The sequence below is a fragment of the Ranitomeya imitator genome, chromosome 3 (genome assembly GCF_032444005.1).
Source record: "Ranitomeya imitator isolate aRanImi1 chromosome 3, aRanImi1.pri, whole genome shotgun sequence".
In the NCBI taxonomy this organism is placed as follows: Eukaryota; Metazoa; Chordata; class Amphibia; order Anura; family Dendrobatidae; genus Ranitomeya; species Ranitomeya imitator.
In genome coordinates this window covers 781,692,407-782,269,122 of record NC_091284.1, presented here as the reverse complement: position 1 = coordinate 782,269,122, position 576,716 = coordinate 781,692,407, and the positions used below count along the sequence as shown (strand labels likewise).

The 576,716-nt window shown below is 44.9% G+C and overlaps 1 protein-coding gene across 1 annotated transcript; it reads left to right on the top strand.

The window, feature by feature from the left end:
• The first annotated feature begins 138,178 nt into the window (after positions 1-138,178).
• GUCY1A2 (guanylate cyclase 1 soluble subunit alpha 2) lies at positions 138,179-508,531 on the top strand. Its single transcript, XM_069759124.1, has 8 exons — positions 138,179-138,725; positions 237,736-237,797; positions 263,108-263,229; positions 284,933-285,657; positions 351,275-351,760; positions 431,090-431,233; positions 475,418-475,572; positions 508,245-508,531. The coding sequence occupies exons 1-8, from the start codon at positions 138,483-138,485 to the stop codon at positions 508,450-508,452; spliced, it is 2,145 nt and encodes a 714-aa protein (XP_069615225.1). The 5' UTR covers positions 138,179-138,482; the 3' UTR covers positions 508,453-508,531.
• The last annotated feature ends 68,185 nt before the right edge of the window (positions 508,532-576,716 follow it).

The following is a 576,716-nucleotide window of genomic DNA, read 5'->3' as shown; positions in this document are numbered from 1 at the left end:
ATCCTCTCAGGCACAGAGCACTGGAGAGCAACCATCTGTCTCTTCACCACCTGCCAAATTGGCCAGGCAGTCAGAGAGCCCAGGACAGGAGCCGTCTCTACTTCTGTTCTCTGAATCTCTTGGCTTGGAAACAGGGGGCCAGCCAAGCAGCATTGGAGAAATGGAAGAAGAGGCAGTGTGCAGTGATGCCCAACAGCTTTTTCTCTCTGACTCTGAAGAGGCAGGTGGGCCAGTGCCTCCGGTAACCACAGCGCAGTACGCATCTGATGATGAAACTCAGGTGCCGCTTTCTGGTGCGTACTGTGCTGCCGAGACTACCCAGGAGGAGCAGTTGGTGGCAGAGGGTAGTGGAGATGATGAGGTCCTTGACCCATCGTGGCGTGAGGAACAGGAAGGTGGTGGGAGCAGCTCTGAGGAAGAGCTTCCCCTTACGGGCCAAAGAGGGAGAGGGAGGGGGAAGACTGCGGAGCCTGTAGCCTCCACTTTGGCACCGTTAGGAGCCTGTCTCTTTCCAAAGCCAAAAAGGGCGCTCCCAAGACTTGCAGTGCCTGGTCCTTTTTTGACACAGTTGCAGATGACATTTGTTTTGTCAAATGCAAGCTGTGTCATCAGAAAGTAAAAAGAGGGAAAAATGTCAGCAACCTCAATACCACAAATATGTGTAAACATGTGCGGACCAGGCACGCGGTGGAGTTACAGAAACAGACTGAAGATGTAGGCCAACCAACAGCAGCAGCTACCACCTCTTCAGCTCGTGTTGCCTCTTCCTCCAGCTCACGCACAGCTAGTTTGGCTTCCTCCCAGGATCGCCATGGAAGAACCTCTGGCACTGTTGTCCAGAGACCTTGTGTAATTCCACCCACAGCACCACCTTCCCAGTCATCCTCACACTCCCAGTCTACTCTACAGCCATCGGTAGTACAGGCATGGGAGAAAAGGCGGGCATTCTCGGCCAACCACCCCCGAGCACAGGCTCTGAATGCAGGCATTGCCAAACTGTTGTCCCTGGAAATGCTCTCGTTCAGGCTGGTGGAGACTGACAGCTTCCGTGACTTGATGGCATTGGCAGTCCCACAGTACAAGGTGCCCAGCCGCTTTTACTTCAGCAGGCAGGCTGTCCCTGCCCTGCACAGGCATGTTGAGGCAAACATAAAACATGCGCTACTGAACGCCAGTAGCAAGGTCCACCTCACCACCGATGCGTGGACCAGTCAGCATGGACAGGGGCGATACGTTTCCCTCACTGCCCATTGGGTTAATGTTGTTGAGCCAGGTACAGATCGTGCGAGTGGCGCAGGACATGTCCTGCCCACTCCAAGGATTGCAGGAATCCTGTCTGTACGCATCGACTCCTCCTCTTACACCAGTTCCTCAGATTCCTCTCTGCAGGATCCGTCACAGTCCACCTCCACATGGACCCATGAACGTTTACCTATGACCGACATGAGCACAGCCGTGGCCAAACGTCAGCAGGCCGTCTTGAAACTAGTTTCATTGGGGCATCGAAGCCACACAGCGCAGGAGCTCTGGAATGCCATCAAGCAGGAGAGCGATGTGTGGTTACTGCCAGCGAATCTCCAGCCAGGCATGGTAGTGTGTGACAATGGCCGAAATCTGGTGGCAGCTTTGGCCCTTGGCAACCTCACTCACATCCCATGTCTGGCACATGTGCTCAATTTGGTTGTGCAGAGTTTTCTGAGGGACTATCCGGATCTTGATGCCCTGCTGCACAAGGTCCGCCTAGAGTGTGCTCACTTGCGGCGTTCCAGCTTGGCCAGATCCCGCATTGCTGCTCTGCAGCGCCGATTCCGCCTTCCGGAACACCGCATCATATGTGACCTACCTACCCGGTGGAATTCCACGTTACATATGTTGGAGCGGTTGTGTGAGCAGCAGCAAGCAGTTATGGAGTACCAGCTGCATCAGGCGCAAAGAAGTCGCAGTCAGCGCCAATCAGACTTCACAACCACAGAGTGGGCCACTATGAAGGACGTCTGCCAGGTTTTGCGTCTTTTTGATTATTCCACGCGGATGGCAAGTGCAGATGATGCACTAGTCAGCATGACTGTCTCCCTTATCTGCCTGCTTCAGCAAACTTTGCAAGGGTTAAGGGATGATGTTGTGGAAGAGGTGGAGGATGAGGAGTCACCTTTTCCATCAGCTTCTGGAGAGTCAGCGCCACGTGGTTCCTCACAAAGGGGTACGCAGGGGCCAATTTGTGAGGAGGATGAGGAGGAGTCAATGGAGGAGGAAGAGCTCCATCCAGAGGAGGGAGCGACACAATTGTCCAGTGGTCAGTGTGTACAGCGAGGGTGGGGTGATGACGAGAGGGCAGAGATCATGTCTCAAGCAGGGGACAGCGTTTCTGGGCCAGTTGGCACTCTGCAGCACATGGTGGATTTCATGCTGCAGTGCCTGAGAAACGACCGCCGCATCGACCACATTCTCAACATGCCTGATTATTGGGTGTTCACCCTCCTCGATCCTCGCTACCGGGACAATGTCCAAAACCTCATCCCAGCGTTGACCCGGGAGCGTAAATTGCGGGAGTACCACGACACACTGGTGAATTCCATCATCTTCTCCTGTCCAACTGAGAGGAGTGCTGCTAGTGCTTTACAAAGCAGCTCAGTGCGTCGAGGCAGTGGGGGAGGCTCTGCCCAAAGAGGGAGGAGAAGCAGTGCCTCTGCCCAAGGCAAGCCCAGTCTGGCACAACTCTGGCACACTTTTGTGTGCCCGCCCCAAATGTCTACACCATCACCGGCGGCTCCAGTCAGCAGGAGGCAACGGTTCCGTCAGATGGTGACAGACTACATGGCCTGCCCTCTTACTGTACTCCCAGACGGCTCTTCCCCGTTCAAGTTTTGGGTCTCTAAGCTGGATACATGGCCAGAGCTAAGCCAGTATGCATTGGAGGTGCTGGCTTGCCCTGCGGCTAGTTTCTTATCGGAACGTGTCTTTAGTGCCGCAGGTGGTGTACTAACAGACCGTCGCATGCGACTGTCCTCCGATAACGTTGACCGGCTTACTTTCCTGAAAATGAACCAGGCCTGGATCTCGCAGGAATTTGCCACTCCTCTGCCTGATTAAGTAATTGGGTGTCATCCAGGTCTCCTGCTGTGTTCATCTTTCTACCACCTGAACTGCTATTCCTGGGCTCCAACACCACCAGTTGCGGCTCAGAAGTGCAGGCTGCACAGTAAAAACATACGACCCAGTGTTATTGGGTTTCAGTAACGTCAGCTGATCCCCAGCTGTGTAGCCGGCAATGTGTCCTGCGACCGCCACGCTGGCACAACAACCTAAATGTAAGGGAACCTGTCCCCCCCCCCCCGTCGTTTGTTACTGAAAGAGCCATCTTGTGCAGCACTAATGCTGCACAAGGAAAAGGTAGCTCTTTTGGTTTAGCTCCTTGCACACGCAGATCTTAACACTTATAAAATGTGTTCACTGATACCGTTATACCGTCCCGGAGCTGGGACTTTCCTTCGTAATGTGACGCAGCACAGCCGTCATTCCTACCCCCTTGGTGCCATGCGCTGCCTCCTCAGCGTTGTTTTAAGCTGTCACGGAGCCTGCGCTGTTCTGTTATCCCTTGGGCATGCCCTATTTGCGCTGCCTGTCTTCTGACTTAATTTGGTGTCAGACTGGCTGCGCCTGTGCGGCCGCGCTGCCCGAGATCCCGCCTCGCAGTGTCTTCTGATTGAGTCACACTGCGGGCCTGGGATCCATGGGCATGCGCAGTGCATATACTAGCCTCTCACTCCCCTTCTTCACGCTTCTTCAGACTAGGCGGCGTCAGCTGATCCCTAATAGCATACCTCGGCCGTGACGCCGCACAGTCTGAAGAAGCAGGAAGGAGGTGAGTGAGAGGCGATGATATGCACTGCGCATGCCCATGGATCCAAGGCCCGCAGTGGGATTACGTTAGACGAGACTGCGAGGTGGGATCTGGAGCAGCGTGGACGCACAGGCACTGACAGCCTGACACCAAATTATGTCAGAAGACAGGCAGCGCAAATTGGGCATGGCCAAGGGGTAACAGACCAGCGCAGGCTCCGTGACAGCTTAAAACAACACTGAGGAGGCAGCGCACGGCACCAAGGGGATAGGAATGACAGCTGTGCTGCGTCCCATTACGAAGGAAATTCCCACCTCCGGGACGGTTTTACGGTATAAGGGGACACATTTTTAGTGTTTACTTCTGTGTTTGCAAGGAGCATAATTAAAAGAGCAACCTTTTCCTTTTGCATCCTTAGTGCTGCACAAGATGGCTCTTTCAGCTACAAACGTCTTGGGGGGGGGGGTTAAAGGTTCCCTTTCAACTTGCTCCAATCAGGCTTCGGCCTACACTCTGTTCCTCTGCTCCTCCTGCTGACCCTGGGCTCTAACACCGCCAGTTGGTGCCTGGAAGTGCTGTGTGCACAGTTAACAGTCGCTCCTCTGTTATTGGGGTTCAGTAACGTCAGCTGATCCCCAGCTGTGTGTGCGGCAATACCTCCAATCTGCTCCTCCTGCTGTCCCTGGGCTCCAACACCGCCAGTTGGTGCCTGGAAGTGCTGTGTGCACAGTTAACAGTCGCTCCTGTGTTATTGGGGTTCAGTAACGTCAGCTGATCCCCAGCTGTGTGTGCGGCAATACCTCCAATCTGCTCCTCCTGCTGTCCCTGGGCTCTAACACCGCCAGTTGGTGCCTGGAAGTGCTGTCTGCACTGTCAACAGTCGCTCCTCTGTTATTGGGGTTCAGTAACGTCAGTTGATCCCCAGCTGTGTATCCGGCAACGTGTCATGCGACCGCCATGCTGGCACACCTAAAATGTAAGGGGACCTGTCCCCCCCCCCCCAGGCGTTTGTTACTGAAAGAGCCACCATGTGCAGCACTAATACTGCACAAGGGAAAGGTCGCTTTTGAAATTATGCTCCTTGCAAACGCTGAACTACACACTCATGTAATGTGTCCCCTCACACCGTCCAACCGTCCCGGAGGTTGGACTTTCCTTTGTAATGTGACGCAGCACAGCCGTCATTGCTACCCCCTTGCCACCGTGCGCTGGCTCCTTAGCGTTGTTTGATTCCGTCATGGACCCTGCGCTGTTATGTTATCCCTTGGCCATGCACAGTTTGTGCTACCCATCCTCTGACATCATTTGTTGTCGTCCTGGCTGCGCCTGTGCGTCCACGCTGCCCGAAATCCCACCTTGCAGTGTCGTCTAATGTGATCCCACAGTGGGCCTGGTATCCATGGCCATGCGCAGTGCATATACTAGCCTCTCACTCCCCTTCTTCACGCTTCTTCAGACTAGGCGGCGTCAGCTGATCCCTAATAGCATGCCACGGCCGTGACGCCGCACAGTCTGAAGAAGCAGGAAGGAGGTGAGTGAGAGCCGATGATATGCACTGCGCATGCCCATGGATCCCTGGCCCGCAGTGGGACTACATTAGATGACACTGCAAGGTTGGATCTCGGGCAGCTTGGACGCACAGGCACTGCCAGCCTGACACCTACATGATGTCAGAAGACGGGCACCGCTAACTGTGCATGGCCAAGGGATAACATTACAGCGCGGGCTCTGTGACAGAACCAAACAACGTTGAGGAGGTGGCGCACGGCACCAAGGGGGTTGGAATGACGGCTTTGCTGTGTCACATTACAAAGGAAAGTCCCACTTCCGGGACGGTTTGACAGTGTGAGGGGACACATTATATGAGTGTGTACTTCAGCGTTTGCAAGGAGCATAATTTTCGGAGCCACCATTTTCCATGTGCAGTATTACTGCTGTACAAGATGGCTCTTTCAGCAACAAATGCTTGGGGGGGGGGGGGATTTAAAGGTTCCCTTTCAACTTGCTCCACTGCAGGCTTCGGCCTACACTCTGCTCCTCTTTGATTCCCTGGGTTTCAACACTGTCAGTTGCCACCTGGAAGTGTTGTCAACACAGAAAAAACACTAGGTGATGTGTCAGTGGGGTTCAGCACCGCCAGCTGTTCCCCTGCTGTGTAGTCGGCAACGTGTCCAGCACAAGCCACGCTGGCACAACAGAACAAAAGCTGCCACCAGTGCAGGCTTCGGCCTACACTCTGCTCCTCTCCTCCTCCTGCTGACCCTGGGCTTAAACACCGCTAGTTTTTGCCCGGAAATGCGAGCTTCACAGAGAAAAACAACAGCCAATGTGTTAGTGGGGTTCAGCAACGCCAGCTGTTCCCCTGCTGTGTAGCCGGCATCGTGTCCAGCACAAGCCACGCTGGCACAACCGACCAAAAGCTGCCACCAGTGCAGGCTTCGACCTACACTTTGCTCCTCTCCTCCTCCTGCTGACCCTGGGCTCTAACACCGCCAGTTTTTGCCCGGACATGCGAGCTGCACAGAGAAAAACACCAGTCAATGTGTCAGTGGGTTTCAGCAACGCCAGCTGTTCCCCTGCTGTGTAGCTGGCAACGTGTCCTGCAAACGCCACGCAGGCACATGAACTGAAATTGAAGGAAGCCTGCCCCCCACCCCCAGGTGTTTCTATGTATAACAGCCACCTTGTACAGCAGTACTGCTGCATTTGTACAAGGTGGCAGACTTTTTCTCCTTGCCCACGTTTAATTAAACACGTACTAAATGTGTCTCATTGAGACCATTCCACTGTCCCTGAGGTGTGACTTTCCTTTCTAATGATACGCAGCACCACCCTTGTTAGCGCTGCCCATCTTTTGACATCATTGGTTAGCTGGCTGCGCCTGTGCGTCTGCCCTGCTCGAAACAACGCCCCTCGGTGTCTTATTTTTTTGGACAACGAGGATGTGATTGATGGGCATGTGCAGTGCATATGTTTGCCTGTGTTCACTCATCTCCTTCTGCCTTCTTCAGACTGGGTGGCCTCATGACCGCGGCATGCGATAAGGGATCAGATGAGGCCACCCAGTCTGAAGCAGGTGTAAGGACATGTGTGAGCGGCAAACATATTTACTGCACAAGGCCACGAATCCCAGCCACGCAGTGTGATTTTTAGAAAACACACTGTGGGTCTGGGATTCATGTCCATCGCTAACCGCAACGGCCGACATGAAATGAGGTCAGAAGACAGGAAGCGCTCACAGCGCATGGCCAAGGGATAACAAGAGCGCAGACTCCTGTACAGCAAATAACAACGCTCAGGAAGCTGCGCCCATGCACCAAGGTGTTATTTTCGACACCTGTGCTGCTTTTCTTTAAAAAGACAAGTCACGCCTCCACTACTGTTCTACAGTAGAATGGGCTAAATAGTGTACGTGTTTTATTCAGCGTGTGCAAGGAGCAAAATTAAGAGAGCAACCTTTTACTTGTGCAGCATTAATGATGCACAAGGTGTGGCTCTTGTACCTTGCAACACCTGAGGGGGGGTTAAAGGTTACCTTTGAAATTGGTTCAACTAGGCTTCGGCCTACACTCTGCTCCTCTCCTACTCCTGCTGACCCTGGGCTATAACACCGCCAGTTGTAGCCTGGAAGTGCTAGCTGCACAGAGAAAAACACCCGCCAATGTGATAGTGGGGTTCAGCACCGCCAGCTGTTCCCCTGCTGTGTAGCCGGCATCGTGTCCAGCACAAGCCACGCTGGCACAACTGACCAAAAGCTGCCACCAGTGCAGGCTTCGGCCTACACTCTGCTCCTCTCCTCCTCCTGCTGCCCCTGGGCTCAAACACCGCTAGTTTTTGCCCGGAAATGCGAGCTGCACAGAGAAAAAAAACAGCCAATGTGTTAGTGGGGTTCAGCACCGCCAGCTGTTCCCCTGCTGTGTAGCCTGCATCGTGTCCAGCACAAGCCACGCTGGCACAACTGACCAAAAGCTGCCACCAGTGCTGGCTTCGGCCTACACTCTGCTCCTCTCCTCCTCCTGCTGACCCTGGGCTCTAACAACGCTAGTTTTTGCCCGGAATTGCTAGCTGCACAGAGAAAAACACCAGCCAATGTGTTAGTGGGGTTCAGCACCGCCAGCTGTTCCCCTGCTGTGTAGCCGGCAACGTGACCTGCAAACGCCACGCAGGCACATGAACTGAAATTGAAGTGAGCCTACCCCCCACCCCCAGGTGTTTCTATGTATAACAGCCACCTTGTACAGCAGTACTGCTGCATTTGTACAAGGTGGCTGACTTTTTCTCCTTGCCCACGTGGAACTCAACACGTACAAAATGTGTCTCATTAGAGACCATTACAATGTCCCTGAGGTGTGACTTTCCTTTTTAATGACACGCAGCACCCCCATTGTTAGCGCTGCCCGTCTTCAGACATCATTGGTTGGCTGGCTGTGCCTGTGCGTCCGCCCTGCCCGACACAACACCCCTCGTTGTCTCATATATTTTGACTGCGAGGGTGTGATTGATGGGCACGAGCAGTGCATATGTTCGCCTGTCTTCACTCCCCTCCTTCCGCCTTCTTCAGACTGTGCGGCCTCATGGCCGCGGCATGCGATAAGGGATCAGATGAGGCCGCCCAGTCTGAAGTAGGTGTAAGGACATGTGTGAGCGGCAAACATATTTACTGCACAAGGCCACGAATCCCAGCACCGCAGTGTGACTTTATGGAAAGGCACTGTGGGTCTGGGATTTATGGCCATCGTTAACCGCAGCGGCCAACATGAAATGAGGTCATAAGACGGCCTGCACTAACAGGGTATTGCCAAGGGATAACACAAGAGCGCACTCTCCTGTACTGCAAATAACAACGGTAAGGAGTCTGCAGCACCTACGTGTAAATTTTGACACCTGTGCTGCATCTCCTTAAAAAGACAAGTCACGCCACCACTACTGTTTGACAGTATAATGGGCTAAATAGTGTACATGTTTTATTCAGCGTGTGCAAGGAGCAAACTAAATAGAGCAACCTTTTACTTGTGCAGCATTAATGCTGCACAAGGTGTGGCTCTTGTACCTTGCAACACCTGAGGGGGGGTTAAAGGTTACCTTTGAAATTGGTTCAACTAGGCTTCGGCCTACACTCTGCTCCTCTCCTCCTCCTGCTGACCCTGGGCTCTAACACCGCCAGTTTGTGCCCGGACGTGCTAGCTGCACAGAGAAAAACACCAGCCAATGTGTTAGTGGGGTTCAGCACCGCCAGCTGTTCCCCAGCTGTGTAGCCGGCAACGTGACCTGCAAACGCCACGCAGGCACAACAGAACAAAAGCTGCCACCAGTGCAGGCTTCGGCCTACACTCTGCTCCTCTCCTCCTTCTGCAGACCCTGGGCTCATAACACCGCCAGTTTTAGCCTGGAAGTGCTAGCTGCACAGAGAAAAACACCAGCCAATGTGTTTGTGGGGTTCAGCACCGCCAGCTGTTCCCCAGCTGTGTAGCCGGCAACGTGACCTGCAAACGCCACGCAGGCACAACAAAACAAAATCTGCCACCAGTGCAGGCTTCGGCCTACACTCTGCTCCTCTCCTCCTCCTGCTGACCCTGGGCTCATAACACCGCCAGTTTTAGCCTGGAAGTGCTAGCTGCACAGAGAAAAACACCAGCCAATGTGTCAGTGGGGTTCAGCACCGCCAGCTGTTCCCCAGCTGTGTAGCCGGCAACGTGCCCTGCAAACGCCATGCAGGCACATGAACTGAAATTGAAGGGAGCCTGCCCCCCACCCCCAGGTGTTTCTATGTATTACAGCCACCTTGTTCAGCAGTACTGCTGCATTTGTACAAGGTGGCTGACTTTTTCTCCTTGCCCACGTGGAACTCAACACGTACAAAATGTGTCTCATTGAGACCATTCCACTGTCCCTGAGGTGTGACTTTCCTTTGTAATGATACGCAGCACCCCCCTTGGTAGCGCTTCCTGTCTTTTGACATCATGGTTAGCTGGCTGCGCCTGTGCATCCGCCCTGCGTGAAACAACGCCCCTCGTTGTCTTATTTATTTTGTCAGCGAGGGTGTGGTTTATGGGCACGAGCAGTGCATATGTTCGCCTGTCGTCACTCATCTCCTTCCGCCTTCTTCAGACTGTGCGGCCTCCTGGCCGCGGCATGCGAAAAGGGATCAGCAGAGGCCGCCCAGTCTGAAGCAGGTGTAAGGACGTGTGTGAGCGTCGAAAATATTTACTGCTCAAGGCCACGAATCCCAGCACCGCAGTGTGACTTTATGAAAAGGCAGTGTGGGTCTAACAGGGCATTGCCAAGGGATAACACAAGAGCGCAGACTCTTATTAAGGGTCACCAATCTAACCCAAGAAGAGGTGCGAAACCGGCTAAATAAGATTAAAATAGATAAATCTCCGGGTCCGGATGGCATACACCCACGAGTACTAAGAGAACTAAGTAATGTAGTAGATAAACCATTATTTCTTATTTTTAGGGACTCTATAGCGACAGGGTCTGTTCCGCAGGACTGGCGCATAGCAAATGTGGTGCCAATATTCAAAAAGGGCTCTAAAAGTGAACCTGGAAATTATAGGCCAGTAAGTCTAACCTCTATTGTTGGTAAAATATTTGAAGGGTTTCTGAGGGATGTTATTCTGGATTATCTCAATGAGAATAACTGTTTAACTCCATATCAGCATGGGTTTATGAGAAATCGCTCCTGTCAAACCAATCTAATCAGTTTTTATGAAGAGGTAAGCTATAGGCTGGACCACGGTGAGTCATTGGACGTGGTATATCTCGATTTTTCCAAAGCGTTTGATACCGTGCCGCACAAGAGGTTGGTACACAAAATGAGAATGCTTGGTCTGGGGGAAAATGTGTGTAAATGGGTTAGTAACTGGCTTAGTGATAGAAAGCAGAGGGTGGTTATAAATGGTATAGTCTCTAACTGGGTCGCTGTGACCAGTGGGGTACCGCAGGGGTCAGTATTGGGACCTGTTCTCTTTAACATATTCATTAATGATCTGGTAGAAGGTTTACACAGTAAAATATCGATATTTGCAGATGATACAAAACTATGTAAAGCAGTTAATACAAGAGAAGATAGTATTCTGCTACAGATGGATCTGGATAAGTTGGAAACTTGGGCTGAAAGGTGGCAGATGAGGTTTAACAATGATAAATGTAAGGTTATACACATGGGAAGAAGGAATCAATATCACCATTACACACTGAATGGGAAACCACTGGGTAAATCTGACAGGGAGAAGGACTTGGGGATCCTAGTTAATGATAAACTTACCTGGAGCAGCCAGTGCCAGGCAGCAGCTGCCAAGGCAAATAGGATCATGGGGTGCATTAAAAGAGGTCTGGATACACATGATGAGAGCATTATACTGCCTCTGTACAAATCCCTAGTTAGACCGCACATGGAGTACTGTGTCCAGTTTTGGGCACCGGTGCTCAGGAAGGATATAATGGAACTAGAGAGAGTACAAAGGAGGGCAACAAAATTAATAAAGGGGATGGGAGAACTACAATACCCAGATAGATTAGCGAAATTAGGATTATTTAGTCTAGAAAAAAGACGACTGAGGGGCGATCTATTAACCATGTATAAGTATATAAGGGGACAATACAAATATCTCGCTGAGGATCTGTTTATACCAAGGAAGGTGACGGGCACAAGAGGGCATTCTTTGCGTCTGGAGGAGAGAAGGTTTTTCCACCAACATAGAAGAGGATTCTTTACTGTTAGGGCAGTGAGAATCTGGAATTGCTTGCCTGAGGAGGTGGTGATGGCGAACTCAGTCGAGGGGTTCAAGAGAGGCCTGGATGTCTTCCTGGAGCAGAACAATATTGTATCATACAATTATTAGGTTCTGTAGAAGGACGTAGATCTGGGGATTTATTATGATGGAATATAGGCTGAACTGGATGGACAAATGTCTTTTTTTGGCCTTACTAACTATGTTACTATGTATGTTACTATGTTACTATGACTCCTGTACAGCAAAAAACAACGCTCAGGAAGCTGCGCCAAGCACAAAGGCGTTATTTGGGACACCTATGCTGCGTCTCCTTAAAAATACAAGTCACGCCTCAACTACAGTTTGACTGTAGAATGGGCTAAATTGTGTACGTGTTGCATTCAGCGTGTGCAAGTAGACAAATAAATAGAGCAACCTTTTCTTGTGCAGCATTAATGCTGCACAAGGTGTGGCTCTTGTACTTTGTAACACCTGAGGGGGGGTTAAAGGTTACCTTTGAAATTGGTTCAACTAGGCTTCGGCCTACACTCTGCTCCTCTCCTCCTCCTGCTGACCCTGGGCTGTAACAACGCTAGTTTTTGCCCGGAAGTGCTAGCTGCACAGAGAAAAACACCAGCCAATGTGTTAGTGGGGTTCAGCACCGCCTGCTGTTCCCCCACTGTGTAGCCGGCAAAGTGTCCTGCAAACGCAACGCAGACACAAAGCTGACTCCAGTGCAGGCTTCGGCCTACACTCTGCTCCCCCTGCTTACCCTTTGCTCCAACACCGCTAGTTGGGGCTGTAGGAAGACAATGTTTGATAGGCAAAGCATCCGGGTTCCAGCACCGCCAGCTGGTTCTCGGCAGTGTTTTTGTCACAGGTACTCCCTCGTGCCAAACCTGGTTTCAGCACCGTCAGCTGTTTCCGGGTTGTGTCAAGCTCACTGAGACGCCTATGCTTGCCCCGTCGTGGTGCGGTCGGGTTAGCCAATTCCAGGGTAGTCAAGGCTGGTTCTGTAGTGCCAGTAGGCCCAGCTCCCCCTGTAGGACTGTTGGGGTTCGGTAACTGCGGCTGCCTCGCGGCCTAGCTGTTCTCTCCTCTCCTGTGGGCCTTCGGGTCCACCACCTGGTTCCAGCACCGTCAGCTGGTTCTCGGCAGTGTCTTTTGCTCTTGTACCTTCTGCTCCCCATCCTGGTTCCAGTACCGTCAGCTGGTTCCGGGCAGAGCCTTTGGCTTAGGTGCCTCCTTCTGGGTATCCAAGTTCCACCAACGTCAGGTGGTCCTTGGTAGTGCTTTCAGGCACGGGTACCTCCTGCTTAGTAACCGGGTTCCAGTAACGTCAGCTGGTCCTCGGTAGTTCCATTGGCTCTTGGACCTTCGGCTACCCATCCGGGTTCCAGTACCGTCAGCTGGTTCTCGGCAGTGTCTTTTGCTCTTGTACCTTCTGCTCCCCATCCTGGTTCCAGTAACGTCAGCTGGTTCCAGGCAGAGCCTTTGGCTTAGGTGCCTCCTTCTGGGTATCCGAGTTCCGCCAACGTCAGGCGGTCCTTGGTAGTGCTTTTTAGCACGGGTACCTCCTGCTTAGTAACCGGGTTCCAGTAACGTCAGCTGGTCCTCGGTAGTTCCATAGGCTCTTGAACCTTCGGGTAGCCATCCGAGTTCCAGTTCCATCAGCTGGTTCTTGGCATTTTCTCAGCCTTCTTGTACCTTCTGCTACATTTCCAAGTTGAAGACCCTAAAGTCGACGACCCGGAAGACCACCCCGATGACGACGACGACGACGACCCGGAAGACCACCCCGATGACGACGACGACGGCGGAGACGACGACGGCGGAGACGACGACGGCTGAGACGACGACGGCGGAGATGACGACACTGGAGACGACGACCCTGGAGACGACGACATGGAAGACCGAGAAGCAGAAGAACAAGAGGCTGCAGAACAAAGAGCAGAAGAACATTAAGCATAAGACTTAATATCAGAGCAAAAGATATTATCTAAATTATATGCAGAAGAAGACTAAGCAGTGTATGGGGGTGAGTCCGTTCCTCCTCGTGGTGCCCCTGGATAAAGCCTGATGCTGCAGGCCAAACTGAACGCGGACAAATGTAACTTTTGTGACTGGCAGAACGGAAGGTGTAATCTTCAAACTTTTATAGATAACAACTATGGGAATGCCTGTCACAAATGAGAATATGATGAAGAAGTAGAATAGGAAGAATAATAACAGTGGAATAAAAAGAATATGTAGAATAGGAAGAATAATAATAGTTGAATAAAATGAATATGAAGAATGTAATCAAAAAAAAAAAAAGGTAAATGATGAAGAAGAAGATGAATAAGGTGAAGAAGAAGTTGATGTCAAAGATGCTGATGATGATGATGAAGATGAAAGTGTGGGAAAAGTAAAAAAAAAAAGAAAAAAAAGAAGGGGAAGGGCGTGGAATAGTGAAACATCAATATCTGACAAAATAAAAAAAAAAATTTACATAGTCAATATCTTTGTCACTCCGAACGTCTTAAAAAAAAACAAAAAACATGCTATTCTATTTGATTGGGATAAACCTCTATGACTTTAATGTCTCCGCCACCTCCCCAAATACATCCGGCATTATTCTTAGTTGTTTTCCTTCATGTAGAATGAACCTACAAGGCAAGAAAGGGTTTATTTTAATTCCGATATTTTGGTCCCATTGACTTGCATTGGGATCGGGTATCGGTATCGGCGATATCCGATATTTTTTGAATATCGGCCGATCCTATCCAATACCGATACTTTCCGATATCGGAAGGTATCGCTCAACACTAATCACATTACTTTCTGTGGGCGACAAAACTTTTGTCTTGCCAAAATCTGACCATTCTGTGTCCATTAACTGATCAATATTTCTGCATTGATGCCAATTTATTTTCTTAACCAAAACCACATTTCGGAGGGTTTCAGCTTTCAAAAGAATAATTTATACAACCAATGGATGAATTTAACGTCAGGTTATAAGCTTTTATTTACATAACATGGATAGGTGACAACTTCTGTTAGGGAGTGTACCGGAAAGGCAAAAAAAAAGAACAGAATTGCGTTTCTTCACGGCAGATTTTTATTACACTGGGGGGAGGGGCACTATTTCTTGTATAAGAAAACGCTAATAATGTTTCTTGTCTCTTGAGCTTTTTTTTTACGATAATTAGCTCAGATAGTCATTTTAACCCCTCTGTGACCTTAGACGTACTATCCCGTCGAGGTGCCCTGGGCTTATCTGACCCTGGACGGGATAGTACGTCATAGCCGATCGGCCGCGCTCACGGGGGGAGCGCGGCCGATCGCGGCCGGGTGTCAGCTGCTTATCGCAGCTGACATCCGGCACTATGTGCCAGGAGCGGTCACGGACCGCCTCCGGCACATTAACCCCTGGCACACCGCGATCAAAGATGATCGCGATGTGCCGGCGGTGCAGGGAAGCACCGCGCAGGGAGGGGGCTCCCTGCGGGCTTCCCTGAGACCCCCGGAGCAACGCGATGTGATCGCGTTGCTGCGAGGGTCTCACCTCCCTCCCTGCTCCCTCCAGCCCCGGATCCAAGATGGCCGCGGATCCGGGTCCTGCAGGGAGGGAGGTGGCTTCACAGAGCCTGCTCAGAGCAGGCACTGTGAAGCCTGCAGCGCTGCATGTCAGATCAATGATCTGACAGAGTGCTGTGCAAACTGTCAGATCACTGATCTGTGATGTCCCCCCCTGGGACAAAGTAAAAAAGTAAAAAAAAAATTTTCCAAATGTGTAAAAAAAATAAAAAAAAATATTCCAAAATAATGAAAAAAAAAAAAAAATATTATTCCCATAAATACATTTCTTCATCTAAATAATAAAAAAAAAACAATAAAAGTACACATATTTAGTATCGCCGCGTCCGTAACGACCCGACCTATAAAACTGTCCCACTAGTTAACCCCTTCAGTAAACAACGTAAGAAAAAAAAAAAAAACGAGGCAAAAAACAACGCTTTATTATCATACCGCCGAACAAAAAGTGGAATAACACGCGATCAAAAGGACAGATATAAATAACCATGGTACCGCTGAAAGCGTCATATTGTCCCGCAAAAAAAGAGCCGCCATACAGCATCATCAGCAAAAAAATAAAAAAGTTATAGTCCTGAGAATAAAGCGATGCAAAAATAATTATTTTTTCTGTAAAATATTTTTTATCGTATAAAAGCGCCAAACCATAAAAAATGATATAAATGAGGTATCGCTGTAATCGTACTGACCCGAAGAATAAAACTGATTTATCAATTTTACCAAACGCGGAACGGTATAAACGCCTCCCCCAATAGAAATTCATGAATAGCTGGCTTTTGGTCATTCTTCCTCACAAAAATCGGAATAAAAAGCGATCAAAAAATGTCACGTGCCCAAAAATGTTTTCAATAAAAACGTCAACTCGTCCCGCAAAAAACAAGACCTCACATGACTCTGTGGACCAAAATATGGAAAAATTATAGCTCTCAAAATGTGGTATTGCAAAAAATATTTTTTGCAATAAAAAGGGTCTTTCAGTGTGTGACGGCAGCCAATCATAAAAATCCGCTAAAAAACTCGCTATAAAAGTAAATCAAACCCCCCTTCATCACCCCCTTAGTTAGGGAAAAATAAAAAAAAATGTATTTATTTCCATTTTCCCATTAGGGCTAGGGTTAGGGCTAGGGTTAAGGGCTAGGGCTAGGGCTAGGGTTAGGGTTAGGGCTAGGGTTAGGGCTAGGGTTAGGGTTAGGGTTAGGGCTAGGGTTAGGGCTAGGGTTAGGGCTAGGGTTAGGGCTAGGGTTAGGGTTAGGGCTAGGGTTAGGGCTAGGGTTAGGGCTAGGGTTAGGGTTAGGGTTGGGGCTACAGTTAGGGTTGGGGCTAAAGTTAGGGTTAGGGTTTAGATTACATTTACAGTTGGGAATAGGGTTGGGATTAGGGTTAGGGGTGTGTCAGGGTTAGAGGTGTGGTTAGGGTTACCGTTGGAATTAGGGTTAGGGGTGTGTTTAGATTAGGGTTTCAGTTATAATTGGGGGGTTTCCACTGTTTCGGCACATCAGGGGCTCTCCAAACACGACATGGCGTCCTATCTCAATTCCAGCCAATTCTGCGTTGAAAAAGTAAAACAGTGCTCCTTCCCTTCCGAGCTCTCCTGTGTGCCCAAACAGGGGTTTACCCCAACATATGGGGTATCAGCGTACTCAGGACAAATTGGACAACAACTTTTGTGGACCAATTTCTCCTGTTACCCTTGGGAAAATACAAAACTGGGGGCTAAAAAATAATTTTTGTGGGAAAACAAAAAGATTTTTTATTTTCACGGCTCTGCGTTATAAACTGTAGTGAAACACTTGGGGGTTCAAAGTTCTCACAACACATCTAGATAAGTTCATTGAGGGGTCTAGTTTCCAATATGGGGTCACTTGTGGGGGGTTTCTACTGTTTAGGTACATTAGGGGCTCTGCAAACGCAATGTGACGCCTGCAGACCAATCCATCTAAGTCTGCATTCCAAATGATGCTCCTTCCCTTCCAAGCCCTCCCATGCGCCCAAACGGTGGTTCCCCCCCACATATCGGGTATCAGCGTACTCAGGACAAATTGGACAACAACATTTAGGGTCCAATTTCTCCTGCTAACCTTGGAAAAATACAAAACTGGGGGCTAAAAAATAATTTTTGTGGGAAAAAAATTTTGTTTTATTTTTATGGCTCTGCATTATAAACTTCTGTGAAGCCCTTGGTGGGTCAAAGTGCTCACCACACATCCAGATAAGTTCCTTAGGGGGTCTACTTTCCAAAATGGTGTCACTTGTGGGGGGTTTCAATGTTTAGGCACATCAGTGGCTCTCCAAACGCAACATGGCGTCCCATCTCAATTCCTGTCAATTTTGCATTGAAAAGTCAAACGGCGCTCCTTCCCTTCCGAGCTCTCCCATGCGCCCAAACAGTGGTTTACTGCCACATATGGGGTATCAGCGTACTCGGGACAAATTGGACAACAACTTTTGAGGTCCAATTTCTTCTCTTACCCTTGGAAAAATAAAAAATTGGGGGCAAAAATATAATTTTTGTGAAAAAATATGATTTTTTATTTTTACGGTTCTGCATTATAAACTTCTGTGAAGCACTTGGTGGGTCAAAGTGCTCACCACACCTCTAGATAAGTTCCTTAGGGGGTCTACTTTCCAAAATGGTGTCACTTGTGGGGGGTTTCAATGTTTAGGCACATCAGTGGCTCTCCAAACGCAACATGGCGTCCCATCTCAATTCCTGTCAATTTTGCATTGAAAAGTCAAATAGCGCTCCTTCCCTTCCGAGCTCTCCCATGCGCCCAAACAGTGGTTTACTGCCACATATGGGGTATCAGCGTACTCAGGACAAATTGGACAACAACTTTTGAGGTCCAATTTCTCCTGTTACCCTTGGTAAAATAAAACAAATTGGAGCTGAAGTAAATTTTTTGTGTAAAAAAGTTAAATGTTCATTTTTATTTAAACATTCCAAAAATTCCTATTAAACACCTGAAGGGTTAATAAACTTCTTGAATGTGGTTTTGAGCACCTTGAGGGGTGCAGTTTTTAGAATGGTGTCACACTTGGGCATTTTCTATCATATAGACCCCTCAAAATGACTTCAAATGAGACGTGGTCCCTAAAAAAAAATGGTGTTGTAAAAATGAGAAATTGCTGGTCAACTTTTAACCCTAATAACTCCATAACAAAAAAAAAAATTGGTTCCAAAATTATGCTGATGTAAAGGAGACATGTGGGAAATGTTACTTATTAAGTATTTTGTGTGACATATCTCTGTGATTTAATTGCATAAAAATTCAAAGTTTGAAAATTGCGAAATTTTCAAAATTTTCGCCAAATTTCCGTTTTTTTCACAAATAAACGCAGGTACTATCAAAGAAATTTTACCACTATCATGAAGTACAATATGTCACGAGAAAACAATGTCAGAATCACCAGGATCCGTTGAAGCGTTTCGGAGTTATAACCTCATAAAGGGACAGTGGTCAGAATTGTAAAAATTGGCCTGGTCATTGACGTGCAAACCACCCTTGGGGGTAAAGGGGTTAATGAACGATTTATTGTAGAAGGACAATTGTTTCAGTTCGATGTCTAGAAACCCCTCTCACGGAGTGCCAGGATCCCTCATTTGTTTCACTGCCCTCAATTTGTTGAATGCGGCTTCACATTTCGCCACATATTAAAGATTGTCTTGGTAATGAATATTTCAGGAGCAGAATACATTTTCCGCCCTCGGTGCCGTGGGTTTGTCGGCACCTTATTTCCCTTTCTAATGCTGTTTTGAACACTTTCTCGCTACGAGGAGGCATTCAAGAGTTTTGTTTAATTCAAATTGATTTGAGCAATACAATTTATGGATGGACGCCCCGTGCGAGGCGACGGCTGCCCGAGAATGTTGTGCCGTGCTAATCCTGTGTCACAGCGGTGGCAGATCTTCCTCTTCTTTCTTTTCTGAGAGCTTACTGATATAGTAAAATCTGAATTAATGTTTTATTTGTGCGGACGAGATAAAAAACAACTTTTTTTTCTTAAGGGATTAAGAGAGCGTTCTGCCTGCTCTGGCAACTGTGCGACTTTTCAAAGGAGACTGTATATTAATATATGTAAAAGAGCTGAATATAGACGTAGAGAGACTAAAAATAACATATTAAATCAGATTTTTTTTTGTGCGTATCGGAGGTTTTCAGACAAGGGTAGGAGCGAGAACAGATGGAAGCAGATGGAATAGTGTAATAATAAAAAGGTAAGGTTATCGTAAAAAAATACCAGGGGAAACCTCGGCATTGTAATTATTCCTTATGACTCCCCATAGTAAAAATTTATTAAGACTCCTCGTGGTACTTATTTCCTATGAGTCCATAGTTTTGGGAGTACCAATTATATTCATGTATGCTAAGATATATACAAACATTCGACATATGAATTTTGAATGGCATTACTGCTATTCTTCTACAGTTGAGGGGCTTCGTACCGAAGTTATCCAGTCTGTATGCGCCCATCGGCCATGACAAGGCATAAGAGCTGCGTCTAAGTTTGGGGTATACCTTGTTATGACAGATGGGTGCACATAATTTGGCAACTTGTATGCTAAATATCCCTATCTATTATAGTCTATATAGCAATGATGGAGTTCAGAATTCATATCTTCAATGTTCAGATTTACTTTACTTTACTCCGTGTGCTTCTGCATTCCTTAGTGGATTATTGCAGCCACAGGAGCTTGCATTTTAATATTTTTTTCATTTTGCTATGTGGTGCTAGTCATTTCTGTTTGCTTTTTTTTGTAACCACTATTGTAGACATTTAAAGACGCCCTTGTGTTAAATTTTTTCCCCCCTAAACACGTGTATATAGTGTAATTGTAAGGAGAAGACCAGGAGAAAGGCATCCCTAATCCGTGACGGGTCCGGAACTGTCAGGGCTGTCTCCCAGGTTGCACGGGGGAAAGCTTAAGGCCCTGGACAGACCTTTGCACTTAGGAGTAGGGAGCGTGGCTAAGTTAAAAGAGCTGCAGCGCGCAGGAAATCAGTCAGTCTTAGCGATCAACAATTTACCCATACCTGTCCATAGTTGTGTCGCACACCGTAATCCATATATGGGGTATATACAGTTTTCAACCGGGACGGTGCCAAGATGTGACCACCCCAGCTGAAAACCACTGATGAATGAATGAGATGCTGCCAGCACAGCTTCAGTGACCAGTGGTGCCATCACTGAAGTAGCGCTCCTTCACAGCCTGACCTGTGCTGAACTGTGGAGCATGGGAAAAAGGACAGTTCATTTTCCCATGCTTCAGAGGTCATCCCAGTTCAGCACGGCTGCGAGCGGTAGCTGCAGTGATAATGGTTTTGTCACTGATGCTGCGCTGCCTCACAGCCTGACCTGCGCTGAACTCTGGAGCGTGGCCGAAGTAACAAAAACTGCATGTGATGGGGTTTGCTCTGTTGGCATTCAGCAGACATTAAAGGGGGTATCTGGGACTATTTTATTTTTTCTATATGGGTCTAAGAACTTGCAGGCAGGTAGTTGCTACCTAAAAGTAAACAAAAAAAATGGATTGCAGTACAAGTTGATATGCATGAAAAATAGGAGCATGTTCACACAGGGCATCAAACAGACAAAACCCAATGCAGAAATAAAATGAACAACTACCCTACTGTAAGTGAATAAGTAAAAGCAATAGAGCATATAAATAGCATTGGGTAAATAGTAAACACCGTTTTTTTCTCAAGAAAAGCGTAAAAGCCATTCCACCACTCTCAAAGTGTTCTCGGGCCCAGGTCGAAGGTTCTTTAGGGGGGTTGTCATGGCAGCAGTGACCCGGTCCATGGCCCTGGGTGTCCAAAAAAATGTGAAGTAAATGTAAAGGGGGGAATAAAGTTTATAGGGGTTTTTTTTGTGATGCCACCTGTGGTGTTCGGCAATGAGTGGCCGATGCTGCTTACGAGGACCACTGGGGCTGATGGTGATGCAGCAGAGTTGTTACGGCTCTCCACGGGTAGAGCTGTGTCCCAGGGCAATTACAGTGTTAAAGTCAATGTTGGTGAATGTTGTAGTGCAGGGCAGGTGATGCAGGAAATAATTCTGAGGACACAGCGGGATGCAGTTTCCACACTTTCCTCACAGTTCTTAGATGCAGTCCCTAGCTGGGTGCTGTGTCCTCCGGGTCTGTGGCCCATTCAGCTCTCAGGTAGTTTGGGGTGCACTTTACCAGAACCCCCTTTCTTATGTTCCTTCCCTGGCCGTCTCTCTTTGCTGGCTTCCAGCTCTCCTGCCCTGCGCCTTCACACACAGTGTCCAAAGCCAGCAGCCTTGGATCCTGTCGGGCGATGTCTTCTTGGTCCCCTTGACCCTATATGGCTGCCTTTTCAGCGATTATGTGCGGAATTGGCTGAAGCACATGCAGTTACTTCAGCCTCCGGTTTGCTAGCTGAGTCCTCAGTTTCTCCACTAGTGTAGGGCCGGTGCCTTACTGCGACCTGGTCCCTCCACCCAACTATGGTTGGTGTGGATTCAGGTCCCACTGGTGGATTCCTCACTACCCGTACCCCTAGGACCCCTTCTTCCTCTCTCACTCTCTGGAACTTCTCTCTATCTTCCTTGCTCTCTCTCTCCGTTCTCTGGTGCTGGGACGAGCTCCTCACGCCTCAAGTCCCCAGCTCCAACTCCCTCTGCTTCTCACTGTCCACTTCTCTTGTCACTAACCCCTCCCCCCTCTACTTCCTCCACCCACACCCTCTACCTAGTTCCCTCCAGGCCTATAGAGGTCTAGTGTTGGGTGCTATTGTGTGGGTCCTGGGTAGTGCCCTCTCCTTCCCCGAGAGCGGAATACCACACCTCTGGCTTAGGTGCAGTACCTCTGTGGTGACTGGACCCGCAGGGGCATCACATACTATCTATCTCAAAGGAAGAAGGCCACACCCTTCCACTAAATGCAGAAACCTAAAACAAAACCTTAAAAAAAATAAGGATCAAGGATAATGTTTGCTCAAATTGTTACCAAGAAACAAAAATTTCAGATTACACATGATAGGGTTTCATCTGTTGACATTCAGTACACATTAACCCCTTTACCCCCAAGGGTGGTTTGAACGTTATGGACCGGGCCAATTTTTACAATTCTGACCACTGTCCCTTTATGAGGTTATAACTCTGGAACGCTTCAACGGATCCCAGTGATTCTGACAATGTTTTCTCGTGACATATTGTACTTCATGATAGTGGTAAAATTTATTTGATATTACCTGCATTTATTTGTGAAAAAAACGGAAATTTGGCGAAAATTTAGAAAATTTTGCAATTTTCCAACTTTGAATTTTTATGCAATTAAATCACAAAGATATGTCACACAAAATACTTAATAAGTAACATTTTCTCACATGTCTACTTTACATCAGCACAATTTTGGAACCAAAATTTTTTTTTGTTAGGGAGTTATAAGGGTTAAAAGTTGAACAGCAATTTCTCATTTTTTCAACACCATTTTTTTTTAGGGACCACATCTCATTTGAAGTCATTTTGAGGGGTCTATATGATAGAAAATACCCAAGTGTGACACCATTCTAAAAATTGCACCCCTCAAGGTGCTCAAAACCACATTCAAGAAGTTTATTAACCCTTCAGGTGTTTCACAGGAATTTTTGGAATGTTTAAATAAAAATGAACATTTAACTTTTTTTCACAAAAAATTTACTTCCGCTCCAATTTGTTTTATTTTACCAATAGTAACAGGAGAAAATGGACCCCAAACGTTGTTGTACAATTTGCCCTGAGTACGCCGATACCCCACATGTGGGGGTAAACCACTGTTTGGGTGCATGACAGAGCTCTGAAGCGAAGGAGCACCATTTGACTTTTCAATGCAAAATTGACTGGAATTAAGATGGGACACCATGTTGCGTTTGGAGAGCCACTGATGTGCCTAAACATTGAAACCCCCCACAAGTGACACCATTTTGGAAAGTAGAGCCCCTAAGGAACTTATCTAGAGGTGTGGTGAGCACTTTGACCCACCGAGTGCTTCACAGAAGTTTATAATGCAGAACCGTAAAATAAAAAATTGTTTTTTTCACAAAAATTATCTTTTCGCCCCCAATTTTTTATTTTCCCAAGGGTAAGAGAAGAAATTGGACCACAAAAGTTGTTGTACAATTTGTCCTGAGTAAGCTGATACCCCATATGTGGGAGTAAACCACTGTTTGGGTGCATGGGAGAGCTCGGAAGGGAAGGAGCACCGTTTGACTTTTCAATGCAAAATTGACAGGAATTGAGATGGGACACCATGTTGCGTTTGGAGAGCCACTGATGTGCCTAAACATTGAAACCCCCCACAAGTGACACCATTTTGGAAAGTAGACCCCCTAAGGAACTTATCTAGAGGTGTGGTGAGCACTTTGACCCACCAAGTGCTTCACAGAAGTTTATAATGCAGAACCGTAAAAATAAAAAATCATTTTTTTTCACAAAAATTATCTTTTCGCCCCCAATTTTTTATTTTCCCAAGGGTAAGAGAAGAAATTGGACCCCAAACGTTGTTGTACAATTTGTCCTGAGTATGCTGATACCCCACATGTGGGGGTAAACCACTGTTTGGGCGCATGGGAGAGCTCGGAAGGGAAGGAGCACCATTTGACTTTTCAATGCAAAATTGACAGGAACCGAGATGGGACGCCATGTTGCGTTTGGAGAGCCACTGATGTGCCTAAACAATGAAACCCCCCACAAATGACACTATTTTGGAAAGTAGACCCACTAAGTAACTTATCTAGATGTGTGGTGAGCACTTTGACCCACCAAGGGCTTCACAGAAGTTTATAATGCAGAGCCGTAAAAATAAAACAAACATTTTTTCCCACAAAAATTATTCATTTGGAATGCAGACTTAGATAGATTGGTCTGCAGGCGTCATATTGCGTTTGCAGAGCCCCTAATGTACCTAAACAGTAGAAACCCCCCACAAGTGACCCCATATTGGAAACTAGACCCCCCAAGGAACTTATCTAGATATGTTGTTAGAACTTTGAACCCCCAAGTGTTTCACTACAGTTTATAACGCAGAGCCATGAAAATATAAAATCCTTTTTTTTCCCACAAAAATTATTTTTTAGCCCCCAGTTTTGTATTTTCCCAGGGTAACAGGAGAAATTGGACCCCAAAAGTTGTCGTCCAATTTGTCCTGAGTACGCTGATACCCCATATGTTGGGGTAAACCCCTGTTTGGGCACACGGGAGAGCTCGGAAGGGAAGTAGCACTGTTTTACTTTTTCAACGCAGAATTTACTGAAATTGAGATCGGACGCCATGTCGCGTTTGGAGAGCCCCTGATGTGCCTAAACAGTGGAAACCCCCCAATTATAACTGATACCCTAATCCAAACACACCCCTAACCCTAATCTCAACAGTAACCCTAACCACACCTCTAACCCAGACACACCCCTAACCCTAACCCGTCACACACTAAAAGACGCTTTTTATTGCAAAAAATATTTTTTGCGTTACCACATTTTGAGAGCTATAATTTTTCCATATTTTGGTCCACGGAGTCATGTGAGGTCTTGTTTTTTGCTGGACGAGTTGACGTTTTTATTGGTAACATTTTCGGGCACGTAACATTTTTTGATCGCTTTTTAATCCGATTTTTGTGAGGCAGAATGACCAAAAACCAGCTATTCATAAATTTCTTTTGGGGGAGGCGTTTATACCGTTCCGCGTTTGGTAAAATTGATAAAGCAGTTTTATTCTTCGGGTCAGTACGATTACAGCGACACCTCATTTATATAATTTTTTAATGTTTTGGCGCTTTTATACAATAAAAACTATTTTATAGAAAAAATAATTATTTTTGCATCGTTTTATTCTGAGGACTATAATTTTTTTATTTTTTTGCTGATGATGCTGTATGGTGGCTCGTTTGTTGTGAGACAAGATGACGCTTTCAGCGGTACCATGGTTATTTATATCTGTCTTTTTGATCGCGTGTTTTAGCGCTTTTATACGATAAAACTATTTTATAGAAAAAATAATTATTTTTGCATCGCTTTATTCTGAGGACTATAACTGTTTTATTTTTTTGCTGATGGTGCTGTATGACGGCTCGTTTTTTGCGGGACAAGATGACATTTTCAGTGGTATGATGGTTATTTCTATCCGTCTTTTTGATCGTGTGCTATTCCACTTTTTGTTCGGCGGTATGATAATAAAGCGTTGTTTTTTGCCTCGTTTTTTTTTTTTTTTTCGTACGGTGTTTACTAAAGGGGTTAACTAGTGGGACAGTTTTATAGGTTGGGTCGTTACGGACGCGGCGATACTAAATATGTACTTTTATTGTTTGTTTTTTTTTATTTAGATAAATAAATGAATTTATGGGAATAATAATTTTTTTTTTTTTCATTATTTAGGATTTTTTTTTTTTTTTTTACACGTGTGGAAATTTTTTTTAAACTTTTTTACTTTGTCCCAGGGGGGAACATCACAGATCGGTGATCTGACAGTTTGCACAGCACTCTGCTCTGAGCAGGCTCTCTGAAGCCACCTCCCTGCCGCGGCCATCTTGGATCTGGGCCTGGAGCAGGGAGGGAGGTAAGGAGACCCTCGCAGCAACGTGATCACATCGCGTTTCTGCGGGGGTCTCAGGGAAGCCCGCAGGCAGCCCCCTCCCTACGCGATCCTTCCCTGCACCGCTGGCACACCGCGATCATGTTTGATCGTGGTGTGGCGGGGGTTAATGTGCCGGGGCGGTCCGTGACTGCTCCTGGCACATAGTGCCGGATGTCAGCTGTGAATAGTACATCCAATGGTAGAAAGGGGTTAACCCCTTCACCCCGAAGCCTGTTTTCAACTTCCTGACCAGGACATTTTTTTCAATTATGACCACTGTCACTTTATGAGGTCATAACTCTGAAATGCTTCAACGGATCCTGATCATTCTGAGACTGTTTTCTCATAACATATTGTACTTTATGATAGTGTTAAAATTTCTTCGATTTGACTTGCGTTTATTTGTGAAGAAAAAAAAACGGAAATTTTTTCCACAAAAATGATCTTTTAGCCCCAATTTTTTTATTTTCACAAAGGTAACGGGAAAAAAATAAACCACTAAAGTTGTTGCACATTTTCTCCTGAATATGCCGATATCCCATATGCGGGGAAAACCACTGTGTGTCACACAGCTAGGCAGAATGGAAGGAGTGACGTTTTGGATTGCAGATTTTGATGGAATGGTCTGCAGGCGTCATGTTGCGTTTGCAGAGCCCCTGATGTGCCTAAACAGTGGAAACCCTTCACAAGTGACCCCCATTTTGGAATCTACACCCCTGAATGCATTTATCTGGAGGCATAGTTTTATAGTATTGATTATAATGCTTTTTGTTTTACTGGTGTATGGATTTATAATGTGGTGTTATATGTAAGATGTGTGGGGTACATCAGATTTATAAAAGTGTTCTGTCAACAGCAGGGCCGGCGTCAGCACCCGGCGCACCTGGGCAAATGCCGGGGCCCTGGGGAGAGAGGGGGGCCCACTCACCCTGTCATAGATACAGCTGGGAGAGCAGAGCAGGAGAACATGCTCTCTCCGCCCACAAAGTCACTGCTGGCTGCGTTCTCTTAACCCCTATGTGCCAACTCTGACACAAGCATCTTCTCACTCAGTCAGTGCAGCCAGGCAGGCACACATAGAGAAGGCAGCCAGTGTGACATTGTTTGTGGGTGGAGAGAGCATGTTCTCCTGCTCTGCCCCTGGCTGGCTGCAGTGCTGAGCTTATCAGGCAGATTCCGGAGCTCCTACCAGTGACTGAGTGAGTGCAAAGGTATCCAGCAGTGATAGCAGTTGGTCTTATGGCTCAGTCTGCTGCTGTCTGTCTCCGCTGCCTAAAAATGTGGGTGATGTCTGGAGGAGCAGCTGGTGGGGTGCAGCCTGCAACCTGCAGCCACCCAGCTCTCCCAGAATACATGCATGCTGCACCAAACCTGCACCAGTGGGGTAGGAAGAAGCTTAACCCCTTCCCATCTGTATGAAGGTTATTGCTAAACCTTAAAGATAACAATCCGACCCGCATAAATGGGGTTAACCAGATGCCAGGAGGAAGGGGAGCTGCTGCCATGGATAAAACTGAGCTGTGGGCTGTACGTTGGGGCCCCGTGGCCCCAGGCTGGTGACTGGAGGGACTCTGCCCAGTGCTGGCATGTGGGTGATTTCTGCTCCGGAGTCTCAGCTTCTCTCCTCCAGGTCACACTGTGCAGTCACAGCAACATTGGTTGTGTCTGTCCAGGTCCCAGCAGCTGCCACTGCTCCCACCAAGGACATGGCATCACTTAACCCTTCCCCTGCAGCCACCGGCAACAAATCCACATTATTCCTTGATTAAATCAGGTTCCAACCCAATAGAGGAGCAGACATTTCCTGCTGCCATTAGGGTCCGGGAGGGGGTGACCTGTGACATTGGCTGCCCTGGTACTCTGTAGTGGGGGTGACAAGTGTAACATGGAGTAACGATGAAGGAGAAATGCACAGGATAATAGTGAGCGCGACAGAGGGCAGTGTATGGTATAGAGCAGTCAGGGGGTGGCCTGCAGGATCCCCCCATACTGTACATGACTGCTCGGGACAGGGAGGCGTTTAATGAGCTTCTAATGACGGGGCACTAATTGGGTCATTAGGGTTTGTGGAAAGGATTCAGCATCAGGTCCCTCATTAATGCCCGAGCCGCCTGTTACTTTGTAGCACAGATCTTTTAGGGCCGCAAAACCAAACAACGTTGTTTATGTAGAAAAGTCTTTGTTTCATAGAAAAACTCAAAACAGAAATGATTTTCTGATACAACAACGCCCTGCTCACGACACTGCACAGCACATCTCCTGTATATATACACTGCACAACACCTCTCCCCCTGTATATATACACTGCACATTACCGCTCCTCCTGTATATATGCACTGCACAGCACCTCTCCCCCTGTATATATACACTGCACAGCACCTTTCCTCCTGTATATATACACTGCACAGCACCTCTCCTGTATATATACACTGCACAGCACCTTTCCTCCTGTATATATACACTGCACAGCACCTCTCCCCCTGTATATATACACTGCACAGTACCGCTCCTCCTGTATATATACACTGCACAGCACCTCTCCCCTGTATATATACAGTGCACAGTACCGCTCCTCCTGTATATGTACACTGCACAGCACCTTTCCTCCTGTATATGTACACTGCACAGCACCTTTCCTCCTGTATATATATACACTGCACAGCACCTTTCCTCCTGTATATATACACTGCACAGCACCTTTCCTCCTGTATATATACACTGCACAGTACCGCTCCTCCTGTATATATACACTGCACAGCACCTCTCCCCTGTATATATACAGTGCACAGTACCGCTCCTCCTGTATATGTACACTGCACAGCACCTTTCCTCCTGTATATGTACACTGCACAGCACCTTTCCTCCTGTATATATATACACTGCACAGCACCTTTCCTCCTGTATATATACACTGCACAGTACCACTCCTCCTGTCCTGTATATATACACTGCAGAATTTACAATAGCTGTCACTCATGTAAGAAGTGAAATCTGGCATTGTACTATACATTTCTCTGCTGTATCTGTGCATCATAAATCGGGGTATGTGTTAAAGGGGGGGGGGGCCCACTGAGACTCTTTCGCCCGGGGCCCTCGAAAACCTGGAGCCGGCCCTGGTCAACAGGGTATAAACTAATTGTATTAATTTGTGGACGTGTGGTATGCTTTGAAGCAATCCTTAAGGCAAAGGCCAGGTTTCTCAGGGCAGGTTTCACAATAGTAAATTGTGTCCTTTCGGATTCCCCTCTTGGAACATACTCTGCACCGTTTTTGTGATCGTGCTGTCCTCGCTGTTTGGGGAACCTGTCCTGGGAAATGTTGACCTGGGACAATACGGGCACTATTAGATTCAGAAATACTGGGGCCCTCACCTCCCCGAATGCCAAACATTAGGGCCTTGATGACTTCCTCCTGAAACTGAAGGAAGGTCCCCGTATTGCCTGCAGATCGGGACAGCACAAAAGCATTGTACAGTGCATGGCCAATTTTTTGTACCATACTTTGGCTTTTTGCATGGCACTGTATGGTTGGAGGACCTGATCTGAAAGAGCCACACCCCCCATGTACTGATTGTAATCCAAGATACGGCAAATTTTAGGCCACGCCTCGGACCACACCCATTCACTAGTCACACCAATATTCACATCCAAACCACACCCATTTAGCACTGCTGATCTCACTGTTCATAAAGAATAATTATAAACAAAAAAATATGGCCACACAGTGCTCCATACTGTATAATGGCCACACAGTGCTCCATACTCTACAATGGCCACACATAGTGCTCCATACTGTATAATGCCCACACAGTGCTCCATACTGTATAAAGACCCCACATGATGCTCAATACTGTATAATGGCCGCACATGATGCTCCATACTGTATAATGGCCGCACATGATGCTCCATACTGTATAATGGCCGCACATGATGCTCAATACTGTATAATGGCCACACATGATGCTCCATACTGTATAATGACCGCACATGATGCTCCATACTGTATAATGGCCACACATGATGCTCCATACTGTATAATGGCCGCACATGATGCTCCATACTGTATGTGACGCAGCACAGCCGTCATTGCTACCCCCTTGCCACCGTGCGCTGGCTCCTTAGCGTTGTTTGATTCCGTCATGGACCCTGCGCTGTTATGTTATCCCTTGGCCATGCACAGTTTGTGCTACCCATCCTCTGACATCATTTGTTGTCGTCCTGGCTGCGCCTGTGCGTCCACGCTGCCCGAAATCCCACCTTGCAGTGTCGTCTAATGTGATCCCACAGTGGGCCTGGTATCCATGGCCATGCGCAGTGCATATACTAGCCTCTCACTCCCCTTCTTCACGCTTCTTCAGACTAGGCGGCGTCAGCTGATCCCTAATAGCATGCCACGGCCGTGACGCCGCACAGTCTGAAGAAGCAGGAAGGAGGTGAGTGAGAGCCGATGATATGCACTGCGCATGCCCATGGATCCCTGGCCCGCAGTGGGACTACATTAGATGACACTGCAAGGTTGGATCTCGGGCAGCTTGGACGCACAGGCACTGCCAGCCTGACACCTACATGATGTCAGAAGACGGGCACCGCTAACTGTGCATGGCCAAGGGATAACATTACAGCGCGGGCTCTGTGACAGAACCAAACAACGTTGAGGAGGTGGCGCACGGCACCAAGGGGGTTGGAATGACGGCTTTGCTGTGTCACATTACAAAGGAAAGTCCCACTTCCGGGACGGTTTGACAGTGTGAGGGGACACATTATATGAGTGTGTACTTCAGCGTTTGCAAGGAGCATAATTTTCGGAGCCACCATTTTCCATGTGCAGTATTACTGCTGTACAAGATGGCTCTTTCAGCAACAAATGCTTGGGGGGGGGGGGGATTTAAAGGTTCCCTTTCAACTTGCTCCACTGCAGGCTTCGGCCTACACTCTGCTCCTCTTTGATTCCCTGGGTTTCAACACTGTCAGTTGCCACCTGGAAGTGTTGTCAACACAGAAAAAACACTAGGTGATGTGTCAGTGGGGTTCAGCACCGCCAGCTGTTCCCCTGCTGTGTAGTCGGCAACGTGTCCAGCACAAGCCACGCTGGCACAACAGAACAAAAGCTGCCACCAGTGCAGGCTTCGGCCTACACTCTGCTCCTCTCCTCCTCCTGCTGACCCTGGGCTTAAACACCGCTAGTTTTTGCCCGGAAATGCGAGCTTCACAGAGAAAAACAACAGCCAATGTGTTAGTGGGGTTCAGCAACGCCAGCTGTTCCCCTGCTGTGTAGCCGGCATCGTGTCCAGCACAAGCCACGCTGGCACAACCGACCAAAAGCTGCCACCAGTGCAGGCTTCGACCTACACTTTGCTCCTCTCCTCCTCCTGCTGACCCTGGGCTCTAACACCGCCAGTTTTTGCCCGGACATGCGAGCTGCACAGAGAAAAACACCAGTCAATGTGTCAGTGGGTTTCAGCAACGCCAGCTGTTCCCCTGCTGTGTAGCTGGCAACGTGTCCTGCAAACGCCACGCAGGCACATGAACTGAAATTGAAGGAAGCCTGCCCCCCACCCCCAGGTGTTTCTATGTATAACAGCCACCTTGTACAGCAGTACTGCTGCATTTGTACAAGGTGGCAGACTTTTTCTCCTTGCCCACGTTTAATTAAACACGTACTAAATGTGTCTCATTGAGACCATTCCACTGTCCCTGAGGTGTGACTTTCCTTTCTAATGATACGCAGCACCACCCTTGTTAGCGCTGCCCATCTTTTGACATCATTGGTTAGCTGGCTGCGCCTGTGCGTCTGCCCTGCTCGAAACAACGCCCCTCGGTGTCTTATTTTTTTGGACAACGAGGATGTGATTGATGGGCATGTGCAGTGCATATGTTTGCCTGTGTTCACTCATCTCCTTCTGCCTTCTTCAGACTGGGTGGCCTCATGACCGCGGCATGCGATAAGGGATCAGATGAGGCCACCCAGTCTGAAGCAGGTGTAAGGACATGTGTGAGCGGCAAACATATTTACTGCACAAGGCCACGAATCCCAGCCACGCAGTGTGATTTTTAGAAAACACACTGTGGGTCTGGGATTCATGTCCATCGCTAACCGCAACGGCCGACATGAAATGAGGTCAGAAGACAGGAAGCGCTCACAGCGCATGGCCAAGGGATAACAAGAGCGCAGACTCCTGTACAGCAAATAACAACGCTCAGGAAGCTGCGCCCATGCACCAAGGTGTTATTTTCGACACCTGTGCTGCTTTTCTTTAAAAAGACAAGTCACGCCTCCACTACTGTTCTACAGTAGAATGGGCTAAATAGTGTACGTGTTTTATTCAGCGTGTGCAAGGAGCAAAATTAAGAGAGCAACCTTTTACTTGTGCAGCATTAATGATGCACAAGGTGTGGCTCTTGTACCTTGCAACACCTGAGGGGGGGTTAAAGGTTACCTTTGAAATTGGTTCAACTAGGCTTCGGCCTACACTCTGCTCCTCTCCTACTCCTGCTGACCCTGGGCTATAACACCGCCAGTTGTAGCCTGGAAGTGCTAGCTGCACAGAGAAAAACACCCGCCAATGTGATAGTGGGGTTCAGCACCGCCAGCTGTTCCCCTGCTGTGTAGCCGGCATCGTGTCCAGCACAAGCCACGCTGGCACAACTGACCAAAAGCTGCCACCAGTGCAGGCTTCGGCCTACACTCTGCTCCTCTCCTCCTCCTGCTGCCCCTGGGCTCAAACACCGCTAGTTTTTGCCCGGAAATGCGAGCTGCACAGAGAAAAAAAACAGCCAATGTGTTAGTGGGGTTCAGCACCGCCAGCTGTTCCCCTGCTGTGTAGCCTGCATCGTGTCCAGCACAAGCCACGCTGGCACAACTGACCAAAAGCTGCCACCAGTGCTGGCTTCGGCCTACACTCTGCTCCTCTCCTCCTCCTGCTGACCCTGGGCTCTAACAACGCTAGTTTTTGCCCGGAATTGCTAGCTGCACAGAGAAAAACACCAGCCAATGTGTTAGTGGGGTTCAGCACCGCCAGCTGTTCCCCTGCTGTGTAGCCGGCAACGTGACCTGCAAACGCCACGCAGGCACATGAACTGAAATTGAAGTGAGCCTACCCCCCACCCCCAGGTGTTTCTATGTATAACAGCCACCTTGTACAGCAGTACTGCTGCATTTGTACAAGGTGGCTGACTTTTTCTCCTTGCCCACGTGGAACTCAACACGTACAAAATGTGTCTCATTAGAGACCATTACAATGTCCCTGAGGTGTGACTTTCCTTTTTAATGACACGCAGCACCCCCATTGTTAGCGCTGCCCGTCTTCAGACATCATTGGTTGGCTGGCTGTGCCTGTGCGTCCGCCCTGCCCGACACAACACCCCTCGTTGTCTCATATATTTTGACTGCGAGGGTGTGATTGATGGGCACGAGCAGTGCATATGTTCGCCTGTCTTCACTCCCCTCCTTCCGCCTTCTTCAGACTGTGCGGCCTCATGGCCGCGGCATGCGATAAGGGATCAGATGAGGCCGCCCAGTCTGAAGTAGGTGTAAGGACATGTGTGAGCGGCAAACATATTTACTGCACAAGGCCACGAATCCCAGCACCGCAGTGTGACTTTATGGAAAGGCACTGTGGGTCTGGGATTTATGGCCATCGTTAACCGCAGCGGCCAACATGAAATGAGGTCATAAGACGGCCTGCACTAACAGGGTATTGCCAAGGGATAACACAAGAGCGCACTCTCCTGTACTGCAAATAACAACGGTAAGGAGTCTGCAGCACCTACGTGTAAATTTTGACACCTGTGCTGCATCTCCTTAAAAAGACAAGTCACGCCACCACTACTGTTTGACAGTATAATGGGCTAAATAGTGTACATGTTTTATTCAGCGTGTGCAAGGAGCAAACTAAATAGAGCAACCTTTTACTTGTGCAGCATTAATGCTGCACAAGGTGTGGCTCTTGTACCTTGCAACACCTGAGGGGGGGTTAAAGGTTACCTTTGAAATTGGTTCAACTAGGCTTCGGCCTACACTCTGCTCCTCTCCTCCTCCTGCTGACCCTGGGCTCTAACACCGCCAGTTTGTGCCCGGACGTGCTAGCTGCACAGAGAAAAACACCAGCCAATGTGTTAGTGGGGTTCAGCACCGCCAGCTGTTCCCCAGCTGTGTAGCCGGCAACGTGACCTGCAAACGCCACGCAGGCACAACAGAACAAAAGCTGCCACCAGTGCAGGCTTCGGCCTACACTCTGCTCCTCTCCTCCTTCTGCAGACCCTGGGCTCATAACACCGCCAGTTTTAGCCTGGAAGTGCTAGCTGCACAGAGAAAAACACCAGCCAATGTGTTTGTGGGGTTCAGCACCGCCAGCTGTTCCCCAGCTGTGTAGCCGGCAACGTGACCTGCAAACGCCACGCAGGCACAACAAAACAAAATCTGCCACCAGTGCAGGCTTCGGCCTACACTCTGCTCCTCTCCTCCTCCTGCTGACCCTGGGCTCATAACACCGCCAGTTTTAGCCTGGAAGTGCTAGCTGCACAGAGAAAAACACCAGCCAATGTGTCAGTGGGGTTCAGCACCGCCAGCTGTTCCCCAGCTGTGTAGCCGGCAACGTGCCCTGCAAACGCCATGCAGGCACATGAACTGAAATTGAAGGGAGCCTGCCCCCCACCCCCAGGTGTTTCTATGTATTACAGCCACCTTGTTCAGCAGTACTGCTGCATTTGTACAAGGTGGCTGACTTTTTCTCCTTGCCCACGTGGAACTCAACACGTACAAAATGTGTCTCATTGAGACCATTCCACTGTCCCTGAGGTGTGACTTTCCTTTGTAATGATACGCAGCACCCCCCTTGGTAGCGCTTCCTGTCTTTTGACATCATGGTTAGCTGGCTGCGCCTGTGCATCCGCCCTGCGTGAAACAACGCCCCTCGTTGTCTTATTTATTTTGTCAGCGAGGGTGTGGTTTATGGGCACGAGCAGTGCATATGTTCGCCTGTCGTCACTCATCTCCTTCCGCCTTCTTCAGACTGTGCGGCCTCCTGGCCGCGGCATGCGAAAAGGGATCAGCAGAGGCCGCCCAGTCTGAAGCAGGTGTAAGGACGTGTGTGAGCGTCGAAAATATTTACTGCTCAAGGCCACGAATCCCAGCACCGCAGTGTGACTTTATGAAAAGGCAGTGTGGGTCTAACAGGGCATTGCCAAGGGATAACACAAGAGCGCAGACTCTTATTAAGGGTCACCAATCTAACCCAAGAAGAGGTGCGAAACCGGCTAAATAAGATTAAAATAGATAAATCTCCGGGTCCGGATGGCATACACCCACGAGTACTAAGAGAACTAAGTAATGTAGTAGATAAACCATTATTTCTTATTTTTAGGGACTCTATAGCGACAGGGTCTGTTCCGCAGGACTGGCGCATAGCAAATGTGGTGCCAATATTCAAAAAGGGCTCTAAAAGTGAACCTGGAAATTATAGGCCAGTAAGTCTAACCTCTATTGTTGGTAAAATATTTGAAGGGTTTCTGAGGGATGTTATTCTGGATTATCTCAATGAGAATAACTGTTTAACTCCATATCAGCATGGGTTTATGAGAAATCGCTCCTGTCAAACCAATCTAATCAGTTTTTATGAAGAGGTAAGCTATAGGCTGGACCACGGTGAGTCATTGGACGTGGTATATCTCGATTTTTCCAAAGCGTTTGATACCGTGCCGCACAAGAGGTTGGTACACAAAATGAGAATGCTTGGTCTGGGGGAAAATGTGTGTAAATGGGTTAGTAACTGGCTTAGTGATAGAAAGCAGAGGGTGGTTATAAATGGTATAGTCTCTAACTGGGTCGCTGTGACCAGTGGGGTACCGCAGGGGTCAGTATTGGGACCTGTTCTCTTTAACATATTCATTAATGATCTGGTAGAAGGTTTACACAGTAAAATATCGATATTTGCAGATGATACAAAACTATGTAAAGCAGTTAATACAAGAGAAGATAGTATTCTGCTACAGATGGATCTGGATAAGTTGGAAACTTGGGCTGAAAGGTGGCAGATGAGGTTTAACAATGATAAATGTAAGGTTATACACATGGGAAGAAGGAATCAATATCACCATTACACACTGAATGGGAAACCACTGGGTAAATCTGACAGGGAGAAGGACTTGGGGATCCTAGTTAATGATAAACTTACCTGGAGCAGCCAGTGCCAGGCAGCAGCTGCCAAGGCAAATAGGATCATGGGGTGCATTAAAAGAGGTCTGGATACACATGATGAGAGCATTATACTGCCTCTGTACAAATCCCTAGTTAGACCGCACATGGAGTACTGTGTCCAGTTTTGGGCACCGGTGCTCAGGAAGGATATAATGGAACTAGAGAGAGTACAAAGGAGGGCAACAAAATTAATAAAGGGGATGGGAGAACTACAATACCCAGATAGATTAGCGAAATTAGGATTATTTAGTCTAGAAAAAAGACGACTGAGGGGCGATCTATTAACCATGTATAAGTATATAAGGGGACAATACAAATATCTCGCTGAGGATCTGTTTATACCAAGGAAGGTGACGGGCACAAGAGGGCATTCTTTGCGTCTGGAGGAGAGAAGGTTTTTCCACCAACATAGAAGAGGATTCTTTACTGTTAGGGCAGTGAGAATCTGGAATTGCTTGCCTGAGGAGGTGGTGATGGCGAACTCAGTCGAGGGGTTCAAGAGAGGCCTGGATGTCTTCCTGGAGCAGAACAATATTGTATCATACAATTATTAGGTTCTGTAGAAGGACGTAGATCTGGGGATTTATTATGATGGAATATAGGCTGAACTGGATGGACAAATGTCTTTTTTTGGCCTTACTAACTATGTTACTATGTATGTTACTATGTTACTATGACTCCTGTACAGCAAAAAACAACGCTCAGGAAGCTGCGCCAAGCACAAAGGCGTTATTTGGGACACCTATGCTGCGTCTCCTTAAAAATACAAGTCACGCCTCAACTACAGTTTGACTGTAGAATGGGCTAAATTGTGTACGTGTTGCATTCAGCGTGTGCAAGTAGACAAATAAATAGAGCAACCTTTTCTTGTGCAGCATTAATGCTGCACAAGGTGTGGCTCTTGTACTTTGTAACACCTGAGGGGGGGTTAAAGGTTACCTTTGAAATTGGTTCAACTAGGCTTCGGCCTACACTCTGCTCCTCTCCTCCTCCTGCTGACCCTGGGCTGTAACAACGCTAGTTTTTGCCCGGAAGTGCTAGCTGCACAGAGAAAAACACCAGCCAATGTGTTAGTGGGGTTCAGCACCGCCTGCTGTTCCCCCACTGTGTAGCCGGCAAAGTGTCCTGCAAACGCAACGCAGACACAAAGCTGACTCCAGTGCAGGCTTCGGCCTACACTCTGCTCCCCCTGCTTACCCTTTGCTCCAACACCGCTAGTTGGGGCTGTAGGAAGACAATGTTTGATAGGCAAAGCATCCGGGTTCCAGCACCGCCAGCTGGTTCTCGGCAGTGTTTTTGTCACAGGTACTCCCTCGTGCCAAACCTGGTTTCAGCACCGTCAGCTGTTTCCGGGTTGTGTCAAGCTCACTGAGACGCCTATGCTTGCCCCGTCGTGGTGCGGTCGGGTTAGCCAATTCCAGGGTAGTCAAGGCTGGTTCTGTAGTGCCAGTAGGCCCAGCTCCCCCTGTAGGACTGTTGGGGTTCGGTAACTGCGGCTGCCTCGCGGCCTAGCTGTTCTCTCCTCTCCTGTGGGCCTTCGGGTCCACCACCTGGTTCCAGCACCGTCAGCTGGTTCTCGGCAGTGTCTTTTGCTCTTGTACCTTCTGCTCCCCATCCTGGTTCCAGTACCGTCAGCTGGTTCCGGGCAGAGCCTTTGGCTTAGGTGCCTCCTTCTGGGTATCCAAGTTCCACCAACGTCAGGTGGTCCTTGGTAGTGCTTTCAGGCACGGGTACCTCCTGCTTAGTAACCGGGTTCCAGTAACGTCAGCTGGTCCTCGGTAGTTCCATTGGCTCTTGGACCTTCGGCTACCCATCCGGGTTCCAGTACCGTCAGCTGGTTCTCGGCAGTGTCTTTTGCTCTTGTACCTTCTGCTCCCCATCCTGGTTCCAGTAACGTCAGCTGGTTCCAGGCAGAGCCTTTGGCTTAGGTGCCTCCTTCTGGGTATCCGAGTTCCGCCAACGTCAGGCGGTCCTTGGTAGTGCTTTTTAGCACGGGTACCTCCTGCTTAGTAACCGGGTTCCAGTAACGTCAGCTGGTCCTCGGTAGTTCCATAGGCTCTTGAACCTTCGGGTAGCCATCCGAGTTCCAGTTCCATCAGCTGGTTCTTGGCATTTTCTCAGCCTTCTTGTACCTTCTGCTACATTTCCAAGTTGAAGACCCTAAAGTCGACGACCCGGAAGACCACCCCGATGACGACGACGACGACGACCCGGAAGACCACCCCGATGACGACGACGACGGCGGAGACGACGACGGCGGAGACGACGACGGCTGAGACGACGACGGCGGAGATGACGACACTGGAGACGACGACCCTGGAGACGACGACATGGAAGACCGAGAAGCAGAAGAACAAGAGGCTGCAGAACAAAGAGCAGAAGAACATTAAGCATAAGACTTAATATCAGAGCAAAAGATATTATCTAAATTATATGCAGAAGAAGACTAAGCAGTGTATGGGGGTGAGTCCGTTCCTCCTCGTGGTGCCCCTGGATAAAGCCTGATGCTGCAGGCCAAACTGAACGCGGACAAATGTAACTTTTGTGACTGGCAGAACGGAAGGTGTAATCTTCAAACTTTTATAGATAACAACTATGGGAATGCCTGTCACAAATGAGAATATGATGAAGAAGTAGAATAGGAAGAATAATAACAGTGGAATAAAAAGAATATGTAGAATAGGAAGAATAATAATAGTTGAATAAAATGAATATGAAGAATGTAATCAAAAAAAAAAAAAGGTAAATGATGAAGAAGAAGATGAATAAGGTGAAGAAGAAGTTGATGTCAAAGATGCTGATGATGATGATGAAGATGAAAGTGTGGGAAAAGTAAAAAAAAAAAGAAAAAAAAGAAGGGGAAGGGCGTGGAATAGTGAAACATCAATATCTGACAAAATAAAAAAAAAAATTTACATAGTCAATATCTTTGTCACTCCGAACGTCTTAAAAAAAAACAAAAAACATGCTATTCTATTTGATTGGGATAAACCTCTATGACTTTAATGTCTCCGCCACCTCCCCAAATACATCCGGCATTATTCTTAGTTGTTTTCCTTCATGTAGAATGAACCTACAAGGCAAGAAAGGGTTTATTTTAATTCCGATATTTTGGTCCCATTGACTTGCATTGGGATCGGGTATCGGTATCGGCGATATCCGATATTTTTTGAATATCGGCCGATCCTATCCAATACCGATACTTTCCGATATCGGAAGGTATCGCTCAACACTAATCACATTACTTTCTGTGGGCGACAAAACTTTTGTCTTGCCAAAATCTGACCATTCTGTGTCCATTAACTGATCAATATTTCTGCATTGATGCCAATTTATTTTCTTAACCAAAACCACATTTCGGAGGGTTTCAGCTTTCAAAAGAATAATTTATACAACCAATGGATGAATTTAACGTCAGGTTATAAGCTTTTATTTACATAACATGGATAGGTGACAACTTCTGTTAGGGAGTGTACCGGAAAGGCAAAAAAAAAGAACAGAATTGCGTTTCTTCACGGCAGATTTTTATTACACTGGGGGGAGGGGCACTATTTCTTGTATAAGAAAACGCTAATAATGTTTCTTGTCTCTTGAGCTTTTTTTTTACGATAATTAGCTCAGATAGTCATTTTAACCCCTCTGTGACCTTAGACGTACTATCCCGTCGAGGTGCCCTGGGCTTATCTGACCCTGGACGGGATAGTACGTCATAGCCGATCGGCCGCGCTCACGGGGGGAGCGCGGCCGATCGCGGCCGGGTGTCAGCTGCTTATCGCAGCTGACATCCGGCACTATGTGCCAGGAGCGGTCACGGACCGCCTCCGGCACATTAACCCCTGGCACACCGCGATCAAAGATGATCGCGATGTGCCGGCGGTGCAGGGAAGCACCGCGCAGGGAGGGGGCTCCCTGCGGGCTTCCCTGAGACCCCCGGAGCAACGCGATGTGATCGCGTTGCTGCGAGGGTCTCACCTCCCTCCCTGCTCCCTCCAGCCCCGGATCCAAGATGGCCGCGGATCCGGGTCCTGCAGGGAGGGAGGTGGCTTCACAGAGCCTGCTCAGAGCAGGCACTGTGAAGCCTGCAGCGCTGCATGTCAGATCAATGATCTGACAGAGTGCTGTGCAAACTGTCAGATCACTGATCTGTGATGTCCCCCCCTGGGACAAAGTAAAAAAGTAAAAAAAAAATTTTCCAAATGTGTAAAAAAAATAAAAAAAAATATTCCAAAATAATGAAAAAAAAAAAAAAATATTATTCCCATAAATACATTTCTTCATCTAAATAATAAAAAAAAAACAATAAAAGTACACATATTTAGTATCGCCGCGTCCGTAACGACCCGACCTATAAAACTGTCCCACTAGTTAACCCCTTCAGTAAACAACGTAAGAAAAAAAAAAAAAACGAGGCAAAAAACAACGCTTTATTATCATACCGCCGAACAAAAAGTGGAATAACACGCGATCAAAAGGACAGATATAAATAACCATGGTACCGCTGAAAGCGTCATATTGTCCCGCAAAAAAAGAGCCGCCATACAGCATCATCAGCAAAAAAATAAAAAAGTTATAGTCCTGAGAATAAAGCGATGCAAAAATAATTATTTTTTCTGTAAAATATTTTTTATCGTATAAAAGCGCCAAACCATAAAAAATGATATAAATGAGGTATCGCTGTAATCGTACTGACCCGAAGAATAAAACTGATTTATCAATTTTACCAAACGCGGAACGGTATAAACGCCTCCCCCAATAGAAATTCATGAATAGCTGGCTTTTGGTCATTCTTCCTCACAAAAATCGGAATAAAAAGCGATCAAAAAATGTCACGTGCCCAAAAATGTTTTCAATAAAAACGTCAACTCGTCCCGCAAAAAACAAGACCTCACATGACTCTGTGGACCAAAATATGGAAAAATTATAGCTCTCAAAATGTGGTATTGCAAAAAATATTTTTTGCAATAAAAAGGGTCTTTCAGTGTGTGACGGCAGCCAATCATAAAAATCCGCTAAAAAACTCGCTATAAAAGTAAATCAAACCCCCCTTCATCACCCCCTTAGTTAGGGAAAAATAAAAAAAAATGTATTTATTTCCATTTTCCCATTAGGGCTAGGGTTAGGGCTAGGGTTAAGGGCTAGGGCTAGGGCTAGGGTTAGGGTTAGGGCTAGGGTTAGGGCTAGGGTTAGGGTTAGGGTTAGGGCTAGGGTTAGGGCTAGGGTTAGGGCTAGGGTTAGGGCTAGGGTTAGGGTTAGGGCTAGGGTTAGGGCTAGGGTTAGGGCTAGGGTTAGGGTTAGGGTTGGGGCTACAGTTAGGGTTGGGGCTAAAGTTAGGGTTAGGGTTTAGATTACATTTACAGTTGGGAATAGGGTTGGGATTAGGGTTAGGGGTGTGTCAGGGTTAGAGGTGTGGTTAGGGTTACCGTTGGAATTAGGGTTAGGGGTGTGTTTAGATTAGGGTTTCAGTTATAATTGGGGGGTTTCCACTGTTTCGGCACATCAGGGGCTCTCCAAACACGACATGGCGTCCTATCTCAATTCCAGCCAATTCTGCGTTGAAAAAGTAAAACAGTGCTCCTTCCCTTCCGAGCTCTCCTGTGTGCCCAAACAGGGGTTTACCCCAACATATGGGGTATCAGCGTACTCAGGACAAATTGGACAACAACTTTTGTGGACCAATTTCTCCTGTTACCCTTGGGAAAATACAAAACTGGGGGCTAAAAAATAATTTTTGTGGGAAAACAAAAAGATTTTTTATTTTCACGGCTCTGCGTTATAAACTGTAGTGAAACACTTGGGGGTTCAAAGTTCTCACAACACATCTAGATAAGTTCATTGAGGGGTCTAGTTTCCAATATGGGGTCACTTGTGGGGGGTTTCTACTGTTTAGGTACATTAGGGGCTCTGCAAACGCAATGTGACGCCTGCAGACCAATCCATCTAAGTCTGCATTCCAAATGATGCTCCTTCCCTTCCAAGCCCTCCCATGCGCCCAAACGGTGGTTCCCCCCCACATATCGGGTATCAGCGTACTCAGGACAAATTGGACAACAACATTTAGGGTCCAATTTCTCCTGCTAACCTTGGAAAAATACAAAACTGGGGGCTAAAAAATAATTTTTGTGGGAAAAAAATTTTGTTTTATTTTTATGGCTCTGCATTATAAACTTCTGTGAAGCCCTTGGTGGGTCAAAGTGCTCACCACACATCCAGATAAGTTCCTTAGGGGGTCTACTTTCCAAAATGGTGTCACTTGTGGGGGGTTTCAATGTTTAGGCACATCAGTGGCTCTCCAAACGCAACATGGCGTCCCATCTCAATTCCTGTCAATTTTGCATTGAAAAGTCAAACGGCGCTCCTTCCCTTCCGAGCTCTCCCATGCGCCCAAACAGTGGTTTACTGCCACATATGGGGTATCAGCGTACTCGGGACAAATTGGACAACAACTTTTGAGGTCCAATTTCTTCTCTTACCCTTGGAAAAATAAAAAATTGGGGGCAAAAATATAATTTTTGTGAAAAAATATGATTTTTTATTTTTACGGTTCTGCATTATAAACTTCTGTGAAGCACTTGGTGGGTCAAAGTGCTCACCACACCTCTAGATAAGTTCCTTAGGGGGTCTACTTTCCAAAATGGTGTCACTTGTGGGGGGTTTCAATGTTTAGGCACATCAGTGGCTCTCCAAACGCAACATGGCGTCCCATCTCAATTCCTGTCAATTTTGCATTGAAAAGTCAAATAGCGCTCCTTCCCTTCCGAGCTCTCCCATGCGCCCAAACAGTGGTTTACTGCCACATATGGGGTATCAGCGTACTCAGGACAAATTGGACAACAACTTTTGAGGTCCAATTTCTCCTGTTACCCTTGGTAAAATAAAACAAATTGGAGCTGAAGTAAATTTTTTGTGTAAAAAAGTTAAATGTTCATTTTTATTTAAACATTCCAAAAATTCCTATTAAACACCTGAAGGGTTAATAAACTTCTTGAATGTGGTTTTGAGCACCTTGAGGGGTGCAGTTTTTAGAATGGTGTCACACTTGGGCATTTTCTATCATATAGACCCCTCAAAATGACTTCAAATGAGACGTGGTCCCTAAAAAAAAATGGTGTTGTAAAAATGAGAAATTGCTGGTCAACTTTTAACCCTAATAACTCCATAACAAAAAAAAAAATTGGTTCCAAAATTATGCTGATGTAAAGGAGACATGTGGGAAATGTTACTTATTAAGTATTTTGTGTGACATATCTCTGTGATTTAATTGCATAAAAATTCAAAGTTTGAAAATTGCGAAATTTTCAAAATTTTCGCCAAATTTCCGTTTTTTTCACAAATAAACGCAGGTACTATCAAAGAAATTTTACCACTATCATGAAGTACAATATGTCACGAGAAAACAATGTCAGAATCACCAGGATCCGTTGAAGCGTTTCGGAGTTATAACCTCATAAAGGGACAGTGGTCAGAATTGTAAAAATTGGCCTGGTCATTGACGTGCAAACCACCCTTGGGGGTAAAGGGGTTAATGAACGATTTATTGTAGAAGGACAATTGTTTCAGTTCGATGTCTAGAAACCCCTCTCACGGAGTGCCAGGATCCCTCATTTGTTTCACTGCCCTCAATTTGTTGAATGCGGCTTCACATTTCGCCACATATTAAAGATTGTCTTGGTAATGAATATTTCAGGAGCAGAATACATTTTCCGCCCTCGGTGCCGTGGGTTTGTCGGCACCTTATTTCCCTTTCTAATGCTGTTTTGAACACTTTCTCGCTACGAGGAGGCATTCAAGAGTTTTGTTTAATTCAAATTGATTTGAGCAATACAATTTATGGATGGACGCCCCGTGCGAGGCGACGGCTGCCCGAGAATGTTGTGCCGTGCTAATCCTGTGTCACAGCGGTGGCAGATCTTCCTCTTCTTTCTTTTCTGAGAGCTTACTGATATAGTAAAATCTGAATTAATGTTTTATTTGTGCGGACGAGATAAAAAACAACTTTTTTTTCTTAAGGGATTAAGAGAGCGTTCTGCCTGCTCTGGCAACTGTGCGACTTTTCAAAGGAGACTGTATATTAATATATGTAAAAGAGCTGAATATAGACGTAGAGAGACTAAAAATAACATATTAAATCAGATTTTTTTTTGTGCGTATCGGAGGTTTTCAGACAAGGGTAGGAGCGAGAACAGATGGAAGCAGATGGAATAGTGTAATAATAAAAAGGTAAGGTTATCGTAAAAAAATACCAGGGGAAACCTCGGCATTGTAATTATTCCTTATGACTCCCCATAGTAAAAATTTATTAAGACTCCTCGTGGTACTTATTTCCTATGAGTCCATAGTTTTGGGAGTACCAATTATATTCATGTATGCTAAGATATATACAAACATTCGACATATGAATTTTGAATGGCATTACTGCTATTCTTCTACAGTTGAGGGGCTTCGTACCGAAGTTATCCAGTCTGTATGCGCCCATCGGCCATGACAAGGCATAAGAGCTGCGTCTAAGTTTGGGGTATACCTTGTTATGACAGATGGGTGCACATAATTTGGCAACTTGTATGCTAAATATCCCTATCTATTATAGTCTATATAGCAATGATGGAGTTCAGAATTCATATCTTCAATGTTCAGATTTACTTTACTTTACTCCGTGTGCTTCTGCATTCCTTAGTGGATTATTGCAGCCACAGGAGCTTGCATTTTAATATTTTTTTCATTTTGCTATGTGGTGCTAGTCATTTCTGTTTGCTTTTTTTTGTAACCACTATTGTAGACATTTAAAGACGCCCTTGTGTTAAATTTTTTCCCCCCTAAACACGTGTATATAGTGTAATTGTAAGGAGAAGACCAGGAGAAAGGCATCCCTAATCCGTGACGGGTCCGGAACTGTCAGGGCTGTCTCCCAGGTTGCACGGGGGAAAGCTTAAGGCCCTGGACAGACCTTTGCACTTAGGAGTAGGGAGCGTGGCTAAGTTAAAAGAGCTGCAGCGCGCAGGAAATCAGTCAGTCTTAGCGATCAACAATTTACCCATACCTGTCCATAGTTGTGTCGCACACCGTAATCCATATATGGGGTATATACAGTTTTCAACCGGGACGGTGCCAAGATGTGACCACCCCAGCTGAAAACCACTGATGAATGAATGAGATGCTGCCAGCACAGCTTCAGTGACCAGTGGTGCCATCACTGAAGTAGCGCTCCTTCACAGCCTGACCTGTGCTGAACTGTGGAGCATGGGAAAAAGGACAGTTCATTTTCCCATGCTTCAGAGGTCATCCCAGTTCAGCACGGCTGCGAGCGGTAGCTGCAGTGATAATGGTTTTGTCACTGATGCTGCGCTGCCTCACAGCCTGACCTGCGCTGAACTCTGGAGCGTGGCCGAAGTAACAAAAACTGCATGTGATGGGGTTTGCTCTGTTGGCATTCAGCAGACATTAAAGGGGGTATCTGGGACTATTTTATTTTTTCTATATGGGTCTAAGAACTTGCAGGCAGGTAGTTGCTACCTAAAAGTAAACAAAAAAAATGGATTGCAGTACAAGTTGATATGCATGAAAAATAGGAGCATGTTCACACAGGGCATCAAACAGACAAAACCCAATGCAGAAATAAAATGAACAACTACCCTACTGTAAGTGAATAAGTAAAAGCAATAGAGCATATAAATAGCATTGGGTAAATAGTAAACACCGTTTTTTTCTCAAGAAAAGCGTAAAAGCCATTCCACCACTCTCAAAGTGTTCTCGGGCCCAGGTCGAAGGTTCTTTAGGGGGGTTGTCATGGCAGCAGTGACCCGGTCCATGGCCCTGGGTGTCCAAAAAAATGTGAAGTAAATGTAAAGGGGGGAATAAAGTTTATAGGGGTTTTTTTTGTGATGCCACCTGTGGTGTTCGGCAATGAGTGGCCGATGCTGCTTACGAGGACCACTGGGGCTGATGGTGATGCAGCAGAGTTGTTACGGCTCTCCACGGGTAGAGCTGTGTCCCAGGGCAATTACAGTGTTAAAGTCAATGTTGGTGAATGTTGTAGTGCAGGGCAGGTGATGCAGGAAATAATTCTGAGGACACAGCGGGATGCAGTTTCCACACTTTCCTCACAGTTCTTAGATGCAGTCCCTAGCTGGGTGCTGTGTCCTCCGGGTCTGTGGCCCATTCAGCTCTCAGGTAGTTTGGGGTGCACTTTACCAGAACCCCCTTTCTTATGTTCCTTCCCTGGCCGTCTCTCTTTGCTGGCTTCCAGCTCTCCTGCCCTGCGCCTTCACACACAGTGTCCAAAGCCAGCAGCCTTGGATCCTGTCGGGCGATGTCTTCTTGGTCCCCTTGACCCTATATGGCTGCCTTTTCAGCGATTATGTGCGGAATTGGCTGAAGCACATGCAGTTACTTCAGCCTCCGGTTTGCTAGCTGAGTCCTCAGTTTCTCCACTAGTGTAGGGCCGGTGCCTTACTGCGACCTGGTCCCTCCACCCAACTATGGTTGGTGTGGATTCAGGTCCCACTGGTGGATTCCTCACTACCCGTACCCCTAGGACCCCTTCTTCCTCTCTCACTCTCTGGAACTTCTCTCTATCTTCCTTGCTCTCTCTCTCCGTTCTCTGGTGCTGGGACGAGCTCCTCACGCCTCAAGTCCCCAGCTCCAACTCCCTCTGCTTCTCACTGTCCACTTCTCTTGTCACTAACCCCTCCCCCCTCTACTTCCTCCACCCACACCCTCTACCTAGTTCCCTCCAGGCCTATAGAGGTCTAGTGTTGGGTGCTATTGTGTGGGTCCTGGGTAGTGCCCTCTCCTTCCCCGAGAGCGGAATACCACACCTCTGGCTTAGGTGCAGTACCTCTGTGGTGACTGGACCCGCAGGGGCATCACATACTATCTATCTCAAAGGAAGAAGGCCACACCCTTCCACTAAATGCAGAAACCTAAAACAAAACCTTAAAAAAAATAAGGATCAAGGATAATGTTTGCTCAAATTGTTACCAAGAAACAAAAATTTCAGATTACACATGATAGGGTTTCATCTGTTGACATTCAGTACACATTAACCCCTTTACCCCCAAGGGTGGTTTGAACGTTATGGACCGGGCCAATTTTTACAATTCTGACCACTGTCCCTTTATGAGGTTATAACTCTGGAACGCTTCAACGGATCCCAGTGATTCTGACAATGTTTTCTCGTGACATATTGTACTTCATGATAGTGGTAAAATTTATTTGATATTACCTGCATTTATTTGTGAAAAAAACGGAAATTTGGCGAAAATTTAGAAAATTTTGCAATTTTCCAACTTTGAATTTTTATGCAATTAAATCACAAAGATATGTCACACAAAATACTTAATAAGTAACATTTTCTCACATGTCTACTTTACATCAGCACAATTTTGGAACCAAAATTTTTTTTTGTTAGGGAGTTATAAGGGTTAAAAGTTGAACAGCAATTTCTCATTTTTTCAACACCATTTTTTTTTAGGGACCACATCTCATTTGAAGTCATTTTGAGGGGTCTATATGATAGAAAATACCCAAGTGTGACACCATTCTAAAAATTGCACCCCTCAAGGTGCTCAAAACCACATTCAAGAAGTTTATTAACCCTTCAGGTGTTTCACAGGAATTTTTGGAATGTTTAAATAAAAATGAACATTTAACTTTTTTTCACAAAAAATTTACTTCCGCTCCAATTTGTTTTATTTTACCAATAGTAACAGGAGAAAATGGACCCCAAACGTTGTTGTACAATTTGCCCTGAGTACGCCGATACCCCACATGTGGGGGTAAACCACTGTTTGGGTGCATGACAGAGCTCTGAAGCGAAGGAGCACCATTTGACTTTTCAATGCAAAATTGACTGGAATTAAGATGGGACACCATGTTGCGTTTGGAGAGCCACTGATGTGCCTAAACATTGAAACCCCCCACAAGTGACACCATTTTGGAAAGTAGAGCCCCTAAGGAACTTATCTAGAGGTGTGGTGAGCACTTTGACCCACCGAGTGCTTCACAGAAGTTTATAATGCAGAACCGTAAAATAAAAAATTGTTTTTTTCACAAAAATTATCTTTTCGCCCCCAATTTTTTATTTTCCCAAGGGTAAGAGAAGAAATTGGACCACAAAAGTTGTTGTACAATTTGTCCTGAGTAAGCTGATACCCCATATGTGGGAGTAAACCACTGTTTGGGTGCATGGGAGAGCTCGGAAGGGAAGGAGCACCGTTTGACTTTTCAATGCAAAATTGACAGGAATTGAGATGGGACACCATGTTGCGTTTGGAGAGCCACTGATGTGCCTAAACATTGAAACCCCCCACAAGTGACACCATTTTGGAAAGTAGACCCCCTAAGGAACTTATCTAGAGGTGTGGTGAGCACTTTGACCCACCAAGTGCTTCACAGAAGTTTATAATGCAGAACCGTAAAAATAAAAAATCATTTTTTTTCACAAAAATTATCTTTTCGCCCCCAATTTTTTATTTTCCCAAGGGTAAGAGAAGAAATTGGACCCCAAACGTTGTTGTACAATTTGTCCTGAGTATGCTGATACCCCACATGTGGGGGTAAACCACTGTTTGGGCGCATGGGAGAGCTCGGAAGGGAAGGAGCACCATTTGACTTTTCAATGCAAAATTGACAGGAACCGAGATGGGACGCCATGTTGCGTTTGGAGAGCCACTGATGTGCCTAAACAATGAAACCCCCCACAAATGACACTATTTTGGAAAGTAGACCCACTAAGTAACTTATCTAGATGTGTGGTGAGCACTTTGACCCACCAAGGGCTTCACAGAAGTTTATAATGCAGAGCCGTAAAAATAAAACAAACATTTTTTCCCACAAAAATTATTCATTTGGAATGCAGACTTAGATAGATTGGTCTGCAGGCGTCATATTGCGTTTGCAGAGCCCCTAATGTACCTAAACAGTAGAAACCCCCCACAAGTGACCCCATATTGGAAACTAGACCCCCCAAGGAACTTATCTAGATATGTTGTTAGAACTTTGAACCCCCAAGTGTTTCACTACAGTTTATAACGCAGAGCCATGAAAATATAAAATCCTTTTTTTTCCCACAAAAATTATTTTTTAGCCCCCAGTTTTGTATTTTCCCAGGGTAACAGGAGAAATTGGACCCCAAAAGTTGTCGTCCAATTTGTCCTGAGTACGCTGATACCCCATATGTTGGGGTAAACCCCTGTTTGGGCACACGGGAGAGCTCGGAAGGGAAGTAGCACTGTTTTACTTTTTCAACGCAGAATTTACTGAAATTGAGATCGGACGCCATGTCGCGTTTGGAGAGCCCCTGATGTGCCTAAACAGTGGAAACCCCCCAATTATAACTGATACCCTAATCCAAACACACCCCTAACCCTAATCTCAACAGTAACCCTAACCACACCTCTAACCCAGACACACCCCTAACCCTAACCCGTCACACACTAAAAGACGCTTTTTATTGCAAAAAATATTTTTTGCGTTACCACATTTTGAGAGCTATAATTTTTCCATATTTTGGTCCACGGAGTCATGTGAGGTCTTGTTTTTTGCTGGACGAGTTGACGTTTTTATTGGTAACATTTTCGGGCACGTAACATTTTTTGATCGCTTTTTAATCCGATTTTTGTGAGGCAGAATGACCAAAAACCAGCTATTCATAAATTTCTTTTGGGGGAGGCGTTTATACCGTTCCGCGTTTGGTAAAATTGATAAAGCAGTTTTATTCTTCGGGTCAGTACGATTACAGCGACACCTCATTTATATAATTTTTTAATGTTTTGGCGCTTTTATACAATAAAAACTATTTTATAGAAAAAATAATTATTTTTGCATCGTTTTATTCTGAGGACTATAATTTTTTTATTTTTTTGCTGATGATGCTGTATGGTGGCTCGTTTGTTGTGAGACAAGATGACGCTTTCAGCGGTACCATGGTTATTTATATCTGTCTTTTTGATCGCGTGTTTTAGCGCTTTTATACGATAAAACTATTTTATAGAAAAAATAATTATTTTTGCATCGCTTTATTCTGAGGACTATAACTGTTTTATTTTTTTGCTGATGGTGCTGTATGACGGCTCGTTTTTTGCGGGACAAGATGACATTTTCAGTGGTATGATGGTTATTTCTATCCGTCTTTTTGATCGTGTGCTATTCCACTTTTTGTTCGGCGGTATGATAATAAAGCGTTGTTTTTTGCCTCGTTTTTTTTTTTTTTTTCGTACGGTGTTTACTAAAGGGGTTAACTAGTGGGACAGTTTTATAGGTTGGGTCGTTACGGACGCGGCGATACTAAATATGTACTTTTATTGTTTGTTTTTTTTTATTTAGATAAATAAATGAATTTATGGGAATAATAATTTTTTTTTTTTTCATTATTTAGGATTTTTTTTTTTTTTTTTACACGTGTGGAAATTTTTTTTAAACTTTTTTACTTTGTCCCAGGGGGGAACATCACAGATCGGTGATCTGACAGTTTGCACAGCACTCTGCTCTGAGCAGGCTCTCTGAAGCCACCTCCCTGCCGCGGCCATCTTGGATCTGGGCCTGGAGCAGGGAGGGAGGTAAGGAGACCCTCGCAGCAACGTGATCACATCGCGTTTCTGCGGGGGTCTCAGGGAAGCCCGCAGGCAGCCCCCTCCCTACGCGATCCTTCCCTGCACCGCTGGCACACCGCGATCATGTTTGATCGTGGTGTGGCGGGGGTTAATGTGCCGGGGCGGTCCGTGACTGCTCCTGGCACATAGTGCCGGATGTCAGCTGTGAATAGTACATCCAATGGTAGAAAGGGGTTAACCCCTTCACCCCGAAGCCTGTTTTCAACTTCCTGACCAGGACATTTTTTTCAATTATGACCACTGTCACTTTATGAGGTCATAACTCTGAAATGCTTCAACGGATCCTGATCATTCTGAGACTGTTTTCTCATAACATATTGTACTTTATGATAGTGTTAAAATTTCTTCGATTTGACTTGCGTTTATTTGTGAAGAAAAAAAAACGGAAATTTTTTCCACAAAAATGATCTTTTAGCCCCAATTTTTTTATTTTCACAAAGGTAACGGGAAAAAAATAAACCACTAAAGTTGTTGCACATTTTCTCCTGAATATGCCGATATCCCATATGCGGGGAAAACCACTGTGTGTCACACAGCTAGGCAGAATGGAAGGAGTGACGTTTTGGATTGCAGATTTTGATGGAATGGTCTGCAGGCGTCATGTTGCGTTTGCAGAGCCCCTGATGTGCCTAAACAGTGGAAACCCTTCACAAGTGACCCCCATTTTGGAATCTACACCCCTGAATGCATTTATCTGGAGGCATAGTTTTATAGTATTGATTATAATGCTTTTTGTTTTACTGGTGTATGGATTTATAATGTGGTGTTATATGTAAGATGTGTGGGGTACATCAGATTTATAAAAGTGTTCTGTCAACAGCAGGGCCGGCGTCAGCACCCGGCGCACCTGGGCAAATGCCGGGGCCCTGGGGAGAGAGGGGGGCCCACTCACCCTGTCATAGATACAGCTGGGAGAGCAGAGCAGGAGAACATGCTCTCTCCGCCCACAAAGTCACTGCTGGCTGCGTTCTCTTAACCCCTATGTGCCAACTCTGACACAAGCATCTTCTCACTCAGTCAGTGCAGCCAGGCAGGCACACATAGAGAAGGCAGCCAGTGTGACATTGTTTGTGGGTGGAGAGAGCATGTTCTCCTGCTCTGCCCCTGGCTGGCTGCAGTGCTGAGCTTATCAGGCAGATTCCGGAGCTCCTACCAGTGACTGAGTGAGTGCAAAGGTATCCAGCAGTGATAGCAGTTGGTCTTATGGCTCAGTCTGCTGCTGTCTGTCTCCGCTGCCTAAAAATGTGGGTGATGTCTGGAGGAGCAGCTGGTGGGGTGCAGCCTGCAACCTGCAGCCACCCAGCTCTCCCAGAATACATGCATGCTGCACCAAACCTGCACCAGTGGGGTAGGAAGAAGCTTAACCCCTTCCCATCTGTATGAAGGTTATTGCTAAACCTTAAAGATAACAATCCGACCCGCATAAATGGGGTTAACCAGATGCCAGGAGGAAGGGGAGCTGCTGCCATGGATAAAACTGAGCTGTGGGCTGTACGTTGGGGCCCCGTGGCCCCAGGCTGGTGACTGGAGGGACTCTGCCCAGTGCTGGCATGTGGGTGATTTCTGCTCCGGAGTCTCAGCTTCTCTCCTCCAGGTCACACTGTGCAGTCACAGCAACATTGGTTGTGTCTGTCCAGGTCCCAGCAGCTGCCACTGCTCCCACCAAGGACATGGCATCACTTAACCCTTCCCCTGCAGCCACCGGCAACAAATCCACATTATTCCTTGATTAAATCAGGTTCCAACCCAATAGAGGAGCAGACATTTCCTGCTGCCATTAGGGTCCGGGAGGGGGTGACCTGTGACATTGGCTGCCCTGGTACTCTGTAGTGGGGGTGACAAGTGTAACATGGAGTAACGATGAAGGAGAAATGCACAGGATAATAGTGAGCGCGACAGAGGGCAGTGTATGGTATAGAGCAGTCAGGGGGTGGCCTGCAGGATCCCCCCATACTGTACATGACTGCTCGGGACAGGGAGGCGTTTAATGAGCTTCTAATGACGGGGCACTAATTGGGTCATTAGGGTTTGTGGAAAGGATTCAGCATCAGGTCCCTCATTAATGCCCGAGCCGCCTGTTACTTTGTAGCACAGATCTTTTAGGGCCGCAAAACCAAACAACGTTGTTTATGTAGAAAAGTCTTTGTTTCATAGAAAAACTCAAAACAGAAATGATTTTCTGATACAACAACGCCCTGCTCACGACACTGCACAGCACATCTCCTGTATATATACACTGCACAACACCTCTCCCCCTGTATATATACACTGCACATTACCGCTCCTCCTGTATATATGCACTGCACAGCACCTCTCCCCCTGTATATATACACTGCACAGCACCTTTCCTCCTGTATATATACACTGCACAGCACCTCTCCTGTATATATACACTGCACAGCACCTTTCCTCCTGTATATATACACTGCACAGCACCTCTCCCCCTGTATATATACACTGCACAGTACCGCTCCTCCTGTATATATACACTGCACAGCACCTCTCCCCTGTATATATACAGTGCACAGTACCGCTCCTCCTGTATATGTACACTGCACAGCACCTTTCCTCCTGTATATGTACACTGCACAGCACCTTTCCTCCTGTATATATATACACTGCACAGCACCTTTCCTCCTGTATATATACACTGCACAGCACCTTTCCTCCTGTATATATACACTGCACAGTACCGCTCCTCCTGTATATATACACTGCACAGCACCTCTCCCCTGTATATATACAGTGCACAGTACCGCTCCTCCTGTATATGTACACTGCACAGCACCTTTCCTCCTGTATATGTACACTGCACAGCACCTTTCCTCCTGTATATATATACACTGCACAGCACCTTTCCTCCTGTATATATACACTGCACAGTACCACTCCTCCTGTCCTGTATATATACACTGCAGAATTTACAATAGCTGTCACTCATGTAAGAAGTGAAATCTGGCATTGTACTATACATTTCTCTGCTGTATCTGTGCATCATAAATCGGGGTATGTGTTAAAGGGGGGGGGGGCCCACTGAGACTCTTTCGCCCGGGGCCCTCGAAAACCTGGAGCCGGCCCTGGTCAACAGGGTATAAACTAATTGTATTAATTTGTGGACGTGTGGTATGCTTTGAAGCAATCCTTAAGGCAAAGGCCAGGTTTCTCAGGGCAGGTTTCACAATAGTAAATTGTGTCCTTTCGGATTCCCCTCTTGGAACATACTCTGCACCGTTTTTGTGATCGTGCTGTCCTCGCTGTTTGGGGAACCTGTCCTGGGAAATGTTGACCTGGGACAATACGGGCACTATTAGATTCAGAAATACTGGGGCCCTCACCTCCCCGAATGCCAAACATTAGGGCCTTGATGACTTCCTCCTGAAACTGAAGGAAGGTCCCCGTATTGCCTGCAGATCGGGACAGCACAAAAGCATTGTACAGTGCATGGCCAATTTTTTGTACCATACTTTGGCTTTTTGCATGGCACTGTATGGTTGGAGGACCTGATCTGAAAGAGCCACACCCCCCATGTACTGATTGTAATCCAAGATACGGCAAATTTTAGGCCACGCCTCGGACCACACCCATTCACTAGTCACACCAATATTCACATCCAAACCACACCCATTTAGCACTGCTGATCTCACTGTTCATAAAGAATAATTATAAACAAAAAAATATGGCCACACAGTGCTCCATACTGTATAATGGCCACACAGTGCTCCATACTCTACAATGGCCACACATAGTGCTCCATACTGTATAATGCCCACACAGTGCTCCATACTGTATAAAGACCCCACATGATGCTCAATACTGTATAATGGCCGCACATGATGCTCCATACTGTATAATGGCCGCACATGATGCTCCATACTGTATAATGGCCGCACATGATGCTCAATACTGTATAATGGCCACACATGATGCTCCATACTGTATAATGACCGCACATGATGCTCCATACTGTATAATGGCCACACATGATGCTCCATACTGTATAATGGCCGCACATGATGCTCCATACTGTATAGTGGCCACACATGATGCTCAATACTGTATAATGACCGCACATGATGCTCCATACTGTATAATGGCCACACATGATGCTCCATACTGTATAATGGCCGCACATGATGCTCCATACTGTATAATGGCCACACATGATGCTTAATACTGTATAATGACTGCACATGATGCTCCATACTGTATAATGACCGCACATGATGCTCCATACTGTATAATGGCCACACATGATGCTCCATACTGTATATTGGCTGCACATGATGCTCCATACTGTATAATGACCGCTCATGATGCTCCATACTGTATAATGGCCACACATGATGCTCCATACTGTATAATAGCCGCACATGATGTTCCATACTGTATAATGGCCGCACATGATGCTCCATACTGTATAATAGCCGCACATGATGCTCCATACTGTATAATAGCCGCACATGATGCTCCATACTGTATAATAGCCGCACATGATGCTCCATACTGTATAATAGCCGCACATGATGTTCCATAGTGTATAATGACCGCACATGATGCTCCATACTGTATAATGGCCACACATGATGCTCCATACTGTATAATGGCCGCACATGATGCACCATACTGTATAATAGCCGCACATGATGTTCCATAGTGTATAATGACCGCACATGATGCTCCTTACTGTATAATGACCGCACATGATGCTCCATACTGTATATTGGCCGCACATGATACTTCGTATCGTATAATGGCCACGCATAGCTACTCCTACACTTTGCACACACGGCTCCGCTCCGTACACACGGCTCCACTCCATACATCTCATACACACACGGCTCCGCTCCGTACACCTCATACACACACGGCTCCGCTCCATACATCTCATACACATGGCACTACTCCGTACACCTCATACACACACCGCTCCGCTCCATACACATTGCACATGCTGCTCCGCTCCATATACCTTCCACACACACGGCTCCGCTGCGTACACATACGGCTCCTCTCCATACATCTCATACACACGCTGCTCCACTCTATACACATTGCACACGCTGCTCCGCTCCGTATACCTTGTACATGCATGGCTCTGCTCTGCACACCTCGTACACACATGGCTCTGCTCTGTACACCTCGTACACACGTGGCTCCGCTCCATACACCTTTCACACGCGGCTGTGCTCCGTACACCTCGTACACACGCGGCTGTGCTCCGTACACCTCGTACACACGCGGCTGTGCTCCGTACACCTCGTACACACGCGGCTGTGCTCCGTACAACTCGTACACACGCGGCTGTGCTCCGTACAACTCGTACACACGCGGCTGTGCTCCGTACAACTCGTACACACGACTCCGCTCCGTACACCTCGTACACACGACTCCGCTCCGTACACCTCGTACACAGGACTCCGCTCCATACACCTCGTACACACGACTCCGCTCCGTACACCTCGTACACACGACTCCGCTCCGTACACCTCGTACACACGACTCCGCTCCGTACACCTCGTACACACGACTCCGCTCCGTACACCTTTCACATGCTGCTCCGCTCCGTACACCTCGTACACATGGCTCCGTACACCTCGTACACACGACTCCGCTCCGTACACCTCGCACACACGACTCCGCTCTGTACACCTTTCACATGCTGCTCCGCTCCGCACACCTCGTACATATGGCTCCGTACACCTCGTACACACGACTCCGCTCCGTACACCTCGCACACACGACTCCGCTCTGTACACCTTTCACATGCTGCTCCGCTCCGTACACCTCGTACATATGGCTCCGTACACCTCTTACACACGACTCTGCTCCGTACACCTTTCACAGTACGAGGTGCACCGAGCGGAGCCGCGTGCGTGTGTGAGGTGTACCAAGCGGAGCCGCGTGTGTGTATGAGGTGCACCGAGCGGAGCCGCGTGTGTGTATACACGAGGTGAACCGGGTGGAGCTGCGTGTGTGTGTACGAGGTGAACCGAGTGGAGCCGCACGTGTGTATGAGGTGCACCGAGCGGAGCCGCGTGTGTGTATGAGGTGCACCGAGCGGAGCCGCGTGTGTGTATACACGAGGTGAACCGGGTGGAGCCGCGCGTGTGTGTACGAGGTGAACCGAGTGGAGCCGCACGTGTGTGTACGAGGTGAACCGAGTGGAGCCGCACGTGTGTGTACGAGGTGAACCGAGCAGAGCCGCGTGTGTGTGTCTGTGTGCGAAGTGTACCGAGCGGAGCCTCAGCCGCGTGTGTGTACCAAGCGGAGTTGCAGCTTGTAATTAGCACATGATGATACAGTGACTGACTGTCATAGGGGCTTAAGCTTAGCCCTTTTATGCCTCTGGAAATAAAGCAGCCACATTGATGTGTTGTCACTCTCTCCCAGGAGGCTGCAGCTGCTCCTCCTCCACAATGCACTGGACGGAGGAGTCATCTCTGTGACATCCACTACTCACTGATCTGCATCTGTCACTTTAGCAGCCTCCAGTCCACTCACGGTCTGCTGCTTACATTGCCGCCGGCACCCACGCTGTGTCCGGCTGTGTTCTGTACACACCTCAGGTGTCCCCTCTCTCTGAACTGTGAGGCACACTGAAGACTCAAGAACACACCGACGGGGAAGGGGCGTGGCCTAAAAAAAGGGGACGTGTGACAGCAGCTTCTCCTGTTCTGTCTGCGGGAAGCTCTGTGTCCCGTGCAGGACAGCCGGGACAAGCATGAAATCCGGGAAAGTCCCGCACAATGAGGGACGGTTGGGAGGTATGATGTAGGGGTGATAACCCTTATCCAGCAGTGGGTGCAGCAATTCCCACACAATTTTCCCACTCACCCCTAGGATGAGGGGCATTCAGGGGGGTTAATTTATGTGTCCTTCCCCTCGTAGACCCTAAATCTGTGGGTGTACCCTAAGGTACTCTCGCACAGTTTGTACAGCTTTATTCCGTACCTTGACCTCTTACTGGGCAGGTATTGTCAGAATTTTTGCCTCCCTTTGAAATGAACGAGAGATTCATCAATAGCGATGCCCCTCTGGTTTATGTACGCCTCAGCAAATTTTCTGCTGAAGTGTTCAACAACTGGCCGAATTTTATATAGACGATCAAAGTTAGGATCGTCTCGGGGAGGACACTGCGCATTATCAATAATACTAATACCGGTGTACTGTAGAGAATATCAGTACTCCAGTACTGACGAATCTCTGTTTTTTTCATTATGCCCATATGCAGCACAATTCCCCAAAATGTCATCATCTCTGCTGCATTTACGGGGATCCATCTGGCGTATGATGATGTGGGATTTTTGGAGAAAAATTGCTGGGCATACAGTTTGTCTGGGCCACCATAAGATTTATTATTTCATCACTGAAAAAGAATTTGAAGAAGTCAATTTCAGTGAGGCCAGTGGTGTCAAACTGGATTCCTGAGCTGCTGCTGAAATCCGGAATGACGGGCTGAAAATTTTCGGGGGGTGCAATCCATACGGGATCGATTGCTGCAGGAGTTGCCTGGGTCCTAGGGTGCCTTGCTGGGGGTCCTTCCTCACCAGATGAGGTGGATGAGGAGGAGGATGAATAGAGGAATGTGGGATCTTCCTCACTGGCTGTATCCGTGTCGGACGCAAGGATGGCGTAAGCCTCCTCTGGTGAATAGCGCCTTGTTGACGAATGGGCCATTTTTATTTTTTTTCACAAACCCCGGAGATGTGTGTAAGTGGTGCTTTTACACGTGTAATATGTGGGGCTTGTGTATAGGGTACTCTTTATTATAACAAAACAGAGAAAAAAGAAGTAGAGAGGTAAAATGTAGAACAAAAATGTAAAGAAAAATCAGATTTAAAAAAAAAGTTTGGATGTAAAAAAAAACAGACGTTCACTACGCTAATGCCCTCGCTATAAATTTACTCGATGAAAATTCTTTTTTACAAAAGAAAAATGGGCGTCACCAACAATGTGACGTACGCTCCCCTAACGCACTCGCTGAAAAGTTAATCAATGCAACTAATTCTTTTTTTTTTTTACAAAAGAAAAACGGACGTCACCAACAATGTGACGTACGCTCCCCTAATGCACTTATTATGCAAGGGAAAAAAAAGCTACCTCCCTACCTATAAAACTACTCTGTACTTTTTTTTTCTAAAACAAGATCGGTCGTCACTAACGCTGTGACGCCGGCTGTACTAACACGCTACCACTAAAACTACGCAGTACAATTTTTTTTCTCTAAAAGAAGATCGGTCGTCACTAACGATGTGACGCCGGCTACGCTACCTTGCTATGTCTAAAACTATGCTGTACTAACTACTATTATTTTTTTCTAAAAAAACTTGGACGTCGCTTAGACTGCGAAGTCCGCTACACTAACTAGCTAAAAAAAAAAATTCCCGTGGCGCAGTCTCTGATCAGCAGCGATACTGATCAAAGCGCTGCGGACACAGGAAGAGCACGAATGCTCTGCGCGGGACGCCGCACACAGGAAAAAGCGCAACAAAGTGCGCAAAAAATCAATTGGAGGGAGGAGAGGGAAGGGGGTACTGGAACAGGGAGGGGGGATGGGAAAGGGGTGGGGGAGGTGCTGCTGCTGTGATCACAGGCCTCACACAGCAGGCAGATGGCAGCACAGAGCACAAGCACAGAGCACGGAGCTGGAGCATCACACAGCACAGGAGGCAGGAGATCGCCGGGCTGATCACACTGGCCACCAATGGATTCTCTATCTCAAGGTACACAGAGGGGCTTAGACCACCGCTCTGCACGCCAAATCAGAGGTAAAGATAGCATGCAGGGCGGTGATCAGTATTTTAAATTAACCCCTTTGGCGCTGATTGGCTAGAAGCTATTGTTCAGCCAATCAGTGCCATAGGGGTTAATCAGGTGAGGTGACGTGGCGATCACCCCACCTACTGTGACGGCTGTGATTGGTGTGACGTCACACAGCAGTGCAGTGATATAACATGGGAACATAAAACATTCCGAGCGTAGCGGAAAGGTCTCATGCGACAAATCCCAAATTGGTCAACAACTACACCATCCCCCATATCATTATCACCACCACCGCTTACTGGAGGAGACGTCTCAAGACTAATGACATTGTAAGATGTCCAACCACTATTACTTGTTGCCCCTACGAGGGAAGACATGGCATCATTTGCTAGATATATCACTGATAACAGCACCAATCACAGCTTGTCACATGCTTTTTTTTTTTAACAACTTTATTGGCTGGTGAGGATTCACCAGTTCACCAGCTAATCACAGCGATCACTGATGTGGGGGGCGGATCAGCCCCTCGTGGTGACGTGCCTGGATGGCCTGCTGTTAGAAACAGCAGCCATCCTCACCCGGTCACTGCGCGATGCAGTGCCCGAAGCACAGTACTAGTACGGCGCATGTCAGGAAGGGGTTAAAGAGATTATCTGGACTATTTTATTCTTTTCCTATGGGCCTAAGAACTTACAGGCAGGTAGTTGCTACTTATCTGCCTGTTCTACCCGCCACCAGCTCAGAGTGGTCACTTACTGGTCCTGCTAGTGATTCTGCTGCTTCACGTCAATAGAGCAGCTCTTAAATGGGGCGTGACTGGCGATATTATGGTGATTGATAGCCAGCTCCCTGCAGTTGACATCGGTAATCACGCCCCATCAACAGAGTAGCGTGGAAGAGAAGCAGCTGCTCTGTCAACATTATGTCGCCGGAAGTCGAAGAATTGCTGGCAGGAGCAGCCAGTGACCACTCTGTACAGGCAGATATCGGCGCCAGGCACAACAGGCAGGTACAGGTAACTACATGACTGTTAGTTTTAGGCACATTGTTAATATAAAAAAACTCAGATAACCCCTTTAACCTATTAACGACCGCTGAAACGCAATAAACTGGCGGCCGTAAAAAGGTCTTATTCCCGCATTGCCATTTTAAAACGACAATCTGGAATAAAGGTATAGTGCCCCCCCCAGAGTCTGAAAATCTTCAGGGTGTCACCTACTCCCGGATTTTCCGGTCTCCGATCATGTGATCGTTGTTATTCAATGAATAATGATGATCAAGTAAAGAAAAAAGTGTGTTGCCATAAAAATCATTTCTCGCTCTTCTGATATGATATAAATGTCAGACGAGAGAAACTTATGTACCCAAACCTCCCCACCCCTGTACCTCAGCTATCCCCCGGGCCCTCCTGCTTGGTCCCCCAGTCCTCCACCTGTGTCCGCCGAGATCTGGTTGGCACCCGGCAACAGCAGGAATTTTTCCTATTGGTTTCTTTTGATCACTGCGATAGACTTTCACAGTTATCAAAGGCCAAAAGTTTGTAAATCACCTCTCCCGCCCCCGGGTCATCTGCTTAGTCAGATTGATTCTTTTTTATTTTATAATTGATACTTTTTTCATTCAAGGGGTAAGGTTGGGCTAAGATTTAGGGTTAAAGTTGGGTTTAGGACTGGGGGGGTTTTCAAAAGAAAAACGAAATGATGATGATATGACGACTAGTGTTGAGTGCAACTGCTGGCTACTCGCATTTCCATCAGGCTGCCTAAGAGCTGCAAAACATGTGAGGTGGGGACTTGAGCATGTCACTCAAGCACCTGCGATACTCATTGCATACCTGAGAACCCAATGCAAACTCGAGGAGCAAGCACTTGTGCTCAACACTAATGATGACATCTTCAATATGACGACCTAATGTTATCAAATTCTGTGTCGTACCTGTGGGTTCAAAATCCTCTCTATCCTCACTAAAATCCTTGAGGGGTTTAATTTCCAAAATGGGGTCACTTGAGGGGGCTTCCACTGTTTAGGCACATCAGGGGCTCTCCAAACGTGACATGTCATCTGCTCTTGATTCCAACCATTTTGCTTTCAAAAAGTTAAATGCTGCTGCTTTCCTTCGCAGCCCTGCTGTGTGCCCAAATAGTAGTTTTCCCCCACATATGAGGTATCGGCATGCTCAGGAGAAATTGCACAACAAATTTTGGGTTAAATTTTTTCCTGTTATCCTTGTGAAAGTAAAACATTTGTGGCTAAAGTAAAATTTTTGTGAAAAAAGTAAATTGTTAATTTTTCCTTCCACATTCCATTAATTCCTGTGAAGCACCCGATGGGTTAATAAACTTCTTGAGTGTGGTTTTGAGGACTTCGAGGGGTGCAGCTTTTAGAATTGTCACTTTTGGGAATTTTCTGTCATATAGGCCCTTCAAAGTCACTTCAAATATGATATGGTCCCTAAAAAAATGGTTTTGTAAATTTTGTTGGAAAAATGAGAATCGCTGGTCAACGTTGAACCCTTTCAGCTTCCTAAAAAGAAAAGAAAAAGTTTAAAAAATTGTGCTGATGTAAAATAGACAGGTGGGAAATGTGAATTATTAACTATTTTGTGTGACCTATCTATCTAGTTTAAGGTCATATAAGCATTAAAAGTTTGAAAATGTCAAAAATTTTCTATTTTTTTTTCCATTTTTGAGATTTTATCAAGTATACACAAATCATATCGACTGGGATCTGTTGAAGCATTCCAGAGTTATTACCACATAAAGTGACATTGATCAGATTTAAAAAATTTGGCCTGGTCATTAAAGGCAGTCTGTCACCCCTTGGGATGCTTTTAAAATATTACTATGGGCATACAGGGTATTTGGATTATGATGGCACTAGATGGTGGCCCGATTCTAACGCATCGGGTATTCTAGAATATGTATGTCCACGTAGTATATTGCCCAGTCACATAGTATATTGCCCAGCCACGTACTATATTGCCCAGCCGCGTACTATATTGCCCAGCCACGTAGTATATTGGCCAGCCACGTAGAATATTGTCCAGCCACGTAGTATATTGCCCAGTCATGTAGTATATTGACCAGCCACATAGTATATTGCCCAGTCACGTAGTATATTGCCCAGCCATGTAGTATTTTGCCCAGCCATGTAGAATATTGCCCAGTCACGTAGAATATTGCCCAGCCACATAGTATATTGCCCAGCCACGTAGTATATTGTCCAGCCATGTAATATACAGCAGAGCCACATAGTATATTGCCCAGCCACGTAGTATATTGCACAGCGACGTAGTATATTGCACAGCGACGTAGTATAGAGCACAGAGCCACGTAGTATATTGCCCAGTCACATAGTATACAGTACAGACACGTAGTATATTGCCCAGTCACATATGTAACAGGTTAAAAAAGAAAAAAGAAACATACTCACCATCCGAAGATGCATAAGCAGCATCAATAGTAAAAAGTTGGGGATACACAGGGTTAATAGCGGCGGTAACAGAGTGTGTTACCCGCGGCATAACACGGTCCATTACCACCGGCATTAACCCTGTGTTAGCGGTGACTGGAGGGGAGTATGCCGGCGACAGGCACTGATTGCAGGGAGTAAGGAGCGGCCACTTTCTTCTGGACTGTGCCCGTCGCTGATTGGTCACGGCAGCCATGACAGGCAGCTGCCGAGACCAATCAGCGAATGAATAACACCATGACAGAAGGACAGACAGACAGACAGAAGTGACCCTTAGACAATTATATAGTAGATGGGCTGATATACTTTTGCAGACATGAGAAGATTTGTATTCTTGGAGGAGACAACTTGCCTCATAGGAGAATAATTTGGACTATACTATATAGAAGTTCTAAAATAGTGTGGATTATTTTTGTAGATATGGTTACTGAGCCTAATCATGTAGTAAGGCAACATTTTGGCAGATATGGTGTGTGATGCAGTGACCCCTGTTACAGCTAGGGGGCGCTGCATGTTCTTCTCAGAATATGCACGTATTGAGGCCGTGGGAATGCATGGCAGTCGCACGCATAAATATGATGGTGAGATAACGTCCGGCATGATTGTAAATGGCCGGTATGTGGCACAGAGGGAGTCTGCGCTGTAAGCCGATAATGTTGTTCTGGGACCTGTAGTCCCACAAGTATTTGTGTTTGTATAAATGTGAAGGGAGGCTTGCAGGGCTAGTTTGAGAGCTGGGCGGGTAGAACTAGCCACACACACCTCCCACCTGGGGGAGTGGTTACAAGTATGTAATGCGACCAGGGTGTGAGTCACATGTCTGAGTGTATGGATGTGAATGGTTCTGTCCTGGAAGGTTCTGTGTGAGAAAAGGCCTGGGTGTTGGGTTGGGAGGTCCAGAGTGGGGACCGGATCCCTGAAGAGCACCTGGTGAGGCCGTGGTCCTGAGAGGCAACCTTGGGTATGGGAAAAGAAATATGTGCACTGACAAAAGACAGTTACTGAACTGTGCAGTCACCTGGCGACTGGAGAGAGTGGCGTGACTAGTGAATGCTTTGTAAAGGCTGAAGTAAGGATGGCGGTGGCAGCCATACCAGAAAATGTGACCTGTTTATGTGGGGACTGCTGGTTCCAGGATGACCGATCGGGTGGTGGTGACTTTCATTCAGACGGTGACAAAAACGAAAAAGAGTGCAGTAAGGCTGACTCAGATACACACGGCAAGACTACCTCCCACCACCGGAGACGTAAAGGGCGCAAAGAAGTTAAATACATTGTGAAGAAATGAATAAAGGAAAGTAAAAAATGGAGAGTGCTGTTGGAGCGAGAATCCACGACAGTCATGGAGAACAGTCCTGTCACAGGCCCGCATCTGTGGTGACAAGAAAAGGTGAGATGATGGAAGATGGTGAAGGCTCCAAAGGTCCTGATGTGCAGGAGCTGGGGTACCCGGATACCCAAGAGAGGGCTGAAGATGCCATTGCTGAATTCCAGGCGAAGACCGAGGGGGCAGATGTGGAGGAGGCCACCAAAGAAGTGGGGCCTGAAGTAGATACCTCCTCGTGTGATGGAAGCCCAACCAATCCAGAGGATGGGAGAAGCGAGTTAGGCTGTGTGTACACGATGCAGATTTAGTGCAAATCTGCAGCGTTTTTTCTGCGCAGAAACGCTGCAGATCCGCACTGTGATTTACAGTACAATGTAAATCAATGTGAAAAAAAAAGCTGTGCACATGGTGCAGAAAAATCAGTGCAGAAACACTGCAGATTTCAAAGAAGTGCATGTCTCTTCTTTTGTGCGGAGCTGCAGCGTTTCTGCACCCCTCCATTAATAGAAATCCGCAGTTGTAAAAACTGCAGAAAATCACCATCAATTCCGCACAAAAACCGCACTAAATCCGCATAAAAACTGCGGCAAATCCGCAGCTGCGGATTGTGCCAGGAGATGCGGATTTTGTGCAGAAAATTCTGCACCTCTTTTCTTAAGTGTGCACATAGCCCTAAGGAAGATCCAGGAGACTGTAGAAGCCCGGGTTGAAGCAAGAGAAGCTTCGGACACAGGCTGCTGAGTACCGAGTGGGTGCCTTGGAGAAAGAGGTGTCTGAACTCAAAGGTCACCTGGCAGAAAGCCAGTAGATGAATACGGCCAAACATGTGGAAGCAGGTGACATTCAGAGAAAGATGGCCCTGAGAACTAAACAAGATGGATGTCTAATGACAACAGGAGAGAAAGAGACTTCTCTGTTTAAACCTAGGGGAGTGGTTACAAGTATGTAATATGACCAGGGTGTGTCTCTGAGTGTATGGACCTGAATGGTTCTGTGCTGGAAGGTCCTGTGTGAGGAAAGGCCTGGGTGTTGGGAGGTCAAGAGTGGGGACCGGATCCCTGAAGAGCACCTGGTGAGGCCGTGCTCCTGAGAGGTAACCCCGGGTATGGGGAAAGAACTATGTGCATTGACAAAAGACAGTTACTAAATGGTGCAGTCACCCGGTGACTGGAGAGAGACCGGTGTGACTAGTGAATGCTCTGTAAAGCCAAACGTGATGAAGTAATGAACTATGTGTAAGCTGGTGATGTGCAACCTGGCTTTCGGTGCGGTTTATGACACTTAAATAAACCATGCGGACTGTTTTGTGAGAGAAACAGTGCCTGACTGTCAAGTGAGTGTTCCCCAACACAAACAGTAGGCGCAACGTCACAGGTGTTAAAACAATTGTATCAGAACTAGTGTGTGAATAGGGCACGTATTGACTCGTTTTGTTCACCTTATTGTATGTACGGTATACCATTTTTCACATGTAAAGAGACATGTAATAAATGTCGTTATATTAAATAATGATAATAATAATAATAACAACAATATGGTGCATCATATAGTCACAAATATAAGGGACACCACTGAATATTAATCTGTCACCAGGTTTTTGGTACACCATCTGAGAGCAGCATAATGTAGGGACAGAGCCCCTGATTGCAGTGATTTGTCATTTAATTAAATGGACCCTGAAGTTTTGAATAAGGACTATAAATCTCTCAGTTCTCTGAATGCTGAGCCCTGTATAACCCACACCACTGATTGGCGGCTTCCTGTGCACACTGTAAATAGGAAAAAAGCTGGCAATCAATGGAGGGGGCGGGATTGGACTACAAGGCAGCAGGTTTGTTAGTCCTTTAGTGAAAATATCCTGCTGATAATACAGTGATTTTTATAAAAACTACATAGAGCAGCCAAGCGACACATCACTTTAATCAGGGTCTGTGTCTGTACATCATGCTGCTCTCAGATTAGGTAATAAAAACCTGGAGACCGATTCCCTTTAACCAAGGGCCAGATTTGCTCTAGGTATGTTCCCATTGAAAAAAGCAGCCTTTTGTTGTCCTGCGTGCAGTGTCTGTATACTGTATATACTGTCTATATTGTGGAAGTTCACCTCACGTGGCGGTATATGGAGGTAGAACATAGGAACGATGTCTCTTTAAATCTTTGGTTGGTTTATTGTTATGCGGCCTAAACCAACAAGAAGGAAACATAAATGCAGCCTTTCTGGCTAAAACAGAAAACAACAACAACAAAAAAACACTGCAGCACAGTCCATTGGGGTAGCACCCCACTCTGGAGCAGACTCTCTCCAGCCTAGCTGAACCCAGACTGCCTCTAGAGCCCAGTTATTTAACCCTTGTCAGGCTGCATAATTTTACAACCTTAACAGGCTGCATAGGTACAATTGTACCTTCACATATACCTCCACTGTGGGAAGACTTTACTTGGTTTCAGAAACTAAAGTTCATTCAGCTACAAATGTTATGCTGATATCTATTGTTCAGTGTTGTTACTGGTCACTTATGTTGCTGTCAATTAAGTTAATTCAAACTGGGAGTGGCTTCTACTTGTCTTCCTGCCTCCCTCCTCTCATTAGCCATTTTGCTGTTCATCTCATTGCTGTGAGCACACATTTCTAGGCTTGTGAAGTCTTCAATTTCTTGGAAACGAAGGTAGGAAAGTCTCACAGCATCTAACAGCCAGTTATACCTTTATTCTCATTATGTGGGGACAGAACAGTCAAATTGTCTTTCAGCCTGGACTTGGCTTACATATATTTTGTATGAAACTTATCACTATAGGTATAATTTTTATACGAAAAATGGATAATAATTAGTATCTACATATTGTTTTACGATGTTTTATTTATATTCAGCACAAAATACGAAGCCAAAATTCATCTAGCAAGTCATCATGAGTGATAGTAATGCTGGATCTAGTTTCCGCCATAATCCAAGAAAACGTGTTTGCAGGTTAGTATAATTTTGTGAAAAGCCAATAATGTAGTATTTCGGAAAATTATTTATTTTACATTTTTTCATATTTACAGATTTACGTCTGACGAAATAATGCGAATGCTAGAAGAATCTGATTCTGAGCATGAGGATGAACCATATGTTCCATCTGATGATGAAAACTATGTACCACAAGTGGATGTTACTGAAGAAGATTCAGACATTGAACAAGAAATGGTCATAGAGCATGAAAATGAATACGAATCAGACGAAAGTGTTGAGGATGATTCTGTGCCTCAAAGTGCAGGCGACATTTGGACTGCTAAGGATGAAACTCAATGGTGCAGTAATCCACTGCCAAATGCACAAACAAAATCTCGTAATGTCCTACGACAAAGAGGTGGCCCTGCAGCAATCAGCAACCTATATACAGCAAAAGAGCTATTCAAGTCCATCATGACTCCCGAGATGTGTGACATCATATTACGGGAAACGAATCGAAAGGCCAAGAGAGTTTGTGATGCTTACAACAACGAACTGGTACAACGTTTTCCTGATTCTTCCAAACGGCCACCACAAAAAACATTCAAGCAATTTACTGAAACTGAACTTCATGCATTTTTGGGCATACTGATTGCTGCTGGTGTGCACAGAGCCAACAAAGAGAATCTGGAGGAAATGTGGAATGTTGCTGCTCTGCCTCTTATACGTGCAGCCATGTCTCGTGACCGCTTCAAGATGATACTCAGATTTATCAGGTTTGACAACGAAAATACACGTGCAGAACGTGTGCAAACAGATAAAGCTGCACCAATACGGGACATCTGGACAATGCTGAACAGTAATCTGGAGAGAGCCTACAAGCCATATCATTGTATCACCGTCGACGAGCAATTATTTCCATTTAGAGGTCATACTAAATTTACCCAGTATATACCTTCAAAACCAGCTAAATATGGCATAAAGATTTTCTGGGCTTGTGACTCATCAAATGCCTACCCTTTACAAGGTCAGCTCTACACTGGGAAACCAACTGATGGTCCTCGACAAGTAAACATTGGAGAACGAACAGTATTGGACCTAGTGAGCTCGTATAAAGGCTCTGGAAGAAATGTCACCACCGATAACTTCTTTACAACCATGGAACTAGCTAAGGTATTGAACTCCTGGAACATGACACTAGTTGGTACAGTGAGAAAAAACAAAAGGTTCCTACCTAACAACATGCAGCCTGCCAAAGAAAGGCCTGTATACTCGACAAATTTTGCCTACAATCATGATGCAACAGTCTGTTCATATGTACCAAAGAAGAACAAATCAGTCGTGCTTCTATCATCTATGCACATGACGGGAGAAGTTGAAGAGACACTAGCAGCCAAGCCAGAGATAATAAAATACTACAACATAACAAAAGGTGGCGTTGATGTTATGGATAAAATGTTGGGAGAGTACACTGTGAAACGACGAACATCACGTTGGACTTTGGCATTTTTCTACAATATGATTGATGTCAGTGGGTTAGCATCCTACATCATCTACAGAGAACACAATCCAAGCTTCAGGGCAAAGGATCAACGAAGAAAGTTCCTGAAAGATCTCGCAAATCAGCTGTGTATGATTGCAATTGAAGATCGTAGTACAAACAAAATGATAATGAGAAACCATTTTCTTCGAGGTGCAGTAGAAATGGTGCTTGGACGATGCATTGTGGTAGCATCGCAGCCAGCAGCTGGCCCCAAAATACCTCATGGTAGTCGTGGACCCTCCCCTGTTGTTGGTAGTTGCTATGTCTGCAGAGACCTGAGGCGAAAACAACGCAAGACTAGAAAGTCTTGTGTGGTTTGTGTGAAACCCATTTGCGATGAACACTCTGTAGCAAAGCCAACATGCATTACTTGCAAAGAAAATCAATAAAAAAAAGTTTCTTACATTTTCTTTTATAATGTAAATGAACAGTTTTTTACTTGTTTCTAATAGTTAAATAGCATTATCATTAAAAAAAAATTTATGCTTTTTCCCTTGCATTATCTTCATTCAAAATATATGAGGTACATTTGTACCTATGCAGCTTGTTATGGATGCAAAAAGATCTCGACCCCTTATCTCGGAAGCGGGTGGAGATATTTTATTGAAATTTGGCCAATATATTCTGGACCAAAAATGTAGAGATGTCACGAAATTTCAGCCCTCTACGTCTTTTCAAAAAAAAGTTATTGCAATTTTAAAACGGAATAGTTACAATTGTACCTATTCAGCCGGATAAGGGTTAAAGGGACACTGTCACCTGAATTTGGAGGGAACAATCTTCAGCCATGGAGGCGGGGTTTTGGGGTGTTTGATTCACCCTTTCCTTACCCGCTGGCTGCATGCTGGCTGCAATATTGGATTGAAGTTCATTCTCTGTCCTCCATAGGACACGCCTGTGCAAGGCAAGATTGCAGACTGTGCAGGCGTGTACTACGGAGGACAGAGAATGAACTTCAATCCAATATTGCAGCCAGCATGCAGCCAGCGGGTAAGGAAAGGGTGAATCAAACACCCCAAAACCCCGCCTCCATGGCTGAAGATTGTTCCCTCCAAATTCAGGTGACAGTGTCCCTTTAAACCCTAGACCATGTGACTCATCATGTGACTGACCACATGATTATGACATCACACAGGTCCTGTCAGTTCTGCACGTGGAGATAAAGTGGCCATTCTCCGACATGTTCTATGAATGTCCACATGAAACCAGCCATTACTTCTTTCACATAACCCTCACAACACATAACGTGCTGGAAAAAACCCTCTGGTTTCATATCACTGATGCCATTAAGTGCAGTGACGCATATCTCCCATCTATCACATTACCAGTGACGTTGTCACTATATATATATAAGAATTCCTTCTCACCTCCAATGGGGGTGGTCTTTGTTGTCCTTTCTCATTCTTGGATCTTCGACCAGAGGCCTGGGAGTTTGTGGGTTCTGCGCAGGATCTTAGCTGTTCCCATCATTGCGCATTCTGGACAGAGAGTTCAGATGTTGCTCCTGGGATTTGTTGTAGCCATATACCCAACTTAGGTTCATTGCTCCAAGTGCTCCTGTCATCACTGGATTCACTGTTGCCTCCACCTTCCAAATCTTCTCCAGTTCATCAAGATGCAGTGGACCCATGTGGTTAAGATGGCAACACAGGTGCAGAAATACCGATGAACAAGGATAATGGTGTGCACTCAGGTCAAGGACACGGAGGTGCTGGTAAAACAGACCGTGTGGTCAAGTCAATAGTAGAAGAAAAAATACCGCACACTCGAAACTGGTATGATGCAAAAGGTATATGCCAGATATATTCACGAAAACAAGTCAACAATTGCCACTGTGATAATTCGTAGATAGAAACCCGACGTTTCGACCCTCCCGGGTCTTATTCATGGGGTTACTAAGCGAACATGACCCTGATAACCCCTGGAAATTTTGGGTGATGGTTATCAGGGTCATGTTCGCTTAGCAAGGCTATTTTTGTGCAAGTGTGGGGTGGGCCTTATATGTATTATACAGACCGTTTTTGCCTGGGTTAAACCTTTTTCCCATGGGCTTTTTAATACAGGCTTTGATAGGCTCACTTCCTTTTGTACATTATATTTAATACTTTACCTGACCCTGTTATTTACTTTGTCCCTGGTGTATGCCTTTATCTCAAGTGGTCATTTATGGTGTGGCCAAACTTTTTCTTTGGCCTCTTACAGTGTTTGTCTCATATGTATACTGCTCTAAAATGTTAATTGGCAGGTACTGCTCAAATTTGCCTTATTTGTGGATATTTATTCTCTGCCATTCATGCTGTGAGTTACTTCATGATTAGATTCTTACACATGACCATCTCATATGTGACCATTTTATGGTGGTAATTTTACTAATTGTGTTATTGATTCATCTATCCGGGACACATTGTTATTTTCATGTGCACGTGTATAATTGACTTATATATCTGTGTATTTGCTTACATATTTGGTTCCATCACACATGTCCAGGGGGGGAAGGTTCCGTATGTGGAACCCATGATTTATTTGAGTTTTTGGTTTTAATTGTTTTTAATAGAGTGGTGTTCTTGTTTCTTTAGTTGATTAATAAAATTTATATATTTCTATATCTAAGTAGTGGTCCCCTGTTTGTAGCTTGACGCTTTTCCTTTTCTATGTGCATATCGTATGGATATCGCTGGAACGTCACGGATCGTACCGTCGTAGCGACAAAAGTGCCACTGTGTGACGGTACCCTTAGGCATAGGAGTGCCCAGAACAGGCGTCACAGTCTTATGACTAATGGGGGGCAGAGTCAACAAAGAGAAGGCTGTCAATTTGAATGTAAATGTAAATGAGGTTAATGGCACAAAGGGGATTAGAGGTGAATGTGGTCCACTATGAACAAACAAAATAAACAATATGGAGACATTTCTTGTTAGGGAAGAATATGTAGGCATGAGATAAGCAAAATATGAGCAAAAAATAAAATGTAATGAAGGAAAAAAAAAAAAAGGAAAATAATGAATGAGGAAAATGAATGAAAAAAACGAAAAAAGGGGGGAATAAAAAATGAAGGGATCCGTATGTTGCAGAGGACTCACCTAATAGAAGATTCAACGTGTCTGGAAGGTAAAAATATTAACGATTAGTATATTACTGCAGTATCCAGTCTATTTCCCTATTGAGACCCTTGGGAGATAGGGTCTCTAGCTTATGGATCCAGAACGTCTCTCTCAGTTTTAATTGTTTGATGTGATTTCCACCCCTCCTGGGTCTAGGGACTTGTTCGATTATCTGATATTTTAGTTGCGCCACAGTATGTTTATATTTAGCAAAGTGTTCGGGGATGGGTAGCCAGGTTTTACTGCAGCGAATGGTGGATTTATGGCTAGCTATACGGTCTTTGATGTGCTGTGTTGTCTCACCTACATATAGAAGGCCACATGGGCATTTGATGACGTTGGCAACAAAATTGGAATTGCACGTATAGTAGCCGCGGATGGGATATGTTTTGCCTGTCCTGGGATGTGTCACACTGTCAGACTTAATGACATTTGAGCAGGAGGCGCAGTTGAGGCACGGAAACGTCCCCTGACGTTGTGGAGTCAGTACATTCTGTTTTGATACCATCTTTTTCATCTGGACAGGATCAACTGACACACTTCAGGCATTCACCAGACCCTGAACTCCATCCCTAACCGGATCCCCTTCCTAGACACTCTTGTACATAAAGATGGTCAGGGCTGTCTCTCGACAGACCTCTACTCTAAACCAACGGACTGCAACAGTCTTCTTCACTATTCCAGCTGTCACCCAAAGGCCACACGCAACAGCCTTCCTCGTTCCCAATTCACAAGGGTAGCGAGGATTGTGTCCGACCCTGACCTACTCCATACACGCTTGGACGATATGTCCAGTAAATTCAGGGAAAGAAATTACCACCAACGCTTTCTCGACCAGGAGAAGACACGTGTTCTCCAGCCACTTTCACCTTCCCTGAGACGCACCAACGAAAATCGGGTACCTTTTGTCCATACCTTCCACCCCTTTATGCCCAAAGTGGAGATGGTCATTAAGAAACACTGGTCTCTTTTAGCGAAAGCCTACCCTAATATAGCTAGTTTCTCTACACCACCCCTCATGTGCAATAGGAGGGCCCCTAACATCAGGGACAGACTCGTTCGGGCTGACATCGGTAGCCTGTGCCCCACCTCAAATGTATGTAATTCCACATGTGTTAATTCATAGTTTTGATGCCTTCAGTGTGAATGTACAATTTTCATAGTCATGAAAATACAGAAAAATCTTTAAATGAGAATGTGTGTCCAAACTTTTGGTCTGTACTGTATATATACAGTGCATGCATTTCTCTAGCAGCTTAGAGGCAGCAGATCAACCCTTCAGCAGAGGTTTTCTGAGTAATCCCTATTAATACAGTCTCATCTGGAATGTCTGGATGTGATAAATCTGTGTCACACTCTCCACATTTACAAGGAAATCAAAATGTCAAAAGTCGCCTGTCATTCCCATTGTCTGTAACAATAGAGGTGATATGAGAGTTACTACCTAACCTTGATAATGATGTCTACCTGGAAGATGAACATTTCCCCTGTCCTTTGGCTGACTACATTATGTGTGATGTACTTAGCAAGCACAAGACCTGCCCAGCAGCAGGAAACGCTGTAAAAAAAAAAGGTGAAAAGTTGTTGAAAATCCAATTAAGGAATATCTCTAGGAGAATTTTTGCAGAATCTTATTATGGCAGCCTTTCCCCCCCAAAAAATCATAGCAAACTCCATCATATGCCGAATTGTGGAGATACCATACACAGTCCATACAGACTACACAAAATAATGTAAAGGGTCTTTCGGGGCATTTAAAGTGAACCTTTAAATTGGACATGCGGTCTGATCTGGGAAGAGCATGGTATAGAGAAGGAGAAGCTGAGAAAAGTGATATAAAGATTTGTTGGTAAAGTTTTAGTATAATTTGTACTGCTATCTCTGCATTTATAGTCATAAAGGGAAGACTGTAGCGCCCACTGAACTCATATAAATACAAAGACCAGGGATTTTAATTAATAACATGCAAAGTTTTACTGAAATTTTTCTCACAAATTGTTTTAGCTGTCTGATCAGCTCCTTCTGCTCTACTGTACGTTTCAGCTTTCATGCCTCAGATACAAATAAATGATACCACCATTAATCAGGACCTTTCACCCAATTTTCCACGTTCACCTGGGCAAACAATGTAACAGCGGCTTCAGAGAGGAATAAAAGGTTTTTATTTTTATTAATTTTTTATTTTGCATCTCTGCTGCAGAGATATTAGCAATCAAAGCCTTTGGCCCCTAACAGGTTAAAGAATCCTTCCTCAATTCAGAATTTTTATCCCCCTAATATATTGCAATCATCACATTATATAACACTGTGTACTTACAATTGCTCATTTTCCCCTTCTACCCAGTTAATTCTTCTCCTTTCCATTAGGTCTATGATATCACGTGATTAACAACTGACTAGATGAATCCTTCTAAAGCCCCTGTCACACACAGCGAGATCGCTAGCGAGATCGCTGCTGAGTCACAAGTTTTGTGACGCAACAGCGATCTCAGTAGCGATCTCGCTATGTGTGACACGTAGCAGCGACCAGGCCCCTGCTGTGAGATCGCTGGTCGTGTCGGAATGGCCTGGGCCATTTTTTGATCTTTGAGGTCCCGCTGGGTAGCACACATCGCTGTGTTTGACACCTTACCAACGACCTCGCTGACAGGACGTCCCATTGAATCGTCATGAAATAGCATTGTTGTACAGGTCGCTACAGGTCGCTACAGGTCGCCGCATCGCTGCTGCGTCGTTGGTGAGATCTCACTGTTTGACATCTCACCAGCGACCACATAGCAACGCTTGAGCGATCCCTGACAGGTCGTATCGTTGTCGGAATCGCTCAAGCGTCGCTATGTGTGACGGGGCCTTAAGCTCAATGTAGAAACGGGAGGTCAATTTTCCCCTGTATCAGTCATGAGTCACTGCAAAAGTCCCTGGTAGAGGGGGACGAGGGAGCAGCTGCTTCTGGAGCTGTAGAGACTAATGATAAATTTAGAGACAAGAGACTTCCTGTTTCTAGATAAAGCAGAAAAAGGAGAAGAATTATCTTGGTCGAAAGGCAAAATTAGCAATTGTAAGTAGATAAAGTAAACTCTTCAGGATGCGGAAATTGCTGAACATGCCCTCTATATCTGACTGCGAGTGGCGTGAACCAGTCTCTTAAGTAACATTGGTCAAGTCTGACACACCCACGTTACCTGTCAGTCACCCCCCTACACTACTCTCACGAGACCCATAACTCACATATTTCCACAAAGAAACAGCACACAGTCAGATTTAAACAGCATGTCTTCTTAAAGGAACATAAACAGGTTTATGTCATTGTTAGCCCAATGTTTGTCACATTACACAATAAAATAACAAGAACAAGTGCTAAAATGGGCAACACTTAAGGACCAGTCCTTTGTGTGAGGGTGATTTGCTCGGGGTCCATTTTCAACCCTCTTACATGCTGCAGCCATTTTTGGTAAATTGAGATGGAACTGAAAAATAGAGATTAGTGAGAATCAGGTGAATGTTGTACCAGTAACTTCAAAAGAGCAGCGATTGAAGGTTTCAAGCATAATTTGTAAACTAAGCAGGCTTTCTAGTCTGCAGATGAGCCTTGGCTATTGCTCTTCACCTGCCCCTAAATGAGATTTCGCGGGTGGTATCCCTCTATTAGGATGTGTCATCTGTGCGGTTCCGGTCTTGTCTGCTTTAGCCCTAGGCAGCGCCATCCCTTTATGTCAAGTGACGTGTGACAGCATCAATTCTTTTATTCTTTGGACTTTTCATGCACCTAGATCGGGGAACTATGGGGTTAATTGTTTGGTTTTGATTACTTCTTTCTGAGAGCCCTGGATGGGGCTGTCTGCTATTTAAACCCCTGGGCCTCTTACTTCCACTGTCAGTCAATGTTCTGCTTACCTGACTTGTGATCTTGTCCTTTGCTCTTTGTTTGTTTTCTTGGGTTCTTCCATTTTCTGACCTCAGCTTGAATTTTGAACATCCACTTGCTTTCTGATTTTGTCCTTGACCTCTTGCCATTGACTACACTTGACTCTTGTTCACTTCTCCGACTTTCAGCCTCTCCGTGGAAGCAATACGCTAGAACATGTTGTAAGTCCGGATCCCTGTACCGGGGTTTAATCTTAGGTCGGGGTTCATTTGGAATCTGCCAGACAGCAAAGTGCTAACCAATGCCCACACAGACATTGCTCAGGTCTAAAATACAGACATCTGAACCCGGCCTAAATTTATAAATCTATCTGGTTATATGTACTCGATGTCTTTTAACCCCTTAGTGACAGAGCCAATTTTGTGCTTAATGACCAAGCCAATTTTTGCAATTCTGACCACTGTCAATTTATGTGGTTATAACTCTAAAACGCATCAACGGATCCCACTGATTCTGAGAATGTTTTTCCGTGACATATTGTAGTTCCTGTTAGTGGTAAGATTTCTTCAATATCAATATTATTTAGGAAAAAAACAGAAATATGGCAAAAACTTTGAAAATTTTGCAATTTTCAAATTTGAATTTTTATGCCCTTAAGGCTACGTCCACACGTCCAGGATTTCTTGCAGAAAATTCCTGAGAAAAACCTGAAATTTTCTGCAAGAAATCTGCAAGAAATCTGCATGCGTGTTTTGCGCGTTTTTGTTGCGTTTTTGATGCGTTTTTTCCAGACATTTCCCAATGCATTTTATAGTGGGAAATCCGCAAAAAATGCCGCAAAATTAATGAACATGCTGCATTTTTTACCGCGATGCTATAGAGGATACAGACTTCAGTACGAACCATATGGGTAAGAATCTCAACGCGTTTCTGGAGACTAAGCTCCCTTAATCACCTTGATTAAGGAAGCTTAAGGTACCGTCACATTAAGCGACGCTGCAGCGATCTAGACAACGATCCCGATCGCTGCAGCGTCGCTGTGTGGTCGCTGGAGAGCTGTCACACAGACAGCTCTCCAGCGACCAACGATGCCGGTCCCCTGGTAACCAGGGTAAACATCGGGTTACTAAGTGCAGGGCCGTGCTTAGTAACCCAATGTTTACCCTGGTTACCAGCGTAAACGTAAAAAAAAAAAAACACAACATACTTACATTCCGGTGTCTGTCCTCCGGCGCTGTGCTTTCCTGCACTGTCAGCGCCGGCCAGCCGTAAAGCAGAGCGGTGACGTCACCGCTGTGCTTTACGGCTGGCCGGCGCTTACACAGTGCAGAGAAGCAGAGCGCCGGATAGGACAGACACAGGAATGTAAGTATGTAGTGTTTTTTTTTTTTAACGTTTACGCTGGTAACCAGGGTAAACATCCGGTTATTAAGCGCGGCCCTGCGCTTAGTAACTTGATGTTTACCCTGGTTACCAGTGAAGACATCGCTGAATCAGCATCACACACGCCGATTCAGCGATGTCAGCGGGTGATCCAGCGACGAAATAAAGTGCTGGACTTTCTGCTCCGACCAACGATGGCACAGCAGGATCCAGATCGCTGCTGCCTGTCAAACTGAACGATATCGCTATCCAGGACGCTGTAACGTCACGGATCGCTAGCGATATCGTTCAGTGTGACGGTACCTTTAGTCTCCAGAAACGCGTTCAGATTCTTACCCATATGGTTCGTGCTGAAGTCTGTATCCTCAATGCTTAAAGTTTGTGAATAAAGAAAACTCTTTTTTACGGATTCGGTGAAGCTGGACATTCTCTTCTTTTTTTTGGACTTTATATGCCTGGACACAGCGGGTCCGTGCTCCCGAAGCTTGGTTTATGCATCACGGGTGAGCTGGCTTATATTTCTTCTTTCTATGCATATTATATGCTGTTTTCTTGCAGTTTTATAGCGTTTTTATCGTGAAAAATCAGCAACGTGTGCACACAGCCTAAATCAGAGAGTGGTGTCACACAAAATACTTAATAAATAACATTTCCCACAAGTCTACTTTACGTCAGCACAATTTTAGAAGCCAATTTTTTTTCTTAGGAAGTTATAAGGGTTAAAAGTTGTCCAGCAATTTCTCGTTTTTCCAACAGAATTTACAAAACCAATTTATTTAGGGACCACCTCGCATTTGAAGTGACTTTGGGGGATCAATATAACAGAAAGTATCCAAAAGTGACACCATTCTAAAAACTGCACCCCTCAAGGTGCGCAAAACCACATTCAAGAAGTTTATTAACACATCAGGCACTTCACGAGAACTACAGTGCCTTGCAAAAGTATTCGGCTCCCTGGAACTTTTCAACCTTTTCCACATATCATGCTTCAAACATAAATGTTTACCAAATGTAAATTTTTGGTGGAGAACAAGTGGAACACAATTGTGAAGTTGAATGAAATGTATTGGTTATTTTAAATTTTTGTGGAAATTCAAAAACTGAAAAGTGGGGCGTGCAATATTATTCGGCCCCTATAAATTAATACTTTGTTGCGCCCCTTTTGCTGCGATTACAAGTCGCTTGGGGTATGTCTCTATCAGTTTTGTACATAGAGAGACAAATTCTTTCCCATTCTTCCTTGGCAAACAGCTCGAGCTCAGTGAAGTTTGATGGAGATCGTTTGTGAACAGCAGTTTTCAGCTCTTTCCACAGATTCTCGATTGGATTGAGGTCTGGACTCTGACTTGGCCATTCTAACACCTGAATACGTTTATTTGTGAACCATTCCATTGTAGATTTTGCTTTATGTTTGGGATCATTGTCTTGTTGGAAGACAAATCTCCGTCTCAGTCTCAGGTCTTTTGCAGACTCCAACAGGTTTTCTTCAAGAATGGTCCTGTATTTGGCTCCATCCATCTTCCCATCAATTTTAACCATCTTCCATGTACCTGCTGCAGAAAAGGAGGCCCAAACCATGATGCTGCCACCACGTCTGACAGTAGGGATGGTGTGTTCAGGGTGATGAGCTGTGTTGCCTTTACGTCAAGCATATCGTTTGGTATTGTTGCCAAAAAGTTCGATTTTGGTTTCATCTGACCAGAGCACCTTCTACCACATGTTTGGTGTGTCTCCCAGGTGGTTTGTTGCAAATGTTAGACAACATTTTTTATGGATATCTTTGAGAAATGGCTTTCTTCTTGCCACTCTTCCGTACAGGCCAGATTTGTGCAGTGTACAACTGATTGTTGTCCTATGGACAGACTGGATGAACTGCAGAAATCTACAGCTGAGGTGGGACAGAGTGATCATGGGCCTCTTGTCTGCAGCTCTGATCAGTCTTCTCCTTGTTGGAGATGAAAGTTTAGAGGGACAGCCGGGTCTTGGTAGATTTGCAGTGGTATGATACTCCTTCCATTTCAATATGATCGCTTGCACAGTGCTCTTTGGGATGTTTAAAGTTTTGGAAATCATTTTGTATCCAATTCCGGCTTTAAACTTCTCCACAACAGTATCACGGACCTGCCTGTTGTGTTCCTTGGTCTTCCTGATGCTCTCTGTGCTTCAAACAGAATACTGATACTATCACAGAGCAGGTGCATTTATACGGAGACTTGATTACACACAGGTGGATTATATTTATCATCATTAGGCATTTAGGACAACATTGGATCATTCAGAGATCCACAATGAACTTCTGGAGTGAGTTTGCTGCACTGAAAGTAAAGGGGCCGAATAATATTGCACGCCCCACTTTTCAGTTTTTCAATTTCAAAAGAATTTAAAATAACCAATACATTTCGTTCAACTTCACAATTGTGTTCCACTTGTTGTTGATTCTTCACCAAAAATTTACATTTGGTTTATTTATGTTTGAAGCATGATATGTGGGAAAAGGTTGAAAAGTTCCAGGGAGCCGAATACTTTTGCAAGGCAGTGTAAAGCAATGTGGAAGGAAAAAATAATTATTTAACTTTTTTCACAAAAATTTAATTTGGAAATGTTTTTTATTTTATCTTCACAAGGCTACCAGGAGAAAATGGACTATAAACATTGTTGTGCAATTTCTCCTGAGTATGCCAATACCCCATATCTGGAGAAGGCTCAGCAGGGAGGGAGCACCGCTTGACTTTTTGAACGCAAGATTGGCTGGAATCAATGGTGGTGCCATGTCATGTTTGGAGACCCCCTTGATGTACTTAAACAGCCCTAACCCCAACACTCCCCTAACCCTAATCCAAACCCTAACCATAACTCTAACCACAAACCTAACCCTAACACACACACCTAACCGTAATCCCAACCCTAACCCTAGCCCTAACCCTAACCCTAACTTTAGCCCAACTCACTTTAGCCTTGCACTAACCCTAACTTTAGCCCAACTCACTTTAGCCCAACTGTAACCCTAATGGAAGAGTGGAAATAAATACATTTTTTTATTTTATTATTTTTAGCTAAGGTGGTGATAAAGGGAGGTTTGATTTACTATTTTTTTTATTTTGATCACAGTGATAGGGTTTATCACAGTAATAAAAATAAACCAATAGGAAAAATGTCCTATTGTTGCCAGGTGCCGGCCGGCAGATCTCGGCGGGCGCACTGCGCATGCGCCTGACATTTTCTCCCAGAAGAAGATGCCGGCGGCTCGGGGGACTTCATGGGGCATGCAGGGACACCAGAGGTACCAGGGGGTGATCGGGGGACAGGAAGAGCCTATTTCTCTCTACTCTGATGTGCGATCACATCAGAGGAGAGAGAAATTAAATGGAAAATCAGACTTTTTATTTTTTCGCGGTCACCGTTATACCATTAATAATGGCGATTGCAACACTGGGGGCGGTAAAATTCAACACAAATCATGTTCTCTGGGGTTTAAGCTACCCCCGATAGGTGAGACCCCAGAGAAATTCCCACGCTGTGGAGGGCGCTATACACTTAAAACTCAATGCCGTTAAAAAGCGGCATTGTGGTTTAAGTACCTTAATTGCTGCTGTTAAAAGGCGCATCGGCGGTCGTTAAGGGGTTAAATGTGGGCGAACCCACTGACTTTCATCTTTTTGAGTTGTCTTTATTTAAAGGCGTTTTCCAGTCATTTTCTTTCTCCATTCAACAATGGAGAAGAAAAATTAAAGATGGTGGGAAAATACTCATAAAGACCCCCAGGTGTCTTATGAATCTTTCCGTTGACTTGTGTTTTAAATAATAAAGCATCTTCTACGCGGAAGAATGGTCAGGTCACTTCTTTTAGCCACTTGGCGTCTTTCGATACCTAAAGAGGTTAAAAGATGCTGAAAAGTCCGAACATATGAACAGCAAGTCCTAGAAATGACTAGAAATACACATTCTTTCTTTTGATGTTATTTCTTTCATGGGACATTAAGTCAATGTTTTGGAGTGGCCATCACAAAGTCCTAATCTCTATCCTATTGAAAATTTATGGGCAAAGCTGAAAAGGCAGGTGCGAGCAAGGCGACCTACAAACCTCGATCAGTTACACCAGTTAAGTCAGGAGGTATTGGCCCAAACTCCGACGAGCTATTGTGAGAAACTTGTGGAAGGATATCCCAAACGTTTGACCCAAGTCATTCATTTTAAGGGCAATGGTACCAAATACTAATGAAATATATGTGGATCGCCCCCCAGGGCTAGGGGTTACTCGGAGGCGGGCCCTTCGGTTCTCAATGGGGATGTCACGGTGGCTGACCCGGTCCGTGGCCCTAGGGACATCCGTTAATAAGATGTGGAAAGGTCTTTAAAGGGATAATGTTCATGACGCCACCTGTGGTATTCGGTCAGGGTGACCGACACTGCTTAGGCGTCCACTGGGACGATGTTATGGCAGCTAGATGGTATAACTTCCCACAGGTGAAGCATGTCCCCAGGGCTTCCCAGTGTGTGGATGGTAGATGATGTAAGGCGCAGTGAATAATGAGGACACAAGGTTGCAGTCTCTTTACCTTTACTGAAGGCTTCGGCGTCCACAGTCCAGAGCACCAGATCACGGGGCAGGCAGAGTCTGGCCGGTCTGAAGGCAAATCCAGAGTCCCCTTATCCAGGTGGAAATCAGTAGCCTTCCTCTAGTGTCTGTGTGTTGTAGTACCTCCCTGCTGAGCTTCTCGGTGAGGTCCTCACAACTGTTGGAGATGTTAAGTCTCTTTCTCTCTGTCCCCCTGATGGATAGGATAGGACAAAATCCGTATGACTGGTGACCTGAGGCTTTTTGTAGGGACCCTATGACGCCCCGGCCTCTGCAAGTTGCCACCGTGCCTCCTGGGTATATGGTCGGGCAGCCAACGTGGAATTAACTGTCCTGCCAGTCTCTGAAGTAACGGCATAGAGATCCTTACTCCCTCGGTGTTCTTGCTACCGGGATACTTGCGTCTCAGAAAGAGGCAGCCTTTTACAGGACAGAACTCCTTCTGGATTTCCTCTCCTTTTGCTATGACTTCGTTTCTCACTCACAGCAACACAATTCCCTTTAATGTCTCTTTCTTTGGATGCTGCCGCATGTGGGGCAGGTGCAGCTCCGTGGACCCTGTCATGATTCCAATGGCAGGGAATCACAAAAAGACAAGCACCAACGAGCTCTAGGGTGATGGAACCTGAGCTGACCGCGACCCTAAACCTGAACACACAAATAACAATAGCCGGGGAACGTGCCTACGTTGATCCTAGACGTCTCGCACCAGCCGAAGATCTAACTTCCCCTATTAGAAGAAACACAGACCTCTCTTGCCTCCAGAGAAATACCCCACAGAAATAGCAGCCCCCCACATATAATGACGGTGAAATGAGAGGAAGGCACATACACAGTATGAAATCAGATTCAGCAAAATGAGGCCCGCTAAAACTAGATAGCAGAGGATACAAAAGTAAACTGCGCGGTCAGCAAAAAACCCTTCAAAAAACCATCCTGTAATTACTTGAACTCATGTTCCAACTCATGGAACATGAGGAGCAATTACAGCCCGCTAGAGCAACCAGCAGCAAAGAAACAATTATATGCAAGCTGGACAAGACAAAAATAACTCAAAACGTGGAACAAGAAAATCAAAAACTTAGCTTGTCCTGAAGATTACTGAAGCCAGAAGCTGAGGTAACAAAACACTCTGATAACCTTGATAGCCGGCGGGGAAATGACAAGAAAGCCCGGTTAAATAGGAAACTCCCAAATCCTAATAGAACAGGTGGACACCAGAGAAGCAGAACACAAATCACCCAGTACCATCAGTAACCACCAGAGGGAGCCCAAAAACAGAACTCACAACAGGACCCCCATCCTCCACAGACCGCAGTCTAGATCTGGCTGGAACCCACTCCAACCAGCTTCTGCCAAACTCCGTCAGGTTCTGACTAACTTTATGTCCAGACTACCAGTTTTACCTATATGTGAGGAGTGCCCTAACAGATAGAAGCTTAACTCCCCCTGGCGGACTGGAGTGTGAAGTGTGTTATGTGGTTGTGATACCTGGACAAAAGATCTCCTTCATTGCCCTCAGACGTAACATCACTCCCCCTGGTGGAAGAATAACATTACTGCAAGGACCAGGACTCTGGGGCGCTGCACATGCAAACTTTTGACTTTACAGAAAGTAATAAAAATGCCTTAAACATTCTCTCTCTCATTATTGGGGAATTGGGCAAATAATAATAATTATGGTAATCCTAATTATCCTAAAACGGGAAAGGTTTATTCTGATTTCATGTCAGATATTGAGAATAACATGTGTGTCTTTTTATATAGTGTATGTAAACCTATGGTTTCAACTGTAGACTCACTGACTTGCATGGCCTAGTACAATTTGGATATCGGATGCATTCCCTCGGACAGACATGTCCACGGCCCCATAGAATAACGTTGGTCCTTGGACCAAAAATACAGTCATCTCCATCTGCCCTAATAGAAGCTAATGAAAGTTTTCAAGTTTATTGGGACACAAGCAAAATTGCAAGCCACTTTTTTTCCTTCAAAAAATGTTCTCTAATGTAGAAGTATTCAAACAATACATTTTTGAATTCCCATAAACTCTGAATGTCGACACAACATGATTAATGCAGAGTGAACAATGCAAAAAGAAGAAAAATATCATTAAAGGGAACCTGTCAGCAGGATTGTGCTTTTTCTTTCAGAATCAATTTATATCACTAAATAAAATAATTTGATGCACATTATAGATGGGATCATACTACAGGGCAGGCGCCTGCCTGCTGAAGGTGATTTTTTTTAAAATACATATTATATTCACTATGCAAAGTAGGGAACAGGTCAGTGAGGGATCAGTGACCAGTCAGAAGCCGTACTGATGAATACCTAAACAGAGCACCACAAGAAGACCCCATCACAGGCCACCCCGGAGCACGAGCATATCATTAACTCAAAACTGAAAACACAGATTTCACAACAACCACAAGACGGATTTCATCAACCAAGGTATCATTTTAATCAGTATAACGGCGCCGACCTGACACTGTGTGTAAGTTACTGAGCACAATCCTGCCGACAGGTTCTCTTTAAGTTCTATAAATCCCAAAATGATGCTTTGAACTTCATTCAAAAACTATATTTATGGGCCTCATTTTTCAAAACAAAAACGGAGTCTGAATCTAGGGCTAATCTGGTCTGTAAGGCAATGCATATTTCGAAAGTAACCAGGGGACATAAACATGAGGCGCATTGGCAAGAATATATATATTATGTGTAGCCAAAACCCCTCAGATGGAGCCACCTTTCCCGTCGTAATTGGAGTCATGGAGTGAAAGGGTTTAGTGTTGGGAAAAGAAGCTGTGTCATTACAGAGCCATCTGCTGCGGGAAAGCAAATTAATGACAGAATATTCCTTACCTCGGATTTAACCCTATAGGTTACCCCTCCATCTGGAGACTTATATTAACCAAATGTCAGATTTGGACATAGATGAGTAGATTATAAGCAAGATTGCTTCTTAAAAAAAGTAAAATAATGAAGGGACCAGGTTGTATTACTTTATCTTCATTGGAGGGAATGTTTGTGTGTCTTATATTTGCCATATGTTGGCAATTAGCAATTGTTTGGCTATTTGTGGGAATTTATTATGACTGGGCAGAATATCAATCAAATGATACAATTTTCATTATTACAGACTCCGGCCCATTTTATAATTTATAATTAGGACTTTTCCGCACATGACAGCTCGATAATTAGAATTTGCATTTTCTTTCATAGATAATGACATTGTTATTTGCTTATCTTGCCCCAAGCTATGCAGACATCTATCAGGGTATTATATTCTCAATTCAATAGACCCCCAAGGGGAATAAGTCACCATGTCTGATTTAATAAATAAGTTAATTTTCCAATAAAATCTCAAATCAGGGTCATCTTTTCCCATAACTTTTCTATACATGGTTCCTCAGTTTTTCCTCCTAGAAATTTGACATGAAACACGGATGTAAAATAAGGCCACAAGGATGAAAAGTGTTAAGAGTTTTCTGGATGAAAATTGGATGATTTTTCATTTGCTCCTTTAAACCCGGCCTTAAAGGGTTTAAAGCCTCTATGTGACTGAAGACTTGTGACTCTTCACATCACGCACACTGCGCTTTGAGGTCTCTCTGGCACTTGTGAGGGAGTGGTGGGCATGTGTTATTTGCATATATGCAGTCCTGTGTCAACTAGAAGGGAGCAGTTTAGTTAAGAATGTGGGTGGAAGTATGCAAATCGCATACTTGCTGATACATGGGCCCGGGGAATCCTCACAATCGCACAGTGGCCATGATGTGAAGATTCACAAGTCTGCAGTCACATAAAGTAACTGTAGACTTGTTGCCTAAGGCTGGCCAACCCCTTCAATCTCATTAAAATAAAGATAAATTAAAATACTAATCATGTAAAAATACACTCACAAACAACAGAGTGGAACACTGGGGAGTTAAGGAAGGAGAAACCAAATAGAAGGGGATGAGGATGTGCACACAGACAAATGCCAACCAACAGTCTTCTGAACAAGTCTCCAAATGCCACTTCCAACAACCAACCCCTCCAACACCAGAACCAGGGACCATGAGCTAACACTGGAAATTCCAGATTGCCAGAAGGGAGGAATGAAGTATTTATAACAGAGGGGAGTGACCAACACTGAACAGCTGACACCATGGAAGCAGGAAAGCTCCAGGAGCTCTCAAGTGAACAGATTAACCTCTGCACTGCTAGCAGAAACTTGCATACTTAATATGATGGTTAATTGCTTCTAATTAATGCAGGAAATCAGACACTGTGGTCTTCTGGCCCCACTCTGTCTGGTGTAAACCCATGACAGAGAGATAAAACAGTCAGGGATAAACAGATGTACTTGGAGTTGTCTCTGATCCTGGACATTACACCACTGTGTCTTCTGGATATTACAGAGTACTTAACACCCAGTGTACTTAACACCCACTGCTGATGCTGAGGATTTTTATAGGCTGAACTGGATGGACAAATGTCTTTTTTCGGCCTTACTCACTATGTTACTAACTATGTTACTATGATGGCCGCAGTGAAGAAAGTGGATAAAATGGGAAAAAAACGCAGCTCTCAAAATTCCCCAGTTCACAAAATAACAATTCTCTCAGTGGATGAATATTTATTTTCTTCCGGTCTCCGTCTGATCGCATTATTTTTGCCTCCCCACTTGTATCCACATTTCCGATCTTTATGTTTGACCTTGCATTAGTTCTGGTTCTCTTTCCCCCGAGCATGAAATTATATTTCAAGCATTGAGAGCTATTTCATCGGCAGCGTTGTATGTGTAGACCATGTCTGAATACTGTGTACAGTGTGGCGGTTTTATATGGAAAGATAATATGCAATTACCATTTTTTAAAAGAACAGTCACTCATCTCCTCAGTCTCTCCTTTTATCTTAAAAATGTGCGTTATTACATTGGACCAGGTCATTGAGGTGTAGTGAAGAGGCAGCATTGTAAGGTGTCACTTGCAAAGCAAATTAGTCTGAGTGATTCTGTTGAGCAAATGTGATAGCATAAGTAGGTTCACTCATTAGCGAATATCGCGCCTTATTATGCCGCACTTATCACATAAATTGCATTACAAAAATGTGCTAAATGATGAAAAAAAGATCTCCCTTATTTACTGTATTACTGCATTCATCTAAAAAGCTTTATCTGCATGAGTGGGATATAGCAATGTATGCCAGCAGCTGTTATGCAGGCAGTCGGTCATATTTAACCCCTTCACAACTGAGTAATTTTTCCGTTTTCCTTTTTTTACTCCCCTTCTTCCAATAACCTTTTTATTTTTCCGTCCACATAGACGTATGGGCTTGTTCTTTGGGGGACAAGTTGTACTTTTGAATATCACCATTCACTTTATCATGTGTTGCAAAGCAGGAAAAAAAATCCAAGTACGTTGAATTTGCAAAAAAATTGCAATTTCACAATTGTTTTTTGTTTTTTATTTACCCTGTTCACTGTTCGGTAAAACTGATCTGGTAATAAGATTGTCCAGGTCAGTATGAGAATACTGATACTAAACGTGTCGTTTTTTTTATTAACCCCTTCATGACCCAGCCTATTTTGACCTTAAAGACCTTGCCGTTTTTTGCAATTCTGACCAGTGTCCCTTTATGAGGTAATAACTCAGGAACGCTTCAACGGATCCTAGCGGTTCTGAGATTGTTTTTTCGTGACATATTGGGCTTCATGTTAGTGGTAAATTTAGGTCAATAAATTCTGCGTTTATTTGTGATAAAAATGGAAATTTGGCGAAAATTTTGAAAATTTCGCAATTTTCACATTTTGAATTTTTATTCTGTTAAACCAGAGAGTTATGTGACACAAAATAGTTAATAAATAACATTTCCCACATGTTTACTTTACATCAGCACAATTTTGGAAGCAACATTTTTTTTTGTTAGGAAGTTATAAGGGTTAAAATTTGACCAGTGATTTGTCATTTTTACAACGAAATTTACAAAACCATTTTTTTTAGGGACCACCTTACATTTGAAGTCAGTTTGAGGGGTCTATATGGCTGAAAATACCCAAAAGTGACACCATTCTAAAAACTGCACCCCTCAAGGTACTCAAAACCACATTCAAGAAGTTTATTAACCCTTCAGGTGCTTCACAGCAGCAGAAGCAACATGGAAGGAAAAAATGAACATTTAACTTTTTAGTCATCATTGGCGCTCCCCCACAAGTGACCCCATTTTGGAAACTAGACCACCCAAGGAACTTATTTAGATGCCTAGTGAGCACTTTAAACCCTCAGGTGCTTCACAAATTGATCTGTAAAAATGAAAAAGTACTTTTTTTTCACAAAAAAATTCTTTTCGCCTCAATTTTTTTATTTTTACATGGGCAGTAGGATAAAATGGATCATAAAATTTGTTGGGCAATTTCTCCCGAGTACGCCGATACCTCATATGTGGGGGTAAACCACTGTTTGGGCACACGGCAGGGCTCGGAAGGGAAGGCGCGCCATTTGACTTTTTGAATGGAAAATTAGCTCCAATTGTTAGCGGACACCATGTCGCATTTGGAGAGCCCCTGTGTGCCTATGCATTGGAGCTCCCCCACAAGTGACCCCATTTTGGAAACTAGACCCCCCAAGGAACTTATCTAGATGCATATTGAGCACTTTAAACCCCCAGGTGCTTCACAGAAGTTTATAACGCAGAGCCATGAAAATAAAAAATAATTTTTCTTTCCTCAAAAATGATTTTTTAGCCTGGAATTTCCTATTTTGCCAAGGATAATAGGAGAAATTGGACCCCAAATATTGTTGTCCAGTTTGTCCTGAGTACGCTGATACCCCATATGTGGGGGTAAACCACTGTTTGGGCGCACGGCAGGGCTCGGAAGGGATGGCACGCCATTTGGCTTTTTAAATGGAAAATTAGCTCCAATCATTAGCGGACACCATGTCACGTTTGGAGAGCCCCTGTGTGCCTAAACATTGGAGATCCCCCAGAAATGACCCCATTTTGGAAACTAGACCCCCAAAGGAACTAATCTAGATGTGTGGTGAGGACTTTGAACCCCCAAGTGCTTCACAGAAGTTTATAACGCAGAGCCATGAAAATAAAAAAAAAAAATTATTTTCTCAAAAATGATCTTTTAGCCTGCAATTTTTTATTTTCCAAAGGGTAACAGGAGAAATTTGACCCCAAAAGTTGTTGTCCAGTTTCTCCTGAGTACGCTGATACCCCATATGTGGGGGTAAACCACTGTTTGGGCACATGCCGAGGCTCGGAAGTGAAGTAGTGACGTTTTGAAATGCAGACGTTGATGGAATGCTCTGTGGGCGTCACGTTGCGTTTGCAGAGCCCCTGATGTGGCTTAACAGTAGAAACCCCCCACAAGTGACCCCATTTTGGAAACTAGACCCCCAAAGGAACTTATCTAGATGTGTGGTGAGCACTTTGAACCCCCAAGTGCTTCACAGAAGTTTATAATGCAGAGCCGTGAAAATAATAAATACGTTTTCTTTCCTCAAAAATAATTATTTAGCCCAGAATTTTTTAATTTTCCCAAGGGTAACAGGAGAAATTTGACCCCAATATTTGTTGTCCAGTTTCTCCTGAGTACGGTGATACCCCATATGTGGGGGTAAACTACTGTTTGGGCACATGCCGGGGCTCGGAATTGAAGTAGTGACGTTTTGAAATGCAGACTTTGATGGAATGCTCTGCGGGCGTCACGTTGCGTTTGCAGAGCCCCTGATGTGCCTAAACAGTAGAAACCCCCCACAAGTGACCCCATTTTGGAAACTAGACCCCGAAAGGAACTTATCTAGATGTGTGGTGAGCACTTTGAACCCCCAAGTGCTTCATAGAAGTTTATAATGCAGAGCCGTGAAAATAATAAATACGTTTTCTTTCCTCAAAAATAATTATTTAGCCCAGAATTTTTTATTTTCCCAAGGGTTACAGGAGAAATTGGACCCCAAAAGTTGTTGTCCAGTTTCTCCTGAGTACTCTGATACCCCATGTGTGGGGGTAAACCACTGTTTGGGCACACGTCGGGGCTCAGAAGGGAAGTAGTGACTTTTGAAATGCAGACTTTGATGGAATGGTCTGCGGGCGTCACATTGCGTTTGCAGAGCCCCTGGTGTGCCTAAACAGTAGAAACCCCCCACAAGTGACCCCATTTTAGAAACTAGACTCCCCAAGGAACTTATCTAGATATGTGGTGAGCACTTTGAACCCCCAAGTGCTTCACAGACGTTTACAACGCAGAGCCGTGAAAATAAAAAATCATTTTTCTTTCCTCAAAAATGATGTTTTAGCAAGCATTTCTTTATTTTCACAAGGGTAACAGGAGAAACTGGACCCCAGTAATTGTTGCGCAGTTTATCCTGAGTATGCTGGTACCCCATATGTGGGGGTAAACCACTGTTTGGGCACACGTCGGGGCTCGGAATTGAGGGAGCACCATTTGACTTTTTGAATACGAGATTGGCTGGAATCAATGGTGGCGCCATGTTGCGTTTGGAGACCCCCTGATGTGCCTAAACAGTGGAAACCCCTCAATTCTAACTCCAACACTAACCCCCCCACACCCCTAACCCTAATCCCAACTGTAGCCATAACCCTAATCACAACCCTAACCCCAACACACCCCTAACCCTAATCCCAACTGTAGCCATAACCCTAATTCCAACCCTAACCCTAAGGCCATGTGCCCACGTTGCGGATTCGTGTGAGATTTTTCAGCATCATTTTTGAAAAATCCGCGGGTAAAAGGCACTGCGTTTTACCTGCGGATTTTCCGCGGATTTCCAGTGTTTTTTGTGCGGATTTCACCTGCGGATTCCTATTGAGGAACAGGTGTAAAACGCTGCGGAATCCGCACAAAGAATTGACATGCTGCGGAAAATACAACGCAGCGTTTCCGCGCGGTATTTTCCGCACCATGGGCACAGCGGATTTGGTTTTTCATATGTTTACATGGTACTGTAAACCTGATGGAACACTGCTGCGAATCCGCAGCGGCCAATCCGCACCGTGTGCACATAGCCTAATTCTAAAGGTATGTGCACACGCTGCGGAAAACGCTGCGGATCCGCAGCAGTTTCCCATGAGTTTACAGTTCAATGTAAACCTACGGGAAACAAAAATCGCTGTAAACATGCTGCGAAAAAACTGCACGGAAACGCAGCGGTTTACATTCCGCAGCATGTCACTTCTTTGTGCGGATTCCGCAGCCGTTTTACAACTGCTCCAATAGAAAATCGCAATTGTAAAACCGCAGTGAAATGCGCAGAAAAAAACGCGGTAAATCCGCCATAAATCTGCAGCGGTTTAGCACTGCGGATTTATCAAATCCGCAGCGGAAAAATCCGCAGAGGACCAGAATACGTGTGCACATACCGAAACCCTAACCCTAGCCCTAACCCTACCCCTAACCCTAACCCTACCCCTAACCCTACCCCTAACCCTAACCCTACCCCTAACCCTACCCCTAACCCTACCCCTATTCTAACATTAGTGGGAAAAAAAATGTCTTTATTTTTTTATTGTCCCTACCTATGGGGGGGGGGGGTCATTTATTATTTTTTTTATTTTGATCACTGAGATATAATCTATCTCAGTGATCAAAATGTACTTTGGAACGAATCTGCCGGCCGGCAGATTCGGCTGGCGCACTGCGCATGCGCTTGCCATTTTGGAAGATGGCGGCGCCCAGGGAGAAGACGGACGGAGCCCCGCAGGATCGGTAAGTATGATGGGGTGGGGGGGAGCACGGGAGGGGGGATCGGAGCATTGGGGGGGAATCGGAGCGCGGCAGGCGTGGAACGGAGCACGGGGGCGTGGAACGGAGCACGGGGGGCTGGAACGGAGCGCGGGGGGGTGGAACGGAGCACGGGGGGGTGGATCGGAGTGCAGGGGGGGTGATTGGAGCACGGGGGGGGTGATTGGAGCACGGGGGGAGCGGACAAGAGCACGGGGGGGAGCGGAGCACTGGACGGAGGGGAGCCGGAGCAGTGTACCGGACAGATCGGGGGGCTGGGGGGGCGATCGGTGGGGTGGGGCACATTAGTATTTCCAGCCATGGCCGATGATATTTCAGCATCGGCCATGGCTGGATTGTAATATTTCACCCGTTATAATAGGTGAAATATTACAAATCGCTCTGATTGGCAGTTTCACTTTCAACAGCCAATCAGAGCGATCGTAGCCACGAGGGGGTGAAGCCACCCCCCTGGGCTAAACTACCACTCCCCCTGTCCCTGCAGATCGGGTGAAATGGGAGTTAACCCTTTCACCTGATCTGCAGGGACGCGATCTTTCCATGACGCCACATAGGCGTCATGGGTCGGATTGGCACCGACTTTCATGACGCCTACGTGGCGTCATGGGTCGGGAAGGGGTTAAAGAGAACCTGGCATCAGGATTTTTCTAAGTAAACTACAGGAATTGTCATGTTAGCGCTGTTACACTGATTAAAATTATATCTGGAGAGAAGAAATCCGTCTTGTGGTTCTTGTTTAATCTGTGTTTAAAGTTTTGAGTTAATGATATGCTCATGCTTTGGGGCAGGCCTGTGGGCGGGGCTGAAGGTTCAGTGACTTGTCATTTAAGCCAAGAACGATGATGATGAGGCCAGAGCACCAAAAAAGCCCCACCCACAGGCCTGCTCTGCAGCACAAGTAGCTCATTAACTGAAAACTGCAATCAGATTAAACAAGAACCACACCACAGATTTCTTCAACCCAGGTATCATTTTAATCATTGTAACAGCGTCAACCTGATAATGCCTGTAGTTTACTTAGCAAAATCCTGATCACAGGTTCCCTTTAAGTGGTCAAAAACAATTCAGAAATATGTAGAAAAATAAATACATTTTTGCTTGTGTTGCCATTTTCCAAAACTTGTAATGCTTCTCTATTTAAATAGAATGTCACCAAGTTTTTACCGCCACATCTGAGAGCATCATGATATAGGGACACAGACCCTAAGTCCTGCAATGTGCCACTTACTGGGCTTCTTGCTGCAGTTTTGATACAATCAATTTTCTCTGCTGTGCATGTAACAGAGCTCTGCATGCCGAGCTCTGTAATTTTCTGCCTCCACTACTAATTGGCAGCTTTCTGTGTATACTGTGTATAGGCAGAAAGCTACCAATCAGGGGGTGGGTGACGAGGATATAGAGAGCTCATGAATACAGAGGACTACTTTGCAGCTAGTCCACAAGTGATAATCTCCTGATGATAAAATAGTGATTTTATCAAAACTACAGCAAGCAGCAAAGAAAGACACATCACATTATCATGTTGTGTAAGGGGCACTGTAAGGGTATTTATGTGTGGGGGCATCTTTGTGACATATTCTGTGGAGGGGCATCTTATTGCATCTGTATAGGGATGTGAACTCTCTGATCCTGTTCCAGCCCTTGAAGCCAACAATTGCGCTGTGTGTATAGTGTTATACGGTTTTACATGTAAATGCGATGTGCATCTTACAGTCATGGTCAAAAGTATTGACACCCCTGCTATTCTGTCAGATAATACTCATTTTCTTCCTGAAAATGATTGCAAGCACAAATTATTTGGTATTATTATCTTCATTTAATTTGTCTTAAATGAAAAAACGCAAAAGAGAATGAAGCAAAAAGCAAAACATTGATCATTTCACACAAAACTCCAAAAATGGGCCAGACAAAAGTATTGGCACCCTCAGCCTAATACTTGGTTGCACAACCTTTAGCCAAAATAACTGCGACCAACCGCTTCCGGTAACCATCAATGAGTTTCTTACAATGCTCTGCTGGAATTTTAGACCATTCTTCTTTGACAAACTGCTCCAGGTCCCTGATATTTGAAGGGTGTCTTCTCCAAACTGCCATTTTTAGATCTCTCCACAGGTGTTCTATGGGATTCAGGTCTGGACTCATTGCTGGCCACCTTAGAAGTCTCCAGTGTTTTCTCTCAAACCATTTTCTAGTGCTTTTTGAAGTGTGTTTAGGGTCATTGTCCTGCTGGAAGACCCATGACCTCTGAGGGAGACCCAGCTTTCTCACACTGGGCCCTACATTATGCTGCAAAATTTGTTGGTAGTCTTCAGACTTCATAATGCCATGCACACGGTCAAGCAGTCCAGTGCCAAAGGCAGCAAAGTAACCCCAAAACACCAGGGAACCTCCGCCATGTTTGACTGTAGGGACCGTGTTCTTTTCTTTGAATGCCTCTTTTTTTGTCCTGTAAACTCTATGTTGATGCCTTTGCCCAAAAAGCTCTACTTTTGTCTCAACTGACCAGAAGAGAACATTCTTCCAAAACGTTTTAGGCTTTTTCAGGTAAGTTTTGGCAAACTCCAGCCTGGCTTTTTTATGTCTCGGGGAAAGAAGTGGGGTCTTCCTGGGTCTCCTACCATACAGTCCCTTTTCATTCAGATGCCGACAGATAGTACGGGTTGACACTGTTGTACCCTCAAACTGCAGGGCAGCTTGAACTTGTTTGGATTTTAGTCGAGGTTCTTTATCCAACATCCGCACAATCTTGCGTTGAAATCTCTTGTCAATTTTTCTTTTCCGTCCACATCTAGGGAGGTCAGCCACAGTGCCATGGGCTTTAAACTTTTTGATGACACTGCGCACGGTCGACACAGGAACATTCAGGTCTTTGGAGATGGACTTGTAGCCTTGAGATTGCTAATGCTTCCTCACAATTTGGTTTCTCAAGTCCTCAGACAGTTCTTTGGTCTTCTTTCTTTTCTCCATGCTCAATGTGGTACACACAAGGACACAGGACAGAGGTTGAGTCAACTTTAATCCATGTCAACTGGCTGCAAGTGTGATTTAGTTATTGCCAACACCTGTTAGGTGCCACAGGTAAGTTACAGGTGCTGTTAATTACACAAATTAGAGAAGCATCACATGATTTTTCGAACAGTGCCAATACTTTTGTCCACCCCCTTTTTTATGTTTGGTGTGGAATTATATCCAATTTGGCTTTAGGACAATTCTTTTTGTGTTTTTTCATTTAAGACCAATTAAATGAAGATAATAATACCAAATAATTTGTGTTTGCAATCATTTTCAGGAAGAAAATGAGTATTATCTGACAGAATTGCAGGGGTGTCATTACTTTTGGCCATGACTGTATATACTGTGAGTAGTGTATAGTGCAGGGTAAGCATAGGATTGGATTAGGCATAAGTACTGTTTATGTGGTAATTGGTTTAGCAATGGTGTAGGACATAGGATAGGAAACAGTTAATGATAGAACTAGCCCAGTCGGTGGTAACTTGTGTTAATGAAAGTGGGGCACATCCTGATAGCAAGGGAGACAGGAAAATGCAGTGTCACGTCGAGGTACAGTGGGCTGCTAGTGGCAGCATGGGCCGATCGTTTCAGGCAGTGGGAGGCCATACTGACATCCCTTGTAGACATTCCTGTAACGTCTGGAGCCTAGGGCTCGGTCCAGGTACCAAGGAGAGGGCTTGGTCTTCTAACATTTCGAGGTCGGTGGATGTGAAATCGTGTGAAGACTAGGTGGCCGATCCCGGGTACACTGTTGAAGTGGACAGGAAATCCAAGAGGCTGACAGAGTCAGTGGGATTAGGGATAGTCCGGGAGGATGGCAGGGCTACAGAGGTACTGTAGTAAGGAAGGAAGGAAAAAAACATGAAATGCTGTGCCCTATCCCATATGTCATCACCTGATGAACCTGAACTGACCAATGAAAGTTTGCCTGTAAAGAACTTGATGTCCCCTGAGTTGTGTGCAGAAACTCCTGAGGACGGAAGCCGGGAGCAATGGAGGCCTGAGGCCTACAAGTGAGTATAATGCACCCCACACCCTACACCACACTGGGACTGGGACACCATTTGTCTGTAAGGAATGAGAGAGTAACCAGACAGCACATTGGTCATGACTACCGCTCTCGCGCTCTTTACATCTGCGCCATGAAAGGAGTTATTATACCATGTGAGGAGACTAAAGGGCTTCATTAGAGGCTGAGTGTATGGACAGAAAGGATTGGCTGGGGCTAGGGATGTGGTTAGATTGCGAAAAAAATAGTGTGACCCTTTCTCCTACCCTACAGAGTTGTGAGGTTTGCATAAGTCATCACAAGGCAGAAATGTTGCCGCCCTGACAAGCATTGTTCTGCAGGAAGCCTGCCTGTAGCTTCTCTCAAGCATCTGGGAGTTTATGACACAGTTTTTCTGCAGAATTTGGCTTTCGCTTCTTTCCGTCTCTGCAGGTAATCCTGGAATAAGCCTCCATTATGTTGAGATCAGGCCTCAGCGGAGGTCGCAGCATCTGTTGCTGTTCCTTTTTTGCTGATAATATTTATTTTTTTTACCTAGTGTTGGGGTCATTCTCCTGCTGAAAAAATGTAACTCACATGAAATTATTCTAGGACGATGCTGGAACCCACATGCCCTGATGTAGCAGAGCTCAAATTGTCACTCGTCAGTTTTTTTTTTAATTCATCGTGATCTATTTGTATGGATGAAGCGCTGCCTGAGTTTAATTTCTTGGCCCTGCACACACTGTCCCAGGAGCCGAGAGCACGGTGTCTGAATGAGCATGGGCTGATCCCTATTCCCTGCCAGATTCTGCCACCCATTACTGTGTGAGAGACCGCTGCAGACAGCAGAGAGGGACCCCAGCGTGCCCGCACTGACACTGTGTGTGCTCTCGGCCCCTGCATTGTCAGTGTGTAGGGCCAGGGATTCAATTCAGGCCCGCTCCAAAGTGAGTTCTGTCAATCAAGGTAAGGAGAAGTGTGGTGGATTATAATTGAGGGCGTTGATGGTGCTCTAGGCCCAAAGGTGCACCAAGGTCTCCTCATTTACATATGAACCAAAACATTTTTTATTTTATGTAAACTGAAATATGGAAAATCTACATTAGAAGTATGATATTTCTAGAGTATAAGTACACTATATGACTGTTTAATTTGAGTTTTAGCTGTGATGTGTGCCAACAATGTCCCTTTATGGTGAGACAACCATTACACAGTAACCAGCGGGGGCACATTCATAAGATTATATCGGCACAGGAACATTTTATTTAAACCCATCCAAATTGAAGAAATTATTATTATTCCAAGATCTGGTGACTAAAATGAGCTTAGTTTGTGGCAAACCGCTCTAATGTGGACCTGTCGCTAGGTAAAAAGGGACCAGTTGTTATTTCCACTGCTCATCCGGTTATTCTTTTTTTTAAATATTTTCAGATCCACCATACTGGGCCAGAGATATGGGCTTTCTTCTAAAGTGTTAATTTTCATGGTCCTTTCAAGGGGCGATGCTCACAGGCAGGTGCGGTTAAGAGTTGCCAGGTCCCCGGGCAGTTTAGAAGGAGTGAGCCCCACCTCAGCCTGCATATTTTTCCTTTATGTAAAGCATTATATATCATATAGCGCTATGCATTAAAGAGCAAGAGTGGGAGATTTATTTTCCTAAGGGGCCACATGACCGACCGTGACTATTCTGGAGGCCGAACCAATAGGCTGAAATGAATTCTGCTCAATATCAACATATCTAATATATAATTGCCTAGAATACTACTTCCTGCAATTTGTGCCAACTTCCGTGGCTTTGTCCGGAGCTAATGTCCGGAGCTAATGTCCGGAGCTAATGTCCGGAGCTAATGTCCGGGGCTAATGTCCGGAGATAAGTGACGTCAACAGTGTCCAGTGTCTGATTGGTTGCCGCCTGCTGCGAGCGACCAATCAGAAACGTGCCGTACTGTGACACACGCCGCCCACCATTTTGGTGTGATTTTTAAATTTTTACCTCACAGCAAGTTTCTACTGCGTGGAGGCGGGCCCAGTGACGTTGCTCTTCAAGCTCCTGCCGAATTTCGTCAAAAAAATGATAATACCATTTACCAAAACTATATATATTTAGTTGTGAAGTGGTTCAGTGACATTTTCACACCAATTTTGAACTTTTGTCAAGAGCTGGTGAGTGCAGCCATTTTTTGTTCTTTCTTACTATTATTTATTAATTGTATTATTCTTACATTTGAATAAATAAAGTATATATGGATTCTAGACTCCCGATTCTTTAGAATCGGGCTGCCATCTAGTTCATTATAATTTTATGGCTTAATACTCACCAGAATTTAGTATGCTAATATCCCCCTACATACAATATGAGCCCCTCAATCAACAACTAAAAAGATCAATCTTTGGGTTATACATGTAAACCATAACAAAAAAAAACAAAAAAAATTCTCTGTTTATTTAGTTAGTTTAAAAAGCCAATACATAAAGATATAAATCAACACACATTTGCACAGAAAAGCAGTTTTTTTTTTTTTTAACTCCTTAAGCCCCAAGGGTGGTTTGCACGTTATGGACCGGGCCAATTTTTACAATTCTGACCACTGTCCCTTTATGAGGTTATAACTCTGGAACGCTTCAACGGATCCCGGTGATTCTGACATTGTTTTCTTCAGACATATTGTACTTCATGATAGTGGTAAAATTTATTTGATATTACCTGTGTTTATTTGTGAAAAAAACGGAAATTTGGTTAAAATGTAGAAATTTTCGCAATTTTCCAACTTTGAATTTTTATGCCCTTAAAACACAGAGATGTGTCACGCAAAATACTTAATAAGTAACATTTCCCACATGTCTACTTTACATCAGTGCAATTTTGGAAACAATTTTTTTTTTGTTAGGGAGTTATAAGGGTTAAAAGTTGACCAGCAATTTCTCATTTTTACAACACCATCTTTTTTTTAGGGACCACGTCACATTTGAAGTCATTTTGAGGGGTCTATATGATAGAAATGCCCAAGTGGGACACCATTCTAAAAACTGCACCCCTCAAGGTGCTCAAAACCACATTCAAGAAGTTTATTAACCCTTCAGGTGTTTCACAGGAATTTTTGGAATGTTTAACAAAAAATGAACATTTAATTTTTTTTTTCACCAAAAATTTACTTCAGCTCCAATTTGTTTTATTTTACCAAGGGTAACAGGAGAAAATGGACCCCAAAAGTTGTTGTACAATTTGTTCTGAGTACCCGATACCCCATATGTGGAGGTAAACCACTGTTTGGGTGCATGGCACAGCTTGGAAGGGAAGGAGCGCCATTTGACTTTTCAATGCAAAATTGGATGGAATTGAGATGGGACGCCATGTTGCGTTGGGGAGCCCCTGATGTGCCTAAACATTGAAACCCCCCACAAGTGACATCATTTTGGAAAGTAGACCCCCTAAGGAACTTATCTAGATGTGTGGTGAGCACGTTGACCCACAAAGTGCTTCACAGAAGTTTATAATGTAGAGCCGTAAAAATAAAAAATATTTTTTCACAAAAATGAATTTTCGCTCCCAATTGTTTATTTTCCCAAGGGTACCAAAAGAAATTGTACCCCAAAAGTTGTTGTGCAATTTGTCCTGAGTACGCTGATATCCCATATGTGGGGGCAAACCACTGTTTGGGTGCATGGCAGAGCTCGGAAGGGAAGGAGCGCCGTTTGACTTTCCAATGCAAAATTGGCTGGAATTGAGATGGGACGCTGTGGAGAAACGGGGTCTGTGGGTGCTCTCATCCGCTGGCCCGGCTGTCTTTAGCAGGTCCCAAACCTGGCTTTCTCCAAACATATCCATGGTTCAGCGATGGTCACTGGGTCAGATCTGTGTCCTTCCAACCGGAGCCGAAAACCCCTAGGTTGTTTCCTATAGAATCATAGATCAGTGTCCCTCGTGATGGTGCCATGATGAATTGGCTGCAGTCCTTTCTCTTGTCTGTTGGGTGGTTTGCAGAATGTCTGGCTGGTAGCTCTGTGTTACTTCAGTCTCCCAGGATGTGATCTCTGAGTCTTTTTATACTCAAGGCATGTAAGCTATTTTTAGAATTACCCAGGGTCTTTCAGTCCAACATCAAGATAAGGTAAATAATGGTGATGGGATTAAGTAGCACTATTATCTTATAAGCACACATGAATAAACAAAGCTTAACACACTCAATGTACAGTCACTATTACAGACTTAAGGTACCGTCACATTTAGCGACACTGCAGCGATATAGACAACGATGCCGATCGCTGCAGCGTCGCTGTTTCGTCGTTGTGTGGTCGCTGGAGAGCTGTCACACAGACAGCTCTCCAGCGACCAACTATGCGAAGTCCCCTGGTAACCAGGGTAAACATTGGGTTACTAAGCGCAGGGCCGTGCTTAATAACCCGATGTTTACCCTGGTTACCAGTGTAAATGTAAAAAAAACAAACACTACATACTTACATTCCGGTGTCTGTCCCCCGACGCTGTGCTTCTCTGCACTGTGTAAGCACCGCCGGAAAGCAGAGCACAGCGGTGACGTCACCGGCTGGCGCTCACAGTCAGTGCAGAGAAGCACAGCGGCCCTGCGCTTAGTAACCTGATGTTTACCCTGGTTACCAGTGAAGACATCGTTGAATCGGCCTCACACACGCCGATTCAGCGATGTCTGCGGGAGTCCAGCGACAAAATAAAGTTCTGGACTTTCTGCGCCGACCAACGATGGCACAGCAGGATCCTGATCGCTGCTGCCTGTCAAATTCAACGATATCGCTAGCCAGGACGCTGCAACGTCATGGATCGCTAGCGATATCGTTCAGTGTGAAGGTACCTTTACACAGTATGTTAGATAGTATATCAGTGGGCAAGGCTGTCTTCTTGACCCACCAGACATAAACACTTAAATTCAAAGGCCAATATACAGATAAAAAGCCAGTTCTTTTGGTTTTGCAAAAACATGGTTGTCTGGGAAATTAAGATACAATCTGGTTTTTTCACAAACACCGTGTTGCGTTTGGAGAGCCCATGATGTGCCTAAACATTGTAGACCCCCACAAGTGACTCCATATTGGAAACTAGACCCACCACCCACCAAGGAACTTATCTAAATGTGTTGTGAGAACTTTGAACCCTCAAGTGTTTCACTACAGTTAATAACGCAGAGCAGTGAAAATAAAAAATCTTTTTTTTCCACAAAAATTATCTTTAAAGGGAACCTGTCACCCTGTTTTTTCAATATAAAAAATACCATTAAATAGGGCCTGACAATAGTACAATAGTATATTTTTTGTTCCCTGATTCCCTACCTATGCTGCCGAAATACCTTACTAAAGTCACCGTTTTTGCCTGTCAATCACGCTGCTCTGGTCATATGGGCGTGGTTAAATCACTGTTTCTCACCCCGCTCCTCAGCGTGTCTGACGTAAATTCGATCTGTGAATTGCACAGATTGCGCTCTTTTTTTGCAGTTGCGCAGGGCCACGTAGTATTTTGCCCAGTCACGTACTATATTGCCCAGCCACGTAGTATATTGCCTAGCCATGTAGTATGTTGCCCAGCCATGTAGTATATTGCCCAGTCAAGTAGTATATTGCTCAGCCACGTAATATATTGTCCAGCCACGTCGTATATTGCCCAACCACGTAGTATATTGCCCAGTCACGTAGCATATTGCACATTCATGTAGTATATTGCCCAGTCACGTAGTAAATTGCCCATCCACGTAGTATATTGCCCAGTCACGTAGTATTTTGCCCAGTCATATAGTATTTTGCCCAGCCATGTAGTATATTGCCCAGCTACGTAGTATATTGCTTAGTCATGTAGTATATTGCCCAACCACGTAGTATATTGCCCAGCCACGTAGTATATTGTCCAGCCACGTAGTATATTGTCCAGCCACGTAGTATATTGCCCAGCCACATAGTATATTGCCCAGCCACGTAGTATATTGCCCAGCCACGTAATATATTGCCCAATCACATAGTATATTGCCCAGCCACGTAGTATATTGCCCAGACACGTAGTATATTGCCCAGTCACATAGTATATTGCCCAGCCACGTAGTATATTGTCCTGCCACGTAGTATATTGCCCAGCCATGTAGTATATTGCACAGTCACGTAGTATATTGCCCAGTCACGTAGTATATTGCCCAGCCACGTAGTATATTGCCCAGTCACATAGTATATTGCCCAGCCACGTAGTATATTGCCCAGTCACATAGTATATTGCCCAGCCACGTAGTATATTGTCCTGCCACGTAGTATATTGCCCAGCCATGTAGTATATTGCACAGTCACGTAGTATATTGCCCAGTCACGTAGTATATTGCCCAGTCACGTAGTATATTGCCCAGTCACATAGTATATTGCCCAGTCTCGTAGTATATTGCTCAGTGACGTAGTATATTGCCCAGCCACATAGTATATTGCCCTGTTACGTAGTATATTGCTCAGTAACGTAATATATTGCCCAGTCACATAGTATATAGCCCAGCCACGTAGTATATTGCCCAGTCACGTAGTATATCGCCCAGCGACGTAGTATATTGCCCAGCCACATAGTATATTGCCCAGCCACGTAGTATATTGCACAGTCACACAGTATATTGCCCAGTCTCGTAGTATATTGCTCAGTGATGTAGTATATTGCCCAGTTACGTAGTTTATTGCTTAGTGACGTAGTATATTGCCCAGCCACGTAGTATATTGCCCAGACACGTAGTATATTGCCCAGCCACGTAGTATATTGCCCATCCACGTAGTATATTGCCCAGTCACGTAGTATATTGCCCAGCCACGTAGTATATTGCCCAGCCACGTAGTATATTGCCCAGCCACGTAATATATTGCCCAACCACATAGTATATTGCCCAGCCACGTAGTATATTGCCCAGACACGTAGTATATTGCCCAGCCACGTAATATATTGCCCAACCACATAGTATATTGCCCAGCCACGTAGTATATTGCCCAGTCTCGTAGTATATTGCTCAGTCACATAGTATATTGCCCAGCCACGTAGTATATTGCACAGTCTCGTAGTATATTGCTCAGTGATGTAGTATATTGCCCAGCCACGTAGTATATTGCTCAGTAACGTAGTATATTGCCCAGTCACGTAGTATATAGCCCAGCCACGTAGTTTATTGCCCAATCACGTAGTATATTGCCCAGCCACGTAGTATATTGCCCAGCCTCATGGTATATTGCCCAGTCACGTAGTACAGTTAGGGCCAGAAATATTTGGACAGTGACACAAGTTTTGTTATTTTAGCTGTTTACAAAAACATGTTCAGAAATAAAATTATTTATGTAATATGGGCTGAAAGTGCACACTCCCAGCTGCAATATGATAGTTTCCACATCCAAATCGGAGAAAGGGTTTAGGAATCATAGCTCTGTAATGCATAGCGTCCTCTTTTTCAAGGGACCAAAAGTAATTGGACAATGGACTCTAAGGGCTGCAATTAACTCTGAAGGCGTCTCCCTCGTTAACCTGTAATCAATGAAGTAGTTAAAAGGTCAGGGGTGGATTCCAGGTGTGTGGTTTTGCATTTGGAAGCTGTTGCTGTGAGCAGACAACATGCGGTCAAAGGAACTCTCAATTGAGGTGAAGCAGAACATCCTGAGGCTGAAAAAAAAGAAAAAATCCATCAGAGAGATAGCAGACATGCTTGGAGTAGCAAAATCAACAGTTGGGTACATTCTGAGAAAAAAGGAATTGACTGGTGAGCTTGGGAACTCAAAAAGGCCTGGGCGTCCACGGATGACAACAGTGGTGGATGATCGCCGCATACTTAATTGGGGGAAGAAGAACCCGTTCACAACATCAACTGAAGTCCAGAACACTCTCAGTGAAGTAGGTGTATCTGTCTCTAAGTCAACAGTAAAGAGAAGACTCCATGACAGTAAATACAAAGGGTTCACATCTAGATGCAAACCATTCATCAATACCAAAAATAGACAGGCCAGAGTTAAATTTGCAGAAAAACACCTCAAGAAGCCAGCTCAGTTCTGGAAAAGTATTCTATGGACAGATGAGACAAAGATCAACCTGTACCAGAATGATGGGAAGAAAAAAGTTTGGAGAAGAAAGGGAACGGCACATGATCCAAGGCACACCACATCCTCTGTAAAACATGGTGGAGGCAACGTGATGGCATGGGCATGCATGGCTTTCAATGGCACTGGGTCACTTGTGTTTATTGATGACATAAGAGCAGACAAGAGTAGCCGGATGAATTCTGAAGTGTACCGGGATATACTTTCAGCCCAGATTCAGCCAAATGCTGCAAAGTTGATTGGACGGCGCTTCATAGTACAGATGGACAATGACCCCAAGCATACAGCCAAAGCTACCCAGGAGTTCATGAGTGCCAAAAAGTGGAACATTCTGCAATGGCCAAGTCAATCTCCAGATCTAAACCCAATTGAGCATGCATTTCACTTGCTCAAATCCAGACTTAAGACGGAAAGACCCACAAACAAGCAAGACCTGAAGGCTGCGGCTGTAAAGGCCTGGCAAAGCATTAAGAAGGAGGAAACCCAGCGTTTGGTGATGTCCATGGGTTCCAGACTTAAGGCAGTGATTGCCTCCAAAGGATTTGCAACAAAATATTGAAAATAAAAATATTTTGTTTGGGTTATGTTTATTTGTCCAATTACTTTTGACCTCCTAAAATGTGGAGTGTTTGTAAAGAAATGTGTACAATTCCTACATTTTCTATCAGATATTTTTGTTCAACCCTTCAAATTAAACGTTACAATCTGCACTTGAATTCTGTTGTAGAGGTTTCATTTCAAATCCAATGTGGTGGCATGCAGAGCCCAACTCGCGAAAATTGTGTCACTGTCCAAATATTTCTGGCCCTAACTGTATATTGCCATGTCACGTAGTATATTGCCCAGTCACGTAGTATATTGCCCAGTCACGTAGTATATTGCACAGTTACATAGTATATTGCCCAGCCACGTAGTATATTGCCCAGTTACGTAGTATTTTGCTCAGTGACATAGTATATTGGCCAGTCACATAGTATATTGCCCAGCCACATAGTATATTGCCCAGTCACGTAGTATATTGCCCAGCCACGTAGTATATTGCACAGTCTCGTAGTATATTGCTCAGTGACATAGTATATTGCCCAGCCACGTAGTATATTGCCCTGTTACGTGGTATATTGCCCAGCCATGTAGTATATTGCTCAGTAACATAATATATTGCCCAGTCACATAGTATATAGCCCAGCCATGTAGTATATTGCCCAGTCACGTAGTATATCGCCCAGCGACGTAGTATATTGCCCAGCCACGTAGTATATTGCACAGTCACACAGTATATTGCCCAGTCTCGTAGTATATTGCTCAGTGATGTAGTATATTGCCCAGTTACATAGTATATTGCTTAGTGACGTAGTATATTGCCCAGTTACGTAGTATATTGCTTAGTGACGTAGTATATTGCCCAGCCACGTAGTATATTGCCCAGACACGTAGTATATTGCCCAGCCACGTAGTATATTGCCCAGCCACATAGTATATTGCCCATCCACGTAGTATATTGCCCAGTCACGTAGTACATTGCCCAGCCACGTAGTATATTTCCCAGCCACGTAGTATATTGCCCAGCCACGTAATATATTGCCCAACCACATAGTATATTGCCCAGCCACGTAGTATATTGCCCAGCCACGTAGTATATTGCCCAGACACGTAGTATATTGCCCAGCCACGTAGTATATTGCCCAGCCACGTAGTATATTGCCCAGCCACGTAATATATTGCCCAACCACATAGTATATTGCCCAGCCACGTAGTATATTGCCCAGACACGTAGTATATTGCCCAGTCACATAGTATATTGCCCAGCCACGTAGTATATTGCCCAGCCACGTAGTATATTGCACAGTCTCATAGTATATTGCTCAGTGATGTAGTATATTGCCCAGCCACGTAGTATATTGCCCAGTCTCGCAGTATATTGCTCAGTCACATAGTATATTGCCCAGCCACGTAGTATATTGCACAGTCTCGTAGTATATTGCCCAGTCAAATAGTATATTGCCCAGCCACGTAGTATATTGCCCAGCCACGTAGTATATTGCCCAGACACGTAGTATATTGCCCAGTCACATAGTATATTGCCCAGCCACGTAGTATATTGCCCAGCCACGTAGTATATTGCACAGTCTCATAGTATATTGCTCAGTGATGTAGTATATTGCCCAGCCACGTAGTATATTGCCCAGTCTCGTAGTATATTGCTCAGTCACATAGTATATTGCCCAGCCACGTAGTATATTGCACAGTCTCGTAGTATATTGCTCAGTGATGTAGTATATTGCCCAGCCACGTAGTATATTGCTCAGTAACGTAGCATATTGCCCAGTCACATAGTATATAGCCCAGCCACGTAGTTTATTGCCCAATCACGTAGTATATTGCCCAGCCTCATGGTATATTGCCCAGTCACGTAGTATATTGCCATGTCACGTAGTATATTGCCCAGTCACGTAGTATATTGCACAGTTACGTAGTATATTGTCCAGCCACGTGGTATATTGCCCAGTCACGTAGTATATTGCCATGTCACGTAGTATATTGCTCAGTGATGCAGTATATTGCCCAGCCACGTAGTATATTGCCCAGTTACGTAGTATTTTGCTCAGTGACATAGTATATTGCCCAGTCACGTAGTATATTGCCCAGCCACGTAGTATATTGCCCAGTCACGTAGTATATTGCCCAGCCACGTAGTATATTGCACAGTCTCGTAGTATATTGCTCAGTGACGTAGTATATTGCATAGTCATGTAGTACATTACCCAGTCTCGTAGTATATTGCCCAGCCCACATAGTATATTGCCCAGCCACGTAGTATATTGCTCAGTGACGCAGTATATTGCCCAGCCACGTAGTATATTGCCCAGTTATGTAGTATATTGCTCAGTGACATAGTATATTGCCCAGTCACGTAGTATATTGCCCAGCCACGTAGTATATTGCATAGTCTCATAGTAAATTGCTCAGTGATGTAGTATATTGCACAGTCACGTAGTATATTACCCAGTCTTGTAGTATATTGCTCAGTGACATAGTATATTGCCCAGCCATGTAGTATATTGCCCAGTTACGTAGTATATTGCCCAGTGACGTAGTATATTGCCCAGCCACATAATATATTGCCCAGTTACGTATTATATTGCCCAGCCACGTAGTATATTGCCCAGCTATAGAGTTGAGCGACTTTTACTTTTTTAGGATCGAGTCGGGTTTCGCGAAACTCGACTTTCTCAAAAGTCGGGTCGGGTGAAATCGGCCGATTATTGCGAAAATTCGGGGGCCAACTGAAACACGAAACCCAATGCAAGTCAATGGGGAATCAAAGTCAGCAGTGAGTGGAGGACAGGAAAACACCTACAGTGCCCATTTTAATGCCAAAAACATCAATTCGTATTACTGAAGCTTGTCAATCTTAATTTACTTTATAATAATAATTAGGCATTGAAAACAGGGGGTCATTTGGCTAAAGTTGTGGGGGGTAGGCCTGGCTCAAGATTTTCGTGGGCCCAGGAAACGCGGAATACGTCATGGCGGTGGAGCAGGGAGAGGTAAGTATTTCAACTTTGCAAGTGCTGTGATCCTGAGCAAGCAGGGGGAGGCCACTAGTTTGCACTGGCAAAGGGCCCCTCATAGTACGGCGGTGTGTTTGATAGCGGGCGGCGCCTCCCACTGCCAGAAACACTTTTGCGTACTATGAGGGGCCCTGTGCCAGTGTCAACGGGTATGCCACCCACCAGATGAAGGAACCTGCACTTTCATCTGCACTTTCCTCTTTGGCCCCCTGTAAGGTGGTATAGTATGCGGGAAGGGGAACCTGACTTTCAGCAGGGTCAGATTCTGGCTGTGTAGAGTGCAAGGGGGATGTAGTGGTCCGGGTCAATGTACCAGCAGACTCATCTAGCAGTGGCTGGGTAATGGTCAGGATCAGGAGGAAACACAGATATTGGCCCAAATAATAAAGTAGGCTAAATGCAGTTCAAAATTGGTAACAGGACTAAACAGACGCCATTGCTTTGTTCAGCGGAGGACAACTGTAATGAGGGACAGACACAGTTAGTAGGCCCAAATATTTAAGTAGGCTAAATGCAGTTCAAAACTGGTAACAGGAGTAAACTGGCGGCATTGCTTTGTTCAGCGGAGGACAACTGTAAGGAGTGGCTGACACAGTTAGTAGGCCCAAATAGGTAAGTAGGCTAAATGCAGTTCAAAATTGGAAACAGGAGTACACAGGCGGCATTGCTTTGTTCAGTGGAGGACAGCTGTAATGAGAGGCTGATACAGTTAGTAGGCCCAAAAAAGTAAGTAGGCTAAATGCAGTTCAAAACTGGTAACAGTAGTAAACTGGTGGCATTGCTTTGTTCAGCGGAGGACAACTGTAAGGAGTGGCTGACACAGTTAGTAGGCCCAAATAATAAAGTGGGCTAAATGTCTGCCTAAAAAATGTTCATAAATAAACAGGTGGCATAGCTAGGTACAGGGGTGGGCTCCTCTGCTGAGTAGCAGACAGTGGTAGTAGGCGCAAAGTATTAACTGGTCTAAATGGAGGACAGGGCCCCTGTATATTTTAACTATCATCTATCATTTCAACAAATTTGTATTGGCAGTGCCATAAAAGGATTTAACAGCACAGACTACACAGTGGTGGAGCAGGGAAAGATAAGTTTTGCAAGTGGTAGAGCACTGTTCGACCTGGGGGGAACACTCTCTCGAGGGTGGCGGTACTGGCCCAGGGCCCCTCATATTACGACAGTTTGTCTGACATTGGTTGTGCACCACCACCGTCAGAGACACTTCATTGTACTATGAGGGACCCTGTGCCAGTGCTGTCGCCCAAGAGTGGGCACACCCACCTGTCCAGGCAAACGGCACTCGCACGGGTGCTTGCACCAAGTGGTAACAATGGCCCTGTGGGGGGAGTCAGCCCATTTAGGGAGGTATAAAAATGGCCTATGGTGGACATTCAGCAGCTGCAAATGGAGGAATTGGAGCAGTCAGTAAGAGGAGGCCAAAAGCAAGACATTTTTCAGGCAAGCTACGGGTCAGCAGGGGAAGGTGGGGCAAAATAATTAGAAATCCATGATTGGTTCATTTTAATGAAGGTTAGATCATCAACATTTTGGGTAGCCAGACGAGTCCTTTTTTCGGTCAGTATTAAACCAGCAGCACTGAAGACTCTTTCTGATAGCACACTAGCTGCTGGGCAAGCGAGCTCCTGTAATGCATATTCTGCCAATTCAGGCCAGGTGTCTATTTTAGATGCCCAGTAATCAAAGGGGAATGACCTGTGAGGGAGAACATCGATAAGGGAGGAAAAGTAGTTTGTAACCACACTGGACAAATGTTGTCTCCTGTCACTTTGAATCGATGCAGCATTACCTGTCGTGTCAGCGGTTATTGCGAAATCACTCCACAACCTGGTCATAAAACCCCTCTGTCCAACGCCACTTTGGATTTGTGCACCTCTAAGGCTACGTTCACATTTGCGGTTTGCGCCGCAGCGTCGCCGCCGCAACAAAGCGCATGCGTCGTGCGGCCCTATCTTTAACATTGGCGCCGCATGGGGCCGCATGTGCATGCGTTGTGTTGTGTTTTGTTGCGTTTTACGCCGCATGCGGAGTTAGGGCGCACCTGTCTGGGCGCGGCAAACGCAACATGTTGCATTTTTCGGGCGGCGCCGACCTTTTAAAAAACGTATGCGTCATGCTTGCGTCGTCGATGCGCCTTTTTCCCCACTTACTTGTATTGACAACGCTGACGACGCAAGTATTTGCGTCGTGGTGCGTTGTACGACGCATGCGTTTTCCAATAAAAAATGCAAAACATTGTCTAGACTTTGTCTAGACACAAAAAAACAAACCTATATATATAAAAGAAAAAGGGGTTTGCCATTGTCTTTCACAAGTCATCACACAAGACAAGACTGAGAGGAGAATCTGCTTTCCAAACTTGTAAGTATATATTTCTCTTTGCATATTTTGTATTCTGTGTTTTATTTCTTGATTTTTATTTAATTTGTGCAATGTTTGGTCTGTGCTATTTTACGGTTATGGGTTGTTATTGAAAAATTGTTTTTCTGGTTCTGATGTTCTTCTGGCGTTATATGATGGCGTTTATTGTCTTTGGCCTTGCTTGTTTTTTACCTTGGTTTGGGATTGGTTTTGTGTTTTGTTCTTGTGTCATGTGGTTGTTCAATGTCTTTATTTTGGCTCATTTTTTCTTGTAAAATTTCTGGTGCATGTTTTTCTGGTTTCTATTGTTGGTGGTAACTGTGTGGCATTTTCTTGGCTCATGTCTTGCTGTGTTTTTATTATGCTGTTGGCTTTATTTTTTCTTTCCTTGAGTGTCTTTTCTTGCTGGTGGGGGGGCTACATTTATGATGTCTCATTTGTATTGTATAGTTCCGTGCTGCTATGCCATTCTAGTTTCAATTGTACTTTCCCTTTTTTAAAAAAAAATCTCTGATGGTTTTACGTCGTTTTCCGTATGGCATATATCTTCCTTCATTGACTGTTTGCATTGTCAAGTGTGTAGTATAATGGATTTTTTTTTTTTTTTGGTGGGGCCCTTTTTTTTAATTTCATGTGTTTTTTTTTCTATTTGACTATGGTTTATCTTTGGGTTGCTGTATATTTTTACAGCGGTTGTCCCGTAATGTTTATTGCTTATTATCTAGAATGGTATTTATTGCCTTTTTCTGATGTCTTTCTGTGGTTAGATGACACCACATGGTGTTGTTTTGGATCATGTCTTGTTGTAATTGTAAAGTATGGCGTTCATTAGTTTGCTATTTCATTTTTTTTTTTTTTTTGCCTGTAAGGTTTTTTTTGTAATTTTTTATATGTAAAAATTTGGACATAGGTGTCTATTTTTGCTTAATTTTGTTTGGGTCTATTCTTGTATAGTTTCTTCTATTGTCTTCTCTTGCAATGTATGGCGTTGTGGTGTCGCTTTTTGAGTTTGCATTGTCTTATCAGTCAACAGTCAATTGTGGTTGTTTTAATTTTTTGGGCCTATTTTATTGTATGTGGCATTGTTAGCTTTGGATGTGATTTTGTTTTTCATTTTTTCATTGCAGAACAAACTTGCAAGAATGGCAAGTGATTCAGAAATTAGCCAATCGGCGCAGGGGAGTGCGGTGAGTAATTATGTCCATTTGCTTACTATTCGCTGTCATTTGTAGCATTGACAATAATTTCTTTATACAATTTTTACAGGCTTCTTCAAGTGAGGGGGAAGGCAGTCAGCGGGAGCAGCGAGGTCGTGGCCAAGGTGTGGCATCAGGCCGGCGAGTGAGTATTTTTTTTTTTTTTTAATTTTTGTTTTTTTTTGAGTAGCATCCTGCTGTGCGGAACATTACATTTGAGTAGCATCCTGCTTTCACTAGGGATGTTTAGTAAGCTTACATTATAACTTTTCAGGGCAGCAAGTATTGGGGGAAGGTAACAAAGTTGAAACTTCCAGCACAAAAACATTCCAAAATACTGGTGTAAAAACCATCAATATACATATATCAAATGGCAAAGGATAGGGCTAAGGTACATATCATGACAGGTGCTGGTGGTTGTTAATATTTGCATATTTGTAACCTTTTTGTTTTCTAATTTTTCTAGGTTTCACAACGGGACCAAGGAGATGCCGTAATTGATGTGGAGCTCCTGATCTCCAGCATCCAGGAGCGTGGCCCGTTGTGGGACAGCCGTGACTCCCGGCACATGGACCAGGTGGTGTTGAGGCGTTTGTGGGTAGAGGTGGCAAAGTCGTTGTGGGATGGCTTTGAAATTGCTCCAGCCAAGGACAAAGCCAACTTTGGTGAGTATTGCTGATACGCCGTGCTGATATGCTGCTATGACCCATCTTTCCAGGATAAACACAACCGTGTGTGATGCGATCAACGCCTAAAGTTTGCATCGCACACGGTTGTTTTATCATTTTAAAATGCTAAATATGTAACCTTTTTTTTCCTTTGCATTCACAGTTAAAAAGTTGAGGATCAGATGGCGATCCATGAAGGACTGTTTCAATAAGGGGATCCAGGCTGAGGAGGAGCGATCGAAGAGTGGTGCTGCTGCGGCCAAGTCTGTGCCATACAAATACAGCAAGGCTTTACAGTTCTTAAGACCGGTCCTTGGCCGCCGACAGTAAGTATTTTGTCCACATACCATATTGCACAGCCACATTACATTGCCCAGCCACATAGCCTACTGCACAGCCACATAGTACATTGCCCAGCCACGTACATTGTGCATCCACATAGTATATTGCCAGGCCACTATATCGCAGCCACATAGTACACGTTGTAGCCACGTATCCACATAGTATATTTCCCAGGCACATAGTGTATTGGCCATCCATGTAGTCAGCGTAGCATATTGGCCATCCACGTAACTTTTTCCCTAGTGGAATGGTATATAGCCCATTAGTAATTTTTTGGGTTAAGCGTGAGTCCTTGTAGTCCATGACAGGTTATGTTCTGAGTCAGGGTAGTTCTGATCGCCGGAAAAATGATGACGTCTCGATCACATGATCCTAACGTTACAATCTAATCTAATCTACCTAATCATAACAATCAGCAATTTATTATAGGCCACACAGACTGAGAGACAGAGGATTTGTATTGTTGTGTAATGTAATGTTAATTTTATTACAGGAGTTGGCGTATGGGATAGGTTATTAATTGAAGACTAATTTTTCCCTTATCTTTTCACAGGACACACAGCAGCACCCTCGAGCGATCTCGCCCCGCAGCAGCGGACCTTCATGAATCGCCATCTGACCCATCACAGCCCTCCCACAGCGACAGCAGGTTTGCACCGCCATCTGGAGAACCGGCAGCCGGTACATCAGGTGTTCCCCTGCCCGAGGCCTCTGGCGCACCTTCGTTCGGGAATTCCCGACAGCGCCAGCGGGCCTCGGACAGGCCAGCCATGCCCGAATTTTTGCATTTGAGCACGGTTTTCCAGAACTGTTTCAAGGCGTTGAGCGATAAAATGGACACTCGGCTGTCCAATATCGACCGGCGCCTTGAAACTATGGAAGCCGAGCTCTCGAGTCCGGCCAAACATTTTTTTAGTACCATTGCTAAGGGCATCGTGGAACACCTTACGCCGGAACTCCAGATTTCAGTGATGCAGGCCTGCAACACTACCTACGTGAGGGCTCTGCAGCAGGCTCGGGTCATGCAGTCAGCGACAATGCCTGTAGTGCCGTCGCTGGCTAGCATGACTCCGACTCCTGCTGGAGAGCCACTCCAGCCACCCCACCGTGGTCCACGTGCCGAGCGACGCCACCACAGGCACCATAGCATTGTGCCACCGACTCCTACTCCTGCCATGCCCTCATCCTCCCGTAGGCGTCATTCTGGGGGAGCTGCCGCGGGAGAGAAAAAACGAAAAAAAGAAAGAGGACACACACTGAGGCACACACTGAGGCTCTGGCTGCTCCAGTACAGACACAAAGTGCGCGTCGGGGCTCTAGCCGCAGCAGGAGCAGCCAGGGCCAACCAAGAACCGCCCAAAGGCTTGTGTTGCCTCCTCCCTCCCCTACAGAGGTGGCGGTTTCTTCCCCAGTATACCCTGCGGAGAGTTTGGACCTGCCATCGAGCCTGGACTATAGGTCATCATCCTCCTCTTTGTCATCATCCTCCTCTTCGGCATCATCCTCCTCTTCCTATCCCCATTCCAAACAACAGACATACCATTCCCCCCTGGTGGCACAGGTTGATACCCCCTAAGTTTATTTCCCCCTTTTTTTTTCTGTTTCCCCCCAATAAAAATTTGTTTAAAAACAACAATATTTGTTCTTATTTTCCAGTATACTTCTCGGCAAGTCACGCCGTGCGCTGTCTACACATATTTTGTGCTTAAAAACACCTCATATATGCAATGTCAGACACTATTTTTACAATTGTTATTTTGCCTTTTTTTGGGTGTCTCTCTTTGCAGTATGAGGTGTTTTCAAACACTAAGGGTATGTGTCCACGCTCAGGATTGCATCAGGATTTGGTCAGGATTTTACCTAAGTATTTGTAACCCAAAACCTGGAGTGGGTGATAAATACAGAAGTGGAGCAGATGTTTCTATTCTACTTTTCCTCTAATTGTTCCAATCCTGGTTTTGGCTTACAAATACTGATGAAAAATACTGACAAAATCCTGATGCAATCCTGAACGTGGACACATACCGTAAAGGTACCTTCACACTTAACAATGCAGCATCGAAACAGACAATGATGCAGATCACTGCAGCATCGCTATTTGGTCGCTGGAGAGCTGTCTGTGTGACAGCTCTCCAGCGACCAACGATGCCGAGGTCCCCGGGTAACCAGGGTAAACATCAGGTTGCTAAGCGCAGGGCCACGCTTCCGATGTTTACCCTGGTTACCAGTGTTAAATGTTAAAAAAAAGAACAGTACATATACTCACAATCGCGTCTGTGCTGTGCATTCACTTTACGGCCGGCGCTCAGTCAGTGCAGGAAGCGGACGCCGGGGGCCGCGAAGATGAGTATATGTACTGTATTTTTTTTAACATTTAACACTGGTAACCAGGGTAAATATCAGGTTACTAAGCGCCGCCCTACGCTTAGTAACCCGATATTTACCCTGGTTACCATTGTAAAACATCGCTGGTATCGTTGCTTTTGCTGTCAAACACAACGATACACGGCGATCTGACAAACAAATAAAAATGTTATATGGTATGGTTATAAAAATGTTATTTGAAGCAGGGTAGAAAAATTCTAAAAATTTTTTATTAAACAACAACATTTTAAAAACAAAGGGTTCCAATTTTTTATATAAGGCACATTACATTTGTGAACTATAGGTAGATGCCAACTTTGACATAACCAAACCAACCTAAACGGATAACATTTATTGCACATTTACTGGAGAATTAGTTTATTATCATATTATATTTTTAGCACAGTCACAGTAGAGGCATTTATTGGTGTAGTTAAAACCAGAACACAGTCCAACAGTAACATTATTACTACACCATTTGATCTTGCCATGACACACGGCCAACATCTGACACAAAATAGGCCGCAAAACGATCCCTCATCTGCGCAATTTCCACACTTGTCCTCAGAGGATGATCATGGTAATCGGGCAATGGGTTGGCTATGGGTTCATCGAGTTCCACATTCAGTCTCTCTTTGGCCATAATGTAATTGTGGAGAACCACACAAGCCTTCACCACCTCATCCACTGTTTCAATTTTAAGATTAATGGCGGATCCTAATATCCGCCATTTGGAGACAAGGATGCCAAAGGCGCACTCCACAGTCCTTCTGGCCCTGGACAGTCTGTAATTGAAAACCCTTTTTGTATGGTCCAAGCCCCGACTGGAGTACGGTTTCAATAGGTTGGCAGACATTTGGAATGCCTCATCCCCAACCACAACAAATGGCATCGCAGGGCCTTCGGTGTGGGGAAGAGGTTGTGGCTAAGGGAAATTAAAATTGTTGCCATATAATTTTTGGCCCATATCCGACTCTTTAAATGTGCGTGAGTCATTTGCACGCCCAAACGCACCAATGTCCACTGCGAGAAAACGGCAGTCCGCACCGGCAATTGCCATGAGCACAGTTGAAAAGTATTTTTTGTAATTGTAGAAAAGGGATCCACTTTTCGCAGGCTTGGTAACCCGAATGTGCTTTCCATCCACTGCGCCAATACAGTTTGGAAAAGAACACACATGCTCAAATTTCTGTGCGTTGGCCTCCCAGATTTCGCTTGTAGGGACGGGTAAAAATTCCTCCCGGAGATTATCCCACAATGCGCGGCATGTCTCAGCAATAATTCCGGAAAGAGTGGAGACTCCAATCCGGAATTGAAAATGAAGGGATCTCAAGGTCTCTCCGGTAGCCAGGAAACTGCCAAGAAGATAAAGAAATTTACATTAAAGTACATTGTAATTTATAAAAGTACATTGACCATACCAAACCCCAAAAAAATTATAAAAAAAAAAAAAGGGAAGAACATATCACAGTCATTCAAACAGCTACGTACCGTAGAGTCACCAGCAGCCGTTCCTCTGCGGAAATAGCTCTCCGGAGCTGCGTATCCTGCCTGGTAATGGATCCTTCCACCCGACGCAGAAGATAGCGGAAGCTGTCCTGAGACATCCTGGTATATTCGAAATATTTCTCCAGGTTGTCATTCAGTTCGCCAAACAAGCAATGGTATGCTCCACGGCTCTCCCGGACTTCCACGATAGGGTGTATCCAAAAGCGGCGACGAATCCATCTCCGTTTTTCCCTTTCCCTTTGATGAAAACAGGCGACAGCATAGGCATGAGCCAAGGCAAATTCCATCTCCATATCCATGTAGATACTGTCCATGGGACGCTCCATCATGAATACCAGCAAAATGGGAGGAATTCATCTCTGCCAGGGTATATACACAACATAACACCAACCCTCTTCTAGCCATTGGTGTTCCTGTAGATACTTTTTTTTTGGGGGGGGGACGAAGAATGACTCACTGCACAAAAAACGCATGCGTCGAAAAACGCTGCGTTTTTTGACGCAAAACGCAACTGCGTTTCAAAAAAACGCAGCGTTTTGCGCCGCATGCGTTGAACGCATGCGGCGCAAAACGCAGCGTTGTGCATGCGTTTTGTTGCGTTTTTGTTTGCGTTGTGCGTTGCGGCGACGACGCTGCGGCGCACACCGCAAATGTGAACTTAGACTAACACCTCTACCATGTTGCCCCCTGCAGCTCGTGTGAGAACCATCACCGCCTCTGTGTGCTGGGAATGCCTGAACCAAACGGTCTACAAGAGTTGCTTGTTTGGTAGCCAATATTTGCTCAAGGTTCTCATGTGGCATGATATTTTGTAATTTTCCTTTATATCGTGGATCCAGGAGGCAGGCCAACCAGTAATCGTCATCGGTCATCATTTTGATAATGCGGGGTCCCTTTTTAGGATACGCAAGGCATATTCAGCCACGTGCGCCAATGTTCCAAGTGTCAATTCACTGCTTGTGCTGGGTTGAGGAGCACTTTCTTGCAAATCAACATCACTTGTGTCCCGCAAAAACCCTGTACCTGACCTTGCAACCCCACCAGTTTCTATTGCCCCCTGAGAAGCATCCTCCTCCCATAAATATTTATCCCCATCATCCTCCTCCTCCTCCTCCTCTTCGTCTGCCATCTCGTCAAGGAGAGTTCCCTGAGCAGACAATGGCTGACTGTCATCAAGGCTTCCCTCCTTCTTGGCTGCAGATGCCAGCTCCTTAATGTGCGTCAAACATTGCATCAGTAGAGGCATTAGTGGGATGCTCATGCTTATGATGGCGTCGTCTGCACTTACCAGCCGTGTGCATTGCTCAAAACACTGAAGGACCTGACAGAGGTCTTGTAGCTTCGACCACTGCACACCAGACAACTCCATGTCTGCCATCCTACTGCCTGCCCGTGTATGTGTATCCTCCCATAAATACATTACAGCACGCCTCTGTTCGCACAGCCTCTGAAGCATGTGCAGTGTGGAGTTCCACCTTGTTGCAACGTCGATTATTAGGCGGTGCTGGGGAAGATTCAGCAATCGCTGATGGTTCAGCATACGGCTGGAGTGTACGGGCGACCGGCGGATGTGCGAGCAAAGTCTTCGCACCTTCAGGAGCAGAGCTGGTAACCCCGGATAAGTTTTCAGTAAGCACTGCACCACCGTGCCTCCTGGATGTAGGTGCAGACAGGTAACTTGCAATTAGCTGTCCTGCCAGTCTATGAAGTAAAGCATAGAGATCCTTACTCCCTCGGTATTCTGGCTACCGGATTTCTGTGCCTCAGAAGGATGTTCTTATAGGGGCATTCACCTAAAACCAGGCTTAGAGCTCCCCCTTCTGGTCTGGAGTGTGTTGTGAATTCTGTGGCTGAATTCACTCCTGTGGTCACAAGTGGTACTGCAGCTTCTGAGCTTCCTCCCTCAGGTGTTCTGGTGAGCTCGTTGGCTGCTTTGTTATTTAACTCCACCTGATTCTGTCTTCCTTGCTCCTTGTCAATGTTCCAGTGTTGGACCTGAGCTTCTGGATCTTTCCTGTGGCCTGCTGCTCTGCTTAGATAAGTGCTTCTTTGCTTTTGTTGCTACTTTTTCTGTCCAGCTTGTCTATTCGTTTTTGCTGGAAGCTCTGAGACGCAAAGGGTGCACCGCCGTGCCGTTAGTTCGGCACGGTGGGTCTTTTTGCCCCTTTGCGTGGTTTTTTGCTTTAGGGTTTTTTGTAGACTGCAAAGTTCTCTTTGCTATCCTCGCTCTATCTAGAATATCGGGCCTCACTTTGCTGAATCTATTTCATCCCTACGTTTGTCTTTTCATCTTGCTAACAGTCATTATATGTGGGGGGCTGCCTTTTCCTTTGGGGTATTTCTCTGAGGCAAGTCAGGCTTGTTTTTCTATCTTCAGGCTAGTCAGCTCCTCAGGCTGTGCCGAGTTGCATAGGTAGTGACAGGCGCAATCCACAGCTGCCTTTAGTTGTGTTTAGGATAGGTTCAGGTATTGCGGTCTACAGAGATTCCACGTCTCAGAGCTCGTTCTATTGTTTTTGGGTTATTGTCAGATCACTGTATGTGCTCTGATTGCTGGCACACTGTGTCACTGGATTGCCTACATAACAGTACAAGGAGCCAACCTAATGATTCTCAATAGAGGGAAAAAAGAAGTTCTGACATCATTTTTTTTTCTCAGCTCTGTGTTCAGTCTTTTTTTTCCCCTAGACATTTGGGTGTTTCAGGACACAGGTGTGGACATGGATATTCAGGGTCTGTGCTCTTCAATGGATAATCTCGTTACACATGTACAAAGGATTCAAGATACTATTGATCAGAAATCTATGTTAGAACCAAGAATTCCTATTCCTGATTTGTTTTTTGGTGATAGAAGTTTCTTAATTTCAAAAATAATTGTAAGCTATTTCTGGCCTTGAAACCTCATTCTTCTGGTAATCCTATTCAACAGGTTTTGATTATTATTTCTTTTTTGCGTGGCGACCCTCAGGACTGGGCATTTTCTCTTGCGCCAGGAGACCCTGCATTGAGTAATGTCAATGCGTTTTTCCTGGCGCTCGGATTGCTTTACGATGAGCCTAATTCAGTGGATCAGGCTGAGAAAAATTTGCTGGCTTTGTGCCAGGGTCAGGATGATATAGAAGTATATTGTCAGAAATTTAGGAAGTGGTCAGTACTCATTCTGTGGAATGAATCTGCGCTGGCAGCTTTGTTCAGAAAGGGTCTCTCTGAGGCTCTTAAGGATGTCATGGTGGGTTTTCCTATGCCTGCTGGTTTGAATGAGTCTATGTCTTTGGCCATTCAGATCGGTCGACGCTTGCGCGAGCGTAAATCTGTGCACCATTTGGCGGTATTGTCTAAGATTAAACCTGAGCCTATGCAGTGCGATAGGACTATGACCAGAGTTGAACGGCAAGAACACAGACGTCTGAATGGTCTGTGTTTCTACTGTGGTGATTCCACTCATGCTATTTCTGTTTGTCCTAAGCGCACTAAGCGGTTCGATAGGTCTGCCGTCATTGGTACTGTACAATCCAAATTCCTTCTGTCCATTACCTTGATATGCTCTTTGTCATCGTATTCTGTCATGGCGTTTGTGGATTCAGGCGCTGCCCTGAATCTGATGGATTTGGATTATGCTAAACGTTGTGGGTTTTTCTTGGAGCCTTTGCGGTGTCCTATTCCGTTGAGAGGAATTGATGCTACACCTTTGGCCAAGAATAAACCTCAGTACTGGACCCAGCTGACCATGTGCATGGCTCCTGCACATCAGGAAGTTATTCGCTTTCTGGTGTTGCATAATCTGCATGATGTGGTCGTGTTGGGGTTGCCATGGCTGCAAACCCATAATCCAGTATTGGATTGGAACTCTATGTCGGTATCCAGCTGGGGTTGTCAGGGGGTACATGGTGATGTTCCATTTTTGTCTATTTCGTCATCCACTCCTTCTGAGGTCCCAGAGTTCTTGTCTGATTATCAGGATGTATTTGAAGAGCCCAAGTCCGATGCCCTACCTCCGCATAGGGATTGTGATTGTGCTATCAATTTGATTCCTGGTAGTAAATTCCCTAAAGGTCGATTATTTAATTTATCCGTGCCTGAACACGCCGCTATGCGCAGTTATGTGAAGGAATCCCTGGAGAAGGGACATATTCGCCCATCGTCATCACCACTGGGAGCAGGGTTCTTTTTTGTGGCCAAGAAGGATGGTTCGCTGAGACCATGTATTGATTACCGCCTTCTTAATAAGATCACTGTTAAATTTCAGTATCCCTTGCCATTGTTATCTGACTTGTTTGCTCGGATTAAGGGGGCTAGTTGGTTCACTAAGATAGATCTTCGTGGTGCGTATAATCTGGTGAGAATCAGGCAAGGAGATGAATGGAAAACTGCATTTAATACGCCCGAGGGTCATTTTGAGTATCTAGTGATGCCGTTCGGACTTGCCAATGCTCCATCTGTGTTTCAGTCTTTTATGCATGACATCTTCCGTGAGTATCTGGATAAATTCCTGATTGTTTACTTGGATGACATTTTGATCTTCTCAGATGATTGGGACTCTCATGTGAAGCAGGTCAGAATGGTTTTCCAGGTCCTGCGTGCTAATTCTTTGTTTGTGAAGGGATCAAAGTGTCTCTTCGGTGTGCAGAAAGTTTCATTTTTGGGGTTCATCTTTTCCTCTTCTACTATCGAGATGGATCCGGTTAAGGTCCAAGCCATCCAGGATTGGACTCAGCCGACATCTCAGAAAAGTCTGCAAAAAATTCCTGGGCTTTGCTAATTTTTATCGTCGCTTCATCTGTAATTTTTCTAGCATTGCAAAACCATTGACCGATTTGACCAAGAAGGGTGCTGATTTGGTTAATTGGTCTTCTGCTGCTGTGGAAGCTTTTCAGGAGTTGAAGCATCGTTTTTGTTCTGCCCCTGTGTTGTGTCAACCAGATGTTTCTCTTCCGTTCCAGGTCGAGGTTGATGCTTCTGAGATTGGAGCAGGGGCGGTTTTGTCACAGAGAGGTTCTGGTTGCTCAGTGTTGAAACCATGTGCTTTCTTTTCCAGGAAGTTTTCGGCTGCTGAGCGTAATTATGATGTGGGCAACCGAGAGTTGCTGGCCATGAAGTGGGCATTCGAGGAATGGCGTCATTGGCTTGAAGGAGCTAAGCATCGCGTGGTGGTATTGACTGATCATAAGAACCTTACTTATCTCGAGTCTGCCAAGCGCTTGAATCCTAGACAAGCCCGTTGGTCGTTATTTTTTGCCCGCTTCGATTTTGTGATTTCGTACCTTCCGGGCTCTAAAAATGTGAAGGCGGATGCTCTGTCTAGGAGCTTTGTGCCCGACTCTCCGGGTTCATCTGAGCCGGCGAGTATCCTCAAGGAAGGAGTCATTGTGTCTGCCATCTCCCCTGATTTGCGGCGAGTGTTGCAAAAATTTCAGGCGAATAAACCTGATCGTTGTCCGGCGGAGAAACTGTTCGTCCCTGATAGGTGGACTACTAAAGTTATCTCTGAACTTCATTGTTCGGTGTTGGCTGGTCATCCTGGAATATTTGGTACCAGAGAGTTAGTGGCTAGATCCTTCTGGTGGCCATCTCTGTCATGGGATGTACGTACTTTTGTGCAGTCCTGTGGGATTTGTGCTAGGGCTAAGCCCTGCTGTTCACGTGCCAGTGGGTTGCTTTTGCCCTTGCCGGTCCCAAAGAGGTCTTGGACACATATTTCGATGGATTTCATTTCTGACCTTCCCGTTTCTCAAAAGATGTCAGTCATTTGGGTGGTCTGTGATCGCTTTTCTAAGATGGTCCATCTGGTGCCCTTGGTTAAATTGCCTTCCTCCTCTGATTTGGTGCCTTTGTTCTTCCAGCATGTGGTTCGTTTGCATGGCATTCCTGAGAATATTGTTTCTGACAGAGGTTCCCAGTTTGTTTCGAGGTTTTGGCTAGCCTTTTGTGGTAGGATGGGCATTGACATGTCTTTTTCCTCGGCTTTCCATCCTCAGACTAATGGCCAGACCGAACGAACCAATCAGACCTTGGAGACATATCTGAGATGTTTTGTTTCTGCAGACCAGGATGATTGGGTGTCCTTTTTGCCGTTGGCTGAGTTCGCCCTTAATAATCGGGCCAGCTCGGCTACCTTGGTCTCTCCATTTTTCTGCAATTCTGGGTTCCATCCTCGTTTCTCTTCAGGACAGGTTGAGTCTTCGGACTGTCCTGGTGTGGATTCTGTGGTGGACAGGTTGCAGCAGATCTGGACTCAGGTAGTGGACAATTTGACCTTGTCCCAGGAGAAAGCTCAACTTTTCGCTAATCGCAGACGCCGTGTGGGTCCCCGACTTCGTGTTGGGGATCTGGTTTGGTTATCTTCTCGTCATATTCCTATGAAGGTTTCCTCTCCTAAATTTAAACCTCGTTTTATTGGTCCGTATAGGATTTCTGAGATTCTCAATCCTGTGTCTTTTCGTCTGACCCTCCCAGACTCCTTTTCCATACATAATGTATTCCATAGGTCGTTGTTGCGGAGATACGTGGCACCTATGGTTCCATCTGTTGAGCCTCCTGCCCCGGTTTTGGTGGAGGGGGAATTGGAGTATATTGTGGAGAAAATTTTGGATTCTCGTGTTTCTAGACGGAAACTCCAGTATCTGGTTAAATGGAAGGGTTATGCTCAGGAAGATAATTCCTGGGTTTTTGCCTCTGATGTCCTTGCTCCAGATCTTGTTCGTGCCTTTCATGTGGCTCATCCTGGTCGGCCTGGGGGCTCTGGTGAGGGTTCGGTGACCCCTCCTCAAGGGGGGGGTACTGTTGTGAATTCTGTGGCTGAATTTACTCCTGTGGTCACAAGTGGTACTGCAGCTTCTGAGCTTCCTCCTTCAGGTGTTCTGGTGAGCTCGTTGGCTGCTTTGTTATTTAACTCCACCTGATTCTGTCTTCCTTGCTCCTTGTCAATGTTCCAGTGTTGGACCTGAGCTTCTGGATCTTTCCTGTGGCCTGCTGCTCTGCTTAGATAAGTGCTTCTTTGCTTTTGTTGCTACTTTTTCTGTCCAGCTTGTCTATTCATTTTTGCTGGAAGCTCTGAGACGCAAAGGGTGCACCGCCGTGCCGTTAGTTCGGCACGGTGGGTCTTTTTGCCCCTTTGCGTGGTTTTTTGCTTTAGGGTTTTTTGTAGACTGCAAAGTTCTCTTTGCTATCCTCGCTCTATCTAGAATATCGGGCCTCACTTTGCTGAATCTATTTCATCCCTACGTTTGTCTTTTCATCTTGCTAACAGTCATTATATGTGGGGGGCTGCCTTTTCCTTTGGGGTATTTCTCTGAGGCAAGTCAGGCTTGTTTTTCTATCTTCAGGCTAGTCAGCTCCTCAGGCTGTGCCGAGTTGCATAGGTAGTGACAGGCGCAATCCACAGCTGCCTTTAGTTGTGTTTAGGATAGGTTCAGGTATTGCGGTCTACAGAGATTCCACGTCTCAGAGCTCGTTCTATTGTTTTTGGGTTATTGTCAGATCACTGTATGTGCTCTGATTGCTGGCACACTGTGTCACTGGATTGCCTACATAACAGGAGTGTGAACATGTTGCATGCAGTGTATTACCTGATAAAGAAATCTCCTTCATTGCCTCCAAACATAACACCACTCCCCCCTAGAGGAGAATGATATTACTGCAACGACCAGGACCCTGGGGCGCTGCACATCCTCTCCTCTGATAGTTATATGGTGATACATCCCCTCCTCTGCTAGTTATACAGTGGTGCTAAGAACATTTGCCTTTCTGAATCTTTCATCATTAATTTGAGAGAAGCTGATGAGTGTTATTCACTATGTGACCTCAAATATGCAGATCACATATTACAATGGGCACAGTTACTATATCTAACATTAAAGGAGTATTCTAGCTTTAGGAAACACATGAAAAGTTAAACATTTTTAAATCTTTATCAATTCTTGATAGTGTTCAAGGGCTTTGCTGTCGTTACATAAGCTCCCGTCCTACTATCGAGATGGACGTAGAGGCGCCGGACAGCAGGAATCATTCACATATCAGACCTGCGTCTTTTAACAAGCTGGACACATATTGATAGTGGATGATCCTTTTAAGCAGCTAACATGTAAAATCCTGTATGATCTGCATAGTGTGTGATCCAGCACCTGCCTGTGTGGATATTGTCTGCACCTGTCCTCTGTGGCCACTAGGGTGCTCCAGTCTGCGTACTCTCCATATGATTATCTGGTGAATACGGTCACTGAGCCGCGCTGACAGACGCCACTAATTACCGGACTGCTGTCTTCTAGTCACAGTCCGGAGGATGTCATGTACTATATGCCAGTAGGAAGAATTCACGCCGCTCCATCCTTTATTCAGTAGTGACAGATGTAGCAGAGCCGTGTATGTTATGTGGCACAACTCTTTATATTGCTGGGTTTTAAAATGTGATTTTCCACTGGAGATAACTGAACTTTCCTACATGGATCAGAAAGTTATTGCAATGCAATAACCTGATGCTCCGGGACACCATGCAAAATGTGTGACAGGCCCAATCTAATGTGCCACCTCTAACTCTAGTATCATCGTATGTAACCCAACTGCACCTCAAAAAGTAAAAATAAAAAAGTGCACAAGAACATATAAAAGTATGTAAGGTTTTAGTTAATATTATGGCCACAATACGTAAGCTGGCACGTCACGGGTCCTCACGCTTGCCAGTCCTAGTCTAACAGCAAAAACCACAACAGGAGGTGCAGTTGGGCCCTGATGGCTTAGTAAGTTGTGGCCTCTGTTCACACAGGACGCATTACAGTTAGCGCTGGTCAGCCCGCCACAGGGCGTTACTAATAAGCTATGATCCAGTTGCTGTGCATACTCTGTGTGAACACTGCTGCAGATTATTTGTTTGCACTGGTGTGCCAATTGGCCAATCCCTGATTGTAGGCTGGCTGTCTCATTGTGTAGTCGCCATCTTTATTTGGGCCCACTGCACCATGATAGTGCATTTGATTTGAGGCCTGGACAGGTAAGCACCTTTGCCTGTTTTTTTTCTGTGGTGTTTTCTCTGTGTACTTATGTGGCAGACATGCTGGTGCTCTGTCTTTACATTTATCTGGGTTGAAGGACGGGACGGACACATCACTGGTGCAGCCTGGGCACAAGGGCCCATTTCTACCTCCAGAGCAGGTGGATTTGTTCATTAGAATGAGCTATTAGTCTACAGAGGGCCAGTATACAGCTCTTGTCCATGTCCGCCAGTGGTTCAAGCACACCTCCCAACCGTCCCGTATCCCGCTGGGCTGTCCCGATTTTGAGAGTCTGCCCCGTGGTCACGGGCGGGACCCTACTTGTCCCGCACTGCAGAGCCGCATCCCTCCACCCGCAGAGAGCCGCACACCACATATATGGCTGCTGCTGCTTTGTGCGCACAGGACCTGTGATAAGGTTACAGGAGGGGAGGAGTCAGGAGTCACAAGATCAAGGGCCTCCGTGTATTGCAGGACTCTGCCGTGCTGTCATGGTGCTGGATGAAGGTAAGTTTATGTGTGGGGTCAGGAGGGGTTTACAGTGTAGAAATAGCAGAGCCTTGTGCGTACGAGGTGTACAGAGCGGAGCCGTGTGTGTACGAGGTGTACAGAGCGAAGCCGTATCTGTACAAGGTGTAGGGAGCAAAGCCGTATCTGCACGAGGTGTACGGAGTGGAGCCGTGTGTGTATGAGGTGTATGGAGCGGAGCCATATGTGCAAAGTGTACGGAGCGGAGCCGTGTGTGTATGAAATGTATGGAGCGGAGCTATGTGTATGAGGTGTACGGAGCAGAGTCGCGTGTGTACGAGGTGTACGGAGTGGAGCCGTGTGTACACAAGGTGTATGGAGCAGAGCCATGTGTGCAAGGTGTACAAAGCGGAGCCTCATGTGTAGGAGTAACTATGTGTGGCCATTATACTGTACTGTTATGGCTGGCAATCAGGCAACACAGCGTGCAGTAATCAGCGCACATACAGAGATCTGGCAATAACCAAAAACAATAGGACGAGCTCTGAGACGTGGAATCTCTGTAGACTGCAGTACCTGATCTATCCTCACACAACTGGAAGCAGCAGTGGATTGCGCCTATCACTACCTATGCAACTCGGCACTGCCTGAGGAGCTGACTAGCCTGAAGATAGAAATACAAGCCTGACTTACCTCAGAGAAATACCCCAAAGGAATAGGCAGCCCCCACATATAATGACTGTTAGCAAGATGAAAAGACAAACGTAGGAATGAAATAGATTCAGCAAAGTGAGGCCCGATATTCTAGACAGAGCGAGGATAGCAAAGAGAACTATGCAGTCTACAAAAAACCCTAAAACGAAAACCACGCAAAGGGGCAAAAAGACCCACCGTGCCGAACTAACAGCACGGCGGTGCACCCCTCTGCTTCTCAGAGCTTCCAGCAAAAGTTAATAGCAAGCTGGACAGAAAAAACAGAAAACAAACTAGAAGCACTTATCTAGCAGAGCAGCAGGCCCAAGGAAAGATGCAGTAGCTCAGATCCAACACTGGAACATTGACAAGGAGCAAGGAAGACAGACTCAGGTGGAGCTAAATAGCAAGGCAGCCAACGAGCTCACCAAAACACCTGAGGGAGGAAGCCCAGAGACTGCAATACCACTTGTGACCACAGAAGTGAACTCAGCCACAGAATTCACAACAGTACCCCCCCCTTGAGGAGGGGTCACCGAACCCTCACCAGAACCCCCAGGCCGACCAGGATGAGCCACATGAAAGGCACGAACAAGATCTGGGGCATGGACATCAGAGGCAAAAACCCAGGAATTATCTTCCTGAGCATAACCCTTCCATTTGACCAGATACTGGAGTTTCCGTCTAGAGACACGAGAATCCAAAATCTTCTCCACAATATACTCCAATTCCCCCTCCACCAAAACAGGGGAAGGAGGCTCCACAGATGGAACCATAGGTGCCACGTATCTCCTCAACAACGACCTATGGAATACATTATGTATGGAAAAGGAGTCTGGGAGGGTCAGACGAAAAGACACCGGATTGAGAATCTCAGAAATCCTATACGGACCAATAAAACGAGGTTTAAATTTAGGAGAGGAACCCTTCATAGGTATATGACGAGAAGATAACCAAACCAGATCCCCAACACGAAGTCGGGGTCCCACACGGCGTCTGCGATTAGCGAAAAGCTGAGCCTTCTCCTGGGACAAGGTCAAATTGTCCACTACCTGAGTCCAGATCTGCTGCAACCTGTCCACCACATAATCCACACCAGGACAGTCCGAAGACTCAACCTGTCCTGAAGAGAAACGAGGATGGAACCCAGAATTGCAGAAAAATGGAGAGACCAAGGTAGCCGAGCTGGCCCGATTATTAAGGGCGAACTCAGCCAACGGCAAAAATGACACCCAATCATCCTGGTCAGCGGAAACAAAACATCTCAGATATGTTTCCAAGGTCTGATTGGTTCGTTCGGTCTGGCCATTAGTCTGAGGATGGAAGGCCGAGGAAAAAGATAGGTCAATGCCCATCCTACCACAAAAGGCTCGCCAGAACCTCGAGACAAACTGGGAACCTCTGTCAGAAACAATATTCTCAGGAATGCCATGTAAACGAACCACATGCTGGAAGAACAAAGGCACCAAATCAGAGGAGGAAGGCAATTTAACCAAGGGCACCAGATGGACCATTTTAGAAAAGCGATCACAGACCACCCAAATGACAGACATCTTTTGAGAAACGGGAAGGTCAGAAATGAAATCCATCGAAATATGTGTCCAAGGCCTCTTCGGGACCGGCAAGGGCAAAAGCAACCCACTGGCACGTGAACAGCAGGGCTTAGCCCTAGCACAAATTCCACAGGACTGCACAAAAGCACGCACATCCCGTGACAGAGATGGCCACCAGAAGGATCTAGCAACCAACTCCCTGGTACCAAAGATTCCTGGATGACCGGCCAGCACCGAACAATGAAGTTCAGAGATAACTTTACTAGTCCACCTATCAGGGACGAACAGTTTCTCGGCCGGACAACGATCAGGTTTATTAGCCTGAAATTTCTGCAACACTCTCCGCAAATCAGGGGAGATGGCAGACACAATGACTCCTTCCTTGAGGATACTCGCCGGCTCAGATAACCCCGGAGAGTCGGGCACAAAACTCCTAGACAGAGCATCCGCCTTCACATTTTTAGAGCCCGGAAGGTATGAAATCACAAAATCAAAACGAGCAAAAAATAACGACCAACGGGCCTGTCTTGGATTCAAGCGCTTGGCAGACTCAAGATAAGTAAGGTTCTTATGATCAGTCAAAACCACCACGCGATGCTTAGCACCCTCAAGCCAATGACGCCACTCCTCGAATGCCCACTTCATGGCCAGCAACTCTCGGTTGCCCACATCATAATTACGCTCAGCAGCAGAAAATTTCCTGGAAAAGAAAGCACATGGTTTGAACACTGAGCAACCAGAACCTCTCTGTGACAAAACCGCCCCTGCACCAATCTCAGAAGCATCAACCTCGACCTGGAACGGAAGAGAAACATCAGGTTGACACAACACAGGGGCACAGCAAAAACGACGCTTCAACTCCTGAAAAGCTTCCACGGCAGCAGAAGACCAATTAACCAAATCAGCACCCTTCTTGGTCAAATCGGTCAATGGTCTGGCAATGCTAGAAAAATTACAGATGAAGCGACGATAAAAATTAGCAAAGCCCAGGAATTTCTGCAAACTTTTTAGAGATGTCGGCTGAGTCCAATCCTGGATGGCCTGAACCTTAACCGGATCCATCTCGATAGTAGAAGGGGAAAAGATGAACCCCAAAAATGAAACTTTCTGCACACCGAAGAGACACTTTGATCCCTTCACGAACAAGGAATTAGCACGCAGTACCTGGAAAACCATTCTGACTTGCTTCACATGAGACTCCCAATCATCTGAGAAGATCAAAATGTCATCCAAGTAAACAATCAAGAATTTATCCAGATACTCACGGAAAATGTCATGCATAAAAGACTGAAAAACAGATGGAGCATTGGCAAGTCCGAACGGCATCACCAGATACTCAAAATGACCCTCGGGCGTATTAAATGCCGTTTTCCATTCATCTCCCTGCCTGATTCTCACCAGATTATACGCACCACGAAGATCAATCTTAGTAAACCAACTAGCCCCCTTAATCCGAGCAAACAAGTCAGAAATCAATGGCAAGGGATACTGAAACTTAACAGTGATCTTATTAAGAAGGCGGTAATCAATACACGGTCTTAGCGAACCATCCTTCTTGGCTACAAAAAAGAACCCTGCTCCCAATGGTGACGACGATGGGCGAATATGTCCCTTCTCCAGGGACTCCTTCACATAACTGCGCATAGCGGTGTGTTCAGGTACGGACAAATTAAATAAACGACCCTTAGGGAATTTACTACCAGGAATCAAATCGATAGCACAATCACAATTCCTATGCGGAGGAAGGGCATCAGACTTGGACTCTTCAAATACATCCTGAAAGTCCGACAAGAACTCTGGGATGTCAGAAGGAATGGATGACGAAATAGACAAAAATGGAACATCACCATGTACTCCCTGACAACCCCAGCTGGTTACCGACATAGAGTTCCAATCCAATACTGGATTATGGGTTTGTAGCCATGGCAACCCCAACACGACCACATCATGCAAATTATGCAGTACCAAAAAGCGAATAACTTCCTGATGTGCAGGAGCCATGCACATGGTCAGCTGGGCCCAGTACTGAGGCTTATTCTTGGCCAGAGGTGTAGCATCAATTCCTCTCAACGGAATAGGACACCGCAAAGGCTCCAAGAAAAATCCACAACGTTTAGCATAATCCAAATCTATCAGATTCAGGGCAGCGCCTGAATCCACAAACGCCATGACAGAATATGATGACAAAGAGCACATTAAGGTAATGGACAAAAGGAATTTGGACTGTACAGTACCAATAACGGCAGAGCTATCGAACCGCCTAGTGCGTTTAGGACAATTAGAAATAGCATGAGTAGAATCACCACAATAGAAACACAGTCTGTTCAGACGTCTGTGTTCGTGCCGTTCTACTTTAGTCATAGTCCTGTCGCACTGCATAGGCTCAGGCTTACTCTCAGACAATACCGCCAGATGGTGCACAGATTTACGCTCGCGCAAGCGACGACCGATCTGAATGGCCAAGGACATAGACTCATTCAAACCAGCAGGCATAGGAAATCCCACCATTACATCCTTAAGAGCTTCAGAGAGACCCTTTCTGAACAAAGCCGCTAGTGCAGATTCATTCCACAGAGTGAGTACTGACCATTTTCTAAATTTCTGACAATATACTTCTACATCATCCTGACCCTGGCATAAAGCCAGCAGATTTTTCTCAGCTTGATCCACTGAATTAGGCTCATCGTAAAGCAATCCCAGCGCCTGGAAAAATGCATCAATATTACTCAATGCAGAATCTCCTGGTGCAAGAGAAAACGCCCAGTCCTGTGGGTCGCCGCGCAAAAAAGAAATAATAATCAAAACCTGTTGAATAGGATTACCAGAAGAATGAGGTTTCAAGGCCAAAAATAGCTTACAATTATTTCTGAAGCTCAGGAACTTAGTTCTGTCACCAAAAAACAAATCAGGAATCGGAATTCTTGGTTCTAGCATCGATTTCTGATCAATAGTATCTTGAATCTTTTGTACATTTACAACGAGATTATCCATTGAGGAGCACAGAGCCTGAATATCCATGTCCACAGCTGTGTCCTGAAGCACTCTAATGTCTAGGGGAAAAAAAAGACTGAAGACAGAGCTAAGAAAAAAAAATGATGTCAGGATTTCTTTTTTCCCTCTATTGGAAATCATTGAAAGGCTCCTTGTACTGTTATGGCTGGCAATCAGGCAACACAGCGTGCAGTAATCAGCGCACATACAGAGATCTGGCAATAACCAAAAACAATAGGACGAGCTCTGAGACGTGGAATCTCTGTAGACTGCAGTACCTGATCTATCCTCACACAACTGGAAGCAGCAGTGGATTGCGCCTATCACTACCTATGCAACTCGGCACTGCCTGAGGAGCTGACTAGCCTGAAGATAGAAATACAAGCCTGACTTACCTCAGAGAAATACCCCAAAGGAATAGGCAGCCCCCACATATAATGACTGTTAGCAAGATGAAAAGACAAACGTAGGAATGAAATAGATTCAGCAAAGTGAGGCCCGATATTCTAGACAGAGCGAGGATAGCAAAGAGAACTATGCAGTCTACAAAAAACCCTAAAACGAAAACCACGCAAAGGGGCAAAAAGACCCACCGTGCCGAACTAACAGCACGGCGGTGCACCCCTCTGCTTCTCAGAGCTTCCAGCAAAAGTTAATAGCAAGCTGGACAGAAAAAACAGAAAACAAACTAGAAGCACTTATCTAGCAGAGCAGCAGGCCCAAGGAAAGATGCAGTAGCTCAGATCCAACACTGGAACATTGACAAGGAGCAAGGAAGACAGACTCAGGTGGAGCTAAATAGCAAGGCAGCCAACGAGCTCACCAAAACACCTGAGGGAGGAAGCCCAGAGACTGCAATACCACTTGTGACCACAGAAGTGAACTCAGCCACAGAATTCACAACACTGTACGCAATATCTTGTGTGGCCATTATACAGTATGGAGCATCATGTGTGGCCATTATACAGTATGGAGCATCATGTGTGGCCATTATACAGTATGGAGCATCATGTGTGGCCATTATACAGTATGGAGCATCATGTGTGGTCATTATACAGTATGGAGCATCATGTGTGGTCATTATACAGTATGGAGCATCATGTGTGGCCATTATACAGTATTGAGCATCATGTGTGGCCATTATACAGTATGGAGCATCATGTGCGGTCATTATACAGTATGGAGCATCATGTGTGGCCATTATACTGTATGGAGCATCATGTGTGGCCATTATACAGTATGGAGCATCATGTGTGGCCATTATACAGTATGGAGCATCATGTGTGGCCATTATACAGTATGGAGCATCATGTGCAGTCATTATACAGTATTGAGCATTATGTGTGGCCATTATACAGTATGGAGCATCATGTGTGGCTATTATACAGTATGGAGCATCATGTGTGGCCATTATACAGTATGGAGCATCATGTGTGGCCATTATACAGTATGGAGCATCATGTGCGGCCATTATACAGTATTGAGCATCATGTGTGGCCATTATACAGTATGGAGCATCATGTGTGGCCATTATACAGTATGGAGCATCGTGTGTGGCCATTATACAGCATGGAGCATCATGTGTGGCCATTATACAGTATGGAGCATCATGTGGGATCATTATACAGTATCATGTGTGGCCAGATATTTTTGTTTATAATTAGTGTGTATGAAACAGTGTGATCAGCAGTGCTAAATGGGTGTGGTTGGGACGTGGATATGGGTGTGACTAGTTGTGAAATGGGTGTGATCAGAGGTGTGGCCTAAAATTTGCCGCTGCGCGCGCCGCAAACTTTATCCCTCTGTCCCTTCTTCAAAAGTTGAGAGGTATGGTTCAAGGTATTTACCATACCCACAGGATCCGGATCACAACAATCGGTGGGGTTCCCACGTGATCACTTACGGTATATGACATGTTTGTCTATGGAAAATCTATTTAAAGTGAATGTTAATCCTTGTATAATAATATGTGTCCAAAATTCTGTGCTGATTCTTTTCTATATAAACTTTTATGCTGATTTTCTGATAATCAACAATTCCCCTGGAATAAAATCCAGTTTAATACCACTAGGGGGCGCCCACTGCACAATGGTTTATTATTGAGCTCAATGTATACACTCTTAGCTCCCTCTAGTGGTAACTGACAGTAGTGATAGTTTTATCTTTTAAAGGGTAAAGTAACCTGAGAATTGAAAGTTAGGAACCACCCATAAGATAATAAATAACTTACAGAACATAAGGGGACTGACCCCCAGCGATCCCGATAATGGGGCTCTAGAATGGAGCAGAGGTGCGCATGCGCGGCTTCGATCCATCAAGACCAGGCTCTGCAGACCTCCATTCTCTGCAGACCCCCATTCTCTGCAGACCCCCATTCTCAGGATCCAGAGCCCTGATCTCAGGTGCATTCCAACAGTCGGATCCAAGGTGATTATAATGTGTGAATCAGACCTGCCCCTTACACATAGAAGTCTACAGAACAAAAAGGGTTAAGAGACGCTGATGTTGGAGGCGTATTACATGGGGGCATATGGTGGTATTGTACAGGAGCAGAGGCGGCGGCGCCCCCAGCACAGATTTGCTGACTATGGATATACACGGGTTATGTCACCATAGACATAACATTTTATTGGAGCGTACATACAGCGGGGGGCACAACCAACGTGACGGGGGATGGGATGTAGTTAAATGACGATTGCTTCATATTAGGAGCCACAGATATGGGCAAGTCTCCAAAATGATGTAGCAGAGCTGAGTGCGTCATCAGACACAATCGGGCTATAACTATGGGATATGTCATCTGCCCCTTGTGTCTCGGCTTTTGTCATATTGTTGCTTTTTATTTTTCATTATTGTTGTTATTATTATTATTATTATTATTACAAATCAATTCTTCTAATATACAACACTATTACTCATCCGTAATATGGCCCCAATCGGAGACCTATAGGAGACCGCACCTCCGCCTCACACTCTCATTTCTCAGAGGTAATATTTAGTATTTTTTACATTTCTTATGTTCCCTTATTAGTAAAGGAAATGCTGCCGCGCTTCATCAGATGACGGTTTCCCCATAGAAGTCAATGGAAACTGAAAAATCTGTATAATCTGTTTTCCTTCCTTTTGATAGTCTGACAACTATAAAGTCCAAGAAATTCTGTAATAGGTAAAAAAAGGTGAATAATAATAATAACATTAATAATAATAGTAATAATAATAGTAAAAATAATAATAATACAAATAATAATAGTAATAATAATAATAATACAAATAATAGTAAGAACATATAATAATAATAATAGTAATAATTATAGTAAAATAATACAAATAATAATAGTAATAATAATAATAATACAAATAATAATAGTAAAAAAATAAAATAACAATGCAAATAATAATAGTAGTAGTAATAATAATAGTAATAATAATAGTAAAAATAATACAAATAATAGTAATAATAATAGTAAAAATAATAATAATACAAATAATAATAGTAATAATAATAATAATACAAATGATAGTAAGAACATATAATAATAATAATAATAGTAATAATTATAGTAAAATAATACAAATAATAATAGTAATAATAATAATAATACAAATAATAATAGTAAAAAAATAAAATAACAATGCAAATAATAATAGTAGTAGTAATAATAATAGTAATAATAATATTAAAAATAATACAAATAATAGTAATAATAATAGTAGTAATAATAGTAATAATAACAACACAAATAATAGTAATAATAATAGTAATAATAACAACACAAATAATAGTAATAATAATAGTAATAACAATAGTAAAAATAATAATACAAATAATAATAATAATACAAATAATAATAATACAAATAATAGTAACAAAATAAAATAATAATACAAATAATAATAATAGTAATAATAATAATACAAATAATAATAGTAATAATAATAATAGTAATATTAATAATACAAATAATAGTAATAATAGTAATAACAATAATAAAAATAATAATACAAATAATAGTAGTAATAATAATAATAAGAATTATAATAATACAAATAATAATAGTAAAAGTAATAATAATAATAGCAATAATAATAATAATAATAATAATAATAATAATAATAATAATAATAATAATACAACACTACAACATGACATTTCTATAAGTGGGTTGTAATTTTGCTATCACTTTTTATATTATACTATACTAATATATGTTCTCATTCACTTTATGCAGTTAATAGCCCTCTGTGTCTGTACTGTTACATACTTAGGCTGATAACTGGTTCATGCAGCTTTACATGAACACCTGAGCCTTACACTATGGCCGGTCCGAATAACTATAGCAATTGTTACCATCCACCTCTCGTGTCTCCCCTTTTCCTCATAGTCTGTAAGCTTGCGAGCAGGGCCCTCATTCCTCCTGGTATCTGTTTTGAACTGTGATTTCTGTTATGCTGTAATGTCTATTGTCTGTACAAATCCCCTCTATAATTTGTAAAGCGCTGCGGAATATGTTGGCGCTATATAAATAAAAATTATTATTATTATTATTATTATAGGGAACCAATGTCGCTATAAATGACAAATTCAGCTCTGTGGCATCTAGCAGTACGCCAATGCCAATGACAGCAGGCAATGGATCCACTATGGGGTTCATGAGCCGGGGGGCCAAAATGCCGAATGGTACCCCACCGCCTGGTATCTGCTCATGTCACCTGAGATCCACTGTGTATGTTCGACAGAAGTCAGGGGGATTTGTATAGGGCAGGCTGACGCCCCCTCCATGCCAGGAGGGTCCCGGCTGTTTTATATAACAGACCTCTGCCGGTAGATGAACGACGATTTTAGCATCTGAGTAGTTACATAGTGAAGTGCCAATGGGTGGTTTATGGGCTGCTACAGGCTAACGGGGCCATATTTGATTTTCGCTAAGATCCCCCTGAGGACGTACCTACAATAGGAGCAGGGGCTGCAATCACATCTGGTTCCTGGAGCCAAGGGCGGCCATAAGATTATTTTGGCTCATATGAAAAGACCATTATTACTAAAGATCTGCGATAATTGGGGGCCCCAATGGAGATTTAGCCTGTGGTCTCACAATCTTCAAGTTACACCACTGGGGCCCCTAGATACGTACACACCCAGGAGGCACACTCACTGTCTTGGGGTCACATTTGACACAGAACATTCCTTTATTCCCTATATCCAATCTCTTACTTGCTCATGTCACCTGTATCTTAAAAACATCTCCAGTTTTTGACCTTTTCTCTCCTTACAAACTGCAAAAACACTTATTCATTCTCGCCTGGACTATTGCAACTCTTTACTGATCGGTCTCCCTCTAACCAAACTTTCATCTCTCCAATCCATCCTGAAAGTGGCAGCCATGATTGTATTTCTGTCCAGATGCTTCACCAATGCCTCCACCTTGTGCCAGTCATTGCAGTGGTTACCCATCCGTTACAAAATACAATACAAACTTGTCACTCTCTCCCACAAAACTCTCCACAGTTCTGCACTACCCTACATCTCCTCCCTCATCTCTGTCACCCTACATCTCCTCCCTCATCTCTGTCGCCCTACATCTCCTCCCTCATCTCTGTCACCCTACATCTCCTCCCTCATCTCTGTTGCCCTACATCTCCTCCCTCATCTCTGTTGCCCTACATCTCCTTCCTCATCTGTCACCCTACATCTCCACCCTCATCTGTCACCCTACATCTCCTCCCTCATCTCTGTCACCCTACATCTCCTCCCTCATCTGTCACCCTACATCTCCTCCCTCATCTCTGTCACCCTACATCTCCTCCTTCATCTTTGTCACCCTACATCTCCACCCTCATCTGTCACCCTACATCTCCTCCCTCATCTCTGTCACCCTACATCTCCTCCCTCATCTGTCACCCTACATCTCCACCCTCATCTGTCACCCTACATCTCCTCCCTCATCTCTGTCACCCTACATCTCCTCCTTCATCTCTGTTACCCTACATCTCCTCCTTCATCTCTGTCACCCTACATCTCCACCCTCATCTCTGTCACCCTACATCTCCTCCCTCATCTCTGTCACCCTACATCTCCTCCCTCATCTCTGTCACCCTACATCTGCTCCCTCATCTCTGTCACCCTACATCTCCTCCCTCATCTGTCACCCTACATCTCCTCCCTCATCTCTGTCACCCTACATCTGCTCCCTCATCTCTGTCACCCTACATCTCCTCCCTCATCTCTGTTACCCTACATCTCCTCCCTCATCTCTGTCACCCTACATCTCCTCCCTCATCTCTGTCACCCTACATCTCCTCCCTCATCTGTCACCCTACATCTCCACCCTCATCTCTGTCACCCTACATCTCCTCCCTCATCTGTCACCCTACATCTCCTCCCTCATCTCTGTCACCCTACATCTCCTCCCTCATCTCTGTTACCCTACATCTCCTCCCTCATCTCTGTCACCCTACATCTCCTCCCTCATCTCTGTCACCCTACATCTCCTCCCTCATGTCTGTCACCATACATTTCCTCCCTCATCTCTGTCACCCTACATCTCCTCCCTCATCTCTGTTACCCTACATCTCCTCCCTCATCTCTGTCACCCTACATCTCCTCCCTCATCTCTGTCACCCTACATCTCCTCCCTCATCTGTCACCCTACATCTCCACCCTCATCTCTGTCACCCTACATCTCCTCCCTCATCTGTCACCCTACATCTCCTCCCTCATCTCTGTCACCCTACATCTCCTCCCTCATCTCTGTTACCCTACATCTCCTCCCTCATCTCTGTCACCCTACATCTCCTCCCTCATCTCTGTCACCCTACATCTCCTCCCTCATGTCTGTCACCATACATTTCCTCCCTCATCTCTGTCACCCTACATCTCCTCCCTCATCGGTCACCCTACATCTCCTCCCTCATCTCTGTCACCCTACATCTCCTCCTTCATCTCTGTCACCCTACATTTCCTCCCTCATCTGTCACCCTACATCTCCTCCCTCATCTGTCACCCTACATCTCCTCCCTCATCTCTGTCACCCTACATCTCCTCACTCATCTGTCACCCTACATCTCCTCCCTCATCTGTCACCCTACATCTCCTCCCTCATCTCTGTCACCCTACATCTCCTCCCTCATCTCTGTCACCCTACATCTGCTCCCTCATCTCTGTCACCCTACATCTCCTCCCTCATCTCTGTTACCCTACATCTCCTCCCTCATCTCTGTCACCCTACATCTCCTCCCTCATCTCTGTCACCCTACATCTCCTCCCTCATCTGTCACCCTACATCTCCACCCTCATCTCTGTCACCCTACATCTCCTCCCTCATCCGTCACCCTACATCTCCTCCCTCATCTCTGTCACCCTACATCTCCTCACTCATCTATCACCCTACATCTCCTCCATCATCTCTGTCACCCTACATCGCCTCCCTCATCTCTGTCTATCACCCTACCATTGCCCTCTGTCCCAATAATGAACTAAGACTAACATCCTCAATAATCCGAACATCCCACTTTCAACTTCCAGGCTTCTCCCATGCTGTACCAGTGTTCTGGAATGCACTACCCACGACAATCCAATATTTAGCCTCCATGTTTTTAAGCGTGCCTTGACAACACATCTCTTTAGATGGGCCTATAACCTTAATTCACTAACCTAACTTTCCCCTGTTCCCTCTTTCTAAATTTTCCTCAGAATCTACTCCCTCCTTATCATCAGTCTCCACATCCTCTAACTGTACTTAGGTGCTGGCCGATGACCGGATTGTGCAGCTTTAGATCATAACCCCTATTTATTATGATGGTGGCTGGACCGTACACGACAGCACGTTCTACCTATCGTGTCCCCCCCATTTCCTTATAGATTATAGCCTGCGAGCAGCAGGGCCCTCACTCCTCCTGTAACTGTTGAACTATGTGTCGCTCTGCAATGTCTCATTGTCTGTACATGTCCCCGCTCAATTGTACGTTGCTGCGGAATATGTTGGCGCTATAGAAACAAAATGATTGTTATTATTACGATGCGCCGTCGGTGTATGAGATGCGAATAAATGATAAGTTCATCTCCATAGAGAAGTGATTTGATTCTCGTTTCTTCGGCATCCGGAAAGCCGCAGACCTAGAGGGGCTTCCCGAGTCGTCCTGGTAAAGTGTGTCATGCTGGTGACAGGGGTAGGAGCACGTGACGATGACTGGAGCGCTGGAGAAATGCAGCAGCCTGGGAAGGAAGAGAGAAAAAAAATTAAGAGCGAGGGAAGAGCATCATCGTTCAAAACACAGAGGGAAAGAGAAGCGGCGAGAGCCACAGACTGCACGAAAGGAGAGGGGACAAAAGGGATGCTCAGAGGGGGGCGAGAGGCAGAGACGTACACGGACTACATCGGTATATAACCCACAGGCTGGACGCTGGCACAGGACCACAGCATGCCCTCCGCTCCTCCTAGCCTGACATAGCGCAGCGTCTCATGGTGTTTTCCCAAGCCTCAGCATGTCCAGGAGGAAGATCTCATCGGAATCCTTCAGCTCACTGGGATCTGACTACACCGAGACCAGCCCGGAGGAAGAACCAGAATGCCCCTTAGCTCGGATGTGCTGGAATGGGAGCAAAAGCCCCACCGGGTCTCAGGATCAGCACCCGCAACCGGTCCCTGGCCCCCGGAGAGCCACCAGGAGGAGACGGGTGAACCTGGACTCCTTGGGAGAGAGCATCAGGAAACTGACTTCTCCCACGGTAAATCAGAGGGACTGGGGTGGGGGGGGGGGGTGCGGAGGTGATCGCCGGCACCTGGCACTGCCGGTGGCAGGAGAGGATTAATGAAGGAGATTCCTTCACACAGACTGCTCCTCCAATGAATGGCAGGCACTTAGCGCAGATGAGTGACACTTGGCCAGCCTGTCATTAGACATATGCTGATCATTAGTGCCAGTCCCACACTGTGGGCAAAAGATGTAACCCGTGCTGGCATTTTCCAAGTATGTGCCCAGGAGGGTTACACCGGCTCCATACTACATGTCTATATGCAGCGCCAGGGTATTGCGCCGCCATGTACCCGCTACACGTAGAAGTGCGGCCATACGTGCACTTATAGGATCAGGGCTGCTGTATGGAACCTTCATCGCCATAGTAACCCTAGCCAATATATAAGATGCAGTGCCGGAAATAGTCTCCGCTGTGTTGCTATGGTATATACATTATATAAGGAGTGTATGGCAGGGGGGATGCCGCGGTCCACTACTACCGGGGGGCTATTTCTGCGAAGCATATGGCTGTGGATCTTCAGGAGCAGGCAATCTGTGGGTGTGTAGGACGCAAACAAGGGATGGCATGATAGAGAAGGAGAAGGGGCCGCCACTCACATCCCCCCTTTTGTCTTCACTGAGGAAAAAAATGAGAGATAAAGGAAGGATAATGAAGGGAAAGAGCCCGGCTCATTATAGAGCCCGCTCCACGGTGTCATCCGCAGCCTGTGTTTAACGTCACCCTCGCCCAACTCTACCTACTAATTAATGGCAATTAATGGCACAGTGACCTACAAAAACATCGGGCGGGCAGAGAGAGACCTCAAAATTCCTGCCTTCATAGGTACTTAATTAACCCATAAATGCAATTATAATTAACTCGGATCGTAAACACTAGAATTACTCGTTGTGTAGTGTCAAATCAAACATTCAAAGCTTTACCCAGCTGTGGCGAACTACAACTCCCAGCATTGCAGAAGTTGTAGTTTCTCAACGGAGACTCATATGGTTAACCCTAATTTAACCTCAAATTATGGGACCAGTCTCCATTGGTCTGAATTGGACCGTCAGGATAGAAATTGGGAAACCAATAGATTGATGTCAGGTGGAGGTCAGCACATAGTTATATATATACTGTATATTAAAGGGGTTGTAACCTTCTTTAATTATCTGGAGTACCGAACATTTATAACGAGTGTCTTTCTTTTTGGAGGACCAAGCATGTCCCCGGGCTAAACAGATTAGTGTTTGATTTAGATCGGAACATTGTAATGCCACTTTTCTCCTGTGGGGGTGCTGCAGGGAAACTGAACGCTTGCTTCCAGGTTACTTTGCAGGTGGGTGACTCAATGACTTATTTTTGGCGACCCTTTGGGCCAAATCATAGTGGGCAAACCCATTTAATTAGTTCTCAGTTAAAATATTTGATAAAGTGGTTTTGTTATAGCAGCGATATTGGGGATTCTGAAAATACTGTTTTATTTATCTTGGAACCTGCGCGATCACTGGACGTGTGTGTGTGAGTAATTGATAGAATCTCAGGAATTGGCGAAAAAAGTGCACTCATTTTTTTTATTTATTGTGTTTATGTGGGTTATGGAGGACTTATTAATCGCTTGTATAGGTAATATTTAGGCTATAGACACAGAATTTCACCATGAAGGTTGCTATATATATATATATATATATATATATATATATATATATATATATATATATATATAGTAAATGTAATATCATAGTATTATAATACTGCAACCTATGAGCAGTTTTTGGAACTAATCTGAGAGCAGTATAATGTAGAGACAGAGAGCCTGATTCCAGTGATGTGTCACTTACTGGGCTGCTTGCTATAGTTTTTATAAAATCCCTGTTTTCTCAGCAGGAGAGCACTTAGCATGTTGCCAGGTTGTCCTTCATATTCATGAGCTCTCTAAAAGCCTGCCCCCACCACTGATTGGCAACTTTTTCTGCCTATGCACAGCGTACACAGAGATATGCCAATTAGTGGTGTGGGAGGGGTTATACCGAGCTCAGTATTCAGAGGACTGGTGGATCTGCAGTAGATAAAACAGAGATTTTATTAAAACTGCAGCAAGCAGCTCAGTAAGTGACACATGGCTGGAATCAGGGTCTCTACTGCTACATAACACTGTTCTCAGACGGGGTAGCAAAAACCTAGAAGCAGATTCCCTTTAAATGGATCAGAGATGTGCAAGCTCAACCTCAGCTCCATTCTTTATCTATGGGACTCCTGGGAATAGCGGAGCATTGTACTTGCATTTCCCATGGAGATCAACCATGAGCATCTCCACTTAAAACACAGTCCCCAATTAAATGAATCCGTTTTTCTCTGATGTCTGTTTGAAATGCTGCAACATTTTTGTGTAAATTGTAATAGCACAAATATTTTATGAATTTTGGCAAGTCCAGGCCAGCTCAGACAATTTTTAAAAGTGAATCTGCAGTACCTGGCACAGCCTGTGCACAAAAGTGGTGCTATTTTTCAGAAAAAAAAGTGGACCTTCTGTTTTGTAATCTCAGACAGCCCTAGTTGGTGCAGCCCGGCCCTTTCTAGTAGATCCCCGTGGGTCAGTGTTAAATTCTTCCCATACTATGTGCACATTGCCTCTTCAGAGAGGAACACTAGTGCCGCCTATCGGAAGCCACAAGGCCATTTAACCCCTTGCACCTACTTCCTATTGTGGCTCCCTGGCTTTGATGCTCTCATCTTTCCCGGCAGATGATGGCTGTGATATTCAGGCATCATCTGCCGTTATCACTGGAGCTCCACCAGCGGCTGTTAGCCTGCTAAATGCCATTATCAGTCGCTGACAGTGACATTGACAGTGGGGGGCGCTGTTCTATTAGCCCATCTGCGCCCCTGTGGCATGATCGCAATACCCCGAAGGGTTGCCATGATGGCACAGGGTCACAGTGGTCCTCACGTGACTGCCAGCTTCTGGTTGGCCTCTGGAGACCGTGATTTGTGCGTTGGGCTATGCTCAAATCACCCATTAAAAATAAAGAATTAATGCAAAAAATAAAAAAATACCCTCACTTGGCATCGTTACATCCGTAAAAGTCTGAGCAGTCAAAATAGAAAATGAATTCATCTGTAAACATCATGAAGGAAAAAAACGATAGAATTGTTTTTTTCTTATGGCCGCCAAAACACCATAATAAAATGGCGATCAAAACATCTAGCCCAAAATGGTATCAATAAAACCATCACTTCGGGGTGCAATAAACAAGACCTCACAGAGCCCCATCGACAAAAAATTGTCATGTCACGGGTCTTGGAATATGAGGACATAAGGGAATTATTTTTTTTCTTCAAATTTTTGCTCCCCAGCAGTCCGCTATAATTACGCAATCCTCCTGCAGCGCCCCCGCAGGGAAGATGGGGCATTACACTCTTCTTGGGCTGTGTATAATGGTGGGTCCTCCAGAGTGGGAGACGTTGTTTGTAGCCTCCCTGGCTAATAAATAAGGGTCATGAACAGAATACGACCCCCTTTATTACATTAGCTCCCCAATGATGCGACCACTCGTCCCCTACATGCCGGGACACGTTTCTTCTACTCAGAGAATCATTTTCAAACAATGGCAATGTTTTCTTTATTCTGTAATTTTGTTTCCAATGGAAACCATCTTTCCTTTAATGTAATGCAGTTTTACACTATTCCGTGTCACACTCATCTTATAATTACCCCCTCCAGATAATGAACATGTGTTCAATCCACCCACCAGTAATAAGAGCGACTTTTAATAAAGCCCGGCTCTGTTACTGCTTCCCATTACTCAGCCGTGTCATGGTAGGAAGAAAAAAAATCTATATGCTCAGTGGCATCTATATAATAAGTATATAGTGTATAGATATGACGGCCTAGTCTATAATCTGCAGATGTAGCAGAGCTGAATGTGTTATTATTTACTGCTTCTATTCGGATACCTTACGTCCTATGGATAGTACAATCACAGGACGAGATTATTCATTAGGGTAGGCCCACTAGAATGTAAAATCAGAATTAAAGAGGTTGCCTCAACTTCTTAAATAGGTAAAATTGCGCAGTGTTTGGGCAGGTGCGTGTATTAATTTATCTGAGAGAATCGGGCCGATGATGCAAATCACACTCTGATCCGAATGTCCTCATAGTGTGATCCGATTCTTTCAACTAAGGAGAAGATGGAGAAAAAAATGTCTCCATCTTCTCCATTGTCTCAATCCGAGAAAATTGGTCTGCACTCAGATGTCATTGGAGTGCAGTCAGATATTTTCCACACACTCACAGACTTTTACGGCCCAGTGCGACCCGAATATCAGCTCCAACTTGGGCATGCAGCAAATTTTTCCCCAGATAGGTTCACAGCCGCATAGACTAACATTGGTCCAAGTGTGATCAGATGTTTTGTTGGATCGCACTGGGATCAAATGTATGGTTGTCTGCTCCGGACTTTGGAAAAACAATCAACTTTGTAACTTACCCCTATTTAAAAATCCTCAAGAACGGAGGACGTTTTAATCCTATAGCTTTCCTGCTACCTCTGCAATCTAAGTTCTGTCTCTTAGTCAAGGAGTATGTGCTCGAAAGCTCTAAACCTTAAAGCTTGAACGTGTTGCTCTGAAGCTGGCAGGATCCCTGGCCCCTGAGCTCTGCTGATGTTGGAGAGGCAGAGCTGTCTCTTCTTGTACCATTGCATAGAACACAGATCGGACCAGCGGCTCAGCCATGCCGCCAGTACAAACTGTCCAAACTGTCAGTCATCAGGAGCTCACCGCTTCTGGCAAGCAGGGCACCTGGAGGCAGAGGAGCTGTGTGCTCATGAGGAAAGATGAGAATAATCCTTTATAGTATTATAGTTCCAGTACATAAATATCCATTGTGTAACAAAACATTTTACAATCCTCCGATATATTTTCTGTATCAGTTCCTCAGGTAGTCATCATGACCTCTCATTCATTAAGGACCTACATTGTTTACTTCCAGTGCATAATAACCTGTGCTGGTCGCGTGATGGATGCACAGGTGCTCGGCTCATTAGAAGCTCTAACAGCACGGGAATGAGCCGTGCACCCGTGTGTCCATCTCCTAATCAGGACAGATTATTATCCAGTTGGAGAAAACAACAGAGATGAGAGGACACACAGTGGTGGTCAGTACCTGGGACATCATGGATCGGCAGGTCCCAGTGAAGGACAGGTTGTATCGCAAAGTTGTTTTCCATTTCCAGAGTCATTGGGTATCTCCTAGAGTGTAAGCTCTTATGGTCAGCGGTGTCCTCTGTCTCCTGTAGAGTGTAAGCTCTTATGGTCAGCGGGGTCCTCTCTCTCCTGTAGAGTGTAAACTCTTATGTTCAGTGGGGTCCTCTCTCTCCTGTAGAGTGTAAGCTCTTATGTTCAGTGGGGTCCTCTCTGTCCTGTAGACTGTAAGCTGTTATGGTCAGCAGGGTCCTCTCTCTCTCCTGTAGAGTGTAAGCTTTTATGGTCAGCAGGGTCCTCTCTCTCTCCTGTAGAGTGTAAGCTTTTATGGTCAGCAGGGTCCTCTCTCTCCTGTAGAGTGTAAGCTCTTATGGTCAGCGGGGTCCTCTCTCCTGTAGAGAGTCAGCTTTTATGGTAAGTGGGGTCCTCTCTCCTGTAGAGAGTCAGCTTTTATGGTCAGTGGGGTCCTCTCTCCTGTAGAGAGTCAGCTTTTATGGTCAGCGGGGTCCTCTCTCTCCTGTAGAGTGTAAGCTCTTATGTTCAGTAGGGTTCTCTCTGTCCTGTAGAGTGTAAGCTTTTATGGTCAGCGGGGTCCTCTCCTGTAGAGTGTAAACTCCCTTAGTCAGCGGGGTCCTCTCTCTCCTGTAGAGTGTAAGCTCTTATGGTCAGCGGGGTGCTCTCTGTCCTGTAGAGTGTAAGATTTTATGGTCAGCGAGTTCCTCTCTCTCCTGTAGAGTGTAAGCTCTTTTGGTCAGCGGGGTCCTCTCTCTCCTGTAGAGTGTAAGCTCTTATAGTCAGCGGGGTCCTCTCTCTCCTGTAGAGTGTAAGCTCTTATGGTCAGTGGAGTTCTCTCTCCTGGAGAGTATAATTTCTTATGGTCAGCGAGGTCCTCTCTCTCTCCTGTAGGGTGTAAGCTCTTATGGTCAGCAGGGTCCTCTCTCTCCTGTAGAGTGTAAGCTCTTATGGTCAGCGGGGTCCTCTCTCTCCTGTAGAGTGGAAGCTCTTATGATCAGTGGGGTCCTCTCTCTCCTGTAGAATGTAAATTCTTATGGTCAGCAGGGTCCTCTCTCTCCTGTAGAGTGTAATTTCTTATGGTCAGCGGGGTCCTCTCTCTCCTGTAGAATGTAATTTCTTATGGTCAGCAGGGTCCTCTCTCTCCTGGAGAGTATAATTTCTTATGGTCAGTGGGATCCTCCCTCTCCTATAGGGTGTAAGCTCTTATGGTCAGCAGGATCCTCTCTGTCTCCTGTAAAGTGTAAGCTCTTATAGTCAGCGGGGTGCTCTGTCTCCTGTAGAGTGTAAGCTCTTATGGTCAGCAGGGTCCTCTCTCTCTCCTGTAGAGTATAAGCTCTTATGGTCAGCGGGGTCCTCTGTCTCCTGTAGAGTGTAAGCTCTTATGGTCAGCAGGGTCCTCTCTCTCTCCTGTAGAGTGTAAGCTCTTATGGTCAGCGGGGTCCTCTGTCTCCTGTAGAGTGTAAGCTGTTATGGTCAGCGGGGTCCTCTGTCTCCTGTAGAGTGTAAGCTCTTATGATCAGCGATGTCCTCTCTCTCTCTCCTGTAGAGTGTAAGCTGCTATGGTCAGCGGGGTCCTCTCTCTCCTGGAGAGTATAATTTCTTATGGTCAGTGGGATCCTCCCTCTCCTATAGGGTGTAAGCTCTTATGGTCAGCAGGATCCTCTCTGTCTCCTGTAAAGTGTAAGCTCTTATGGTCAGCGGGGTCCTCTGTCTCCTGTAGAGTGTAAGCTCTTATGGTCAGCAGGGTCCTCTCTCTCTCCTGTAGAGTGTAAGCTCTTATGGTCAGCGGGGTCCTCAGTCTCCTGTAGAGTGTAAACTGTTATGGTCAGCGCGGTCCTCTCTCTCCTGTAGAGTGTAAGCTCTTATGGTCAGCGGGGTCCTCTCTCTCTCCTGTAGAGTGTAAGCTCTTATGGTCAGCGGGGTCCTCTCTCTCTCCTGTAGAGTGTAAGCTCTTATGGTCAGCGGGGTCCTCTCTCTCTCCTGTAGAGTGTAAGCTCTTATGGTCAGCAGGGTCCTCTCTCTCCTGTAGAGTGTAAGCTCTTATGAACAGTGGGGTCCTCTCTCTCCTGTAGAATGTAAATTCTTATGGTCAGCAGGGTCCTCTCTCTCCTGTAGAGTGTAATTTCTTATGGTCAGCGGGGTCCTCTCTCTCCTGTAGAATGTAATTTCTTATGGTCAGCAGGGTCCTCTCTCTCCTAGAGAGTGTAAGCTCTTATGGTCAGCAGGGTCCTCTCTCTCTCCTGTAGAGTGTAAGCTCTTATGGTCAGCGGGGTCCTCTGTCTCCTGTAGAGTGTAAGCTGTTATGGTCAGCGGGGTCCTCTGTCTCCTGTAGAGTGTAAGCTCTTATGATCAGCGGTGTCCTCTCTCTCTCTCCTGTAGAGTGTAAGCTGCTATGGTCAGCGGGGTCCTCTCTCTCCTGGAGAGTATAATTTCTTATGGTCAGTGTGATCCTCCCTCTCCTGTAGGGTGTAAGCTCTTATGGTCAGCAGGATCCTCTCTGTCTCCTGTAAAGTGTAAGCTCTTATGGTCAGCGGGGTCCTCTGTCTCCTGTAGAGTGTAAGCTCTTATGGTCAGCAGGGTCCTCTCTCTCTCCTGTAGAGTGTAAGCTCTTATGGTCAGCGGGGTCCTCTGTCTCCTGTAGAGTGTAAGCTGTTATGGTCAGCGGGGTCCTCTCTCCCCTGTAGAGTGTAAGCTCTTATGGTCAGCGGGGTCCTCTCTCTCCTGTAGAGTGTAAGCTCTTATGGTCAGTGGGGTCCTCTCTCTCTCTCCTGTAGAGTGTAAGCTCTTATGGTCAGCGGGGTCCTCTCTCTCTCCTGTAGAGTGTAAGCTCTTATGGTCAGCGGGGTCCTCTCTCTCTCCTGTAGAGTGTAAGCTCTTATGGTCAGCGGGGTCCTCTCTCTCTCCTGTAAAGTGTAATCTCTTATGGTCAGCGGGGTCCTCTGTCTCCTGTAGAGTGTAAGCTCTTATGGTCAGCAGGGTCCACTCTCTCCTGTAGAGTGTAAGCTCTTATGGTCAGCGGGGTCCTCTGTCTCCTGTAGAGTGTAAGCTGTTATGGTCAGCGGGGTCCTCTCTCTCCTGTAGAGTGTAAGCTCTTATGGTCAGCGGGGTCCTCTGTCTCCTGTAGAGTGTAAGCTCTTATGGTCAGCAGGGTCCTCTCTCTCTCCTGTAGAGTATAAGCTCTTATGGTCAGCGGGGTCCTCTGTCTCCTGTAGAGTGTAAGCTCTTATGGTCAGCAGGGTCCTCTCTCTCTCCTGTAGAGTGTAAGCTCTTATGGTCAGCGGGGTCCTCTGTCTCCTGTAGAGTGTAAGCTGTTATGGTCAGCGGGGTCCTCTGTCTCCTGTAGAGTGTAAGCTCTTATGATCAGCGGTGTCCTCTCTCTCTCTCCTGTAGAGTGTAAGCTGCTATGGTCAGCGGGGTCCTCTCTCTCCTGGAGAGTATAATTTCTTATGGTCAGTGGGATCCTCCCTCTCCTATAGGGTGTAAGCTCTTATGGTCAGCAGGATCCTCTCTGTCTCCTGTAAAGTGTAAGCTCTTATGGTCAGCGGGGTCCTCTCTCTCTCCTGTAGAGTGTAAGCTCTTATGGTCAGCAGGGTCCTCTCTCTCCTGTAGAGTGTAAGCTCTTATGAACAGTGGGGTCCTCTCTCTCCTGTAGAATGTAAATTCTTATGGTCAGCAGGGTCCTCTCTCTCCTGTAGAGTGTAATTTCTTATGGTCAGCGGGGTCCTCTCTCTCCTGTAGAATGTAATTTCTTATGGTCAGCAGGGTCCTCTCTCTCCTAGAGAGTGTAAGCTCTTATGGTCAGCAGGGTCCTCTCTCTCTCCTGTAGAGTGTAAGCTCTTATGGTCAGCGGGGTCCTCTGTCTCCTGTAGAGTGTAAGCTGTTATGGTCAGCGGGGTCCTCTGTCTCCTGTAGAGTGTAAGCTCTTATGATCAGCGGTGTCCTCTCTCTCTCTCCTGTAGAGTGTAAGCTGCTATGGTCAGCGGGGTCCTCTCTCTCCTGGAGAGTATAATTTCTTATGGTCAGTGTGATCCTCCCTCTCCTGTAGGGTGTAAGCTCTTATGGTCAGCAGGATCCTCTCTGTCTCCTGTAAAGTGTAAGCTCTTATGGTCAGCGGGGTCCTCTGTCTCCTGTAGAGTGTAAGCTCTTATGGTCAGCAGGGTCCTCTCTCTCTCCTGTAGAGTGTAAGCTCTTATGGTCAGCGGGGTCCTCTGTCTCCTGTAGAGTGTAAGCTGTTATGGTCAGCGGGGTCCTCTCTCCCCTGTAGAGTGTAAGCTCTTATGGTCAGCGGGGTCCTCTCTCTCCTGTAGAGTGTAAGCTCTTATGGTCAGTGGGGTCCTCTCTCTCTCTCCTGTAGAGTGTAAGCTCTTATGGTCAGCGGGGTCCTCTCTCTCTCCTGTAGAGTGTAAGCTCTTATGGTCAGCGGGGTCCTCTCTCTCTCCTGTAGAGTGTAAGCTCTTATGGTCAGCGGGGTCCTCTCTCTCTCCTGTAAAGTGTAATCTCTTATGGTCAGCGGGGTCCTCTGTCTCCTGTAGAGTGTAAGCTCTTATGGTCAGCAGGGTCCACTCTCTCCTGTAGAGTGTAAGCTCTTATGGTCAGCGGGGTCCTCTGTCTCCTGTAGAGTGTAAGCTGTTATGGTCAGCGGGGTCCTCTCTCTCCTGTAGAGTGTAAGCTCTTATGGTCAGCGGGGTCCTCTGTCTCCTGTAGAGTGTAAGCTCTTATGGTCAGCAGGGTCCTCTCTCTCTCCTGTAGAGTATAAGCTCTTATGGTCAGCGGGGTCCTCTGTCTCCTGTAGAGTGTAAGCTCTTATGGTCAGCAGGGTCCTCTCTCTCTCCTGTAGAGTGTAAGCTCTTATGGTCAGCGGGGTCCTCTGTCTCCTGTAGAGTGTAAGCTGTTATGGTCAGCGGGGTCCTCTGTCTCCTGTAGAGTGTAAGCTCTTATGATCAGCGGTGTCCTCTCTCTCTCTCCTGTAGAGTGTAAGCTGCTATGGTCAGCGGGGTCCTCTCTCTCCTGGAGAGTATAATTTCTTATGGTCAGTGGGATCCTCCCTCTCCTATAGGGTGTAAGCTCTTATGGTCAGCAGGATCCTCTCTGTCTCCTGTAAAGTGTAAGCTCTTATGGTCAGCGGGGTCCTCTGTCTCCTGTAGAGTGTAAGCTCTTATGGTCAGCAGGGTCCTCTCTCTCTCCTGTAGAGTGTAAGCTCTTATGGTCAGCGGGGTCCTCAGTCTCCTGTAGAGTGTAAACTGTTATGGTCAGCGGGGTCCTCTCTCTCTCCTGTAGAGTGTAAGCTCTTATGGTCAGCGGGGTCCTCTCTCTCTCCTGTAGAGTGTAAGCTCTTATGGTCAGCGGGGTCCTCTCTCTCTCCTGTAGAGTGTAAGCTCTTCTGGTCAGCGGGGTCCTCTCTCTCTCTTGTAGAGTGTAAGCTCTTATGGTCAGCAGGGTCCTCTCTCTCCTGTAGAGTGTAAGCTCTTATGAACAGTGGGGTCCTCTCTCTCCTGTAGAATGTAAATTCTTATGGTCAGCAGGGTCCTCTCTCTCCTGTAGAGTGTAATTTCTTATGGTCAGCGGGGTCCTCTCTCTCCTGTAGAACGTAATTTCTTATGGTCAGCAGGGTCCTCTCTCTCCTGGAGAGTGTAAGCTCTTATGGTCAGCAGGGTCCTCTCTCTCTCCTGTAGAGTGTAAGCTCTTATGGTCAGCGGGGTCCTCTGTCTCCTGTAGAGTGTAAGCTGTTATGGTCAGCGGGGTCCTCTGTCTCCTGTAGAGTGTAAGCTCTTATGATCAGCGGTGTCCTCTCTCTCTCTCCTGTAGAGTGTAAGCTGCTATGGTCAGCGGGGTCCTCTCTCTCCTGGAGAGTATAATTTCTTATGGTCAGTGTGATCCTCCCTCTCCTATAGGGTGTAAACTCCCTTGGTCAGCGGGGTCCTCTCTCTCCTGTAGAGTGTAAGCTCTTATGGTCAGCGGGGTGCTCTCTGTCCTGTAGAGTGTAAGCTTTTATGGTCACCGAGTTCCTCTCTCTCCTGTAGAGTGTAAGCTCTTTTGGTCAGCGGGGTCCTCTCTCTCCTGTAGAGTGTAAGCTCTTATAGTCAGCGGGGTCCTCTCTCTCCTGTAGAGTGTAAGCTCTTATGGTCAGTGGAGTTCTCTCTCCTGGAGAGTATAATTTCTTATGGTCAGCGAGGTCCTCTCTCTCTCCTGTAGGGTGTAAGCTCTTATGGTCAGCAGGGTCCTCTCTCTCCTGTAGAGTGTAAGCTCTTATGGTCAGCGGGGTCCTCTCTCTCCTGTAGAGTGGAAGCTCTTATGATCAGTGGGGTCCTCTCTCTCCTGTAGAATGTAAATTCTTATGGTCAGCAGGGTCCTCTCTCTCCTGTAGAGTGTAATTTCTTATGGTCAGCGGGGTCCTCTCTCTCCTGTAGAATGTAATTTCTTATGGTCAGCAGGGTCCTCTCTCTCCTGGAGAGTATAATTTCTTATGGTCAGTGGGATCCTCCCTCTCCTATAGGGTGTAAGCTCTTATGGTCAGCAGGATCCTCTCTGTCTCCTGTAAAGTGTAAGCTCTTATAGTCAGCGGGGTGCTCTGTCTCCTGTAGAGTGTAAGCTCTTATGGTCAGCAGGGTCCTCTCTCTCTCCTGTAGAGTATAAGCTCTTATGGTGAGCGGGGTCCTCTGTCTCCTGTAGAGTGTAAGCTCTTATGGTCAGCAGGGTCCTCTCTCTCTCCTGTAGAGTGTAAGCTCTTATGGTCAGCGGGGTCCTCTGTCTCCTGTAGAGTGTAAGCTCTTATGGTCAGCGGGGTCCTCTGTCTCCTGTAGAGTGTAAGCTCTTATGATCAGCGATGTCCTCTCTCTCTCTCCTGTAGAGTGTAAGCTGCTATGGTCAGCGGGGTCCTCTCTCTCCGGGAGAGTATAATTTCTTATGGTCAGTGGGATCCTCCCTCTCCTATAGGGTGTAAGCTCTTATGGTCAGCAGGATCCTCTCTGTCTCCTGTAAAGTGTAAGCTCTTATGGTCAGCGGGGTCCTCTGTCTCCTGTAGAGTGTAAGCTCTTATGGTCAGCAGGGTCCTCTCTCTCTCCTGTAGAGTGTAAGCTCTTATGGTCAGCGGGGTCCTCAGTCTCCTGTAGAGTGTAAACTGTTATGGTCAGCGGGGTCCTCTCTCTCCTGTAGAGTGTAAGCTCTTATGGTCAGCGGGGTCCTCTCTCTCTCCTATAGAGTGTAAGCTCTTATGGTCAGCGGGGTCCTCTCTCTCTCCTGTAGAGTGTAAGCTCTTATGGTCAGCGGGGTCCTCTCTCTCTCTTGTAGAGTGTAAGCTCTTATGGTCAGCAGGGTCCTCTCTCTCCTGTAGAGTGTAAGCTCTTATGAACAGTGGGGTCCTCTCTCTCCTGTAGAATGTAAATTCTTATTGTCAGCAGGGTCCTCTCTCTCCTGTAGAGTGTAATTTCTTATGGTTAGCGGGGTCCTCTCTCTCCTGTAGAATGTAATTTCTTATGGTCAGCAGGGTCCTCTCTCTCCTGGAGAGTGTAAGCTCTTATGGTCAGCAGGGTCCTCTCTCTCTCCTGTAGAGTGTAAGCTCTTATGGTCAGCGGGGTCCTCTGTCTCCTGTAGAGTGTAAGCTGTTATGGTCAGCGGGGTCCTCTGTCTCCTGTAGAGTGTAAGCTCTTATGATCAGCGGTGTCCTCTCTCTCTCTCCTGTAGAGTGTAAGCTGCTATGGTCAGCGGGGTCCTCTCTCTCCTGGAGAGTATAATTTCTTATGGTCAGTGTGATCCTCCCTCTCCTGTAGGGTGTAAGCTCTTATGGTCAGCAGGATCCTCTCTGTGTCCTGTAAAGTGTAAGCTCTTATGGTCAGCGGGGTCCTCTGTCTCCTGTAGAGTGTAAGCTCTTATGGTCAGCAGGGTCCTCTCTCTCTCCTGTAGAGTGTAAGCTCTTATGGTCAGCGGGGTCCTCTGTCTCCTGTAGAGTGTAAGCTGTTATGGTCAGCGGGGTCCTCTCTCTCCTGTAGAGTGTAAGCTCTTATGGTCAGCGGGGTCCTCTCTCTCCTGTAGAGTGTAAGCTCTTATGGTCAGCGGGGTCCTCTCTCTCTCCTGTAGAGTGTAAGCTCTTATGGTCAGCGGGGTCCTCTCTCTCTCCTGTAGAGTGTAAGCTCTTATGGTCAGCGGGGTCCTCTCTCTCTCCTGTAGAGTGTAAGCTCTTATGGTCAGCGGGGTCCTCTCTCTCTCCTGTAAAGTGTAATCTCTTATGGTCAGCGGGGTCCTCTGTCTCCTGTAGAGTGTAAGCTCTTATGGTCAGCAGGGTCCACTCTCTCCTGTAGAGTGTAAGCTCTTATGGTCAGCGGGGTCCTCTGTCTCCTGTAGAGTGTAAGCTGTTATGGTCAGCGGGGTCCTCTCTCTCCTGTAGAGTGTAAGCTCTTATGGTCAGCGGGGTCCTCTGTCTCCTGTAGAGTGTAAGCTCTTATGGTCAGCAGGGTCCTCTCTCTCTCCTGTAGAGTATAAGCTCTTATGGTCAGCGGGGTCCTCTGTCTCCTGTAGAGTGTAAGCTCTTATGGTCAGCAGGGTCCTCTCTCTCTCCTGTAGAGTGTAAGCTCTTATGGTCAGCGGGGTCCTCTGTCTCCTGTAGAGTGTAAGCTGTTATGGTCAGCGGGGTCCTCTGTCTCCTGTAGAGTGTAAGCTCATATGATCAGCGGTGTCCTCTCTCTCTCTCCTGTAGAGTGTAAGCTGCTATGGTCAGCGGGGTCCTCTCTCTCCTGGAGAGTATAATTTCTTATGGTCAGTGGGATCCTCCCTCTCCTATAGGGTGTAAGCTCTTATGGTCAGCAGGATCCTCTCTGTCTCCTGTAAAGTGTAAGCTCTTATGGTCAGCGGGGTCCTCTGTCTCCTGTAGAGTGTAAGCTCTTATGGTCAGCAGGGTCCTCTCTCTCTCCTGTAGAGTGTAAGCTCTTATGGTCAGCGGGGTCCTCAGTCTCCTGTAGAGTGTAAACTGTTATGGTCAGCGGGGTCCTCTCTCTCTCCTGTAGAGTGTAAGCTCTTATGGTCAGCGGGGTCCTCTCTCTCTCCTGTAGAGTGTAAGCTCTTATGGTCAGCGGGGTCCTCTCTCTCTTCTGTAGAGTGTAAGCTCTTATGGTCAGCGGGGTCCTCTCTCTCTCTTGTAGAGTGTAAGCTCTTATGGTCAGCAGGGTCCTCTCTCTCCTGTAGAGTGTAAGCTCTTATGAACAGTGGGGTCCTCTCTCTCCTGTAGAATGTAAATTCTTATGGTCAGCAGGGTCCTCTCTCTCCTGTAGAGTGTAATTTCTTATGGTCAGCGGGGTCCTCTCTCTCCTGTAGAATGTAATTTCTTATGGTCAGCAGGGTCCTCTTTCTCCTGGAGAGTGTAAGCTCTTATGGTCAGCAGGGTCCTCTCTCTCTCCTGTAGAGTGTAAGCTCTTATGGTCAGCGGGGTCCTCTGTCTCCTGTAGAGTGTAAGCTGTTATGGTCAGCGGGGTCCTCTGTCTCCTGTAGAGTGTAAGCTCTTATGATCAGCGGTGTCCTCTCTCTCTCTCCTGTAGAGTGTAAGCTGCTATGGTCAGCGGGGTCCTCTCTCTCCTGGAGAGTATAATTTCTTATGGTCAGTGTGATCCTCCCTCTCCTATAGGGTGTAAACTCCCTTGGTCAGCGCGGTCCTCTCTCTCCTGTAGAGTGTAAGCTCTTATGGTCAGCGGGGTGCTCTCTGTCCTGTAGAGTGTAAGCTTTTATGGTCACCGAGTTCCTCTCTCTCCTGTAGAGTGTAAGCTCTTTTGGTCAGCGGGGTCCTCTCTCTCCTGTAGAGTGTAAGCTCTTATAGTCAGCGGGGTCCTCTCTCTCCTGTAGAGTGTAAGCTCTTATGGTCAGTGGAGTTCTCTCTCCTGGAGAGTATAATTTCTTATGGTCAGCGAGGTCCTCTCTCTCTCCTGTAGGGTGTAAGCTCTTATGGTCAGCAGGGTCCTCTCTCTCCTGTAGAGTGTAAGCTCTTATGGTCAGCGGGGTCCTCTCTCTCCTGTAGAGTGGAAGCTCTTATGATCAGTGGGGTCCTCTCTCTCTCCTGTAGAGTGTAAGCTCTTATGGTCAGCGGGGTCCTCTCTCTCTTCTGTAGAGTGTAAGCTCTTATGGTCAGCGGGGTCCTCTCTCTCTCTTGTAGAGTGTAAGCTCTTATGGTCAGCAGGGTCCTCTCTCTCCTGTAGAGTGTAAGCTCTTATGAACAGTGGGGTCCTCTCTCTCCTGTAGAATGTAAATTCTTATGGTCAGCAGGGTCCTCTCTCTCCTGTAGAGTGTAATTTCTTATGGTCAGCGGGGTCCTCTCTCTCCTGTAGAATGTAATTTCTTATGGTCAGCAGGGTCCTCTTTCTCCTGGAGAGTGTAAGCTCTTATGGTCAGCAGGGTCCTCTCTCTCTCCTGTAGAGTGTAAGCTCTTATGGTCAGCGGGGTCCTCTGTCTCCTGTAGAGTGTAAGCTGTTATGGTCAGCGGGGTCCTCTGTCTCCTGTAGAGTGTAAGCTCTTATGATCAGCGGTGTCCTCTCTCTCTCTCCTGTAGAGTGTAAGCTGCTATGGTCAGCGGGGTCCTCTCTCTCCTGGAGAGTATAATTTCTTATGGTCAGTGTGATCCTCCCTCTCCTATAGGGTGTAAACTCCCTTGGTCAGCGCGGTCCTCTCTCTCCTGTAGAGTGTAAGCTCTTATGGTCAGCGGGGTGCTCTCTGTCCTGTAGAGTGTAAGCTTTTATGGTCACCGAGTTCCTCTCTCTCCTGTAGAGTGTAAGCTCTTTTGGTCAGCGGGGTCCTCTCTCTCCTGTAGAGTGTAAGCTCTTATAGTCAGCGGGGTCCTCTCTCTCCTGTAGAGTGTAAGCTCTTATGGTCAGTGGAGTTCTCTCTCCTGGAGAGTATAATTTCTTATGGTCAGCGAGGTCCTCTCTCTCTCCTGTAGGGTGTAAGCTCTTATGGTCAGCAGGGTCCTCTCTCTCCTGTAGAGTGTAAGCTCTTATGGTCAGCGGGGTCCTCTCTCTCCTGTAGAGTGGAAGCTCTTATGATCAGTGGGGTCCTCTCTCTCCTGTAGAATGTAAATTCTTATGGTCAGCAGGGTCCTCTCTCTCCTGTAGAGTGTAATTTCTTATGGTCAGCGGGGTCCTCTCTCTCCTGTAGAATGTAATTTCTTATGGTCAGCAGGGTCCTCTCTCTCCTGGAGAGTATAATTTCTTATGGTCAGTGGGATCCTCCCTCTCCTATAGGGTGTAAGCTCTTATGGTCAGCAGGATCCTCTCTGTCTCCTGTAAAGTGTAAGCTCTTATAGTCAGCGGGGTGCTCTGTCTCCTGTAGAGTGTAAGCTCTTATGGTCAGCAGGGTCCTCTCTCTCTCCTGTAGAGTATAAGCTCTTATGGTGAGCGGGGTCCTCTGTCTCCTGTAGAGTGTAAGCTCTTATGGTCAGCAGGGTCCTCTCTCTCTCCTGTAGAGTGTAAGCTCTTATGGTCAGCGGGGTCCTCTGTCTCCTGTAGAGTGTAAGCTCTTATGGTCAGCGGGGTCCTCTGTCTCCTGTAGAGTGTAAGCTCTTATGATCAGCGATGTCCTCTCTCTCTCTCCTGTAGAGTGTAAGCTGCTATGGTCAGCGGGGTCCTCTCTCTCCTGGAGAGTATAATTTCTTATGGTCAGTGGGATCCTCCCTCTCCTATAGGGTGTAAGCTCTTATGGTCAGCAGGATCCTCTCTGTCTCCTGTAAAGTGTAAGCTCTTATGGTCAGCGGGGTCCTCTGTCTCCTGTAGAGTGTAAGCTCTTATGTTCAGCAGGGTCCTCTCTCTCTCCTGTAGAGTGTAAGCTCTTATGGTCAGCGGGGTCCTCAGTCTCCTGTAGAGTGTAAACTGTTATGGTCAGCGGGGTCCTCTCTCTCCTGTAGAGTGTAAGCTCTTATGGTCAGCGGGGTCCTCTCTCTCTCCTATAGAGTGTAAGCTCTTATGGTCAGCGGGGTCCTCTCTCTCTCCTGTAGAGTGTAAGCTCTTATGGTCAGCGGGGTCCTCTCTCTCTCCTGTAGAGTGTAAGCTCTTATGGTCAGCGGGGTCCTCTCTCTCTCCTGTAGAGTGTAAGCTCTTATGGTCAGCGGGGTCCTCTCTCTCTCCTGTAGAGTGTAAGCTCTTATGGTCAGCAGGGTCCTCTCTCTCCTGTAGAGTGTAAGCTCTTATGAACAGTGGGGTCCTCTCTCTCCTGTAGAATGTAAATTCTTATGGTCAGCAGGGTCCTCTCTCTCCTATAGGGTGTAAGCTCTTATGGTCAGCAGGATCCTCTCTGTCTCCTGTAAAGTGTAAGCTCTTATGGTCAGCGGGGTCCTCTGTCTCCTGTAGAGTGTAAGCTCTTATGGTCAGCAGGGTCCTCTCTCTCTCCTGTAGAGTGTAAGCTCTTATGGTCAGCGGGGTCCTCTGTCTCCTGTAGAGTGTAAGCTGTTATGGTCAGCGGGGTCCTCTCTCTCCTGTAGAGTGTAAGCTCTTATGGTCAGCGGGGTCCTCTCTCTCCTGTAGAGTGTAAGCTCTTATGGTCAGCGGGGTCCTCTCTCTCTCCTGTAGAGTGTAAGCTCTTATGGTCAGCGGGGTCCTCTCTCTCTCCTGTAGAGTGTAAGCTCTTATGGTCAGCGGGGTCCTCTCTCTCTCCTGTAGAGTGTAAGCTCTTATGGTCAGCAGGGTCCTCTCTCTCCTGTAGAGTGTAAGCTCTTATGAACAGTAAGGTCCTCTCTCTCCTGTAGAATGTAAATTCTTATGGTCAGCAGGGTCCTCTCTCTCCTGTAGAGTGTAATTTCTTATGGTCAGCGGGGTCCTCTCTCTCCTGTAGAATGTAATTTCTTATGGTCAGCAGGGTCCTCTTTCTCCTGGAGAGTGTAAGCTCTTATGGTCAGCAGGGTCCTCTCTCTCTCCTGTATAGTGTAAGCTCTTATGGTCAGCGGGGTCCTCTGTCTCCTGTAGAGTGTAAGCTGTTATGGTCAGCGGGGTCCTCTGTCTCCTGTAGAGTGTAAGCTCTTATGATCAGCGGTGTCCTCTCTCTCTCTCCTGTAGAGTGTAAGCTGCTATGGTCAGCGGGGTCCTCTCTCTCCTGGAGAGTATAATTTCTTATGGTCAGTGTGATCCTCCCTCTCCTATAGGGTGTAAGCTCTTATGGTCAGCAGGATCCTCTCTGTCTCCTGTAAAGTGTAAGCTCTTATGGTCAGCGGGGTCCTCTGTCTCCTGTAGAGTGTAAGCTCTTATGGTTAGCAGGGTCCTCTCTCTCTCCTGTAGAGTGTAAGCTCTTATGGTCAGCGGGATCCTCTGTCTCCTGTAGAGTGTAAGCTGTTATGGTCAGCGGGGTCCTCTCTCTCCTGTAGAGTGTAAGCTCTTATGGTCAGCGGGGTCCTCTCTCTCCTGTAGAGTGTAAGCTCTTATGGTCAGCGGGGTCCTCTCTCTCTCCTGTAGAGTGTAAGCTCTTATGGTCAGCGGGGTCCTCTCTCTCTCCTGTAGAGTGTAAGCTCTTATGGTCAGCGGGGTCCTCTCTCTCTCCTGTAGAGTGTAAGCTCTTATGGTCAGCAGGGTCCTCTCTCTCCTGTAGAGTGTAAGCTCTTATGAACAGTGGGGTCCTCTGTCTCCTGTAAAGTGTAAGCTCTTATGGCCAGCGGGGTCCTCTGTCTCCTGTAGAGTGTAAGCTCTTATGGTCAGCCGGGTCCTCTCTCTCTCCTGTAGAGTGTAAGCTCTTATGGTCAGCGGGGTCCTCTGTCTCCTGTAGAGTGTAAGCTGTTATGGTCAGCGGGGTCCTCTCTCTCTCCTGTAGAGTGTAAGCTCTTATGGTCAGCCGGGTCCTCTGTCTCCTGTAGAGTGTAAGCTGTTATGGTCAGCGGGGTCCTCTCTCTCCTGTAGAGTGTACGCTCTTATGGTCAGCGGGGTCCTCTCTCTCCTGTAGAGTGTAAGCTCTTATGGTCAGCGGTGTCCTCTCTCTCTCTCCTGTAGAGTGTAAGCTGCCATGGTCAGCGGGGTCCTCTCTCTCCTGGAGAGTATAATTACTTATGGTCAGTGTGATCCTCCCTCTCCTATAGGGTGTAAGCTCTTATGGTCAGCAGGATCCTCTCTGTCTCCTGTAAAGTGTAAGCTCTTATGGTCAGCGGGGTCCTCTGTCTCCTGTAGAGTGTAAGCTCTTATGGTCAGCAGGGTCCTCTCTCTCTCTCCTGTAAAGTGTAAGCTCTTATGGTCAGCGGGGTCCTCTGTCTCCTGTAGAGTGTAAGCTGTTATGGTCAGCGGGGTCCTCTCTCTCCTGTAGAGTGTAAGCTCTTATGGTCAGCGGGGTCCTCTCTCTCCTGTAGAGTGTAAGCTCTTATGGTCAGCGGGGTCCTCTCTCTCTCCTGTAGAGTGTAAGCTCTTATGGTCAGCGGGGTCCTCTCTCTCTCCTGTAGAGTGTAAGCTCTTATGGTCAGCGGGGTCCTCTCTCTCTCCTGTAGAGTGTAAGCTCTTATGGTCAGCAGGGTCCTCTCTCTCCTGTAGAGTGTAAGCTCTTATGAACAGTGGGGTCCTCTGTCTCCTGTAAAGTGTAAGCTCTTATGGCCAGCGGGGTCCTCTGTCTCCTGTAGAGTGTAAGCTCTTATGGTCAGCCGGGTCCTCTCTCTCTCCTGTAGAGTGTAAGCTCTTATGGTCAGCGGGGTCCTCTGTCTCCTGTAGAGTGTAAGCTCTTATGGTCAGCCGGGTCCTCTCTCTCTCCTGTAGAGTGTAAGCTCTTATGGTCAGCGGGGTCCTCTGTCTCCTGTAGAGTGTAAGCTGTTATGGTCAGCGGGGTCCTCTCTCTCTCCTGTAGAGTGTAAGCTCTTATGGTCAGCCGGGTCCTCTGTCTCCTGTAGAGTGTAAGCTGTTATGGTCAGCGGGGTCCTCTCTCTCCTGTAGAGTGTACGCTCTTATGGTCAGCGGGGTCCTCTCTCTCCTGTAGAGTGTAAGCTCTTATGGTCAGCGGTGTCCTCTCTCTCTCTCCTGTAGAGTGTAAGCTGCCATGGTCAGCGGGGTCCTCTCTCTCCTGGAGAGTATAATTACTTATGGTCAGTGTGATCCTCCCTCTCCTATAGGGTGTAAGCTCTTATGGTCAGCAGGATCCTCTCTGTCTCCTGTAAAGTGTAAGCTCTTATGGTCAGCGGGGTCCTCTGTCTCCTGTAGAGTGTAAGCTCTTATGGTCAGCAGGGTCCTCTCTCTCTCTCCTGTAGAGTGTAAGCTCTTATGGTCAGCGGGGTCCTCTGTCTCCTGTAGAGTGTAAGCTGTTATGGTCAGCGGGGTCCTCTCTCTCCTGTAGAGTGTAAGCTCTTATGGTCAGCGGGGTCCTCTCTCTCCTGTAGAGTGTAAGCTCTTATGGTCAGCGGGGTCCTCTCTCTCTCCTGTAGAGTGTAAGCTCTTATGGTCAGCGGGGTCCTCTCTCTCTCCTGTAGAGTGTAAGCTCTTATGGTCAGCGGGGTCCTCTCTCTCTCCTGTAGAGTGTAAGCTCTTATGGTCAGCGGTGTCCTCTCTCTCTCCTGTAGAGTGTAAGCTCTTATGGTCAGCAGGGTCCTCTCTCTCCTGTAGAGTGTAAGCTCTTATGAACAGTGGGGTCCTCTCTCTCCTGTAGAGTGTAATTTCTTATGGTCAGCGGGGTCCTCTCTCTCCTGTAGAATGTAATTTCTTATGGTCAGCAGGGTCCTCTCTCTCCTGGAGAGTATAATTTCTTATGGTCAGTGGGATCCTCCCTCTCCTATAGGGTGTAAGCTCTTATGATCAGCGGTGTCCTCTCTCTCTCTCCTGTAGAGTGTAAGCTGCTATGGTCAGCGGGGTCCTCTCTCTCCTGGAGAGTATAATTTCTTATGGTCAGTGGGATCCTCCCTCTCCTATAGGGTGTAAGCTCTTATGGTCAGCAGGATCCTCTCTGTCTCCTGTAAAGTGTAAGCTCTTATGGTCAGCGGGATCCTCTGTCTCCTGTAGAGTGTAAGCTCTTATGGTCAGCAGGGTCCTCTCTCTCTCCTGTAGAGTGTAAGCTCTTATGGTCAGCGGGGTCCTCTGTCTCCTGTAGAGTGTAAGCTGTTATGGTCAGCGGGGTCCTCTCTCTCCTGTAGAGTGTAAGCTCTTATGGTCAGCGGGGTTCTCTCTCTGCTGTAGAGTGTAAGCTCTTATGGTCAGCAGGGTCCTCTCTCTCTCCTGTAGAGTATAAGCTCTTATGGTCAGCGGGGTCCTCTCTCTCTCCTGTAAAGTGTAATCTCTTATGGTCAGCGGGGTCCTCTGTCTCCTGTAGAGTGTAAGCTCTTATGGTCAGCAGGGTCCTCTCTCTCCTGTAGAGTGTAAGCTCTTATGGTCAGCGGGGTCCTCTGTCTCCTGTAGAGTGTAAGCTGTTATGGTCAGCGGGGTCCTCTCTCTCCTGTAGAGTGTAAGCTCTGATGGTCAGCGGGGTCCTCTCTCTTCTGTAGAGTGTAAGCTCTTATGGTCAGCGGGGTCCTCTCTCTCTCCTGTAGAGTGTAAGCTCTTATGGTCAGCGGGGTCCTCTCTCTCTCCTGTAGAGTGTAAGCTCTTATGGTCAGCAGGGTCCTCTCTCTCCTGTAGAGTGTAAGCTCTTATGGTCAGCAGGGTCCTCTCTCTCCTGTAGAGTGTAAGCTCTTATGGTCAGCAGGGTCCTCTCTCTCCTGTAGAGTGTAAGCTCTTATGGTCAGCGGGGTCCTCTGTCTCCTGTAGAGTGTAAGCTGTTATGGTCAGCGGGGTCCTCTCTCTCCTGTAGAGTGTAAGCTGTTATGGTCAGCGGGGTCCTCTCTCTCCTGTAAAGTGTAAGCTCTTATGGTCAGCGGGGTGCTCTGTGTCCTCTAGAGTGTAAGCTGTTATGGTCAGCAGGGTCCTCTCTCTCTCTCTCCTGTAGAGTGTAAGCTCTTATGTTCAGCGGGGTCCTCTCTCTCCTGTAGAGTGTAAGCCCTTATGGTCTGGTCCTCTCTCTCCTGTAGAGTGTAAGCCCTTATGGTCAGCGGGGTCCTCTGTCTCCTGTAAAGTGTAAGCTCTTATGGTCAGCGGGGTGCTCTGTCTCCTGTAGAGTGTAAGCTTTTATGGTCAGCGGGGTGCTCTGTCTCCTGTACAGTGTAAGCTGTTATGGTCAACTGGGTCCTCTCTCTCCTGTAGAGTGTAAGCTCTTATGGTCAGCGGGGTCCTCTCTCTCCTGTAGAGTGTAAGCTCTTATGGTCAGCGGGGTCCTCTCTCTCTCCTGTAGAGTGTAAGCTCTTATGGTCAGCGGGGTCCTCTCTCTCTCCTGTAGAGTGTAAGCTCTTATGGTCAGCGGGGTCCTCTCTCTCTCCTGTAGAGTGTAAGCTCTTATGGTCAGCGGGGTCCTCTCTCTCTCCTGTAGAGTGTAAGCTCTTATGGTCAGCGGGGTCCTCTCTCTCCTGTAGAGTGTAAGCTCTTATGAACAGTGGGGTCCTCTCTCTCCTGTAGAGTGTAATTTCTTTTGGTCAGCGGGGTCCTCTCTCTCCTGTAGAATGTAATTTATTATGGTCAGCAGGGTCCTCTCTCTCCTGGAGAGTATAATTTCTTATGGTCAGTGGGATCCTCCCTCTCCTATAGGGTGTAAGCTCTTATGATCAGCGGTGTCCTCTCTCTCTCTCCTGTAGAGTGTAAGCTGCTATGGTCAGCGGGGTCCTCTCTCTCCTGGAGAGTATAATTTCTTATGGTCAGTGGGATCCTCCCTCTCCTATAGGGGGTAAGCTCTTATGGTCAGCAGGATCCTCTCTGTCTCCTGTAGAGGGTAAGCTCTTATGGTCAGCGGGGTCCTCTGTCTCCTGTAGAGTGTAAGCTCTTATGGTCAGCAGGGTCCTCTCTCTCTCCTGTAGAGTGTAAGCTCTTATGGTCAGCGGGGTCCTCTGTCTCCTGTAGAGTGTAAGCTGTTATGGTCAGCGGGGTCCTCTCTCTCCTGTAGAGTGTAAGCTCTTATGGTCAGCGGGGTCCTCTCTCTCCTGTAGAGTGTAAGCTGTTATGGTCAGCAGGGTCCTCTCTCTCTCCTGTAGAGTGTAAGCTCTTATGGTCAGCGGGGTCCTCTCTCTCTCCTGTAAAGTGTAAGCTCTTATGGTCAGCGGGGTCCTCTGTCTCCTGTAGAGTGTAAGCTGTTATGGTCAGCGGGTTCCTCTCTCTCCTGTAGAGTGTAAGCTCTTATGGTCAGCGGGGTCCTCTCTCTCCTGTAGAGTGTAAGCTCTTATGGTCAGCGGGGTCCTCTCTCTCTCCTGTAGAGTGTAAGCTCTTATGGTCAGCGGGGTCCTCTCTCTCTCCTGTAGAGTGTAAGCTCTTATGGTCAGCGGGGTCCTCTGTCTCCTGTAGAGTGTAAGCTGTTATGGTCAGCGGGGTCCTCTCTCTCTCCTGTAGAGTGTAAGCTGTTATGGTCAGCGGGGTCCTCTGTCTCCTGTAAAGTGTAAGCTCTTATGGTCAGCGGGGTGCTCTGTGTCCTCTAGAGTGTAAGCTGTTATGGTCAGCAGGGTCCTCTCTCTCTCTCTCTCTCCTGTAGAGTGTAAGCTCTTATGTTCAGCGGGGTCCTCTCTCTCCTGTAGAGTGTAAGCCCTTATAGTCTGGGTCCTCTCTCTCCTGTAGAGTGTAAGCCCTTATGGTCAGTGGGGTCCTCTGTCTCCTGTAAAGTGTAAGCTCTTATGGTCAGCGGGGTGCTCTGTCTCCTGTAGAGTGTAAGCTGTTATGGTCAGCAGGTTCCTCTCTCTCTCTCTCTCTCTCTCTCCTGTAGAGTTTAAGCCCTTATGGTCAGCAGGGTCCTCTCTCTCCCATAGAGAGTAAGCTCTTATGGTCAGCGGGGTCCTCTCTCTCTCCTGTAGAGTGTAAGCTCTTATGGTCAGCGGGGTCCTCTCTCTCTCCTGTAGAGTGTAAGCTCTTATGGTCAGCAGGGTCCTCTCTCTCCTGTAGAGTGTAAGCTCTTATGAACAGTGGGGTCCTCTCTCTCCTGTAGAGTGTAATTTCTTTTGGTCAGCGGGGTCCTCTCTCTCCTGTAGAATGTAATTTATTATGGTCAGCAGGGTCCTCTCTCTCCTGGAGAGTATAATTTCTTATGGTCAGTGGGATCCTCCCTCTCCTATAGGGTGTAAGCTCTTATGATCAGCGGTGTCCTCTCTCTCTCTCCTGTAGAGTGTAAGCTGCTATGGTCAGCGGGGTCCTCTCTCTCCTGGAGAGTATAATTTCTTATGGTCAGTGGGATCCTCCCTCTCCTATAGGGGGTAAGCTCTTATGGTCAGCAGGATCCTCTCTGTCTCCTGTAGAGGGTAAGCTCTTATGGTCAGCGGGGTCCTCTGTCTCCTGTAGAGTGTAAGCTCTTATGGTCAGCAGGGTCCTCTCTCTCTCCTGTAGAGTGTAAGCTCTTATGGTCAGCGGGGTCCTCTGTCTCCTGTAGAGTGTAAGCTGTTATGGTCAGCGGGGTCCTCTCTCTCCTGTAGAGTGTAAGCTCTTATGGTCAGCGGGGTCCTCTCTCTCCTGTAGAGTGTAAGCTGTTATGGTCAGCAGGGTCCTCTCTCTCTCCTGTAGAGTGTAAGCTCTTATGGTCAGCGGGGTCCTCTCTCTCTCCTGTAAAGTGTAAGCTCTTATGGTCAGCGGGGTCCTCTGTCTCCTGTAGAGTGTAAGCTGTTATGGTCAGCGGGGTCCTCTCTCTCCTGTAGAGTGTAAGCTCTTATGGTCAGCGGGGTCCTCTCTCTCCTGTAGAGTGTAAGCTCTTATGGTCAGCGGGGTCCTCTCTCTCTCCTGTAGAGTGTAAGCTCTTATGGTCAGCGGGGTCCTCTCTCTCTCCTGTAGAGTGTAAGCTCTTATGGTCAGCGGGGTCCTCTGTCTCCTGTAGAGTGTAAGCTGTTATGGTCAGCGGGGTCCTCTCTCTCTCCTGTAGAGTGTAAGCTGTTATGGTCAGCGGGGTCCTCTGTCTCCTGTAAAGTGTAAGCTCTTATGGTCAGCGGGGTGCTCTGTGTCCTCTAGAGTGTAAGCTGTTATGGTCAGCAGGGTCCTCTCTCTCTCTCTCTCTCCTGTAGAGTGTAAGCTCTTATGTTCAGCGGGGTCCTCTCTCTCCTGTAGAGTGTAAGCCCTTATAGTCTGGGTCCTCTCTCTCCTGTAGAGTGTAAGCCCTTATGGTCAGTGGGGTCCTCTGTCTCCTGTAAAGTGTAAGCTCTTATGGTCAGCAGGGTGCTCTGTCTCCTGTAGAGTGTAAGCTGTTATGGTCAGCAGGTTCCTCTCTCTCTCTCTCTCTCTCTCTCCTGTAGAGTTTAAGCCCTTATGGTCAGCAGGGTCCTCTCTCTCCCATAGAGAGTAAGCTGTTATGGTCAGCGGGGTCCTCTCTCTCCCATAGAGAGTAAGCTGTTATGGTCAGCGGGGTTCTCTGTCTCCTCTAGAATGTAAGCTGTTATGGTCAGCGGGGTCCTCTCTCTCCCATAGAGAGTAAGCTCTTATGGTCAGCGGGGTCCTCTCTGTCTCCTGTAGAGTGTAAGCTCTTATGGTCAGCGGGGTCCTCTCTCTCTCCTGTAGAGTGTAAGCTGTTATGGTCAGCGGGGTCTTCTCTCTCCCATAGAGAGTAAGCTCTTATGGTCAGCGGGGTCCTCTCTCTCCTGTAGAGTGTAAGCTCTTATGGTCAGCGGGGTCCTCTCTCTCTCCTATAGAGTGTAAGCTGTTATGGTCAGCGGGGTCCTCTCTCTCTCCTGTAGAGTGTAAGCTGTTATGGTCAGCGGGGTCCTCTCTCTCTCCTGTAAAGTGTAAGCTCTTATGGTCAGCGGGGTCCTCTCTCTCTCCTGTAGAGTGTAAGCTCTTATGGTCAGCGGGGTCCTCTCTCTCTCCTGTAGAGTGTAAGCTGTTATGGTCAGCGGGGTCCTCTCTCTCTCCTGTAGAGTGTAAGCTGTTATGGTCAGCGGGGTCCTCTCTCTCTCTTTCTGCCTCCCTTCCCCCATGTGTATTTACAAAGCAGCTGCAAGCTTTCCAGTATTGACTCCTATTAGCTGTTATCAGATCCAGAGGTGGATGGAGCAGAATAGCACAGCATCGATCACTGGGTCATCCCCTCGGCCCTGCGGCCGGGGCTTAAAACAGCTGACAGTAGTGGAATACGAGTGTTAATACTGGACAAGTCCTTTTGAAGGATATGAGTGCATTTGTAACCATTTTTTTATTGCCTCAAAATGTCCAAAAGCAGCTTTGCAAAATGTTTTTGAGTAAAAATCTACTACCGCTTTGTGTCCACAGCTCCTATACACACCTATGTGTCTCCGTGACTACAAACGCATCGAATACAAATGAAGGCTATAGGACATTGTTTGTAGTCTGTAACTAGGGAGAAATATTTGTTTGTTTTGCAGCTGTACTCCTAAAACTGTAAGATATTTTTAATCCAAACTTTTCACATTTTTATGTTGGATGCATTAAAGGGGATTTCCATATTAAAAATACTACCCCAATATGTAGTAGGTATAATAATAATATTAGCATATACCTCTAATTAGAAATAGATATGCTCACCAATGTCCAATATAAATAAAGCTGGCACTTCCAATACACTACAAACAACACATGGTTGCCCAAAGGGTAACCATAACGAAGAGACCCAGAATAATATACATAAAGGCTTTATTGGAAAACTAAGTAACATGCATAAAAATTTCCCAATCACCCTAACATAAGGTGGAGGCTATGTGCAGTACATCATATCAAAATATCATTTAGCCTGGTAGTGGTATCACAATAACATATTCAATTCTGTACCTCTTAAGCTGCCTAAGCATGCCCAGAATATAACATAAATAACAGTATGCATAAATCATATGCGTGACCATATCTACCTGCACGCAGCAACACAGCGTTCCACCTCACCCCAACGTACGTTTCGCTTCCTGGCTTCTTCCGGGGGCCATTTCTAATTAGAAATGTAGTGTAGCTTATGCATCCATGGTTATAACCACAGACGGCTAAATAACTGTCACTATATGAATACAGTAGTCATAACCATGGATACCTAAGTTACTGTAATTCCCTGCACATGGAGTAAGAGACACAGCGAATCAGAAGAACTATACTACATTTCTAATTGGAGGTATTTGCTAATATTATTATTTTATTATTATTATTATACCTACTATATATTGGGATAGGATCTTGGAGATGGGAATACCCCTTTAAGGCAGTTAGAAAATTATGGCAGAATACATTATATCTCTTAAAGAATGGCGTACAGTTTACACTAAAATGGAGCAGCAGGTGTCCCTACTCTTAACTTGAGTTTTAAATATTCTGAGAAATGCAATATGTTATACTATGCTAAAGGGATAGTCCAAAACATTTATTTTAATTCTAAATGTCTGTAATATAATTAAAAAGTCCCTATCGTTCCCTCACTATCTAGATACTTTATTTTTTTTAGCTTCTTTCTGTTTGATGATGCTTTTATTTGAGAATCCATAGGGAATGCTGGGATACTCAAACCAGCTGTCATCAAGGGGCAGAGGCTGCTCCAGCCTCTCCCCCACTCTGAAACGAAGCGTCATCAGTGCAACAATATGCACAGTGACAGTGCGCTTGCTTGTCAGCTCTGAAGAGAAGAGAGCGCACTGTCAGTGAGCATCGTAAGAAACTGTCAGTGCACATTGTAAGAAGATAACCCGGTATTCATGAAAAGCAGAGACCAGCCCAAGTGATGTTTAAAGCAGTTAGATAGCGTAGTGAAAATATAGAAAAGAGATTAGATTATGACATTAAGTAGACAGATATTTTCGAGTAAAATAAATGTTATTCTCAGACCACCCTCTTAAATAAAAAAAAAAAACAGAAAAAACAAAACGTATGCTGTATGTCTTAAGCATGCCTCAACGGATGTCTTAAAATTCTCATTTTATGGGTATGTAGATATGTATATTTCAACTCTGAAATGGCTCCTTGTCAAGAAGTTACTCACAATATATTATTATATGGCAGATGGGGTACAGAGACAAAATGATGCTGTGTGTCCAACATAATTGGTTCCACAATTTGCTGTTGATAACTCTGCATACAATAAATGGATAAAAGTATTGAATTCAGAGTTTTTCTGCAGTCCCATAGTTCCCGTTATATAACATTCAGCCTGATTGCCCCCAGTATACTGTATAACATCTGATCCATTGCCCCCCCACATATGACACCCCCACTCACACCATGCTGTCCGCCTTCACTAACATGTGGGACAGAACAGTCGGTGGTGCAGAGCTCACTGATACCAGCGCGGTCCTGTATAGGAGCCACCGGTGTAGCAAGTCAGGTCATGACATTTCTTCCCACCTAAATATTCCCCATCACCTGTGAGTGATATTATCGAGAAGTAGAAGGAACCGCAGCAACTCAGCCGCGAAGTGGAGACCCCGTAACGGTACAGAGCGGGATCACCGAGTGCTGAGGAGCAGAGGGAAGAAAAGTCACCAACGCTCTGCTGACCCCATAACTGCAGAGTCCAGACCTCCTCTAGTACTAACATCGGCTTCATGGCCGAGCAGCTGCATGCAGCCTTATATCACCAAGCACAATGCCAATAGTCAGATAGAGTGGTGTAAAGCCGCCAACACTGGACTCTGGAGCGGTGGAAACATGTTCTGGGCAGTGATGGATCACACTTCATCTGGCTTCTGATGAATGAGTCTCGATTTGATAAATGCCAGGAGAATGCTAGCTTGGCTTATTTTCTTTAACTCTCCTTTTTCCACAGACCACACCTTGTTTCCACTCCCTGAATGTCCACTTGGGCTGAGCCTTATGGTGCAGCATCCTGTTATCACGGCAAAGAAGTCTGGAAAGTCTCCAGTTTTTTTCCAGGAGCCTCCCAAACTCCTGCAGAATTTGGATAGCATGACATACAATTAATGAAGAATTGCATCTGACCCTAAAAGACATTTATTATTCTCTTAGGTCTCTCCAGACACCAAAGCATAAAAAATGGAGGTTTGGGAAGGGGCTAAAGAATAAGCTAATATTATTCCTCTGTCATAGCCCGGTCTCTCGCCTGATTATCCACTGCAGCTCCCCGCGTGGTCCTCCATTTGCTTTGTATCGATCTTTTTGGTCTTCTCCTCAGTCTTCCAGCACTGGCTATGGCTCACATTGTCATGTGGGAAGCAACGTACATCAATGGCGTGCAATGGCACAAGCGGTCGTGTTCATCACCCTAAATAGTTTTCTCTTCCTCCGCTGACTAGGCATCACATGGCCACATGAATAACATGCAATGGCCCAAGAACTCATGTGCTTCTCTTTCACCGGTGACTCGGCTTCCCATGGTCACATTGGTCGAGACACACGTCATTGTCCTGCATCTTGTGCCATTGACCACGCGAGGCCTCCTCAATGGCGGAAGACTGAAGATCTTCCAAAAAACGTTTGTTATGATGATTGTTACGAGTAGAGTCCCTTCTTCCAGTGATAAGTTGACGATAGGTAATTAACCAGTGCGATAGATACAATTTGTGGAAAAAGATCTAAAATGTGAATTTAGCTCCTCTCAAAGCTTGATGCCTCCTGTAACTACACTGATCAGGAGTATATTACTTTGTTTCTTGTAGAATACGTCATGGGACATTACCCTTCCCTTATTCATACAGTATCTAAAAAATGGTAGCCTACTAATGACCACTGTTGTCAAGCATGGTCCCTGCTGTGGTTACCATAACAACAAGGTTTTGTGGAGCATTGTGTAATCGCCAAGGAGTGGAGTCTTGGAACTCCATTGAATGTTGTAGTTATAGCAACCCGAGCCCAGACCTGGACATTCCACATAGTGATATCGGGAGGAACATGGCATAGTCACCTACACAAAGAAGTCACCCAGCTAGACATCTTGGATCATTCGACCATAGTTTGTGAGCTCGGGATAACTAATATTTGTGTGCCTGCGAATAGAGGTCTTTTAGTGGCTTGTTTTCTGGGGGGGAGGTGTTAATATGTATATAAAAATCCTGAGTCCAGTTGTTTTCTTGGAAGCAATACCTACTCTGTGCGAGGGGAGGGGGGGTGTAATCGCACCTTTCACTTTTCTTAAATCACAGCTTGCTCCAGATGTTTTGATGTTTTTTTCCTGGCCATTTAGGGTCATTTTTATCACAAACACCTCTATTGTTTTAAGTTAGAGCATACAACAACTGCAGGCTTGTGCTGTAGAGGGATTACCTTTTGTATTGTATGACCTTTCTGGTTTGTTTTCTTGCTTTGTCATGTAATCCACTGTGTTGATAAAGAAGATAATGCTTACTGTGTGGCCCAAGTAAAATAGTTACCGTATTTTTTTTGATTATAAGACGCTCTGGATTATAAGATGCACCCCAAATTTTGAGGAGAAAACTAGGATTTTTTTTTTATAAAATGGTGGTGGTTCCTATAATCCATGCATCTTCTTGCTTTCCGGGGGTGGTGGCTGCGGTGAAACGGGGTCCCAGGGTCGCTGCTGGAGGAGGCAGGAGTGGGGTGATGCTGCAGGCCGCAGGCTGGGATGAAGGGGTGTTCCAATGTGCATCGTGCTGCTGCGGGTGCTGCTTCCGATGTCCGGTGCTGCTTCGGGTGTCTGGTGCTGCTTCGCATGTCCGGTGCTGCTTCCGATGTCCGGCGCTGCGGAGGGTCTCCGGTGCTGCTGCGGGTGTCCGGAGTTGCTTCGGGTGTCCAGAGCTGAGGGGGTCTCCGGTGCTGCTGCAAGGGACTCCAGTGCTGCTGCGGGTGTCTCTGGAGCTACTGAAGGTGCCTCCGGTGCTGCGGGGGCCCTGCAGACATTTTGTGAAAGGCCAGAGCCCCCGCAGTTTCATGGTTTCCTGTTGTGAATTCTGTTGTCGGGCTCCTGTTGTGAATTCTGTGATCAAGCTCCCTCCTGTGGTCACGAGTGGTACTGCGGCTTCTGAGTTTCCTTCCTCAGGTGATGAGGTTAAGTCGTTAGGTGCTGCTCTATTTAACTCCACCTAGTGCTTTGATCCTGGCCTCCAGTCAATGTTCTAGTATTGGTCTTGCTTCCTCCTGGATCGTACCTGTGGCCTGTCTGCTCAGCATAAGCTAAGTTCTGCTTGTGTCCTTTTGTTGCTATATTTTCTGTCCAGCTTGCTTTTTTGGTTCTGCTTGCTTGCTGGAAGCTCTGAGACGCAGAGGGAGCACCTCCGTACCGTTAGTCGGTGCGGAGGGTCTTTTTGCCCCTCTGCGTGGTTGTGTGTAGGTTTTTGTGTTGACCGCAAAGCTATCTTTCCTATCCTCGGTCTATTCAGTAAGTCGGGCCTCACTTTGCTAAATCTATTTCATCTCTGTGTTTGTATTTTCATCTTAACTCGCAGTCATTATATGTGGGGGGCTGCCTTTTCCTTTGGGGAATTTCTCTGAGGCAAGGTAGGCTTATTTTTCTATCTTCAGGACTAGCTAGTTTCTCAGGCTGTGCCGAGTTGCATAGGGAGCGTTAGGCGCAATCCACGGCTACCTCTAGTGTGGTTTGATAGGTTTAGGGATTGCGGTCAGCAAAGTTTCCACGTCTCAGAGCTCGTCCTATGTTTTGTGGTTTTTGTCAGGTCACTTGTGTGCTCTGAACTTCAAGGTCAATTGTGGTTCTGAATTACCTATTCATAACAGTACTGGAGGCCAACAGTACTATGCTTCTCAATAGAGGGAAAAAAGAAGTTCTGAGACCATTTTTTTTTCTTTGCACTGTGTTTTGCCTTTTTTTTCCCCTAGACATTTGGGTGGTTCAGGACACAGGTGTGGTGATGGACATTAAAGGTCTGTCTTCATGTGTGGATCTTCTCACTGCAAGAGTACAAAATATTCAAGACTTTGTGGCTCAGAATTCTATGTTAGAACCAAGAACTCCTATTCCTGATTTGTTTTCTGGAGATAGAGCTAAATTTCTGAGTTTCAAAAATAATTGCAAACTGTTTCTGGCGTTGAAACCTCGCTCCTCTGGTGACCCAGTTCAACAAGTAAAGATCATTATTTCTTTATTACGTGGCGACCCTCAAGACTGGGCATTTTCCCTTGCGCCAGGAGATCCTGCATTATGTAATATTGATGCGTTTTTTCTTGCGCTCGGATTATTGTACGATGAATCTAATTCAGTGGATCAGGCAGAGAAAAATTTGCTGGCTCTGTGTCAGGGTCAGGATGAGATAGAGATTTATTGTCAGAAGTTTAGAAAGTGGTCTGTGCTCACTCAATGGAATGAATGTGCTTTGGCTGCAATCTTCAGAAAGGGTCTCTCTGAAGCCCTTAAGGATGTCATGGTGGGATTTCCTATGCCTGCTGGTCTGAATGAGTCTATGTCTTTGGCCATTCAGATCGGTCGACGCTTGCGTGAGCGTAAATCTGTGCACCATTTGGCTGTTTTATCTGAGCATAAACCTGAGCCTATGCAGTGCGATAGGACTTTGACCAGAGCTGAAAGGCAAGAACACAGACGTCAGAATGGGCTGTGTTTCTACTGTGGTGATTCCACTCATGCTATCTCCGATTGTCGTAAGCGCACTAAGCGGTTCGCTAAGTCTGCCACCATTGGTACGGTACAGTCGAAATTTCTTTTGTCCGTTACTTTGATCTGCTCTTTGTCTTCCTATTCTGTCATGGCATATGTGGATTCAGGCGCTGCCCTGAATTTGATGGACTTGGAGTTTGCAAGGCGCTGTGGGTTTGTCTTGGAGCCCTTGCAGTGTCTTATTCCATTGAGAGGAATTGATGCTACGCCTTTGGCCAAGAATAAGCCTCAGTATTGGACCCAGCTGACCATGTGCATGGCTCCTGCGCACCAGGAGGATATTCGCTTTCTGGTGTTGCAAAATCTGCATGATGTGGTCGTGTTGGGGTTGCCATGGCTACAAGTCCATAATCCAGTATTAGATTGGAAATCAATGTCTGTGTCCAGCTGGGGTTGTCAGGGGGTACATGGTGATGTTCCATTTCTGTCTATCTCATCATCCACCCCTTCTGAGGTCCCAGATTTCTTGTCTGATTACTGGGATGTATTCGATGAGCCCAAGTCCAATGCCCTACCTCCGCATAGGGATTGTGATTGTGCTATCGAGTTGATTCCTGGTAGTAAGTTTCCTAAGGGTCGACTGTTTAATTTATCTGTACCTGAGCACGCCGCGATGCGGAGTTACGTAAAAGAATCCTTGGAGAAGGGTCATATTCGGCCGTCGTCGTCGCCATTGGGAGCAGGGTTCTTTTTTGTGGCCAAGAAGGATGGTTCGCTGAGACCTTGTATTGATTACCGCCTTCTAAATAAAATTACGGTCAAATTTCAGTACCCCTTGCCGCTGCTATCTGATTTGTTTGCTCGGATTAAGGGGGCTAGTTGGTTCACCAAGATAGATCTTCGTGGTGCATATAATCTTGTGCGTATTAAACGGGGCGATGAATGGAAAACTGCATTTAATACGCCCGAGGGCCATTTTGAGTACCTAGTTATGCCATTTGGACTTGCCAATGCTCCATCAGTATTTCAGTCCTTTATGCATGACATCTTCCGAGAGTACCTGGATAAATTCCTGATTGTATACTTGGATGATATTTTGGTCTTCTCGGATGATTGGGAGTCTCATGTGAAGCAGGTCAGAATGGTGTTCCAGGTCCTGCGTGCTAATTCTTTGTTTGTGAAGGGATCAAAGTGTCTCTTTGGTGTTCAGAAGGTTTCATTTTTGGGGTTCATTTTTTCCCCTTCTACCATCGAGATGGACCCTGTTAAGGTCCAGGCCATTTATGATTGGACTCAGCCGACATCTCTGAAGAGTCTGCAAAAGTTCCTTGGCTTTGCTAATTTTTATCGTCGCTTCATCTGTAATTTTTCTAGTATTGCTAAACCATTGACCGATTTGACCAAGAAGGGTGCTGATGTGGTCAATTGGTCTTCTGCTGCTGTGGAAGCTTTTCAAGAGTTAAAGCGTCGTTTTTCTTCTGCCCCTGTGTTGTGTCAACCAGATGTTTCGCTTCCGTTCCAGGTTGAGGTTGATGCTTCTGAAATTGGAGCGGGGGCTGTTTTGTCGCAAAGAGGTGCTGATTGCTCGGTGATGAAGCCATGCGCCTTCTTTTCCAGGAAGTTTTCGCCTGCTGAGCGAAATTATGATGTTGGCAATCGAGAGTTGCTGGCCATGAAGTGGGCATTCGAGGAGTGGCGTCATTGGCTTGAAGGAGCTAAGCATCACGTGGTGGTCTTGACTGATCACAAGAACTTGACTTATCTCGAGTCTGCCAAACGGTTGAATCCTAGACAGGCTCGTTGGTCGCTGTTTTTCTCCCGTTTTGACTTTGTGGTTTCGTACCTTCCGGGCTCTAAAAATGTGAAGGCGGATGCCCTGTCTAGGAGTTTTGTGCCCGACTCTCCGGGTTTGCCTGAGCCGGCGGGTATTCTCAAAGAGGGAGTAATTGTGTCTGCCATCTCCCCTGATTTGCGGCGGGTGCTGCAAAAATTTCAGGCTAATAAACCTGATCGTTGCCCAGCAGAGAAACTGTTTGTCCCTGATAGGTGGACGAATAAAGTTATCTCTGAGGTTCATTGTTCGGTGTTGGCTGGTCATCCTGGAATCTTTGGTACCAGAGATTTGGTGGCTAGATCCTTTTGGTGGCCGTCTCTGTCGCGGGATGTGCGTTCTTTTGTGCAGACCTGTGGGATTTGTGCTCGGGCTAAGCCCTGCTGTTCTCGTGCCAGTGGGTTGCTTTTGCCCTTGCCGATCCCGAAGAGGCCTTGGACACATATCTCTATGGATTTTATTTCGGATCTCCCCGTCTCTCAAAAAATGTCGGTCATTTGGGTAGTTTGTGATCGCTTCTCTAAGATGATCCATTTGGTACCCTTGTCTAAATTACCTTCCTCCTCTGATTTGGTGCCATTGTTCTTCCAGCATGTGGTTCGTTTACATGGCATTCCAGAGAACATCGTTTCTGACAGAGGTTCCCAGTTTGTTTTGAGGTTTTGGCGAGCCTTTTGTGCTAGGATGGGCATTGATTTGTCTTTTTCCTCGGCTTTCCATCCTCAGACAAATGGCCAGACTGAATGAACCAATCAGACCTTGGAAACATATCTGAGATGTTTTGTTTCTGCTGATCAGGATGATTGGGTGTCCTTTTTGCCGTTGGCTGAGTTCGCTCTTAATAATCGGGCCAGCTCGGCTACCTTGGTTTCACCGTTTTTCTGCAATTCTGGGTTCCATCCTCGTTTCTCTTCATGGCAGGTTGAGTCTTCGGACTGTCCTGGTGTGGATACTGTGGTGGACAGGTTGCAGCGGATTTGGACTCATGTAGTGGACAATTTGACCTTGTCCCAGGAGAAGGCTCAACGTTTCGCTAATCGCAGACGCTGTGTGGGTCCCCGACTTCGTGTTGGGGATTTGGTTTGGTTGTCATCTCGTTATATTCCTATGAAGGTTTCCTCTCCTAAGTTTAAGCCTCGTTTCATTGGCCCGTATAGGATTTCTGAGGTTCTTAATCCTGTGTCTTTTCGTTTGACCCTTCCAGATTCTTTTTCCATCCATAACGTATTCCATAGGTCATTGTTGCGGAGATACGTGGCGCCTGTGGTTCCATCTGTTGATCCTCCTGCCCCGGTTTTGGTGGAGGGGGAGTTGGAGTATATAGTGGAGAAGATTTTGGATTCTCGTGTTTTGAGACGGAAACTCCAGTATCTGGTTAAGTGGAAGGGTTATGGTCAGGAAGATAATTCCTGGGTCTTTGCCTCTGATGTCCATGCTGCCGATCTTGTTCGTGCCTTTCATATGGCTCATCCTGGTCGGCCTGGGGGCTCTGGTGAGGGTTCGGTGACCCCTCCTCAAGGGGGGGTACTGTTGTGAATTCTGTGATCAAGCTCCCTCCTGTGGTCACGAGTGGTACTGCGGCTTCTGAGTTTCCTTCCTCAGGTGATGAGGTTAAGTCGTTAGGTGCTGCTCTATTTAACTCCACCTAGTGCTTTGATCCTGGCCTCCAGTCAATGTTCTAGTATTGGTCTTGCTTCCTCCTGGATCGTTCCTGTGGCCTGTCTGCTCAGCATAAGCTAAGTTCTGCTTGTGTCCTTTTGTTGCTATATTTTCTGTCCAACTTGCTTTTTTGGTTCTGCTTGCTTGCTGGAAGCTCTGAGACGCAGAGGGAGCACCTCCGTACCGTTAGTCGGTGCAGAGGGTCTTTTTGCCCCTCTGCGTGGTTGTGTGTAGGTTTTTGTGTTGACCGCAAAGCTATCTTTCCTATCCTCGGTCTATTCAGTAAGTCGGGCCTCACTTTGCTAAATCTATTTCATCTCTGTGTTTGTATTTTCATCTTAACTCGCAGTCATTATATGTGGGGGGCTGCCTTTTCCTTTGGGGAATTTCTCTGAGGCAAGGTAGGCTTATTTTTCTATCTTCAGGACTAGCTAGTTTCTCAGGCTGTGCCGAGTTGCATAGGGAGCGTTAGGCGCAATCCACGGCTACCTCTAGTGTGGTTTGATAGGTTTAGGGATTGCGGTCAGCAGAGTTTCCACGTCTCAGCGCTCGTCCTATGTTTTGTGGTTTTTGTCAGGTCACTTGTGTGCTCTGAACTTCAAGGTCCATTGTGGTTCTGAATTACCTATTCATAACAGGCTCCCTCCTGTGGTCATGAATGGTACTTCGGCTGGTTCTGTCCATGGACTTCCTCTTGTGGGTGTTTCTGAGTTTCCTTCCACAGGTGACGAGGTTAATTCGTTAGCTGGCTGCTCTATTTAACTCCACTTAGATCTTTGCTCCATGCCACCTGTCAATGTTCCAGTATTGGTCTAGTTCATTCTTGGATCGTTCCTGTGACCTGTCCTCCCAGCAGAAGCTAAGTTCCTGCTTGTATTTCTTTGGTTTGCTATTTTTCTGTCCAGCTTGCTATTTTTATTGTTGTCTTGCTTGCTGGAAGCTCTGGGACGCAGAGGGAGCGCCTCCACACCGTGAGTCTGTGCGGAGGGTCTTTTTGCGCCCTCTGCGTGGTCTTTTTGTAGGTTTTTGTGCTGACCGCAAAGCAACCTTTCCTATCCTCGGTCTGTTCAGTAAGTCGGGCCTCACTTTGCTAAATCTATTTCATCTCTGTGTTTGTATTTTCATCTTTACTCACAGTCGTTATATGTGGGGGGCTGCCTTTTCCTTTGGGGAATTTCTCTGAGGCAAGGTAGGCTTATTTTTCTATCTTCAGGACTAGCTAGTTTCTCAGGGTGTGCCGAGTTGCATAGGGAGCGTTAGGCGCAATCCACGGCTACCTCTAGTGTGGTTTGATAGGTTTAGGGATTGCGGTCAGCAGAGTTTCCACGTCTCAGAGCTCGTCCTATGTTTTGTGGTTTTTGTCAGGTCACTTGTGTGCTCTGAACTTCAAGGTCCATTGTGGTTCTGAATTACCTATTCATAACAGGCTCCCTCCTGTGGTCATGAATGGTACTTCGGCTGGTTCTGTCCATGGACTTCCTCTGGTGGGTGTTTCTGAGTTTCCTTCCACAGGTGACGAGGTTAATTCGTTAGCTGGCTGCTCTATTTAACTCCACTTAGATCTTTGCTCCATGCCACCTGTCAATGTTCCAGTGTTGGTCTAGTTCATTCTTGGATCGTTCCTGTGACCTGTCATCCCAGCAGAAGCTAAGTTCCTGCTTGTATTTCTTTGGTTTGCTATTTTTCTGTCCAGCTTGCTATTTTTATTGTTGTCTTGCTTGCTGGAAGCTCTGGGACGCAGAGGGAGCGCCTCCGCACCGTGAGTCGGTGCGGAGGGTCTTTTTGCGCCCTCTGCGTGGTCTTTTTGTAGGTTTTTGTGCTGACCGCAAAGCAACCTTTCCTATCCTCGGTCTGTTCAGTAAGTCGGGCCTCACTTTGCTAAATCTATTTCATCTCTGTGTTTGTATTTTCATCTTTACTCACAGTCATTATATGTGGGGGGCTGCCTTTTCCTTTGGGGAATTTCTCTGAGGCAAGGTAGGCTTATTTTTCTATCTTCAGGACTAGCTAGTTTCTCAGGCTGTGCCGAGTTGCATAGGGAGCGTTAGGCGCAATCCACGGCTACCTCTAGTGTGGTTTGATAGGTTTAGGGATTGCGGTCAGCAGAGTTTCCACGTCTCAGAGCTCGTCCTATGTTTTGTGGTTTTTGTCAGGTCACTTGTGTGCTCTGAACTTCAAGGTCTATTGTGGTTCTGAATTACCTATTCATAACAGGCTCCCTCCTGTGGTCATGAATGGTACTTCGGCTGGTTCTGTCCATGGACTTCCTCAGGTGGGTGTTTCTGAGTTTCCTTCCACAGGTGACGAGGTTAATTCGTTAGCTGGCTGCTCTATTTAACTCCACTTAGATCTTTGCTCCATGCCACCTGTCAATGTTCCAGTATTGGTCTAGTTCATTCTTGGATCGTTCCTGTGACCTGTCCTCCCAGCAGAAGCTAAGTTCCTGCTTGTATTTCTTTGGTTTGCTATTTTTCTGTCCAGCTTGCTATTTTTATTGTTGTCTTGCTTGCTGGAAGCTCTGGGACGCAGAGGGAGCACCTCCGCACCGTGAGTCGGTGCGGAGGGTCTTTTTGCGCCCTCTGCGTGGTCTTTTTGTAGGTTTTTGTGCTGACCGCAAAGCAACCTTTCCTATCCTCGGTCTGTTCAGTAAGTCGGGCCTCACTTTGCTAAATCTATTTCATCTCTGTGTTTGTATTTTCATCTTTACTCACAGTCATTATATGTGGGGGGCTGCCTTTTCCTTTGGGGAATTTCTCTGAGGCAAGGTAGGCTTATTTTTCTATCTTCAGGGCTAGCTAGTTCCTTAGGCTGTGCCGAGTTGCATAGGGAGCGTTAGGAGCAATCCACGGCTATTTCTAGTGTGTTTTGATAGGATTAGGGATTGCGGTCAGCAGAGTTCCCACGTCCCAGAGCTCGTCCTTTATTATCAGTAACTATCTTAGGTCATTCTGTGTGCTCTTAACCACCAGGTCCATTATTGTCCTGACCACCAGGTCATAACAGTTTCCTATGCGGTGGACTTCTGAGAAAATGGCGGCCATTTTGCCGGAGTGTGTGTATGTATATGTGCATGTAGAAGAGCTGTGTATGTACATATGTAGTATGTAGCAGAGCTGTGTATATGTGCATGTAGCAGAGCTGTGTGTATGTATTTGCATATGTAGCAGAACGGTGTGTATGCATAGGTGCATGTAGTAGAGCTGTTTATGTATGTTTATGTGCATGTAGAAGAGCTGTGTGTATGTGCATATGTAGCAGAGTTGTGTGTATGTATATGTGCATGAAGCAAAGCTGTGTGTATGTATACGTGCATATGTCTATGTGCATGAAGCAAAGCTGTGTGTATGTACATGTGCATGGGGCAGCACGGTGGCTCAGTGGTCAGCACTGCAACCTTGCAGCACTGGGGTCCTGGGTTCAAATCCCACAAAGGACAGCATCTGCAAGAAGTTTGTATGTTCTTCCTGTGTTTGCGTGGGTTTCCTCCAGGTACTCCAGTTTCCTCCCACACTCCAAAGATATACTAATAGGGAATCTAGATTATGAGCCCTAATTGGAACAGTGCCAATAATGTCTGCAAACTGCTATGGAATTAATGACGCCATATAAGTGAGTTAAATAAATTAAAATAAATATGTAGCAGAGCTGTTTGTGTATGTATATGTGCATATGTAGCAGAGGTGTGTGTATGTATATATACATATAGAGCAAAACTATGTGTGAATGTATATGTGCATGTAGGAGATGTGTAATGTGTGTGTGTGTGTGTGTATAACACTGCAAAGAAACACTAACAATTAGAGATGGGCAGACACCTGGATGTTCGGGTCCGGTAGATTCAGCTGAACAGTTACAAAAAGTTTGGGTTCGGGTACTGTTCAAACATTGGCCTCTTTCACTTGAAAAAGGGTCCCGAACATCCAGTTCGGCAAACACCACTTCTGATCAGCGATGAAATCTTCCCTGTCAGTCAGAGAGCCGTGGTTTCAATGCTGTCAAAAGACAGTGTGAGCCCGCAGTTGTGATCAGAGGTATAAAGTTTACCTCTGTTCATTGGTGTCAGCTAATAGGACTACTGCTTACTTCTTACTGCTTACAACGCCTACTGTTGCTAATAGAGAGAAGGAGCGGCTGATGGGAGTATTCATCAGCTGACTCCTGTGCTTTAATAAATAATTTTAAAAAAAAACAGCGTTGGATACCCCGTATTTTTGATATACAGCCAGGCAAAACTCATAGCTGGGGTTGCAACCCTCAGCTGTCAGCTTCAGCAAGGCTGTTTATCAAAGATAGAGGGGTCCCCATGCCATATTTTTTTAATTATTTAAATAAATAATAAAAAACCAGCATCGGGTCCCCGTATTTTTCACTACCAGCCTTGCTAAAGCAGACTGCTGGGGGGTTTGATTCTTAGGCTGGTAAGGGGCTATGGATATTGCCCCCCTCCCGAACCTAAAAATAGTTGCCCGCAGCCGCCCAGAAAAGGTACATCTATTAGATGCAGCAATTCTGGTGCTTTACCCAGCTCTTCCCATTTGCCCTGTAGCGGTGGCAAATGGGGTTCATATTTGTGGTGTTGATGTCACCTATTTATTGTCAGATGACATCAAGCCCACAGCTTAGCAATGGAGAGGTGTTTCTAAGATGCCTATCCATTACTAATCCTATAGCTATATGGTAAATAAAGACACAGCCAGAATAAAGTATTTTATTATAAATAAAATAAAATTCACTTTTACTTTTTTATTTAAAAATAACAAACAGTTATACTCACCTAACTCCTATTCCACGAAATTCCTTGTCTTCTGTAAGAAAATAAAAATAATATCGCTCACCTATAGGTCATTATGTCCCACACCGTAATCTATGTCTGGGGGATAAATAGTTTTCAACCTGGACGTGCCATGATGCGAATGTCCAGGCTGAGAACCACTGAGGAAAGAGCTTCTGCAGCCTCAGTGACTGACAGTGACATCATCATCATCGAGACTATCTCCAGTCACTGAGGCTGCGTTCCCATCCAGGCTGAAATGCGGTGTTAGGACTGGCGGAACGCACCAAGAAAGATGTATTAGATGCGTTCGCAGTCCGGGGTCCACCGTGCAGGTGAAAACCTGCTGCTAGTAAATGGCAGCGTAATATGGCGGTGGAAGCGAACCCGGTAAAGCCACAGGTCCGCAATACCGCACTAAAGAGTGCAAGCAAGGAGTCAGCGAACACAACCCCAAGACTCAGGATTGAAGTCCGATTAGACCACTTGCTGACACAACACCGCAACTGGGTGTGTTAGATAACTATTATAATTAGAGCACAGAAGTGCGAACTGTGCCGTGCTGGCAGACACCACTAAGCACCCAGACGTGGGTCAGGAAGCGCACTACTGGCGCGTGGCACCGCACTGGCGGTCACAGCAATAGACGCTGATACGTGTGTGACACGTTGAGTGGTTAGTCAGGTGCTAGATAGCAGCCATACTCCATACGCGAACAGTCATACAATAGGGTAGGGGTATTTAATGAACGACTTGCACTCACAACAAACACACGTATACAATTGTACACTAGCGCATGGCCGTGCGGTCATGCGAAGCTTATATAGCTGTAGTACTTTCAGGACCTTCCAATAAAGGACCAATGGGCAGCTGCCACAGAAGTTAGCCCTTTCAGGACCTGCAAGGAGGACCAATGGGAACCACTGCAGCATCTGAGCATGTGACCCTTGATCTCCAATGGGAGATCTCACCCTGGGCATGCTCAGAAGGGAAAAAGGAGGACTTAGTCCCAAAAGCGTCCGCTCGCTGCTGCCCAGCACTGGCTTTAATGGCAAAAGCTGGAGAAGCAACAGCAAGCCTAAGCACAGAGTGAGACTGAGCCAGACGCAAGGACCGACGTCTCCGCTGAGCAGGTTTACCTGCGGCAGGAGAAGAATGGGAGACCGCAGCAGAAGCGGCCCGAGATTCCCCCTGTGCAGAAGCGGGAACTCGACCCCTAACATGCGGTGACCTCAGTGAGATCCCTGCTAGCACCGTGAGAGTTTTTCTGAGAGTTTTCTCACAGTGCTAGTGTTACGGATCTGCAACACAGGACTAAGGTAGAAGGGGGAAAAGTGACCCTGCACTATGACTAGGCTGAAACCCTGCGATGGAGTAGGCGACCCATTCCTTGCGAATAGACCCACTGACGATCCTAGGTTAATCTCAAATGAAGACCTATAGATAAGGGGAAGGGGTTCCCTAAAAGAACTAAGGACTGGGTACAAAAACGGGTCACCTCCTAATAGAAAACACAGAGAAGGCTGCAGAAACCAATAGAAAACAGAAACTGAGGCTAGCAGAACCAGAGGTCCCAGCACTGCACAAATAACACACACAGAACACAAAGCAAAGCACCAAGCTAGAGCCCAAGGAGATTAACACTGTTGTCCAGCAAGGACTGGGAGGCAGGTGCTGGTTAATAAAGAGTGATACAAACACCTGGCACAAGACAAACCCAGCACCAGAGGAAAAAGACCAGCAGCCAGAACTCCACAAGAAAATGGCGGATAGTCACAAACTAAACAGATTCTAACAGCTAGCAGGGATCTCACAGAGGACACCGCAGTTCAGCCCGGCTGGGAACGCAGCCTCAGTGACCGAAGGTAACCTCAATGATGTCACCGCCGGTTACTGAAGCTGTGTACGAAGCAGCTCATTCCTCAGTGGTTCTCAGTCTGGACGGTCGTATCTTGGCACCGTCCAGGTTGAAAACTGTTTTTGCCCCAGACATGGATTACGGCGTGGGACAGAACGACGAATAGGTGAGGGATACTGTTGTTGTTTTTATTTCTGTTTTCTTACAGGAGACAAGGGATTTGGTGGAATAGTGGTTAGGTGAGTATAACTGTGTTTGTTATTTTTAAATAAAAAAGTAAAAGTGTGCTTTGTTTTATTTCTAATAAAGGCCTTTATTCTGGCTGTGTCTTTATTTACCATACAACTAAAGGATTAGTAATGGATATGCATCTTATAGACGCCTCTCCATTACTAAGCCATGGGCTTGATGTCACCAGACAATACAAAGGTGAGATCAACCCCACAAATATGAACTCCACTTGCCACAGCTACAGGGCAAGTGGGAAGAGCTGGGCAAAGCAGCAGAATGGCACATCTAATAGATGCGCCTTTTGTGGTTGGCTGCTGGCTGCTATTTCTAGGCAGGGCGGCTATACCTTTGGCCCCTTACCAGCCTGAGAATACCAACCACCAGGTGTCTTCTTTAGCAAGGCTGGTTATCAAAAATAGGGGAACACCACGCCGTTTTTTAAAATTGTTTATTTAAATAATTAAAAAATATGGTGTGGGGACCTCTCTATTCTTGATAACCAGCCATACTGAAGCTGACAGCTGAGGGTTGCAGCCCCCAGCTGTGACTTTTGCCTGGCTGGTTATCAAAAATATGGGTGAACCCACGCTGTGTTTTTTTTTTTATTTATCTACAGCTCAGGAGTTGGCTGATGAATACTCCTGTCAGCCGCTTCTGCTCTCACTGTTATTAGTGGCAGCAGGTGTCTGCTGATGGGAGCAGTAGTCCCATCAGCTGATATCAGTGACCGGAAGTAAACTTTATAACTCCGATCACAGCTGCGCGTTGATGCTGTCATTTGACAGCGCTGGAACTGCAGCTCTGACTGGCGGGTATGATTTCACTGCACTGCATGACAGCATGACAAACACCCTGTGTTCGGGCAGCCGAACCCGAACAGTATCACGGACTTCCTGGTGAAGTACGTGTTCGGTGTAAGTTCCCGAACAATAGGTGTTCGGCATGGACGCCGAACTTTACTGTTCAGGTTCGACCATCTCTACTAACAATAGATCTATTATCTCTATATTGTACCATGGTGCATTAAAATGAGTGATAATGAACCCTCCCCTTTACATCACTATGGAAGTTTTAATTATTAGGATACAAATGTTTTACCTATTTTGTCTAAACCTGCGTCTTGTGTCTGGCTCTTGTGATTAAGTGCATCTTATAATCTGAAAAATAGAGTACGTCAGGTTCCTTTTTAACAGTATTGAAATGCGTCAGCTGCGATTTCCTGCTCATGGACAGTGCCCACCTAAGGCATAATTCAGACTCTTGCGTTGATATTCACCGATATGCGTTTCCTTAAGAAGACGGCTGTAATGAGATAATTGGTGTGTGTTACCTGTTGGGCTTTTTTTCCCATCTTGACAATAATACTCGTATATGAACATTTTTAGTCGGGAATATAAATAGACGCAGAGCAGGATCTATGTGTGGAGCATTACATAAAGCCAGGTACTAGAAAACAGTTGCTAGGAGATGCTTTAGTAAGGCAAACCAATTAAATATAGAGGTCTGATAGATCAATTAGAAAATCTTCCACCAAAAACAGACCTAAAATATAACTTTTATTAATGCTTTCATAAAAAAGTTGGTGAAACATAAGCGAAAATGGTGAGTAGGTCAGACACGGGCGCCTGGTAGGTTCAAAAGCCAGTTCATAATATCGCAAATAGAAAATAATCTAGGAGAACAGATCCACAATACTCCATGTCCCTACCTGGCAGCAGAGGTTGGCACCACAGGGGGAAGCATTGTGGCACCCCCGCTCATCGTCGGCTAATCCTGTCTGATTCTAAAGGTCACTAGGTCCCTAGAGGTCCCTAGGGTCAGACAGGTTTAGCCAACATTGAGCGGGGGGCACCGCAACGCTTCCCCCTGGGGTGCCAACCTCCGCTGCCAGGTACGGAGATGGAGTAAATTTTAGGTCTGTTTTTGGTGGAAGGTTTTCTAACTAGGAGATGCTTTAGTACTCAGAGATGTAACTTCATAACCTGGCACTCTAATGATTTCTTCACCACTTTAAATGACGGCCAACATTTTTCCCATTATGTTGTCTTTCGAAGTCCCTCACCCATGTTGATTTTCTTCCACTATTAGTTTAAGGCAGAAGGCTCTATCCTCCAGCGGTTGCAAAACGACATCTCCCAGCATGTCCTGACTGCCAAAGGATCTTCTCAGATACTTCAGCATCTTGCATTCTGCTCTTCTCCATTTGTCGATGATCTGATATGATCTTGATAGTGGGATCATTAATGTCTACTTATTAACCTTAAATGTTATGGACAACTTGGAGAGGGAAACAATGAATGTTATATATTTTAGTGATTAACTTTGACAATTTTGAGTTTCACTCTGCAATCTTCAGTCCTTAAAGGGGTTGTCCACTACTAGGGCAACCCCTTGTCAATTTGAAAGTGTGGACAATGATGTTAGCGCTGATTGGGCTCAGGGCTCGGTGACACAAAAACCTCATGTGAGTCCCGGGAATGCGAGAACCGAGACCACTGGAACGGCGCCGGCACTGGAGAGGAGTATAGGTGTTTCTATTTTAATGGGGGAAAACATTCAGATCGAGAAGGGTTTTCCTAGTAGTGGACATCACGTTTAATTGATCTTAAGACCCCCTGATCTGAAGATTTTAGCCTGAGTGAAGTTTCCGATTTTCTCTTGTGGGAGCATCAGCCGCAGTAATATAGGCTGGATGTAGGGTCTGTATGTATTAAAGGGGCTGATGTCTTCACTGTATATATATCAGCACAGTTTCTTTTCCTGCACTTATTTCCTCATCATGTGCTTTTCTCCTTTTTCTATAGCTTATTGTCTCTGCCCTCCTTGAGACTGTACATGCTTTCCCCCCTCTCTATACTATGGAAATATGTGAACAACTCTCATCCCCATCCCTGCTGTCGTCTGTAAAACTGAAATATAAGAGAGCAAGAATGGGAGCTCTCATGGATGTACTGTATAAAAGGTTGCAGATACCTTAGCTAGATAAAGAATTTCTTAGCACCAGCAAACTGGTGGAAAATTATTGTAATGAAGGAAATTTAGAAAGTTGCTTAAATTTGCATTTAGAAAGCAAATGAATAATAATCATAATAATTAATAATAATAATAAAAAATCTCTGCAAGATTGTATCGATTATTCATTGACCACCCACTGTCCTTTCACAGCAGACGGTGTAGGTCAATAGACTTTTGTTACTGGCGTTGACACTATTGCTTGTAGCAATAGTAGCAATAGCAGCTTCTCTACAACCGGGATCAGAAGAACCTCTGATCATGGCTGTTCAGCCCTTTCATCATCGTGATATATTAATACAAGGCTATCAAAGGGATTCTGATCGGAGATTGGGCCATATACCTGAAAAAAAAAGTGTTATAATAACAGATGGAGATCTGTAGCTGAGTAGGATTTGTTTTTAACCTTGTTGGGCTACTTTTAAGGCTATGTGCACACGTTCAGGAATTCATGCAGAAAATTCCTGTGGAAATCCGGACATTTCTGCCAGATTTCCGCAAGAAATCCGCATGCGTTTTTTTGCGCGTTTTTTGCACGGTTTTTGCGCGTTTTTTTTCCGGACATTTCCCAATGCATTAGACAGTGGGAAATCCACGAAAAAAGCTCAAAATTAATGGACATGTTCATTATTTTTCCGCAATGCGTTTTTATGTGCACAAAAATTGCGGATTCCATTATAAATGATGATAGGATGCTTAATGTATGCAGATTATTTGCGGTTTGATAGCGTTTTTATAGCGCAAAAACGCTAAAAAAACGCAAATAATCTGCAACGTGTGCACATAGCCTAAAAATAAAAAAAGAACAGACAACCCCTTTACTGTACAGCTACTTTTCACCCCTCATTTTAATTCAGCTATTCAGACAGAAGAAAATCCAAGTAGAATCTAGTAGTGGACCTAGGTGCAAAACCACCAACCACTACATGCCTTTTATATAGTTCGGAAACATTTGAAGGGTAATTGGACCCTATAAAGAAGCCCTCCTCCCCCTCCTCCTCTCATCAAAGTTTTTATCATCTTAATATATTGCAATCATCATATTATACAGCATTGTGTATTTACAATTGCTCATTTTTCCTTTCTACCAACTGAATTCTTCTCTTTTCTATGCTATATGTAGAAACAGGATGTCTCTTGTCCCTGCATAACTTGTTTCCCTCTTCAACTCCTGACCCAGCTGCTCCCTCCGCCTCCCCTTCCAGAGACTATTGCAGTCACTCATGACTTGTGCAGGGAAAATTGACCTCCTGTTTCTACATAGAGCTTAGAAAGATTCAGCTAGTCAGTTTTTAATCACGTGATGTCCTAGACCTAATGGAAAAGAGAAGAATTATCTGGTAGAAAGGCAAAATGAGCAATTGTAAGTACACAGTGCTATGTAATATGATAAGTGCAATATATTAAGAGGATAAATATTTTGATGGGAGGAGGAGGAGGAAGAAGGCATCTTTAAGGCATCGGGTCTCAGGTGCAATTGCAATGTCTACACCACCCGCACACGATGCTGCTTTGTAAGCAATCTCATGAACACCGTTGCATTTCTCTATGGGCCGTGTACAATATTTCATGCTATAGATTACCTATACGAGATGGAAATAAATCAAGTCTCTTCTGAGGCCGCCGTCCACATCTCTGTTGCTTTTTATTGAAGATGTTAACTTCATATTAACATTAGTTCTAGGCAGAAATCGCTGTAGGGGACGTTATTGGCTTACTTGGGGATGGATTTATGGAACGATGGCTCCGGAGAAATTATTCTGTTAAAATTATCCGACAAGGCTCATTATTATTCTATGAAGATTGACAGCCACGGAAGGAAATGTAATGAAATGGATAGTGAGAATATGCGCAATGTTACTGTGCTTAATGTCAGCGAAACCCGTGTACAAAAATAATTAGACCAAGTCTTGTATTGCCGGCTGATTTACTGGAGCCCCTTGTTGTTGTTTTGTCCCCAATTTTTGCTTCCTTTAGATTTGTCTCCTATCACATATGTTAATGATGCAATAACAACCTAAAACTTTTAATGATTTGGTAGTAATCCATAACCTTCGGGCCACCCAGATCCACTGATTCCAGTGGGTTCAGCCAGCCATTTATTCATAGCGGCCTACTGCCGATGATTTTGGGGAGAAAAGGATTGGGCATACTGAATTACCATGCCCAATCCTTTTGTCTTCACCCTGAAATAAGCAATTCCCACTGCCAAAGTGTATGTGAATGTGTATAAGGGTAGTCGGGTGACATATCTCATGTGTTTAACCCCCTAACGCATCTTTCCCGGCTGATGAACCTTTCAAACGAGTGAATCTGTCAAATGTCGCTGTCAACCACATTGACTGCACACTGACATGGCGGTGCAGTATTCTATACGCCTATCTTCTTCTTTGTGACATGATCACAGGAGGGGGCGAAGGGTTGCCATAAAGGCTAGGGGGTCTGCTGAAGACCACCGTGTCTGTCATCAGCCTACATCTGTGAAAGCCACCTGACGTACTGTACATAGGAGTCCGTGATTTTTACTATATATAATACTGTGATACTGCTGTATATAGCACAAGCAATCTCGCAAGTTCAACAAGTGCAGTGAAAAGTAAAAAAAAAAATGTTTAAAAAAAAACCTGAAAAAAATAAAAAAAAAAATATTTAAAATTTCAAAATTACCCTCAATTTCTCTCATTAAAAATTAAGAAATAATAAAATACACACAGTTGGTATCACTACGTTTTTAAAAGTCTGATCTATCAAAATATAAAATAAATTAATCCGATCGCTAAACGGCGTTACGAGAAGAAAAATCAAAACGCCAGAATTACGTTTTTTCAGCTGCTATAAAATCTTCCTGAAAGGATCTGAGTCTAAAATAGACCCTGGGGCCAGAGGGGAAAGGGGGCGGGTGAATTGCAAGATTAATAATTTTTTTTTTTATCAAAGATTGTGATCTGAAAGAAAAAATGTACACATTTTTTTTTCTTAATACACAAAAGCCTAATTTCATCAATAGGTCATTTTTGATCAAAGAGAAATGAGTAAGTAAAAACATCAAACAGATGTTTTTTTTTTTTTACTGAGAGGTCCTATGACATTTTCATTTTATCGCATTGGCCAAATCATATTAGATGCCAGCGGTATAAAAAAAAAAAACATTAGGTCAGTAAAAAAAAAAAAAAAAAGCAAAATTTCTAGAAAACACATTTGTGATATCGAAAGGTTGAATAAGCATTACAGTTAATTTCGTAACATCCATGAAAACTTTTCTAGGTCCTAGGACCACATCTGCTCGTGCGGCTGCTGCCTGGTACTAAGAAGTGATATATATATATATGTATATATATATATATATATATATATATATATATATGTATCTATATATATAATTGTCTAAGGGTTTTTCCATCTGTCTGTCTGTCTGTCTGTCTGTCCTGGAAATCCCACGTCTCTGATTGGTCGAGGCCACTAGGCCTCGACCAATCAGCGATGAGCACAGTATCGACGTAGAAATCCCGCGTCTCTGATTGGTCGAGGCCGCCAGGCCTCGACCAGTCAGCGACCAGCACAGTGACGATGATGTCATAAAGGACGTAGACATCCCACGTCTCTGATTGGTCGAGGCCGCCAGGCCTCGACCAATCAGCAACGAGCACAGCGACGATGATGTCATAAAGGATGTAGAAATCCCATGTTTCTGATTCAGCGACAGGCACAGTATCGACATAGATGTCATAATGGTTGCCATGGCGACGATGATGTCATAAAGGTTGCCTCGACCAATCAGCGACGGGCACAGTCTGCCGCGAATTCTGGAATCATCATTGTCCATATACTACGGGGACATGCATATTCTAGAATACCCGATGCGTTAGAATCGGGCCACAGTCTAGTATATATATATATGTCCACTGTTTTTCCTTCCAGACATCCTTAGTTACACTATATCTGGTTTATATTATAGGTTGGACACTCGTTTCCCAACCAAATCGTCTCGAATGTCCACCATGACTTGTCTACTTCCGTTTGTCCAAGACCCTTTCTTCACGTACCTCTGTAGATCACCAAAAAGCCTAGAAAGCATTGAGTTATCGTGTGCACGGTTACCTACCTGCACACTTCATTGTAAGCACGTATTTAAGGTTTCTCGTCGCTTTCACAGCCCGCGAAACTCAATGTGATTGAAATATTGACTGTTGTGTTTGCCCACATCAAGCATCTGTTTCTTCTATCAGAGAAATCAATGGGGACCCATCTCATTTATAACAAGCTCGTTTTTATAAAACATCACCACAACCAAAGTACTTTTGGTACTGAAGTTTTCCTGTTCCCATTCTCATCGTGGAGTATATATACAATATTTGGACAGTGACCGAATCTTTGTGATTTCAGCTCTGCATGACGTTATTTTGGGTTTAAAATGAAACATCTGAGATACAATTGAAGTGCGGACTTTCAGGTTTAATGAATAGGCCTAGAAGAAAAATATCCTGTGAAACGTTTAGGAATGGCGACCATTTTTCTACAAAGTCTCCTCACTTCGAAGGCTCAAAAGTAATTGGACAAATTAACTTTACCGTAATTAAAATATTAATTTTTAATACTTTGTAGAGAATCCTTTGCAGGCAACGATGACCTATAGTCTGGAAGCCATGGACATCACCAAACGCTGGGTTTCCTCCTTTATGATTCTTTGCCGCCTTTACTGCAGCTGACTTTAGTTGTTGCTTATTCGGGGGTCTTTCTGCCTTAAGTTCTGCCTTAGTCATGTGAAATACTGCCCGATGGGACTGACATCTGGTGATTTACTCGTCCATTGCAGAATATTCCACTCCTTTGCCTTATAAAAACTTCTGGGTTGTTTTTGCCCTATGTTTTGGCTCATTGTCCATCTAGACTGTGAAGCGCCATCCAATGGCCCTTGCTACATTTGGTTGCCTCTGAGCACTATGACCCTGTACACTTCAGGATTCATCTGGTTGCGTCTGTCTTCAGTCACATGATCAATAAACACTAGTGACCCAATGCCATTGGAAGCCAAGCATGCCCGCACCATGAAACCGCTTCCACCATGTTTTACAAAGGATGTGATGTGCTTCGGATCATCAGGTCTTCCAAGCCTTCTTCATACTTTATTTTTCGCCTCAGTCTGTACAGGTTTTGTTTCATCTGTCCGTAGAATTCTTTTCCAGAACTTCGCTGGCTTCTTTAGATTTTTTTTAATTTTTTGCAAAATCTAATCTGGCCTTTCTATTTTTAAGGCTGATTAATGGTTTGCACCTTGTGGTGAACCCTCTGTATTTGCTCTTATGAACTCTTCTCTTTATGGTAGACTTACAGTAGATATTGAAACACCAACTTCCTGGAGATTGTCCTTCACTTGTGAAATGTTTTTTTCTTCACCGTGGAAAGAATTCTGTGATTATATATGCGGTGTAGGAACAGATGCTTAGTTGTTCTCTATAAGTGCCGCAAACATATGGTGCTGATCCTGGGGACAAAGCTGACCACGTGTGGGAGGGCAGCTGTGATTGCCAGCTTGCCAGAAACCTAGAGATGAGCAAAAAGATTAACATACTTCAAAATCAAGTTTAGTCCTTTATGGCCGCCATGGCAGCGAAGTTTGCCTAGACAAGCCCAGGACACAAGATTGCCAGCACAGAAGTGAATGAACACAGTCCTGGTCTAGCTGTCATGGAGAACCCAACTGGACTAGAGATTAGGGCAATGTGAACCTTTGTGCTCATCCTTTATAAGCTGCACTACATCTTGTGGCACCTAAGGAAGGCAAACAAATGGAGGAGGCTTCTTGTTTTGGTTTGCTTGTGTCAGGCTTGGCATTGTGATTGCCAGAACAGTGCATGGTCTAAATAAAGTCAGCAGGGCTATCTAAGAACAGTGGAGTTTGCTGCTTTTAAAGGAAACTTGTCACTCAATTCATGCTGCCAAAACCATTGGGGTGACTCAGAGTCTACCTGTACAATGGCAACCATGTATACTTTTCTCTGAAACACTCCATCGAGAAAGCATAGTTTAAAGCTCCGCCCTGAAGGGACTTGACTGGTCCGGCACAGTCCCCAGTTGACTTCCTCCTGCATCACTGTAGTTGATTAACAGGTCTCTTCCTACATATACTTGTAAAAGACCTGTCAATCAATGGGAGTGGAGGGGAATCATCTTGAAGTTACGTTCATTAACCTTTGAATTCTCCAAAACACCCCAGCATTTCAGAGAAAATCATGCCTCATGAAGCCAGTTGTCTGAGTCGGCCATAAAGGGGTATTCTCAAGTTGCCTCTTGAGCAGATTAGAGCAATGCCATCTTCTTTTCTTACAGTTAACTTTCTATCAGAACGAACTCTCCTCTGTGAGTGATAGGTCTGGTTAATAGAACTATTGTATTAGTAGAACTATAAAGCTCAGCACACGTTCTGCTGTAATACATTCAGCTGGCAGTGGTTTGTTCTGAGTCTACACTATTATTATCACAGAGAGATAAGAGGGCATTTGAACAAGTACACAGTTCCAGATAGCAAGAGGACCAGACAGAGAGCCATGATTTAAGGCCCCGTCACACTTAGCGACGCTACAGCGATCCCGACAACGATACGACCTGTCAGGGATCGTTGCTGCGTCGCTATGTGGTCGCTGGTGAGATGTCACACAGTGCGATCTCCCCAACGACGCAGCAGCGATGCGGCGACCTGTAGCGACCTGTACAACGATGTCACATGGCAGCTATTTCATGACGATTAACAGACCTCAATGAGGGACTCCTGTCAACGAGGTCGTTGGTAAGGTGTCAAACACAGCGATGTGTGCTACCCAGCGGGACCTCAACGATCAAAAAATGGTCCAGGCCATTCCGACACGACCAGCGATCTCACAGCAGGGGCCTGGTCGCTGCTACATGTCACACATAGCAAGATCGCTACTGAGGTCGCTGTTGCGTCATAAAACTTGTGACTCAGCAGCGATCTCGCTAGCGATCTCGCTATGTGTGACGGGGGCTTAAGGCTACTTTCACACTAGCGTTTTCTGCAATCCGTCACAATGCGTCGTTTTGCAGAAAAAACACATCCTGCAAAAGTGCTTGGAGGATGCGTTTTTTCCCCATAGACTTGTATTGACGACACATTTGCGACGGATTGCAACACGTCGCATCCGTCGAGCGACGGATGCGTCGTGCTTTTGTGGACCGTCGGGAGCAAAAAACGCTACATGTAACGTTTTTTGCTCCTGACGGACCGCTTTTTCCGACTGCGCATGCGCGGCCGGAAATCCGCCCCCACCTCCCCGCAGTTTACAATGGGGCAGCGGATGCGCCGGAGAAATGCATCCGCTGCCTCCAGTGTGCAGTACGTTAAACGCTAGCGTCGGAATCTCTCCCCGACGCATTGCGACGGGGAGATTCCGACGCTAGTGTGAAAGTAGCCTAAGAAACCCACTGTGAAAGCTGGAGGCTGGCGATTTATAACCGCATCTCTTCAGAAGAGGGAGAGGAGGGAGGTGAGCAGCTAACTGCTGTATAGAAATCATTGAACTGGAGACAGCTGCTTGTGATGTTAAGAGTTAACCCCTCTCCTGGAGTGTATCTACTGCGCACTCTTGGCCTCTGTCTGGGTAAGATCTAGTGGCCGATTTCCATGGAAACCAGCTGTACACTATGAAAGATACACAGGCTGTTTACTGTGATTTACATATTTATGCAGTCACTAAGAAAGCCAATCTAAAATATAATTAATTGTGTGGTATATTCCAAAACAAGAAATGATGCATTACCTGATTATATCTCTACTGGTATCCTGCTGATTTTTATGGAAATGGTAAATTAACCGACTTTCAGTTTTGTAAAACTTAATAATTCAGTGTAAACATCTCATAAATATGGAGTCATTAAAATCCAAACTGATACTTTCCAGCATTGCTCATTTTATCTGCTCTGTAACCAATTATTATCCCATTTATATAATGCTCTCCAAGGCAGGCTGATTGCTCACAGTTTTATATGTTAATCACACATGGACATGGTAAGTCAGAAGTTTGGTGCAGGCAGCAGGCATAGTGGTTGATGACTTGCAAAATAAGGACACCCAAGCAGTGGATCCAAGAAGCAAGATTATTTTTTACTTTATTAGTCTGTAATCTAGCCACATTTTAGGATATGTGTTAAGAAGATCAAAACACCTGGACCCTGCACTGTTTTCCTGAATAAACCTGGATCTTCATTGGTTTAACAAGTACTCTTCAGTGGTGTAGACTGATGGGCATGGGCAAAATCTGGACCTGCCACCCTCCTACCACCACCAGCATGTCGCTAGATGTGTGGTACCCAATGGCATTGCTGTAGTCTATAAAGATATTGTATATGTCCGTCCCCTGTAAAAAAATAACCATATTACCAAAATTATCACCATTCTGTGAATAAGCAAAACCCATTACATCAAGACCGACAGTACCCATAATATCACAAGCACAGGACGAACACAGCCATGCCATTACCACATAATACGAGCATACAAAGTGGTAATCAGTGTGGATCATTAACAAAAACACTGAATTTGGGTAATTTGACGTTAGTCACTTCTCACGGCCATGCCGTGAGTCAGGATAGTCAAGGAGTCCACGTTCAGAAGCCGGGAGGGTAAATCATTAACAAAAGGAAGAGACAAAAGTGTCTAGTAACATTCCGAGGTCAGAATATTAAAAGGATGGCAGAACAGAGCAGAAGGGGTTAAACAGATGGATTGGTCAGAATGAGGTCCAATGTCAGGCAAGGAAACATCAACATACAGAACGCAAGGCACAGAGAAACAAATAACACTTTGCTGAATATACGTCTTGCAGAGGTCTGGGAGAAAAAGCTCAGTTAAGTAGCATGGCAATTACCTGGGAAAATGAACACGTGGATACAGCCAGCGCCTCCCAGTCTCAAATTGAATAGTCGAACTGTCAATCAACACACTGATAGCTCAGCACACCCCTGTACCAGAGTGGATAACTGAGCTGTCGATCAAAGCACCGACAGCTTCAATACACCCCTGCAGCAGATTGGACGGCTGAGCTGTCAATATCTGTATACCAGACACACTGAGGGGTGGAACCATGACAGGTGATATTGTTTTTACTACAGTTACAATGTAGTGTTAGATTGCAGTTATATACTGGAACGCTGTAGATTGTATAAGTGATTGTACTGGGACTCACCAGTGACATCTCTAATTGAAGCAATTTAGTTTTGCTTTGCTTTTCCATCTCGCGCAGACTGCTATGACTTCTTCCAAGAACGAATCGTCTACTCAGAATGTAACACACATATATATATGGCTGAGCATCCTTTCTACATTTTGCCCGTCCACTGTGACAATATGCGCAAAAATCAAATACATTGAAGTAGTGATGTCCACTTTTGTGCCCCTCACTGTATAAGTGCCCCCCTTTGTTGCCTCCATACAGTATTATACTCCCTACCATAATGTTTATAATCGTGCTTCTTTCGCGATTTCACACATTTAAAAAATAAATAAATAAATAAAACCATGTCTTTCACCTGGCCCTACTCCCATGGCCAGTCTTCTTCCTCCATTGGATGCCGGACACTGGTGGGCCCCCCTCCTCACTGAGCCTGTTCGTGGTGGGATCTCTGATGTCTTGATTGTTACCCCTCAGGTTCCCTGTATATTACATTGAAAGCCTGCATTATATAAAAGGCTATCAGTGTATAATTGGAGGTGTGGTGCCAATGACCATAAGCAAAATATGATAATATCCAGCAAAGACTAGTTAAAAAATACTATTAATTACATCCAAAGATAATGCACATTTTTGGAGATATTTTCTGCATTTAAAATAAAATGAAATAAGTAAAGCAACTTAGTAAATACTTTAAAAACAAGTCTATCATTTTATGTCCACAGCAGACTTAAGCGTTCCCGTTGTAAAAGACTACAAAAAAACCTGTTTATCTTGATCCTATACATGTATTTGCTTTCATCAAGATAACAAGCTTGACAGTTACAAAGTCTTTCATGAGGCAACGAGCTTGATGGTTTCAACAATCAGATGAGTTGCAAAAGGTCGACTTTGAGCAGAAGTAGACGATTTGCACCAACCGCAGTGGGTTTACGCTTGCTGACAATTTGTTGAGGCATACTCTGAAAGGCTGGCACTCTTGTGAGCAGTGTCTCCTTCACTCTGTTGTGCCTTCTCAGCAGCTGTGCTGGTCATAATGTCATACATTGTCACCTCTCTTGGTAGCGATGTGCTGAAGTAACACGTTTGGCACTTTGCACAAACTCCTCGCCTACCCTTCCCTTCACAGTTATTGCATCAGAGATCCTCTCACACAGGAACTATTCTCTTATCTGCCTCTGGTCTGGCACTTTTCTTCACACTAAGGTATCAGATTAATTACTCCTCTGATGGTACTAATCTCTTGCCTATCTGGCAGAATCAGGCTGTATTCCAATTGGGTGAACTCCTCCACATGAGACGGTTGACACTCACTAAGAAAAGAACTCCTCCCCACTTACTACCTAGCTGTGGTGCAGCTGTTTTTCTGTGCTGCACAATTTCTCCTACCTATTTTTGCCTCCTACATGCATCTAACTCAAACTGGTGAAAAAGTCTTTGATTTTGTGTTCTCTCGATGCTATCATGCCATACCCCATGCTTTCCACTGGTCCACCCATGTCAATGGCAGATCACTTAAGTTAAGAATCCTCACTCCTACTTGTGCTACTTTAGACTACTACTCCTATTCAAATGTGGTACTTAGTACACATAAAATAATACAATATCAAAAATCGTGGTATACGATAACACCCATGGCTTTGATATATTTGCACAAAATAAAGCAACTTAGGTAACCAGGTGGTATCAGCACCACAAGAAGGTCAATGGTAACCCATCGCAACCAAAAAGAATATAGCAGTCCTCGAGTATGGCAGTGGGGTTCAGGCAGAGTTTGAGTCGTTATTTTGTAAGATGCTGAGGGTTTTCAGCTCTCTTACAGGTCATTAACCTTGAAAACCCTTTACAAATATTTGAAGAAATTCACTTACTGCTCCAGGAGACTTTGAAGCTTTAAATGCATTATTTGTGACCATATTAAAAATAAACAGCTTACAGTTAGGCAGCTGACACATTGCATAAGTTAGCGCAAATGAAGCATTTTTTATTAACCGTATGAGCAGTAGCATAAATTCACCTTGAAAAATTGATGACACACCCCATCAGCTTCCAGGATAAATTATTTATTAAAATAGTAGAGTGTGGGATTCGTGAAACATTAATTTCGGTCGCACTTCTTTTTAGCCAAGCAGAGATGCTATAACTTTAAAGTAGGTCTAGCAGCTTTACAGATATAACACAGCTGAATTTTTCATTTAAGTCTATTGTGAAATGACAACCTCGGCTCTGCTACTTCCAAATTTATCAGCAGAGAATAAATGATTAAAAACAAAGCTGAAACTACTGGAAGCATCATCTTTTAGAGGAATATTGCATTTGTGGCGTTGAAGTGAGTGCCCACCTCCTACCACTGAAAATTCTGTAATTACAAATATACCTTTTTAGGCTAAGTGCACACGTTCAGGATTTCTCGCAGGAAATTCCTGAGAAAAACCGGACATTTTCTGCAAGAAATCCGCAAGAAAACCGCATGCGTTTTTGCCGCGGCTTTGCTGCGTTTTTGCCGCGGTTTTGCAGCGTTTTTGCCGCGTTTTTCTCCGGACACTTCCCAATGCATTTTGTAGAGGGAAATCCGCAAAAAAATCGCAAAATCAATGAACATGCTGCGGTTTTTACCGCGATGCGTTTTTTCCGCGGAAACAAAACGCATCATGTGCACAAAACATGCGGAATTCATTCTAAATGATGGGATGCTTATTGTATGCGTTTTTTTTGCGTTTTTATAGCGTTTTTATCAGGAAAAAACGCAAAAAAAAACGCAACGTGTGCACACAGCCTTACTATAAAGAGGTCCAAATGATATTTCTATTTTTCTTATCTGGATGTTCAGCTGTCATGATCCAGGCCGGGATTTGTTTCTTGTTATTTTCTCCCCGGTCTGGTCATGTAAGGGTTCACCTCTGCCTTGTTCAGTCTGCTGTGGCCTGCAGACCAATGTCAGTGATAGTTCATGCTTCCAGGCTAGAGCAACTGACCCCTTGATACCGTGTTTTGTCCTTTGCCCGTGTACTCTGTTCCCGTGACTTCCCTTTCCTGCCTCCCCGCTTTGTCTTAGTGTTCGCTCCCTGACGGTTTCTGACTCGTCTTGTCTAACTATTCTTTCACCACTTGGTGGCGCTTGTGCTGCTGCTCAGTGGTGTTACGCTGTGTGTGCGACCTCTCTTCCCTCACCAGCATCCCCTGGTGGAGGTTGCGCTATACTGCACTGCAGCAGCATTACAGCAGCTAAATGGAGCCTTCTGCATACTATGTAATTATTAAGTTTAATGGCTAATCAGTATGCAGTATGCTCCTAAGCTCCCTCTAGTGGTGACTGAATGCAGCTAGAATGTTCCGCTTACAGTTAACCAACTGAAGTCTTGGATCCACTAGGTCATGAACAGAATTGACATAGGGCTAAACCAGGGTGAAAAGTCTCAGGAATGATGCATTCTTAGCTGTTAAGCTGGTTACGGGTATATGAACTTACAGGGAATCCCGAGGGTGATAACCTTACCTTTGTTAGCAATGGCTACCACTAGAGAATCAAGCTAAGATGCCAATCCAGGAATTGTGATAATGTGGAAAAAGGGTTGAAGCCATCAGAGCTTCAATGGTTACGCGTCTTTGACCATAGGTGAAATGGTCAAGTGTCTTCAATGGTCAAGCGACTTAATCGATACCCATGAAAAAGTCAGGATGGTGAAGCGACTGAGGCAAGAAACTAAGTACTGGGAGCAGGAATAAACTCAATGTAGCAGCCCAAAAGGACCTCAGTGCTTAGTTTTGCAACAATTTGGTTATGTGGAGAAATGTGAGAATCGATTCACAGGACTCAGTCCATCGTTCAGATCAATAATCTGTGCCTGGTGAATGGGAAGTCAGCGAATCTCCTTACCTTCCAGCATTTCCGCTCTTCTTTTGATTAGCTGACAAGATCAATGTGGATATATAATTTCAGACAAAAAGAGATGGTAATTGGTAGAAAAGTCCAGTAGGTGGATCAGCACGTGGCTCAGTTTGATTTTCAGGTCTCTCATTAGTTGTTTATAGGTAGAGACTAGTGATGGGCGAACGTGCTCGGGTAACGTCTTATCCGAGCATGATTGGGTGTTATTCGAGCATCTTGCGCGTGCTCGTGTATTATGTTCTAGTCCCTGTGGCGGCATGATCTGCGTCTGTTAGACAGTCTGAGCACATGCGGGGATTGCCTGTTTGTTAGGGAGTCCCCGCATGTGTTCAGGCTGTCTAACAGCCGCAAATCGTGCAGCTGCAGAGACTAGAACATAATACACGAGCACGCCCAAGAAACTCGAAGAGCACCCAATTATGATCGAATAAGACATTATTTGAGCATGTTCGCCCATCACTAGTAGAGTGTCACAATTGGACTGGCGAGTAAACTGGGACCAGGGGCACCTTTCCTGGCCCTAGCACTAGGGGGCACCCTATCTCGCCCTGTTCCCCGGGATACCTCAGATGGCGAGGATGCCAGGGCCTCTGCCCTTGCCCTGTCTCCTAACTGCAGCCCTGCATCTTTCCCCTTCCCCCACCCAGGGAAGAGAAGTGCTACCGTGTGCCCAGGGGCGCCGCTATCATGGGGCAAGTTGAGCCCTTTGCTTCAAGCGGCAGTTGCCACTGAAAGACAGGGGGCGGCAGAGCGGCGATCAGAACACCTGGTGCTGACTCTCCATAATCCCTGACATTTGCTGAGTGTCACTAGTGCGGTGCGCACGCCCCTGCCCACAACCCACAACCTATCCGTTAGGTTAGTCACAACCCACGGTGTGCAATATCAGCCGGTCATCCCTGCACCCGCAGAGCAGCACACCACATATTGGCTGCTCTGTGCAAACAGGACCTGTGATGAGGTCACAGGAGGGGAGGAGTTAGGGGTCACATGATCGGGACCTCCATTGATTGCAGGATTCTGCTGTGCTGGTTGCCATGGTAAACTGCCTTATGTGTGGGGTCAGGAGGAGTTTACAGTGTGGATGTAGCAGAGCCGTGTGTGTGTACGAGGTGTACGAAGTGGAGCTGAATGTGTACGAGGTGTACGGAGCGGAGCCGTGTGTATGAGGTGTACAGAGCAGAGCTGTGTATGTGGTGTACGGAGCAGAGCCGTGTGTGTATGAGGTGTAAGGAGCAGAGCCGTGTGTGTACGAGGTGTATGGAGTGGAGCCGCATGAGTACGGAGTGGAGCCGTGTGTGCAAGGTGTATAGAGTGCAGCCGCGTGTGTAGGAGTAACTATGTTTGGCCATTATACAGTATGGAGCATCATGTGGGCCCATTATACAGTATGGAGCATCATGTGAGGTCATTATACAGTATGGAGCATCATGTGTGACCATTACACAGTATGGAGCATTATGTGTGGCCATTATACAGTATGGAGCACTGTGTGGCCATTATACAGTATGGGGAATCATGTGTGGCCATTATACAGTATGGAGCACTGTGTGGCCATTATACAGTATGGAGCATCATGTGTGGCCATTATACAGTATGGAGCATCATGTGTGGCCATTATACAGTATGGGGCATCATGTGTGGCCATTATACAGTATGGAGCACTGTGTGGCCATTATACAGTATGGAGCATCATGTGCGGCTCATTGTACTGTATGGAGCAATATATGGGGCTCATTATACTGTATGGAGCAATATATGGGGCTCATTATACTGTATGGAGCACTGTGGTGCCCAGAATACTGTATGGAGGACTATACTGTCTGATTTATCACCTATTGTAGAATGTACAATAGTTATCACTCATGTAATGTATGGGGGGACTGTATATGAGATGGGAGCCCTATAGGGGGTGCTGTACTGTATAATGTGTTTGGGGGGTGCCGTTTTGAAGTTTGCCTCAGGCAGCAGTGTGGCTAGGTTCACCCCTGCGTGTACCGCAGTACACCAACCCGACAAGCATGGGGACAAAGACAAGGGTAAAAGAAAACTCCACTCACACAAAATATACTCTCACAAATAACAAAGGTATAACCAGGGAGTGAAGGATGGGGGAAGAAAATAAGGCAGGTAAGAATGAGGAATTTCCAAGCGTACAAACCAAGCAAAAGTCGCACAATAAATTCCTCCAGCTCTCCAGACACCAGCTCCTCACTTCTCCAGGTCTATCTAGCAAGTGCTATCTCAGACAAGAATCTGGCCAGAAGGCCTAGCATTTATAGGAGAGAGGAGTGGCTAATGGAGCACAGCTGAAAGCAGGGATTTCCACATGGCCGATTAACCCCTGTCCTGCTGAAAGAAAACAAACACATTTAATACACTGGAAAAGTGGTTCTTCTCAGCGGCGAAGCAGGAGCCATCAGACGCTGCGGTCTTCTGGTACTGCTCTGTCGCGGTAACTCCGTGACATAGAGTAATGAGGGAGCCTGCCCCTGTTTCTTGCTGCCTGGGGTTCAGGCAGCATTATTCTCCTGACAGGGTCCCTTTAAAGTACATTGTTGAGAATGGTTAATTATATTCAGCTGACATAAGCCGCTAGCATCGATAATGGACGTGGTAGGTGGGAAGCTCTGATACCGATTGTTCATTGGAACTAACAATCATAAACTTACACTTCTGCCTTGTATATTCTCTCCTTCAGGGAAGTAACACTGCAGAATAGGGTTGAGCGAAACGGGTCGAACATTTTCAAAAGTCGCCGACTTTTGACAAAGTCGGGTTTCATGAAACCCGATCCGACCCCTGTGCGGTGTCGGCCATGCGGTACGCGACTTTCGCGCCAAAGTCGCGTTTCAATGACGCGAAAAGCGCCATTTCTCAGCCAATGAAGGTAAACGCAGAGTGTGGGCAGCGTGATGACATAGGTCCTGGTCCCCACCATCTTAGAGAAGGGCATTGCAGTGATTGGCTTGCTGTCTGCGGCGTCACAGGGGCTATAAAGGGGAGTTCCCGCCGACCGCCATGTTACTGCTGCTGATCTGAGCTTAGGGAGAGGTTGCTGCCGCTTCGTCAGAAGCAGGGATAGCGTTAGGCAGGGTACATTAACCCCGAAACCGCTTGTGCTGTAGCGATTTCCACTGCCCAACACCACCTTCGGTGTGCAGGGACAGTGGAAGCTACTTTTTTTTTTTTCCTCAGCGCTGTAGCTCATTGGGCTGCCCTAGAAGGCTCCCTGATAGCTGCATTGCTGTGTGTACGCCGCTGTGCAAACCAACTGCTTTTTTCAAAGCACAAATCCTCTTGTTCCTTCCTTTCTGCACAGCTATCTTTTTGGTTTGTCCACACTTTTTATTTAATTTGTGCATCAGTCCACTCCTTATTGCTGCCTGCCATACCTGGCTGAGATTACTGCAGGGAGATGGTAATTGAAGGACACTCCCTGTTTTTTTTTTTTTTTTTGTGGGAGATTAAGATTGACATTTCTGCTAGAGTGCCATCCCTGTCTGTGTCATCTCTCACTCAGTGGGCCATAGAAAGCCTATTTATTTTTTTGCTTGATTTTGGTTCTAAAATCTACCTGAAAAAATCACTACATCAATCAGTGGGAGAAAAATATTGGCCTCAGGGCTTGTGTGCCACTCCTGACTCCTGTGTGCATCATCACTCACTCAGTGGGCCATAGAAAGCCCATTTTTTTTTTTTTTTTTGCTTTATTTGGGTTCTAAATTCTACCTGAAAAAATCAATAAATCAATCAGTGGGAGATTAATATTGGCCTTTGGGCTTGTGTGCCAGTCCTAAGCGTGCCATCTCTCTCTCTCAGATAGTGGGCCATAGAAAGCCTATTTATTTATTTATTTTTTTAATGGGTTTATAAATTTTCCCTGGAAAAAAAAAAAAAGTGGGAGATTAATATTGGCCTCTGGGCTTGTGTGCCAGTCCTGAGCGTGCCATCTCTCTCACAAATAGTGGGCCATAGAAAGCCTATTTATTTTTTTTTTTTTTGGTTTTATAAATTCTCCCTTAAAAAAAAATGGAGATTAATATTGGCCTTTGGGCTTGTGTGCCAGTCCTAAGCGTGCCATCTCTCTCTCTCAGATAGTGGGCCATAGAAAGCCTATTTATTTTTATTTTTTTTTAATGGGTTTATAAATTTTCCCTGGAAAAAAAAAAAAAAAGTGGGAGATTAATATTGGCTTCTGGGCTTGTGTGCCAGTCCTGAGCGTGCCATCTCTCTCACAAATAGTGGGCCATAGAAAGCCTATTTATTTATTTTTTTTTGGTTTTATAAATTCTCCCTTAAAAAAAAAGGGAGATTAATATTGGCCTTTGGGCTTCTGTGTGCCAGTCCTAAGCGTGCCATCTCTCTCTGTCTCTCAGATAGTGGGCCATAGAAAGCCTATTTATTATTTTTTTTATTGGGCTTATAAATTTTCCCTGGACCAAAAAAAAAAAAGTGGGAGATAAATATTGGCCTCTGGGCTTGTGTGCCACTCCTGACTCCTGTGTGCGTCATCTCTCACTCAGTGGGCCATAGAAAGCCTTTTTTTGTTTTATTTGTTTTCTAAATTCTCCCTGAAAAAATCATTTTATTTTCTTTGGTTTCTAAATTCTTCCTGAAAAATCATTTTATTCTATTTTTTTTTTCCTAAAGTCTCCCTGAAAAAAAAAAAAAAAAACAACAAATCAGTGGGAGATTAATATTGCCCTTTCTGCTTGTGTGCCAGTCTTGACTCCTGGGTGTGCCATCTCTCTCTCTCTCTCTCTCCAATTGTGGGCCATAGAAAGCCTATTATTTTTTTAGCTTGATTTGGGTTCCAAAATCTACCTGAAAAAATCACTACATCAATCAGTGGGAGATAAATATTGGCCTCTGGGTTTGTGTGCCACTCCTGACTCCTGTGTGCGTCATCTCTCACTCAGTGGGCCATAGAAAGCCTTTTTTTGTTTTATTTGTTTTCTAAATTCTCCCTGAAAAAATCATTTTATTTTCTTTGGTTTCTAAATTCTTCCTGAAAAAATCATTTTATTCTATTTTTTTTTTCTTCCTAAAGTCTCCCTGAAAAAAAACAAAAACAAAAACAATTCAGTGGGAGATTAATATTGCCCTTTCTGCTTGTGTGCCAGTCTTGACTCCTGGGTGTGCCATCTCTCTCTCTCTCTCTCCAATTGTGGGCCATAGAAAGCCTATTATTTTTTTAGCTTGATTTGGGTTCCAAAATCTACCTGAAAAAATCACTACATCAATCAGTGGGAGATAAATATTGGCCTCTGGGCTTGTGTGCCACTCCTGACTCCTGTGTGCGTCATCTCTCACTCAGTGGGCCATAGAAAGCCTTTTTTTGTTTTATTTGTTTTCTAAATTCTCCCTGAAAAAATCATTTTATTTTCTTTGGTTTCTAAATTCTTCCTGAAAAAATCATTTTATTCTATTTTTTTTTTTCCTAAAGTCTCCCTGAAAAAAAAACAAAAACAAAACAAATCAGTGGGAGATTAATATTGCCCTTTCTGCTTGTGTGCCAGTCTTGACTCCTGGGTGTGCCATCTCTCTCTCTCTCTCCAATTGTGGGCCATAGAAAGCCTATTATTTTTTTAGCTTGATTTGGGTTCCAAAATCTACCTGAAAAAATCACTACATCAATCAGTGGGAGATAAATATTGGCCTCTGGGCTTGTGTGCCACTCCTGACTCCTGTGTGCGTCATCTCTCACTCAGTGGGCCATAGAAAGCCTTTTTTTGTTTTATTTGTTTTCTAAATTCTCCCTGAAAAAATAATTTTATTTTATTTGGTTTCTAAATTCTTCCTGAAAAAATCATTTTATTCTATTTTTTTTCCTAAAGTCTCCCTGAAAAAAAAAAAAAAACAAATCAGTGGGAGATTAATATTGCCCTTTCTGCTTGTGTGCCAGTCTTGACTCCTGGGTGTGCCATCTCTCTCTCTCTCTCCAATTGTGGGCCATAGAAAGCCTATTATTTTTTTTAGCTTGATTTGGGTTCCAAAATCTACCTGAAAAAATCACTACATCAATCAGTGGGAGATAAATATTGGCCTCTGGGCTTGTGTGCCACTCCTGACTCCTGTGTGCGTCATCTCTCACTCAGTGGGCCATAGAAAGCCTTTTTTTGTTTTATTTGTTTTCTAAATTCTCCCTGAAAAAATCATTTTATTTTCTTTGGTTTCTAAATTCTTCCTGAAAAAATCATTTTATTCTATTTTTTTTTTTCCTAAAGTCTCCCTGAAAAAAAAACAAAAAAAAAACAAATCAGTGGGAGATTAATATTGCCCTTTCTGCTTGTGTGCCAGTCTTGACTCCTGGGTGTGCCATCTCTCTCTCTCTCTCTCTCTCTCCAATTGTGGGCCATAGAAAGCCTATTATTTTTTTAGCTTGATTTGGGTTCCAAAATCTACCTGAAAAAATCACTACATCAATCAGTGGGAGATAAATATTGGCCTCTGGGCTTGTGTGCCACTCCTGACTCCTGTGTGCGTCATCTCTCACTCAGTGGGCCATAGAAAGCCTTTTTTTGTTTTATTTGTTTTCTAAATTCTCCCTGAAAAAATCATTTTATTTTCTTTGGTTTCTAAATTCTTCCTGAAAAAATCATTTTATTCTATTTTTTTTTTCCTAAAGTCTCCCTGAAAAACAAACAAACAAAAAAACAAATCAGTGGGAGATTAATATTGCCCTTTCTGCTTGTGTGCCAGTCTTGACTCCTGGGTGTGCCATCTCTCTCTCCAATTGTGGGCCATAGAAAGCCTATTATTTTTTTAGCTTGATTTGGGTTCCAAAATCTACCTGAAAAAATCACTACATCAATCAGTGGGAGATAAATATTGGCCTCTGGGCTTGTGTGCCACTCCTGACTCCTGTGTGCGTCATCTCTCACTCAGTGGGCCATAGAAAGCCTTTTTTTGTTTTATTTGTTTTCTAAATTCTCCCTGAAAAAATAATTTTATTTTATTTGGTTTCTAAATTCTTCCTGAAAAAATCATTTTATTCTATTTTTTTTTTCCTAAAGTCTCCCTGAAAAAAGAAAAAAAAAAACAAATCAGTGTGAGATTAATATTGCCCTTTCTGCTTGTGTGCCAGTCTTGACTCCTGGGTGTGCCATCTCTCTCTCTCTCTCCAATTGTGGGCCATAGAAAGCCTATTATTTTTTTTAGCTTGATTTGGGTTCCAAAATCTACCTGAAAAAATCACTACATCAATCAGTGGGAGATAAATATTGGCCTCTGGGCTTGTGTGCCACTCCTGACTCCTGTGTGCGTCATCTCTCACTCAGTGGGCCATAGAAAGCCTTTTTTTGTTTTATTTGTTTTCTAAATTCTCCCTGAAAAAATCATTTTATTTTATTTGGTTTCTAAATTCTTCCTGAAAAAATCATTTTATTCTATTATTTTTTTTTCCTAAAGTCTCCCTTAACAAAAAAAAAAAATCAAATCAGTGGGAGATTAATATTTACATTTGTGCTTCAGTGACAGTCCTGCGTGTGTGGCATCTCTCTCATTTGTTGCCACCAACAACAGAGTGTGTAACATTGTGCCTGATTTTCGCTGTGGTCTCACTCACCTGTAAAGGGGTAGCTAAATCATACTGAAGTTATAGCTCACCGTGTAATTTGTGTGACAGCAACAAATACCGTTAGTTTGTTTACGTTTTTAAAACAATGAGGAAGTATGGTGGAAGAGGTCGTGGCCGGGGGCGTTCATTGTGAGCTGGTAATGAGGGTAGTGGTAGTGGTGGAGCATCAGCTGGTCGTGGGAAAAAAAATATTGCACCTAAGTCTGGAGCTGTGGAGCCAGGTTCGTCGTCTGGCTACACAAGGCCTCGAATGCTCCCTTTTCTGGGAGTAGGAAAACCGCTTTTAAAGCCGGAGCAGCAAGAGCAAGTTTTGGCTTATCTTGCTGACTCAGCCTCTAGCTCTTTTGCCTCCTCTCGTGAAACTGGTAAATGTCAAAGCAGCGCGTCGTTAGTGGATGTTCACGGTCAGGGACAAGTCGCTTCCTTGTCCTCTTCAGCAAAAACAACAACAGAGAAGAATGCAGCAGGCGACACAACGGGTTACTCCATGGAGCTCTTTACACATACCATCCCTGGCTTAGAAAGTGAAGCAGTTAACAGTCCATGCCCATTACAAGTTGAATCTGACATGGAGTGCACTGATGCACAGCCACAGCCAGACTACTATGCTGGTCCTTTGACTCAGACCACAACATTGCCCTCGCAGGGTGCTGATCAAGAATCAGACCCTGATGAGACTATGTTGCCCCATCACGAACGCTATACCACCGACCGACACGGTGACACAGACGAAGTTGCACACGAGCTACAAGAAGAGGTAATAGATGACCCAGTTCTTGACCCCGATTGGCAGCCATTGGGGGAACAGGGTGCAGGCGGCAGCAGTTCTGAAGCGGAGGAGGAGGGGCCGCAGCAGGCATCAACATCGCAACAGGTTCCATCTGCCGGGCCCGTATCTTGCCCAAAACGCGTGGCAAAGCCAAAACCTGTTGGAGGACAGCGTGGCCATCCGGTTAAAGCTCAGTCTGCAATGCCTGAAAAGGTATCCGATGCTAGAAAGAGTGCAGTCTGGCATTTTTTTAAACAACATCCAATTGATCAGCGCAAAGTCATCTGTCAAAAATGTTCAACTACCTTAAGCAGAGGACAGAATCTGAAAAGTCTCAATACAAGTTGCATGCATAGACATTTAACCACCATGCATTTGCAAGCCTGGACTAACTACCAAACGTCCCTTAAGGTTGTAGCACCCTCGGCCAATGAAGCTAGTCAGCAACGCAACATCCCTTCCGGCAGTGTAGGGCCACCATTTTCCGCACCACCTGCAGTATCTGTGCAGGTTTCTTTGCCAGGCCAAAGCAGTCAGGGTCAGGGAATCATCAGTTTCGTAGTAGGAAACACTGCATCTAGGGCACCGGTGGCAACAATACCATCTCCCACCGTCTCTCAGTCTGCCATGTCCACCGGCACCCCCGCTAGTTCCACGATCTCCAGCTCTCCAGTCCAGCTCACCCTACATGAGACTATGGTTAGAAAAAGGAAGTACTTAGCCTCGCATCCGCGTACACAGGGTTTGAACGCACACATAGCTAGACTAATCTCGTTAGAGATGATGCCCTACCGGTTAGTTGAAAGCGAAGCTTTCAAAGCCCTGATGGACTACGCTGTACCACGCTACGAGCTACCCAGTCGACACTTTTTTTCCAGAAAAGCCATCCCAGCCCTCCACCAGCATGTTAAAGAGCGCATCGTCCATGCACTCAGGCAATCTGTGAGCACAAAGGTGCACCTGACAACAGATGCATGGACCAGTAGGCATGGCCAGGGACGTTACGTGTCCATCACGGCACACTGGGTAAATGTGGTGGATGCAGGGTCCACAGGGGACAGCAAGTTTGGGACAGTTCTGCCTAGCCCACGGTCTAGGAAACAATTGGCTGTAGCCGTTCGCACCCCCTCCTCCTCCTCTTCGTCCTCCTGCAGAAGCGAGAGCTCGTCCACAGACCGCAGTCGCACAACCACTCCATCCGCAGCTGCCACTGTTGCACACCAGGTCTCCCATTATGGGGCAGCTACTGGCAAACGTCAGCAGGCTGTATTGGCTATGAAGTGTTTGGGCGACAACAGACACACCGCGGAAGTTCTGTCCGAGTTCTTGCAGAAAGAAACGCAGTCGTGGCTGGGCACTGTAGATCTTGAGGCAGGCAAGGTAGTGAGTGATAACGGAAGGAATTTCATGGCTGCCATCTCCCTTTCCCAACTGAAACACATTCCTTGCCTGGCTCACACATTAAACCTGGTGGTGCAGTGCTTCCTGAAAAGTTATCCGGGGTTATCCGACCTGCTCCTCAAAGTGCGTGGACTTTGCTCACATATCCGCCGTTCGCCCGTACACTCCAGCCGTATGCAGACCTATCAGCGTTCTTTGAACCTTCCCCAGCATCGCCTAATCATAGACGTTGCAACAAGGTGGAACTCAACACTGCACATGCTTCAGAGACTGTGTGAACAGAGGCGGGCTGTTATGTTTTTGTGGGAGGATACACATACACGGGCAGGCAGTAGGATGGCAGACATGGAGTTGTCAGGTGTGCAGTGGTCGAAGATTCAAGACATGTGTCAAGTCCTTCAGTGTTTTGAGGAATGCACACGGCTGGTTAGTGCAGACAACGCCATAATAAGCATAAGCATCCCCCTAATGCGTCTGCTGATGCAAAGTTTGACGCACATAAAGGATCAGGCGTCTGCAGCTGAGGAAGAGGAAAGCCTTGATGACAGTCAGCCATTGTCTGGCCAGGGCAGTGTACAGGACGAGGTAGCGGGCGAAGAGGAGGAGGAGGACGAGGAGGATGATGGGGATGATTATATTTTTAATGAGGAAGCTTTTCCGGGGCCACTGGAAATTGGTGGCGCGGCAAGGCCGGGTTCTGGTTTTTTGAGGGACACAAGTGACGTGGATTTGCCTGAAACTGCCCCTCAACCAAGCACAACCGCAGATTTGAGAACTGGAACTTTGGCCCACATGGCGGATTATGCCTTACGTATCCTCAAAAGGGACACACGCATAACTAAAATGATGAATGATGACGATTACTGGTTGGCCTGCCTCCTTGATCCTCGCTATAAAGGCAAATTGCAAAATATAATGCCACATGAGAACTTGGAACTAATATTAGCAACCAAACAATCAACTCTTGTTGACCGTTTGCTTCTGGCATTCCCTGCACACAGCGCCCGTGATCGTTCTCACACGAGCTGCAGGGGCCAGCAGACCAGAGGAGTTAGAGGGGCAGAAATCAGAAGTGGCGTTGGCCAGAGGGGTTTTCTGACCAGGTTGTGGAGTGATTTTGCTATGACCGCAGACAGGACAGGTACTGCAGCATCAATTCAAAGTGACAGGAGACAACATTTGTCCAGTATGGTTACAAACTATTTTTCATCCCTTATCGATGTTCTCCCTCAACCGTCATTCCCATTTGATTACTGGGCATCAAAATTAGACACCTGGCCAGAATTGGCAGAATATGCATTGCAGGAGCTTGCTTGCCCGGCAGCTAGTGTCCTATCAGAAAGAGTATTCAGTGCTGCAGGTTCAATACTAACAGAAAAAAGGACTCGTCTGGCTACCCAAAATGTAGATGATCTAACCTTCATTAAAATGAACCACAACTGGATTTCGAAATCTTTTGCCCCACCTTGCCCGGCTGACACCTAGCTTTCCTATGAAAAGGTCTTGCCTGTGGACTATTCTGAATGCCTTTTCCAATCTCGTAATTTTCTGCACCTGATTGTCCAGCATACGACATGTTTACACCTCACTAAATGGCCAAACTCCCCACACGGGGCCGTGGTATCGACACTTGGCGACAGCACCCGTGAGAGTGCAGTTTGTCTGAAGAGGTGGGTGAGCCCGCTTTTGGTCGACGGCACTGCCACTGGGTCCCTCCTAGTACAATAAAGTGTCTCTGGCGGTGGTGGTGCGCACCCAACGTCAGACACACCGTTGTAATATGAGGGGCCCTGGGCCTGTACCGCCGGCCACAAGACAGTTTCCCCCCACCCCAGCTCAAACAGTGCTCTACCACTTGCAAAATTATCTCACAGCTCCACCAATGTTTAGTCTATGCGCTGACATCCTTCAATGCCTGCCACTGACAATACCATTGTATTGACATTTTTGTTATGTTAGGCCTTCGATGCCTGTCTGTGGTCACTCCTTCCACTAGGCCTCCACTGACCACACCACTGCTGCCCGTGTACCCCTGTAACCAATTTAAAATTGCCTACAGCCATGTGTTATTATTTTAGGCCTTCGATGCCTGTCTGCGGTGACTCCTTCCACTAGGCCTCCACTGACCACACCACTGCTGCCCGTGTACCCCTGTAACCAATTTAAAATTGCCTACAGCCATGTGTTATTATTTTAGGCCTTCGATGCCTGTCTGCGGTGACTCCTTCCACTAGGCCTACACTGACCACACCACTGCTGCCCGTGTACCCCTGGAACCAATTTAAAATTGCCTACAGCCATGTGTTATTATTTTAGGCCTTCGATGCCTGTCTGCGGTGACTCCTTCCACTAGGCCTCCACTGACCACACCACTGCTGCCCGTGTACCCCTGGAACCAATTTAAAATTGCCTACAGCCATGTGTTATTATTTTAGGCCTTCGATGCCTGTCTGCGGTGACTCCTTCCACTAGGCCTCCACTGACCACACCACTGCTGCCCGTGTACCCCTGGAACCAATTTAAAATTGCCTACAGCCATGTGTTATTATTTTAGGCCTTCGATGCCTGTCTGCGGTCACTCCTTCCACTAGGCCTCCACTGACCACACCACTGCTGCCCGTGTACCCCTGTAACCAATTTAAAATTGCCTACAGCCATGTGTTATTATTTTAGGCCTTCGATGCCTGTCTGCGGTGACTCCTTCCACTAGGCCTCCACTGACCACACCACTGCTGCCCGTGTACCCGTGTAACCAATTTAAAATTGCCTACAGCCATGTGTTATTATTTTAGGCCTTCGATGCCTGTCTGCGGTGACTCCTTCCACTAGGCCTCCACTGACCACACCACTGCTGCCCGTGTACCCCTGGAACAAATTTAAAATTGTCTACAGCCATGTGTTATTATTTTAGGCCTTCGATGCCTGTCTGCGGTCACTCCTTCCACTAGGCCTCCACTGACCACACCACTGCTGCCCGTGTACCCCTGGAACCAACATCAGAAAATATAAAAATAAGTATTTTGCTTATAAAAAAGAAAATACTGGAGAGATATCAAATGCAGACATTTTAACATTAAAAACAAACACATACAACAAAAATCTGGTACAGTACTAAAAATGGCCACCAGCTACAATAACTTTCTCCTGCAAGTAGTTAACTGAAAGGTTTTTTCAATTTTAAACACAGATATGGCATCCACCGAGTGTTGTCCTGTCGCGTCTTCTTTATATTATTGCCAAGAAGATGCAAAACAATGAAAATAATAAAATCATTATTTACCAATAAAATAGAGTAAGTCAAAACCACATTGCAAATAAACATTCATTACAAATAAAGAAGCAGGGCGCGTCCGAGGGTGAGTATATACCTAATAAGAATATAATCATCCTCAGACGCGCCCTGCTTCTTTCCGACAGCCTTCCTTCCTAAGAATCAGCCCTTCCGTGGTGTAGAGAGAGGGTTTGTTACACTCCAAGGTGTTCCCCAGGTTGCCTTTCCTGAGCTTCGATCTTCCGGCTCTCGTTTAGTAGTTGTTGGAAACTACGCTGCATTAGGCCTACAAATTGGGTATGGGGTGTAGAGAGATGGTGTGTTACACTCCAAGGTGTTCCCCAGGTTTCCTCTCCATTGCTTCGATCTTCCGGCTCTCGTTTAGTAGTTGTTGGAAACTACGCTGCATTAGGCCTACAAATTGGGTATGGGGTGTAGAGAGATGGTGTGTTACACTCCAAGGTGTTCCCCAGGTTTCCTCTCCATTGCTTCGATCTTCCGGCTCTCGGTTTAGTAGTTGTTGGAAACTACGCTGCATTGGGCCTACAAATTGGGTATGGGGTGTAGAGAGATGGTGTGTTCCACTCCAAGGTGTTCTCCAGGTTGCCTTTCCTGAGCTTCGATCTTCCGGCTCTCGTTTAGTAGTTGTTGGAAACTACGCTGCATTGGGCCTACAAATTGGGTATGGGGTGTAGAGAGATGGTGTGTTCCACTCCAAGGTGTTCTCCAGGTTGCCTTTCCTGAGCTTCGATCTTCCAGGTCTCGTTTAGTAGTTGTTGGAAACTACGCTGCATTAGGCCTACAAATTGGGTATGGGGTGTAGAGAGATGGTGTGTTCCACTGTAGAGAGATGGTGTGTTCCACTCCAAGGTGTTCCCCAGGTTTCCTCGCCAATGCTTCGATCATCATGCTCTCGTTTAGTAGTTGTTGGAAACTACGCTGCATTAGGCCTACAAATTGGGTATGGGGTGTAGAGAGATGGTGTGTTACACTCCAAGGTGTTCCCCAGGTTTCCTCTCCATTGCTTCGATCTTCCGGCTCTCGTTTAGTAGTTGTTGGAAACTACGCTGCATTAGGCCTACAAATTGGGTATGGGGTGTAGAGAGATGGTGTGTTACACTCCAAGGTGTTCCCCAGGTTTCCTCTCCATTGCTTCGATCTTCCGGCTCTCGTTTAGTAGTTGTTGGAAACTACGCTGCATTAGGCCTACAAATTGGGTATGGGGTGTAGAGAGATGGTGTGTTACACTCCAAGGTGTTCCCCAGGTTTCCTCTCCATTGCTTCGATCTTCCGGCTCTCGGTTTAGTAGTTGTTGGAAACTACGCTGCATTGGGCCTACAAATTGGGTATGGGGTGTAGAGAGATGGTGTGTTCCACTCCAAGGTGTTCTCCAGGTTGCCTTTCCTGAGCTTCGATCTTCCGGCTCTCGTTTAGTAGTTGTTGGAAACTACGCTGCATTGGGCCTACAAATTGGGTATGGGGTGTAGAGAGATGGTGTGTTCCACTCCAAGGTGTTCTCCAGGTTGCCTTTCCTGAGCTTCGATCTTCCGGCTCTCGTTTAGTAGTTGTTGGAAACTACGCTGCATTAGGCCTACAAATTGGGTATGGGGTGTAGAGAGATGGTGTGTTCCACTGTAGAGAGATGGTGTGTTCCACTCCAAGGTGTTCCCCAGGTTTCCTCGCCAATGCTTCGATCATCATGCTCTCGTTTAGTAGTTGTTGGAAACTACGCTGCATTAGGCCTACAAATTGGGTATGGGGTGTAGAGAGATGGTGTGTTACACTCCAAGGTGTTCCCCAGGTTTCCTCTCCATTGCTTCGATCTTCCGGCTCTCGTTTAGTAGTTGTTGGAAACTACGCTGCATTAGGCCTACAAATTGGGTATGGGGTGTAGAGAGATGGTGTGTTACACTCCAAGGTGTTCCCCAGGTTTCCTCTCCATTGCTTCGATCTTCCGGCTCTCGTTTAGTAGTTGTTGGAAACTACGCTGCATTAGGCCTACAAATTGGGTATGGGGTGTAGAGAGATGGTGTGTTACACTCCAAGGTGTTCCCCAGGTTTCCTCTCCATTGCTTCGATCTTCCGGCTCTCGTTTAGTAGTTGTTGGAAACTACGCTGCATTGGGCCTACAAATTGGGTATGGGGTGTAGAGAGATGGTGTGTTCCACTCCAAGGTGTTCTCCAGGTTGCCTTTCCTGAGCTTCGATCTTCCGGCTCTCGTTTAGTAGTTGTTGGAAACTACGCTGCATTAGGCCTACAAATTGGGTATGGGGTGTAGAGAGATGGTGTGTTCCACTGTAGAGAGATGGTGTGTTCCACTCCAAGGTGTTCCCCAGGTTTCCTCGCCAATGCTTCGATCATCATGCTCTCGTTTAGTAGTTGTTGGAAACTACGCTGCATTAGGCCTACAAATTGGGTATGGGGTGTAGAGAGATGGTGTGTTACACTCCAAGGTGTTCCCCAGGTTTCCTCTCCATTGCTTCGATCTTCCGGCTCTCGTTTAGTAGTTGTTGGAAACTACGCTGCATTAGGCCTACAAATTGGGTATGGGGTGTAGAGAGATGGTGTGTTACACTCCAAGGTGTTCCCCAGGTTTCCTCTCCATTGCTTCGATCTTCCGGCTCTCGTTTAGTAGTTGTTGGAAACTACGCTGCATTGGGCCTACAAATTGGGTATGGGGTGTAGAGAGATGGTGTGTTCCACTCCAAGGTGTTCTCCAGGTTGCCTTTCCTGAGCTTCGATCTTCCGGCTCTCGTTTAGTAGTTGTTGGAAACTACGCTGCATTAGGCCTACAAATTGGGTATGGGGTGTAGAGAGATGGTGTGTTCCACTTTAGAGAGATGGTGTGTTCCACTCCAAGGTGTTCCCCAGGTTTCCTCGCCAATGCTTCGATCATCATGCTCTCGTTTAGTAGTTGTTGGAAACTACGCTGCATTAGGCCTACAAATTGGGTATGGGGTGTAGAGAGATGGTGTGTTACACTCCAAGGTGTTCCCCAGGTTTCCTCTCCATTGCTTCGATCTTCCGGCTCTCGTTTAGTAGTTGTTGGAAACTACGCTGCATTAGGCCTACAAATTGGGTATGGGGTGTAGAGAGATGGTGTGTTACACTCCAAGGTGTTCCCCAGGTTTCCTCTCCATTGCTTCGATCTTCCGGCTCTCGTTTAGTAGTTGTTGGAAACTACGCTGCATTAGGCCTACAAATTGGGTATGGGGTGTAGAGAGATGGTGTGTTACACTCCAAGGTGTTCCCCAGGTTTCCTCTCCATTGCTTCGATCTTCCGGCTCTCGTTTAGTAGTTGTTGGAAACTACGCTGCATTGGGCCTACAAATTGGGTATGGGGTGTAGAGAGATGGTGTGTTCCACTCCAAGGTGTTCTCCAGGTTGCCTTTCCTGAGCTTCGATCTTCCGGCTCTCGTTTAGTAGTTGTTGGAAACTACGCTGCATTAGGCCTACAAATTGGGTATGGGGTGTAGAGAGATGGTGTGTTCCACTTTAGAGAGATGGTGTGTTCCACTCCAAGGTGTTCCCCAGGTTTCCTCGCCAATGCTTCGATCATCATGCTCTCGTTTAGTAGTTGTTGGAAACTACGCTGCATTAGGCCTACAAATTGGGTATGGGGTGTAGAGAGATGGTGTGTTACACTCCAAGGTGTTCCCCAGGTTTCCTCTCCATTGCTTCGATCTTCCGGCTCTCGTTTAGTAGTTGTTGGAAACTACGCTGCATTAGGCCTACAAATTGGGTATGGGGTGTAGAGAGATGGTGTGTTACACTCCAAGGTGTTCCCCAGGTTTCCTCTCCATTGCTTCGATCTTCCGGCTCTCGTTTAGTAGTTGTTGGAAACTACGCTGCATTAGGCCTACAAATTGGGTATGGGGTGTAGAGAGATGGTGTGTTACACTCCAAGGTGTTCCCCAGGTTTCCTCTCCATTGCTTCGATCTTCCGGCTCTCGTTTAGTAGTTGTTGGAAACTACGCTGCATTGGGCCTACAAATTGGGTATGGGGTGTAGAGAGATGGTGTGTTCCACTCCAAGGTGTTCTCCAGGTTGCCTTTCCTGAGCTTCGATCTTCCGGCTCTCGTTTAGTAGTTGTTGGAAACTACGCTGCATTAGGCCTACAAATTGGGTATGGGGTGTAGAGAGATGGTGTGTTCCACTGTAGAGAGATGGTGTGTTCCACTCCATGGTGTTCCCCAGGTTTCCTCGCCAATGCTTCGATCATCATGCTCTCGTTTAGTAGTTGTTGGAAACTACGCTGCATTAGGCCTACAAATTGGGTATGGGGTGTAGAGAGATGGTGTGTTACACTCCAAGGTGTTCCCCAGGTTTCCTCTCCATTGCTTCGATCTTCCGGCTCTCGTTTAGTAGTTGTTGGAAACTACGCTGCATTAGGCCTACAAATTGGGTATGGGGTGTAGAGAGATGGTGTGTTACACTCCAAGGTGTTCCCCAGGTTTCCTCTCCATTGCTTCGATCTTCCGGCTCTCGTTTAGTAGTTGTTGGAAACTACGCTGCATTGGGCCTACAAATTGGGTATGGGGTGTAGAGAGATGGTGTGTTCCACTCCAAGGTGTTCTCCAGGTTGCCTTTCCTGAGCTTCGATCTTCCGGCTCTCGTTTAGTAGTTGTTGGAAACTACGCTGCATTAGGCCTACAAATTGGGTATGGGGTGTAGAGAGATGGTGTGTTCCACTTTAGAGAGATGGTGTGTTCCACTCCAAGGTGTTCCCCAGGTTTCCTCGCCAATGCTTCGATCATCATGCTCTCGTTTAGTAGTTGTTGGAAACTACGCTGCATTAGGCCTACAAATTGGGTATGGGGTGTAGAGAGATGGTGTGTTACACTCCAAGGTGTTCCCCAGGTTTCCTCTCCATTGCTTCGATCTTCCGGCTCTCGTTTAGTAGTTGTTGGAAACTACGCTGCATTAGGCCTACAAATTGGGTATGGGGTGTAGAGAGATGGTGTGTTACACTCCAAGGTGTTCCCCAGGTTTCCTCTCCATTGCTTCGATCTTCCGGCTCTCGTTTAGTAGTTGTTGGAAACTACGCTGCATTAGGCCTACAAATTGGGTATGGGGTGTAGAGAGATGGTGTGTTACACTCCAAGGTGTTCCCCAGGTTTCCTCTCCATTGCTTCGATCTTCCGGCTCTCGTTTAGTAGTTGTTGGAAACTACGCTGCATTAGGCCTACAAATTGGGTATGGGGTGTAGAGAGATGGTGTGTTCCACTGTAGAGAGATGGTGTGTTCCACTCCATGGTGTTCCCCAGGTTTCCTCGCCAATGCTTCAATCATCATGCTCTCGTTTAGTAGTTGTTGGAAACTACGCTGCATTAGGCCTACAAATTGGGTATGGGGTGTGGAGAGATGGTGTGTTACACTCCAAGGTGTTCCCCAGGTTTCCTCTCCATTGCTTCGATCTTCCGGCTCTCGTTTAGTAGTTGTTGGAAACTATGCTGCATTAGGCCTACAAATTGGGTATGGGGTGTAGAGAGATGGTGTGTTCCACTGTAGAGAGATGGTGTGTTCCACCCCAAGGTGTTCCCCAGGTTTCCTCGCCAATGCTTCGATCATCATGCTCTCGTTTAGTAGTTGTTGGAAACTACGCTGCATTAGGCCTACAAATTGGGTATGGGGTGTAGAGAGATGGTGTGTTACACTCCAAGGTGTTCCCCAGGTTTCCTCTCCATTGCTTCGATCTTCCGGCTCTCGTTTAGTAGTTGTTGGAAACTACGCTGCATTAGGCCTACAAATTGGGTATGGGGTGTAGAGAGATGGTGTGTTACACTCCAAGGTGTTCCCCAGGTTTCCTCTCCATTGCTTCGATCTTCCGGCTCTCGTTTAGTAGTTGTTGGAAACTACGCTGCATTGGGCCTACAAATTGGGTATGGGGTGTAGAGAGATGGTGTGTTCCACTCCAAGGTGTTCTCCAGGTTGCCTTTCCTGAGCTTCGATCTTCCGGCTCTCGTTTAGTAGTTGTTGGAAACTACGCTGCATTAGGCCTACAAATTGGGTATGGGGTGTAGAGAGATGGTGTGTTCCACTTTAGAGAGATGGTGTGTTCCACTCCAAGGTGTTCCCCAGGTTTCCTCGCCAATGCTTCGATCATCATGCTCTCGTTTAGTAGTTGTTGGAAACTACGCTGCATTAGGCCTACAAATTGGGTATGGGGTGTAGAGAGATGGTGTGTTACACTCCAAGGTGTTCCCCAGGTTTCCTCTCCATTGCTTCGATCTTCCGGCTCTCGTTTAGTAGTTGTTGGAAACTACGCTGCATTAGGCCTACAAATTGGGTATGGGGTGTAGAGAGATGGTGTGTTACACTCCAAGGTGTTCCCCAGGTTTCCTCTCCATTGCTTCGATCTTCCGGCTCTCGTTTAGTAGTTGTTGGAAACTACGCTGCATTAGGCCTACAAATTGGGTATGGGGTGTAGAGAGATGGTGTGTTACACTCCAAGGTGTTCCCCAGGTTTCCTCTCCATTGCTTCGATCTTCCGGCTCTCGTTTAGTAGTTGTTGGAAACTACGCTGCATTAGGCCTACAAATTGGGTATGGGGTGTAGAGAGATGGTGTGTTCCACTGTAGAGAGATGGTGTGTTCCACTCCATGGTGTTCCCCAGGTTTCCTCGCCAATGCTTCAATCATCATGCTCTCGTTTAGTAGTTGTTGGAAACTACGCTGCATTAGGCCTACAAATTCTGTATGGGGTGTAGAGAGATGGTGTGTTACACTCCAAGGTGTTCCCCAGGTTTCCTCTCCATTGCTTCGATCTTCCGGCTCTCGTTTAGTAGTTGTTGGAAACTGTGCTGCATTAGGCCTACAAATTGGGTATGGGGTGTAGAGAGATGGTGTGTTACACTCCAAGGTGTTCCCCAGGTTTCCTCTCCATTGCTTCGATCTTCCGGCTCTCGGTTTAGTAGTTGTTGGAAACTACGCTGCATTGGGCCTACAAATTGGGTATGGGGTGTAGAGAGATGGTGTGTTCCACTCCAAGGTGTTCTCCAGGTTGCCTTTCCTGAGCTTCGATCTTCCGGCTCTCGTTTAGTAGTTGTTGGAAACTACGCTGCATTGGGCCTACAAATTGAGTATGGGGTGTAGAGAGATGGTGTGTTCCACTCCAAGGTGTTCTCCAGGTTGCCTTTCCTGAGCTTCGATCTTCCAGGTCTCGTTTAGTAGTTGTTGGAAACTACGCTGCATTAGGCCTACAAATTGGGTATGGGGTGTAGAGAGATGGTGTGTTCCACTGTAGAGAGATGGTGTGTTCCACTCCAAGGTGTTCCCCAGGTTTCCTCGCCAATGCTTCGATCATCATGCTCTCGTTTAGTAGTTGTTGGAAACTACGCTGCATTAGGCCTACAAATTGGGTATGGGGTGTAGAGAGATGGTGTGTTACACTCCAAGGTGTTCCCCAGGTTTCCTCTCCATTGCTTCGATCTTCCGGCTCTCGTTTAGTAGTTGTTGGAAACTACGCTGCATTAGGCCTACAAATTGGGTATGGGGTGTAGAGAGATGGTGTGTTACACTCCAAGGTGTTCCCCAGGTTTCCTCTCCATTGCTTCGATCTTCCGGCTCTCGTTTAGTAGTTGTTGGAAACTATGCTGCATTACGCCTACAAATTGGGTATGGGGTGTAGAGAGATGGTGTGTTACACTCCAAGGTGTTCCCCAGGTTTCCTCTCCATTGCTTTGATCTTCCGGCTCTCGGTTTAGTAGTTGTTGGAAACTACGCTGCATTGGGCCTACAAATTGGGTATGGGGTGTAGAGAGATGGTGTGTTCCACTCCAAGGTGTTCTCCAGGTTGCCTTTCCTGAGCTTCGATCTTCCGGCTCTCGTTTAGTAGTTGTTGGAAACTACGCTGTATTGGGCCTACAAATTGGGTATGGGGTGTAGAGAGATGGTGTGTTCCACTCCAAGGTGTTCTCCAGGTTGCCTTTCCTGAGCTTCGATCTTCCGGCTCTCGTTTAGTAGTTGTTGGAAACTACGCTGCATTCGGCCTACAAATTGGGTATGGGGTGTAGAGAGATGGTGTGTTCCACTGTAGAGAGATGGTGTGTTCCACTCCAAGGTGTTCCCCAGGTTTCCTCTCCATTGCTTCGATCTTCCGGCTCTCGTTTAGTAGTTGTTGGAAACTACGCTGCATTGGGCCTACAAATTGGGTATGGGGTGTAGAGAGATGGTGTGTTCCACTCCAAGGTGTTCTCCAGGTTGCCTTTCCTGAGCTTCGATCTTCCGGCTCTCGTTTAGTAGTTGTTGGAAACTACGCTGCATTAGGCCTACAAATTGGGTATGGGGTGTAGAGAGATGGTGTGTTCCACTGTAGAGAGATGGTGTGTTCCACTCCAAGGTGTTCCCCAGGTTTCCTCGCCAATGCTTCGATCATCATGCTCTCGTTTAGTAGTTGTTGGAAACTACGCTGCATTAGGCCTACAAATTGGGTATGGGGTGTAGAGAGATGGTGTGTTACACTCCAAGGTGTTCCCCAGGTTTCCTCTCCATTGCTTCGATCTTCCGGCTCTCGTTTAGTAGTTGTTGGAAACTACGCTGCATTAGGCCTACAAATTGGGTATGGGGTGTAGAGAGATGGTGTGTTACACTCCAAGGTGTTCCCCAGGTTTCCTCTCCATTTCTTCGATCTTCCGGCTCTCGTTTAGTAGTTGTTGGAAACTACGCTGCATTGGGCCTACAAATTGGGTTTGGGGTGTAGAGAGATGGTGTGTTCCACTCCAAGGTGTTCTCCAGGTTGCCTTTCCTGAGCTTCGATCTTCCGGCTCTCGTTTAGTAGTTGTTGGAAACTACGCTGCATTAGGCCTACAAATTGGGTATGGGGTGTAGAGAGATGGTGTGTTCCACTGTAGAGAGATGGTGTGTTCCACTCCAAGGTGTTCCCCAGGTTTCCTCGCCAATGCTTCGATCATCATGCTCTCGTTTAGTAGTTGTTGGAAACTACGCTGCATTAGGCCTACAAATTGGGTATGGGGTGTAGAGAGATGGTGTGTTACACTCCAAGGTGTTCCCCAGGTTTCCTCTCCATTGCTTCGATCTTCCGGCTCTTGTTTAGTAGTTGTTGGAAACTACGCTGCATTAGGCCTACAAATTGGGTATGGGGTGTAGAGAGATGGTGTGTTACACTCCAAGGTGTTCCCCAGGTTTCCTCTCCATTGCTTCGATCTTCCGGCTCTCGTTTAGTAGTTGTTGGAAACTACGCTGCATTAGGCCTACAAATTGGGTATGGGGTGTAGAGAGATGGTGTGTTACACTCCAAGGTGTTCCCCAGGTTTCCTCTCCATTGCTTCGATCTTCCGGCTCTCGTTTAGTAGTTGTTGGAAACTACGCTGCATTAGGCCTACAAATTGGGTATGGGGTGTAGAGAGATGGTGTGTTCCACTGTAGAGAGATGGTGTGTTCCACTCCAAGGTGTTCCCCAGGTTTCCTCGCCAATGCTTCGATCATCATGCTCTCGTTTAGTAGTTGTTGGAAACTACGCTGCATTAGGCCTACAAATTGGGTATGGGGTGTAGAGAGATGGTGTGTTACACTCCAAGGTGTTCCCCAGGTTTCCTCTCCATTGCTTCGATCTTCCGGCTCTCGTTTAGTAGTTGTTGGAAACTACGCTGCATTAGGCCTACAAATTGGGTATGGGGTGTAGAGAGATGGTGTGTTACACTCCAAGGTGTTCCCCAGGTTTCCTCTCCATTGCTTCGATCTTCCGGCTCTCGTTTAGTAGTTGTTGGAAACTACGCTGCATTGGGCCTACAAATTGGGTATGGGGTGTAGAGAGATGGTGTGTTCCACTCCAAGGTGTTCTCCAGGTTGCCTTTCCTGAGCTTCGATCTTCCGGCTCTCGTTTAGTAGTTGTTGGAAACTACGCTGCATTAGGCCTACAAATTGGGTATGGGGTGTAGAGAGATGGTGTGTTCCACTGTAGAGAGATGGTGTGTTCCACTCCAAGGTGTTCCCCAGGTTTCCTCGCCAATGCTTCGATCATCATGCTCTCGTTTAGTAGTTGTTGGAAACTACGCTGCATTAGGCCTACAAATTGGGTATGGGGTGTAGAGAGATGGTGTGTTACACTCCAAGGTGTTCCCCAGGTTTCCTCTCCATTGCTTCGATCTTCCGGCTCTTGTTTAGTAGTTGTTGGAAACTACGCTGCATTAGGCCTACAAATTGGGTATGGGGTGTAGAGAGATGGTGTGTTACACTCCAAGGTGTTCCCCAGGTTTCCTCTCCATTGCTTCGATCTTCCGGCTCTCGTTTAGTAGTTGTTGGAAACTACGCTGCATTAGGCCTACAAATTGGGTATGGGGTGTAGAGAGATGGTGTGTTACACTCCAAGGTGTTCCCCAGGTTTCCTCTCCATTGCTTCGATCTTCCGGCTCTCGTTTAGTAGTTGTTGGAAACTACGCTGCATTAGGCCTACAAATTGGGTATGGGGTGTAGAGAGATGGTGTGTTCCACTGTAGAGAGATGGTGTGTTCCACTCCAAGGTGTTCCCCAGGTTTCCTCTCCATTGCTTCGATCTTCCGGCTCTCGTTTAGTAGTTGTTGGAAACTACGCTGCATTAGGCCTACAAATTGGGTATGGGGTGTAGAGAGATGGTGTGTTACACTCCAAGGTGTTCCCCAGGTTTCCTCTCCATTGCTTCGATCTTCCGGCTCTCGTTTAGTAGTTGTTGGAAACTACGCTGCATTAGGCCTACAAATTGGGTATGGGGTGTAGAGAGATGGTGTGTTACACTCCAAGGTGTTCCCCAGGTTTCCTCTCCATTGCTTCGATCTTCCGGCTCTCGTTTAGTAGTTGTTGGAAACTACGCTGCATTAGGCCTACAAATTGGGTAGGGGGTGTAGAGAGATGGTGTGTTCCACTGTAGAGAGATGGTGTGTTCCACTCCAAGGTGTTCCCCAGGTTTCCTCGCCAATGCTTCGATCATCATGCTCTCGTTTAGTAGTTGTTGGAAACTACGCTGCATTAGGCCTACAAATTGGGTATGGGGTGTAGAGAGATGGTGTGTTCCACTCCAAGGTGTTCCCCAGGTTTCCTTGCCAATGCTTCGATCATCATGCTCTCGTTTAGTAGTTGTTGGAAACTACGCTGCATTAGACCTACAAATTGGGTATGGGGTGTAGAGAGATGGTGTGTTCCACTCCAAGGTGTTCTCCAGGTTGCCTTTCCTGAACTTCTATCTTCAGGCTCTCATTAAATTGTGTTTAAACGGAACAACTGCATTTGGCGTACTAGTTGGTTTGGGGCCTACTATCGGTGTCTGCCGCTCCTTGCTGTTCTCCTGGTTTCCTGTCCTAAAATTCCGTTTTCAGGCGCTCGTTAAGTAGTTGTTAATGTTAGACTGCATTTGGCCTAATAGTTGGGTTGGGGCCTACTATCGGTGTTTGCCACTCCTTGCTGTTCTCCTCCACTGAACAAAGCTGTGCCGCCTGTTTACTACTGTTGCCAATTTTGAACTGCATTTCGACTACTTACTGATTTGGGCCTACTCTCTGTGTCAGCCTCTCATTCCAGTTGTCCAATTTTGAACTGCATTTAGCCCACTTTATTCTTTGGGCCTATATCTGTGTTTCCTCCTCATCCTGCCCATTGCCCAGCCAGTGATAGATGAGTCTGCTGGTACATTGACCCATAACGCAACATTTCCCGTGCACGCTACACTGCAAGATTGTGACCCTGCTGAAAGTCAGGTCCCCCTTCCCGCATACCATACCACCTTACACGGGGACAAACAGGAAGGTGCAGATGAAAGTGCAGGTTCCTTCATCAGGTGGGGGGAGGAATACTAGTTGGTGACGTCACTGGCACAGGGCCTCTCATGGTACGCAAAAGTGTTGCTGCCGGTGGGAGGCGCCCCCGCCGTGCAAACACACCGCTGTACTTTGAGGGGCCCTGTGCCAGTGCCAATGCCAACGAGTGGGCCCCCCCTGCTTGCTCAGGTTCACAGCACTTGCAAAGTTGAAATACTTACCTCTCCCTGCTCCACTGCCGTGACGTGGTCCAGATTTCCTGGGCCCACTAATTACTTGAACCAGCCCTACCCACCACAACTTTAGCCAAATGACCCCCAATTTCAAATGCCTTCCAATTATTATAAGGTAAATTACGCTTGACAAGCTTCATTAAGAAGAATGGATGGTTTTGACATTAAAATGGGCACTCTAGGTGTTTTCCTGGCCCCCACTCACTGCCGACTATGCTGCCCCATTGACTTGCATTGGGTTTCGTGTTTCGGTCGATCCCGACTTTACGTCATAATCGGCCGATTTCACTCGACCCGACTTTTGAGATAGTCGGGTTTCGCGAAACCCGGCTCGACTCTAAAAAGGTCAAGGTCGCTCAACTCTACTGCAGAATAATCAACACTTTTTATTAATATTATCCTCGTTGAACTTCATATTCTCAGACTTAATATGCAAGATCTGCCATTCGAGTGCTTTATTATTCTCCCGCTCTGCACAACGCGTTCTACAATATTAATGATCACATTGCATTTCATTGATGTGGTGTTCATCAATATTGATATCCTGGAGACAAGCTCACATTTATTGGTGCGACCACTTTATAGGAGGCTTAGGAGAAAATAAAGAGTGTCTCCCATTTGGGACATTTCTAGCTTATCCACGGAATATGCCATAAATGTCAGCTAGTTGTGGGGCTCCATGCTCCATAATGAAGCTGTCACACACTCCCAGAAAAGGAGTGGTGGTCGCTCACAATGGCCGTCTCCCCACTCATTCATATGGGAGTTTTGTTATTTGCCAAACCCTCTTTATGGGCTATTTTCGGATCTCCTGTATGTGAATAGAGAGCCACCTCTTGATTTCTGAGTACAGATGAGAACCCATTATCAAGCGGTGGGAACCGCATCTATCGGACATATGATATATTAAATGGATATGTTAGAAACGTCTCAGGTGACAACATCTTTCGTTTTATTTAATAGCTATTAAGCACAAATTGAACATGATGGTCATTTAATCAATCACATTAATACACTGTATGGGCAAAAGTATTGGGACACCTACAGATTACACCTACAGGAACCTTTGTGACCTCCCATTCTACATCCATAGGCATTAGTATGAAGTTGGTCACCACTTTGCCGGTATAAAAACGTCCACTCATCTGGGAAGACTTTCTAAAAGACTTTAAAGGACATTTTTTGCCTATCAGAAGGTCAGACACTGATGTTGGAGAAGAGGCTGGCCTCATATTCTCCTTTGTAGCTCAGGGTAAAGGTGTTGTATTGAGTTGAGGTCCAACCTTTGGTCGGCCCATAATGAACTTCCACATCAATCTCCACCACCCATATCTTTATGGACCTTGCTTTTTGCACAGTCATGAGGAACAGAAAACAAATGTGGCATGGACCCCTAGAAGTAGATTTCTTTTTTTCATAGTCTGATAGAGGGCCTTCCTAAACTTCCTCCCTAACTGCCGATGGCTTTTGGTAGAGGACCACCTGCATGCCAGTCACCTGTCATTTATGTGGCTTTGATATGGGACTGGTAAGTTCAGAGATCTTAAACTAGGATGGATCCACATCCTCCTAAAAAAAAATCTGAGATGCTTTCACCAACGTTCTCCGCTTTGGACAACCACTTTTGGTCCCAGGAATCAGTTTTATTTTTTGTGTTAACATGGTATTGTCTATCTTTCCTGTAGCACCACTGAAAGGAAGATTAAGTATTACACACATAGCCCAGTCAAATCAATGGCTATATGCGCAATGCAGAGACTCTTTTTGTAACCATTCTCTACTTGGACCAAGAGAGGAGGATCATGGCTAGAGGACCTAATTCTCTTGATTCCTATAACCCTTTCCTGATGTGTGACATATATATTCATCACATGTCGGGTATAGGTGAATGGAGCAGGCTCAGGTGTTGAGTATTTTCCACCAATGACAGATGCTGGCTGTGCTACAGACCCGTCATCTACCTCCAACAACACTGATCAGTACTAGCTCCGATCATTGCTCTACGACCCCTTAAATACCATTGTCGATCTCTAAGAGCAGCATTTAGACGGTGCATTCCCAGGAAGAATTAATTCATTACACAATGCGATCGTGGTCTACTAATGGGTTGCCATGGTTGAAGAACCCTGTCTTTGCCATGTTTATGCACCGCGGTTTTGTAGAAGACCGTTAAATCCACTATATACCTTAATATTGCAGAATATACTAGTGATCAAATGATTATAAGTTCAATTCCCCTATGGGGATTAAATAAAGCAATTAACATTTTTTAACAAGTAAACAATATAAAAAAAAATCGAATCACCCCCTTTTCCCAGTTGAAAAATAAAGAAATTAAAAAATAAACATATTTAGAATTGCTGCACCTGTCAAAATGTTGTGTGTACCCCTAAATGCTACAAATAAAAACAGCTTGCCACGCAAAAAATCAAGCCCTGTTAAAGCTCTTCTGACGGAAAATGAAAAAGTTACGTGTAAAAAAATTGTCACACAAACCAGTTGTTTTTTCCTGCACAATTAGCACTGTAAAAACAAAACCCAAAAACAATAATGGAATTGTATTTTTTTTTGGCATTTCACCGCACTTGGAATCTTTTTCCTGTTCTTCAGTATATCATATGTCCTCATACGGCTACATTGACGGGAAAAAAGTTATATCTTTTCGAAGATGGGGAGGAAAAGAAAAATGAACTCACAAAAGCATAAAATTGTCCAGTATAAAAGAGGTCAGTGCAAGTTGTAAGATGAATACCCGTTGTGCAGACACCAGAGCTGCCACCACAAATGATGTTACTTGCAGGGGCAATGCTGGTGCTTGGTATTCTGACAATGCGCACTGACAGTGCGCTCTGTAGCCGGCTCATTACTGCTGATCTAAGGTGGTGAGAGAGCGCACTGTCACTGTGCACATGGCACAGTGACACAGTAGGAACTAGCCCTGCCCCTGAAACGAGTATCACTGATGATGCTTCACTTCAGGGAGGGGGCAGAAGCTGCGGCAGTGACTGAAGCCTCTGACCCCTGATGACGCTCCGTGTGAGTATCCCAGCATGCACTGGAATTCTCAAATGAAGCGTCATCAAAAAGTAAATAGAAAAAAAAACAGTTAGGTAGTATAGTGAGGGAAGGATATTGAATTTTTAGTTCATGTATATTAGAAAATAGTTTAGATTATGGCACTAAATAGATCGGGATGTAGATGAAAAATTACTTTGTATTTCGGACCACCCCTTTAACCCTTTCACGACCTATGACATATATGTCTACGCCATTGGTCGTGTCCCTGCATTCGATGCGGGCTCTGTCACTGGGCCCTCATGTTTTCCAGCTCATGGCAGCTGATTTCATTATCTGACATGTGCCCCTAACAGCAGCATGTGGAATCGTGATCCATCTGTGGCTGTTAACATGTTAAATGCCGCCCTCAATCTCCGACAGCAGCATTTAACATGGCGGCGCCAGAAGCGCTTCACTAACTACACCCATCAGCGCCCCTGTCACATGATTGTGGGGCGCCGATGGGTTGGCATGACAACTTGGGGTCTGCGGGAGACCCTTATGGTTGTCATTGCTTATCTGCTATGAGCATCGGTCACGGATGATCAATTGATCAGAGGATCAATTTTGCTACACATAGCAGTGCTGAAGCCTACTATGTGTAGCACAAGTGATCAGATGATAACAGCTTCAAGTCTCCTAAACAAACTATTGAAGCAAGTCAAAAATAGAAAAAAAATGTTTTTAAAAATATTTGCAAAAATAAAAAATCTAAAAGTTCAATTCACCCTTCCTTTTGTCTCATTCAAAATAAAACAATAAAAAAGGTCAAAAATACACATATTTGGTATCACCACGTTCAGAATCACCCGATCTATCAAAACATGAAAAGAATTCATCCGATCGGTAAATGATGTAACAAGAAAAAAATCAAAACGCCAGAATGACCTTTTTTTTTGGCCACCACAACATTGTAATAAAATACAGTAAGAAGCGATCAAAACATTCTATCTACCCCAAAATGGTGTAAATACAAACATCACCAGATGCCGAAAAATGGAAGCCATTAATTTATTTTTTAGACAAACTTTGGAATTTTTTTTCACCATGTAAATAAAAAAGAACCTAGACATGTTTGGCATCTATGGACTCGTAATGACCTGGGGAATCCTAATAGCAGGTCAGTTTTAACCTCCCCAAAAGAACAAGTGTGGGATTGCACTTTTTTTGCAATTTCACAGCACTTTGATTTTTTTCTCCATTTTCCAGTACTTGATATGGTAAAACCAATGATGTCATTCAAAAGTACAACTCATCCTTCAAAAAAAAAAAAACAAGCCCACACGCGGCCATATTGACGTGAAAAAAAAAAGTCATGGTTCTGGGAAGATGAGGAGCAAAAAGAAAGAAATGCAAAAATGGAAAACCCCAAGATCGTGAAGGGGTTATTCCCGCCCTGGATTTCAGTAGTGCCCCGTTGAGTCATTGGTCTCAAAAATGTTCATCTCATCTGTATGTCCTTGGAAAAAAAATAGACAGGCATGAAGGAAAACCAATCAGATTGTTGTGATGTCATTGTTCTTACTAAAAAAAAAGAAGACAAAGGATCTTCCGTCCCTAAGAAATAATCTGTCAGCGTCACGTCAGCCTGGTGTGAATTCTCCGAGGACTTTGGCTTGAGGAGCAAGTTTTTATTACATCTGTTTTCTCACAAATGACTTGCAAATGAACCCGAACGCTTTTATCTCCGCTCCCTGTTGCTAAATCAATGCTGAACATGAGCATAAATAAAATATTTATTTCTGCAGCCGAGGCGTACTAGTGGTGCGCTACAAAGTGAGCCGAGAGATGTGTTCCTCTGCCAGTGTGTAAATGTAGGAGCGTTTTGTTTCCCTTTGCTGCCGCAATCAAACATTTAAAGCGTAATGTAATCTCTTTGGCATGGGGACTCTATTCCAGATGTTTGCATTTAAGATTAATGACCGTATCCCTTTTATATGGATTTGTTTCAGAGTTTATAATTATTATGTTAATTAGCCGGGGATTGTAGCGTCATCTATGCTCAACCCGCAGAAAGGTTTTAAAGGTGTCCTCTCGTAGATTGATCCTTTGGTTTGCTGCAATGACTTTGTAAGTGCAGAATTTTCAAAGGTAGTTGCCAAACCTGTTTTTGTCCCATGGCAGCAAAATGCCCCTTACCCATCATATGGAATTTTTTGGCCAATTAGGTTAACACCAATATACATGGGGCTTTGCAAAGGTTATTGGAAGTGTTTAAGTGCAGGAAAGTATACAGTGGATATAAAAAAAGTCTACACCCCTGCTATCATGTAAAAAAAAATCATACAAAGAAGAATCAGTTCAGAAATGTTTTCCATCTTTATTTTTATCCATAATTTATACAATTCAAAAATAAAATTGACATCATGTTTTGTAGAAAAAAAGAGGAACTAACACCCTTACGCTAATACTTTGTTGAAGTACTCTTTGAATTTACGACAGGATTCATTCTTTTTAGGTCGGAGTCTATCAGCATGGCACATCTAGAATTGCCAATTTTTGCCCACTCTTCCTTGCAGAAGATCAACATCTGTCAGATTATGAGGACATCTCCTGTGTACAGTGCCCTCTCCAGGTCACCCACAGATCAACCTGGCTGGGTTTGTCCATAGCTTTGATCTTCTGGAGAATCCATTCTTTTCTTAATTTGTAAAACTCCAATTCAGATTGGCTGCAGTTTCCTTGTGTGTTCCATGTGATACGTTGAGGTACTGGGTCCCCCAGGGCCAGACATCTCTTTCCAGCTCTCAGCTTGGATCCGGTATCAGCTCCATATGCAAATACAATAATATAATTAGTTTATTAAACACCAGTATAAACCAATAGCTTTCTATTATATTTAGCATGCATGTATCAATTCCCACAGGAGCATTACATGGCCTACAAGTCTCCTTACATTGGCATGTCAAGCAGGTCCCTCTTCACAAGGAGAAACTTTGCCTCTTATTCTATTTAGCAGAATTGTTGCTCAACTCTAGGTTTGTTTTTTTCCTCTACAAAATTTACTCCAGTCTGTACAGTCTCTCTTTTTAGACTCAGGGGTGACTTATATTTCTTGCATCCATAGGGTTCTCATATTTCAGTGTCCCTTGCCTCTGGCAATAGTAACCATAACTTTGGCTATAAAGGATCTTGAGTTGACTAGTGATGAGCGAGTATACTCGTTAGTTGAGTTTCTCTGAACACGCTCGGGTGGTCTCCGAGTATTTCGGCATGCTCGGAGATTTAGTTTGTCGACGCAGCTGCATGATTTGCGGCTGCTAGACAGCTTGAATACATGTGGGGTTGCCTGTTTGTTAGGGAATCCCCAAATGAATTCAAGCTGTCTAGCAGCCGCAAATTATGCAGATGCGTCGACATAAACTAAATCTCCGAGCATTCCGAAATACTCGGAGACCACCCGAGCATGCTCGGAGAAACTCGAGTAACGAGTATACTCGCTCATCACTAATCTTGACCTTGAGGTGTGGATGGATTAGTCATAAATAGATTAATCTCGTGAACGTTTCTTGTAATAACCCTATCTATCTAGAAATCATCCCTTCTCTAAAACCAGCCCCTGTTTGGAGACTCGCTCATCTGTAGAGGCGGACATTTTGGAATAAGCTTTATCGCAGCCTTTCTTCGCCATCTTGCACATTTAGGTGACGGACGTTTCTTTTCTAAGGCTGGAGACAGTAACCAGCAGCACTTACTGTAATGCTCTGTTTGGAAGTGGAATCCTGAATGCTGAACATCCGTGACACACAGCGCAGAGAAGAATGGATGCAATTTGTCAGCCAAACAATCCCCTTAATCTCCCAGCAGACATGATGTCTTTCATGGAGAAGGTTAGACTTCCCCTCTCTCAGGTGATGTGCGTGCATAGAGGTGTAAACCATGGAACATTAACGGCCGAAGATCAAGTGGAATATGACGCCTTTTATATTTTCTTAATAATATACCTTATTTTCAATATTTTCATATTTCGACTTGGAAAATAAAAGTAATGTAAAATATAGATTTCATCATCATCATCAATGGGTTTCTTTACTGTAAGAGCAGTAATAGTATATTTTTTCACATTTAGGCTTTTAATCCTGGCTAGATATAAAATCATATACAGAGATTCTTTACTGTATGAGCAGTAACGCAATGGAATCCTATACCAAAAGAAGTCGTCATTCGGCATTCCTTAAAAAAAATGTACAAGTGTTCCAAGAGATAAGAAAGGTTTCTATAAGATCATATACAGGGATTCTTTACTGTAAGAGCAGTGACACAATGGAGTTTTTTTTTATCATTGTGTTTGTAATTAAGGCAAGTGGGCATCCTCTTTATTTAGAGGAAAAAGAATTACCATCATTATAGATGGGATTCTTTACTGTAAAGAGCAGTGACACAATGGAGTTTTTTTATCATTGTGTTTGTAATTAAGGCAAGTGGGCATCCTCTTTATTTAGAGGAAAAAGAATTACCATCATTATAGATGGGATTCTTTACTGTAAAGGCAGTAACACTAAGCATCATTTCATACTTTGGCTTGTATATATGGCAAAAGTGCAACCTTTAGATCTAGAAAAAAAACACAGTTGCTGGATCATAGCAAGGTGTTGCTATAAATCTTTGCATACGTAGACTTGGAAAATAAAAGGAAGGTAAAAAAATTGTATTATCATTGTTATCACAGATATTTTTTTTTTCACAATTAGGCTTTTAATCCAGGCAAGAGATCAGGTCAGAATCTGCGCCTTTTTTTGGTATGTGCACACATTGCAGATTTGTGTGCAGATTTCTTCCTTTTTTTACCTCCTGCAGATTTCTATTATGAAATGGGTGCAGAAATGCAGCAGATCTGCACGAAGAAGTGACATGGTCCTTTTTTGAATCTGCTGCATTTTCCGTGCAGATTTTTCCGCACCATCAGCACAGCATTTTTTTTTGCTATTGATTTACACTGTACTGTAAATCACTTGCAGATCTGCAGCGTTTCTGTGTGGAAAAAAAAACTGCAGATGTGCAGGAAATCTGCAACGTGTGCACATACCCTTAAAAACATATGGACAGCTCTTTTTATTAATCACTGTGGGATATCCACTTTGCTGCTCAAATGATGACTTTTAACCCCTTCCCGACCTTTGACGCAGCGTATGCGTCATGAAAACCCGTGCCAATCCGACCTGTGATGCAGCATATGCGTCATGGCCGGATTGGGCTCCTGCAGCCCGGGTGAAAGGGTTAACTCCAATTTCACCCGATCTGCAGGGACAGGGGGAGTGGTAGTTTAGCCCAGGGGGGGTGGCTTCACCCCCCCCCCCGTGGCTACGATCGCTCTGATTGGCTGTTGAAAGTGAAACTGCCAATCAGAGCGATTTGTAATATTTCACCTAAAAAACTTGTGAAATATTACAATCCAGCCTTGGCCGATGCTGCAATATCATCGGCCATGGCTGGAAATACTAATGTGCCCCCAGGCCACCCCACCGATCGCCTCCCCAGCCCCCCGATCTGTGGTCCGCTCCCCTCCGTCCTGTGCTCCGCTCCCCCGTCCTCCTGTCCGCTCTCCCCGTGCTCCAATCCCACCCCCCATGCTCCAATCCACCCCCCCTGCACACCGATCCACCCCCCCGCACACCGATCCACCCGCCCGCACACCGATCCACCCCCCCGCACTCCGATCCACCCGCCCGCACACCAATCCACCCCCCCATGCTCCGATCCACCCACCCCCGTGCTCCGACGCCCCCCCCCGTGCCCTGATCTCCCCCCATTATACTTACCGAGCCTCCCGGGGTCCGTCCGTCTTCTTTCCTGGGTGCCGCCATGTTCCAAAATGGCGGGCGCATGCGCAGTGCGCCCGCCGAATCTGCCGGCCGGCAGATTCGTTCCAATGTGAATTTTGATCACTGTGATAAAACCTATCAAAGTGATCAAAATAAAAAAAACAGTAAATGACCCCCCCCCCCCCCTTTTGTCCCCCATAGGTAGGGACAATAATAAAATAAAGAATTTTTTTTTTTTCCACTAAGGTTGGAGTTAGAACTAGGGTTAGGGTTAGGGGTAGGGTTAGGGGTAGGGTTAGGGTTAGGGTTAGGGTTTCAGTATGTGCACACGTATTCTGGTCCTCTGCTGATTTTTCCGCAGCGGATTTGATAAATCCGCAGTGCTAAACCGCTGTGGATTTATCACGCATTTACTGCGGTTTTTCTGCGCATTTCACTGCGGTTTTACAACTGCGATTTTTTATTGGAGCAGTTGTAAAACCGCTGTGGAATCCGCAGAAAGAAGCGACATGCTGCTGAATGTAAACCACTGCGTTTCCGTGCAGTTTTTCTGCAGCATGTGCACAGCAATTTTTGTTTCCCATAGGTTTACATTGAAATGTAAACTCATGGGAAACTGCTGCGGATCCGCAGCGTTTTCCGCAGCGTGTGCACATACCTTTAGAATTAGGCTATGTGCACACGGTGCGGATTTGGCTGCGGATGCGCAGCAGTGTTCCATTAGGTTTACAGTACCATGTAAACATATGGAAAACTAAATCCGCTGTGCCCATGGTGCAGAAAATACCGCGCGGAAACGCTGCGTTGTATTTTCCGCAGCATGTCAATTCTTTGTGCGGATTCCGCAGCGTTTTACACCTGATCCTCAATAGGAATCCGCAGGTGAAATCCGAACAAAAAACACTGGAAATCCGCGGTAAATCCGCAGGTAAAACATAGTGCCTTTTACCCGCGGATTTTTCAAAAATGGTGCGGAAAAATCTCACACGAATCCGCAACGTGGGCACATAGCCTTAGGGTTAGGGGTGTGTTGGGGTTAGGGTTGTGGTTAGGGTTACGGCTACAGTTGGGATAAGGGTTAGGGGTGTGTTGGCGTTAGAATTGAGGGGTTACCACTGTTTAGGCACATCAGGGGGTCTCCAAACGCAACATGGCGCCACCATTGATTCCAGCCAATCTTTTATTCAAAAAGTCAAATGGTGCTCCCTCCCTTCCGAGCCCTGACGTGTGCCCAAACAGTGGTTTACCCCCACATATGGGGTACCAGCATAGTCAGGACAAACTGCGCAACAATTACTGGGGTCCAATTTCTCCTGTTACCCTTGAGAAAATAAAAAATTGCTTGCTAAAACATCATTTTTGAGGAAAGAAAAATGATTTTTTATTTTCATGGCTCTGCGTTGTAAACGTCTGTGAAGCACTTGGGGGTTCAAAGTGCTCACCACATATCTAGATAAGTTCCTTGGGGGGTCTAGTTTCCAAAATGGGGTCACTTGTGGGGGGTTTCTACTGTTTAGGCACACCAGGGGCTCTGCAAACGCAATGTGACGCCCGCAGACCATTCCATCAAAGTCTGCATTTCAAAAGTCACTACTTCCCTTCTGAGCCCCGACGTGTGACCAAACAGTGGTTTACCCCCACACATGGGGTATCAGTGTACTCAGGAGAAACTGGACAACATATATTGGGGTCAAATTTCTCCTGTTACCCTTGGGAAAATTAAAAAATTCTGGGCTAAAAAATTATTTTTGAGGAAAGAAAACGTATTTATTATTTTCACTGCTCTGTGTTATAAACTTCTGTGAAGCACTTGGGGGTTCAAAGTGCTCACCTCACATCTAGATAAGTTCCTTTCGGGGTCTAGTTTCCAAAATGGGGTCACTTGTGGGGGGTTTCTACTGTTTAGCCACATCAGGGGCTCTGCAAACGCAACGTGACGCCCGTAGAGCATTCCATCAAAGTCTGCATTTCAAAACTTCACTACTTCACTTCCGAGCCCCGGCATGTGCCCAAACAGTAGTTTACCCCCACATATGGGGTATCACCGTACTCAGGAGAAACTGGACAACAAATATTGGGGTCAAATTTCTCCTGTTACCCTTGGGAAAATAAAAAATTGCGGGCTAAAAAATCATTTGTGAAATTTTTTTTTTTATTTTCATGGCTCTGCGTTATAAACTTCTGTGAAGCACTTGAGGGTTCAAAGTGCTCACCACACATCTAGATTAGTTCCTTTGGGGGTCTAGTTTCCAAAATGGGGTCATTTGTGGGGGATCTCTAATGTTTAGGCACACAGGGGCTCTCCAAACGCGACATGGTGTCCGCTAATGATTGGAGCTAATTTTCCATTTAAAAAGCCAAATGGCGTGCCTTCCCTTCCAAGCCCTGCCGTGCGCCCAAACAGTAGTTTACCCCCACATATGGGGTATCTGCGTACTCAAGACAAACTGGACAACAACATTTATGGTCCAATTTCTCCTATTACCGTTGGCAAAGTAGGAAATTCCAGGCTAAAAATCATTTTTGAGGAAAAAAAAAAATTTTTTTATTTTCATGGCTCTGCGTTATAAACTTCTGTGAAGCACCTGGGGGTTTAAAGTGCTCAGTATGCATCTAGATAAGTTCCTTGGGGGGTCTAGTTTCCAAAATGGGGTCACTTATGGGTGAGCTCCAATGCATAGGCACACAGGGGCTCTCCAAACGCTACATGGTGTCCGCTAACAATTGGAGCTAATTTTCCATTCAAAAAGTCAAATGGCGCGCCTTCCCTTCTGAGCCCTGCCGTGTGCCCAAACAGTGGTTTACCCCCACATATGAGGTATCGGCGTACTCGGGAGAAATTGCCCAACAAATTTTAGGATCCATTTTATCCTATTGCCCATGTGAAAATGAAAAAATTGAGGCGAAAAAAACTTTTTTGTGAAAAAATAAGTACTTTTTCATTTTTACGGATCAATTTGTGAAGCACCTGAGGGTTTAAAGTGCTCACTAGGCATCTAGATAAGTTCCTTGGGGGGGTCCAGTTTCCAAAATGGGGTCACTTGTGGGGGAGCTCCAATGTTTAGGCACACAGGGTCTCTCCAAACGTGACATGGTGTCCGCTAACGATGGACACAATTTTTCATTCAAAAAGTCAAATGGTGCTCCTTCCCTTCCGAGCCTTACCATGTGCCCAAACAGTGGTTTACCCCCACATGTGAGGTATCGGTGTACTCAGGAGAAATTGCTCAACAAATTTTAGGATCCATTTTATCCTGTTGCCCATGTAAAAATGAAAAAATTGAGGCTAAAAGAATTTTTTTGTGAAAAAAAAGTACTTTTTCATTTTTACGGATCAATTTGTGAAGCACTATGCATCTAGATAAGTTCCTTGTGGCGTCTAGTTTCCAAAATGGGGTCACTTGTGTTGGAGATCCAATTTTTAGGCACATGGGGGCTCTCCAAATGTTTCATGGTGTCCGCTAAAGAGTGCAGCCAATTTTTCATTCAAAAAGTCAAATGGCGCTCCTTCCCTTCCAAGCCCTGCCGTGCGCCCAAACAGTGGTTTACCCCCACATATGAGGTATCAGCGTACTCAGGACAAATTGGACAACAACTTTCGTGGTTCAGTTTCTCCGTTTACCATTGGGAAAATAAAAAAATTGTTGCTGAAAGATCATTTTTGTGACTAAAAAGTTAAATGTTCATTTTTTCCTTCCATGTTGCTTCTACTGCTGTGAAGCACCTGAAGGGTTAATAAACTTCTTGAATGCGGTTTTGTTTAACTTGAGGGGTGCAGTTTTTAGAATGGTGTCACTTTTGGGTATTTTCAGCCATATAGACCCCTCAATCTGACTTCAAATGGGAGGTGGTCCCTAAAAAAAATGGTTTTGTAAATTTCGTTGTAAAAATGAGAAATCGCTGGTCAAATTTTAACCCTTATAACTTCCTTGCAAAAAAAAAATTTTGTTTCCAAAATTGTGCTGATGTAAAGTATACATGTGGGAAATGTTATTTATTAACTATTTTGTGTCACATAACTCTCTGGTTTAACAGAATAAAAATTCAAAATGTGAAAATTGCGAAATTTTCGAAATTTTCGCCATTATTACCTCATAAAGGGACACTGGTCAGAATTGCAAAAAACGGCAAGGTCTTTAAGGTCAAAATAGGCTGGGTCATGAAGGGGTTAAACATTTTTGTCCCTGGAGTGGTTTTGCAAAAAAAGTGCATGCAACTTCTTTATTGTGGATCCTAATGGAATGTGTTCTAAAATAGGCATTGTTCTATGAGAAGACTACATTAAAAAAGCCACTTCAGTTAAAAAAAACAAATCTTTTCCAAAAACATCGTTTTTGAACGCTTCAAAAAAACTCTATGCTAACATATCCCAAGTTCATGTTTAATGTTCAGGATTCGATGGGTGACTAAATTCTAATTGAATCTGTTGATGTTCCATATCCAATGCAAAGTTATGGGGTATTTCAGCATTTACCGCATTCACATGCAGGGGGAAGAAAATCTACCATCGTGCATATAGAACATTTGTTGAATGGAGTTTGTACAAATGCTCATTATACTAAATTTTGCGCCATTGTTTTATGCCACAAAAAACTTGTGATAAATTTTCCCCTTGTGGTTTTAGATGAGACATATAGGGGATGACATTGGCAGTCAGAGTAATTAGTGGTAATCTATTAAATGGGTTAATAATGTTCTTATAGATCTAATTTCTGATCCCTATTTAGTTGGAAAACCCCTGATGAAGCTTGATGCGAAACGCACGTCAGTTGCCTTTTCTTTGATAGGTAATGTGTACTCCAAAACTTGTGATAAATTTCCCCCTTTTGGTTTTAGATGAGACATGTAGGGGATGACATTGGCAGTCAGAGTAATTAGTGGTAATCTATTAAATGGGTTAATAATGTTCTTATAGATCTAATTTCTGATCCCTGATGAAGCTTGATGCAAAACGCACGTCAGGTGCCTTTTCTTTGATAAAGTGTACTCCAAAACTTATGATAAATTTTCACATTTTGGTTTTAGATGAGACATGTAGTGCAGGGGTGTCAAACTGTTTTCCTCGAGGGCCGCAAACAGGTCATGTTTTCAGGATTTCCTTGTATTGCACAGGTGATAATTTAATCACCTGCACAGAATGATTCCAGCACCTTGTGTAATGCAAAGGAAATCTTGAAAACACGCATGGTCTCAGGCCCTCGAGGAATGCAGTTTGACTCCCCTGATGTAGGGGATGATATTGGCAGTCAGAGTAATTAATGGTAATCTATAATTTGGGGTGATAATGTTCCTATAGATCTATTTAGTTTGAAACCCCCTGATGAAGCTTGATGCGAAACGCTCGTCAGGTGCCTTTTCTTTGATAGATAAAGTCAGTGTACTCCATGACTCTGCATTAGTATCATTATGTGAATTTTCAGGTAATATATTTTTCTCCCTGTTTATCTGTATATACCTTTAAAGGGCCCTAACTTTAACAGCACTGGCTATTTTGGCTTGTACCTTTTGAGTATCCATCCTCAATACTGTGATTGCGCACAATATAACTGCGTTGATGTGTAGTATTCACACAATGAGGTTTTGTCATTCTCACTTGCCTACCTTTAGTATTTTATATGTCTGACTTTTGCATTTCTATTTTTCTGCTTTTAATTATTATGTTATCCAATAAATAATACATTGTTATTGATTTTGAGCTTTGCACATTTCTATATAAGTTTCCCTATTTAGTTGGCTGAGTTATTATTTTACATAAACAATGTGATGTTTGGACACATCATCGTTTGGCTCTTTTCCTAAAAATGAAAAAAAAAATCCCATTTGCTCTGTAATATGACAATAAATCACCCCCATCACTCATCCTCATTGTATTTTTATAGCTTTCCTATTTTATGTGATCCTAACACATATCCATCACCCTCCTCGTAAATCAGCCATGACTTAATCAGGTCAGCTGTATATATACATCCTCAAAACTCCATCATCACAAGCAAAAGACAAAAAGAGTGAAAAGCTCAATATTTGATAAGGAAAATACGGTGCGTTGAAAATGCTGAATATTCGTCCTCAAAAGTAAAGCGCTAACGTCTATGTTATATTCTGTGCCTCACAAATATTTGTCGAAATGGCGTCCATTCAATAATGTCTTTTTCTCTTTTTTTCTGCAGCAGCAGACCATTCAGGATACGTTACAGAGAACGCTGCAGTTCTATGAGCATCAACTTCTTGGGTAAGAGACAAGTTGATAGAATATCAATATCCAAGTCCAGTCCATAGATCGATTTATTTGGAAACCATTAAGGGTTAATGTGTTTATACAAATAGCGATGACTGCAACCCGGCCCGGAATATTAGGAGGGTCTATAGAAGGTCTCCACCAGCCAGCCTCCCTACCCAACATTTTCTAGTTATTCTTCGCAAAGCCTTAAAGAAGCTCTCATCCTCCTCCTATCAAAGTTTTTATCCTCTTAATATATTGCAGTCATCATATTATATGGCACTGTGTACTTACAATTTCTCATTTTGCCTTTCTACCCACTTACTTCTTCTCTTTTGATTAGGTGTATGACATCATGTGACTAAAAACTGACTATCCAAATCCTTCTAAGCTCTATGTAGAAACATGAGGTCAATTTTCCCTGTATGAGGCATCACTTCAAAAGTCCCAGGCGGGGAGGGGGGGGGGGAATGATGGAGATGATAAATGTAGGGACAAGAGACCTCCTGTTTCTACATATCCACATAGAGCAGAGAAAACAGAAGAATTATCTTGGAAGAAAGGTAAAATGAGCAATTGTAAGTACACAATGTTGTATAATATAATGACTGCAGTATATTATGAGAATAAAAACTTTGGGAGGAGGGCTTCTTTAAGCCTTACCCGATGAGGCCAATTTTCATTTTTGTTCTTTCATTTTTTCCTTCTGTTCTTCCAAGATCAATTACTTTTTTATTTTTCCAGACATACAGCTATATCAGGGCTTGTTTTTTTACAGGACAAGTTTGAATGACACCATTCTTTTTACCACGCAATGTACTGGAAAATGAATGAAAAAAATCCAAAAGTGGTGAAATTAAAAAAACTCCGACAATTCTGCAAATTTTAGGAGGCTAGGTTTTACAGTGTTCATTCTATTGTAAAAATGACCCGTAGTGATGAGCGAGAGTACTCGTTGCTCGGGTTTTCCCAAGCATGCTCGGGTGACCTCCGAGTATTTGTTAGTGTTCGGAGATTTAGTTTTCATCGCCTCAGCTGAATGATTTACAGCTACTAGCCAGCCTGATTACATGTGGGGATTCCCTAGCAACTAGGCAACCCCCACATGTACTCAGCCTGTCTAGTAGCCGTAAATCATTCAGCTGCGGCGATGAAAACTAAATCTCCGAACACTAACAAATACTCGGTGGTCACCCGAGCGTGCTCGGGAAAACCCGAGCAACGAGTGCATTCGCTCATCACTAATGACCTGTCAACATGACTCTTCAGTTCAATATGATTATGGTGATACCATACTTGCACATTTTTTTTTTCATTTTTGTAGTGAAAAATAAAAAAGAAATGTGATTTCTGGGGTTTGTGTTGCCATTTTCGTAACTTTTTCACTTTTTCATCAATAGAGCTGCATGAGGACGTGTTTTTTTGTGGCGATCTGACGTTTTTATTCATACCATTTTGCGGTACAGACAACATTTGAATTGCTGTTTATTGAATTTTGGGGAGGGAGGTGCTGCAATGGTAAAAACACAATTCTGGCTTTTTCATTTTTTTCATTGTTTTACAGAATTTACTGTAGAAGTTAAATTATTTTATATTTTGATAGCACTTTTAGAAATGCAGCAATGACAAATACTATATTTTTTTCTTAATGTCTTTATTTAAAAATGGAAAAAAGGATGTCATAATTACATTTCTTTTTTATGTATATTTTAAAACTTTTTAAAGTTGCTAGTTTTTTCTATTCCCGTTAGGCTATGTGCAACATTGCATTTATTAGGTGGATTTTATCCTGAATCCACCTCCAAAGGTGATGCTAAAAAGATCCCCATAAACTGAACATCGTGCACAGCAATCTCAAAACAACATTGCTGTGCACATGCTCCGTCTTATGATATTTCTTTTACCACCTTCACGGATCAGAAACCCTGAAGTGGTTCGCTCTGAAAGCAGCTACCGCTAGAAAGATGTTGGCTGCAGAAACATCACAAGAACAACAGCAAAACTGCCACTTTAGGAGTGAGGCTTCGCACGGGAAAACTCGGTGGCTGCATCGGTGCCTAAAAAACACCATGTGCACTTAGCATTAGGGAAATTGAACCTGGGATCGTCAGATCATTTTTTCTATATACTGCAGTACCATCATGTTACAGTACAAAGCTAAAAACGACAGTCCAACATGCCAGTTATAAGGACCTTCCTACCTCCTGACTCCCCCGCTCCATACACATGCACACTCTGCTTCACTGAACATGCTTGTATTTTCAATGGGAGAGACAACCAGACAACAATCAGACAACCCTAGGGCCAGAGTTCACTGAGAAGAACTAAATGGGTTAGATATTGAAATTCAACATGTGAAATCCTTCTCTGCCCGTTATCATGTCAGCGGCTTGCGCAGAGTCAGAGCTTATCAGGTGAGGGAGTTCTTGTGTATGTTGCATGCTGTCATCAGACAATTCTTGGGCACTCTGAACATCTGCAAGAGGAAAATAAGCCATGGACATCCTGACTCATGACCTCCGATCTATGGCTCTCCATCAGCACATGAAGTGACATTACTGGCTCATTTGGCAAAGTCAAGCTGGTCAGCAATCAGAGCAAGCCTCAAATAGTCCTCCACCTTCTTGCCAATGCTTGTCTTTCCACTAAATCTGCACTCTTAAGTGCTTCCTGGCCAGTATCATCAACCTCATCATCATCCTCCTTTACTGCGTGTTGTATACCGAGTACACCTCCCCTTCCTTCTCCATCACAGTGGCAGATATCCATCCCCAATTGTGTCTTGAGAAAACAAACTTATGCTCCTAGTCATCCATTGGTTTGACAACTAAACTTGTACCTTGTTGAGTTTCTGGTAGTTCAATTCCTTCTTTGCCAGCTTGTGGATTCTGTTGGTCTTCGAAAAATGATATTGTGCACTCAGCCTACCTGAAAGATACCAAGCCACCATTATGTCTCTCAGAAATGCGTGCCGCTCTCTGTTTCCGCGTGCAGGAGAATATAAGCCACTTTCTGGACTTGTCATTGAGCTACAAAGTGCATTTCACTCGAGATACCTGGAGCATCAATTATAGCCAGGGACATTCATTCACAACTCTCTGGGTTAATGTTTCCAGCGTCAGTCAGTGATGCACCACAACATCTGGAATAGGTGGTGTGGCCTTCGCGACTAGGAGCTGCATATGTTTCCCCTGACAGGCAGAAGTTTTCTGTCTCCAGCAGCCACAGGGCACTACACTGTTGATTCCACACAATGACTATTTTTTTCCCTCATGCAAGTCAAAGTGCTGCCAGGCAGTTCTACAGCTTGTCAAGCTTGGGGGGAGAAAAGCCATATGACGGATAAGTTGCTGCGATGCATCAAGCATCAACTCGTCCGCTGGCTGGCTCCTCGTGAACTGCAACTCAGAATTGTCATGAGCGACAATGCCAGGAACGTTCTGGCTGCCTTACGGTCATGCAAAGTAACTCCTGTTCCATGCATAGCTCACATCATAAATTTAATAGTGCAACATTTCTTTCACAAATATACAAACTTGATGAAGTTGGTGGCTATGGCCAGAAAAGTGTAAGCTCATTTTAATAGATCGTATGTAGCAAATCATGTCCCCCTGGCTATGCAAAATAAAAAGTGGCTGCCAAAGCACCACCCGGTTCGTGATGTCGCGACCCACTTGAATTTGATGATATATATTTTGCAGCGTTTGAACAAACAGCGAAAAGTTGTGACTACATCATGCACAGTCAAACTCGAATGTGGTTTGGTATCTGACATTGACAACTATTGAGGGATCCTTTTCACCAACCGAAGACTTTTGAACAGTCTACAAAATTTGTCAGTAGGGGCACATGTGGATTCAAGGATGTAATCCCACTAATATTTATCCTGGAGGAAACACTCATCAGCATGGAAGAGGTGATGGAGGAAGAACCCAACTTTGCACCTACGCCAGGAGTGTCAAACTGCATTCCTCGAGAGCTGCAACCAGTTCTTGTTTTCAGGATTTCCTTGTACTGCACAGGTGATAATTTAATCACCTACACACATAATGATTGCAGCACCTTGTGCAATGCTAAGGAAATCTTGAAAACACGCATGGTTTGCGGCCCTCGAGGAATGCAGTTTGACACCCCTGACCTACGCAGTGCTGCTAGGTGTGTCTCTTGGGGACTCTCAAAGTCCAAGTCATATGATGCAGGATGTGGAAGAGGATGAGGGAATGAAGGAGGTAGTCTTTGTACTGGCATGGGATGAAGAAGGCAGTCAAAGTGAAAAAGATGATGATGAATGATGACGCTTGCCTTGACAAGCAACTAACCAAATTTGCTATGGAGTACTGTCGTGTCCAGCCTCCAGTGACATATCAGAGAAGATTTTCAGTGTCACACAAAAGTGCACCAGGTTGTCTGCTACTACCATGAAATACCTAATATTTGTCAAAATGAATCATGCATTGATCAGTGCAAACTTTCATGCACTGATGGCTGATGCCAATTATTAAATTGGCTGTATCATCTGTATGCCTGCCCATTGACTACGTACTCCATTGTTCTACTGCCACCAGTGCCAATGGAACACACTCTGCTGGGCATCTACTCCCTGTCCATCATGTCATCTATACTGTTGTTCTGTGGTTGGCAGGTCTGCCATTGTTGATCCTAAACTGTCACACATCTGATTGCCTGCTCTGTCTACCTCTCCACCCTGCTGCTCCTGCCACAGCCACCGCACAACCACACTAGCCACACATCTCATTGTTGCCCACAGTATTTCATAGTGCTAGACAGTACGAGAGATGCTGGAAAATGTAGGATTTTCAAGGTACACAAACACAAAAAATCTCTTTAAATAGGGGAAATTTTTTAAAAGACAAGACATAGCTTCTTCACTTTAAAAACAGTACTCCTGTTTTGTCTCTCTAAAAAAGGGATTATTTTTGGATTGCTTAAGAAAAAGACTTTGTAATTGCTTAATTCTTCTGTGATTAGCAATACAGTTGCAGACCCCAAAAAGGGATCATTTTCACTTAAGAATCAATTACTTCTTCAAATTCAAAACAGTGCACCTGTTTTACCTCCAAAAAAAGAGGACACTTTTTGGACAACTGAATTTTGTAATTGTCTAATAATTTTGTGATTAGCAAGCCAGTTATGTTCCCAAAAAGGGGATAATTTTCCAATTTTGGTTGAGAAACAATAACTTCATGTTTGAAACAGTACACCTTGTCTCTTTAATTAAATGGATATTTTTTGACTCATTGTGCAAAAAGCCTCTGTTTGCACCACCTGTGTGTAAACAACAGCAATGCATGCATTTGCCCTCCAAAAGGAATAATTTATGGACCATTTAATATAAGTAGCCTACAAAGTCTGAAAATGAAGAGTGTGGTTAAACGGGCAGCTAGTTGCATATCCCTGTTGTACAGATTGTGCATTCCCCTGTTACAGGAGATTACATTTCAATGCCATTCCCAGCTGGATAAAAATAAATCCTAAGATAAATTTGTGGAAATAACAACAGCATGGAGAACCCAACCCAAAACCCAACTCAAAACTTTATGTTGAAATAATAATAATAATAAAACAATTTTTTTAGGTAAATATTCAAAAATAATGCAAAATGGTGTTCAGGTTCTGGTTCAAGTTCGGGTACAGTTCTGGTAATTTGAAATAAAGTTCTAGTTTGGTACCAGAACCCGAACTTCCACGGGTCCTCTCATCTTTAATCATGACAGATTGGAAAACCTAACAAAAGTTACGTCTGTACTTGTTTTTTAATTATCACCATTCTTCACAGATAAAGGTCTTTTCACATGGTTCGTGGAATTAATTATGCGGAGACCTTTTAAAGTCACTTAGGATCCAAGAAGTATCGATTCTCCTTGCGGAGAGTGACATGATAAGGATGTCGAGGTGAGGAGACTTACAGCCACAATGCTCCTCTGGGAAATATGCAAATTGTCTCTTCAGAGAGGAAGAAGACTAGAACTCTGGTGCCACCTATTGGAAGTAGCAATCCTAACAGTCAATGTCGACCCGTTAACGAGCCTTGTCACATGACTTAGGATAATAGCCAAACCAGAATCTCAATTTGCAGACACTGTGTTTCGGGGTACTGCCCCTCGTCAGTGCAAAATTGAGATTCTGGTTTGGCTATTATCCTAAGTCATGTGACAAGGCTCGTTAAAGGGTCGACATTGGCTGTTAGGATTGCTACTTCCAATAGGTGGCACTAGAGTTCTAGTCTTCTTCCTCTCTGAAGAGACAATTTGCATATTTCCCAGAGGAGCATTGCAGCTTTAAGTCTCCTCATCTTAGCATGTCAATCTCCGCAAGGAGAAGCGATACTTCTTGGATCTCGGTCAGACACCTCTCACACAGCCAAACCAGATCTCCGCTTTGCACTGACGAGGGGCAGTACCCCGAAACACAGTGTCTGCAAATTGAGATTCTGGTTTGGCTTTTATCCAAGGTCATGTGACAAGGCTCGTTAAAGAGTCGACACTAACTTTTAGGATTCCTACTTCCAATAGGTGGCACTAGAGTTCTAGTCCTCTTCCTCTCTGAAGAGACAATTTGCAAAGTCACTTAGGGAAACTTATTTCACATTGGCCAGTTAAAAAAGTCACAAATTATTTCCTACCATTTGCAATATCTAAAAAGTGGGCAAAAAGCTTAGCGGAATGGGTCAGGAACATAAGCAGCTCAACAAATTTACTATAATTTGTGCCTGGAGGCTATAGAGTAATCTGTGCCAGCTACACGACCTTTCCACTGTTTTGGCTATATGTGGTAACGTAGCATCCAGTAAAAAAAATATATTATTCGACATAGTATGTGTTAAAAAAAGTGGTTTCCCATACGTGACATGCACCACAGAATATCACAGCCTGTTAAAAAATTGATTCGTGATTCATTTAACAGTATAAAAAGAATGTGTGAAATAAGCCTAAGTGGTAATGTATTTCAGGTATATAGATTTTTGCTCGGAGCGTTATAGTGTGAATAGCACAGAATACTGTATATTTTATGGATTTGTACCTTCTCTACTATTTTCTCTATTCTTAGCTGCTGTTTTCTCTCGGCTTCTGCTTCCTTGGAATTAACTTCACCAAAATAGCATCAAGCTGAGACTCATTGAAAGCAATTCTGTAGCCGAAGTCATTTTTTTTTTTTTTTTACAGTATTTTCTACCTTCCTGCAAATTACACCCATACAGCTCGCTGTGCAAATGATCAGAGGGTTAAAAAACCTAGATCAAATCTTCAAATCTTAGAGTAAATTTCATTAAAGGGCCATGAATGGGAAAATTGTATTGATTTGTGCACTCAATGACCTCCCAAATTAAGTTAAGTATGTGCAGTCTACTTACTGCATTGAGTTGTAATCTTTTTATGCGGAAAGAAGCGAAGAGACTCAAAACCCATTGGAGATAAACTGACAGAGCTCGGCCTGGAAAGATCCGTTTAGAGAGATGAATGAGAAAATAAAAGATCACGGAAGGGTAAAAACATTAATTTTCACTTTCATTTGGTATGACGAGAAAGGATTGATGTACAATATTTGTTTGACCTCCCGAGTACTCAACATTCAAATTATCCCTTCACTTCCTCCAATTACTTTTCATTATATAAGTGCTCTCTAACAGTGTCAGCCGCAGTGTGCGCACCCAGACGAGAAGAGAAATGCTCACAGGAAGTCCGAGAGTGCCAAGATGCGCACATTGATGATGAGGGGTGTACACAAATTATTTATCTATCTATAGATCTATATCTCTATCTGTCTATTATCTATCTATCTATCTGTAGATCTATCTGTCTATCTATTATCTATCTATGTATCTATCTATTGATCTCATATCTATCTATCTATAGATCCTTCTGTATCTATCTATCTATCTACCTATCTATTATCTATCATATCTATCTATCCATCTACCCATCTATTATCTATCCATCTATCTATTGATCTCATATCTATCTATCTGCAGATCTATCTGTCTATCTATAATCTATCTATCCATCCATAGCTCTATCTATTTTCTATCTATCTATCTATCTATCTATCTATCTATAGATCTATCTATCTATATATCTATCTATTATCTATCTATCTATCTATGTATCTATCTATCTATCATCTATCTATTATCTATCTATCCATAGATCTATTATTCATCTACGTATCTACCTATTGATCTCATATCTATCTATTGATCTATCTATCATATATCTATTATCTATTATCTACCTGTCCATCTATTATCTATCTATATATATATATATATATCTATGTATTCAATATTCAATGTATCTATGTATATATCTATCTATATTATCTATCTTTCATCTATCTATTATCTATCTATCTAGCTATGTATCTATCTAACTATCTACAAAAGTTTACATACCCCTGCAGAATTTTTGCTTTCTTGGCCTTCTATCTATCTATCTATCTATCTATCTATCTATCTATCTATCTATCTATCTATCTATCTATCTATCTAGTTACAGGTGAGGATGTTACCTTTAGTAGTCATTCAAACCCATTTGTGTCAACTTCTGTGCATGTTATCAGGTCAAAATCACCAGGATATGTGAACTTTTGATCAGGGTCATTTGGATGTTGTGTGTTGTCATTATGATTTAAAAAGAGGAAACACAATATTTGACAATAAATCGCGTTATCCAACCATTAACCATGAGTGGAGAAAAAGTGTTGGTGTTATCATTGCAAATTGTCTCTTCAGAGAGGAAGAGGACTAGAACTCTAGTGCCACCTATTGGAAGTAGCAATCCTAACAATCAATATCGACCCTTTAACGAGCCTTGTCACATGACTTAGGATAATAGCAAAACCAGAATCTCAATTTGCAGACACTGTGTTTCGGGGTACTGCCCCTCGTCAGTGCAAAGCGGAGATCTGGTTTGGCTGATTCAGAGGCGTCCGACCGGGATCCAAGAAGTATCATTTCTCCTTGCAGAGAGTGACATGATAAGCATGTCGAGCTGAGGAGACTCAAAGCCGTAAGTCATGTGACAAGGCTCGTTAAAGGGTTGACATTGACTTAGGATTGCTACTTCCAATAGATGGCACTAGAGTTCTAGTCCTCTTCCTCTCTGAAGAGACAATTTGGTGAATTGTCATTCATATTCTCTAAAAAAAGACGAAGAAAGCAAAAATTCTACCGGGGTATGTAAACTTTTGAGCACAACTGTATGTTTTCTTTCTTCTTTTTTCTCATTCTTTCCCTATCCTCAAACCAAAGAACAGAGCAGCATACTCATGGGTGTAGGTGCGGAAAGGTAACCTGCAATTAGCTGTCCTGCCGGTGTCTGAAATAAGGCGTAGAGGTCCTTACTCCCTCGGTGTTCCGGCTACCGGGATTTTTCGCCTCAGAAGGAGACAGCTTGAGCGGGGCTGGTCCCCTTCTGTTATCCTCTCCTTTGCTTTGACTTCCTTCACGCTTGCTGCAATACAATTCTGTCTTTCAATGTCTCGTTGTGGGAGCTGCAGCTCTGAGGGCATGCACAGCTCCATTGACCCTCTCCTCTGTCCTCCTCAGACTCTGGTCTGGAACTAACAGAACTCCTGTCTGGAGCTCTGCCAGGAACTGACTCCTGTCTGGAACTAACTTTCCCTACAAACTACCAGTTATATATATATGGGGAGTGTAAATAGGAGCAGAAGCTCCCCCTGGTGGTCTGGAGTGTGAAATGTGTTGCATGTTTGAGATACCTGGATGCAGTTATCCTTCTTTGCCTCCAAACGTAGCATCACTCTCTCCGAGAGGAAAGCAATACCACTGCGACGACCAGGACCCTGGGGCGCTGCATCTGGATAGAGCAGACCCCTATATAATGCTCAGTATTGATGGCACCCCTCATGTGTAATCTGCCCATGTCATAGGCACTAATGCTGCCCCAAGCATCAGATATGGAGGAACACGAAGCTTGATGGCCCCTCTCCTCTGGAGTTCTCAGGACACGGCATCTGGGGTTTCCATAAAGAATTTCACATTTTAATATATCTGATCACAGAATAGTTTTCCATTTTGCCTTAGTCCATAATAAATGAACTTTGATTCAGAAAAGATGGCGGCGTTTCTGGATTGTGTGAAAGGGAACCTGTCACCCCCAAAATCCAAGATAAGCTAAGCCCACCAGCATCAGGGGCTTATCTACAGCATTCAGGAGAGGTTATTATTATTATTATTTATTATTATAGCGCCATTTATTCCATGGCGCTTTACATGTGAGGAGGGGTATACATAATAAAACAAGTACAATAATCTTGAACAATACAAGTCACAACTGGTACAGGAGGAGAGAGGACCCTGCCCGCGAAGGCTCACAATCTACAAGGGATGGGTGAGGATACAGTGGGTGAGGGTAGAGCTGGTCATGCAGCGGTTTGGTCAATCGGTGGTTACTGCAGGTTGTAGGCTTGTCGGAAGAGGTGCGTCTTCAGGTTCTTTTTGAAGGTTTCGATGGTAGGTGAGAGTCTGATATGTTGTGGTAGAGAGTTCCAGAGTAGGGGGGATGCACAAGAGAAATCTTGTATGTGATTGTGGGAAGAGGAGATAAGAGGGGAGTAGAGAAGGAGATCTTGTGAGGATCGGAGGTTGCGTGCAGGAAAATACCGGGAGACAAGGTCACAGATGTATGGAGGAGACAGGTTGTGGATGGCTTTGTAAGTCATGGTTAAGCTTTTGTACTGGAGTCTCCGGGTGATGGGGAGCCAGCGCAAGGATTGACAGAGGGGAGAGGCCGGAGAATAGCGGGGGGACAGGTGGATTAGTCTGGCAGCAGAGTTTAGAATAGATTGGAGGGGTGCAAGAGTGTTAGAGGGGAGGCCACAGAGCAGGAGGTTACAGTAGTCGAGGCGAGAGATGATGAGGGCATGGACTAGGGTTTTTGCAGATTCTTGGTTTAGGAATGTCTGGATCCGTGAAATATTTTTGAGTTGGAGGCGGCAGGAAGTAGAAAGGGTTTGGATATGTGGTTTGAAGGAGAGATCAGTGTCAAGGATTACCCCAAGACTTGTGGGACTGGGGAGAGTGGGCAGCCGTTTACTGTAATGGATAGGTTCATTGGGGAGGTCGTGTGAGATGGGGAAAAGATGATGAATTCTGTTTTGTCCATGTTAAGTTTTAGAAATCTAGTGGAGAAGAATGATGAAATAGCAGACAGACATTGAGGGATTCTGGTTAGTAGGGAGGTGATATCTGGTCCAGAGATGTAGATCTGTGTGTCGTCAGCATAGAGATGATACTGAAAGCCGTGAGATTCTATGAGCTGTCCCAGGTCAAAGGTGTAAATGGAGAAGAGCAGGGGTCCTAGAACTGAACCTTGAGGGACTACGACAGATAGAGGGCGAGGTGAGTAGGTGGTGTGTGAGTGGGAGGCGCTGAATGTCCGGTCAGTTAGGTATGACGAGATCCAGGATAGGGCCAAGTCTGTGATGCCAAGGGATGAGAGGGTCTGTAGCAGCAGGGAATGGTCCACTGTGTCAAAGGCAGAGGACAGGTCCAGGAGGAGGAGGATAGAGTAGTGTCGCTTGCTCTTGGCAGTTATTAGGTCATTGGTGACCTTAGTTAGGGCAGTTTCAGTGGAGTGGTGTGACCGGAAGCCTGATTGAAAGCGGTCGAAGAAGGAGCAGGAAGATAGATAGGAGGACAGTTCAAGATGGACATGTTGTTCTAGTAGTTTTGAGGCAAATGGGAGAAGTGATATAGGGCGATAGCTAGCTAGATACAGAGGATGGGTCAAGGGAGGGCTTTTTGAGGATAGGTGTGACGGAGGCATGTTTAAAGCTTGAGGGGAAAACATCAGTTGTTAGTGATAGGTTGAAGAGATGGGTTAGGGTTGGGATGAAGACTGTGGTGAGGTTTGGGATGAAGTGGGATGGGAGTGGGTTAAGTGCACAGGTGGTGAGATGCGATCTTGAGAGTAGAGTGGAGAGTTGATCTTCTGTAATGGTGGAGAAGTTGGTTTTGGAGGTGGAGGGCCGGGTAGTTGGGAGGAATGGTTCTGGGGGTTGTTTACTAAAACTGTCTCTGATGTTCTCAATCTTCTGCTTGAAAAATGAGGCAAAGTCTTCAGCTGAGATGAGTGGGGAGGGAGGAGGTGCTGGGGGGGCGGAGGAGAGAATTGAAGGTGTTGAATAACTGTTTGGGGTTGTGAGACAGGGAGGATATGAGAGATGAGAAGTAGGTTTGTTTTGCTGTGGCGAGTGTGGTTTTGAAAGTAGTGAGGGACTGTTTGAATGCGATGAAGTGCTCGTTGGAGTGGGATCTTTTCCATCTGCGCTCAGCAGCCCTGGAAGCTCGCCTCAGTTCTTTGGTCAGGCTGGTGTGCCAGGGCTGTCTGTTGATTTTGCGAGCTTTGGTATGTGTGAGAGGGGCAAGAGATTCCAAAACTGCAGCTATTGTGGTGTTATATAGAGTGGCAGCATCATCCGCATTGTGTAGGGAGCTTATGTCTGCGAGAGGGAGGAGGGATTCTGTTGTGAATTCTGTGGCTGAATTCACTCCTGTGGTCACAAGTGGTACTGCAGCTTCTGAGCTTCCTCCCTCAGGTGTTCTGGTGAGCTCGTTAACTGCTTCTTTACTTAACTCCGCCTGATGCTGCTATCCTTGCTCCTTGTCAATGTTTCAGTGTTGGATCTGAGCTTCTCCTGATTGTTCCTGTGACCTGCTGCTCTGTATAGCTAAGTGCTTTTTGCTTTTTTGTTGCTTTTTTTCTGTCCAGCTTGTCTTTTGTTTTGCTGGAAGCTCTGAGACGCAAAGGGTGTACCGCCGTGCCGTTAGTTCGGCACGGTGGGTTTTTTTTGCCCCCTTTGCGTGGTTTTGCTTTAGGGTTTTTTGTAGACTGCAAAGTTCGCTTTACTGTCCTCGCTCTGTCCTAGAATATCGGGCCCCACTTTGCTGAATCTATTTCATCCCTACGTTTTGTCTTTTCATCTTACTCACAGTCATTATATGTGGGGGGCTGCCTTTTCCTTTGGGGAATTTCTCTGGGGCAAGTCAGGCCTATTTTTCTATCTTCAGGCTAGCTAGTTTCTTAGGCTGTGCCGAGTTGCCTAGGTAGTTGTTAGGCGCAATCCACAGCCGCTTTTAGTTGTGTTTAGGATAGGATCAGGTGTGCAGTCTACAGAGTTTCCACGTCTCAGAGCTCGTTCTTGTATTTTTGGGTATTTGTCAGATCACTGTGTGCGCTCTGATCGCTAAGCACACTGTGTTTCTGGATTGCCTTCATAACACCTGTCATTAGCAAACATAACAGTACAAGGAGCCTAACTAATGATTCTCAATAGAGGGAAAGAAAAAGTTCTGACATCATTTTTTTTTTTTTTTTCTGCTCTGTGTTCACTTTTTTTTTTCCCCTAGACATTTGGGTGATTCTGGACACAGGTGTGGACATGGATATTCAGGGTCTGTGCTCTTCAATGGATAATCTCGTTATAAATGTAATAATAATAATAATAATAATAATTTTTATTTATATAGCGCCAACATATTCCGCAGCGCTTTACAAATTATAGAGGGGACTTGTACATACAATAGACATTACAGCATAACAGAAATACAGTTCAAAACAGATACCAAGAGGAGTGAGGGCCCTGCTCGTAAGCTTACAAACTATGAGGAAAAGGGGAGACACGAGAGGTGGATGGTAACAATTGCTATAGTTATTCGGACCAGCCATAGTGTAAGGCTTGGGTGTTCATGTAAAGCTGCATGAACCAGTTAATTAATTTTTTTTTTTTTTTTTTTTTTTTTTAATATAGGCCACACAGGGATCGTTAGGTTAATGCATTGTACTTGCATTGTTTGCATTGTTAATGCAAATGTACAAAAAATTCAAGATACTATTGATCAGAAATCTATGTTAGAACCAAGAATTCCTATTCCTGATTTGTTTTTTGGAGATAGAACTAAGTTTCTGAGTTTCAAAAATAATTGTAAGTTATTTCTGGCCTTGAAACCTCATTCTTCTGGTAATCCTATTCAACAGGTTTTGATTATTATTTCTTTTTTGCGCGGCGACCCTCAAGACTGGGCATTTTCTCTTGCGCCAGGAGACCCTGCATTGAGTAGTGTCGATGCGTTTTTCCTGGCGCTCGGATTGCTGTACGATGAGCCTAATTCAGTGGATCAGGCTGAGAAAAATTTGCTGGCTTTGTGCCAGGGTCAGGATGATATAGAAGTATATTGTCAGAAATTTAGGAAATGGTCAGTACTCACTCAGTGGAATGAATCTGCGCTGGCAGCTTTGTTCAGAAAGGGTCTCTCTGAGGCTCTTAAGGATGTCATGGTGGGATTTCCTATGCCTGCTGGTTTGAATGAGTCTTTGTCTTTGGCCATTCAGATCGGTCGACGCTTGCGCGAGCGTAAATCTGTGCACCATTTGGCGATACTGCCTGAGGTTAAACCTGAGCCTATGCAGTGCGATAGGACTATGACTAGAGTTGAACGGCAGGAATACAGACGTCTGAATGGTCTGTGTTTCTACTGTGGTGATTCCACTCATGCTATTTCTGATTGTCCTAAGCGCACTAAGCGGTCCGCTAGGTCTGCCGTCATTGGTACTGTACAGTCCAAATTCCTTCTGTCCATTACCTTGATATGCTCTTTGTCGTCGTTTTCTGTCATGGCGTTTGTGGATTCGGGCGCTGCCCTGAATCTGATGGATTTGGATTATGCTAAACGTTGTGGGTTTTTCTTGGAGCCTTTGCGGTGTCCTATTCCATTGAGAGGAATTGATGCTACACCTTTGGCCAAGAATAAACCTCAATACTGGGCCCAGCTGACCATGTGCATGGCTCCTGCACATCAGGAAGTTATTCGCTTTCTGGTGTTGCATAATCTGCATGATGTGGTCGTGTTGGGGTTGCCATGGCTACAAATCCATAATCCAGTATTGGATTGGAATTCCATGTCGGTATCCAGCTGGGGTTGTCAGGGAGTACATGGTGATGTTCCATTTTTGTCGATTTCGTCATCCACCCCTTCTGAGGTCCCAGAGTTCTTGTCTGATTATCAGGATGTATTTGAAGAGCCCAAGTCCGATGCTCTACCTCCGCATAGGGATTGTGATTGTGCTATCAATTTGATTCCTGGTAGTAAATTCCCTAAAGGTCGATTATTTAATTTATCCGTGCCCGAACACGCCGCTATGCGCAGTTATGTGAAGGAATCCCTGGAGAAGGGACATATTCGCCCATCGTCATCACCACTGGGAGCAGGGTTCTTCTTTGTAGCCAAGAAGGATGGTTCGCTGAGACCGTGTATTGATTACCGCCTTCTTAATAAGATCACTGTTAAATTTCAGTATCCCTTGCCATTGTTATCTGACTTGTTTGCTCGGATTAAGGGGGCTAGTTGGTTCACTAAGATAGATCTTCGTGGTGCGTATAATCTGGTGAGAATCAGGCAAGGAGATGAATGGAAAACTGCATTCAATACGCCCGAGGGTCATTTTGAGTATCTAGTGATGCCGTTCGGACTTGCCAATGCTCCATCTGTGTTTCAGTCTTTTATGCATGACATCTTCCGTGAGTATCTGGATAAATTCCTGATTGTTTACTTGGATGACATTTTGATCTTCTCAGATGATTGGGAGTCTCATGTAAAGCAGGTCAGAATGGTTTTTCAGGTCCTGCATGCTAACTCTTTGTTTGTGAAGGGATCAAAGTGTCTCTTCGGTGTGCAGAAAGTTTCATTTTTGGGGTTCATCTTTACCCCTTCTACTATCGAGATGGATCCAGTTAAGGTCCAAGCCATCCAGGATTGGATTCAGCCGACATCTCTGAAAAGTCTGCAAAAGTTCCTGGGCTTTGCTAATTTTTATCGTCGCTTCATCTGTAATTTTTCTAGCATTGCCAAACCATTGACCGATTTGACCAAGAAGGGTGCTGATTTGGTTAATTGGTCTTCTGCTGCTGTGGAAGCTTTTCAGGAGTTGAAGCGTCGTTTTTGTTCTGCCCCTGTGTTGTGTCAGCCAGATGTTTCTCTTCCGTTCCAGGTCGAGGTTGATGCTTCTGAGATTGGAGCAGGGGCGGTTTTGTCACAGAGAGGTTCTGATTGCTCAGTGATGAAACCATGTGCTTTCTTTTCCAGGAAGTTTTCGCCCGCTGAGCGTAATTATGATGTGGGCAATCGAGAGTTGCTGGCCATGAAGTGGGCATTCGAGGAGTGGCGTCATTGGCTTGAAGGAGCTAAGCATCGCGTGGTGGTATTGACTGATCATAAGAACTTGACTTATCTCGACTCTGCCAAGCGCTTGAATCCTAGACAGGCCCGTTGGTCGTTATTTTTTGCCCGCTTCGACTTTGTGATTTCGTACCTTCCGGGCTCTAAAAATGTGAAGGCGGATGCTCTGTCTAGGAGTTTTGTGCCCGACTCTCTGGGTTTATCTGAGCCAGCGGGTATCCTCAAGGAAGGAGTCATTGTGTCTGCCATCTCCCCTGATTTGCGGCGGGTGCTGCAAAAATTTCAGGCGAATAAACCTGATCGTTGTCCAGCAGAGAAACTGTTCGTCCCTGATAGGTGGACTAATAAACTTATCTCTGAACTTCATTGTTCGGTGTTGGCTGGTCATCCTGGAATCTTTGGTACCAGAGAGTTAGTGGCTAGATCCTTCTGGTGGCCATCTCTGTCACGGGATGTACGTACTTTTGTGCAGTCCTGTGGGATTTGTGCTAGGGCTAAGCCCTGCTGTTCTCGTGCCAGTGGGTTGCTTTTGCCCTTGCCGGTCCCAAAGAGGCCTTGGACACATATTTCGATGGATTTCATTTCTGACCTTCCCGTTTCTCAAAAGATGTCAGTCATTTGGGTGGTCTGTGATCGCTTTTCTAAAATGGTCCATCTGGTGCCCTTGGCTAAATTGCCTTCCTCCTCTGATTTGGTACCTTTGTTCTTTCAGCATGTGGTTCGGTTGCATGGCATTCCTGAGAATATTGTTTCTGACAGAGGTTCCCAGTTTGTTTCAAGGTTTTGGCGAGCCTTTTGTGGTAGGATGGGCATTGACCTATCCTTTTCCTCGGCTTTCCATCCTCAGACTAATGGCCAGACCGAACGAACCAATCAGACCTTGGAAACATATCTGAGATGTTTTGTTTCTGCAGACCAGGATGATTGGGTGTCCTTTTTGCCGTTGGCTGAGTTCGCCCTTAATAATCGGGCCAGCTCGGCTACCTTGATTTCTCCATTTTTTTGCAATTCTGGGTTCCATCCTCGTTTCTCTTCAGGACAGGTTGAGTCTTCGGACTGTCCTGGTGTGGATTCTGTGGTGGATAGGTTGCAGCAGATCTGGACTCAGGTAGTGGACAATTTGATCTTGTCCCAGGAGAAAGCTCAACTTTTCGCTAATCGCAGACACCGTGTGGGTCCCCGACTTCGTGTTGGGGATCTGGTTTGGTTATCTTCTCGTCATATTCCTATGAAGGTTTCCTCTCCTAAATTTAAACCTCGTTTTATTGGTCCGTATAGGATTTCTGAGGTTCTCAATCCTGTGTCTTTTCGTTTGACCCTCCCAGACTCCTTTTCCATACATAATGTATTCCATAGGTCGTTGTTGCAGAGATACGTGGCACCTATGGTTCCATCTGTTGAGCCTCCTGCCCCGGTTTTGGTGGAGGGGGAATTGGAGTATATTGTGGAGAAGATTTTGGATTCTCGTGTTTCTAGACGGAAACTCCAGTATCTGGTTAAATGGAAGGGTTATGCTCAGGAAGATAATTCCTGGGTTTTTGCCTCTGATGTTCATGCTTCCGATCTTGTTCGTGCCTTTCATGCGGCTCATCCTGGTCGGCCTGGGGGCTCTGGTGAGGGTTCGGTGACCCCTCCTCAAGGCCCCCCCTTGAGAATTCTGTGGCTGAATTCACTCCTGTGGTCACAAGTGGTACTGCAGCTTCTGAGCTTCCTCCCTCAGGTGTTCTGGTGAGCTCGTTAACTGCTTCATTACTTAACTCCGCCTGATGCTGCTATCCTTGCTCCTTGTCAATGTTTCAGTGTTGGATCTGAGCTTCTCCTGATTGTTCCTGTGACCTGCTGCTCTGTATAGCTAAGTGCTTTTTGCTTTTTTGTTGCTTTTTTTCTGTCCAGCTTGTCTTTTGTTTTGCTGGAAGCTCTGAGACGCAAAGGGTGTACCGCCGTGCCGTTAGTTCGGCACGGTGGGTTTTTTTTGCCCCCTTTGCGTGGTTTTGCTTTAGGGTTTTTTGTAGACTGCAAAGTTCGCTTTACTGTCCTCGCTCTGTCCTAGAATATCGGGCCCCACTTTGCTGAATCTATTTCATCCCTACGTTTTGTCTTTTCATCTTACTCACAGTCATTATATGTGGGGGGCTGCCTTTTCCTTTGGGGAATTTCTCTGGGGCAAGTCAGGCCTATTTTTCTATCTTCAGGCTAGCTAGTTTCTTAGGCTGTGCCGAGTTGCCTAGGTAGTTGTTAGGCGCAATCCACAGCCGCTTTTAGTTGTGTTTAGGATAGGATCAGGTGTGCAATCTACAGAGTTTCCACGTCTCAGAGCTCGTTCTTGTATTTTTGGGTATTTGTCAGATCACTGTGTGCGCTCTGATCGCTAAGCACACTGTGTTTCTGGATTGCCTTCATAACACCTGTCATTAGCAAACATAACAGGATTCCGAGAGTGAGTGAAGATCAAGGTGTTTAAGATTTCTGCGAGGGTGTGAGAGTTTGTGGGGTGGGGGTTGTAGACAAGGAGTGGAGAGGGAAGAGAATGTGAGTAGGTTGTGGTCGGAAAGAGGAAGAGGTGAGTTCGAGAGGTTAGATAGGGAGCAGAGGCAGGTGAAGATGAGGTCCAGTGTGTGACCATCTTTGTGGGTGGCTGTAGAAGACCATTGACCAAGGCCAAAGGAGGAAGTGAGGGATAGAAGTTTAGTGGCAGCTGAGAGGGAAGTGTCAATGGGGATGTTGAAGTCGCCCATGATGATAGTGGGGATGTCAGCGGTGAGGAAATGGAGTAGCCAGGTGGTGAAGTGGTCAAAGAAGGTGGTGGCTGGCCCTGGGGTAGATGACAGCCAGTTGGAGGTTGGAGGGGGAGTAGATGCGCACGGAATGCACCTCAAAGGAAGGGAGGGTAACAGAGGGCGGAAGTGGGATTGGGGTGAAGGAGCAGTTATCTGACAGGAGAAAACCAACTCCTCCGCCATGCTTGCCGCTGGGGCGAGGGGTGTGAGAGAGGTGGAATCCACCATAGGAAAGTGCGGCTGGAGAGGCTGAGTCAGAGGGGGTGAGCCAGGTTTCAGTGATGCCGAGGAAGGAGAGTTTGTTATTGATAAAGAGGTCGTGGATAAATGACAGTTTATTGCATACAGAGCGTGCGTTCCATAGTGCTCCAGATAGGGAAATTGGGGGAGTGGGGGCTGGATGAATGGGTATGAGGTTACTGTGGTTGCGAGGACGTGTAGAGGATCGTGGCGGGGGATTAGAAATGAGTGTGGGGATGTGATGAGGAGGGCCAGGATATGGGGATATGTCGCCAGCAATGAGGAGCAGCAGACTGAGCGTTAGAAGGTGTGAGCTGGATAGGTCATGATGTGGCCGTGTGTGCCTGGAGAGAAAGGATTTTATGTGGAGGAATAGTTCTGTGGAGGGGGTGAGGTGGCTGGGGAGGATGGAGGAAGAAATGACTAGTTCCTTACTTGGTGGAGGGATTACAGGAGATAGGAAGAAATAAAGTAGTATGGGGGTGAGTGTTAAAAGAAACTGAAACATTATAGTGGTTTTCTATTATTTTACCTTCCAGTCAATGCCAGTCCAATTCTAGTCTAATTCATAGCAATTAAAAAACTGCAATTTCTAAGATGGTCAGACACGTCTGGTCAGACTCATGGCTATGAATTTATGTACACCTAAGGGCTCACAGCTGAGAGGGGATGTGGGCGTGTGTGTCCAGAGCACATGTTCACAGTTAAGCCAGGTCATAAAGAGGGGGTGGGGTAGATTGCCAATCAGGTATGCGAGGAAGACACAAGAGGAGTGAAATACATATGGATAGAAAATAATGGGTAAGCAAAGAATGCCATGTGGCAATTACATGCACTTCATATAGACAGACAAAGCAGGAAAGCTGAGTGGAGCATACCTGTGGGTAGACAAAACAACTGGATTAGATGATACAGGTGGTGATGAGGATGATGAAAGTACAGCAGTGATGAATGGGCAGATGCCCCATGGAATTCTAGTTTAATTCATAGCAATTAAAAAACTGCAATTTAAAAATGCAATTTCTAAGATGGTCAGACACGTCTGGTCAGACTCATGGCTATGAATTTATGTGCACCTAAGGGCTCACAGCTGAGAGGGAGAGGTTAGATTATACTCACCCAGGGGCGGTCCCGCTGCGGTCCGGTCCGATGGGTGTCGCAGTCCGGGGCCTCCCATCTTCATAGGAGTGCAGAGCAAAGTACTGCAGTGTGCAGGTGGCGGGAAAGGTCAGAGAGGCCCAGCGCCTGCGCACTGCAGTACTTTCCTCTGCTCTCAACTGGGCATATAAAGTACGCCTGCGCCAGAGCTGCAGCGTGAAGACAAGAAGAGGACGTCATCGTAAGAAGATGGGAGGCCCTGGACCGGACCGCGACGCCCATTGGACCGGACCGCCCCTGGGTGAGTATAATCTAACCTCTTTTTCTCATCTTTCATTGTACATCGGGGGCTTATCTGCAGCATTACAGAATGCTGTAGATAAGCCCCTGATGCCGGTGGGCTTAGCTCATTTTCGATTTTGAGGGTGACAGGTTCCCTTTAATATTTGGTTCTTCTTTACATGATAGAACTTTAGCTTGCATTTATGGAATACACGGCGAACTGGGTTCACAGACACTGATTCCTGAATGTATTCCTGAGCCCTTACAGTGATTTGCATGACTGAATCATACCTGTTTTTAATTCCATAGATCACGAGCATCCAATGGTGAACGTTGGCCTTGTCTCTTGTGCACATGGATTTCTCCAGAATGCCTGAATCCGGAGGGATATTCAAAGCTTTTGCAATTTTACTTTGATGAACATTTTTCTGAAATTGTTACATATACATCTAAATAAGGCACTAGGCTTTTCTTAAAGTAAGGTTTTATCCTATCTGTTCTTTAACCCCTTAACCAGGGTCATTTTCCGTTTTTGCATTTTCATTTTTTGCTCCCCTTCTTCCCAGAGCCATAACTTTTTTACTTTTCGGTCAAAATGGCCAAGTGAGGGCTTGTTTTTTGCAGGACATTTTCCGATACCTGTAACGTCTCCATTTTTCGTGATTTGGGGCTGGGGCTTATTTTTTACACACCAAGCTGACGTTTTTATTGATACCATTTCAGTTACGCTGTTTAGCGATCGGGTTAATTCTTTTTTTTATATTGATAGATCGGGCGATTCTGAATGTGCAATAACTGGAGGAAAGACTAATGCGTACGTAGAAAGTGCACACCTGAGGTACAAAAAAATATCAAAAACTACTTTTTTTATCACCAAAGCACAAAAAATTATTAAAAACATTTTAAAACAACAATGATAACATCCCCACCAATTAAGTCAATATAGTTAGCTGAGTGCACATACCATGGACCCTGGGATGTGGGCGTCCCCACAGGTGTAAGCTCGGTGTCTGAGAAAGATAAAGCAATCTGAATCCCTCATGCGTGCAAAATAGCACTATGCAAATTGGAATAAGAGCACAGAAAAAATGTGTATTAGGGCAGTCTCACACGTCCAGATAATTCCGGTACCGGAAAAATCGGTACCGTTATTATCCGTGTCCGTGTGCCGGTGCGTTTCTGTGGCACATCAGTGTGGCACACGTGCGGCACACGTGTGCCGCCCGTGTGCCCACTGGGTACCACACGCACCGTGCAGGAGACAGCGAGTTTAGCACTGTCCCCTGCATCTGGTGCTGAAGCCGCGATTCATATCTTCCCTGCTTCAGCGTTTGCTGTAGAGAAGATGTGAATAATCGTGTTTAAAATAAAGCTCCATGTGGGACCTTATGGGAGGTGGAGCCGCATATTCATGATTGTAATGGGCGGCCCCACGTGACTGGGTGAGTATTTTAATAACAGCGGGGGGCGCACAGGGGGTGGGAGGGGGGTGGGGTCATGGAACTTTATTTTAAACACGATTATTCATATCTTCTCTACAGCAAACGCTGCTGCAGGGAAGATATGAATCGCGGATTCAGCACCAGTGGGGGGGACAGCGCTTAATGTAGCGCTGTCTCCTGCACGGCACACGGACTGCACACGGACAATGTCCGTGTGCGGTACGTGTTTTACACGGACCCATTGACTTTAATGGGTCCGTGTAATACGTGCGCTCCCACGAACACTGACATGTCTCTGTGTTTGGCACACGGAGACACGGTCCGCAAAAAATCAATGACATCTGAACAGATGCATTGATTTCACTGTATCTACGTGTGTCAGTGGCTCCGGTACGTGAGGAAACTGTCACCTCATGTATCGGAGCCACTGACGTGTGAAACCGGCATTATAGTGGACAAAGTTATTATCCAGTATTAAATACCTGCATACCAGGTGGTAATCACAGGGGAGAGCCCATATAAATAGCTAGAGAGTCCCTAAGACAATAGAGATAATGGCAGCAGGGAGCCCCTGGATGAAGGGAGGGAGATGGATGGCGTGGAAAGATGGGAGTGTGGACAGCCCCACACATATCTGTATGTTTGATTTTTTTTATTGTTTTATTTTGAATGGGGCGAAAGGGGGGTGATTTGAACTTTTATTTTTTTAATATTTTAGAAAACTTTTTTTTTTTTAGTTTTTGCATGCTTCAATAGTTTCCATGGGAGACTAGAAGCTGCAGTTGTCTGATCGGCTCTGCTACATATAGGCAATGATCAGATCGCCTGTATGTAGCAGAAATGCTCACTTGCTATGAACGCCGACCACCGGGTGGCGCTCATAACAATCCGGCTATGACAACCAAAGAGGTCTGGTGGAGACCTCTGGTTGTCATGCCAACCCATCGGTGACCCGCGATCACATGACGGGGTCATAGGCTATGTTCACATTAGCGTCTTGCGGTGGTGCGTCGGGCGCAGCCGCGGCGACGCATGCGTCATGCGCCCCTATATTTAACATGGGGGGCGCATGGACATGCGTTGTGCTGCGTTTTGCGACACATGCGTTTTTTTGGCCGCAAGCGTGGGGCGCAGAGGACGCAGCAAGTTGAATTTTTTTTGCATCCAAATTTCGGCAAAAAAGGACGCATGCATCGCAAAACACTGCGTTTTAGCGTGCGTTTTGTTGCGTTTTTGTTTGCGTTGTGCGTTGCATCTCCGACGCAACATCACACAACGCCAATGTGAACGTAGCCTCAGATGGGTGGGAATTCCTGTGCGCAGAGATTGACAGCGGCATTTAACGGGTTAACAGCCGCGGGTGAATCGTCGATTCCACCCACGGCTGTTAGAGGCACATGTCAGCTATTTAAAACAGGATAGATGTGGGCTCAGTGCCGGAGCCCACATCAAACTGAGGGAGTCCGATGTGGGCGTATTACTACGCCCAACGTCAGAAAGGGGTTAAATTTGTAGAGACATGTTTGGTAGAAATGGTTAAAGTCCCATCAGAGAAAGGCCACCGTGTCGTGGCTGGTGTGCACTCACCAGTCACAACACGGTGACCTTGAATTGTCCAATTTATGTTTTAAGTACGTTCATTTTCTAAGCATATTCTATATGGCATAAATGCAGCTTACATTTCATATATTCAATGTTTGGTTATATCTTAGCACAAAAAGTCCTGGCCAAAATTACTGTTATTGGGAACAGTTAAGCAAATTGAAGATGAAATGATCTCTAAAAGGCCAAAAGTTAAAGATGACACAATTTCTTTGTATTTTAGGCACAAATATATATACACACATATATATACTGTATATATATATGCATCGTTTACATTTTATACATTTTAATAATTAAAAAAAGGAAACTGGGCTGATGCAAAAGTTTGGACACCCTGCCTGGTTAGTACCTAGTAGCACCCCCTTTTGCAAGTATCACAGCTTGTAAATGCTTTTTGTTGCCAGACAAGAGTCTGTCAATTCTTGTTTGATGGATTTTCATCCATTCTTCCTCTGAAAATTCTTCCACTTCTGTGAGATTCCCGGGTGGTCTTACATACACTGCTATTTTGAGGTTTGGCCACAGATTTTCAGTCTTCAGATCAGGGGACTGTGAGGGCCATTGTAAAACCTTCAGCTTGTGCTTTTTTGAGGTAGTCTATTGTGAATTTTGATGTGTGTTTTTCCACACAAATTGACCTCCTGTTTCTACATAGAGCTTAGAAGGATTCAGCTAGTCAGTTATTAATCATGTGATGATATAGACTTAATGGAAAAGAGAAGAATTATTTGGGTAGAAAGGCAAAATGAGCAATTGTAAGTACACATTGCTATATAATATCATGACTGCAATATATTAAGAAGATAAAAACTTGCGTGGGAGGAGCAGGGCTTCTTTAAGCAAAGGCCATTGAAAAAAGGAGGGTGGGTGTAGGAGGGGGAATTGTGACATCCCCTATTGTGAATAGTGGACCCTGGGCTTTCTCTGCATAGAGGTGTTTACTATCAATGAAATCCTGTCTGTGCTGATAATTAAACTGCTGAAAACTCTTCCTGAAAGGACAGAAAGCAGTAGTGTAAAATAGCATACAGGCACTTTATTCTACGGGGTCACTCACACATTTTTTCTTTTTTGGAACCAATCATCTGCATAAAGGACACAAGAGACGTGTCTTACTTATGGATGGTAAAAATGCAAAATACACACACAGAACACCGAGAATGAAAAACGAGCCATCAGAGAGATAAAACTATATATTTTCTTTATTGGTTTTGGAGACACAAATAGAACATGTACGTGTGAATAGTTTTTTAGAAAGGGATTAATAATGCAGAAATCTCCATGTTGCTCGCTCTCCGATGAGTGAAATCCGTGGAATCCCCATTAAGAGCTCACCGTATCGAGGAACCGCAGCAGACACATAATATCAAAGAATCTGTAAAGTGAATCGTTTTCTGTTTCCCGGGGTGAAGCTGTTACTCACACATGTTTCTGCGCTTTAAAATATGCAGCCTCTTAATGATCCAGTAAATTAGCACCAGTGATGCAAACTGATAATCCTCCTGGTGATACACAGCAGCGCCAAGTGTGAAATGATTTGCCTGGATGCTATGTGTTAATTAGGCATTTGCTAACAATTTAATGAGGGAAAAGGCATCCAGGAGGTTATGCGGCAGGAAACTCTCAGGTTATCGTTCTTACGTTTCATCATTTCTTTTCCAGATGTCGCGACGCAGAGAAGAATTTACACAACGCTTCAACGAAATGCACGTACGCCGGTCTCTCTGGAAATGAGGATGCGGAGGATGTCTCAGGGATTCTGCAGTGTACGGCGAACGTCCTTGGTATGTAGTGAACTTCTGAACAAGACGTTATATGTGCGAGGATCAGTACTGACGACCCTCATATTAATGTTTACTGTAAAAAGTATCATGCTTACTCCAAGTAAAAGAAAGTTCAGACATGATTATACTGTATATATGTAAGATACAGAATATGTAATTGTAATCTTTATTTGTACAGCGCCAAGTATTACACAGAGATGTACAGGAACATAACAAGCAAATAATCAGTGCTGCTAAACAATGAGATAAAAAAACAGAGGATACTGCACATAAGAGCTGACACTGTACACGAGAGAGGACCCTGCACATAAGAGCTGACACTCTACAGGAGAGAGGATCCTGCACATAAGAGCTGACACTCTACAGGAGAGAGGACCCTGCACATAAGAGCTGACACTCTACAGGAGAGAGGACCCTGCACATAAGAGCTGACACTCTACAGGAGAGAGGACCCTGCACATAAGAGCTGACACTCTACAGGAGAGAGGACCCTGCACATAAGAGCTGACACTCTACAGGAGAGAGGATCCTGCACATAAGAGCTGACACTCTACAGGAGAGAGGACCCTGCACATAAGAGCTGACACTCTACAGGGGAGAGGACCCTGCACATAAGAGCTGACACTCTACAGGAGAGAGGACCCTGCACATAAGAGCTGACACTCTACAGGAGAGAGGATCCTGCACATAAGAGCTGACACCCTACAGGAGAGAGGACCCTGCACATAAGAGCTGACACTCTACTGGAGAGAGGACCCTGCGCATAAGAGCTGACACTCTACTGGAGAAAGGACCCTGCACATAAGAGCTGACACTGTACAGGAGAGAGGATCCTGCACATAAGAGCTGACACTGTACAGGAGAGAGGACCCTGCACATAAGAGCTGACACTGTACAGGAGAGAGGACCCTGCACATAAGAGCTGACACTGTACAGGAGAGAGGATCCTGCACATAAGAGCTGACACTGTACAGGAGAGAGGACCCTGCACATAAGAGCTGACACTGTACAGGAGAGAGGACCCTGCACATAAGAGCTGACACTCTACAGCAGAGAGGACCCTGCACATAAGAGCTGACACTCTACAGGAGAAAGGACCCTGCACATAAGAGCTGACACTGTACAGGAGAGAGGACCCTGCACATAAGAGCTGACACTGTACAGGAGAGAGGACCCTGCACATAAGAGCTAACACTCTACAAGAGAGAGGACCCTGCACATAAGAGCTGACACTGTACAGGAGAGAGGACCCTGCACATAAGAGCTGACACTGTACAGGAGAGAGGACCCTGCACATAAGAGCTGACACTATACAGGAGAGAGGACCCTGCACATAAGAGCGGACACTCTACAGGAGAGAGGACCCTGCACATAAGAGCTGACACTATACAGGAGAGAGGACCCTGCACATAAGAGATGACACACTACAGGAGAAAGGACCCTGCACATAAGAGCTGACACTGTACAGGAGAGAGGACCCTGCACATAAGAGCTGACACTGTACAGGAGAGAGGACCCTGCACATAAGAGCTGACACTGTACAGGAGAGAGGACCCTGCACATAAGAGCTGACACTCTACAGCAGAGAGGACCCTGCACATAAGAGCTGACACTCTACAGGAGAGAGGACCCTGCACATAAGAGCTGACACACTACAGGAGAAAGGACCCTGTATATAAGAGCTGACACTCTACAGGAGAGAGGACCCTGCACATAAGAGCTGACACTCTACAGGAGAGAGGACCCTGCACATAAGAGCTGACACTGTACAGGAGAGAGGACCCTGCACATAAGAGCTGACACTGTACAGGAGAGAGGACCCTGCACATAAGAGCTGACACTATACAGGAGAGAGGACCCTGCACATAAGAACTGACACACTACAGGAGAAAGGACCCTGCATATAAGAGCTGACACTCTACAGGAGAGAGGACCCTGCACATAAGAGCTGACACTCTACAGGAGAGAGGACCCTGCACATAAGAGCTGACACTACAGGAGAAAGGACCCTGCACATAAGAGCTGACACTATACAGGAGAGAGGACCCTGCACATAAGAGCTGACACTGTACAGGAGAGAGGACCCTGCACATAAGAGCTGACACTCTACAGGAGAGAGGATCCTGCACATAAGAGCTGACACTACAGGAGAGAGGATCCTGCACATAAGAGCTGACACTACAGCAGAGAGGACCCTGCACATAAGAGCTGACACTACAGGAGAGAGGATCCTGCACATAAGAGCTGACACTACAGGAGAGAGGATTCTGCACATAAGAGCTGACACTTTACAGGAGAGAGATAATGCATTGTACATAAGAGCTGACGCTCTACAAGAGAGAAGACCCTGCACATAACAGCTGACACTCTATAGGAGAGAGGTCCCTGTATATCATAGATTCTTAGAATGTTAGAGTTGGAAGGGACCTCCAGGGTAACCAGGTCCACAATGTGGTGCCCAGAACTGGACACAGTATTCCAGATGAGGCCTGACCAAGGAGGAGTAGAGGGAGATAATTATTCACGCAATGTAATCTCTATATTTCTCCTAATGTATCTTAGAGCTGTGTTTGACTTTTTGTGCTGCTGCATCACACTGTTGACTCATGTGTAGTCTGTGATCTTTTAGTATAGCCACGTCTTTTTTTACACGTGCTGTTGCGTAGTTCTATTCCTCCCATTCTGTAGATGTAATTTTCATTTTTCTTGCCCAAGTGTAAAATCTTGCATTTCTCCCTGTTAAATAGAGATGAGAGAACCTTTTAAGGTTTAGTTTGGTTTGGGTTCGCTGAGCGGACCTCCATTCGCCGAACAGTTCAACGTATGTACCTGAACTCCATTAAATTTAATGGGAGGCAAAATCAAACGCATAGACAATACCTTAAGGGGCTTCCCAAACAGCTAAAATTAGGGGCAGACACCAGGAATAGTGGCATCAATTGACCCACAGTAGAAATTTGCATTTGGCACAGCAGCAGTCAGCAATGGGCAATACATGACGTATCAGGCCCAGCTTGGAATTGAAGTTTTAATGAGGACCTGGTGGTTAAGGGAGCGGTGTAAGCCTTCTTAGCTGGGAGACTCAAGCAACGCCTGCAATTTTTTTTTTTATTCCTGCGACACTCAGATGGCACAAAAAACATCATGCAGGTAGTTAACTGAAAGTAAGTGCAGGCCTGCCTGTCTGGGAGACTTACTTACACTGCCAACCCACCAGATGGAGAGTGAACTTGGAGTCTGCACATTTCAAAAAATAATTGTCACACAGCACTAAAGTGGCATCAATTTCCACAGAGTAGAAACAGTATAATAGCCCTCTGACTCACCTTATACTACAGGCAGCCCACCAGATGGAAACCCAACTTGGAGTCTCCACATTTCAAGCAATTGTTTGTAACGTCAGCAGCAGTAGCAACAGCAGGCACAGAAGACACCACAAAGATGGCACAGAATGCAATTGTTGGAATCTGTTTAGTTTGTGACTATCCACCATTTTCTTGTGGAGTTCTGGCTGCTGTTTTTTTCCTCTGGTGATGGGTTTGTCTTGGGCCAGGTGTTTGTATCACTCTTTATTAACCAGCACCTGCCTCCCAGTCCTTGCTGGACAACAGTGTTAATATGCTTGAGCTCTAGCTTGGTGCTTTGCTTTGTCTTCTGTGTGTGTTATTTGTGCAGTGCTGGTGCCTCTGGTTCTGCTAACATTAGTTTCTGTTTTCTATTGGTTTATGCAGCCTTCTCTGTGTTTTCTATTAGGAGGTGACCCGTTTTTGTACCCAGTCCTTAGTTCTTTTAGGGAACCCCTTCCCCTTATCCATAGGTCTTCGCTTGAGATTATCCTATGATCGTCAGTGGGTCTATTCGCAAGGAATAGGTTGCCCACTCCATCGTAGGATTTCAGCCTAGTCGTCATAGTGCAGGGTCAGTTTTCCCCCTTCTGCCTTAGTCCTGTGTTGCAGATCCGTAACAGCAATAATACAAGATCAATACATAATACTAAAACCGACACCATCGCCTAGTCTGCCCAATCTGCAACTAGGGTGCAAAAGTTATCTGAGATCCATGACTTGTTCATTTTAATGAAAGTTAGGTCTACACTTTGAGGGGACAGCTGGATACACTTATCCATCGGGACACCACCAGCAGCGCTGAAGACACGTTCTGAGAGAATGCTGGCTGCCGGACATGACAAAACCTCCAAGGCGTGACAGGCGAGCTCAGGCCACTCTTCCATTTTTGAAGACCAAAATGTAAAGGTACCTTCACACTAAGCGACGCTGCAGCGATACCGACAACGATGTCGATCGCTGCAGCGTCGCTGTTTGGTCGCTGGAGAGCTGTCACACAGACAGCTCTCCAGCGACCAACGATGCCGGTAACCAGGGTAAACATCGGGTTACTAAGCGCAGGGCCGCGCTTAGTAACCCGATGTTTACCATGGTTACCATCGTAAAAGTAAAAAAAACAAACACTACATACTTACCTTCCGCTGTCTGTCCCCGGCGCTCTGCTTTCCTGCACTGACTGTGAGCACAGCAACCGGAAAGCAGAGCGGTGACGTCACCGCTCTGCTTTCCGGCTGGTCGGCGCTCACAGCCAGTGCAGGAGGAGTGCAGAGAAGCAGAGCGCCGGGGACAGACAGCTGAAGGTAAGTATGTAGTGTTTGTTTTTTTTACTTTTACGCTGGTAACCAGGGTAAACATCGGGTTACTAAGCGCGGCCATGCGCTTAGTAACCCGATGTTTACCCTGGTTACCAGTGAAGACATCGCTGAATCGGCGTCACACACGCCGATTCAGCGATGTCTGCAGGGAGTCCAGCGACGAAATAAAGTTCTGGACTTTCTGTAGCGACCAACGACATCACAGCAGGATCCAGATCGCTGCTGCGTGTCAAACACAACGATATCGCTAGCCAGGACGCTGCAATGTCACGGATCGCTAGCGATATCGTTGTGAAGTTGTTTAGTGTGAAGGTACCTTAAATGTTCCAAAACCCCTCTGATGGCATTGATATTGAGATCCAGATACTCCTGCACCATCCTCTCCAGTCATTCACAACATTACATGAACATCCAATCTTCTTCTCACAACAAAGTTGAGTGCTGGGTTTTGTTATTATTTTATTCACAACATGACAGACTTGTACTCTATTCTGCTGGTGCACGGGCTGGTCTAAAAAATGTGTTAAACAACTCGCAGAAATTGCTTATGCTACTGACACTGCTAATGCTGCTGTTAATGTTTTGGCGATAATGCCTTGATGTTCCCGGAGTTGGACTTCTACAACTGGGATGCACACTGTGTGCCTCACTGCTGTCTTGAGGAAGACCACTCGTAAGATTGTCTACAAGCGTATTTCGATTTTCCAGCATGCGCACATCCCTTTCCGGGGGGAATCATCTGGCTAAATTTACTCTTGTATCCTGGATCGAACAGATTTTCAACCCAGTAGTAAGCCCTATTTCTTACCCTTTTGGCATCGTGTTGAAGATAGTGCAGCAAGATGGCGCTCATGTGTCAGGCGCTTCCATGAGGTCCAAGTCCATGCTGTGTTGGTGACAGTGTAACACTCAAGTTTGCTTCCTCCATCCCCTCCCGTCAACCACGGAAAACAGAGAGCGTATCGTTATCCTCTTCATCTGCTGACTGTTGCACTTCCATCACCTCATCCTCCTCAATTTGTTCCTCGGCTCCTGCATCTTCACTAACAGTGTGTCTGGTACCATGAGCTCCCCTTAATCGCTGTAAGTCACCCTCCCATGGCAACCGCCTGTACGACGACAGTCCGGAAATTTGAGATATTGTTATCCCTTCTGCATTCTCCTCTGCTTCCAACTCTTCCTCTGGGACCATCACCTCTTCACGCGGACTATTCAAAGTGTGCTCCAGCATGTAGATGACCGGAATAGTGATGCTGATGATGGCATTGTCAGCGCTGACCATCTTAGTAGCCATTTCAAAACTGTAAAGAAGGGCGCAGAGGTCCTTAATCTGTGCCCACTCTGCAAGCGTGATTTGCACCGCGTCCGAACTGCATTAGCCAAGGCCAAGCCAAAATGACATAATGCACCAGGGCTCATCGCTGCTGCCACAGCTGCTGCAACATGTGCAGAGTGGAATTCCACCGTGTCAGAACATCACTGATCAAACGGTTAACTGGTAGGCCGAAACACCTTATTCAAGTCAATGACCTGTGGGCTGCGATTGGCGGAAGGGAGTATACAGCGACCGTGCTTTCTGCAGCAGCGCATCCAGGCCGGGATTGTGATGGAGAAATTGCTGCACCACCATGTTGAGGATGCAAGGCACGTGTATGAGGTTGCCATGGTATAGGGCCGCCACCAGGTTTGCACTGTTATCGCACATGGCCTTCTCTGGTTGTTGTTCTGCACTGTTGAATCACATATTAATAATTGTGGTTTTATTCAACGTGTTTCAGAGTACAAAAGACTCCTTCATCAGGAAATACCACAACAAATATTTTTGTGGTATTTCCTGATGAAGGAGTCTTTTGTACTCAAACGCGTTGAATAAAACCACAATTATTGGATTTTCAGTGATTCAGCAGCGCAGAACAACAACCACATTTTTCTCCCATTTCTGATATCTAAATTTCGGTCTCATTGGACCCATGGATCTGCTGCAGCAAATCTTCATAATGCCTTGTTTGAGCTACGTCTGGTGAGTGCAATCATATTGTATTTACTCCAATCCACACAGTTTTAAGCATGACCTAAAAACGCATTTCTTCAGACTGGCCTACCATCTCAATGCTTTAACCTAACTATCCCTGTGTTGCCCATTCAAAATTTTTACCACAACCAGGTTCCTCGCATCATGTTCTCACATGCTTTATGCATTTAATAGCCCTGTGTGTCTGTACTGCTACATACTTAGGCTGATTACCGGTTCATGCAGCATTACATGAACACCCTATTCTTACACTATGGCTGGTCCGAATGCAGCGCCCCAGAGACCTGGTCGTTGCAGTATGGCACTCTGCCGCTAAGGAGAGTGGCGGTACGTCAGATGGCACTAAGGAGTTCTCCTGACCAGGTATCACCAGAACACATTACATTTCACACTCCGGCCACTAGGGGGAGAAAAAGGCTTTATTTATTGGGCCACTCCTCACACTGGTAAAACTAGAGGCTGGGGAGGAAGTTAGTCAGAAGCTGACTGGGTTGGAACCAGGCAACATCCCGTGGCAGGGAGTGTTACAGGGAGAAGGCACAGGGGGGTCCCTGTCAGGCGTGGGAACCTGGAAGGTGCCTAGCGAACAGAACAGAGCATAACGGAACCGCGCCTGCACACCCTGCCGCGGTATCCAGGAGAGAGACACGAAGGGAAGGATATTGTGGAACAGTGTAAACGAGATCAAGCACAAAGGAGAGCCAGTAAGAGTCGTGCCGAGAGAGAGAGGCAACATCTTACTGAGGCGTGTAGTCGGTGGCCGGATCACCGTAGGAGCAACTGACTTCAGGCCTTACTTCAAATTCCGCCGGACAGTCAATTATAGGTTGGCTGTCTACCTTACTACACCTACGAAGACATAGGGGGCAACGCGTGGAGAGGGGCATCTCTAGGGTCCCGGAAGAGCGCCGAGCCTTCCCGTCAAACGGGTGGCGTCCTAGCCATAATATACCTGGGGGACGTTAGAAACTAGCAACATCTGGAACCAAAGAACGAGAGAGAGAGAGAGCTGTAGAGAACGAACGAACGAGAACAGCAGTTGTGAGGACTATTCCGAATGCTCAGCAGTGTAGGACTACAACACACAGGCGCTATTGGTAGGCAACGATTTCCATCTGTGAAGGAAACTCTGGATGTGCCCATTGGACCGGCCAGTCTCTGATAGCCCGGTTAAACGTGCTTTGGATTGAGGATCTTGAAGTCTTCAGTAAAGAGGTAAAGAGACTGCAACCCTGTGTCCTCGTTATTGCCTGCACCTCACACCATCACCATCCACCTTACTGGGAAGCCCTGGGGACATACTTCGCCTGTGGGAAGGTATACCATCCAGCTGCCATTCCATCACCCCAGCGGACCCCACAGCAGCGTCGGTCATCCTGACCGAACACCACAGGTGGCGTCACGAACCCCTGACAGACTCTATCACCACCTTCATTGGACGCCCCTTAGCAGGGTCGCGGACTGGGTCTAGCCACCGTGACAGCCTCAGAACCGAACCAGAGAGGCCCGGTACCTTGAACCCGTGGCCCTGTGTCTGGGGGCGATCCACGAACAACTAAAGCAATTGTTACTATCCACCTTTTGTGTCTCTCCTTAGATTGTAAGCTTGCGAGCAGGGCCCTCATTCCTCTTGGTATCTGTTTTGATCTATGTGCTTATAGTTATGCTGTAATGTCTATTGCATGTACAAGTCCCCTCTAAAATATAAAGTGCTGCAAAATATGTCGACGCTAAAGAAATACAATTATTATTATTATTGGCCATTTATATCCCTGATAAGACCCTATTTTTGCGCTGTTTCCTCCTACAGCTTTCACTGCGACTTCCAAAGCATATTAATTTAAACACTGACTTATTGTGGTGAGCCGTGGCTGTGCAATATGGAGGTGGGGGAGATTCTATCTGCACTATTGGAATGCGGGTCTAATTAAAAGAGAGGTTGAGGGTGCGGTTGGAGGCCCTAGAGAAGATGGAGGAGGCAGAAGCAGTGGAGGAACTGTTAGATACAGAGGTTTGTCAAGCAAGTCTTGGGGATTCAAAGACTTGTGAAGCAGCCCCTTGACCGCCTGCCACCACAGCCACAAGAGTCACCCAGTGCCCAGTCAGTGAGGTGTAATGGTAGTGGTGAGTCACCACTTATCCAGGTGTCAGTGGTGAAATACACCCTGGCAGACACAGATTTTTTTCAGGGAATTGGTGATGTTGTCAGTGACATGCTGGGGTAGCGCAGGCACAGCTTTCTTTGAGAAATAGTGGCACCTGGAAATGGGGGACTGCGACGGCCATCAGCTTTTGGAAACTATATGTATCCACCAGGGGGAGAGGTGTCATTTCCATGGCCAACAGATTGGAGATGGTGGAGTTTAAGCTCTTAGCTTTCCATATGTAGGAGGAAACATTATTTTACATGACCACAACTGCGGGACCGAGAGCTCGCTGCTGTGCTGAAAGAGGGGGGAGTACGGAGAACAGGACAAACTGCTAGACTGTGATTGAGGTGCAGGCGGAGTTGTTATGGAAGATTGAGAAAAATGTGTTGTGCTAGGTGACACAAAAGTAGCAGTCCTGCCTACTTACGTAACAGCTGACCGTCTCACTCACGCCGACTTTGGTGGGTAAACAATTGTAGTTTCTGCATCTGTAGACCTGTGTGTCAACACTTGAATTGGTGATGGAGGAGGAAGAAGCAGTAGATGAGGTTGATGGGATGGCCAGTAGTTGGCAAGGCCTGCTAGTCCGCATTTTAGTGCAGTGAGGTTTCCACACTAAGGTATATTGATCGAGCAGGTGTCGGTTCATGCATGTAGTTGTCGAATTATTGCAATTTTTGCCTCTGCTGAGTTTTTATTTGCAAAGTTGACAGATAACGTGTATTAGGTCATCCTTTGCCGTCTCAAAAAATGCCCAGGCCAAGCAACCCTTGCTGCCCCTGCAAACTGCACACTTGTGATCGGTGCTGGCCGCAGGCAGAGTTGGGGCTGAGGATGTCTTTCTTGTCGTGGTTGCGTCACTTCATGTCTGTGTTGGAAGCTGCAGAGTAACCTCCTCATCTTCCCCCTCCTCCACCTTCTCTGCTCACAGTCACAGTCCCGCCGGAGTGTGCAGGTAAGCTTGGTCGCAGCATGTCTCGGCACTTCTGCGCTGGATGCGGAGCGAGCTGCACACCCTGCTGCACTCTCCCTGATGGCGGGAAACTCAACTCCTATTCGCACAGTTTCTCCTCACCGCCTGGCTTAGCCATGCCCCTTCGCCCTGGGTAATGGGATGCAACCTCAGCAGTTCCGGACCCGGCATGATGTAGGCACCCACCGCACAGTCTTCCTCCTTACAACAGGACCATGGAATCAATCGTGCTATATAAATAAATATGAAGGAAGAAGAAATGGGTAGATAGTATTATAAGTACTGACTAGTGATGAGCGAGTATACTCGTTGCTTGGGTTTTCCAGAGCATGCATGCTCGGGTGGTCTCCGAGTATTTATGACTGCTCGGAGATTTAGTTTTCCTTGCCACAGCTAGATGATTTACATCTACTAGACAGCTTGATTACATGTGGGGATTCCCTAGCAACCAGGCAACCTTCACATGTACTCAGGCTGGCTAGTAGCTGTAAATCATTCAGCTGCGGTGATGAAAACTAAATCTCCGAGCAGTCATAAATACTCGGAGACCACCCGAGCGTGCTCGGGAAAACCCGAGCAACAAGTATACTCGCTCATCACTGGTACTGACCCTTGCTATGCATCTCCCCTTTTCCTTTCTCACGTAAAAAATACAAGTTAACAACCACATACAGACAAGCAATTGTGTGTCAGATGGTAGGCGGCCACACTGGATAACGTGTCGGGCGCCTGTCCCCTCCAACAATAGGTTGTGCATCTTTACAATATCATAACCAAAGATGACTAAGCAAGGAAAGTATCGCTTTGTAGAAGGTGACGCTAGAGAAAGATGGTATTTACGCTAAATGATGCGCTCCATTAAAACCCTATAAAATTAAAATAGTGCGAAAATCACTTATGTTTTAATCTCTGTTGCCTTTATGTGCGAATGAAAGGAGAAGAAAGCACAAAGCGTAAAATGCAGACTCTCGCTCCCCATGACCTTCAACATCAATACACAGGACAATTACATTCTCAAGTAAGAGAGAAAACACCGAGCCTGAGCTCATAGAAAAGGTGTTTTTTGCCCCCTACCCCGCTACATATTGTACTTAGAGTCGAATATTGATTTAATGGGGCAAGGATGATTGTGGAAACCATCTGAAAATATCAGTCATGATTGAATTGCTTTTTGTCCAATTTGCCAGCAGGTGATAATCTGTTCGAAACAGGTTCTCTGTTCAAATGTCTGGAAGCCATTCTAAACAAGCAGTTTAAGGCACTTCAAAGTGAACGGATCCGGAGAGACGCGCTGATGCTATCATATGGCCGTCTGAATATGCATATTGTAGAAAGCAATGGCAAGACTTTGATTCCTTCCCCTGAGGAATTAAATATTTAAACTGCTGGATAGAAATTAAACAAATTGAGGAGAAATGGATGTGGCACCATTATTTTTGATAAAAGTGTTATTTCTGTGTTTTAGTCAAAGGTCTAAGCATTTAACTCCTTGGTACAGTGAAACATTACGGGAGGAAATCCTAGGAAAAGACGTTGTACTGTTACATTGAGTTGAGACGTCTATCCTCTGCGTTGATTGTGTGACGGTGGGTCAGGGACCATTCTTTTATAAATGTCATGTCCCATTACTCGAGGATTATATTTTCTGTCTTATTGCTGTTATGGCTTGTCCATGCTATATCCTTGTAGTCAGCTGATCCCCTCTCCTGTGTCTAGTCTTATTCTTTTCTTGTATTAATTATCTTCAATGGTCAAGACAACGGTCAGTGATTGTTGTCTTCCACAAACGGCTTATTTGGCAAGGGGAGAAGACTTTTTACCTGAATTCCTATCCCTGCACTTTAAGCTCATGCCCAACAAACAGCTCATTTTTCAGGGAGAGAGTAGCAGCCCTCTCTGCTTGGATAATTGCAGTATTTCATGGCTACCCTTGAAATGAAATACAGATGTGTCCTTCCCTACTTTTTTCTTTGCTAGACATAGGCTTAGATAACGTGCAAAACAGCTAGATGTGAAAACAGAGCAGGAGTTTCCGATATCCTATCTGGAGATGCTTGTTCTATGTGTGACTTTATGTTGTGAATTACAGCCTTCGAGGGTTTTTATTTTTTTTACTGTGAGAAATTGAACTTTTTGAAGGGGTATTCTAATGTTATAAAATTGGTATAGTTAGTTAGACTGCATGAAAATAAGCAACTTTGCAATTGACTTTCTTTTTCTATCGGTTGTTATTCTCCTTCAGCGAGAGCTTTTATCTTACATAGTGTACAGCATGTATCCAGAGCCTGGTCAAATGTGCTCAGTAGTTACATTTCAGGAGAGGAGTTAAAAGTTAACATTCCAATTTCAGTCAGCTCTCTACCTCTCTCTTGCCCATCAATTTATATATAGCAGTTAGCCTCCCTCTCAGCTTCTGACCATGGTGCTATTACCACTTCTATGGAATCACAAACCCCTGATTTCCACCATCTGCTCCAACAGGCCACGCCAAAGCATGAAGAGTCTGTCTCTCTCCATCTCTATGATGAGGAACATTAAATGAAAAAAATGAGATTACTTATTATGGTTGATGGAATGTGAGGAAGCAAACACATTTTTTTGTATCCTAAAGGACAAAAGTCTTTATCATCAAAAATCGTCTGATGTATGTGTTCTAAGAGCCGTTTCTCTTACTTATCGTATTTGAAATGTAGTGACATTTGCTTGTTTTTTTATTGTTTAAATACCAGTTTTATTTTTCCATTATTTTCCATTTCACTGACAAAACAAAGATAAGTATAAACTCATTATGAAAAAACTAAATAAAAAATTAAAGCTACAGTACAGACCAAAAGTTTGGACACATCTTCTCATTTAAAGATTTTTCTGTATTTTCATGACTATGAAAATTGTACATTCACACTGAAGGCATCAAAACTATGAATTAACACATGTGGAATTATATACCTAACAAAAAAGTGTAAAACAACTGAAAATATGTCTTATATTCTAGGTTCTTCAAAGTAGCCACCTTTTGCTTTGATGACTGCTTTGCACACTCTTGACATTCTCTTGATGAGCTTCAAGAGGTAGTCACCGGGAATGGTTTTCACTTTACAGGTGTGCCCTGTCAGGTTTAATAAGTGAGATTTCGTACATTATAAATGGGGTTGGGACCATCAGTTGTGTTGAGCAGAAGTCTGGTGGATACACAGCTGATAGTCCTGCTGAACAGACTGTTAGAATTTGCATTATGGCAAGAAAAAAAACAGCTAAGTAAAGAAAAACGAGTGGCCATCATTACTTTAAGAAATGAGGGTCAGTCAGTCTGAAAAATTGGGAAAACTTTGAAAGTGTCCTCAAGTGCAGTGGCAAAAACCATCAAGCGCTACAAAGATGAGGACGGCCCCAGGAAAGGAAGACCAAGAGTCATCTCTGCTTCTGAGGATAAGTTTATCCGAGTCATCGGCCTCAGAAATCGCAGGTTAACAGCAGCTCAGATTAGAGACCAGGTCAATGCCACGCAGAGTTCTAGCAGCAGACACATCTCTACAACAACTGTTAAGAGGAGACTTTGTGTAGCAGGCCTTCATGGTAAAATAGCTGCTAGGAAACCACTGCTAAGGACAGGCAACAAGCAGAAGAGACTTGTTTGGGCTAAAGAACACAATGAATGGACATTAGACCAGTGGAAATCTCTGCTTTGTTCTGATGAGTCCAAATTTGAGATATTTGGTTCCAACCACCGTGTCTTTGTGCGACGCAGAAAAGGTGAACGGATGGACTCTACATGCCTGGTTCCCACCGTGAAGCATGGAGGAGGAGGTGTGATGGTGTGGGGGGCTTTGCTGGTGACACTGTTGGGGATTTATTCAAAATTGAAGGCATACTGAACCAGCAGGGCTACCACTGCATCTTGCAGCGGCATGCTATTCCTTCCGGTTTGCGTTTAGTTGGACCATCATTTATTTTTCAACAGATCAATGACCCCAAACACATTTCCAGTCTGTGTATGGGCTATCTGACCAAGAAGGAGAGTGATGGGGTGGTACGCCAGATGACCTGGCCTCCACAGTCACCAGACCTGAACCCAATCGTGATGGTTTGGGGTGAGCCGGACTGCAGAGTGAAGGCAAAAGGGCCAACAAGTGGTAAGCATCTCTGGGAACTCCTTCAAGATTGTTGGAAGACCATTCCCGGTGACTACCTCTTGAAGCTCATCAAGAGAATGCAAAGAGTGTGCAAAGCAGTCATCAAAGCAAAATGTGGCTACTTTGAAGAACCCAGAATATAAGACATAATTTCAGTTGTTTCACACTTTTTTGTTAAGTCTATAATTCCACATGTGTTAATTCATAGTTTTGATGCCTTCAGTGTGAATTTACAATTTTCATAGTCATGAAAATACAGAAAACTCTTTAAATGAGGTGTGTCCAAACTTTTGGTCTGTACTGTATATAAAAGTTTACATTGCACAGTGATTATTGTATTATCAGCCCTTATGACATATAAAAATTATATGTACATAGCGTACAGAAGAATTCTAAAAGTAAACATGTTAAAGTACATTAAGTGTCTGAAGAACCACAAACATTTTTATGAGTCTAAAAGTTAGTTCAAAATGATCAGATGAATATGCATTACTGTGCAGGGGAGGAGTCAAAGAGCACAGGAAAAGATGCATTACTAAGCATGGGAGGAGTCAAAGAGCACAGGTAAAGATGCATTACTAAGCAGGGGAGGAGTCAAAGAGCACAGGAAAAGGTGCATTACTATGCAGGGGAGGAGTCAAAGAGCACAGGAAAAGGTGCATTACTAAGCAGGAGAGTTGTCAAATAGCACAGGGAAATATGCATTAGTATTCAGGGGAGGAGTCAAAGACAACAGAAAAAGAAGTATTACTAAGCAAGGGAGGAGTCAAAGAGCATAATTACTAAGCAAGGGAGAGACCAAATAGCACATGAGAGAGTCCCAAATATGCATACATTTATTCAACGATATAATGGAAGTGAGATGTACAATACTAAGGTTATGTGCACACGTTCAGGATTTTTAGCTTTTTTTTAGCGTTTTTTTTTGCCATTTTCCACTGAAAAAAAATGCTAAGAAAAAGCTTACATAAGCATCCCATAATTTTTAATGCATTCCACATGTTTTGTGCACATGCTGCGTTTTTTCTCACAGCGGAATCTCATTCTGGAAAAAAATTCAGCATGTTCATTCTTTGTGCTGAATCATGGGGATTCTGCACACATAGGAATGCATTGATCCGCCTACTTCCTGCATGGGGCTATGCCCACCATGTGGGAAGTAAGCGGATCATGTGTGGTTGGTACCCGCCGTGGAGGAGAGGAGACTCTCCTCCAGGCCCTGGGAACCATATACCTGTTAAAAAAAAGAACTAAAATAAAAAATTGTGATATTCTCTCCTTCCGGCGGCCCCCGCAGCCTTCCCGCTCCTCACGTTCCCAGTGATGCATTTCGACAATGACCTGTGATGACGTAGCGGTTTTGCAAGACCACTGCATCATCTGAGGTCATTGCCGCGAGGCATTACTGGGAACGGGAGCATAGCAAGGAGCGGGAAGGCTGCCGTGGACGCCGGAAGGTGAGAATATCACGGTTTTTTATATTTTTTTACCATTAGTCTTTTTACTATTGATGCTACCTAGGCAGCGTCAATAGCAAAAAGTTGTTCACACTTTTCAAACACTATGTTTGACAAGTGTGACCAACCTGTTAATCCGTTTTCCAAGCGATGCTACAGATTGCTTGGAAAATGCTAGCATTATGCAAGCTAATTACGCTTGCAAAATGCTAGTGTTTAGCGGGAATATGCATGCCAATTCTGCATGCGTATTTCCCGTGGCAGGGAGTTGCAGAATTGTCGTGGAAATTTCCGCGGCAATTCTGCAACGTGTGCACATAGCCTAAAGGAGAAAATCCCAGAAAACAATTTGCCTGTTGGAGATACAGTAGTTTAGTCAAACAATTGTAGTAAATAAACAACATCATTGCGTCACTATCCTGTCGGTGGTACATTCTTCACAGGTCCTTGTCATCATGTGATGTCAATGGTGATGTCTTGTATATATTATGACCATTAGGTGGATTATAATGAGGGCAATCAGGGCCACTGCCCGGGGTTTCAATTGTCCTGGGGGCTCATGGCCAGATCGCCTTCATTATAATATTTAGCCTACCACCATAGACAACGATTTTCACCACCAGGGAGGGTTCCTGTTGCTCTTCTGCTGACAAGAGAGAGACTGCTCTATGATTCAGCTGAGCAATGTCGTAATCACGCGGCTGCGTCATTTACCGTGTACGTGCGTGCCACCAAGAAGAGGAAGGAAGTAGAGCTGCAGGGCATCAACAGGAGAGGTGAGTTATTCTTTTTTTTTTCTTTAAAGTGAATGAATTGGTATAGGGAATGGTGAGAGAACAGTATGTTATAATAAACTGAGATGGCGGATGGGTGAGAGCACAGCATTAACGATGAGCGAATATACTCGTTACTTGAGATTTCTCGAGCACGCTCGGGGGTCCTCCGAGTATTATCTAGTGCTCGGAGATTTAGTTTTCATCGCCGCAGCTGAATGATTTACATCTATTAGCCAGCATAAGTACATGTGGGGGTTGCCTGGTTGCTAGGGAATCCCCACATGTAATCAAGCTGGCTAACAGATGTAAATTATTCAGCTGCGATGATGAAAACTATATCTCTGAGCACTAAAAAATACTCAGAGGACACACGAGCGTGCTCGGGAAATCTCGAGTAACGAGTATATTCGCTCATCACAACACAGCATGTTATAATGAATTATGATGGGGGATGGGTGAGAGCACAGTATGTTATGAATTGGGTTGGTGGATGGATGATATGGATATGGATGACGATATTACATTATAATGATTTGGGGGTGGGGGTGTAAAAGAGGACATTGCACCGCACCCCACCCCATACCCCATTGCATACTAAATTGGGGTATGTAATTATAATGAATTTTGGGTATGCAATTATAATATATTGGGTATGTAATTTTAATTTTGGGATATATAATTAGAATGAATTGGGGAGAGGCCATGTAGTCATTATGAATTAGGAGACCAGGAGGAGCACAGGGGCTAATTCATTTATATTTTTATTAAGCGGGAAAAGTTAGTAATTATAGTTAGTGGGGTAACAGGCGGCTCAGGGTATTCGAGGGGCGATATGTGTCACTGCACATAATGGTGTCAGTGATGTGAAGCCAGAGTATTTTCCTCCAGCACATTACGTGTTGTGAGGGTTAAAATAAAGTTGCATACATGGGCTGATTTTATGTGGTCATATTTAGAGTGGGTGGGAAGATGTCCACCATATCTCCACCTGCAGAGACCTCGGCATGGGCATGTGCTAACAGGACCTGTGTGATGTCACAGTCATGTGAGCAGTCACATGGTCTGGGTGTAAATGGTTGCACTTGAGAGGCAGCCTGTGTGTTGTTTTTGGAGAGGAAAAACTCAGAACGGTGACTCCAGGTGGAGCTGAAGACATATGGTGGTCTGAGAGGGTGAATCCCTCAGACAGGTGGACTTTGCTATACGTTATCTTTTTGTTTCGCCATTATGCAAGAGAGGCTCTGTTCACTTTGCTGAAACCTGCTATGGTTTATGCTGTTCCACAATAAACCAGCAGGTGATTTACAACAAGAAGCGTTAAGGTGTCTACCTTGGGAAGCAGCTCATATAAAATGAGGAACATATATGTGTGACGTTTTTATTTTCAGTGGCGGCAAACTTTGCAGTGACCACAATACGGCTTTAGGATGTCAACAAGAAGGCTTGACAAGATGGAGAAGAAACAAAGCAAATGGCTGTAATCAGACAAGACGTCAGCAGTAAGCTACTGGCTGCAAATATTTATTCTGTCAGCACTGTTCAAAGGTTTAGACAGGTGATCAGTGGCACTAAACGACCACTGATCGATAAACCGTGATCTTTGTTCTCGGTAGTGCAAGTCCTGTCTACAGAGGATCTCTTGTGCTGCACAAAAAATTATTTCACTTGTTGAACAAGGGTTTTGCTCATTCATCTGATGATCAGCAGCCTGTTCACACTGAAAGAATGTATCCTAAGACATGCTTCTTTCAGAGTAAATGTAGCTTTATTTGCAGAGAGATGATTGGAGTAATGCTTTTGCTTGCAAAATGAAGTCCATTATTATGTAAAGCGCCATCCCTTAGTATATACGGTCTTCTTTTGTTATGTTCAGCGCCATAAAGTGGGTACGGAAAATATTCAGACCCCTTTAAATTTTTCACTCTTTGTTTCATTGCAGCCATTTGGTAAATTCAAAAAAGTTCATTTTTTCTCATTAATGTACACTCTGTACCTCATCTTGTCTGAAAAAAATAGAAATGTAGAAATGTTTGCAAATTTATTAAAAAAGAAAAACTGAAATATCACATGGTCATAAGTATTCAGACCCTTTGCTCAGTATTGAGCAGAAGCACAATTTTGAGCTAGTATATCCATGAGTCTTCTTGGGAATGATGCAAAAAGTTTTTTACAACTGGATTTGGGGATTCTCTGCCATTCTTCATTGCAGATCCTCTCCAGTTCCATCAGGATGGATGGTGAACGTTGGTGGACAGCCATTTTTATGTCTCTCCAGAGATGCTCAATTGGGTTTAGGTCAGGGCTCTGGCTGGGCCAGTCAAGAATGGTCACAGAGTTGTTCTGAAGCCACTCCTTTGTTATTTTAGCTGTGTGCTTAGGGTCATAGTCTTGTTGGAAGGTCCAGAGGTTTTCATCTAGCATACCTCTGTACTTGGCCGCATTTATTTTTCCTTCAATGACAACCAGTCGTTCTGTCCCTGCAGCTGAAAAACAACCCCATAGCATGATGCTGCCACCACCATGTTTCACTGTTGGGATTGTATTGGGCAGGTGATTAGCAGTGCCTGGTTTTCTCCACACACACTGCTTAGAATTATCACCAAAAAGGTCTATCTTCATCTCATCAGACCAGAGAATCTTATTTCTCATAGTCTGGGAGTCCTTCATGTGTTTTTTTAGCAAACTCTCTGCAGGCTTTCATATGTCTTGCACTGAGGAGAAGCTTCCATTGGGCCACTCTGCCATAAAGTTTAAACCGACAACCAAGGAGAAAGAGATATCCCAAATAATAATATAGGCTTCAAGTAGATAAACAAACTTAAACCAAAAAAGCTACTTGAGAAAAATATTCTAAACATAGTTCACATTAAAAAGATAAATGTTTTATTGTAATTAGACACTAGAGAAAGACCTAAAACACAAATTCTATTAAAATTGAGGGAAGTACACAACTAGTACCAGAAAAATAGAGAAGCAATTCACAAGTAAGATCAGTCAATATCAACCATATTGGATTCCATAAACAATAATCCTAGCCTTGCTTCTTTAATTTGCACAATAGATCAACAGTAAGTGCATGAGCAACCAAGAGGAAAAAAAAGGGGAAGCATAATAAATACCATTAATTCATCCCAAGAGTAAATTACCAGTTGTAAAGGAAGTTAATAAATATATTAGGGCAAACCCCTACAAGTATCTCAAAAAGTGCAAAGTGCATAGTGCATTCTATAATATTAACTGGTGCTCATGCTGGGCGCGCTGTTGCCTCAACCCCACACTCCAACGCGCGTTTGACATGTTGCTTCGTCTGACTGGTCTGCAGTGATAGTTGACTTTGTGGAACTTTCTCCCATTTCCCTACTGCATCTCTGGAGCTCAGCCACAGTGATCTTGGGGTTCTTCTTTACCTATCTCACCAAGACTCTTCTCCCACGACTGATCAGTTTTGCTGGACGGCCAGGTGTAGGAAGACTTCTGGTGGTCCCAAACTTCTTCCACTTAAGGATTATGGAGGCCACTGTGCTCTTAGGAACCTTGAATGCTGCAGAAATTCTTTTGTAACCTTGGCCAGATCTGTGATTCTCATTGGTCTGACATGCACTGTGAGCTCTGAGGTCTTATATAGCCAGGTGTGCGCCTTTCCAAATCAAGTTATATCAGTTTAATTAAACACAGCTGGACTTTATTGAAGGAGTAGAACCATCTCAAGAGGATCACAAGGAAATGGACAGCATGTGACTTAAATATGAGTGTCTGAGCAAAGAGTCTGAATACTTATGACATTGACCATGTGAATATTTCAGTTTTTTTTTCTTTTTATAAATATGCAAACATTTCTACATTTCTATTTTTTTTCAGTCAAGATGAGGTGTAGAGTGTACATTCCTCAGGATAAAACCTTACAAGTCTCCTTTGGGACAATACAGATCAGAGGATAAGAGCCCTGGCAGCACAGCCGGCTGGCTGATGCTATTGTTGGCTGTAGCTGGTGCTGGCTGTAGCTGGTGCAGGCTGTAGCTGGTGCTTTCTCTAGCTGGTACAGGCTCTAGCTATTGCTGTCTCTAGCTGTTTCTGGCTCTTGCTGGTGCTGACCCTAGCTATTGCTGGCTCCAGCTGGTGTTGACTCTAACCGATATTGGCTCTAGCTAGTACTGGCTCTTGCTGGTGCTGACCCTAGCTATTGCTGGCTCCAGCTGGTGTTGACTCTAACTGATATTGGCTTTAGCTAGTACTGGCTCTTGTTGGTGCTGACCCTAGCTATTGCTGGCTCCAGCTGGTGTTGACTCTAACCGATATTGTCTCTAGCTAGTACTGGCTCTTGTTGGTGCTGACCCTAGCTATTGCTGGCTCCAGCTGGTGTTGACTCTAACTGATATTGGCTCTAGCTAGTACTGGCTCTTGTTGGTGCTGACCCTAGCTATTGCTGGCTCCAGCTGGTGTTGACTCTAACCGATATTGGCTCTAGCTAGTACTGGCTCTTGCTGGTGCTGACCCTAGCTATTGCTGGCTCCAGCTGGTGTTGACTCTAACCGATATTTGCTCTAGCTAGTACTGGCTTTTGCTGGTGCTGACCCTAGCTATTGCTGGCTCCAGCTGGTGTTGACTCTAACCGATATTGGCTCTAGCTAGTACTGGCTCTTGCTGGTGCTGACCCTAGCTATTGCTGGCTCCAGCTGGTGTTGACTCTAACTGATATTGGCTCTAGCTAGTACTGGCTCTTGTTGGTGCTGACCCTAGCTATTGCTGGCTCCAGCTGGTGTTGACTCTAACCGATATTGTCTCTAGCTAGTACTGGCTCTTGTTGGTGCTGACCCTAGCTATTGCTGGCTCCAGCTGGTGTTGACTCTAACTGATATTGGCTCTAGCTAGTACTGGCTCTTGTTGGTGCTGACCCTAGCTATTGCTGGCTCCAGCTGGTGTTGACTCTAACCGATATTGGCTCTAGCTAGTACTGGCTCTTGCTGGTGCTGACCCTAGCTATTGCTGGCTCCAGCTGGTGTTGACTCTAACCGATATTTGCTCTAGCTAGTACTGGCTTTTGCTGGTGCTGACCCTAGCTATTGCTGGCTCCAGCTGGTGTTGACTCTAACTGATACTGGCTCTAGCTAGTACTGGCTCTAGCTGCACATGTGATACTGTACTAATGCATCATGACATTGATAGCAGAGCGTTAAGAAAAGAAATGCATGATGAAATTTGAAATTCAAGATGGAGGCTGAAGGGAAGATAACAGAGGATTGTAGTACAAAGAAGTAAGCAAACAATATATTTTGGAGAATTGCAAATATATTCATCAGGGAATAAAAAAACATCAGGGATATAAAAAAAAACCTCCAAGTGATTCTTTAAGTTGTTATGTTAAGCATACATATTTTGCCTGGTTTTGTTTAATATTCCATGTTATTTCCTAAAATCAGATTAAACAGTTACATGAGCTTTTAACATTGTAACAACAATTCGCCATTATATCTAATATCAAATATTTAGAAATCCTAATAATATGGTCTATATATCTTTTATTACAGGGCTGAAGTTTGAAGAGTTGCAAGAAAGATTTGGTGAGGAGTTCTTTAGCCTTTGCTTTGAGGAGAACGAGAGAGTTCTCAGAGCAGTCGGAGGAACACTACTTGACTTCTTCAATGGTTTTGATGCTTTGTTGGAGCATATTAGGACTTCAATTGGAAGACAGGTGACTGTTGAATCCCCCTCTTTCCTATGCAAAGAGCTTGCCGATGGGACCCTCATCCTCAGTTGCTTCCATCTCCATCTTATTGTAGGGTTTGCCATGATTGGTATGATAAAAGCAGCGGGAAAGAAGATCTACCACCTCAAAGTTGACGTTGAACAAGTCAATAATGTCAATGAAAAGCTGATTCCGGAAATTATAAGTCCGGGTAACTGTAAAACTCTTATCTTTAAAATTAAGGAATGTGATAATGCAAACATCACAAAATTACCTCCAGCAAGATCGTCCCAAATTCCTTCCGACTTGAGGATAAGTATCAGCACATTCTGTAGAGCTTTTCCCTTCCATCTGATGTTTGACCCTAACATGGTGATACTTCAACTTGGAGAAGGATTGAGAAAACTTATTAAATGTGAAGTCCATAAAACCATGACATTTCATGATAGTTTTGAAATTGTTTCCCCGAAAATCATCTGCACATTTGAGCAAGTCCTGTTGAGACTGTCCACCCCTTTTGTAATACGGAACGTTCTAGATGTGTCTGGACTCGAGAATGAGGAAAAGGTAAAGTTCTTCAGATGTTTCATTGTCTAATTCATGGCATGTCCAACTGTTCTCATGAGTTAAAAGTGTTTACCTTTTTTTCTGTGTTTTTGTTTCTATTGGCTTTAACCCCTTAGCGACCGCCGATACGCCTTTTAACGGCGGCCGCTAAGGGTACTTAAACCACAGCGCCGTTAATTAACGGCGCTGTGGAAAAAGTCCATAGCGCCCCCCAGAGGCCGATTTTCTCCGGGGTCTCGGCTGCCGAGGGTAGCCGAGACCCCAGAGAACATGATTCGGGGGGTTTTTAACCCACCCCGCATTTGCGATCGCCGGTAATTAACCGTTTACCGGCGATCGCAAAAAAAAAAAAAAAAAAAAAAAAAAGCGATCTCTTTTTAATTTCTCTGTCCTCCGATGTGATCGCACATCGGAGGACAGAGAAAAGGGGTCCCAGGTGGCCCCCCAATACTCACCTAGCTCCCCCGATGCTCCTCGTGTCTCCCGGTGGGCGCCGCCATCTTCAAAATGGCGGGCGCATGCGCAGTGCGCCCGCCGGCCGGCACCGGAAGAATCTTTGGGGTCTCGGCTGCCGGGGGTAGCCGAGACCCCAAAGAGCACGATCGGGGTCGGTATTACCGACCCCTGTTTTGCGATCGCCGGTAATTAACTGTTTACCGGCGACCGCAAAAAAAAAAAAAAAAAGTAAAGTGTAATTCTCTGTCCTCTGATGTGATCGCACATCAGAGGACAGAGAAATAGGGGGATTCGGGGACCCTAGCATACTCACCTAGGTCCCTGGATCCTCTTGCTGCTCCTCCTGGCCGCCGGCAGCAGAACATGGCGGACGCATGCCCAGTGCGCCCGCCATCTGTCTCCATCTGCCGGCCGGCAGGAGAACAGCAGTTGGGGCTAAAATTAGGGGTAGGGTTAGGGTTAGGGGTAGGGATAGGGGTAGGGTTAGGGTTAGGGGTAGGGTTAGGTTAGGGTTAGGGTAGGGTTAGGGGTAGGGTTAGGGGTAGGGTTAGGGTTAGGGTTAGGTTAGGGTTAGGGGTAGGGTTAGGGGTAGGGTTAGGTTAGGGGTAGGGGTAGGGTTAGGGTTAGGGTTAGGGGTAGGGTTAGGGTTAGGGGTAGGGTTAGGGGTAGGGTTAGGTTAGGGTTAGGTTAGGGGTAGGGTTAGGGGTAGGGTTAGGGGTAGGGTTAGGGTTTCACGTTTTCACGTTGTGAAAATTGTGCACAACGTGGGCAGCAGCTGTAGTTTTTCAACACATCCGCTGCCCAATCTATGTCCTGGGGAGTAGGGGGCGGAGTTACGGCCACGCATGTGCGGTCAGAAATGGCGGATGCGACGTACAAAAAAACGTTTCATTGAACGTTTTTTTGTGCCGACGCTCCGCCAAAACACAACTGATCCAGTGCACGACGGACGCGACGTGTGGCCATCCGTCACGATCCATCGGCAATACAAGTCTATGGGCAAAAAACGCATCCTGCGGGCACATTTGCAGGATCCGTTTCTTGTCCAAAATGACGGATTGCGACGGAATGCCAAACGACGCAAGTGTGAAAGTAGCCCTAGGGTTAGGGTTAGGGTTGGGGCTAAAGTTAGGGCTAGGGTTGGGGCTAAAGTTAGGGTTAGAGTTGGGATTAGGGTTAGGGTTTGGATTAGGGTTCGTATTAGGGTTGGCATTAGGGTTACGCTTGGGATTAGGGTTAGGTTTGGGATTAGGGTTAAGGTTAGGGTTGTGATTAGGGGTGTATTGGGATTAGGGTTAGGTTTGAGGTTAGGGTTGAGATTAGGATTAGGGGTGTGTTGGATTTAGGGTTTTGATTAGGGTTATGGTTAGGGTTGACATTAGGGTTGTTTTGGGGTAAGGGTTGTGATTATGGTTAGGGTTAGTGATTAGGATTATGGATGAGGTTGGGATTAGGGTTAGGGGTGTGTTGGGGTTAGGGTTGGAGCTAGAATTGGGGGGTTTCCACTGTTTAGGTACATCAGGGGGTCTCCAAACACGACAGCCAATTTTGCGCTCAAAAAGTCAAATGGTGCTCCCTCCCTTCTGAGCTCTGCCGTGCGCCCAAACAGTGGGTTACCCCCACATATGGGGCATCAGCGTACTCGGGATAAATTGGACAACAACTTCTGGGGTCCAATTTCTCTTGTTACCCTTGTGAAAATAAAAACTTGGGGGCTACAAAATCTTTTTTGTGAAAAAAAAAATATTTTTTATTTTCACGACTCTGCATTCTAAACTTTTGTGAAGCACTTGGGCATTCAAAGTTCTCACCACACATCTAGATAAGTTCCTTGGGGGGTCTAGTTTCCAAAATGGGGTCACTTGTGGGGGGTTACTACAGTTTAGGTACATCAGGGGCTCTGCAATTGCAACATAATGCCCACAGACCATTCTATCAAAGTCTGCATTCCAAAAAGGCGCTCCTTCCCTTCCGAGCTCTGCCGTGCGCCGAAACAGTGGTTTACCGCCACATATGGCGCATCAGCGTACTCGGGATAAATTGGACAACAACTATTGCAGTCCAATTTCTCCTGTTACCCTTGTGAAAATAAAAACTTGGGGGCTACAATATCTTTTTTGTGGAAAAAAAAATATTTTTTATTTTCACGACTCTGCATTCTAAACTTCTGTGAAGCACTTGGGCATTCAAAGTTCTCACCACACATCTAGATAAGTTCCTTGGGGGGTCTAGTTTCCAAAATAGGGTCACTTGTGGAGGGTTTCTACTGGTTAGGTACATCAGGGGCTCTGCAAACGCAACATAATACCCGCAGACCATTCTATCAAAGTCTGCATTCCAAAACGGCGCTCCTTCCTTCCGAGCTCTGCCGTGCGCCCAAACAGTGGTTTACCCCCACATATGGGGTACCAGCATACTCAGAACAAATTGGACAACAACTTTTGGGGTCCAGTTTTATCTTGTTACCCTTGTGAAAATAAAAATTTGGTGGCTAAAAATCTTTTTTGTGGAAAAAAAAAATATTTTTTATTTTCACGGCTCTGCATTATAAACTTCTGTGAAGCACTTGGGCATTCAAGGTTCTCACCACACATCTAGATAAGTTCCATGGGGGGTCTAGTTTCCAAAATGGGGTCACTTGTGGGGGATTTCTACTGTTTAGGCACATCAGGGGCTCTCCAAACGCGACATGGCGTCCGATCTCAATTCCAGCCAATTCTACATTGAAAAAGTAAAACGGCACTCTTTCTCTTCCAAGCTCTGCGGTGCGCCCAAACAGTGGTTTACCCCCACATATTGGGTATCGACGTACTCAGGAGAAATTGCACAACAACTTTTGTGGTCTAATTTCTCCTGTTACCCTTGTGAAAATAAAAATTTGTGGGCAAAAAGATAATTTTTGTAGAAAAAATGCAATTTTTTTTTTTCACGGCTCTACGTTATAAACTTCTGTGAAGCACATGGGGGTTCAAAGTGCTCGCCACACATCTAGATAAGTTCCTTAAGGGGTCTAGTTTCCAAAATGGTGTCACTTGTGGGGGGTTTCCACTGTTTAGGCACATCAGGGGCTCTCCAAACGCGACATGGCGTCCAATCTCAATTCCAGCCAATTCTACATTGAAAAAGTAAAACGGCACTCCTTCTCTTCCAAGCTCTGCGGTGCGCCCTAACAGTTGTTTACCCCCACATATTGGGTATCAGCGTACTCAGGAGAAATTGCACAACAACTTTTGTGGTCTAATTTCTCCTGTTACCCTTGTGAAAATAAGAATTTGTGGGCAAAAAGATCATTTTTGTGTAAACAAAAGCGATTTTTTATTTTCACGGCTCTACGTTATAAACTTCTGTGAAGCACTTGGGGGTTCAAAGTGCTCACCACACATCTAGATAAGTTTCTTAAGGGGTCTAGTTTCCAAAATGGTGTCACTTGTGGGGAGTTTCCACTGTTTAGGTACATCAGGGGCTCTCTAAATGTGACATGGTGTCCGATCTCAATTCTAGCCAATTCTGCATTGAAAAAGTCAAACGGCGCTCCTTCACTTCTAAGTTCTGCGGTGCGCCCTAACAGTGGTTTACCCCCACATATTGGGTATTGGCGTATTCAGGAGAAATTGCATAACAAAATTTATGGTTACATTTCTGTTTTTACACTTGTGAAAATAAAAAAAATGGTTCTGAATTAAGATGTTTGCAAAAAAAAGTTCATGTTCATGTTCAAGTTCATGTTCATTTTTTCCTTCCACATTGTTTCAGTTCCTGTGAAGCACGTAAAGGGTTAATAAACTTCTTGAATGTGGTTTTGAGAACCTTGAGGGGTGTAGTTTTTAGAATGGTGTCACACTTCATTATTTTCTATCATATAGACCCCTCAAAATGACTTGAAATGTGATGTGGTCCCTAAAAAAAAATGGTGTTGTAAAAATGAGAAATTGCTGGTCAACTTTTAACCCTTATAACTCCCTAACAAAAAAAAATTTTGTTTCCAAAATTGTGCTGATGTAAAATAGACATGTGGGAAATGTTATTTATTAACTATTTTTTATGACATATCTCTCTGATTTAAGGGCATAAAAATACAAAGTTTGAAAATTGCAAAATTTTAAAAATTTTCGCCATATTTCCGTTTTTTTCATAAATAATCGCAAGTAATATCGAAGAAATGTTACCACTAACATGAAGTACAATATGTCACGAAAAAACAATCTCAGAATCAGCGGGATCCGTTGAAGCGTTCCAGAGTTATAACCTCATAAAGTGACAGTGGTCAGAATTGCAAAAATTGGCCTGGTCATTAAGTACCAAATTGGCTCTGTCACTAAGGGGTTAAAGATGTCTGCTCTCTGTTAATGAATTGGAAACAAACACGTTTACATCAACAGACACCCAGAGATCTAAAATTAAACATGAACCTATACTATTTGACAGGGGAGTAGCTATGGGTCAGCAGAGAAACAGTAGCACTTGGTGTTAAAGTGTCAAAATTCCCATCTGTTACCTGTACATAGTAGATGAAAAGCCACATTTATAGATTTTTGCCTCTGTCAGTTGGACATCTTCATGATTTTGCTTTGGGCGGTAATTCCGTACTTGCCAACTTTCGGAAATGGTTTTGCACGAAGTTTGTGAGTGAAAGCTTTTCATAACCACAATCCCTTTTTCATGCCACTTCCTTGCCAAAGTGTCTTACACTTTGAATGCACGTCTGGAAACGCAAACCCTCAGTCTGATCATGAGTGCATGTTTCAGGCACTGGAGATTCTGCCTCCTTCCAGGAGCACCCTGAACATTCCTGGGAAAGTATGCCAGTACGGGTGAATCAGTTTTAGACATTGATCAAATATACAAATGGAATTAATATCTCTTAAAACCAAGAAGAGAGGGTTGTGATATTGTGCAGGCGCTGTCATGAAGGAGGAGAGGTCGGTCCAAGGAACAAAAGGATTTATTAGACTACGCATTTCACGGACGGTCCGTCTCCTTGATCAGATATATAATACACAAGAAGTAATTTCTGCCAATGGGTCAAATTCTTTTCTACAAAAGATTCAAAGATAACCTGTTTTTTAGTTGGACTAGGAAATATGAGGAGACGCAAATATTTAACAGGCTGAACTTGAAAAGCTGGGGTCTGGAATTGACTTTTTCATACTCAGTCTAATAAATCCTTTTATACCGGCCTTCCGTCTTTCATGACAGCGCAATCCTCTCTTTTTGGTCTCAGTTCTTGGTTCCATCAGAAACGGGTGATCGGTGCAGCAGCCCGGGTGGAATTTCTTCAAGCTGTCACCAGTGTTGTGTCTGCAACAGCATAAACTTCCCAGGTGAGCAGATGCGAAACCCTGAGTGTGTGGTTTTTATTGAGATTGATTCACGCATGGAGCACTTTTTGTCCTTTCTTTTGTTGCATTAATATCTCTTAGGTAGGCTCACATTTCTTGGAATAGCATGAATCTTGTGGTTTGCATTCGAGATCAGTGGTTTTCACAATTGGGAGAAGAAGCAGAGAGAGCTGGGCCACACATGTGAAAACCTGTCCCCATCATGTGCTGCTTTATGAGAAACAGACGTGAGCTGAGATAAAGTTTGAGCAGCAGTGTCAGAGCAGTTTTTTAGAATGTAGACTAGAATATTTTATCACTTACTGAAAGCAAGCAGAGATCTTGCAAACCATTAAAAATTGAAATGGAACATATATGGAACAGATCCAGGGATCTCAAAAGGAAACAAAATAGGGTCAGAACTTGGGTGTGGAGATGCCAAAATTGCATACTTATGTGTCGATTCCATCACTCACTGTGTCTTGGACACAGTGAGTTACAGCTCAGCAACCCTACAGGATCAGGGTTGTGCTGAGTGGTCAGCATTATGAGTGACAGCTCAGCTGTCCAACCTGAGGCAGGGGCGTGCTGAGCTGTCAGTATTGTGATTGACAGACGAACCACTAATCAGTGCAGGAGTGTACTGTTTTTTTCGAGTTATCTCCCGTTCTGCGTGCTACGTGGTTATTTAGCTAGCTGTAACTGATTATTGCCAGTTGTAGCCCTAGCTTGGTGGTGTACAGTACAGACCAAAAGTTTGGACACACCTTTTCATTTAAAGATTTTTCTGTATTTTCATGACTATGAAAATTGTACATTCACACTGAAGGCATCAAAACTATGAATTAAAGGGAACCTGTCACCCCGTTTTTTCAGATTGAGATAAAAATACTGTTAAATAGGGCCTGCGCTGTGCGTTACAATAGTGTATGTAGTGTACCCTGATTCCCCACCTATGCTGCGAAATACATTACCAAAGTCACCGTTTTCGCCTGTCAATCAGGCTGGTCAGGTCGGGTGGGTGTGGTGACATCGCTGTTTCTTCCCCAGCTTTCCGTTGGTGGCGTAGTGGTGTGCGCATGTCCAAGTGCCGAATCCACTGCGCGCAGGTGAAGAAAAAGCGCGCGATCTGCGCTATTACCCTTGTCATCGGTGGGGGCGGCCATCTTCCTCAGGCCGCGCGTGCGCAGATGGAGTGCTCTGCTGCACGTGGCTTCAGGAAAATGGCCGCGGGAGGCCGCGCGTGCGCAGATGGAGATCGCGGCGGCCATTTTCCTGAAGCCGAGATGCAAACTCGGCTTTGGGAAAATGGCCACCGCGATCTCCATCTGCGCACGCGCGGCATCCCGCGGCCATTTTCCTGAAGCCCCGTGCAGCAGAGCACTCCATCTGCGCATGCGCGGCCTCAGGAAGATGGCCGCCCCCACCGATGACAAGGGTAATAGCGCAGATCGCGCGCTTTTTCTTCACCTGCGCGCAGTGGATTCGACACTTGGACATGCGCACACCACTACGCCACCAACGGAAAGCTGGGGAAGAAACAACGATATCACCACGCCCACCCGACCTGACCAGCCTGATTGACAGGCGAAAACGGCGACTTTGGTAATGTATTTCGCAGCATAGGTTGGGAATCAGGGTACACTACATACACTATTGTAACGCACAGCGCAGGCCCTATTTAACAGTATTTTTATCTCAATCTGAAAAAACGGGGTGAAAGGTTCCCTTTAACACATGTGGAATTATATACTTAACAAAAAAGTGTGAAACAACTGAAATTATGTCTTATATTCTAGGTTCTTCAAAGTAGCCACCTTTTGCTTTGATGACTGCTTTGCACACTCTTGGCATTCTCTTGATGTGCTTCAAGAGGTAGTCACCGGGAATAGTTTTAACTTCACAGGTGTGCCCTATCAGGTTTAATAAATGGGATCTCTTGCCTTATAAATGGGGTTGGGACCATCAGTTGTGCTGTGCAGAAGTCTGATGGATACACAGCTGATAGTCCTACTAAATAGACTGTTAGAATTTGTATTATGGGCAAGAAAAAAGCAGCTAAGTAAAGAAAAACGAGTGGCCATCATTACTTTAAGAAATGAGGGTCAGTCAGTCCGAAAAATTGGGAAAACTTTGAAAGTGTCCCCAAGTGCAGTGGCATTAAACCATCAAGCGCTACAAAGAAACTGGCTCACATGAGGACCGCCCCAGGAAAGGAAGACCAAGTGCAGCGCCCCAGAGACCTGGTCGTTGCAGTATGGCACTCTGCCGCTAAGGAGAGTGGCGGTAAGTCTGATGGCACTAAGGAGTTCGCCTGACCAGGTATCACCAGAACACATTACACTTCACACTCCGGCCACTAGGGGGAGAAAAAGGCTTTATTTATTGGGCCACTCCTCACACTGGTAAAACTAGAGTCTGGGGAGGAAGTTAGTCAGAAGCTGACTGGGTTGGAACCATGCAACATCCCGTGGCAGGGGGTGTTGCAGGGAGAAGGCACAGGTGGGTCCCTGTCAGGCGTGGGAACCTGGCAGGTGCCTAGCGAACAGAACGTAACGGAACCGCGCCTGCACACCCTGCGGCGGTATCCAGGAGAGAGACACGAAGGGAAGGATATTGTGGAACAGTGTAAATGAGATCAAGCGCAAAGGAGAGCCAGTAGGAGTCGTGCCGAGAGAGAGAGGCAACATCTTACTGAGGCGCGTAGTCGGTGGCCGGAACACCGTAGGAGTAACTGACTTCAGGCCTTACTTCAAACTCCGCCGGACAGTTAATTATAGGTTGGCTGTCTACCTTAAATTTCCTAAGAAGACATAGGGGGCAACATTGGGAGAGGGGCGTCTCTAGGGTCCCGGAAGACCTCCAAGCCTTCCCGTCATACGGGTGATTCCTAGCCAAAACATACTGGGGGACGAGAAACTAGTAACATCTGGAACTGAAGAGAGAGAGAGAGCTGTAGAGAACGAACGAACGAGAACAGCAGTTGTGAGGACTATTCCGAATGCTCAGCAGGGTAGGACTACAACACACAGGCACTAGTGGTAGGCAACGATTTCCATCTGCGAAGGAAACTCTGGATGTGCCCATCGGACCGGCTGGTCTCTGATAGCCCTGTTAAACGTGCTCTGGATTGAGGATCCTGAAGTCTTCAGTAAATAGGTAAAGAGACTGCAACCCTGTGTCCTCGTTATTGCCTGCACCTCACACCATCACCATCCACCTTACTGGAAGCCCTGGGGACATACTTCACCTGTGGGAAGTTATACCGTCCAGCTGCCATTCCATCACCCCAGCGGACCCCACAGCAGCGTCGGTCACCCTGACCGAACACCACAGGTGGCGTCACGAACCCCTGACAGACTGCACCACCACCTCCATTGGACGCCCCTTAGCAGGGTCGTGGACCGGGTCTAGCCACCGTGACAGCCTCAGCACCGAACCAGAGAGGCCCGGTACCGAGAACTCGTGGCCCTGTGTCTGGGGGCGATCGACAAGAGTCACCTCTGCTTCTGAGGATAAGTTTATCCGAGTCACCAGCCTCAGAAATCACAGGTTAGCAGCAGCTCCGATTAGAGACCAGGTCAATGCCACACAGAGTTCTAGCAGCAGACACATCTCTACAACAACTGTTAAGAGGAGAATTTCTGCAGCAGGCCTTCATGGTATAATAGCTGCTAGGAAACCACAAGGAATGGACATTAGACCAGTGGAAATCTGTGCTTTGGTCTGATGAGTCCAAATTTGAGATCTTTGGTTCCAACCACTGTGTCTTTGTGCGATGCAGAAATGGTGAACGGATGGACTCTACATGCCTGGTTCCCACCGTGAAGCATGGAGGAGGAGGTGAAGAGGTGTGATGGTGTGGGGGTGCTTTGCAGGTGACACTGTTGGGGATTTATTCACAATTGAAGGCATACTGAACCAGCATGGCTACCACAGCATCTTGCAGCGGTATGCTATTCCATCCGGTTTGCGTTTAGTTGGACCATCATTTATTTTTCAACAGGACAATGACCCCAAACACACCTCCAGGCTGTGTAAGGGCTATTTGTCCAAGAAGGAGAGTGATGGGTGCTACGCCAGATGACCTGGCCTCCACAGTCACCAGACCTGAACCTAATCGAGATGGTTTGGGGTCAGCTGAACCGCAGAGTGAAGGCAAAAGGGCCAACAAGTGCTAAGCATCTCTGGGAACTCCTTCAAGATTATTGGAAGACCATTCCCGGTGACTACCTCTTGAAGCTCATCAAGAGAATGCCAAGAGTGTGCAAAGCAGTCATCAAAGCAAAAGGTGGCTACTTTGAAGAACCTAGAATATAAGACATATTTTCAGTTGTTTCACACTTTTTTGTTAAGTATATAATTCCACATGTGTTAATTCATAGTTTTGATGCCTTCAGTGTGAATGTACAATTTTCATAGTCATGAAAATACAGAAAAATATTTAAATGAGATGTGTCCAAACTTTAGGTCTGTAGTGTATGTGCACCTTGTTTTTCAGTGCTCTGTTTCTGATCTATTGCAGTCCTTGCTTGGACCTTGACTTTGACAGTCCGTTTACCTAGCCCTTTTGTCTTGATCAGTTACCTTCCTGGAATTCTGACCTCGGACTGTTACCTGACTGTGCCTTGTCTTACTCCTCTGTTTATGACAAGCTATCTTGGTATCTGGCCCCTGACCTCTTGACTACCTTGTCTCATGACTTGTCCATGAGTAGTGGCTCAGCATCACAGCTTATATGTGTTGATACACTAGTGGAGGCAGAGCTGAACAGTATTGTTTGGTGCTACATTCATTGGTGTATCAACACCCAGAAGCATACAATTATAGCATCTTGTCCTGGTCAAGCAGCCATGTTGGTAGTACATGGACCAAAGCCCTGGCAACCTTCCCTGCAGGCGTCCCAGAGGCCTCTTCTGATTAATAGGCCCGGCTTGTAACAGGAGATTTGTTCCAGTGACCATGAACTATTGACATGGCCACCAGTCAGGGTTCAGCACTTCTTTTTGATTATCTTTAATTCTGACCCTTTTTTTGGGTTCACTGATGAACCCTGCACCATTTAAAAGTGGAAATATGTCAAGACTTGATGTGTGGATGAGGTTATCTAACACATACATTATAGAGATCTTTTACAGTTGTCTTCTCATGTATCAACAAAAACTCTGAGTATAGATTTTACGTCTATACCTCTTGTATATGGCTCAATTAACTTGTACGTTAATACATGTGTGAATTTTGGATTATTATGAGGTCTGCCATTAGAAAACCCATATGATCCTTTAGAGCATACATGACTCCACATCTGAGGTTTCCAGATATAGGTCATACAGGTCACTTGGGAAATGTTTAGGTGTTATTTTTTATATTCTGCAGCATATACAAGTGTTTTCTGCTGGCATGTAATACAGTTTTTTGCTTTTAAATGCAAATCTTTTAGGGAATTCCAGCATGTAAGAAGAGAATAGCTGGCTCTGAGAGTTACCCTGGTAGTACCATTTCACTTACAGTATATAGGGTGCCAACATCTGTGCCTAAGTAGGTATAGGTTCTTTTAGGGTGTACTAAGGCCTAATAGGCACCTTTTTATACAGTCTGATCCTAAGGATTGTCGACAGGTTATTCTCTTTAAATCTCGCTCTAGTCTTTAAAAATTTTCTCCGAGTGGCGTACCCTAGGCTAACTATCCCACATAGTGTTGTCTTTTTTGAGAGAGACCCTCTGGCTGTCCCTAACCCTTACATCATAGCTGTCTGCAGTCATTAAAAGTACTTATTTCATCCAGCAGACATTACAGTACATTGAGGAGACATGCACCTGCATTCAGATGTATTATTTCTTACCTTTCCTCTTGACTCAATATATCTAGATATCTGGCTATGAAATGACAAACTTTTTTTTTTCAAAATTCCCCCCTCCAAAAAAAGTTGAGTTTTTTAATGTTATGAGTGGCTATGTTTAGCCACCCAGATATTATGATAGAAATTGTATGATTTTGGTAGCATTTCGCAGAATATCACATTTAATTTTGTTTCGGACTTCAATAACCAAATTCAAAAAAAGATAATGGCGAACACATCTGTATCTCAATGCGTCATCTTTTCTGGTTAGCATCAAGCTTACCATTCCCAATGCCTGGTGGACTCTGGGCACTATTTGTTCTGTTCAATAATTTTTTTGAACATCTCTATAAAGTTCAGTGAACTCATACATGTACTGTGTATATATATATACAGTACGGACCAAAAGTTTGGACACACCTTCTCATTTAAAGATTTTTCTGTATTTTTATGACTATGAAAATTGTACATCCACGCTGAAGGCATCATAACTATGAATTAACACATGTGGAATTATATACTTAACAAAAAAGTGTGAAACAACTGAAATTATGTCTTATATTCTAGGTTCTTCAAAGTAGCCATCTTTTGCTTTGATGACTGCTTTGCACACTCTTGGCATTCTCTTGATGAGCTTCAAGAGGTAGTCACCGGGAATGGTTTTCACTTCACAGGTGTGCCCTGTCAGGTTTAATAAGTGGGATTTCTTGCCTAATAAATGGGGTTGGGACCATCAGTTGTGTTGTGCAGAAGTCTGTTGGATACACAGCTGATAGTCCTACTGAATAGACTGTTACAATTTGTATTATGGCAAGAAAAAAACAGCTAAGTAAAGAAAAACGAGTGGCCATCATTACTTTAAGAAATGAAGGTCAGTCAGTCTGGAAAATTGGGAAAGCTTTTAAAGTGTCCCCAAGTGAGGTGGCAAAAACCATCAAGCGCTACAAAGGAACTGGCTCACATGAGGACCGCCCCAGGAAAGGAAGACCAAGAGTCACCTCTGCTTCTGAGGATAAGTTTATCTGAGTCACCAGCCTCAGAAATCACAGGTTAACAGCAGCTCAGATTAGAGACCAGGTCAATGCCACACAGAGTTCTAGCAGCGGACACATCTCTACAACAACTGTTAAAAGGAGACTTTGTGCAGCAGGCGTTCACGGTAAAATAGCTGCTTAGCTGCTAGGAAACCACTGCTAAGGACAGGCAACAAGCAGAAGAGACTTGTTTGGGCTAAAGAACACAAGGAATGGACATTAGACCAGTGGAAATCTGTGCTTTGGTCTGATAAGTCCAAATTTGAGATCTTTGGTTCCAACCGCCGTGTCTTTGTGCGACGCAGAAAAAGGTGAACGGATGGACTCTACATGCGTGGTTCCCACTGTGAAGCATGGAGGAGGAGGTGTGATGGTGTGGGGGTGCTTTGCTGGTGACACTGCTGGGGATTTATTCAAAATTGAAGGCATACTGAACCAGCATGGCTACCACAGCTGTTATGCTGTGCTATCAGGCAACACAGTGTGCAGTAATCAGCGCACATACAGTGATATGGCAATAACCCAAAAACAATAGAACAAGCTCTGAGACGTGGAATCTCTGCAGACTGCAATACCTGAACCTATCCTCACACAACTAAAAGCAGCAGTGGATTGCGCCTAACACTACCTATGCAACTCGGCACTGCCTGAGGAGCTGACTAGCCTGAAGATAGAAATACAAGCCTGACTTGCCTCAGAGAAATACCCCAAAGGAATAGGCAGCCCCCCACATATAATGACTGTTAGCAAGATGAAAAGACAAAACGTAGGAATGAAATAGATTCAGCAAAGTGAGGCCCGATATTCTAGACAGAGCGAGGATAGCAAAGAGAACTATGCAGTCTACAAAAAACCCTAAAGCAGAACCACGCAAAGGGGGGCAAAAAGACCCACCGTGCCGAACTAACGGCACGGCGGTGCACCCTTTGCGTCTCAGAGCTTCCAGCAAAAGAGAATAGCACAGCTGGACAGAAAAAACGGAAACAAAAACAAAGTAACACTTATCTAGCAGAGCAGCAGGCCACAGGAAAGATGCAGTAGCTCAGATCCAACACTGGAACATTGACAAGGAGCAAGGAAGACAGACTCAGGTGGAGTTAAATAACAAGGCAGCCAACGAGCTCACCAAAACACCTGAGGGAGGAAGCCCAGAGGCTGCAATACCACTTGTGACCACAGGAGTGAATTCAGCCACAGAATTCACAACAGTACCCCCCCCTTGAGGAGGGGTCACTGAACCCTCACCAGAACCCCCAGGCCGACCAGGATGAGCCACATGAAAGGCACGAACAAGATCTGGGGCATGGACATCAGAGGCAAAAACCCAGGAATTATCCTCCTGAACATAACCCTTCCATTTGACCAGATACTGGAGTTTCCGTCTAGAGACACGAGAATCCAAAATTTTCTCCACAATATACTCCAATTCCCCCTCCACCAAAACAGGGGCAGGAGGCTCCACAGATGGAACCATAGGTGCCACGTATCTTTTTAACAACGACCTATGGAATACATTATGTATGGAAAAGGAGTCTGGGAGGGTCAGACGAAAAGACACCGGATTGAGAATCTCAGAAATCCTATACGGACCAATAAAACGAGGTTTAAATTTAGGAGAGGAAACCTTCATAGGAATATGACGAGAAGATAACCAAACCAGATCCCCAACACGAAGTCGGGGACCCACACGGCGTCTACGATTAGCGAAAAGCTGAGCCTTCTCCTGGGACAAGGTCAAATTGTCCACTACCTGAGTCCAGATCTGCTGCAACCTGTCCACCACAGAATCCACACCAGGACAGTCCGAAGACTCAACCTGTCCTGAAGAGAAACGAGGATGGAACCCAGAATTGCAGAAAAATGGAGAGACCAAGGTAGCCGAGCTGGCCCGATTATTAAGGGCGAACTCAGCCAACGGCAAAAATGACACCCAATCATCCTGGTCAGCAGAAACAAAACATCTCAGATATGTTTCCAAGGTCTGATTGGTTCGTTCGGTCTGGCCATTAGTCTGAGGATGGAAGGCCGAGGAAAAAGATAGGTCAATGCCCATCCTACCACAAAAGGCTCGCCAGAACCTCGAGACAAACTGGGAACCTCTGTCAGAAACAATATTCTCAGGAATGCCATGCAAACGAACCACATGCTGGAAGAACAAAGGCACCAAATCAGAGGAGGAAGGCAATTTAACCAAGGGCACCAGATGGACCATTTTAGAAAAGCGATCACAGACCACCCAAATGACCGACATCTTTTGAGAAACGGGAAGGTCAGAAATGAAATCCATTGAAATATGTGTCCAAGGCCTCTTCGGGACCGGCAAGGGCAAAAGCAACCCACTGGCACGTGAACAGCAGGGCTTAGCCCTAGCACAAATCCCACAGGACTGCACAAAAGCACGCACATCCCGTGACAGAGATGGCCACCAGAAGGATCTAGCCACTAACTCTCTGGTACCAAAGATTCCTGGATGACCAGCCAGCACCGAACAATGAAGTTCAGAGATAACTTTACTAGTCCACCTATCAGGGACGAACAGTTTCTCGGCCGGACAACGATCAGGTTTATTAGCCTGAAATTTCTGCAACACTCTCCGCAAATCAGGAGAGATGGCAGACACAATGACTCCTTCCTTGAGGATACTCGCCGGCTCAGATAACCCCGGAGAGTCGGGCACAAAACTCCTAGACAGAGCATCCGCCTTCACATTTTTAGAGCCCGGAAGGTACGAAATCACAAAATCAAAACGAGCAAAAAATAACGACCAACGGGCCTGTCTAGGATTCAAGCGCTTGGCAGACTCGAGATAAGTAAGATTCTTATGATCAGTCAATACCACCACGCGATGCTTAGCTCCCTCAAGCCAATGACGCCACTCCTCGAATGCCCACTTCATGGCCAGCAACTCTCGGTTGCCCACATCATAATTACGCTCAGCAGCAGAAAATTTCCTGGAAAAGAAAGCACATGGTTTCAACACTGAGCAACCAGAACCTCTCTGTGACAAAACCGCCCCTGCTCCAATCTCAGAAGCATCAACCTCGACCTGGAACGGAAGAGAAACATCTGGTTGACACAACACAGGGGCACAGCAAAAACGACGCTTCAACTCCAGAAAAGCTTCCACGGCAGCAGAAGACCAATTAACCAAATCAGCACCCTTCTTGGTCAAATCGGTCAATGGTCTGGCAATGCTAGAAAAATTACAGATGAAGCGACGATAAAAATTAGCAAAGCCCAGGAATTTCTGCAGACTTTTCAGAGATGTCGGCTGAGTCCAATCCTGGATGGCCTGGACCTTAACCGGATCCATCTCGATAGTAGAAGGGGAAAAGATGAACCCCAAAAATGAAACTTTCTGCACACCGAAGAGACACTTTGATCCCTTCACGAACAAGGAATTAGCACGCAGTACCTGGAAAACCATTCTGACTTGCTTCACATGAGACTCCCAATCATCAGAGAAGATCAAAATGTCATCCAAGTAAACAATCAGGAATTTATCCAGATACTCACGGAAAATGTCATGCATAAAAGACTGAAAAACAGATGGAGCATTGGCAAGTCCGAACGGCATCACCAAATACTCAAAATGACCCTCGGGCGTATTAAATGCCGTTTTCCATTCATCTCCCTGCCTGATTCTCACCAGATTATACGCACCACGAAGATCAATCTTAGTAAACCAACTAGCCCCTTTAATCCGAGCAAACAAGTCAGATATCAATGGCAAGGGATACTGAAATTTCACAGTGATCTTATTAAGAAGGCGGTAATCAATGCACGGTCTTAGCGAACCATCCTTTTTGGCTACAAAAAAGAACCCTGCTCCCAATGGTGATGACGATGGGCGAATATGTCCCTTCTCCACCAGGGATTCTTTCACATAACTGCGCATAGCGGTGTGTTCAGGCACGGACAAATTAAATAAACGACCCTTAGGGAATTTACTACCAGGAATCAAATTGATAGCACAATCACAATTCCTATGCGGAGGTAGGGCATCAGACTTGGGCTCTTCAAATACATCCTGAAAGTCAGACAAGAACTCTGGGACGTCAGAAGGAATGGATGACGAAATAGACAAAAATGGAACATCACCATGTACCCCCTGACAACCCCAGCTGGTTACCGACATAGAGTTCCAATCTAATACTGGATTATGGGTTTGTAGCCATGGCAACCCCAACCCGACCACATCATGCAGATTATGCAGTACCAGAAAGCGAATAACTTCCTGATGTGCAGGAGCCATGCACATGGTCAGCTGGGCCCAGTACTGAGGCTTATTCTTGGCCAAAGGTGTAGCATCAATTCCTCTCAACGGAATAGGACACCGCAAAGGCTCCAAGAAAAATCCACAACGTTTAGCATAATCCAAATCCATCACATTCAGGGCATCGCCTGAATCCACAAACGCCATGAAAGAATACGATGACAAAGAGCATATCAAGGTAATGGACAGAAGGAATTTGGACTGTACAGTACCAATGACGGCAGAGCTATCGAACCGCCTAGTGCGCTTAGGACAATTAGAAATAGCATGAGTGGAATCACCACAGTAGAAACACAGCCTGTTCAGACGTCTGTGTTCTTGCCGTTCAACTTTAGTCATAGTCCTGTCGCACTGCATAGGCTCAGGTTTACTCTCAGACAATACCGCCAGATGGTGCACAGATTTACGCTCGCGCAAGCGACGACCGATCTGAATGGCCAAGGACATAGACTCATTCAAACCAGCAGGCATAGGAAATCCCACCATGACATCCTTAAGAGCCTCAGAGAGACCCTTTCTGAACAAAGCTGCCAGCGCAGATTCATTCCACTGAGTGAGTACTGACCACTTCCTAAATTTCTGACAATATACTTCTACATCATCCTGACCCTGGCATAAAGCCAGCAAATTTTTCTCAGCCTGATCCACTGAATTAGGCTCATCGTAAAGCAATCCAAGCGCCTGGAAAAACGCATCAACATTACTCAATGCAGGGTCTCCTGGCGCAAGAGAAAACGCCCAGTCCTGTGGGTCGCCGCGCAAAAAAGAAATAATAATCAAAACCTGTTGAATAGGATTACCAGAAGAATGAGGTTTCAAGGCCAGAAATAGCTTACAATTATTTTCGAAGCTCAGGAACTTAGTTCTGTCACCAAAAAACAAATCAGGAATAGGAATTCTTGGTTCTAGCATAGATTTCTGATCAATTGTATCTTGAATCTTTTGTACATTTATAACGAGATTATCCATTGAGGAGCACAGAGCCTGAATATCCATGTCCACAGCTGTGTCCTGAAGCACTCTAATGTCTAGGGGAAAAAAAAAACAAAAAAAAACTGAAGACAGAGCTGAGGAAAAAAAAAATGATGTCAGGACTTCTTTTTTCCCTCTATTGAGAATCATTGGTTTGGGCTCCTTGTACTGTTATGCTGTGCTATCAGGCAACACAGTGTGCAGTAATCAGCGCACATACAGTGATATGGCAATAACCCAAAAACAATAGAACAAGCTCTGAGACGTGGAATCTCTGCAGACTGCAATACCTGAACCTATCCTCACACAACTAAAAGCAGCAGTGGATTGCGCCTAACACTACCTATGCAACTCGGCACTGCCTGAGGAGCTGACTAGCCTGAAGATAGAAATACAAGCCTGACTTGCCTCAGAGAAATACCCCAAAGGAATAGGCAGCCCCCCACATATAATGACTGTTAGCAAGATGAAAAGACAAAACGTAGGAATGAAATAGATTTAGCAAAGTGAGGCCCGATATTCTAGACAGAGCGAGGATAGCAAAGAGAACTATGCAGTCTACAAAAAACCCTAAAGCAGAACCACGCAAAGGGGGGCAAAAAGACCCACCGTGCCGAACTAACGGCATGGCGGTGCACCCTTTGCGTCTCAGAGCTTCCAGCAAAAGAGAATAGCACAGCTGGACAGAAAAAACGGAAACAAAAACAAAGTAACACTTATCTAGCAGAGCAGCAGGCCACAGGAAAGATGCAGTAGCTCAGATCCAACACTGGAACATTGACAAGGAGCAAGGAAGACAGACTCAGGTGGAGTTAAATAACAAGGCAGCCAACGAGCTCACCAAAACACCTGAGGGAGGAAGCCCAGAGGCTGCAATACCACTTGTGACCACAGGAGTGAATTCAGCCACAGAATTCACAACACACAGCATCTTGCAGCGGCATGCTATTCCATCCGGTTTGCGTTTAGTTGGACCATCATTTGTTTTTCAGCAGGACAATGACCACAAACACACCTTCAGGCTCTGTCAGGGCTATTTGACCAAGAAGGAGAGTAATGGGGTGCTACGGCAGATGACCTGGCCTCCACAGTCACCAGACCTGAACCCAATCAAGATGGTTTGGGGTGAGCTGGACCGCAGAGTGAAGGCAAAAGAGCCAACAAGTGCTAAGCATCTCTGGGAACTCCTTCAAGATTGTTAGAAGACCATTCCCGGTGACTACCTCTTGAAGCTCATCAAGAGAATGCCAAGAGTGTGCAAAGCAAAAGGTGGCTAATTTGAAGAACCTAGAATATAAGACATAATTTCAGTTGTTTCATACTTTTTTGTTAAGTATATAATTTCACATGTGTTAATTCATAGTTTTGATGCCTTCAGTGTGAATGTACAATTTTCATAGTCATGAAAATACAGAAAAATCTTTAAATGAGAAGGTGTGTCCAAACTTTTGGTCTGTATATATATATATATATATATATATATATATATATATATATATATATATGTCACCTAGGATACAAGGATATTACATAAGGTGACAGCGTTATAGGTAATGATATAAAGTACCGTGCGCACAACTATATAAGGGTGCCTGGGTAGGTTCTCACACCATAGGTACGTATAAAAGTAAACCCAGCACTCATCTTAAGTGATCAAAATGGGATTTAATGTAGTTCACTGTAGTAAAGAAACGTTTCGGTCTTGACCTCAGACCTTCATCAGTTACTACAAAATAATAATAATGGTAATATAATGCAAAAAACAACCAAACAATACAAAATAAATAATAAATAAAGTATATACAATGAGGTACATGTAGAACAGGTCATAAATAGATAACAATGGGATATAGCTGAACACCAGAGAACTTAAGGTACTGTCACACTAGACGATATCGCTAGCGATCCGTGACGTTGCAGCGTCCTCGCTAGCGATATCGTCCAGTGTGACAGGCAGCAGCGATCAGGCCCCTGCTGGGAGATCGCTGGTCGGGGAAGAAAGTCCAGAACTTTATTTTGTCGCTGGACTCCCCGTAGACATCGCTGAATCGGCGTGTGTGACACCGATTCAGCGATGTCTTCGCTGGTAACCAGGGTAAACATCGGGTAACTAAGCGCAGGGCCGCGCTTAGTAACCCGATGTTTACCCTGGTTACCATCCTAAAAGTAAAAAAACAAACACTACATACTTACCTACAGCCGTCTGTCCTCCAGCGCTGTGCTCTGCACTCCTCCTGCTCTGGCTGTGAGCGTCGGTCAGCCGGAATGCAGAGCGGTGACGTCACCGCTCTGCTTTCTGGCTGCCCGGCGCTCACAGCCAGACCAGAGAAGCAGAGCGCCGAGGACAGACGGCTGAAGGTAAGTATGTAGCGTTTGTTTTTTTACTTTTTAGGATGGTAACCAGGGTAAACATCGGGTTACTAAGCGCGGCCCTGCGCTTAGTTACCCGATGTTTACCCTGGTTACCGGGGACCTCGGGATCGTTGGTCGCTGGAGAGCTGTCTGTGTGACAGCTCTCCAGGGACCAAACAGCGACGCTGCAGCGATCCGGATCGTTGTCGGTATCGCTGCAGCGTCGCTATGTGTGACGGTACCTTTAGGGTGTCCCACAATAGATGTGTATTTATGTAAGTACCTATGTCTCATGGGACTACTAATCTGTAAATCGGGCAAAAACAAGAGCAAGAAATGGTAATAGGATATACTGACACATACCAGTGTATTAAGGTGCTGATTCGCTGAGAGCGTCAGTGGATCACAATTAGATCACTAGTTCTATTATAAAAGAGAGACCAATCAACAGAGACACATATCTGGTGGTATAGATTCTTGGAGGGGAGAAAAGAGAAAACACATACCGGAGGAGTTTTTTGTAGAGGATATATATTGCGATATTCAAGTCTGAAAAAAGTAGATGTGCCAGGTTGAAGTAAAAATCCGGGATAAACGCAAGTGAGGTAGGTATATATATACAAACCAAAAGTTTGGACACACCTTCTCATTTAAAGATTTTTCTGTATTTTCATGACTATGAAAATTGTACATTCACAGACCGAAACGTTTCTTTACTACAGTGAACTATATTAAATCCCGTTTTGATCACTTAAGATGAGTGCTGGGTTTACTTTTATAAATACCATTGTAGGTAATGTCACACAGCAGGTGGGGGAGCCCCCTTACAGATTTTGACTTGGGGTCCTGTAGATAACATTTGTGGGGATACCTACAGTCACATTATGTAGAAGCTCAATGATTTGCAATTGGCGAAGTGCACAAACAGTACTTGTATATCAAAGCGAATAAATAAAGTTTACTAATTCTCCTACACATGAGGACGGGAATACTCTGGACCTGGTTTTCTCCCGTCCCGGCTTGCTGCACAACTTTACTAACTCTGTTGTGAATTCTGTGGCAAAGCTCCCTCCTGTGGTCACAAGTGGTACTTCGGCTGATTCTCTCTGAGCTTCTGTTGGTGGAGGGAAGTGGTACTGCGGCTTCTGAGTTTCCTCCCTCAGGTGATCTGGTGAGGTCGTTAGGTGCTTCTCTACTTAACTCCACCTAATGGTTTGATCCTTGCTTCCTGTCAATGTTCCAGTGTTGGACTTGTTTTTCCCTGGATCATTCCTGTGGCCTGCTGCTCTGCATAGCTAAGTTCTTCTTTGCTATTTGTTTGCTATTTTTTCTGTCCAGCTTGTCTAATTTTTTGCTGGAAGCTCTGGGACGCAAAGGGTGTACCTCCGTGCCGTTAGTTCGGTACGGAGGGTCTTTTTGCCCCCTTTGCGTGGTTTTCTTTAGGGTTTTGTGTAGATCGCAAAGTTACCTTTTCTGTCCTCGCTCTGTTAAGAAAGTCGGGCCTCACTTTGCTGAATCTATTTCATCTCTACGTTTGTCTTTTCATCTTAACTCACAGTCATTATATGTGGGGGGCTGCCTTTTCCTTTGGGGTATTTCTCTGAGGCAAGGTAGGCTTATTTTCTATCTTCAGGCTAGTTAGTTTCTCAGGCTGTGCCGAGTTGCATAGGCAGAGTTAGGCGCAATCCACGGCTGCCTCTAGTGTTGTTTGGAGAGGATTAGGGATTGCGGTCTGCAGAGTTCCCACGTCTCAGAGCTCGTTTTATGATTTTGGGTTATTGTCAGATCACTGTATGTGCTCTGACCGCTATGTCCATTGTGGTACTGAATTGCCTCTCATAACAGTACAGTAAGCCAAAAGTACTAATGATTCTCAATAGAGGGAAAAAAGAAGTTCTGAGACCATTTTTTTTTCTTTGCACTGTGTTTTGCCTTTTTTTTCCCCTAGACATTTGGGTGGTTCAGTACACAGGTGTAGCGATGGACATTAGAAGTCTGTCTTCATCTGTGGATCAGCTCTCGGCAAGAGTACAAAAGATTCAAGACACAATATTGATCTGAAATCTATGTTAGAACCAAGAATTCCTATTCCTGATTTGTTTTTTGGAGATAGAACTAAGTTTCTGAGTTTCAAAAATAATTGTAAATTATTTCTGGCCTTGAAACCTCGCTGCTCTGGTGATCCAGTTCAACAGGTTTTGATTGTTATTTCTTTTTTGTGCGGCGACCCTCAGGACTGGGCATTTTCTCTTGCGCCAGGAGAGCCTGCATTGAGTAATATCGATGCGTTTTTCCTGGCGCTCGGATTGCTGTACGATGAACCTAATTCAGTGGATCAGGCAGAGAAAAATTTGCTGGCTCTTTGTCAGGGTCAGGATGAGATAGAGGTATATTGTCAGAAATTTAGAAAGTGGTCCGTGCTCACTCAATGGAATGAATCTGCGCTGGCAGCTATGTTCAGAAAGGGTCTCTCTGAAGCCCTTAAGGATGTCATGGTGGGATTTCCTATGCCTGCTGGTTTGAATGAGTCTATGTCTTTGGCCATTCAGATCGGTCGACGCTTGCGTGAGCGTAAATCTGTGCACCATATGGCGGTATTACCTGAGCTTAAACCTGAGCCTATGCAGTGCGATAGGACTTTGACCAGAGTTGAACGGCAAGAACACAGACGTCTGGATGGGCATTGACTTGTCTTTTTCCTCGGCTTTCCATCCTCAGACTAATGGCCAGACCGAACGAACCAATCAGACCTTGGAAACATATCTGAGATGCTTTGTTTCTGCCGATCAGGATGACTGGGTGTCCTTTTTGCCTTTGGCTGAGTTCGCCCTTAATAATCGGGCCAGCTCGGCTACCTTGGTTTCGCCATTTTTCTGCAATTCTGGGTTCCATCCTCGTTTCTCTTCAGGACAGGTTGAGTCTTCGGACTGTCCTGGTGTGGATACTGTGGTGGACAGGTTGCAGCAGATTTGGACTCATGTAGTGGACAATTTGACCTTGTCCCAGGAGAAGGCTCAACGTTTCGCTAATCGCAGACGCCGTGTGGGTCCCCGACTTCGTGTTGGGGATCTGGTTTGGTTATCTTCTCGTCATATTCCTATGAAGGTTTCCTCTCCTAAGTTTAAACCTCGTTTCATTGGTCCGTATAGGATTTCTGAGGTTCTTAATCCCGTGTCTTTTCGTCTGACCCTTCCAGATTCTTTTTCCATACATAACGTCTTCCATAGGTCATTGTTGCGGAGATACGTGGCACCTATGGTTCCATCTGTTGATCCTCCTGCCCCGGTTTTGGTGGAGGGGGAATTGGAGTATATTGTGGAGAAGATTTTGGATTCTCGTGTTTCTAGACGGAAACTCCAGTATCTGGTTAAATGGAAGGGTTATGCTCAGGAAGATAATTCCTGGGTTTTTGCCTCTGATGTCCATGCTCCCGATCTTGTTCGTGCCTTCCATGTGGCTCATCCTGGTCTGCCTGGGGGCTCTGGTGAGGGTTCGGTGACCCCTCCTCAAGCGTGGGGTACTGTTGTGAATTCTGTGGCAAAGCTCCCTCCTGTGGTCACAAGTGGTACTTCGGCTGATTCTCTCTGTGAGCTTCTGTTGGTGGAGGGAAGTGGTACTGCGGCTTCTGAGTTTCCTCCCTCAGGTGATCTGGTGAGGTCGTTAGGTGCTTCTCTACTTAACTCCACCTAATGCTTTGATCCTTGCTTCCTGTCAATGTTCCAGTGTTGGACTTGTTTTTCCCTGGATCATTCCTGTGGCCTGCTGCTCTGCATAGCTAAGTTCTTCTTTGCTATTTGTTTGCAATTTTTTCTGTCCAGCTTGTCTAATTTTTTGCTGGAAGCTCTGGGACGCAAAGGGTGTACCTCCGTGCCGTTAGTTCGGTACGGAGGGTCTTTTTGCCCCCTTTGCGTGGTTTTCTTTAGGGTTTTGTGTAGACCGCAAAGTTACCTTTTCTGTCCTCGCTCTGTTAAGAAAGTCGGGCCTCACTTTGCTGAATCTATTTCATCTCTACGTTTGTCTTTTCATCTTAACTCACAGTCATTATATGTGGGGGGCTGCCTTTTCCTTTGGGGTATTTCTCTGAGGCAAGGTAGGCTTATTTTCTATCTTCAGGCTAGTTAGTTTCTCAGGCTGTGCCGAGTTGCATAGGCAGAGTTAGGCGCAATCCACGGCTGCCTCTAGTGTTGTTTGGAGAGGATTAGGGATTGCGGTCTGCAGAGTTCCCACGTCTCAGAGCTCGTTTTATGATTTTGGGTTATTGTCAGATCACTGTATGTGCTCTGACCGCTATGTACATTGTGGTACTGAATTGCCTCTCATAACATAACTCCCCTCTCCCGCTCTCGGACCACAACCTTCTTTCCTTCTCTGTCAAGAATTGTCTCCTCACCCAGGACACCCCCACTTACCACACTTATCAGAATACACGTACCATTAATACCCAGCAGCTTGTGGACAATCTCCACACATCTCTAGCCCCCATCTCCTCCCTCTCCTGTCCAGACTTAGCATTGTCACACTTCAATAATACACTGAAGAATGCCCTAGATGAAGCAGCACCTTCTACACGCAGAAAGACCCGACAGACAATGGCAGCCCTGGCACACTATGCTAACACGCTTTCTTCAGCGTTGCTCAAGATGTGCAGAGCGGCAGTGGAGAAAATCTCTCTTAGCAGAAGACTTCATCCACTATAAGGTCATGCTCAAAACCTATAACTCTGCCCTTTATCTGGCCAAACAATCCTACTTCACCACTCTCATCACCTCACTATCCAACAACACAAAACGACTTTTTGAAACCTTAAACTCCCTCCTGAAGCCTAAAGTACAGGCCCCCATCACCAACCTCAGCGGTGAGGATCTGGCCACTTATTTCTTAGAAAAAATCAACCACATACATCAGAATATCTCAGCGCAATCTCCTCAGTGCTTGGATCCCCTTCCCTGCCGCACCTCAAGCTCACTAGACATCTTTGAGCCTGTTTCAGAAGAAGAAGTTTCCAAGCTCCTCGCTTCTGCTTGGCCTACAACCTGCAACAGTGACCCCATTCCTTCACATATCCTGCAGTCTCTCTCACCAGTGGTCACCACTCACCTGACTAAAATATTTAACCTCTCGCTTTATTCAGGCATCTTTCCCTCCTCATTTAAACATGCCATCATTACCCCTTTACTTAAAAAGCTATCCCTGGACCAGAGCTGCACGGCTAACTACAGACCTGTCTCTAACCTTTCCTTCATCTCTAAACTCCTGGAACGCTTGGTCTAATCCGTTATCTCTCGGATAACTCTGTTCTTGACCCCTTACAATCTGGTTTCCGCTCTTTACACTCCACTGAATCTGCCCTCACTAAAGTCTCTAATGATCTAATAACAGCTAAATCCAAAGGTCATTGCTCTCTGCTGATTCTCCTGGATCTCTCTGCCGCATTTTGACACTGTGGATCACCAGCTCCTCCTCCTCATTATGCTCCGCTCCATAGGCCTCAAGGACACAGCCCTCTCCTGGTTCTCCTCCTACCTCTCTGACCGCTCCTTCACTGTATCTTTGGCCGGCTCCTCTTCCTCTCCTTGTCCCCTTACTATCGGGGTTCCACAAGGCTCAGTCCTAGGTCCCCTCCTCTTCTCTCTTTACACGGCCCCTATTGGACAAACAATCAGCAGATTTGGGTTCCAGTATCATCTCTATGCTGGTGACACCCAATTATACACTTCTTCCCCTGACATCACCCCTGCCCTAATTCAAAATACCAAGGATTGTCTGTCTGCTGTCTCTAACATCATGTCCTCCCGCTATCTGAAAATAAATCTCTCCAAAATGGAACTTCTTGTGTTTCTCCCTTCTACTAACCTCACTCTACCCAACATCGAAATTACCCTGGAGGGTTCAACCATAACTGCCAAGCAGCATGCCCGCTGTCTTGGGGTGATATTCGACACCGAACTTTCCTTTACTCCCTATATCCGATCACTCACTCGCTCTTGTCACCTGCATCTTAAAAACATCTCCAGAATCTGACCTTTTCGCACCGTTGAAACTGCTAAGACTCTTACTGTCGCTCTTATTCATTCTCGTCTGGACTACTGCAACTCTCTTCTGATTGGTCTCCCTCTTACCAAACTTTCTCCTCTCCAATCCATCTTGAATGCGGCAGCCAGGGTCATATTTCTGTCCAGCCGCTTCACCGATGCCTCCATCTTGTGCCAGTCATTACACTGGCTACCTATTCGCTACAGGGTCCAGTATAAACTCGACTCTCTCACCCACAAAGCTCTCCACAGTTCTGCACCGCCTTATATCTCCTCTCTCATCTCTGTCTATCGCCCTAAACGTGCCCTCCGTTCTACAAATGACCTAAGACTAACATCCCCTGTAATCCGAACCTCACACCTCCGTCTCCAAGACTTCTCTCGTGCTGCGCCAGCTCTCTGGAATGCACTTCCCCAGACGATCAGACTGATACCTAGCCCCGACCTATTCAAGCGCGCTTTAAAAACCCATCTCTTCAAACAAGCCTACCACATCAGCTACTCAGTAAACTAACTTTGCCCTGTTCCCTCCTTCCAAAAATTACTCTGAATCTGCACCCTACTACTCATCTGTCTCCACACCCTCCATGCACTCGATACTTGACTATTGCACTTAAACACACGGGCTGATGACCGGATCATGCAGCTTTGTATGAAAATCCCTATTTATTATAATTGCCAGACCTGAAATAACAATCACTTTTCACCTATTGTGTCCCCCCATTTCCTTGTAGATTGTAAGCTTGCGAGCAGGGATCTCACCCCTAATGTCACTGTTTAAATTGCCTTAACTCGTACCGAATTTATTGTTTGCACATGTCCCCGCTTAATTGTAAAGTGCTGCGGAATATGTTGGCGCTATATAAATAAAAATTATTATTATTAAATAAAGGCTAGAATTTGATGGACGATCTGTAGCACAGGATCTGAATATTGAAATAAATAAGGGATTATTTTATTACGAGATTCGAAGAAATTATTCCTTTGTGTATTCAGAGCTATTATCATGCAAAGCGTCTGAAAAGAGACGCGTTACTGTATGTGGCAATTATTTTGGCTATAGCGGAGTCCGCTCGCTTGATCTCGCCTTGGAAGGTTTACAATTTTCTGTATCATTTCATGCCTGCTTGTTATATTACACAGATCACGGTTCCATTGACTGAATAAAAGCTTTCACATTAATGACTTAAGCCAATGGATGAGTCAAATTAAAGAGCAAATTATTCGACTACACAATAATTTATCCTTTAGAAAATGTCTTTACCAATGGTTTAGATAAATGATTGCGGCAAGGTAAAAGCAAACTGCTTAAAGAGGTTGTCAGGTTTACAAAATCTAATTCCCACAAACTATATTCGAGCATTCAGAGTTAGTAGGTCAGAGTTGAGAGCATCGAAACAGAGGGCCTCACACTATGGAGGACCCCAGCATCCATGCATTATAAGAACAGACCTTTCAATTCTACGGTACCCACCCATTTGCTTTTAATACATAAAGGTACTCTTTATTTCATGCACACATAATGGAGGTATAAGAAATAGCACCATGTGGTGCTTTCTCAAAGCATGAACAGCTCTTTCTTGATGGCATGTAATGCATCATTTCTCCTGCGGGGGCACTGCAGGGAGATCAAACACTTGCTGTTGGTTCTTCCGATGATCTTTCGTAATCCTAGTGGTGGGACAATGTGTCATCAGCTTGATGTTAGAGGACTTTTCTAGCAAAAAAGATTAATGACCCATTCAGCTTACAGTCATTTACTGCATACATAAGGGTATAAGGCAGCAGTGGACATTAAGCTTGGATTAGATGCCATGGCTTTTATTACTACTATTATTAGGATAATAATATGTAGACATTGTGTTTTTTTACATTTAGGTGTAATAGATAGATATGGAGATAGATTTGGACATCTTAGGGAACAAAGTCCCATTTACTTTTCATGTGGTTAAAGATGTTTTCTAGAACTTTATTAAAGCTTCCAGAGAGAAGGTCTAGTTTTAAAATAAAGAAATTCGTATTACTCACCACTCTGCACCCTAGGTGCTCCAGGGCCGCTGTTCCAGTGGTCTCCAATGGGACTAGAAGTGTTTAAGTCCCATCCATTCCGAAGCCACCAAACGGCTACCGGGTAAGACAACTGATGGATTGAATGTACTTCTATTGGAGAAGATGTCCCAACCATCAGTCATCTGATCCTGCTCAATGGTCAAATGAGTGAATGCACTTTCTTCCCTTAATTTTAGAGCGAATCGTTTTGAAAATACCTATTATGTCCCCTGGTAGAGTGTCTGTAAGTTTGTACATTGCCACATTTCAAAAATAGTCACCCTTAGAAGCAGTGCATCCACTGTACTAGGGGGATGGAGCATGTCCTGATTTCTCTCAGTAGATTTTATATCTTATTTGAGAACAAAAAAAGTCAATATACTTTTATTATAAAATACTCATTATAAAATGGTATGTTTTCAGGCATAGGGTAGACTTCTTGGTTTATGGGTGGAGACTCGGAGAGTAAGCACTCCATACTCTACATATTTGGAGCGTGAGGCCTAAAGCCAATAGAAGTGTCCAAGATCATGATCCAATTCCAGATTTAGCAAAAAATGTCAAGCATTTTCCTTATTTTCTTCCCACAGTTTTCAGTTTCCAATTAGATTCTTAATCCTTCCTTTCTGCTCTCAGTTATCTACAGCAGATCGACTTGGTTTTTTGTAATTATGTTGAATATTTAAGAAGTAATTACCCCTGTAATTGCTGTCGGTGACTGCCCCTGCTTAATTAATTCTCTTAATCATGTTCATACATCTCAGTGAATGCTTTAAAAAAATATTATTGGTAATTCAAAGCAAGAAATCATTTATTTACAGTGTATAATTAATGATAGTTGTTAGAATAAAACTACTGCCTTCATGTTCCACTACGGTGGTGATGATAGTTCCTCCGTTCATCTATTGGGGTGCATTCAACATTGGGACCTTTGGTATGATATTGTAGAATGATACTTGTCAAACCCCTTTGTAAAATTACAGTACTAACATAAAAAAACATTATTTGTTGGGTAGAAAACCAACAATTAAGTCCCCAGACCAGTTGTCTAAACCTATTAATACCTCAGAGAGGACTCCTAAGCACTTTTAGATGCCATGTTGACCCCTACGCTTAATTAAGACCCCAGATCAGACTCCTAAAATAATTTCAGATTTCACACATGACCACTAAAATTAAGTCATACCCTATACCAGACCCTAAAAGGAATCAGAACACAGATCACAGTTGGAAATCGTTCAGAAACTCTTTGAATAGAAAGTTAAAATAGATCTTTTTCCAACTTTTACAGATTATTATGACCGTAATTATCTTCGTTTTACAGTTCACTGTGAACACAGGTAATGTGATCATTTCAGAATTATGGGCTGTAGTCATGTGTCATGTATAATTGTATTTATTTATTGCAATTTTTCCATGTGTCTGTAAAAAAAATGTTGGCTGTCCATGAAAAAATAATCATGTTGGCAACCCTGCCCCAGACTGGACCCCAAAATAAATTAAAACCTGAGAACAGAGTGCTATGGTATATTAGTTCAAAACCTGGACCGTACTTCTAAAATTATATATGACGTGAGTGAAAGCCTGAAGAAGGTATTTTTAATTTTCCAGGCCAATGTTTCAATCTGCATTTTGGCCTCTTGTTTAGGTTGCTTTTTGGAAACTTTGATTAGTTGTTTTGTGTCCTAGAAGATAGTTAAAAGATTAATCTGGGCAAAACTAAAACCCAATGTATGGGACGTATTTAGTGATGGCAGAGGCTGATGGATGCCAGACCCCAAGTGATGTGATATGGATGTAGATTCTCTATTTTTGTGGCTTGACTTAAATAATAGGTATAGCTCCTTAATAAAAAAAAAATTAAAAAATGGCTAGAATAACCCACCAGCATCAGAAGGAAATTCCCAGCTTTCCATTCCAGTATACCTAAGTCCAGTGGAAGTCATCACGTTGCCTTTGGGTAACGTCACAATGCTTCTCAGAGCCAAAGGCCACAACCTGACAGTGTATTTTTGTGGACTAAGGCCTCTTTCACACTTCCATTTTTTGCAATCCGTTGCAATCTGTCGTTTTGGGCAAAAAACGGATCCTGCAAATGTGCCCATAGACTTGTATTAGCGACGGATCGTGACGGATTGCCACACGTCGCGTCCATCGTACGACGGATCCATCATGTTTTGGCGGACCATCGTCACAAAAAAGTTCAATGTAACATTTTTTGTGCGTCACGTCCGACATTTCCGACCACGCATGCGTGGCCGAAACTCCGCCCCCTCCTCCCTGGACTGCAGAATGGGCAACAGATGCATTGAAAAACTGCATCTGCTGCCCACGTCATGCAAAGAATTCACAACGTCCGTCGGTACGTCGGCCCGACGCATTGCGACGGGCCCGTACCGACGGAAATGTGAAAGAGGCCTAAGCGGTCTGTGGCAAGGCCTTATTCAGATGTCCGGTTTTCGCGTACGAGTGGTGTCCTGATAGCACTCACACCTGTGATAGTCTATGTGGCCATTCACAGGTCGTGAATTTTCGCAGACCAGATAATCGTGTTGACATGTCAGATTTTAATCCGAGTTTAAGATCAAAATCAGTAATTCAAGTCTGAGGGTCCTTAAAAAAATCAGATTGCACTCGGATGACATCCAAATTTCATGGACTGTCACTTAGGAGAAGGTGGGGAAAGTTTTTCTGTTTCTCCACATACGAGAAAAAGGATGACACTCAGACCACACTCTGATCAAACTCTAATCAAAATCTGTTCTTGTCAAACATGAGAAATATGGACGTCTGAATGAGGCCTAAAGCATAGAGACAGGTCTGATTTTGACCCGAGTCACGCATCACGCTCGCCAATGCAAGTCTATAAGTCAGTGGCCATCATTGTGCCATCTGTGTGCTGGCCACGTTTCATTTTCTGTTTGATAGTAGAAGCTTGAGAATTCTCCATCAGTTTATTTTCTACATGCGAGAAAAAGTGATGAAACTCTGATAGGAAAAACTGATGCACTGACCACACGAAAATCGGATCCAAAACCCTGATGAGATTCGGTCAGCTTTTTGCATATGAGAAAATCACTGATGTCTGAATGAGTATTTGCATGCTAGTAAAAGTCACTATTCTAGACAGGTGGTGCTATAGAGTTCAAGACCTCTTCCTCTCTGAAGAGACAATTTGCATGTTAAATTTGCCAGAGGAACATTGCATGGCGAACAAGTCTCCTTACCTTGGCATGGCAGAACTGCTACGTTACTCTCCACAAGGAGAAACATTACCCCATAGACCTTAGTACAGAGCCTCTCACCTATCCAAATCATATCTCTTACGGTACTTTGCACTGATGAGGGGCAATACCCTGAAACACCGTGTCTGCTTATTGAGATTCAGATTTGGCTTTTGTCTTAAGTCATATTGCAAGACTCATTAAAGGGTTGATCGCTGCTTCCAACAGATGGCGCTATAGAGTTCAAGTCCTCTTCCTCTCTGAAGAGGCAATTTGCATATTCCAGCCAAAAAATCACTCCAGCATTGCTGCCACAAATGCCTCCATTAAAGCCACAGCTGCCCAGAGTAAATCAGTAGAACCTTCCTTAGTGCCTACTACAGTCCGGCCAAAGGAAGAGCCATAATAATATTCTCTTTATTTATATAGCGCCAACATATTCCGCAGTGCTTTACAGTTTGCACACATTATCATCGCTGTCCCCGATGGGGCTCACAATCTAAATTCCCTATAGGTATGTCTTTGGAATTCATCTCTGCACATAGGAATCAGTCATTGACTGACGAACATCATGGATGATGTATAGGATTAGGACATACTGTAGATGTAGAGACTGTACTGTAGATAAATCTGTGGCTTGATCATCATGAGACTTCCATGAAATTATGTAGATGGTAAAGATTTAATGTAAAAATATCATGTTCTGACTTTCCATGAAACCTTTCATTTCATTTAGTGCTTGTGATTTCAAGTCATTCCTTTAATGTAATGCAAATGTGATATTTACTCACTATCAGAGACTTCTGTTTTGTGCCTTCTTGGGAGAAGTTTAGCTCCATGGATGTTTTTCCTTTTTAATATTTTATCGACATGATCTAATTAAGACACCGGAAACTAAAATGACTTTTACGGATTAGAATAAAGTTTGTGAGGTGGAGCTTTAATTTTTTATTGATGACCTATGCCAAGAATAGGTAGTCAATACCAGATTGGTGAAGATCCCACTCCATGCACACCCACTAATCAGCTGTTTGCAGCTCCAGCAGTGGTCCGATTCATACAGTGTACAAAGCCAGGGCACCATGGCTCTGTATAGTTTGTGGATGTTGCTCTTGGGTATTGCTGCTCAGATCCTGTTCACTCCGATAAGAGTCTAGGTGCAATGCCTGGAAAAACAGCCATTTCATGGTATATAGAGCTGTGCTGTTCCGGGTCTGTTCATTATGCACATCTGGACGCAGTAGAAGCTATAAACAGGTGATCAATGTCAGTTTCGGGTGTTGGATACCCACCCATCTGATCACCTACCCAAGGTCATCAATATGAAAATCTTGGAAAACCCCTTTAAATCGGTTGTCCACTTTAATTTTTTTTTAGTCTTCATGTAAGCTTTGTTAAAAAATTACCAAAATTAGCCATTCTTACAACCTGCCTCTCCAGTGCTGCCTCTCTGAGACCACAACCAACAGTTTGTGCATATAATAGGACCATCCTTTAAATGAGGCGCTCTCTTTTAAAAATGTTTTCCTAGGATTAAGTGCATCTGGTAATAAAATGTCAGAGAGGACGATGGACTGGATGGGCTACTTGTCAGACACTGGACGTTTTCCATGTCTTTGTGATCATGATGGACCGGACTAGGAAAATGAACTTCTGACATCGGTAGTATTAAAATCTATAAAATATTCTAATTTAATATTCCCCTCCAGACTTTGGTAAATGTCCCATAAAGCGTAGTTATTATTCAGATAGAATTACATTCTTTAGATAGAATTACATTGTTCGGACTTCCCTGAAATTACATTATACCGAGGAGAGAGCTGTTCAACATAGTGAGAATCTCTGCTCCATTTATTATTAAACTGGTATTGAGCCGCTCATCATTACCATAATTGACAGGAGAATGGTGGCAAGAAAAAGCTTCTGAAATGTCAAGTTTCTGGCTCTGACCTTTCTTAATATTTGGGCAAATATTTGCAGTTGGAGCTTGCAAATAGTATTTTTGGGGAATTGAAATCTGTGTTAGCCGTGTTGTTACAATGACATCGCTCCAATCTGGACCTTCACTAATCCCGGGTGTCTCCGTGTTTACTGGCGTACTGAGACTCTATACAGCTTTCAAGTTGTTCGGAGCTATAGTACCTCACAGGTAGATTTCTTTAGGGCCTTATGGTACCAACAATACAGAAGAGTTTTTTTTATTTTTTTAACAGTTCAGATGCATTACTTCTTGGGGGCGCAATACACATACTTTCCAACTCTCCTTGAAAATTCGGGGTCTCCCGGAAAAAAGGTGAACCTCATAGATTCCTAAAGAGTTGGCCAATCTACTGGGTGTCACATTAAGGCCTCATGGTTTTTATTTACCATGATTGGATTCCATCTCAGCGTCCAGGCACACATTCTGGAATGGGTCAGCTCTTTTCAGTCAAAATGATCACCATATCTTTTGTTAAATAATGTGCTATACAGGAGATCTGCAACTTAAGGTACCGTCACACATAACGATATCGTTAACGATATCGTTGCAACGTCACACTTTTGGTGACGTAGCAACGATCCCGCTAACGATCTCGTTATGTGTGACAGCGACCAACGATCGGGCCCCTGCTGGGAGATCGTTGGTCGTTGGGGAATGATCAGGACCTTTTTTTGGTCGCTGATCACCCGCTGTCATCACTGGATCGGCGTGTGTGACGCTGATCCAGTGATGTGTTCACTTGTAACCAGGGTAAATATTGGGTTACTAAGCACAGGGCCGCGCTTAGTAACCCGATATTTACCCTGGTTACCATTGTAAAAGTTAAAAAAAAAAAACAGTACATACTCACATTCTGATGTCTGTCACGTCCCCCGGCGTCCACAGGGTTAAAACTGCTTTTAGCAGGAGCACTGCTAATGCACGCGCTCTGGCCGAGAGTTTCCCTGCACTGTGTCAGCGCCGGCCGTAAAGCAGAGCACAGCGGTGACGTCACCGCTGTTACTGCCGGCGCTGACACAGTCAGTGCAGGGAAACTCTCGGAGGCAGCGCGTGCATTAGCAGCGCTCCTGTCGAAAGCAGTTTTAACCCTGTGGACGCCGGCGGGGGACGTGACAGACATCAGAATGTGAGTATGTAGTGTTTGTTTTTTTTTACTTTTACAATGGTAACCAGGGTAACCAGATTAGTAAGCACGGCCCTGCACTTAGTAACCCGATGTTTACCCTGGTTATCCGGGTGCTGCAGGGGGACTTCGGCATAGTTGAAGACAGTTTCAACGATGCCGAAGTCGTTCCCCTGATTGTTGGTCGCTGGAGAGAGCTGTCTGTGTGACAGCTCCCCAGCGACCACACAACGACTTACCAACGATCATGGCCAGGTCGTATCGCTGGTCGTGATCGTTGGAAAGTTGTTCAGTGTGAAGGTACCTTTACTCTATGTTCTCGTAACTCCAAAATATTAAAGTGCCAGCCATTAGGTGTTTCTGTAACTTGTTGTCCACTGTCACATCCAAAATTCTCTATCAGTTTGTCTTTTGAGTCTAGAAAGACACCAGAGAACCCAAAGGAAACCCACGCAAACATGCGGAGAGAACATACGAACTCCTTGCTGATCTTGATGGATTTGAACCCATGACTCCAGCACTGCAAAACTAACCACTGAGCCCTGAGCCACCAAGCTGCCCTCTCTGTCAGATTATATACAGACTTAACAGGCTGGAAGACTTTCTGACTGAAATTGCAAGAACAAGAAGGGAAAATTATGGAATAATGGAAATCTCAGGATTGATAGCCATATTAGTGATATGTAAATCGAAACAAAATTGAGCAGAAATCCCTGCACTTACAGCCATGGCATCCAGAAGGTTTTTAACGATTGCCTCAAGACTGTTCTGCAGCTGAATGGACTTGGACAGCAAATCATTAAGACCTGCTGCTGGCTGCTCCCTTACAATTGCCGATCAATGAGGTCCCAGAAACAACGGGAAACAAGTCCGGAGACACTGTAGGCCATGGTAACACGTTATGCGATGTAGGCTACTCACAGTAGCATAAGGGACAGGTGGCCTAGTGTTGTTGTTGAAAAACAGCTCTTTGGACACTTTAGAGAAATGGACGTAACACTGGTTCCACCAATAAATCAATGTAACACTGATTTAATAGTGTCCCTGGAATGAAGACTAGAAGGGTTTGAATACCATTCATTATGTGCCATCCGACATCATAGACACAGGAGTAGGACCATTGTGACGTTACCTCATGAAGGCCTCTTTGTGTTGCTGCCAATGTGGTTTCCAGATACAGACTGGAGGTTGGAATGGAGGTCTATCCACTTCAGAGATGACTCCTGCTTTTGTCTTGTAGACATTGATAACTGGATATTTGTCTGGAGACCGCTTGGGAAACAACATGAAGAGGCCTTCATGAGGGAACGTCACACTGGTCCTCCATCCTAGATTATGTTGTTGAATGGCATAATGTATGGTAGCGGGACTCCTCGAGTCTTCACTCCAGGTATACAAACAGCTCTGAGTTACATTAATTTGGTAGTGGAACAAGTGGTACAGCCATTTCTCCAAAGTCTCAAAAGTGCATCCAGCGCGGCAGAATATTCCTTAATCAACCATTATTAACCTCATTGAGAGAAGGCAAGGTGTATACGAGTAATTGCAGGAATTTCTGAGTGTGATGCTCATACTTGATTCCGAATTAATCAAGATGTTTGGAAAATGTTGTTTCCATTTTCTCATCATTTGCATATCATTATCATGTCTATCCATCCTGTGATTTCCATAATGCCACAACTTTTCCTTCTTGGTGTTCCAGTTTCAATATTGAGGAGTGAATATGCCATAAGCTCTGAATTGTGGTAGTTAGAGGCAGACAGAAATTGATCATCTGACTCCATTGCTATGTAAAAATAAATAGGAAGACTTGGAGCTCTGTATTAGAAAATTGAAGCTTCATCCTTGGGGCGGACATACCATTGAGCACAGGAGCCCCGAAAAGTATAGGGACCAATTTACACCTTCAAATCAGCAAGCAACTTCTCACACAGATACATAGATGGGTGCATTATGATAAACTATTGGACTGCAAAGGGCCCATCTCGTACTGTTCTTGCACAGGTACTGTTCTTGCACAGGGGCCGTTTTTTGTTTGTGCCCACCCCTACTCCAACCCCTATAAAGAATGAAAAACAAACAAAATGATGCTCAAAGGTGGACAGTCTCTTTAAGGTATTAAGTCATTCAGACCCACAAAACGCTCCCAACAGAATACCAAGGCTATTGTGCCATACAAATAGAAAGATTAAAATATTAGATCTGTCAAAAGAAGCTTGAAAACAGTGTCCGTTTACAACAATAGACATTTTGTGCACTGGATAAAGTAAAAACATAACTGGAAAATAAGTTAGAAAATCATGATTGGCAACGTCTGGGACATAGCTGTAAGGGATGTAGAGCTGTCCTATTCTCACCGTGTATTATAAAATCAGATATGGAAGGAGCATCCCCCTGTTACAGATTCAATCAGGTCCGACGATGTTCCACTTTTAAATCAGGTCCAAGAATACTCCAGGTCTGAATCAGGTTCAAAGGTGCTCCACTTCTGAATTTGGTCCGAGGGTACGCCACTTCTGAATCGAGTTCGAGAATGCTCTGCTTCTGAATCGGGTTCAAGGATGCTCCACTTCTAAATCAGGTCTGAGGATGCTCCACTTCTGAATCGGGTCCGAGGATGTCCCACCTGTTATTTGGATCTGAGGTTGTCCACTTCTGAATGGGGTCTGAGGATGCTCCACTTTTAAATTGGGTCTGAGGATGCTCCACTTCCGAATTGGGTCCAAGGATGTCCACTTCTGAATCAGGTTCAAGTACAGTATGTTCCACTTGTGAATTGGATCCAAGGTTGTCCACTTCTGAATTGGGTCCGAGTATGCTCCACTTTTCAGTCGGCCATGAGGATGCTCCACTTTTCTTTTGGCTCTGAGGATGCTCCACTTTTCTTTTGGCTCTGAGGATGCCACACCTATGGACAATGCGTTGCTCAGCACAGCACACATCTAGAGTGCTGTCGGTTTTATGGGTCTGCTCTATCTATCTTTCACACAGCATATGATAAATGACTGTGGTTTTGCCATTGATTTGCATTAATTTATATGCATGTGATTCATGGTTTTATTTTATTTTTTTGCTCTAGTTTGTGGAATCATCAGTTCTTTGTTCAGATAGCGGTGGACATTTGCTGAACAAAACTCTTGGATGTCGATGGAAAAAATGAGACCGTGCTACTCTGTTGTTGCTTTCAGTAAATCCCAAGGAAAATCCATTTCTTGGCAACGCACATTTACAATTCAATAGAATTTTAAAGCAGCCGAGATGAATGAATCTTGTGCACATTTGATTTATAAAGACAGTTTAATATGAGCAGTGCTAGAGTCTGAAAAAATACATTAGGCCTTGATATGGTACAAATGTTTTCTCTCCAGTGTACGCCATAAATCATTTAGATGTGTTTTATTTGTGCGCACCGTCAGGTGTATTTCTGATGGCCATGCAGTCTAGTGGAGAGTCTTATTAGACGGGCATGGCACCAGGAGATGGAACAGGATCCTTGATGCAAACAACTGGCTAAGACGATGGTGCAGACAACAAGGATTTGGATTCCTGGACCACGGTGTGAATTACTGGTATGATGGACTCCTCGCCAGAGACGGACTACACCTCAACAAACCTGGGAAACACACATTCGCCAGAAGACTCGCTACACTCATCAGGAGGGCGTTAAACTAGAAGAAGAGGGGACGGGAAGAAAAACATTAGACTCGAACAAAGACCACCCAGGAAAACATACTCAGAAGGGAGGTAAGAACATTTCTAAAACAATCCACAGTGAGGAGATTGGAACAAAACAAAATCCTCTAAACTGCATGCTCACAAACGCCAGAAGCCTGACAAACAAGATGGAAGAACTAGAAGCAGAAATATCTACAGGTAACTTTGACATAGTGGGAATAACCGAGACATGGTTAGATGAAAGCTATGACTGGGCAGTTAACTTACAGGGTTACAGTCTGTTTAGAAAGGATCGTAAAAATCGGAGAGGAGGAGGGGTTTGTCTCTATGTAAAGTCTTGTCTAAAGTCCACTTTAAGGGAGGATATTAGCGAAGGGAATGAGGATGTCGAGTCCATATGGGTTGAAATTCATGGAGGGAAAAATGGTAACAAAATTCTCATTGGGGTCTGTTACAAACCCCCAAATATAACAGAAAGCATGGAAAGTCTACTTCTAAAGCAGATAGATGAAGCTGCAACCCATAATGAGGTCCTGGTTATGGGGGACTTTAACTACCCGGATATTAACTGGGAAACAGAAACCTGTGAAACCCATAAAGGCAACAGGTTTCTGCTAATAACCAAGAAAAATTATCTTTCACAATTGGTGCAGAATCCAACCAGAGGAGCAGCACTTTTAGACCTAATACTATCTAATAGACCTGACAGAATAACAAATCTGCAGGTGGTTGGGCATTTAGGAAATAGCGACCACAATATTGTGCAGTTTCACCTGTCTTTCACTAGGGGGACTTGTCAGGGAGTCACAAAAACATTGAACTTTAGGAAGGCAAAGTTTGAACAGCTTAGAGATGCCCTTAATCTGGTAGACTGGGACAATATCCTCAGAAATGAGAATACAGATAATAAATGGGAAATGTTTAAGAACATCCTAAATAGGCAGTGTAAGCGGTTTATACCTTGTGGGAATAAAAGGACTAGAAATAGGAAAAACCCAATGTGGCTAAACAAAGAAGTAAGACAGGCAATTAACAGTAAAAAGAAAGCATTTGCACTACTAAAGCAGGATGGCACCATTGAAGCTCTAAAAAACTATAGGGAGAAAAATACTTTATCTAAAAAACTAATTAAAGCTGCCAAAAAGGAAACAGAGAAGCACATTGCTAAGGAGAGTAAAACTAATCCCAAACTGTTCTTCAACTATATCAATAGTAAAAGAATAAAAACTGAAAATGTAGGCCCCTTAAAAAATAGTGAGGAAAGAATGGTTGTAGATGACGAGGAAAAAGCTAACATATTAAACACCTTCTTCTCCACGGTATTCACGGTGGAAAATGAAATGCTAGGTGAAATCCCAAGAAACAATGAAAACCCTATATTAAGGGTCACCAATCTAACCCAAGAAGAGGTGCGAAACCGGCTAAATAAGATTAAAATAGATAAATCTCCGGGTCCTGATGGCATACACCCACGAGTACTAAGAGAACTAAGTAATGTAATAGATAAACCATTATTTCTTATTTTTAGTGACTCTATAGCGACAGGGTCTGTTCCGCAGGACTGGCGCATAGCAAATGTGGTGCCAATATTCAAAAAGGGCTCTAAAAGTGAACCTGGAAATTATAGGCCAGTAAGTCTAACCTCTATTGTTGGTAAAATATTTGAAGGGTTTCTGAGGGATGTTATTCTGGATTATCTCAATGAGAATAACTGTTTAACTCCATATCAGCATGGGTTTATGAGAAATCGCTCCTGTCAAACCAATCTAATCAGTTTTTATGAAGAGGTAAGCTATAGACTGGACCACGGTGAGTCATTGGACGTGGTATATCTCGATTTTTCCAAAGCGTTTGATACCGTGCCGCACAAGAGGTTGGTACACAAAATGAGAATGCTTGGTCTGGGGGAAAATGTGTGTAAATGGGTTAGTAACTGGCTTAGTGATAGAAAGCAGAGGGTGGTTATAAATGGTATAGTCTCTAACTGGGTCGCTGTGACCAGTGGGGTACCGCAGGGGTCAGTATTGGGACCTGTTCTCTTCAACATATTCATTAATGATCTGGTAGAAGGTTTACACAGTAAAATATCGATATTTGCAGATGATACAAAACTATGTAAAGCAGTTAATACAAGAGAAGATAGTATTCTGCTACAGATGGATCTGGATAAGTTGGAAACTTGGGCTGAAAGGTGGCAGATGAGGTTTAACAATGATAAATGTAAGGTTATACACATGGGAAGAGGGAATCAATATCACCATTACACACTGAACGGGAAACCACTGGGTAAATCTGACAGGGAGAAGGACTTGGGGATCCTAGTTAATGATAAACTTACCTGGAGCAGCCAGTGCCAGGCAGCAGCTGCCAAGGCAAACAGGATCATGGGGTGCATTAAAAGAGGTCTGGATACACATGATGAGAGCATTATACTGCCTCTGTACAAATCCCTAGTTAGACCGCACATGGAGTACTGTGTCCAGTTTTGGGCACCGGTGCTCAGGAAGGATATAATGGAACTAGAGAGAGTACAAAGGAGGGCAACAAAATTAATAAAGGGGATGGGAGAACTACAATACCCAGATAGATTAGCGAAATTAGGATTATTTAGTCTAGAAAAAAGACGACTGAGGGGCGATCTAATAACCATGTATAAGTATATAAGGGGACAATACAAATATCTCGCTGAGGATCTGTTTATACCAAGGAAGGTGACGGGCACATGGGGGCATTCTTTGCGTCTGGAGGAGAGAAGGTTTTTCCACCAACATAGAAGAGGATTCTTTACTGTTAGGGCAGTGAGAATCTGGAATTGCTTGCCTGAGGAGGTGGTGATGGCGAACTCAGTCGAGGGGTTCAAGAGAGGCCTGGATGTCTTCCTGGAGCAGAACAATATTGTATCATACAATTATTAGGTTCTGTAGAAGGACGTAGATCTGGGGATTTATTATGATGGAATATAGGCTGAACTGGATGGACAAATGTCTTTTTTTCGGCCTTACTAACTACAGTGGGGCAAAAAAGTATTTAGTCAGTCAGCAATAGTGCAAGTTCCACCACTTAAAAAGATGAGAGGCGTCTGTAATTTACATCATAGGTAGACCTCAACTATGGGAGACAAACTGAGAAAAAAAAATCCAGAAAATCACATTGTCTGTTTTTTTTAACAATTTATTTGCATATTATGGTGGAAAATAAGTATTTGGTCAGAAACAAACAATCAAGATTTCTGGCTCTCACAGACCTGTAACTTCTTCTTTAAGAGTCTCCTCTGTCCTCCACTCATTACCTATAGTAATGGCACCTGTTTAAACTTGTTATCAGTATAAAAAGACACCTGTGCACACCCTCAAACAGTCTGACTCCAAACTCCACTATGGTGAAGACCAAAGAGCTGTCAAAGGACACCAGAAACAAAATTGTAGCCCTGCACCAGGCTGGGAAGACTGAATCTGCAATAGCCAACCAGCTTGGAGTGAAGAAATCAACAGTGGGAGCAATAATTAGAAAATGGAAGACATACAAGACCACTGATAATCTCCCTCGATCTGGGGCTCCACTCAAAATCCCACCCCGTGGGGTCGGAATGATCACAAGAACGGTGAGCAAAAATTCCAGAACCACGCGGGGGGACCTAGTGAATGAACTGCAGAGAGCTGGGACCAATGTAACAAGGCCTACCATAAGTAACACACTACGCCACCATGGACTTAGATCCTGCAGTGCCAGACGTGTCCCACTGCTTAAGCCAGTACATGTCCGGGCCCGTCTGAAGTTTGCTAGAGAGCATTTGGATGATCCAGAGGAGTTTTGGGAGAATGTCCTATGGTCTGATGAAACCAAACTGGAACTGTTTGGTAGAAACACAACTTGTCGTGTTTGGAGGAAAAAGAATACTGAGTTGCATCCATCAAACACCATACCTACTGTAAAGCATGGTGGTGGAAACATCATGCTTTGGGGCTGTTTCTCTGCAAAGGGGCCAGGACGACTGATCCGGGTACATGAAAGAATGTATGGGGCCATGTATCGTGAGATTTTGAGTGCAAACCTCCTTCCATCAGCAAGGGCATTGAAGATGAAACGTGGCTGGGTCTTTCAACATGACAATGATCCAAAGCACACCGCCAGGGCAACGAAGGAGTGGCTTCGTAAGAAGCATTTCAAGGTCCTGGAGTGGCCTAGCCAGTCTCCAGATCTCAACCCTATAGAAAACCTTTGGAGGGAGTTGAAAGTCCGTGTTGCCAAGCGAAAAGCCAAAAACATCACTGCTCTAGAGGAGATCTGCATGGAGGAATGGGCCAACATACCAACAACAGTGTGTGGCAACCTTGTGAAGACTTACAGAAAATGTTTGACCTCTGTCATTGCCAACAAAGGATATATTACAAAGTATTGAGATGAAATTTTGTTTCTGACCAAATACTTATTTTCCACCATAATATGCAAATAAAATGTTAAAAAAACAGACAATGTGATTTTCTGGATTTTTTTTTTCTCAGTTTGTCTCCCATAGTTGAGGTCTACCTATGATGTAAATTACAGACGCCTCTCATCTTTTTAAGTGGTGGAACTTGCACTATTGCTGACTGACTAAATACTTTTTTGCCCCACTGTATGTTACTATGTTACTATGTTATTCTACAGTCACCTAAGGGTGGTTTCACACTTGCGTTTTTGTCTGCAGCGTTTTTTTTTCTATATTTAACATTGAAAACGCATGCGTTTTTTTGTGTACGCGTTTGGTCGCGTTTTTCAACGCATGCGTTTTTTTACTGCATGCGTTCATTTTCTAAAATGCTACTTGTAGTATTTTTAGAAGCGTTTTTTGGACCAAAAAAAAACCGCATGCGTTTTCATGCGTTTTTTTTTGGTCAAAAAATACATTGGAGTCAATGGGGACGCATGCATTTTTTGGTGCATGCGTTTTTTGCGTTCAAAAACGCATGCGTTTTTTTTTTTAAAAAACAGAAAACACACTAATATGCCACCCCCCAACATAAAGGTGATAAAGGGATCCTAACCCTACCCCTAACCCTACCCCTAACCCTAAGGGATCCTAACCCTAACCCTACCCCTAACCCTACCCCTAACCCTACCCCTAACCCTAACCCTACCCCTAACCCTAACCCTACCCCTAACCCTACCCCTAACCCTAACCCTAATCCCTTTAGGGGTAGGGTTAGGGTTAGGAGTAGGGTTAGGGTTAGGATCCCTTAGGGTTAGGGGTAGGGTTAGGGTTAGGGGTAGGGGTAGGGTTAGGGGTAGGGTTAGGGGTAGGGTTAGGGTTAGGATCCCTTAGGGTTAGGGTTAGGGGTAGAGTGAGGGTTAGGGGTAGGGTTAGGGTTAGGGTTATGATCCCTACCCCTAACCCTACCCCTACCCCTAACCCTAACTATTTCTGTTTCTAGTGGGTTTTTTACTTTATTTTGATGATTGGCAGCTGTCACACATTTCTCAGCATGCGTTTAAAAAATGCAAACGCATGAAAAAACGCATGTAAACGCGTCAAAACGCCGCGTTTTTTTCACCACATGCAAAAACGCATGCGTCAAAAAAACGCAGCGTTTGCACGCGTTTACATGCGTTTTTTCACCATGCGTTTTTTTGCGTTTTTTACCGCAAAAACGCACCCAAAAAAACGCAAATGTGAAACCAGCCTTAGGGATTAAGTTTTGCAGTCACCAGAGAGTGAAGATTATCTAATCAAGTGGTCCAGAAACCTAGCAAGATTTTATAATGCCTATTTTTAAATAACATTTATTTTATAGATCCCAAATTCTATGCTAAATCATTTCTTAATATATTGTTATAATGGTTAGAACTTTTTTTTAATATACAGAGCTTCAAATGTATGTATGGTTATGCATAATATAAACAAAAAGGGGCCGGATGTTATACAACATGGTCAAAGGGGCCGAATGTTATACACCAGAGGCGAGTGTCCGGATGTTATACACAAGGTGGCAAGGGGCTAGATGTTATACACCTAAGGCAAGGGGCAGGAAGTTATACAGCGGGTGGCAAGGGGCTGGATGTTATAACCTGAGCTGAGGGGCCGGATGTTATATACCGGGTGGTAAGGGGCTGGATGTTATACACCTGAGCTGAGGGGCCGGATGTTATACACCGGGTTGCAAGGGGATGGATGTTATACACTGGGGGCAAGAAGCCGGAGGTCATATTCCCGGGGTAATGGGACTGAATCAAAAAAATGAATTTAATGATTAATACATGTGTCCAATAATTTTGCCTACATGGTATAAATGGGAATGAAAACACCTCATAGTCAAGGCAATCTGTCCACTCCTTATCCCTGCCCCATATGGCTTGATTAAAGTTCTAAAGGACGGGGCTTGTGAAGACTTTTTCTGTCCTCCTTTGCTCAATGGAGTCTAAGGTGTGGCCAACTGTATATGACTCTGCACCTCCTTGACTGGATAAATGTGTGAATTTTCTTGATCATTACCAGCTGACATTTGGGAAGTACTAAGAAAAGAGGGTGAGTTTTTTCTGCAAATGGGCATGGTCCCTAACATTTTGCCAGAAAATAGCACCAATTTTTGGTGAAATCTATGCCTGATCATAGCAATTTAAGACAGCCCAAATGCACTAAATACATTAAAAGTAGAGATGAATTGAATTTCCTGAAACCCACCGATCCTTGTGAAATAGAAGTTAACAAATTGATTTGTGCGATTCATTCAAATCACCAAAAAGAAACAGTCACTCTATCTATAGCTAATACATAACATGGTACAGCGTCACCATCCAGGAGAGAGTTTCATACCTCTGTGTCCTGCTCGGTTTGGGCTAGGGTCGCATGACAGTATAAAATCATTGGTCCGATTTTCATCCAGAAAAGTGAGCCGATTTTTTTTTATCGGTTGTCATTTGCATACAATCGTTTTTTTTGACTTAGCAGCTCGTAATACCGTATTTTTTGGACTATAAGATGCACTTTTTCACCAAAATTTTTTTGGAGAAAATGGCGGTGCATCTTATAGGCCGGATGCACTTACCAAGAGACAAATCCCAGGCTTATGCGCGGCAGTTTCACAGATGATCAGATGTGTGGAGGCTTTCAGAAAATGGTGCAGCCCCCCCACCACCGAACCTGCTGTACCAGCCTGGGATGAGCCAGACCACCAAACATCTCCTGTGAACCTGCTACACCAGCGATCCCTATCACACTCTACCCCCCCAGGTACGCTGAATAATTTGAACTGTAAGATGGACCCTCATTTGATGTATTCATTTTTTTCCCTATTTTTCTTCTGAAAATTTGAGATGTGTCTTACGGTCCTGTGCGTCTTATAGGCTGAAAAATATGGTAATTTACGGGAACATTTACAATTTCCATCTTACAGAATTGCAATGTATCCATAAAAATCGGAAGCTACACAGTAGAAACGTATGGCATGCAAAAAATTTTTTCTCACATCCAAAGATTTGTGTGGCCAAGCCTTATCCATGCATGATGCAATTTTTTTTTTTTTACACACAGATTTGGTCGTTCATCTGCACTACCCAACTGAATACCATTTGTCCAAATGTGATCCATTTTTTTAATAGACAGGAATTTGACCAAAAATACGGACATGTGCACAAACTCTTAGGGTATGTGCACACGTATCTGTGAGGGCTGCGGATTTTTCCGCAGCTGATTTGATAAATCCGCAGTGCAAAACCGCTGCGGTTTTTCCTGCGGATTTATCGCGGTTTCTATAGCGGATTCCACTGCGAGTTTACACCTGCAGTTTTCTATTGGAGCAGGTGTAAAACCGCAGCGGAATCCGCACAAAGAATTGACATGCTGCGGAATGTAAACTGCTGCGTTTTTTTCCACAGCATGTGCACTGCGGATTTCGTTTCCCATAGGTTTACATTATACTTTAAACGTATGGGAAACTGCTGCGGACCCGCAGCTGCGGATCCGCTGCGGATTCGCAGCAAAATCCGCAGCGTGTGCACATACCCTAAAGGTACCGTTATGCTAAACGATTTACCAACGATCACGACCAGCGATACGACCTGGCCGTGATCGTTGGTAAGTCATTGTGTGGTCGCTGGGGAGCTGTCACACAGACAGCTCTCTCCAGCGACCAACGATCAGGGGAACGACTTCGGCACCGTTGAAACTGTCATCAACGATGCCGAAGTCCCCGGGTAACCAGGGTAAACATCGGGTTACTAAGTGCAGGGCCAGGCTTAGTAACCCGATATTTACCCTGGTTACCATTGTAAAAGTAAAAAAAAAAACACTACATACTCACATTCCGATGTCTGTCACGTCCCCCGGCGCCAGCTTCCCTGCGCTGGCCGTAAAGCAGAGCGGTGATGTCACCGCTGTGCTCTGCTTTATGGCCGGCGCTGACACAGTGCAGGGAGGCTGAAGCCGGGGGACGTGACAGACATCAGAGTGTGAGTATGTAGTGTTTTTTTTCTTTAACTTTTATCGGGTTACTAAGCGTGGCCCTGCACTTAGTAACCTGATGTTTACCCTGGTTACAGGTGAACACATCACTAGATCGGCGCCACACACGCCGATCCAGCGATGACAGCGGTGTGATCAGCGACCAAAAAAAGGTCCTGATCATTCCCCACGACCAACGATCTCCCAGCAGGGGCCTGATCGTTGGTCGCTGTCACACATAAAGATATCGTTAGTGGGATCGTTGCTACGTCACAAAAAGCGTGAGGTTGCAACTATATCGTTAACGAAATCGTTATGTGTGAAGGTATCTTTAGAATCAATCTCTCACAGACTCTTTAAAAAAAAAGTTGAATACACTCCTTAGAATCCTCAGTGTTAGGCCGGGGACACACACAACGTATAAAAAAACGGTCCGTTTTTGACGGACGAGAATCGCACAAATTTTTACAAAACAGTCATCCGAGTGCAGTGCGAGGATGCGATTTTCTCGCATCAAATGATCCGTTTGACATCCGTGTGACATCCGTATGGCTTCCGTATGGCGAGAATTTCTCGCAGGCTTGCAAAATGGACATATAACGGTTTTTCCACCTGAAAAAATTTAAATCATCACCAAGAACATTATTTAATGGCCCAAAACACAGGTGCCACCCACCAATCTATGCAGTAGAGTCCCTGCTTGTGTTGATGCACTTCGGATTGATGAGCAACATGTCTGATCGACTGACTTTCAACACCACAGAGCGTGTGCTTTTCAACTGGGTACTTTCCCAACGTTTTGGCCAGCCATACCCAGTTATTGTAGATCCGAGGAGGCGGAGACGGATGTGGGTACATCCACTTATCAAACAACGTATCAATAAAGGCCATTTCAGCCGTCTGTATGCTGCTCTGAGGACTAATCCGGACAAGTTCTTCAACTATTGTCGGATGAGGATTCAAACCTTTGACATTTTGTTGGAGATTTTGCGTCCAGGGATCACGAAGAAGGACACCATGATGCGCAAATCTATTTCAGCTGAGGAGCGCCTTATCCTTACCTTGCGGTATGCCTTAATACTAATTGACCCAATATGTTACTCATTTTTTTGTCGATACCCCTTCTTCAAATTATATACTTAAATGGTTAAGTAACTTCAACATAATTTTTACTTATTTTCTTAATGTATTTTTTTTAAAAGATCAAAGCCATAGTTTTTTTTTTTTTAAATTTAAAAAAAGTGTTTGATTGCCCCATATCACCCTGTATTGTGTTAATTTTATCTTTGATAAAAATATTATTTTGTCTTTTAGCTTCCTTGCCACTGGCCTATCATATGCAGCCCTGCATTTAGAGTTTTTATTGGGCAAATCTACAATTTCTGGGATTGTGCGGGATACATGCACGGAAATCTGGAGAAGACTCCATCAAGAGGTGATGCCTGAACCAAAAATTGCAGACTGGTTACGTATTGCTCAAGGATTTCAGGACACATGCCAGTTTCCGCACTGTATTGGGGCTCTTGACGGAAAGCACATCCGTGTGCGTAAGCCGCCAGGTTCAGGGACCCAATTCTATAATTATAAACAGTTTTTCTCTGTAGTGCTGTTGGCCCTAGTCGACAGCAACTACAGGTTTATAATTGTAGATATTGGGGCCTATGGGAGAACTGGAGACTCTAGAGTCTTCAGTTCTTCCATTATGGGTCGGCGGCTGCGCAACAATGAATTGGATCTCCCACCCCCAAGTCACATACCAGGTGCTAATTTGGATGCGGTGCCTTACATGATGGTAGCAGATGAGGCCTTTCAATTATCAAGGAACGTCATGAGACCCTATCCACGGAGAGGCCTGGACTACCGGCGCAGAATCTTTAATTTGCGTCTTTCCCGTGCACGCCGTCTGGTCGAGTGTTCATTTGGCATTCTCAGTGCAAAATGGCGGGTCCTTCAGTCTGCAATCCAACTGAGTGAAGGCAATGTAAATGGTGTGATAAAAGCATGTGTTGTTCTTCACAACTTTACAAGAGACCATGATTGCCCATCATCTGCTGCAGATGACATTGATTATGCAAATACTGTCTTGACAACTACACGTGTTCGTCCTTCACGTCGTCAGCCCTCTGGCCTAAAAGTTCGTGATGTTTTAACCAATTTTTTTGTGTCACCAGAGGGATCTACGGTTTGGCAAGACAATGCTGTTTTGCCTTAATTTTTGATTAGATTCTAAGTTAATAAATCACATAATTTCCTTCAGAAATTGGTGTAATATGTATCTGATGATGAAAAGATGTAAGTGTGTAAAGCTGACAAATCATGTATGTAGCTGGACCAAGACATAAGACTCTGTTTTCAGAACAAATTTTTACTGCTCTGCGCATATATATATGCATTCCCAAAACATATTTCAATTTTCATATGTAATTTAAACAAAACAAACAACACAGCTTTACATGCCATGGTCACAAAAAACTAAGGCCAACAAAAGGCCAAAATGACAGGCAAAATCTAACATCCAAAACATTACAGGTTATGGTAGGTTGGGGGTGGTGATGGTGATGGCGGGTGTCCAGCATGTGCGGAACTTGGCCTGGGTGGTTGACCAACCACTCTGTCTACCTGTGTTATTGCAGATAGAAATTGCGGGTGTTGCTGCAAGCTGCGATCATGTGTATGACCTAACACTTGATGTGGAGGGTAGAAGGGCATCAAGTCCTGGCTACTGGCTTGACCCATTTGTTCCGAACCCCCAATATGACCATGTCGAGCAGACACATGTTGGGACCAGCCTCCAAACATGTGTCTGTTCAAGTGGTCAAATTGGGGATGTGCTGCAAAATCATAAATACCCCTGTTTTGGCCTTGTTGTGTGGTTTGTGCAGGCTGTGGAGCTATAGGTTGCGGGGGTGGTGCTGACACAGTTTGTGATTGGTCCTGTGGAAGGTCTTGCACCGCCAGAAGGTTGGTAGATGACATTTGCCACCTTTCAAGATAATTAAAGATATTAGTCGGGTTGTTTGGGGGTGTTGCCGCATCTAGCAAAATTTGGATGCAACCTCTGGTCCGCAGCCTGAGCGAGCGGGGAATGGGACGTAAATAGCGGGCAAGACTGCGGAAGTAAGCTTCCTCCCCATCATCATTGGCAGCTCGGGACAAATAGTCCAACACCCCGGTATCAACTTGCCTCCTGGTGCCAATGTTCAAAGCCACCCTTCTGCGACGACCACGGTTTGGTCTGGTAGTAGGCTGTGGTGATGTATCCAGAGCCAATGTTGGACTGCTGCTCTGGCCTCCTTCATCAACCTCAGGATTTGCCTCCTGTGGAGCGGTAGACGCTGCTGCTGGTTGTGGTGGTGGTGGTGGGTGGTTGCTGCCTGTTGCTTGCCCAGATGGTCCAGTCAATTCTGCATCTTCAGCAACAGGGTCAATCAGCAACTCAGAGTCAGATCCAGTCTCTCTTTCAGTCAGATTTGACTCTGTTCTGTATTTCACAAAACATTATTTATATTAAAAAATACATACATATTCACATCATAAAATGTGTTAAATATTTGTACACATGCATGCACTTACGGTCGTAGCTCCATCACCGGGGCAAGAAAATTTAGGCGGTCATAATAAAGGTATTTCCTTTTTTTGGGGGCTGCATCACCACTCCGCCCATGAACTTGACGCTCAAGCCGGTATTGGTCCCGGCAACTCCGCCAGCGTCTATTTACATCATTGACTGCAAATATACAAAACATTTGAGATAAATATCACACACAAACAGTTACAGGCTTTGCAAAAACACATGGGCTAGGGGGACATAAAATTCCTTTGGCCCTATATTAACGGACTATAGCTAAATTAATTTAAAGCCATATTTGTGTCTCTTGGGAATGTTTTGGCATCTTCAACCAAGAGCATGGATGATTTACTAACATCATAAGCAAAACACATATGATGCTTTCAGGCTTGCATGAAAAAAAAAAACATTTGAAGAATGGTACTTACATATTTCTTGCTGAACTTCTTGAGGTCGCTCATCAAAATCGGGGAACATGTGGCGACATATTGCCCTCCATGCTGCGTCTTTACGTGCACGGTCTGCATAATGTGCGTCGCGTTGGTCCCATAATTCGGGCCTATCATGGACCAGAGCAATGAGCATCTCCACATTAATATGCCTGGCCATGCTGCTACTACAGAACACTCTGTGGAGGCGTGCTTCCTGGTTTGCAATCCAGCGTGGGCCTGAAATTAGCATTCCAAAGCTTCCTGATAATGGATGATTCAATTTCCTGTCACCTGGAGAAGTCTTCCGTATTTCTCGCAATGCACACGCATGGTCCGTATGTAATCCGATGTTTTCTCGCACCCATAGACTTTCATTGGCGAGTCTCGCCCGAGATACGCTGACAATCGCAGCATGCTGCGATTTCACTCGGATCCTGAATACGGCCGAGAAAATATCGGATGATGGGAGCTGCCCCATAGATTAACATTGGGGCGAGTGCTATGCGATTTTTTATCGCATTGCACTCGTCCGTATTACGGTCTAGTGTGACCCCGGCCTTAGACTTATTTTTTCAGGCCAGCTAGACTACCTGGAATTAATAGAGAATTTATAACCGGCAAATTGAATTTAGGCCGGTGTCTCATGCGGGTCAATTATGCTAATGATTCTCAGAATTTGATACAAGTGTCAGCTTACTGTGATCTGATTCTCTCGGATGAGAGAAATGTATCACAGGTGCAAAGATGGAGAACAAAATTTCTCCATCTTCTCCGTTGTGTCAGTCCACAGAAATCAGACTGCACTAAGAAGTCATCCGCACTGCCCAATTAAATATCATTAGTCTGAGTGCTCTCTGATAAAACATCAGATAGCACCCGCCTGATGTATACCCTGGGGTGAGCGAGCCTTTTGGGGGAAAGTTTTATATCCATGTATGTAGGAGGGTTGAGGAGATAACTGACAATGTTCTATGGTCAGCTCGTGTCTTTATAGGAAACCACAGCCAACTAAATGCTCTAGAGCTGTGTTTCTCAACTCCAGTCCTCAAGACCCCACAACAGGTCATGTTTTCAGGATTTCCTTAGTATTGCATAGGTGATGGAATTAATGCTTGAGCAGGTGATGCAATTATCACCTGTGCCATACTAAGGAAATCCTGAAAACATGACCTGTTGTGGGGTCTTGAGGACTGGAGTTGAGAAACACTGCTCTAGAGCTTTCTGCCTGGGCTATGTAATGCTCATTATCCAACTTCTTTATTTCTTGAATTATTTGGTTCACAAGAACCTGATGACCACTGACCAAAAATGGATTGTTTTAAGATGCTCAAAGAAGGGTCAGGTACATAACTATCTTTAATCTCACAGATATGTGCTACCATGCATAAGACAGGCATAACCTCTATTGGGTTGGCCTATACAGCCGAAACAATGCAAACGTAAATTTTCAAATTGATTGTTAAAAATGCAAAACTGTGACGGGATTAGCTCCTTCCTGCTGAGGTTTATTATTATTTTCTTTCTTCAGCATAGCCATATCAGAGCTGTTTTTTTACAGGATGAGTTGCAGTTTTCAATTACACTATTCACTTCACCATAAAATGTACTGAAAAGTGAAGTGTAATGGTTCCATTTATTGAATCTTTTGGTTGAGATGAGACTTAAAAAAATGGCAATTTGGTGCCTTTTGGCCTCCAAACATGGTGTGAATTATAGCATTCCAAAAGTCCAATTTTGGTCTCATCTGACCAGACTATATTCTCCCAGTATGTCACCTGCTTGTCTAAATGTCGTTGAGTAAACTCAGCAATGGAGTCTTACGTGGTGAGTGTGCATCCAGGCCATGGAGGTTGAGTGCATTACTTATAGTTTTCTTTGAATCAATTTTACCTCCTGATTTCAGGTCCTTCTGTAGCTCTCCAGTGGAGGTCCTTGACTCTTGGACAACTCTTCTGATAATTATTTTCACTCCTCTCTCTGAAATCTTGCAGGGAGCACTTGGTCTTGGCCAGTTTAAGGTGAAATTATGTTCTTTCCACTTCCAGATTATGGCCCCAACAGTGCTCATTGGAACCTTCAGTAGATTAGAAATCCTTCGCTAGCCAATGCCATCAGCATTGGTGACGTGTTGAATACTTATTTCGCCCCCTGTATATCTGCCAGAAATCTCCTCTAAGAAAAAGTAAATTTTTGAAAGATAAATATAAAAACTGCCACAATGTAGGCCAATGTGATTACCGTCGTCCACGTCTCGGCTGTTTGTTCTTGCCGTAAACCATCATTTAGTTGAAGGAAATTGTGTATATCAATATCCCATATGCTGATCTTGCCTTTTAACTTGTATTTGTGTGTCCACTCATCTGTAATGGCAGTGCTGAGGTCTACGTCTTGTACTATAGGAAATCCATTCTAACGCTCTAAAACTGTGATATTAAAGCAATAATCTGCAATTATTGATTCCAAGTCTATTCCAGCCATGAAATAGAAATTGATTGCTGTAGGTAACATCGGAGTTGATGGGACCAGACAGCACTTAAGTCATAGCCGAGCTTTAGTTAAACATAGGTATAAGCTGCGCTCTGGCTTGTGTTCATGGTAGACTATAATTATGTGTAAAATTGAGTCTCCAAGTTTGTATTCATGACCCAACACACGTTTGTTATTCAATTATTTCTTATGTTTGTTCTACTGTAATAATGGGTTGTCTTGCCCAGACATTGAGCAGACATTAATCTCTGGGATGATGCCAGACATTAAGCATTGTCGCAGGCCGAAGGTTTGCGGTGTTGATGCGCTGGGGTCATGTGCGGTGACGGCTTCAGCAAGGCATTCAGGTAACTTTATTTGCAGACCCAGCTGTAAAATCCAAATTCCCCTGCAGTTACATTTTATTTCCCCTATTTGTATTCCGCATACATTGGACTTAATAAGGAAAAGTGAAATGTGACTTAAAAGGGAATGTATTATTAGGTGGCATTAATATGTATTAATGGTAATTTTTTCATTTTTTATGTGACATAAACAATCTTCAAATATTCCAGTTTTCATCATGGCCACTAGAGTAGACACAATAGACTTACTCTTAAAGGGGTAGTCCCATTTCCAAGATCCTATCCCAGTATGTAATAGGTGTAACAATAACATTAGCAAATAGCTCCATTTAGACATGCAGTATAGTTCTTTTAATTCGCTATGTCTCTCACCCCATGTGCAGGGCATTGCAGTAGCTTAGATATCCATGGTTATGACCAATAACAACTATCTAACTGTCATTATATGAGTGGTTGTAACCATGGAGACCTAAGCTACTGCGATGTCCTGCACATGGGGTAAGCGACATAGCTAATCAGATGAACTATACTACATTTCTAATTGGAGGTATTTATCATTACATCTACTACATATTGGGATAGGATCTTGGGGATGGAAATACCTCTTTAAAGGATTATTCCCAGCATTGCAAGTTATCACCTATCCACAGGATCAGTGGGGATCTAACTGCTGGGACCCCACCGATCCCAAGAATTGGGCATTGAAATGTCTTGCCGGAAACTGTTCATTGTCTATAGACTTGGTGGAGAAATCCAGCACGGTACTTGGCTATCTCCAGCTAACACATAGACAATTAATCAAATTATTGAACCCTTGTGCAACCACCACTGCATTCTATAATGACATTTCAGAGCCCTGTTCTTAAGATCGGTGGCAGGCCAGAAAAAGGACGATCACTGATCAGTAAGTTTTAGTGATGATGAGCGAATATACTAGTTACTCGAGATTTCCCGAGCACACTCGGGGGACCTCCGAGTACTTGTTAGTGCTCGGAGATTTAGTTTTCATTGCCGCAGCTGAATGATTTACATCTGTTAGCCAGCATAAGTACATGTGGGGGTTGCCTGGTTGCTAGGGAATCCCCACATGTAATCATGCTGGCTAAGAGATGCAAATCATTCAGCTGAGGTGAAGAAAACTAAATCTCCGAGCACTAAAAAATACTTGGAGGTCACCCGAACATGCTCGAGAAATCTCGAGTAACGAGTATATTCGCTCATCACTAGTAAATTTTCATCTATCCATTGGATAGATAATAACTTGCAGTGTTGTGAATAATCATTTAGGTCCTTTTTCATAAAAGTGTTTACCCCAGAAATATGGCATAAAACACTTTGAAAAGTCACAAAATTTTGGTGCAATGCAAGGTTGCACAAAAATATTGTGACTTTTGGCATTTTCACTCTTATAGGTGTCATTAAGGTGGGACCGGACATGGCAACGTCCTCTTGTATAATTCATAATTAGCTGTTTTGTAGCTTATGCCAAAAATCTTACTCCAGTCTCTTTCTCGAGTAAGACTTGTGGCAAGTCACAAGGAGGCGCTCATCACTTTTAAGCCTCTTAAAGGGAACCTGTCACTCCCAAAATCGAAGATGAGCTAAGCCAACCAGCATCAGGGGCTTATCTACAGCATTCTGTAATGCTGTAGATAAGCCCCCGATGTATCCTGAAAGATGAGAAAAAGAGGTTAAATTATACTCACCCAGGGGCGGTCCCACTGCGGTCCGGTCCGATGGGCTTCGCGGTCCGGTCCCTCCCATCTTCTTACAATGACGTCCTCTTCTTGTCTTCACATTGCGGCTCCGGCGCAGGCGTACTTTGTCTGCCCTGTTGAGGGCAGAGCAAAGTACTGCAGGGCGCAGGCGTCGGGAAAGGTCAGAGAGGCCCAGCGCCTGCGCACTGCTGTCCTTTGCTCTGCCCTCAGCAGGGCAGACAAAGTACACCTGCGCTGGAGCCGCAGCATGAAGACAAGAAGAGGACGTCATCCTATGAAGATGGGAGGCCTTGGACCGGACCACGACGCCAAACGGATCGGACCGCCCACCCAAGTGAGCATAATCTAACCTCTTTTTCTCATCTTTCAGGATACATCGGGGGCTTATCTACAGCATTCTGCTGGTGGGCTTAGTTCATTTTCGATTTTGGGGGTGACAGGTTCCCTTTAATGAATCAGAAGCCTCTACCTCCGCCACATCCCCTCATCAAGACTGCAGTGAGCAATGCTGGTCATGATGAACTGAGGCCTTAATGTTTAGGCAGCTACTTTTTCAGTTTAGCTATATAGATTGGGACAGAGTCATCTCATTATCACTAGAGGGCAGAACATTTAGTTACAGGTGACCGCTCTATTGTGCTGCTGGAGGTCAAAATAAAGAAGAATGTCAATACTATATATACATAAGGCATTGTATGCAACTCCTAGGTCACTCATTGGCCTCAATCGTGATTGGATATTTTCAGAACTCCCATAGAAGTGAATAGAGACTGGAGTTGGGAAGGCCATATTCTGGAAATAAGTGCAGGTCCCAGAGGTGGAACCTATATCTATCCTGGGTATAAATGGTTAAGATGGAATATTCTTTTAGGACTTTCTTCATACATAAAGCCGGATTCATTATAACATTTGAACCTGTTTTTGTCAAGTTTTTAGTTCTTTGCGCTTCTTGTTTGCACCATATTAATCTTTCCATATGCAGCTTTTGTTATAGTCCGTTTCATGTGCGTTCGCTTGTTATTTTTAGCTCATCACTGTGAGCAGAGTTTAAAAGAAATCTGGGAAGCCGGGAAGGTATGCTCTCCTGAAGATTAGAATAACGTTTTAACATAAAACATAATTCTGTGATGCTGTCATGAGATGTCCATGCTGTATGTGACTGTAAGACACAAAAGAGCACAGTGAGGTCAAATATACTCTGTTGTAAAAAAGAATCACAGTAATAAGCAAGTGCTAGTCAAAAGATGGAAAAAAACAGGGTATTTAGTTGATACTTTTTTTGCAAAAAAATGTATACTAAGCTGCTCCACCAATCGTCAAGGTATACCCATATAGATCAGTCCTAACTAATGTATATAATCCCTATCTGATGTATTTAAAAATCTGATCATCTTTATAGTACCTGTATAAGCAGGGTTCACAGAGGAAATTCATGTGGACATGCTGAATGGAACAGCTTAAGTGCAAATGACCCAAAAGGAGTGGTAGACTCCCCAGTCTTGTAGAAGCAAGAGAATTATAGAACCAGAAAATGCTATTTTTTTTTTACAACAGAGTATTTTTGACCTCACTGTGCTCTTTTGTGTCTTCAAGTTTCTTGGTGGTGTGAACAGGTTTCTACAGACTTGTTCAATGTGCAAGTAGCCCATGTGTTTCTGGTTCTGTATGTGACTGTGTAGCCACTTAGTAATTGTAATGTTAGTTAGTTGCAGCCTATGAATGGTTCCGTTACTGCATCACAAATTTATTGAATTTGCATCTTGAGAAATTAGAGCCCTTAGCCATATTAAGGGTGGGCATTTCTGTAACGCTAAATGGTTGTCACGCTGTGATGGTCTTCTGTAATAAAGGGCGGCCTCAAACTGTCCCTGGAACTGGGATACTAACTTTCCCTGTCCCGAGGATACTCTTGAAGGTAGAGAGACCTGAGTCTCTGACCTTACTATGCTCTTGTTAAACCCTGATCTGTCCCCTCTCCCACTCCTTGAAGCATTGGATAGAAATGTAAGGTAAACAAGACACAAAGACAAAACAAGGATAAAAGAAAACCTCTATCATACAAAAGCACTAGCCAACAATAGGGAGGAGGATAGGGACAGGGAGGAATAAACTAAATGGGAACAGGGATCAAGAGATAAACACACACGTAACACAGCAAACCACAGAACCACAGAGACATTAGCAAAATGAGGATTATTTAGTCTTGAAAAAAGATGACTGAGGGGTGATCTAATAACCATGTATAAGTATATAAGGGGACAATACAAATATCTCTCCGAGGATCTGTTTATACCAAGGAAGGTGACGGTCACAAGGGGGCATTCTCTGCATCTGGAGGAGAGAAGGTTTTTCCACCAACAAAGAAGAGGATTCTTTATTGTTAGGAGGTGGTGGTGATGGTGAACCCAGTCGAGGGGTTCAAGACAGGCCTGGATGTCTTCTTGGAGCGTAACAATTATGTATCTTACAGTTAGGCTACGTTCACATTAACATTTTGCGCGGCTGCGGGTGTATATTTAACATAGGGGGCGCATGGGCATGCGTTGTGCTGCGTTTTGCGACGCATGCGTTTTTGCCGCAAGCGTAGGGCGCAGAGGACGTAGCAAGTTGCATTTTTTTCGCATCCAAAATTCGGCAAAACGCAAATGTGAACGTAGCCTTATTAGGTTCTTTAGAAGAATGTAGATCTGGAGATTTATAATGACGGAATACAGGCTAAACTGGACGGACAAATGTCTTTTTTCGGCCTTGCTGACTATGTTACTATGTTACTGCAGCAATTCTACTCCAACCACTTCACTTTAGCCCACAGCACAGGGAGACAAATCTTTCACCAGCAGGGACAAGAAGATCTGACCAGTTTTTGTAGGAAGAGGTAATGACCAGATCAGAAGCAGCAGAAATTGAGCTACATGTTTCTGACCAGTATAGAAAGAGTCATTAACCTGTTCAGCACCAGAGGAAACTAAATCCATTTAATATGGGACACAAATCACACCATCTCTAAAGAAGACCTGCGTTTCATTACCCGACATGAATGTCTAACTCCAGGTCTTCCAGGAAGATGTGACACCCTCGTGACAATAGTATATACAAATTTTCCCCAAATAATCATTCAAAGAGGATTAATTGAAAATTCACATAATGTCTGTTTGGAATCTGGAACTCCGTTGATCACACTGCCTAATATTGGATGGTCACATTATTTCTTCTGTATTTCCGTTCGATACGACACAATAATTAGATTCTTTAAGCACAGTCACCGTAGTTTTTCTTTCATCCTTGCACTGTCCATCTCATGTTGCTATCTCCACCAGGCATCTAGTCTACATTCTGTTGTGTTTATTACTTCGGCCTTCAGCTTTTTTTTATAGAGTTTATGTTTGTCTAATTTATTCTTTTTATATCATCTTATGAAAAACATTCTGTTTCATCTTTAAGATTTTGCTGTATGCTATTAGCATTTTCATCTCAAATTTGTTTTTTCTTTAGCCTTCAAAGTAATGTGATTCATATAATAAAAATAACAAATTTAATCTCCTGTGCATCCAAACTAAAAAACGGGAAAAATAACTTTGCAAGTAGCCTTGACTGAAAGTTTACTGTTTCTTTTATAAAAAGTTTATGCAGATCCTACAGAGAAACCCTGTGTGAATTATGAAGTTGCAGTCATGCATTATTACGGAGCTTACAGCAATGGAGATCAGTCACAGAGACATGTCAGAAGTTTTTATCCATGATCGTTCGCGTACTAAACTCCCACTGATGACTAAAAGAAAGAAGCAGAAAAGCTCATGTAATAAGAAAGTCTGTGGCGCCTTCCTTGATTGTCAGAACAGATCTTTCATCTTAATGATTCTGTTCATTTGTTTTAGGTCGGATTGTTTAAAATCAAATGTTCATTAAAAAATTATTTAAAAAAAAGCATATCCCTAGGACGTGCATGGGTTCAATCTGACACGTTTCAAACTATACATTCTTAGTCATAGTTATAGTTTCTATAACTCTATATTACCTACCATTTCACTGCAGCAATCATAGGTGGACCTTTTAAAGGGACAACTAGTCTCAGCAATACACAACCTAAACTCCCACATCCCGCCAACGTCTGTTCTTATTAGGGCCATTTTCTGTTGTTTATTCTCCATCTTGTCAGACCTTCATGTCGACATCTCCAGCCACAACTCTTCTTGTCTCACTGATCTCCACAGCCCTGAAAATAGCAAGGTCTCATATATTGCCTTTACATATTTGCCCCTAAATAAAAAAAATTCTGCACACTGTGACCCTGAATACAAATATGTCCCCCACTATTAATATACCATTAGCCACACACTATTCAAAATATAAATTGATAAGCAGCACTTTTCTCCCTATTAACTTTCATTTCTGCTGCCCAAAAAATATAAATTAATAAGTCACTGTAATTCTTCCCTCCCAATTTACAATCCCTGTCCGGTGTCCCATATATAGTGCCCTCCTTCACAAATCATTATTAATCCCTGATAGCGTCCTCCTCCAGTCCCAATTTATTATAAATCCCGGATAGCATCCTTCCCCACCCAAAATTCTTTATAAGTCATTGAATAGTGACATAATGAAATGGGTTGTTTGAGATAACGTTATATAAGGACATATAATGAACTGAGGAGTAGGGAAGGTCGTAATCAGGGACTTGGCATCATTGCACACCTCACAATTCATGTTAAGCCTCTCATAGTCTTCAACTCCCCCAATTCATTATACAGTGGCATATAAAAATTAGGGCACCCCTGGTCAAAATCAATGTTATTGTGAACAGTTAAGCAAGTTAAAGATGAAATGATCTCTAAAATGGCTCAAGTTAAAGATGACACATTTCCTCTGTATTTTAGGAACAATATATATATATATATATATATATATATATATATATATATATTTCTTCCTTGGAAAATTATTTCAGTCCTGTGAGATTTCTGGGTTGTCTTGCATCCTCTGCTATTTTGTGGTCTAGTCACAGACATTCAATGATGCTCAGATCAGGGGACTGTGAGGGCCATTGTAAAACTTTCAGCTTGCACCTTATGAGGTAGTCTATTGTGGATTTTGACTTGTATTTAGGATCATTATCCATTTGTAGAAGCCATCCTCTTTTCCACTTTAGCTTTTTTACAGATGGTGCTATTTTTGCATGAAAATTTTGTTGAAATTTCATTGACTCTAATCTTCCCGCTACCCGTAAAATGTTCCCAGTGCCATTAGCTACAACACAATGGCAAGGCATGATTGTTCCACCCCCATGCTTAATGGTTATCGAGATGTTCTTCTCCTGAAATTATGTGTCCCTTTTTCTACCTTTGATCCTTGTGGGACATTATTGGTCCACAGGACTTGTTTCCAAAAATGCATCAGGCTTGTTTAGATGTTCTTTTGCATACTTCCAATTTTATAGTGAGGACGCAGGATAGGTTTTCTTCCGATGACTCTTCAATGAAGGCCATATTTGTGCAGGTGTCTCTGAACAGTACAACAATTTACCACAATTCCAGAGTTTGCTAAATCTTTCTGAAGATCTTTTGCAGTCAAGTTAGGGTTCTCAATTGCTTCTCTAGCAATTCTACGAGCAGCTCTCACTGAAACTTTGCTTGGTCTTCGAGACCTTATCTTGACCTCCACTGTTCCTGTTAACTTACATTTCATAATAACATTTTGAACTCAGGAAAAAGGCAACTTGAAAACGCTTTGCTATCTTCTTATAGCCTACTCTTGCTTTGTGAGCTTCCACCATTTTCATTTTCAGAGTGCTAGGCAGCTGCTTAAAAAACCCATGGCTGCTGCTTTTTGGCACAAGGTTAGAGGAGGTTGGCATTTTATAACGCTTGTAAATTTGCATCACCGGATCTTTCCTAATGATGGTAGTGAACAAGCCATACCCCTAACAGGCTAATTAAGGTCTGAAACCTTGGTCAAAATTATCTGACCTTGCATCAGCCCATTTTGTAATTTTTAAAATGTAAAAAACTACAATATACTCTTTTTCTTTTCCTAAATACAAAGGAAATGTGTCATCTTTAACTTTAGCCATTTTAGAGATCATTTTATCTTCAACTTCCTTAACTGTTCACAATAACAGTAATTTTGACCAGGGGTGCCCAAACCTGATAACATCCTCCCCCATCCCCTAACTCATTGCTAGTCCCTGATGGCATCCTGTCCCACCACTAATTCATTATAAGTCCCTAAATAGTGTCCTCCCCCACCCAACAATTTATTATGAATTCCTATCTAATGTCCCCCACCACCTTCCAATTAATTTGAAACCCCTGATATTGTCCACCCCTCTCCCCTATTCATTACAAAACGCCCTATAACCATTTTTCCTTCCTTTTGCTCTCCCCACTGTGTTTAAAAAAAAATCCTCAAAAACGAATAATAATCACTCACTAGGGATGAGTGAACCAATGGATGTCCATATTTGGCTGGTTCTCGAGGATTTTTTTTTTTTAATTCCGATTCGGGTTGCGAACTTGACCCGAGCTTGACCTCGGACCCTGAACCCAATATAAGTCAATAGGGACCCAAGCTTCAAAACTGCAAAATGGCTATAAAATGGTCATAGTAAGGGCTAGGGAGCTGCAAAAGTAAACAAAATGGGAGTAAAACCAGGGCAATTGCCCTGCAAACAAATGTGGTTAGGAAAATTACTTAAAGGGAGTCTTTCATCATATCAATCTAATGGGAAAATAGGAATTAAATGAATAAGATAAACATTTAAACAGTGTCCCCATAGAGACTGAGGTTGGCTACCGGCAGTCCAGTTAAAAATTTCACCCACAAAGCATGGGGGAAGGTATCCCCACAGAAACAGCTTAGAAACTTGAACCTCAGAGCATGGGGACCATTACCCTCACAGATGCTGATTCAAATTTCACCCACAAAGCTTGGGGAACAATACCCTCACAGAAGATTACACTAAATTTCAGCCATAGAGTATGAGGCATAATACCCCAAATGTAAAAAAAACTTACACTCAAGTACTGTGTCCTGCAAATGCATCTGAGGAAACCTATTAGGTCCCAAATCTCAAAGAGATTACCTTGAAAAAAATTACTGTTCAAAGCAATCAACCACGCTTGAATTTTATGCAAATTTTTTTTGGAGGAGACCTTAAAATTTAACACAATGGTGTACAATGCCCCACAGAAGTTTTAAAATTTCAGCCTCAGAGCATGGTGAACAATGACCGCAAAACCACTGATTCAATTTTCACTCCCAAGAGGCAATGGATGCCTAAAATTTTGTGCTGTATAATGGTGGTAGTAAAGGTACCTTCACACTGACCAACTTCACAACGATATCGCTAGCGATCCGTGACGTTGCAGCATCCTGGATAGCGATATCATTGTGTTTGACACGCAGCAGCGATCTGGATCCTGCTGTGACATCGCTGGTCGGAGCAGAAAGTCCAGAACTTTATTTAGTCGCTGGATCTTCCGCAGACATCGCTGAATCGGCGTGTGTGACGCCGATTCAGCGATGTCTTCACTGGTAACCAGGGTTACTAAGCACAGGGCCGCGCTTAGTAACCTGATGTTTACACTGGTTACCAGTGTAAATGTAAAAAAACCAAACACTTCATACTTACATTCTGGTGTCTGTCGCGTCCCTCGGCGTTCTGCTTCCCTGCACTGTCAGCGCCGGCCAGCCGTAAAGCAGATTACAGCGGTGACGTCACCGCTGTGCTTTACGGCCAGCCGGCGCTCACAGTCAGTGCAGGAAAGCATAGCGACGGGGGACACACACCGGAATGTAAGTATGTAGTGTTTTTTTTTTTTTTTACATTAGCACTGGTAACCAGGGTAAACATCGGGTTACTAAGCGCGGCCCTGCGCTTAGTAACCCGATGTTTACCCTGGTTACCCGGGGACTTCGCATAGGTGGTCGCTGGAGAGCGATCTGGATCCTGCTGTGACATCGCTGGTCGGAGCAGAAAGTCCAGAACTTTATTTCGTCGCTGGATCTTCCGCAGACATCGCTGAATCGGCGTGTGTGATGCCGATTCAGCAATGTCTTCACTGGTAACCAGGGTAAACATCGGGTTACTAAGCGCAGGGCCGCGCTTAGTAACCCGATGTTTACCCTGGTTACCAGTGTAAATGTAAAAAAAACAAACACTACATACTCACATTCCGGTGTCTGTCCCCCGGCGCTGTGCTTTCCTGCACTGGCTGTGAACGCCGGCCAGCCGTAAAGCACAGCGGTGATGTCACCGCTCTGCTTTACGGCTGGCCGGCGCTGACAGTGCAGGAAAGCACAGTGCCGGAGGACAGACACCGGAATGTAAGTATGTAGTGTTTGTTTTTTTTACGTTTACGCTGGTAACCAGGGTAAACATTGGGTTACTAAGCGCGGCCCTGCACTTAGTAACCTGATGTTTACCCTGGTTACCAGGGGACCGGCATCGTTGGTCGCTGGAGAGCTGTCTGTGTGACAGCTCTCCAGCGACCACACAGCGACGCTGCAGCGATCAGGATCGTTGTCTAGATCGCTACAGCGTCGCTAAATGTGACGGTACCTTAAGTGCCTCAGAAAGCACTGCACCACCAAGTTCAGCACACGTAGAATCTTGCTTTTCTCCCTGTTAAATACTATCCTAGTAGTCGCCACCTATTGTTCAGTGTTATCTAGATCCTTCTGAATCCTTTCTCTGTCTTCTTTAGTGTTAGCTATCCATCCCCAGCTTTGCAATGTCTGCAAATTTATTAGATTACCTTCAGTTCCCTTATCTAGATTATTTATCAAAATGTTAAACAACATTGGGTCAATATATAAATGGCCTAAAGTAAAAATATAAAAAAAAATCTGTCACCAATGCCCTGAAACTCCTCTTTAACACTACCTATTCTCTTGGAAATTTCTGTTTATTGCGGATGTCATGATGTTTTAACAGAGGGATATGTGACCTCTCCAACCAATCATTGACCACAACGGATCAGTCTTGGAATTCGAGTGATGGAGGTAGAATTGAGCAAAAAAAGATTCCCCGGGCTCTCCTACCTTCTGTTTAGTAGACCCAATATGACATTGTCTTTCCTATCGGTTACAGACTACTGACCTGCAAATCTTTTCGTTCAAGTTGAAACAGTAAATGGCCAGAATAAAAACTATGGAAAAAGCTGTATCATCTAAAACTTCCCCAAAAGACAAGTGAGAGAAAGAAAAGTCCTATCTCAACAGGAGGCAAGGCTCCTCTGTTGATCTTTGGAACCGTCAACCTCAGGAGCCGGTCATATCGGAAACAATTGAGGGTTTAGAAAAATGGCTTAAATGCTTTTTCTAGAAGAAAATAACATAATTATATACATTTTTAATGTTTTTTTTTCTGAATGCTTGGTCCAGTGGATCAGCAATTGGGATCAGGAGGGAAAGAATAGCTCTTTTGAGCAGACTGGATCATGCATTGTGGTTATACTCCTTCCCTTTGTCTTTTCCCGTCTCTTGGTTGAATCTGATGTGTTTGTTTCAACGTTTTAACTTTGTAACTCTAATGGGGGGGTGATGATTGGAATTAATTATGCTTTTTTTTTACTTCGTATTTCATTCTGAGCTGTTTTAAAACATTTTTCACTGGACTACCCCTTTGGTAAAACTCGTTGGATAAAAGATGATTGGTTTCAGGTTCCACTGATCTGATGCAAATGTGTGCGTATGGGGTCCTGGTGTCTGATGTTGGTAAAAATAAAGATTGTAATGCTGGAAGGTAATATGCCAGAGACTGTACTTTGCATAACCAGGAGACAAGAGCTTTTATAAGATGTTACAATTACCTTCAGACACTTGACAAGTATCACACATGACTCTTATTAAATAGATTAGCACGTGCTGACGAGTATTTATGTTCTTCTAATGGGTAGAGTGGAGTAAGCCACAGACAGACAGACACACCTGGCAGCAACTTATCTGCAGAGCGAACAAAATGATTGGGCATTTAATTTCAACCTGCCCGATCCCTTCTCCTTGAACATCATCGGTCAAGGGAGAATGGTAAGCACCACATTAGATGGACAATTGGATGGATAATCCATGTTGCCGAATCTTTTAGGTTGGGTTGGCTTTAATTTAATGAATTTTTTTTAAAGATGGAATTAATATAATTTGTGTGATGATTGACATCTAATGCCAGTACAGGTAAGGGTGATATGATGGAGTGTAATGGAATGAGAAGCTTATAATTATCAGAATATTTAGCATTATCTTATGAGATCATCATTTACATGAGCATTTTTAAGGTTTACATTCTTTTAATCATGGTTTATATATTTTGTTTCCAATTTCCCAGGTGATGGAAGTAAAAGGACAAATGATCCATGTTCCTGAATCCAATTCCATCCTCTTTTTGGGTTCTCCTCGTGTTGACAAGCTGGATGAACTAATGGGACAAGGACTGCATCTTTCGGATATCCCCATCCATGACGCCACCCGTGATGTCATCCTGGTTGGCGAGCAGGCCAAAGCTCAAGATGGTCTTAAAAAGCGAATGGATAAATTGAAAGCCACTTTGGAAAAAACCCATCAGGCTTTGGAGGAGGAAAAGAAGAAAACAGTGGATCTTCTCTATTCAATATTTCCAGGAGATGTGGCTCAGCAGCTTTGGGAAGGGAAGACTGTTGAGGCTCGAAAGTTTGATGACGTCACAATGCTGTTTTCTGACATTGTGGGGTTCACAGCTGTCTGTGCTCAGTGTACACCAATGCAAGTCATTAGTATGTTAAACGAGCTCTACACTAGATTTGACTATCAGTGTGGATACCTGGATATTTATAAGGTAAGAATTTTACTCCTTTAATTGTATTTCCATTTTCTCTCATCATATTTGCTCAAACCAATTTTGAGATATTTTTGTTTTTCTCCCATATTGAACCTTAGACTCACATTGTCTCAGTATTTAAAAAAAAAAGACCTATCTTCAAGTCAAAAGTAACCACTTTTTGCTCTTTTTTTTATTCCCCCTACTCTCCTGAATATTACATTTTTTTATTTTTTGTCTTCGAAATCCCCAATACAGTTTTAGTGATATGGGCCTTTTTGCTTAGTGGTAATTTATGGTCCTTATAAATGGCACGAGGCTCACAGGGTATTTATGTAGCAGCCAAAAGACACGCCCATGGAGAACCTGTGAACCATTCCCCTTCAAATACCATAAAAATTTGCACCAATTAAAAAGTCTCATATCTCAGGAACCTTATGGTGGATTTCAAGCAAGCGAAAAAGAAAACGGCATACTCAGGAGAGCAAGGGAAAAAAATAAGAGTAAATACTGACTCCTCTGACCTGGTGACTAGTGTTGAGCCACCCCCCTAGTGTTCGAGTTCGGTTTGGTTCGTCGAACTGGGACGTGTTCGACGAATGTTCGACGAACACCGTCGAACCCCATTGAAACCAATGGCAGGCAAACACAAACACATACAAACACATAGAAAACACATAGAAAACGCCTTAAAAGGTATCCAAAAGCTGACAAATTGCTCAGAAGACACAACAAACAGATGGAAAAGTCACAACTACATATAGCCATGCGAAAAGAAAAGAGTTGGAGGAGTAAAAGGAGGAGGAGACACAGATATAGGTATGTCATGCCCTTCTAAAATCAAGAAAGGATGGAGTAAAAATCTAAAATCACCCTACCAACAGCCAGACATTGTGACAAAAAAATGAAAAAATAAAAATCTTTAGGTAGAATGGCGGCAGGTCCATTCAGAACACTTTTCTTAGAAGACGTAGTGGTACCTCCATTGGGAGTTGTGCCAAAAAAGGAACCCAATACATTCAGACTAATCCACCATTTGTCATATGCAAGGGGCAGGTCAGTAAACGACAACATTGACGCGGAACCAAGTACAGTACTATGTACTGTACCTCTTTTGACAAGGCAATCAGGTGGGTCAAGAAGTTGGTAAGGGGCACCCTAATGGCCAAAACAGACATTAAGGGGGCGTTCCGGTTACTACCTGTGCCTCCGAATAGTGTCCTCCCATTGGGCTGCTTCAGTGAAGGAGCATACTACATAGATCACTGTTTGCCCATGGGGTGCTCCATATCCTGCTCACTATTTCAAGCGTTTAGTTGCTTCCTCGAATGGGTCGTCATGGACGTTTCTAAGGCGGCACATATTATCCATTACCTCGATGACTTCTTATGTCTGGGCCCAAAAGATTTGCCACAGTGTGAATACACGCGGTAGTCCACCTGTGAGAAGGAGAGAGCTGGAGGGAGAGTGGACACCCCAGAGCCGAGGGGTTAGATTCAGAAAGGAAGAAGGCGGTCTAGCTTGCTTCATGGGTGGGGTACTCTGCTGAGTAGCAGAAATTGCTACTAGGCCCAAAAGGATTTCCTGGGCTAGATGCCATTAAAAAATAGTACTTAGGTAAACAGGCGGTGTAGCTTCCTTCATGTGTGGGGTACTCTGCTGAGTAGCACAAAATGCTACTAGGCATAAAAGGATTTCTGGGCTAGATGCAGTTAAAAATTAGTAGTTAGATAAACAGGCGGTGTAGCTTGCTTCATAGGTGGGGTGCTCTGCTGAGTAGCACAAAATGCTACTAGGCCCAAAAGGATTTCCTGGGCTAGATGCAGTTAAAAATGATTACTTAGCTAAACAGGTGGTGGGTGGGTGGGCTACTCTGCTGACTAGCTTTGGACAGGCCTCTGAATCCCAGGCCATAGTATGAGTAAACATCTCTGCAGACGACCCCACCCACCTGGAATTGACGATGGCAACGTCATGTAAAACACAGCAAGGGGACTCAATAAAGAGTCTCCATTTTTTCCAAAAATTTGGCCACAGACACCACTTAAGTGGCATCAATTTCAGTTTTTTAAAACGGTTGGTGAGGTGATTTTCAAAAATCATCAAGCTTTTAGTCTCCCCAGGATGACACAGAGGTGGAAAAGTCCTTGCGGATCCAGGATTTGTTCATCTTGATGAACGTTAGTCTGTCTACATTGTCACTGGACAGCCGCGTGCGCTTATCTGTCAGCACACCACCAGCAGCGCTGAACACACGTTCAGAGAAAACGCTGGCTGCGGGGCATGACAAGATCTCCAAAGCGTGAGTGGCGAGCTCAGACCATTTTTCAAGATTGGAAGCCCAAAATGAGCAAGGGTCCAGTTCCACAGTCATGACATCGATGTTAACTTGGAGATAGTCTTGTACCATCCTCTCTAGGCGTTGGCTGTGCGTCAGACTTCTTGTCTCCTGTGGCCTTGCAAAGGATGGTCTAAAAAAATCTTGAAACGATTGGAAAAAATTGCTGTTACCACCAGATACGATGTTACTGTTACGGTTTGAGTGATGACTCGATAGTCCCACGGTTGGCAAGTTAGAACTCAGAGATTCACTACGTGCACCACTGGTGTTTTGTGGAAAAGCAGATGTAAGATTCTGTAACAGTCTCTGCTGAAACTCCTGCATGCGTGAATCCCTTTCTATGCAAGAATTATTTCACCAAATTTACTTTTGTACCGGGGATCTAAGAGTGTGGCAACCCAGTAGTCGGCATTACTTCGGATTCTGACAATCCAAGGGTCATGTTGCAGGTAGTGCAGCAAGAAGGCACTCATGTGTCTTGCGCATCCAGGAGGACCAAGTCCTTGTTGTCTTGGTGGTGGTGAGCTGAGAATCATGCTTCCTTCCTCTGCCCTCTCCCCCCAACCTCGCACAACAGAAATTTGATCAAGGTCTCCCTCATCTGATGAGTCTTCCATGCCCAGCGCCAGTTCGTCCTCCATTTCTTTCTCGCCTCCTGCACCTTCCTCAACAGTTTGGCTGCTACCATGTGCCCTCGGTAATCCCTCTCCCCCAGCCTCCAATGCCAGCCGCCTTGGTGCTGCCGACCGTCTGGTCCTTGGAGATATTATCCCTTCCGCATACGACTCCTCATGTTGCTCCTCCTCCTCCTCATGTTCCACCACCTGACTCTGAATACTGTTTAAGGTTGTGCTCCAGCATGTAAATCACCGGAATAGTCATGCTGATAATGACATTGTCAGCACTAAACATCTTTGTTGCTATTTCAAAACTGTGCAGAAGGGTGCATAGGTCCCTGATCTGAGACCACTCCTGCAGCGTGATTTGCTCCACCTCGGGATCTTGTTGGCCCAGGATATAAGTCATAACGTATTGAACCAGGGCTCGTCGGTGCTGCCACAGTCGCTGCAACATGTGCAGAGTTGAATTCCACTGTGTGGGCACATCGCATTTCAGCCGGTGAACTGGCAGGCCCAATGACTTCTGTAGAGATGTAATTCGTTGAGCTGCGGGATGCGAACGGCGGAAGTGAGCACACAGCCCTCTGCAGAAGCCCATCTAGTCCGGGATAGTTGAATAATAATTGCTGGACAACAGGTTCAAAACGTGAGCCATACAAGGCATGTGTGTTACATTGCCCCGGTGAATGACCGCACCCAGGTTTGCAGCATTGCTGCACACGGCCTTCCCTGGCTGCAGGTTGAGTGGAGACAACCATTGATGGAACTCGGTCTCCAGAGCTGACCACAACTCCTCAGCTGTGTGACTCACATTTCCCAGACATTTCAATGTAAACACCGCCTGATGACGTTGAGCCATGGTGACAGCACAGTAAGGAGGTGTGCAGGATTCCTTCTGTGCAGTTAGAAAGCTGGTGGATTTACCAGACAAGCTTTGGGTGCAGGTGGAGGACCGAGAGGAGGTTGAGGAGGCAGAAGCAGTGGAGGAACTTCTAGATACAGAGGATCGACGAGCAACTCATGGGGACGGCAAGACTTGGACAGCAGCCCCTTCTCCTGATGTCACCATAGTTACCCAGTGCCCTGTCACCGACATGTAACGCCCCTGTCCATGTCTACTCGTCCAAGTGTCTGTGGTGAAATGCACCCTGTCACACACACAGTTTCTCAAGGAAGCGGTGATGTTGTGTGCGACATGTTGGTGTGCGCAGGCACAGCTTTCTTTGAGAAGTAGTGGCAACTGGGCATCTGGTACTGGGGCACTGCGACGGACATAAGGTCTCGAAACTCCTCCAGGCGGAAAGGCATTATTTCTGTAGCCAACAGCTTGCAGATGGTGGAATTCAACCTCTTAGCTTTGTCATGGCTAGGAGGAAATGGTCTTTTACTTGTCCACATCTGAGGGACTGAGGGCTGACCGCCGTGCTTAGACGGAGTTGAGTAGGGTGTCCCCAGCAAACTGCTGGTCTGTGAGGAAGGTGCAGGCGGAGATGTTATGTTGCCTTGATCAAAATGCAGTCTCGATGTTGGAGAGCGCTCAATTCCAGCAGGTGTTTCCACTTGCAAATGTCCTGACGACCTGCCAATCACACTGGCTGTTGCAGGTACAGAGGTGGAAGGTCTGCGTCCAAAACCATGTGCGACTGCTGTCCCCACAGTCACAGAGGATGAAGAGGACGCGGATGCACTTGATGGGGCAGGCGGTGGTTGACCCGGCCCACTAGGCCGCATTGTAGCACAGTGAGCTTCCCACTGCAACTTATGCCTCATATCCATGTGACGGTTCATGCATGAAGTACTCAAGCTAGTCATTTTTTGGCCTCTACTGAGATTTTGGTGACAAATCTTGCAGACAACATGAGTTGGGTCATCCTTTGTGATGTCAAAAAATGCCCAGGCTATGCAAGGTTTAGAGCCCGTGCGACCTGAAGAGCCACCACGAGTTCTGCTCAGAGGCACAGTTGGGGTTGAGGATGCAGTTGTTGACGTGCTTCTAGTACTCCGTCTCTGTCCAAGAAGGCGCAACCTACCCTCGTTGTCAGACTCGTCACTAGCATCCTCCTCCACCTCCTCTGCTGACCTCATGGACTGGCGGACTGTGGGTTGACAGTAAGTGGGGTTTCCAACCTCGTCATAATCATCCTGTGTGTTCTCACACCCGTCTTCCTCAGAGCCAACCTCTTTCTGCCCTGATCGAAAAGTCAAGTTTTCGTTTCAATCAGGTATCTCAGTCTTATCATCATCTTCCTCATTGTCTCCACCAACAGGAGTTACAGTTTGGGAACGAGGGTCTACATTATGCTCAGAACCTTCTTCATCTGGGCCTGGATCCGACTCACAAAGATTCTGGGCATCAGTGCAGATTATTTCCTCGTCTGGATTCACAGAATCTCTGGAGCAGACCTCTGATTCCCAGGCTATAGGATGAGTAAACAGCTCTGCAGACTCAACCATTTGTGTTACCCCATACTCAGATGGGTGGCTGGAGACTTGGGAGCTGTGAGGAAGCAAGTGCGATTGGGGTGACAACTCTGAGGACTGGAGTAGTTGTGATGTTGAAGTTGACATGGAGGAGAGCCCACTTGAACGAGCACTTGATATCCGTTCAAGCACCTACTGTTTTTGTGCCTCATCTGGAATTTTTGGTGATGCTCGTAGCGATGGTCGTAAGAAAGGGATCATATAAGATTGTCCACAAAAAGAAGTAGACATCTTACTTTGGCTGGAAGATGGTCTTTCTTCTGCAGATGTTACTGTTGCTTTACCACCTATACCATGGACACAACCTTTTTTTCCCTTTCCAACACGCCTATTCCCCTTTCCACCAGCAGCAGGCCTTTTGCCACTCATTTTGGTGCTTAACTAATTGGCAACTCTGTATCTGTAGTTGTTGGCACAAAAACCGAAGGATGAAAACCGAGCAGAACTGAGTGGCCAAACTGTGGTACTAGGCCCAAAAGGATTTATTGGGTTAGATGCAGTAAAAATTTAAATACACAGGCGGTGTAGTTAGCTTCACAGGCGGGCTACTCCGCTGATGTGCAGACACTGCTCCTAGGCCCAAAACAATTTACTGGGTTAGATGCAGTAAAAAATTAAATACACAGGCGGTGTAGTTAGCTTCACAGGCGGGCTACTCCGCTGATGTGCAGACACTGCTCCTAGGCCCAAAACAATTTACTGGGTTAGATGCAGTAAAAAATTAGATACACAGGCGGTGTAGCTAGCTTCACAGGCGGGCTACTCTGCTGACATGCAGACACTGCTACAAAGCCCAAAAAGATTTACTGGGTTAGATGCAGTAAAAATTTAGATACACCGGCATGCAGACACTGCTCCTAGGCCCAAAACAATTTACTGGGTTAGAAGCAGTAAAAATTTAGATACACAGGCGGTGTAGTTAGCTTCACAGGCGGGCTACTCCGCTGAAGTGCAGACACTGCTCCTATGCCCAAAACTATTTACTGGGTTAGATGCAGTAAAAATTTAGATACAAAGGCGGTGTAGCTAGCTTCACAGGCGGGCTACTCCGCTGACATGCAGACACTGCTACTAAGCCCAAAAAGATTTACTGGGTTTGATGTAGTAAAAATATAGATACACAGTTGTGCATTCACTGTTCTTTTGCCCAAAATAATTTACTGGGTTAGATGCAGTAAAAATTTAGATACGCAGGCGGTGTAGTTAGCTTCACAGGTGGGCTACTCCCCTGACGTGCAGACACTGCTCCTAGGCCCAAAACTACTTACTTGGTTAGATGCAGTAAAAATTTAGATACACAGGCTTGCAGACACTGCTACTAAGCCCAAAAAGATTTCCTGGGTTAGATGCAGTAAAAATTGAGATACACAGGCGGTGTAGCTAGCTTCACAGGCGGGCTACTCAGATGACTATCAGACAATGCTACTAGCCCAAAAGGATTGGCTGAGCTAGATTACACCAAATGCTGTGACAAACACTTGCACAGCACTGGCACAGACCTGCCTGGCAAAAAGTGCTAGGAACTGCTGTAACCTACCCTGAAAAGGGCTGATATTACAACTAGTCCCGACTCCTCCCGACTACCTAAACCTATCTCTCTGAAAATTCGCTCACAAAAAATACTCTTAGTCTGTATAGTGCCCAAAGCAGCAGCGGTGCCGTCTAACACTAAGCTGCAGCAGTGAGGAAATGGTGGCGACGGGGAAAATGGCTGGTTCTCATAGGGCAAGGACATGTGACATACACAGCCAATGACACATGCCCTTGCTTTTGTGGATCACATGCACATTGCTGTGTGTGTGCACTGCTGATAGGCTGAGAGACTGCACCGCCCCACTGTAAATGCGGGAAAGAAAAAAAAATGGAGATCGGCGTTATTTCAGCACAGATCTATTCCCCGCCCACTATACACTATAACAGTCTATTAACAATGATAAACAGTTTTAATGTGCAAATCAAGTTAGGCTTTTGGTGAACGAACAGTTATCGAACAGAATTTCGAACAGCCGAATTTTAAGCAAATTGTTTGAGTTCGACGAACGACTCGAACACCGCCCAAAACAGCTCGAATTTGAAATTGGCGAACAGTTCAACTCGAACACCGCTCATTCTCTACTGGTGACATATTCCCTTTAAAGGAGTTTTCTGTAACCTTGATATAACTTAACCTTAGAATATGCCTTCAATATCAAATTTCCAGCACCATCACCAATTGAGTGACTGTAGTGTGCATCACATCCCCTGGATGGTTTGCAGGGCACAGTGACGCACATTTTGATATGACTGTGCATCAAACTACAAATCATTCCCATGGATTTGATTTTATAAGCGGCACAATTTAAGTGATGTGGCATCGCTTAGAGAGCCACAGCCTTGTCAGCTGCTTACAGGAGCTGGAATCCTGTGGCCAATCTTATAACCTATCCATGGAATATTAAAGTCCAATAAAATTCCTTAAACTTTATAGGATTGTTCATTCTTCTGTGGAGTTCACAAAAAAAAGCCAAAATTTTGTTTCATGACAACTAACAAATATGGATCCTGCAATGAGTGCTTTATGAAAGCAAAGATGTTGTTGCACTGGTGCCCCAAGAGTCATAGTTAGACTTTCCTTTACTTAAGTGAACAATTAGTGAACAATTTGGGAACTAAAAACCTTGGCCATGGCAGAGTGTCCTGGGAATGCTGCACCATCACCAATGACATTGACATGGACTAGACTGGGGTCTAAAGTCTATGAAATCTTATCTTCATCCTCCGAATGGTGGTCTCGACTTTGTTGCAGGAGAATCCCCATGTATGGATTGGTGGCAGTATTTCCCATCCAATAGTGAGAGATCACAGGTCAAGAGCAAGATGAAAGCAAAGTCAAGAATTAAGCTACAGCTCAAAATCTTGAGTAGAATAACAAAGACAATCAGAAGGGCAAGGTAGAAGTGAAATTCACATCAAGGTCAAAATCAGACAATAGTCAAAGACAGCACGCACCAATAGTGCAAAGAACAAGACAGGAGGACACAGTATATACAGTGGGGCAAAAAAGTATTTAGTCAGTCAGCAATAGTGCAAGTTTCACCACTTAAAAAGATGAGAGGTGTCTGTAACTTACATCATAGGTAGACCTCAACTATGGGAGACAAACTGAGAAAAAAAAATCCAGAAAATCACATTGTCTGTTTTTTTAACATTTTATTTGCATATTATGGTGGAAAATAAGTATTTGGTCAGAAACAAAATTTCATCTCAATACTTTGTAATATATCCTTTGTTGGCAATGACAGAGGTCAAACGTTTTCTGTAAGTCTTCACAAAGTTGCCACACACTCTTGTTGGTATGTTGGCCCATTCCTCCATGCAGATCTCCTCTAGAGCAGTGGTGTTTTTGGCTATTCGCTTGGCAACACGGACTTTCAACTCCCTCCAAAGGTTTTCTATAGGGTTGAGATCTGGAGACTGGCTAGGCCACTCCAGGACCTTGAAATGCTTCTTACGAAGCCACTCCTTTGTTGCCCTGGTGGTGTGCTTTGGATCATTGTCATGTTGAAAGACCCAGCCACGTTTCATCTTCAATGCCCTTGCTGATGGAAGGAGGTTTGCACTCAAAATCTCATGATACATGGCTCCATTTATTCTTTCATGTACCCGGATCAGTCGTCCTGGCCCCTTTGCAGAGAAACAGCCCCAAAGCATGATGTTTCCACCACCATGCTTTACAGTAGGTATGGTGTTTGATGGATGCAACTCAGTATTCTTTTTCCTCCAAACACGACAAGTTGTGTTTCTACCAAACAGTTCCAGTTTGGTTTCATAAGGCCATAGGACATTCTCCCAAAACTCCTCTGGATCATCCAAATGCTCTCTAGCAAACTTCAGACGGGCCCGGACATGTACTGGCTTAAGCAGTGGGACACGTCTGGCACTGCAGGATCTGAGTCCATGGTGGCGTAGTGTGTTACTTATGGTAGGCCCTGTTACATTGGTCCCAGCTCTCTGCAGTTCATTCACTAGGTCCCCCCGCGTGGTTCTGGGATTTTTGCTCACCGTTCTTGTGATCATTCTGACCCCACGGGGTGGGATTTTGCGTGGAGCCCCAGATCGAGGGAGATTATCAGTGGTCTTGTATGTCTTCCATTTTCTAATTATTGCTCCCACTGTTGATTTCTTCACTCCAAGCTGGTTGGCTATTGCAGATTCAGTCTTCCCAGCCTGGTGCAGGGCTACAATTTTGTTTCTGGTGTCCTTTGACAGCTCTTTGGTCTTCACCATAGTGGAGTTTGGAGTCAGACTGTTTGAGGGTGTGCACAGGTGTCTTTTTATACTGATAACAAGTTTAAACAGGTGCCATTACTACAGGTAATGAGTGGAGGAAAGAGGAGACTCTTAAAGAAGAAGTTACAGGTCTGTGAGAGCCAGAAATCTTGATTGTTTGTTTCTGACCAAATACTTATTTTCCACCATAATATGCAAATAAAATGTTAAAAAAACAGACAATGTGATTTTCTGGATTTTTTTTTCTCAGTTTGTCTCCCATAGTTGAGGTCTACCTATGATGTAAATTACAGACGCCTCTCATCTTTTTAAGTGGTGGAACTTGCACTATTGCTGACTGACTAAATACTTTTTTGCCCCACTGTACCTCAATTAGAAGGTAAGGCATGGCAGGAGAGGTTTGTACCAGTATGGCAGTGAATAATGGAAGAATATGGAGCAGAGGAGGAACTACATAGAAACCTGATGCAGCCATCATCACGAGCTGCAACCACAACACACAATCTGAAAAATGATAGCTTTATAGACAAAAGGACAAAAAAATAGTAGCAGTTTTTGTTATTTTGTGTACATCTATGTGACTTTTCAGATGTTGTGTTGGGGTATGTGCATGTTAAGTATTTGCTAAGTTTTGGGCACTTTTTTTCACACTGTTTTGTCACAAAAACTAAAGGATTTCCTAGTACTAGCAAAGGTAAAGGGAATCTGCCACACCCTGGAGGAAATTAAGCCATTACTATGGGCATATAGGTAATAGAATGGCTAGAATAATCTTACCTGTATGCCTCATAGCTGCGGTGTAGATGTTAAGAAAAGTAGTTGTAATATTTTATGCTAATGATTTCTTCCAGGCTCCAGGGCATGCGGTGCCTGGAAGAAATTCCTGCCTCATGACTTCATTATAATGGCACCCCATCTCCCAGGCGCATCACACTGACCTGTGACGTGCATGACCCTGGTATTGTCGAAGTTGTAGTCTATCCGACGGTAAAAGCCACCCCCACCCCATCATTTCTCTATACTCCGTAGCCCACCAACTATAACCCCTATACCCAATAAAAACACGACTAGGTTTAATTCTTTGGAATGAGATAGGCCACAGTAGCCTTTTTTATTTAACATATAACAATAAATACATTGATAACAAAACAATAACTATTTAAATGCTAGAAGGAGTCTTTGGAGCCCCAAGAATCTGGTGATTGACAACCCATACCGTGCACATACATAACACCAATTTTACTCCTAGCCGTTCAAAACCCTGGCTCGGGAGCACCAAAAAACCCAAAAGAGGGTTCACTGTTCACGGTAAAAATTCCAGGAGATCCGACCACCCCTGCTGGAACTCCCCAACCACCATTCACCAGATTCAAAAGATATTAACACCAAAAACAGAGAAGCCATATGCCAAAATGGATCCCCCAAACCAATTTCCACCAACTCCCAGGACTCCCTCCAGCCGCCACGGCCACAATGACCCGAAAAAGAAAAACATCCTTGCCATTTAACTAACAATATCCACAACACACCTCTGAACCCCCAAAAATAAGGCGGGACGGCGGGAGTGCTCACGATCCTAAAGAGCGGAAACTGACTAGATCCCTCCCCCAATTCCCCCCATTTACCCTCAGCTACAACCTTCCCCCCTATAATTAGCATAATTACTCCCCCTCTCCAACCCATTGTCATGTAGGCCTCCGCCTACGCCGTGGGGGGGAGGGGTACGTCTCGCTCTGGCCTTTCCTGTTGCGGCGCTGCGATCCCGCGCATGACATGTCCACTCGTGTGGTTATGTGAACCTTATCCGATTTTTTATGGGCAAAGTCTTCATTGATCTTCTGCGCAGGCGCCGGTGAGTCACTGCGCAGTAGCAGAGACTGCACACATTGCATAACTTTTCCTTGCAGATAAGTAGCAGTTTCATATCTGCGGCATGTCAATTCTTTCACCGATTTCATGGAAAAAAATGCACCAAAAACAAACACTACAAAGGTGTGCGTAAAGGTGTGTACGCGGTGCTTTACTGCCAATACTTAAGAAATTGTTGTAGACATTTCTGCTGCAAATGTGTGCACATACCCTTACACGATGCCTGATGAAGAGACCCCAAGAAATTCCTTCAATGGGCTAGAAGAAAAATATACAAGTGCATAGTCTGTAATGTTGAGTGACTCCCTGTCAGAGGCTGTAGTTTTCCCCCATCCCCCATTTGGAGCAGTGATATGGGAATAAGACACAATTTGCAGCCTGATAACTGGCGTCTTTGATCCAGCATTCCACATCCTTTCGTGACTAGCTGAATTCCCATGTTTTAGTTAGAAGGATTTTCCTCACGGGAGCACAAATATTGCAGTTCCCATGTTACTCACGTCAAACCAGATCAAAATATTTTCCCAGTCTTAAAGAAACCATAAATTAGCAACAAAAATTAACCTCTGAAGACGACACAAATAAAGTACAACTCAAATATGCTAAGATACAGTGTATGTAGAAAACAAACCATAAAAGGTCTCTTCAGCTTTGCAATTATTTAAAATATAATATGAAGATTTTGTTTGAAAAAGACTTGATTAAAATCTATATTTCTGTTGGATGCATACAAACCCTATGCTGACCTATGTGCATTCATGGCTACCGGCTACAAGCAAATCCTGTGCTTAGTCTGATTCTGCAGTCATGTGTTTAGGTCCTCACACAAATTGTCAGATCTTGCTGATTTCAGTGGGAACAGGCAACCATCTTAAGTTTATGGGGGCCTCATGGCTCTCTCCGACAGATTAAGTAAAGGGGAGAGAAGAATCAAATCAGGCCGTTTGAATTTTAAAGGAACCTGTCACCATTAGTGATGAGCGAGTGTACTCATTGCTCGGGTTTTCCCGAGCACGCTTGGGTGGTCTCTGAGTATTTATGACTGCTCGGAGATTAAGTTTTCATCACCTCAGCTGCATGATTTGCGGCTACTAGCCAGTTTGAATACATGTGGGGATTCCCTAGCAACCAGGCAACCCCCACATGTACTCAGGCTGGCTGGTAGCTGTAAATCATTCAGCTGGGGTGATGAAAACTAAATCTCCGAACACTAACAAATACTCAGAGATCACCCGAGCTTGCTCGGGAAAACCCGAGCAACGAGTATGCTCGCTCAACACTAGTCACCATGAATTATTTGCTGTCTCATCTGCAGACATCATGTTATATGAGAATATTCATGTATTGTTTGTGAGAAAAGATTCAGTACAACCTACGTTTTATTCATTTAATCCTCTGGGATTTTTTCGTCCAGTGGACGGTCCTATCAGTGACTGACAGTTATCTCTATATAGACTCTTATTCAAAAAAAGCTGTCAGTCACTAATAGGACCGCCCACTGGACGCAAAATCCCAGAAAGATCAGAGAATTGAATGATTAAATCACAGTTTATACTAAATCTTAATCCATAAAATTATATACCAGTCTACTTGGCTCCTCCTGCTCTATAACATGGTGCCTGTAGATAGGGCAGATTTTTCGTGGTAACAAGTTCCCTTTAAGTGTTGTTCCTAGCATTGAAAGTCATTTTGCATGCTTCTAATGATAACTTACCGAATGGTTGGCGTCCAACAACTGGAACTCCAAACAATCTCTAGATTGGGATACTGAAATGCCACCACTCCATTCAGAATCCCGTTCTCGAGATTGGAGAAAACACAGCAGGATAGCCTATAACGTTCAATGTTGGTGAATAACCTTTTAAGGGGTAAAAAAATGCTATTAACGTACAGCTATGAAGTTAATCAGCAGGTTAATAGTGTTCTAAAGTTGCCCGGCATCCGCACTGAGAGCCCTGCTGCCAAGGTGCGGCCTTCGTGGCTTTAGTCACTGCTCAGTACATAGTGAGCGGTGGCTATAACCACGTTCCCACTTTCACTGACAGATGGCTCTAAAGCAGCCAGCTGTCAGTCCGTACTGGGGCACGGTTTCAGCCGCTGTTCATTACGTACTGTCCAGCGACTGAAGCCACGACCGCCGCACCTGTATGACTTGAAGCTTTAGCCTGCCAGGTGCAATAAAGTTAATTTCTTCCTAATAGCGGGGCTCTCAGTAGGGCACCAGGCAGCTTCATAACGCTAATAACCTGTAGATTAACCTTATTCAGGTTATTAGCGTTTTTTATATGACAGGTTCCCTTTAAACACCTATGTACTTTCAGGAGAATTTTTTTCACGCTTTATTTCATTGCAGCCATTTGATAAATTTAAACAAAATCTTTTTTTTTTCACATTAATGTACACTCTGCACCGCATCTTGACTGAAAAAAAAACAGAAATGTAGAAATTTTTGCAGATTTAATAAACATGAAAAACTGAAATATCACATGGTCATAAGTATTCAGACGCTTTGCTCAGACACTCATATTTAAGTCACATGCTGTCCATTTCCTTGTGATCATCCTTGAGATGGTTCTACTCCTTCATTGGAGTCCAGCTGTGTTTAATTAAACTGATAGGACTTGATTTGGAAAGACGCACACCTGTCTATATAAGACCTCACAGTTCACAGCGCATGTCAGACCAAACGAGAATCATGAGGTCAAAGGAACTGGCCAAGGAGCTCAGAGGCAGAATTGTGGCAAGGCACAGATCTGGCCAAGGTTACATCAGAATTTCTGAAGTACTCAAGTTTCCTAAGAGCTTGTTTCTGGCAAACACCTATTGAGTCAAAATTGTCACTATATCTGTAGATAAACTCCCAAAGGGGTGTATTTCCCAAAATGGGTTCACTTAAGGGGAGATTCTTCTCTTCTGGCACTTAGGGGCTCTGTATATGGAGTCCGCAAACTATTCTATGATAATTTATTCCCTAAGAATCAAATACCGTTCCTTCTCTTCAGAGTCTTGCCATATGGCTAAGCAGTACTGTAAAGCCACATGTAGGGTATTGCAATGTTCAGCAGAAACTGTGGGTCACATTTTGGGGCTAAAACAGATTTTTTTTGTGGCAAAAATGTAATAATTTTTTCTCTGCCCAATGGCATAAAATTCTGTGACACACCTGTGGTGTCAATATAATCACTGCACTCCAAGATGAATTCATTGAGAGGTGTAGTTTGTAAAATGGGGTCACTTATGGAGGGCTTCTGCCTTTCTGGCACATCAGGGGCTCTGACAATGTGACATGGCATCCTCAAACCATTCCAGGTATATCTCAACTTCTTCCCTTCTGTGCTTTGCACTGTGCCTCAAAAATAGTTTTTGACCACATATTGGGTATCGGAGTTCTCATGAGAAATAACAATATAACAAAATATACCATTCATTTTTTACTATTATCTCTTTTGAAAATTGAAAACATGGGGCCACAGCAGCATTTTAGTGTAAAAAATGGTAAATTTTAATTGACTCATCCCAATCTTATGCAATTCTGTTAATTGTCTGAGAGTTAAAAATGCTCACAACAGCCCTAGGTGAATTCCTCAAGAGGTGTAGTTTACAAAATGGGGTCACTTCTGGGTGTTTCTACCGTTTTGGCATGTCAAGGGCTTTTCAAATGTGACATGGCATCCTCAGTCTATTCCAGTTCTCCAGAATTCAATTGGCGCTCATTCCCTTTCGAGGCCTGCCATAGTTTTTCACCACATACGGGGTGTCAGTGTACTCAGGAGAAATTGCACAGCAAATTGTATGATCCATTTTCTCCTGCTACCTTTGATAAAATGAAAAAATTGAGGCTGAAGCAATATCTTTGCAAGAAAAAAAAATGTTTTTTTCATTTTCACAGTTCAACTTAAGGTGTTCCCAAACGGTAGTTTATCACTACATGAGGGGTATTGGTGTATTCAAGAGAAATTGCACAAGAAATTTTATGGTTCATTTTCTCCTGTGAATCTTGTAAAAATGAAAAACTTGGGGCTAAATAACCATTTTGATGGGAAAAATTAAAATGTTATTTTTTTCCTTCCACATTGCCTTAATTCTTGTGAAGCACCTGAAAGGTTAAGAAACTTCTTAAATGTGATTTTATGCACTTTGAGGGGCGCAGTTTTTAGATTGGTGTCACTTTTGGGTACCATATATACTCGAGTATAAGCCGAGATTTTCAGCCCATTTTTTGGGCTGAAAGTCCCCCACTCGGCTTATACTCGAGTCATACCCGGGGGTTGGCAGGGGAGGGGGAGCGGGGGCTGTGTAATTATACTTACCTGCTCCCGGCACCGTCCCTGGACGTCCCTGCTTCTTCCAGCGCTACAGATTCTTCCTGTATTGAGTGGTCACATGGTACCGCTCATTACAGAAATGAATATGCGGCTCCACCTCCCATAGAGGTGGAGCCGCATATTCATTACTGTATGAGCAGTAACGCTGACCGCTCAATACAGGAAGAAGAAGCAGGGACGCAGCACCAGGAACAGGTAAGTATACGGGGAGGGGGAGCGCAGCGCTGCGCGATATTTACCTGCTCCTCATTCCGGTGCGGCTCCGTCTTCATCGTCCTCTGGCTGTGACGCCCAGGTCAGAGGGCGCGGTGACGTAGTCAGTGCGCGCCCTCTGCTGAACGTCAGTGCCGAAGGCGGAGCCGCACGAGGAGCAGGTAAATATTGAAAGTGCCGGGGTCCTGAGCGAAGAGAGGTGAGTATGTGATTTTTTTTTTTATGGCAGCAAAAGCAAATGGGGCAAATGGCTGTACCAAGCATCTTATGGGGCCATAACACTTGTGCAGCACTATATGGGGCAAGTGGCTGTGCGGAGCATCTTATGGGGCCATAACGCTTGTGCAGCACTATAAGGGGCAAGTGGCTGTGCGGAGCATCTTATGGGGCCATAACGCTTGTGCAGCACTATATGGGGCAAGTGGCTGTGCGGAGCATCTTATGGGGCCATAACGCTTGTGCAGCATTATAAGGGGCAAGTGGCTGTGCGGAGCATCTGTATGGGGCCATAACACTTGTGCAGCACTATATGGGGCAAGTGACTGTGCGGAGCATTTTATGGGGCCATAACGCTTGTGCAGCACTATAATGGAGCAAGTGGCTGTGCGGAGCATCTTATGGGGCCATAACGCTTGTGCAGCACTATATGGGGCAAGTGACTGTGCGGAGCATCTTATGGGGCCATAACACTTGTGCAGCACCATATGGGGCAAGTGACTGTGCGGAGCATCTATATGGGGCCATAACGCTTGTGCAGCACTATATGGGGCAAGTGTCTGTATGGAGTATCTATATGGGGCCATAACACTTGTGCAGCACTATATGGGGCAAGTGACTGTGCGGAGCATCTTATGGGGCCATAACACTTGTGCAGCACTATATGGGGCAAGTGTCTGTATGGAGCATCTATATGGGGCCATAACGCTTGTGCAGCACTATATGGGGCAAGTGTCTGTATGGAGCATCTATATGGGGCCATAACACTTGTGCAGCACTATATGGGGCAAGTGACTGTGCGGAGCATCTTATGGGGCCATAACGCTTGTGCAGCATTATAAGGGGCAAGTGTCTATATGGAGCATCTTATTGGGCCATAACACTTGTGCAGCACTATATAGGGCAAATATCTCTATGGAGCATCTTATGAGGCCCTTATTACCCTTTATGCAGGATTATATGGGGCATATTTTAGTATGGAGCATCTAATGTGGCCCATCAAACTGTATGGAGCATTATATGGGGCTCCTGATTCAATATGGATATTCAAAAACACTTAAACTACTGATGTCTCAATTAATTTTACTTTTATTGGTATCTATTTTTATTTTTGAAATTCACCGGTAGCTGCTGCATTTCCCACCCTAGGCTTATACTCGAGACATTAAGTTTTCCCAGTTTTTTGTGGCAAAATTAGGGGGGTCGGCTTATACTCGGGTCGGCTTATACTCGAGTATATACGGTACTTTCTGTAGACCCCCTCAAAGTCACTTCAAATGTGATGTGGCCCTGAAAAATAATTTTATAAATTTTGCTTAAAAAATGCAAATTTGCTGATCAACTTTTAACCCTTCTAACTTCCTTATGAAAAAACTCAGTTTAAAAAATGATGCAAATGTAAAGTAGACGTGTGGAAAATGTTATTTACTATTTTGTGTGATACAGCTAACAAGTTTAAGGGCATAAAAATTAAATATTTGAAAATTGCTAAGCTTTCTACATTTTCACCAAAATTCCAAAATTTTCCGAAATAAATACAAAAAAAAAATCCACCTAACTTTACCACTGTCATAATGTACAATGTGTCGCGAAAAAACAGTATCAGAATCACTGAGATCCGTTGAAGCGTTCCAGAGTTATTACTGGATACTGTACATTGATACTGGTCAGAATTTAAACAACTAGCCTGGTCGGGAAGGTGAAAACAGGCTGGCAGTGAAGGGGCTAAAGACCTGTGATAATTGGGGGTCCTGTTTGGGATTTTGCATTGGGGCCCACAAGCTTCAAGTTATGCCACTACTGAGAAGTATGGCGAGAGATAACCGGCTCTGATAGTAACAGACATGATTTTGCGATGCTTTGGATATGTTTATGGTATACTCTATGTGCATACAGTATATATCTAATATATAATTGCCTAGAATACTACTTCCTGCAATTTGTGCCAACTTCCGTGGCTTTGTCCGGAGCTAATGTCCGGAGCTAATGTCCGGAGCTAATGTCCGGAGCTAATGTGCGGAGATAATGTCCGGAGCTAATGTCCGGAGCTAATGTGCGGAGCTAATGTCCGGAGCTAATGTGCGGAGCTAATGTGCGGAGCTAATGTGCGGAGCTAATGTGCGGAGCTAATGTCCGGAGCTAATGTCCGGAGCTAATGTCCGGAGCTAATGTCCGGAGCTAATGTCCGGAGCTAATGTCCGGAGCTAATGTCCGGAGCTAATGTGCGGAGATAATGTCCGGAGCTAATGTCCGGAGCTAATGTCCGGAGCTAATGTCCGGAGATAAGTGACGTCAACAGTGTCCAGTGTCTGATTGGTTGCCGCCTGCTGCGAGCGACCAATCAGAAACGTGCCGTACTGTGACACACTCCGCCCGCCATTTTGGTGTGATTTTTGAATTTTTACCTCACAGCAAGTTTCTACTGCGTGGAGGCGGGCCCAGTGACGTTGCTCTTCAAGCTCCTGCCGAATTTCGTCAAAAAAATGATAATACCATTTACCAAAACTATATATATTTAGTTGTGAAGTGGTTCAGTGACATTTTCACACCAATTTTGAACTTTTGTTTGGTGTTTTCTCCATATACTGCCTATTATTTTTGTTCTTTCTTACTATTATTTATTAATTGTATTATTCTTACATTTGAATAAATAAAGTATATATGGATTCTAGACTCCCGATTCTTTAGAATCGGGCTGCCATCTAGTATATATATATATATATATATACTGTATATATGTTTAACATGTGCCAGTGGATTTGGAGCTATGTATTAGAGAAGCTAGGTGGATCTGTAACCAGATTTCACAATATAAACTGCACGGATTTTTAAAATGGATCTCTTCAGACCTAATGAGGCTGGTGTACTTTCTTTGAAAATCTATGTCAGAACGGCTACATGATCCTGATACGAAGATGAGTATTTTATAATTTCTCCTTTAATATTACGCAGTAAAATTTTCCAAAAGAATTTATACAGCCAACATAACATGCATTTTCAAAGTAAGTTCATCAGCCTCATCAGGTATAAGAGCTCTATTTAATAATGTGTGCAGTTTGTACTATAAAACTAGGGTGACAGGTCCTGTGTAAGAAATGAATTACAATGTTGGTCCTATGTATATTAGGAAAGTGGTGATTATTCCCTTAAAGTCTACTGCAGACTTTTATATGGATTGTTCTTTTATTCTCGAGGACATGGCTATTTTCAGATTTTTATTTCTTACAAGTCAGTAAGTCAGTATCATTTTATTATGTTGGAGTCTGTGACTAAGAACTGTTTGCCTTGATTGGTGACTTTCCCAGTGCAGTTTGATATACCAGTTGTGTGCCATTGGCATCCATGTTGCCTGGTATTACAGCTTGCGCAGCTCAGCAGCTTGTTTGCAATCTGTTTTACAGGGTTGTCCAAAATATTTTAATATCCAGGGTTCGCAGACCATCTGGAGAAAATCGTTTTATGTCGAAAATTTCACATTGGTGTTCTGTGCAGTAATGATGGCACAATCTCCACCGGGATGGACGCCACCAAAGCCTGAGAAGTCATAGGATGTAAGAGCCAGGACTAGATGAGCTTCTCTTATGCAAACGAGACGCTGCATGATTCTGAAGTATTTTTCAATTCTTATAAATTTTTTAAAAATAAGATTTTATTTTTTAGTCCTATTACAGCCGCAGACATTTGCTGTGTCATAATTCCATGATAAATAGAATCTAAAGCCAACATTTTATATTAATAGATACAGCGCCATTCTTGTCCATAGGATGTGTCTGGTTTTGCACCTAATCCATATATTTGAATGGGAATAAGGCACAGTACCAGACACAGCCTAAGGCCGGTTTCACACGTCAGTGGCTCCGGTACGTGAGGTGACAGTTTCCTCACGTACCGGAGACACTGACTCACGTAGACACATTGAAATCAATGTGTCTCTGCACATGTCAGCGTGTTTTCACGGACCGTGTGTCCGTGTGCAAAACACGGAGACATGTCAGTGTTCGTGGGAGCGCACGGATTACACGGACCCATTAAAGTCAATGGGTCCGTGTAAATCACGTACCACACACGGACGCTGTCCGTGTGCAGTCCGTGTGCCGTGCAGGAGACAGCGCTACAGTAAGCGCTGTCCCCCCCACGTGGTGCTGAAGCCGCCATTCATATCTTCTCTCCAGCAGCGTTCGCTGGAAAGAAGATATGAAAAATCTTTTTTTTTCGTGTTTAAAATAAAGATCCCTGTCCCCATCCCCCTCCCACCCCCTGTGCGCCCCCCGCTGTTAATAAAATACTTACCCGCCTCCCTCGCAGCGTCCTGTCCTCGCCGCACCTTCTCCGGACAGCATCCGTGTGCGGTACGTGTTTACACGGACCCATTGACTTTAATGGGTCCATGTGATCCGTGCACTCTCACGAACACTGACATGTCTCCATGTTTTGCAAACGGACACACGGTCCGTGAAAACACGCTGACATGTGCAGAGACACATTTATTTTGATGTGTCTATGTGAGTCAGTGTCTCCGGTACGTGAGGAAATTGTCACCTCACGTACCCGAGCCACTGACGTGTGGAACAGGCCGAAAAATGTATATGCATTTTCTACCTGCAGATTTTTGTGTCTAAACAAGTCTATGGGTAAAATGTGCACAGAAAACTCAGCTGCCCGAAAGAGAAATTGACATGTTGCGGATTTGAAACCCGTACCGCAGGTCAAAAAAAACAAGTATATTAGACATGAGATTTCTATAAATCCCATCCACTTTTCTGGAACTGTAAGGCTATGTTCACATATGTTTTGATGTGTTTTTTTGTCTGCATTTAAAACTTGCTTTATTGGCAGTAGAAAAGCTACTTGCAAAAAGTATGTTTTGCTTCATTTTTTTTGCTTTATTGTTGTTTCTTGTGCATGCTGATAAAGTTTAGCGCCCCCCAAAAAATACATGATGCAACGTCCTTAGGTTTTGGCACCACCAAACGCAGCCAAACCTGATACATATTTTTTTGCTGTTTTTTTTGCATCTACTCATTGAAAAAACGCTTCAAATATGCTGAAAGAAGTTACATGTACATGCCGTGTGCAGTCCATGTGCCGTGCAGGAGACAGCGCTACTGTAAGCGCTGTCCCCCAACGTTGTGCTGAAGCCGCCATTCATATCTTCTCTCCAGCAGCGTTCGCTGGAAAGAAGATATGAAAAATCCTTTTTTTTTGTCCTCGTGTTTAAAATAAAGATCCCTGTCCCTGTTTTTATTGGTATGATTTTCGGGCATGTGACATTTTTTGATCGCTTTTTATTCCGATTTTTGTGAGGTAGAATGAACAAAAACCAGCTATTCATGAATTTCTTTTATCTTTAAAATTTATGAATTTTCTTTCGTTTATATTGCTTATACCGTTCCACGTTTGGTAAAATTGATAAAGCAGTTTTATTCTTCGGGTCAGAGCGATTTCATCGATACCTCATTTATATCATTTTTTTATGTTTTGGTGCTTTCATACGATAAAAACTATTTTATATAAAAAATAATTATTATTGCATTGCTTTATTCTGAGGACTATAACTTTTTTATTTTTTCGTTGATGATGCTGTATGGTGGTTTTTGGCAGGACAAAATGACGCTTTCAGCGGTACCATGGTTATTTATATCCGTCTTTTTGATCGCGTGTTATTCCACTTTTTGTTTGGCGGTATGATAAAGCGTCGTTTTTTGCCTCGTTTTTCTTTTTTTCGTTTTTCTTTTTAACGGTGTTCACTGAAGGGGTTAACTAGTGGGACAGTTTTATAGGTCGGGACACTACGGATGTGGCGATACTAAATATGTGTACTTTTATTGTTTTTTTATTTAGATAAAGAAATGTAATTATTGGAACAATATTTTGTTTTCTTTATTTAGGAATGTTTTTGTTTTACACATGTGAATATTTTTTTTTTACTTTTTTACATTGCCCCAGGGGGGGACATCACAATATAGTGACAGATCGCTAATCTGACACTTTGCAGTGCACTGTGTCAGATCAGCAATATGACAGGCACTGCAGGGAGGCTTCCTGGTGCCTGCTCTGAGCAGGCACTTGAAAGCCACCTCCCTGCAGGACCCGGAAGGCCCCCATGGCCATTTTGTATCCGGGCCTGCAGGGAGGAGGAGGTAGGAGACCCTCGGAGCAACGCGATCACATCACGTTGCTCTGAGGGTCTCAGGGAAGCACCCAGGGAGCCCTCTCCCTGTGTGATGCTTCCCTATGCTGCCGGAACGCTGTGATCATCTTTGATCGCAGCGTGCCGGGGGGTTAATGTGCCGGGAGCTGTCCGTGACCGCTCCTGGCACATAGTGTCGGATGTCAGCTGCGATAGTCAGCTGACACCCGGCCGCAATCGTCCGCGCTCCCCCCGTGAGCGCGGCCGATCAACTATGATGTACTATCCCGTCACTGGGAATTAAGTCCCAGGTCACCTCGACGGGATAGTACGTCATATAGGATTAAGGGGTTAAAGACAAGTCCAGCAATACCTTTACATGGTCAGTCTATTCCTCCTCTATTGAGAAATCAGCGTTTGAATTAATATGCAAATGAGGCTGATGAGCTATGGTGGATCTTAAACCTTTGTCACTCCAGCTCTATTCCTTGCCCAGCGCCACCACCCACCCCTCCCTGACTGACAGCCTCTATGCCATATGACTTCAGCCAAAGAAGCCATTAGTCAAGCAGGAGGAGGCTGTACTGGGTGGGGAATAGAGCTGGAGTGACAAAGGCTTCAGATCTACCATAGATCTTCAGTCTCATTGACATATCAATTCAAACTCTAAATTCTCAGTAACGGAGGAATGAACTGGCCATATAATGGTATTATTGGGCTTGTCTTTGAATGATCTAGATACAATATTAATTAAATATTTGTAAAACTGCTTTTGGACTTCCGAATGTTTATGACTTCTTTGATAAGCATTTTTTTGCCTTGATTATTTTCATAAAGTGTCTACTGTCTAAAAACTAATCCATTACATGCAGAAAAAAAAGAATTTGCAAGGTTAATAATTTGTTTCTGGCAACAGATCTTCCCAATGATCCAGTTAATATCTCCAAGTCTCGTTACGCAACTCGTTAGCGTTGTCCTCCATTGATTATTGTCAATAAACACTTGGAAACATCCTTTTCATTACTTCTTCCATATATATATTTTGTTTGGGATTTTTTGCCAGGAGTAAATAAATCAGTTGGAAAAGAGCAGTAGATCAGATTTTTTTCTTCCCAGAATACTCGGGAGCTTGCCAACATTGCGAATCATTAAGTTGTATAAAATGCCCTGAGGTCTGTTGAGAGCTATCGCTTCTTAATTAGGCTCTCAGGGAAATCACTAAGCTTTATAACTGAGGCACATAGGTCTTTAAAGAAAGGGCTCTGCCAGATGAACAGATCCGATAAATCCCTCTGGTGAATACTTAAAACAATCCCAGTGTAAAGGAGATGGGAACTCCAGGTTGTGCCGTTACCCTTCCGTTATTTAATATGCACAGAGATCGATGGAAGGGGAACCATTGTATATCACGTTGCCAAAAGAGCAATGTGTCATGTAAGATGAATTATTGCAATTCATGACAGTGCGTTAATTAATTCCTGACGTGCTCTTTCCTCGTACAAGTTCTCGTTAACAGTGATGACTGCCATGTTGTTTAGAGAGCCTTGTGTAAGTGAATGGCCAATGATCCTTGGGGCTTGTACCAGAACATCCATTTCTCTTCTCGTAATTTTATGATTTATTATGATGGGTCAGTATTCATAAATAGAGTAGATTCATCAAAAATGCTCCCTTACGATATGTTCACACTGTATTTCTTTCAGGTAGTCATAAACAATGAGTTTTTCAAGCAGAAACTACATCACGAAACACTGATCTTTTCTTATCATTAAAGAGATTGTTCACTACTTGGACAACCCCCTCTTAAACTAAATGTTCGGCCCCGATAAAATAATAAAGCCTATACTCACCTCTCGTGACGGCTCAGATCTAGCGGTGTCGGCACTCGCTCTCACCGAGGCTGTGATGCGGTGGAATGACATGTGATGCCCAACACCAAATCAGCGCTGGCGTCTCTGTCTCCGCCTCCGACAAACTGAACATGAAGAAGAAGGCAGGTATCAGCTGCAGCTCGGACTTCCTCTTCATGTTCAGTTTGTCCGAAGGCGGAGACAGTGATGCCAGCGCTGATTAGGCGCCGGGCATCATGTGTCACAACAACCGCATCACAACCCCAGGGAGAGCGAGTGCTGACACCGCGAGAACGGCTCCGGCACGGGAGGTGAATATAGGGTTTATTATTTTATCAGGACCGAACATTTAGTTTAAGAATGAGTTGTCCCAGCAGTGGACAACCCGTTAATGTGTGTTTTTGCTAAGAGTTTGTTCACAGTTCTCTTTTTCTTGCACGGATTGCGTGGAGTTTTTCACGGATAAAAAGTTGCACTTTACAGTATCGGCAAACTGAATGTGAGTTCTGAAATATCGTGCCCATGTTGCTTATTTTTCCTGGTGTTTTTGAACCATCAGGTTACGTTCTCACGTTGATCTTTTCATGCATTTTTCACACTGTGTAATTTTGCTGTGTCGAAAATGCACACAGGTTATATACAGATGATCAGGTTTTTAAATACATCAGATAGGGATTGCATACATTAGTTAGGACTGCTCTGATAAGGGTATACCGTGAAGATTGGTAGAGCAGCTTAGTATACATTTTTTGCAAAAAACGTATCAACCAAATACCCTGTTTTTTACATCTTTTACTAGCACTTCCGGATTACTGCAACATTTTTTCAAACTGAGTGTTTTTGGTTTTACTATTCTCTTTTGTATCTCCAGGTTTCTTGGTGGTGTGTGAACATGATCATACAGACTTGTTCACTGTGCAAGTAGCCCATGTGTTCCTGTTTTAATAAACACATAAATCACTAACGACCTACTTACCGTGAAAGCTAATGGACAATACTCTGTACTCCTCCTACTAGACCTGTTCTCTGCTTTCGACACTGTTGACCACTGCCTCTTATTACAGATCCTCTCCTCCTTTGGCATCAAAGACCTTGCCCTATCCTGAATCTCCTCGTACCTTTCCAACCGCACATTCAGCGTCTCCCACTCCCACACTACCTCCTCATCCCACCCTCTCTCTGTTGGAGTCCCCCAAGGCTCTGTTCTAGGACCCCTACTCTTCTCAATCTATACACTTGGCTTGGGACAACTCATAAAGTCCCATGGATTCCAGTACCACCTCTATGCTGATGACACTCAGATCTACCTCTCTGGCCCAGATGTCACCGCTCTGCTGTCCAGAATCCCGGAGTGCCTATCAGCCATATCCTCCTTCTTCTCCTCTCACTTCCTCGAACTCAATGTGGACAAATCTGAACTCATCATCTTTCCTCCATCCCATAGATCTTCCTTACCTGACCTATCTATCGCAATCAATGACATCATGCTTTCCCCCGTACCGGAAGTCCGCTGCCTCGGAGTAACCTTCGACTCTGCCCTGTCCTTCAAACCACACATCCACGCTCTTTCCACCTCTTGTCGCCTCCAGCTCAAAAATATCTCCAGAATCCGTCCTTTCCTCAACCGTCAATCTACTAAAATGCTTGTGCACGCTCTCATCATCTCCCGCCTTGACTACTGCAACATCCTTTTCTGCGGCCTCCCTGCTAACACCCTTGCACCTCTCCAGTCCATTCTTAACTCTGCTGCCCGACTAATTCATCTCTCTCCTCGCTACTCCTCTGCTTCCCCCCTCTGCAAATCTCTTCACTGGCTCCCATTCCCTCAGCATATCCAGTTCAAATTACTAATACTGACCTACAAAGCCATCCATAACCTGTCTCCTCCATATATCTCTGAACTAATCTCCTGATATCTTCCCTCACGTAATCTCCCGTCCTCCCAAGACCTCCTTCTCTCCTCCACACTTATTCGCTCCTCATCCAATCGCCTCCAAGACTTCTCCCGAATATCCCTCATCCTCTGGAATTCTTTGCCCCAACACGTCTGACTATCAACCACATTCGGATCCTTCAGACGGAACCTGAAAACCCATCTCTTCAGGAAAGCCTACAGCCTACACTGACCCCGCTGCTGCCTCATCACTACCGAAGCTACCACCTCACCAACACCGGAGCTCCTGCAACCCTCAACCTATTGTCTCCTTCCCCATAATCCTATAGAATGTAAGCCCGCAAGGGCAGGGTCCTCGCCCCTCTGTATCAGTCTGTCATAGTTAGTTTGTTTACTGTAAGTGATATCTGTAACTTGTATGTAAAGGTACCGTCACATTAAGCGACGCTGCAGCGATCTAGACAACGATCCCGATCGCCGCAGCGTCGCTGTGTGGTCGCTGGAGAGCTGTCACACAGACAGCTCTCCAGCGACCAACGATGCCGGTCCCCTGGTAACCAGGGTAAACATCAGGTTACTAAGCGCAGGGCCGCGCTTAGTAACCCAATGTTTACCCTTGTTACCAGCGTAAACGTAAAAAAAAAAAACACTACATACTTACATTCCGGTGTCTGTCCTCCGGCGCTGTGCTTTCCTGCACTGTCAGCGTCGGCCAGCCGTAAAGCAGAGCGGTGACGTCACCGCTGTGCTTTACGGCTGGCCGGCGCTCACAGCCAGTGCAGGAAAGCAGAGCGCCGGGGGACAGACACCGGAATGTAAGTATGTAGTGTTTTTTTTTTTTTACGTTTACGCTGGTAACCAGGGTAAACATCGGGTTACTAAGCGCGGCCCTGCGCTTAGTAACCCGATGTTTACCCTGGTTACCAGTGAAGACATCGCTGAATCGGCGTCACACACGCCGATTCAGCGATGTCTGCGGGAGGTCCAGCGACGAAATAAAGTGCTGGACTTTCTGCTCCGACCAATGATGGCACAGCAGGATCCAGATCGCTGCTGCCTGTCAAACTGAACGATATCGCTAGCCAGGACGCTGCAACGTCACGGATCGCTAGCGATATCATTCAGTATGACGGTACCTTTACCCCTTCTCATGTAAAGCACCATGGAATCAATGGTGCTATATAAATAAATAATAATAATAATAATAATAATCGCAGCATCTTACAGTTCCAGCAAACCTCCTGCCTACTGTGCTATTTTTCCTTATGTATCATAAGCTGACCTGCGATACATAACATGTTAGTTTCTCTTGCGGGTACGCTGAGTTTTATGTACTGATTTTTCTCGAAGGATTATACCAGATGTGGAAAATTTGCAGGAAAAAATACATGTTGCTACACAAAATCTGCACCATTGAAAACTTGCCAAATACTCATCATGGGAAAATGGCTTCAAAGCGTTTTTTGTTTTTATTTTATTTTGCAACATGTCAATTTTTTTCAGCATTTTTGCAGTGTTTTTCACCTATTTAAATGCATGGGGGAAAAAGTAAAAATGCAACAAAAACAAACTAAATAAAATGGAAAAAAGTTAATATTTTACGCAGCATTTTTATTGTCAGCAATTTGATACAGAAAAATCTGCTGCTCAAAAAGTGCACATATTCTAAGGGCTCGCTCACATTAGCATATAAATCGGATCAGTGCAATGTGAGAAATATTCGCATTGCACTCTGACCAATGTTAGTAAATGTGTCAGTGCTCATCTGTGAGTTATTTCTCAGCTCGGATCGGACAGACAAACAAATTGCAGCATGCTGCGATTGTCTGTAAAATCGGATCGCAAACGTCAATGTAAGTGAGAAAAAAATCTCATGGACCATGCATGCGACATCAAATTTTTATGCCAAACAAATAAGATTCCGAACTGAGCGGCACCAGGTAACTAGTAATCTTCACAGGCTATAGAACACATGGGACCGGCTTTCCATCAGACTTAAAAACACAACAATTGATGCATCCATGGGCGGTGCTCTACATATAGCAGAACAATAGAGTTACACACTATGTAAGCAGAAAAGATGTGGCACTCACCCCAAGATTGCTGAAAAACAATGTCCTTTAATTCGCTTTATGCGGCATTAGACATCTGTGGAGAGGCGGCAGGTAAAAGTGAGGGGGACAGGAGAATGGACGACGGCTGTTTCGCACAAATGTGCTTCCACATGTGCTTAATGGTTTTAGGGTTGATGTCAGCTGTGTAATGTCCACTGACATCAAGCCAGAGGTTAGTAATTGAGAGTTGTCTGTCAGACATCCCCATTACTAACCCTGTAGTCAAAAGAAAAAAACACACACAAAAATCCTTTAATTGTAAAAAGCTCTCCTCAACAAGTTTATCCTTATACATTTATTAGCAAAAAAAATTCACTAGGTCCGCCATAAATCCATAATCTGGATGGCCCACAATGATTCTCGACGTTGCAACATCTGTAGGCTGTGATGAGCGGTGACATCAGTAATGATACCACTCACCACAGCCTCTGGAGCGCACTGAGAGTAGGGTGAGAACTAGCGTTAGTGACAAGCGGTGACACCATTAAGAATACCGCAGTTCACAGCCGGTGGTTTTCACGGTAACCTCTGAGTGAGCCACAGAGGACAGCTTGTAATTTGGCCAGCTATGAACTGCTGTAACCTTACGAAATTCACCATAGTTCACAGCTGGTGGCTCACACAGAGGTTACTGTTAGAACCGCCGGCTGTGACCTGCGGTAACCTTAATTGCATCATCGCTGTAATGACTATCAGCCTAATCATATCAGCTGACAGCTGTCTACTTAGCCTTTGCTGGTTATTAAAAATGGGAGGGGCCCCATGTAATTTTTCTTGGTTTACCCCCTAATTGCCTGTAAAGGCTAAGCAGATAGCTGTGAGCTGTCTGCTTTCCTTTAGCTGGTTATTAAAAAAAAGAAGGGAGCCTACGCCATTTTTTTAAATTAAGTATTTATTTGATAGTTTAAATAAGGCTAAACACCCTTTACTGCTACATGATAGGCACTAAAGGGTGCCACTTTATTAAATGTAGCACGTTAAATATCTACAGGACATCTATCCTATTTATTCTATCTATCTATCTAGCTATCTATCTTTATATAAGATTGCTCTATTAGTTTGTAAACTATCTTTAAATGACAGAGAGAATTACAGTATGTAAAAGCTGATATTAAAAACTCATTGCATACAGATTGCATATGAATGTCATATGGATGCCAGTTGAGAAAAATTGCATTGTACTCACATGACATTCGTCATACTTTTCGGAATCAACATGGAACCGATTTTTTTATATTCTAGTGTGACTCCAGCCAAACAGTTCCTTAAGTCTTTTGTTAACTTTTTCATAAGTGTTTTTGAGCATTTTTTGTACATTTTAAAACATTTTTGGAGAGGCATGTTATGACATCCACTAGGCAATAAACAGAAGGCTAGCATTTTTTTTAGTTGAAATATTTACAAAATGTTTTCGGGCAGCTTTTTAGTCTTCCCATTGGCTTCTATTGTAATGTATGGAATGACTTCATACTGGAGAACACTTGCAGAAAGGTTTACTCGCGTCTTTTAATAGATTGTCATTATGAAAGCCCTTCCCACAGTATAAGGTCCCCAAAGTCCTTGACTCAGTATGGTGCCCTCTCAAAAAGTAAGATGGCCTCCATAGCTTCACAAACAATATAATGCCCCTACACAGTATTATTGGCCCACCACCCTCCACAATCATTATGAGACCGCCATTGCCCCACTCACATTATGAGACCCCAGACATTATGATGCCCCACACACATTGCATTATGAGGCTTCGACACAGTATGCTGGCCGCTGGAGCTATTCTAGACTCATAATTCTTGTTATTTCAGGAAATCTATGTGTATATTAGCAGCAATTGACTGACTCTGACTCTTTTTTATGTATTAAGGCATTTAATGAGCGTGTGGAGACCCCCTGCTATGTCATCCTCTATTGTGTTTAGTTGATCCTGTGTTATCAGCATTTATAGGGATGCTGCCTGTCATAGTCATTATCAGCACTGTCTGTACTGATAATGAGGTTGTTGAAAAGTCATCTATGAAAAGTGTGAAAATTGCAGAATTTAATTTTTTTTTAAATGCAGAGCATACATTTGCCACAAAAATAATCAGATTTAAGCAATATGTAATTTTCAGATAATAACTACATTGCTGGCCTATTGGGCCTGTCTGTATCCCACCCTGGTTTTGGAGCGCTGGATGGTTCTGCAGGGCTGAGTAGCATCCCACCACCTCCAAGATAATGTGGAGATACGGTAGGTGGGCAGGCGGCCCAGTCCGCTAGCCGAAACCCCATGGACCAGGGATCATCTCTCCAAATGCCCGTTCTCTCTTTAATGTGGGCATAACGCTACTCAGACAACAAAGGGTGAAACATAGGAGGATCTGCTTGTGTTCAGAGATACTGAGAGATTGAGAGACAGGGAGAGAGAGCCAGAGATTCTACCAAGACATCCAAAAATCCAGGGAACCCTACAGGACTGCTGCCAATACATCATGGCTCCATCATGATGGACATGGATCTATTATTCTACAGGAAAAAACCTAGGGGACCTTGGCCCTGGTTGGAAGAATACAGATCTATTCCATTGACCATCGCTTAACCATGAATATGTTTGGAGAAAGCCAGGATTGGGACCTGCTGGTTGTCAGGCTCCATGGATATGTTCGGAGAAGCCAGGTTATGCCCCTCAGGTCAACTGGCCTTGTAACTTAATGGACTGTCATCTTCCTACACTTGTCATTAATTCCTCTCTGTGTGCGTGTCACAGCTGTGGTACTCGACCCTGGAAGAAGAAGCTGGGTTGTAATCCAAGGGTCAACTGGCCTTGTATCTGAATGGAAAGTCATCTTCCTATTTATAGGTCGCAATTTTTCATTTAGGCATTCCACCACAGGCTAGGGGGAAGGTGGTAGGAGGCCATCCCTCACTGCTGAAGTGTTCAAACAACATGCATAAATTGTCCTTCATATTGCAGAGCATGAATGGGTCATCAACATATTAACAAACATTCAAAAGTAAACATATACTGTAGATAAAAGTCTATTCTTTCTGGCTTGCTACAAATAGTCATCTGGTTAATTAAGATACAATGCTGTGTCTCCACAAGAAGATGATGACAAAGGGGTGTTTCCTTGCGTTGACTGGAGCCATGAGTGTTATGAACTGGTGATTCAGAAACACAATGGACCTGGTGGTTAAGAGCACACAAGTGACCTGATAGTTACAAATAACAAAGGACAAGCTCTGAGACGTGGGAACTCTGCTGACCGCAATCCCTAATCCTATCATACCACACTAAAGGTAGCCGTGGAGCGCTCCTGACCAGAACCTAGGCGCCTCGGGCACAGCCTGAGAAACTAGCTAGCCCTGAAGATAGAAAAATAAGCCTACCTTGCCTCAGAGAAATTCCCCAAAGGAAAAGGCAGCCCCCCACATATAATGACTGTGAGTTAAGATGAAAAGACAAACACAGAGATGAAATAGATTTTAGCAAAATGAGGCCCGACTTACTGAATAGACCGAGGATAGGAAAGATAGCTTTGCGGTCAGCACAAAAACCTACAAACAACCACGCAGAGGGGGCAAAAAGACCCTCCGCACCGACTAACGGTACAGAGGTGCTCCCTCTGCATCTCAGAGCTTCCAGCAAGCAAGAAAAACCAATATAGCAAGCTGGACAGAAAATATAGCAAACAAAAGTAACACAAGCAAAACTTAGCTTATGCAGGGCAGACAGGCCACAAGAACGATCCAGGAGAGAGCAAGACCAATACTGGAACATTGACTGGAGGCCAGGAACAAAGAACTAGGTGGAGTTAAATAGAGCAGCACCTAACGACTTAACCTCGTCACCTGAGGAAGGAAACTCAGAAGCCGCAGCCCCACTCACATCCACCAGAGGAAGCTCATAGACAGAACCAGCCGAAGTACCACTCATGACCACAGGAGGGAGCTTGACCACAGAATTCACAACAGTACCCCCCCCCTTGAGGAGGGGTCACTGAACCCTCACCAGAGCCCCCAGGCCGACCAGGATGAGCCAAATGAAAGGCACGAACCAGATCGGCAGCATGAACATCAGAGGCAAAGACCCAGGAATTATCTTCCTGACCATAACCCTTCCACTTAACCAGGTACTGGAGTTTCCGTCTCGAAATACGAGAATCCAAAATCTTCTCCACTATATACTCCAACTCCCCCTCAACCAAAACCGGGGCAGGAGGATCAACGGATGGAACCACAGGTGCCACGTATCTCTGCAACAATGTCCTATGGAACACGTTATGGATGGAAAAAGAAGCTGGAAGGGTCAAACGAAAAGACACAGGATTAAGAACCTCAGAAATCCTATACGGACCAATGAAACGAGGCTTAAACTTAGGAGAAGAAACTTTCATAGGGATATAACGAGATGACAACCAAACCAAATCCCCAACACGAAGTCGGGGACCCACACAGCGCCTGCGGTTAGCGAAACGTTGAGCCTTCTCCTGAGACAATGTCAAATTGTCCACCACATGAGTCCAAATCTGCTGCAACCTATCCACCACAGTATCCACACCAGGACAGTCAGAAGACTCAACCTGCCCTGAAGAGAAACGAGGATGGAAACCAGAATTGCAGAAAAACGGCGAAACCAAAGTAGCCGAGCTGGCCCGATTATTAAGGGCGAACTCAGCCAAAGGCAAAAAGGACACCCAATCATCCTGATCGGCAGAAACAAAACATCTCAGATATGTTTCCAAGGTCTGATTGGTTCGTTCAGTCTGGCCATTTGTCTGAGGATGGAAAGCCGAGGAAAAAGACAAATCAATGCCCATCCTAGCACAAAAGGCTCGCCAAAACCTCGAAACAAACTGGGAACCTCTGTCAGAAACGATGTTCTCCGGAATGCCATGTAAACGAGCCACATGCTGGAAGAACAATGGCACCAAATCAGAGGAGGAAGGCAATTTAGACAAGGGTACCAAATGGACCATCTTAGAGAAGCGATCTCAAACAACCCAAATGACCGACATTTTTTGAGAGACGGGGAGATCCGAAATAAAATCCATAGAGATATGTGTCCAGGGCCTCTTCGGGACTGGAAAGGGCAAAAGCAACCCACTGGCACGAGAACAGCAGGGCTTAGCCCGAGCACAAATCCCACAGGACTGCACAAACGAACGCACATCCCGTGACAGAGACGGCCACCAAAAGGATCTAGCCACCAAATCTCTGGTACGAAAGATTCCAGGATGGCCAGCCAACACCGAACAATGAACCTCAGAGATAACTCTACTCGTCCATTTATCAGGGACAGTTTCTCCGCTGGGCAACGGTCAGGTCTATTAGCCTGAAATTTTTGCAGCACCCGCCGCAAATCAGGGGAGATGGCAGACAAAATTACCCCCTCTTTGAGAATACCCGCCGGCTCAGACAAACCCGGAGAGTCGGGCACAAAACTCCTAGACAGGGCATCCGCCTTCACATTTTTAGAGCCCGGAAGGTACGAAACCACAAAGTCAAAATGGGAGAAAAACAGCGACCAATGAGCCTGTCTAGAATTCAACCGTTTGGCAGACTCGAGATAAGTCAAGTTCTTGTGATCAGTCAAGACCACCACGCGATGCTTAGCTCCTTCAAGCCAATGACGCCACTCCTCGAATGCCCACTTCATGGCCAGCAACTCTCGATTGCCAACATCATAATTACGCTCAGCAGGCGAAAACTTCCTGGAAAAGAAGGCGCATGGTTTCATCACCGAGCCATCAGAACTTCTTTGCGACAAAACAGCCCCTGCTCCAATCTCAGAAGCATCAACCTCAACCTGGAACGGGAGCGAAACATCTGGTTGGCACAACACAGGGGCAGAAGGAAAACGACGCTTCAACTCTTGAAAAGCTTCCACAGCAGCAGAAGACCAATTGACCACATCAGCACCCTTCTTGGTTAAATCAGTCAACGGTTTAGCAATACTAGAAAAATTATTGATGAAGCGACGATAAAAATTAGCAAAGCCCAGGAACTTTTGCAGACTCTTCAGAGATGTCGGCTGAGACCAATCATAAATGGCCTGAACTTTAACAGGGTCCATCTCAATAGTAGAAGGGGAAAAAATGAAACCCAAAAATGAAACCTTCTGAACACCAAAGAGACACTTTGACCCCTTCACAAACAAAGAATTCACACGCAGGACCTGGAACACCATTTTGACCTGCTTCACGTGAGACTCCCAATCATCCGAGAAGACCAAAATATCATCCAAGTATACAATCAGGAATTTATCCAGGTACTCTCGGAAGATGTCATGCATAAAGGACTGAAACACTGATGGAGCATTAGAAAGCCCGAATGGCATAACCAGGTACTCAAAATGGCCCTCGGGCGTATTAAATGCTGTTTTCCATTCATCGCCCTGTTTAATACGCACAAGATTATACGCACCACGAAGATCTATCTTGGTGAACCAACTAGCCCCCTTAATCCGAGTAAACAAATCAGACAGCAGCGGCAAGGGGTACTGAAATTTGACCGTGATTTTATTTAGAAGGCGGTCATCAATACAAGGTCTCAGCGAACCATCCTTCTTGGCCACAAAAAAGAACCCTGCTCCCAATGGCGACGACGACGGGCGAATATGACCCTTCTCCAAGGATTCCTTTACATAACTTCGCATAGCGGCGTGCTCAGGCACAGACAAATTAAACAGTCGACCTTTAGGAAACTTACTACCAGGAATCAAATCGATAGCACAAATCACAATCCCTATGCGGAGGTAGGGCACTGGACTTGGGCTCATCAAATACATCCCGGTAATCCGACAAGAACTCTGGGACCTCAGAAGGGGTGGATGATGAAATAGACAGAAATGGAACATCACCATGTACCCCCTGACAACCCCAGCTGGACACAGACATTGATTTCCAATCCAATACTGGGTTATGGACTTGTAGCCATGGCAACCCCAACACGACCACATCATGCAGATTATGCAACACCAAAAAGCAAATATCCTCCTGATGCGCAGGAGCCATGCACATGGTCAGCTGGGTCCAGTACTGAGGCTTATTCTTGGGCAAAGGCGTAGCATCAATTCCTCTCAATGGAATAGGATACTGCAAGGGCTCCAAGAAAAACCCACAGCGCCTAGCATACTCCAAGTCCATCAAATTCAGGGCAGCGCCTGAATCCACAAATGCCATGACAGAATAGGACGACAAAGAGCAGATCAAAGTAACGGACAAAAGAAATTTCGACTGTACCGTACCAATGGTGGCAGACCTAGTGAACCGCTTAGTGCGCTTAGGACAATCGGAGATAGCATGAGTGGAATCACCACAGTAAAAACACAGCCCATTCTGACGTCTGTGTTCTTGCCGTTCAGCTCTGGTCAAAGTCCTATCACATTGAATAGGTCCAGGTCCATACTCAGATAATACCGCCAAATGGTGCACAGTTTTACGCTCACGTAAGCGTCGATCGATCTGAATGGCCAAAGACATAGACTCATTCAGACCAGCAGGCATAGGAAATCCCACCATGACATCCTTAAGGGCTTCAGAGAGACCCTTTCTGAAAATTGCTGCCAGCGCACATTCATTCCATTGAGTGAGCACAGACCACTTCCTAAACTTCTGACAATATATCTCTACCTCATCCTGACCCTGACACAGAGCCAGCAAATTTTTCTCTGCCTGATCCACTGAATTAGGTTCATCATAAAGCAATCCGAGCTCCAGAAAAAACGCATCAATATTACATAATGCAGGATCTTCTGGCGCAAGGGAAAATGCCCAGTCTTGAGGGTCGCCACGTAATAAAGAGATAATGATCTTAACTTGTTGTACTGGGTCACCAGAGGAGCGGGGTTTCAAAGCCAGAAACAGTTTGCAATTATTTTTGAAATTCAGAAACTTAGCTCTATCTCCAGAAAATAACTCAGGAATAGGAATTCTAGATTCTAACATAGATTTCTGAACCATAATGTCTTGAATTTTTTGTACTCTTGCAGTGAGATTATCCACACAAGAAGACAGACCTTTAATATCCATCACTACACCTGTGTTCTGAACCACCCAAATGTCTAGGGGAAAAGAGAGACAAAACACAGTGCAAAGAAAAAAAAATGGTCTCAGAACTTCTCTTTTCCCTCTATTGAGAAGCATTAGTACTTTGGGCCTCCAGTACTGTTATGAACTGGTGATTCAGAAACACAATGGACCTGGTGGTTAAGAGCACACAAGTGACCTGATAGTTACAAATAAGGGCAAGCTCTGAGACGTGGGAACTCTGCTGACCGCAATCCCTAATCCTATCATACCACACTAAAGGTAGCCGTGGAGCGCTCCTGACCAGAACCTAGGCGCCTCGGGCACAGCCTGAGAAACTAGCTAGCCCTTAAGATAGAAAAATAAGCCTACCTTGCCTCAGAGAAATTCCCCAAAGGAAAAGGCAGCCCCCCACATATAATGACTGTGAGTTAAGATGAAAAGACAAACACAGAGATGAAATAGATTTTAGCAAAGTGAGGCCCGACTTACTGAATAGACCGAGGATAGGAAAGATAGCTTTGCGGTCAGCACAAAAACCTACAAACAACCACGCAGAGGGGGCAAAAAGACCCTCCGCACCGACTTACGGTACGGAGGTGCTCCCTCTGCGTCTCAGAGCTTCCAGCAAGCAAGAAAAACCAATATAGCAAGCTGGACAGAAAATATAGCAAACAAAAGTAACACAAGCAAAACTTAGCTTATGCAGGGCAGACAGGCCACAAGAACGATCCAGGAGAGAGCAAGACTAATACTGGAACATTGACTGGAGGCCAGGAACAAAGAACTAGGTGGAGTTAAATAGAGCAGCATCTAACGACTTAACCTCGTCACCTGAGGAAGGAAACTCAGAAGCCGCAGCCCCACTCACATCCACCAGAGGAAGCTCATAGACAGAACCAGCCGAAGTACCACTCATGACCACAGGAGGGAGCTTGACCACAGAATTCACAACACATGAGAATGTAGCTATTTCCGCCTTGAGAAAATTCTGCATACAGCCCTGTTTCTCGCAAATTTCATGTTATAGATTTCGCCTGTCCCATTTCTCTTTTCATAAAATTAAAAGGTTAAATATGGGGTACTGGTATGATGTCTTTGTCCAGAATAGATCCAACACCCACATCATTCATATCACCCAAATTGAAAGGCAACTGTGAGCCAACCTAAATACCCAATATACAGCCATTGGCTCCTCCCAAAATGAATAGGCAAGAGGCAATGCAAGAAGGACATGGCTACCCCCACCCTTCAAATTTTAGCAATTGTAGCAGTGTTTGAAATTTTGCTTCCAGTCCCTGAATGGACTAACATTATTGGCAAGGTGCATGCAAGTGATAAGATGGGCTCAATGAATTAATGTTGTGCACCTATTATGACTTTGGTGAATCTTACTCCTGCATGCACCTCAGTAAAATTGATGTATGAAACATCAGTCTTAATGAGTCAGGGCTATAATTCTCTATTCTATAATCCTAAATCTTTCACAGGGTTCCCAAGATTTAAAGATCGTCACAGCACGGGAGTCGTGGCTTTGCAACCACCTAAGAGCTTATGGTTGCCAATATATATATATATATATATATATACTATAATGTGATCCCATAATAAGCACGTGTTAATAATAATCCAGTAATCCATAAAAATGAAATTCTCTCTATGGCAAAATAATCAGGACTAAACAGAAGAGTAATTAGCCCTCCCCTGCTTAGTGGATTAGTTAATCCCTCCCCCATTGTTTTATTTTAACAAAAAATTATTGTAACCTCACATTTTATCTTTTTCTTTATAAAATCTACTTGAAGAGAGGATGAAAATCTAAATTGACTCATCCTGATATCTTAGTCTATTTTAATACATTTTGCCATGGGAACAGAAATACTGTGTTGAAGTCATCCTTGTAATGACACATTACATGTGGGAAAAAGGTAGTGATTTTATTACAGGATTTACATGCTTTATTTCTTCCATTTAAAGGAGTTTGCCAAACCACTAAACTTCCGCCATATGGAAAAAAAATATCAATATTTGGAAGTGTTTTTTCCAAGCGCCAGGAATTGGACATCGCGGCCCAGTGCAATGGCAGCATCGTTTCTGGTATAAACCTCATTAAACTCCAGCTGAGCCGTACTTCATTTTATGCACTACTGATCTGTGTTTTCATATCAACTTCAGATCACTGAAGTCTTCATTTTACAAAAATAACAGTTTTTTCCCCCATTGGTTCAGTAGTGATATTTCTTACGTTCTCACTCATTCTGATGTACTGGGATTTTCTCAGCTTGTCCGTGGTTCTCTGCACAGTAAGAACCTATATTAGTGTAGGCAAAGTATGAAATGTGACTTTAATGGTTGGCAAGATGTTTGGTCTTGATTACATACGACGGTTATGGAAGAAGTGATGACTGAGGAGATAAGTGCCCATCTAAAGGTGCACAAACGATGAAACCTATTAATGATGGAGGCTTTTGAACACTATATGGATAAAAGAATTAGGAAACCCCCACATTACACCTACAGGGGTCTTTATGACCTCCCGTTCTACATCCATAGACATTAATATTGAGTTGCTCCCCACTTTGCAGGTATAAGAGCTCCCGCTCTTCTGGGAAGGTTTTCTACAAGATTTTGGAGGTGTCTGTGGCAATTTTTGCCCATTCATCCAAAGGAGCATCTGTGAGGTCTGACCCTGATGTTGAAGGGCATGACGGTCTCAGTGTTCTAGCTCACGCCCAAAGACTTTGGATGGGCTTGATGTCAGGACTCTGTGCAGCTGGTCATGTTCTTCCACACCAAACTCCCCCAACCAAGTCATTTTGGACCTTGCTTTGTGGACTAGGGCAGAGTCATGCTGTGTTATTCATCCAGTTGTCCAGAATTTCTTGGCATGCTTAAGCATTACTATTTCCCTTCACTAGAACTAAGGTGCCGAGGCCGACCCCTGAAAACAACCACATAGATTTACCCCTCACCACTTAACTTTACAGTTCGCACAATGCAGTTAGGAGGGTAATGTTCTCCTGACATTCACCAAACACAGGGTCATCGATCAGATGCCAGATAGATAAGTGTGATCCATCACTGCACAAAACATGACTCCAGTGGCTACAACTTTACACCACTCCATTCATCGCCTGGCATTGTGCTTGGTGATGTAATGTTCCATGCAGCTGCTCAGCCAAGGAAATCCATATCATGAAGTGACCGGTGCAGTTTTTGTACTGAATGTTAATACTAGAGAATGACTGAACTCTGCAGTTATGGAGTCAGGAGAGCATCGGGTGACTTTTTCTGCCCTCTGCTCCTCAACACTCGGTGACCCCGCTCTGTAACGTTACATGGTCTCCACTTCAGGGCTGAGTTGCTGCGGTTCCTTCCACTTCTCAGTAATATCACTCACAGTTGATTTAAGGGGGCATGACCTGACTTCTTACAGCAATGGCTCCTTTAACAGCACCTCTCTGGTATCAGTGAACTCTTTACCACCAACCATTCTGTCACGTGTCAGTAAAGGCAGAAGGCATGGCTGAGGGCCGAATGTTACACATCGGGGGCAATGAGGCTGGATGTTACACACCAGGGGTGATGGGGCCAGATGTTTTACACTGCAGGTGAGAGGTCAGATGTTACACACCGGGGCGGTGGGTAAGGATGTTATACATCAGGAGCGAGAGACCAAATATTACACACTGGGGACTAGGGGCCGGATATTATACACCAGGGGCAATGGGGCCGGATGTTATATATTGGGGGTGAGAGGCCGGACATTACACACTGGGGGGTGAGAGGCCGGACATTACACACTGGGGGGTGTGAGGCCGGATATTACACACTGGGGGGTGAGAGGCCGGATGTTACACACTGGGGGGTGAGAGGCCAGATGTTACACACTGGGGGGTGAGAGGCCAGATGTTACACACTGGAGGGGTGAGAGACCAGATGTTACACACTGGAGGGGTGAGAGGCCAGATGTTACACACTGGGGGGGTTAGAGGCTGGACATTACACACTGGGGGGGTGTGAGGCCGGATGTTACACACTGGAGGGGTGAGAGGTCGGATGTTACACACTGGGGGGTGAGAGGCCGGATGTTACACACTGGAGGGGTGAGAGGCCAGATGTTACACACTGGGGGGGTTAGAGGCCGGACATTACACACTGGGGGGGTGTGAGGCCGGATGTTACACACTGGAGGGGTGAGAGGTCGGATGTTACACACTGGGGGGTGAGAGGCCGGATGTTACACACTGGGGGGTGAGAGGCCGGATGTTACACACTGGAGGGGTGAGAGACCGGATGTTACACACTGGAGGGGTGAGAGGTCGGATGTTACACACTGGGGGGTGAGAGGTCGGATGTTACACACTGGGGGGTGAGAGGCCGGATGTTACACACTGGGGGTGAGAGACCAGATGTTACACACTGGGGGGTGAGAGGCCAGATGTTACACACTGGAGGGGTGAGAGACCAGATGTTACACACTGGAGGGGTGAGAGGTCGGATGTTACACACTGGGGGGTGAGAGGCCGGATGTTACACACTGGAGGGGTGAGAGACCAGATGTTACACACTGGAGGGGTGAGAGGTTGGATGTTACACACTGGGGGGTGAGAGGCCAGATGTTACACACTGGAGGGGTGAGAGACCAGATGTTACACACTGGAGGGGTGAGAGGTCGGATGTTACACACTGGGAGGTGAGAGGCCAGATGTTACACACTGGGGGGTGAGAGGCCGGATGTTACACACTGGGGGGTGAGAGGCCAGATGTTACACACTGGGGGGTGAGAGGCCGGATGTTACACACTGGGGGGTGAGAGGCCGGATGTTACACACTGGAGGGTGAGAGGCCAGATGTTACATACTGGGGGGTGAGAGGCCAGATGTTACACACTGGGGGGTGAGAGGTCGGATGTTACACACTGGGAGGTGAGAGGCCGGATGTTACACACTGAGGGGTGAGAGGCCGGATGTTACACACTGGGGGGTGAGAGGCCAGATGTTACATACTGGGGGGTGAGAGGCCAGATGTTACACACTGGGAGGTGAGAGGCCGGATGTTACACACTGAGGGGTGAGAGGCCGGATGTTACACACTGGGAGGTGAGAGGCCGGATGTTACACACTGGGGGGTGAGAGACCGGATGTTACACACTGGGGGGTGAGAGGCCAGATGTTACATACTGGGGGGTGAGCGGCCAGATGTTACACACTGGGGGGTGAGAGGCCAGATGTTACACACTGGGGGGTGAGAGGCCAGATGTTACACACTGGGAGGTGAGAGGCCGGATGTTACACACTGAGGGGTGAGAGGCCGGATGTTACACACTGGGGGGTGAGAGGCCAGATGTTACATACTGGGGGGTGAGCGGCCAGATGTTACACACTGGGGGGTGAGAGGCCAGATGTTACACACTGGGGGGTGAGAGGCCAGATGTTACACACTGGGAGGTGAGAGGCCGGATGTTACACACTGAGGGGTGAGAGGCCGGATGTTACACACTGGGGGGTGAGAGGCCAGATGTTACATACTGGGGGGTGAGAGGCCAGATGTTACACACTGGGAGGTGAGAGGCCGGATGTTACACACTGAGGGGTGAGAGGCCGGATGTTACACACTGGAGGGGTGAGAGGTCGGATGTTACACACTGGGGGGTGAGAGGCCGGATGTTACACACTGAGGGGTGAGAGGCCGGATGTTACACACTGGGGGGTGAGAGGCCGGATGTTACACACTGGGGGGTGAGAGGCCGGATGTTACACACTGGGAGGTGAGAGGTCGGATGTTACACACTGGGAGGTGAGAGGCCGGATGTTACACACTGGGGGGTGAGAGGCCAGATGTTACACACTGGGAGGTGAGAGGCCGGATGTTACATACTGGGGGGTGAGAGGCCAGATGTTACACACTGGGAGGTGAGAGGCCGGATGTTACACACTGGGGGGTGAGAGGCCGGATGTTACACACTGGGAGGTGAGAGGTCGGATGTTACACACTGGGAGGTGAGAGGCCGGATGTTACACACTGGGGGGTGAGAGGCCAGATGTTACACACTGGGGGGTGAGAGGCCGGATGTTACACACTGGGGGGTGAGAGGCCAGATGTTACACACTGGGGGGTTAGAGGCCAGATGTTACACACTGAGGGGTGAGAGGCCGGATGTTACACACTGGAGGGGTGAGAGGTCGGATGTTACACACTGAGGGGTGAGAGGCCGGATGTTACACACTGGAGGGGTGAGAGACCAGATGTTACACACTGGGAGGTGAGAGGCCGGATGTTACACACTGGAGGGGTGAGAGGTCGGATGTTACACACTGAGGCGTGAGAGGCCGGATGTTACACACTGGAGGGGTGAGAGACCAGATGTTACACACTGGGGGGTGAGAGGCCAGATGTTACACACTGGGGGGTTAGAGGCCAGATGTTACACACTGGGAGGTGAGAGGCCGGATGTTACACACTGGGAGGTGAGAGGCCGGATGTTACACACTGGGGGGTGAGAGGCCGGATGTTACACACTGGGGGGTGAGAGGCCAGATGTTACACACTGGAGGGGTGAGAGGTCGGATGTTACACACTGGGAGGTGAGAGGCCGGATGTTACACACTGAGGGGTGAGAGGCCGGATGTTACACACTGGGGGGTGAGAGGCCAGATGTTACACACTGGAGGGGTGAGAGGTCGGATGTTACACACTGGGGGGTGTGAGGCTGGATATTACACACTGGGGGGTGAGAGGCCGGATGTTACACACTGAGGGGTGAAAGGCCGGATGTTACACACTGGGGGGTGAGAGGCCAGATGTTACATACTGGGGGGTGAGAGGTCAGATGTTACACACTGGAGGGGTGAGAGACCAGATGTTACACACTGGGAGGTGAGAGGCCGGATGTTACACACTGAGGGGTGAGAGGCCGGATGTTACACACTGGAGGGGTGAGAGGTCGGATGTTACACACTGGAGGGGTGAGAGGTCGGATGTTACACACTGGGAGGTGAGAGGCCGGATGTTACACACTGAGGGGTGAGAGGCCGGATGTTACACACTGGGGGGTGAGAGGCCAGATGTTACATACTGGGGGGTGAGAGGCCAGATGTTACACACTGGGAGGTGAGAGGCCAGATGTTACACACTGGAGGGGTGAGAGGTCGGATGTTACACACTGAGGGGTGAGAGGCCGGATGTTACACACTGGGGGGTGAGAGGCCAGATGTTACATACTGGGGGGTGAGAGGCCAGATGTTACACACTGGAGGGGTGAGAGACCAGATGTTACACACTGGGAGGTGAGAGGCCGGATGTTACACACTGAGGGGTGAGAGGCCGGATGTTACACACTGGAGGGGTGAGAGGTCGGATGTTACACACTGGAGGGGTGAGAGGTCGGATGTTACACACTGGGAGGTGAGAGGCCGGATGTTACACACTGAGGGGTGAGAGGCCGGATGTTACACACTGGGGGGTGAGAGGCCAGATGTTACATACTGGGGGGTGAGAGGCCAGATGTTACACACTGGGAGGTGAGAGGCCAGATGTTACACACTGGGGGGTGAGAGGTCGGATGTTACACACTGGGGGGTGAGAGGCCGGATGTTACACACTGGGGGTGAGAGACCAGATGTTACACACTGGGGGGTGAGAGGCCAGATGTTACACACTGGAGGGGTGAGAGACCAGATGTTACACACTGGAGGGGTGAGAGGTCGGATGTTACACACTGGGGGGGTGAGAGGCCGGATGTTACACACTGGAGGGGTGAGAGACCAGATGTTACACACTGGAGGGGTGAGAGGTTGGATGTTACACACTGGGGGGTGAGAGGCCAGATGTTACACACTGGAGGGGTGAGAGACCAGATGTTACACACTGGAGGGGTGAGAGGTCGGATGTTACACACTGGGAGGTGAGAGGCCAGATGTTACACACTGGGGGGTGAGAGGCCGGATGTTACACACTGGGGGGTGAGAGGCCAGATGTTACACACTGGGGGGTGAGAGGCCGGATGTTACACACTGGGGGGTGAGAGGCCGGATGTTACACACTGGGAGGTGAGAGGCCGGATGTTACACACTGGGGGGGGGGTGAGAGGCCGGACATTACACACTGGGGGGGTTAGAGGTCGGATGTTACACACTGGAGGGGTGAGAGGTCGGATGTTACACACTGGGGGGTGAGAGGCCGGATGTTACACACTGGGGGGTGAGAGGCCGGATGTTACACACTGGGGGGTGAGAGGCCAGATGTTACACACTGGAGGGGTGAGAGGCCGGATGTTACACACTGGAGGGGTGAGAGGTCGGATGTTACACACTGGGGGGTGAGAGGTCGGATGTTACACACTGGGGGGTGAGAGACCGGATGTTACACACTGGAGGGGTGAGAGGTCGGATGTTACACACTGGAGGGGTGAGAGACCGGATGTTACACAATGGAGGGGTGAGAGGTCGGATGTTACACACTGGGGGGTGAGAGGTCGGATGTTACACACTGGGGGGTGAGAGGCCGGATGTTACACACTGGGGGGTGAGAGGCCAGATGTTACACACTGGGGGTGAGAGGCCAGATGTTACACACTGGAGGGGTGAGAGGTCGGATGTTACACACTGGGAGGTGAGAGGCCGGATGTTACACACTGGGGGGTGAGAGGCCAGATGTTACACACTGGGGGGTGAGAGGCCAGACGTTACACACTGGGGGGTGAGAGGCCAGATGTTACACACTGGAGGGGTGAGAGGTCGGATGTTACACACTGGGAGGTGAGAGGCCGGATGTTACACACTGGGGGGTGAGAGGCCGGATGTTACACACTGGGAGGTGAGAGGTCGGATGTTACACACTGGGAGGTGAGAGGCCGGATGTTACACACTGGGGGGTGAGAGGCCAGATGTTACACACTGGGGGGTGAGAGGCCGGATGTTACACACTGGGGGGTGAGAGGCCAGATGTTACACACTGGGGGGTTAGAGGCCAGTTGTTACACACTGGGGGGTGAGAGGCCAGATGTTACACACTGGGGGGTGGGAGGCCAGATGTTACACACTGGAGGGGTGAGAGGTCGGATGTTACACACTGGGAGGTGAGAGGCCGGATGTTACACACTGGGGGGTGAGAGGCCGGATGTTACACACTGGGAGGTGAGAGGTCGGATGTTACACACTGGAGGGGTGAGAGGTCGGATGTTACACACTGGAGGGGTGAGAGGTCGGATGTTACACACTGGGGGGTGAGAGGCCAGATGTTACACACTGGGGGGTGAGAGGCCGGATGTTACACACTGGGGGGTGAGAGGCCAGATGTTACACACTGGGGGGTTAGAGGCCAGTTGTTACACACTGGGGGGTGAGAGGCCAGATGTTACACACTGGAGGGGTGAGAGACCAGATGTTACACACTGGAGGGGTGAGAGGTCGGATGTTACACACTGGAGGGGTGAGAGATCGGATGTTACACACTGGGGGGTGAGAGGCCAGATGTTACACACTGGAGGGGTGAGAGGTCGGACGTTACACACTGGAGGGTGAGAGGCCGGATGTTACACACTGGGGGGTGAGAGGCCGGATGTTACACACTGGGGGGTGAGAGACCAGATGTTACACACTGGAGGGGTGAGAGGTTGGATGTTACACACTGGGGGGTGAGAGGCCAGATGTTACACACTGGAGGGGTGAGAGACCAGATGTTACACACTGGAGGGGTGAGAGGTCGGATGTTACACACTGGGAGGTGAGAGGCCAGATGTTACACACTGGGGGGTGAGAGGCCGGATGTTACACACTGGGGGTGAGAGGCCAGATGTTACACACTGGGGGGTGAGAGGCCGGATGTTACACACTGGGGGGTGAGAGGCCGGATGTTACACACTGGGAGGTGAGAGGCCGGATGTTACACACTGGGAGCTGAGAGGCCGGATGTTACACACTGAGGGGTGAAAGGCCGGATGTTACACACTGGGGGGTGAGAGGCCAGATGTTACACACTGGGGGGTGAGAGGCCAGATGTTACACACTGGGGGTGAGAGGCCAGATGTTACACACTGGAGGGGTGAGAGGTCGGATGTTACACACTGGGAGGTGAGAGGCCGGATGTTACACACTGAGGGGTGAGAGGCCGGATGTTACACACTGGGGGGTGAGAGGCCAGATGTTACACACTGGGGGGTGAGAGGCCAGACGTTACACACTGGGGGGTGAGAGGCCAGATGTTACACACTGGAGGGGTGAGAGGTCGGATGTTACACACTGGGAGGTGAGAGGCCGGATGTTACACACTGGGGGGTGAGAGGCCGGATGTTACACACTGGGAGGTGAGAGGTCGGATGTTACACACTGGGAGGTGAGAGGCCGGATGTTACACACTGGGGGGTGAGAGGCCAGATGTTACATACTGGGGGGTGAGAGGCCGGATGTTACACACTGGGGGGTGAGAGGCCAGATGTTACACACTGGGGGGTGAGAGGCTGGATGTTACACACTGGGGGGTGAGAGGCCAGATGTTACACACTGGGGGGTTAGAGGCCAGTTGTTACACACTGGCGGGTGAGAGGCCAGATGTTACACACTGGGGGGTGGGAGGCCAGATGTTACACACTGGAGGGGTGAGAGGTCGGATGTTACACACTGGGAGGTGAGAGGCCGGATGTTACACACTGGGAGGTGAGAGGTCGGATGTTACACACTGGGAGGTGAGAGGCCGGATGTTACATACTGGGGGGTGAGAGGCCAGATGTTACACACTGGGGGGTGAGAGGCCGGATGTTACACACTGGGGGGTGAGAGGCCAGATGTTACACACTGGGGGGTTAGAGGCCAGATGTTGCACACTGGAGGGGTGAGAGGTCGGATGTTACACACTGGGAGGTGAGAGGCCGGATGTTACACACTGAGGGGTGAGAGGCCGGATGTTACACACTGGGGGGTGAGAGGCCAGATGTTACATACTGGGGGGTGAGAGGCCAGATGTTACACACTGGGAGGTGAGAGGCCAGATGTTACACACTGGGAGGTGAGAGGCCGGATGTTACACACTGAGGGGTGAGAGGCCGGATGTTACACACTGGAGGGGTGAGAGGTCGGATGTTACACACTGGGGGGTGAGAGGTCGGATGTTACACACTGGAGGGGTGAGAGGTCGGATGTTACACACTGGAGGGGTGAGAGGTCGGATGTTACACACTGGAGGGGTGAGAGGCCAGATGTTACACACTGGAGGGGTGAGAGGCCGGATGTTACACACTGGGGGGTGAGAGGCCGGATGTTACACACTGGAGGGGTGAGAGACCAGATGTTACACACTGGAGGGGTGAGAGGTCGGATGTTACACACTGGGGGGTGAGAGGCCGGATGTTACACACTGGAGGGGTGAGAGACCAGATGTTACACACTGGGGGGTGAGAGGCCGGATGTTACACACTGGAGGGGTGAGATACCAGATGTTACACACTGGGGGGTGAGAGGCCAGATGTTACACACTGGAGGGGTGAGAGGTCGGATGTTACACACTGGGGGGTGAGAGGCCGGATGTTACACACTGGGGGGTGAGAGGCCGGATGTTACACACTGGAGGGGTGAGAGACCAGATGTTACACACTGGAGGGGTGAGAGGTCGGATGTTACACACTGGGGGGTGAGAGGCCGGATGTTACACACTGGAGGGGTGAGAGACCAGATGTTACACACTGGGGGGTGAGAGGCCGGATGTTACACACTGGAGGGGTGAGAGACCAGATGTTACACACTGGGGGGTAAGAGGCCAGATGTTACACACTGGAGGGGTGAGAGGCCGGATGTTACACACTGGGGGTGAGAGACCAGATGTTACACACTGGAGGGGTGAGAGGTCGGATGTTACACACTGGGGGGTGAGAGGCCGGATGTTACACACTGGGGGGTGAGAGGCCGGATGTTACACACTGGAGGGGTGAGAGACCAGATGTTACACACTGGGGGGTGAGAGGCCGGATGTTACACACTGGAGGGGTGAGAGACCAGATGTTACACACTGGGGGGTGAGAGGCCAGATGTTACACACTGGAGGGGTGAGAGGCCGGATGTTACACACTGGGGGTGAGAGACCAGATGTTACACACTGGGGGGTGAGAGGCCAGATGTTACACACTGGAGGGGTGAGAGGTCGGATGTTACACACTGGGGGGGTGAGAGGCCGGATGTTACACACTGGAGGGGTGAGAGACCAGATGTTACACACTGGAGGGGTGAGAGACCAGATGTTACACACTGGAGGGGTGAGAGGCCGGACGTTACACACTGGGGGGGGGGGGGGTGAGAGGCCGGACGTTACACACTGGGGGGGGGGGTGAGAGGCCGGACGTTACACACTGGAGGGGTGAGAGACCAGATGTTACACACTGGAGGGGTGAGAGGTCGGATGTTACACACTGGGGGGTGAGCGGCCAGATGTTACACACTGGAGGGGTGAGAGACCAGATGTTACACACTGGGGGGTGAGAGGCCGGATGTTACACACTGGAGGGGTGAGAGACCAGATGTTACACACTGGAGAGGTGAGAGGTCGGATGTTACACACTGGGGGGTGAGAGGCCAGATGTTACACACTGGGGGGTGAGCGGCCAGATGTTTTCACACTGGAGGGGTGAGAGACCAGATGTTACACACTGGGGGGTGAGAGGCCGGATGTTACACACTGGAGGGGTGAGAGACCAGATGTTACACACTGGAGGGGTGAGAGGTCGGATGTTACACACTGGAGGGGTGAGAGACCAGATGTTACACACTGGAGAGGTGAGAGGTCGGATGTTACACACTGAGGGGTGAGAGGCCAGATGTTACACACTGGGGGGTGAGCGGCCAGATGTTACACACTGGAGGGGTGAGAGACCAGATGTTACACACTGGGGGGTGAGAGGCCGGATGTTACACACTGTGGGGGGGGGGTGAGAGACCAGATGTTACACACTGGAGGGGTGAGAGGTCGGATGTTACACACTGGAGGGGTGAGAGACCAGATGTTACACACTGGAGAGGTGAGAGGTCGGATGTTACACACTGGGGGGTGAGAGGCCAGATGTTACACACTGGGGGGTGAGCGGCCAGATGTTACACACTGGAGGGGTGAGAGACCAGATGTTACACACTGGGGGGTGAGAGGCCGGATGTTACACACTGGAGGGGTGAGAGACCGGATGTTACACACTGGAGGGGTGAGAGGTCGGATGTTACACACTGGGGGTGAGAGGCTGGATGTTACACACTGGGGGGTGAGAGGTCGGATGTTACACACTGGGAGGTGAGAGGCCGGACATTACACACTGGGGGGTGTGAGGCCGGATGTTACACACTGGGGGGTGAGAGGTCGGATGTTACACACTGGGAGGTGAGAGGCCGGATGTTACACACTGGGGGGTGAGAGACCAGATGTTACACACTGGGGGGTGAGAGACCAGATGTTACACACTGGGGGGTGAGAGGCCAGATGTTACACACTGGAGGGGTGAGAGACCAGATGTTACACACTGGAGGGGTGAGAGGCCAGACATTACACACTGGGGGGGTGAGGCCGGATGTTACACACTGGAGGAGTGAGAGGCCGGATGTTACACACTGGGGGGTGAGAGGCCAGATGTTACACACTGGAGGGGTGAGAGACCAGATGTTACACACTGGAGGGGTGAGAGGTCGGATGTTACACACTGGGGGGTGAGAGGTCGGATGTTACACACTGGGGGGTGAGAGGCCAGATGTTACACACTGGGGGTGAGAGACCAGATGTTACACACTGGGGGGTGAGAGGCCGGATGTTACACACTGGGGGGTGAGAGGCCGGATGTTACACACTGGAGGGGTGAGAGACCGGATGTTACACACTGGAGGGGTGAGAGACCAGATGTTACACACTGGAGGGGTGAGAGGTCGGATGTTACACACTGGGGGTGAGAGGTCGGATGTTACACACTGGGGGGTGAGAGGCCGGATGTTACACACTGGGGGTGAGAGACCAGATGTTACACACTGGGGGGTGAGAGGCCAGATGTTACACACTGGAGGGGTGAGAGGTCGGATGTTACACACTGGGGGGGTGAGAGGCCGGATGTTACACACTGGAGGGGTGAGAGACCAGATGTTACACACTGGAGGGGTGAGAGACCAGATGTTACACACTGGGGGGGGGGTGAGAGGCCGGACGTTACACACTGGGGGGGGTGAGAGGCCGGACGTTACACACTGGAGGGGTGAGAGACCAGATGTTACACACTGGAGGGGTGAGAGGTCGGATGTTACACACTGGGAGGTGAGCGGCCAGATGTTACACACTGGAGGGGTGAGAGACCAGATGTTACACACTGGAGAGGTGAGAGGTCGGATGTTACACACTGGGGGGTGAGAGGCCAGATGTTACACACTGGGGGGTGAGCGGCCAGATGTTACACACTGGAGGGGTGAGAGACCAGATGTTACACACTGGGGGGTGAGAGGCCGGATGTTACACACTGGGGGGTGAGAGACCAGATGTTACACACTGGAGGGGTGAGAGGCCGGATGTTACACACTGGGGGGGGGGTGAGAGACCAGATGTTACACACTGGAGGGGTGAGAGGTCGGATGTTACACACTGGAGGGGTGAGAGGTCGGATGTTACACACTGGAGGGGTGAGAGACCAGATGTTACACACTGGAGAGGTGAGAGGTCGGATGTTACACACTGGGGGGTGAGAGGCCAGATGTTACACACTGGAGGGGTGAGAGACCAGATGTTACACACTGGAGGGGTGAGAGGTCGGATGTTACACACTGGAGGGGTGAGAGGCCGGATGTTACACACTGAGGGGTGAGAGGTCGGATGTTACACACTGGGGGGTGAGAGGCCGGATGTTACACACTGGGGGGTGAGAGGCCGGATGTTACACACTGGAGGGTGAGAGGCCGGATGTTACACACTGGGGGGTGAGAGGCCGGATGTTACACACTGGAGGGTGAGAGGCCGGATGTTACACACTGGAGGGGTGAAAGGTCGGATGTAACACAATGAGGTGAGGGGCCAGATTTAATGCAAGTGTAAAATAACTGTTACTTCCATAGGACTGAACAAAAAATCCTGAAATCAGTGATTGAGAAGTGCCCCCCAATACTTCTCTCCATATAGTATACAAGAACTGGTAACAAAAGCACTTGTAGATGTCACTATTTATTAATGCACTACATAGTACTGCCACATCCTGACATAGAGGGGCAAGGGCAAGAAGTTCTGCAGCCTTCAGGACCACTGGTGGAGGGATGATCTCAGTAACCCTATTGGTAGCACACCAGGTATGTCACCTAACAGATTCACCGCCCTATATTGCCAGAGATGTTGTCATTGACCTCTTCACTGCCCTAGACTACTGATGATGCTACATTTACCCTTTTATCTCTCCTGACCACCAAGAACACATTGATGCTACCATTATCCCCGTGGCGGACACAGACTGAAGTGGGCCCCTGTGCAATAACAGTATATGGACCACTTTAAGTGTTTGTGACAAAACTGCTTGATTCTTTGGAGGTGAAAGCAGACCCCTTTATCTCTTGGAACCCTGTCTGCCCATGCATTAACCCTTTGAATGCCCTAGACATCTATTAATGTGACTATTACACCTTTACTGCCCTGGACCATCAGAGATGTCATAATTAATCGCTTCACTGCCCTAGAGCACCAGTATGTATTTTCATTGGGTTCCAGTTTTGCACTTTTCTATTATCAGTGCAGAGAGAGCTGCTGCAAGGCATCATATATGTTAGAGGTGTATCTGAAGTGGGGCAGGTGGGGCATGTGCATCAGGCGCAGCTGGCAGGGGGCGCCGTTGGGCCGCCTGATGTGGAAATCCGACGTGTCTCCCTGGTGGCTGCATTTTGCCACCCGAAAACTAGGAGTCAGACATTCCCTGAGCCGGTTGCAAGCTAACAGCCGGCTCAGGGAAGGTGCAAAGCGCCGGCTCCCAGTGATCAATTTCAGTCGTGTCTTTCAGATGTAAGTACTGGATAACGTTTCAATCCTCATGGACCTTCATCAGATGAATGCTGTGTTGTTGAAGTGGAATATGAGTAGTCAATATTCATAGGGGATGACACTTAAATGGACTGAGGGTGGTAAGAGGTATGTCTGCTCTGGGGCATGGTGGCTGAAAGACCCAGTCAGAAAGTGTTCATGATGTTTTTATTTGTGTTTAAATAGCATTAAAGGGGTTGTGTAAGTTTGTGATTAGTCAGCAGTCATTCTATGTGACTGTATGCTTCTGAATTCTCACAGCACGCACTGTACGCTGTCAGGATTCTCTGGTGATGGTAGTGAGAGTGGGAGGTCACGAAACCACAAGATTTGCATATATGCGGTCTTGTGCCGACTAGACATGGGTGGCCTCACTCAATGAAAATAAATTGAATGACGCCGGACACGTCTAGTCGGAATGTGAACAGAAGTATACAAATTGCATGCTTGTGCTGACATGACTCCATCGACAAGGAAGAATCCTAAAAGCGTGCAGTGCTTGCCCTGTGAGAATTCAGAAGCCTGTCAGAATTCAGCTCTGCTTGCTGGTTTCAGCAGTCATCACATGGTCACTTCACTCATGTGCGATTTTCATGCTTTTCCTTTTGCTTTTCTCAGTTTTTCAGTGAACATTGAAAGAATTAGGGTATGTGCCCACGCTGCGGATTTTCCTGCGGATTTTTCCGCAGCGGATTTGGAAAATCCGCAGTGCAAAACCACTGCGATTTTCACTGCGGATTATCTTGCGGTTTCTTCTGCGGATTCTTCTGCGGTTTTTCACCAGCACTTTCCTATTGGTGCTGGTTGTAAACCGCTGCGGAATCCGCACAAACAATTGACATGCTGCGGAAAATAATCCGCAGCGTTTCCGCGCGGCTTTTTCCGCAGCATGTGCACAGCGGGTTTTTTTTTCCCATAGGTTTACATGGTACTGTAAACTTGGGGAAAACTGCTGCGGATCCGCAGCGGTCAAATCCGCTGCGGATCCGCAGCAAAATCCACAGCGTGTGCACACAGCCTTAGGAAGAGCAGCTAGTCGGCATGTGACTGTAAGGGTCCAAATTGCATATGTCCTCTGGAGGAAGGTGGGGGCGCCAAACTGAATTCTTTCTCTGGGTGCCGGAAAACCTTGATATACCTCTGGTATGTCACTCCGAAGGGCCGACTCAACTGCCCATTGATTTGAAATGGGGCATGTAATGTTTTATTTCATTCAGGCTCAGTAGAGCAGCCTGCCATCGCTCCCTCATTAGTGGTCATTTGAAAGAATGTTTCCTACTACACATGACAAAGCTAAGAGCTTGGACTCCACCATCTCCAAGTTGTTGGCCACGGAAACACTGCCTTTCCCCTTGGTGGATACAGATGGTTTCCAAAAGTTGATGGCTGTCGCAGTCCCCCAGTATCAGTTGCCGTTTACCACTACTTTACTCTACACCAGCAAGTCGCAGACAACATCACCCATTCCCTGAAAAAATCTATGTCTGCTAGGATGCACTTCACCACTGACAACTGTAGAAGCAAACATGGGAAGTTACATCATGCTGACTGGGCACTGGGTGACTCTGGTGGCTGTGGGGGCAAGCAGTTAAGGGGCTTCTCCACAAGTCTTTGAATTCCCAAGGGTTGCAGGACAAACCTCTGTATCTAACACTTCCTCCACTGCTTCTAGCTTCTCCACCTCCTTTAGGGCCTCCACCCAAAATTTTTTTTTCTCAGTCATCGTTAATTTAAAATATCGGAAGATGTAAGTTGCGGATGTGCTGTCAGCAGGGGCCCAGACCTTGTTCCTACATCGGGGAGATGTGCTGTCAGCAGGGGCCCAGACCTTGTTCCTACATCGGGGAGATGTGCTGTCAGCAGGGGCCCAGACCTTGCTCCTACATCGGGGTCCTTAATAGTCTTGGTGTGCACTTATACGTGAATCCTTCTTGATCGTAGAGCTCTGCGGCTGCGATTCGACTGCAGGAAATAACACTATTAGCCATTTATTGCAATCTTAGGAAAACAAACAAAAAACTAATAATCAGCTTCGTAAATGATGTGTTTTGCCTCCAATGATGGTTTAGATAAGACTCTTGTTGTTTCATCCTTAGCATTGCTTTTGTGTCTACACCTGCCGATATATTGTGTTCACTGGCTGTTTCTGAATGTTTATTTTCTCATAACCATCTGTCCTTGAAATGAGTTATGTTTTATTAGCTTACACACATTTCATCACTTGCTGCAGGGTGCGAAAAACATCAGGAAAAAGTTTTGGGCTTAGTAGAAAGAATGAAATACTAGCTTCACAATGCAATATATTGGTTGCAATCCCCCATAATCTGCCCATACAAATTGATTTGGGGCTTGTAACGTTGTGTGCTTATAATGAGTTTTTGGTGAATTTCTGATGTTGCCTATTTTCACTGTCCAAAAAAACACGATATCTTACAGTACCAGTAAAGCGGAGAAGATTTCTAGAAATCTCGTGCCCGCTGTGCTTTTTTTTTTTTACTTAGCGTAAACTGACCCACAGGACGTGCTTCAAATCTGTCGCATGACAATTTCTGTTTCATGTACGGATTTTTCCCACAGACTTGCATTAGATGCCGAAGATTCAGGTAACAACCGCACGTGTGTTTAGTGCTTTTCCATGGTGGTAAAACATCAAAAACCCATGTAATTCGCACATGGCTGTATCAATAAAGCCAAATACCAGGAAGTATCAAAAACTAAGTAGCTTTATTTAAAACATGAGACACCAACAGGAGACAAAAATACAGCGTTCAAAACGTGATAAAAATGCATGTTAAGAAAACGCAATATGATAGGTACAGAAATGGTGCAGAAACAAAAAAAAATCACCAAAAGCTCATCGTGGTACACAGGGTTTTCAACTTGACTTCTTTTTTTTTTAACTAGATCATCAAAAAAAATCACAGACAGAGGATATTTTTTTACGGACACATCGGAAAACCATAATAATCCATTATGATTATAAGTGACACATCTACATGTCACTGTGACCTGTAAAGTTTGTTTGGCTTTTTTTATTTTTTTAATGCACGTAGCAAAAAAAGTGACCAGTTTCTATGGACGGTCCTAAAACTTCTATACGGTTGGCCACCCTGGTGGAGTCGTAGCCTTATTTAGTTTTTGTGTATTGTGTTAGGGGGTGAGTGGTCTCCTCTCCTCATATGTGAGGAGACAAGGGGGAGTTTTTAGAGTTAGTAAAATTAACTGGTGGTATGATTTATCACGGGTATGGATATTTTAAAATGTTACGTTACGTTTGATTTGTTTTGGGTTCTGTATGTCCGGTGGAGTCAGTGGCATCAGCAGGAATTTTTTATTCCTTTCAAGTCAGGACTATTGAGTGAATTCGTGGTGTGGATAGAGTGTGGCCAGATTTTTCTATTACTTCCCATAGTCATGGAATATCTTGATCTTAAAGCATACCTGTCCATGAGGAACGTGTGTGTGTGTCACGCGTGCTTATAAGAAGTGACACGTAGGGTTGAGCGAAACGGGTCGTTCATTTTCAAAAGTCGCCGACTTTTGGCAAAGTCGGGTTTCATGAAACCCAATCCGACCCCTGTGCGGGGTCGGCCATGCGGTACGCGACTTTCGCGCCAAAGTCGCGTTTCAATGACGCGAAAAGCGCCATTTCTCAGCCAATGAAGGTAAACGCAGAGTGTGGGCAGCGTGATGACATAGGTCCTGGTCCCCACCATCTTAGAGAAGGGCATTGCAGTGATTGGCTTGCTGTCCGCGGCGTCACAGGGGCTATAAAGGGGCGTTCCCGCCGACCGCCATGTTACTGCTGCTGATCTGAGCTTAGGGAGAGGTTGCTGCCGCTTCGTCAGAAGCAGGGATAGCGATAGGCAGGGTCCATTAACCACCAAACCGCTTGTGCTGTAGCGATTTCCACTGCCCAACACCACCTTCGGTGTGCAGGGACAGTGGAAGCTACATTTTTTTTTTTTTTCCCCTCAGCGCTGTAGCTCATTGGGCTGCCCTAGAAGGCTCCCTGATAGCTGCATTGCTGTGTGTACGCCGCTGTGCAAACCAACTGCTTTTTTCAAAGCACAAATCCTCTTGTTCCTTCCTTTCTGCACAGCTATCTTGTTTGTTTGTCCACACTTTTTATTTAATTTGTGCATCAGTCCACTCCTTATTGCTGCCTGCCATACCTGGCTGAGATTACTGCAGGGAGATAGTAATTGAAGGACACTCCCTGTTTTTTTTTTTTTTTTTTTTTTTTTGTGGGAGATTAAGATTGACATTTCTGCTAGAGTGCCATCCCTGTGTGTGCCATCTCTCACTCAGTGGGCCATAGAAAGCCTATTTATTTTTTTGCTTGATTTGGGTTATAAAATCTACCTGAAAAAATCACTACATCAATCAGTGGGAGAAAAATATTGGCCTCAGGGCTTGTGTGCCACTCTTGACTCCTGTGTGTGCCATCTCTCAGTCAGTGGGCCATAGAAAGCCTATTTATTTTTTTGCTTGATTTGGGTTCTAAAATCTACCTGAAAAAATCACTACATCAATCAGTGGGAGAAAAATATTGGCCTCAGGGCTTGTGTGCCACTCCTGACTCCTGTGTGCATCATCACTCACTCAGTGGGCCATAGAAAGCCCATTTTTTTTTTTTTTTTGCTTTATTTGGGTTCTAAATTCTACCTGAAAAAATCAATAAATCAATCAGTGGGAGATTAATATTGGCCTTTGGGCTTGTGTGCCAGTCCTAAGCGTGCCATCTCTCTCTCTCAGATAGTGGGCCATAGAAAGCCTATTTATTATTTTTTTTATTGGGTTTATAAATTTTCCCTGGAACAAAAAAAAAAAGTGGGAGATTAATATTGGCCTCTGGGCTTGTGTGCCAGTCCTGAGCGTGCCATCTCTCTCACAAATAGTGGGCCATAGAAAGCCTATTTATTTTTTTTTTTTTGGTTTTATAAATTCTCCCTGAAAAAAAAAAGGGAGATTAATATTGGCCTTTGGGCTTGTGTGCCAGTCCTAAGCGTGCCATCTCTCTCTCTCTCTCAGATAGTGGGCCATAGAAAGCCTATTTATTATTTTTTTTATTGGGTTTATAAATTTTCCCTGGAACAAAAAAAAAACAGTGGGAGATAAATATTGGCCTCTGGGCTTGTGTGCCACTCCTGACTCCTGTGTGCGTCATCTCTCAATCAGTGGGCCACAGAAAGCCTTTTTTTGTTTTATTTGTTTTCTAAATTCTCCCTGAAAAAATCATTTTATTTTATTTGGTTTCTAAATTCTTCCTGAAAAAATCATTTTACTCTATTTTTTTTTTTCCTAAAGTCTCCCTGAAAAAAAAAAAAAAAACAAATCAGTGGGAGATTAATATTGCCCTTTCTGCTTGTGTGCCAGTCTTGACTCCTGGGTGTGCCATCTCTCTCTCTCTACAATTGTGGGCCATAGAAAGCCTATTATTTTTTTAGCTTGATTTGGGTTCCAAAATCTACCTGAAAAAATCACTACATCAATCAGTGGGAGATAAATATTGGTCTCTGGGCTTGTGTGCCACTCCTGACTCCTGTGTGCGTCATCTCTCACTCAGTGGGCCATAGAAAGCCTTTTTTTGTTTTATTTGTTTTCTAAATTCTCCCTGAAAAAATCATTTTATTTTATTTGGTTTCTAAATTCTTCCTGAAAAAATCATTTTATTCTATTATTTTTTTTCCTAAAGTCTCCCTGAAAAAAAAAAAAAAAAACAAATCAGTGGGAGATTAATATTGCCCTTTCTGCTTGTGTGCCAGTCTTGACTCCTGGGTGTGCCATCTCTCTCTCTCTACAATTGTGGGCCATAGAAAGCCTATTATTTTTTTAGCTTGATTTGGGTTCCAAAATCTACCTGAAAAAATCACTACATCAATCAGTGGGAGATAAATATTGGCCTCTGGGCTTGTGTGCCACTCCTGACTCCTGTGTGCGTCATCTCTCACTCAGTGGGCCATAGAAGCCTTTTTTTGTTTTATTTGTTTTCTAAATTCTCCCTGAAAAAATCATTTTATTTTATTTGGTTTCTAAATTCTTCCTGAAAAAATCATTTTATTCTATTATTTTTTTTCCTAAAGTATCCCTGAAAAATAAAAAAAAAACAAATCAGTGGGAGATTAATATTGCCCTTTCTGCTTGTGTGCCAGTCTTGACTCCTGGGTGTGCCATCTCTCTCTCTCTCTCCAATTGTGGGCCATAGAAAGCCTATTATTTTTTTAGCTTGATTTGGGTTCCAAAATCTACCTGAAATAATCACTACATCAATCAGTGGGAGATAAATATTGGCCTCTGGGCTTGTGTGCCACTCCTGACTCCTGTGTGCATCATCTCTCACTCAGTGGGCCATAGAAAGCCTTTTTTTGTTTTATTTGTTTTCTAAATTCTCCCTGAAAAAATCATTTTATTTTATTTGGTTTCTAAATTCTTCCTGAAAAAATCATTTTATTCTATTTTTTTTTTTCCTAAAGTCTCCCTGAAAAAAAAACAAAAAACAAATCAGTGGGAGATTAATATTGCCCTTTCTGCTTGTGTGCCAGTCTTGACTCCTGGGTGTGCCACCTCTCTCTCTCTCTCCAATTGTGGGCCATAGAAAGCCTATTATTTTTTTAGCTTGATTTGGGTTCCAAAATCTACCTGAAATAATCACTACATCAATCAGTGGGAGATAAATATTGGCCTCTGGGCTTGTGTGCCACTCCTGACTCCTGTGTGCGTCATCTCTCACTCAGTGGGCCATAGAAAGCCCTTTTTTGTTTTATTTGTTTTCTAAATTCTCCCTGAAAAAATCATTTTATTTTATTTGGTTTCTAAATTCTTCCTGAAAAAATCAGTTTATTCTATTTTTTTTTTCCTAAAGTCTCCCTGAAAAAAAAAAAAAAAAAAAATCAGTGGGAGATTAATATTGCCCTTTCTGCTTGTGTGCCAGTCTTGACTCCTGGGTGTGCCATCTCTCTCTCTCTCTCTCCAATTGTGGGCCATAGAAAGCCTATTATTTTTTTAGCTTGATTTGGGTTCCAAAATCTACCTGAAAAAATCACTACATCAATCAGTGGGAGATAAATATTGGCCTCTGGGCTTGTGTGCCACTCCTGACTCCTGTGTGCGTCATCTCTCACTCAGTGGGCCATAGAAAGCCTTTTTTTGTTTTATTTGTTTTCTAAATTCTCCCTGAAAAAATCATTTTATTTTATTTGGTTTCTAAATTCTTCCTGAAAAAATCATTTTATTCTATTTTTTTTTTCCTAAAGTCTCTCTGAAAAAAAAAAATAAAAAAAAAAATCAGTGGGAGATTAATATTGCCCTTTCTGCTTGTGTGCCAGTCTTGACTCCTGGGTGTGCCATCTCTCTCTCTCTCTCTCTACAATTGTGGGCCATAGAAAGCCTATTATTTTTTTAGCTTGATTTGGGTTCCAAAATCTACCTGAAAAAATCACTACATCAATCAGTGGGAGATAAATATTGGCCTCTGGGCTTGTGTGCCACTCCTGACTCCTGTGTGCGTCATCTCTCACTCAGTGGGCCATAGAAAGCCTTTTTTTGTTTTATTTGTTTTCTAAATTCTCCCTGAAAAAATCATTTTATTTTATTTGGTTTCTAAATTCTTCCTGAAAAAATCATTTTATTCTATTTTTTTTATCCTAAAGTCTCCCTGAAAAAAAAAAAAAAAACAAATCAGTGGGAGATTAATATTGCCCTTTCTGCTTGTGTGCCAGTCTTGACTCCTGGGTGTGCCATCTCTCTCTCTCTCTCCAATTGTGGGCCATAGAAAGCCTATTATTTTTTTAGCTTGATTTGGGTTCCAAAATCTACCTGAAATAATCACTACATCAATCAGTGGGAGATAAATATTGGCCTCTGGGCTTGTGTGCCACTCCTGACTCCTGTGTGCGTCATCTCTCACTCAGTGGGCCATAGAAAGCCTTTTTTTGTTTTATTTGTTTTCTAAATTCTCCCTGAAAAAATCATTTTATTTTATTAAGTTTCTAAATTCTTCCTGAAAAAATCATTTTATTCTATTTTTTTTTTCCTAAAGTCTCCCTGAAAAAAAAAAAAAAAAAATCAGTGGGAGATTAATATTTACATTTGTGCTTCAGTGACAGTCCTGCGTGTGTGGCATCTCTCTCATTTGTTGCCACCAACAAAAGAGTGTGTAACATTGTGCCTGATTTTCGTTGTGGTCTCACTCACCTGTAAAGGGGTAGCTAAATCATACTGAAGTTATAGCTCACCGTGTAAGTTGTGTGACAGCAACAAATACCGTTAGTTAGAAAGAGTGCAGTCTGGCATTTTTTTTAAACAACATCCAATTGATCAGCGCAAAGTCATCTGTCAAAAATGTTCAACTACCTTAAGCAGAGGACAGAATCTGAAAAGTCTCAATACAAGTTGCATGCATAGACATTTAACCACAATGCATTTGCAAGCCTGGACTAACTACCAAACGTCCCTTAAGGTTGTAGCACCCTCAGCCAATGAAGCTAGTCAGCAACGCAACATCCCTTCCGGCAGTGTAGGGCCAGCATTTTCCGCACCACCTGCAGTATCTGTGCAGGTTTCTTTGCCAGGCCAAAGCAGTCAGGGTCAGGGAATCACCAGTTTCGTAGTAGGAAACACTGCATCTAGGGCACCGGCGGCAACAATACCATCTCCCACCGTCTCTCAGTCTGCCATGTCCACTGGCACCCCCGCTAGTTCCACGATCTCCAGCTCTCCAGTCCAGCTCACCCTACATGAGACTATGGTTAGAAAAAGGAAGTACTTAGCCTCGCATCCGCGTACACAGGGTTTGAACGCCCACATAGCTAGACTAATCTCGTTAGAGATGATGCCCTACCGGTTAGTTGAAAGCGAAGCTTTCAAAGCCCTGATGGACTACGCTGTACCACGCTACGAGCTACCCAGTCAACACTTTTTTTTCCAGAAAAGCCATCCCAGCCCTCCACCAGCATGTTAAAGAGCGCATCGTCCATGCACTCAGGCAATCTGTGAGCACAAAGGTGCACCTGACAACAGATGCATGGACCAGTAGGCATGGCCAGGGACGTTACGTGTCCATCACGGCACACTGGGTAAATGTGGTGGATGCAGGGTCCACAGGGGACAGCAAGTTTGGGACAGTTCTGCCTAGCCCACGGTCTAGGAAACAGTTGGCTGTAGCCGTTCGCACCCCCTCCTCCTCCTCTTCGTCCTCCTGCAGAAGCGAGAGCTCGTCCACAGACCGCAGTCGCACAACCACTCCATCCGCAGCTGCCACTGTTGCACACCAGGTCTCCCATTATGGGGCAGCTACTGGCAAACGTCAGCAGGCTGTATTGGCTATGAAGTGTTTGGGCAACAACAGACACACCGCGGAAGTTCTGTCCGAGTTCTTGCAGAAAGAAACGCAGTCGTGGCTGGGCACTGTAGATCTTGAGGCAGGCAAGGTAGTGAGTGATAACGGAAGGAATTTCATGGCTGCCATCTCCCTTTCCCAACTGAAACACATTCCTTGCCTGGCTCACACCTTAAACCTGGTGGTGCAGTGCTCCTGAAAAGTTATCCGGGGTTATCCGACCTGCTCCTCAAAGTGCGTGGACTTTGCTCACATATCCGCCGTTCGCCCGTACACTCCAGCCGTATGCAGACCTATCAGCGTTCTTTGAACCTTCCCCAGCATCGCCTAATCATAGACGTTGCAACAAGGTGGAACTCAACACTGCACATGCTTCAGAGACTGTGCGAACAGAGGCGGGCTGTTATGTTTTTGTGGGAGGATACACATACACGGGCAGGCAGTAGGATGGCAGACATGGAGTTGTCAGGTGTGCAGTGGTCGAAGATTCAAGACATGTGTCAAGTCCTTCAGTGTTTTGAGGAATGCACATGGCTGGTTAGTGCAGACAACGCCATAATAAGCATGAGCATCCCCCTAATGCGTCTGCTGATGCAAAGTTTGACGCACATAAAGGATCAGGCGTCTGCAGCTGAGGAAGAGGAAAGCCTTGATGACAGTCAGCCATTGTCTGGCCAGGGCAGTGTACAGGACGAGTTAGCGAGCGAAGAGGAGGAGGAGGAGGAGGATGATGGGGATGATTATATTTTTAATGAGGAAGCTTTTCCGGGGCCACTGGAAATTGGTGGCGCGGCAAGGCCGGGTTCTGGTTTTTGGAGGGACACAAGTGACGTGGATTTGCCTGAAACTGCCCCTCAACCAAGCACAACCGCAGATTTGAGAACTGGAACTTTGGCCCACATGGCGGATTATGCCTTACGTATCCTCAAAAGGGACACACGCATAACTAAAATGATGAACGATGACGATTACTGGTTGGCCTGCCTCCTTGATCCTCGCTATAAAGGCAAATTGCAAAATATAATGCCACATGAGAACTTGGAACTAATATTAGCAACCAAACAATCAACTCTTGTTGACCGTTTGCTTCTGGCATTCCCTGCACACAGCGCCCGTGATCGTTCTCACACGAGCTGCATGGGCCAGCAGACCAGAGGAGTTAGAGGGGCAGAAATCAGAAGTGGCGTTGGCCAGAGGGGTTTTCTGACCAGGTTGTGGAGTGATTTTGCTATGACCGCAGACAGGACAGGTACTGCAGCATCAATTCAAAGTGACAGGAGACAACATTTGTCCAGTATGGTTACAAACTATTTTTCATCCCTTATCGATGTTCTCCCTCAACCGTCATTCCCATTTGATTACTGGGCATCAAAATTAGACACCTGGCCAGAATTGGCAGAATATGCATTGCAGGAGCTTGCTTGCCCGGCAGCTAGTGTCCTATCAGAAAGAGTATTCAGTGCTGCAGGTTCAATACTAACAGAAAAAAGGACTCATCTGGCTACCCAAAATGTAGATGATCTAACCTTCATTAAAATGAACCACAACTGGATTTTGAAATCTTTTGCCCCACCTTGCCCGGCTGACACCTAGCTTTCCTATGTAAAGGTCTTGCCTGTGGACTATTCTGAACGACTTTTCCAATCTCGTAATTTGCAGCACCTGATTGTCCAGCATCCGACATGTTAACACCTCCCTAAATGGCCAAAGTCCCCACACGGGGCCGTGGTATCGCCACTTGGCGCCAGCACCCGTGAGAGTACTGTTTGTCTGAAGAGGTGGGTGTGCCCGCTTTTGGTCGACGGCACTGCCACTAGGTCCCTCATAGTACAATAAAGTGTCTGGCGGTGGTGGTGCGCACCCAACGTCAGACACACCGTTGTAATATGAGGGGCCCTTGGGCCTGTACCTCCGGCCACAAGACAGTCCCCCCCCAGGTCAAACAGTGCTCTACGACTTGCAAAATTTTCTCTCACAGCTCCACCAATGTTTAGTCTATGCGCTGACATCCTTCAATGCCTGGCACTGTCAATACCATTGTATTGACATTTTTCTTATGTTAGGCCTTCGAAGCCTGTCTGCGGTCACTCCTTCCACTAGGCCTCCACTGACCTGTCTACTGCTGCCCGTGTTCCCCTGGAACCAATTTTAAATTGCCTACAGCCAGCCCAATTTATTATGTTAGGGCTTCGAAGCCTGTCTGCGGTCCCTCCTTCCACTAGGCCTCCACTGACCTGTCTACTGCTGCCCGTGTTCCCCTGGAACCAATTTTAAATTGCCTACAGCCAGCCCAATTTATTATGTTAGGGCTTCGAAGCCTGTCTGCGGTCCCTCCTTCCACTAGGCCTCCACTGACCTGTCTACTGCCGCCCGTGTGCCCCTGGAACCAATTTTAAATTGCCTACAGCCAGCCCAATTTATTATGTTAGGGCTTCGAAGCCTGTCTGCGGTCCCTCCTTCCACTAGGCCTCCACTGACCTGTCTACTGCTGCCCGTGTTCCCCTGGAACCAATTTTAAATTGCCTACAGCCAGCCCAATTTATTATGTTAGGGCTTCGAAGCCTGTCTGCGGTCCCTCCTTCCACTAGGCCTCCACTGACCTGTCTACTGCCGCCCGTGTGCCCCTGGAACCAATTTTAAATTGCCTACAGCCAGCCCAATTTATTATGTTAGGGCTTCGAAGCCTGTCTGCGGTCCCTCCTTCCACTAGGCCTCCACTGACCTGTCTACTGCTGCCCGTGTTCCCCTGGAACCAATTTTAAATTGCCTACAGCCAGCCCAATTTATTATGTTAGGGCTTCGAAGCCTGTCTGCGGTCCCTCCTTCCACTAGGCCTCCACTGACCTGTCTACTGCCGCCCGTGTTCCCCTGGAACCAATTTTAAATTGCCTACAGCCAGCCCAATTTATTATGTTAGGGCTTCGAAGCCTGTCTGCGGTCCCTCCTTCCACTAGGCCTCCACTGACCTGTCTACTGCCGCCCGTGTGCCCCTGGAACCAATTTTAAATTGCCTACAGCCAGCTGTTGTGAATTCTGTGGCTGAATTCACTTCTGTGGTCACAAGTGGTATTGCAGTCTCTGGGCTTCCTCCCTCAGGTGTTTTGGTGAGCTCGTTGGCTGCCTTGCTATTTAGCTCCACCTGAGTCTGTCTTCCTTGCTCCTTGTCAATGTTCCAGTGTTGGATCTGAGCTACTGCATCTTTCCTTGGGCCTGCTGCTCTGCTAGATAAGTGCTTCTAGTTTGTTTTCTGTTTTTTCTGTCCAGCTTGCTATTAACTTTTGCTGGAAGCTCTGAGAAGCAAAGGGGTGCACCGCCGTGCTGTTAGTTCGGCACGGTGGGTCTTTTTGCCCCTTTGCGTGGTTTTCGTTTTAGGGTTTTTTGTAGACTGCATAGTTCTCTTTGCTATCCTCGCTCTGTCTAGAATATCGGGCCTCACTTTGCTGAATCTATTTCATTCCTACGTTTGTCTTTTCATCTTGCTAACAGTCATTATATGTGGGGGGCTGCCTATTCCTTTGGGGTATTTCTCTGAGGTAAGTCAGGCTTGTATTTCTATCTTCAGGCTAGTCAGCTCCTCAGGCAGTGCCGAGTTGCATAGGTAGTGATAGGCGCAATCCACTGCTGCTTATAGTTGTGTGAGGATAGATCAGGTACTGCAGTCTACAGAGATTCCACGTCTCAGAGCTCGTCCTATTGTTTTGGGTTATTGCCAGATCTCTGTATGTGCGCTGATTACTGCACGCTGTGTTGCCTGATTGCCAGCCATAACAGTACAAGGAGCCACACCAATGATTCCCAATAGAGGGAAAAAAGAAATCCTGACATCATTTTTTTTTCTTAGCTCTGTCTTCAGTCTTTTTTTTCCCCTAGACATTAGAGTGCTTCAGGACACAGCTGTGGACATGGATATTCAGGCTCTGTGCTCCTCAATGGATAATCTCGTTGTAAATGTACAAAAGATTCAAGATACTATTGATCAGAAATCGATGCTAGAACCAAGAATTCCGATTCCTGATTTGTTTTTTGGTGACAGAACTAAGTTCCTGAGCTTCAGAAATAATTGTAAGCTATTTTTGGCCTTGAAACCTCATTCTTCTGGTAATCCTATTCAACAGGTTTTGATTATTATTTCTTTTTTGCGCGGCGACCCACAGGACTGGGCGTTTTCTCTTGCACCAGGAGATTCTGCATTGAGTAATGTTGATGCGTTTTTCCAGGCGCTGGGATTGCTTTACGATGAGCCTAATTCAGTGGATCAGGCTGAGAAAAATCTGCTGGCTTTATGCCAGGGTCAGGATGATGTAGAAGTATATTGTCAGAAATTTAGGAAGTGGTCAGTACTCACTCTGTGGAATGAATCTGCACTAGCGGCTTTGTTCAGAAAGGGTCTCTCTGAAGCTCTTAAGGATGTAATGGTGGGATTTCCTATGCCTGCTGGTTTGAATGAGTCTATGTCCTTGGCCATTCAGATCGGTCGTCGCTTGCGCGAGCGTAAATCTGTGCACCATCTGGCGGTATTGTCTGAGAGTAAACCTGAGCCTATGCAGTGCGACAGGACTATGACTAAAGTAGAACGGCAAGAACACAGACGTCTGAACAGACTGTGTTTCTATTGTGGTGATTCTACTCATGCTATTTCTAATTGTCCTAAACGCACTAGGCGGTTCGATAGCTCTGCCGTTATTGGTACTGTACAGTCCAAATTCCTTTTGTCCATTACCTTAATGTGCTCTTTGTCATCGTATTCTGTCATGGCGTTTGTGGATTCAGGCGCTGCCCTGAATCTGATGGATTTGGATTATGCTAAACGTTGTGGATTTTTCTTGGAGCCTTTGCGGTGTCCTATTCCGTTGAGAGGAATTGATGCTACACCTTTGGCCAAGAATAAGCCTCAGTACTGGGCCCAGCTGACCATGTGCATGGCTCCTGCACATCAGGAAGTTATTCGCTTTCTGGTACTGCATAATTTGCATGATGTGGTCGTGTTGGGGTTGCCATGGCTACAAACCCATAATCCAGTATTGGATTGGAACTCTATGTCGGTGACCAGCTGGGGTTGTCAGGGAGTACATGGTGATGTTCCATTTTTGTCTATTTCGTCATCCATTCCTTCTGACATCCCAGAGTTCTTGTCGGACTTTCAGGATGTATTTGAAGAGTCCAAGTCTGATGCCCAACCTCCGCATAGGAATTGTGATTGTGCTATCGATTTGATTCCTGGTAGTAAATTCCCTAAGGGTCATTTATTTAATTTGTCCGTACCTGAACACACCGCTATGCGCAGTTATGTGAAGGAGTCCCTGGAGAAGGGACATATTCGCCCATCGTCATCACCATTGGGAGCAGGGTTCTTTTTTGTAGCCAAGAAGGATGGTTCGCTAAGACCGTGTATTGATTACCGCCTTCTTAATAAGATCACTGTTAAGTTTCAGTATCCCTTGCCATTGATTTCTGACTTGTTTGCTCGGATTAAGGGGGCTAGTTGGTTTACTAAGATTGATCTTCGTGGTGCGTATAATCTGGTGAGAATCAGGCAGGGAGATGAATGGAAAACGGCATTTAATACGCCCGAGGGTCATTTTGAGTATCTGGTGATGCCGTTCGGACTTGCCAATGCTCCATCTGTGTTTCAGTCTTTTATGCATGACATCTTCCGTGAGTATCTGGATAAATTCTTGATTGTTTACTTGGATGACATTTTGATCTTCTCAGATGATTGGGAGTCTCATGTGAAGCAAGTCAGAATGGTTTTCCAGGTACTGCGTGCTAATTCCTTGTTCGTGAAGGGATCAAAGTGTCTCTTCGGTGTGCAGAAAGTTTCATTCTTGGGGTTCATCTTTTCCCCTTCTACTATCGAGATGGATCCGGTTAAGGTTCAGGCCATCCAGGATTGGACTCAGCCGACATCTCTAAAAAGTCTGCAGAAATTCCTGGGCTTTGCTAATTTTTATCGTCGCTTCATCTGTAATTTTTCTAGCATTGCCAGACCATTGACCGATTTGACCAAGAAGGGTGCTGATTTGGTTAATTGGTCTTCTGCTGCCGTGAAAGCTTTTCAGGAGTTGAAGCGTCGTTTTTGCTGTGCCCCTGTGTTGTGTCAACCTGATGTTTCTCTTCCGTTCCAGGTCGAGGTTGATGCTTCTGAGATTGGTGCAGGGGCGGTTTTGTCACAGAGAGGTTCTGGTTGCTCAGTGTTCAAACCATGTGCTTTCTTTTCCAGGAAATTTTCTGCTGCTGAGCGTAATTATGATGTGGGCAACCGAGAGTTGCTGGCCATGAAGTGGGCATTCGAGGAGTGGCGTCATTGGCTTGAGGGTGCTAAGCATCGCGTGGTGGTTTTGACTGATCATAAGAACCTTACTTATCTTGAGTCTGCCAAGCGCTTGAATCCTAGACAGGCCCGTTGGTCGTTATTTTTTGCTCGTTTTGATTTTGTGATTTCATACCTTCCGGGCTCTAAAAATGTGAAGGCGGATGCTCTGTCTAGGAGTTTTGTGCCCGACTCTCCGGGGTTATCTGAGCCGGCGAGTATCCTCAAGGAAGGAGTCATTGTGTCTGCCATCTCCCCTGATTTGCGGAGAGTGTTGCAGAAATTTCAGGCTAATAAACCTGATCGTTGTCCGGCCGAGAAACTGTTCGTCCCTGATAGGTGGACTAGTAAAGTTATCTCTGAACTTCATTGTTCGGTGCTGGCCGGTCATCCAGGAATCTTTGGTACCAGGGAGTTGGTTGCTAGATCCTTCTGGTGGCCATCTCTGTCGCGGGATGTGCGTGCTTTTGTGCAGTCCTGTGGAATTTGTGCTAGGGCTAAGCCCTGCTGTTCACGTGCCAGTGGGTTGCTTTTGCCCTTGCCGGTCCCGAAGAGGCCTTGGACACATATTTCGATGGATTTCATTTCTGACCTTCCCGTTTCTCAAAAAATGTCGGTCATTTGGGTGGTCTGTGATCGCTTTTCTAAAATGGTCCATCTGGTGCCCTTGGTTAAATTGCCTTCCTCCTCTGATTTGGTGCCTTTGTTCTTCCAGCATGTGGTTCGTTTACATGGCATTCCTGAGAATATTGTTTCTGACAGAGGTTCCCAGTTTGTCTCGAGGTTCTGGCGAGCCTTTTGTGGTAGGATGGGCATTGACCTATCTTTCTCCTCGGCCTTCCATCCTCAGACTAATGGCCAGACCGAACGAACCAATCAGACCTTGGAAACATATCTGAGATGTTTTGTTTCCGCTGACCAGGATGATTGGGTGTCATTTTTGCCGTTGGCTGAGTTCGCCCTTAATAATCGGGCCAGCTCGGCTACCTTGGTCTCTCCATTTTTCTGCAATTCTGGGTTCCATCCTCGTTTCTCTTCAGGACAGGTTGAGTCTTCGGACTGTCCTGGTGTGGATTCTGTGGTGGACAGGTTGCAGCAGATCTGGACTCAGGTAGTGGACAATTTGACCTTGTCCCAGGAGAAGGCTCAGCTTTTCGCTAATCGCAGACGCCGTGTGGGACCCCGACTTCGTGTTGGGGATCTGGTTTGGTTATCTTCTCGTCATATTCCTATGAAGGTTTCCTCTCCTAAATTTAAACCTCGTTTTATTGGTCCGTATAGGATTTCTGAGATTCTCAATCCGGTGTCTTTTCGTCTGATCCTCCCAGACTCCTTTTCCATACATAATGTATTCCATAGGTCGTTGTTGAGGAGATACGTGGCACCTATGGTTCCATCTGTGGAGCCTCCTGCCCCTGTTTTGGTGGAGGGGGAATTGGAGTATATTGTGGAGAAGATTTTGGATTCTCGTGTCTCTAGACGGAAACTCCAGTATCTGGTCAAATGGAAGGGTTATGCTCAGGAAGATAATTCCTGGGTTTTTGCCTCTGATGTCCATGCCCCAGATCTTGTTCGTGCCTTTCATGTGGCTCATCCTGGTCGGCCTGGGGGTTCTGGTGAGGGTTCGGTGACCCCTCCTCAAGGGGGGGGTACTGTTGTGAATTCTGTGGCTGAATTCACTTCTGTGGTCACAAGTGGTATTGCAGTCTCTGGGCTTCCTCCCTCAGGTGTTTTGGTGAGCTCGTTGGCTGCCTTGCTATTTAGCTCCACCTGAGTCTGTCTTCCTTGCTCCTTGTCAATGTTCCAGTGTTGGATCTGAGCTACTGCATCTTTCCTTGGGCCTGCTGCTCTGCTAGATAAGTGCTTCTAGTTTGTTTTCTGTTTTTTCTGTCCAGCTTGCTATTAACTTTTGCTGGAAGCTCTGAGAAGCAAAGGGGTGCACCGCCGTGCTGTTAGTTCGGCACGGTGGGTCTTTTTGCCCCTTTGCGTGGTTTTCGTTTTAGGGTTTTTTGTAGACTGCATAGTTCTCTTTGCTATCCTCGCTCTGTCTAGAATATCGGGCCTCACTTTGCTGAATCTATTTCATTCCTACGTTTGTCTTTTCATCTTGCTAACAGTCATTATATGTGGGGGGCTGCCTATTCCTTTGGGGTATTTCTCTGAGGTAAGTCAGGCTTGTATTTCTATCTTCAGGCTAGTCAGCTCCTCAGGCAGTGCCGAGTTGCATAGGTAGTGATAGGCGCAATTCACTGCTGCTTATAGTTGTGTGAGGATAGATCAGGTACTGCAGTCTACAGAGATTCCACGTCTCAGAGCTCGTCCTATTGTTTTGGGTTATTGCCAGATCTCTGTATGTGCGCTGATTACTGCACGCTGTGTTGCCTGATTGCCAGCCATAACAGCCAACCCAATTTATTATGTTAGGGCTTCGAAGCCTGTCTGCGGTCCCTCCTTCCACTAGGCCTCCACTGACCTGTCTACTGCTGCCCGTGTTCCCCTGGAACCAATTTTAAATTGCCTACAGCCAGCCCAATTTATTATGTTAGGGCTTCGAAGCCTGTCTGCGGTCCCTCCTTCCACTAGGCCTCCACTGACCTGTCTACTGCCGCCCGTGTGCCCCTGGAACCAATTTTAAATTGCCTACAGCCAGCCCAATTTATTATGTTAGGGCTTCGAAGCCTGTCTGCGGTCCCTCCTTCCACTAGGCCTCCACTGACCTGTCTACTGCTGCCCGTGTTCCCCTGGAACCAATTTTAAATTGCCTACAGCCAGCCCAATTTATTATGTTAGGGCTTCGAAGCCTGTCTGCGGTCCCTCCTTCCACTAGGCCTCCACTGACCTGTCTACTGCCGCCCGTGTGCCCCTGGAACCAATTTTAAATTGCCTACAGCCAGCCCAATTTATTATGTTAGGGCTTCGAAGCCTGTCTGCGGTCCCTCCTTCCACTAGGCCTCCACTGACCTGTCTACTGCCGCCCGTGTTCCCCTGGAACCAATTTTAAATTGCCTACAGCCAGCCCAATTTATTATGTTAGGGCTTCGAAGCCTGTCTGCGGTCCCTCCTTCCACTAGGCCTCCACTGACCTGTCTACTGCTGGCCGTGTTCCCCTGGAACCAATTTTAAATTGCCTACAGCCAGCCCAATTTATTATGTTAGGGCTTCGAAGCCTGTCTGCGGTCCCTCCTTCCACTAGGCCTCCACTGACCTGTCTACTGCCGCCCGTGTGCCCCTGGAACCAATTTTAAATTGCTTACAGCCAGCCCAATTTATTATGTTAGGGCTTCGAAGCCTGTCTGCGGTCCCTCCTTCCACTAGGCCTCCACTGACCTGTCTACTGCTGCCCGTGTTCCCCTGGAACCAATTTTAAATTGCCTACAGCCAGCCCAATTTATTATGTTAGGGCTTCGAAGCCTGTCTGCGGTCCCTCCTTCCACTAGGCCTCCACTGACCTGTCTACTGCCGCCCATGTGCCCCTGGAACCTATTTTAAATTGCCTACAGCCAGCCCAATTTATTATGTTAGGGCTTCGAAGCCTGTCTGCGGTCCCTCCTTCCACTAGGCCTCCACTGACCTGTCTACTGCTGCCCGTGTTCCCCTGGAACCAATTTTAAATTGCCTACAGCCAGCCCAATTTATTATGTTAGGGCTTCGAAGCCTGTCTGCGGTCCCTCCTTCCACTAGGCCTCCACTGACCTGTCTACTGCCACCCGTGTGCCCCTGGAACCAATTTTAAATTGCCTACAGCCAGCCCAATTTATTATGTTAGGGCTTCGAAGCCTGTCTGCGGTCCCTCCTTCCACTAGGCCTCCACTGACCTGTCTACTGCTGCCCGTGTTCCCCTGGAACCAATTTTAAATTGCCTACAGCCAGCCCAATTTATTATTTTAGGGCTTCGAAGCCTGTCTGCGGTCCCTCCTTCCACTAGGCCTCAACTGACCTGTCTACTGCCGCCCGTGTGCCCCTGGAACCAATTTTAAATTGCCTACAGCCAGCCCAATTTATTATGTTAGGGCTTCGAAGCCTGTCTGCGGTCCCTCCTTCCACTAGGCCTCCACTGACCTGTCTACTGCTGCCCGTGTTCCCCTGGAACCAATTTTAAATTGCCTACAGCCAGCCCAATTTATTATGTTAGGGCTTCGAAGCCTGTCTGCGGTCCCTCCTTCCACTAGGCTTCCACTGACCTGTCTACTGCCGCCCGTGTTCCCCTGGAACCAATTTTAAATTGCCTACAGCCAGCCCAATTTATTATGTTAGGGCTTCGAAGCCTGTCTGCGGTCCCTCCTTCCACTAGGCCTCCACTGACCTGTCTACTGCTGCCCGTGTTCCCCTGGAACCAATTTTAAATTGCCTACAGCCAGCCCAATTTATTATGTTAGGGCTTCGAAGCCTGTCTGCGGTCCCTCCTTCCACTAGGCCTCCACTGACCTGTCTACTGCTGCCCGTGTACCCCTTGAACCAACATCAGAAAATATAAAAATAAGTATTTTGCTTATAAAAAAGAAAATACTGGAGAGATATCAAATGCAGACATTTTAACATTAAAAACAAACACATACAACAAAAATCTGGTACAGTACTAAAAATGGCCACCAGCTACAATAACTTTCTCCTGCAAGTAGTTAACTGAAAGTTTTTTTCAATTTAAAACACAGATATGGCATCCACCGAGTGTTGTCCTGTCGCGTCTTCTTTATATTATTGCCAAGAAGATGCAAAACAATGAAAATAATAAAATCATTATTTACCAAAAAAATAGAGTAAGTCAAAACCACATTGCAAATAAACATTCATTACAAATAAAGAAGCAGGGCGCGTCCGAGGGTGAGTATATACCTAATAAGAATATAATCACCCTCGGACGCGCCCTGCTTCTTTCCGACAGCCTTCCTTCCTAAGAATCAGCCCTCCCGTGGTGTAGAGAGAGGGTTTGTTACACTCCAAGGTGTTCCCCAGGTTGCCTTTCCTGAGCTTCGATCTTCATGCTCTCGTTTAGTAGTTGTTGGAAAGTAGGCTGCATTAGGCCTACAAATTGGGTATGGGGTGGAGAGAGATGGTGTGTTACACTCCAAGGTGTTCCCCAGGTTTCCTTGCCATTGCTTCGGTCTTCCGACTCTCGTTTAGTAGTTGTAGAAAACTACACTGCATTAGGCCTACAAAATGGGTATCGGGTGGAGAGAGATGGTGTGTTCCACTCCAAGGTGTTCCCCAGGTTTCCTTGCCATTGCTTCGGTCTTCCGACTCTCGTTTAGTAGTTGTAGAAAACTACACTGCATTAGGCCTACAAATTGGGTATGGGGTGTAGAGAGATGGTGTGTTCCACTCCAAGGTGTTCTCCAGGTTGCCTTTCCTGAGCTTCGATCTTCCGGCTCTCGTTTAGTAGTTGTTGGAAACTACGCTGCATTAGGCCTGCAAATTGGGTATGGGGTGTAGAGAGATGGTGTGTTCCACTCCAATGTGTTCTCCAGGTTGGCTTTCCTGAGCTTCGATCTTCCGGCTCTCGTTTAGTAGTTCTTGGAAACTACACTGCATTAGGCCTACAAATTGGGTATGGGGTGTAGAGAGATGGTGTGTTCCACTCCAAGGTGTTCTCCAGGTTGCCTTTCCTGAGCTTCGATCTTCCGGCTCTCGTTTAGTAGTTGTTGGAAACCACGCTGCATTAGGCCTACAAATTGGGTATGGGGTGTAGAGAGATGGTGTGTTCCACTCCAAGGTGTTCCCCAGGTTTCCTCGCCAATGCTTCGATCTTCATGCTCTCGTTTAGTAGTTGTTGGAAACTACGCTGCATTAGGCCTACAAATTGGGTATGGGGTGTAGAGAGATGGTGTGTTCCACTCCAAGGTGTTCTCCAGGTTGCCTTTCCTGAGCTTCGATCTTCCGGCTCTCGTTTAGTAGTTCTTGGAAACTACACTGCATTAGGCCTACAAATTGGGTATGGGGTGTAGAGAGATGGTGTGTTCCACTCCAAGGTGTTCTCCAGGTTGCCTTTCCTGAGCTTCGATCTTCCGGCTCTCGTTTAGTAGTTCTTGAAAACTACACTGCATTAGGCCTACAAATTGGGTATGGGGTGTAGAGAGATGGTGTGTTCCACTCCAAGGTGTTCTCCAGGTTGCCTTTCCTGAGCTTCGATCTTCCGGCTCTCGTTTAGTAGTTGTTGGAAACTACGCTGCATTAGGCCTGCAAATTGGGTATGGGGTGTAGAGAGATGGTGTGTTCCACTCCAAGGTGTTCCCCAGGTTTCCTCACCAATGCTTCGATCTTCATGCTCTCGTTTAGTAGTTGTTGGAAACTACGCTGCATTAGGCCTACAAATTGGGTATGGGGTGTAGAGAGATGGTGTGTTCCACTCCAAGGTGTTCCCCAGGTTTCCTCGCCAATGCTTCGATCTTCATGCTCTCGTTTAGTAGTTGTTGGAAACTACGCTGCATTAGGCCTACAAATTGGGTATGGGGTGGAGAGAGATGGTGTGTTACACTCCAAGGTGTTCTCCAGGTTGCCTTTCCTGAGCTTCGATCTTCCGGCTCTCGTTTAGTAGTTCTTGGAAACTACACTGCATTAGGCCTACAAATTGGGTATGGGGTGTAGAGAGATGGTGTGTTCCACTCCAAGGTGTTCTCCAGGTTGCCTTTCCTGAGCTTCGATCTTCCGGCTCTCGTTTAGTAGTTCTTGGAAACTACACTGCATTAGGCCTACAAATTGGGTATGGGGTGTAGAGAGATGGTGTGTTCCACTCCAAGGTGTTCTCCAGGTTGCCTTTCCTGAACTTCTATCTTCAGGCTCTCATTAAATTGTGGTTAAACGGAACAACTGCATTTGGCGTACTAGTTGGTTTGGGGCCTACTATCGGTGTCTGCCACTCCTTGCTGTTCTCCTGGTTTCCTGTCCTGAAATTCCGTTTTCAGGCGCTCGTTAAGTAGTTGTTAATGTTAGACTGCATTTGGCCTACTAGTTGGGTTGGGGCCTACTATCGGTGTCTGCCACTCCTTGCTGTTCTCCTCCACTGAACAAAGCTGTGCCGCCTGTTTACTACGGTTGCCAATTTTGAACTGCATTTCGACTACTTACTGATTTGGGCCTACTCTCTGTGTCAGCCTCTCATTCCAGTTGTCCTCCACTGCAATGCCCCCTGGTTATTCCTGTGTTACCAATTTTGAACTGCATTTAGCCAGCTTTATTCTTTGGGCCTATATCTGTGTTTCCTCCTCATCCTGCCCATTGCCCAGCCAGTGATAGATGAGTCTGCTGGTACATTGACCCATAACGCAACATTCCCCGTGCACGCTACACAACAACATTGTGACCCTGCTGAAAGTCAGGTTGCTCTTCCCGCATACCATACCACCTTACACGGGGACAAAGAGGAAGGTGCAGATGAAAGTGCAGGTTCCTTCATCAGGTGGGGGGAGGAATACTAGTTGGCGACGTCACTGGCACAGGGCCTCTCATAGTACGCAAAAGTGTTGCTGCCGGTGGGAGGCGCCCCCGCCGTGCAAACACACCGCTGTACTTTGAGGGGCCCTGTGCCAGTGCCAATGCCAACGAGTGGGCCCCCCCTGCTTGCTCAGGTTCACAGCACTTGCAAAGTTGAAATACTTACCTCTCCCTGCTCCACTGCCGTGACGTGGTCCAGATTTCCTGGGCCCACTAATTACTTGAACCAGCCCTACCCACCACAACTTTAGCCAAATGACCCCCAATTTCAAATGCCTTCCAATTATTATAAGGTAAATTACGCTTGACAAGCTTCATTAAGAAGAATGGATGGTTTTGACATTAAAATGGGCACTCTAGGTGTTTTCCTGGCCCCCACTCACTGCCGACTATGCTGCCCCATTGACTTGCATTGGGTTTCGTGTTTCGGTCGATCCCAACTTTACGTCATAATCGGCCGATTTCACTCGACCCGACTTTTGAGATAGTCGGGTTTCGCGAAACCCGGCTCGACTCTAAAAAGGTCAAGGTCGCTCAACTCTAGTGACACGATTTCTGGCCATTATAGTAACTGAATCCCATACTTTTGACCAGATTTTTGCCTCCTCCAGGATTTTTGTCTAAAGGTACCTTCACACATAACGATATTGTTAACGATATCGTTGCTATTTGTGACGTAGCAACGATATCGTTAATGAAATCGTTCTGTGTGACAGCGACCAACGATCAGGCCCCTGCTGGGAGATCGTTGGTCGCTGAACAAAGTCCAGAACTTTATTTCGTCGCTGGACTCCCTGGAGACATCGCTGGATCGGCGTGTGTGACACCGATCCAGCGATGTCTTCACTGGTAACCAGGGTAAACATCGGGTAACTAAGCGCAGGGCCGCGCTTAGTAACCCGATGTTTACCCTGGTTACCATCCTAAAAGTAAAAAAAAAACAAACACTAGATACTTACCTACCGCTGTCTGTCCTCCAGCGCTGTGCTCTGCACTCCTCCTGTACTGTCTGTGAGCCGGAAAGCAGAGCGGTGACGTCACCGCTCTGCTTTCCGGCTCACAGACAGTACAGAAGGAGAGCAGAGAAGCAGAGCGCAGCGCTGGAGGACAGACAGCGGTAGGTAAGTATCTAGTGTTTGTTTTTTTTTACTTTTAGCATGGTATCCAGGGTAAACATCGGGTTACTAAGCGCGGCCCTGCGCTTAGTTACCCGATGTTTACCCTGGTTACCAGCATCGTTGGTCGCTGGAGAGCGGTCTGTGTGACAGCTCTCCAGCGACCAAACAGCGACGCTGCAGCGATCCGGATCGTTGTCGGTATCGCTGCAGCATCGCTTAATGTGAAGGGGCCTTTAGTTTCCCGTACACAGCGCACACAAACATGAGGGATTACTGCTTCATAGATTTCAATTGGCAGCTGTAATCTGATTCTTCAGTGAGCTGTCAGTCAGTCCCCACTTGAGCAAGACTGATTTTAGCCATTTTTACAAGTGAATAAGGAATGCAGGAGGTGGAGATAGGTGCATGAATTGAGAAAGAAGTACATTTTGCTGCTTAGATTTGTTACAATGTTTGTCATATTAGGTAATCATGAGCTAACGTGCTCGGAAAAGGCGTAATTCATGCTCGGGTGCTAACCGAGAGTGTCTTTGGCGTGCTTGAAAAATATGTTCAAGTCCCTGCGGCTGCATGTCTCTCGGCTGTTAGACAACTGCAACACAAGCATGGATTGGCTAACAAACAGGCAATCCCTGTGTCCAACAGCCGAGAGACATGCAGCCAAGGGAAATCGAACATATTTTTCAAGCACTCCGAAGGCACTCGGTTAGCACCTGAGCATGAATGACGCCTTATTGGAGCACGTTCGCTCATCACTAATATTTGGTAGTACAAATTGATTTGATTTTTGTACACTTTGTTGAAATTCTAGTTGTGTGACAAATGACTGTGTGTCGGCCTATTAGTATTCCTATATTTTAAATCTCTAGTCCTTGTTTTAGTCTGAATTAGGGATGAGCAATTAATCAAATGAATTTCACCAATTTGCCAAGTGTCTTCTCCACAATTCGGATTTTTGGTCAGACTTGAAAAATCAAATTTAGCCGTGGTCCCAGAGCAGCGCCGTCTTACCATTAGTAGTGGTGTGGGGGTGTTAGTGGGTTGTGGGGGTGTGACACTCCCGTAGAGAAAGCACATCCGTGAAACGTGTGTCGAGGTATCTGTGGTATTGTTAACATGTTAAATGCCGCTGCCAATGTCTGACAGCGGCATCTAACATGCTTGCGCTGGAAGCATATCACTAATAACGGCCATCGGTGCCCATGTCACATGACCGTGAGTCGCAGATGGGTTGGCATGACCCCTGTGGTTGTCATTGTTGGATAGCTATGAGCGCCACCCAGTGGTCAGCGCTCATAGCAAGTGAGCATTTCTGATGCTGTGGATGATCGCAGCTTCTAGTCTCCCATGGAGACTATTGAGGGCAGTGAAATGTAAAAAAATAAGTGTTTTTAAAAAGAAAAAAAGAATAAAAGTTTAAAACAGCCACCCCATACGCCCCATTCAAAATAAAACAATAATAAAAAAAAGAAAATACACATATTTGGTATCGTCACGTCCAGAATCGCCTGGTATATCAATATATAAAAAGAATTAATCCGATCAGTAAACAGCGTTACGAGAAAAAAAATCAAACTTCTAGAATTTTTGGCGATCAAAATAAAATGTCAGCTCGGCATGCAGAAAATAAACGATCACCCAGCTCCAGATAACGAAAAATAGAAACGCTATGGGTCTCGGAAAATGGCAACTTTTTTTTTTTTTTGAGAATTTTTTTTTTTTACCACTTAAATAAAAAGAACCTACACATGTTTTGTATTTACGAAATCGTAATGACCTGGAGAATCATAATGGCAGGTCAGTTTTAGCATTTAGTGAACATGGTAAACAAAAATAAAAAATTGCGGAATTGCACTTTTTTGCAATTTCACAGCACTTTGAATTTTTCTTCCTGTTTTCCAGTACACTCTTATGGCAAAATCAATGGTGTCTTTCAAAAGTACAATTCATCCTGCAAAAAAACAAGCCCTCATATGGCCATATTGACGGAAATATAAAAAAAAGTTATGGCTCTGGGAAGAAGGGGAGCAAAAACCGAAAATGGAAAAACGGAAAAACCCAAGATGAAGGCGGTTAAAAGATACATTTTACATATATCAAATTGTACAGGAACTATGTACAAACTTCAAAGAAATAGTAATGTTTCTAAGTGAGTATTAGGGGATAAATAGGGATCAGCGGACGTGTGGAAGTTTGGGTTCATCGGGTTGAAATCAATGGAGAACCTGAATTTTTTTCGGCTGGAAAAAAATCTCTTTCTCTCTCGCTATCTTTGTGCAGTTCAGGTTCGCTCATCTCCAGCAATAAAGGTATAGTAATAGTAACAGCAAAGGGAATATACTCAACGATTGATATACACTCAAAAAAATAAGCCGTACATATGGATATTCCACAAATGTAATCAAATGAGAGAGAATTCACATAAATAAAAGTGCAAGTGTAGCAGATTTGTTTTGGGATTTTTTGGACGTGTTTTCCTGTGGAAATAAGAAAAACTATTATAATGAAAAAAATAAATGTTATTGCCTTCTCTGGTGATTTTGTGGCCATCACATGTGATGACATGTTATAGCTGAAGGCCGGGACTCAGATGCTGGCTGGAATCCAAGGAAGTTTTATTTCATACATACCCAGACTAAGTTTAGAAAAAAAATAGGATTAAAATTGAAAGTTGCCTATATAGTTAAGAAAGTAAATGAGATTTTATCTTTTGGCAAAATTGCCCAATCCAAGACTGAATTATGCACTGAAATGCCTGATATAGAAGAATTTATAATGACTTTTATTATTCTGATCAAATATATTTTTCTGTCTGTAACAGGTGGAAACCATTGGGGATGCATACTGTGTGGCAGCTGGACTTCACAGGAAGAGCAAAAGTCATGCCAAGGCAATAGCACTAATGGCTTTAAAGATGATGGAGCTCTCGGAAGAAGTTCTCACTCCTGATGGGAGGCCCATTAAGGTATATCCACATTAAGTACGGAGATTTGGTAAAGCTGGGCTTACCACTACATCATATTCTATCCGACTCATAAATCTAAACAACAGATTACCCAAAGGGTAAATAGACCCTACTTAAGGGATGCAGTAAAACATGACTTTTATTCATTTCAATTAAAAGACGGTCACTACTATTTAAAAATACTAGATTGAGCTTGTATTGTTTCATTATGTAACCAGATTTCTGAAGTTCTCTTCAACTAAATGTATTCAACACCTTGCTGAAGCTACGCTATCCTACCTAAGCCATGGCTGCAGTCCATGGATTTTAGTACTATCCAACTATCCAGGTATATACAGTGTATATATATATATATATATATATATATACAGTGGGGCAAAAAAGTATTTAGTCAGTCAGCAATAGTGCAAGTTCCACCACTTAAAAAGATGAGAGGCGTCTGTAATTTACATCATAGGTAGACCTCAACTATGGGAGACAAACTGAGAAAAAAAAATCCAGAAAATCACATTGTCTGTTTTTTTATCATTTTTTTTGCATATTATTGTGGAAAATAAGTATTTGGTCAGAAACAAACAATCAAGATTTCTGGCTCTCACAGACCTGTAACTTCTTCTTTAAGAGTCTCCTCTTTCCTCCACTCATTACCTGTAGTAATGGCACCTGTTTAAACTTGTTATCAGTATAAAAAGACACCTGTGCACACCCTCAAACAGTCTGACTCCAAACTCCACTATGGTGAAGACCAAAGAGCTGTCAAAGGACACCAGAAGCAAATTGTAGCCCTGCACCAGGCTGGGAAGACTGAATCTGCAATAGCCAACCAGCTTGGAGTGAAGAAATCAACAGTGGGAGCAATAATTAGAAAATGGAAGACATACAAGACCACTGATAATCTCCCTCGATCTGGGGCTCCACGCAAAATCCCACCCCGTGGGGTCAGAATGATCACAAGAACGGTGAGCAAAAATCCCAGAACCACGCGGGGGGACCTAGTGAATGAACTGCAGAGAGCTGGGACCAATGTAACAAGGCCTACCATAAGTAACACACTACGCCACCATGGACTCAGATCCTGCAGTGCCAAACGTGTCCCACTGCTTAAGCCAGTACATGTCCGGGCCCGTCTGAAGTTTGCTAGAGAGCATTTGGATGATCCAGAGGAGTTTTGGGAGAATGTCCTATGGTCTGATGAAACCAAACTGGAACTGTTTGGTAGAAACACAACTTGTCGTGTTTGGAGGAAAAAGAATACTGAGTTGCATCCATCAAACACCATACCTACTGTAAAGCATGGTGGTGGAAACATCATGCTTTGGGGCTGTTTCTCTGCAAAGGGGCCAGGACGACTGATCCGGGTACATGAAAGAATAAATGGGGCCATGTATCGTGAGATTTTGAGTGCAAACCTCCTTCCATCAGCAAGGGCATTGAAGATGTAACGTGGCTGGGTCTTTCAACATGACAATGATCCAAAGCACACCGCCAGGGCAACGAAGGAGTGGCTTCGTAAGAAGCATTTCAAGGTCCTGGAGTGGCCTAGCCAGTCTCCAGATCTCAACCCTATAGAAAACCTTTGGAGGGAGTTGAAAGTCCGTGTTGCCAAGCGAAAAGCCAAAAACATCACTGCTCTAGAGGAGATCTGCATGGAGGAATGGGCCAACATACCAACAACAGTGTGTGGCAACCTTGTGAAGACTTACAGAAAACGTTTGACCTCTGTCATTGCCAACAAAGGATATATTACAAAGTATTGAGATGAAATTTTGTTTCTGACCAAATACTTATTTTCCACCATAATATGCAAATAAAATGATAAAAAAACAGACAATGTGATTTTCTGGATTTTTTTTTCTCAGTTTGTCTCCCATAGTTGAGGTCTACCTATGATGTAAATTACAGACGCCTCTCATCTTTTTAAGTGGTGGAACTTGCACTATTGCTGACTGACTAAATACTTTTTTGCCCCACTGTATATATTATGATGTACAAGAATCACTAAAGTTAATAAAATTCACTCACAGCCTCCCCAACAAGTTTCGCCTAGGCAGGCTTCCTCTAATGGCTGGGGTAATAAATCTGTCTGTCTCATAATCTCAAACTTTGAGCCAAAGGAGTGAGTAGCTATAATTTATAAAGGGTAGAAATGTTGAAATAACCCAACACATCAGACTGCCAATTGATTTTAATGAGAACCATGTAATCAATTGGTTTGAACATTTAATGTCTGGTTTCTTAATGGTTGATGGCGAGGCACCTTAGTTATGGGACACCATGTGATTAGCTCATCACCTGCTATCCTTCTAACCGAAATGTACTGTATTTTCCAAAATAGATAACCCTTCAAAGGGTTACCCTTAGTCTCTAAATCACAAATTACTGCCTATTTACAAGATAAGGGATAGCATGCTGATTGCTGGGACTTGCAGCGATCCCAAGATTTTGTCTGTAGAACCCTTAAAATAGGGTTCTGCAGCCCCTTCTTGAGTGGGGCAAAGGTGTACGTGCTCAGTTAATTTCACTGTGAACGGGTCAGCTGGAAACGGGTCTGCTGTGCTTGGCTTTCTATTGCAATCTCATAGTCAATGAATGAAGCGGAGACTGAGCAGATACAGTACATCTCCGCTCCATTATTATTATTATTATTATTATACATTGTTATATCGCCATTTATTCCATAGCCCTTTACATGTGAATGGGGCAAATATGGACAAGTACAATAAGCATGAGTAAAACAAGGCACACAAGTACAAGAGGAGAGAGGACCCTGCCCGCCAGGGCTAACAGTCTACAGGGGATGGGTGAGGATACACTAGGAGAGGGTAGAGCTGGTCATGCGGCGGTTCAGTAGACTGGGGATCACTGCAGGTTGTAGGCTTGTCGGAAGAGGTGGGTCTTCAGGTTCCTTTTGAAGGTTTCCATGGTAGGTGAGAGCCTCATGTGTTGGGGTAGAGAGTTCCAGAGTATAGAGGAAGCACCGGAGAAGTCTTGGATGCGGTTGTGGGAGGAAGAGATGAGAGAGGAGTAGAGAAGGCGTTCTAGACGATCGAAGGTTGCGTGTAGGTAGGTAACGGGAGACCATGTTACAGATGTATGGGGCAATCAGATTGTGAATGGCTTTGTATGTCATTGTTAGTGTTTTGAACTGTAGCCTCTGGGCAATAGGAAGCCAGTGAAGGGCCTGGCAGAGAGGAGAGGCTGGGGAGTAACGGGGAGACAGGTGGATTAGTCAGGCAGCAGAGTTTAGGATGGATTGGAGTGGTGCCAGAGTGCTAGAGGGGAGGCCAGAGAGTAGGAGGTTGTAGTAGTCGAGGCGGGAGATAAGGGCATGTACTAGTGTTTTTGTGGTTTCATGGTCAAGGAATGCACGGATCCGGGAAAAGTTTTTGAGTTGGAATTGACAAGAGGAGGCAAGGGCTTGGATATGTGGCTTGAAAGAGAGGGTAGAGTCAAGGATCACCTTGAGGCACCAAGCATGCGAGACCGGGTAAAGTGAGCAGCCATTGACATTGATGGATAGGTCGGGTGGAGGAGTAGAGTGAGGTGGGGGAAAGATGATAAATTCAGTTTTGTCCATGTTCAGTTTTAGAAAACGAGCAGAAAAGAAGGATGTAATAGCAGACAGACATTGTGGGATTTTGGTCAGTAAGGAAGTGAGATCCGGTCCAGATAGGTAGATCTGCATGTCATCAGCGTAGAGATGATGTTGTAAACCGTGGGATTCTATGAGCTGTCCCAGGCCGAAGGTGTAGATGGAGAAGAGTAGGGGTCCTAGAACTGATCCTTGGGGAACACCGACACACAGGGGGCGAGATGAGGAGGTGGTGTGGGAGAGGGAGACACTGAATGTCCGGTCTGTTAGATATGATGAGATCCAGGATAGGGCCAAGTCTGTGATGCCAAGAGATGAGAGAATCTGTAACAGGAGGGAGTGGTCCACGGTGTCGAAAGCAAAAGACAGGTCCAAGAGGAGGAGGACAGAGTAGTGTCGCTTGCTCTTGGCAGTTAGTAGGTCATTGGTCACTTTAGTTAGGGCAGATTCAGTTAAGTGATGTGGTCAGAAGCCAGATTGTAATCGGTCAAAGAGGGAGCAGGAGGAGAGATGGGAGGACAGTTCAAGATGGACATGCTGTTCCAGTAGTTTTGAGGCATAAGGGAGAAGGGATATCAGGCGATAGCTGGACACAGAGGATGGGATGGGTTGAGTGAGGGTTTTTTGAGGATAGGTGTGATTGATACGTGTTTGAAGGATGAGGGGAAGACACTGTTTGTAAGTGAGAGGTTGAAGAGTTGTGTTAGGTTTGGGATGAAGACTTATGCGAGGTTAGGGATGAGGTGGGACAGGAGCAGGTCAAGCGTGCAAGTGGTGAGATGTGATCTTGACAGAAGGATGGAGAGCTGATCGTCTGTCATGATGGAGAAGCTGGCTTTGGAACAGGGCTGAGAAGTCAAGAGGAGGGGCATTGGCGGCTGCGGGCCAAAGCTTTGTCTGATGTTATCGATAAAGAAAGAGGCAAATTCTTCAGCCGAAATGAGAGGGGAGGGAGGAGATGCTTGGGGACGGAGTAGATAACTGAAAGTGTTGAAGAGCTGTTTAGGGTTGTGAGTCAGAGAGGATATGAGAGTTGAGAAGTTTGTTTTGCTGCAGTGAGCGTTGACTTGAAGCTGGCGAGGGACTGCTTGTATGCAGTGAAGTGCTCAGCAGAATGAGATCTCTTCCATCGCCTTTCAGCGATCCTGGAAGCCCATCTGAGTTCTTTGGTCAGGCTGGTTAACCAGGGCTGCCTGTTGATTCTACGAGTTTTGCTAGGTATGAGCGGGGCGGCCGAATCGAGTGTTGCTGTTATTGTGGTGTTATAAAAAGTGGCAGCATCATCTGTATCATGGAAGGAAGCTATGTCTGTAAGAGGGAGAATGGACTCAGAGTGAGTGTAGATTGAGGTGTTTGAGATTTCTGCAAGGGTGAGTGAGTTTGTGGAGTGGAGATTGCGCACAAGGAGGGGAGAGGGAAGAAAATGTCAGTAGGTTGTGGTCAGACAGGGGGAGGGGTGAGTTAGTGAGATTAGTAAGGGAACAGAGGAGGGTGAAGATGACGTCCAAAGTGTGGCCATCTTTATGGGTGGCTGCAGATGACCAATGAGTGAGACCAAAGGAGGCAGTGAGCGATAAAAGTTTAGAGGTGGATGTGTCAATGGGGATATTGAAGTCACCCATGATGATAGTGGGTATGTCGGCTGAGAGGAAATGAAGTAGCCAGGTGGTGAAGTGTTCAAGAAAGGTGGAGATGGCTAGTTCTTGGGGGCAGTAGATGACAGCCAGCTGGAGGTTGGAGGGGGAGTAGATGAGGACTGGGTGCACCTCGAATGAGGGAAGAGTAGCAGAGGTTGGTAGTGGAATTGGGGTAAAGGAGCAGGTATCGGAAATGAGCAAGCCAACCACTCCACCACATTTGTTACTGGGGCGAGGGGTGTGAGAGAGGTGGAATCCACCATAGGAAAGCACGGCTGGAGAGGCTGAGTCAGAGGGGGTGAGCCAGGTTTCAGTGATGCCCAGGAAGAAGAGTTTGTTATTGATAAAGAGGTCATGGATAAATGACAGTTTATTGCAGACAGAGCGTGCGTTCCATAGTGCTTCAGGTAGGGGGACCGGGTGAGCGGGGGCTGGATGAATGGGTATGAGGTTACAGTGGTTGCGAAGATGTGAAGAGGATCGTGGCAGGGGATTAGAAATGAGTGTGGGGATGTATTGAAGAGGGCCAGGATATGGGGACATGTCGCCAGCAATGAAGAGAAGAAAGACAGAGCATTAGAAGGTGAGAGCTGGATAGGTCATAATGTGGCCGTGTGTGCCTGGAGAAAAAGGATTTTATGTGGAGGAATAGTTCTGTAAAGGAGGTGAGGTGGCTGGGGAGGATGGAGGAAGAAATGACTAGTTCCTTACTGGGTGGAGGGATTACAGGAGATAGGAAGAAATAAGGTAGTATTGGAGTGAATGTTAAAATAAACCGAAACATTATAGTGGTTTTCTATTCCTTTACCTTCCAGTCAATTCCAGTCCAATTGTAGTCTAATTCATAGTAATTCAAAATCTGTAATTTAAAAGATGGAATTTCCAAGATGGTCAGGCACGTCTGGTCAGACTCATGGCTTTGAATTTATGTGCACCTAAGGGCTCGCAGCTGAGAGGGGATGTGGGCGTGTGTGTCCAGAACACATGTTCACAGGTCATAAAGAGAGGGTGGGGTAGATTGACATTCAAGACAATGCTCTGCAGAGCCCCATTCTGGTGGTTCAATTTTCAAGATTGCTGAAAGTGGTTGGACCCTTAGTTATCAGCAATTGTAATTTTGCGGATAGCCCTTAAAGGTTCCCAACATTTAGGTGACATTGCTTCTTCTTTCTTCATTGAATAAATTTGCTGTTCTACTGTTACGTCTGCATTTGGGTCCCAAGTCAAGGAAAAAGGCCCACGGGCTCACTATATCTTATTCATTTTATTCCAAAGTGCATCACAAGATATCTTCATAACTATCTGTATACAATCTCAATTTTATTTTAATTCACTATATTAACTATTTAATATATCAACTTTCTATCATGCAACATATAATTCTAACTAGCAAAGTGCGACAAGTCAACATTCGGGTCTTTCAATGCTGAGGTAGTGCAATTAATACTCAAGTCAATCATTAACTTTAGAACAGCAGCAACAAGCCAGGGACCCGTCATTAACCCCCAATGTAGGGTTGGGCGGGCTACAAGGCATGCATCTAGACTTGGAATCCTGCTGCGCCAAACAGGTTTTTCTTCAGGTCTCTTTAAAACAAAGCAACTTTTACAGTAAAGTTAGAAGCAGTCTTTTTAAAAGTGCCTTTGTAAAACCAGTAGGAAGCACCTTTAAGAAGGTGCAAACTATTTACAACAAAGTTTGTGAGCTATTCACTGTCCATGACTCAAGTGTCTTTAAGCAAAATGCAACTTTTGTAAACAGAGGATCCCTTTAAAAGTGGGACCCCTTTAAATATAAACCTGGTTAGGTTTAATGAACTTTCAATCAGTAGCAGTTATTTTTAGAAACTTGCAACAGGTGAACTTTTAACTATCTACAGTCATTTTCAGTATTTACTTTGTTTTAGTTGTGGCATTGTCCAAGGTAGCCCCTGCGGAGGTGAGCGGCTACCGGGTAACACATAGAGCGCATCCACGCTCCACGATTGTCGCTCAATAATTGTTCTGGTACATCTTGAGCACAGGATGACAGGTGCTCTGTGGGGAATGGATGTGGAAGTCACCTTGCCAGGTGAGGGTGTTGGCGGGCAACGTGGAGCCACTGGTGTTGATTGCTCAAGGTCACGAGTGGGAGATTCTAGAACCTTTGGTACACATCTGTGTACATGTAGGGCGTACCACCCTTTGTCTCCCCCGTGTCTAGTATAGGTGACACGGTCACCGGGGTAGAGGTCCCTGTCCGGGTGTCCCTCTATTAGGTGAGCCTCCACATCCCGTCTGGTAACAAATACTTCCCGATAAACATCAGGTTCTTTAATAACCCCCCATCCAGCTTTAAGGCAGAATGTCACCACGGTACCTTGTCTCCACGGGCCCCTGTCCTCATGTCCCACCTTCCTGGCCCGAGCTTTGGCCTGTCAGTCTCTTTCGTGGCCTGGTGTCGGAGCTCCTGCTCCCTGTCCTCCCACTCCTGTTGGAGTGCCTGCTGACTTATGACCTCCACCTGCTCCCCTTCTGCTTGGGCCTCCCCGGGGAACCCGATCAGGTCGGTGCTGGTATGCTTCCACCGGAAGGTTACCCACTCTCCCTGGATGTTTACGGTCTCTTCGTCGGCTGCAGCGGGGCGTCAGGGGTCTGCAAAGTTTCCCAGGGTCGCTCCCACTCTAAGTGGTTACACACCCGGCCAGGTGATGGCGGTGGTGGGGAGTCTATGGGCACAAAGAGGGTTTCCACGGCTACCAGGACAGGGTCGGTGGTCCTACCTACCGCCGCTGCGTCTCTGGTGCCGGTCCCTTCCGCTGCAGGCTTTGGCCATGGGGCCGGCTGCGCTGCCTCTCGCTGTTTGCGGCTGCGCGGTACCAAGACTGCTGGAGCTGACGGCACAACTCCTCCACCTCTGCGCTGAGGAGCTCCAGGTACATCGGTGATGACGGGGCCTCTTCCTTCTCTAATTGGTCAAAGTAGCTGCGGGCTTCCTCCCCCTCCTCCGGATGACCTCCGCTCGTCATCTTGCCAACCATGACTGCTTCGGCGTCTTCCTGTTCTGGGCAGTCTCTCTTCCTTCCCCCTCCATCCCAGACTAGGAGGTGGATCTCTTTTGTTGATGGGCATCTCTGACGGACATAATAGTATCTGTGGGGGGCGGCTACTACTTTTGCGCCATTTTTCCAAGCTCCGCCCATGACAACACACCCCACTCCTCCTTCATGCCACATGGTGCTGTAATGCAGCGATGTTGGTAGTAATTTTGGCAGTCTTTCACAGTAAACAGTCTCCCAATATAGCATGGTTCAGGCACAGTCTTTTAGGCACCCATGACTCGATTTGTTGGGTCAGTCCATCCTGTTCGTGACGCCAAAAATGAGTCACCCCACCTGGGCCATGGGGTACTCGGTACCGGGTCCTGAGTTCACAGGGGGATGTCACAGTGCCTGCGACCCGGTCTGTGGCCCTGGGCGCCCATGTAAAAGGGAAAGGTCTTTAAAAGGAATAAAGTTTATGTTCGTGACGCCACCTGTGGTGTTCGGTCAATGGGGACTGACGCTGCTTTAAGGGGTCCTCTGGGGTGATGTTATGGCAGCTAGATGGTATATTTTCCCACAGGTGAAGTGTATCCCCAGGGCTCCTGTGGTGTAAATGGAAGATGGTGAGGAGTGCAGTAAAGAACGATGACACAAGGTTTCAGTCTCTTTACCTTGGTTTACTGAACACTTCAGCATCCACAGTCCAGGGCACAAGATCACAGGGCAGGCAGGGTCTGGCCGGTTTGAAGGCAAGTTAGGAGTTCCCTTACCCAGGTGGAAATCAAAAGCCTTCCTCTAGCGCCGTGGTGGTGTAGTTCCTTACTGCTTAAAGCTTCACATAAGGTCCTCACTGATGTTATCTCTCTCTTTCCCTGTCCCCCGGATAGGACATAACCTGTATGACTGGGGGCTTGAGGCTGTTTATAGGGACTCTAGCATGCCCCGACCTCTGAGGGGTGCCACTGTGCCTCCTGGGTGTTAGGTCGGACAGGTAACTTGGAGTTCAGCTGTCCTGACGGTCTCTGATGTAAGTCATAGAGGTCCTTACAACCTCGGTGTTCCAGCTACCGGTCTCTGCGCCTCAGAAGGAGGCAGCCTGCTTGGGGCTGGTCTCCCCCTGATATCTTCTCCTGTCCTTTTGCACTCCTGCACATTCGCTGCAATTAATTTGGCCTTCTAAATGTCTCTTTCCAGGAACTGCTGCACTGCGGCGGCACAGCTCCATAAAACCCTCCTCTGCCTCAGACTGATCCAGTCTGTTTCCTGGCAAGACTGAATTCAACTCTCCCTCTGTGTCTCTTGCAGGAACTCTCTAAACTTTCCCTCCAAAACTACCTTATACAGGGTGGAGCGCGGTAATTTGCTTTTTTGCACTGCATGCTGTGGCGGCACTGTCGGTCGAAGAGAGGGGAGAGTGGGTGTGGCTTACAGTGGCTGATGGGAGATTTGTATTCCTCTGCCTTTCAGTTGCCATCATGCAGTGGACACGTGAGGAGAGGTCATTTTGTGTTGAAGCGTATTTTTCAAATGCCCACTCGATCATTGCAGTGCAGCGTGCTTTTCGTTTACAATTTGTTGTTCCTCCATGCGGACGTGTTCCTGGACGGCAATCAATTGTAAATTGGGTGAATGCATTCAGAACAGCAGGGAATGTGTCATGTGTACGAAGGGGACCTGAGAGAAGGATTACAACACCACAAAACATCGAGAGAGTTAGAGCAGCAGTACTGCAATCTCCGAAACGCTCTGCTCAGAAGCAATCATTTGCTCTTGGCATTTCAAGACGTTCTCTCCACCGGATTCTTCATGATGAACTGAATTTTCACCCGTATAAAATGTGCGTGGTCCAACATTTGTCAGCATGGGACTATTTGACACGGCGGACCTCTTGTGAAGATATGTTAGCAACGATACCCCGTGACGCAATTGTGTTTTTTTCTGATGAGGCACATTTTCACCTCAGTGGGTGTGTAAACAAGCAAAATATGCATTACTGGAGTGAAACAAACCCCAGAGAAGTTCACGAGAGACCTCTGCATTCGGACCGCGTCACTGTGTGGTGCGCCATATCACGAGTAGGCATCATTGGTCCTTACTTTTTTCAGGATAATGGGCGTGCCATAACTGTGAACTCCGAACGGTACTTGTCTATGATACAGGATTATTTTCAGCCGGCTCTTGAGGCAATGGAACTAGAGGATACATGGTTCCAACAGGATGGTGCCACTGCACACACAGCGAGGGTTACCATGAATTGTTTGAGGCAAACGATTTTTTCCTTTGGGGTTACCTGAAGTCTAAGGTGTATATCAACCGTCCCAACACCTTGGAAGACCTAAGGAACAATATTGAAGCTGAAATTGGCAGAATACCAGTGGACATGCTTGTTAGAGTTCATGAAAACTTCAGAAAACGTATGCAGCAGTGTGTGGATAGCGAAGGTCGACATTTGCCAGATACACTATTTAAAACCATGTAATTTAAAAATTCCATTACTGTTCAGTATAATTAAAATATAAAATAAATTTTTCTAATGATCATAATTTTTTTATTTAATTCCCAAATCAGCAAATTACCGCGCTCCACCCTGTATATGGGGAGTCACCTAGCAAGCAGGATCAAAAGCTCCCCCTGGTGGCCTGGAGTGTGAATGTGTTGCATGTTTGTGGTACCCGGATGCAGTTATCCCTTCTTGCCTTCAAGCGTAACATCATTCATCCCGTGAGGAAAGCAATGCTACTGTGACGACCAGGAGCCAGGGGTGCCACATTTTTTATTCACGGGGGGGGGGGAATAACTGTGGAACAGAAAACAAAGAAAAAAGCTGTTCCAGAATCAGTGGAGCAACATCAACTGGAAGAGGTACTCATTTAAATTTAAAAAATTCAGTAAAACGTTGTCTTTAAAAGGGCAATCTGTGAAACGCCTGGACAAGTGGGATCCTCTACAGGGAGATGATCAGTAGCCCCTAATTTATATAGGGACTGAATGAAGAATTCAGACAAACCTTTTCACATTTCTGGAAGTTTTTTTTAATGGAGTTGAGGTAGAGTTTTGCCAACTTGTTTCCAATGAGCATCACTTGCAAGGTGTCTTATGTTACAAAATATTCCCAAAGAGTAAATTAAAGGGGCTGCAACTTTCTGCAAGGGTTTATGTGCTGACATCTACACAAAGGATTCTTGTTGAAGCTGAGAAATTGCCTGGATGAGAGACATATTTTAGTTGGTAAACAACCATCATCACGGCAGATATTCGGGAACGTTCTGCTAGCAGCAGTATAAATCGCATATTCGCTCTTTCTCATTACAGAGAGAGCTTGTCACAGAGCGTGTACAGCCCGAATGCCAGCTTGTTTCTCATGGGCAGCGTGCTGATACAGTGATTAGTTCTGTAGGCTCGAAGTGAAGGAATGAGTAGGATACGACTTCACATCATAGTCAAAGAATTGATTTATTCTTCATGTGCTTTCATGGGTATCTGTTCACACAGCGAGAGCATGCAGACAAGTAAATCTTTGCTAGTCCGCTTGGCCTTTGTGTCTCCAGCAGTCAGGCAGAAGTGAAAGGAGTAGGGCGCCATCTAAATAAATTTGTTCTCTTTAGATCACTGTGGGGAACTTGGCAGCAATGTATGGAGGAAAAGTTTTACAAAAAAACTCCTGGTCACCTTAGTAAAACACAGAATACCTTTCTCGCCTTAACGGGGTTGGCAACTTTATTGTACAGATATGTTGGGGAGACAATTTCTTGCACAACGTAATTAGTATATATTCCAGGTCAAAATGGTTGCGAAAGGATGAACATATAACCAGACCTGTCCATCAGCTCCCCATTGGAAAAACTGCTTTCTGATGTTTTGTGGTTTTCAATTTGAGAAGATGATGCACAGGTAAGGTCACATGAGAGGAGGTGTGTGAAGAAGTCAGAACATGCAATACATATACGTAATATATAGCTCCTTTCAAAAGTTTGGACACACCTGTTCATGCACTAGATTTCCTTGTTCTTAGTAGAATGTGCATATTGTAGATTCAGACTGAAGGCAGCAAAACCACAAAAGGAAACATATGGAAACAAGTAGTAAAGAAATGTGTGACATAGGATGCCAAGTGGTGAGAGGGACAGTGCCATTGGTCTGCTGAGCTGAGGAGTGAGCAGTGCTATATGATGGTGAAGTGGGAACTCACGATGGCAAGAGGAGTCCTTGCCCTTCACGTGCCATCCAATGAAAGGATAGGACTCAGTTGGTTGCAGCAGCTAATGAAGCTAGTGGAGGAGGTAAGGCTGGATGACCTGTCAGAGAAGGACACTGGCCCTTTTATAAGCAGACCAGAGACTGGGTTAGAGCTGTAGGTCAAACTCCTTACCCCGGCTTGGTTTGTAGCCCAGGGAAGAACCAAGCGACTGGAAGCCTTAAAGGCCCAGACACAAGTGAGTTTTTCTCCCACTCCCAAAGTAGCCCCACCCCTGAAAGAGCGCAGCTTCCCACCAAGGGATGGTGGATTGTAGACGTGATCCGGGGCAAGAAGAAGGAGGAGGAATGTGTATGAGCCCAGTTTGATGATGCAGAGAATGGTCGTGTTTTTCAACTGGTAGAGGGGAGAGGTTCGCGGTGGCAGTCTCCAAAGTGCAGGTGGAGCAGAGGCCGTACATCCTTGAATGGAATGAAGATGCCCTTCCCAAGAGCCTTTATACCCTCAAGCCTGGGGGTTAACATGGAGGATGAAGCCATGGGGCGACATTACATCTCCACAGATCCGCTGAGCAATTAGAGACCGCAGTTGATGTGCCCACAGGACTGCCAGTTGCAGTGGCCAACCCATCTGCTGTCTACATGGCTCATGGAACTTATTCGGTGGTTTATGTGCAGGAAGCCAGATCAAGAAGAAAAACCTGGGTCTGAGGGAGGTCAGAGAAAGACCAGTGAAGAAAAAGAAAAAGGAGTCTGAAGTTGGACGAGCCGATGTTGTTCATGTTGCACCCTGGATGACCAGAAGAATTCAAAGTTCTTGAAGAGTTACTGTCCAGCAGGTCTATGATCCGCATGCCCTGGAATCCCCCACACTGATAGCCACGGATGGCCAAACTTGTTGCCCCCCCAGTTTTGCACTCCAACCTGCTGGATTGACAGGCATTGCAGTGGCCGGATGGTCCTACACTCCTACACCCTCAGTTAAGGACTGAGCCCAATCCAAAATGGATGTTTCCCCTAAAAGACTGCGTTCCTGTCTCGTGGAAAGGTGTGAGTTAGTGGACTGTGTCTCCATCATAAGGACTTATGAAGAGACCATGAACTGTGTCTGAATGTATAAGCTGCATGTAAAGAGTTAGACTGCCATGTAGTTGGCTTCAGGGCCCTTGCGAAGGAGATCAAGATCAACCCCATGGACAGATGCTGGGTTAAAAAGTAATTGGATGGTCACAGTTCCGGGGTCCTTACAAAGTAGGACCAGGTCTGTGTTGCTCTAGGAGAAGAAGAGGACTCTGTGTTGTTTAATGTATGTTTTGTAAGGTGAAAAGCATTAGTGTCTTCCAGGTTTCAGATGGCTGAGAATGGCTATAATTAAAGAAGGGGGAAATGTAAGGAGATGCACATACTGCCCACGTTTCATCTTGTAGACATGAGTACTGTTGTGATATATAATGTGTATTGTTGTAGTGTTTAGTTGTAACGTGCACAGTATGGAAGTCATAGTCGAGGGGCTGCCTCACTGTCACATCACCCTGGCTGCTTACAAGTAACACATTCCCCAGTTTAGATGTGTTGTGTTTGTGGTGTTGAACACTTCTGTTTGTTCCGCAGGCCTCCGGTGTCTTGATGTTTCTGGATTCAGAAAGAGCAGCACAGAAAATAGGGGAAATTCAGTTCAGCTTAACCAGTTCAACTTTACTTAACAGTCCAAGTTCAATAGATGACAAGTTGCAGTATTTGGCACAACCTTCACAGCACATTCATTCTCTCCATTTCTTCAGCCTGAGCTATCCCTCCACTTACTTTCTCCTTCAGCCCCAGGGATTTCCCGTCTGGCTTCACAGTACTCACGAGTAGGGTTGAGCGAAACGGGTCGTTCATTTTCAAAAGTCGCCGACTTTTGGCAAAGTCGGGTTTCATGAAACCCGATCCGACCCCTGTGCGGGGTCGGCCATGCGGTACGCGACTTTCGCGCCAAAGTCGCGTTTCAATGACGCGAAAAGCGCCATTTCTCAGCCAATGAAGGTAAACGCAGAGTGTGGGCAGCGTGATGACATAGGTCCTGGTCCCCACCATCTTAGAGAAGGGCATTGCAGTGATTGGCTTGCTGTCCGCGGCGTCACAGGGGCTATAAAGGGGCGTTCCCGCCGACCGCCATGTTACTGCTGCTGATCTGAGCTTAGGGAGAGGTTGCTGCCGCTTCGTCAGAAGCAGGGATAGCGTTAGGCAGGGTCCATTAACCACCAAACCGCTTGTGCTGTAGCGATTTCCACTGCCCAACACCACCTTCGGTGTGCAGGGATAGTGGAAGCTACATTTTTTTTTTCCTCAGCGCTGTAGCTCATTGGGCTGCCCTAGAAGGCTCCCTGATAGCTGCATTGCTGTGTGTACGCCGCTGTGCAAACCAACTGCTTTTTTCAAAGCACAAATCCTCTTGTTCCTTCCTTTCTGCACAGCTATCTTGTTTGTTTGTCCAATCTTTTTATTTAATTTGTGCATCAGTCCACTCCTTATTGCTGCCTGCCATACCTGGCTGAGATTACTGCAGGGAGATAGTAATTGAAGGACAGTTCCTTTTTTTTTTTTTTTTTTGTGGGAGATTAAGATTGGCATTTCTGCTAGAGTGCCATCCCTGTCTGTGTCATCTCTCACTCAGTGGGCCATAGAAAGCCTATTTATTTTTTTGCTTGATTTGGGTTCTAAAATCTACCTGAAAAAATCACTACATCAATCAGTGGGAGAAAAATATTGGCCTCAGGGCTTGTGTGCCACTCCTTACTCCTGTGTGTGCCATCTCTCAGTCAGTGGGCCATAGAAAGCCTATTTATTTTTTTGCTTGATTTGGGTTCCAAAATCTACCTGAAAAAATCACATCAATCAGTGGGAGAAAAATATTGGCCTCAGGGCTTGTGTGCCACTCCTGACTCCTGTGTGTGCCATCTCTCACTCAGTGGGCCATAGAAAGCCTATTAATTTTTTTGCTTGATTTGGGTTCTAAATTCTACCTGAAAAAATCAATAAATCAATCAGTGGGAGATTAATATTGGCCTTTGGGCTTGTGTGCCAGTCCTAAGCGTGCCATCTCTCTCTCTCAGATAGTGGGCCATAGAAAGCCTATTTATTATTTTTTTTATTGGGTTTATAAATTTTCCCTGGAAAAAAAAAAAAAGTGGGAGATTAATATTGGCCTCTGGGCTTGTGTGCCAGTCCTGAGCGTGCCATCTCTCTCACAAATAGTGGGCCATAGAAAGCCTATTTATTTTTTGGGTTGATTTGGGTTCTAAATTCTACCTGAAAAAATCAATAAATCAATCAGTGGGAGATTAATATTGGCCTTTGGGCTTGTGTGCCAGTCCTAAGCGTGCCATCTCTTTCTCTCAGATAGTGGGCCGTAGAAAGCCTATTTATTATTTTTTTTATTGGGTTTATAAATTTTCCCTGGAAAAAAAAAAAAAAGTGGGAGATTAATATTGGCCTCTGGGCTTGTGTGCCAGTCCTGAGCGTGCCATCTCTCTCACAAATAGTGGGCCATAGAAAGCCTATTTATTTTTTGGGTTGATTTGGGTTCTAAATTCTACCTGAAAAAATCAATAAATCAATCAGTGGGAGATAAATATTGGCCTCTGGGCTTGTGTGCCACTCCTGACTCCTGTGTGCGTCATCTCTCACTCAGTGGGCCCTAGAAAGCCTATTTTTTGTTTTATTTGTTTTCTAAATTCTCCCTGAAAAAATCATTTTATTTTATTTGGTTTCTAAATTATTCCTGAAAAAATCATTTTTTTTGTATTTTTTTTTTCTAAAGTCTCCCTGAAAAAAAAAAAAAAAAATCAAATCAGTGGGAGATTAATATTGCCCTTTCTGCTTGTGTGCCAGTCTTGACTCCTGGGTGTGCCATCTCTCTCTCTCTCTCCAATTGTGGGCCATAGAAAGCCTATTTATTTTTTTGCTTGATTTGGGTTCCAAAATCTACCTGAAAAAATCACTAAATCAATCAGTGGGAGATAAATATTGGCCTCTGGGCTTGTGTGCCACTCCTGACTCCTGTGTGCGTCATCTCTCACTCAGTGGGCCCTAGAAAGCCTATTTTTTGTTTTATTTGTTTTCTAAATTCTCCCTGAAAAAATCATTTTATTTTATTTGGTTTCTAAATTATTCCTGAAAAAATCATTTTTTTTGTATTTTTTTTTTCTAAAGTCTCCCTGAAAAAAAAAAAAAAAAAAATCAAATCAGTGGGAGATTAATATTGCCCTTTCTGCTTGTGTGCCAGTCTTGACTCCTGGGTGTGCCATCTCTCTCTCTCCAATTGTGGGCCATAGAAAGCCTATTAATTTTTTTGCTTGATTTGGGTTCCAAAATCTACCTGAAAAAATCACTAAATCAATCAGTGGGAGATAAATATTGGCCTCTGGGCTTGTGTGCCACTCCTGACTCCTGTCTGCGTCCTCTCTCACTCAGTGGGCCCTACAAAGCCTATTTTTTTTAATTTGTTTTCTAAATTCTCCCTGAAACAATCATTTTATTTTATTTTGTTTCTAAATTCTTCCTGAAAAATTCATTTTTTTGTATTTTTTTTTTCTAAAGTCTCCCTGAAAAAAAAAAAAAAATCAAATCAGTGGGATATTAATATTGCCCTTTCTGCTTGTGTGCCAGTCTTGACTCCTGGGTGTGCCATCTCTCTCTCGCTCTCCAATTGTGGGCCATAGAAAGCCTATTTATTTTTTTGCTTGATTTGGGTTCCAAAATCTACCTGAAAAAATCACTAAATCAATCAGTGGGAGATAAATATTGGCCTCTGGGCTTGTGTGCCACTCCTGACTCCTGTGTGCGTCATCTCTCACTCAGTGGGCCCTAGAAAGCCTATTTTTTGTTTTATTTGTTTTCTAAATTTTCCCTGAAAAAATCATTTTATTTTATTTGGTTTCTAAATTATTCCTGAAAAAATCATTTTTTTTGTATTTTTTTTTTCTAAAGTCTCCCTGAAAAAAAAAAAAAAAAATCAAATCAGTGGGAGATTAATATTGCCCTTTCTGCTTGTGTGCCAGTCTTGACTCCTGGGTGTGCCTTCTCTCTCTCTCTCTCTCCAATTGTGGGCCATAGAAAGCCTATTTATTTTTTTGCTTGATTTGGGTTCCAAAATCTACCTGAAAAAATCACTAAATCAATCAGTGGGAGATAAATATTGGCCTCTGGGCTTGTGTGCCACTCCTGACTCCTGTGTGCGTCATCTCTCACTCAGTGGGCCCTAGAAAGCCTATTTTTTGTTTTATTTGTTTTCTAAATTCTCCCTGAAAAAATCATTTTATTTTATTTGGTTTCTAAATTATTCCTGAAAAAAATAATTTTTTTTGTATTTTTTTTTTCTAAAGTCTCCCTGAAAAAAAAAAAAAAAATCAAATCAGTGGGAGATTAATATTGCCCTTTCTGCTTGTGTGCCAGTCTTGACTCCTGGGTGTGCCATCTCTCTCTCTCCAATTGTGGGCCATAGAAAGCCTATTAATTTTTTTGCTTGATTTGGGTTCCAAAATCTACCTGAAAAAATCACTAAATCAATCAGTGGGAGATAAATATTGGCCTCTGGGCTTGTGTGCCACTCCTGACTCCTGTGTGCGTCCTCTCTCACTCAGTGGGCCCTACAAAGCCTATTTTTTTAAATTTGTTTTCTAAATTCTCCCTGAAACAATCATTTTATTTTATTTTGTTTCTAAATTCTTCCTGAAAATTCATTTTTTTGTATTTTTTTTTTCTAAAGTCTCCCTGAAAAAAAAAAAAAATCAAATCAGTGGGAGATTAATATTGCCCTTTCTGCTTGTGTGCCAGTCTTGACTCCTGGGTGTGCCATCTCTCTCTCTCTCTCTCCAATTGTGGGCCATAGAAAGCCTATTTATTTTTTTGCTTGATTTGGGTTCCAAAATCTACCTGAAAAAATCACTAAATCAATCAGTGGGAGATAAATATTGGCCTCTGGGCTTGTGTGCCACTCCTGACTCCTGTGTGCGTCCTCTCTCACTCAGTGGGCCATAGAAAGCCTATTTTTTTTTTATTTGTTTTCTAAATTCTCCCTGAAACAATCATTTCATTTTATTTGGTTTATAAATTCTTCCTTAAAAAATCATTTTTTTTTTATTATTTTTTTTCTTTCTAAAGTCTCCCTTTTAAAAAAAAAAAAACAAATCAGTGGGAGATTAATATTTACATTTGCGCTTCAGTGACAGTCCTGCGTGTGTGGCATCTCTCTCATTTGTTGCCACCAACAACAGAGTGTGTAACATTGTGCCTGATTTTCTTTGTGGTGTCACCCACCTGTAAAGGGGTAGCTAAATCATACTGAAGTTATAGCTCACCGTGTAAGTTGTGTGACAGCAACAAATACCGTTAGTTTGGTAACGTTTTTAAAACAATGAGGAAGTCTGGTGGAAGAGGTCGTGGCCGGGGGCGTTCATTGTCAGCTGGTAATGAGGGTAGTGGTAGTGGTGGAGCATCAGGTGGTCGTGGGAAAAAAAATATTGCACCTAAGTCTGGAGCTGTGGAGCCAGGTTCGTCGTCTGGCTACACAAGGCCTCGAACGCTCCCTTTTCTGGGAGTAGGAAAACCGCTTTTAAAGCCGGAGCAGCAAGAGCAAGTTTTGGCTTATCTTGCTGACTCAGCCTCTAGCTCTTTTGCCTCCTCTCGTGAAACTGGTAAAAGTAAAAGCAGCGCGTCGTTAGTGGATGTTCACGGTCAGGGACAAGTCGCTTCCTTGTCCTCTTCAGCAAAAACAACAACAGAGAAGAATGCAGCAGGCGACACAACGGGTTACTCCATGGAGCTCTTTACACATACCGTCCCTGGCTTAGAAAGTGAAGCAGTTAACAGTCCATGCCCATTACAAGTTGAATCTGACATGGAGTGCACAGATGCACAGCCACAGCCAGACTACTATGCTGGTCCTTTGACTCAGACCACAACATTGCCCTCGCAGGGTGCTGATCAAGAATCAGACCCTGATGAGACTATGTTGCCCCATCACGAACGCTATACCACCGACCGACACGGTGACACAGACGAAGTTGCACACGAGCTACAAGAAGAGGTAATAGATGACCCAGTTCTTGACCCCGATTGGCAGCCATTGGGGGAACAGGGTGCAGACGGCAGCAGTTCTGAAGCGGAGGAGGAGGGGCCGCAGCAGGCATCAACATCGCAACAGGTTCCATCTGCCGGGCCCGTATCTTGCCCAAAACGCGTGGCAAAGTCAAAACCTGTTGGAGGACAGTGTGGCCATCCGGTTAAAGCTCAGTCTGCAATGCCTGAAAAGGTATCTGATGCTAGAAAGAGTGCAGTCTGGCATTTTTTTAAACAACATCCAATTGATCAGCGCAAAGTCATCTGTCAAAAATGTTCAACTACCTTAAGCAGAGGGCAGAATCTGAAAAGTCTCAATACAAGTTGCATGCATAGACATTTAACCACCATGCATTTGCAAGCTTGGACTAACTACCAAACGTCCCTTAAGGTTGTAGCACCCTCGGCCAATGAAGCTAGTCATCAACGCAACATCCCTTCCGGCAGTGTAGGGCCACCATTTTCTGCACCACCTGCAGTATCTGTGCAGGTTTCTTTGCCAGGCCAAAGCAGTCAGGGTCAGGGAATCACCAGTTTCGTAGTAGGAAACACTGCATCTAGGGCACCGGCGGCAACAATACCATCTCCCACCGTCTCTCAGTCTGCCATGTCCACCGGCACCCCCGCTAGTTCCACGATCTCCAGCTCTCCAGTCCAGCTCACCCTACATGAGACTATGGTTAGAAAAAGGAAGTACTTAGCCTCGCATCCGCGTACACAGGGTTTGAACGCCCACATAGCTAGACTAATCTCGTTAGAGATGATGCCCTACCGGTTAGTTGAAAGCGAAGCTTTCAAAGCCCTGATGGACTACGCTGTACCACGCTACGAGCTACCCAGTCGACACTTTTTTTCCAGAAAAGCCATCCCAGCCCTCCACCAGCATGTTAAAGAGCGCATCGTCCATGCACTCAGGCAATCTGTGAGCACAAAGGTGCACCTGACAACAGATGCATGGACCAGTAGGCATGGCCAAGGACGTTACGTGTCCATCACGGCACACTGGGTAAATGTGGTGGATGCAGGGTCCACAGGGGACAGCAAGTTTGGGACAGTTCTGCCTAGCCCACGGTCTAGGAAACAGTTGGCTGTAGCCGTTCGCACCCCCTCCTCCTCCTCCTCGTCCTCCTGCAGAAGCGAGACCTCGTCCACAGACCGCAGTCGCACAACCACTCCATCCGCAGCTGCCACTGTTGCACACCAGGTCTCCCATTATGGGGCAGCTACTGGCAAACGTCAGCAGGCTGTATTGGCTATGAAGTGTTTGGGCGACAACAGACACACCGCTGAAGTTCTGTCCGAGTTCTTGCAGAAAGAAACGCAGTCGTGGCTGGGCACTGTAGATCTTGAGGCAGGCAAGGTAGTGAGTGATAACGGAAGGAATTTCATGGCTGCCATCTCCCTTTCCCAACTGAAACACATTCCTTGCCTGGCTCACACCTTAAACCTGGTGGTGCAGTGCTTCCTGAAAAGTTATCCGGGGTTATCCGACCTGCTCCTCAAAGTGCGTGGACTTTGCTCACATATCCGCCGTTCGCCCGTACACTCCAGCCGTATGCAGACCTATCAGCGTTCTTTGAACCTTCCCCAGCATCGCCTAATCATAGACGTTGCAACAAGGTGGAACTCAACACTGCACATGCTTCAGAGACTGTGTGAACAGAGGCGGGCTGTTATGTTTTTGTGGGAGGATACACATACACGGGCAGGCAGTAGGATGGCAGACATGGAGTTGTCAGGTGTGCAGTGGTCGAAGATTCAAGACATGTGTCAAGTCCTTCAGTGTTTTGAGGAATGCACACGGCTGGTTAGTGCAGACAACGCCATAATAAGCATGAGCATCCCCCTAATGCGTCTGCTGATGCAAAGTTTGACGCACATAAAGGATCAGGCGTCTGCAGCTGAGGAAGAGGAAAGCCTTGATGACAGTCAGCCATTGTCTGGCCAGGGCAGTGTACAGGACGAGGTAGCGGGCGAACAGGAGGAGGAGGACGAGGAGGATGATGGGGATGATTATATTTTTAATGAGGAAGCTTTTCCGGGGCCAGTGGAAATTGTTGGCGCGGCAAGGCCGGGTTCTGGTTTTTGGAGGGACACAAGTGACGTGCATTTGCCTGAAACTGCCCCTCAACCAAGCACAACCACAGATTTGAGAACTGGAACTTTGGGCCACATGGCGGATTATGCCTTACGTATCCTCAAAAGGGACACACGCATAACAAAAATGATGAACGATGACGATTACTGGTTGGCCTGCCTCCTTGATCCTCGCTATAAAGGCAAATTGCAAAATATAATGCCACATGAGAACTTGGAACTAATATTAGCAACCAAACAATCAACTCTTATTGACCGTTTGCTTCTGGCATTCCCTGCACACAGCGCCCGTGATCGTTCTAACACGAGCTGCAGGGGCCAGCAGACCAGAGGTGTTAGAGGGGCAGAAATCAGAAGTGGCGTTGGCCAGAGGGGTTTTCTGACCAGGTTGTGGAGTGATTTTGCTATGACCGCAGACAGGACAGGTACTGCAGCATCAATTCAAAGTGACAGGAGACAACATTTGTCCAGTATGGTTACTAACTATTTTTCATCCCTTATCGACGTTCTCCCTCAACCGTCATTCCCATTTGATTACTGGGCATCAAAATTAGACACCTGGCCAGAATTGGCAGAATATGCATTGCAGGAGCTTGCTTGCTCGGCAGCTAGTGTCCTATCAGAAAGAGTATTCAGTGCTGCAGGTTCAATACTAACAGAAAAAAGGACTCGTCTGGCTACCCAAAATGTAGATGATCTAACCTTCATTAAAATGAACCACAACTGGATTTCGAAATCTTTTGCCCCACCTTGCCCGGCTGACACCTAGCTTTCCTATGTAAAGGTCTTGCCTGTGGACTATTCTGAACGACTTTTCCAATCTCGTAATTTGCAGCACCTGATTGTCCAGCATCCGACATGTTAACACCTCCCTAAATGGCCAAAGTCCCCACACGGGGCCGTGGTATCGCCACTTGGCGCCAGCACCCGTGAGAGTACTGTTTGTCTGAAGAGGTGGGTGTGCCCGCTTTTGGTCGACGGCACTGCCACTAGGTCCCTCATAGTACAATAAAGTGTCTGGCGGTGGTGGTGCGCACCCAACGTCAGACACATCGTTGTAATATGAGGGGCCCTGGGCCTGTACCGCCGGCCACAAGACAGTCCCCCCCCCAGGTCAAACAGTGCTCTACGACTTGCAAAATTTTCTCTCACAGCTCCACCAATGTTTAGTCTATGCGCTGACATCCTTCAATGCCTGGCACTGTCAATACCATTGTATTGACATTTTTCTTATGTTAGGCCTTCGAAGCCTGTCTGCGGTCACTCCTTCCACTAGGCCTCCACTGACCTGTCTACTGCTGCCCGTGTTCCCCTGGAACCAATTTTAAATTGCCTACAGCCAGCCCAATTTATTATGTTAGGGCTTCGAAGCCTGTCTGCGGTCCCTCCTTCCACTAGGCCTCCACTGACCTGTCTACTGCTGTCCGTGTTCCCCTGGAACCAATTGTAAATTGCCTACATCCCAATTTTTGTTATGTTAGGCCTTCGAAGCCTGTCTGCGGCCCGTTCTTTCCACTACTACTACACTGACCAGGCCACTGCTGCCCGTGTTCCCCTGGAACCAATTTTAAATTGCCTACAGCCAGCCCAATTTATTATGTTAGGCCTTCAAAGCCTGTCTGCGGTCCCTCCTTCCACTAGGCCTCCACTGACCTGTCTACTGCCGCCCGTGTTCCCCTGGAACCAATTTTAAATTGCCTACAGCCAGCCCAATTTATTATGTTAGGGCTTCGAAGCCTGTCTGCGGTCCCTCCTTCCACTAGGCCTCCACTGACCTGTCTACTGCTACCCGTGTTCCCCTGGAACCAATTTTAAATTGCCTACAGCCAGCCCAATTTATTATGTTAGGGCTTCGAAGCCTGTCTGCGGTCCCTCCTTCCACTAGGCCTCCACTGACCTGTCTACTGCTGTCCGTGTTCCCCTGGAACCAATTGTAAATTGCCTACATCCCAATTTTTGTTATGTTAGGCCTTCGAAGCCTGTCTGCGGCCCGTTCTTTCCACTACTACTACACTGACCAGGCCACTGCTGCCCGTGTTCCCCTGGAACCAATTTTAAATTGCCTACAGCCAGCCCAATTTATTATGTTAGGCCTTCAAAGCCTGTCTGCGGTTCCTCCTTCCACTAGGCCTCCACTGACCTGTCTACTGCCGCCCGTGTTCCCCTGGAACCAATTTTAAATTGCCTACAGCCAGCCCAATTTATTATGTTAGGGCTTCGAAGCCTGTCTGCGGTCCCTCCTTCCACTAGGCCTCCACTGACCTGTCTACTGCCGCCCGTGTTCCCCTGGAACCAATTTTAAATTGCCTACAGCCAGCCCAATTTATTATTTTAGGGCTTCGAAGCCTGTCTGCGGTCCCTCCTTCCACTAGGCCTCCACTGACCTGTCTACTGCTGCCCGTGTTTCCCTGGAACCAATTTTAAATTGCCTACAGCCAGCCCAATTTATTATGTTAGGGCTTCGAAGCCTGTCTGTGGTCCCTCCTTCCACTAGGCCTCCACTGACCTGTCTACTGCTGTCCGTGTTCCCCTGGAACCAATTGTAAATTGCCTACATCCCAATTTTTGTTATGTTAGGCCTTCGAAGCCTGTCTGCGGCCCGTTCTTTCCACTACTACTACACTGACCAGGCCACTGCTGCCCGTGTACCCCTTGAACCAACATCAGAAAATATAAAAATAAGTATATTGCATATAAAAAAGAAAATACTGGAGAGATATCAAATGCAGACATTTTAACATTAAAAACAAACACATACAACAAAAATCTGGTACAGTACTAAAAATGGCCACCAGCTACAATAACTTTCTCCTGCAAGTAGTTAACTGAAAGTTTTTTTCAATTTAAAACACAGATATGGCATCCACCGAGTGTTGTCCTGTCACGTCTTCTTTATATTATTGCCAAGAAGATGCAAAACAATGAAAATAATAAAATCATTATTTACCAAAAAAATAGAGTAAGTCAAAACCACATTGCAAATAAACATTCATTACAAATAAAGAAGCAGGGCGCGTCAGAGGGTGAGTATATACCTAATAAGAATATAATCACCCTCGGACGCGCCCTGCTTCTTTCCGACAGCCTTCCTTCCTAAGAATCAGCCCTTCCGTGGTGTAGAGAGAGGGTGTGTTACACTCCAAGGTGTTCCCCAGGTTGCCTTTCCTGAGCTTCGATCTTCATGCTCTCGTTTAGTAGTTGTCGGAAAGTAGGCTGCATTAGGCCTACAAATTGGGTATGGGGTGGAGAGAGATGGTGTGTTACACTCCAAGGTGCTCCCCAGGTTTCCTTGCCATTGCTTCGGTCTTCCGACTCTCGTTTAGTAGTTGTAGAAAACTACACTGCATTAGGCCTACAAAATGGGTATCGGGTGGAGAGAGATGGTGTGTTACACTCCAAGGTGTTCCCCAGGTTTCCTTGCCATTGCTTCGGTCTTCCGACTCTCGTTTAGTAGTTGTAGAAAACTACACTGCATTAGGCCTTCAAAATGGGTATCGGGTGGAGAGAGATGGTGTGTTACACTTCAAGGTGTTCCCCAGGTTTCCTTGCCATTGCTTCGGTCTTCCGACTCTCGTTTAGTAGTTGTAGAAAACTACACTGCATTAGGCCTACAAATTAGGTATCGGGTGGAGAGAGATGGTGTGTTACACTCCAAGGTGTTCCCCAGGTTTCCTTGCCATTGCTTCGGTCTTCCGACTCTCGTTTAGTAGTTGTAGAAAACTACACTGCATTAGGCCTACAAAATGGGTATCGGGTGGAGAGAGATGGTGTGTTACACTCCAAGGTGTTCCCCAGGTTTCCTTGCCATTGCTTCGATCTTCCGACTCTCGTTTAGTAGTTGTAGAAAACTACACTGCATTAGGCCTACAAAATGGGTATCGGGTGGAGAGAGATGGTGTGTTACACTCCAAGGTGTTCCCCAGGTTTCCTTGCCATTGCTTCGGTCTTCCGACTCTCGTTCAGTAGTTGTAGAAAACTACACTGCATTAGGCCTACAAAATGGGTATCGGGTGGAGAGAGATGGTGTGTTACACTCCAAGGTGTTCTCCAGGTTGCCTTTCCAGAGCTTCGATCTTAATGCTCTCGTTTAGTAGTTGTTGGAAACTACGCTGCATTAGGCCTCCAAATTGGCTATGGGGTGGAGAGAGATGGTGTGTTACACTCCAAGGTGTTCTCCAGGTTTCCTCGCCATTGCTTCGATCTTCCGACTCTCGTTTAGTAGTTGTAGAAAACTACACTGCATTAGGCCTACAAAATGGGTATCGGGTGGAGAGAGATGGTGTGTTACACTCCAAGGTGTTCCCTGTTGTGAATTCTGTGGCTGAGTTCACTTCTGTGGTCACAAGTGGTATTGCAGTCTCTGGGCTTCCTCCCTCAGGTGTTTTGGTGAGCTCGTTGGCTGCCTTGCTATTTAGCTCCACCTGAGTCTGTCTTCCTTGCTCCTTGTCAATGTTCCAGTGTTGGATCTGAGCTTCTGCATCTTTCCTTGGGCCTGCTGCTCTGCTAGATAAGTGCTTCTAGTTTGTTTTCTGTTTTTTTCTGTCCAGCTTGCTATTGTCTTTTGCTGGAAGCTCTGAGAAGCAGAGGGGTGCACCGCCGTGCTGTTAGTTCGGTACGGTGGGTCTTTTTGCCCCTTTGCGTGGTTTTCGTTTTAGGGTTTTTTGTAGACTGCATAGTTCTCTTTGCTATCCTCGCTCTGTCTAGAATATCGGGCCTCACTTTGCTGAATCTATTTCATTCCTACGTTTGTCTTTTCATCTTGCTAACAGTCATTATATGTGGGGGGCTGCCTATTCCTTTGGGGTATTTCTCTGAGGTAAGTCAGGCTTGTATTTCTATCTTCAGGCTAGTCAGCTCCTCAGGCAGTGCCGAGTTGCATAGGTAGTTGTTAGGCGCAATCCACTGCTGCTTATAGTTGTGTGAGGATAGATCAGGTACTGCAGTCTACAGAGATTCCACGTCTCAGAGCTCGTCCTATTGTTTTTGGTTATTGCCAGATCTCTGTATGTGCGCTGATTACTGCACGCTGTGTTGCCTGATTGCCAGCCATAACAGTACAAGGAGCCACACCAATGATTCCCAATAGAGGGAAAAAAGAAATCCTGACATCATTTTTTTTTCTTAGCTCTGTCTTCAGTCTTTTTTTTCCCCTAGACATTAGAGTGCTTCAGGACACAGCTGTGGACATGGATATTCAGGCTCTGTGCTCCTCAATGGATAATCTCGTTGTAAATGTACAAAAGATTCAAGATACTATTGATCAGAAATCGATGCTAGAACCAAGAATTCCGATTCCTGATTTGTTTTTTGGTGACAGAACTAAGTTCCTGAGCTTCAGAAATAATTGTAAGCTATTTTTGGCCTTGAAACCTCATTCTTCTGGTAATCCTATTCAACAGGTTTTGATTATTATTTCTTTTTTGCGCGGCGACCCACAGGACTGGGCGTTTTCTCTTGCATCAGGAGATTCTGCATTGAGTAATGTTGATGCATTTTTCCTGGCGCTCGGATTGCTTTACGATGAGCCTAATTCAGTGGATCAGGCTGAGAAAAATCTGCTGGCTTTATGCCAGGGTCAGGATGATGTAGAAGTATATTGTCAGAAATTTAGGAAATGGTCAGTACTCACTCTGTGGAATGAATCTGCACTAGCGGCTTTGTTCAGAAAGGGTCTCTCTGAAGCTCTTAAGGATGTAATGGTGGGATTTCCTATGCCTGCTGGTTTGAATGAGTCTATGTCCTTGGCCATTCAGATCGGTCGTCGCTTGCGCGAGCGTAAATCTGTGCACCATCTGGCGGTACTGCCTGAGAGTAAACCTGAGCCTATGCAGTGCGACAGGACTATGACTAAAGTAGAACGGCAAGAACACAGACGTCTGAACAGACTGTGTTTCTATTGTGGTGATTCTACTCATGCTATTTCTAATTGTCCTAAACGCACTAGGCGGTTCGATAGCTCTGCCGTTATTGGTACTGTACAGTCCAAATTCCTTTTGTCCATTACCTTAATGTGCTCTTTGTCATCGTATTCTGTCATGGCGTTTGTGGATTCAGGCGCTGCCCTGAATCTGATGGATTTGGATTATGCTAAACGTTGTGGATTTTTCTTGGAGCCTTTGCGGTGTCCTATTCCGTTGAGAGGAATTGATGCTACACCTTTGGCCAAGAATAAGCCTCAGTACTGGGCCCAGCTGACCATGTGCATGGCTCCTGCACATCAGGAAGTTATTCGCTTTCTGGTACTGCATAATTTGCATGATGTGGTCGTGTTGGGGTTGCCATGGCTACAAACCCATAATCCAGTATTGGATTGGAACTCTATGTCGGTAACCAGCTGGGGTTGTCAGGGAGTACATGGTGATGTTCCATTTTTGTCTATTTCGTCATCCATTCCTTCTGACATCCCAGAGTTCTTGTCGGACTTTCAGGATGTATTTGAAGAGTCCAAGTCTGATGCCCTACCTCTGCATAGGAATTGTGATTGTGCTATCGATTTGATTCCTGGTAGTAAATTCCCTAAGGGTCGTTTATTTAATTTGTCCGTACCTGAACACACCGCTATGCGCAGTTATGTGAAGGAGTCCCTGGAGAAGGGACATATTCGCCCATCGTCGTCACCATTGGGAGCAGGGTTCTTTTTTGTAGCCAAGAAGGATGGTTCGCTAAGACCGTGTATTGATTACCGCCTTCTTAATAAGATCACTGTTAAGTTTCAGTATCCCTTGCCATTGATTTCTGACTTGTTTGCTCGGATTAAGGGGGCTAGTTGGTTTACTAAGATTGATCTTCGTGGTGCGTATAATCTGGTGAGAATCAGGCAGGGAGATGAATGGAAAACGGCATTTAATACGCCCGAGGGTCATTTTGAGTATCTGGTGATGCCGTTCGGACTTGCCAATGCTCCATCTGTTTTTCAGTCTTTTATGCATGACATTTTCCGTGAGTATCTGGATAAATTCTTGATTGTTTACTTGGATGACATTTTGATCTTCTCAGATGATTGGGAGTCTCATGTGAAGCAAGTCAGAATGGTTTTCCAGGTACTGCGTGCTAATTCCTTGTTCGTGAAGGGATCAAAGTGTCTCTTCGGTGTGCAGAAAGTTTCATTTTTGGGGTTCATCTTTTCCCCTTCTACTATCGAGATGGATCCGGTTAAGGTTCAGGCCATCCAGGATTGGACTCAGCCGACATCTCTAAAAAGTCTGCAGAAATTCCTGGGGTTTGCTAATTTTTATCGTCGCTTCATCTGTAATTTTTCTAGCATTGCCAGACCATTGACCGATTTGACCAAGAAGGGTGCTGATTTGGTTAATTGGTCTTCTGCTGCCGTGGAAGCTTTTCAGGAGTTGAAGCGTCGTTTTTGCTGTGCCCCTGTGTTGTGTCAACCTGATGTTTCTCTTCCGTTCCAGGTCGAGGTTGATGCTTCTGAGATTGGTGCAGGGGCGGTTTTGTCACAGAGAGGTTCTGGTTGCTCAGTGTTCAAACCATGTGCTTTCTTTTCCAGGAAATTTTCTGCTGCTGAGCGTAATTATGATGTGGGCAACCGAGAGTTGCTGGCCATGAAGTGGGCATTCGAGGAGTGGCGTCATTGGCTTGAGGGTGCTAAGCATCGCGTGGTGGTATTGACTGATCATAAGAACCTTACTTATCTTGAGTCTGCCAAGCGCTTGAATCCTAGACAGGCCCGTTGGTCGTTATTTTTTGCTCGTTTTGATTTTGTGATTTCATACCTTCCGGGCTCTAAAAATGTGAAGGCGGATGCTCTGTCTAGGAGTTTTGTGCCCGACTCTCCGGGGTTATCTGAGCCGGCGAGTATCCTCAAGGAAGGAGTCATTGTGTCTGCCATCTCCCCTGATTTGCGGAGAGTGTTGCAGAAATTTCAGGCTAATAAACCTGATCGTTGTCCGGCCGAGAAACTGTTCGTCCCTGATAGGTGGACTAGTAAAGTTATCTCTGAACTTCATTGTTCGGTGCTGGCCGGTCATCCAGGAATCTTTGGTACCAGGGAGTTGGTTGCTAGATCCTTCTGGTGGCCATCTCTGTCACGGGATGTGCGTGCTTTTGTGCAGTCCTGTGGAATTTGTGCTAGGGCTAAGCCCTGCTGTTCACGTGCCAGTGGGTTGCTTTTGCCCTTGCCGGTCCCGAAGAGGCCTTGGACACATATTTCGATGGATTTCATTTCTGACCTTCCCGTTTCTCAAAAAATGTCGGTCATTTGGGTGGTCTGTGATCGCTTTTCTAAAATGGTCCATCTGGTGCCCTTGGTTAAATTGCCTTCCTCCTCTGATTTGGTGCCTTTGTTCTTCCAGCATGTGGTTCGTTTACATGGCATTCCTGAGAATATTGTTTCTGACAGAGGTTCCCAGTTTGTCTCGAGGTTCTGGCGAGCCTTTTGTGGTAGGATGGGCATTGACCTATCTTTCTCCTCGGCCTTCCATCCTCAGACTAATGGCCAGACCGAACGAACCAATCAGACCTTGGAAACATATCTGAGATGTTTTGTTTCCGCTGACCAGGATGATTGGGTGTCATTTTTGCCGTTGGCTGAGTTCGCCCTTAATAATCGGGCCAGCTCGGCTACCTTGGTCTCTCCATTTTTCTGCAATTCTGGGTTCCATCCTCGTTTCTCTTCAGGACAGGTTGAGTCTTCGGACTGTCCTGGTGTGGATTCTGTGGTGGACAGGTTGCAGCAGATCTGGACTCAGGTAGTGGACAATTTGACCTTGTCCCAGGAGAAGGCTCAGCTTTTCGCTAATCGCAGACGCCGTGTGGGACCCCGACTTCGTGTTGGGGATCTGGTTTGGTTATCTTCTCGTCATATTCCTATGAAGGTTTCCTCTCCTAAATTTAAACCTCGTTTTATTGGTCCGTATAGGATTTCTGAGATTCTCAATCCGGTGTCTTTTCGTCTGACCCTCCCAGACTCCTTTTCCATACATAATGTATTCCATAGGTCGTTGTTGAGGAGATATGTGGCACCTATGGTTCCATCTGTGGAGCCTCCTGCCCCTGTTTTGGTGGAGGGGGAATTGGAGTATATTGTGGAGAAGATTTTGGATTCTCGTGTCTCTAGACGGAAACTCCAGTATCTGGTCAAATGGAAGGGTTATGCTCAGGAAGATAATTCCTGGGTTTTTGCCTCTGATGTCCATGCCCCAGATCTTGTTCGTGCCTTTCATGTGGCTCATCCTGGTCGACCTGGGGGTTCTGGTGAGGGTTCGGTGACCCCTCCTCAAGGGGGGGGTACTGTTGTGAATTCTGTGGCTGAGTTCACTTCTGTGGTCACAAGTGGTATTGCAGTCTCTGGGCTTCCTCCCTCAGGTGTTTTGGTGAGCTCGTTGGCTGCCTTGCTATTTAGCTCCACCTGAGTCTGTCTTCCTTGCTCCTTGTCAATGTTCCAGTGTTGGATCTGAGCTTCTGCATCTTTCCTTGGGCCTGCTGCTCTGCTAGATAAGTGCTTCTAGTTTGTTTTCTGTTTTTTTCTGTCCAGCTTGCTATTGTCTTTTGCTGGAAGCTCTGAGAAGCAGAGGGGTGCACCGCCGTGCTGTTAGTTCGGTACGGTGGGTCTTTTTGCCCCTTTGCGTGGTTTTCGTTTTAGGGTTTTTTGTAGACTGCATAGTTCTCTTTGCTATCCTCGCTCTGTCTAGAATATCGGGCCTCACTTTGCTGAATCTATTTCATTCCTACGTTTGTCTTTTCATCTTGCTAACAGTCATTATATGTGGGGGGCTGCCTATTCCTTTGGGGTATTTCTCTGAGGTAAGTCAGGCTTGTATTTCTATCTTCAGGCTAGTCAGCTACTCAGGCAGTGCCGAGTTGCATAGGTAGTTGTTAGGCGCAATCCACTGCTGCTTATAGTTGTGTGAGGATAGATCAGGTACTGCAGTCTACAGAGATTCCACGTCTCAGAGCTCGTCCTATTGTTTTTGGTTATTGCCAGATCTCTGTATGTGCGCTGATTACTGCACGCTGTGTTGCCTGATTGCCAGCCATAACAGTTCCCCAGGTTTCCTTGCCATTGCTTCGGTCTTCCGACTCTCGTTTAGTAGTTGTAGAAAACTACACTGCATTAGGCCTACAAAATGGGTATGGGGTGGAGAGAGATGGTGTGTTCCACTCCAAGGTGTTCTCCAGGTTGCCTTTCCTGAGCTTCTATCTTCAGGCTCTCGTTAAATTGTGGTTAAATGGAACAACTGCATTTGGCGTACTAGTTGGTTTGGGGCCTACTAACAGTGTCTGTCGCTCCTTGCTGTTCTCCTGGTTTCCTGTCCTGAAATTCCGTTTTCAGGCGCTCGTTAAGTAGTTGTTAATGTTAGACTGCATTTGGCCTACTAGTTGGGTTGGGGCCTACTATCGGTGTCTGCCACTCCTTGCTGTTCTCCTCCACTGAACAAAGCTGTGCCGCCTGTTTACTACGGTTGCCAATTTTGAACTGCATTTCGACTACTTACTGATTTGGGCCTACTCTCTGTGTCAGCCTGCATTTAGCCAACTTTATTCTTTGGGCCTATATCTGTGTTTCCTCCTCATCCTGCCCATTGCCCAGCCAGTGATAGATGAGTCTGCTGGTACATTGACCCATAACGCAACATTCCCCGTGCACGCTACATAACAACATTGTGACCCTGCTGAAAGTCAGGTTGCTCTTCCCGCATACCATACCACCTTACACGGGGACAAAGAGGAAGGTGCAGATGAAAGTGCAGGTTCCTTCATCAGGTGGGGGGAGGAATACTAGTTGGCGACGTCACTGGCACAGGGCCTCTCATAGTACGCAAAAGTGTTGCTGCCGGTGGGAGGCGCCCCCGCCGTGCAAACACACCGCTGTACTTTGAGGGGCCCTGTGCCAGTGCCAATGCCAATGAGTGGGCCCCCCCTGCTTGCTCAGGTTCACAGCACTTGCAAAGTTGAAATACTTACCTCTCCCTGCTCCACTGCCGTGACGTGGTCCAGATTTCCTGGGCCCACTAATTACTTGAACCAGCCCTACCCACCACAGCTTTAGCCAAATGACCCCCAATTTCAAATGCCTTCCAATTATTATAAGGTAAATTACGCTTGACAAGCTTCATTAAGAAGAATGGATGGTTTTGACATTAAAATGGGCACTCTAGGTGTTTTCCTGGCCCCCACTCACTGCCGACTATGCTGCCCCATTGACTTGCATTGGGTTTCGTGTGTCGGTCGATCCCGACTTTACGTCATAATCGGCCGATTTAACTCGACCCGACTTTTGAGATAGTCGGGTTTCGCGAAACCCGGCTCGACTCTAAAAAGGTCAAGGTCGCTCAACTCTACTCACGAGATTTGTCATGTTCCCCTTACACGGTTCCACATCCAACTTCCATGTAATGGAAGGGTTTTCAGCACTCTCCATAGCCACTGAATCGAGCCTAAGGTTCCGGACGTTATAGGAATGACCGCAAGGAATTACCATACTGCTAGGCAAGGAATTACCATACTGCTAGAACAATAGGAACTTCTCGTGCCTCCAGCTCATTGCCCTTAAACTTCTTTTTTTTCCCTGTCTATCACTATCTGATCTAAATCAGGAAATGCTTTCCCTTTTTTGTCTGACATATTACCTGTATCCTAAACTGTACACTATATCCTACTATCATTATGCCCACCACTGCATATCTTCTTTCCGAGTCTAACTCCTAAGCCCTATACTAAACCTTGTGTCCTAAATCTAAATCTATACTTTCCCTATGCAATACACATTAAACACATTGAACATTGTTTACATTACAATGACCACACAAAGCAGTGCCCATAAGATTCTATGCAATTCTACATTTCACACCACTCATAAATACACAATAAAACCACATGTGATAACATACATTTTACCATTGTTGTCTTCAGGAGGAAAGGCATATGACAGTCCCTGTCACACCCTTACATACTGTGTATTAGAACATGCATTCGTAGAGACAGTGCTGTATTCCCCTGGACAATAGGGAGAGTTAGTGTTAATGTTTGGGACTAGCCCAAGTTGAAGGGACCGATACAGTTTCCTTTTAGAGAGACAGATAGGGCCCAGCGTGCACCAGAAGCAGACCTATGGTCTGAATAGTGAGCAGAGCCGCACAACGTGGGAGATCCCGGTTGGGAATGAAGACAGAGACAATGGATAGCAAGATCGGGAGTAGAGGAAGGAAAGTGACTGAAGGATAGAGTGATGCACATGGCAGGACACCTAGCTGTACGGTCCCAAGTTTACAACTCAGAGAGGTAATGGGCCAGGGTGGAATAGGGAACGTGAGACAAAGAGAGTGTGGGCGGGAGTCCCAAGGCACCAGTATGCAGAGAAGCTAAGTATCAGTCAGCACGGCAGGCGCGGTGGCGCAGTGGTTAGCACTACAGCCTTGCAGCGCTGGGGTCCTGGGTTCTAATCCCACCCAGGACAACATCTGCAAAGAGTTTGTATGTTCTCTCCGTGTTTGCGTGGGTTTCCTCCGGGCACTCCGGTTTCCTCCCACATTCCAAAGACATACTGATAGGAATTCTAGATTGTGAGCCCAATCGGGGACAGTGATGATAATGTGTGCAAACTGTAAAGCGCTGCGGAATATGTTAGCGCTATATAAAAATAAAGATTATTATTATTATTATCAGTCATAGTGGCGCACTAGTTCCCCTAAGAGGAATTAAGGATGTGGAATCGTGGATTGAAGTATAGGACTCTCACATACTGGACTATAGTACTGTGCTGGGTGGTTTGTGGTGAAGAACTTGAAGCAGAAACAAGTACGCTTAGAAGAAGTAGAGAGATTGTATGTGAAGATGCTTCATATTGTAAAGGAAACATTTGTGAAGTTATAAGCCCTCTATCTATTGTACATATTCCCCACCAAATTTTGTTAAGGAAAAAAAATGTTTATTTTTGAGTGGTGGTCTCCCTAATTGAAATCTACTCCATCTGGTCCTGGTTAGTCGAAGTCTCCGGCATCATGTGCCCCCGTAGACAAAGCCCACACACCCAGCCAAACCCCTATATTCATGTAGCGTGCCGGTGCATGGATGATGATTACTTTGCCCATGACTACCTCCCCAAGCCATGTTACGATCTGACACAGTGATATTCACCCTGGCATACCTGTTCCAGTTTTGCATACATATGGCAGACTGTTTAGTGAAGAAAGCCTCCAATCCTGCAATCAATTATTATTATTATTATTATTTATTTATATAGCACCATTAATTCCATGGTGCTGTACATGAGAAAGGGGTTACATACAGGGTTATAGATAACATTTACAGTAAACTGGTTTGCAGTGACAGACTGGTACAGAGGGGAGAGGACCCTGTCCTTGCGGACTTACATTCAATTATCTAAGCGAAAAATAAGGCTGCCGTCACACTATCAGTATTTGATCAGTATTTTACATCAGTATTTGTAAGTCAAAACCAGGAGTGGGTGATAAATACAGAAGTGGTGCATATGTTTCTATTATACTTTTCCTCTAATTGTTCCACTCCTGGTTTTGGCTACAAATACTGAGGTAAAATACTGACCAAATACTGATAGTGTGACGGCAGCCTGAAAAGTAGTAAAAGGTATGAAAATAATAAGTCTTAATAGGCCTTGAACTCCTTTTTTTCAGCTCTTGTTTTTTAACACTACTTGAACCCAATCCACTTTCTTACCAAGTCTCAGATTCAGTGATTTCACGCTGTGTGCACACGCTGCGGTTTTTGCTGCGGATCCACAGCGGATTTGCGACCAAAAAAAACGTAATATTCTGGCTTTTTGACTTTTTTTTCTTGCTACGCCGTTTAGCGATCAGGTTAATACTTTTTTTATTGATAGATCGGGCAATTCTGATTGTGGTGATACCAAATATGTGTAGGTTTGATTTTTTTTTTTATTGTTTTATTTTGAATGGGGCGAAAGGGGGCTGATTTGAACTATTATATTTTTGTATTATTTTTAATATTTTTAAAATAATTTTTTTTTGCTTTTGGCATGCTTCAATAGTCTCCATGGGAGACTAGAAGCTGCCATAACTTGATCGGCTCTGCTACATACAGGCGATGATCAGATTGCTTATATGTAGCAGAATTGCTGAGTTGCTGTGAGCGTCGTCCACCTGGCGGCGCTCATAGCAATCCGGTATTGCCAACAATAGAGGTCTGCAGGAGACCTCTGGTTGTCATGCCAACCCATCGGTGACCCGCGATCACATGACGGGGGACACCTATGAGCGCATTTCCGGCCCGATGCCCAGAAGCACGTGTTAAATGCTGCTGTCAGAGTTTGATAGTGGCACTTAACGGTTAATAGCCCTGGTGGATCGCGATTCCACCCGCGGCTGTTCCGGGTACATGTCAGCTGTTCAAAACAGCTAACATGTGACGGGAAAGATGTGGGCTCACCGCCAGAGACCACATCAAAGGGAGAGAAGCGGCATGCACCGTACTAGTATGACGTATGTCGCAAAGGGGTTAATATAAGCATCTAAGACCACCCCGGTTAACTAGGCATCCAGTTCAATAGAGCAAAGGCCCAGTATATGCACCTGTGGTCTATTGCGGACAGGGCTCCAGACTGGGCTCACATATCATTGGTGCGACTTGTGCAGCAGCGCAGGTTAATAATAATAATCTTTATTTTTATATAGCGCTAACATATTCCGCAGCGCTTTACAGTTTGCACACATTTACATTGCTGTCCCCAATGGGGCTCACAATCTAAATTCCCTATCAGTATGTCTTTGGATTGTGGAAGGAAACCGGAGTGCCCGGAGGAAACCCACATAAACACGGAGGGAACATACAAAGGTTCTGAAGAAGTAAGGGGGCCACTTCCACAGCAGATAGAATTGTGCATTATGATGAGCTATTGGACTTCAAAGGGCCCGTATTTTGTTCTTGAACCGTTGCCCTCTTCTGCAAGTTATCTAACCTTATCATTATGGAATAACTTGATGTTTGGGAATAACCCTTTGAACAGGACCTGTCGCCTGGTCAAAAGTGGCCAGTTTTTGCTGTTATTTTATTTCCACCCATTATTCCCATTTTTTTAACCACCACACGGTTTCAGTTTTTCTATTCTATTCTATTAAGTGTTTTTTTAACCCTCCGTCACATACAACTGATCTGACAGGCGCTTCTCTTTTACTTTCATTTCTCCTTCCTCACCAGATTGTGAGGAAACCCCCTCCCTCCAGGTAGTCTCCTGTCTCTTGAAGGTCTGTGAAACCTGATATAACAGTTGGATTTCAGAGCTTCAGGGGAGAGGATATAGCTGTACTGATCTCTCAGGCTCATTGTATGTGAATACGTCACATTCAGTAAGGTTGGTATTTTATGTTTTTATTCATCACAATAGTTTATTTAGCTTGTTTTATGAATGTATAGCACAAAATGTGAGGATATTTCATAGAAATAAGGGAGATTTTATAAAAGAAAGTGTGCTGCTCAGGCATATACAGTAGTTCCCTAACATATTCCTTCTCTTGCTTCAGATTATCTGCTGAAATGGAGAGGAAAATGTACAATTTATCCAAACAACTTGATGTTGAGGAAGTAACAAACATGCTGTTAGATGATAGAGACCTCACACTGAATGAGGATTTAGGAGAGGAAAGTGAGATTGATTCTCATGATGAGGTGGAAGAATGTGTCCTGGATTCTGAAACAGAGCAAGATGGTGACAGTGGTGAGGATGAAGAAGTTGGATCATATTATATTGGAAAAGATAAAAATACTAAATGGAACAAGAAGCCATTCCAGAAAAATCGTACTTCTTCTATCAATACTTCATGATGATGCTGCCATCGATCCTGGGACTGGGGCAGAAAAAAAACCGGAGATAATTACATTTTACAATGCCACCAAAGGGGGTGTGGATACAGCAGATCAGATGTGCTCCACTTTCAACGTCAGCAGAAACATCAAACGCTGGCCAATGGTCATATTTTTTGCTATGTTGAATTTGGGTGGTATAAATTCACAAGTAATTTATCTTGAAAACAAGCTTGAACCACTCCGTAGACGATTGTATCTGAAAAAATTGGCCCATGAACTAGTACTTGGAGAGCTACGCAGGAGAAGCGTGAAAACAATCGGTATCCCCTCTCGCCTTCAAGTTCACCTCAAAAGGTTCCGCCCAGAAGATGATGGTGAAAAGTCACCATCTGCACCACCTCACAAAAGAAGGAGATGCACCACCTGCCAAACGGAAAGCGGAACCAGAAGGCTTTCAAATTATGAATGTCTCAAATGTCATAAAGCAATTTGCCTGACACATGCAAAAATGGTGTGTAATTCTTGCTATTTGCTCTGCAAGTGTGACTTTTCTGGGGAAACCTCAGCATCTACTTCTGATTGAATATGTTTTTAATAGTACTTAAGGTACCTTAAAATTAAGTTTGTGTTCAAAAATTTTCTTTGTACATTTTTTTGAGAGAGTCGAACTGGGGACTATTTGGCGGGAGTTTTGAAAAGTTTGTATTTCATAGTTATTAGTTTTATGTTAAGTAAATGTTTTTTTTTGCAACTGATTATGTGTAGTCCCTTTTATTACATCCCTATGAAGGTCACTGATCACTTTTAGAGCACTGGAATTGCAAACATTAGATATTATAGGTATTTTTCCAGCAGGCGCCTGACAGGCACATTGTATGTGAACTCGTTAGTCCGAATATTGTATGTGACGGAGGGTTAATGGGTTCCCTGGGGGTCTGCCCTATTGGTAAAACTAATAAAAAATTAGTATTAAATAAAAAATCCCATATCTCTGGAACTGTAAGGCGTTTTTTTTTTTTTTAACCTTGCAATACTCAGGGGAACAGTAGGAATAAAATAAAAGAAAAAAAATCGTTTCACTTTGGTCTGGTGACACATCCCCTTTACATAAGTGTGTTGTAAGTCCGTATTATTGCATGATATGGGGGTTTTTAATTTTTAATTTTTTTTTTTAGAAAATTTGTACATTTTTATACAAGATATTGTAAATAACGGGAATGTTTAAATGTTTATTTTCCCAAATATGTTTTGCAGTTGAAATTTTGATACCTCGCCTGCCCTAGCTGGCAAGCTGCCAGTGACATTTTCTAAAGATGAAATGCAATTGGCACGGCCGCCCGCTGCAGGGATTGGCATTGTATCATTACCAGAGAGGATCTCACGTAACTCTTCCTGCCTTTATGTGAAAGTATTCATTATTAGCATCGCACCATTCTAAGGAGAAAATGTGTCCTGTCTTACAAACAGCAGATGTTTTGTATGACTTTAGAAGAAAGTTTTAAATGTCACCTTGAAATCGAATGTTACTAGGCAACGATCCTACTCTTCAATGTTCTGTTCATGTCAAGCCGCCGCATGCAAATCCATGTACGCCGTTCTTTTTATAACATAAAAATGGCTTTCATCTGGAGACTAATCTAAAGACGGAACTATTTGTAGAACAATAGGTCTCGTTCATCAAAAGCGTCGAGCGGAAAAAAAAAACTGTCCTTGTTCCCCGTAGCAACCAATCAGAGCACAGCTATTATTCTTAAAAGGGTTGTCCAGGAAAATTAATAATGTCTGCTCTTTTTCAAGAAATAGTGCCACATCTGTCCGTGTCTGGTATTGCAGCTATAATGCATAATGCAAGGCATCGCCCATAGAAAGTCATAAGAAAACTCAACTTTGGAGATGACTGATCCATAATGGATAGAATTTGTTATGAATTCACCCCTTTCTCGCCGAAAAAAAAATGGGAAATAGGAACTTTTGGGATTTGAATCCCACAAATCCAGCAAAAATATGGCTCGGGAAGGGATTTAATCAAAAATAAAAAGCACTTTTACTCATCTGTATCGGACCCATGCCTGACAGCTTGTCGTCTACCGTGCCGATCTTTGGTTCTTCCAGCATTGAGGCCTGTTGGATAACATGGGGGGGGCGCTGATGCGCTTCATTGTCATCAATTACATACGTCTCTGCCAACATGATCAGATTTATCTCAACGTCGGAAAAACCAAATACCCACATGGAAGACCGGGAGCTGCAGAGGTGTAAAAAGTCAGGTCAGGGTTTAACACGGGTGAATAGGATGTATTTTCTTAAATCCCCTCGGAGAGTATTAAAAGTCTTTTCACGTCGATCGGTGCAGTGCCATTTCCATACGGTTTTATTAGGATTAAACTGAGTCAGTGATTGGTGTACATATCTGCCACAATTTACTAAAGTGGCATAAATTTTGATGAATCTGCTTTGTCATGCCCAAGCTCTGCACATTTTGGGGCAGATGTCTGGGGCTGGTGTGAAAACACAAAAGGTTTCCTCAACTTTGAGTTGCACAAACGTTTTGTGACATTTTAAGGTGTATGACTCCAGACACCTTGATGAATCCGACCCCTACTGTATTAAAAAAACAAAACAAATAACAATATACAGTGGCTTGCAAAAGTATTCACTCCAATCCCTCCTTGGCATTTTCGTGTTTTGCTACCTCACAGCCTGGAATGTCACTGTTTCTTTGGACAGTTTGCATCAGAACATGCCTATAACTGTGAACATTTGGTTTTCTTTTATTTTTGTGAAGCAAACAACAAATAAGGCAAAATTATTCAAAACCTCAGTCTGCATAACTATTCACCTCCCTAAAGTCAGTACTTTGTAGAGCCTCCTTTTGCTGCAATTACAACTGAAAGTCGCTTTGGATAAGTCTCTATGAGCTTTCCACATCTTGCCCCTGGGAATTTTGCTTATTCCTCAAGGAAAAACTGCTCCAGGTTCTTCAAGTTAGATGGTTTCCTCTGATGCACAGCAATCTTCAAGTCTGACCACAGACTCTCAATTGGATAAGGTCTGGGCTTTGACTAGGTTACTCTAAAATATTTACACTTTTCCCCTTACACCACTCGAGTGTTTCTTTAGCAGTGTGTTTTGGGTCATTGTCTTCTGGGAAGGTGAACCTCCATCTCAGTCCCAAATAACTGACAGACTGAAACAGGTTTTGCTCAAGAATATCCCTGTATTTTGGTATTTTGCATCATCCATCTTCCCCTCGACTTGGACCATTTTGTCTGTTCCTGCTTCCGTAAAACATCCCCACAGCATGATGTGCCACCCACCATGTTTCACTGTTTGGATGGTGTTCTTGGGATGATGGGCTGTGTTTGTTTGGCACCAAACATAGAATTTACCTTGTTGGCCAAAAATTTCTTTTTTGGTCTTATCTGACCACAGCACCTTCCTCCATACATTTGGGGAGTCTCCCACATGTATTTTGGGAAGCTCAAAATGAGCATTACAATTTTTGTGTGTAAGTAAAGGCTTCTTTTTGCCCACTCTTCCATAAAGGCCACTTGTATGGATTGTACGGCTTATCGTAGTTGTATGTACAAATACTCCAGTCTCTGTATGGGAACTCTGCAGCTCTTTTGGGGTTACCTTTGGTCTCTGTGCTGCTTCTCTGATTAATGCCCTTCTTGGCTGGGCTGAGAGTTTTCGTGTACAGCTGTCTCTTGGCAGGTTTGTTGCTGTAACATGTTCTTTCCATTTGATGATAATGGATTTGATGGTGGTCCGGGGAATCATCAGACATTGGGATATTTTTATTTTATTACCCAACCCTGACTTATTCTTTTCAACAACTTTGTCCCTGACTTGTTTGGAGATTTCCTTGGTCTTAATAATAATAATAATAATAATAATAGTAATAATTTTATTTATATAGCGCCAACATATTCTGCAGTGTTTTACAAATTATAGAGGGGATTTGTACAGACAATAGACATTACAGCATAACAGAAATCACAGTTCAAAACCGATACCAAGAGGAGTGAGGGCCCTGCTCACAAGATTACAAACTATGAGGAAAAGGGGAGACACGAGAGGTGGGTGGTAACAATTGCTTTCGTTGTTTGGACCAGCCATAGTGTAAGGATCGGGTGTTCATGTAAAGCTGCATGAACCAGTTAACAGCCTAAGTATGTAGCAGTACAGACACAGAGGGCTAATAACTGCATAAAGTGTATGAGAACATGATGCGAGGAGCCTGATTTTGGTTTAACTTATATGAATGGGCCACACAGGGATAGTTAGGTTAATGCGTTGAGGCGGTAGGTCAGTCTGAACAAATGCGTTTTTAGGGCACGCTTAAAACTGTGGGGATTGGGGATTAATCGTATTAACCTAGGTAGTGCATTCTAAAGAATTGGCGAAGCACGTGAAAAGTCTTGGAGATGGGAGTGGGAGGTTCTAATTATTGAGGATGCTAACCTCAGGTCATTAGCAGAACGGAGGGCACGGGTAGGGTGGTAGACTGAGACCAGGGAGGAGATGTAGTGTGGTGCTGAGCCATGGAGCGCTTTGTGAATGAGAGTAATAGTTTTGTACTGGATTCTGGAGTGGATGGGTAACCAGTGTAATGACTGGCACAGGGTAGAGGCATCGGTGTAATGGTTGGTGAGGAATATAATCCTGGCAGCAGCATTCAGTACAGATTGGAGTGGGGAGAGTTTGGTAAGAGGGAGGCCGTTTAGGAGAGCATTACAATAGTCCAGACGATAATGAATGAGTGAAACAGTAAGAGTTTTTGCAGAGTTGAAAGTAAGAAAAGGGCAAATTCTAGAAATGTTTTTGAGATGCAGATAAGAAGAGCGAGCCAATGATCGGATGTGGGGGTGAAGGAAATCTCGGAATCAAGTATGACCCCAAGGCATCGGGCATGTTGCTTGGGAGTCTTGGTCTTCATGGTGTTTGGTTACTGGTGCCTCTTGCTTAATGATGTTGCAGCATCTGTGGCTTTTCAGAAAAGGTGTGTATATACTGACAACCCATGTGACACTTACCGTATATACTCGTGTATAAGCCGAGATTTTCAGCACAATTTTTGTGCTGAAAAGCCCCCCTCGGCTTATACACGAGTCAGGATCCAAAAAGCTGGCGGTGGAGCAGCGGGTGATAGGAGCCGGTGGCTGTGGCACAGTGACAGCTACATCTGCAGCCGCCGGCTAACTGAAGAGATCATACTCGCCCTCCGTCGCTGCATCTCCGTCCCTGCATCTCTGTTGTCCCGGCGCCGGCGGCTCTCCTCTCCTGTGCTGAGCGGTCACGTGGTACCGCTCATTAAGGTAATGAATATGAACGCGTCTCCAGTCCCATAGTTGTGGAGCGCATATTCATTACCTTAATGAGTGGTACCACGTGACCGCTTAGCAGAGGAGAGGAGAGCCGCCGGTGCCAGGACAACCGAGATGCAGGTGCAAGGGTGAGTATGACGAGGAGGGAGGCCAATGTGAGCCATGCATACAACCATGGCACGGAGGAGCCGAGCCATGGGGGATGGGGGAGCTGAGCCATGCGGAACGGGGAAGCCAAACCATGCGGACCAGGGGAGCTGAACAGGGTGGGACCGGGAGAGCTGAGCAATGTGGACCGGGGGAGCTGAGCAATGCGGGACTGGGGGAGCTAAGCACTGCGGGACCGGGGGAACTGAGCAGTGTAGACCGGTTGAGCTGAGCAATGCAGGTCCGGGGGAGCCATGCATACAACAGGGGGAGCCATACATGCCAGGACAGGACAGGGGGAACCACATACCTGGACAGGATGAGGGGAGCCACATACCAGGACAGGACGGGGAGCCACATGCCAGGACTGTGGGAGCCACACATACCAGGACAGGATGAGGGGAGCCACATACCAGGACAGGACAGGGGGAGCCACATACCAGGACAGGACGGGGGGAGCCACGCATAGCAGGACAAGACGGGGAGCCACATACCAGGACAGGACCGAGGGAGCCACACATACCAGGACAGGACAAGGGGAGCCACATACCAGGAGAGGACAGGGGGAGCCACATACCAAGACAGAATGAAGGAGCCAAATACCAAGATAGGACAATGGGAGCCACATACCAGGACAGGACGGGGGTAGCCACGCATAGCAGGACAAGACGGGGAGCCACACACCAGGACTGGACAGAGGGAGCCACGCATAGCAGGACAGGGATTAGGGGGACAATGCATACCCGGCTTATACTCGAGTCAATAAGCTTACCCAGTTTTCCGTGGCAAAAGTAGATGCCCCGGCTTATACTCGGGTCGGCTTATACTCGAGTATATACGGTAGATTACACACAAGTGGACTTCCTCTCACTAAGCATGTGACTTATGAAGGTAATTGCTTGCATCAGAAACTTTTAGGGGCTTCATTGCAAAAGGGGAAAATACATATGCACATGTCAATTTTAAATTATTTGATACCGTAAATTTTATTTATGCCTGTATTTTTATAACTTCATTTCACTAACTTAGACTATTTAGTGCCGATGTATCAGATACAAATCAGATTACAAAAATATTTAAACACAAGTTGTAATGTAACAAAATATGTAAAAAGCCAAGGAGGTGAATACTTTCGCAAACCACTGAATATATATATAAAAAATAGCAATTATACTTTTTTATACCATTTCTATATGTCCTAACCTTTGTTCTATCCTTTTTTTCACAACATTTTTTTTTCGTACTAATGCATGCATTGTTTGTACAGTGTGAGCATTGTGCTGACGATACAATTTTTTTTATTTGCAGATGAGAATAGGCATCCACTCCGGTTCAGTCTTTGCAGGTGTTGTTGGAGTCAGAATGCCTCGGTATTGTCTATTCGGAAACAACGTCACTTTGGCTAGCAAATTTGAATCAGGGAGTCATCCTCGACGAATTAATGTTAGTCCAACCACATACCAGTAAGTGTATGCTGCTAATATTCATGTTCTTAAAACTGTCATATGTGATACTAGATATAATTGTAATCAATATATGTCATCATAATCCATCCATTAAATATGTACTCCAATGTAATAGGAATTTCTTCTTTTAAAAAAAAAAAAAAAATCTGTTAGTTTTTTGCTATTTCATTTGAGAGCCACATAATGTACGGCCCCTGCCCGAACTAGGCTCTCTGCATACATTGTCTATTTGTCTATTCATTCATTCATGTCTATTAATAATGCCCTGGTGATAAAACCTTCATTGTAATCAAACAACAGCACACACAGCCTAGTAGGTGACACAGAGTTGAAATCTGTGTTTCAGCCGCTGATGTCTTCAGATTACATAGCAAAAACCTGTAACCCCCCCCCCCCAGGTAAAAAAATCAAAGTGAGTGGATCGTTACTGTAAAGTGAGGTGCTGTACTATATATAAGTTCGGTTTACTTAAATATATGCAGTTGTATAAAACAATAAAAAACATTACTGAAAATCATCAATAAAGGACTGACAAGTCATGGGAGCAGTTGAAAAGCCTCAAGAGACCTGACACGCTCCCTCTCAGGTCTAATGACCAAGATGGCCAAAAACGCTAGATAATGGAATATTAAACTAGTTAGTTGTCCACTGTTTGGACAACTTCTTCTCATACCCCTTGCTTGGCCCCCATGAAATAATAAAGCTTATACTCACCTCCCTTGCTGGCACCGTTCCCGTGCTGTTATGACACAATCATTGTTGGCGTCACTATCCTCGCCTTGCCTCGAAATGAGCAGGAAGACGAAGCTTCAGTTCAGTTGCAGGCTGGACTTCCTCTTCATGTTTGAATTGTCTGAAGGTGGAGACTGTGACACCAGCGCTGATTGGACTCCGGCATCACGTGTCACAACAACACGCGATCCACGGGACAGTGAGTGTCGAAACCGCGAGAACGACACCGGCACAGGAAGTGAGTATAAACTTTAAAATTTCATGGGGGCAAAACATTTTGATCACGAAGGGGTTGTCCTAGTAGTGGACAACCCCTGTATTAGCAGTCTCAGCAATGGCATCATCTTACTAGGGCTTTAGAAGAATAGCAGGGTGGCTCAATGCTTGGCTTTGTTTTACAACATGGGAAATGCTATTTCAAATCCAACAAGGTCAACACCAGCGTAGAGACGGTATATCTACTGTATATATTAACCAGAGCTAGGAACGGTGACAGCATGCATGCTGGCTATTTACCCATCTCGATGCCGTGGTCAATGGTAATCTTGGCATCTACATGGTTGTGAGAGGGAGGAAGCTCCCTCTTCCATCCCATTTGCTCCCTTTAGACACGATCGCGGGGTATCAATGTTTGTTGTGGCAACCTGAAGCTAAGCATTAAACGAGTATTGCTGTGTATTAAACCAGTGATCAAAGTGTCAGGTGTCAAAGTTCCATAGTGGGTAAAAAAATAAAAATTCATACAATTTAAAAAAAAAAAGTAAACAAAAAAAAAATATAACATGAAAGATCATAGAAAAAAATGCCAAAAATGTATCTTTTACATAAAAACCAAAATAAAAATAATTCAATAAATTATTTCGTATTTAGTTTCGCTGAGATCTGAGGTGCAGAACTATTACACTATTTAACCCATACAATGAGCACCATAAAAAAAAAATACACACACAAAAATTCTGTTTTTGCATCATACTGTTACACAAAAAAAAAATTTAAATAAAAAGCGATCAAAGTGTGGATGGTTAAAAAGCATAATATGACTGAAAGTTGTTTTTTCTTCTGTCTTCCTCCCAAAAAACAGGAATAAAAAGCAATCAAAAAATACTATGTACTGCAAAATGGTATTAATATAAACATCATCTTATCCAGAAAAAAAAACAAGCTCTCAAATGGCTCTTTTGACAGATAATTAAAAAAAAAGTAGAGTTCTCAGAATATGGCAATAAAAATAATAATTTTGTTTTAAAACAGTATTTTTCGTGTGCAAACATTTGTTTTTATTTTTTCAGGTCACTTCTCTTCTTTTCCTTTTGGTATTCGTTGCATTTTTTGCATTCTTCAAAATGGCGCATTAATTTAATAAATTTTGCACAATGTCAAAATGTATTTTATTTTGGACTTTAACCCCTTCATGACCTTGGGATTTTCCGTTTTTCCGTGTTCGTTTTTTGCTCCCCTTCTTCCCAGAGCCATAACTTTTTTATTTTTCCGTCAATATGGCCATATGAGGGCTTATTTTTTGCGAAACAAGTTGTACTTTTGAACGACATCATTGGTTTTAGCATGTCGTGTACTAGAAAACGGAAAAAAATTCCAAGTGCGGTGAAATTGCAAAAAAAGTGCAATCCCACCCTTGTTTTTTGATTGGCTTTTTTACTAGGTTCACTATATGCTAAAAGTGACCTAACATTATGATTCTACAGGTCAGTACGAGTTCATAGACACCAAACATAGCTAGGTTTTCTTTTATCTAAGTGGTGAAAAAAAAATTCCAAACTTTGCTAAAAAAAAAAAAAAAAGATAGCGCCATTTTCCGATACCCGTAACATCTCCATTTTTCATGATCTGGGGTCGGTTTAGGGCTTATTTTTTGTGTGCTGAGCTGGCGTTTTTAATTATAGTATTTTGGTGCAGATATGTTCTTTTGATCGCCCGTTATTGCATTTTAATGCAATTTCACGGTGACCAAAAAAACGTAATTCTGAAGTTTCAAATTTTTTCTCACTACGCCGTTTAGCAATCAGGTTAATGCTTTTTTTTTATTAATAGATCAGGCGATTCTGAGCGCGGCGATACCAAATATGTGTAGGTTTGATTTTTTTTTTATTGATTTATTTTGAATGGGGCGAAAGGGGGGTGATTTAAACTTTTATATTTTTTTTATTTTCTTCACATTTTTTAAACTTTTTTTTACTTTTGCCATGCTTCAATAGCCTCCATGGGAGGCTAGAAGCTGGTACAACTCAATCGGCTCAGCTACATAGCAGCGATCATCAGATCGCTGCTATACAGCAGAAATGCAGGTGTGCTATGAGCGCCGACCACAGAGTGGCGCTCACAGCAGGCTGGCATCAGTAACCATAGAGGTCTCAAGGACCTCTATGGTTACAATGCAGAAGCATTGCTGACCACCGATCATGTGACGGGGGTCGGCGATGCACTCATTTTCGGCCGCCTGACCGGAAGCGCCAGTTAAATGCCGCTGTCGGCGTTTGAATCGCGATTTCACCCGCCGCTATTGCGGGCACATGTCAGCTGTTCAAAACAGCTGACATGTGCCGGCTTTGAAGAGGGCTCACCGCCAGAGCCCACATCAAAGCGCGGTATCGGTATCTGACCTCGGACGTACTATCCCGTCTGAGGTCAGAAAGAGGTTAAAGGGAATCCTTCAGTAAAATTAACGATCTGCCAAACTTCATAGGTGCAGGTCATTGAAATGTAAACAATGAAGACGTTTATATTTTCTATCTCTAAATGATTTGCAGAGTAATGAGCCTTGCTACATGACTTAGGATAAAAGCCAAAACCAAAATCTCAATTTGCAGACACTGTGTTTTGGGCTTTGTGGCAAGGCTCCTTAGAGAGTCAATGTTGACTTTTAGGATTGCTAATTCCAATAGCTGGCATTAGTGTTCTAGTCCTCGTCTTCTCTGAAATAGCAATTTGCATATTTCCCAGAGGAGTAATGCAAGGCTTAAAAGTCTCCTCACCTTGGCATGTCAGACTTGATATGCCCCAAGGAGAAACATTACTCTCCCCAAGGAGAAACATTACCCCTTGGATCCCGGTCAGACGCTTTTCACCCAGCCAAACGTGGAAGTACCCCGAAACACAGTGCTGCAAATTGAGATTTTGGTTTAGACTTTTATAATAGGTGGCACTAGAATTCTAGTTCTTTTCCGCTCTGAAGAGACAATTTGCATATTTCTCAGAGGAAATCCTCACCTTGGCATGTCACGCTTGACATGTCACTCTCCGCAAGGAGAAACGTTCCCCCTTAGATCTTACGACATAAAGTGACGCATGTCAATTTTGAAAAATCTGACCGGGTCAGGAAGGACAAAACTACATATGGTAGGAAAGGGTTTTCAACAATTTTTGCAATATATAGTGTAATTGAAATGTAACTTAGAATTTTTCTAGAAAGCAGTGACCACCAATCAATAATAATATATAAGAAACAGGGTGTGATTTTAATTAATTAATCAGACCCTGCTTCTCATATAATTTAGAATTTTGCATGACCAGATGGGAGTCAATTAACAAATACTTATGGAGATGAATATTTTTGGATGACTGACCAATAATCCACATTCAGTTGTAATTAGGCCACACTGAAGTTGGATTATATTATATACGGATACTTACTGAATGTTTCTATATTAAGGAACTTTACATTAACTTGTAGTTTGCTGAAGCTAAAAAGTAAAACCTATTTAGTTCATGGATTGTCACGTCCTTCATTTGACCTCCAACTAAGCACTAACGAAAACTATCAGAAATGGGATTACATTTTAGATAGGGTATTCCAATATTGGGAAGTCTTGTGGATTGTACATTACTTCAGCTTATGGTCTGGTTTAGCAGTCAAGGGTCTATCCACTGAGCGATAACAGAATAATTTCTCTAGAGGCCTGCTATGCTTGGAGATATAACATAATTGAATTACAGGCTTTGGAGGATCTATCTGGCTTGTGACGTAAGCAGGGATTTTACTCTAGAATGGAAACCTAAATATAGCACCATAGAAATATTAGCACTTATTATTCACTGGAACTTCAACAATTGGTTGTAGTTATGATGAAAAGCAGGAGATTATGACCACATTTCCAGAAGATGAAAGCCAATTTTTGAGATGTCAGCTAGGATTCTGTTTTAGATCAAATACCATTAGGAAGGGCTCTATGCCTTGGGAGGAAGAAAAATATCCCAAAATGAGAAGTTTGGGGGAAAAAAATCCTTTTTGTGTAAACTAATTTGCATTGATCAATCTGATCTCTATTAACCTAGACATTAAGCCCATGTTTGCAGGTTAAGAAAATCTTTTCATGTAGACAGGTTCCCTTTGAGGATAGATATGAAGGGATGTAAGAGTGATAAATGGGATGACATCAAAGAGGATGTTGCAGTAGTTGAGATGGGAGATAATGTAATAACATTTTTGTTGACTGAGAGTTAAGGAAAAGAAAAGTTTTCAGAGTTTAAGGTAAGAGAAGGTAGTAAATGCTTGGACATGTGGTTTAAATCACATACCAGAGTCAATTGACACAGGACGAGGACTTGTGACTCACGATAAAATGTGTAGTCATTTACTGTGAAAGCTAAGTCTGGTAGGGTGATTAATTAAAGGGAACCTGTCACCTGAATTTGGCGGGACCAGTTTTGGGTCATATGGGCGGAGTTTTCGGGTGTTTGATTCACCCTTTCCTTACCTGCTGGCTGCATGCTGGCCGAAATATTGGATTGAAGTTCATTCTCTGTCTTCCATAGTACACGCCTGCGCAAGGTAAGATTACTTTGCGCAGGCGTGTACTACGGAGAACAGAGAATGAACTTCAATCCAATATTTCGGCCAGCATGCAGCCAGCAGGTAAGGAAAGGGTGAATCAAACACCCGAAAACTCCACCCATATGACCCAAAACCAGTCCCGCCAAATTCAGGTGACAGGTTCCCTTTAAATGGAGTCCTCATTGCACTGATTTTTAAAAAGCTTTATGAGCTTTATTGTGTGACAGCTCTCCAGCGACCAAACAGCAACGCTGCAGCGATCGACATCGTTGTCGGTATCGCTGAAGCGTCGCTTAGTGTGACGGTACCTTTAGAGTTGTTTCAATAGAGTGGTGAGGGCAGAAGTCCCAAATTGTAGTTTGTTGAACAGCGTGTTGGATAAGAGGTGCATTGAGCAGGGGGTTGGACACGATGACCCTGGAGGTCCCTTCCAACACTAACATTCTATGATTCTATAATTCTAAATCAATCACATACTCAGTAGATTCATTTAAAAATGTATCATGCTCTCAATCGATTGAAGGAGTTGGATTGACGACTGGGTGTTGTGGAGTTGATTTGTAGTCACCCATAGAAACTGCATAGCCTACATACAACTACCCATAGCCTACAACTTGCAGTAACCACCGATTGACCAAACCACTGCACAACCAGCTCTACCCTCACCTATTGTATCCTCAACCATCCCTTGTAGATTGTGATCCCTCGCGGGCAGGGTCCTCTCTCCAACTGTACCAGTTTAATATTATTGTACTTGTTTTTATTATGTATACCTTCATCCTTTATTATCGAGACACATGACAAATGTATCGGGCCTCCTGATGAGCCAGAGGGGCGAAACGCGTTGAGGCGGTTAATGACAGTGGGCTGACGGCACGGCACCTATGGATGAGTACTATCTGTGCAGCTTCATACATGATCAAGTGATGTTGAAAGGGGTCTTTCTGTTTCATATACGGCACTGTTGATGTTGACAGGGGTTTCTCTGTGTTGCATACAGTATCGGCACCTATCTATGCATGACAGGTCACTTTTCATCGGGCAGGTGGCCCATTTTGTGACCTATTAATGAATCTGGAAGATTTGACATTGATTGTGACCCACCACATAGGTGAATTGTAGCTATTAGCACAAAGAATCTTCGTATCCAAGTTGGATCGATTTGGTGCTTCATATGTATCTTGTATGCTCGTCAATAGCCTACTGCATGTTCTCATTTTTGTTTTTATATTCATGGTGTTGGGGCTTAGGATTCCCTATATATATAGGTGTGTCATTTGTCTAGCCTATTAGGGGTACCTTTAGTACATTATCATCATTGTGTGGGTAGAGGGACCCATTGGTAATACTAGGGCTATCTAGGGATCCTAGGGCAAGCCGTCGCGGAGCGGGGGCGCCATAACGTTCCCCCTAGGGCGCCAATCCCCGCTGGTAGGCAGCGACCAGTATAGATACGATCTAGGGACTATCTTTCCCCCATACACTAGATTTTTCACGGTGTGTTTTTGTTTTGTTTTGTTTGGTGCAGCCACAGGTTGGTGTCCTTTTAGATATTTAATAAAAATTTCTTTGGGGTTTTTTTTTTTTGGGGGGGGGGATTTTTTTGGGGATTTTGGGGATTAGTCTTAAGTATCCCTTTACAGAGCGATAAAACGTTAGGAATTATGTATACCCCTCCTCACATGTAAAGCGCCATGGAATAAATGGCGCTATAATAATAAATAATAATAATAACTTCGAATTGGTGATTGATAAATCGCTCTTCCCAATGTTTCTGCTAGAGTTAAATGTAACTCGAGTATAATAGCCATTGCCTTTGATATTGCTTTTGTAAGTAAAATTATTATTTCAATAGTTGTTACCATAAAATTTTCCCTTTTTAGATATGCCATATTGTGTCAGCAATTTTTTCACAAATTCCACCTTTACCAAGGACTTGGTATTGGTATTTTCAGATATATCCACCAATTCACTTGTTGGTGTTCATGACTTGCTGCTATATTGCCAAATGAAAATGTGACACGATTTATAGTCCTCATAATCTCTGATTTGCTTTTTCGCTTTTTTTTTTGGATGATTTTAGACTCTAAATTGAGTCCTGTGAATACAGATCTGTCAACCTGATTGTATTCCAGGAAATCACTGTATTCTAATAGTTTATCTTTGATTTCCCTGGCATCAATTAAAGGGAACCTGTCACCCCCAAAATCGAAGAAGAGCTAAGCCCACCAGCATCAGGGGCTTATCTACAGCATTGTGGAATGCTGTAGATAAGCCCCCGATGTATCCTGAAATATGAGAAAAAGAGGTTAGGTTATACTCACCCAGGGGCAGTCAGATCCAATGGGCGTCGCGGTCCGGTCCGGGGCCTCCTATCTTCATAGGATGACTCATCTTCTTGTCTTCACACTGTGGCTCCAGCGCAGGCATACATTGTCTGCCCTGTTGAGGGCAGAGCAAAGTACTGCAGTGCGCAGGTCCTTGGCCTCTCTGACCTTTCCCAGCACCTGCGCACTGCAGTACTTTGCTCTGCCCTCACCAGGGCAGACAAAGTACGCCTGTGCCGGAGCCGCAGCGTGAAGACAAGAAGAGGACGTTATCGCGACGCCCATCGGATCGGACCACACGCCCAAGTGAGTATAATCTAACCTTTTTTTCTCATCTTTCAGGATACATTGGGGGCTTATCTACAGCAATCCAGAATGCTGTAGATAAGCCCCTGATGCTGGTGGGCTTAGCTCATCTTCGATTTTGGGGGTGACAGGTTCCCTTTAATGCACATACTGCTATGCTTTCTCTTCTATGTATTATTCTTCCGATCATACCCTGGGAGCATCACTGCATATATCGTTCCCAATCTTTAGTTAGCTAATTATCATCCTTAAATGTAGAGGAAAATTGCATTCCAAGGCCCCTTGAAACGATATTTTTAATTAGATATTTTTAAAAAATATTATGTCTATAGTATGTTGGATTTCAACCTTACAAAGGTCATCCAATCTCTGGAAATTATCTATCATCAGTTTAACCTTGTCAGTGGGTAATTCCAGCCGATTTGGTTGTTTGCAAGATCTGTAATCCGGGATGGCCTTCTACCACCACCTGCTGGAAAAAAAACCCGTTGTATGCCTGTATTGATAATGGAACTATGGTACACTCGCTCATCACTAACTATTAATACTTGTATCATTGAAAGCATTCTGACTTTGCAGGATTTTTTTCAAACATGTTTAATACCTTTGCAAATTGCTATATTTACTGCAATTTAAAAGGAAATGTATGCTCCGATGTTTCCTCTCTTAATAACGGGTTGCCAAGGGTAGATCACTTAGACCTGTGTCATCCTGTTCCTACTTAAAGGCAAATACGTGCTCCTAAACCACCAACATACCTTTATAAAAGTCTATTCTTGGAGTATAAGAAGGTCTTTTATGTAGTATACACTAAGTCTTAAAAATATGCAAATAAGCCAGGACTGGCCAGGATAGGTTGCGGTATCCAGCTGAGCAGTGTACCGATGAAGGGGAGAAGCATACACCTGACTTCATTGTGCATGATGAGGCAGAACATTGGACTTATGCACAAGATTTGTTGAGCTCTGACGGTGATGTTGTTTGAATGGTGGATGTTAGTCACATGCTCCTGGGCATAATTATAATATCCGAAGCCTGACTTGTCCGGGGGAATCAATGCCCCACTGGACTAGTCTTGGCTGATTTGCATTTATAACTTATTTTTTCAGAATTAATGTATAAGTGTCTGACACATAAAGAACATTCTTGGGATCCAGGAATCGAATTATGTAAAGTTATGACAGCAGTTTAGGAGGGGATGGAGATCTGACTTGTTACTTATATAGAGGAGTCACCTTCCTAAATTCTCAAATAAACATTTTTATTGGTAGAAAGGTTGAAGGAGGCAGTTAATGTAAATGGAATTGAGTTAAAGGTATGGTCACACGCTTGTAAAAACAGATGCAGTGTCCATTGGGCATGGTCAGGCCCAATGTCAGAATCAGGCAATCCTGGACAGATTCAAACTGGGACTGAGTAACTCCATAGAGCTATAAGAAACTTAACATAGTAACATAGTTAGCAAGGCCGAAAAAAGACATTTGTCCATCCAGTTCAGCCTATATTTCGTCAGAATAAATCCCCAGATTTACGTCCTTCTAAAGAACCTAATAACTGCAAGATGCAATATTGTTACTGGAGTGACTGAAGGGCAGTGGGGTACTCGGTACTGGGTCCTTCGGTTCACAGGGGGATGTCACGGTGGCTGACCCGGTCCGTGACCCTGGGACATCTGTGTAAAAAGGGAAACTTCTTTAAAGGGGAAATGTTCATGACACCACCTGTGGTATTCGGTCAGGGTGACCGACATTGCTTTACGGGGTCCGCTGGGGTGATGTTATGGCAGCTAGATGGTATATCTTCCCACAGGTGAAGTATGTCCCCAGGGCTTCCCAGTATGTAGATGGTGGGTGGTGAGAGGTGCAGAGATGAATGAGGACACAAGGTTGCAATCTCTTTACCTTTACTGAAGACTTCAGCATCCACAGTCCAGAGCACCAGATCACAGAGCAGACAGAGTCCGGCCGGTTTGTAGGCAAGTCCAGAGTCCCCTTGTCCAGGTAGAAATCAGTAGCCTTCCTCTAGCACCATGGTGTTGTAGTCCCTTACTGCTAAGCTTCTCATAAGGTCCTCACAGATGTTGTAGATGTTATGTCTCTCTCTCTGTCCCCAGATGGATATAACAAACCCGTATGACCGGGGGCTTGGACCGTTTTACAGGGACTCTATCATGCCCCAGCCTCTAAGGGGTGCTACCTTGCCTCCTGGGTTTTGGGGGCAGAAAGGTAACGTGAAATTAGCTGTCTTGCTGGTCTCTGGAGCAAGGCATAAAGGATAGTTGCTCCCTCGGTGTTCCGGCTACCGGGATCCTGCGCCTCAGAAGGAGGCAGCCTGTGTAGGGCTGTTCCCCTCCTGGAATCCACTCCTTTGCTACAACTTCTTTCACCCTCTTTGCAATACAGTTCTCCTTCAGTGTCTCTTCCTAGAAGCTGCAGCTCTCAGGGCATGCACAGTTCCGTGTCCTTCTGTCTCGATCTCTGACAGGATCCCACCCCTGTCAGGGACCAAGTACCTGAGCGAAGCTCAGCCAGCAACTGACTAACTTCCTCCCCAAGCAACCAGTTTTACCTAAGTGTGAGGAGTGCCCTAATAAATAGGAGCAGAGCTCCCCCTGGTGGCCTGGAGTGCGAAATGTGTTGCATGTTTGTGATACTTGGATGCAGTTGTACTTCTTTGCCTCCAAGCATAATATCACTCCCCCTAGAGGAGAATGGTATTACTGCAACAACCAAGACCCTGGGGCGCTGCATTACACTCCAGGAAGACATCCAGGACTCTCTTGAACCCCTCAACTGAGTTCGCCATCACCACCTCCTCAGGCAAGCAATTCTAGATTCTCACTGCCCTAACAGTAAAGAATCCTCTTCTATGTTGGTGGAAAAATCTTCTCTCCTCCAGAAGCGGAGAATGCCCCCTTGTGATCGTTACCTTCCTTTGTATAAACAGATCCTTGGAGAGATATTTGTATTGTCCCCTTATATACTTATGAATGGTTATTAGATCGACCCTCAGTTGTTTTTTTCTAGACTAAATAATCCTAATTTTGCTAATCTCTCTGGTTATTGTAGTTTCCCCATCCCCTTTATTAATTTTGTTGCCCTCCTTTGTACGCGCTCTAGTTCCATTATATCCTTCCTGAGCACCAGTGCCCCAAACTGGACACAGTACTCCATGTGCAGTCTAACCAGGGATTTGTACAGAGGCAATATAATGCTCTCATCATGTGTATCCACTATCCAAACCTCTTTTAATGCACCCCATGATTCTTTTGCCTTGGCAGCCGCTGCCTGGCACTGGCTGCTCCAGGTAAGTTTATCATTAACTAGGATCCCCAAGTCCTTCTCCATGTCAGATTTACCCAGTGGTTTCCCATTCAGTGTGTAATGGTGATATTGATTCCTTCTTCCCATGTGTATAACCTTACATTTATCATTGTTAAATCGCATCTGCCACCTCTCGGCCCAAGTTTCCAACTTATCCAGATCCATCTGCTTCATTGGATGGGATTGACAGAAGGTCAGTTATGACTTTGGTGCCTAGGGATCTAGATTCATCTAGTGATAATCCTAGATTTGGTGGCATTAAATTAATAGTTCAGAGGGGATGGTAGACTTCCAAAATCAAGACTAAAGATCAGCATCAAACGAAATGCAAAAGAAGCAACCAAAGTCTCCAATTCTATTCCATTGGCAACATTTTTACACAATGAGTTAACATCTTCAACTTTTCTCAGCACTTTCAGAAAATGTATGTCTTGATCATGTTTCTGCTTTATAAGACATGATTGAAGAGATTAAGTAGGACACTCTACCAAAGCAATCAATTTTCATCACCAGAAAGTGAAAATGTTCCAGACGTGATTGCAAAACTCTCTATATTTCTTCAGAAAGGAAAATGAAAAACATGATTTTTGTTCTTTCTCCGTAAAGGTGTTACACTGTCTAAACATTTAAGGGTTATATTGTGATATTTCTAAAAAATAATCATTTTGGTTTGTGATCTATCTACATTAAAAAAGGTCTTCCACAACAATCATATTGATGACCCATAATTATTAAATCGACCAGGATCTGACACCCCACACCGAACACCTTTTACCAGCCTCAACGGTGCCCTACAAGTAGATGTTAACAGTGAGAGCGGTGTCAGACCCCCACCAATCTGATATTGATAACTTATCTTCATTCAGAATAGGTAAAACAAATCATCGCAGTGGAAAACTCTTTCACATTTTTAATAAACTAAGTTTTTGTGACGACCCATCTTACAACTTTTTATCTAGACTTTGCCATATGTGGAAACAAATGTTTGTGCTTAGGATATATCTGACTTTATTTCATTGTGGTATTGTGTAGTAGGTTTGTTTGTACCTTTTTTATATCCTCTCATATTTGGAGATACCATATTTTTTCGGACCATAAGGTGCACTTTTTCCCCAAAAAACTTTGGTGGAAAATGGGGGAGCGTCTTATGATCGGAATATACTTACAAATCCTGTGGCGGCGGTCCCGGTGGTGGCAGTACCAATGCAGCCCCTTTCCCAGGCTGGTGCAGGTGTGGTGCGGCGGTAGCGATGCTCTGTGGTGTGGCAGTGGTGGGGCTCTCTGGTGCTGCGGGGCTCCACTGACATTTCGTCAAAGCCCGGAGGCCCCTTCACATCCATTTCTGCGATGCAGAGGCCTCTGGGAAAATGGCCACCAGGGGTGACGCATGATTAGATTCAGATCTCGGCAATGAGATCTTGGGATGAGATCTCGTTGCCGAGATCTGAATCTGAGCATGCGCCACCCCCGGCAGCCATTTTACTGGAGGCCACCGCATCGCAGCAATGGAGCTGCGGGGGCTTTCGGGCTTTGGCAAAATGCCGGCGGTGCCCCACACGCAGCACAGAGCCCCGCCGCTGCTGCACCACAGAGCACCGCCACCACCACACCACAGCCCCCCACAGAGCACAGCTGTCCCACAGAGCCTTGCCGCCCCACAGAGCACAGCCACCCCACATGGCACAGCCACCCCACAGAGCCCCACCGCCCCACAGAGCCCTGCCGCCCCACAGAGCACAGCCACCCCACAGAGCACAGCCACCCCACATGGCACAGCCACCCCACAGAGTGCCACGGATTTCCCGGAGGCCACTGCACCAGCCTGGACGACAACCGAACAACTCCTGTGACCACTCCTTCACCTGTGCTGATCCCTTCCCTGGTAAGCTGAATTCAGACTGTAAGACAGACCCCCATTTGACACATTTTTTTCCCCTATTTTCCTTCTGAAAATTTGGGGTGCGTCTTATGGTCCGGCACATTTTTTAGTCCGAAAAATACAGTAAGCAAAAAGATCCTCAGCGCCCTAATCCAATGGGCAAATTAGTAGCCAGTGGCCGCTGGAACCAGAGCTCTGTGAACTTCCTATTTCCTATGAAATTCCTGGGGCCTCTTCTCATTAGTAAATCACTGATGGATCATGTGTGCATCACAACATAATAATATTGCAGCGGTCTACTAATTAAAATAGGGGCAGCAAGATTCATAATTCTTCAGTCCTGCACTCACAGACCTCTGATGTGGCCACTAGACAAAAATCAATCTTTTTGCTCAATTCTACTCACATTTTGATCATATCCATGAGCTAATAGAGGTCCTCATTTAAAACCTCCATTACTTATCGACAGCTGATCAGGGGGTTTGTCACGTACTAGACAGATAACCGATTTATGTCACAGGGCACCATGTATTGCTTTATTTCACATGGGAACACCTATACATAAAGTTGTAAAGCTGATTGCTGGTGGTGGTCCTAACAGTGAGGCGTCCTGCAATTTGCTCATTGGCATGGTTTTCTAAAAGGATTAACCGTTTTAACAGAGAGACAACCATAGAGCTGAAGAAAATATCCACACTTTAGGAAACCACAAAAAAAACCTGAATTATATTAACCGGCATACTTAAATATTTTCTAAAATTGAATATTTAGTACATTAGGAGATGCAACTCAGTACTTCACATTCAGAAACTTTTCCATGCAACGCAACATTTTGTAAAAAAAAAAAATCAAACAAATTAATGCTTTTGGCTATAAGTCTAAGGGGGAATGTTTCTCCTTGCAGAGAGTGCCAAGCTAGGAATTTAAATATGTAAGTTGCGTCTTCAGAATGAAAAGTACTTTGTCTCTGAGTCCAACAATTGGATGGAGCAATGCTAAAAGTGAATATCGACCCTTTAACGAGCCTTGCAACAAGACTTAAGACAACCTCTTCCACTGATGTAGTAATTATTGCCAATCAGTGTTTTGCTATGGTTTTTTTTGTCTGATACAGTATTTTGGTTATTCTTGCACATATAGCCTCTGGTGCAGTGGTAATCAGGGTAATAATTTATGGGGTTGATGTCAGCTTACTAACCCCTGGGCTTGACGCCAGTGACATTACACAGCTGACATCAACCCCAAAATCTATTACCCCAATTGCCACCGCACAAGTGCAATCGGAAAGACCCGCAATTGGCACATCTAAAGGATGTGCCATCTCTGGGGCTGGTCTTATTAGGCTAGCAAGGAGCCAATATCCATGGACCTTCCCATCCTATTAATATCAGCCCACAGCTGTCTGCTGTGCCTTATACATGTTTGCTATCTGCAAACTCGTACTGACTCTATACCCCCATTATTGCCATCTATTTGACATATTCCAATTTTGTGTCTCTCAAACCTCTTATATTCCAAGTGTGAGGCAGTGACCGGTGTCATATGTGAGGGTCCCTATGTGTCCCCCAGGATGTGCTCAGAAGCATATTAGATCCGCTGGAGTGCCCTGTGCTCACAGCAGGTTGCCTGTGAGACACAGGGAAGAATAAAAGTGAGTGTGAACTGGGTCAAGTTATTTGACCCAGAAATTATTCAGGAAACCCAGTATGGGCTTTTATTTTTTAAACGGACTGCAGGAAAGTAGTGGGGCCGGTCCGTTTCCTCCAGCCCAGATCTTATAAGTGGCCCATGGCCATAGAATCTGGAGGAAAGGAAAACAAAACCCTGCAAGAGAGTTTGGGTGTGTCAGTCTGGTCTTGGAATCAGACCTAGCAGGAGGTTTATGAGGAGCTCTTTCCGTGTGGAGCAACTCTGGCCAGGCAGAGTCTAAAAGCCTGACACCCCAGCGTATACAGTGGTGTAGTACGTTCATGGCAACTGATTGTGGACTGTCTTTGTTTTTCCGGGCTGCGTACCGAAGGACTTGTTTACTTTTTTCTGCTTGTGAGTATGCTGTAAAATAAACAAGACTTTATTTTGAACCTTTATCTGGGTCACTGCCTTCTCACTGCACAGCAAGGACATTGCTGCTTCACACAAGATATAAAATCACCACGCTACCCTGACAGCGGCGCCATCGGCCGAGGCGCACCGCGGTGGTTCCAGCAGTTAGGGGTCGTGAATTCTTCAGCCTTGGGGAGGACGCTCCCGCATCAGGCACGAACGGACAGTGGGGAGGAAGTTCCTACGCCATCTTGCCCATCACACACAGGATCATTCGGACATCTGCAAGTGCCTCTCAGCGCGGTAATCTTTTTCTTTGCATCGTATTTTCACTGACACACAGGCTGGTGTTCACGCCACACCAGCCCGGTTACCTGCTGCTTTGTTTTTCTGGCACACGTGCTCAGCGCCATTGTGACATATTGGTTAAGATATAAAATTAACTGTTACACCCATTTACTAAGGTAGTGAATAAATGCAACTATCATTGTCAAAGTCATCCATTTCAGATATTTTACCCACCATATAATCCAGACTTTAGCAGGTTTGCGCCACAGATAGGCTCCCCCCGACAACCCAGCATGCTCCACAATAAAAAGAAACAGAAATCAAAATATTCTGAATTAATTGTCTCCTACATTGGGCCGCCACACTAAAGATAAACCATTTCGCTTGCTTATATTGCGTTATTAACGGTAAGATACTAATACTCACAACTTCCACCTTGAACATGTCAGGGAGGAAGGATATGTGACATAGACTTTAATCACTCTACTTTCTCAAGAATTGGAATCATTTCAGCCCCTTTAGCTTGTGGCGCATCCTGTTGGACCTGCCGTTCGTTAGAGTCCAGCCATCTCTGAGTGTCTTTAGGGGAATCGAAAAAATAGGTTGAACCCACCACAATCACTCCCAATTTTGCTGGATAAATCATGCAATATAGCAGCGCTAGTGTCCTCATTCTTCTGTCCTCATTAATGTTTATGTACATAGAAGTCCAGAAAAAAATATACTCTGCTTTCCAGGTGATATGTCCTGCTTATCCCACACCTTCCTCAGTATGATAGCCTGAACTTTATAGTACAGGATTTTGATCAGGATAGCTTTAGGAGGTTTGCCCACTGGGCCGGGTCTCGTAGGAACTCTGTGCGCACTTTCCACTACAAACAGAGGAGTGAGGACTTCTTTATTAAAGCTATCTAGCAGCCACTTTTCAAAAAAGCCATCCGGATCCCTCCCTTCCACATTTTCAGGGATCCCCACCAGTCTGATATTTTCCAGATCATCAGTCTTGGCCATTAAAGCTGCATCATTAATCTTGGCCTTTAAAGAGGCAACTGCTTGCTTGTGATTTTGCATGTCCCTGTGGGCAGGGGAAGGGCATCCTCCAGCTCACTCTCTCTTCCCTTCACAGCAGTTTGCGTATCATGACGGATTGTCATAATGGTCTCCTGAATATAGCCTACCTGGCCTGTTAGCGTAGCCAGGGTGGAATTTCATTTAACCGTGCTCAAAAGTTAGGGATTTTACTCCAGGGGTGATCTGCATGTTTGGAAATCAGCTCTACATTATTGTGTACTTGGGAGTTTGATGCTGTATCATGAGGGGCATCCTCCCCATTCTTCTCCTCTTCATGAACTAATGCAGCAAATCTGGATAATTTGTGGGACATTATGTTGTTCCCCTGTGCGCCAGTTACTGACCTCCATTTCTTTGGGCTATGGGTTAATGCTCTATGTGCGTGTTGCTCCAGTCTGGCCGATGCCTCTCCTCCTACACCTCTCTACCTCCGGCCACAGAACTCATGGGCGCCATCCTGTATGCCTGATGGTGCCGCTCTGCCCTGCCTGCTGATCTTTCTGCTTCGGGTCATCTTCACCAACGTTGCCCGAAAAAAATCACTTCTAGCCTCCAGGAACCATTAGCCATTAGATAGGAGTCATTTCTCCCCACAATTGTTCCTCAGGGTGTGTCTTTCAGAATGAGTGTAGCGGGAGTTCTCGGGACACACCTCCTCACCGCATGCACGCTAAGCCATGCTCCCAAATGAGAGGTAAAGTGGAAAGTTACTTGTTTTTACAAGCATTTTGCAATTTTAACCAGTTAATAAGATGAGACAATCCAGTTAAAGCTAAACCACCCCAAAAAGTGATTTACAGTACATTTACATCATGTTTATCTTATAGATAGTTCTGCCTCATGAGGCCAATATGAAATGTAAACTGATATGACACCATAACACACAATGAGAACATGTAAAAAAGTGTTTTATCCTGATAACAGGTCTATGGGATGTAGAACAATATATTTATTGTTATTCTGAGCAGGAAACCATTTCCAGAAGACTTTACTTTCCACACCGTCATAGCCTTCAGCTGTGAGACTACAACAATTGCTCATATTACAGATAATTATAGCACTTCTTTAAAAGGATGAATACTAATGATTTTTCACCAAGCTAATTGCTCTTTTATTTTGCTTCTATGTCCCATGGTGAGAATATAGCACAAGGGGGGCCTCTAATTACCTCTACTTTTAGTATTGTTCTCTGACTCCTCCAAATCCCCAAATATCTCCCCCCCCGACTGTATGTAGATGATAATCTGTGCATTATGCTGATTTTAGATGAAAGCGGGACATATTCTTCTCACTGTTCCGTTAGATATTTCTGTGCGAAGCTTCATTACATTTTTCTAGGGAAATCAACCAATGAATTTAAGGACTGTTCACTTCTTAGAACGATGGGATACACCCCCGAGTACTGCAGGAATTAAGAACAGTCATTGATAGACCATTATTTTTAATCTTTAAAGACTCCATAATAACAGGGTCTGTACCACAGGACTGGCGTATAGCAAATGTGGTGCCAATATTCAAAAAGGGGACAAAAACTGAACTCTGAAATTATAGGTCAGTAAGCTTAACCTCTACTGTGGGTAAAATCCTGGAGGGCATTCTAAGGGATGCTATACTGGAGTATCTGAAGAGGAATAACCTCATGACCCAGTATCAGCACGGGTTTACTAGGGACTGTTCATGTCAGACTAATCTGATCAGCTTCTATGAAGAGGTAAGTTCCGGACTGGACCAAGGGAACCCAGTGGATGTAGTGTATATGGACTTTTCAAAAGCTTTTGATACGGTGCCACACAAAAGGTTGATACATAAAATGAGAATAATGGGGATAGGGGAAAATATGTATAAGTGGGTTAAGAGCTGGCTCAGGGATAGGAAACAAAGGGTGGTTATTAATAGAGCACATTCGGACTGGGTCGCGGTTAGCAGTGGAGTACCACAGGGGTCAGTATTGGGCCCTCTTCTTTTTAACATATTTATTAATGACCTTGTAGGCGGCATACAGAGCAGAATTTCAATATTTGCAGATGACACTAAACTCTGCAGGGTAATCAATACAGATGAGGACAATTTTAGATTACAGGATGATTTATGAGCTTTGATGGGGATAAATGTAAGGTCATGCACTTGGGTAGAAGTAATAAGATGTATAACTATGTGCTTAATTCTAAAACTCTGGGCAAAACCGTCAATGAAAAAGACCTGGGTGTATGGGTGGATGACAAACTCACATTTAGTGGCCAGTGTCAGGCAGCTGCTACAAAGGCAAATAAAATAATGGGATGCATTAAAAGAGGCATAGATGCTCATGAGGAGAACATAATTTTACCTCTATACAAGTCACTAGTTCGACCACACTTAGAATACTGTGTACAGTTCTGGTTTCCGGTGTATAAGAAAGACATAGCTTAACTGGAGCGGGTGCAGAGAAGAGCGACCAAGGTTATTAGAGGACTGGGGGGTCTGCAATACCAAGATAGGTTATTACACTTGGGGCTATTTAGTTTGGAAAAATGAAGGCTAAGGGGTGATCTTATTTTAATGTATAAATATATGAGGGGACAGTACAAAGACCTTTCTGATGATCTTTTTAATCATAGACCTGAGACAGGGACAAGGAGGCATCATCTACGTCTGGAGGAAAGAAGGTTTAAGCATAATAACAGACGCGGATTCTTTACTGTAAGAGCAGTGAGACCATGGAACTCTCTGCCGTATGATGTTGTAATGAGTGATTCATTATTTAAATTTAAGAGGGGACTGGATGCCTTTCTTGAAAAGTATAATGTTACAGGGTATATACACTAGATTCCTTGTTAGGGTGTTGATCCAGGGAACTAGTCTGATTGCCGTATGTGGAGTCAGGAAGGAATTTTTCCCCTAATGTGGAGCTTACTGTTTTCCACAAGGTTTTTTTTGCCTTCCTCTGGATCAACATGTTAGGGCATGTTAGGTTAGGCTATGGGATGAACTAGATGGATTTAAAGTCTTCCTTCAACCTTAATAACTATGCTACTATGATCCCTGAATTATTTCTGGATCGCCCATAGACTATATGCTTCCACATGATACTCTACGCTAACGTTCTAAAACGTCACTGCATAGTGTAACAGCTGCACAAAGTCATACAGTTGTGGAAGAGCAGCTGTCAGACACAGCCAGACTCCCCATAGAGAATGCAGTGAAGGCTTGTTACCATTTCTGCGTTCTCGATCACTATATACACATTACTGAGCAAGTACTATGTATACAGTATAGGAAGCACTGAAAGCTCTTACTCCTCCGGACCCAGTGGTTATGTTGAGAGTATGGAGGGAGAAGCAGTTGCTGGATCCTAGAAGACCAAGTCAGCTCTGCTCGTTAGCCAGGATGCTGAATTTCCATTGTAACTGGGGCTTTTATACCAGCCCAAGTTACAGTGAAAATCAAAGAAGACAAAAAGTATGTAAAAGTTTAAATGCTCCCCGCATGGGTCTCTTTTGATAATCTTTTTAAGGGAGAGAAAAGGAGGGAAAGGTAGAAAAGGATGCCTGAGTTATTGCCCCAAAAAAATAAAAATGAGAGTTTGCAAATAAAAAAATTAGGCCCCTTGCATCATGAAAAAAATGACTTGAATATGCAAAGGGGAAAAAAATCTTGCAGCTCTATAAACGGCACATATGGAAAAAAACTCAAAAATGGTACAGGGGTAAATGCTCTGGTCTTTAACTGGTTAACAACAACCTTTTTTCCCCACTATTTCTACTGCTAAGCAATATGTGAAATAAGTGAGGTGAGTTGGCAACAAGCCAATAAGCATACCTTCAAATTAACAAAACAATAGTTATTCCAGAAGATACTGGTTTTGGAATGGCCCAGCCAGAGCCCAGACCTGGATCTAATTTAAAAAATTGTGGATGCCCCTGAATAGGGCACTGCATACAGTGGATGGCCCTGAAGAGGGCACTGCACACAGTGGATGGCCCTGGAGAGGGCGCTGCACACAGTGGATGGCCCTGGAGAGGGTGCTGCACACAGTGAATGCCGCTGAAGAGGGAGCTGCACACAGTGAATGGCCCCGAAGAGAGTGCTACACACAGTGGATGGCCCTGAAGAGGGCACTGCACACAATGGACGGCCCTGAAGAGGGCACTGCACACAGTGGATGGCACTGAAGAGGGCTCTGCACCCAGTGGATGGCCCTGAAGAGGGCGCTGCACACAGTGGATGGCCCTGAAGGGGGCACTGCACACAGTGGATGGCACTGAAGAGGGCTCTGCACACAGTGGATGGAACTGAAGAGGGCACTGCACAGTGGATGGCCCTGAAGAGGGCGCTGCACACAGTGGATGGCCCTGAAGAGGGTGCTGCACACAGTGGACGCCATTGAAGAGGGCGCTGCACACAGTGAATGGCCCCAAAGAGAGTGCTACACACAGTGGATGGCCCTGAAGAGGGCACTGCACACAATGGATGGCCCTGAAGAGGGCACTGCACACAGTGGATGGCACTGAAGAGGGCTCTGCACACAGTGGACGCCCCTGAAGAGGGCACTGCATACAGTGGACACCCCTGAAGAGGGTGCTGCATATAGTGGACACCCCTGAAGAGGGTGCTGCACATAGTGGACGCCCCTGAAGAAGGCACTGCATATAGTGGATGCCCCTGAAGAGGGTGCTATACACAATGGATGCCCCTGAACAGGGCACTGCACACAGTGGATGGCCCTGAAGAGGGAGCTGCACAGTGGATGGCCCTGAAGAGGGTGCTGCACACAGTGGATGCCGCTGAAGAGGGCGCTGCACACAGTGGACGGCCCTGAAGAGGGCGCTGCATACAGTGGACACCCCTGAAAAGGGCACTGCATACAGTAATTGCCCCTGAAGAAGTCACTGCACATAGTGCACGCCCCTGAAGAGGGTGCTACACATAGTGGATGCCCCTGAAGAGAGTGCTGCACATAGTGGACGCCCCTGAAGAGGGCACTGCACATAGTGGACGCCCCTCAAGAGGGTGCTGCACATAGTGGACATCCCAGAAGAGGGTGCTGCACATAGTGGACGCCCCTGAAGAGGGTGCTACACAGTTAATGGCCCTGAAGAGAGTGCTACACACAGTGGATGGCCCTGAAGAGGGCACTGCACACAATGGACGGCCCTGAAGAGGGCACTGCACATAGTGGATGGCACTGAAGAGGGCTCTGCACACAGTGGACGCCCCTGAAGAGGGCACTGCATACAGTGGACACCCCTGAAGAGGGTGCTGCATATAGTGGACACCCCTGAAGAGGGTGCTGCACATAGTGGACGCCCCTGAAGAAGGCACTGCATATAGTGGACGCCCCTGAAGAGGGTGCTATACACAGTGGATGCCCTGAAGAGAGTGCTGCACATAGTGGATGCCCCTGAAGAGGGCACTGCACATAGTGGACTCCCCTCAAGAGGGTGCTGCACATAGTGGACACCCCTGAAGAGGGTGCTGCACATAGTGGAGGCCCCTGAAGAGGGTGCTACACACAGTGAATGGCCCTGAAGAGAGTGCTACACACAGTGCATGGCCCTGAAGAGGGTGCTGCACATAGTGGAGGCCCCTGAAGAGGGTGCTACACACAGTGAATGGCCCTGAAGAGAGTGCTACACACAGTGGATGGCCCTGAAGAGGGTGCTACACACAGTGGATGGCCCTGAAGAGGGCATTGCACACAGTGGATGGCCCTGAAGAGGGCGCTGCACACAGTGTACGCCCCTGAAGGGGGCACTGCATACAGCAGACGGTCCTGAAGAGGGCGCTACACACAGTGTGCACGCCCTCACAATCTGACAGATTTGGAGCTACTGCAAGAAAGAGTGGGCAAGATTGCTCATTCTAAATTTAGCAAGTTAATAAGCACCCCCTACAAAAAGGCTTAATGCTGTCTTAGCTTATTGGGGTACTTCAACAAAGTATTAATGTGATTGGCCCCTACTTTACGTGTCCTTTTCATGTGAACTAACCACCATAGATAAGCACTTCACTAAACACCATGCTTTGCCAAATCCTGCTATAACCTGAGCTGTTCTTCTGGTCACATGATCTCTTGCTGAGAATCTCCTGACTTTCTGTGACGTCACCTCAGATTCTCCCTCATTTCCAGACTCTGGAAACTGATGGATGGGTGTGGCTGCAGCATGAATGGGTGTGGCTTGCCGGTTTGGTGGGCGTGCCTCCATTCAGCAGCGCTCACACTGTTCCTGTTGAAAGATAAATGAATGTATTGATATACAGTGGGTACGGAAAGTATTCAGACCCCTTTACATTTTTCACTCTTCGTTTAATTGCAGCCATTTGGTAAATTCAAAAAAGTTTATTTATTTTTCTCATTAATGTACAATCTGCACCACGCCTTAACTGAAAAAAAACCCCGAAATGTAGTAATTATTGCAAATTTATTAAAAAAGAAAAACAGAAATATCACAAATATAGCGTAAAATCAGTAACTGAATTAGGGTAGTGGACTACCACTTTAAGGGTTTGCATATTTATGCAGCATTATGGTTTTAGTTCTTTATTTTTCAAAATGAAAATATTTCAGTTTGTTTTTCAATAGATTTGAACAGAATATGGGTGACATTTAGGGGCATACATAGAAGTCATGTAGAAGAGCACATCTAACAACTTTTTCCCCCTAACAGAATAATTTTCCTCCTATTGAAGTACTAGTGTACAAAGAGGAGTTGATGCTGTTTTGTACTGTATATCATTACATTATTTTGCTTCCTTCTCTCCCAAACACTATTCTGAAGTGCTGTTCCAATGCTTAGTTCCTGCTCCTTTAGAAGCTCCTTTCATCTGCTTCCCTGCATGATCAGTCCACTATATTTACACTATCAGAGTACAGGACTTTCCCTGTCTTAGTCTATCTGCTCCCTTCTTCTTTACTTAGACAGGAGAATTAACATACTTTAATCGTTTCATTATAGTGTAACGAAATTGCTGAGCAAAAGTTGAAAGCAAAGTTTAAAGGAACTAGGTATTAAAACAGCTTTGCCACATTGCCGCTAAGTAATTGAGAAAGAAATAAGCAAAATAAGGTATTGAAGTATATTACAACAATTCATAACTTTGCAATGACTGGACGATATAGCAGCTAAAAATGCAGGATCACATAGCATTAAGACAAATCGCAGTAAACCACATCTATCACTAGCTCAGGGAAGGTTATTGGTTACATCCATGATGGTCTATATATTAGGGGGATTAATCCTAGTATTTTTATTTGCATGGCCCGTGTATGGGTTAATGTTAAGGTAAACCTGATTGTCTTGGGCAGTGTAAGGAATACTGTAAGGATCACAGCTGAGCTAGGACAATTTTAGAGCTTAGAAAAGTAAGTAACCACTGGACCATTGGTATGATGGACAACACTGAACGCCCCACCAAGGATCTTAAAATTAACTCCTACATTTCCATTAAGAAATTGCATATCCATATTGTAGTGCCCCACTTTGCAAGATGTAAGCATGCGCAGGATTGGATGAATTTCGAGAGCCTAATGGGAAATAATATTTATTTCAATGCAAAAGATTTTGATTTGTATCCTGTACACCCTGAAATACAGTGGCCCCGATCAAGCATTTGTTTTTTAAAGTCACTTTTCTTTTTTGTTGCCTTGTGTTAGTTGACTCTTGCATTTTCGCCTGGAATACTTCAGCAAAATGTCTCACACAGTTCATGCATTTTCTTCACATTCAAATATGATTTTGATTTTTGTCTTTAAACTTTTTTGCCACTTTTTAGCTCAAAGAGGTGCATGTTTTGCCAAATGCTGCAAAAAAAAGTCTATTACATATAAAATTCTGGGGTTGGGGACTGGAGTACAATTTGCTCAAAGTTTTTCATAAGTAACAAATGGTAAATCAGGCAAAAACATCTGGAAACCCCAAACCCTGCAAACTGAAAAAAAAAAAATAAAACTGGCAAATTTATAAAAAGGTGACTTTGCAAAAGGTACCAATTAAATGAATTAGGCACAAGTGAAAAAAAGGTGTAAAACACCAAAAGCTAGACAAAGAAAGGTATAAATGCAATACCAAAACAGGCCCTAAGCATAAGGTGGCTTGCAAAAAGTATTCAACCCCTTGGCATTTTTTGTGCTTTCCTACCTCACAATCTGGAATTTCACTGTTTTTTTTAAGGTTTGCATCAGTTCATGTAAAGAACATGCCTATAATTGTGAAGATTTAGTTTTCTTCTTTTTTGTGAAGCAAACAACAAATAGGACAAAATTACTGAAAACCTCAGTGTGCATAACTAGTCACCCCCCTAAAGTCAGTACATTGTAGAGCCTCCATTGGTGACAATTACAGCTGCAAGTCTCTTTGGATAAGTCTCTATAAGCTTTCCACATCTTGCCACTGGGATTTTTGCTCATTCCTCAAGGAAAAACTGCTCCAGCTCCGTCAAGCTTGATTGTGTCCTCTGGTGAATAGCAATCTTCAAGTCTCACCAGTCACCACAGACTCTCAATTGGACTAAGGTGTGGGCTTTGACTAGGCCATTTACACTTTTCCCCTTAAACCAGTAGTGTGTTGTTTTAGCAGTATGCTTTGGGTTCATTGTCTTGTTTGAAGATGAACATCCGTACCAGTCTTAAATCACTGACAGACTGTATCCTGGTATTTTCCTGTATTTCGTACCATCCATCTTCCCCCCGACTCTGACCACTTTCCCTGTCCCTACTAACAAAAAACATCCTCACAGCATGATGCTGCCACCACCATGCTTCACTGTGGGGATGATGTTCTTGTGGTCAAGAGCTGTATTGGTTTAACCCTAGGCATAGCATTCACCTTGATGGCCAAAAAATTCACTACAGCACCTTCCTCCATACATTTGGGAAGTTTCCCACATATATTTTGGCAAACTCAAAAACGAGCCTTACAATTTTTGTAAGTAAAGTTTTTTTTTCTGCCCAGTCTTCCATAAAGGCCACCTTTATGGAGTGTACGGCTTATTGTCGTCCTATGGACAGATTCTCCAGTCTCTGCTTGAGAACTCTGCAGCTCCTTCAGGGTTACCTTTGGTCTCTGTGTTGCCTTTCTGATTAATGCCCTCCTTGCCCGGGCTGAAAGTTTTGGTGGGCGGCCCTCTCTTGGCAGGTTTGTTGTGGTATCATATTCTTTCCATTTGATGATAATGGATTTGATTATTCTCCGGGGGATCATGAGAGATTGGGATATTGTTTTTATGACCTAACCCTAACTATTATTTTGCAACAGCTTTGTCTGTGACTTGTTTGGAGATCTAATTGGTCTTCATGGTGTTTGGTTAGTGGTTCCTCTTGTTTCATGGTGTTTGGTTAGTGGTTCCTCTTGTTAATGGTGTTGCAGCCTCTGTGGCCTTTCAGAAAAGGTAAAGTGTATATACTGACAGGCATGTGACATTTAGGTGCACACAGGTGGACCACCTCTCTCTAAGCATATGACTGTTAGGGGTCGAGTTCCCGCTTCTGCACAGGGGGAATCTCGAGCCACCTCCGCTGCGGTCTCCCATTCTTGTCCAGCCGCAGTGGAGTCTGCTCAGCAAAGACGTCGGTCCCAGCGTCTTGCTCATTCTCACTCTGTTCTGAGAGTTACTGCTGTTTCTCCAGTCTCTGCCATTAAAGCCAGTACTGGTCAGCAGCGAGCGGACTTCTCTGGGACTAAGTCCTTGTCTGCGCATACTGAGCATGCCCAGGGTAAGATCTCCCGTTGGAGATCGAGGGTCATGTGCTCAGGCTCTGCGGCACATTCCATTGGTCCTCTTGACAGGTCTTGGAAGGGCAAAAGTCCTGTGGCCACTTCCTGTGCTGCAACTATATAAACTGCGCATGACCGCACGGCCATGCGCTAGTATTGTCTTGTAAATATGTGTGCGTGTTGTGAGTGAAAGTCGCTCTTTAAATACCCTCCCTATTGAATGTCTGTTCGCGGAAGGTGTATGTTTGCTATCTAGCGCCCGACGTGTCCAACAGCACGAAACCCACATTGCAGCGTCCTCTTGCTGTGTCCGCCTGTACGGCGCCGTGCGCTTGCCTTGCGCTTTCCATACCCAAGCCAGTGTGGTTGGTGGCGTCCGTCAGTGCGGCATTGCTCGCACTCCTGTGCATTTATATATTTATTCTTAGTTTCCTTACACACCCAGTTGTGGTGTAGTGCCAGCGAGGGTCTAATCGGACTTCAATCCCAGTTGGGGTTAAGTACGCTGACTGCTCGCTCGCGCTTTAGGTGCGGTGCCGCGATCCTGTGACGCAGCAGGATTGCTCCCTTCACGCTGGGTGAGGTTGAACCCACGTGTATATACTTTAGTGTACCGCCATATAGTCTGCTATTTACTAGCAGCAGGGTTTCTCCTGCACGGTGGACCCCGGACTGCGAACGCATCTTTCTTGGTGCGTTCCGCCAGTCCTAACAGAATACTAGCGCCAGGGTCTGGCTAGTAAATGGCGGACGACCAGCGTTTACAGAGGTACATCCAGCAGCTGGAGGGAAGGTTGGCAGCTCTTGAGCGTACAACCTCAGCTGTGGATGTCACTGCTGTAGCTGTTCAGGCTGCTAGTGTAGCCGCAGCCAGTTTGTCCGCTGCCACCCCTGCTCCGACTTTATCCCGTCTCCCGCTTCCTGACAAGTTTGCTGGCGACAGTAAACAATGTCGCGGATTCGTAAGCCAGTGCTCCATACATCTTGAGCTCCTGGCGTCACGTTTCCCTACGGAACGGGCGAGAGTGGGATTTATTCTATCTCTCTTGTCGGGCAGGGCGTTGGAGTGGGCAACGCCACTTTGGGAGCGAGATGATCGTGTGGTACAGAGTGCTCCTCTCTTCTTGGACACTCTGAAGCAGGTCTTTTTAGGACCTCGTGTTACCCACGATACCGCGCTCCAGTTGTTGACTATTATTCAGGGCATGTCCGTGGTCAGCCAGTTTGCCATCCAGTTCCGGACTCTAGCTTCTGAGTTAGAGTGGGCAGACAAAGTTCTTATTCCGGTGTTCTGGAGGGGACTGGCAGACCATGTGAAGGACGCCTTGGCCACCAGGGAGATACCCGCCACACTGGAGGAACTTATTTCAGTATCTACCCGCATCGACCTCCGTTTTCACGAGCGGAGGTTGGAGCGGACCCAGTGTAGGCAGAGGTTTCGGCTGGCTCCTACCTTCGCCAGACCTCTTGAATCTCCTGTCTTGGCGTCAGATTCCCATGAGGCCATGGAGGTTTCTCGAGCGGGACCTAAGTCTCAGGCCGCTCGAGTACCCGTGGTTTGTAAAAACTGTCATCAACTTGGACATTACGCCAATAAATGTCCGCGGCGGTCGGGAAGACGATCGCGTCTAGTAACCATTGGGGGAGGTTCACTAGACACAGCAGCATTTTCCTCCAAACTGTCCTTTAAAGGGACAATCCTGTTAGGCTCCTCCACTCTAACAGTCGAGCTTTGTGTGGATTCAGGAGCAGAGGGAAACTTCATGTCCTCTGCTTTTGCTCTACGCCATGCTATACCACTAGTCATGCTCGCCAAACAAGTTACAGTTAGAGTTGTGAATGGGGCGACACTTCCACTGCAGATCACACACCAGACAGTTCCGTTCACGCTGTCCATGTCCCCTTCCCACCAGGAGATTATTTCCCTTCTTGTTCTTCCCGAGGGAATGGATGAGATTTTGCTGGGAATACCCTGGCTCCGTTTCCACTCTCCACATATTGAGTGGTCCTCAGGGAGAATATTGGGTTGGAGTAAGTCTTGTATGGGCAGGTGTGTGAGTGAGTGTCTACAGGTTTCTACTACTGAGGTACCCGCAGACCTTTCATCTCTTCCTAGGTGCTATTGGTGCTATGCAGACGTATTCTCTAAGAAGGCTGCTGAGACCCTACCGCCTCATCGCCCCTACGACTGTCCTATAGACCTCTTGCCTGGAGCTGAACCTCCTCGGGGAAGAGTATATCCCCTCTCTCTCTCAGAGACGGAGGCTATGTCTCAATACATTCAGGAGAATTTGGCAAGAGGGTTTATAAGGAAGTCGGTGTCTCCGGCAGGGGCAGGATTCTTCTTCGTACAGAAGAAGAACGGGGAGTTACGTCCTTGCATCGATTACAGGGGTCTCAATGCTATCACCATTAAAAATAAATACCCGTTGCCCCTGATATCGGAGCTCTTTGACAGGCTAAGGGGAGCTAAGATATTCACCAAATTAGATCTGCGGGGTGCCTATAATCTGATTCGTATCCGTGAGGGGGACGAATGGAAAACGGCTTTCAATACCAGGGATGGGCACTATGAGTACCTGGTGATGCCCTTCGGGCTCTGTAATGCCCCAGCCGTTTTTCAGGACTTTGTCAACGATATCTTCCGGGATATGCTTTCCACCTCGGTTGTAGTCTATCTGGATGATATTCTCATCTTCTCTCCAGATATTGACTCCCACCGGAGAGATGTTGGCAGAGTGTTCGAACTCCTATGGGCGAATTCCTTATATGCAAAGTTGGAGAAGTGTGTGTTTGAGCAGGAGTCCTTACCTTTCCTGGGCTATATCATCTCGGCCCAGGGATTGGCTATGGATCCTGCCAAACTACAGGCAGTGATGGACTGGCAGGAACCCCATTCTCTTAAAGCGGTGCAGCGCTTTATGGGGTTCATAAATTACTATCGTCCGTTCATCCCCCACTTCTCAACTTTGGTAGCTCCCTTGGTATCCCTCACCAAGAAGGGAGCGAATCCCAAATTGTGGTCCGAAGGGGTCTCCAAGGCCTTCGCTTCTATAAAGTCCCATTTTGCTAGCGCTCCCATCTTACATCGTCCCGATGTAGATAAGCCATTCCTTATGGAGGTGGATGCCTCATCCGTTGGTGCTCGAGCAGTCCTCTATCAAAAGGATGCTCAAGGTCGGAAGCACCCATGCTTCTTCTTCTCAAAGACCTTCACACCAGCGGAGAGAAATTACTCCATCGGGGATAGGGAGTTGCTGGCAATGAAGTTGGCCTTTTCGGAGTGGAGACATCTCTTGGAGGGTGCTCGGTTCCCATTCCAAGTCTTCACGGACCACAAGAATTTGGTCTATTTGCAGACAGCCCAGCGGCTGAATTCTCGTCAGGCCAGATGGTCCTTGTTTTTCTCCCGGTTCCACTTTACTCTACATTATATCGCCGGAGAGAAGAACATTCGTGCTGACGCTCTCTCTCGCTCCCTTGTGTCAACTGAGGAGGAGGAGGACGAGCCTCGGCTCATTGTCCCTTCGGAGATTCTGAGAACCATAGCTCCGGTTTCGCTTGAGTCTGTGCCTCCGGGCAAGACTTTTGTTCCCATCAATTTGCGACCGGAGGTTCTCTCCTGGGCTCATTCGTCCAGAGTGGGTGGATACTTTGGGGCAAAGAGGACATCAGAGTTGCTGGCGAGAATGTACTGGTGGCCACATATGGTTCGTGACGTCGGAGACTACGTTCGGGCATGTGTCTCTTGTGCCAAGAATAAGTCTCTCTGTCAACGGCCAGCTGGGTTGTTATACCCTCTGCCGGTGGCAGACAGGCCCTGGGAGATGGTCGGGATGGACTTTGTGGTGGGTCTGCCCAAGTCTCGTGGCTGTACCATTATTTGGGTAATCACCGACCATTTTTCTAAAATGGTGCATTTGGTGCCGCTTCCTCGGCTACCTTCTGCACGGGCCTTGGCAGCGTTGTTTATTAAACACATCTTCCGTCTTCACGGTATGCCAGACAAAATTGTCAGTGATCGGGGTCCCCAGTTTGCGTCTCGGTTCTGGAGAGAGCTTTGTCATCTTCTCACTATTGAGTTAAATCTCTCTTCGGCATATCATCCCGAGACGAATGGGTTGGTGGAGAGAGCCAACCAGACCTTGGTCACATATCTGCGACATTTTGTCTCTGCTAAGCAAGATGACTGGGCATCTTTGCTACCGTGGGCGGAGTTTGCTCTTAACAATGCTGTAGCTGACTCCACTGGACAGACCCCATTCCTCCTTAACTATGGTCAGCATCCGCGGGTACCTGTGCCCATGCCCGTGTCTTCCGCCGATTCCAGGGTGGCAGACTGGGCTGTGGAGGCACGGGACATTTGGGATCGCACTCAGGATGCCATTCGGGCTTCCAAGGAGAGAATGAGGTCCTCCGCCGACGCACATCGGTGCCCCGCTCCAACCTTTGCTCCTGGTGATTTGGTGTGGCTCTCCGCCCGTAACATCAGGCTGCGAGTTGAGTCTACCAAGTTTGCACCTCGCTACTTAGGTCCTTTTAAGGTCCTCGAACAGGTTAATCCTGTGGTTTACCGTCTGGCCCTTCCTCCACGCCTAGGTATCACCGACACCTTTCATGTGTCCCTCCTTAAGCCCGTCTACATGTCCCGGTTTTCTGAGTCTTCTACTGGGACGTCGGGTTCGTCTACGGATGATTACGAGGTGAACGCTATCTTGGGGCTCAAGGTGGTTCGTGGCAAAAAATTTTATTTGGTGGACTGGAGGGGTTACGGTCCTGAGGATAAATCCTGGGAGCCTGCTGAGCACATCCGGGCTCCGCAGCTCATTGCTGCCTTCGAACGTAGCGAGGCCCAAGGAGGGGGGGTAATGTTAGGGGTCGAGTTCCCGCTTCTGCACAGGGGGAATCTCGAGCCACCTCCGCTGCGGTCTCCCATTCTTGTCCAGCCGCAGTGGAGTCTGCTCAGCAAAGACGTCGGTCCCAGCGTCTTGCTCATTCTCACTCTGTTCTGAGAGTTACTGCTGTTTCTCCAGTCTCTGCCATTAAAGCCAGTACTGGTCAGCAGCGAGCGGACTTCTCTGGGACTAAGTCCTTGTCTGCGCATACTGAGCATGCCCAGGGTAAGATCTCCCGTTGGAGATCGAGGGTCATGTGCTCAGGCTCTGCGGCACATTCCATTGGTCCTCTTGACAGGTCTTGGAAGGGCAAAAGTCCTGTGGCCACTTCCTGTGCTGCAACTATATAAACTGCGCATGACCGCACGGCCATGCGCTAGTATTGTCTTGTAAATATGTGTGTGTGTTGTGAGTGAAAGTCGCTCTTTAAATACCCTCCCTATTGAATGTCTGTTCGCGGAAGGTGTATGTTTGCTATCTAGCGCCCGACGTGTCCAACAGCACGAAACACACATTGCAGCGTCCTCTTGCTGTGTCCGCCTGTACGGCGCCGTGCGCTTGCCTTGCGCTTTCCATACCCAAGCCAGTGTGGTTGGTGGCGTCCGTCAGTGCGGCATTGCTCGCACTCCTGTGCATTTATATATTTATTCTTAGTTTCCTTACACACCCAGTTGTGGTGTAGTGCCAGCGAGGGTCTAATCGGACTTCAATCCCAGTTGGGGTTAAGTACGCTGACTGCTCGCTCGCGCTTTAGGTGCGGTGCCGCGATCCTGTGACGCAGCAGGATTGCTCCCTTCACGCTGGGTGAGGTTGAACCCACGTGTATATACTTTAGTGTACCGCCATATAGTCTGCTATTTACTAGCAGCAGGGTTTCTCCTGCACGGTGGACCCCGGACTGCGAACGCATCTTTCTTGGTGCGTTCCGCCAGTCCTAACAATGACTTTATGAAGGTAATTACTTGCACCAGAAATGTTTAGGGGCTTCATCTCAAAAGGGGTGAATGTATATGCACATGGCAATTTTTAGTTACTTGATCCATAAATTGAATTTATGCCTAGATTTTTTTCTCACTTCAGTTCACCAACTTAGCCTATTTTATTTAGGGGGCTGATGCATCACACACAAGTTGGATTAAAAACAATAATGAATCGCAGGTTGTCATGTAACAAAATAGGTAAAAAGCCAAGGGGGTGAATACATTGGGAAGCCACCGTTCAGTCTATTTACAACTCACATTGGAAAAATAGAATGATCTACAATCATCAACGTGTTTTCCAACCCCAATCTGTACCTTCATCTTGTGCGCTCTTCTCTCTGCAGGCATTTGAATGGAGAAGAATCTTTCCAATTTATTCCTCGGTCACGTGAGGAGCTTCCAGAAAACTTTCCAAAGGAAATTCCTGGGATCTGTTATTTCTTGGAGATGGAAAAAGGCCCGAAACAGCCAAAGCATCCTTTAACAACTGTCAGAATGAGAAAAGTTTCGTACAACATCGGCACTATGTACCTTAGGGAAACGAGCGTATGAAACCTTCTACAGATCAAAGACTATTTAAAAAGAAAAAAAAAAAGAAAAAAAAAAAGCACAAGCCCTTAAATGGGTCAAGACAGAAGTGTAGAGAATCTACTGTGCCATTAACAGCAAAGAACACAACAGTGAGAACTCTGCATCACGCCAGGCAATAATTACCTATTTTGGTGGTGAGTCACGGGTGTCGGGAACCCAGCGTGGAGGATAGAAGCCCAAATTCCTTCCCTGGTGTTTCCACTTGAACAATAAACCATCTCACCCCAAAATATCCGATCTAGGAGTCTACAAAACGTTCAGGCTTTTCGTATATTCTAATGATAGACTTTCCATCTTCGGTTCTGTTTCCTCCAGTGTTTGTACACATGGTTTAGCCGTCTGCTTGTAGACATTCACAATGTGAATGGCAGCTATGTACCCAGTCGACACTTCATGGCCAAACTCCACAGTGACGTGCAATTGTTAATTGTAAAGTGACCTGTAGATACGATCCTAATTTTTTGCATTTGGAATAATACTATGGAATCATGGCCAATATTCTGATGTAGCAGAGCTTAATTTGTTACGGTACTGGATACTTTAACGGGAATCTGTCACCAGTTTTTTTACTAAATCATTTGAGAGGAGCATAATATAGTAAGAGACCCTGATTCCAGTGATATGTCACGTACTGGGCTGCTTGCTCTAGTTTTGATGACATCACTGTTTTATCTGCTGTAACTCTAGCTGCTCTCGGAATGCTGAGCTCTGTATTACTCCGCCCACACCGCCGAATGGCAGCTATCTGTGTACACTCTGCATAGGCAGAAAGCTGTCAATCAATGGTGGGGTTAGGGTTATACAAAGCTCATGAATATAAAAGACTACTTGGCTGATAAAAGTTTTGTCAAAACTACAGCAAGCAGCACATTAGGTAACACATCATTGTCTGTCTCTACATGACGCTGCTCTCAGATTAGGTGGCAAAAACTTGGTGACAGATTAATTTTAAGGTGCCAAATTTGAGCCTTACTTAAGAAATCCAAATTATGCTCTGATTAATAGGATCAGAGATCCCTTTTGGGGGCTTTTTTGTTGGGCTTGATCCCCACCTTTTTAGCTGCGACTTAATGTTCTTTTTTTTTCCTATTCAGTTTCAGTACGTGACTCTATGGTCCCAAACAAGAAGTGTTAAAGCAAAATATCAACCATTGAAGACAAGGAGCATGGGGGGGGAGGCAAAATAAATGTAACATTTACACAAACCTGATACCTGCGTTTTTGGTGCGTTTTTTCACCACTCATTAAAGTCAATGGTTGAAACATGCTGAAAAAACGATGAAAAAAGTGACATGCTCCATGTAAAAAAAACCATGCAAAGCACAAAATATAAAATATTAATGCCAAAAAAATCAATGTGTGTGCATGAGATTTTTGAAATCTCATAGTCTTTGCTGGTACTGTAAAACACAGCTGAAAGCTAGCTTAAAAAAAGTATTAAAAAAATGCAGCAAAAACGCCCAGTGTGATCTTAACCTAAATCAAATGTTTTTTTTCTTCCAATCCTTTGTGAAATCAAAGGTGCTGTGATAAATTCTATCGTATCACAAATTACACTCTGCTACATCTCACCTCCGCTACGGCAGTGCAAGTAGCGCTAAAAGACTTCTTGAATCTCATCGTTTTCAGCAATACTAAGTATTTATGACCCATTGGAACCACGTCTTCTTTTTCGATGTGGAGTTTTGATTTCCTATCGCATTTATTTTCATATACTGAAGCAAGATTTTTAATAGCATGTGTTAGGGGGGGTGTATACATTTTTTTTATGTTCACGTCAACATGGGACATCACATGAGTAAAGACGGTAAGGAGATAACCGACCACCATAGCATCTGAATGTAATTTCTAAATGCTGTTCTATAAGAAACATTTTCTGACCATTTCTAACGAAATATTTAATCTTTCATAAATCCATCGGTGTATATAAATATTCCGATAAGAACCGTTTTTACAATTTTAGACGAGTTCGTTAACTTGCAGCCTTTCATTAAGTGTTAGTAGTCAAAGTGACATTTGATATTGATTTATATTGTACCTCTTGATTTATGGATCCATGGGAAAAAAAATATAAAGACAACATAAAGTCTACTACGAAGGGGATTTTAATTGCCAAGGTCCTCAAAAAGAAAAATATATCGAGATCTACTTCTCCATTCTACCTCGTCAAATGTAAGGTATCATGCATAAACCGGTCACTGTCTCTCACAAGGTCAGTACACCCATCTCATGCTGCTCTCATCATTCATCATTCACACCACTGCCCAATCCACAGGCCGCATGAATTAGAGGATGTTTTTCTCTGAAATGCTCCGAGAAAATCTAGATTGATGGGCAACCATAATGTACAATTTCAGCTCCTCTGGAGATAGAAGTGGGTCCTTTTGCCTCTTCGGCTTCTGACCGGTTGCACCTACGGCATGTCTGCCCCTGGGCTGGAGACTGTATGAAAGGACGAGACTAGTCCGACGCAGTCCCGGTTGACTTCTCCACTTCTCCCTGCACTGATCCAGGTGATTGACAAGTCTTTCCTTATGGGAGATACTTGTCAATCAACTAGAGGAGTGCAGGGATTAGCCAGCCTGAGGCCATTCTGGACCAGCCTCTTCTCTAACTATGGTCCTCGGCTACAACTACAACCTATATTTTCTCTGAAATGCTGGACTACTTCAGAGAAGAAGATACCTGTCTACAGTTGTATAGGCAGGATGTGATTCATGCAGCCTGATTAACCGAGTGACAGGTTCCCTTTAAACAATAGTCTTCAAATAGTCACCTTGATAGAGATGAGCGAATTTGCCCAGCGCAAGTCAAATTTGTCTCAAATGTTTTTAAAAAAATTCAGATTCTCTTTAATCTGAATTTTTGTACATGAATGCTCAACTCACCACTCTTTTGTCCCGCCACTGAACTTATTCAATGGAAATCTAATGTTCCTTATTATGCTCTCAGATCTTCCCATGCATAAAAGAAATACCTCGCTGCTAACCTTTCTCCTCGTCACCTCAGCCCACTGTCCAGTCCTCCACTCTGTTTGGCTCCTTTTGTCTGCTGTGCAACGTTCTCTTAAGGTCGTTTCATTCTCTTATGGCACCGACTAGACCTCAAACGTGACTATGTGTTTTGCCTGAGGCCCACTCAGTTCCTCAGGAGATGTACGTCAAGACGTAAAGATGCGCTTCATGACGCCAGAGGTCTATTTGGCATCAGAAGTCCCAACACAAGGTGAAGAGGCCAAAAGCAGAAAGAAGAAACTGGAGGAAAGAATATGCCAGATGAAGTGGAAGACTGGCTGGTGGGTTGGGGCGAGGAAGAGCAGGTGAGCGGAGAGGTAAGTATTAATAATGATAACTTTATTTATATAGTGCCAACATATTTTGCAGCAAATTATATTAGACATTGCAGTGTAACACACAGTTTCCCAGTGCAAACGACAAAAGTAAAGACCCCGCTCGTAAGAGCTTACAATCTATGACAATGTTGGGTGACACACTGGTATTTACTTTTTTTTCTGCAAAATTTCATGATCAGCACCTTATTTTTCAGCATTGAGGACATGATTAGTTCTGACCAAATCATCAACTCTATTTACAGCCCCAAACTGGGAATGACCCTCCACCATGCTTCACTGTTGCCTGCAGACATTAGTTATGATACCACCCTTTGGCTTCAATTCTTCTATAAAGACCACTTTTGGCGAGAAGGAAAAGTAGAAGGGAATACTGGGTTCTCAGTAGTAGTAGTAGTAGTAGTTACTGCTAAGATGAGATCTACCAAAATTTGATTTTGCCAAATTGTGCTAAATTTACCTGGAAATTGGATTCTCAGCTAAGTTATTCTCCACAAATTGAATGTTCCTTTTTACAATCTGGGGTCTTTAGAGAACGCCAAGCATAAAAAATTCAATGTCCATCAAATATCTTCGATGCAGATCAAATTTCCTTGCAAAAATTTGAGCGAACTACAAAGCTGAGTTTAGGCAAATTCGCTCATCACTACTTGATAGTAAAGAATCAAAGAGTCCAAGTTTTCTTAAAATCCCAATATAAATTAACAAATGTAGTCAAAGTCAATGTCTCCACAGCAGCGTCCATATTCTTCTATATCACCTTTGTTTGGTGCCTGTTTCATTTTATGCTTTCTTGTATCTATATGTGCTGAGCATTGCGTGCCTCTATGAGCCTGTTCATACATGAATCTTTTCAATTATTTACACCAAGAAACAGATCTTTTCTGAGACTTTCCAAGACATTAACATTGATGACGTTCCTTAGGAAAGGTCCTCCCCGTAGGATAGGTCATCGATGTCTGATCAATGTGGGTGCAACACTTGCCGTTCTGCTGTTTCCAGTGTCGTCTGGAAATACTCAGTTATGGAACGGCTACTAACAGTAGCCATGGCCAGGTACTACACATCCACCCTCTATTAATTTGAATACTTATTCCATCGACGGAGCTATGCTGTTCGGTTCTGTAACCAAGCAATTCCAGCTGACACCAAGAGCAGATAATCGACAGTGGTGCGGTTGCCGCAACCCCACTGATCAGACATTGATGACTTATCCCAAGGATAGGATACCAATGTTAAAGTCCCGTAAAATCCCTTTAAGTTTCCCAGTCTCAAGGTGGAAGTTGGGTTGAAATTGGGAGTAGAGGATGTCATAAGTTGGCACTACATGGATTTGTACAGTATGCATATGAATGTCACTTGTGAGTTCCCTGTATGTGACCCCTTACATACAAGGTGCAGGTGCCACATGCCGCATTATATCTAAACTATTCACTTCTATGTATCACTCATTTAACCAAGGCAAATACTTTACTAGTGGGAATGATCTGCCAAACAATTCATTAGAGACATATAATATATATATATATATATATATATATATATATATAACACAGGAGAATTGGTCATTAACCCTTCGGGGCTTTACTATTTATGCAATATGTTATCTTTCACACTCGGACAACATGTTATTAGTTAAATATAAATTGATCTACATATTTGTTATGATCGTTTCTCAATATATCATCATTTTGGAACTTTGCTGATACCTAGCTTCAAATACCCTGCTTAGATGTAGTGTGATAACATTCTGGCCACATGTACTGCCTCTAGAGCATACTGATTATACAGTGTACTGCATAATAACCGAGTCTACAATTGGCTCCCTCTAGTGGTGACTGCTAGAAGTCTGTATTGTACAATATAGCTATGCGGGGGATTTGGAGCTCTGTTATCAAAGAACAAGTATAAAGACATAGAGGTCTAGCAAACGTTATCTAGTCTCATCTTGATATCATGTCGCATTGAGATTAAGTGTAGATCAATGCCTAAAATGAAATTGGTCAACTAGTTCGTCCAATGTTACCTTATTCTTCTTAAGTGAGACAATTGATCAAAATGGTGTGCTATGAGCAGTGATAACCTTTGCTACATCTGAGATTGGGCATTCATTTTAATGTAAGACATAAGAACAACAAAAGCTTTGGGTTCATTTTTAAGGGAACTTGTTGGATAATTTTTGGACCCCTAACCACTATCCTGCCATTCATTACATGAACCAAAAAATGTTTCCAATGTGTTCTAAATCTGATGAAGCTGACTCTCGGAAATCTCTTTTTACAAATGGAGTGTTGTATGCAAATCGTTATAATAGAGTCATCTGGGTGGTGCTAATATCAGGAAGGAGTCTGGATTCCGGCACCACTCCCAACTCCTTGTGTTATTGACAATGTTAACAACTCTACATCACCACCAGACTTCTCCAAAACTTGTCTAACATGGTGATACCTTGTACTCCCATCAAGAATATGGTAAGGGTTACTGTGCATGGCTAAAAGGGGTTATCGAAAACCACTCTTTTGTGGCTGCGGTTTGCTTGAAAAACATACTTCGCTTTACTCATCCTCCATGTTCCCGTTCCTGGTGTCTGTTTTTGTTTGCAGCGATAATGTTATGTCGACAGTGCTGCAGATAATCAGTGACCTCAGCGGTTCTTGCCAGAGACTGAGCAGTGCTGATGAGATCAGTAAATAGCTGCAGCACTGTCGACATTGCAGCTTCCAAGCAGAAGCTGCCAGAAGAATGGAGCGGTCACTAATTTCAGCCCCTTGGCGGATAAAGGAAGGTCAGAAAGACTGAGCATGTGCACAGCAAGTCATGCATACATTGCAGCGCATATGTTCGTTGTTTTTGGAATTTTTTTGTTGTGTGCACATACCCTTAATCAATGTACGGTTCCCTGAAAAATGCCCACAGGAAAATTGCCCACATGAAAAATGCCCACAGGAAAAATGCCCACAGGAAAAATGCCCATACAGAAAATTCCCCACACGGAAAATTCCCCACATGAAAAATTGCCCACACGGAAAATTGCCCACACGGAAAATTTTCCGTGTGGGGAATTTTTCTGTGTGGGCAAGTTACCTGTGGGCATTTTTCTTGTGGGCATTTTTCATGTGGGCAATTTTCCTGTGGGCAATTTTCCTGTGGGCATTTTTCTCGTCACCATTATTTACAGGCGTAATCTACGTACATTGCATGATGCTTTCTATGCCTCTATCAACAGCCACAAAAACTGCTAAACTTTAGAGTCCCTTACACTATCCAGTGCCATATAGAATTAGATTACACGACATTCACTCGTTGAGCCTGCAGTCCTATGTAAATAAAATGGTGACACGTCATAACTAGTTGTACTCCCATGCTTCTTTATCTGTAACCTCAAACTCTCCTTAACCGGCAATAGCAAGACCCTCAAAGGGGCTATACCCCCAAACCACGAGGGACACTCATGTATATTATATATCCTGTAATTAACTTTTTATACAGCCTAATGTAAAGTGGATCTCATGACCTGCCCCTCCTCCATCACTAGGGATCACGTTTCTTCATCCCTTTGGATACATTTGTGTATGTCGTGTACACGGTTCGTCTTCTATATTTTCTATTTATATATAGAATATAAATATATATATATATATCTCTACAAATGTATGTTTAACGAGAAATACGACAATTGCATGGTAAGATGTTGTCATAGGAGCTGGCTACATGGAAATAATCTATAGGTGTTATTATTTGTTAATTATCCGGTTTATTATGTAACGGTACGGCTTTATTTTCAGGTCTTTGTATGTTCCATGAGTCCGACCATCTTATTATTCCATTACTGTATATACAGTGACATCTATATAGGCACTTTAAGGCTGTGGACGATGTACGATTGATAATATGTCCAATTTTTTCCTAGGCGATGTTAGTTCTGACGCTCCTCTTATTCAGAATGACGTCATCCGTACAGTTCACCACAAACAAAATAAAAAGTAAAAACAATATTTGCCAAGAGGTGACCAAAAAGTCTCAACACACTAATGACTTATTTTGGTCTGAAATCTAAAGTCTTGTCTTTCCCAACATGCACTAAGATATCTATATCTTATATCTATGAATGTAACCATTTGCTTACCTAAATAAAAGCTGAAGATATATGGTTCATAACTTATTTCTATCATTGGTGCCGTTATTTTATATACACATATATACGCCAAGGGGATTTTTATTTATTTCTTTACTTAAAAGCATGTAATTTGGGCTCATAACTTTACTAAGAATCTGTCAGTCACCTATGACAGTCTGTGGGGCCAGACCGAGAGGTCTATGGAAAATCATGGAGACATGTCTAATTTTGATCCAAGGGTGGGATCAAAATTGGCAATGCAAGTCAATGGGTCCGCAAAAATTTTGGGCCACACTTGGAAGACTTTGGAGTGTAATTCAATTTTCATGGACTGTCAGCTTGGAGAAGGTGGAAAAATTTTAAGTGGAAATGCCTGACATCATTTTACATAGTTACATAGTTATTAAGGTTGAAGGAAGACTATAAGTCCCATCTAGTTCAACCCATAGCCTAACCTAACATGCCCTAACATGTTGATCCAGAGGAAGGCAAAAAAAAGCCATGTGGCAAAGAGTAAGCTCCACCTTGGGGAAAAAAATTCCTTCCCGACTCCACATACGGCAATCAGACTAGTTCCCTGGATCAACGCCCTATCAAGGAATCTAGTGTATATACCCTGCAACATTATACTTTTCCAGAAATGTATCCAGTCCCCTCTTAAATTTAAGTAATGAATCACTCATTACAACATCATACGGCAGAGAGTTCCATAGTCTCACTGCTCTTACAGTAAAGAATCCACGTCTGTTATTATGCTTAAACCTTCTTTCCTCCAGACGTAGAGGATGCCCCCTTGTCCCTGTTTCAGGTCTATGATTAAAAAGATCATCAGAAAGGTCTTTGTACTGTCCCCTCATATATTTATACATTAAAATAAGATCACCCCTTAGCCTTCGTTTTTCCAAACTAAGTAGCCCCAAGTGTAATAACCTATCTTGGTATTGCAGACCCCCCAGTCCTCTAATAACCTTGGTCGCTCTTCTCTGCAACCGCTCTAGTTCAGCTATGTCTTTCTTATACACCGGAGACCAGAACTGTGCACAGTATTCTAAGTGTGATCGAACTAGTGACTTGTATAGAGGTAAAATTATGTTCTCCTCATGAGCATCTATGCCTCTTTTAATGCATCCCATTATTTTATTTGCCTTTGTAGCAGCTGCCTGACACTGGCCACTGAATATGAGTTTGTCATCCACCCATACACCCAGGTCTTTTTCATTGACGGTTTTGCCCAGAGTTTTAGAATTAAGCACATAATTATACATCTTATTACTTCTACCCAAGTGCATGACCTTACATTTATCCCCATTAAAGCTCATTTGCCATTTATCAGCCCAAGCTTCTAGTTTACATAAATCATCCTGTAATATAAAATTGTCCTCCTCTGTATTGATTACCCTGCAGAGTTTAGTGTCACCTGCAAAAATTTCAATTCTACTCTGAATTCCCCCTACAAGGTCATTAATATATTAAAAAGAAGAGGGCCCAATACTGACCCCTGTGGTACCCCACTGCTATCCGCTACCCAGTCCGAGTGTGCTCCATTAATAACCACCCTTTGTTTCCTATCCCTGAGCCAGCTCTCAACCCACTTACACATATTTTCCCCTATCCCCATTATTCTCATTTTATGTATCAACCTTTTGTGTGGCACCGTATCAAAAGCTTTTGAAAAGTCCATATACACTACATCCACTGGGTTCCCTTGGTCCAATCCGGAACTTACCTCTTCATAGAAACTGATCAGATTAGTCTGACATGAACGGTCCCTAGTAAACCCGTGCTGATACTGGGTCATGAGGTTATTCCTCTTCAGAAACTCCAGTATAGCATCCCTTAGATTGTCCTCCAGGATTTTACCCACAGTAGAGGTTAAGCTTACTGGCCTATAATTTCCGAGTTCAGTTTTTGTCCCCTTTTTGAATATTGGCACCACATTTGCTATACGCCAGTCCTGTGGTACAGACCCTGTTATTATGGAGTCTTTAAAGATTAAAAATAATGGTCTATCAATGACTGTACTTAATTCCTGCAGTACTCGGGTGTGTATCCCATCCGGGCCCAGAGATTTGTCAATTTTAGTGATTTTTAGACGCCGACATACTTCCTGCTGGGTTAAGCAGGTGACATTTAATGGGGAATTTTTATCACTAGTCATTTTGTCTGCCATGGGATTTTCTTGTGTAAATACTGATGAAAAAAGTCATTTAGCATATTGGCTTTTTCCTCATCCTCATCCACCATTTCACCCAGACTATTTTTAAGGGGGCCAACACTATCATTTTTTAGTTTCTTACTATTTATGTAGTTAAAGAATATTTTGGGATTATTTTTACTCTCTCTGGCAGTGAGTCTCTCTGTCTCAATCTTTGCTGCCTTGATTTGCTTTTTACAGAATTTGTTTAATTTTTTGTATTTATTTAATGCCTCCTCACTACCTACTTCCTTTAATTCTCTAAATGCTTTCTTTTTGTCACTTATTGCGCCCCTTACAACTCTATTTAGCCATATTGGTTTCCTCCTATTTCTAATATGTTTATTCCCATACGGTATATACTGTGCACAGGTCCTATCCAGGATGCTAATAAACAGCTCCCATTTTCTTTGTGTATTTTTGTGTCTCAGGATATCCTCCCATTTAATTGCACCAAGATCCCCTCTCATCCGTTGGAAATTTGCCCTCCTGAAGTTTAGTGTCCTTGCAACCCCTCTATTACACATTTTTTTAAAGGATACATGAAAACTTATTATTTTGTGATCACTATTCCCCAAGTGACCCCCAACCCTTATATTTGCTATGCGGTCTGGCCTGTTGGTTAATATTAGGTCTAGCAGTGCCCCCCTTCTTGTTGGGTCCTGAACCAGTTGTGAAAGGTAATTGTCTCTCATAGTTGTCAAAAACTGATTACCTTTGCTGGAACTGCAGGTTTCTGTTCCCCAATCTATTTCAGGGTAGTTGAAGTCCCCCATAATAATGACTTCTCCTTGAGTCGCAGCTTCATCTATTTGCTTTACGAGGATATTCTCCATTGCTTCCATTATTTTTGGAGATTTATAACAAACCCCTATCAGTAATTTATTATTTTTTCCCCCTCCCCTTATCTCCACCCACAGGGATTCTACATTTTCATTAAATTCACCTATATTATCACGCCGGATGGGTTTTAAGGACGATTTTACATATAGACACACCCCTCCCCCTCGCTTATCTGTATGGTCATTTCTGAACAGACTATAGCCCTGCAAGTTAACAGCCCAGTCATGGCTCTCATCCAGCCACGCTTCAGATATCCCCACCATGTCATAATTATGCTCCAACAACATTAGTTCTAATTCGTCCATTTTGTTGCCGAGGCTTCTGGCATTAGTATACATGCACTTTATGTTCCTCTCTGTACTTCTATTCTTTCTTAAATTATTAACTGTTCTGACCCCACCCCCCATGCCACCGCAACCCCCAACTTCCTTATTTGTGCCCAGGTCTCTGTCTGCACTATCTTCCCCTCCTATAAATTGAATACCCTCCCCCCCAATTCCTAGTTTAAACACTCCTCCAACCTTCTAGCCATTCTCTCCCCCAGCACAGCTGCACCCTCCCCATTGAGGTGCAGCCCGTCCCTAGCGTAGAGCCTGTAGCCAACTGAGAAGTCGGCCCAGTTCTGCAGGAACCCAAACCCCTCCTTCCTACACCAATTCTTGAGCCACTTATTAACCTCCCTAATCTCCCGTTGCCTCTCTGGCGTGGCACGTGGTACAGGCCGTATTTCAGAAAATACCACGTTGGAGGTCCTTGCTTTCAGCTTGCAGCCTAATTCTCTGAAATCATCTTTAAGGACTTTCCACCTATCTCTAACTTTGAAATTTGTGCCAATGTGCACCATGACCGCTGGGTCCTCACCTGCCCCTCCCAGTAATCTGTCCACCCGATCAGCAATGTGTCGGACTCGAGTGCCAGGTAGGCAGCACACCGTTCGACGATCCCTGTATTTGTGACAGATTGCCCTATCTGTTCCCCTAATAATTGAGTCGCCCACTACCAGCACCTGTCTGGCCTGCCCTGCTCTCCTATTTCCGTCCTTACTGGAGCAGTCACTCCTCCGGCTTTCAGAGGACATGCCTGGCTGCAGCAGTGCTACCCCTGTACTGGCACCCCCCTCATCTGCCAACTTAGCAAACTTATTGGGGTGTTCCAGATCAGGACTAGCCTCCCTGGCACTCTTCCCTCTACCCCGCGTCCTAACTGTCACCCAGCTTGCTACTTCATCGTCTTCAGCTCCATCCCACCATCCCCCCCCTCATCTGTCCTATTGAGCGTCTGCTCAGTGAGCAGAAGACTCCTCTCCATATTGTCTATGGATCTCAGTGTTGCCAGCTGCACATTTAGAGTCAGAATTTGGGTTTCCAAATGCACAACGTGCTCACATCTCGCCCAGCAGTATGCACCCTCGACCGGCTGCTCAAGGACTGCATACATGTGGCAAGACGTGCACTGGATGGCATTAACAAGAGTGGAGCACATTTCCTAATGGGGATTGCACCAGACAGAAAAGTTAAATAATAAAAAAAAAAAATAAAAAGTATTAATAAAAAACAGACAGTAATTCCTCCCTTGGAAACTCCCTGAATCACAAGTCACACTTACCGCCGTTCACACTTACACTCAGCTCACACTCAGCTCGCTCACACTCGCTCTGCTGAAGATTTATAGATTTTTTTTCTCTAGTTCCCCTCAACAGCAATCCACCTTGCTGTTCAAATGCACTTCCAAAAAGGACTAGAGCCCCAAACAGCTGCCCCCTATAAACCCTTAATTATGAGCCCCCACCCTAAGTTAACCCCTTGTGAATATAGCTACCCCCAATTCAGCAACTCACACCAATTCACACAGGTATTTGTTAAAGGCTTTCCAAATACCTCTTCACTGAATCACAAGTCACACTTACCGCCGTTCACACTTACGCTCTGGTCACACTCAGCTCGCTTACACTCGCTATGCTGAAGATTTATAGTTTTTTTTTTCTCTAGTTCCCCTTAACAGCAATCCACCTTGCTGTTCAAATGCACTTCCAGTGACTCACTGGTGAAATTTCTAAATGAACTCTGGATTGTTTAGAATGGTAAATCTAGAAAATTGGAACTGCATTACTGCCATAGAACATAGGTTAAGTGCTATATTATATTTAATACTGTAAAGTTTGCGCTAAAAATACAGTACCTTTTCCAGCAATAAAAATAAAAAATACATATTTATTAGAAGTACAATTAGAATCTAGGTCAAATTTACCAATGGATTTAAAATATCATATTTTATGTACATATTTAGGAAAATTGAAAATGCAATATTGCTATAGGAAAATTTACAGTAAAAAGAAGGTACTTAGCACATAAATTGGCCAATGTATATGAGCCCAACTGCAATGTCAATGCATACCTTATAGTTGGGTCCCTGTCCTGATAAGATACCTCTCTTGGACTAAAAAAACTACAATATATGGGACAGGAAGGAATCAGCTAGGTAAAACCACTTGAGTTTGATGGGATTTGGTGTGGGAGTGCACGTCACATATCAATCCGAGGACAAAAGCAAAAGACCTCGAAGAAGAGGGGACGGGAAGAAAAACATTAGACTTGAACAAAGAAGATCCAGGAAAACATACTCAGAAGGGAGGTAAGAACATTTCTAAAACAATCCACAGCGAGGAGATTGGAACAAAACAAAATCCTCTAAACTGCATGCTTGCAAACGCCAGAAGCCTGACAAACAAGATGGAAGAACTAGAAGCAGAAATATCTACAGGTAACTTTGACATAGTGGGAATAACCGAGACATGGTTAGATGAAAGCTATGACTGGGCAGTTAACTTACAGGGTTACAGTCTGTTTAGAAAGGATCGTAAAAATCGGAGAGGAGGAGGGGTTTGTCTCTATGTAAAGTCTTGTCTAAAGTCCACTTTAAGGGAGAATATTAGCGAAGGAAATGAGGATGTCGAGTCCATATGGGTCGAAATTCATGGAGGGAAAAATGGTAACAAAATTCTCATTGGGGTCTGTTACAAACCCCCAAATATAACAGAAACCATGGAAAGTCTACTTCTAAAGCAGATAGATGAAGCTGCAACCCATAATGAGGTCCTGGTTATGGGGGACTTTAACTACCCGGATATTAACTGGGAAACAGAAACCTGTGAAACCCATAAAGGCAACAGGTTTCTGCTAATAACCAAGAAAAATTATCTTTCACAATTGGTGCAGAATCCAACCAGAGGAGCAGCACTTTTAGACCTAATACTATCTAATAGACCTGACAGAATAACAAATCTGCAGGTGGTCGGGCATTTAGGAAATAGCGACCACAATATTGTACAGTTTCACCTGTCTTTCACTAGGGGGACTTGTCAGGGAGTCACAAAAACACTGAACTTTAGGAAGGCAAAGTTTGACCAGCTTAGAGATGCCCTTAATCTGGTAGACTGGGACAATATCCTCAGAAATAAGAATACAGATAATAAATGGGAAATGTTTACGAACATCCTAAATAGGCAGTGTAAGCGGTTTATACCTTGTGGGAATAAAAGGACTAGAAATAGGAAAAACCCAATGTGGCTAAACAAAGAAGTAAGACAGGCAATTAACAGTAAAAAGAAAGCATTTGCACTACTAAAGCAGGATGGCACCATTGAAGCTCTAAAAAACTATAGGGAGAAAAATACTTTATCTAAAAAACTAATTAAAGCTGCCAAAAAGGAAACAGAGAAGCACATTGCTAAGGAGAGTAAAACTAATCCCAAACTGTTCTTCAACTATATCAATAGTAAAAGAATAAAAACTGAAAATGTAGGCCCCTTAAAAAATAGTGAGGAAAGAATGGTTGTAGATGACGAGGAAAAAGCTAACATATTAAACACCTTCTTCTCCACGGTATTCACAGTGGAAAATGAAATGCTAGGTGAAATCCCAAGAAACAATGAAAACCCTATATTAAGGGTCACCAATCTAACCCAAGAAGAGGTGCGAAACCGGCTAAATAAGATTAAAATAGATAAATCTCCGGTCCGGATGGCATACACCCACGAGTACTAAGAGAACTAAGTAATGTAATAGATAAACCATTATTTCTTATTTTTAGGTACTCTATAGCGACAGGGTCTGTTCCGCAGGACTGGCGCATAGCAAATGTGGTGCCAATATTCAAAAAGGGCTCTAAAAGTGAACCTGGAAATTATAGGCCAGTAAGTCTAACCTCTATTGTTGGTAAAATATTTGAAGGGTTTCTGAGGGATGTTATTCTGGATTATCTCAATGAGAATAACTGTTTAACTCCATATCAGCATGGGTTTATGAGAAATCGCTCCTGTCAAACCAATCTAATCAGTTTTTATGAAGAGGTAAGCTATAGGCTGGACCACGGTGAGTCATTGGACGTGGTATATCTCGATTTTTCCAAAGCGTTTGATACCGTGCCGCACAAGAGGTTGGTACACAAAATGAGAATGCTTGGTCTGGGGGAAATTGTGTGTAAATGGGTTAGTAACTGGCTTAGTGATAGAAAGCAGAGGGTGGTTATAAATGGTATAGTCTCTAACTGGGTCGCTGTGACCAGTGGGGTACCGCAGGGGTCAGTATTGGGACCTGTTCTCTTCAACATATTCATTAATGATCTGGTAGAAGGTTTACACAGTAAAATATCGATATTTGCAGATGATACAAAACTATGTAAAGCAGTTAATACAAGTGAAGATAGTATTCTGCTACAGATGGATCTGGATAAGTTGGAAACTTGGGCTGAAAGGTGGCAGATGAGGTTTAACAATGATAAATGTAAGGTTATACACATGGGAAGAAGGAATCAATATCACCATTACACACTGAATGGGAAACCACTGGGTAAATCTGACAGGGAGAAGGACTTGGGGATCCTAGTTAATGATAAACTTACCTGGAGCAGCCAGTGCCAGGCAGCAGCTGCCAAGGCAAACAGGATCATGGGGTGCATTAAAAGAGGTCTGGATACACATGATGAGAGCATTATACTGCCTCTGTACAAATCCCTAGTTAGACCGCACATGGAGTACTGTGTCCAGTTTTGGGCACCGGTGCTCAGGAAGGATATAATGGAACTAGAGAGAGTACAAAGGAGGGCAACAAAATTAATAAAGGGGATGGGAGAACTACAATACCCAGATAGATTAGCGAAATTAGGATTATTTAGTCTAGAAAAAAGACGACTGAGGGGCGATCTAATAACCATGTATAAGTATATAAGGGGACAATACAAATATCTCGCTGAGGATCTGTTTATACCAAGGAAGGTGACGGGCACAAGGGGGCATTCTTTGCGTCTGGAGGAGAGAAGGTTTTTCCACCAACATAGAAGAGGATTCTTTACTGTTAGGGCAGTGAGAATCTGGAATTGCTTGCCTGAGGAGGTGGTGATGGCGAACTCAGTCGAGAGGTTCAAGAGAGGCCTGGATGTCTTCCTGGAGCAGAACAATATTGTATCATACAATTAGGTTCTGTAGAAGGACGTAGATCTGGGGATTTATTATGATGGAATATAGGCTGAACTGGATGGACAAATGTCTTTTTTCGGCCTTACTAACTATGTTACTATGTTACTATGTTACCTTGTGAAGATGATGGCGGAAGCTGGTAATATTGTGTCAATATCCATAGTGAAAGAGTACTATATGAACATGGGCTGAAAGGCTACTCTGCCAGAAAGAAGACTCCAAAGGAAACATAAAAAGGCCAGATTAATGTTTGCAAATGCACATACGAACAAAGACCTTAATTTTTGGAGACATGTCCTGTGGTCTGATGCAACTAAAATTGAACTTTGTGGGCATAATGTCCAAAGTCATGTTTGGAGGAAAAAAGGGAGAAGCTTGGAAGCATAAGAACACCATCCCAGCTGTGAAACATGGGGGTGGCAGCATCATGTTGTGGGGTTGTTTTTCTGCAGGAGGGACTGTTGCACTTCACAAAATAGATGGCATCAAGAGAAAAGAAGATTATTTGGCAATACTGAAGCAACATTTCAAGACATCAGCCAGAAAGTTAAAGCTTGGGCGGAAATGGGTCTTCCAAATGGACAATGTCTCGAAGCATACTGCCAAAATGGTAACAAAGTCAATGTTTTGGAATTACCATCACAAAGCCCTGATTCCAATCCTATTGAAAATTTATGTGTAAAGCTGAAAAGTCAGGTGCGAGCAAGGCGACCTACAAAACTGGATCAGTAACACCAGTTTTGTCAGGAGGAGTGGGCCCAAATTCCGACCAACTATTGTGAGAACAATGTCGCAAATGTTTGACCCAAGTCATTCAGCTTAAGGGCAATGGTACCAAATACTAATGAAATGTATGTAAACTTTTAACTTTGCTTCCTCCTTCATTGCCTGGCCAAGGCAGCACAATGCAGTGAAGTAAATGAACTGAGTGTGTATGTAGGTATTATGAGACAGATACTCAGTGGCTCTCTGCACCTAAATAGTTTTCAACTAGATATGCATTGGAGGTAGGACATACAGTAGAAAATTGCGCCAGCTGTGCCACCAGCAATACGGGAAATACCACATCCTCTACAAATGTGATTGTTTCACGCTTCATTACACTAGTTTCTCATGTCTGTCGTTTTCTTTCCCACTTGGCTTGAAATATCAAAAAAAGAAATATATGCATTATTTTCCCAAGCTAAAGAAACATGGCCAAGTTTTGATTTCTCACCAATTTGTTGACCACTAAGACAATACCCTTCGTGCTTCTTGGAAGTTACCAAATAGATTAAGCTATCAAATCTTTTTATTTTGCTATTACTCCAATTAAGTTCAGATAGGTGATATGTTGCGATGGCAAATAACATCTGCTAGAAGGAACAGCCCTGACAAATTTCTCTAGTCAGAGAAAATGATGGAGTTTCTTTTGTGGTAATATTTTAATCCAAGTTGAAAGGTGACGATGGACACATGCATGGGTTTTTGAGATAAACATTTAGAACTGAAAATCAGTAGATTCCTGGCCATTTACCAAGGTTACAAGCTTTATTTGTCGTGCTTTCCTTCCTGATTGCTGTTTACATAACACTAAAAAAGTGCTTGTGGATATAGATTAGAGAGCACTGACAGTGCTTCCTCCTCCGGATCCACTGATCATGTGATCGCTGGGTGTAGAGAGGGAACAGGAGCTGCTGTGTCTGAGGAGTCAGAAGTTAATATACCAACCCCAGTTTCTGGGAAAATCAACAATTAAAAATAATGTATTAACATGTTCAAATGCCCCTGAAAGGTCTTTTAATCCCACCAATCATTTTTAGTCGTGTCCTCTAAAAAAAAATGTCCATTATTTAAAAATAATTTCTATGGAAAGGGGAAAATAACATAAAATGTTCTTTGTGGCCATAAAAAAATGTAAAAAAAAAAGTAGAAGAATATTTCTTATTTGACTTTAGTTTCCTACATTATCTTGAAAAAAAATAATGAAATATAAAACTAACATAAAAATTAGGCCAAAGTATCTTGAAAAAAAAGAGGTAAAAATTATTTAAAAATGTGAACAAGAACATTAAAAAAAATTACATATGTGATAAAACCCCAAAATGTGCCTGGTCAGGAATGGGGAAATAGATAAGTGGTTGCAGAGTTCTGAATCTTCGTAAAATACTCCGTTAACTTAATTGGCTTCTTCCTTTTTCAAACACCATGATGAAAGTGCTGATTTATCTGCTGAGTTTATGCTCATTTAGAAGCGGATTTGAAAGTTAGCTAAAATTTAAAAAAATCCATACTCAGACACTGTTTTACGTCTCTGCCACCTTCCCCCATGTTCTCATCGGAAGAGTGTTTGGAAACTGTGTCAGAGAACAGATTCACACTGGAGCATCTGCTTCTAAAAATGAGGAGTTGGACAGATAAACCAGCACATAGTGGTTGGGAACGAAGAAAGTAAAGTAATACAAAAATGTATAAATTTACAAAGGTTGATCAATTATTAAATAAAAAAGCGTCTTTTTAACATTAACTCATTATCACTAAAACTTAACGCCGAAACGAGTTTTGTTTTTTTTTCTAGATTATTTGTAGTTTTTCTTGATTATTTTTAAAAGGAATCAACCAATGTGAAGTTTCTTCATCGCTGGACAGTTCGGCTTTATTCTGCATACTGACTTCAGACCTGACCTGGGCGTCTTCGAGCGATGGTTTGATACCGTTACTCCACGGGCAGCACGATTCGTGTTGTGAATTCTGTGGCTGAATTCACTCCTGTGGTCACAAGTGGTACTGCAGCTTCTGAGCTTCCTCCCTCAGGTGTTCTGGTGAGCTCGTTGGCTGCTTTGTTATTTAACTCCACCTGATTCTGTCTTCCTTGGTCCTTGTCAATGTTCCAGTGTTGGATCTGAGCTTCTGGATCTTTCCTGTGGCCTGCTGCTCTGCTTAGATTAGTGCTTTTTGCTTTTGTTGCTACTTTTTCTGTCCAGCTTGTCATTTCGTTTTGCTGGAAGCTCTGAGACGCAAAGGGTGTACCGCCGTGCCGTTAGTTCGGCACGGTGGGTCTTTTTGCCCCCTTTGCGTGGTTTTTTGCTTTAGGGTTTTTTGTAGACTGCAAAGTTCTCTGTGCTATCCTCGCTCTATCTAGAATATCGGGCCTCACTTTGCTGAATCTATTTCATCCCTACGTTTGTCTTTTCATCTTGCTAACAGTCATTATATGTGGGGGGCTGCCTTTTCCTTTGGGGTATTTCTCTGAGGCAAGTCAGGCTTGTTTTTCTATCTTCAGGCTAGTCAGCTCCTCAGGCTGTGCCGAGTTTCATAGGTAGTGTCAGGCGCAATCCACAGCTGCCTTTAGTTGTGTTTAGGTTAGGTTCAGGTATTGCGGTCTACAGAGATTCCACGTCTCAGAGCTCGTTCTATTGTTTTTGGGTTATTGTCAGATCACTGTATGTGCTCTGATTGCTGGCACACTGTGTCACTGGATTGCCTATCATAACAGTACAAGGAGCCAGCCTAATGATTCTCAATAGAGGGAAAAAAGAAGTTCTGACATCATTTTTTTTTCTCAGCTCTGTGTTCAGTCTTTTTTTCCCCTAGACATTTGGGTGTTTCAGGACACAGGTGTGGACATGGATATTCAGGGTCTGTGCTCTTCAATGGATAATCTCGTTACACATGTACAAAGGATTCAAGATACTATTGATCAGAAATCTATGTTAGAACCAAGAATTCCTATTCCTGATTTGTTTTTTGGTGATAGAACTAAGTTTCTTAATTTACATAGTAACATAGTAACATAGTTAGTAAGGCCGAAAAAAGACATTTGTCCATCCAGTTCAGCCTATATTCCATCATAATAAATCCCCAGATCTACGTCCTTCTACAGAACCTAATAATTGTATGATACAATATTGTTCTGCTCCAGGAAGACATCCAGGCCTCTCTTGAACCCCCTTACAATTTCAAAAATAATTGTAAGCTATTTCTGGCCTTGAAACCTCATTCTTCTGGTAATCCTATTCAACAGGTTTTGATTATTATTTCTTTTTTGCGCGGCGACCCTCAGGACTGGGCATTTTCTCTTGCGCCAGGAGACCCTGCATTGAGTAATGTCAATGCGTTTTTCCTGGCGCTCGGATTACTTTACGATGAGCCTAATTCAGTGGATCAGGCTGAGAAAAATTTGCTGGCTTTGTGCCAGGGTCAGGATGATATAGAAGTATATTGTCAGAAATTTAGGAAGTGGTCAGTACTCACTCTGTGGAATGAATCTGCGCTGGCAGCTTTGTTCAGAAAGGGTCTCTCTGAGGCTCTTAAGGATGTCATGGTGGGTTTTCCTACGCCTGCTGGTTTGAATGAGTCTATGTCTTTGGCCATTCAGATCGGTCGATGCTTGCGCGAGCGTAAATCTGTGCACCATTTGGCGGTATTGTCTAAGATTAAACCTGAGCCTATGCAGTGCGATAGGACTATGACCAGAGTTGAACGGCAAGAACACAGACGTCTGAATGGTCTGTGTTTCTACTGTGGTGATTCCACTCATGCTATTTCTGATTGTCCTAAGCGCACTAAGCGGTTCGATAGGTCTGCCGTCATTGGTACTGTACAATCCAAATTCCTTCTGTCCATTACCTTGATATGCTCTTTGTCATCGTATTCTGTCATGGCGTTTGTGGTTTCAGGCGCTGCCCTGAATCTGATGGATTTGGATTATGCTAAACGTTGTGGGTTTTTCTTGGAGCCTTTGCGGTGTCCTATTCCGTTGAGAGGAATTGATGCTACACCTTTGGCCAAGAATAAACCTCAGTACTGGACCCAGCTGACCATGTGCATGGCTCCTGCACATCAGGAAGTTATTCGCTTTCTGGTGCTACATAATCTGCATGATGTGGTCGTGTTGGGGTTGCCATGGCTGCAAACCCATAATCCAGTATTGGATTGGAACTCTATGTCGGTATCCAGCTGGGGTTGTCAGGGGGTACATGGTGATGTTCCATTTTTGTCTATTTCGTCATCCACTCCTTCTGAGGTCCCAGAGTTCTTGTCTGATTATCAGGATGTATTTGAAGAGCCCAAGTCCGATGCCCTACCTCCGCATAGGGATTGTGATTGTGCTATCAATTTGATTCCTGGTAGTAAATTCCCTAAAGGTCGATTATTTAATTTATCCGTGCCTGAACACGCCGCTATGCGCAGTTATGTGAAGGAATCCCTGGAGAAGGGACATATTCGCCCATCGTCATCACCACTGGGAGCAGGGTTCTTTTTTGTAGCCAAGAAGGATGGTTCGCTGAGACCGTGTATTGATTACCGCCTTCTTAATAAGATCACTGTGAAATTTCAGTATCCCTTGCCATTGTTATCTGACTTGTTTGCTCGGATTAAGGGGGCTAGTTGGTTCACTAAGATAGATCTTCGTGGTGCGTATAATCTGGTGAGAATCAGGCAAGGAGATGAATGGAAAACTGCATTTAATACGCCCGAGGGTCATTTTGAGTATCTAGTGATGCCGTTCGGATTTGCCAATGCTCCATCTGTGTTTCAGTCTTTTATGCATGACATCTTCCGTGAGTATCTGGATAAATTCCTGATTGTTTACTTGGATGACATTTTGATCTTCTCAAATGATTGGGACTCTCATGTGAAGCAAGTCAGAATGGTTTTCCAGGTCCTGCGTGCTAATTCTTTGTTTGTGAAGGGATCAAAGTGTCTCTTCGGTGTGCAGAAAGTTTCATTTTTGGGGTTCATCATTTCCCCTTCTACTATCGAGATGGATCCGGTTAAGGTCCAAGCCATCCAGGATTGGACTCAGCCGACATCTCTGAAAAGTCTGCAAAAATTCCTGGGCTTTGCTAATTTTTATCGTCGCTTCATCTGTAATTTTTCTAGCATTGCCAAACCATTGACCGATTTGACCAAGAAGGGTGCTGATTTGGTTAATTGGTCTTCTGCTGCTGTGGAAGCTTTTCAGGAGTTGAAGCATCGTTTTTGTTCTGCCCCTGTGTTGTGTCAACCAGATGTTTCTCTTCCGTTCCAGGTCGAGGTTGATGCTTCTGAGATTGGAGCAGGGGCGGTTTTGTCACAGAGAGGTTCTGGTTGCTCAGTGTTGAAACCATGTGCTTTCTTTTCCAGGAAGTTTTCGGCTGCTGAGCGTAATTATGATGTGGGCAACCGAGAGTTGCTGGCCATGAAGTGGGCATTCGAGGAATGGCGTCATTGGCTTGAAGGAGCTAAGCATGGCGTGGTGGTATTGACTGATCATAAGAACCTTACTTATCTCGAGTCTGCCAAGCGCTTGAATCCTAGACAGGCCCGTTGGTCGTTATTTTTTGCCCGCTTCGATTTTGTGATTTCGTACCTTCCGGGCTCTAAAAATGTGAAGGTGGATGCTCTGTCTAGGAGTTTTGTGCCCGACTCTCCGGGTTCATCTGAGCCGGCGAGTATCCTCAAGGAAGGAGTCATTGTGTCTGCCATCTCCCCTGATTTGCGGCGAGTATTGCAAAAATTTCAGGCGAATAAACCTGATCGTTGTCCGGCGGAGAAACTGTTCATCCCTGATAGGTGGACTAGTAAAGTTATCTCTGAACTTCATTGTTCGGTGTTGGCTGGTCATCCTGGAATCTTTGGTACCAGAGAGTTAGTGGCTAGATCCTTCTGGTAGCCATCTCTGTCACGGGATGTACGTACTTTTCTGCAGTCCTGTGGGATTTGTGCTAGGGCTAAGCCCTGCTGTTCACGTGCCAGTGGGTTGCTTTTGCCCTTGCCGGTCCCAAAGAGGCCTTGGACACATATTTCGATGGATTTCATTTCTGACCTTCCCGTTTCTCAAAAGATGTCAGTCATTTGGGTGGTCTGTGATCGCTTTTCTAAAATGGTCCATCTGGTGCCCTTGGTTAAATTGCCTTCCTCCTCTGATTTGGTGCCTTTGTTCTTCCAGCATGTGGTTCGTTTGCATGGCATTCCTGAGAATATTGTTTCTGACAGAGGTTCCCAGTTTGTTTCAAGGTTTTGGCGAGCCTTTTGTGGTAGGATGGGCATTGACCTATCTTTTTCCTCGGCTTTCCATCCTCAGACTAATGGCCAGACCGAACGAACCAATCAGACCTTGGAAACATATCTGAGATGTTTTGTTTCTGCAGACCAGGATGATTGGGTGTCCTTTTTGCCGTTGGCTGAGTTCGCCCTTAATAATCGGGCCAGCTCGGCTACCTTGCTTCTCTCTATTTTTCTGCAATTCTGGGTTCCATCCTCGTTTCTCTTCAGGACAGGTTGAGTCTTCGGACTGTCCTGGTGTGGATTCTGTGGTGGACAGGTTGCAGCAGATCTGGACTCAGGTAGTGGACAATTTGACCTTGTCCCAGGAGAAGGCTCAACTTTTCGCTAATCGCAGACGCCGTGTGGGTCCCCGACTTCGTGTTGGGGATCTGGTTTGGTTATCTTCTCGTCATATTCCTATGAAGGTTTCCTCTCCTAAATTTAAACCTCGTTTTATTGGTCCGTATAGGATTTCTGAGATTCTCAATCCTGTGTCTTTTCGTCTGACCCTCCCAGACTCCTTTTCCATACATAATGTATTCCATAGGTCGTTGTTGCGGAGATACGTGGCACCTATGGTTCCATCTGTTGAGCCTCCTGCCCCGGTTTTGGTGGAGGGGGAATTGGAGTATATTGTGGATTCTCGTGTTTCTAGACGGAAACTCCAGTATCTGGTTAAATGGAAGGGTTATGCTCAGGAAGATAATTCCTGGGTTTTTGCCTCTGATGTCCATGCTCCAGATCTTGTTCGTGCCTTTCATGTGGCTCATCCTGGTCGGCCTGGGGGCTCTGGTGAGGGTTCGGTGACCCCTCCTCAAGGGGGGGTACTGTTGTGAATTCTGTGGCTGAATTCACTCCTGTAGTCACAAGTGGTACTGCAGCTTCTGAGCTTCCTCCCTCAGGTGTTCTGGTGAGCTCGTTGGCTGCTTTGTTATTTAACTCCACCTGATTCTGTCTTCCTTGCTCCTTGTCAATGTTCCAGTGTTGGATCTGAGCTTCTGGATCTTTCCTGTGGCCTGCTGCTCTGCTTAGATTAGTGCTTTTTGCTTTTGTTGCTACTTTTTCTGTCCAGCTTGTCATTTCGTTTTGCTGGAAGCTCTGAGACGCAAAGGGTGTACCGCCGTGCCGTTAGTTCGGCACGGTGGGTCTTTTTGCCCCCTTTGCGTGGTTTTTTGCTTTAGGGTTTTTTGTAGACTGCAAAGTTCTCTGTGCTATCCTCGCTCTATCTAGAATATCGGGCCTCACTTTGCTGAATCTATTTCATCCCTACGTTTGTCTTTTCATCTTGCTAACAGTCATTATATGTGGGGGCTGCCTTTTCCTTTGGGGTATTTCTCTGAGGCAAGTCAGGCTTGTTTTTCTATCTTCAGGCTAGTCAGCTCCTCAGGCTGTGCCGAGTTGCATAGGTAGTGTCAGGCGCAATCCACAGCTGCCTTTAGTTGTGTTTAGGTTAGGTTCAGGTATTGCGGTCTACAGAGATTCCACGTCTCAGAGCTCGTTCTATTGTTTTTGGGTTATTGTCAGATCACTGTATGTGCTCTGATTGCTGGCACACTGTGTCACTGGATTGCCTATCATAACAGATTCGGTGAGCTGACTCTCCTTTTCCCTTTCCCTCCGTTTCCATATACTGGAGCATCTGTTGAAATCAGCTTCTTAAAAGCATGAGCTGAAAAGATAAACCAGCACATTCACTAAATTGGTTGGGAGTGAAGAAAGCAAAGTAAAGTAATACAAAGATTTATAACTTTGCAACAGTTTATTAATTTCTTTTATTAATAAAGTTTTACTTCTTTTTAACATTATTAAGTGGACACAATAATTAATGCTGTATCTCATGCAAAAGTAATGATGAAAGGACGCAGCATGCGCTAATGTAAAATCGACGTGAATTCAACTATCCAATATAAACATCACTGTGGAGGATACGATAATTTATGCACTTAGTTAATGGTATCATTAGGCATCGAACAGTGGAACAAGTGCTAATATTTTATAATTCGCTGTTGGTTGCCAAATGCAATGTCACATCTGCCCTATCAGTGGATGACCTCAGGTTTACTGGTTGACCCTGAGCCTTCTATTGGTTTTTCCAGTAGACCGTATTGGCAGCATGTGACATTTGCTATATCCTTATTAGATCAATGCTTACGGCTGGTTTACAGCTGGTCATGCTGATTTTCAGACAGCAGTCAATTTAATATCAATTTTCTGGAGCTATATATAGCAGCCCGCCTGCTGAATTCCTGAATATGAGGTTAATGAATCCATAGCAGAAAAAAAAAAAGATTACATTAGCAGAAATAGAAAAAAAAAATGGATAGGCATATTTCTGCTGTAGATTTTCCAGCTGAGGTGAGGAACGTTCTGAGAACATTAATCCTTAGAAGTTAAAGTGAAACATTCAAGGATCCGTTACCTGCAAAATAGAAGTTTTAGCCTTCAGGCTCGTTTCAAGTAATTTATAATCGAAGACAAGTAATCCCAGTCAATGTTACTATGGAAACTATGGCGTCATTTACGAATAAATCAGTGAGCCGAAAACACCACATGTAGCCCAGTATGTTGTACACAGTATGTTCACTCCATACTAAGATACAGCGTGTTAATCTGCTCTAACCAAGAAACAGAATGGTGTCTATACGTTCACATTTGTGCTAATGGTAGAAAAATGATGAAATTGTTTTTTTGCACTTGAAAAAGTTGAAACGGGTTGTAGATATAGAAACCTTTCAACTAATTTTGGTCATTCGGCAGCGCTACCAATATCGTCTTATCGTCCAAATTGGGCACATTTGTGCTAAAGCATATCTGCACTTAACCCCTTAGTGACAGAGCCAATTTGGTACTTAATGACCAGGCCAATTTTTGCAATTCTGACCACTGTCACTTTATGAGGTTATAACTCTGGAACGCTTCAACGGATCCCGCTGATTCTGAGATTGTTTTTTCGTGACATATTGTACTTCATGTTAGTGGTAACATTTCTTCGATATTACTTGCAATTATTTATGAAAAAAACGGAAATATGGCGAAAATTTTTAAAATTTTGCAGTTTTCAAACTTTGTATTTTTATGCCCTTAAATCAGAGAGATATGTCATACAAAATAGTTAATAAATAACATTTCCCACATGTCTACTTTACATCAGCACAATTTTGGAAACAAAATTTTTTTTTGTTAGGGAGTTATAAGGGTTAAAAGTTGACCAGCAATTTCTCATTTTTACAACACCATTTTTTTTTAGGGACCACATCACATTTTAAGTCATTTTGAGGGGTCTATATGATAGAAAATAATGAAGTGTGACACCATTCTAAAAACTACACCCCTCAAGGTTCTCAAAACCACATTCAAGAAGTTTATTAACCCTTTACGTGCTTCACAGGAACTGAAACAATGTGGAAGGAAAAAATGAACATTTAACTTTTTTTTGCAAACATCTTAATTCAGAACCATTTTTTTTATTTTCACAAGTGTAAAAACAGAAATGTAACCATAAATTTTGTTATGCAATTTCTTCTGAATACGCCAATACCCCATATGTGGGGGTAAACTACTGTTAGGGCGCACCGCAGAACTTAGAAGTGAAGGAGCGCCGTTTGACTTTTTCAATGCAGAATTGGCTGGAATTGAGATCGGACACCATGTCACATTTAGAGAGCCCCTGATGTACCTAAACAGTGGAAACTCCCCACAAGTGACACCATTTTGGAAACTAGACCCCTTAAGGAACTTATCTAGATGTGTGGTGAGCACTTTGAACCCCCAAGTGCTTCACAGAAGTTTATAACGTAGAGCCGTGAAAATAAAAAATCGCTTTTGTTTACACAAAAATGATCTTTTTGCCCACAAATTTTTATTTTCACAAGCGTAACAGGAGAAATTAGACCACAAAAGTTGTTGTGCAATTTCTCCTGAGTACGTCGATACCCAATATGTGGGGGTAAACCACTGTTTGGGCGCACCGCAGAGCTTGGAAGAGAAAGAGTGCCGTTTTACTTTTTCAATGTAGAATTGGCTGGAATTGAGATCGGACGCCATGTCGCGTTTGGAGAGCCCCTGATGTGCCTAAACAGTAGAAATCCCCCACAAGTGACCCCATTTTGGAAACTAGACCCCCCATGGAACTTATCTAGATGTGTGGTGAGAACCTTGAATGCCCAAGTGCTTCACAGAAGTTTATAATGCAGAGCCGTGAAAATAAAAAATATTTTTTTTTCCACAAAAAAGATTTTTTAGCCACCAAATTTTTATTTTCACAAGGGTAACAAGAGAAACTGGACCCCAAAAGTTGTTGTCCAATTTGTCCTGAGTATGCTGGTACCCCATATGTGGGGGTAAACCACTGTTTGGGCGCACGGCAGAGCTCGGAAGGAAGGAGCGCCGTTTTGGAATGCAGACTTTGATAGAATGGTCTGCGGGTATTATGTTGCGTTTGCAGAGCCCCTGATGTACCTAACCATTAGAAACCCTCCACAAGTGACCCCATTTTGGAAACTAGACCCCCCAAGGAACTTATCTAGATGTGTGGTGAGAACTTTTAATGCCCAAGTGCTTCACAGAAGTTTAGAATGCAGAGTCGTGAAAATAAAAAATATTTTTTTTTCCACAAAAAAGATATTGTAGCCCCCAAGTTTTTATTTTCACAAGGGTAACAGGAGAAATTGGACTGCAATAGTTGTTGTCCAATTTATCCCGAGTACGCTGATGCACCATATGTGGCGGTAAACCACTGTTTGGGCGCACGGCAGAGCTCGGAAGGGAAGGAGCGCCTTTTTGGAATGCAGACTTTGATAGAATGGTCTGTGGGCATTATGTTGCGATTGCAGAGCCCCTGATGTACCTAAACTGTAGTAACCCCCCACAAGTGACCCCATTTTGGAAACTAGACCCCCCAGGGAACTTATCTAGATGTGTGGTGAGAACTTTGAATGCCCAAGTGCTTCACAGAAGTTTAGAATGCAGAGTCGTGAAAATAAAAAATATTTTTTTTTTCACAAAAAAGATTTTGTAGCCCCCAAGTTTTTATTTTCACAAGGGTAACAAGAGAAATTGGACCCCAGAAGTTGTTGTCCAATTTATCCCGAGTACGCTGATGCCCCATATGTGGGGGTAACCCACTGTTTGGGCGCACGGCAGAGCTCAGAAGGGAGGGAGCACCATTTGACTTTTTGAGCGCAAAATTGGCTGTCGTGTTTGGAGACCCCCTGATGTACCTAAACAGTGGAAACCCCCCAATTCTAGCTCCAACCCTAACCCCAACACACCCCTAACCCTAATCCCAACCTCATCCATAATCCTAATCACTAACCCTAACCATAATCACAACCCTTACCCCAAAACAACCCTAATGTCAACCCTAACCATAACCCTAATCAAAACCCTAAATCCAACACACCCCTAATCCTAATCTCAACCCTAACCTCAAACCTAACCCTAATCCCAATACACCCCTAATCACAACCCTAACCTTAACCCTAATCCCAAACCTAACCCTAATCCCAAGCGTAACCCTAATGCCAACCCTAACCCTAATACGAACCCTAATCCAAACCCTAACCCTAATCCCAGCTCTAACCGTAACTTTAGCCCCAACCCTAGCCCTAACTTTAGCCCCAACCCTAACCCTAGCCCTAGGGCTACTTTCACACTTGCGTCGTTTGGCATTCCGTCGCAATCCGTCGTTTTGGACAAGAAACGGATCCTGCAAATGTGCCCGCAGGATGCGTTTTTTGCCCATAGACTTGTATTGCCGACGGATCGTGACGGATGGCCACACGTCGCGTCCGTCGTGCACTGGATCAGTTGTGTTTTGGCGGAGCGTCGGCACAAAAAAACGTTCAATGAAACGTTTTTTTGTACGTCGCATCCGCCATTTCTGACCGCGCATGCGTGGCCGTAACTCCGCCCCCTCCTCCCCAGGACATAGATTGGGCAGCGGATGTGTTGAAAAACTACAGCTGCTGCCCACGTTGTGCACAATTTTCACAACGTGCGTCGGTATGTCGGGCCGACGCATTGCGACGGCCCCGTACCGACGTAAGTGTGAAAGAAGCCTAACCCTAAGTTTAGCCCCAACCCTAACCCTAAATTTAGCCCCAACCCTAACCCTAAATTTAGCCCCAACCCTAGCCCTACCCCTAACCTAACCCTACCCCTAACCTAACCCTACCCCTAACCCTACCCCTAACCTAACCCTAACCTAACACTAACCCTACCCCTAACCCTAACCTAACCCTACCCCTAACCCTACCCCTAACCTAACCCTACCCCTAACCTAACCCTAACCCTACCCCTAACCTAACCCTAACCTAACACTAACCCTACCCCTAACCCTAACCTAACCCTACCCCTAACCCTACCCCAACCTAACCCTACCCCTAACCTAACCCTAACCCTACCCCTAACCCTACCCCTAACCTAACCCTAACCTAACCCTAACCCTACCCCTAACCCTACCCCTAACCCTACCCCTAACCCTACCCCTAACCTAACCCTACCCCTAACCTAACCCTAACCCTACCCCTAACCCTACCCCTAACCCTAACCTAACCCTACCCCTAACCCTAACCTAACCCTACCCCTAACCCTACCCCTAACCTAACCCTAACCTAACCCTACCCCTAACCCTACCCCTAACCCTACCCCTAATTTTAGCCCCAACTGCTGTTCTCCTGCCGGCCGGCAGATGGAGACAGATGGCGGGCGCACTGGGCATGCGTCCGCCATGTTCTGCTGCCGGCGGCCAGGAGGAGCAGCAAGAGGATCCAGGGACCTAGGTGAGTATGCTAGGGTCCCCGAATCCCCCTATTTCTCTGTCCTCTGATGTGCGATCACATCAGAGGACAGAGAATTACACTTTACTTTTTTTTTTTTTTTTTTTTTGCGGTCGCCGGTAAACAGTTAATTACCGGCGATCGCAAAACAGGGGTCGGTAGTACCGACCCCGATCGTGCTCTTTGGGGTCTCGGCTACCCCCGGCAGACACAAGGAGCATCGGGGGAGCTAGGTGAGTATTGGGGGGCCTCCTGGGACCCCTTTTCTCTGTCCTCCGATGTGCGATCACATCGGAGGACAGAGAAATTAAAAAGAGATCGCTTTTTTTTTTTGCGATCGCCGGTAAACGGTTAATTACCGGCGATCGCAAATGCGGGGTGGGTTAAAAAACCCCCGAATCATGTTCTCTGGGGTCTCGGCTACCCTCGGCAGCCGAGACCCCGGAGAAAATCGGCCTCTGGGGGGCGCTATGGACTTTTTCCACAGCGCCGTTAATTAACGGCGCTATGGTTTAAGTACCCTTAGCGGCCGCCGTTAAAAGGCGTATCGGCGGTCGCTAAGGGGTTAAACCATGTAGGAAATCATGGTCTTCCTGCCCTCAACCCCTTCAACAAATTGAAGCTGCCTTTGGTACACAAACAGTGGTACTTTAAAGCTTATGAACCCCTCAGAATTTTCCCTTGACCTAAAACTATATCAGGTTTTCACAGAAGTCCTAAAAAAAGATAAAGAGAACCAAACAAATTAGTCAAAATTATTATACTTCATACTTTTTTTTTTTTTATTGAGCAAAATAATCCAATTTCATTGTCTATGAGTGGCAAAGAATGTGACAATTTAGGACTATCAGATAATTTGAAGATGAAATCAGAGTCTGGTGTTTTCAATCAATGGGATAACAATCAGGTTTGAGTTGGTGACCTGTTTTATTTGATGAAGAGGGATGCATGAAAGTTTGATGCTCACAACTCGTTTGTGGAAAGAAAGAAAGAAGATTTCTGAGGACTTCAGAAGAAGTTTTGTTGATGCTCAGTAGACAGTAAAAGTGTACAAAGCCATGTTTAAAGAACTCAAAGTAAGTTTTAAGAAACTAAAGGCCTCTCTCACATTAGCTATTGATAAAACTCATGACTCCACAATCAGGAAAACAATGAACATCAATGATGCGAATAGAAAAGATTGCAAGGAGAAAGCCAGTGCTATCCAAAAAGAACGTTACTACCCATCTGCAGTTTATTAATGATCACCTGCCCAAGCCAGAAAGCTAGTTGAACAATGTTTTGAAAACAGATAAGACAAAAAATTTTTTTTTTATTTAAATGAGTAATGTTATGTTTGGAGAAAGAAAAACACTGCATTGCAATATTAAAACCTCATTCTGTGTGGTTTGAGTTTGCTTTCTGCATCGGGGCAGGAAGGCTTGCCATCCTTGATGGAACAATGAATTCTGAATATTATCAGCATATTCTTAAGGAAAATGTCAGGTAATCTGTTCATTATTATTTATATAGCACCATTGATTCCATGGTGCTATACATGAGAAGGGGTTACATACTGTAGAATCTGCTGAGTTTTGGGGTGCCAGTTAATACTAATTAACAAGAACTATTGGATCTTTAAAAGAGGGTTTATTACAAACAAGGTATTTACAATGACATACATAAGGGAAGTCTAACTAAGGGACAAGGGTACAATTAATGGGAAGATGTAATAGGAGAGGGTTATGGAAACTGGGATGTGGGAAGGAAGAGATACAGTATATAACTGATCCGTTCATATATATTAAACCAATACACATCCACACCCACATACAAGCCATGACTCCACCCTTGTTCTGGTATCTTCCGTGGCAAATGTCCAATCATCTTCAGGTAATATGAGAAATTATGGTTGCAGTGGTCATCTTTTTCCCCTGGATGGTGTCCTTGGATTTAGGATAAAGTCCTGGTGTCAAAAGGCCTGAGGGCATTCCGTTTAGGCTAGAGACTAGATGTCCATCTGAATAACAATGGCTTGTAGTTCATCTCCACATGGAATGTGTGTCACAGATAAGATGTTCAGTTCAGGAGCAATAGCATATACTCCCAACAGGGGTTATGTGTCCTCCAAGAGGTTGGAGAACAATGTCCATCTACAATGTAGATTCTCTTTATTCTATTAAAAGAACATAGGACTTCACACCCCAGGAACTTGTGTGACCACAATTTACAGCTAATGGTCAATCCCTTTGATGTAGGCTTTAGCTGTTATGTAGAGTTCAAGGAATGTTCATTGCTCTTATAATACATAAACCGTCCATGTTGGCTCCAACCCATACAAATTACAGAAACCATATATACTCGAGTATAAGCCTACCCGAGTATAAGCCAAGACCCCTAATTTTGCCGCAAAAAAAAAAAAGGGAAAACTTAATGACTTGAGTATAAGCCTAGGGTGGAAAATGCAGCAGCTACTGGTAAATTTCAAAAATAAAAATAGATACCAATAAAAGTAAAGTTAATTGAGACATCAGTAGGTTAAGTGTTTTTGAATATCCATATTATTATTATTATTATTATACATTTTTATAGCGCCATTTATTCCATGGCGCTTTACATGTGAATACGGGGCAAATATAGACAAATACATTAAACATGAGCAGATAACAAGGCACACGAGTACATAAGGAGGGAGGACCCTGCCCGCGAGGGCTCACAGTCTGCAGGGGGTGGGTTAGGATACACTAGGAGAGGGAAGAGCTGGCTGTGCGGCTGTTCAGTAGGTTGAGGATCACTGCAGGCTGTAGGCTTGTCGGAAGAGATGAGTCTTCAGGTTCTTTTTGAAGGTTTCTATGGTAGGCGCAAGTCTGATGTGTTGGGGTAGAGAGTTCCAGAGTATGGGGGAAGCACGGGAGAAGTCTTGGATGCGGTTATGGGAAGAAGAGATGAGAGGGGAGTAGAGAAGGAGGTCTTGGGAGGATCGGAGGTCGCGTGTAGGTAGGTACCGGGAGACCATGTCACAGATGTATGGAGGAGACAGGTTGTGGATGGCTTTGTATGTCAGTGTGAGGGTTTTGAACTGGAGTCTCTGGGCGATAGGAAGCCAGTGAAGGGCTTGACACAGGGGAGAGGCTGGGGAATAGCGGGGGGACAGGTGGATTAGTCGGGCAGCAGAGTGTAGGATGGATTGGAGTGGTGCCAGAGTGCTAGAGGGGAGTCCAGAGAGTAGGAGGTTGCAGTAGTCGAGGCGGGAGATGATAAGGGCATGCACTAGCGTTTTTGCAGTGTTGCGGTCAAGGAAAGCACGGATCCGGGAAATATTTTTGAGTTTGAGACGACAGGAGGAGGCAAGGGCTTGGATATGTGGCTTGAAAGAGAGGGCAGAGTCGAGGATCACCCCGAGGCACCGGGCGTGTGGGACTGGGGATAGTGAGCAGCCATTGACATTGATGGATAGGTCTGGTGGAGGGGTAGAGTGAGATGGGGGAAAGATGATGAATTCTGTTTTGTCCATGTTCAGTTGTAGAAAGCGAGCAGAAAAGAAGGCTGAAATGGCAGACAGACAGTGCGGGATTTTGGTAAGCAAGGAGGAGAGGTCAGGTGCGGAGAGGTAGATCTGCGTGTCGTCAGCGTAGAGATGGTACTGCATACCGTGGGATTCTATGAGCTGTCCCAGGCCGAAAGTGTAGATGGAGAAGAGTAGGGGTCCTAGAACAGAGCCTTGAGGAACACCGACTGACAAGGGGCGAAGTGAGGAGGTGGTGTGGGGGAGGGAGACACTGAATGTTCGGTCTGTCAGATATGACGAGATCCAGGAAAGGGCCAAGTCTGTGATGCCAAGGGATGAGAGGATTTGTAGCAAAAGGGAGTGGTCTACAGTGTCAAAGGCAGAAGACAAGTCCAGGAGAAGGAGGACAGAGTAGTGTCGCTTGCTCCTGGCAGTTAGTAGGTCATTGGTGACTTTAGTTAGGGCAGTTTCAGTTGAGTGATGGGAACGGAAGCCTGATTGTAACCGATCAAAGAGGGAGCAGGAGGAGAAGTGGGAGGACAGTTCAAGATGGACGTGTTGCTCCAGCAATTTGGAGGCATAAGGGAGAAGAGATATTGGGCGATAGCTAGACACAGAGGATGGGTCGAGGGAGGGCTTTTTGAGGATGGGTGTGATCTTGGCATGCTTGAAGGATGAGGGAAAGACACCTGTTGTGAGTGAGAGGTTGAAGAGGTGTGTTAGGGTTGGGATGAAGACCGTGGAAAGGTTAGGGATGAGGTGGGATGGGAGCGGGTCAAGCGTGCAGGTGGTGAGGTGTGATCTTGACAGGAGGGTGGAGAGCTGATCTTCTGTCATGGTGGAGAAGCTGGTTTTGGAGGAGCAGGGTTGGGCAGCTAAGAGGGGCAGTGGGTGCTGTGGGCCAAAGCTTTCTCTGATCGTATCGATCTTCTGTTTAAAGAAAGAGACGAAGTCATCAGCAGAAATTAGGAGCTCCATACAGTTTATGATGGGCCCCATAAGATGCTCCATATTATAATATGCCCCATATAATGCTCCACAAATGCTGATTATGGCCCCATAAGATGCTCCATAGACACATTTGCCCCGTATAATGCTGCACATGGCCCCATAAGATGCTCCATTGAGATATTTGCCCCATATAATGCTGCACATGGCCCCATAAGATGCTCCATACAGACATTTGCCCCATATGCTGTTGCTGCGATAAAAATAAAAAATAAAAATCACATACTCACCTCTCAGGCCCCCGGCACTTGCTATATTCACCGCTCCGCGTTCCGACGGCCGCCGCTGTGTCTTCCCTGTCCTCTGCACTGACTGTTCAGGCAGAGGACGGCGCACAATGTAATCGCGTCACCGCGCTCTCTGACCTGAGCATCACTGCAGAGGATGGGGAAGACGCAGCGGCGCCGACGGTGGAACATGGGACAGGTGAATATCGCGCACTGCGTTATACTCACCTGCTTCTGGCGCAGTGCAGTCCCTGGTTCTCTGGCACTGGCAGCTTCTTCCTGTATTGAGCGGTCACATGGTACCACTAATTACAGTAATGAATAGACGGGTCCATATTCATTACTGTAATGAGCAGTACCATGTGACCGCTCACTACAGGAAGAAGCTGTCGGCACCCGGAGACGTGCAGGGACCGCGCCAGGAGCAGGTGAGTATTATTAGACAGCTGCTGCTCCCCCTCCCCTGCCGACCCCTGGGTATGACTCGAGTAAAGCCGAGAGGGGCAATTTTAGCCTAAAAAAAATGGCCTGAAATTCGAGTATATACGGTATCTGTAATAATTATATGGGTACTACGGAATCTGATAGCGTGGGATAAAGCCAGTCCGAGAACAAAGTTGCAGCAAAGAATGTATTTACTCGAAACAGAAATGTAGACAGAACTAGCACAGATATTTCTGCAATTGTAACGAGGTCATCAGCTCTATACAATAAATAATAGCAAACAGAACATAATAAAGATATTCCTGCAATAGTAACGAGGTGCTCAGCACAATATAGTAAATCACAGCAAACTGAGAGATACTTAAACAAGGAAGTCCAATAAGGTTATTAGTGCAAATGCACACAGTACTTAAGTGAGGAAGTCCAGCAAAACTTGATCACACGTGCGTACAGTACATGTTAGAAGGAGTCCAATAATTTGCAGATGGTGCGTTGTGTGAATGCAGTCCTGGGGAAGAGGACGAGGGAAAAAGAGGGAGAGCGCTATCTAAGCGTAGTAGATGAGTAAATCTTTCTTGTACAGAAAAGCACAACTTGAATCTTGCTCAACTGGTGTGGTTGTGCAAAGAGGCACAACACTGGGAAAAGTTTTGCAAACAAAGAAGATCCTTCCACTGGTGTGCTGCCCGTCGCAGCAGTTCCATAGGCGAGAGGTAGCTGAATGGGGTAAGGCAGACCACCGAGTAGTGAGTAGCAGAAGCAGGGAGTTCACCAGAAAGCAGGCAGAAGCTCAGGAGTCAGCAGCACAAAATATTCAGGCACAGGAGAACACATGACCCCACTTAAATAATCAGGACAGACAGGAAGTTCCATGACAGAGTGAGATCCAAGACTCCATCTTGGATCAGGGCAAACAGGCACAAGAAAAATCTGGAATCCTTGCACTATCACTTACAGTAAGCAAACTAACAATTACAGACTGATACAGAGGAGCGAGGACCCTGCCCTTTGCGGGCTTACATTCTACAGGATGGTGAGGAAGGAGACAATAGGTTGAGGGTTGCAGAAGTTTCCTGAAAAGGTGGGTGTTCAGGTTCCATCTGAAGGATCCGAATGTGGTTGATAGTCGGACGTGTTGGGGCAAAGAATTCCAGAGGATGGGGGATATTCGGGAGAAGTCTTGGAGGTGGTTGGGTGAGGAGCAAGTAAGTGTGGAGGAGAGAAGGAGGTCTTGGGAGGACCGAAGATTACGTGAGGGAAGATATCAGGAGATTAGTTTAGAGATATATGGAGGAGACAGGTTATGGATGGCTTTGTAGGTTAGTATTAGTAATTTGAACGGGATCTGCTGAGGGAATGGGAGCCAGTGAAGAGATTTGCGGGGGGGGAGCAGAGGAGTAGCAAGGAGAGAGATGAATTAGTCGGGCAGCAGAGTTAAGGATGGACTGCAGAGGTGCAAGGGTGTTAGCAGGGAGGCCATAGAAAAGGATGTTGCAGTATTCAAGGTGGGAGCACAAGCATTTTAGTAGATTGACAGTTGAGGAAAGGACGGATTCTGGAGATATCTTTGAGCTGGAGGCGACAGGAGGTGGAAAGAGCTTGGATGTGCGGTTTGAAGGACAGGGCAGAGTCAAGGGTTACTCCGAGGCAGTGGACTTCCAGCACAGGGGAAAGCGTGATGCTGGTAATTGTGATAGATAGATCAGGTAAGGAAGATCTATGAGATGGAGGAAAGATGATGAGTTCAGATTTGTCCACATTGAGTTTGAGGAAGCGAGAGGAGAAGAAGGAGGATATGACTGAAAGACACTCTGGGATTCTGGACAGCAGAGAGGTGACGTCTGGGCCAGAAAGGTAGATCTGAGTGTCATCAGCATAAAGGTGGTACTGGAATCCATGGGACTTTATGAGTTGTCCCAAGCCAAGTGTATAGATTGAAAAAAGTAGGGGTCCTAGAACAGAGCCTTGGGGGACTCCAACAGAGAGAGGGTGGGATGAGGAGATCGTGTGGGAGTGGGAAATGCTGAATGTGCAGTTGGAAAGGTATGAGGAGATCCATAATAGGGCGAGGTCTTTGATGCCAAAGGAGGAGAGGATCCTGAGTCTGAAGAGCTGAGTCTGAAGATATCATGGGTTATGCAACAAGACAACTACGAAAAGCAACAAAAGGCATTCTACAAAAGAATTCTTAAAAGAAGAATAAAGTTAGTTTTAGGCTATGTGCGCACGTTGCGGATTTGCTTGTGTAAAATTCTGCGCTATTTCTGCCTCTCTTGGCAGAAAACACAGTTGAAAATCAGCACGGGTTTTATATGGATTTGATGTGTTTAAAGATTTCCATGAATTAATTTATGTGTAATAATGAGAAAGGACACAGGGAAAAAAATATTGAACATGCTCATTGAAATGTATTTAATACTTTGCACAAAAGTCTTTGTTGTGATGACAGCTTCAAGATGTCTCCTGTATGGAGAAACTAGTCGCATACATTGCTCAGGTGTGATTTTGGCCCATTTTTCCACATAAACACTCTTCAAATCCAGAAGCTTCCGTGGGCCGCTTATATGAACTCAGAGCTTTAGTTCCTTTCCTTCGCTGTTCAAGACTTTGCTTTTGGACTAATTTATGTCTCTATATATCTACTTAGCTGAAGATAGTTTGCTTTTTATTTCACTGAAAGGCTTACTAAGCAACTATTCCCAGAATAGCACATTATGGTCTGTCTTAACCACTTTCTGACATCGGATGTACTATCCCGTCAAGGTGGTATGGGCCTGCAAAACCACTGATAGTACGTCATCACCAATCAGCCGCGCTCACGGGGAGAGCGCGGCCGATCGGGGACGGGTGTCAGCTGACATCTGGCACTATGTGCCAGGAGTGGTCACGGACCGATCCTGGCACATTAACCCTGGTACACTGCGATCAAACATGATCGCAGCTTCCGGCGGCATAGGGAAGCATCGCGCAGGGAGGGGCCTCCCTGCATGCTTCCCTGAGGCCCTTGGAGCAACGCGATGTTATCGCGTTGCTCCAAGGTTCTCTTACCTCCTCCTCTCTGCAGGCCCGGATCCAAAATGGCCTTCCGGGTCCTGCACGGAGGTGACTTCCAAGTGCCTGCTCAGAGCAGGCGCTGGGAAGCCTCCCTGCTGTGCCTGTCAGTGGCGCAGTGGTTACCACAGCAGCCTTGCAGCGCTGGAGTCCTGGGTCCAAGACCAACATCTGCAAAGAGTTTGTATGTTCTCTCCGTGTTTGCGTGGGTTTCCTTCGGGCACTCCGGTTTCCTCCCACATTCCAAAGACATACTGATAAGGAATTTAGATTGTGAGCCCCAACGGGGACAGTGATGATAATATGTGCAAACTGTAAAGCGCTGCGGAATATGTTAGCGCTATATAAAAATAAAGATTATTATTATTATTATTGCTGATCTGACACAGTGCACAGCAAAGTGTCAGATCAGCAATCTGACCCCATATAGTCATGTCCCCCCCGGGACAAAGTAAAAAAAAAAAAGTTTACATGTGTAAAAAAAAAAAAAAAATTCCTAAATAAAGAAAAAAAATATATATATATTGTTCCAATAAATACATTTCTTTATCTAAACAAAAAAAACAATAAAAGTACAAATATTTAGTATCGCTGCATCCGTAACGACCCGACCTATAAAACTGTCCCCCTAGTTAACCCCTTCAGTGATCACCATAAAAAAAGGGGCAAAAAATGACACTTTATTATCATACCGCCAAGCAAAAAGTGGAATAACATGCGATCAAAAAGACGGATATAAATAACCATGGTACCGCTGAAAACGTCATCCTGTCCTGCAAAAACGAGCCGCCATACAGCATCATCAACGAAAAAATAAAAATAATTTTATGTATAAAATTGTTTTTATCGTATAAAAGCGCCAAAACATAAAAAATATATAAATGAGGTATAGCTGTAATCGTACTGACCCGAAGAATAAAACAGCTTTATCAATTTTACCAAACGTAGAACGGTATAAGTGCCCCCCCAAAAGAAATTCATGAATAGCTGTTTTTTTCATTCTACCTCACAAAAATTGGAATAAAAAGCGATCAAAAAATGTCAAGTGCCCGAAAGTGGTACCAATAAAAACGTCAAGTAAAGTAAATCAAACCCCCTTTCATCACCCCCTTAGTTAGGGAAAAATAATAAAATTTAATAAAATCTATTTATTTCCATTTTCCCATTAAGGTTAGGGTTAGGGTTGGGGCTAAAGTTAAGGTTAGGGTTGGGGGTAAAGTTAGGGTTAGGTTTGGGGCTAAAGTTAGGGTTAGGGTTGGGGCTAAAGTTAGGGTTGGGGTTGGGGCTAAAATTAGGGTTAGGGTTGGGGCTAAAGTTAGGGTTGGGGCTAAAGTTAGGGTTTGGATTACATTTACGGTTGGGACTAGGGTTGGGATAAGGGTTAGGGGTGTGGTTAGGGTTAGGGTTTCAGTTAGAATTGGGGGGTTTCAACTGTTTAGGCACATCAGGGGCTCTCCAAATGCGACATGGCGTCCGATCTCAATTCCAGCCAATTCTGCGTTGAAAAAGTAAAACAGTGTTCCTTCCCTTCCGAACTCTCCCTTGCGCCCAAACAGGGGTTTACCCCAACATATTGGGTATCAGCGTACTCAGGACAAATTGGACGACAACTTTTGGCGTCCAATTTCTCTTGTTACCCTTGGGAAAATACAAAGCTTGGGGCTAAAAAATAATTTTTGTGGAAAAAAAATAGTTTTTATTTTCACAGCTCTGAGTTATAAACTGTAGTGAAACACTTGGAGGTTCAAAGTGTTCACAACACATCTAGATAAGTTCCTTAGGGGGTCTTCTTTCCAAAATGGTGTCACTTATGGGGGTTTCAATGTTTAGGCACATCAGGGGCTCTCCAAAGACGACATTGCGTCCCGTCTCAATTCCAGTCAATTTTGCATTGAAAAGTCAAATGGCGCTCCTTCCCTTCCGAGCACCCCAAACAGTGGTTTACCCCCACATATGGGGTATCAGCGTAATCAGCACAAATTGCACAACAACATTTGGGGTCTAGTTTCTTCTGTTACCCTTGGGAAAATAAAAAATTAGGGGCAAAAAGATCATTTTTGTGAAAAAGTATGATTTTTTATTTTTACGGCTCTACATTATAAACTTCTGTGAAGCACTTGGTGGGTCAAGTGCTCACAACACATCTAGATAAGTTCCTCAGGGGGTCTACTTTCCAAAATGGTGCCACTTGTGGGGGGTGTCATTGTTTAGGCACATCAGGGGCTCTCCAAACGCGACATGGCGTCCCATCTAAATTCCAGTTTTGCATTGAAAAGTCAAATGGCGCTCCTTCCCTTCTGAGCTTTGCCATGCGCCCAAACAGTGGTTTACTCACATATAGGGTATCAGCGTACTCAGGACAAATTGGACAACAAATCTTGGGGTCCAATTTCTCCTGTTACCCTTGGTAAAATAAAACAAATTGGAGCTCAAGTAATTTTTTGTGAAAAAAGTGAAATGTTCATTTTTTTTAAACATTCCAAAAATTCCTGTGAAACACCTGAAGGGTTAATAAACTTTTTGAATGTGGTTTTGAGTACCTTGAGACCTTGAGATGTGCAGTTTTTAGAATGGTGTCAAACTTGGATATTTTCTATCATATAGACCCCTCAAAGTGACTTCAAAAGCGATGTGTCCCTAAAAAAATGGTGGTGTAAAAATGAGAAATTGCTGGTCAACTTTTAACCCTTATAAGTCCCTAACAAAAAAAATTTGGGTTCCAAACTTCTGCTGATGTAAAGTAGACATGTGAGAAATGTTACTTATTAAGTATTTTGTGTGACGTATGTTAGGGGTCAAGTTCCCGCTTCTGCACAGGGGGAATCTCGAGCCACCTCCGCTGCGGTCTCCCATTCTTGTCCAGCCGCAGTGGAGTCTGCTCAGCAAGGACGTCGGTCCCAGCGTCTTGCTCGTTCTCGCTCTGTTCTGAGAGTTACTGCTGCTTCTCCAGTCTCTGCCTTTAAAGTCAGTGCTGGTCAGCAGCGAGCGGACTTCTCTGGGACTAAGTCCTTGTCTGCACGTACTGAGCATGCCCAGGGTAAGATCTCCCGTTGGAGATCGAGGGTCATGTGCTCAGGCTCTGCAGCACATTCCATTGGTCCTCTTGGCAGGTCTTGGAAGGGCAAAAGTGCTGTAGCCACTTCCTGTGCTGCAACTATATAAACTGTGCATGACCGCACGGCCATGCGCTAGTATTGTCTCATTATGATATATGTGTGTGTGTAGATGAATGTATGTCGATGGATGAAAGCTCCTAAATATCCCTCCCTAGAGTTGTTGTCTGCTCGCGGATGTTGGTAGCTATCTAGCGCCCGACTAATCATCTGCACGATACACACATTACAGCGTCCTCTTGCTGTGTCCGCCTGTACAGCGCCGTGCGCTTGCCTTGCTCTTTCCATACCCAAGCCTGTGTGGTTGGTGGCATCCGTCAGTGCGGCATTGCTCGCACTCCTGTGCATTTATATATTTATATTTAGTTTCCTTTCACACCCAGTTGCGGTGTAGTGCCAGCGAGGGTCTAATCGGACTTCAATCCCAGTTGGGGTTAAGTACGCTGACTACTCGCTCGCGCTTTAGGTGCGGTACCGCGATCCTGTGACGCAACAGGATTGCTCCCTTCACGCTGGGTGAGGTTGAACCCACGTGTACATACTTTAGTGTACCGCCAAATAGTCTGTATTTACTAGCAGCAGGTTTTCACCTGCACGGTGGACCCCGGACTGCGAACGCATCTATATCACCTATCTTGGTGCGTTCCGCCAGTCCTAACATAATACTAGCGCCAGGGTCTGGCTAGTAAATGGCGGACATTCAGCAATCTTTGCGGTATATCCAGCAGCTGGAGCGTAGGTTGGCGGCTCTCGAGAGCTCAACCTCAGCTGTGGATGTTACCGCAGTTGCTGTACAGGCTGCTAGCGTGGCTGCAGCAACCTTGTCCACTGCCACCCCTGTTCCGACGTTATCTCGCCTCCCGCTGCCAGAAAAATTTTCTGGAAATAGCAAAACTTGTAGGGGATTCGTGAGTCAGTGCTCTATTCACCTCGAGCTCCTGGCTGCACGTTTTCCTACAGAGCGGGCTAAGGTGGGATTTATTGTGTCTCTTTTGTCGGACAGGGCGTTGGAGTGGGCTACGCCGCTGTGGGAGCGTGGTGATCATGTGGTGCAGAGTGCTCCGTTGTTCCTGAGCACTCTGAAAAAGGTCTTTTTAGGACCTCAAGTCACCCATGACACAGCGCTCCAACTACTGGCATTAACTCAGGGTGAGTCCTTGGTCAGCCATTTTTCCGTCCGCTTCCGTACTTTAGCTTCCGAGCTGGAGTGGTCGGATAAAGCCCTTATCCCCATATTTTGGAGGGGCTTGGCTGACCACATTAAGGACGCTCTGGCCACTAGGGAGATTCCTGCCACACTGGAGGAGTTAATAACTGTCTCTACTCGTATTGACCTCCGTTTTAACGAGCGGAGGTTGGAGCGAGCCCAGTGTAGGCAGAGGTTTCGGCTTGCTCCTACCTTCGCCAAACCTTTGGAATCTCCAGTCCAGGCATCCGAGTCACATGAGGCCTTAGAGGTGGCACGAGCGGGATCCAAGTCTCAGTCTGCCCGTGCACATAAGGTCCGTCATGTTTGCCAGCAGTCAGGACACCTTGCCTCCAAGGGTCCTCAGCGGTCGGGGAAACGTCAGCGTCTAGTGGCAGTTGGAGGAGGTACACTAGACACGGCGACGTTTGCCTCAAAGTTGTCCTTCAAGGGGACAATTACCATAGGCCCATCCACTCTTATGGTCGAGCTATGCGTGGATTCTGGGGCAGAGGGTAACTTTATGTCTTCCGCTTTTGCCCAGCGTCACGCAATACCCTTGGTGATGCTCGCCAAGCCGGTAACCGTTCGAGTGGTAAATGGTTCAACACTACCTTCACAGATTACCCACCAAACTATTCCTTTCACGTTATCTGTGTCTCCATCACATCAGGAGATAATCTCCCTATTAGTCATTCCTGAGGGAATTGATGAGGTCCTGTTGGGGATACCATGGCTTCGCTACCATTCTCCTCATATTGAGTGGTCCTCTGGGAGAATTTTGGGATGGAGTAAATCCTGCGAGGGTAGATGTCTGAGGGAGTGCGTTCAGGTTGCTACTACACAGGTACCCACAGATCTTTCCTCTCTCCCCAAGCACTATTGGCCCTATGCAGACGTGTTCTCCAAAAGAGCTGCGGAGACCCTTCCGCCTCACCGCCCCTATGACTGTCCTATTGACCTCTTGCCTGGTGCTGAGCCTCCCCGGGGTCGAGTCTATCCGTTATCTCTCCCGGAGACGGAGGCAATGTCCCAGTACATCCAGGAGAATCTGGCAAGAGGATTCATTAGGAAGTCAGTGTCACCGGCAGGGGCAGGGTTCTTCTTCGTACAGAAGAAGACTGGAGACTTACGTCCATGCATAGACTACAGGGGTCTTAATGCCATCACCGTTAAGAACAAGTACCCACTACCCCTGATATCTGAGCTGTTTGATAGGCTACGGGGAGCGAGGGTATTTACAAATTTAGATCTGCGGGGTGCTTACAACCTGATTCGCATCCGTGAGGGGGATGAATGGAAGACGGCTTTTAACACCAGGGATGGGCACTATGAATATCTGGTGATGCCCTTCGGGCTCTGTAATGCCCCAGCCTTTTTCCAAGACTTTGTGAACGACATCTTCCGGGATATGCTCACCACCTCGGTTGTAGTCTATCTGGATGATATTCTCATCTTCTCTCCAGATATTGACTCCCATCGGAGAGATGTTCGCAAAGTCTTTGACCTCTTACGGGCAAACTCCCTCTACGCCAAGTTGGAGAAGTGTGTGTTTGAGCAGGAGTCCTTGCCTTTCCTTGGTTATATCATCTCTGCCCAGGGTTTGGCTATGGATCCTGCCAAGCTACAGGCTGTAATGGACTGGCAGGAACCCCATTCTCTTAAAGCGGTGCAGCGCTTTATGGGGTTCATTAATTACTATCGCCAGTTCATTCCACACTTCTCAACTTTGGTAGCTCCCTTGGTTGCCCTCACCAAGAAGGGAGCAAATCCCAAGTTGTGGTCAGAGGAGGTCTCCAAAGCCTTTCTCTCGATCAAGTCACACTTCGCTAGCACTCCCATCCTACATCGCCCCGATGTTGATAAGCCATTTATCTTGGAGGTGGATGCCTCATCCGTTGGTGCTGGAGCAGTCCTTTTCCAAAGCATCCTTGCTTCTTCTTCTCCAAGACCTTCACACCAGCGGAGAGGAATTATTCCATCGGGGACAGGGAGTTGCTGGCCATGAAGTTGGCTTTTTCGGAGTGAAGACATCTCTTGGAGGGATCTCGCTTTCCCTTCCAAGTCTTCACTGACCACAAGAACTTGGTGTATCTGCAAACGGCCCAGCGGCTGAATTCTCACCAGGCTAGATGGTCCCTGTTCTTCTCCCGGTTCCATTTTACTCTCCATTTCCTCTCCGGGGAGAAGAACGTTCGTGCTGACGCTCTCTCCCGCTCCGTGGTGTCATCGGAGGAGGAGGAGGAGGAGCCTCGGCTTATTGTCCCTTCTGAGAGCCTGAGAACTGTAGCTCCGGTTTCGCTAGAGTCTGTGCCCCCGGGCAAGACTTTAGTACCAGCTAACTTGCGACCGGAGGTTCTCTCTTGGGCTCACTCCTCCAGAGTGGGTGGGCATTTTGGGACCAAGAGGACATCTGAGCTTCTGGCGAGAACATACTGGTGGCCGCATATGGCCCGAGATGTCAAGGACTATATTCAGGCATGCGTTTCTTGCGCCCAGAATCGGTCTCCTCTGCAACGGCCTGCTGGGTTGCTTTACCCTCTACCGGTGGCAGACAGGCCCTGGGAGATGGTCGGGATGGACTTTGTGGTGGGTCTACCCAAGTCGCGTGGCTGCTCCATTATTTGGGTTGTCACCGACCATTTCTCCAAGATGGTGCATTTGGTGCCGCTTCCTCGGTTACCCTCAGCACGGGCCTTGGTGGTGTTGTTCATTAGACACGTTTTCCGTTTGCATGGTATGCCTGATAAGATTGTCAGCGATCGGGGTCCCCAGTTCGCGTCTCGGTTTTGGAGAGAGCTCTGCCGTTTACTCAGCATAGAGTTAAACCTCTCCTCTGCTTACCATCCCCAGACGAATGGGTTGGTGGAGAGAACCAACCAGACTCTGGTGACATATTTGCGACATTTCGTCTCTGCTAGGCAGGATGACTGGGCATCTTTGCTACCTTGGGCGGAATTTGCCCTGAACAACGCCGTAGCCGATTCCACTGGTCAAACTCCTTTTCTCCTTAATTACGGCCAGCATCCGCGTGTCCCTGTGCCCATGCCCGTGTCATCCACCGATTCTAGGGTGGCAGACTGGGCGGTGGAGGCACGTGACATCTGGGACCGCACACAGGATGCGATCCGGGCCTCCAAGGAGAGAATGAGGGTTTCGGCTGATACACACCGGCGCCCCTCTCGGGTCTTTGCTCCTGGCGACTTAGTGTGGCTCTCCGCCCGTAACATCAGGCTGCGAGTTGAGTCCACTAAGTTTGCTCCTCGCTACATTGGCCCGTTTAAGGTTCTGGAACAGGTCAACCCTGTGGTCTACCGTTTGGCTATTCCTCCACGCCTTGGTATCACCGATACTTTCCACGTTTCCCTCTTAAAGCCCGTTCATTTGTCCCGGTTTTCCGAGTCATCTGCTGGGACATCGGGTTCATCCACGGATGAGTTTGAGGTGAATGCTATTGTGGGGTGCAAGGTGGTACGTGGCAAGAAATTTTATCTGGTGGACTGGAAGGGTCACGGCCCAGAGGATAGAACCTGGGAGCCTGTGGAGCACATTCGGGCTCCGCTGCTTATCGCAGCTTTTGAGCGTAGTGAGGCTCAAGGAGGGGGGGCCCTAGGAGGGGGGGTAATGTTAGGGGTCGAGTTCCCGCTTCTGCACAGGGGGAATCTCGAGCCACCTCCGCTGCGGTCTCCCATTCTTGTCCAGCCGCAGTGGAGTCTGCTCAGCAAGGACGTCGGTCCCAGCGTCTTGCTCGTTCTCGCTCTGTTCTGAGAGTTACTGCTGCTTCTCCAGTCTCTGCCTTTAAAGTCAGTGCTGGTCAGCAGCGAGCGGACTTCTCTGGGACTAAGTCCTTGTCTGCACGTACTGAGCATGCCCAGGGTAAGATCTCCCGTTGGAGATCGAGGGTCATGTGCTCAGGCTCTGCAGCACATTCCATTGGTCCTCTTGGCAGGTCTTGGAAGGGCAAAAGTGCTGTAGCCACTTCCTGTGCTGCAACTATATAAACTGTGCATGACCGCACGGCCATGCGCTAGTATTGTCTCATTATGATATATGTGTGTGTGTAGATGAATGTATGTCGATGGATGAAAGCTCCTAAATATCCCTCCCTAGAGTTGTTGTCTGCTCGCGGATGTTGGTAGCTATCTAGCGCCCGACTAATCATCTGCACGATACACACATTACAGCGTCCTCTTGCTGTGTCCGCCTGTACGGCGCCGTGCGCTTGCCTTGCGCTTTCCATACCCAAGCCTGTGTGGTTGGTGGCGTCCGTCAGTGCGGCATTGCTCGCACTCCTGTGCATTTATATATTTATATTTAGTTTCCTTTCACACCCAGTTGCGGTGTAGTGCCAGCGAGGGTCTAATCGGACTTCAATCCCAGTTGGGGTTAAGTACACTGACTACTCGCTCGCGCTTTAGGTGCGGTACCGCGATTCTGTGACGCAACAGGATTGCTGCCTTCACGCTGGGTGAGGTTGAACCCACGTGTACATACTTTAGTGTACCGCCATATAGTCTGTATTTACTAGCAGCAGGTTTTCACCTGCACGGTGGACCCCGGACTGCGAACGCATCTATATCACCTATCTTGGTGCGTTCCGCCAGTCCTAACAACGTATCTCTGTGATTTAAGGGCATAAAATTCAAAGTTGGAAAATTGCGAAATTTTCCAAATTTTAGCCAAATTTTAGCCAAATTTTCATTTTTTTCACAAGTAAACGCAGGTAATATCAAAGAAATTTTAGCACTATCATGAAGTACAATATGTCACAACAAGAAAACAATGTCAGAATCATCAGGATCTGTTGAAGCGTTCCAGAGTTATAACCTCATAAGGGACAGTGGTCAGAATTGTAAAAATTGGCCTGTCATTAACGTGCAAACCACCCTTGGGGTAAAGGGGTTAAAAAAGAAATTATTTCAAGAATTATTTTGTTTTGAAAAAAAAACGTTAATTTTTAAAAGAGTTAGCTTGACACATGGAAGACCACATTATCTTAACCCATTTACCACCGAGGGTGGTTTGCATGTTAATGATCAGCTCATTTTTTACAATTATGACCTTTGTCAATTTATGAGGTAGCTGGATGGTGGCCCGATTCTAATGCATTGGGTATTCTAGAATATGTATGTAGTTTATTTATGAAGTTTTCAGATTAATGCAATTTATACACAGGATTTGGCCGGCGGGGCGCGACCAATTAGCGAAGCGTAGTTCAAATTCCACGCCAATTCGCGGCCGGACTGCGCCTGTCGCTGATTGGTCACGCCCGGCCGCGTACAATCAGTGAAGCCAGGGCCGGCTCCAGGTTTTTAAGGGCCCCGGGAGAAAGAGTCTCAGTGGGCCCCCGTCTTTAGCACATACCACGATTCATGATGCACAGAAACAGCAGAGAAATATATCACAGCCAAGTAGCATATAACTCAGCCCACGTAGCATATAGCACAGCCACGTAGCATATAGCACAGGCCACGTAGTATATAACACAGCCCACGTAGCATATAGCATAGCCACGTAGTATATAGTACAGCCACGTAGTATGTAGCACAGCTTATGTAGTATATAGCACAGCCCACGCAGTATATAGCACAGCCCACGTAGTATATAGCAATGTGGGCAGCATATCCCTTTTAAAAAAAATAATTAAAATAAAAAATAGTTATATACTCCCCTTCCGACGGCCCCCGGATCCAGGTGAGGCGTTTAACGATGGTCCTCGCAACGATCCGGTCCCAAGAATGCATTGGGATCTCGCGAGATGATGACGCAGCGGTCTCACAAAACCGCTACGTCCTCATCTCGCGAGACCGCAATGCATGGCCCGGAGCGTCGTGAGGAGCGGGAAAGGTGCCGGAAGGTGAGTATATAATGATTTTTTTTTTTAATTATTTTTAACATTAGATCTTTTTACTATTGATGCTGCATAGGCAGCATCAATAGTAAAAAGTTGGTCACACAGGGTTAATAGCAGCGTTAACGGATGCCTGTCGTCCGCGACCAATCAGCAATGTGGGATTTCCGTGACAGACAAACAGACAGAAAGACAGACAGACAGACTGACAAACAGACGGAAGTGTCCATTAGACAATTATATATAGACTAGATGGTGGCCCGATTCTAACGCATCGGGTATTCTAGAATATGTATGTATGTATGTATGTATGTATGTAGCAGCCACATAGTATATAGCACAGGCCACGTAGTATATAGGAGCCACGTAGTACATAGCAGCCACGCAGTATATAACAGCCATGTAGTTTATAACATAGCCCACATAATGTACAGCACAGGCCACGCAGTATATAACACAGGCCACGCAGTATATAACACAGCCCATGCAGTATATAACACAGCCCACATAGTATATAACACAGCCCACGCAGTATATAACACTGCCCACGTAGTATATAGCAGCCACGTAGTATATAACACAGCCCACATAGTATATAGCAGTGTGGGCACCATATCCCTGTTAAAAAAATAATTAAAATAAAAAATAGTTATATACTCACCCTCCGTTGTCCAGCGAAGCAGTCCCGATGCGCGAGTGGCTGCCGCCAGCTTCCGTTCCAAGAGATGCATTGCGAAATTACCCAGTTGACTTAGTGGTCTCGCGAGAAACTTAGTTCTATCACCAAAAAACAAATCAGGAATAGGAATTCTTGGTTCTAACATAGATTTCTGATCAATAGTATCTTGAATCCTTTGTACATGTGTAACGAGATTATCCATTGAAGAGCACAGACCCTGAATATCCATGTCCACACCTGTGTCCTGAAACACCCAAATGTCTAGGGGAAAAAAAAGACTGAACACAGAGCTGAGAAAAAAAAAATGATGTCAGAACTTCTTTTTTCCCTCTATTGAGAATCATTAGGCTGGCTCCTTGTACTGTTATGATAGGCAATCCAGTGACACAGTGTGCCAGCAATCAGAGCACATACAGTGATCTGACAATAACCCAAAAACAATAGAACGAGCTCTGAGACGTGGAATCTCTGTAGACCGCAATACCTGAACCTAACCTAAACACAACTAAAGGCAGCTGTGGATTGCGCCTGACACTACCTATGCAACTCGGCACAGCCTGAGGAGCTGACTAGCCTGAAGATAGAAAAACAAGCCTGACTTGCCTCAGAGAAATACCCCAAAGGAAAAGGCAGCCCCCCACATATAATGACTGTTAGCAAGATGAAAAGACAAACGTAGGGATGAAATAGATTCAGCAAAGTGAGGCCCGATATTCTAGATAGAGCGAGGATAGCAAAGAGAACTTTGCAGTCTACAAAAAACCCTAAAGCAAAAAACCACGCAAAGGGGGCAAAAAGACCCACCGTGCCGAACTAATGGCACGGCGGTACACCCTTTGAGTCTCAGAGCTTCCAGCAAAACGAAAAGACAAGCTGGACAGAAAAAGTTGCAACAAAAGCAAAGAAGCACTTATCTAAGCAGAGCAGCAGGCCACAGGAAAGATCCAGAAGCTCAGATCCAACACTGACAAGGAGCAAGGAAGACAGAATCAGGCCGAGTTAAATAACAAAGCAGCCAACGAGCTCACCAGAACACCTGAGGGAGGAAGCTCAGAAGCTGCAGTACCACTTGTGACCACAGGAGTGAATTCAGCCACAGAATTCACAACAGTTGGGGTTGTGTTCGCTGACTTCTTGCTCGCGTTCTATGTGCGGTACCGCGGTCCTGTGACTCAACAGGATCGCCTCCTTCACGCAGGGTGAAGTTAACCCGTGCGTGTATACTTATAGTACCGCCATATAGTCCATCTTACTAGCAGCAGGGTTTTTACCTGCACGATGGACCTCGGACTGCGAACGCACCTAGTTTCATATCTTCTATACTTGGTGCGTTCCGACAGTCCTTAACAACAGGTTCCCTTTAATAATGACCGTCAACACGTCTTTTAACTGAACTGAGATATAAGAGAATAGCCTCACTATACAGGTGACAATCCAGCAGCTGTCGGCTGTCCACTATAGCTGACAACTTGCTGCATCAGCCACAATCAGTGTTTGCACCGTCCAAATCTGTTTAATCCCTTAGATGCTACTGGCAATAGTGACTTCATCATATAAATCAGGGGTGTCAAACTGCATTCCTTGAGGGCTGCAAACAGGTCATGTTTTCAGGATTTCCTTGTACTGCACAGGTGATAATTTAATCACCAACTCATTATAAATAAATAATATAAATAATCTTTATTTTTATATAGCGCTAACATATTCCGCAGCGCTTTACAGGTTGCACACATTATCGTTGCTGTCCCCGTTGGGGCTCACAATCTAATGTCCCTATCAGTATGTCTTTGTAATGTGGGAGGAAACCGGAGTACCCGGAGGAAACCCACGCAAACACGGAGAGAACATACAAACTCTTTGCAGATGTTGTCCTTAGTGGGGCTTGAACCCAGGACTCCAGCGCTGCAAGGCTGCTGTGCTATCCACTGCACCACCGTGCTGCCCACAAGTGATTAAATTATCACCTGTGCAGTACAAGGAAATCCTGAAAACATGACCTGTTTGCAGCCCTCGAGGAATGCAGTTTGACACCCCTGATATAAATGGTTAACTGTTATGAAAGGCAAATCAGTTCCACAATGGACATAGCGGTCAGAGCACATACAGTGATCTGACAATAACCCAAAATCATAGAACAAGCTCTGAGACGTGGGAACTCTGCAGACCACAATCCCTAATCCTCTCCAAACAACACTAGAGGCAGCCGTGGATTGCGCCTAACTCTGCCTATGCAACTCGGCACAGCCTGAGAAACTAACTAGCCTGAAGATAGAAAATAAGCCTACCTTGCCTCAGAGAAATACCCCAAAGGAAAAGGCAGCCCCCCACATATAATGACTGTGAGTTAAGATGAAAAGACAAACGTAGAGATGAAATAGATTCAGCAATGTGAGGCCCGACTTTCTTAACAGAGCGAGGATAGGAAAGGTAACTTTGCGGTCTACACAAAACCCTAAAGAAAACCACGCAAAGGGGGCAAAAAGACCATCCGTACCGAACTAACGGCACGGAGGTGCACCCTTTGCGTCCCAGAGCTTCCAGCAAAACAATTAGACAAGCTGGACAGAAAAAATAGCAAACAAATAGCAAAGAAGAACTTAGCTATGCAGAGCAGCAGGCCACAGGAATGATCCAGGGAAAAACAAGTCCAACACTGGAACATTGACAGGAAGCCAGGATCAAAGCATTAGGTGGAGTTAAGTAGAGAAGCACCTAACGACCTCACCACATCACCTGAGGGAGGAAACTCAGAAGCCGCAGTACCACTTTCCTCCACCAACGGAAGCTCACAGAGAGAATCAGCCGAAGTACCACTTGTGACCACAGGAGGGAGCTCTGCCACAGAATTCACAACAGTTAACAGAGTGTGTGGGCTTCCTCTTTATCTTCTCAATTGGTGCCCTCAGATCAAGATTGTGTGGTCCTGGTGTTTGTGACGGCGATTTATGCCAAATAGCGGCCTTAGAGTCTGATGGCTGTTGTAACCTGTTCATGAGTTAGAGGCATTTAGGTGGTAAAAATACACTTTTTCATATCTGTCATGCCACTTTGCATTAATTCCTGAAAATCACCTGAAGGGTTAATAAACTACTTGACTGCAGTTTTCAATATGTCATGGGGTGCTGTTTTTAAAATAGTATCACTTTTGGGGGTTTCCCAATATATGGGACCCCCAAAGTCACTTCAAACCTGGATAGGTCCCTAAAAAAATAAATTTTGCAAATTTAATTTAAAAAATGAAAAATTACTGCTACATTTTTAAACCTCCAGAAATGCTAACAAAATAAAAGAACATTTTACAAATGGTACTGATGTAAAGCAGACATGTGGGAAATGTTATTTATTAATGTTTTTTTGTGGTATGACTATCTGGATTAAGGGGATAATCATTCAAAGTTTGAAAATTGCTAATTTTTTAACATTTTTCTCAAATTTCTGATATTTTTTTATAATTAAACACAAAGCATATTGACCTAAATTTATCATTATCATAAAGTACAATGTGTCACGAAAAAACAGTCTCAAAATCACTGGGATTTGTTAAAGCATTCCAGAGTTATTACCACATAAAATGACACAGGTCAGATTTCAAAAATTTGGCTCCGTCACTAAGGGGTTAAATCACAGAGATATGTCACAGAAAATGCTTGGTAAGTATCATTTTCTGCATGTCTTCTTTACATCAGCACAATTTTGGAACCCAACATTTTTTTTTTGTTAGTAAGTGATAAGGGTTAACCCCTTACCGCGGTGAGCCCGCATCAAAGCTGGGACATGTCAGCTGTTTTGAACAGCTGACATGTGCCCGTAATAGGCGTGGGCAGAATCGCGATCTGCCCGCACCTATTAACTAGTTAAATGTCGCTGTCAAACGCAGACAGCAGCATTTAACTACCGCTTCCGGCCGGGCGGCCGGAAATGACGTCATCGCCGACCCCCGTCACATGATCGGGGGTCGGCGATGCTTGTATATTGTAACCATAGAGGTCCTTGAGACCTCTATGGTTACTGATGAGCGGTGGCTGTGAGCGCCACCCTGTGGTCGGTGCTCACAGCACACCTCCATTTCTGCTACATAGCAGCGATCAGCAGATCGCTGCTATGTAGCAGAGCCGATCGCGTTGTGCCTGCTTCTAGCCTCCCATGGAGGCTATTGAAGCATGGCAAAAGTTAAAAAAAAAGTTTTAAAAAATGTGAAAAAAATAAAAAAAACATAAAAGTTTAAATCACCCCCCTTTCGCCCCAATCAAAATAAATCAATAAAAAAAATATCAAATCTACGCATATTTGGTATCGTCGCGCTCAGAATCGCCCGATCTATCAATTAAAAAAAAGTATTAACCCGATCGCTAAACAGCGTAGCGGGAAAAAAATTTGAAACGCCAGAATTACGTTTTTTTGTTCGCCGCGACATTGCATTAAAATGCAATAATGGGCGATTAAAAGAACGTATCTGCACCGAAATGCTATCATTAAAAACGTCATCTCGGCACGCAAAAAATAAGCCCTCAACCGACCCCAGATCATGAAAAATGGAGACGCTACGAGTATCAGAAAATGGCGCTTTTTTTTTTTTTTTTTTTTTAGCAAAGTTTGGAATTTTTTTTCACCACTTAGATAAAAAATAACCTAGTCATGTTAGGTGTCTATGAACTCGTACGCAGGTCATTTTTGGCATTTAGTGAACCTAGCAAAAAAGCCAAACAAAAAACCAATGTGGGATTGCACTTTTTTTGCAATTTCACCGCACTTGGAATTTTTTTCCCGTTTTCTAGTACACGACATGCTAAAACCAATGATGTCGTTCAAAAGTACAACTCGTCCCGCAAAAAATAAGCCCTCACATGGCCAAATTGACGGAAAAATAAAAAAGTTATGGCTCTGGGAAGGAGGGGAGCGAAAAACGAACACAGAAAAACGAAAAATCCCCTGGTCATGAAGGGGTTAAAAGTTGACCAGCGATTTTTACACCACCATTTTTTTTAGGGACCACATCACATTTGAAGTCACTTCGAAGGGTCTGTATGATAGAAAATGCCCAAAAGTGACATCATTCTAAAAGCTGCCCCCTCAAGGTGCTCATAACCACATTCATGTCCCATTTGGAGAGTCCCTGATGTGCTGAAACAGCTGAAACTCCCTGCAAGTGACCCCATTTTGGAAACAAGACCCCTCAAGGAATGTATTTACATGCATGGTGAGCACCTTTAACCCCAAGATGCTTGACAGAAGTTTATAACATTGAGTCGTGAAAATAATAAAATCACATTTTCCTCACAAAAATTCTATTTTTGCCCCAAATTTTGCATTTTCATAAGGAGAAATGACACCATACAATTTGTTGTGCAATTTCTCCTGAATACACCTATACCCAATATGAGGGAGAAAGCTACAGTTTGGGCACATGGAATGGTCAGACGGGAAGGAGCGTCATTTGACTTTTTGAATGTAAAATTTCCTGGAATCTTTAGCGGATGTCATGTCTCTTTTGGAGAGCCCCTGATGTGCCTAAACAGTAGAAACCCTCCCCACAAGTTACCCCATTTTGGAAACTAGACCCTCAAGGAATGTGCTTCACAGACATTTATGATGTAGTGCCATGAAAATAATAAAATCACATTTTCTTCACAAAAATGTTATTTTAGCCCCAAATTTTACATTTTCATAAGGGTAACAGGAGAAATTGCACCATACAATATGTTGTGCAATTTCTCTTGAGTACGCTGATACCCCATATGTGGAGGAATACTACTTTTGAGGCACAGTGCAAAGCTCAGAAGGGAAGAGGCGCCATATTGGAGTTCAGCTTTGCTGGAATGGTGTGAGGGTACAATGTCACATTGGCAGAGCCCCTGAGGTGCCAGAACAGCAGAAACCCCCTATATTTGAACTCATTTTACAAATTACACTCCCCAATGAATTCATCTAGGGTGGCAGTGATCATATTGACACCACATGTGCCTCACAGAGTTTTATACCACTGAGCAGTGAAGAAAGAATAATTAGATTTTTATCACTAAAATTTTGTTTTAGTCCCAAGTTTTTAATTTTTCTATGGGCTTATAGGAAATGAATGTTTTTACAGCAAACTGAGGTCCATTTTTTCCTAAGTGCGCCAATACCCTACATATAATCAGGAAATATTTTTCAGGCGCAGTGCAAAGCTCAGAAGGCAAGGAGCACCCGATTTTACTGTTATGGTTTGCAGATGCCATGACCCACTGGTACAGCCCATGAGGTGCCAGAACAGCAGAGCCCCCAATAAGTGACCCCATTTTACAAACTACACCTCTCAATGAATTCATCTAGGGGTGCAGTGATCATATTGACATCACGGGTGTGTCACAGAATTTTATACTATTGGGCAATAAAGACAAAATATCTACATTTTTACCATCAAAATTTTGTTTTAGCCTCAGATTTTACACTTTCACACAAGTGGGTAAAATTGGCACCAAAATTTGACCCACAATTTCTTCTGAATGTGGCAGTACTCCATATGTGGCTTTACAGTGTCACTTAGCTATACGGAGAAACTTGGGAGGAATGGAGCGCTATTTGCCTCCTGGAGCACAGATTTTCCTAGAACAGTTTGTGGACTCCATATACAGAGCACCAAACTGCTAGAAGAGCAGAATTCCCCCCTCAAGTGACGCCAATTTGGAAACTATACCCCTTGGGGAATTTATCTACAGGTGTAGTGACGATTTTGACTCCATGGGTATTTTCCAGAAAGAAGCAGCAATGATTGTTGCGCTGAGTGAAAATTGTAAACTGCAGTTGTAGTGACCAGTATGTTGTATTTACCAGTACATTATGCCCAACCCGTTCTTCTGGAGACATGCACCCGAAAGTTAGGCGGGCTCTCATTGCTTCAGAAATACCAAACGTGAATGCAATAGTTGGTTTAGGTACACTGTGGGGCTCAGAAGGAAGGGACTAAGGAGGGGGGTATTTAGATTTGGGAGCGCAGAATTTGCTGAATTTCTTTTGGGGAGTGAGAAGCTATTTTGCTTTTCCAGAGCTTTTGTGCCACTTGTAACGTGAAAGCCCCCTATATTTCCGTTAACAGATTATGGACCTGAGTGAGGGCTTGCTTTTTTGTAGATTGAGTAGAAGCTTTTATTAGGAACATTTTACATAACGTTTGGGATCACATTTATAAGGTGCTGTACACTGACCACTTACTTTAGGGTTTCCATCTAAATCTACGAGTGACGTGATTCAGATGAAACCCCTGAGGGATCCATTCACTATAATGAGGCAGCAGAGTTATTCTTGACTCCATCTGACCTCTGTTCTGCGGTTTCCTTCTTTTTGGAAGTGCATAAAACTGTGGCTGACGGCACTTTTATGCAATCCTAAAAAGATGGACACCGCCGGATCACTGTCAGTTGGCATCCACAGTGCCTCCATCTGCCTCAATATAGGTAATCTTCTGCTGGGGGTTCCACCTGATTCACGTATTTCAGAAATTTACACCAAAACCCCAGTGCAAGTACTCAGCGCAGAGCGCAGGATAAATGTGCACCGAGCCTTACTGCAGATCTTTGGGAGGCGGAATGAAAAGATCAACAGCAGGTGAAGAAATTGAATTATTTATTTTTTACGCCGTTCCTCGTGTGGTATAAGTGATTAAGCGACTTTATTATTTGCATTGGTGCGATTACAGCGATACCAGATTTATATCAGGTTTTTATGCTTGACAGCTGTCACACACTACAGACGCTTTTTATTATAAAAAATAGTTTTTGCATCACCACAGCTATAATGTTTCTATATTTTGGCCCAGAGAGTCATGTGAGGTCTTGTTTTTTGCGGGATAAGGTGACGTTTTATTGGTATCATTTTTGGGCACATGACTTTTTTTGATCGCTTTCAATTCCAAATTTTTGGGAGGCAGAATGAACAAAAGCAAGCAATTCAGGAATTTCTTTGTGGGGGGGTTAAACCGTTCAGTAAGTGGATAAATTGATAAGGCAGTTTTAATCTTATAGTAAGTCAGTATGATTACAGCGATACCTCATTTATATCTTTTTTCATGTTTTGGTGCTTTTATACAATAAAAACTATTTTATATAAAAAATACGTATTTTTGCATCACTTTGTTCTGAGTGTTATAACTTTTTTTATTTTTCCACTGATGGAGCTGTATGGCGGCTTTTTTTGTGGAACAATGTTTCTATCCATATTTTTTATTGCGTTTTATTCCACTTTTTGTTCTGCAGTATGATGACAAATCATTTTTTGCCTTGTTTCTTTATGGTGTTCACTAAAGGGGTTGACTAGTGGGACAGTTTTATAGGTCAGGTCATTGTGGACGCGGCGATACTGAATATTTGTACTTTTTATTGTTTAGATTTTTTTTCATTCAAATATTTATTTAGAGATACAATATTTTTTGTTTTTTTATTATCATTTTTGATTTAAAAAAATATATTTTTACAATTATTTAAAAAAATTATTTTTACTTTTTTTCTAACTTTTTTACTTTGTCCCACTATGGGACAATCATTTTTTGCAGGCTGATCGCTTCTACCACAACCAAAGAATAAAGAGAGCACAAAAATCTGAAAATAAAATTTACATATGAGTTTATTCAGTTTGCATAAAAATAGACAACAGTAGCAATAAATTAAAGACACAGCAGAAAAGTGACTTGAACAGGTGAGTCACACTAGGTCCACCTACATTTCAACGGATGGGAGAGCAAACCTTGATAGTCAATTTGAAAGAAGACAGTAAAAAGGGAAAAGGGAGTAGGAATACTTAAAGTGCCAGTGCAAATCAATACTCCAATATACCCAAAACAAGTACAGGTGCCAGCCTGCACAAAGTAATTTATAACTCCTTCATCAATTTAAAGTACCTATAATAAGTAATAGTAATCGAAAAAGGAGAACCCGGCTAAAAAAGCTGTTCATTATATATAAAATAAGGACATAGAATATATGTCACTTTAAGAAAAATCACCATATATTGCCAAAATACCAAAGCTTGCTCTTACCCATAGTATCCAGTTAGGGACCAAGTGTGCGCAGCTCCAATGTGCATTTCATGTGAGCTTCTTCCGGGAGCTGTCAGCAGCATCCCCATGCTGTAGAAACTGTCATCTCTGCACTGACAGACAAACTTGCTCATCATGCACTGCGCATGATCAGCAAGTTTCCTAGGTCTGGTGACCCGGACGTCATCATGACGACATTGGGTCACCATGGCAACGATCGGGACCCCGCGTCATGCTGCGGGGTCTCCGATCCAAAGGCAGAGGGGCTATCAGTGACCCTTGCAGGCTCCCGGAATGCTGTGATCATGTTCAGTCATAGCATTTCCAGGAGCGGTCAGTGACTGCTTTTGGTACTTAGTGCTAGGTGTCAGCTTGCGGAATCAGCTGACGCCCGGCGACAATCGCCCATACACCCTCCTTGTGCGAGGGAGATCGCACGGACGTAATAATATGACCCTGGTCAATTAGGCACAGGGATGGATTATTACATCCAATGTCAGAAAGGGGTTAAAGAGCAATTTTAGTAAGTTTGAACATTGATAGAAATCTGGTTACAAGTCTACCCATAGTACATGCAAATATGTTCCAAACAAATTAGTGTACAACCATCTTTGTTTCTTTGGTGAAGGAACTTCACCCTCACTGAATTCCTACATATTTCCATCCCTTCTGGAATTGGCCTCTTTTGTGGCTTCAGCATTTGAAAAAACAACTAAGGCCCAACATTCAGCAAAATGTATACGACAGAATTATCCTGTACATTGCTTTGTCACAAAATGTTTGTGTAATGCGGAGTTGTGTAAAAAAATCTTGTGACTTTTTGTGTGGGGTATGATGAACTGTAGTGTACCTTACATCAGGAGTCTTACTCCAATCCCTGCCTGAAATAAGTTTTTTGGCTCCGTCCACAGAGGCACAAGTGTTATGGACCTGGTGGTTAGGAGCACCAGGAATGACCTGATGGTTAAACTCACACAAGACAAGCTCTGGGAAGTGGGAACTCTGCTGACCGCAAACCCTAATCCTATCACACAACTAGAAATAGCCGTGGAGCGTACCTAACACGGCCTAGACGCCTCTTCACAGCCTAAGAGCTAACTAGCCCTAGAAATAGAAAATAAAGCCTACCTTGCCTCAGAGAAATTCCCCAAAGGAAAAGGCAGCCCCCCACATATATTGACTGTGAGTAAAGATGAAGTCACAAACACAGAAATGAAACAGGTTTCAGCAAAGGGAGGCCAGACTTACTAAACAGACTGAGGATAGGAAAGGTATCTTTGCGGTCAGCACAAAAAACTACAAAAAGACCACGCAGAGTGTGCAAAAAGACCTCCGCACCGACTCACGGTGCGGAGGTGCCACTCTGCATCCCAGAGCTTCCAGCTAGCAAAACAAAATCATGATAGCAAGCTGGACCAGAAAGCAATGAACAAATAATAACTAGCAGGGACTTAGCTTCTGCTGGAGTAGACAGGTAACCAGAAAGATCCAAGAGCGAACTGAACCAGTACAAGAACATTGACAGCTGGCATGGAGTAACGAACTGAGTGGAGTTAAATAGAGCAGCCAGCCAACGAATAAACTCTGTCACCTGTGGAAGGAACCTCAGAAGCAGCAGCACCACTCACAGCCACCAGAGGGAGTCCATGGACAGAACTCGCCGAAGTACCATTCATGACCACAGGAGGGAGTTCGATAACAGAATTCACAACACACAAGCCACTTGTCATGATCCGTTCCGGGGTCCAGTCTGCCCTTTTTCCGGGTGGATCATGTCAAGGGTTAACTTTGCTCTGCCTCATTCTGGGTTCAGGTTTGCTATTTAGCTCTGATGCATCCTGCTGGTGGTGTCAGCTATAGTTCTGCTTCCAGCGTGTGCACCTGACTCTGGTAGATCTTGATTTGTCCTGCTATGATCCCTGACTTGCCCCGTGACTGTTGACTCCCTCTGTCTGCCCTTTCCCAGTATTTCCCTGTAAGTTTGTTTGATTCCCTGGTTTTGACTTGGCTTGTATTCAGACTCGCTTCTGCCTTCTGTCTTTATCTTATCCGCTTCCGACCGTTGCTGAACCCCCTGACCACGTGTACTGCTGCAACCTCTGGTACTTCTGCTTCTTACTGTTTTTTGACTCGGCTTGTCTGACTACTCTCTCGTCACTTGGTGGCGCCTGTGCTGCAGCTTCCCCTGGTGGAGATTGCGCTATACTGCACTGCTGCAGCCTGACACCACTTTTTAAACACCCCTGATCCATGAAGAGGCTTCATGAATCAAGCTTCTCAATCACAAACATGCCCCTTTTCAATACCGGAGCTAGTAATGTCTGTCTCAAGGCCCAAATGCTCAGTCGGAGATTATGGCCTGAATAACGGGCAAAGCTGTAACATTGCCATTACATAAGTAACAGATAAAAAAATAAATTTCTATCAGAAAGTGGGATTTTTCTCAAGACATTTGATACTACGGAATTCTGTGTTATAAATAATGTGTAACGTGCCCAGCAGAAAATAAAGCTTAGAGAAGCCAGAAGCCTGCTGCCCAGAATACCCATGGCTTCATACTGGCATTCTTCTCTATATTGTTTATTCAGTCTGCATAAATACACATCACGCGCTCTGGTTCACTTCACTGAGCCACAGAAATAAACCTAACTCTTCCCTGACTCTGGGAATTCTTTGCAATCAAATCTGCTTTGTGCTTGTTTTCTACAAATTATGTGAAAAATTCTAACTAAATCTAACTAGCAATCCGAAACCCTACCACAGTGTTTACAGGAAAATTGACTTAATATTGATATCGAAAATATAAAAGTTTCCCAATTATGGCCCATTATAATATATCCCTATGATAGCATCAAACCCCAGTATCCCAAATTAACTTCACGTCTCTTGGCTTTGCCTTTTTCCTATGGAGACTTTCTCAAGCGCAGGCTACATCACTCACAAAAAGGCAATTTATGCTCCTGGCAGTTCTACCTTTAAAGTTTTTTTTTTTTTTACTTCCAAAGTGTAGTTTTTTTTTTATACACGCAGTTTTCCATAATACCATTAATTGAGTCCATGGCCCCTTAATGTAAGTGATACTGGAGAGAGTCATCTGTGACATGTCTACCATGTTTCCCCAAAAATAAGACAGGGTCTTATATTATTTTTGGCTCTGAAAGATAGGTTAGGGTTTATTTTCAGGGGATGCCTTATTGTTTTCATGAACTACAATCCACATTTATTCTTAAATAAAAAACAATTACATTTATTTCAATATAATCATGCCATAACACACACTCTGCATGTACATACAATGGGTACGGAAAGTATTTAGACCTCTTTACATTTTTCACTCTTTGTTTCATTGCAGCCATTTGGTAAAGTCAAAAAAGTTCATTTTTTCTCATTAATGTACACTCTGCACCCAATCTTGAATGAAAAAAAAAATGTATTAATTTTTGGAAATTTATTAAAAAAGATAACCTGAAATATCACATGGTCTTAAGTATTCAGACCCTTTGCTCAGTATTGAGTAGAAGCACCTTTTGAGCTAGTACAGCCATGAGTCTTTTTGGGAATGATGCAACAAGTTTTTCACCCCTGGATTTGGGGATCCTCTGCCGTTGTTCCTTGCAGATCCTCTCCAGTTCCGTCAGGTTGGATGGTGAATTTGGTGGACAGCCATTTTCAGGTCTCTCCAGAGATACTCAATTGGGTTTAGGTTAGGGCTCTGGCTGGGCCAGTCAAGAATGGTCACAGAGTTGTTCTGAAGCCACTCCTTTGCTATTTTAGCTGTGTGCTTAGGGTCATTGTCTTGTTGGAAGGTGATTGTTCGGCCAAGTCTGAGGTCCAGAGCATTCTGGAAGAGGTTTTCATCCAGGATATCTCTGTACTTGACAGCATTCATGTTTCCTTCAATGACGACCAGTCGTCCTGTCCCTGCAGCTGAAAAACACCTGCATAGCATGATGCTGCCACCACCATGTTTCACTGTTGGGATTGTATTGGGCAGGTGATGAGCACTGCCTTGTTTTCTCCACACCACATCAGACCAGAGAATCTTATTTCTTATAGTCTGGGAGTCCTTCATGTGTTTTTTTTTAGCAAACTCTATGCGGGCATTCATATGTCTTGCAATGAGGAGAGGCTTCCGTCGGGCCACTCTGCCATAAAGGCCCGACTGGTGGAGGGCTGCAGTGATAGTTGACTTTGTGGAACTTTCTCCCATTTCCCTACTGCATCTCTGGAGCTGAGCCATAGTGATCTTGGGGTTCTTCTTTACCTCTCTCACCAAGGCTCTTCTCCCACGATTGCTCAGTTTGGCTGGACGGCCAGGTCTGGGAAGACTTCTGGTGGTTCCAAACTTCTTCCATTTAAGGATTATGGAGGCCACTGTGCTCTTAAGAACCTTGAGTACTGCAGAAATTGTGTTGTAACCTCGGCTAGATCTGTGCCTTACCACAATTTTGTCTCTGAGCTCCTTGGCCAGTTCCTTTTACCTCGTGATTTTCATTTGGTCTGACATGCACTGTGAGCTGTGAGGTCTTATATAGACAGGTGTGTGCTTTTCCAAATCAAGTCCTATCAGTTTAACTAAACACAGCTGGACTCCAATGAAGGAATAGAACAATCTCAAGGAGAATCACAAGGAAATGAGCAGTATGTAACTTAAATATGAGTGTATGAGCAAAGGGTCTGAATACTTATGACCATGTGATATTTCAGTTTTCCTTTTTTAATAAATTTGCAAAAATTTCTACATTTCTGTTTTTTTTCAGTCAAGATGGGGTACAGAGTGTACATTAATGAGAAAAAAATGAACTTTATTGAATTTACCAAATGGCTGCAATGAAACAAAGAGTGAAAAATTTAAAAGGGGTGTATATTCACACTAGATATACATGTATGCACACACACTACACATACGGTACATACCAGTTTAGTTCCTCTAGACTCTCACAGTTAAAGGACCTTTTGTGACATCATGGTCATATGAATGTGATGTCACCATAGGTCCTAAATCAGTCTTAACATTGGAATAGAAATTCTGGGGTCCCCTAAGAGAGTGAGGACCCTGGGCAATTGCCCAGTTTTCCCCTACCCTAAAGCCAGCCTTGACTGTAACTAGGACTTATATTTGGAGTAGGGCTTAGATTTCAATCATACACCCAAAATTCTGCAAAAACACAGTAGATGCATAACATTTCTGAAAGGGGTTTCCACTACTTGGAAGAGCAGAGCTCCCTTGACATTGAGAGCGAGTGCCGACACTGCTGGTACAGTGCTGGCATCATAGTTGAGTATAGTTGTTCTTATTTTCTTTGGTGGAAACATTGTGACTGAAGAGGGGCTGTCTGAGTACTGGACAACCCCTTTAAGGTATCCAAAAAGAATTTTTCATCAGAAAATACAGTGGCACACAAATGAGAAAGAAAATTATGCTAAATGTAATGTTTTATTGAGTCCACCTGGTGTAAGCAGAAACATATTTCAGTGTTTCAGCCACAAGAGGCCTTTTTAAAGATTATCTGCATGTAGATAATACAAGCAAAAAAAATATTCAAATTGTGGTTGTGTATAAAATCAAAGAAAGTATTTACATAATGTTAACAGGTACATATATGTAACTAGCACAGAATGTCTGTACGTAGTATACGCAATAATAAAAATGATTAAAAACCAGAATTTTGCATCAAAGGGGGCTACATATTGGTATACACAGATTAAGCAAAAAAAAAAAAGGAAATAAAGGACTAGTAACTGTACAATAATAATGGGAATACCTTTATAAACCATTGTAAAATTTGTGTGGTACCTGCAAAGAAACTTGAACTTGAGTTGATCTTGAACTTCATGTTCTTCAAGGTACAACAGTCCTTGGGATTAATCTGGTGTTCTTTGTAATGATCCCTGAACCATAAAAACAGTTCTTATGATCAATAACAATCTATAAAGTGCAAGATCTATGTAGTGGCTCAGCTTCGGTCCATAGCTGAGACAGTAGGAGCCTCCAGTCATGTACACACCATTAATCCAACAGAAAAGGTTGCAACAGGCACAACAAAAAATAGAGAAGAAAAGTTTAGCCTATCCTGCTATTTGAATAAGGGTTGGAACTGGAACAGTCCCTCCGTAGATCAAACAAAGGCTCACTTACCCTTACACTGCGGAACTTCTTCTGAGACCCAACTGGTCTCAGCACATCCACCAGACAAGGGATCCCCAGAACTTGTCACATAAGCACACGTTATCAGGTGGCTCTTTGGAAGAGATATCTTCAAGTCTGGTTTGGCCCAGGATTGGTGGACCTCAATTAGGATCCCAATCAGGTTGCTTCTTCCATCTTCATAACTTGTAGAGCCATTTATTCGGGGCTGGGTTTTCTGTGCATTGTGTAGGGCCCACCCAGGTTCCAAGTCACACTGCTGTTGTGGGACATTTGTATAATGGTGGTGGCAACAGCAACAGGGATGGCAGTGGCATTACCAGGCTGAACCAGCCGTCTGTATGCGGGGGTGTCCTCCTTAGCGGTTCCATAGTACTAGTGGTAAAAAAAGACATGTACCATACTTGTTCCACATGCTAGACGTGGTGGTTCAGCGGTTTCTGAAAATCCACAGAGATTTACCAGAAATTCTGGTCATGGTATGCCGCATTGGCACCAATTTCCACAAGTCAGCAACAGCTGTTGACACTCTGGCAGTGCTGCAGCAGTGCATGCAAGTGCCAGCTCACCGACTTGTGTGTGATGTCACCACACACTGTCCCCTTACATGCTGGATTAGCCCCAACTTTTCCACACCATCAGTGCTTTTAATGTTCAATATTTGAATGAGGCCTGGAAGTCTGTAGAGAGGAACTGCGGATGTATAAAGTCATCATTCCACCTGGACAAGATGGAGAAGAAAAGAAAGAAAACTGTGATGCTAGTCACTTCTCACGGCTAAGCCGTGAGTCAGATTGGTCAGGGAGTCCAAGGTAAGAAGCCAGGACGGTATGTCATAAACAGAAGGATGTGACAAAAGCATAGTCAGGTAACGTTCCAAGGTCAGAAGTCAGGAGTGTATGTCATAAACAGAAGGAAGAGACAAAAACATATTCATGTAATGTTCCAAGGTCAGAAGCCAGGATGGTAAGTCATAAACAGAAAGAAGTGACAAAAGCATAGTCAGGTAACGTTCCAAGGTCAGAAGCCAGGAGTGTATGTCATAAACAGAAGGAAGAGACAAAAGCGTGGTCAGGTAACGTTCCAAGGTCAGAAGCCAGGAGGGTAACGGATCAGAACTAAAGGGGTTAAACAAGTGGATAGTCAGAACAAAGTCCAAAGTCAGGCAACAGATTAATCAAAAAGAACTCAAGGCACAGGAAGCACAAAGCACAAACCTCACAAGATGAATGTATGTCTGGTAGTGTTCTGGGAGAAGCTGCTCAGTTAAGTAGGCATGCAATTACCCGTGATAGTGAACACCTGAGACAGCCGATGCCTCCCAGTCACAGATTGGCTAGTCGAGCTGTCAATAAACACACTGACAGCTCAGCACACCCCTGAACCAGACTGAATGGTCATGCTGTCAATCAAAGCACTGACAGCTTCAGCATGCCCCTGTACTAGATAGAACGGCCGAGCTGTCAGTAACTGCATCCCAGACACCCTGAGGGGTGGAACCGTGACAAGAACAACTCCAATCAGAGAATATGTAATTTATAAGGTAATTGGGTATACATGTTTATTAGTGATACTGTCTATGTCTCATCAGTACTGTGGTTCCTGTATGATATGCAGTCTGATTTTGGCTGTTAACAACATCTCCCAGTAACTACTTACCAATGTTAAAGGCATATTGAAGTTGTAGGTTCTTATGAAACAATTGTGTATGGGACTTAACTGACATTGCAATTGATCATTGTACTAAGCTTGTTGCTGTATTCATGTACTTAAGGTGGTTCTGGTGATGTATTTCTGTACTGTTGGTGGTTCTGGTGATTATATTCATGTACTAGTGATTGTGCTGGGGATGTATACATTTATTGAATGTGGTTATGGGTATGTATTTCTGCACTGTTGATTTCTCTGTTGATGTTTTCCTTTAAAAATGATGCTTATGATGATGTATTCATGTACTGAATGAGGTTTTAGTGATGTATTTCTGTACTGTTGGTGGTTATGTTGATGTATTCACGTACTGTTGGTGGTTGTGATGCTGTTTCTATAATGTTGGTTCTGGTGATGTGTTGGTTTTGGTGATGTTATCATGTACTGATCATGATTCTGGTGGTGTATTTTTATACTTCCGGTGATGCTAGTGATTTATTTCTCTAATGTTGTTATTTCTGGTGCTGCATTCCTGTAATGTTGGCGGTTCTAGTGATGCATTCATGTACTGTCGGTGGTTCTGACAGTATTCATGTACTAAGCGTGGATCTGGTGATGTATATTGATAGTGGTTCTGGTTATGTATTTCTGTGCTGTTGGTGGTTCTAGTGCTATATTCCTGTAGTATTATGGTTGCAATCCATAACTTGTCAGATAGCATGAAACGTGCCTATGTAACGTATTGTACCATGTAAAAAGTTAAACATTACTACAACTGTATTTATGTTAGGAGCATTAATTATAGAATTAAGCACTATAGCATACCAAGTACTAAGCATCTCACTGTCAGGATTTTGTTCTGCTTGCCGATTTAAGTGGTTATCACATGACCACTCATATGCAATTTTCATGCTTATGGTTATGTGCCAGTTAGCTTCTCAACCAGAGGCACAGAACACTGGTCTCAGTGGAGGAGACAACGGGAGTCAAACAGAGGGCACCAGGTTCAATAACAAAACATGAAAAATTTATAGTCACTTTCCATTCCACTGTGGACAGCTGATGTGTTACCTTACCACTGCAACCAAAAGTCTAACTAAATCTTCTGCCATGTAAACCACGCTGCCTGTCGGTGGTGCACATTTAACCAATTACTGTATCAGAGCCTGAGCCCATTGCAGGATCATCTGAACTCTGGTGAGTCAGTTAAATCCGATTACTCAGCTACACGGTGTACAATAGTAGCTTAATATACAGTAAAACTTGGTGATTTGGGGCATACGGTTACTATAAGTTATGGATTTTGTTTTTCTTTAAGGAATTTTTTAGATTTACGACATGCTTTAAACTTTTTTAACTCTTTAAAACAACAGCAAGACCAATTTGTAACTGGAGGAAAATAGCAATTATGATATTATCATATAAAAATCCAAGGATAAGCCCAAATTAAACATTAAATTCACCGCACATTTGAGACCACGTTGTGACTTGCTGATCTTTTTAATTTTTTTTTTCCTAAAAGAAATTTAATAAAAGAATTGCTCTTGCATATTTCATATTGCCGAGATAATTTGTCTTTGATAATTACACAGTACATCACAAATTGTCTAAACCTGCAATTACATTTTTAATGCTATTTAAATTTTTATAAAGTCCAATTACTTTCTTTATTCTCCCATCAAAATGAGTATAAGATGGAAAACCTCAACCAAATCAAGCAATTCTGATACATTAAAGTCGCCTTTGGTGCTGTTCATCCATTCCTCATCATTTGTGGACAGAACATTTTGCTAAATTTACATATACAGTATGTAAAGCCGGGTAATGAAGAACAGCTGTGTTGCACCTGTTGGAACTTTTCAATGCTTCAATGTATGTAGGATTAAATCTAACAGCTATAAAGGACATGTCGCAAATAAGAGAGTTTGCAAGAAAAAGCCTGAAGAGGATGGAGGAAAAGTGAGAAACATTCTTCAAAAGGGGAAACTCAAAGTGACTTTATTTTGGAGAAACTCAATCTGAAAATCCAAAAATTGTCTTTTTTAGGGTTCACAAGTGTGCAAACCCTAAAAAAGAGTGCAAAAAGAAAAACAGGTTAAAAAAAACAAACTAGTAGTGAAAATAGAACAGTGGTTTATGAAATTAAAATATATATTTCACGTGACACCTGTAATGTTTTCTTATCTACTGTTGTGGAATTGTGAACTGCCAATATATTAGAAATATTGTGAACAGGTTAACAAGCACACGTCCTCGCCAAACATAAAAAAATCCAAAGCATTTGAAGTTCACAGAAAAATGTAAACTGGGGCCCCATTGGAAGGGAGCGCACGTAATCAACAAATTGTCAAGGAGAGAAATGGATTATTTACCTTCTAGCAAAGTTTAATTTACCCCCTAGTCTTATAACCTCGGCAAAACCAAACCCTGAGTCAACACATAGACTGTTTCCTATTAATGGCAGAGCACTAAAATGCTTGGATGCTCGTTAGTAACCAGCAGGTCGTACTGCTTGGGTGCTCGACTCAAGGAAAAACTCAATCATTTTTCTGGTGGACCCTCTCAGGATGTCTGGTGGGGCAGGAAAATCACTGAAATGGATGGAAACAGA

Excerpts from the sequence above, each read along its gene's own strand:
- GUCY1A2 (XM_069759124.1), top strand. The coding sequence starts at position 138,483 with ATGTCCAGGAGGAAGATCTCATCGGAATCCTTCAGCTCACTGGGATCT. Across the intron at positions 237,798-263,107 it reads TATGAGCATCAACTTCTTGG|ATGTCGCGACGCAGAGAAGA; the intron begins GTAAGAGACAAG and ends TTTCTTTTCCAG. Across the intron at positions 263,230-284,932 it reads GTGTACGGCGAACGTCCTTG|GGCTGAAGTTTGAAGAGTTG; the intron begins GTATGTAGTGAA and ends CTTTTATTACAG.